Source organism: Phoca vitulina, unplaced genomic scaffold, assembly GCF_004348235.1.
Source record: "Phoca vitulina isolate PV1807 unplaced genomic scaffold, GSC_HSeal_1.0 scaffold100, whole genome shotgun sequence".
Taxonomy (NCBI): Eukaryota; Metazoa; Chordata; class Mammalia; order Carnivora; family Phocidae; genus Phoca; species Phoca vitulina.
Window position 1 is genome coordinate 1,347,293 of NW_022589803.1, and position 535,035 is coordinate 1,882,327.

Here is a 535,035-nt window from a genome sequence, read left to right on the forward strand (position 1 = left end):
CTCTGTGCTCACCTGTGCCAAGTGCCCCCTGCTCTGTGCTCACCTGTGCCGAGCGCCCCCACTCTTTGCTCACCTGTGCCGAGGCCCCTTGCTCTGTGCTCACCTGTGCCAGGTGCCCCCACTCTGTGCTCGCCTGTGCCGAGGCCCCTTGCTCTGTGCTCACCTGTGCCGAGTGCCCCCTGCTCTGTGCTCACCTGTGCCGAGTGCCCCCTGCTCTGTGCTCACCTGTGCCAGGTGCCCCCACTCTGTGCTCACCTGTGCCGAGGCCCCTTGCTCTGTGCTCACCTGTGCCGAGTGCCCCCTGCTCTGTGCTCACCTGTGCCGAGCACCCCCACTCAGTGCTCACCTGTGCCGAGTGCCCCCTGCTCTGTGCTCACCTGTGCCGAGTGCCCCCTGCTCTGTGCTCACCTGTGCCGAGCGCTCCCACTCAGTGCTCACCTGTGCCGAGGCCCCTTGCTCTGTGCTCACCTGTGCCGAGTAACTCCCTCTGTGCTCACCTGTGTCAAGGAACAGCCCACCTGCAGTGTCTTGTGAGGCTTAGTGAGAATCTGAGCCTCATGCAGCATTCATTTCTCTTAAATTCCAGAGTGAAAATAACTAATAAACTAACAAACACGCGAGAGGATCCCATTTCAGAGGATAATTGGTTAATATTCAACAGCTTCTTTGAATTTATGTGGGGAAAACTCAGACCATTTTGTATTACTAAACATCCATGCAGCTGCTGCCTGGGCTGTACATGGAAGGCCATGGTCAGGGACCCCCTGTGGGGCAAGCCCTCGCTTGTCACTGGCTCAGTGGAGTCCCCTCAGAGGCATTAGACCATGGAGGTCCAGCTCCAGACCCAAACTCTGGTCCGATCTCAGCTTGGCTACTTTCTTTCTTGTCCTGGAGCCTCAGTTTCCTCACAGGAACACACGGCGACCATCACTGGAGTTGGTTGTTCTGAGGATGAAATGATTGAAATGTGCATCCTCACAAGAGCAGAGGCAATCCACTCCCCGACAGGGGCAGCCTGGCGTTAGCATCCCACAGCAGCTTCCCTGGTGCAGGGAGAGAGGCCAAGAGTGGGAGGTTGGCGCTCCAGGCCCGTCTCCTGCAGGGGCAAGTGTGACCAGTGTTGACGTAACCTCTCTGAGCCTTGTTTCCACAGTAGTGAGAAGGTGGGGACTGGAAAGTCAGCCTTCTCTGACAGCTGTTGCCCTCAAGGTATTGGTGGCCTCTGCGGCCCCGGGAAGCTGGGCAATGTCCTTGCAGAGTGTCACCTTCAGGGATCCTCAGAGGGCAACGATGACACCGAGTGACCGACAGCTGAGGGCCAGCCTCTGCTGGTCAGGGGAAGCAGGAGGACAAGCCCTCCCTCAGTGGTCCCGGAGTGCCATAAGGACAGAAACACCCAGGGGCCTCAGAATGGGGGGGCATGTGCTAATTCTGCTCTCATAGTGGGACATCAGCCAACCCTGAGGCAGACCTCATGCGCACCATGGCCAGAGTGTGTGACATCGGCACTCTGCAGGCCACATTTAATCGGCATAGCCCATGTCATGAGGGTGACACTGTGGTGCATCCCCATCCTGGGTCCACCTTCACAGGTTCAGGACCTCGGCCTTGGAGGATGCTGCCCGGGCGCAGGTGCCTGGCCAGCAGCTCCATGCGCTCACGGTGCCCACCCAGAGCCTTCCTCACCTACCAGGAGGCCCTGGCCGCCTTTGGTGGGGAACCTGAGTGCCCAGGCCCCTGGGCAGGGACCTGGCCATCCCCAGCATTCTGGTCCAGCTGAGCCTGCCCTCTGTCGCAGGCATGGGGCCACAGCATGCCATGCAGACTGCCGAGCGGCTCTACACACAAGGTTACATCAGCTACCCGCGGACTGAGACCACCCACTACCCCGAGAACTTTGACCTGAAGGGCCCTCTGCGGCAGCAAGCCAACCACCCGTACTGGGCCGACACGGTGAGCAGAGCCACTGGGCACACTTGTTGCCAGGGTCTTGGGACCCAGCCCAGGCTCTTTGGCCAAACCCAGAACTGGTGCTGGCTCCCTCCGCAGACAGGACTCACACCACCTTGTCTTCTCTCCCTCAGGTAAAGCGCTTGTTAGCAGAAGGTATCAATCGGCCACGGAAGGGCCATGACGCTGGCGACCATCCCCCCATCACCCCCATGAGGTCTGCCACAGAGGCCGAATTAGGTATTGGGCACTCCCCCCAACACATACACACACACACACACACACACACACGCACACACACACTCTCTCCAAGCTTCTGGGTGGGAAGCTACATGGCACCTTTGGACGGTGTCAGGCCCCGTTGGCAATATGAGGGCTCCCTCCCTCCCCCACCTGCCCCTGGCTGTGGCAGAGGGGGTCGCCTGAAAGTTGTGTTCTGTGGCCGAGGGACAGGACAGAAGTGAAGTGGCGGCAGGTGTGTGGTGGCGTGCCTGAGTGCAGGGTGCAGGCGGCTGCTCGCAGGAGGCGAGTGGGAAGGTGAGACAGACGGGCAAGGACGGAACAGGACAGGACCAAGCGAGACAGGGAGTGCTAGGGCCCAGCCTGCTTCCCACCTGATCAAGGCTGGGGGAGGAGTCAGGGAAGAGGAGAGGTAGAGACAGGAGCCACTGGGCACAGCCCAAGTTTGAAGTGACGGTGGCAAGTCCCTAGCTGCGGACTGGCCAGGCCCTGAAGAGCAGTCCCACCTCAAAGCCGGGGTGGGAGCCGTAGCTGTGAAGGAACCGCCACGGCCCGGGAGACTCACTTTCCCCTCCTCCTCTCTCGAGCTTCGGTGCAGGCCAGCCCTGGCATCCCGTGCCGACAGCTAGGGCCCTGCTGCCGGAGTGAGAGCGCTGGCCGGCGGGGGGGGCCTCAGAGCCAGTCCCCGGCCGGTGACCAGCTGCTGTGTCCGTTGCAGGGAGCGAGGCTTGGCGGCTGTATGAGTACATCACCAGACACTTCATCGCCACGGTTAGCTACGACTGCAGGTACCTCCAGAGCACCATTTCCTTCCGAATCGGGCCCGAGCACTTCACCTGCACAGGGAAAACCGTCATGTCTCCAGGTAGAACCGCAGGTCCCAGCGTGGCTCCTCCCACACCTCCACAGACGGACAGAATGTTCTCCATCGGACCTGGGGAGGGGGTCTCAGTGTCTTGGGCCTGGGCTGCCTGGGATGGGACCCTGAGTGGCAGCACCCTGTGTCTCCAGGCTTCACGGAGATCATGCCCTGGCAGAGCGTGCCACTGGAGGAGAGCCTGCCCACCTGCCAGAGGGGTGATACCTTTCCCGTGAGCGAGATGAAGATGCTGGAGAAGCAGACGAGCCCGCCCGACTACCTGACGGAGGCTGAGCTCATCACACTCATGGAGAAGCACGGCATCGGTGGGTGCACCCGCCCTCCCGCCTGCCCAGGCCCCGGGCCCGAGGGTCCCCATCCCAGGACCGGGGTCTAGGAGACGGTGCTTCCAGAGCTGCTCAGTGACCCCTCCGTGCCCAGCACCTGGTAATCGGGGCCCAGGGTGTGGCCAGCTCCCCAGGCACTGATCACTCTGATGGGAACTGCCTGTTCCCTGATGTGCTGCACCAGCTGACCAGGCTCTAGAGGGCTGCGAACAGTCCAGGTTGCTGTACCTGGTTTCGGCTCTATCACTAACAGTCGTGACAGGTGACGTCTCACCCGAGGCTAGGGTTCTAGTGACAGTGGTGGCCTCAGCTGGAGAGCTGAGCCTGCTTCTTCCAGGGGCCTGGGTGCCTATGGTGGGTCCTGCCCTGGGTCCTCAGGTATAGATGCTGTGGGGTGGGGGTGCTGCTCCCCCAGCATCCTCTCTCCTTCCCTGTTGACAAGACATCCATGTCTCCCTAGACCCCATGACCAAAATGAGTTTGTGTCCTCGAAGAGGGCTCATGTGACCTTCTGAACATGACAGTGCCACTGTTGACCGGGCGCCCCCAGGGCTGCGTGAAGACGCTCTCCCCGGGGGAGGGGGGTGCCACTCCAGGGGTGGCAGGAATGCAGTGGGCACGGTGGGGAGTGTGCTGGTTCAGATCCCAGTCCCAGCATCATCCTTCAAGTGTGGTACCTCGGTGGTCTCAGCCTCTGAGCACCATCTAAGGAGGCTCCTCAGCATGGCGGAGCAGTAAGGGCAGCATCCCTGAAGTCTCCAGGGGAGGTGCCGCCCCGGAAACTGACCGCGAGGGACCTAGGAGCCAGAAAGTGGGCAATACTGAGCAGGTTTCAGAGGGGACGATTTGGCAGCGAGCATGGGAATTCCTCCGTGTTCAGGGGTCTTGAGCCCTGGTTCTAGAAGGGTCGAGTGTCTCAGCATCGAGGCAGGAGAGGCCGAGGAGGTCACATTTCCCAGGTGTGAGGGGCAGGTAGAATGAACTCCCATGATGTTGGCAGAGTTCCTTAACCTCTATGAGCCCTTGTCTGTAGAGGGGGATTAAGCACCGAGCGCCGGCGCTGGGAGGGCCATTTTTTGATTCATAAGACCATTCTCGAAACACATACTGTGGTGTCCTGCACAGTGCTGGCCAAAAACAGAGGGGAAGGGTCTGAGAACCAGGGCCCGCGTGGTGGGTGGGGGCAGACATGGAGCCTGCAGCGTGACGGGCGCAGGCCGAGGAAGCCCGGGGCCTTGCCGTGTGTTTCAGGGACGGACGCCAGCATCCCCGTGCACATCAACAACATCTGTCAGCGCAACTATGTCACTGTGGAGAGTGGGCGCCGGCTCAGACCCACCAACCTGGGCATCGTCCTGGTGCACGGCTACTACAAGATCGGTGAGTCTGGCTGAGCTGTGGCGCTGCGTTTATCGGCCCACAGCCTCTGCCGGGCCAATAAACTCCCACTGCGAGGGTGCTACACCGGCCCCCGTGAGGACGTGCCCCAGTAGGGGCTCTGTGTGGTTGATGCATGAATGGTCACGTGCAAAGGATCCAAAAGGTGGGGTGCGGGGGGCTCTTCCCCACAGACCGGCTCCTGGTGGGGCCCGGGTCCTCCTTGTGGAGCTGTCTGCTCTGTCCCCGAGAGGTTCCCAGGGGACCAGGGGAGATGTCAGAGCACAGGCCTGGCCCGAGGACTCCCAGGAACTGTGACACCGTCCTAGAGACAGGATGTCCCTGGCCACTCCATGCAGGATTTTCTGGGTAGGAGATCAGGAAAGGCCTGGGGTCACGGGACTCCAGCCTGCGCTGGCCAGGGGGCGGCCACAGCCCCTCAGTGCGAGTGCTCACAGTGGCACCTCACCCCCCCCCACCCTGCAGATGCGGAGCTGGTGCTCCCCACCATCCGCAGTGCGGTCGAGAAGCAACTGAACCTGATCGCCCAGGGCAAGGCCGACTACCGCCAGGTCCTGGGCCACACACTGGACGTCTTCAAGAGGAAGTTCCACTACTTCGTGGACTCTATCGCCGGTGAGGCCTGCCTCTTCCCTACCCCTGGGCCAGGGCCGCCACGGCCGTGCGGGACCAGCATCCAGATCTGGGCTCCAGGCTCTGGGGCTCCGTTGGGAGGATGAGGCAGTGGCGCCTCACTGCTGGGCCGTCCTCATCATCGGGGTTAAAGAGTGGGCATCTCAACACCACACGCGAGGTACCTGGCTCGGGTGACCAATGCGGCTGCAGCTCTGCCTTCCCGTGACCCCCGCACCCTTGGGGATAGAGACGCACTCACTCCGATGCTTGCCCACTCACGGGGGCCTCCCCTCCACCCGCCTGTCCAAGGTGGAGGTGGGCTGCCGGGCCCGGAGGATATGACTCTTCCTTGCACTGCTTGCCCTCAGGCATGGACGAGCTGATGGAGGTGTCTTTTTCGCCCCTGGCGGCCACGGGCAAGCCCCTGTCCCGCTGCGGGAAGTGCCACCGGTTCATGAAGTACATTCAGGTAAGTGGGGTGAAGGGCTGTGGCCACCCCTTCTGGCCTCTGGCGCCATTGTGCGCAGGCTTGGGCAAGTCTTGTCACCTCTGGAGGCCTCTGCTTTATCTTCAGTCCTACAGGAATAATAGTCTTGGTCCTGGTGGTCACACACGCTTGAGAGGCCTACCGCAGCCTCGCCCACAGACACCCACAGTATGCCCCTGACCCCAGGAGCATGTAAGCTGTGAGGCCGCTTAAACACATTGTCCATTCTTTCCCAACAACACCTTATTTGCTGTCCTGGATGTTCATAGACACACAGGGAATTTAGAACTGCTTTTCTTCACGCATGCAGCAAGTGTCCTGAGACTCGTGGCCAGGCGTCCTTGCCTGAGAGGTTGTTGCCTGGCAGCACGTTCCACGTTATGCATTATGTATTATGTGTTACGCGTTACAGATTACATGTGACACGTGTATTACATAGGTCTGTATTCTGCCATTACCTGCGGAGGTGTACATAGGTATTATGCATTATGCATTAGTATTTTGTGTTACATGGTATTCGTGTGTTGTATAAGCAGTGTATTAGGCTGTGTATGTGGTATATGTGTGTCATGTATTATGTATTACATGTTACATTTTCTGTATCACATACCATGTTATGCACGACTCGTTACATGTTCCATAGTCTGTGTTGTCTAGCATATGTTACAGGTTACGTGTTACATGCGTTACGTATCACGTTACCGGTTACTTCGGTATTATGAGAGTGAGGGTGGACAGGAGAGTTGGTGGCCTCGGTGACCCCAAACCCCCTCCCTGGTGTTACTGCAGGCCAAGCCGAGCCGCCTGCACTGCTCGCACTGTGACGAGACCTACACCCTCCCCCAGAACGGCACCATCAAGCTCTACAAGGAGCTCCGGTGCCCACTGGATGACTTCGAGCTGGTCCTGTGGTCATCGGGCTCTCGGGGCAAGAGCTACCCACTGTGCCCCTACTGCTCCAACCACCCGCCCTTCCGAGACATGAAGAAAGGTGAGTGCCGTGTCTCTGGGCCTCGGCTGCTCCCTCCGGAGACAGGCCCTGCCCCTGCCCCACACCATGCTGGCCTCTGAGGGGCCCCTCCCCGGCCCCAGCCCCCTCGCCGGCGTGGGGGTAGGAGACCTGGGGTGGATTTGGGCCCCGCTGAGGCGGAGCCAGCCGTCTGCCCCTCTCCATGCTGGTCAGAATCAAGTGGGCACCTACAGTCAGCTCATTCGGGATCTGGGCAGTAGGCGTGCTGTGCCCCCTCCCAGGCTAGGGTGAGTGAGAGGATGCAGCAGGCTGGGGGACCCCTCCTGGCAAGGGGTGCGCCCTCAGTCAGCGTCCACCACTGTTCTCTCTCCTCACGGTTATTACTGGAGAAAGGAGAGCATGTGTCCAGGTGGGACCGAGAGTCTAGAGGGGGCCCAGGGCCCAGCACACTCACCCTGGCCTGTGCCGTCTCTTTTACACCCCATGCTATAGACAGGAGCGAGGCACAGCGAGAGGCATCTACCCACTTTCATCTGGGGGTCTCGGGAGCCCTCAGGGGTCTCAATTCACCTCTCCTGACTCAAGCCTCACCTGTGAGGCAGGGACAGTCTGCATTTGAGCTGCTGGGGTCACTGAGGTCCTTCCCTGCCCTCCAGCAGCTTCCAGGGAAGCCGACGGCCCCGTGTGACTCAGTGGTATAATGAGCTGTGGAAGCAAAGTGAAGGGGAGATTGAACCTGGCTGGGGGCCACCAGGAAGGCCTTCTGGAAATGATTGGGGGGTTGGTGCTCAGAGGTTGAGGAGGTTTTAGATAAGCAGAGAAGCAGGGGCAGTGACAGCAGGGGAATCCAGAGCCAGGGTGTGCAAGGCCGAGAGGAGCGCTTTCTGCTGGGATGAGGGGTCTGGACCGTGAGGCCCTGGAGAAGGCCCCTGGGGGGGGGGGGGCTGGGGGTGCGCATCAGGCTGCCCTCTCCCCATCAGGCATGGGCTGCAATGAGTGCACACACCCCACCTGCCAGCACTCGCTGAGCATGCTGGGCATCGGCCAGTGCGTGGAATGCGAGAGCGGCGTGCTGGTGCTGGACCCCACCTCAGGCCCCAAGTGGAAGGTGGCCTGCAACAAGTGCAATGTGGTGGCGCACTGCTTCGAGAACGCCTACCGAGTGCGCGTGTCGGCCGACACCTGCCGCACCTGCGAGGCTGCCCTGCTCGCCGTGGACTTCAACAAGGCCAAGTCCCCGCTCCCGGGCGACGAGACCCAGCACACGGGCTGTGTCTTCTGCGACCCCATTTTCCAGGAGCTCGTGGAGCTGAAGCACGCGGCCTCCTGCCACCCCATGCACCGCGGTGGGCCGGGGAGGAGGCAGGGCCGAGGGCGGGCCCGGGGCCGGCGGCCCCCCGGGAAGCCCAGTGCCAGGCGGCCCAAGGACAAGATGTCAGCCCTGGCTGCCTACTTTGTATGATGGCCCCGCAGTCCCTCGCCAGGCTCCACCCAGGTGTCCCGTGGGCCATGGAAATCATTAAAATGCATTTTGTCTTCTCCAAAGCAAACAGCTCAGGACCTTTCACTGGAGCCAGAGGGTTATGGTGTCCTCCCTGCCCTTCCCAGTCTCCCTGCCGCACCTCTCCCTTCATTCTGCACACACCACCTGAGTGCCCTTGCTCAGCCCACACCCCGGTGCTGCCTGTTGGGAGGCCACCAAGTGTGGGAAGGGGAATTGAGCCCTGTCCGAGGCTCATACCTTTCTTCAGTATGTGTGGGACGGCACGGTAGCTGTGTGCGCAAGCAGGAGGCGTCCCGATGTCTGCAAGGCAAGGGAGAAAGGAAGGCCCCAACGGCCTGTCATCCCAGGCAGATGTCGTAGGAGGGCGGCCTGTGGGAGGAGGCAGGGCTGAAAGAAGTCCTCACTGGACCTTGGCCATCCCCGCAGCCCACTGCTTGGGGTCAGAGGGCGGCTCTCAGCAGGTCTGCGTGTGGTGCGTGCGACTCTGGCGGCCTCCCAGGGCCTGTCCTGATACCTGTTCTCCCACGAGCCCTTATTGTCCCAGACAGAGGCAGGCCAGCCGCTTCCTCGGAGGAGCTGGGCCAGGGTGCCATGCTGAGCCGCAGGGAGCCCCACGGAAGCCGTCTGCATGCCCGATTTAGAAGAGAATCCATGAGCCACACGGCCCTGTGAGCTGCGCTGCACCTGCCACCCTTCCCGCTCTGGCCCTCGCGGGCTGGTGGTAAAACAGCTTTCCAAGCAGTGTGGCGCCACACCTCTGTGAGGGCCAGGTCAGAGACGTTTTGCACGAGGACTCCCCATCTGGGTAGCAGGTACTGGAATGTTCGAGGCTCTGAGAAGAGCTTCCATCAATAAATCTGTGACCACCCAGCATTCCAAGCAGGCACTGCACCCTCCAGTCTCCCTCTTCTGGGAGGCCCCAGCAAACCAACCTGGGTGTCCCTGGAACACTGTGGAAGCACTCTAGAAGTTCAAAGAAAATATGCAGTGAGCTGGGGAGGTGACGATGTGACCTGAGGGCAGGCTCCTGGGAAGCTGCTGGGATGGTGTCCCCAGGGAAGGGGGGGCCCTCAGATGCTTGTGTTCCTGCCCCCCCTCCCCTCTCGCTAGGACCAGACTCAGGGGCATCGGCAAGGCCACATCTGCCAGTGGGTAGTGTCCCTGGCATGGGGCTGTGCCCGCTCTGCCACCCCACCCATAGCGAGTGGCCCCAGGGTCTTCTCTATGGGAGGGTGATCCAACTCCATTCTGCTCTGAGATACACGCACATGCACACACACACACACGCACACACACATGCAGCCCAGGTGGATGGCCAGAGGGGCTCGGGGGCAGAGACTGTACCTTAGGCTTTAAACCCAAACTACCTATTCCTTACCAGGATTCTGCACTGAGGTTTCAGCCCCAAGCAGGACTAATCATAAAGGGTTCATTCATTTTTCTTTGCAACTGTCCCTTGTGTATGAATGTCCTTGGCATTCAAAGCTGGAGTCCACCTTCTGGGCCCCTTCATGTCGTATCCCCAACAGCATACAACTCTTCCAACGTGGCTGCCAGAGCCAGGAGGCCAGGAAGACACTAGGCCCATTCTGGCCGGAACAGCCTTCTGTGCTCCTTAGGACGGCACCTTCTGCCCTTGAGGTCAGGGAGGTCCGTAGCTTCAGGCTGACCTGTTCTGGAGGAGCAGGGGGCAGAACTCCTCAGACCAGGCCTTTGTGTGTGACCCACAGAAGCAGGCCCTGGTTGTCCGGCTGAATCGGCTGGACACAGACCATTGCCCCGGACAACGCCTATTCCGGTCACTTCGAGACTCTGGTGCACATCGCCACTAGGTGCCTCCTGTGCATCTGTTCGGCTGAGTGTGGCGCCCCTTCTGGAGCTGCTAGACAGGAGAAGGCCCCGTAAATTTGCAGTTAGGACCCTACTCCCCCTCCACCATGGATCAGTCAGACCCCTGAAGACCTGCAGATACCAGCAGCCAAGGAAGCTCTGCGGGCCCCCTTCAAGAAAGCAGCGCTGCCGGCAACAGGAAGCCAAGCGGGAGTCCCGGAAGTCAGGGGTGAGGGTTTCTACTTTCTTTCCAAGGTCACAGCATCGCTGATGGTTTGAAACCCAAGAGCAATGCTACCCCACCTCTGCAATGAGTCTGGCAATGTGAGAAGGGGTGGGGCGGGAAGATAGGAAGAGGTAGGTGTGACCACCTGCAGACGCAGGAGGTCCTATGGCGGGGGAGTAGAGGGTTCCAGGTGGGGATCCGGAATAATGGCCATGTGGGGACCAGGAGAGGGTTCAGTCAGAGGGGGCAGAGGCGGGAGGGAAACCCAGGCTGAACGCTTTGGGAGCTCCGTGTGCTCGGCTCACCAACGCCAGGGGCGCAGCCTGGGAAGAGAGGCAGAGCTGGAAGTCAGTGGCTGGGTGGGGTGGGTGATGTTGAAAGCTTCCTTTCACGAGGGTGAAAGCCAAGAGCCAGAAGCTGAGGCGTGGTGGAATGCAGACGGGGAGGAGTTGACAAGCCACAGGGCCCAAGTCATCTCAAAGGCAGTGCCTTGGCCTAGTGCCCCTAAGGGGCCAGCTCCTGGCCAAGTGGCAGTGCCGCACTTTGCTGTCATCTCTAAGCCTTGAATGGAATCTTGAGTGCAATCAGTGCTTCAGAGAGTTGAATGTGGGCCCTCGCTGAAGAGACCTGCAGGTGTCCCAGCTTTCACAGGCACCCCACTTCACGGTGTGGGAGGCCCTGTGCCAAGCACCGCTTCACCTGTGCCCTGGTTCTCAAACTTCACCCCACGGTCACCCTGATGCTGGCATTCTGGACAGACTTTAAGAAACACTGATGCAGGGTCTCACAACGACCTCATGAGATAGCTTGGTTGCTATAGTCCCCATTTTTCTGGTAAGGAAACAGGCCCAGATGAGCTAAGGAACATGTATGTTCAAGGTAGGACAAGTTATAAGAAGTAACCTGAAGCCTTGCTTGGGGTCACCACACTGACAGGGGCCTATAGGATCCAGGAAGGTGTAAGTAGGAGAATGGCATGAGCCAGCGCCCCTCTCCCACCCTGCTTTCTCTGCCTAAATACCTCCTACCCTCCAGGCTCACGTCTACCCAAAATGGTTTCCTTTCATATCAGCCAACTGCTAGTTCTCCAAGGTTTCTTGCTTCACTGAACCCCTCCTATTAGTGAAGCATCCTAGAGACCGTGATTCCTGGAAAGGACAGAGGCCCATATGTGGGCCTGAAAGTCAAGGAGGTGGGGCTGCAGTATGGCTGTTGAAGGCCCTTCTTCCATAAAAATGTTTTTTAATTTTTTTTAAATTATACTGTACAACTGCATTAATATAAAGATGAATATATTAATATATATTAAAAATTTTTTTTATCTAAAAGTTCATTTATTTCTTCTAGCTTGAAAAGAAAATGTTTTCATGGGCCTCTATAGTGGCAGAAAAATGCCGCCTCCAAAGATGTCCATGTCTTCATACCTGGAACCTGTGTTAGATTACATGGCAAAGGAGAGGGGCGCCTGGGTGGCTCAGTCGTTAAGCGTCTGCCTTCAGCTCGGGTCATGATCCCAGGGTCCTGGGATCGAGCCCCGCATCGGGCTCCCTGCTCGGCAGGAAGCCTGCTTCTCCCTCTCCCTCTCCCCCCTGCTTGTGTTCCCTCTCTCGCTGTGTCTCTCTCTGTCAAATAAATAAATAAAATCTTAAAAAAAAAAAAAAAAGATTACATGGCAAAGGAGAATCAGGGTTGCAGACAGAATGTAGATTTCACATCTCACTTTTTTTTTAAGATTTATCCATTTGAGAGAGAGCCCATGGGTGTGTGGGGGAGGGGCAGAGGGAGAGGGGGAGAGAGAGAGAATCTTCAACAGACTCCCTGCGGGGCTCGATCCCAGGACCCCTAGATCATGACCTGAGCTGAAACCAAGAGTCTGCTGCTCAACCCACTGAGCCACTGTGGCACCCCATCATCTAACTTTGCAATACTGAGATTATCATGTCTCATCCGGGCAGCCCAATGGCATCACAAGAGTTTTTAAAAAATGGAACAGGGAGGGGCGCCTGAGTGGCTCAGTCGTTAAGCGTCTGCCTTCCGCTCAGGTCATGATTCCAGGGTCCTGAGATGGAGCCCGGCGTCAGGCTCTCTGCTCCGCGGGAAGCCTGCTTCTCCCTCTCCCACTCCCCCTGCTTGTGTTCCCTCTCTCACTGTGTCTCTCTCTGTCAAATAAATAAAATCTTAAAAAAAAAAAAATTAGAAAAAAAAGTAACAGGGAATCCGAGGAGGCAGCGCGAGGACTCGTCTGGATGTTCCTGGCTTTGAAGATAGTCTTAAGCGGGCACAAGCCAAGGAATGGGCAGTCTTTAGGAGCCGGTAAAGCAAGGGAACGGATTCCCTGCTAGGCACCCTACCGACACTTCAAACTTAGAGCCCATTTGAGACCTTCCGGGCTTCTGACCTCCAGAATTGTAAATAATAAATTTGTGTAAGTTTGTGGTAATTGTCATAGCAGCAATAAGAAACCAACACAACCGCTAAAAGCATGCTGGGCCCCAGGTACTGTGCCTCCTTGCCTGACGGCCCGCGGGCTCTGGGGCAGTCTGGGTCTGCATCCCTGCTCCGCTGCTCACCAGCTCCCTACAGCACATGTTGCTTAATGTCTGGGCGCTGTGAGGTAGGGATTGCTGTCCCCATCTACCAACCACCCAAGGCTCGAGAAGCGAAGCAATTCGCCAGTGATCACGGGTTTTGCTCCAGAACCCAGGATGTGGGCCGCGACGCCGCGCGACCCTTTGGGTGGAGCGCAGCTCTTCTCCACCTGTAATGAAAGGGCCGCGAGGCCGCCAGGGGGCAGCAGAGGCCCGACCCCGCCCGCCCGCGGCCCGACTGCGCCTGCGCGGAGCCCGCGGCGGCGGGGGACGGGAAGTGGGCGGGGCCGGCGGGAGCGGCTCGAGGGGCACGGAGTGGCGGAGTAGCAGGTGAGGCCCTGGGGCTCTCGGGGGTGAGGAAGCCCGGGGCATGGGACCGGGGGGCTGACCGCGCTGGAGTGAGGCTCAGGTGGAGACCTGAGGCGTATAGGGAGGAAACGGGGCGCTGAGGAACCGGAGGGTGTGGAAAAGGGGGGCTGGGGAGGCAGGGAGGCCGAGATGGGAAGACCCAAGGGGTTCAGGGGCCGAGTGGGGGGCCGAAGAGCGGAGGGGAGCAATTGAAGACCTGAGGAACCCGAGGCAGAGAATTGAAGGGCCAGGGAGGCAAGGGTGCAGACCTGGGGGGCCAGGGGCCGGCGGGGGTGTGGCCAAGCCGAAGGCCAGGTGGGAACCGAGGGCGGTGAAGCAGAATGGATGCTGAGGGGTGACGTGCCCCCATTTGCCCATGGCCGAGCCCCTGTTCTTAGGAGCATCTGGCCCGGGCCCACTGTCCTGACCCCTACCCCACCAGCCCCTGCACCTTTGCCGGTCCACATCTCTGCCCACGTGCCCTTACCCCATGGCCTGCCCCCATCCGTGGCCCTCCTCCAAGTGATTTAAAGCGAGTGTTTTAGTGAAAGCGAATGCTTGGGCTGCCGCACTTTAAGCCCTAGGTGTGTGAGATAGAAATCTCAGGCAGGGAGGTGATGGACTCCACCACTGGGAGCTGTGTGACCTCAGGCAAGCCTCTTAACCTCTCTGCAGTAGGGAGGGAGAAATGGCACCTGATTGTAGAGATTTTAATGCAGGGCCTAACACATAGCCAGGACTAGTTGATGGTGATGGACTCCTCCCCCACAGCCTTCCACCCAGCGGGACACATGGCCTGAGTGACACATGTCCTCATGGTATTTCCTGGGGCAAGTCCTGTGGGCCGAGCTGTACTCCCACCATGGGAGATAGAATGTAAGGCCAGCACTCTGAGGTCATCTCTAGCACACTTCTGGCCTTTTTTTTTTTTTTAAAGATTTATTTATTTCAGAGAGAGAGAGAGAAACCCCAGCAGACTCCCTGCTGAGCATAGAACCCGGCTTGGATCTCACAACCCCCGAGATCACGACCCCAGCCGAAACCAAGAGTCGGTCGGTCAACCGACTGCGCCACAAGGCGCTTCTCACTCCTGGCCTTTATGCCCATATCTGGCCTATTGTCGCATCTCAGTCTTTTCCTCCTGTAACCAAACTGGAAATGACAAAAGGCATCAGAAGACCTCATGTGAGTCCGGCTTTGCCATTTCCTACCTTTGTGACCCTAGGCGGGTAGCTTACCCTCCCCGAGCCTATTTCTTCATCCGCAATGTGGCCTGACAGCCTGTACTTCTTGGAATTGTTGTGCAAGAGGTAACAAAACAAATACCACTTTGAATACCACTTTGAAAGCTGTAGAGCTCCATACAAGTTCATTTGTAGAATTCCTTTGGGATATTGCCTGCGGCCATCCCTGTGTTTAAAACCTTTCTCCTCCGTTCACTGTTCTCCACAGGCTATCTTAACTTCCTCTTGGAAGGTGCCAGGCCTCAGGCTGCTTATCTCAGCCACACCACCCACTGGCAGGGGCAGAAGGCAGCCCCCGTCTTCCCTCCACCATCACACTGGCCAGACACCATATGCACAGAGGGCCAGGCTAATGCCTGAGAGGACAGGGGTGGGCTTCCTGACTCAGGGAGCATCTAGTGAGAAAGTCAAGCCTGTAGACTTGCACCCAACCACAGCAATGTGAATGTACTTAATGCCACAGACCTGGAGATGGAAAAATGGGCAGAACGATAAATTACGTGTCCCGTGTATTTTGCCCTACCTTTTTTTCCTTAAAGAAAAAAGATACGTGTGTAGGAAAAGCTCTGGAAAATTGACGCCGTATTCTTCCCAGTGGTTACTTATGAACAAATAAGATTCTCCATTTACAGAGAAGTTTTTAAGAAGGAAGGCAACACTGTTGTAATGATGATGCAGTTTCCTTTCTTAAGGATTACTGTTTTTTGCTGTACTCCTGGGTTCTGAAGTCGAGCAGGACTCTCAACAAGTATTTTGTCCCTACCATCTAGAACAAGGCAGTTGGGGTGCCCAGGTGGCTCAGTCGGTTAAGCAGCCAGCTCTGGATTTCGGCTCGGGTCATGATCTCAGTCCTGGGATCTAGCCCTGGGTTGGGCTCTGCACTCAGTGGGGAGACTGCTTGAGGATTCTCTCTCACTCTCTCCCTCTCCCCCTCCACCCGCTCATGCACGCGCTCTCTCTCTCTCTCTCTGAAATAAATAAATGAATCTTTTTTTAAAAATCAAGAAAAAGGCAGTTGTACAAATGTGCGTTAGTTGAGCTTATGAGTCAAAACTGATAAACTAGAAGAAAATAAATATTTTTTCTTTGGGATCTAGCACATGGAAGACAGTGTGCTGGACCCCAGAGGTGTGACAGCTCAGCAGAGCTTGGATCGGGGTGGGGGGGCCCAAAATGGAATGCCACGAGGCAAGGCACAGGAGCACGGAGGTGAGGAGCAGGAACAGGGTGATGGGCGTAGAGATGAAAGAAGAGGCCACAAGAGACTGAATCCCCAGGCTGGTGACCAGTGAGGGGTGGGCGGGTGACTCCCCAGCGGGCGTGAACCCCACCAAGGGACTTTGAACAAGTTGCTTGGTTCTTTTGCTGTTATCCCCCCCCCCCGCCGCCCCCACCTGTCGTGACCCCCACGTGGGGATAATGACAACAGGTTGCCGGGAGGTGGAAAGAGAAGCAGCAGGAAGAGTGCCGTGGGCGCTGGCAGCCGAGGGCCCCTGGCGGGTATTGCCTGGCAGCTGAGGAGCAGTGCAGAGAGGCAGCATTCCGGGAGCCAGGAGGCCCCAGGCCCTGGGCCACGTTTGGCCTGTCTGGTGGAGGCAGGTGACAAGGGGGCTGGCAGCCCAGTGTTCCTCCCCTGCCCACCCCCGGTCCTTGATGACTCACCCAGACTCAACGAGTCCCCCTCGCCAGCACCCCTCAGCACTGCATCCAGCTGGACACCCTGCACCCAGCTCTGCCTCATCTCCCACCACCTTATCCTGCTTTCTAGCCCTGAGATCCTGTCCGCCCCTGGTGGGCCGGCAAGAGCTCAGGATCACGGCACAGTCCCCTGCCCCTCCTGGCACCGGGGCTGTCTTGTGGGGGGGGCCCCTTTTGCCTTGGGAATCCCTCCCTCCTGCCCACTTCCTGCCTTTATCTGTAGGCCCTGGGCTCCTGGGAGCGAGATTGTTTTGCTCCTCTCTGTATGGCCTATATCACAGATTCAGAGTTTGTTGGAAAAAAGAAGGGCAAGGAAGGAACTTACTCTTTTTTTTTTTTTAAGATTTTATTTATTTATTTGAGAGAGAGAGAAAGCACATGAGAGGGGGAGGATCAGAGAGAGAAGCAGACTCCCTGCTGAGCTGGGAGCCGGATGCGGGACTCAATCCTGGGACTCCAGGACCAAGACCTGAGCCAAAGGCAGTCTCTTAAACAAATGAGCCACCTAGGCGCCCTGGAAGGAACTTACTCTTGTCTTTTTCCCCAGCTGGGCCCCAGAGAAGGAAAGCCATGTCCTGGTTCCTCTCCTTGCCCCTCGCCTCAGCCTGCTGATGTAGAAACCAGCCTGTTTGGTCCTCAGCCGGCAGGATGGCTCTGGGCCACCCGCCTGCTAGTAGAGGGCGGCTGGCGCAGGCCCTGAGGATAAGGCAGCCCGCACCCGGGCAGATGCAGGCCAAGCATGCACACAAGCACTGTCACGCCCGCGCCGCCTGCCCTCTCCCTCCCCACCCCTGTGCCCCCCTCCCCCGACCCTACTCAGCAGGCATGTCACAGGCTGCCCTCGGGGCCTGTGCCCAATTCTGGGCACGGGTCAGTGGACACAGGGCAGAGTACCGAGGCAGCAATGCGGAGAGGAGGGTCCCTGACCCCCAGGGAAAGGGGCAGACTTGGGGGGGTGGGGGGAGCTCCAGGCACAGAAAACAGCATTCCCCCCCCCACAAAAAAAAAGAAAACAGCATCCCGAGGAGGTACCCGCATTCCAAAATGCCGAGCAGATGCCACCAGCAAGTGAGGACGCAGGCGAAGGGTCTCGCATTCTGTGCTTTATGCTGGGGGCCAGGGTTTCTCAAGCAGGGCCCTCCTGTGCACTCTGGGGAGGTCGGTGAGCCAGCCCTCCTCTCCTTTAGGTCCCGATCATAGACTGAACATGGGAGCGCGTGCACCGCCGAAGATTTCAGTACCTGTAGAGCATTGTTTCTGGGCTCGGACTGGGCTCAGGACTCGCAGGGAGCCAGGCGGCATTTCCCGACCCCAGGGCGCCGCCGGGTGTTGCTTGAGGGCAGCTCTGCATTATTCTTATTTCTCTCCCCTAAGCAACAGGCCAGAGCTGTTCCCTAGCAGAGGAGGTGGCTTGGCCTCTTTCTCTGCCGAAGGGTGTTGGAGCCTGCTGGGAAATTCACACCATCTTCTTGTTTTTCTCTGGCTTGCTTCTTGGGCAGCCTGCCTCTCCCCAGGTGATCCTTACCACCCCCGGTGAGGCTCCCAGCCTTTTCGGATCTCCCCATTTCACAAAGTCTTACCCTTGTGGTTATGATTCGGTTGTCCAGCCTGCTCTTGTCCTAATTTCTGCTGCTTTATTTTACCCTCTTTATCTTTTTACCTGTTCACCTTTTGTAACCTGGGGCTGCGTTGTATTTACTTCTACTGATAAGTGAGCATGGAGGATAGCAGTGATTTTAAATCTGTCCCCATAACCTTCCCTCATAAGTGCCCTAATTTCTGTATTATTTCTGTGTCTGCTTTAAAAAGTCAACTTTTGACAGGGCCCTGAAAGAGAGATTTTGTGGGTTTGTTGTTGTTTTTCATTTACCCTCCTTGTCACTTGCAAGTCCTTCCCAGATTAGACATTTAACTTTCCCTTTCCCCTTCACCCCATGCTCTTCTTGTGTTTTTTTTTTTTTTCTTTATTCTGCCACAGACTTGTGCTGAGTTAGTGGCTCTGGACAAGGGCAGCCGTGCCCACAGTGTGGGTGCTAGGCCGGCTCTCACCCCTCCTCTCGGAGGCAGGTCCCTTCAGCCTCCAGTTGCCAACCCCTGTCCACTGTCGTCCAGTAACATCTGCAGGCATGAGGAATTCCAGAAGAGTCTCTCCCATGCCTTCTCCCTGCCTGTGCTCATCACAACCGGGAAGGCCTCAGGGAGGGGATGGGCCGTGAAATTGCTCCCCACATTCTCTGCCTGCAACTTGGGATTGGACCCTCGAGTCAAGCTGTTACTGCTCCCAAAGCAAGCTTCCCAGTTGGGTGTTATGGAGGCCCTGGGGGTGCCCCAGCCCTGGGAAGGCTCAGAGAGAACAGGCTCCAGCTGGAGGGGAATGGGCGAGACAAGGGCCTGTGCTCGGCGTTGGTGGCCAGGGGGTGGCACACCTGGGTGTGGGGTAGGAAGTGGGGCCTAGAGAGCGAATGGGGGAGGGTGTATGCTAGAAGAGAGATGCTCTGGGACCATTTGGGTCTGGAGGGCTGAACAGGAGAGGTGGGAGTCCAGGCGGGTTGCGCAGGAGTCTGACGGACAGGCCTCCGCTGGCCCATGAACCCGGGGAGGCAGGGTGAGGGAAGAGGGTGGGCAGGTGGTGTGTGGAGGTCCTGAGCTGGGGGAGAGGAGCTGGAGGCCCACCTCGGGGAGGAGGATGGGGCGGGAGCCAGGTGTGAGTGAGGCTGTCGTGGGAGAAGAGCTGGGTGGGATGGTGATGAGTATGGGCTCCAGAATCCTTCCTCCACTCTCAAACCGCTGCCCCTCTCCCAGCCTCAGTGTTCCCATCTGTGAAATGGGGGCTCATCCTGGCTCCCAGGGTTGTTACGGGCAGTGCACAGGGCCTGGCAGCTAGTAAGCCCTTAGCCTTCCTGAGGCCGGGGGAGGAAGAGCCTGAGAGGTGGGAGCCAGTGCCCAGGGCAGTGGGGTCATTGGCCTGGGCTGTCCCTGGTGGCTCTCCTTCAGCCGGGACTCAGGAGGCCCAGGACTCTTCCTGTTGGAGAGGACACATCACAGGTGTCCCCAACTTTCTTGGCTTCCCCCCCCCCACGCCCTGGGGTGCCCTGCAGCCTCTGGGGTCCCTTCCTACTCCCCCTCTTGTCCACATCCAAAACATCCCAGGACCAGCACCAGCACCATCCAGGCCCTTCTTTTTCTTTCCTTGACAGGCATCCCTTCTCCTCACTAGGCTCACAGACGTGATGGCATCACTTCCTTACCTTCTGGCTGTTGAGGTCCCGGGGTCAGGTTGAACCCCTTTACCTGCTGTGTTTTCCTGCCTCAATGGCCTGGCCCTGGTGTCCCCCCTCCTAACCGCCTTTGTCTACACCAGCCATCCCCTACCGGGAACATGCCTGCCTTCTCTGTCACTTCTCCTTCAGGGCATCCATGTGGCCTCTGATCCCAGCTCTGTCTCCTGCAGCCACTTCTCTTGGGCTTCCGAGTGCCCCCTCTTGGAGCTGTGTCAGGACACTGACCAGGGTTGTTGCTCCCCCTTACTTGGGTCCCCTGAACTCTATGTGAGGCCAGTGGCCCTGCCGTTCTGCCTTGAGGCCCTGGGCTTGGCGTGGCACCTGCTGCATGATGCTTCGAGGTGAAGGAGAGAAAGCAAGGCACCGCACACTCAGCACTGTGGGGTGAGGGCACCGATCCCCATGTGTTTTCTGACCCTCGCATCTCTCCTCAGAGCGAAGACCACCCGGAATCCCAGCAGAGACCTCCCGGGATGCTCTGGGCATGGCCTCTGGAGCCCCCCAGCAGAGCAGCCAGCTGGCGGAGGAGATCCCAGGCTTCCTGGACGCCTTCCTCTGCGACTTCCCAGCGCCGCTGAGCCTAGAGAGCCCTGTGCCATGGAAGCTCCCGGGGACAGTGCTGAGCCAGGAGGAGGTGGAGGGCGAGCTGGCCGAGCTGGTGATGGGCTTCCTGAGCAGCAGGTAGGAGGCGGACCTGCCAGGAGGGGACAGCACGGGCCGGGAGCAAGGGGCTTGGCACGTGCCACCAGCTGAACTTGACTGCAGCTCCCGCTCACCCCACACGCCCTGTCCTGTGCCAGTTATGCTCCCTAATGACATCCCCGTGACAGGACCACATCACTTCCCCAGGGCTGCCGTCACAAAGTAGCCCGGATTGTCTCATAGTTCTGGAGGCCAAAAGTCAGAGATCAGGGTGTTGGCAGGGTCGAGCTCCCTCAAAGGCTGTGGAGAATTGGTTCCAGGCCTTTCTCTCAGCTGCCGGTGTTGCCAGCAGTCCTTGGGGTTCCTTGGCTTGTAGAGGCATCCCTGCAGCCTGGCCTTCTTGTCACATGGCGTCCGCCCTGCGCGTCTGTGTCTTCACGTGGCATTCCCTCCCTGTCTAGGTCTCTTCTCTTGTAAGGACACCAGTCCTATGAGATTGAGGGCCAGTATGACCTCATCTTACACCTGCAAAGACCCTAATTCCACATAAGGTCACATTCTGAGCAGGTTAGGACTTTTCAGCATATCTTTTGGGGGGACACAGTCCAACCCATGACAGGCGCAGTCAATCCTGTTTCTGTCTCATTTCACAAATTGGGAGGCAGAGGCCTCAGGGTGGGGGCAGGGCCAGGCCATGTGCCCCTAGTCAAATGACCCAAGAGGTGATGGTGCTGTCCCCTGTTCCCAGGGCAGGCAGCTGAGGCACAGAGGTGAGACTTGAAGGGAGAAAGCAATAGACAGTAAAGGCTAGCGGCCCATGCAGTGTCTGCGTGAACCTCATCCCTCCCCAGGGGCCAGGCCCACAGTCCCTAGTCACCGTGTCACCCCTAAAGTCGGACCACGCCCCCAGCCTCAGTATCCTGGCATTTTAGTGTCCCCAAGCGTGCTTCCTTTGTGACAGGCCAGCTCGATCCCTGCACACCCCCCCCAAGGGCCTGCTTGCTAGGATCCAACAGAGTTAATGACTCTTACTCACCCCATACAGTGTGGGAGCCCAGGTCACTGAGCGTGAAGGTCGGTGTGAGCTGGCCTGGTCCATCCTGACAGCCCCACGGCCCCACAGAGCTCAGGAGGACATGCCCAGTGACCATGTCCCTTTAGGGTGTGGCATGTGCAGAGGGTGTTACTGGCCTGTTTTGTTCTGTGTTAAGGAAATATTTTATTTTATTTTATTTTATTTTATTTTTTTTTTTTAAGATTTTATTTATTTATTTCACAGAGAGAGACACAGTGAGAGAGGGAACACAAGCAGGGGAAGTGAGAGAGGGAGAAGCAGGCTTCCCACGGAGCAGGGAGCCCGATGTGGGACTCGATCCCAGGACCCCGGGATCACAACCTGAGCCGAAGGCAGACACTTAACGACTGAGCCACCCAGGCGCCCCTCTGCGTTGAGGAAATATTTTAGAGGCAGGTGGCATAAGGCGAGTCGGTGGAACAGAATAGGTCAGAGTTGCTGGATGTGGGGGAGGGGAGGGGAGGGCTCCCAGGGCTCTGCCTACCTCAGGGCCCGGGGCCGCAGGGTCTGTCCCACCGGCAGCCACTGGGCCTCCTGTGGGGGCTTTAGGGGCGGTGGGAGGAATTGCAGGCCCGGGAGGATTGGTGCCTGTCTGCCCCTGCGCGCAAGCCCAGAGCCCGGGGAGAGTGAGAGCACCCAGCATAAAGCCTGCTGTGTTGGAGATGACCTGTCCCCGGGAAGAGAGAGGAAGTGACCTGGGGACGGAGGCAGGAGAGCCCCAGGCTGGTGGCTCAGAGTCAGAAGAGGGCAAGCTGGGCGCCTGGGTGGCTCAGATGGTTAGGCATCTGCCTTCGGCTCAGGTCATGATCCCAGGGTCCTGGGATCGAGTCCTGCCTCAGGCTCCCTGCTCGGAAGGGGGCCTGCTTCTTCCTCTCCCTCTGCTGCTCCCCCTGCTTGTGCTCTTTTCGCTCTCTCTGTCAAATAAATAAATAAAATCTTAAAAAAAAAAAAAAAGAACTTAACTACATCATAGCAATAACAATTAAAAAAAAAAAAAGAAGAGGGCAAGCTATAGGGCCAAGCCTGGGAGGGCCACCAGGGTGAGCAGTCAGTCCACTGGTGGGGGGAGGAGAGGGCAGAGGAGGGACATGCCCAGAGGGGCAGGATCCCAGAAGGTGGGGCTGGTTTTGCTCCATGGAAGTGGAGATGGAAGCAGGTGAGGAGGAGGAGGGTGGCCAAGCAGGAGCAGGTGACCGGCCCTCCTGCCCAGGGAGGGGCCTGAGCTTTAGAAGTCAGGGGCCTGACTAGAGGGGTCTGCTGGGTGCAGGGCCTTGGGCGTGAGAGGGTTTTAGTTATGTTGGAGGGCAGTTGTCTAGGCTACGTGTAGGAGAAAAGCAGGACTTGCTTGAGGTGACGGGGGGGGGGTGCCCATGAGGCCCTGGTGGTAGGCCCTGGGCTCAGGCGTTGAATAGGCACCCCGTTAATTAGCAGGATGGCGGAGCAGGCCTGAGACTATTAGCCATGAGGGAGAGGCCAAGGGTCATGGCCCCCATCAGCCTCCTAACAAATCCATCTTAAAACATCTTTAAAACATAATATTTTAAAGTCGTGTATTTTCTACTCATCTTGATGGATTTGTTTTCAGTTCCTTTTGTTCTTTTCTTGTATTTCTTCCCTGTGCAGACACAGTGTTCATACGTGTGATCACATGTTGTCTACTCTGGGTCTGACTGTCAGGAGCACCCTCACAGACGTTCCTAGCAGCTCCCTGGCCGCTCCTGTCCCTGTCCCTCTGCTTCCCATCCCTGCGGCTCGCGTGTAGGCCCCTGGGCGCACGGGGCCCCAAGCATAGTGGCGCACGGTGTTTTCTCAGATTGTAAATGGTGTCCTCCATGAGACCGTTGGGAAGTCAGATCACCAAGTTCAAGGGTGCAGTGATTTACATCCTGTCTTCCCCCTTGTTGTGAGCGGTTTTGTGTCCCATCTCAGGTCCCCGAGCAAAGCACACCTTATGCTATAATTATTCTTCTGCATTTTCATCTCGGCTGCTATGCTGCAAACTTGAAAACCCCAGAGCAGGTGGAACTAGAGTGTTTCTTGGGTACCTGGGCCTTGCACCCACCTTCTGTTCACTGCAGCATCTTCTAGAGTCTTTAAGAGCCCTGACTGCTGCAGGGCCTGAGTGCCTGGAGGGTGTATGGGGGCTGGGGTGGGGGGGAGCCCCTGGATGGGGAGGGAGGGCACATCCAGGAAGCGAGGCCTATGGCCTGAGGCCAGGCATTGTCTGTGTTCCCCAGGCCGGAAGCTGCTTCCTGGCCCCGGTGACCTTTGCAGGCCTGCAGGAATCCACGGCACCACCTCCCCAGGAGCAAAGAGAACAGTGCCCCTCCTCCCTGCTGTGAAAAAGGAAAACCCAGTGGTTAGCAGGAAATCCCCAAATGGCAGGGGAACTCATTTCTCATGTCTTGGCTGGTTGTTTTTCAAAGGCGGTTCCAGAGGCCTCTCCCCTGAGTCACCCTCTCATTTTAAAAAATCAAAGATTCATCCCTGTAAATTCCTGAGACCATCTATAGACACACCGTGGATGCCCAGCCCCCAAAGGGAAGTGACCCATTTGCCTGGCTGTTGGGAGGTCCTTGCCCTCAGGGAAAAGCCAGGTGTGTCTGCCCAGTGGAGAATCACTGGCTATCCTGGGCGTGGGCCCCCAGCCCTTGAGGACAGACACATTGTCTGGCCTATGAAGGGTTCCCACTGGTGGGGAGGCAGATTCCGGGGTCCGGATCCATCGAGAGGTACAGGGGCAGCAGAGGAATGGACCCCTTATGCGCAGGGGAGCCAGGGAGGGCTTTCCATGGACGTAGTGTGGGAAGGACCGCAGGCCAAACAGCTTAAACACAAAAATGTGTTGTCTCAGAGTTTTGGAGGCTGGAAGTCCAGGATCAGGGTGGATCTGATGTAGGGCTGGTTACTTCTGGTGATTTCTGGCTCATCACCCCAGCTTCTGCCTTCATTTTCACATACAGTTCCCCCTGTGTGCATCTGTGTCTGAATGTCCCCCTTTAAAAAAAAAAAAAGATTTATTTATTTGTCAGAGAGAGAGCGTGCCCGAGTAGGGGGAGGGGCAGAGGGAAAAGCAGACTCCCCGCTGAGCAGGGAGCCCGATGCAGGGCTCGATCCCAGGACCCCGTGATCATGACCAGAGCCGAAGGCAGGCGCTTAGCCAACTGAGTTACCCAGGTGCCCCCTGAATGTCCCCTTTTTATAAGGACACCAGTGTTGGATTAGGGACCCACCCTCCTCCTATACGACCTCACTACAACTAATTGCATCTGTTTCTAAATCAGGTCACATTCTGAGACACTGGCAGCTAGAACTTCAACATACGAATTTTGAGGGACACAATTCAACCCATAAGACTCCTGACACTCTAGAGGGCCCCAGCTGGTATTGGTGGCCAGGAGCTGTCATCAGGCTGGACGTTGGGCAGTGTGTGCGGCCCGGCCACGGGGGCCAGCAGACACATCTTCTCCCCGCCACCAGCCCCCCACCCACGATTGGTGTAGCTCAGGACCTGTCCCATCCAGCTCCCCGAGGCCCAGAGGCCGATCTGCTTGCCGCCGCACGTTGTGGCACGAGCAGTCATCGCCTCCTCCGGGAGGGCCTCCCTGAGCAGAAAGGGGGTCTCCATCTGGAGCGTTCGGGGAGGCACTGGGGTATTAGCTTCTGCCGAGGTGCCAGCCCTGCTTCACTCCTTGTTCCTGTCCCCAGGAGCGCCCCGCCACCACTTGCTTCCTCTCTGGCCCACGAGGCAGTTTCCCGGCTGCTACAGACGGACCTTTCTGAGTTCAGGAAGTTGCCGGGGCAGGAGGAGGAGGAAGAGGAGGAAGATGACGACAAGGAAGAGAAGGCCCCTGTGACCCGTGAGTTCTCTTCCCTCTCTGGCCCGGGGGCTTAGCAGGCGACAGACTCACCCGCCAGATGAGGGACGGGGTGGGGGTGAGGGGGTGGTGCCTTTCCTGGTTTGCTGGTGGAAGGGCGGTCGTGGGCAGCACGTGGCTGAGGGCCACGGAAGGGCAGCGGCCACGCGTGCTCCTGACGGTGCGGCGGGGTCAGGATGCAGAAAGAGCGCCCACTCCAGCAACAGGTCGGCAGGGGGAGCGCAGCCGCCGTCTCCCTGAGCTTCCGAACTGCCCAGGAGATGAATAATGCTTTTCCCGTTCTACATGGGAGGAAGCTGAGGCGGCACCTTGGTCGCCCACTTGCTCTTCTGCCTCAGCTGACACTGCTTCAGGGTGGCGTGGGAGTCAGGAGGGTGACGTGTGCACAGCTCCTGGGGGCGGCTTCAGGGTCCAGCTGGTAGAAAATGCCAGCACTTGGGCCTGTTGCCCGGGCTGATCCAACTCGGGACCCCGTCAGATGGGGGCTCCACGGCGTCTGAGGGCTAGCTTGGGGAGGGGCCGAAGGGGCCTGTGGGTCGGCCTCCTCCTGGGATACTGGTTAGCAGGGCGCACCCCAAGCCACCCGGCACAGCCAGGGCAACCCAGGAATGGGCAGTGAACCCCTTCATAAAAAGTCAGGGCTCTTACTTTGCATATCTTCCTTTCACTTTCCTAATACAGTAGGCTCCCCTCATCCGAGGGGGATACGTTTTAAGACCCCCAGGGGATGCCTGAAACCGCAGATGATACCAAACCCTATATATACTGCATTTTTTCGTATACATGCGTACTTATGATAAACTTTAATTTATAAACTAAGCACAGTAAGAGATTAACAATAACTGATACTAAAATAGAACTGATACTAAAATAACGATATACCGTAATAAAAGTTATATGAAGGTGGTCCTCTCTATCAATATCTTAGTGTACTGTACTCACCCTTTTTCTGGTGATGATGTGAGATGGTAAAATGCCTGCGTGATGTGATAAGATGAAGTGAGGTGAGTGACGCAGGCGTTACGGTGTAGCGTTGGGCTGCTGTTGACCTTCTGACAATACAAACGGGATGACCCCGTTTCCAGACCGCAGTTGACCGCCTTGTGCCCGAAACCCCGGAAAGCGAAATCTTGGATCTGGGGGGACTACTGTATAATTTGTTGATTTGGTCCCTTTATATTTTGCATATGATTACTTCTATCTTGTCCCATATTTGTTATCTATGTTCCTTTAAGCTTAGCACGAGAGCGAGCGGTGAGGGCAAAGCAAGGAACGGGGTGGGGGGGAGCTGGGAGACAAACCCACGCGGCCCCTCGCTTCAGCACATGCTGAGTTCTCGTCCGTGTCCCCGGCCTTTTCCGTGGCTCCCTGCCCACATTCCATTCCAGCACGGCCTCGCATTCCTGCCTGGGAGGTGCGGGAGACAGTGGCCCACAGTGACAGGCAGCCATTGTCCTCCGCAGAGCCCCACAAAGGGAGCGCGCCGCCCGAGTCCCGGCGGGAAACCAGCGCCACCTGCTGGCGGGAAGGCCCTGGGCGGTGGCTGACGCCCGCCGAGCCCTGCCCCAGGGGGCGCCTGCAGGCCAGGGAAGGGGGGAGGAAATCACAGCCTGCCCCCGCCTGCCATGCAGGCCTGGGCTCGCAGCCTTGATCAGCTGTCCCTGTCACTGGAGCAGAACATAGTAAAGTCTATCATCTCGAAGCCCTTCTTGCAAAATTGGCTTCCCAGCAGGTGATAAAAGCACCACTGCTCAAGGACAGAGATATGACTAAGACCTCTCTGTGGCTGGGTCATGGGGAAACACCAGCTGGCCCCTCTCCAGTAGGCTGGACCTGTGGGCGCCAGGGTGAGGCCCTCAGCCTGGAAAGCAGGCGTCTCCTGCCGGCGGCATCAGGAGTCAGTGAGCGGCCGATTCTCCCGTTGCTTATCCATTGCTTATCATTGTCAGTGGTAATTGCCTTTGCTCAAGCCGAAATTCAAGTTCAAACGTGTTGACGGAAATGGTAGCACAACCTAAGGCAAGAGAGTACGCGGCACCCTGTGCCTCCCTGGGCGTCTCAGGCCTAATAAAAGCAGAGCCCAGGGCGCCTGGGTGGCTCAGTCGGCTAAGCATCTGCCTTCAGCTCAGGTCGTGATCCTGGGGTCCTGGGATCGAGCCCTGAATCAGGCTCCTTGCTCGGCAGGGAGCCCGCTTCTCCCTCTGCCTGCTGTGCCCCCTGCTTGTGCTCGCTCTCTCTCTCTCTCTCTGACAAATAAATAAATAAAATCTTAAAAAAAAAAAAAAAAGCAGAGCCCAGAGGGAGAGGGAAGGAGCCCAGCGGCCCAGATGGTCTTCTGAGCACAGCCGTCTACAGCGGAGAGGAGGCTAGGGAGGCAGCGCTGTGCCGTCCAGCTGAATGAGGGGTCTCTGACTTGTTGGCGGGGGATGCACTGGGCCAAGCTTGTGTGGACCTGTCTTCCCGGAGCTGAGCCTTCCTGTACCCACAGCCCCTCAGGCCAGCCCAGCTGGTCTCCCACTTCTTCCCACAGAGACAGACAGGGAGGGAGAGAGAGCGTTCCAGGTGGGAGCCGCAGTGCCTCTTAGGAAGCAGCTAATGGTCACTTCCAGTCGATTCTGTTTATTAGGAGCAGGTCCCTAAGGCCCATGCTCAAGGGGAGGGAACTGGGCTCCCAATCAGGCATCAAAGAATAATGGACATATTTTGAAACCATCACCTGGGGCTAACAGTTGTGATGGAAAATTGAGAAAACACCAAAAAAGTATTCTTAAGAAAAAACATCGCCCGCGGAGCCCCACCTGCAGACACCCGCTGCTGACATTTTGATTGTATGCTTTTCCTGCCTTTAATTTTCTGGTCCAAGCAGTTGAAGGCCTTTTCAGGTCCTCATGATCAAACTGTGCGTGGGATTTTCTGTTCTCCTTTTTTAGTGACATTTTTTCCTTAATGTTTTTTCCTTAATATTGTGACATAGCATTTTACATGCTCACGCACTCTTTAGAAGTCCGTTTTTGTTTCACCCTTTAATTTTTTTCCGTTAAACTTTGAGATAACTCGGGCGCCTGGGTGGCTCAGTTGGTTAAGCCACTGCCTTCAGCTCAGGTCATGATCCTGGAGTCCCGGGATCGAGTCCCGCATCGGGCTCCCTGCTCAGTGGGGAGCCTGCTTCGCCCTCTGACCCTCCCTCCTCTCATGCTCTCTCTATCTCATTCTCTCTCTCAAATAAATAAATAAAATCTTAAAAAAAAAAAAAAAAAAAAAACAAACTTTGAGATAACTGTAGGCTCTCATGCTGTTGCAAGAAATAACACAGAGGAATTCTATGTATCCTTTACCCAGTTCCCCCAACGGTAATGTCTTAAAAAACTATAGTAAACTATCACGACCAGGATCTTGACATAGTCAAGATATAGAACAGTTTCATCCTACAAGGATCCCTCATGTTATCCTTTGTGGTCACCCTAATGCCCCATGCTCCTGTCCCTAACCCTGACAACTGTTAATCTTCTCTATTTCTATAATTCTGTCATTTCAAGAATGCCTAGAAATGGGATCATAGAGTATGTAACTTTCGGGGATAGGCTTTTTTCACTCCGCATCACTCTAGGGAGATTCATCTGGGTTTCTGTAACGCACCAGGAGCTCACTTGCTCCTTCCTTCCTTCCTTCCTTCCTTCCTTCCTTCCTTCCTTCCTTCCTTCCTTCCGCGAGTAGTATTCCGTGGCATGATATACCGAAGTTTACCCGCTCGCAGGTTGAAAAACATCTGGGCCATTTCCAGTTTTTGCCTATTACAGGTGAAGCTGCTGTGAACCCTGGGGCACGCAGGGTTTTGTGCGCGTGCCATCTTAATTTCTCTGGGATAAATGCCCGGGGTGCACTTGCTGGGCAGTGTGGCGGTTGCGTGTTTAGTTGTGAAAATCATGTTTAATAGCAGCTTAATTCTTCATCAAGAGAATAGACCATAATTTACTCTGTCACTGGATACCGATTGCTTCTAATTAATGTGCAATTATAAATGATTTTATACTTTGTCCTGAAATTATCTTTGAGTTTCTGGCTCTTTCCTTGGGGGTGGGCTCCCATGAGTGGAGTTGCTCACTGTGGGATGGGAGGCTCCTTCCTGTGCATATTGCCCAAGCAGACATCACTCGGTGCCCATGACACAGGCTGTCACGCATAGTTTACCGGGCTGGGGGGCTCAGAATGCCCCCGGGGCTGATGGGTTGGTGGGGCCTGTGCAGGCTTTTGGGGGCGCTGTTGGAGAGCTGCAGGGGCCCCGGGGAAGGGGGGCAGGCAGCTTGAGTGGAGCCCTGCTGCTTCCCTAACAGTTCTCTGTCATGCGCATCAGTGCTGGATGCCAAGGGCCTGGCGCGGAGTTTCTTTAACCGGCTCTGGGAAGTATGCAGCCAGTGGCAGAAGCAGGTGCCCTTGACCACCTGGCTTCCTCAGCGGCAGTGGCTGGTCTCCATGCACGCCATCCGGAACACCCGCCGCAAGATGGAGGACCGGCACGTGTGCCTTCCCACCTTCAACCAGCTCTTCGGCCTGTCCGTGAGTGCTCCACCTGCAGTGCTCCTCCTCCCGGGCCCCAGTCAGAACAGCCACGGAGGCCTTGTGAAGGGCGTGGGTGGGGGCCACCCGGGCTTCCGAGCAGAGCTGCCAGCCAGAGCCGAGGCGGGAGTGATGCCCGTAGTTGTGCTCTGAAGGGGGCGAGGCCAAGCACATCACAGGGAGGCTCAGAGGACCAAGCCATCGACCCAGCACTTCTGGGCCACTTTGCTTTCCCAGCTGAGGGACTGAGGAAAGGGAATGATCTGCCTGAGCCTGTTAGAAGGGGAGGCCCCAGGAGTCACGTTCGCCCCAGACTCACAGTTGCTGAGTCCTGCTTTGTCTCAGGCACCAGGAGCCACCTGGTATCTTCCCTCACTTTATACTCCAGCAACTCGTAACAGAAGGTGAACCGAGGCTCTGGAGGCTTGTCCTTTCCTTTTCCAAGTCTTGCCGCTCCTAAGTGCTTGAGTCAGGATGACCTACCTGATGGCCAAGGCCGTGCTGATTCTCCCAGACCTACCCCAGTCCGCGCCTGGGCTCCAGCCCCAGACGAGAGCCTCCGGCTAGGTGACAGCGTGGGTCAGGGCCAGGTCGGTGTGACTCCCGCTGCACTCCCCTCCAGGACCCCGTGGACCGAGCCTACTTCGCCGTGTTTGATGGTCACGGAGGGGTGGATGCCGCACGGTATGCCGCTGTGCACGTGCACACCAACGTTGCCCGCCGGCCCGAGCTGCCCACAGACCCCGCCGGAGCCCTCAGAGAAGCCTTCCGGCGCACCGATGAGATGTTTCTCTGGAAAGCCAAGCGAGAGGTGAGAACCGGTGAATGGGCCTTGCGTGCAGTGTGTGGGCCAACAGCCGTCACATCAGAGAGGCCCGGCCCCGGCCGAGGGAGAGAAATCAGAGCACTTGGTGGTGTCAGAAGGTCCCCACTAAACTCTGCTGGCCATCATGTGACTTCATTCTTACGGTACAGGGAGGCTGGTTTTTCATTTGAATAAAGGAGCGTGAAGCTTCTCTGGCCCTGCAGCAGCATGGACCTGCCCCACTCTGGTGGGGGTGCAGGCTTCCCAGGGAAGGCAGCCTGTTGTAAAATGCGCCAAGGATTCTGTTTTGCTCAGATATGGCAAGATGACAGGCACAGAAGCCACCTTGAAAGGGGAGTGTGATTACTTCCAGTGCCTGAGAGGAGGCCCCAGGGTCGGTGCGGAGGCAGAGGGAGGAAGCACCGTGCGGCGGGGCCTTCAGGTGGCCTCACACCGAGGCCTGGGCGAGGCAGGGTGAGGCGGGGCAGGCACGTCAGGGCAAGTGGAGGATTGGATAGTTTGAATAACCTGGTTGGGCTCTGGGCTACCGGGGCTGCCCCCAGCCATCCAGGCCAGGGGAAAGAGCCTGGCGGGAGAGAGAGAGGATGTGGCTGAGGACACGGGTTCAGACCAGATCGCTCATGCAAGAAGTTTGTGCGCCCGGGGGGAGACATTTGCTATCTTTAGGGACCAGCCGTCCTGGGAGGGGCATTCTCTCCACCATTAGCAAGTACCCCAGTTTGTCAGAGCATCCGAAAATAGGGGTGCCCGACTGGCTCCAACGGAAGTGCATGGGACTCTTGATCTCGGGGTTGTGAGTTTGAGCCCCATGTTGTGTGTAGAGATTACTTAAAAATTTTTAAAATCTTTAAAAAAATATTTTTTTAAAAAGAAGAAAATATTGAAAATAAAACCCATGATTAATACACGGCCCCCTCTCCCCTTGCTCACCCGGGCAGGGTCTTGGCAGGCTGCTGGTGCCTGCTGGGCATGTTCTTTCCTTGGGAATAGTAGCCATGTAGGGATCGGGCACTTGTTTCTGAAAGAACGCATCCAACCCCTCCTCTGTGAACTTCCCACCCACTGAACCTTACCTGCAGAACTTCCGTGGGGCCCTCCCAGCAGCCCTGCCAGGTAGCTACTAAAATTGTGTCCATTTTAGACATCGGGAAACTGAGGCCCAGAGCGCTTAACGGACCTGCCCCAGTTGACATGGCTCATCGGGAGACCTGGAAGGGGGTACAGTGTCATCAGACACTCTGAGCACAGACCCCAGCGGAAATCAGCAAAGCCAGACCTTGCATCTTAACGGAAAACCGTATAGCATCTAGAACTGTCACATGGGAGCCCGGTGAAAAACTGACATGCCTCAGCCCCCGGGCCGCCTCCCAGAGTAACAGTTCTCTGAAGCAGGTGTTCAAATTAGGTTACTATTATTTTAAGCTAGCTTTATTAACATATAATTGACACATAACAGATTACATGTATTACAAGCATACAATGTATAGTTGGTTCAATAACATGTAAAGTGTGCAGTTGGATAGGTTTTGACATTTGTCTACAGCTGTGTAACCCTCACCACAGTAACGGACATATCCGCCATCCTTCGTTACCCCACCCTCCTGCCCACGTGCTCCCCGGACACGCACTCGTCCGCTTTCCGACGTTACAGATGATAGAGCTCGTGCTTTCTAGAGTTGTGTGCAGACGGGACCCCACGGGCTGTGCTCTCCTGTCATGCAGCGGAACCCTCAGGAGACCCCTGGTGCGCGCTTGTGTATGCTTCAGCAGTCCGTTCCTTTTACCTGGCTGAGCCCTGTTCCAGGAGTCGGTCAGCCTGGACGGGCGTCCCTCTTTCCCTGCAGCGGCTGCAGAGCGGCACCACGGGGGTGTGCGCGCTCATCGCGGGAAAGACCCTGCACATCGCCTGGCTCGGGGACTCCCAGGTCATCCTGGTGCAGCAGGGACAGGTGGTGAAGCTGATGGAACCTCACAGACCTGAGCGACAGGTAAGGGCCCCCTCCCTCTGTGCCTGGGACATCCCCAGCCCCCATCACACTGCAGCGTGCAGGATAGCGGATGGTCAGGTGGGCAACGAAGTAAGAGGAGCCCTGGACCACCTTCCTAGGGAGCTCCTGGTGTTCCTCCAGAGGGAGGGCCCCTGTGACTCGAGTGGCTGGGGTTGGGGGCGAGGGGTCCCCTGAAGGTTGGGGTGTTAGCCATTACGGACTGAGGCCGAGCATCTTCTCAACCACTGAAGATCATTTACATTGCCTTTCTGGAGAGCCCTTCCTTCTTGTCCTTGGCTCATTGGTCTCCTGCTATTGTCCTTATCAATTTGTAGGTCAGCTCCTTGTCTGCAGGGCGATTTGCAAATAGCCCGCCGCTTTGTCTATGTTTATGGGCTTTTGCCTTGTAGACACTTTGGTTTTTAGGTAACTAAGTGGAGCTGTCGTTTCGTGGTTTCTGGATTTGGAAAGCACTGCAGGGAGTGTCGGCAGTGATCACCACAACAGCGGGAGGGACAGCATTCCTTGGCCTCACCTCCTACATAAGCTCTCCCCATCGTACAAAGGAGAGGACTGAGGCTCAGAGAGGTCAAGTAACTAGCCCAGAGCACACAGCTGAGAAATGGCAGCTGTCCTGGGTCCCTCCACCGTCACTGCACCACCAGGCCATTTGGCATCTGCTCCCTGGTGGATCGTCCTACCCCAGGACTAGATGTGAGCCTCTAGGTTCCTGCCCGCCCGCGTCCCCGCAAGCTTGCTGTCCCACGCCACCTTTGTGGCCCAGCAAGGACTTTTCCGGGCAGCCTTTCCCGGAGCCCTGCCATGTGGCACCATGGCAAAGAGCACAGCCAGCCAGCCTGCATATCTACCTGCCTCTTCCCAGACCCTTCTGAGTTTCTCTCTCCCCTCCACCTGCGCATTCCTTCCTCCTCCTTCCCTGCCCACATTCACCATCCTTTTTGCCTTTTTTCTGGCACTGCTCAACACCACGGTGGCTTCTCAGGCCCAGAGGGAGCCGTGCAGACAGGTCAGGGCTCCTGCAAACCTTCCAAGTCCCACTGCCGCCACCTCTGCAGGGAACCGCGTGGGTGGCCCAGCCTTTGGTACGGTGTCCCCCCTTCCTCCCGCCCTGCAGCGGGTCTGTATGTGCACAGAGACCGTCTCTAGGTGGAAGGGCCCACATCCGTGGTCCCAGAGAGAGGGGACTGGCCTATCCAGCAGACACTGTCCCGTGGGGCATGGGAAGCTCCCAGCTGAGGAAGCTGGTACCCTGGGGCCCAACATGGCAGTGCTGCTTTCACTTCTGGGAGGAGGGGGAGCAGGGGGACTTTGAGAAAGGACAGGGCCTGGTTGAGGTTTCATCCAGGCCTGCCAGGTGGCCACACACAGCACAGGCTTGCTCTCGCCCCAGCGGCTTGCAAGGAGGGGACAGTATCCCAGAGTGAAAGGTGAGGCAGCGGGGGTTCGGTGGCCACAGCTGGTCTGGCTGTGTCTGCACCGTAGCTGAGGTGGCCCTTCCTGCATTCGGAGGAGGATGTGCAGCTTCTTCATGGTTTCTCGCCGTTCTCCTAATGCCTCCTCTGGGTGTCGTTCCCGGGCTGTGGTCACAGCTCGGTGTCGGAAATCAATGCATCTCCGCTCGCGCAGCCTCGCCAGGCACCCTGCCCCAGCCCCCACTCTGGCTGTCCCCCACAGGACGAGAAGGAGCGCATCGAGGCGCTGGGCGGCTTCGTGTCTCACATGGACTGCTGGAGAGTCAACGGGACCCTGGCCGTGTCCAGAGCCATCGGTAAGGAGGCAAGGGGCGGGAGACCAAGGCCTCTTGTCTGCGGCCTGACAGTCACCCAGCTGTTGGGGACAGCAGCGTCCTGTGCTGCTGATAAAGCACCTGTGGTCTGTGGGGCTGTGTAATCAGACTGTGAAGGACCTCTGGCGAATTTAGATAGCCCACGTGCAAACACCTCAGAGACTTCCATCTCGCACGAATAATCCCAGTTGAAGTTGTATGCGATTATCTCCTCATTAAAACAGTTCCCCAGAAAAAACCTACTAGGAGACCCTTGGATAGCTACTATCTGTGCTGGAAGGTCATTTTCAAATATTCCATAAATGAAGATTATCGATTATCCTCCCCCCATTCATGCTCATTCTTTTCTCCATCTAAAAAAAAAAAAAGGAAGACTCCTATTCTTCCACAATCCTATTTTGTCAGCATCCTGCTGCTGCTGGGCCTCAGGCTGGGGCTCGGCAGCCACACCTCTCCCCCCAGGTACTTAGACACCACTCTGTTCCTGCTGAGCCCCAATGTGGCATCTGTCCCTCCTAGCCTCCCGGCACACGCCGGCCTTAGAGCCCTTCTCCCTGCTGCCGCCACTGCCGTGGGTCTCTGGACACACTGCAGTGGGGAGGTGGCGGGGGGGGGGGCTCTCCAAGCAGAGACTCCTTCCACAGAGGGGGACACCCCGGGCACGTCCGTGTGCGGCAAGGTATGAGGAGGGGGTGGTGGGTTCCAGTTGCACTTTGAAAGTAAAGTCAACAGGACTGGCTAGCGGATTGGATGTGGGGTCCCACAGAGAGGGTCCTGAGGGGAAGGGAACCTGCAGACCTGAGCATAAGGAAGGAAAAGTGAGGTCCTCCGCCTCAGCTATCCCCCCTTTCCGACTCCGGGCCCCGCTCCACTGGCAGTGAAGAGGCTGTTTGTTGAGCTGACCTCTGGCCTGGCTGGGCCCTAACTCGGCCCTCTGGGACACCAGAATAAGTCGGCCACGGCGCCATCTCTTGTTTTCTTCATAGCCCTTAGCACTGCATGAAATTACCAAATTTCACCGGTGAGCATGGGTGCCAGAGCGGGGTGGCCGTGGTGAGGCCCGGGCCCGGCGGGTGGCCCTCAGCAACAGGCAGCCCAGCCCTCTGACGTGAGGCCTTTCTCTCCCGCGCGCAGGGGACGTGTTCCAGAAGCCCTACGTGTCGGGGGAGGCGGACTCGGCCTCTCGGGAGCTGACGGGCTCCGAGGACTACCTGCTGCTGGCCTGTGATGGCTTCTTCGACGTCGTCCCCCACCAGGAGGTCGCTGGCCTTGTCCAGGGCCACCTGGTCAGGCAGCAGGGCAGCGGGCTGCAGGTGGCTGAGGAGCTGGTGGCTGCAGCCCGGGAGCGGGGCTCCCACGACAACATCACGGTCATGGTGGTCTTCCTCAGGGACCCCCGAGACCTACTGAAGGGCGGGGCCCAGGGGGCAGGGGATGTGCCCTCTGGCCTCTCAGAGCCAGAGACCAATACTCCACAGAGAAGCTAGGAGGTGCAGGCCCCCTGCCCCCACCCCAGGCCCCTCCCCCTCGGATGCCTTAGGACCAGACCAGCGGCGGCGGCGGCGGTGGGCGGGCGGGTGTCCCCCTCACAGTGTTTTCCCAGGGCCCCGAGTCCCCTGTGCTGCTTGAATCAGTCCATCCTGGTGGCTGCGGAACTGCACTGGGGGGGAGGGGGGGTTATTTATGCCCTGCTCCTGCAGGCAGTGAGATGGCCCGGATCTCCAAAGGAGGCCTAGGGAGGAGACCTCACCAAAGAGATGACCTGGGAAGTGGATTAGCTCTTCTCCAGGCTCCGCTGGGTAGGGGGCAGGACCAGAGGCCACAGGCGCAGGCCGCAGCCGGACCAAAGACGCTGGGCATGCGCCTGGGGCAGCAGGGCACTGCATGTGAGACCCTGGACAGACCCAGGGGCCATGGACATCTCCAGGTGTGTCCTGGGTGTCCGGCCCAGGTTTCTCATTGGCTCCTCACTGGCCACGGCTGGGAGGACTCGTCTGTACAGATGCGCCTGGCTGGTCCTGGCCTGCCAGCCGGCTTCCCAGAGTGGGGAAGGAGGGAGCACCAGGGATCTGGTCTGCGGTGGGTGCTCGGCGGCCCCCAGCCTCCCTGGTCCCCTCCCAGCCCGCACACACCCAGGGAGGGGAAGGTCAGAATGATGACACGTGTGTCTTTTGTTTGTGGTCTTTTTTTTTTTTTCCCCAGGGAAGTCTAACTCAGAAGCAGTATTTCAGGTTTTTGTCTTTGTTTTGTCAGTGCCAAGTTGACCTGTTGTGTCATATAACTTAAGCAGAGCTTAGCGTTTATTTTATTCTTAGAAAACTTAAGTATTGATTTTTTTTTTAGAAGAAACTTCTTTTGCAGTATTACTGAATTTTTTTTTTCTCTAAATCAGGACTGAAACAAAAACTTTTCCAGGTGGTGTTAATAAGCCATTCAAGTGCCTTAAACAGCTTTAGGTAAGGCTAGAACCGCCGGGCCTGGACGGATTCTAACAGGCATGTTTCCATTTTTACAGAAGCAGGATTTATTTTGTTATAGTGGCATGATTTGGGCTAGAATTCTTCCCGGATGAGTTCTTTCCGCATCTTGTGATTCCATTCGCTGCTGACAGCAGAGCAGCCCCGAAGAACATAGGCTGTGCTGTGCGGCCTGGGCCAGACTGCGGGGCTCCGGGAGATCAGGGTGACCTCGGCCCCACCAGCCTCCCTCCACGCCTGGGCCCTACTGCTCATGTCTCTGGCTGGTGCCCAGGCTGAGGGACTGAGCTCCATGAAGCGGGCTCCTCGTTTGACTGGAATGTCCTAGAATGTCTTGTGTTAGTAACCAAATTGGTTTCATTGGGAAACATGCTTAGAGGCCCCGGCAAGTCCGGGGGCAGCCTGGGGCCGTTGGGCTCTGTTTGGAGCCTATCCCGCCCACCTGCCCCACAGCCCCCAAAACCCCTCCTCCTGTCTCCCGCCTGCCACGGCTGCACCCTCTGCCATCTTGCTCTGCCCACAGCCTGACCACATGGGGGAGAGCTCTACATTCCCTAGCATGCTCTGGGCAGGTGAGGCTCAGGAGCCACGAAACTTGGGTGACTCGGGCTGCTCACATCCAGTGAGGCAAATATGGCGTGGGTGTCCAGTTGGAAGTGACAGGGCTGGGTGAAGAGTCCAGGCAGAGGTCAAGGGCCCAGAGAGAGGGGTCTCTGGTGGGAGGACCCAGGCCTACAGATCTGGGAACGGCAGTGGGTGGCTTAGCTGAGGCTTCTGGAGAATGTCGCTGGGAGGTGGGCAGCAGGGGGAAGCTTGGCACCAGGTCCCCCAGGCTGGGAGGTCTTATGAAGGTACTCAGAATCCACCCGCAGTGGCCAGGCCCCAGCAAGGAGAGTGCAGGGAGGACCCTGATCCCAGTGCACGGAGGGGAGCCTAGGCGCCCCCCCGGACCCTGCAGCAAGAAGGGAGGGAGGCAGTGGGAGATGCCCCCCGCAGGCTTAGCCTTTACTGCTCACTCCCACAGCAGGGATGAGGGAGCCCACATGATGCGGCCGATGCCATGCCCCAAGGCTCAAGATGGAAGGCATCTTAAACATGGTCACTGCAATTCAGAGGTTTGGTGGGAGCCAACAGTGACCTAGAATTGTCCCACTTAATCTGAAGGCCCCGCTGCTTTCTGGGGGTCTGAAGCCCCCTCCTCGGCCCTTCCCAGCGCAGGGCTGGTCAGAGGCAGCATGTGGGCCTGCCCTTCACCAGCGGCCTGGCTGCCCCCGGGCATGACCTTAGCAGAGGGCAGAAGTGTGGACTTCTGTTGTCCTCCTTTCTTTGCCAGTCGGATCCTGTGATTGCCACCAAGAGTGGGGCTTCACACGTGGAGCCTGGCTCTCTCTGTGTGGTGGTCTGATTCGCGCCCTGGCTCGAGGCTCCATAAGGAGATCTCTCCAGGCTTGTCCCAGTGACCACCCCCCTCTGGCAGAGGCTTCTGCTGTCTGGTGCGGCTCATCCTTGCCTGGGGGCTGAGGGAACCCTTCTTCCTCCTGCACAGACGCCAGCTCTGTGCAAGCACCTAGGCATAGAGGCCTCTTCCCTCTTGACTGGGGCTGGACTGGGAGCCACCGGACGTCTTCAGCCTCTGAAAGCCCTGGCCCCTCTCCTCTCTGGGCCACAGTCCCAAGAGGGCCCCAGGTCTGGAAGCCCCAATCCCCTTCTCAAATCCTCGCTTTGCCACTAGCTCGTTGTATGAGCTGAGTAAGACATGGAGCCTCCCTGGGCCTCAGTTTCTCCTCTCTAGGGCACAGGGTTGCACCGAAGCTGTGATTCTGGAGGGTCAGGGGCTTCCTGAGGCAAGCCTGGCGCGTCCCAGGGAGCTGCTGCCCGTGCCGGGGGAGCCCTCCCTGGCTGCTAGCAGGGAGGGGTGATGAAGTATTATTAGCGTCTATTCTTACAGTTAAGTGGGCTGGGAAAGAATGGAGCTACAGATGCTGGGGTTGGGCCTTATGTGGAACACAGAAGCTCAGAGAGCAGGCCCTGCTTTTATAGGTAGAGCTGAGTGCGAGCCAGCAGGGGTGGGAGAAGCAGACAGGCTCGGCTCCCTCCCTCCGCAGGTGTGAGGTGGAAGGGCATGGAGAGGGGCAGGGTACAGCTGGGCTCTCCCTGACCTCGCTTGCCCTCAGCACCCAGGACAAGGAAGGGGATGTGCTTTAGGGGGAACAGTGACGGGGGCAGGCCCCACTGGAGATGCACAAGCTCTGTGAGGTCCCGGGCCAGCCTGGCCGCAGCCCTCTCTCCCCTACCCTCCCCAGCCAGCGTGCGGCCCTCACCCCTTCCCGTGTCCCCTTGCGGATGGCCCGGCTACCTCAGCAGTATTCCCGGGTCCTGGGGTACAGCTCTGCCGGTTCCTAGGCCTGACCCTGACAAGGGCTCACTGGAAACCTGCTGGGCCTGTGCAAGATAAGCTGGTTTGGGTTTGATTCTGCCTGTCGCCCAAGGGAGGCAGCCCCAGGAGGCCTGCGCTTTTCGCCGGGGCTCCGCAGCTTTGCCAAATGCGCCGAGCTTTGCCATTCATGCGCCATGCTAGCCTTGCCAAGGGTTCATCTGTGCATGTCTTGGCAGGGCTCCTGGGAGAGACGTCTTGTCCCGAGATGGGATGGCCATTTTCCCTGTCTGTAGGGATGAGTGCCCGGATGAGGGGGCCAGAAACTCAGTCTCCTCCCAGGGGTCAATAAGTCAATAAATCATGAGTTCTGAAACCCTGTCGCCTGAGTCCTGCCTTCTCTCACCCCTGAGCACCTGGTGCCCCTGAGTGTCCAGGGTGCGTTTAGAAGCCGCCGGGGCGCTGGGGGGGGCCATCTGCCAAAGGCAAAAGCAGCAGACTAATTCAGGGGATTGCGTTGCCTTCTGGCCAGTCAGTCCGGCCTGGTTCTCTTCTCTGGGCTCCAAGCCCACAACTGTCCCTGCAGCATGAGGGCGTGGGCCACTGTGAGCCTGTGCAGGGGCTGACAGGAGAGGGGTGAGGCCCCGGGGGGGCACCTCACAACATGGGAGCCTGGGGCAGCCGGGAGTGGCCCAGAGACACAGGATGGGGACCCTCCCAGCAAAACACTCAGATGGGAGAGGGCAGGCCAGCAGCTGCCAGGGGCTCTCTTGTGCTCCTGGCTGAACTCAGACTCCAGGGAAACAGGAAAACATCCAGAATGCCTCCATGCAGACACTGCTGAGCCATGGCCCCAGAATGCTGCCCGAACTCCCCAAAATGTAAGGGAGGCACCTGTGTTTTGGGTTAGTTGGGGCCAGCTAGCCAGATTGCTGCGTCCCTGCCCCCCTCCCCCCTGAGCCCTGCCCTGGATGCCAAGCCTTTGCCCACGTTTGGGCCTTGCCAGACCAGCTTCTAGTCCCTTCTCAAATCACCCTGAGAGCTTTCCATGCCCCTCCCACTCCAGGCCTCATTGCAAGGGAGGCAGCTTTATCTGTCTCCAACATGTCACCGAGAGGGGGCTGGGGCTCCCAACCAGGCCCTGAGCACCACCCCCCCAGCCCCGCCTACTCACCCATCTGTCTTCCCCCTGCCCGGTCCTCTCCGCCTCCTTGGCGGCTCCCTGCAGAATCTGCCCAGCAGAACCTCGTTCTTAAGTATATGCTGTCTTGATTGTTCACAAACGAATTGCCTCATGTGTGAATCTCATTGCTACAGCCAGATGGTGGCTCCACACTGCCCCCCCACCCCACTGTCACTGAGCTTCGAGCCCCAGAGAGCATCCTCTCTGGGGCCATTGGGGAGCGAGAGTGGGGGGAGGCCTGAGGGACCAGGCACCAGGCAGGCAGGGACTGAGTGGTTTCTGGGGCAGCTGGGTGTCACTCACCTGCCAGACCAGCCCATCGTGATGGCAGGTGGGAGCTGGGGATATCAGGCTGTCTGCCAGCAGGGAGACAGACCTGCACGCAGAAGCCAAGTCTGGCACAGAGAACTATCTGCCTTCAGGAAGGGTGAGAGCAGGGTGGTCAGGACTGGGTCTTATGCCCCGGGGGTGGGGGGCGGGTGGCGCTCAGCCTGGGGAAGCAAGCTCAACAGTCAATAGAGCCAGGGAGACAGAGACTGGAAGCCAGCTGGGAGGGCTGATGACTACCTTGCCCCCAGAGTTCCCCTCAGAGGGTCCCAGAATGCCTAGCTACCTCCCTCTGGTCCTGCGTGGTGCTCCCATTGTTGGCCGGCTGGTCTGGGGCAGAACAAGGTTCTGAACCAGTCAATGACAGGGCCTCAGGCCCACACACAAAGCCACATTTCATCTGGGGTCTGCTTCTGGGGACTTGGGCCAGTGGAGTCCCAGACATCTGAGTGCCCAAGGCCAAGCAGTGGGCACAACCTCCTCAGAGCAGCCCTGGGGTTGCTCCAACCCAGGTAGAGGGTCCTGGGCAGGTACCAGCTCTGGCCACAGCGCAGGGGGCCTCGGTGGCCCCGCTGCCCATCCCAGGCAGGCCCCTCAGTCATTACGGCTGTGGCATCCTGCCCCTCCTTCTCCCCCCTTTTTTTCTCCCCCTCGCTGCTCCTTCCTGAAATTATAAAAGTAATAGAACAACATGACAAAACTTGGAAAAAAGAGAAGAGGACGAACAAGATTTGATTTCGGGTGTAGAACAAAATAACTAAGGTAAGTGTTTAGAGGTGCAGCTTAAAAAGGAAAACCTCTTGAGGAGCGCCGGGGCGGCTCAGTCCATTAAGCATCTGTCTTCAGCTCAGGTCATGATCTCAGGGTCCTGGGATCGAGCTCCCGAGTCAAGTTGGGCTCCCCGCTTAGTGGGGAGTCTGCTTGTCCCTCTCCCTCTGCCCCTTTCCCCCAGCTCGTGTGCGTGCACTCTCTTTCTAATAATTAAATAAGCTTTTTTTTTTAAAAAAAAAGGAAAACCTCTTGAAATGAAAGGCACCTTTTTGCCCAGAGAGACGAAAACAATATAAAGTCACTGACGATGAAACATAAAATACAAAAGCTATAAGTCGTGGAGTCAGAGCTATATGTACACAGACTGCCACGTGCCCCATTTACTGTCTGTTTTGCAGCATTATGTTCTCGGGGAACAGAGGCCTCCCATGAGAAAGCTGCCACTCGAACCACCCGTCTCTCCATGCCTGATCCTGACAGCGCAGCACGCCCAGGTGGGTTCTTCCCTGGTCAAAATACGCAGTATTCAACCTAAACAGCTCGAGAATCGATGTCCTAGATATAACGCAGAATAATTACAGACCCACGGACCAAACTCAAGAGGGTCTGGCCAACAATGTCAAAGCTCCACATGCGCCTTTGAGGGCCTACCTCTCTGCATCATCTTTATAAAGGATTTTTTTTAAGATATTATTTTTATTATTTTTTTATTATTTTTTTCTTTTTAGATTTTATTTTTCGACAGAGAGAGAGACAGCAAGAGAGGGAACACAGCAGGGGGAGTGGGAGAGGGAGAAGCAGGCTGCCTGCTGAGCAGGGAGCCCGATGCGGGGCTCGATCCCAGGACCCTGGGACCATGACCTGAGCGGAAGGCAGACGCTTAACAACTGAGCCACCCAGGCGCCCAAGATTTTATTTTTTTAAAGATTTATTTACTTACTTTAGAGAGTGAGAGCACACAAGCTGGGGGAGGAGCAGAGGGAGAGAATCTCAGCCTCCCTGCTAAGTGTGGAGCCCGATGTGGGGCTTGATCTCAAGACCCTGAGATCATGACCTGAGCCGAAATCGAGAGCCGGCCGCTTAACTGACTGAGCCACCCAGGCGCTCCATGATTTTATTTTGAAATAATCTCTACACCCAACGTGGGGCTCGAACTCACAACCCCGAGATTAAGAGTCACACGTGCCACTGACCGAGCCAGCCAGGCGCCCACCACAACACTATTCTTTTTGCTTGTCTTTTTTATGAAAATGGGACTTGGCTGTGTGCGTTCTTCCCATTTTTGTCACTCAGCGTTCTGTTTCTCCAATTCATCCATGCGGTGTGGGTCTCTGGCCGTTTGCAGAGATGGAGCTGCTCTGAACATCCCTGCTGGGTCTCCTAGTACCCGCATGCGAGTTTCTCTGGGGTGTATACCCAGGAGTGAAACCAAGGGACATCACCTCTCTGAGCCTCTGCCTTCTCATCTGCAAATGGGGATGATGACAGCCCCCTCCCAGGGTTGCAGCAAGGATTAATTTAGATGTGGAAGCCGTGGTTACTCTTTTCACCCCGCCTCTGGAATTCTAGGATGCATCCCCCAGACCCGACCTTGAGGGGTCACTCTTCTCTCTGGGCATCAGATCTTTCCTCTGTCAGTGAGGGGAGGGGGCCGTCATTGATTCCCCACCGATGGGCCACTGAGTTACAGAGGCAGAGGTTCGAGGTTGGAAAGTAAAGCCGGCCAAGCTAGAGCTCCAGCTGAGACAGCCCCTTTTTTTGGACTGAGGTACGGGTTATAACAATGCTGTATTTCAGTGTTGACCATCTGAGACCTGTGTGTGATAAGCTTAGGGGAAGGTCATGATAAATTGCTGGAAACTTCAGTGTCCCGTCTCCTCCCCCTCCCCCACTCACTGGTGCCCTAACACAGGTGTTGGTGAAGTGCTTGGGATGGCTTCTTCCTTCCACCGAGCTGCTGAGCAATCCATGGAAAGCAAAGTCCACCCCCCACCCACACCGAGTGACCTCTGCTGGGTGAGGAATGGGTCTCCAGCTGCCCCTAGAGAATGTCCTGGAAAGTCTCCTGGACACTTCTGACTCAACCTATCCAAACCTCATCACACTCCCTGCAAGCTCCACCACATCTTAGGGACTGGCATCACCATCCTCCAACCAGGTGCCCACAGCATAACCCAGGAACCACCTCCATCTGCCTCCCCCCACCCTGCCAACCCCTTCTTCCCTGTGGTGCCTGAGTCCTCCTAGGGAGGTCCATGTAATCTATTCCCCACAAGGTGATACCTCTGACAGTGAGCGAGGGCCCTATTAATGACTGAACTGGAACAAGATGCAAACACTCCCATGTCTGAGTGCCTAACTGTATCACAAGAGGTGAGGACAATGAGTAACATAATTACCAGCGGCTGCTACTGTAGCCGAGGATGGAACACAGCCTAGATCTCCACCAGCTGGAGTTGCTCATAGGGTGGAATCTTACTCAGCCTTTGAACTGCTGTTCCTGAATTTTAGAAGGCTTACATAGGAAAATAGGAAATTTAAATAGTCAGAAAAATAAAAATTAGGAGAAAAATGATGTTAAATGACAAAAGCAGAACACAAAGCATATGAAAGCATGTGCTAATTATATACATAAATGTACAAATATACAGAGAAATATATATATATATATATATAGCCTACAGACACATAGAAAAGGCTCAAAGGAGGGGTGCCTGGCTGGCTCAGTCAGTAGAACATGCCACTCTTGATCTTGGGGTTGTGAGTTGAGTTCAAGCCCCCCGTAGGGTGTAGAGTGAGTTGAGTTCAAGCCCCCTGTAGGGTGTAGAGCTTACTTCCCAAAGGAAGGGGCGCCTGGGTGGCTCAGTCAGTTAAGCGTCTGCCTTCAGCTCAGGTCTTGATCCCAGGACCCTGCTTCTCCCTCTCCCTCTGCCTGCCGCTCCCCCTGAATGTGCTCTCCCTCTCTCTCTTTCTGTCAAATGAATAAATAAAATCTTAAAAAGAAAAATAAAGACCTAAAGGAATTACCACAATTGGAGTCACAATTACCTCTGGGTGGTTGGATTTCTATTTTGGTTTTGCATTACTATTTTTGTATTTTCCAAAAATTTGGTGAGTATGTTGTACTTTTAAGATCAGAAGGGGGGGAAAAACTTTAATGTTATTTCAGGACACCAAAACAGTTCATTCCTTCACAAGTGCTTGCTTGCTGAGTCCACTCAGACTTCAGAGTGCAGAATCTGGGGACAGAGGCCCCTTCTTCTGGGTGCACACCTTGATAAAAAGTAAAAAGGCTCTGGGGCGCCTGGGTGGCTCAGTCGGTTAAGCCTCTGCCTTCCTCTCAGCTTATGATCCCAGCATCAAGCCCCTGCTCAGTGGGGAGCCTGCTTCTCCCTCTCCTGCTCCCCTTGTTTGTGCTCGCTCGCTCTCTCTCTTTCTCTGTCAAATAGATAAGTAAAATATTAAAAAAAAAAAAAAGTAAAAAGGCTCAGGCCAGACTTTGGGCTCCCCTGGGGTAGTGTGGTTGGGAGAATCCAGAAAGCTGAGAGGGAAGGCCTCCCAGGGAGGGAAGTGCTCCAGTAGGGCTGTGCATGGAGCTATGAGGTGGCCACAGGGGTGGTGGTCAGCAACATTCAGTGGGCCAGCAGCCCAGGGTACAATGGTGGTTAGACCATGGTCTGTGTGGAGAGATGACCCCTGGGCCAGGAGAGACAAAGGGAATCCGAGTGAGCCCCTGAGGAGCTTGGGAGGGAGTTAGCACTTAATGAGCGCCCTGGGCTTGAGAGGCTGTGCCGGCCTCATTCATTCATAACCGTGGCCCTGATGGTCTTCGTGATCCCTGGGGAGAGGCTCCCGGCAGCAGGGAGGCAGCCAACTCAAGGTCATGGCCAGTATGCAGCAGAACCCAGGCCGCCTTCTCCCAGACAGTCGGGACTGAGCTTCCCCACCTGCTGTGGCAGGGGCTGCCAGAGAGCTGTGCGGTGCGTGTGTGTGCCCGCGCGCCTTAGAGACCGAGCCCGCGCTGCGTGGCTGTCCATGTGGCTGAGTCAGAATAGAAGAGACCTGTTAGAATTCTTTGTGTGCTGGCAATTAGCCTCAAACATGCTTTACTGAGATCTGACGTCTCCGGGACCTGTTCCCCCTGTGTGGCTGGAGCAGAGGGTGTGGTATGTGCAGACGCCCGGCGGACCAGGGGCCTCCGGTGCTGCCCCGAGGGTTTTTGTTCTCTATTCTTCAGCAATAACAAGCCCGGGATTGTCTCTCGGGGTGGGGGCGGGGCAGTAATTGCATGCACATTTTAGCGAGCCCTCGGTGGGTGGAACTGCTTGCCATGGTGTGTGTGAGCGCTTGGCAAACGGTCCCTGAGACCATGCTGTGCTGTCCCCATGTGCAACCGTCCCGCACATGCAAATAAGCTAATCTGAGTTTGATAAAGGGACTATTTACTCAAGTGTGGGAAAGGTGGAGGGAAACCACAAAGTACCGGGCAGTGGCTGTAGCCCTCCCTGGGCCTGGAGGGATGCGAGGAGGAGCTGTATGGAGAGCGCCCCCTGCAGGAGCTGTGAGGGTCATGGCCGGCCGGGTGCAACCCTGCGGAGAACCGAGGTAGTAAGCACCCACAACTCACTCTCCTTCCCCTTCCAAATCCCTGCCCGCCTTCCCTAACCAAATCCGGGCAAAAACCCGCCTGCCGATGCTGAACAGGGTTCTGGGGTGGGGTGGGGGGGACAGTGGTTATGAAGGGCATCCGGCACCAGTGAAAGTTACCTTTAAAAACAGTCTGTAGGTCAAAGGATAAATTACTATACATTCTTTTAATGGATTCCAATGTGTTTAAGATTGTGGCAGATGTGTTATGCTCAGACCCAGAAAACAAGCAATGAAAATATATCAAACTAGCCTATGAATATTTAAAATTGTATAAATATACATGAGTGCTCTTAGAAGCCCAGGAAAGAATTCTAGTTCTCTCTTGGAGGTGGAGTCCGGGGGGCGGCTATACATTTTCATGCCTCACTTTACATGCTTTGCATTATTTGAATTCGTAAAGATGAGCATGAAATGTTTTTGTAATTAAAAAAAAAATTATAAAGCGCCTGGGTGGCTCAGTCGTTAAGCGTCTGCCTTCGGCTCAGGTCATGATCCCAGGATCCTGGGATCGAGCCCGCATCAGGCTCCCTGCTCGGCGGGAAGCCTGCTTCTCCCTCTCCCACTCCCCCTGCTTGTGTTCCCCTCTCTCGCTGTGTCTCTCTCTGTCAAATAAATAAATATTTAAAAAATAAAAAAATCATAAAATGGAAAGAAAGAAACTCTCTCAGGAGCCAGAAGGAGTGAAGGGGCTGAAGAAGAGGCTGAGGCAGAGAGAGCCGAGGGCCCCTAGCCACAGAGACCTACTGAAGCAGGGGAAGTAGGGATGGAGTGGAGGGCGAGCTTGCCAAGTGCTTGAAACCCTCCTCCTCTCCCCTCTCCTCTCCCTCTCCCTTCCTTTCCCTTGGAGATGGCAACATGGCTGGAAGCCAAGAAGGCAGCTGGTATGGTTGGAAAATCAGTTACACACAGGGGATTGAGCAAATCTATTGAGGATAATGGGAGCCAGGTTTTTCTCATTACTGGAGGAGAATTACAAATGTGGAAAGGGGGCAGGCCTGAGGAATTGGAGCTGTCAGGGTGAATTGTATGTAGGTATTTGTATGTATGTGTATATATATATATAGGACATAAATTGTGTGTAGGTATTGTATGTATGTGTATATATACACACACACACACATATAACAAATATATATTATATAATTATATAAATTATATATTATACAAATATATTTGTATATGTGTATGTATATGTATATATGTGTGTTTGTATAGGTGTGTGTATATACATACACATGTGTTTGTATGTGTGCACTTTTCCCCTGGCACTGCCCCCTGAGAGGGCCGAGAAACATTGTCATCCCATTAGCAACAAGCACATCAGAACACCCAGATCCTGGTTTCTAAACATCATCCTTCACCAAAAGGAATTAGGTCTTCTTGAAGAAAAGGCTGATTCCAATGTTAGTGGGGCACCTGGAAAATAAGAAAGCATTCAGAGAATTATAGTGACAGGGCACCTGGATGGCTCAGCCGGTTAAGTGTCCAACTCTTGATCTCAGCTCAGGTCTTGATCTCAGCGTTGTGAGTTCAAGTCCCACATTGGGCTCCATGCTTGGTATGGAGCCTACTTTTAAAAAATAAATAAAAATAAGAGAATAAGGGGTGCCTGGGTGGCTCAGTCATTAAGCGTCTGCCTTCGGCTCAGGTCATGATCCCAGGGTCCTGGGATCGAGCCCCGCATCAGGCTCCCGGCTCGGCGGGAAGCCTGCTTCTCCCTCTCCCACTCCCCCTGCTTGTGTTCCCTCTCTCGCTGTGTGTCTCTCTGTCAAATAAATAAATAAAATCTTAAAAAAAAAATAAAATAAGAGAATAATAATGAGATGCCAAAAGGACATAAAGGGGCTCCCACCAACCAAGTCTGGGGCAATTAGAGCATCAAAATAAAAATGATGATAACCAACTACAACACATTGTAACTTAGAAATCCATGAGTCATATTGTTTAAGGAGAAGGGAAACCTCTTCCTTACAGTACAAAGCCAACCAATAAAAATAGAGGGAGTGATGGAAATAGAGAAACCATCATAGTTGTTGATTGATTCAGGCCAGAGACTTCATGGATGCTCTAAGGCTGGTAGGTGAAGATTTGATGAGGAACAGAATACTGCAAAATACAGAGTGTATTTTCCAAAACCAAAATTGGTGTCAACAAAATCTCCCCACCCCACATGCTCTTTGGCACACCCCTATCAGAAGGTGAATAGTTTCCCTCTCCTTGAATCTGGGCGGAGCATAGAGATTCACCGGTAACCAAAAGAACATGGCAGGAATGACACTGTGAATTCTAAGGCCAGACCAGGAAAACCCTGCAACTTCTGCCCTTGTCCCCTGGAACCTCTTTCTGGTGTTCTTGTGAACTCTCAGAACCACACAGTCATGCTGTAAAAAGCCCAAGCCACAACAAGAAACCACATGTTGGTGACAAGAATCCCCACCGAGCCTATCTGTCAGCACCCCCCAGCCTGGGTGCCATCTTGGAAGTGGATCCTCCAGCCACCAGCCATTTAAGACACTTCCGGTAGTTTAAGTCATTTCAGCTGAGACCCCAGATCATGGAGGAGCAGAGACAAGGCAGACCTGTGCTTTGTCTGAATTCCTGATCCACAGAATCCAGAAGCACAATAAAATGGTTTTTGTAATGGCAGTAAATTTGAGGGTAGTTTATTAGGCAAATAGAGACAACTGGAGAATTGGCAAAGTCTCAGATATCTCCCCACAAAACTTATCCGGCACAAAGGAGAAAATGTCCAGCAGGCAGCAATTTGACAATGGAACCAAGGTTCCTATGACCAGTCGAGGTTTCCATGATGATCAAGTCATCTTGATATGCTGAGAATAACACAGTATCATTTCAGCAGTACCCTGACACGTTCTGGGTCTAGTCTCGAGGAAACATTGAACAGACCCAGACTGAGACGGCGCCAATTTATCCATGATATTTTTAGAGACCCACAAAAATACTTTAGTCTTAATTTATTTTGAAATCAGAAGAAATAAATGAATGTTAATAGTAATGAATCCAGCCTGGATTATATTCATCTTTGTACCAAAGCGATATGAAATGTATTTTATTTTTCTTTTATAGAGGAAGGAGCCCACAAATGCAAAAGTGTCTAGGACCTACCAAAGTCATAACGCATCCCTGTGTTGAGGACATCCTACAAAATGAAATGTTCCAGATGAGATGGAATCAGCACACTCCACCCTGTCTCTCCCACTGAATGCAGATATAAAACCTGGAGAGAAAAAATAAACCATAATGGGCACATTGGGGAAGAATGCCAGAATTCGAAGTATTACTGGACCAGTAGTGAATTTCCTCCTTTTCCCCCTCAAGTATCCCCTAGTCTAGACTCAACACAGTCTGAAATCTGGAAATGCACACAGCACGAACGGAGAGCTCCAGGAGCTAGAGGAGTGGGAAAGGGCACTCTAAACATGGAGAGAAATATGGGAAGATACCATTCTTCTTTTTGTCTTTTTTCTGGTCTTTCTTTTCTCACCCCCTAGGCAATTTTGAGTTGATGGTGGCAGCAGCAGGAGCAGTGACAGCAAGGGACCTTCGGGAGCCTAAATTCTGAGTGAGGAGAATCTTCATCTCTGATCAGAGGGGCTGTGATTCCCAAGAGGGAGAGCCTTAATCTCTCTCCCCCACCCCGCCCCCCACCCCTTGGCTCCAGATATGGGTCCAGTCATGGGAGAATGTGGCAAAATGGGGGAAATAAAGCCGTACCTTTCTGGCCAGAGGACCACAAAAGGGAACCAACCCCAAGGAACTGGAAAGGACTGGGAAGATTGCAAAGTGGTTTATTAACTGTGTGGGTCTGACTCTACACAGCACACCACAGATTTTGAAAACTAAACTAGGGCAGACACCACCCAGGTTCCAGATTGGCCACTGGATGGTGCATCTGGAGGACAGAGCTGAATAGCACTGCGAAGACTTTGTAATGGAACCGATACCAATTCACAACCCACAGAAAACTGGATAAAACTTGCAGCCTGAACTCAACCAAGTCAATTGCCTATTTAAACAAGAATAACAACATTCTCATAGGATTTAGACAGAACACCGAGTCCCATGACATAATATTCAAAATGTCCAGGATACAATCCAGTGATTTTGTAACAATGAACATGTATCACTCAGCCCAAAGAGAGCCAGGAAAATCTCAATTTGCCTGGCAAGCGGAATCCATAGATATCAACACTGACATGGCATAGAAGTTGGAAATGTCTGACAAAGACTTAGAAGCAGCTGCTATGTCTGTATGCCAGTATGTGTCTATGTTGTTTTGATTACTGTAGCTTTGTAGTAAGTTTTAAAATCAGGATGCATGAGTCCTACAATTTTTTTTTTTCTTTTTCAAGGTTGTTTTGAGTGGTTGAGGTACCTTGGAATCCCCTGTGAATTTTAGGATGGATTTATCTATTTCCGCAAAAGACATCATTGGAATTTTGGTAGGGATTGCATTGGATCTGTATATCATTTTGGGTAGCATTGACATCTTCACAATATTGTCTTCCAGACCACAAACTTGGGATGTCTTTACATTTATTTGTGTCTTCTTTACTTTCAGCAATGCTTCATAGTTTTCAGCATACAAACCTTTGGTCTCCTTACTTAAGATTTTCCTAAATATTTCATACTTTTTGATACTATTATAGGTGGAATTGTTTCCTTAATTTTCTTTCTGAATCATTCATTTTTAGTGTATAAATATGCGATTGATTTTTGTGTGTTGATTTTGTATCCTGCAACTTTACTCAATTTGCTTATTGGTTTTAACAGTATTCTGTACGATCTTTAGGGTCTTGTACTTGTAAGATAATGCCATGTACAAACAGAAAATAATTTTATTTCTTCCTTTTCAATTTGGATGCCTTTTTATTTCTTTTTCTTGCCTAATTTCTCTGGCCAGAGACCAGAGAATTGATGTTGAATAGAAATGTTGAAAGCTCACATCTTTGTATTGTTTTGATTTTAGAGAAAAAGCTTTTAGTCTTTTACCATAAGTATGAAGTTAGCTGTGAGTTATTGTGTGGCCTTTATTATATTGAGGTAGTTTCTTCTATTCCTAGTTTGTTGAGTATTTTTTAAAAGATTTATTTATTGGGGTGCCTGGGTGGCTCAGTGGTTAAGCATCTGCCTTCAGCTGCAGTCATGATCCCAGGGTCCTGGGATCGAGCCCTACATCGGGCTCCCTGATCAGTGGGGAGCCTGCTTCTCCCTCTTCCTCTGCCCCTTCCCCCCTGCTTGTACTCTCTCTCTCTCTCTGAAATAAATAAATAAAATCTTTTAAAAATATTTATTTATTTGTAAGAGAAAGAGAGAGAGACAGTGCATGGGGACAGAGGGAGGGGCAGAGGGAGAGGGAGAGAAGACTCTGCTAAGATGGAGCCTGACATGGGGCTCGATCCCACGACCCCAAGATCATGACCTGAGCCTAAATCAAGAGTTGGATGCTTAACTGACTAAGCTACCCAAGTGCCCTTTGTTGAGTATTTTTATCATGAGGAGTATCAGATGATCATGTAGTTTTTCCTTTCATTATATTAATGTGATGTATTATATTGATTGATTTTCTTGTGTTGAACCACGCTTTCATTTCAGGGATATTCCCACTCAATCATGGTTAATAATCCTTTAAATGCTGTTGGGTTTTATATACTAATATTCTGTTGGTGATTTTTGCCTATATATTCATAAGGGATTTTGGTCTGTGATTTTCTTTTTTGTGATACCTTTATTTGGCTTTGGTATCAGAATAACGCTGGCCTCATAGAATGAATTAGGAATTGATCCCCCCTCTTCAGTTTTTTTTAAGATTTTATTTATTTATTTGATAGAGAGAGAAGGCAGATGCTTAATGACTGAGCCACCCAGGCGCCGCCCCCCCCCCTTCAATTTTTGGGAAGAGTTTGAGAAGGATTGGTGTTAACTCTTTTTTAAATGTTTGGTAGAGGCAACCCTGTCGGGACCCCTCTCACTCTTGAGAGCTTTTTCTGTATCTTCACTTAATAAACTTCTATCGGTTTACTCACACACACACACACAAGGTAGAATTCATTCGCAAAGCCATCTGGTTCAGAAGTTTTGTTTATTGGTAGGTTTGATTTTTTTGTTTTGTTTTGTTTTTTTAATTTTAAGTACGCTCCATGCCTAACATGGGGCTTGAACTCAAGACCCTGAGATTAAGAGTTACATGCTCTTGCTCTACCAACTGAGCCAGTCAGCTGTCCCTGTTTATTGGTAGGTTTTGATTACTGATTCAATCTCTTTACTTGTCTTAGGTTTGTTGAGATCTGCTATTTCCTCTTGAGTCAATTTAGGTTATTTGTGCGTTTCAGGGAATTTGTCCATTTCTTCTAGGTTATCTAATTTGTTAACATACAATTGTTCACAGGATTCTCTTATAATTCTTTTCCTGTCTTTAAAGTCAGTAGAAATTTCCCCAGTTTCATTTCTTTTCTTTTGCTTTCTTTTTTTAGAGAGAGAGAGAAAGAGAGCCCACATGAGCAGTGGGAGGGGCAGATGGGGAGGGAGAGGGAGAGAATCTCAAGCAGACTCTAAGCTCAGCATGGAGCCCAGTGTGGGGCTCGATCTCACAACCCTGAGATCATGACCCGAACCAAAACCAGGAGTTGGTTGCTTAACCAACTGAGACACGCAGGCACCCCTTCCCAGTTTCATCTCTGATTTAATTTATTGTCTGCTATCTTTTTTTTTTCCTTTGTCAGTCTAGCTAAAAGTTTGTCAATTTTGTTGATTTTTTTTCAAAGAACCAACTTTTGGTTTCATTGATTTCTTTATTGTTATTCTACTCTCTATATCATTTATCCTCATTCTATTTGCTATTATTTACTTCCTTCTCCTAGTTTGTTCTTCCTTTATAATTCTTTAAGGTTTCCAGTTGATTTGAGATCCTTCTTCTTTTTTAATGTAGGCATTTATAGCTATAAATTTCCCTCCAGGGGCTCCTGGGTGGCTCAGTCGGTTAAGCGCCTGCCTTCGGCTCAGGTCATGATCTCAGGGTCCTGGGATCGAGCCCCACATCCCTGAGCAGGGAGCCTGCTCTCTCTCTCTTTCTCTCAAATAAATAAACAAAATCTTAAAAAATTTTCCCTCTGAACACTATTTTCACTGCATCCCTTAAATTTTGGTATGTTGTGTTTTCATATTCAGTCATTTTTTTTTAAAGATTTTATTTATTTATTTGACAGAGAGAGACACAGCGAGAGAGGGAACACAAGCAGGGGGAGTGGTAGAGGGAGAAGCAGGCTTCCCACAGAGCAGGGAGCCTGATGCAGGGCTCGATCCCAGGACCCTGGGATCATGACCTGAGCCAAAGGCAGATGCTTAACCGACTGAGCCGCCCAGGTGCCCCCATATTCAGTCATTTCAAAGTATTTTCTAATTTCCCTTGTGATTTCTTCTTTGACCCATTTTTTTTTAAAGATTTTATTTATTTATTTGACAGAGAGAGAGAGAGAGACAGTGAGAGAGGGAACACAAGCAGGGGGAATGGGAGAGGGAGAAGCAGGCTCCCTGCTGAGCAGGGAGCCCGATGCGGGGCTCAATCCCAGGACCCTGGGATCACGACCTCAGCTGAAGGCAGATGCTTAACAACTGAGCCACCCGGGCACCTCGACCCATTGGTTTTTTTAAGGGTATATTGTTTAATTTCCACATATTTGTGAGTTTTCCAGTTTTCCTTCTGTTATTCATTTCTAGTTGTATTTCATTGTGATTGGCAAAGATGTTCTGAATGACTTTAATCTCAAAATTTATTAAGTCTTGTTTTGTGGCTGGGATGCCTGGCTGGCTCAGTTGGTGGAACATGCAACTCTTTTTTTTTTTAAGATTTTATTTATTTACTTGAGAGAGAGCAAGGGAGTGAGTGAGAGAGAGAGAGAGCATGGGGAGGAGCAGAGAGAGGGGGATAAGCAGACTCTGTGCTGAGCACAGAGTCCTATGCGGGGCTTGATCCCAGGACCCTGAGATCATGACCTGAGCCGAAATCAAGACTCAAACACTTAAGCAACCAAGCCACTCAGGCACCCTGGAACATGCAACTCTTGATCTTGGGGTTGTGGGTTCAAACCCCACATTGGCTGTAGTGATTACTTAAAAATAAAATCTTTTTTAAAAATGATCTCTTTATTTACTTTGGAGAGAGAGAGAAAGTGTGTGAGTGAGTGGGGGAAGGGTCAGAGGGAGAGAATATCCAAGGAGACTCCTGCTGAATATGGAGCCTGATGCAGGGCTCCATCCCATGTCCCATGAGATCAGGACCTGAGTGGAAACCAACAGTTGGACACTCAACCGACTGAGCCACCCAGGTGCCCCTTAAAAATAAAATCTTAAAAATAAAAGAATTTTTTTTTTGTGGCCAAACACGCAATCTATGCAGGAGAATGTTCCATGAGCACTTGAGAATAATGTGTATTCTGCTGTTGTGTGGTCTTCTATTTATATAAGGTCTAATTGGTTTATAGTGTTGTTCAAGTTCTCTATTTCTTTATTGTTCTTCAGTCTGACTATTCTATACATTTTTGGATGTGGGTATTGATGTTTCCAGCCATTACTGTAATACTGTCTATTTCTCCCATCAATTCTGTCAATTTTTAAAAATTCTATCAATTTTTGCTTCATATATTTTTTAACTCCTTATACATATATACTTTTTTAAAAAAGATTTTATTTATTTATTTGACAGAGAGAGACACAGCAAGAGAGGGAACACAAGCAGGGGGAGTGGGAGAGGGAGAAGCAGGCCACCCACCAAGCAGGGAGCCCGATGTGGAGCTCGATCCCAGGACCCTGGTACCACGACCCGAGCCGAAGGCAGATGCCCAAAGACTGAGCCACCCAGGTGACCTGAAGATTTTATTTATTTATTTGAGAGAGAGAGTTTAACAGACTGAGCTGCCCAGGTACCCCTATGCATTTACCTTTACATATATAAGAAAAAGAGGTAAATTATAAGTCAAACCAAGAGTATTAGCTTTTATATTTACTTTTGAAATTATCATTACCAGTGTTCTTTAATTTTTTCTGATGTCTTCAAGTAACTATCTTATTTTTTTTCATTTCAGCCTGAAGTACTCCCTTTACCATTTCTTTTTTAAAAAACATTTATTTATTTATTTATTTATTTATTTAAGAAAGAGAGAGAGAGAGAGCATGAGCAGGAGGGGCTGAGGGAGAGGGAGAGAGAATTTCAAGCAGACTCCATACTGAGGAGCCCCACACAGGGCTCAACCCTAGAACCCTGAGATCATGACCTCAGCCAAAACCAAGAGTCAGATGCTTAACCGTCTGAACCATGTAGGTACCCCTACCATTTCTTGTAGGGTAGGCCTACTCTAATGAAATCCCTCAGCTGTTGTTTATCTAGAAATATCTCCATTTCTCCTTCATTCTTTAAAGATAATTTTGCTGGATATAGAATTCTTAGCTGACAGTATTTTTCTTTCAAGGCTTTAAATATGTCATTCCGCTGCTTTCTGGCCTGCATGATTTCTGATGAGAAAGGAGCTATTAATCTTATTGAGAATCTTTTGTACATAATGCATCACTTCTCTCTTACTGTTTAAAAAAAAATTTTTTTTTTCATCTTTGAGTTTCCACCATTTGAATATAATGTGTCTCAATGTGAAACTCTTTGAATTTACTGTGCTTGGAATTCATGGAGTTTCTTGGATGTATATATTCATGTCTTTCATCAGATTTGGGAAGTTTTCAGTAATTATTTCTCAAATATTTTTTCTGCCCCTTTCTCTCTTTCTTTTCCTCCTTTAATTCCTATAATGTATATGTTGGTATGCTTGATGGTATCCCACAAGTCTCTAGGCCTGTTATTTTTCTTCATTCTCTTTTCTTTTCTTTTTTCTTCTTTCTTTTTTCTTACTTTCCTCAGACTAGATACTTTCAAATGTCTTATTCTCATGTTCAATGATCCTTTCTTCTGCCTGCTCAAATCTGTTCTTGAATCATTGTACTTTATAGTTCTAGAACTTTTGTTTGGAACCTTTTTTATAATTTTTTAAAAAGATTTTATTTATTTATTAGAGAAAATGAGCAGTGGGGAGGGGCAGGAGGAGAGGAAGAAGCAGACTCCTTGCTGAGCAGGGAGCCCAGTGCGGGACTTGATCCCAGGACCCTGAGATCATGACCTGAGCCAAACGCAGACGCTTAACTGACTGAGCCACCCAGGTGCCCATAATTTCTTCTTCTTCTTTTTTTTTTAAGATTTTATTTATTTATTTGACAGAGAGAGACACAGCAAGAGAGGGAACACAGCAGAGGGAGTGGGAGAGGGAGAAGCAGGCTTCCTGCTGAGCAGGGAGCCCGATGCAGGGCTCAATCCCAGGACCCCAGGATCATGACCTGAGCCGAAGGCAGATGCTTAATGACTGAGCCACCCAGGTGCCCCATAATTTCTTCTTTTTTTTTAAATTTACTTATTTGTTTTAGTAATCTCTCCACCCAGTGTGGGGCTCGAATTCACAACCCTAAGATCAAGAGTTGCATGCTCTTCCAACTGAGCCAGTCAGGCACCCCTTTTATAATTTCTATCTCTTTATTGATATTTCCATTTTGTTCAGACATAATTTTCCTGATTTCCTTTTGTCCTTTTTCATGGTTCCCTTTAGCTCATTGAACATATTTGAGACAGGTGATTTAAAATCTTTGACTTATAATTCCAATGTCTGGACTTCCTTGGGGATGAGTTCTGTCAAATTATTTTTTTCCTGTGAATAAGCTATTTTCCTATTTCTTTATATGTTTTGTAACTTTTTGTTCAGAACTGGACATCCTGAGTACTGTTTTGTGGTAATTCTGGAGATCTAATTCTCTCACTCTTTAGGGATTGTTGGTTTTGCTTGTTGATAGCTGGAGCCATCCTTTTATGACTTTTCCAAACTATTTTTTCAGTGTGTATTCCTTGTTGTGGTGTCCACTGAAGTTTCTCTTTCATTGTTTCTAAGGTCTGCTAATGATCTGATGAAATTTCCTTAAATGTCTGGCTCCCAAGAGAGGAAAAATAAATAGGTCCTATCTCTTTAAATACTCTCAGAGTTGGGAAGCTGCTTCAGCCTGTGGGGGTTGAAACAATGGCCAAACTCAGTGCTGGCCTCTCAGCAATCAAAAGCAGCAATTAGTAGTCAGACCTCACAATCTCAATTTTTGGAGGACAAGGTTGTTGTTGATCACCTTGGGTCCAAAACGCTGTGCCAGGAATGCAGGCTACAGTCCCTGCAGCTTCCTGCTACCAGGACAAGGGAGAGGGATGGCATCTGCTACCATAGGAAAACTGAAATTGACTGAAATTTACCAGACTTATCAACCCCTCCCCTTGCTACTGCAAGGGTTCTATTAGACTCCAGAGTTCCAAAATAGTTGCTTCAGGCAGTTCTGCCACTTCAGTTTTCTGTAAATAGATGGAGTCCTGAAACTTCCTACTCTGCTATCTTCTCTGATGTCACCTCTTGCCTATTGATTTTGACAAAGCTGCAAAGGCAATTTAATGGCAAAAGGACAGTCCTTTCAACAAATGGTATTGGAATAACTAAACTTCCATAGCAAAAAAAACAACAAACAAACAAAAAATGAAAAACAAAACAAAAAAACCCTCAATCTAAGCCTCACATGTTATGCCAAAATCAACTCAAAATGGATCATAGATTTAAATGTAAAATGTGAACCTATAAAACTTATAGAATAAAACAAATGATACTACTATACACCTATAAAAAAAAAAGATGACACTGTAGTGAAGGAAAATAGATCAGTGGGTTGGAAGGGTAAGGGATGGGAGAGAGTTTAACTATAAATGGATAGCACAAGGGAATTTTGGGGGGCTAATGGAAGTGTCCTATAGCTTTATGGGGGTAATAGATACACAAATCTATATATGTATTAAAATCCATAGAGCTGTACATTTTATTTTTATTTTTTTTAAGATTTTATTTCTAAGTAATCTCTACATCCAACATGGGGCTCGAACCCACAACCCCAAGATCGTGTTCTACTGACTGAGCCAGCCAGGCACCCCAGAGCTGTACATTTTATTTATTTTTTATTTTTTAAAAGATTTTATTTATTTGAGAGAGAGAGAGAGCATGAGCAGGGTGGGGTGGTGTGCAGAGGGAGAAGGAGAAGCAGACTCCCCGCTGAGCAGGAAGCCCAGTGCGGGGCTCGATCCCAGGACCCTGAGATCATGACCTGAGCCGAAGGCAGACGCTTAACTGACTGTGCCACCCAGGCGCCCCAGGGCTGCACATTTTAAAAGTTAATTTTACTGTATGTCAACTTAAAAGATTACAAAAATTTAAAAAATAGGTCACTAAGCATACAAACAAAACAAAACACATGGTCATGAATGGTAGGGAAAGACCAAGGACTGTTACATACTGAAAACTAAAAAGGCACAACAACTAAATGCAACTTATGGTTCTGGATTGAATCATAAACCAGAAAAATAAGAGACATTGTGCAGCTATCGGTGAAATTTGAATAGAATCAGGATTGGATGCCAGTGTTGCCTTGGTATTGAATTCCTGATTCAGATGAGTATACTGTGGCTATGTAGGAACCTTCTTGTTTGGGAAATACACTCAGAGGTATTTCGGAATGATGAGGGCATCAACTCTTTAACTTTCCCTCAAATAGTTCATGAAAGAATTATGGTAATAATTATATATATTAATAAGTAATATATAAATTATATATCTTTATATATTATATTGTATATATGTTATGTGTATTATATATTAATATATATTAGTGTATGTTTATTAAGCTATACATATATTATTATATGCATAAATTATATATATGTATATATGGAGAAAGGAGCAAAGAAAGGAGATATGGAAGTTTTTATACTGTTCTTGTAACTATTAAGTTTGATATTATTTCAAAATAAATTTGGGTGAAGATGATGGCTACTCTGGGATGAGTACATCATGTGAAAGGAGTGGGATAACCCTTTCGGTGGCCTATCTATTCCCTCTTTCTTGCTGAGTACCCTGATATGATTGGGGTGTCTACCCTTCCCCATGCAACTAGGGGAGAGTCACCCTCTTCTAGGTTCCAAGGGTAAACCTTGATTGGCTTAAGGCACTCATGATAGTCTCCTTATTCTTAAAGATTTATTTATTTATTTTAGAGTGGGGGAGGGGCAGAGAAAGAGAGAGTCCCAAGCGGACTCTAAGCTGAGCACAGAGCCACACACAGGGCTTGATCTCACGACCCTGAGATCACGACCTGAGCCAAAACCAAGAGTTGGACGCTTAACCGACTGCACCACCCAGGCACCCATCCTTCCTCAGGATGATTAGATATGGTGCGCACATAACCCCATCTGTTGATGAGGCATGAGCAGAAGCCTGCTAGGTGGCTCTGTGGTTTCCTCACTTCTAAGGAGACTCCCAAAGACACAATCCCTTTTCTGCCTTTGAATAGTGTAGCACCATGTGCAGTCTGGAAATGCTACAGCCATCTCCCTGTTTGCCTGAGGATGATGCCAATGCACAGAATTGGGCAGAGGCTGGAAAAGGGCAGAGAGGAGGAGCAAGAACCTTACCTGTGGGATTCCTGTTAGATGAGAAAGTCCTTACTGTTTATAACAATTTGGTTTGGCAGGGCCAGGAATAGGGTGAGGCAATTGAGGAACCCAGGAGGCAACATTTAAGGAGGCACCCTCCCTCGGATGCTGCAGCTATATTTGCCTGACCCTGGGAGTGATTGCCTCCTTAAATATTGCACCTTAGGTGCCTCGCAAACCTTATCCTAATCCTGACTCTGTGTGATTCCAAGTTTCCTGAATCTACAACTGAAAGCTTCTATCTGGCAAGCAGAGGATACTGATATTTAAGGAATGGACAGATAAAAGGGACCCAGAAAAGGAGATGAAAACTAGCTGCTCTGTTTGGGCCAGAACGATGTTACATAATAATGGTGCCCGTGGCCAGCCCAGCCTTCAGCCTATTATTAAAGAAATTGCCCTCCAAGCTTTCAGTAGTAGCCATCTTATTTTCATGATTTTCTTAAGTGTGTGACTGTGATTATGTTTCCTCCCTGACTGAAACTTCATTTAGTAGAATGTTTGTTAATTTCCCACTGGTTGGGGATTTTGAAATTTAAGTTTGTGTTATTACTTACTTATTTGTTAAGTTGTGCTGACCAGAGGGTTTTACCTGAACAATATTTGCTTATTTGAATTTGTAAAACTTCTGGTGGTCCAGTGTAGGATACTTTTTTATATTTTATGTAGGTGTAGAATTCAGCCTGTATTTTTATGCCTTATCAAGTCTATTATTGAATTGATCTTTATTGTTGTTTTATATGTCACAGTCTGAATGGTATATAATATAGTTTACAATAACTGTGTTTCTATTGTATTTTAAAAAAGATTTTATTTATTTATTTGACAGAGAGAGAGAGCACAAGCAGGGGAAGCAGGAGAGGGAGAAGCAGGCTCCCCGCTGAGCAGGGAGCCTGATGCAGGGCTCAGTCCCAGGACCCCGGGATCATGACCTGAGCTGAAGGCAGACGCTTAACGGACTGAGCCATTCAGGTGCCCCCATTACTTGTATTTCTAAAGATTATTGTTTCCTGTTTAATGTTGCTATGTTTTTTGGTACATTTGGTTTCACAATACCATTTTATTTTATCTTATTTTATTTTATTTGTTTGTTTTTAAGTAGGCTCCACATCTAGCATGGAGTCCAATGCAGGGCTTGAACTCACAACCCTGAGATCAAGACTTGAGCTGAGATCAAGAGTCGGATGCTTAACCGACTGAGCCACCCAGGTGCCCAGTGCCTTTCTTTACTATATGTATTTTTTTTTTTAAAGGTTTTATTTATTTATTTGAGAGAGAGAGAATGAGAGCACATGAGAGGGGGGAGGGTCAGAGGGAGAAGCACACTCCCTGCCTAGCAGGGAGCCTGATGTGGGACTCGATCCAGGGACTCCAGGATCATGACCTGAGCCGAAGGCAGTCGCTTAACCAACTGAGCCACCCAGGCGCCCTACTATATGTACTTTTTAGCACTTTTTTTTTTTTTTAACAACAGTGCATATTCAGAGTTTGTCTTTTGATCCATTCTGAGATTTTCCTATTTTTATATGAGAACATTAGCTACTTACATTTTTCTTTCTTATTTTTTTTTTCAAGATTTTATTGATTTATTTGACAGAGAGGGAACACAAGCAGGGGGAGTGGGAGAGGGAGAAGCAGACTTCCCACGGAGCAGGGAGCCCGATGTGGGGCTCGATCCCGGGACCCTGGGACCATGACCTGAGCCGAAGGCAGACGCTTAACGACTGAGCCACCGGGGCGCCCCTATTTACATTTTTCTATTTATTTGCATTTGCCTTATTTGTTACACCTAGTCTAACTTCCATCATCTAATACTAATATTCTGGTGTTTTGATTTTTTTTTTTTTTTTTTTTTTTACTCTTCATTCTGTGGTGAAACTCTGTCTTCAGTGATTTAAAAAAATTTTTTTGGGGCGAGCGCCTGGGTGGCTCAGTCCATTAAGCGGCTGCCTCGCCTCAGGTCATGATTCCAGGGTCCTGGGATCGAGTCCCGCATCAGGCTCTCTGCTCAGAGGGGAGCCTGCTTCTCCTTCTCCCTCTGCCTGCCGTTCTCCCTTCTTGTGCTCTCTCTCTCTTTCTCTGTCAAATAAATAAATAAATAATCTAAAATAAATAAATAAATAAATAAAATTTTTTTGGGTGCCTGGGTGACTCCGCTCAGCAGGGAGTCTGCTTCTCGCCCTCTCCCTCTGCTCCTCCCCACCCAAGTTGTGCTCTCGCTCGCTCTCTCAAATAAATAAATAAAATCTTTACATATAAAAAAAGAGTCTGTTTTTTTGTCTTTTTTATTTGTTCATTCGTTTTGGTTCTTAAATTCCCCATATATGAATGAAATCATATGGTATTTGTCTTTCTCTGACTGACTTATTTCACTTAGCATTATACCTTCTAGGTCCATCCATGTTGTTGCAAATGACAAGGTTTCATTCTTTTTTATGGCTGAAGTAATATTCCATTGTATATATACCACGTCTTTATCCATTCATCTATGGAAGACACTTGGGTTCCACATCTTGGCTATCATAAATAATGCTGCAATAAACATAGGAGTACAGGTATCTTTTCAAATTAGTGTTTTCATTTTCTTTCGGTAAGTACTCAGTAGTGGAATTACTGGATCATATGATAATCCTCTTTTTAATTTTTTAAAAAAGATTTTATTTTTAAGTAATCTCTACACCCAACACAGGGCTTGAACCTAAAACCCCAAGATCAAAAGTCACATGCTCTACCAACTGAGCCAGCCAGGCATCCCTCTTTTTAATTTTTTGAAGAACCTTTAACTTATACCATTTTCCACCATAGCTGTACCTCAATTTGCATTTCTACCAGCAGTGCATAAAGATTCCTTTTTCTCTACATCCTTGCCAACACTTGTTTCTTGTGTTTTTTATTTTAGCCATTCTGACAGGTGTGAGGTAATTATCTCATTGCAGTTTTGATTTGCATTCCCCAGATGATGAGTGATGTTGAGCATCTTTTCATGTATCTGTTGGCCATCTGTATGTCTTTGGAAAAATGTCTATTTATGTTCTCTGACTATTTTTAAATAAGATTATTTATTTTTTTGGTGTTGAGTTGTATAAGTTCTTTTGATATTTTGGATATTGACCCATTATTGGATATATCATTTGTAAATACCTTCTCCCATTCAGTAGGTTGCCTTTTTGTTGTTGATGGTTTCCTTTGCTGTGCAAAAGCTTTTTATTTTGGTGTAGTCCCAATAGTTTAATTTTGCTTTTCTTTCCCTTGCCTTGAAGTAATTTTTTATGATTCCTTGCTATTTCTTTTCCATTTACAATGTGACAAAAGTGTCTGGTACACTTCTTTGTAAAGGCTCTTGATTTTTGCTGCATGAATTACATTTTCCCTTTTATCTGTTATAATAATTTATAAAACAGACATATGGCTTCTTACAGTGAAAAATATGTGAAATTACACTATTTTTAAAATAACTTTTGGGGCGCCTGGGCGGCTCAGTTGTTTGACGTCTGCCTTCGGCTCGGGTCATGGTCCCAGGGTCCTGGGATTGAGCCCCGCATCGGGCTCCCTGCTCCGCAGGAAGCTTGCTTCTCCCTCTCCCACTCCCCCTGCTTGTGTTCCCTCTCTTGCTGTCTCTGTCAAAAAATAAATTAAAAAAATTAAAAAATAAATAAAATAAAATAAATTTTATCTTCACTGTATGTAAAACAAAGACTTAATGACTTGCTTTTTCTACCCTATTTCTTCCTTTCTGGTTTTCATTGTATTAATCTGAGGTTAAAAATCCAATTTTTACAAAATCCTCTTACTCAGTTTTTTCTTTTGCATTTTGTTTGTTACCATAGCAACAAAGATTATTTCAACTTATCAGCATCAAACAGTCTCTACTGAGTGGTGTTTTTATTCCGTTATCTCTCTATCTTTAGCTAGTTTCAAGGCTTATTGCCAGTTCTTTCCCCTCATTTAATCATTCATGAGTTTCTGATTCATGTCTCAGTGGCTTATTATACAATTCTGAGCAATTTTTGCAGAAAAGGGAGTTAATTGGGTAGTGTATTAATCAGAAGCTCTTGTGGTTTCAAGTGACAGAAACCTACTTCAAACTGACTACAGTAAAAAAAGGCATATATTGGCTCATGATCCTGTGAAGTCCAGATTCAGTTGAATATGGCCTCAAAATGTGTCATCAGGAAATTGTCTCCATTTCTGGACTCTGCTTTCCCTATCTTGCCTTCATTCTCAAAGGGCATTTTTCACATCGTGGCATGTTTTGCTCCAACTCATACTCACTGCCCTAGAACCCCAGCAGAAAGGGAGCACTCTTTCCAATTGTTTCTGTAAAAGTCTGAGCCAAGTGTCATTGGCCTGGATTAGGTCACATGCCCATCCTTTGAACCAATGTCTGTGACTCTGATTGGGGAGCCCTGGGTCACATGCTTACACTTCATTTGGGGGTGGGGCCAGCCCTCCAAACCATATAAGAGTATAGAAGGGACAGTTCACCAAAGAAAAATTGGGTTGTTGCCTCCACAAGGAGGAGTTGATGCTGGGCAGGCAAAAATAACAGACACCCATGGTTTTCTAAGATTCTACAGATCTGTGAATTGTCACCACTCTAGACAGACAACACAGAAGACATCCAGGTGGTCAGCTGCCCATCTAAGCAGGGTTTTGTTGTTGTTTTTTAAAGATTTTATTTATTTATTTGACAGAGAGAGAGCACGCGCAAGAGAGCACAAGCAGGGAGAGTGGCAGAGGGAGAGGGAGAAGCAGGCTCCCCACTGAGCAGGAAGCCCGATGTGGGGCTTGATCCCAGGACCCTGGGATCATGACTGCAGCTGAAGGCAGATGATTAACTGACTGAGCCACCCAGGTGCCCCTCTACGCAGGGTTTTGTACTTAGATAGTGATTTCATATGGTCTCACAGTGTTCCAGAACCTAGTTCTCAGCTTTGTGCTTCCAAATATTTGTTGCTGTCAGTGTAGCTAGATGGTTGTTCCCTCTGGGCCTGGCTCATGCTAACCTGACTCAGCAGAGACTGATGTATATCTAATTCCCATCTTAGAATAAATAGTAATTGCCAAAGGACCTGAACAGGGCTGTCCTCTGGTTAGTGGACTTAACCTGTTGAAAACCACAACAGGCCAAACTCTAATCATAAGTTTACTGAGCACCCATGGAACCAGGCAAGAGAAGTTCTCTGGAGAAAATTAGTGGTCAGATGCATCATGCTATGATAGTGTGGTGGCTTTAAAACTTCCACAAATGCTGGAAGACTGAAAAGAGAACATGTTACAGGAAGAGAGATTGGTATGTGGTGAGAATGAAAGACAAGAGAGAACTGAGAGTAGTCCAATCTGGCCAAAACATAGAAAGTAAGGAGGGCAGATTAAGCTGAGCTGGGGTGGAGGGGTGGTCGGCAAAGGCCTCACTCTGAGTGCAATGGGGAGCCACTGATTTGCTTTAAGAAGGAAAAAGACATGGTCAAATTTGTCATGGAAAGATTGATCTGGGTACAAAGAGAAGCAATTGGAGATGGGCAACACTGAAAGCAGAAGGACTAAGGTTATCGTGGTACTCTAAGGTGAGAGAGTTGATGCAGCAGGCTTTAAAGTAGCAGAATGGCAGTGGGGATGAAATGGGTACGTTTAAAACAGTGCTTTTCAAAAGTCTGTAACCATGTGTGATGCTTGGAGTTAACTAGACTTACGGTGATCATTTCACAGTATTTATACATATTGAATCATTATGTTGTACACCTGAACTAATGTAATGTTGTATGTCAGTTATACCTCAATAAAAAATAAATAGTGCTTTTCGAAGTTTAATATGCACACAAACCACCTGGGGATCTTGTTAAAATGCAGATCCTAATTCAGTAGTTCTGGGGTACGGCCTGAGATGCCACATTCCCAACAAACTCCCACATAATGCTGATGCTGCTGGTCTGGACACCACACTTTGAGTAGCAAGGATTTCAGAAATATTATTATTATCTTTATTTTTAAAGATTTTGTTTATTTTTAAAGACTATCTATTTATTTATTTGCCAGAGAGAGACACAGCGAGAGAGGGAACACAAGCAAGGGGAGTGGGAGAGGGAGAAGCAGGCTTCCCGCGGAGCAGGGAGCCCAATGCGGGGCTCGATCCCAGGACCCTGGGATCATGACCTGAGCCGAAGGCAGACACTTAACGACTGAGCCACCCAGGCACCCAAAGATTTTATTTTTAAGTAACCTCTATACCCAACGTGGGGCCTGAACTTACAACCCCGAGATCAAAAGTCGCATGTTCCACCAACTGAGCCAGCCCCAGCGTTTCAGAAATATTAAAGAAACAGAATTACAGGAGTTTGTGATTGATTGGTTGGATGGGGGGAGAGTTGGCAACGAGGGAAAATGAGTTGTTCAGGATCATACTCAAATTTCCAGTTTGAGTATCTGGGTGGTGATGCTATCCACAGATACAAGATGAGGAACAGGTTTGGGTGGGGTAGATAACAATAATAGATAACATTTATTGAGTACTTGCTATGTGCCAGGTTCTTTACATATTTCTTCTGTACAAAAAACTTATGAGGTAGGTACTATTGTGATCGTCATTTTAAGAGTGAGGAAACTGAGGTCAAGGTCATACAAGTAGTAAGTGGAGCAGCCAAGATTGAAACCCTCTGGCACTCTTCCTGCAGCTAACCATGGGCAAGTTGGATATGTGGAGCTGAAGCACCCGTGGAGATGTCACATAAAGATGTTCAGGTAGACAAGCTGGCCTGGAGTTCAGGAATGAGATTCTGAGCAATGGTTGAAGACCTGGGAGGAATTCAGGATTGGAGAGAATGAAACCATCCAAGGAAGGTTACAACCTACCACCTCAGAGTGCTGTCAGTCTTGTCCCATTTTCCTTTTGCTTGATTATTACAAAGGAAGAATCTGAAAAAAACAAAGTTTTTAAAATAAATATATTTTTTTCTTATTGGATACTGTGTTTGTTCTCTATCCCTGAAATTTAAGAAATTTTCCAGATTACATCTTGAAGTTGGTTTCTGCTTATTAATTTTTCTAGATCCCAGTGAATTTACTCAAATTTCTACCTGCACTCAGATCTTTTTAGACCTAAGGAAAATTTTATTATCATTTAAATTATTGCCTGTAATTGATTTACTCTGTCTTCTTTTGAGGGATGCCTATAGCTTGAATCTTCATGAAGTTCTCCTACTCATTTTTTCTCAAAGAATTCCACCACTTTGAGTATTTCTTATGTTTATCTTCTATACTGCTGATGTGCTCTTCTGCATTGTTAAATCTACTTTTTACTGCATTAACTATTGAATTTTACTTTGGTTATTGTGGTTTTAATTTCATAGTACTCCCCATTTATCTTGGCCTGTTCTTTAAAAGATTCAATGTTCTCTTATAAGCAAGAATAAAAATTAGGTGTATTCTAAAACTGGGTTCTGCTTAGTGGACTAAATATATTTCAAAGGAGTAATTTTTGGCGCTAGCACTTTTCTTATTTCATGTGTCACATATTTTTTTCCTACCAGGTTTTTACATGATTTGCCTATTCACCTTTGAGACTGAACTTTGCTGACATCTAGAAGTCCAGAGTTGAGGGCTTTCAAGATCACAGTGTTGGATAATTGAGATGCAGGATCTTACATCCTTATTCCCCCTTCAAAGATGGCCTGGGAAATGCTCAGAAGCAGTGGCTGTTTCATTGTCTTATTGTCTTAGCTATTCTTGGTATTCTCCGGCTTTAGGATTTATTTTTATTTTTCATCCTCTGCTGTTTTTGAGTACTTCAGGGCCCCAGTGTGTCTCATTTTCTCTAGATCTTAATGTTTTGGTTTTGGTGTTTCCACCTTTGCATTCATGTTTTGGTATGTCCTGAGATTCTGCCCATCTGTACCAATCTGGGTCTCAGTCTCTGAATCTCCAGGTCTTTCTCCACTACCCTCTGACCCCTTACTCTGCTTTATATTTCTTCACAGTACTTATCACAACTTGAGTATTTTTTTTTTACCTCTCTTCCTTCCTTTCTTTCTTATCTACCTGTCTATATCCTCACTCTAGAATGTGGATGCCCAGGAACGTAGATGCTCAACAACACTAGTTCCTGAGTCTCTCGCTTTAGTCTCAACCTTTGCGTTTCACACTTTCTCAGTATGCAAATATCTTTCGCGGTCTCGGTCTTGCCTTTCGGTTCCTGTCCTTGTCTCGAGGCCTCTAAGTTTGTGTGTGGGGTACGGAGTCGCGGAGGCCTGCCGCAGGCCTGCGGCCGGTGTGTGGCGCGTCGGCGTCCCTCACGCGCGGTCCCAGGTCGTTCCCTGGCTCAGTCAGTACCGCGCTCCGGGGTTTTCCCTGCCCCGACAGTCTCTCAGGCTCAGTGTTACCGCTCCCGTCCCGAAGCCTCGGTGTCCTGCGTTTCGAGAGCCGCCTCCCGCGCCAACTCCCCCGCGAGCGCACGTGACCAAGCAGGGCGGTGACTCTGTCGTCGCCGCCGCAGTGCTCCGCCCCGACCTCCTCGCTTCCGCCGGCCCGCGCAGCCCCGCCCCCAGACGGCGGGGAGCCAATCCGCGTGCACGCTTCTTGGCTCCGCCCCGGCGCCCTCCTCGGCGCGCGCCCCTCCCTCCGCCCGCCGGCCCGCCCGTCAGTCAGTCAGGCAGGCCGGCAGTCGGTCCGAGTGGCCGTAACCTCTTCAGCTGTCCTAAGCCGTGCCCTCCTTGCTCCTTCCCGGTCGGCGTCCGCAGCTGCATTCGCAGCGGCGCGGTCCCTCCGGGAGGTGCGGCGTGGGCCGAGCGGCGGCCGCGGAGCGTCGAGCCCTTCGCGGCGGAGGCGGCGGCGGCGGCCCGGCAGCCAACATGGCGGCGGCGGCGGCGGCGGGCGCGGGCCCGGAGATGGTCCGCGGGCAGGTGTTCGATGTGGGGCCACGCTACACCAACCTCTCGTACATCGGCGAGGGCGCCTACGGCATGGTGTGGTGAGTGTCCGCGCCCGCCCGCAGGCCCGGCCACGCCCGCCCACCCCATCGCCCGGGGACGCAGAGGACGCAGCCGCGGCCTCGTCCGCGCCCCGGCCTCCCGGACCGCCGCGACCCCAACCCTTGGTTTCACCGTCGTCGGTGCGCCAGAGGCCTCGGGCGGGGCCCGGGGGCTGGTCGGGGTTTGGGTGTTGCTCGCGGCGTTTCGCGGGCCGGCCTTCGCTTGCCGCGGGGAGGGGCATAGGGGGCGGAGGCCAGTACCCGGGGACCCCCAGATTCAGGCGCAGCGCGGATTTTAGAGCCAGGACGCCGGGAAGGGAACGGAAGGGGTCCCGCGTCCCCTCAACCCCCCGGTTTGCTAGCATCGTGGCCTTCTTTTTGACATCCAATTGTAGAGCTGGGAATTCCTTCAGAAGCTTGTCGGTGGTGGTGTTGGCCGCGGTCTTAAAAGCGCTTCGCCTCGGCATGTGTGCAGAACGCCGAAATAATTACCTTCTTCCCCTCGCCTGTATTTTGAGAACGGCTTTCATTAAATATTTCAGTAGTGCTAACAGTGTTCTCCTGCGCAGACTTTCTATAAAAAGCGTCAGTAGCATCACTGTTAGTTGTGAAATATTTTAATCTTGAAGTTTTTAAAATGGATTTTAATACCCTACTGTTTGCGTTTCAGGAAGGATAAGCCCGCACTGCTCTCTTGATTTATTAAAGAGTCGTTTGGAGTTGGGCCTAATTTCACTTTTTTTTTTTTTTTTTTTTTTAAAGATTTTATTTATTTATTTGAGAGAGAGAGAATGAGAGACAGAGAGCATGAGAGGGAGGAGGGTCAGAGGGAGAAGCAGACTCCCTGCCGAGCAGGGAGCCCGATGCGGGACTCGATCCCGGGACTCCAGGATCATGACCTGAGCCGAAGGCAGTTGCTTAACCAACTGAGCCACCCAGGCGCCCATCACTTTTTTTTTTTTTAAAGATTTTATTTATTTATTTGACAGAGAGATAGAGAACACAAGTAGGCAGAGGGAGAGGGAGAAGCAGGCTCCCGCAGAGCAGGGAGCCCGATGCGGGACTCGATCCCAGGACTCTGGGATCATGACCTGAGCCGAAGGCAGCCGCTTAACCGACTGAGCCACCCAGGCGCCCTAATTTCACTTTTTTTCTTTACCCCGAGTGAGCTCTCTTAACAGTGTAAATGTATTCAGACGTTTTAGCACAATTGTTGTGGACTTTTCCTGTTAATGTTTTAGTGGTCAGTATATATGCAGCTTTAATGGAGTTCTTGCAGAATTACATGCACCCTCCCTTATCTTGATCCATATCCCCCAGAAACGTTCCTGGTTCTTTTTATTAGAATTAGCTGTATTTTGTGCTGATGAAGACTTATGGAAGTGTAGACTCCCTTACACCTATTTCTTCTTGTGAGTGTGTCTTGTGCTGAGTGAAGGAGGCAAACTAATATTTATTGAACACTTGGTGGCAGGTACTGTACTAGGTATATTATCTCATTTTATTTGAACAGCCACCTCGAAGGAGGAAAGGTGGTGATATCCCTCTTTCAGAGGAGAAAGTATTTCGAGGTGAAGCAAATTCTTCAGGTCATACAACTAGAGAGACTGGAGATCGTAGACTGAGATCCTGTCTCAAGTGCTGCAGCTCTTTCCATTATACCCTGCTGTCTTTAAATAGTGTTATTAATAGCTTTAGAGTTTGGCATATTTTACTGTTGTAAGCAAGTCTATTTTAGAAATGTATTCAAATTTGAATGATTGTGATTAGAGAAATGCCATAAAGGGCATGTTTTAACGAGTATCTTAGATAGACTAGTTAAATTTTAAAAAGACTAATTGAATCTTGACTATTTTCATTCTCTTGAGCAAAATGCTTCACATATACAACTGTGAAAATTAATGTGAACTCAGAGGTTTAGGAGCCAAAAGAGGAATTAAATTAGGTCTAAAAGAAATAAGGCCCTAGAAAGTACTGCCCACAGCATCACTTCTCTGTCATACATCTGATTGCTATTGCACCAGCTGGTAAGTATGCTAGTAAACACGTGTCAGGAGAGGTTCAGAATTGTCCATAATGTCCTTCAGCTTTCTTAAAAAATTTAACATCTAAAATATGGACTGAAAAAATCTTTAGGTTTAGGATACTTTAATTGAAAGGGTTTTTTTCTTTTTTCTCCTGATGAGATTCTTACTAGTCTGAAGATAATTTAGATAGGGTAGCTATTTCTGTCATTGCTGTAGACATATTTGACCTTCCAAGTCTCTATCAGGGGAGATGCTGAGTACTTTTACAGTAATTTTCCTTTCCTAAAATCCAAAAACAAGTATAATTGGAAGTAGAATCCTCGGTCCAGGTTATAGCTTTTAATCTTCATCTTAGTAAGAATGTAATCTATGTTGCACATTATTAGCATTTAATAAATGTTGATTAAGAATGCTGGGTTTGGGGCGCCTGGGTGGCTCAGTCGTTAAGCGTCTGCCTTCTGGCTCAGGTCATGATCCCAGGGTTCTGGGATCCCCTGCATTGGGCTCCCTGCTCTGCGGGAAGCCTGCTTCTCCCTCTCCTACTCCCCCTGCTTGTGTTCCTTCTCTCACTGTGTCTCTCTCTGTCAAATAAATAAAATCTTAAAAAAAAAAAAAAGAAGAATGCTGGGTTTGTGGAGGGTTTCTTGAATGAAACGTTATTTAAATAGCGATATTTTTAAAAATGTAACGCTTCCAGACAGATTTGAAGATTTTCAGGTAATTAGGAATTTTTCCTTTTTTGTGCAGAGCCCTTTCCTAATCATTGTATGGAGGGTATTAAAAGATGAAGAGTGGAGTTTGAGTTGGGTATTTTAAGAGTGGTTATGATTTTGATGGATGATAGGCTCAAGTGACAGTTTGAGCTGTGGAATCTAATCCTGGAAAAGTAGGTAGCAAATGGTAGAGGACTCTAAAGGCAAAACTGAGTTTGATTCTATATTTGTGCAATGAAGAAGCATCAATGATTTTGAAAACAGGCAGTCATATGGTCAATTCTGAGATTTTGCGGGGGTAGATCAACACTGGTGGAAGTGATATAGAAAAAACTGTGATGTTACAATTAAGCTATTGTAACTGTCTAGAGGTGAAGTGATATAGTGGTATTGGAAGGTAATAGATGGAGATGTTGAGAGACCTTATTAAGATAGAATCCATGGGGGGTGCCTAAGTGGCTCAGTTGGTTAAGTGTCCAACTCTTGATTTCAGTTCAGGTCTTGATCTCAGTGTCGTGAGTTCATGCCCAGCATGGAGCCTACTTTAAAAAAAAAAAAGAAAAAGAGGGGCGCCTGGGTGACTCAGTCGTTAAGCATCTGCCTTCGGCTCAGGTCATGGTCCCAGGATCCTGGGATCGAGGCCCGCATCGGCTCCCTGCTCTGCGGGAAACCTGCTTCTCCCTCTCCCACTCCCCCTGCTTGTGTTCCCTCTCTCTATGTCTCTCTCTTTCAAATAAATAAATAAAATCTTTAAAAAAAAAAAAGAAAAAAAATTCATGGAGTGCCTGGATGGCTCAATCAGTGGAGCATGTGACTCTTTATCTCAGGGTTGTAAGTGTGAGCCCACCGTTGGGTGTAGAGATTACTTAAAAATCAAATCTTAAAAAAAAAAAATCCATATGGGCTCTTTATCAGAAGAATGGTAGAAAGACTGAATTATGGCAAGTATGGGAGGAAGCAAAGGATGATGAGATCTAGAAGGGTAAGAGTCTTAATGAGGTGGGATTTGGATTTAAGAGGGATTTCTGAGACAAGGATTTTTGAATTTGGATATGGGTATATTTGTTAATTCCAAGGCTTCTATTTTGGGAGCCTGGGAGGATGGTTTTGCTGTTATCAGGGAAGAAATACTGCAGACAAAGCAGGTTTATTAGGGAGAAATAGTGAGTTGAGACTTACTAAGTTGTGATGACTGTAGGCCATTTAGGCTATTTCCAGGAGGCATCTTGAAATTTAGAAGAGGGAAGTAGAATCTGGAGATGAAAATTTATGAAAGTGGTAGTCTTGCGTGGAAGAGCACAGATTCTTACCTGAGGTGACCAACGAGGTGAAATTGCAAGCAGATGTGTATATTCATCTTTTTTTTTTTTTTTTTTAAATGTTTTATTTATTTATTCATTAGAGTCAAAGAGAGAGAGAGGCAGAGGGAGAAGCAGGCTCCCCGCGGAGCAGGGAGCCCGATGCGGGACTCGATCCCAGGACCCTGGGATCATGACCTGAGCCGAAGGCAGACGCTTAACCATCTGAGCCACCCAGGCGCCCCTATATTCATCTTTTTAGTAAACACTCCATACATTCAGTAGATTTTCAAAGGGATCCATTGTCCCAGAAAGGTTAAGAACTACTGAGGTAGAACAGGAAGACCACAGAGGTAAACCAGACAAATTTTTTTTAAAGATTTATTTATTTATCTTAGAGGGAAAGGGAGAGAGTGAGTGCAAGCGTGCGCAAAGGGGAGGGGCAGAGGGAGAGTCTTAAGCAGACTCCTTGCTGACTGCGATTGTGACTCAGGTTTCAATCTCACGACTCTTGAGATCATGACCTGAGCTGAAACCAAGAGTTGGATGCTTAACCGACTGTGCCACCCAGATGCCCCCTTGACAAATATTTTTTTTAAGATTTCATTTGTTTATTAGAGAGCACGATTAGGGGGAGGAGCAGACTCCCCATTGAGCAGGGAGCCCAATGTGGGACCTGATCCCGGAACTCTGGGATCATGACCTGAGCTGAAGGCAGATGCTTAACCGACTGAGCCACACAGGCGCTCCCCCTTGACAAATATTTTTAAGAGGTAGGCAAAGGAATGAGAGCCTTAGGACTGGTGAGACATATTACAATCAGGAAAAAAAAATGTATGAGAGGAGAAACTGAAGCTGTATATGCTTGATCATTTATTAACTAAGATAAGTATTTTGAGTAAGTTGAGTTTGAAACACTTTCTGAATATGATTGCGAGGTCATCGGGTTATCTCCATAGAGATACTAATTGAAATAGAGATACTTTGAGAGTGGATGAGATGGGGGCGGGGGGATGTGAGAACTGAGCCAAAGGAATGCCTGACTTTAGGTGTCAGCAGAGGGCCAGTTACAGAAGAGGACAGAGGAAGTGTGGCTAGAGAGACCAGACAACCAGGAGTGCAGATCATCAAAGGAGCCAAGAAGACTGTGGTCATAAGGGATTGACCTTGGATACTATAGAGGACAGACAATGCAACTTGAAGACAAGCTATTGGACTTGTTCATTTTTAACTCTCCTAAAAAAAGATGGTTGCAAGCAAAATTTCAGTGTGATCACCTTCCGAATGGTACAATATCCTGTCTTATTAAGGCTTTTTGATTATGGCAGACTAGTAGAACTACCATTTAGTCAACACTTTGTTTTATATGTGTCAGTTAATCCTCACAACCACACTGCAAACATGGTTACTTTGTACAAAAGTGAGGAAACGTGAGACAGATTAGTTAACTTGCCCAAGGATACCCAAGGATAAGTGATAGTGCATCCCAGTCTGTCTGGTTCCTAAATGATACTCAACCAAAGGTCAAAGTTGAGAAAGTGTATGTTTTCATACACTTTTCTTTTTTTTTTTTTTTTTTAAAGATTTTATTTATTTATTTGACAGAGAGAGACACAGCGAGAGAGGGAACACAAGCAGGGGGAGTGTGAGAGGGAGAAGCAGGCTTCCCGCGGAGCAGGGAGCCCGATGCGGGGCTCGATCCCAGGACCCTGGGATCATGACCTGAGCCGAAGGCAGACGCTTAACGACTGAGCCACCCAGACGCCCCTTCATACACTTTTCAATAGGAAATACCTATTACCTGCTTTTCCTTGTATCACATTTTAGCCTTGTATTTTTTTATTTTTTAAAGATTTTGCATTTAGAGAGCGAGTGAGCACAAGTGAGAGGGGCAGAGGGAGAGGGAGAGAGAATCCCAAGCAGACTCCACACTGAGCCTGTAGCCCGACGTGGGGCTCAATCTCAGGACCCCAGGATCATGACCTGAGCTGAAACCGAGTCAGGTGCTCAACTGTGCCACCCAGGCGCCCCGCTTTTTAGCCATTTATTTATTTATTTATTAAAAGATTTTATCTATTAGAGAGCGAGCGTGCGTGCACACACACAAGCAGGGGGAGGGGCAGAGGGAGAGGGAGAAGCTGACTCTTTGCTGAGCGGGGAGCCTGATGGAGGGCTCCATCCCAGGACCCTGGGATCATGACCTGAGCCAAAGGCAGATGCTAACCAACTGAGCCACCCAGGCGTCCTCTTTTTAGCCTCTTATTTTATTTTAAAGTTTTTAGTTTTTTTTAAGATTTTACTTATTTATTTGACAGAGAGACAGCGAGAGAGGGAACACAAGCAGGGGGAGTGGGAGAGGGAGAAGCAGGCTTCCTGCTGAGCAGGGAGCCCGACGTGGGGCTCGATCCCAGGACCCTGGGACCTGGGACCGTGACCCGAGCCGAAGGCAGGCGCCCAATGACTGGACCACCTAGTGCCCCTCTTTTTAGCCTTTTATTTTTATTTATTAAGATTTTTATTTATTTATTTGACAGAGAGATAGCGAGAGCAGGAACACAAGCAGGGGGAGTGGGAGAGGGAGAAGCACGCTTCCCGCGGAGCAGGGAACCTGATGCGGGGCTCGATCCCAGGACCCTGGGATCACGACCTGAGCCGAAGGCAGACAGTTAATGACTGAGCCACCCAGGCGCCCGTCTTTTTAGCCTTTTAAAAAACTTTCCACTCGGGGCGCCTGGGTGGCTCAGATGGTTAAGCCTCTGCCTTCGGCTCGGGTCATGATCCCAGGGTCCTGGGATCGAGCCCCGCATCGGGCTCCCTGCTTGGTGGGGAACCTGCTTTTCCCTCTCCCTCTCCCTCTACTGTTCCCCCTGCTTGTGCTTTCTCACTCTATCAAATAAATAAAGTCTTTAAAAAAAATAAATAAAAAATAAAAAACTTCCCATGCAAGGTCATTCACTCAGAAAATATTTATTGAGCACCTGTTATGTGCCAGGATTTACACAGTCCCTGCCTTTTAGTATCCTTTAGTCCAAGTGGTTGGATGGAGTAGTAAAGAGAATATACCAGTCCATTCAGAAAGAATGTGTGTAGTGCTGTGAGAAAAAGAAGGCCTGAGTGATGTGGGACTGTCTTTGTATTGCTTCATAGACTTTTGACCTGGGTGTTGTAGTATGACTAGGAATTCGCTTGAGATGTTCATTCTAGGTAGAGGAGAATGTACATGCAAAGGCAGCACATCAGGTCAGGAAAACCACAAGTTTTTTGGGATGGCAGGAGTGTAGCGTGTCTGAAGGACAAAGCTGTTGACAGCTGGGATGGACAGGGCCAAATCCTAAAGGACATTGTTTACTGAGGAGTAGACTTGATTTTGTAAGTGAGAGTTATTAAAAGATGGCCTTGTCTCTGCCAGTTCCTCGTCAAATTTTGTGAATTAAGTTTCCCTCTTTGTGTCTCTTATGCTTTCCACCTGCTGTGGTTACTTTCTCTTCCTTCTGCTTATCTTGGGTTACTCAGTGGGTGTAACTTCTATCCCTTTTCCAGGGGCATTTTGAAATGTATATGGGTTTTGTTTTTTGGTTGTTACATTGATTGGGGAATATTATAGGCCTTCCATGTGTATATGGTGGAGGCAGGTATGCTAAACGACCTACAGTGCATGGTACAGTCCCTGTGCTGGAGAATCATCCTGTCAAGATGATAGTAGTACACCCCTCCAGTCCACCCCCAAGAAACATTGGGCCCTGTTCAAGTCCTGTGTTCCTCTAAGGCTCATCTTCTCCATAAACTTATCCTTACTACTGTCGGCTGTAGCACTCCCTCCCTTCCTGAAACTGTTGGGTATTCGTACCACCTGTTTGAAAGGCAAGACCAGCAATAGTATGTCTCATCTGTAGAAGCTCAAGACTTAAAAGTGGATCTGGATTCAGATTCTTAGTTTTGCTTGTTAACATATAATAAAGAAGTGTCTTGTACGATTTTGGGAGCTCAAAGATCTGAGTACACCATTTTACATGAGCAATTGAAAATTCAATGTTTCTGAACAGTTTTGAGTACAAGTAACTCAATGAAATTAATTTTGATATTAATAACATCCCTGTTGATGGTAGAAATCTGGTGGTTAGCTATAACTGATAAGCCATTTCCATGAATTTAATTTGTAGGTTTTCACTTCTCAAGTATTTATGAAAAGTTTTTTATGAAAAGCATCCAAATTTTCTAAGAAACCATACATAATTTATTCTCTACCTTCTTCACATTAAGGTACCTGCTAATTAAAAACTGATTCCCCGGGGCGCCTGGGTGGCTCAGTCGTTAAGCATCTGCCTTCAGCTCAGGTCATGATCCCAGGATCCTGGGATCGAGCCCCGCATCGGGCTCTCTGCTCAGCGGGAAGCCTGCTTCTCCCTCTCCCACTCCCCCCTGCTCGTGCTCCCTCTCTTGCTGTGTCTCTCTCTCTGTCAAATAAATAAATAAAATCTTAAAAAAAAAAAAAAACAAAAAACTGATTCCCCAACAAACATCCAGATCTGTTTCACCCTGTATCCAGTTCACTCTACCTACTCATCTAACCCTGAGATGCTGTTTTTTCCCCTTTGTTTCTCTTTCACTACTTGGGGCTTCCTCACATTGGAAAGCCAGCAGGATAGATATTCTCCAAGGTCCTTTTCGGATTCTCAGTCTTAGGACAGTCTCTGTGTTCTGAATCCATGGCCAGTAGGAGCTGGGAAGTAGGGTGTAGGGGTGTGCCACGATCAATTAACTGACATTAGTTGCATGCCTACCTTGTTTTAGGTCACTGTGGTTCCAAGTTCATTTTCATTCTCATCTTTGAGGTAATTTTTTTTTTCTCACTTTATAGATAAGGAAACCAGGTCTCATGTAATTTGTCCAAGGTTCACAGCCAATAAATATATAGCAGAACTGAGATTTATCTCGACCCCAAACCTGTGAGTGGGTTATTTATTTATTTATTTATTGGGGTTTACTCTGTTATACCAAGCTACCTGGAAACATGCTTCCTATAGCCCAGATTCTTGAATGCATTGGCACCAAAGTATGAAATGATAATTGTCATAGATGACTTGGGCCTGTAGAGAGGTAGAAGAGGGAAAAACTGGATACCTGGAAAGGATGAGAGAGGTAGGGTCAAACTTACTTTTTATCCGGAGGGTAGTGTTGATTTCTTCTCATCCATTCTGCTTACCTCTGTCCGTTTCTTGATTTCCATTCACTTAATAGTATTAAGTGGGTAGTTGACCTATGTGCTAGGCAATAGGATCAAAGTGGTGAACAGAAGAGGTAGTTTTACTCTGTGGTGTTTACTGCAACAGGAAAGGAATAACTTTTACTGAGTTTGATGAGGTGCACATTGCTACTGGAGAGTATAAAAGGTGGAGCTAGGATGGTTTTGAGTAGTCCAGGAAGATGTCCTCGAGGAAGCGGTATTTAAGTTGGGACCTGAGGAATGACTTGGAGCTAGCTAATTAAAAGGTGGTGTAAGGGGCGCCTGGGTGGCTCAGTTGTTAAGCGTCTGCCTTCGGCTCAGGTCATGATCCCAGGGTCCTGGGATCAAGTCCCACATCGGGCTCCCTGCTCGGCGGGAAGCCTGCTTCTCCCTCTCCCACTCCCCCTGCTTGTGTTCCCTCTCTCGCTGTGTCTCTCTGTGTCAAATAAATAAATAAAATCTTTAAAAAAAAAAAAAGGTGGTGTAAGGTGCTGGAGTGTCTCATGTACTATCTTGTAGAAAATAATTGTGGAAAGTGAGTTTATGATTAAGATTCAGGGATCTTTCACATGGTACTGCAGGGATGGGAAGTGCAGTTAAAGCTTCAGGATACGGTTGTAACCAAGAACTAGAAAATAGACCAACTCCCCTACCTCCCTCTATCTTGATGTTTACAAAATCTTCTTGCACTCTGCATCTCTGCACAGCTGGGGCTTTTTCTTTTCTCTTTCACCACATCCCCATGCATTTGGCAGAAGAGCGCTTATCCTAGCTTCCTCAAGGTATGTGTCTTTAGTACATTGACAACCAGAGGCTGAGAGCACTCTGAATCCAATTCCTGGGAGAGAGAATTTGATCCAGCTTGGGATAGTGTCCATCTCGGGTCCAGTCAGCTGGTGGAGTCATTTGAAGAGGCTGAACTTCTCTAAGGTATGAGGAATGAGGTAGGGGTAGTCAAAAGATGTTTCCTATTGACTGCTGACTTGCCAGGTTCAAGTTCTTGGTGCTGCTTCCCCTGCTGTTCTCCAGGCTGGAATTTTCCCCTGCTTTTTGGAGCCTGTGGGGAAGGAAGAGAGGAGAGGAGAGGGAGAAGTAGTTGAGACAGAAGAGCTTTGCTTTGCTTTTAGAGTTCTTTTGTTTTTCTGTCTCTGGTATTATGGGGGTGGCAGCTAAACTGGGTGGTATCTTTAAACTTTATTTGGTATTTGATACATATGTAGCATGTGTAAGTTAGATAGCCTAACAGTAAACACTTAAGAACCTACCGCTCCGTGAGTGACTTTTTTTTTTTTTTCAAGATTTTACTGATTTGCACAGTGGCGGCGGGCGGCGGGGGGGCGCAGAGGGAGAGGGAGAAGCAGGCTCCCCACTGAGCAGGGAGCCCAATGCTGGGGGGCTCAATACCAGGACCCTGAGATCATGACTTGAGCCAAAGGCAGAGGCTTAACCCACTGAGCCACTGGGGCGCCCCTCCCTCAGTGACTTCTTGACCACATTGTCTGAGGTCAACATTCTGATCTTCGGCCACAGTCTTCACTCCAAGGTTTAATTTCTTTCTGGGAGCCTGTACAGTGGAGCGGGTAAGGGCATGGTTTTTCACCATTTATATATGTGGCTATGGCAGGTTATCCAACCTGAGCCTTGTTTTCCTCATCTGTAGAAAGGGAGTAGTGGTGTACACCTCAGTATTGTGAGGATTAAATGAGGTATGTAGGTGAAGTGCTGAGTGCTCAGTATCTGGTTAATGCTCTAATTATTCCCTTGAAGTAAATGGGCCTGGCAAGACCTGGATCCTCTCTCACCTCAGTCTCTTTGAATATCCTTTTCTTTTAAAATATATATATATAGAGAGAGAGAGAGAGAGAGAGGGCGCGAGCGTGCGCGCGCGACTGAGTGCATGAATGGGGGAGGAGCCTGGGGGAAGGCAAGGGAGGGGGAAAGAATCTCAAGCAGACTCTAAGCTGAGCTCATGGAGCCTGACGCTGGGCTGGATCTCATGACCCTGAGATCAGTCATGGCCTGAGCTGAAACCAAGAATTGGATGCTCAACCGACTGAGCCAGCCAGGCGCCCCATGCACAAGCCTATTTTTTAAGTGGGTTATTCTTTTTTTTTTTTTTTCTTAAGATTTTATTTATTTATTTGACAGATAGATAGAGAGCACAAGTAGGCAGAGAGGCAGGCAGAGGGAGAGGGAGAAACAGACTCCCCGCTGAGCAGGGAGCCCGACGCGGGGCTCGATCCCAGAATCCTGAGATCATGACCTGAGCCGAAGGCAGCCGCTTAACCGACTAAGCCACCCAGGCGCCCCTATTCTTTTTATTATTAAATGAAAATAAAGCATCTCTGAGCAGTTTTTATACTAAGCAGATATTTGTTTTTTTCTCACGTCCCCTAAAATAATTTTTGAGAATTTGAAGCCATATCAAAGTTGTCCTCCCTATTTAAGAATCATATTCTATTGTAAGAAATAAAACTGTGGTTGACAACTAGAAGTTGGTAGGATAGCCTAACTAAGAAAATTAATAGTTTTTTTCTCAGCCAGTCAGTATCCCGTACACAGATTCAAACTCTTTAGCTCAATTTTGTAACGTTATTTCAATTACTAGCATTAATGGATTTGTTTTTCCAAGCATAGGTACTCCCAGAATCTCTTATCCTGGGTGTTGGAGAGATGGCCAGGTATGACTCTGATGCAGATTCTGAGAATTCCCTTTAAGGCCAACTTGAGGGGTCAAACAAATGGACAGAATATGAGGGTTGCAGCTTCTACTAATTATTAGGGTCTCCGGTTTTGCAGTTTGGACCTTAATTTGGTTTAACAAGCTCTTTTAAAATGTTGATATCCCCTTCCAGGATGTAGCCCTGTTCATCCTTCTATACGACACTTGATTTTTTAAAAAAATTGACCAAACAGCAAGCAAAAGGAGGCTGTGTCTAGCTTTCGTTCTACCTTTTTTTTTTTTTTTTTTTTTTTTAAAAAGATTTTATTTATTTATTTGACAGGGAGAGACACAGCGAGAGAGGGAACACAAGCAAGGGGAGTGGGAGAGGGAGAAGCAGGCTTCCCGCTGAGCAGGGAGCCCGATGCAGGGCTCGATCCTAGGACCCTGGGATCATGACCTGAGCCGAAGGCAGATGCTTAACGACTGAGCCACCCAGGCGCCCCATCGTTCTACCTTTTAAAATAGCTGTATCAATATACTATAAAATTCATAATATTTTAAGTGTTCAGTTCAATCATTTTTAGTAAATTTACTGAGTTGTGCAGCCATCACCACAATCTAGCTTTAGAACATTTCCATCATTCCAAAAAGTTCCTACTTGTCATTTGCAGTCAGTTCCCACTCCCACTCCCACCCCCAGGCAACTCCTGATGTTTTCTGTTTTGCCTGTTTTTGAACTTTCATGAAAATGGAATCATGCAAGATACAGTTTTTTGTATCTGGTGTTTTCTTCACTTACAGTGGTTTTGATATTCATCCGCGTCATTGCCAGGATCTGTAGTTTATTGGTTTTTTTTTTTTTTGTCATTAAATAGTAATTACTTGGATAGATATACCAGATTATGGACATGTGGAAGTTTTTGGGTTTTGTCTGTTATGAGTAATGCTGTTATACATTCATCTATAAGTTTTTGTGTGGACATTTGGTTTTATTTCTCTTGGTTACTTGGGAGTTGCTGGGTCATAGGACAAGCTCTGTGTGTGTTTTTGGGGCAGAGGATGGTAAAATGATTTTAGTTTAATCCATAATAAGAGTACAAATTAATTCATTGAACAAATCTGAATACCCTGTGTACTGGCCTTATTCTAGGTACTGAGAATGGTGTGGTAAACAAAACTTAGTCCCTGACCTTGAGGAGTTAGCTCTTCAGTGAAGGTAGACTAATGTTTCACTTACTGATAAGTGTTATGAAGAAAACTTTTATAAAATAGGTTAAGAGTATAGAGTGGAAAGGGGAAGGCATTTTTTTTTCTGTAAACATTTTTAATGCTACACACTTAAATTTTTTTTACATGTAACTTTTTTTTTAAACAATCTGAAATGTTTAGAAATATTGTAAGGACAGTACAAAGGTTTTTCCCTGTACCAGTTGAGAGTAAATGGTTGATACAGTGCCCCATTCTCACCAGAACACTTCAGTGCGTATTTTTACCAAACAGGAAATGTCTCCTACGTAACCATAATATAACCATCACTATCAGGAAATTAACACTGACACATTATTACTTCTTACTCTTGAGACCCTGTTCAGCAATCTTGTTTCATTTAGTTGTCCTGTCTCTTTGGTCTCCTTCTGGCTCATCAGTTCCTCAGACTTCCTTTGGCTCTAATACCTTAACACTTTTGAAAATTGTTGTATTTTTACTTTTGAAGAAACCATCAAACTATTTTCCAAAGCAGGTACACCATTTTACATTTTCCTCAGCAGTGTGTGAGGCATTCCATTTCTTCACAGCCTTACCAAAACTTGGTTTAGTAAATCTTTGATTATATCCTATCTATTGAGTTTATAAGTGGTATTGCATTATAATTACACTTTTTATTTTCCTCCCGATTAATGATGATTTTTTTCTGTGCATATTAACCAATTGTATATCTTCGTTGATGAAGTGTCTGGTCCTAACTTTTGCCCACTTAAAAAAAAAATCATGTCTTTCATTTGGTTTTGGTATATATAGTTCTGCTCTCTCCATGTTTTCCTTTAGAACAGGGACAGCTAAAATTTGAAGCATAATCCAAATCTAATCATGAGGCAACACCAGAAAAACCTGGTGTAGGGATATTCTACAAAATAAACTAGCCTATAATCTTCGAAGATGTTAAGGTCATGAAAGTAAAAAAAAAACAAACAAAAAACCCAAGGAATTGTTCCAGACTGAAGGAATCCAAAGAGATGTGACAACTAAATATGATCAGTGAATCTGAATAGGCACAACAGAATGGGGCCTGGATTGTAAGAATGTATCAGTGTTAATAATTCTGATATTTGCAAATTGATTATGTGGGAAAATGGTCTTGTTTTGTTTGTAGGAAATACACACTAAAGTATTATGGGTAATGAGGCATCATATTAGCAAATTTACTTTCAGATGCTTCAGAGTACAAATTTGATGAACTAAATTTACAATTTTTCTGTAGTTTGAGATTTAGTTCCTTTTCACCGAAGAGTTCGGTCTCTGGAAGGTGCTTGTGTGAGGGTGTGCTGAAATTTGGGGCAAGTCACGAAAGGCATCTTTCAGCCAAGTGAAAGAGTACTGGCCGGGGTGTCAGGGGACCAGAGTCTCCATCCCTGCCATCATTGGCATGTTTCGTGGGCTTATGCTAGTCACTTTGCTTCTGCAGATTTTAGTTTTTCTCATCTGAAAATTAAGGGATTAGTAAAACTCTATAAAGTCCCTTTCACCTCTAATGTTGTCATGCCCTCAGAGACCTTCCGTGAAGTTAGCGCATATATATATACATACACACATATACATGTACATACACATATATAAAGAGGACTCATGCACAGATTATTTCCCTGTTATTGGAAAGCTATCTATTTTAGTGTAGTTTACTAGAGAAACCTCTGGGTTTAGTTTAATCCATAATAAGAGTACAAATTAATTAATTAATTCACTACTCCCTTTAAAAACTTGGTGACTGGGATGAATGTTAATGCTGGCATAGGCATTGGGAACAAACAGGTAATGAAAATGTAGAGTTTCAGAGATAGGAAATACTTAAATAGAACTGATTATAAGTAAATCTTTTTTTTTTTTATGGTTTTTTTATTTTGGGGCATCTGGGTTGGGTGGTTCAGTCCGTTAAGCATCTACCTTTAGTTCAGGTCATGATCTCTGGGTCCTGGGATAAAGCCCTGCAGTGGGCTCCCTGCTCGGCAGGGAGTCTATTTCTCCCTCTCCTTCCCCCCCCGGCCCCCCCCACTTCGTGTGTGTGTGCGTGCGCTCTCTCGCTTTCAAAATCTTAAAAAAAATTTTTTTTTTTATCTTTAAGTAATCTCTACATCCAGTGTGGGGCTCAGATTTATAAGTCTGAGATCAAGAGTCACATGCTCCACTGACTGAGCCAGCCAGGGGCCCCTGATTACAAGTAATTCTGAAAAAGAGAAAACTTAGTACAGTCTTATTTATAGAAGAAATAATTTTAACTGAACAGCTAAAGAAAATAAAGCAAAACCAATACATTTTCCCAATTAATATCTAAATTTCCACTGAATACAGGTCAGGCTTGCAAAATAGGGAGCAAAACCTACAGAATTTACTTTGGCCACAGGGTTTTATCTTGAGTCAGTAACTGAGTTGAGGGTACTGCTATTTATTGTTTCAATAGAATGTGAAAATGTTTAGTTTGGGGCTTATTTGAAATGTTCCTTCTCTTTTCAATCTAGCAATGCTGAATTTACCTTCAAATGAAATTTTATTTCCTTCATTAAATCATCTTTGTTTCTGTCCCATAGTTGAAGCAGATTTTTTTTAAGATCAATGTAATCCTTTCCCATAAGTTAATTTTTGCAAGACCATATAGGCATATAAAAATATTTGATATGATGTTTCACATAGTGAAAAACCAGTTGACAGCAACACTAGATTAATCTAAGACTATTGCCAGGAACGTTTATCCCCTTTTTGGGCCATTCTGCCTGTCATGTATTTTGCTAATGTTTTCAAGCGTCCTTTTAGGACAACTCTGATTCCTTACCATCCATGTGATAAAAGTGATATTCTTTAGAAGTGTTGTAAATTCTTTCTTTAGTCCAGGAGGAGCTGGAAAGAAAGGACATTTGTGATTCTTTGTCCACTCTGATGTAACTGCTCGGAAGAGCCATTTATTTCCTGCCACCAAGAAAGTATAAGACAGACTGGTCGTAAGAAGTTTATAGAAACTTCAAGAATGTTTCTGGTTAACCCAGCAGGCAGAATGTAGCTTTCAAGAACTGGTAAATGTGTGTGTAGCATCCTAGAATTTAATGCTAATCTATACAAATGTAAATTGGATAATATTTTGGCCTTACATGGTTTCTGACTTCAACAGGAAAGTCTCATGTTTCCCTACTAAGTAAGCTGCTGGCATTGGGCCGAGGTATATTTTATTTATATAAGGAAGTACCCATCACTTCCTTTTTTTGTTGGTTTTTAACATAAATGAGTGAATTTTGTCGAATGTCTTTTCTGCCTCCGTGAAGATGATCATGTGATTTTTTTTTTCTCTTTAGCATTATTATATCCATATTAATGGATTTCCTTATATTGAACCTCCCTTATATTCTTAGAATAAATTCTGCTTGGTTAAGCTGTATTCTTCTTTATAATGTACTGTTAGATTCTGTTTGCTAATGTTTGAAGATTTTTGTGTTGATATTCACAAGTGATGTTAGTCTACATATCTTTTTTTTGTGCAATCTTTTGGTAGGTGTGGGGGTTACTGTTACACTTTCTTCGTAAAGTGAATTTGGAAGTTTTCTTTTTCTGTGTTCTGAGATAACATTGGGATTACCTTATCTTTAAGTGGTAGAATTTCCCTAAGAAACCATTGGCCTGGTGCTTTTTTGTGTTTCCTTGAGGTTTTGTTTCTGTCTGGTCTCTTTGCCATCACTCTCTTGCTCCTCCAGTTTGTTCTGCACAACTGCCACCATGACTATCATTTCTTTGAGAGCTTATTATTCATTAAGCACCATCATATGTATGAGTGGAATCATACCATACATATTCTTCAACTAGCTTTTTTCACTCATTGTTAGGTTTTTCAGTATAGTTACTCATTTTCATGGCTTAATAAGTCTCATGTATAAATATACTACAATTTACCCATTCAGGGATTAATGGACATTTGGGTTATTTCTTGTTAGTACAGTGGTTCTGGTGTATAAGAGTTTCTTTAGACACATCTCCAGTAGTAGAATTGCAGGGTGGTAGGGCATATGCCTAACATGTTCACTAGGTAATGCCACCTTGTTTTCCTAGCAAATTTTTGTGCTATTATTTTGTACATCATTTGAAATGATGTGCAAAAATAATAGAAAACGATGTAAAATGATGTACAAAACAAATTTAATAAGTTTAATTTATTCCTGGGCTCCTGGGTGGCTCAGTCGGTTAAACATCTGCTTTCGGCTCAGGTCATGATCCCAGGGTCCTGGGATCGAGTGCCGGGTAGGGCTCCCTGCTCAGCAGGGGGTCTGTTTCTCCCTCTCCCTCTGCCCTTCCCCCCTGCTCATTTTCTCCATCTCTCTCTCTCTCAAATAAATAAATAAAAATCTTTAAAATAAATAAATTTATTCCTTGGTACCTTATATATGTTGTTGCTGTGGTAATTTGTATCTGTATCTATGCATTTGATTTTTATAGAATTGATTTTATGTCCCACAACTTCGCTAAACTCTTATTGCAATAGTTTGTGTTTAAATTCTTTTAAGACAAGCGTATCATCTGAAAATACTGAAAATTTTGTTTCTTTTCATTACTTAGATTTCTTTTATCTTTTTTTTTTTTTTTAAAGATTTTATTTATTTGACAGAGAGACAGCAAGAGAGGGAACACAAGCAGGGGGAGTGGGAGAGGGAGAAGCAGGCTTATGTGGGGCTCGATCCCAGGACCCTGGGATCATGACCCGAGCCGAAGGCAGATGCTTAACGACTGAGCCACCCAGGTGCCCCAGATTTCTTTTATCTTGAGAGCAGTGGTGATAGTGGCATCGCTAACTTGTTCTGATGTTAAAAGGAAAGCTCTTACCCTACGACCCAGCAATTGCACTGCTGGGTATTTACCCCAAAGATACAAATGTAGTGATCTGAAGGGGCATGTGCACCGCAATGTTTATAGCAGCAATGTCCACAATAGACAAACTATGGAAAGAGCCTAGATGTCCATCAACAGATGAATGGATAAAAAAGATGGGGTGTATATATATACAATGGAATATTATGCAGCCATCAAAAAATGAAATCTTGCCATTTGCAACGATGTGGATGGAACTAGAGGGTATTATGCTAAGTGAAATAAGTCAATCAGAGAAAGACAATTATCATATGATTTCACTGATATGAGGAATTTGAGAAACAAGACAGAGGATCATAGGGGAAGGGAGGGGAAAATGAAACAAGATGAAACCAGAAAGGGAGACAAACCATAAGAGACCCTTAATCTCAGGAAATAAACTGAGGGTTGCTGGAGTGGAGGGGGCTGGGAGGGATGGATGGGTGGCTGGGTGATGGACATTGGGGAGGGTACGTGCTATGGTGAGTGCTGTGAATTGTGTAACACTGATGAATCACAGACCTGTACCCCTGAAACAAATAATACATTATATGTTAATAAAAAAATAAAAGTCTTAGCAAAGGAGAAAAAAAAAAGGCAAGCTCTAATCAAATGAAGGAGGGGCTGTTTTAGGGTAGTTTTCCTTACTAGGTTTTCTTTTTCAAGGTTTTTTGTTGTTGTTGCTTTTATCCTGAGTGATTGTTGAATTTCCACATGCTTTTTTTTACTGTATCTACAGAAATTTTCATGTGATTTTTCTCCTTTAATCTGTTATAAACTTCAGATTACATTAATAGATTTTTCTAATGCTGAACCAATTTTGCATGTCTGGGATTAAACCCAGCTTGGTCATAATGTATTATCATTATTATATATTGCTGTATTTGGTTTGCTAATAAATAATTAGGGAATTGGCCTGTCGTTTTTCCTTTCTCATGCTTTCATGCTCACCTCTAGCTTGGGTATCAAAATTAGACCACCCTGGGGCACTTGGGTGGCTCAGTTGGTTAGGCATCCCACTCTTGATTTCAGCTCGGGTCATGGTCTTGGAGTTGTGGGATTGGGCTACATCTGGCTCCCCACTGCTGGGAGTCTGCTGGAGATTCTTTCTCTCCCTGTGCCCCCCCCTTCACATTCTTTCTCTCTCTCTCTCAAATAAATCTTTAAAAAAAAATTAAACCACCCTTACAATATTAGTTAGGAAGTGTTTCTTCTTTTTTCCTACTATTCTTATTTCTGTAAAATTGGAATGATTGATTGACATAAAGTTTGGTAGAACTTGCCTATAAAGAAGTCTGGACCTGAGTGGTTTGTTGTTTTGCTTTTGTTTTGGTGTTTTTGTTTCTGGTGGGAACATGTTAAAGTACTGATTCAGAGTTCTTTTTTTTTTTTTTTTTTAAAGATTTTATTTATTTATTTGACAGAGAGAGACACAGTGAGAGAGGGAACAGAAGCAGGGGGAGTGGGAGAGGGAGAAGCAGGCTTCCCGCTGAGCGGGGAGCCCGATGCGGGGCTCGATCCCAGGACCCTGGGATCACGACCCGAGCCAAAGGCAGACGCTCAACAACTGAGCCACCCAGGCGCCCCCTGATTCAGAGTTCTTAAAAAAATGGTTAGATGACTTTCCATTTTCTATTTCTTCTTAATGATTCATATTTTTCTAGGAATTTGTTTCTGTATTTATTGGAGTATTGTATTTTCTTACCTCTTAATTTTATTTTGAGGTATTCAAACATATGTACTGTTTGAAGAATAATAAGTTAAATACATGTAACCATGCAAATTATAAGCTAGAACATTGTCAGTACCTTAGGAATGCCTCCTAGGGGGCGCCTGGGTGGCTCAGTTGGTTAAACGGCTGCCTTTGGCTCAGGTCATGATCCCAGGGTCCTGGGATCGAGCCCCCCATCGGGCTCCCTGCTCGGCGGAGAGCCTGCTTCTCCCTCTCCCTCTGTCTGCCGCTCTGCCTACTTATGCTCTCTCTCTATCTCTGTTAAATAAATAAATAAAAATCTTTAAAAAAAAGAAAAAGAAATGCCTCCTAAAATCCCCTTCTGGAGTCAACCACTATCCTCAAAATTTTGTGATAATTGTTCTTTTCAGCCTCCATCCCCTTTTTATCTTTTACTTTTATTGAAGTATAACATATTCAGAAAAGTGCACATATCATAAGATTACAGCTTGATAAATTTTTGCAAACTAAACACACTCATGTAAATAACCAGTGTCCAGATCAACAGTCAGAACCCCAGCAACTCAGAAGCTCCCCTTGAACTCTCTTCCCATCAGTCTCCATAGGTACATAGGTGACCTCTATCCTGACATGTAGTATAGATTCATTTTGTTTTGTACTTTACTTGAATAGAATCATATAACATTTTTTTAAAAAGACTTTATTTATTTTTCGACAGAGAGACAGCGAGAGGGGGAACACAAGCAGGGGGAATGGGAGAGGGAGAAGCAGGCTTCCCATGGAGCAGGGAACCCGATGCGGGGCTTGATCCCAGGACCCTAGGATCGTGACCTGAGCCCAAGGCAGACGCTTAACGACTGAGCCACCCAGGCGCCCCAAATCATATAACGTATTTGTTTTCTTTTTTATCTGGCTTCTTTTATTCAGCATCATGCTTTTGCAGTTGTGAATTATTCATTCTCATTGTAGTATTAGTATTCCATGGTGTGACTATACCACAGTTATTCATCCTGTTAATATTCATTTGGATTCTTCCTCGTTTTTGATCATTATTAGTAGGGCTACCATAAACATTGTAGTGCAGTGTGGCTTGGTGAGCATATGTGCACATTTCTGTTGGGTATATACCTGGGAGCAGAGTGGCCGTGCCTAGGGATGCATAGGATCAGTGGGGAGTCAGCTGTGGCTATTGCCATACAATTTTCCAAAGGGGTTAAATCATATTCACACCCACTAGCAGTGTATTAAGTTTGGACCACTCCACATCCTCAACAGCATTTGATATTTTCTAAAACTGAGGTTTGAGCCATGCTGGTGGGTGTGAAACGGTATGTTTGCACTGTGGGGTTTGTTTGCCATCTCCCTGATAATTTTAGCTCTTCAGATTACTTTTTGGTTAATAGTCTTTTAACCATCTTCTTGTGACGTGTTCAGGTTTTTTGCAGATTTTTATATTGAGATTTTTTTTTTTTAAGATTCTGTTATTTCAGAGAGAGAGAGAGTGTGCACACAAGCATGGGGAGGAGCAGAGGGAGAGGGAAAGAGGGAATCTCCAGCAGACTCTATGCTGAGCTTCATCTCAGGACCCTGAGATCATGACCTGAGCTGAAACAAAGTTAGACACATAACTGACAGATTTCTGTCTTTAGTAAATAACAGGAGTTCTTTATAGGTCCTGGACATGAGTCTTTATAGATTTATGAATTACATATACCTTCTCCATTCTGAGAGTTGCCTTTTCATGCTCTTGATGGAGTCTTTCTGATTCTGTTTCACAGATTCAGGTTCTTTAGTGAACTTCATCATCTTGTCATCTATTTTCTGCTGGCTAGTTTGGCGGTGTTAGAAGAAGGGATATTTGTGGGAAGAAGGCCCCAGCGAAGGAAGAAGGAACAGGCCTTTGACAGTTGTACCTCCATTATCTCTGGTGCAGTTTTGCAGGGTGCTGTGGGAACAGATGTCACTGTAAAACCATGCCAAACTGAGTATATGTAAGAGATTTTTTTATTTGCCAGATAGCCTTAGCTTCTGAGACCAGTAGGAGGTAAGGTCAGGCATCTGTGAAGAGTGCATTGCATGAAGGGTCAGAGGCTTAGAAAGTGGGAAGAAAGTTTGAGACAGCTGTTTTGTGCTTGAAAGTCAGCTAGAGATGAATCAGTGGACTGGCCCTACCCCTTGAGAGCGACGACTTTGTTCCCTGATGTATCCCCAGCACCTAGTACACATATTGCACATAGTAGGTGCTCAGCAAATACTTGTGGAATCAGCCAGATATAATAGTACCAGTGATGGTACATTGAGGCTGGCTAGCTCTGTGCTGTCCTTACAGTTTCCACCTTCTCACATTTCCATTCATTTCCCTGTATTTGAAAATTCCCTCAATTTGAATTCAGCGAAGAAATAAGTTCCTTACTCACCTATAAGTCTCTAAGAGAGCAGGGAACCAGGGGCACCTGGGTGGCTCAGTCATTGTCTGCCTTCAGCTCAGGTCATGATCCCAGGGTCCTGGGATCGAGCCCCGCATCGGGCTCCCTGCTCTGCGGGAGGCCTGCTTCTCCCTCTCCCACTCCCCCTGCTTGTGTTTCCTGTCTCACTGTGTCTCTCTTTGTCAAGCAAATAAAATCTTTAAAAAAGAGAGAGAGAGCAGGGAACATGTCTCATTTATCAGTTTAGAAACTTCATTTAAAATCAGCTTAGGCATTAATAGCTGGGTGACTTAGAGCATGTCATTTAACTTCTCAGAGTCTCATTTCACTTTTCAGTGAAGCAGGGATCATGCCTTATGAGTGTTGAAGTGAACACATCAACTAAATCACTATATAATCCTGAGAGCAATTTTTCTTGCATCCCAATATGAGACCAGAGAATAAAGCATTGAAATGAAAACTGGGGGATATAGTCTGGACATCTGTATAAGTAGGTAACTTGTAAGGTTGGTTTGGGGGTTTTTAAATTATTATTTTTTAGTGGTAAAATGCACATGACATAAAATTTACCATTTTAACCATTTTTGGTTAAGTATATATGTAAGAGTGTATATATATAAGTATATTCACATTATTGTACAACAGATCTATAGAACTTTTCACCTTGCAAAACTGAAACTCTGCCCATTAAACAACTGCATTCTCCCCTCCTCTCAGCCCCTGGCAACCACCATTCTACTTTCTGTTTCTGTGAATTTTTACCTCATAAGTGAGCATAATGTCCTCAGGGTTCTTCCATGTTGTTGCAAATGGCAGGATTTCCTTCTTTGTTATCCATTCATCCACTCATGCACACTTGGATTGCTTCCACCTTTTGGCTATTGTGAATAATGCTACTTTTAACATAAATGTACAAATGTCTCTAAGACCCTGCTTTTCACTTTTTTTTTTTTAAAGATTTTATTTATTTATTTGACAGAGAGAGACACAGCGAGACAGGGAGCACAAGCAGGGGGAGTGGGAGAGGGAGAAGCAGGCTTCCCGCAGAGCAGGGAGCCCAATGCGGGGCTCGATCCCAGGACCCTGGGATCATGACCTGAGCCGAAGGCAGACGCTTAATGACTGAGCCACCCAGGCGCCCCCTGCTTTCACTTCTTTTGGATATGTAGTCAGAAATGGAATTGCCAGATTGTTTCATAGTTCTAGGTTTAATTTTTTGAGGAACCACCATACTGTTTTTCAAAGCAGTTGCACCATTTTACATTCCCACCCAAAGGTTCTGATTTCTCCACATTTTCACCATCACTTATTTTTGTTTTTTTTGTTTTGTTCTGTTTTGTTTTCTTTTTTGTTTTGATAGTAGTCATCCTAATGGGTGGGAGATGGAGAGCTTGTTTTGATGGGTCTTGTGCCCTGTATGTTTGATGTGCTTTCGGTCAGCAGTGGCTATTTGGCAGTTAAATGGGAGTGACTCTTTCAATAAATAGTGTTAAGCACTTGCTGGGATAAAAATATGAGTCAGGCCCAACCCTTATCTCAGAGGAGCCTTTTGTAAATAAAGTTAGGCCGTTTAAAATTTAGAAGTCTGTGTGTGTATGACTGTGTGTTTTCCCTAGCATGTCCTTTGTTCCTAGACAATTATAAAAGTACTTCTCAAAGTAGTGGTCATATAGTATCACCGTGGTTAGTGAATTAATGACGTTAAACATTGAAAGTTAAGGAATATTTTATTTTTATTCCTTGGGTTTTCAATGGAATTTTAAAAGACCTTATGATAAATTTTCCAATTATTCAGACTGTACTTCATAAATACTCTGAGACTCATAATCTTAGAATTTCCATTTTCCTCAGCCTTGTGATGGAGCCTTCAGGGCTTAAAACCTCCCTGAGGGTGGAGAAGGTAGGCATTGCCCTCAAGTTCTTTATTATCACTTAATGGGGCAGAGGGAGAGGGTAGTACGTATTCAGAGGGTAGGGGAAAGCCCAGCCTGCTTTATCTGGGGGGGTGGCGGGTGGGGGTACAGGTAGAGGTGGAGAGGTACTGCTTTCTTCCCTAAGTCTCAGAATTTTCTGCATAGAAAGCATTCTCCTTGCTGCTATAGTAAGTATGAACTTGATTATTTTTTATGGCTTAATGCATAGGATGAAACTGTCAAATTCCTTTGTGGTAGTCAAGTTTTTTATGAGAAGCCTGTAGCTGAAGAAAAGCATTAATTATGGGTTCAGTTATTATTCCTAGTAACAATAATAAATAATATTTTATCTGCTCAAAGATTTTTTCGATGATGTTTTATTGAAATACAGTTAGCCAAGTGCTATACGTATCTTAATTGTTCAGCCCAATGAGTTTTTGCAAACTGAACACACTTAGGTAATCAGTAGTCAGATCAAGAAACAATGTAATTGGCATTATAGAAGCCTGCTTGTGTTCCGTTTCAGTCACTACCCACCCCTCACCCACCAGAGTAACTATTATCGTGACTTCTAACATGCAGATTAGTTGCCTGGTTTTGTACTTTATTATTTTTTTTTTTTAAAGATTTTATTTATTTATTTGACAGAGAGACAGCAAGAGAGGGAGCACAAGCAGGGGGAGTGGGAGAGGGAGAAGCGGGCTCCCCACTGAGCAAGGAGCCCCATGCGGGGCTCGATCCCAGGACTCTGGGATCATGACCTGAGTCGAAGGCAGACGCTTAACGACTGAGCCACTCAGGTGCCCCTGGTTTTGTACTTTATGTAGATTGGTCCTACAGTATGTTTTCTTTTGTGTCTGTTTTATTTGTTTTTTATTCAGCATTGTGAGAATCATCCATATTGTGTATGTCTGTAGTTCAAAATTATTTTACTTTTTAAGGCATACTACTGACAGCCTAGGAAAAGACTTTCTCATTTTTCTGTCATTGATCCTGTGGCTTTGCAGTGCTGTTAATGTTCCGTATCTGGAGGAAGTTCTTGGGTACTCTTCATATTCTTTCCCTTTCTTTTCCAGACCACATTGTATCTATAAAGTTTTCCATTATCTTGTTTTCCTCATTCCATTGCTGTGTTGCTAATCTAATGCTATGTAATAAATGCCCTACAACTTAGTGACTTAAAATAACAATAAATATTTGTTATCTCACACTTTCTGTGGATTAGGAATTGAGGAGTGGGCCTAGCTGGACAGTTCTGCCTCAGGGACTCATGACATTGCAGCCAGTTGCAGCCAAGATCTCAGTTGGGGCTACAGAATCTGAGGGCTTGCCTGAAGCTAGGAGATCTGTTTCTCACTCACATGGCTGGCAGTTTTTTTTGGGGGGGGGGTAGGAGGTTAGGCCTCTGTTTCTCCCCCTGGAGGCTTCTCCCTAGGCTGTTTGAGTGCCCTCCCCACATTGTGGTTGGCCAGGCTCTCCCAGAGGGAAAGAATACCTTTATGACCTAGCCTGGAAAGACATACCATCACTTCTACCCCCCAACCCCCGCCCCTTTTGTTGTTAGAGGCAAGTTACTGAGTTTGGCCTGTATTCCTTTGGAGGTTAGGACAGTCATCCACTGTAAGATTGTCATGTAATGGAATTGTAACTAACACAGCAGCTATATTTGCCTTTTTAAACTCTCCTAAATAGAATAGAGGTTTCAGAGATTGTTGGAAATATAATGTCCACCACCTTGAGTGGACACCGCGTTGCTGGTTGTAGCAAAGCCATGTTAAAAAGTAAGCCTAGGGGCACCTGGGTGGCTCAGTTGTTAAGCGTCTACCTTCAGCTCAGGTCATGATCCCAGGGTCCTGGGATCGAGCCCCATGTCGGGCTCCCTGCTCAGTGGGAAGCCTGCTTCTCCCTCTCCTGCTCCCCCTGCTTGTGTTCCCTCTCACACTGTCTCTCTGTCAAATAAATAAATAAAATCTTAAAAAGACTATTGCAGGGACGCCTGGGTGGCTCAGTCGCTTAAGCTCTGACTCTTGATCTCAGCTCAGGTCTTTTTTTTTTTTTAAGATTTTTATTTATTTGACAGAGACAGCGAGAGAGGGAACATAAGCAGGGGGAGCGGGAGAGGGAGAAGCAGGCCTCCCGCCGAGCAGGGAGCCCGATGCGGGGCTCGATCCCAGAACCCTGGGATCATGACCTGAGCTGAAGGCAGACGCTTAACGACTGAGCCACCCAGGCGCCCTTCAGCTCAGGTCTTGATCTCAGGGTTGTGAGTTCCAGCCCCACGTTGGGCGTGGAGGCTACTTAAAAACAACAACAACAACAAAAAAAACACACAAAAAAAGTAAGCGTGTTGCTACAGTGTAAGGGTAGGTAATATTTTATTTACATTCTATATTTATAAATATCAACACTGTGAAGGAGGTAAGTATAAGCTGGAAGGTAATGTTAAGTGTTCGTCTTCTGTAACCATTTGAGTGCTACATTTATTCTACATAAATCTCACTTGTTCTTAAAAATGTGCTAATAATTCTTAGGATTTTGAATCTTTAATAAATGGGTCTGTACATCTAAATTTTTAAAAATATATATGCATTCTGGCTAAATCTCCAGGGCTCAGCAGGGTTGTAAAATGACACAACTCAAGTAAAATATCAGACATATCAGAAGTATAGTGTCGATGGGCTTAGTTGAGATAATGATGATCTTCAGAGAGCTGCCTGGTAGCCCTTGTGCTCTTCCTCTGACAGGAGACCTCTGCCTTGCCCTTTGCTCAAGTGCATTCTCGCGTCTGCCTTCGGCTCAGGTCATGATCCCAGGTCCTGGGATCCAGTCCCGCATCCGGCTCCTGCTCAGTGGTGAGCCTGCTTATCCCTCTGCCTTCCGCTCCCCCTGCTTGTGCGCTTGCTCCCTGTCTCTCTCTCACAAATAAATAAAATCTTTGAAGTGTATTCTCTTTGCCCTTTTCTATTTCATCATCTCCGAATATTGTCTATACCTCTCACACTTGGAACTACCGAGTTCTTGTTTCAGCAAAGCCATGAGGGGAGGGGCTGTTAATGCTGGAATTGGTTCTATGGGTTGGAAGTCCTCCTATGGACCAAAAGCCTCTTACAGGTCCACTGTCCTTATTCACATAGTTTAGAGTCTCAGGCCTTTTTGGATTCTTTTGTAACTCCTTCAGGTTAAAACATGACTTGAACTATGATGAGGCTATTTATAGCCTTTATTTTTCCCGTTCAGTGTAATTGTTCATATAATTTGCTGCAGAAATTACATGATGGATATGGCACCAGACCTTGCCAGGGGTGTCGTATGCTGCATCTATATGCATTCTATTACCTTTGTAAAATCTGAAAAGTACTAACTTCTGAAACACCTCTGATTCCAAGGGCTTTAGTAAAGAACTGATGAATGTGTACTTCTTCTGAACTTGGTACAATTTGTAACATCCAAATAATATGATTTGAGAATTGTGTCAGCTTTTTATTATAGAGAATTTGGAAATATAGAAAGGCACATATACCCCCAAAATTTCACCTGTAGTGCTAGTACCCAAGGATATCTGCTGTCAACATCTTGGCACATTTTTTCCTAATAAAATTGGGATTACATTACAGTTGACTTTTGAACAACATGGGGTTTGGGGTGCAACCTCTTACATGTTCAAATCTGCATGTAATTTTTGACTCCCCCCAAACTTAACTACTGATAGTCTTAACTTTGAACCGGAAGCCTTGCCAATAACATAAGCAGGTAACACATATTTTATATGTTATATGTATTATATACTGTATTTTTACAATAAAGTAAACTAGAGAAAAGAAAATACATGTATAGTACTGTACTGCATACGAAAAAAAAAAACAAACCCACGTGTAAATGGACTCATGCAGTTCAAACCCGTGTTGTTCAAAGGTCAGCTGTATATAGTTTGGTGTCCTAATTCTTTCATCCAACATGATGTATTTTCTAAGCACTGAACATTTCCTGAAAACAGTCAAAATTTTAAAACCATATCATTCATGCATTGCAAAGCAATGTATTTAAATACTAAAATAAAAAGGGCTTAACTTTAAAAAAATAGTTTTAGGTATATAGAAAAATTATGAAGATAGTAGTACAGAATTTTCCCATAAACTCCACAACACCCAGTTCCCCCTTTTATTAACATTTCACAGTTGTGTGGTGCATTTGTCACAATTAAAGAATCAATATCGGTACATTAGCTAAAGTCCCTACTTGATTCCTTTTTCCTGAGTTTTTACCTAAGATTCTTTTTCTTTCTTTCTTTTTTTTTTTTTTTTAAAGATTTTATTTCTTTGAAAGAGAGAGACACAGTGAGAGGGAGGACAAGCAGGGGGAGTGGGAGAAGCAGGCTTCCCGTGGAGCAGGACTCGATCCCAGGATCCTGGGATCATGACCTGAGCCGAAGGCAGATGCTTAACAACTGAGCCATCCAGGTGCCCCCTAATTTGACGGAGAGAGACAGCGAGTGAGGGAACACAAGCAGGGGGGAGTGGGAGAGGGAGAAGCAGGCTTCCTGCGGAGCAGGGAGCCCAGTGCGGGGCTCAATCCCAGGATCCTGGGATCATGACCTGAGCCGAAGGCAGATGCTTAACGACTGAGCCACCCAGGCGCCCCACTAAGATTCTTTTTCTGTTTCAGGATCCCATCAGGGTGCACCACATATTTAGTTGTCATTTCTCCGTAGGCTTTTCTGGGTTGTGACAGTTTCTTTTTGTTTTTGATGACCATGACTGTTGGGGGGAGTATTGGTTGGATATTTTGGGATTTATCCAATGTTTTTGTTGAGATTAGACTGGGGTTTTGGGAGAAGGACCACAAAAGTAAAGTGCTGTCTTACTATGTTATATTGCTGTCAACATGACTTAACACTGTTGATGTTGACCTTGTTCCACTGAGGTATTGTTTGTCACGTGTCTCCATCATAAAATTATTTTTCCTTTTCCATAATGTACTCCTTGGGAGCAAGTCATTTTGTCTACCCCTTAAGTAGTGGGAAGTGTGCTCTACCTCCTTGAGAGTATTTACATAAATTATTTAGAATTCTGCTTAGAAAGTTTGTCTCTTCTCCTCACATTTATCAGTATGACTCGTGGCTATTAATTTTACATTTTGGGTTATAATCTAATGCTACTTTGTTTATTTTGTTCTCAAATTGTTGGCAGCTTTGACCATTGGGAGCTCTTTCAGTTGGTTCCTCTGTCCCTTTGACTTACTCCTTTATTTATTTATTCATTCATTCATTCATTCATTCTTTGAGAGAGAGAGAGAGAATGAGAGAGAACATGAGAGTCAGAGGGAGAAGCAGACTCCCTGCCGAGCAGGGAGCCCGATGCGGGACTCGATCCAGGGACTCCAGGATCATGACCTGAGCCGAAGGCAGTCGCTTAACCAACTGAGCCACCCAGGCGCCCCTATTTTTAAGCACCTTACTTTCTTGTACTCCAAGATGTTCCACGCTCACCTCATACATTTCCTGCCTCAGGGACTTAACTTAAAAAACAAAACAAACCACACTTTTGAAATAAAATTCATGGGGTGCCTGGATGGCTCAGTCAGTTGAGCGTCCAACTCTTGATTTTGGCTCAGGTCATGATCTTGAGGTCCTGACCTCAAGCTCAAGTCCTGCTGTATCGTTGCATTGCCCCCCCCTTCCATGCTCAGTGGGGAGTCTGCTTGGGATTCTTTTTCCCTCTGCCCTTGTCCCCCTTCATGCACGTGTGCTCTCTCTCAAATCTTTTTTAAAAAAAGAAATGTAATTCGCATACTGTACAATTCACCCATTTAAAGTGTATGATTTGAGGAGCACCTGGGTGGTGCAGTGATCTCAGGGTTGTGAGATTGAGCCTGATTGAGCCCCCCCGCATTGGGTTCTGTGCTCAGCTTGGAGTCCGCTTAAGACTCTCTCTCCCTCTCTGCCCCTCCCCCCTGCTCTCTCTCTCTCTCTCAAAATAAATAAGTCTTTAAAAATAAAGTGTATAATTTGATTTTTTCTTTAGTATTCGCAGATATGTGCAATCATCATGAGAATCAATTTTGGAATGTCTTTATCATGAAACTCTGTACCCTCTAGCTGTCACTTCTCTACTATCTCCCCCTTGTCCCAGTGCTAGGCAACTAATCACATGCTTTCTGTCTGTATAGATTTGCATATTCTAAACATTTCATATAAACAGCATCATATAATATGTGGGTTTTTTTGTGACTGGCTTCTTTCATTTTGCATGTTTTTAAGGCTCATCCATGTTGTATTTATTAGTACTTCATTACATTTCAGGTTAAATATAATACTGCCACGAACATTTGTGTGCGTTTTTGTAGACCTATTTTTCATTAGCTAGGTTAATATGATAACTTGATGTTTAACCATTTGAGGAACTGCCAGACTGTTTTCCAAAGTGGCTACACCATTTTGCATTCCCACCACCAGTGTATGTAATGATATCAAACATCTTTTCATGTGTTTATTGGCCATTCATATTTTGGGGGGAGTGAGAAATGTCTATTTATTTAGATCCTTTGCCCATTTTAATTTTATTTATGTATTTTAAAAAAATATTTATTTGACACAGAGAGCACAAGTAGGCAGAGCGGCAGGGAGAGGGAGAAGCAGGCTCCCCGCCATGCAGAGAGCCCGATGTGGGGCTCAATCGCAGAACCCTGAGCTGAAGGCAGATGCTTAACCAACTAAACCACCCAGATGCCCCTCCTTTGCCCATTTTTAAATTGGAATATTTGCCTTTTTATTATTGAGTTGTAAGAGTCATTTATATATTCTAGGTACAGATTCTTTATCAGATATATGATTTGTAAATATTCTCTCCCGTTCTATGAATTGCCTTTTTACATTTATTTATTTATTTTTAGGTAAACTCTACCCCCAACATGGAGCTCAGACTCACGACCCTAAGATCAAGAGTCACATGCTCTACTTACTGAGCCAGCCAAGCCCTCCCACCTTTTTTTTTTTTTTTTTAAGATTTTATTTATTTGACAGAGAGAGACACAGCGAGAGCAGGAACACAAGCAGGGGGAGTGGGAGAGGGAGAAGCAGGCTTCCCGCCGAGCAGGGAGCCCAATGCGGGGCTCGATCCCAGGACCCCGGGATCATGACCTGAGCCGAAGGCAGACGCTTAACAACTGAGCCACCCAGGTGCCCCCTCCCACCTTTTTACTTTGATATTGTCGTTTGAAGCACAAAGGCTTTTAATTTTTTTTAAAAATATTTTATTTACTTACTTGACAGAGAGAGACACAGCGAGACAGGGAACACAAGCAGGGGGAGTGGGAGAGGGAGAAGAAGGCTTCCCGCTGAGCAGGGAGCCCGATGTGGGGCTCGATCCCAGGACCCTGGGATCGTGACCTGAGCCGAAGGCAGACACTTAATGACTGAGCCACCCAGGCGCCCATCATCTAAGAATTTATTGTCAAGTCTAGGGTCATGAAGATTTACTCCTGCGATGGTTTGAATTTTTGTGTCCCTCCCTTAACCCCCAATCCAAATTTATTTGGTGAAGTCCTAATGCCACTGTAATGGTATTCGGAGGTAGAGCCTTTGAAAGGTAGTTAGTTCATGAGGGTGGAGCCCTTGAGCTCTCCTGAATGGGATTAGTGCTCTTAAAAAAGAGACCCCACAGAGCTCCCTAGTCCCTTCCACCATGCGAGGATACAATGAGAATTCTGCAAACCAGGAAGAGGGCTCTCACCCTGATCTCAAACTTTGAGCTTTCAGAACTGTAAGAAACTGTCAGAACTTTCTGTTTATTAGCTACCCAGTCTGCGATACTTTGTTTTAGCAGCCCAACTAGACTAAGGCAACTATTGTTTTAAGAGTTTTATAATTTTAGCTCTTAGATTTAGGTCTTTAATCTATTTTGGGTTTTGTTTTGTTTTGTTTTCTCAGGATTTGTTTTTATTTTTTATTTTTTAAAAAGATTTTATTTTTTAAAGATTTTATTTATTTGAGAGAGAGAGAGCATGAGAGGGGGGGAGAGAAGATAGATCATGAGCAGGGGGGGGGGGTAGAGGGAGAAGCAGACTCTCTGCTGAGCAGGGAGCAGGACTTGGGACTTGATCCCAGAACCCTGGTATCATGACCTGAGCTGAGGGCAGACGCTTAACTGACTGAGCCACCCAGGCACCCTAAAGATTTTATTTGTCAGAGAGAGAGAGCAAGCACAAGCAGGGGTAGTGGCAGACAGAGGGAGAGGGAGAAGCAGCCTCCCCGCCAAGCAAGGAGCCCCATATGGGACTTGATCCCAGGGTCATGACCTGAGCCGAAGGCAGACGCTTAACCCACTGAGCCACCTAGGCATCTCTGGGATTTCCTATATACAAGATTGTGTCATCTACAAATAGAGATAATTGTATTTCTTTTCTACTGTGGATGCCTTTTATTTACTTTTTCTTGCCCAATTGCCTTGTCTAGAGCCTCAGGTATAATGTTGAAGAGAGATGGTGAGGCCAGACTTAGACATCCTTGTCCCTTCCTATCCTTTCTTTTCCTTCCGTCCGTCTGTCCTTTTCACTTAAGTAATTTACATACCTGGTGTGGGGCTCAAGCTCACAACTGTGAGATCAAGAATTGTATGCTTTTCCAACTGAGCCAGCCGAGCTCCCCTGACATCCTTGTCTTGTTCCTGATCTTAGAAACCTCCTAAGTGACTAGGGATTTGTACAATACTTCTTTTTTATTTAAGATAATAATAATTTTTAAATTATATTCTTTTTCAGGGGCGCCTGGGTGGCTCAGTTGTTAGGCGTCTGCCTTTGGCTCAGGTCATGATTCCGGGGTCCTGGGATCGAGCCCCACATCGGGCTCCCTGCTCAGCGGGAAGCCTGCTTCTCCCTCCCCCACTCCCTCTGCTTGTGTTCCCTCTCTATGTCTCTCTGTGTCAAATAAATAAAATCTTTAAAAAAATAAATAAATTATATTCTTTTTCTGAAGTTGTGTTAGCCAATTTTATGGTGAAAAAAATTTAAATCAACAAAACAAATCTTTTGCTGTAAAACGCTTATTGAAAATATCAGTTTTTGTTATTCTATCCAGTACTTTTTCTTTGTTTAATTTAGTCTTGAACTTTCTTTCACTCTGCCCCAGAATCTGGAAGATGGAGAAAGGGAACCTTTTGTTCTTGCTACACTCAGATTCTCTCAGGAATGGTCTACTTCTTCCTTGCTTTCTGATACTTTGGGCTTGCTTCTTGTGTTCACTGCAACCAGACTTCACACCCAACACTTCATTCAGAATTGATGCTGTGTACATTTTTTTTTGTTTAAAGATTTTATTTATTTATTTGACAGAGACATAGCAAGAGAGGGAACACAAGCAGGGGGACTGGTAGAGGGAGAAGAAGGCTTCCCACGGAGCAGGGAGCCCAATGTGGGGCTCGATCCCAGGACCCTGGGATCATGACCTGAGCCGAAGGCAGAGGCTTAACGGCTGAGCCACCCAGGCGCCCCTGATGCTGTGTACATTAAGAAATGTGCAGTATTTTTCAATTTTGATCCTTCTGGATTTGGTGGCTTTTTCCCGAAGGTCCCCATATCCCCCTGCCAAGATTTTGATCATTCTGGAGATGTGATGTTGTAAACCATTTCCTTTTTAAAAAGTTACCTTCACTCTTTCCTGAAATACACTGTTTTTTAGTCCTTGACCTTTTGTTCTTGGTTCTTGGGCTTTCACATGTTCCATACAATCTGTCTGGGTGACTTCATCCAAATTCCTATGTATTGGTGACTCTCCACTCCTTTTAAAAAAGGTAGGAGAGAATCATGCTCCCAGTTCCTTCCAGACACTGCCGTGCTTCTCTCTTCTCCAGGTCCTGCCTCCTGCTCTGCTCTCCTTCCCACATCGGGCTTTACCTCCCTCTGCTCTGCTGGACCTGTTCTCAGCAAGGTCTTTTTTTTTTTTTTTAAGCCTGCCTTATGCTTATACTATAGGATTGTGTCCTTCTTCCCTCCCCCCCTTTTCATGTATCTATGAATCCAACATTTAATGTCAACATAACATTAAATTTAAAAAAAAATCTTTAAGAAAAGATTTTTTTATTTTTTTTTAAAGATTTTATTTATTTATTTGACAGAGACACAGCGAGACAAGGAACACAAGCAGGGTGAATGGGAAAGGGAGAAGCAGGCTTCCTGCAGAGCAGGGAGCCCAATGCGGGGCTCGATCCCAGGATCCTGGGATCATGACCTGAGCCGAAGGCAGATGCTTAACGACTGAGCCACCCAGGTGCCCCAAGAAAATATTTTATTTTTAAGTACTCTCCACATCCAATGTGGAGCTTGAACTCACAACCTCAGAGAGTTACATGGTCCACTGACTGAGCCAGCCAAGCACGCCAACATAACATTAAATTTTATTAAAAACAGGTAGTTTATGTAACTGTTACCTAGGCATTTGGATTGATTCAGTTTTTAACTATTTTTAAGTAATGCAGCTTATAAACATTTTTAGTGCAAACCTTCTTTGAGGAATTTTCTTGAAATCTGTTTTTCAAAAATGGGATGACCAGGTCAAAAATAGGATTCTAGTAGTATGTGGCTAGATTGATCTCTAGAAATAGCATTTAAATTAATGCTTTTACTATTAATCTTCTAAAGTTCTTCTCCCCTCCCCTTCCCTCTTGCAGTGGGAACATGGTATTATTTTTTTACTTACAATGTAATAGAAGTAAGCTAGAACCTTATAGTTTCCTTGTCTGGTTTATTTCTAAGGCAAATAAACTTTTTTTCTAGGTTTTACTTATCTGGTGTTTCAACTGTATTAAAATAATTGGACTATTTATGCACAACAAACTGGGTATTAATCCTTATTTTCTGAAAGCTTTAAAAAATTTAATCAAATTCATCAACTAATTCTTTGATATGTTGTTTTTATTGCTTCAGAATTAGTGAACTATGCTAAGGCTTTTAACCTTTAACCAACCAGTGGAGAAATTGCTGTGGAGAAAAGTACTGCATTTAGATGCTTAATTTTATTTATTCCATTTAATATTTTAGGTTTTATTAGTATTTATTGCTTTCAACATAGTTGACTTTCAGTTTTCATATTAAACTTATAGATACCCTTTACTTATTATGTCTTTCTGGAACCTATTTGTTCTATCGGTCTAGTTTATTATTATTATTATTTTTTTTTTTTTTTAAGATTTTATTTATTTGCGAGAGAGAGAATGAGAGACAGAGAGCATGAGAGGGAGGAGGGTCAGAGGGAGAAGCAGACTCCCCGCCGAGCAGGGAGCCCGATGTGGGACTCGATCCCGGGACTCCAGGATCACGACCTGAGCCGAAGGCAGTCGCGTAACCAACTGAGCCACCCAGGCACCCCTAGTTTATTATTTTGAACTATACCTGGCATTATAAGGCTTTTTACTCTTATTTCTCCCAGATACCTTTTTTTTTTTTTTTAAGAACTTCTATTAATTAGCCTGAGAGTACAAGCAGGGAGAGGTTCAGAGTGGGAGGGAAAAGCAGACTCCCCACTAAGCAGGGAACCAGATGCAGGGCTTATCCCAGGACCCCTGGATCATGAGCAGAGCTGAAGGCTGATGTTTAACCCACTGAGCCACCCAGGCACCACTCCCTGCCCACCCACCCCCCCACCCCGCCGCAAGATGTCTTTTTTTAATTTCTTAGCAGGGCTTCTACCTTGAGTCCTTGTCAGTTTCTCTACTCTATAGTGAAATGGTCTGCCAAGATAAAAAAAATAGCACGAAGATGTCTTTCTCTCCCTTTTCCCTACCCTCAAAACTCAGAGCTGGTTTGTCTTCTTGCTTCAGGCTCTTGTGCCTTATCTTGGTTGCTGTTAGCTCTCCAGAGTGAAGAGGTCTCTCACATTTAAAGTGTTTTGTTTTGTTTTTTTTTAATTTGAGAGCGAGCGTGCGCATGAACACAAGTGTTGTGGGGGGGGAGAGGAAGAATTAGACTCCCTGCTGAGCAGGGATCCCAATGGGGGGGCTCAATCCCAGGACCTGGAGATTATGACCTGAGCCCAGGGCAGACGCTTAACCAACTGAGCCATCCAGATGCCCGAAAATGGAATTTTTTAAAAAATGAGACCATGCTTTTGTGGGGTGGGAGGACATATCTAATATGAGAACATTTTCATCACCCCAAAAAGAAACCCTGTACCCATTAGTGGTCACTCCCTTTTTCTTCCCTAACAGCCAACCCCTGTTTCTTTAATAGTACAGAGCCTGCCCTGCTGCTGTGGAGCTCTTTGAGTTTACTGTGTTATCCTTTTGCACTCTTGCTTCTTTATCTTTCCACATGCTTGTCAGGATTTACTTGTTACTTGTCAGGATTTGCTTTTCAGAGTTATTAGTTACTATTTGTCAATGACTCCATAAAATCTACTTGGAGAATAATCATCATAACTTGCTTTTAATTTTCTTTAGTTGGGCAGAGGTGTGTTGTCTTTCAATTCTCTTTTTACATTCTCAGATCTTTCCCCCGCCCCCGCATTTAAACTTTGTTATTTCCCCCTTTTTTGAGCTTCTTTCTCTTAGGTTTAACCCTGATTGGTAGGCACACTCTGTTCTTTCATTCTTGCCAATGATGCCCTTTGTTTTTTTTGTGTTTTTTTTTTTTGTTCAAATTTGAAAAATATTTGATTATTTTCTTTGTGAGTCTAAGCAGTTAATCTTCACTTTGTTTATGGGCCTCTGTTATTGTAGGTTAATTCTTTTTTTAGTGATTTCCAGCTCTGATGGTTTCACTTGCTTTGTCTTCTATTTAGTTGCCTGATTTCTGTCATTGTATAAATTGTCATCTTATAATTTATATTCTACTTGGCTCATTCCTTTTTTTTTTAAATCCCATTCTGCTATTTGCTGCCTTCAGAGGTGTTTTAAATTATTTTGTAATATGTCATGATTCTGCAATATATATTGTGGTCTGTTTTTATTTAGCATCCCCCTTACGTGTAACACTTTAAATGTTGTTAGTGAATCCCATTCTTTCTTTATCTCCATTCTTGTAGACTTGACTCTGCCAAGCCTTCTCCTTTTCTCCTGGGCCTTTATAGTTTGTACTTTGTTACCCCTCCCAGCTCCTGGGTTGCCCTTTAAAATATGCTTGCTGTGTTCCTTCATTTGAGTCTCATCTTTGTTCTTTGTTTGTAACATGTTTATTTATTTTGTTGGGTTTTGAAGGAGGCATTCTGTACCATTTCTCATTTAGTGCTTCCCAAAGTTCTGTTGTGTAAGACTTTCTGAGCACATTCTTGTATAATGGAAAGAACACAGTATTCAGAGAAAAGACCAAGTGTTGATCCTAGCCCTCTGGTTGGGTGACTTTGGCTGTCACTGAGACTCATCATATGATAGGACTTTAGCTCTTTTAAAGTTCTGTATTGTTGTGTTCTTAAAAACAAGTGTATTTTTTATATTTAATGGAAATGTAATGAAAATTAAAATATGCAGAGTTTATTTACAATGGCCAACAGAAAATTGATATTATTATTAAGTGATTTAATGGTTATTTTTAAATGATAATAAAATAATAACAGATTGTTGGGGCTGGGACTCTGATAAAAATTGTTGTCTTCTAGGTGGCAATGGTATTGTTTGCATATGTACTGAATTTATGAAGTGAGTTCACAGATACTTATTCTTCCAAATAACCCTATACAGTATGTGAGAGGTAAGTAGTATTTACATTTTTCAAGGGAAGATACTGAGGTTCAGCAAGGTTAAGAGTAGTGTTACAAGTGTAGAGTTGTGGGGCACCTGGGTGGCTCAGTCATTGAGCCTCTGCCTTTGGCTCAGGTCATGATCCCAGGGTCCTGGGATCGAGCCCCGCATCAGGCCCCCTGCTCGGTGGGAAGCCTGCTTCTCCCTCTCCCACTCCCCCTGCTTGTGTTTCCTCTCTCGCTGTGTCTACTCTGTCAAATTAATAAATAAAGTCTTAAAAACAAAACAGGTGTGGGGGTGCCTGGGTGGCTCAGTAGTTGGGCGTCTGCCTTCGGCTCAGGTCATGATCCCGGGATCCTGGGATCGAGCCCCGCGTCAGGCTCCCTGCTCAATGGGGATCCTGCTTCTCCCTCTCCCTCTGCCACTCCCCCTCTGTCCCTCTCCCTGCTTGTGCTCTCTCTCTCTCTCTCTCAAATAAATAAAATCTTAAAACAAAACAGGTGTGGAGTTGTGACAGTGCAAGATCTGGAATTCAGATTTCAGGACTTCCAAGACCAGCCTTTGTAACTTGACCCAAAATAAAACTTGGGTAGTTTTAAGGTTATTTCTTCAAATACATGCCGCTCTATCATGTCAGTAGGTTTTCTGGAGTGAGTAAAGGCAGGAGTTTCAGCCATTGTCCTGTAGATCATTAGTTACTTTGAATGTGCTGTGGGTCAGTATTGGGAGTTATCTGGGGGCAGCCACTCTCTGGCAGTATTTCCCTGCCTTGATCTTTGATTGTGTTTGGGCACAGATATATTTATGGCTCAAAGGTGAAAGTGAGGAGATAATACGGAGAGAAAAGGAACTGATTTCAGAAATAAGATTTCCACAGTAACTTGAGCAATGAAGAATTTGAGTAATTTCACAAAATTCATAATTCTGCTGACCGGTATCCTACGGAATTCTTGTAGGTCTCTGAAGTCCTCAGGGGACCCTGTGTGTACACTCTCGGATTATTGAAACAAACTCAGGCCAGGACCTGAGGGATGGAGGACTAGATTGAGGAATTGGGAAGTCATCAGGAATCAAGGCAGTGCTCTTGTCATTCTCTCTGGAGCAGCCGGCCCTTTCTCTGTGGCTCTGTCTGCTTCATACTCCTCTCTCTGCAGAATGAATTGTGAGTATGCGTGGCCCGTCCCAGCATTCTCCACCCTCCAAACATACATTTTCTCAGAAGAGAAGCTAGTTGGTCCAGCTCAGCCTTTGGATGGTTTCTCCGTATGCTGGGTATTACTTCGTCAGCCATGGCAATGGGGCAAATCTGTGTAGGTGAGGAGAATGTGAGCTGGCTGGGTGCCCTAAAAGAGGTCTCACAGAAAGTCACCTGGGGGAACTTTGTGCAAAGAGTTCCAGGCTCCACTTCCCAGACATTTTGTTCCCGTTAGTAGGTGTGGGATAGAAACGGGGTGCCCACACTTTTAAAAGCTCCCTCGGTGACTCTTAATGCCTACTTAGGTTTGGAAATCACTTTATTCCCAATACATGTAAATAAATCAATATGTGTTTGCATAAGGAAATAATGGAAGTATAAACAGAAAACTCAAAAGGTTTATGGGGTAGGAGTGGATAAAGACAGGGATGGGAACAAACAATTAGAAAACAAAACCCAGGGGGCATCTGGGTGGCTCAGTTGTTAAGCGTCTGCCTTCGGCTCAGGTCATGGTCCCAGGGTCCTAGGATCGAGCCCTGCATCGGGCTCCCTGCTCTGCGGGAAACCTGCTTCTCCCTCTCCCACTCCCCCTGCTTGTGTTCCCTCTCTTGCTGTGTCTGTCAAATAAATAAATAAAAAATCTTAAAAAAAAAGAGAGAGAGGGAAGTATCTTATTCCTTCCTCATCTGTATCACCCTGCTCCCAATCTCTGCTTTGTCTCTTTCCCACTCACCCCCCTATAGGTAGCCTGTCTCTAGTTTCTGGTTTATCCTTATATTTCTTGTATAGATAAGTAGATACATGTATATTTCCTTATAACCCATCTCCTCTTATATGAAGAATAACATAGTATAAATTGCTTTTGTACTTGCTTTTTTTTCTTTAACTTTATATCTTGGAAACCATTCTATGATCAGTTCTTAGGGATCTTATTTTTATAGCTGCATAGTACTCCATTGTGTGGATGTACCATAATTTATTCAGTGTTCCTCCAGTATATATGGGTATTTAGGTTATTTCCAGTATTTTGAAACTACAAATAATGCTTCCACAAATAACCTCTAACATCTATATTTTCATATTGTTGGAGGTGTATCTCCAGGGTAGACTATTAGGAGTGGGATTGCTGAATCAAAAGATAGGTATAGATACATAATTTTGTGGGTATTGCCAAATTCCTCTCCAGAAGATTGTACAGTTGGCATCCCCTTCAGCAACATAGAGTTAATTGCATACATTTTATAACTTGACATACATGTGAGAGATTATCAAATTTTGCCCAAGGTATTCCTTTCCTTGTCTGCTGCTTTTATCATGATGGGTTTTGTAAAAAAACAACAACAACAACAAAAAAAAACAGAGACAAACTTTTAACTGCAGAAACTTTTTTAATGAAAAAAAAGTAAATTAGTTTTCCAGAGCTGACTGGAGATTTTCTGACTGACATTTTAGTTATAATTACATGTTACATTTTTCTACTTTACCTACTTTAGCATCTGTTATATAACATCTCACCACCTGCTTAGTTGTGCAGGCAGCTCTTTTCAGTTTAGATAATAATACTGTATACTTCAAGCTTAAACATTTCCCCATCTTAGTCATTTTTTTTTCCCCATCTTAGTCATTTTCCACATGTCTGAGGCAGGTGTTTGATATTTCTGACAGTGACAGTTCATAAGAGACTTGCATTTCTTTTTTTTTTTTTTTTTTTTTTTAAAGATTTTATTTATTTATTTGAGAGAGAGAGAATGAGAGAGACAGCACATGAGAGGGGGGAGGGTCAGAGGGAGAAGCAGACTCCCTGCCGAGCAGGGAGCCCGATGCGGGACTCGATCCCGGGACTCCAGGATCATGACCTGAGCCGAAGGCAGTCGCTTAACCAACTGAGCCACCCAGGCGCCCCAAGAGACTTGCATTTCTTGACTCTGAAAATTAATAAAGGCAAACCTTGCTAAAGTGGAGTTGGGAGGCTAGAGCCAGACAGTACTACTGGATGTCAGTTACAGGAAGAATTATCAATTACAGATCCCAACAGAAGAGCTAGACAGGAAAGAATGCTTAGAAGCCCCAGCAGAGAAAGATACCTCGCATCTCCTGTAAGAAAGCAACTACCTCTGCAATCAGCCAGTGAGAAACCATCCTTATCCTGGACTTTTGCTTTTCTCAAATGGACTTTTGTTCAAAACAACCCTTCCAACTTCCTGCTCCATAAAATAAAGTTTCTTTCTTTTTTCTGATTTGCCTGTGGTCTTACTATAGTTTGTATGTCCCAAATTATAATTCTCTGCTATTCCTGAATAAACCCATTTTTGGTGGTGAATTGACTCACCGTTTTATTTTTAAGGGTAGCAATTCCTTTATGTTTTAGTGATGGGGACAGTCTTCTGAGCTTCTTTTTCTTTGACTTGACTCGTCAGGGTACAGCTTACAAAGGTGTGCAAGGGTCGCCCTTGTGAAGTAGGTCATCCTCTTGTAGACCGTAGCTCTGTTGTGCCTTCTTTCCCCTGTGCCCCTTGGCTTGAGATCTCTATGGTTTTCCCTGTATATTAGTCTGGTCTGGCATTGGTTTGGATTCTGTCTGCTGACCTCTTTGACCAGATTCTCAACTTCTTATGATCTTTCCACTCCCATTTTACAAGAACCCACCTGTTTATTTGCCTGATCTTGCACAGGGGTAGTATGATAGATGCTAGAGACAATCACTTAATTGTCATGATTGGCACCACTGAAAATCTTTGGATTCTAATTTCTGTGGTTTTCAACATGATTTTTTTGCTTGTCTCCATTCAGGCCCCTTTCTCACCTCCCTTGTGTCTGGTTTGCCTTTCTATCTTCTGCCTTCAAGTCTACTCTCCCATCCCCACACCTCATTTTCAGCATATATTTGTCTGTTATTTCGGGGAGATGGATTTTGGCTCATCCCAAAGAACATCTAAATAGCCATAACCATCAAAACAGGTAGACCACTTTGGGAAGCAGAGCATTTTCTGTATCATAATCATGATTATTATTTTTCTTGTCTTCATTGTCTGCCTTTTTTTCAGTTGACCTGTCAAAATCTGGCTCAATTGTGGCCCTAATTTTGGTTCATCACCACTAAGAGGGCATGGCTGGTGAGGACTATTGGTCCTTGTTTGGTGTAGTGGCTGAGAACATGGGAGGTCAGCTCACCTGAGTTTGAGTCCCAGTTATGTTAACTATTGGTTAAGTAATTACACACAACTTACTTGACTCTTCCCATCTGCCTCAGTTTCATCATCCATAAAACAGGGGTTACTTCATAGGGTTGTGGTAAAGACAATATGTAAGGAATTTTTTAAAGCTCTTGCACTGGGCCAAGTGCTAAGGACTATGGTCATTATGAGTAACGAGGTCCTTTCTCCTTTTCTTAGTCTACTTCAAGTCCAGAGGCACATGGAGCTGCCTGTGCTACCATTCAATGCTCATCATTGGAAGAGACTTGATGCTCTTGGTCTTTGTTGATGACTTCTAGCTGTTATCATAGCTCACTACTAGTCATCTTGACCTGAACCATTACAAAATTCTTGCCTATGAAGGTAGGAGAGAATAACTGAGGAAGGAAATGTAATAATCAAAAAGTAATCGGCCCATCTGCTTCATCAACGTTTCTGTCTCTTTGTCATGACAAGTTCAGAGCACAGTGGAATTACGAAGATGACTTTTTTTTTTTTTTTAAGTTCAGCACAGGGCTTGAACTCACAACCCTGAGACAGACAAGACCTGAGCCAAGATCAAGAGTCAGATGCTTAACTGAGCCACCCAGGCACCCCGAAGATCACTTCTAAATAGCATTGCTTTCGATTAGAGTATCTATTGCAAAGAATACTAACTCTGATTTTGTGTTACCCTAACATGCTTCAACTTAAACAAGATTTCTTGGTTGTGAATTTTTAGGATGATGATAGTCACATTGGTACCTATTACAGTACCTTAGATCTGGTAGCATAGACTCATTTTTCCTATTCCTGAGGAGAGAAATGTTAGTTTTTCATACTCTTTCGGTAATTTGTGTACTATTTTTTAAGATTTACTTATTTGAGAGAGAGAGAATCCTCAGACTCCCCACCGAGCATGGAGTCCAACATGGGGCCCGATCCCAGGACCCTGAGATCATGACCTGAGCTGAAACCAAGAGTTGGACGCTTAACCAACTGAGCCACCCGGGCGCCCCAATAATTTGTATACTTCAGTCCACCAAAAATTTGAGGAAACTTTACAGAATATAAGTCACTACAAATCTCCCATCTTTCTTTCTTTTTTTTTTTTTTTTTTTAAAAATTTTTTTTTTTTTAAAAAAAAAAAAAAAAAAGATTTTTATTTATTTGACAGAGAGAGACAGCGAGAGAGGGAACACAAGCAGGGGCAGAGAGAGAGGGAGAAGCAGGCCTCCCACAGAGCAGGGAGCCCGATGCGGGGCTCGATCCCAGGATCCTGGGACCATGACCTGAGCCGAAGGCAGACGCTTAACAACTGAGCTACCCAGGCACCCCCGAATCTCCCATCTTTCTGTGTTTATTTCTATGCATACATGTGTATATACATCCACATTATTAGGTGTGGGTTTTTTTTTTCTATTGTATGCATATTAGTTTTTTCCACTTGCTATGTTTAGAAGAAGCCTGAACACAGAATAATAGAATCTTCTCTTTTTTGTAACTTGTCCAGCACTGTCAGAGCAGACATGTAGGGCATAGCCAAGTTAGGACTAAAACTCAGACCTCCTAATTTGAAGTCTGGTGTTCTTTTCTAATGTTACTTCTTTTTTAGGATTCATGTGATAAATATAAAAAAATATATAAATACATATTATTTAAATATAAGTGATAAATATAATGAATAATATAATAAAGTAATAAGAATTACTTTACTTTTTTTTTTTTTTGAAAGCCTGATATCTTTTAGGCTTTGCATCTGCTATTTCTGCAGTCTTCACAACCCTTGGCCTTTCCTCATTTTTGATCCAAACAAATGGTTGTTCAGAGATACATGTTAGGTAACTCAGTGATGTCTCAGGAAGGGATAGGGCCAGAATTGATATTCTTTGGCTCTTGGCTCCTGTTTTATTATTGAAGAGTGAAAAATGCATATATAGACAGCCAAACTTTTTTAATCTCTGGGCAGTCCAGAGCACGTTTTCTTGAGAGGTTGCATATGTGTTAATGATATCAGATCCTAAGCTGTGATACTATATTGGAACACTGTTTTTTTTGAAGGGGGGGGAGAGGGGGAACGGCAGAGGGAGAGGGAAAGAGAGAATCTTAAACAGGCTCCACACCCAGCATGGAGCCTGACATCTCGATCTCACAACCCTGAAAGCATGACCTGAACCGAAATCAAGAGTCAGATGCTTAACCAACTGAGCTACCCAGGCGCCCCTGGAGCCTTAAAATGATGATGGTTTTATAGCTGAAATGACTTTAGACTAGCTGTTTTTTGCTCACCTAATGGTTTGCACCCTCTTAAAATCTTTGCACTGGTTTTCTTGGTTAGTAAATTATGAGAGAATCAAGCTGAGGTAAGGAATACATTTTCTTTTAAAGCAGTCATTTGTATTATCTATCTTTTTATTTTTGGAACATTAATTTGGATCAGTCTAACTTACTTAGCATCTGAAGACAAGTTAATTTTTATCTGTGAAACGAAATGAAATACTGTAGTTTTGTTCAGATAATTAAAGTTCACCAAAATGGGTAGCTTGGAGAACAGCTTAATAGCTTTCCCTAAAAATAACCCATTCACAGTTGATAGGTAGCATTTTAGTTGCTTAACAACGTGTACAGTATATGGTGCTTGTGCTTGATAAGATACCTACTTTATTTAGACAAACTTATTATCCACAAATATTATTGAGCTTCTGCTAAGAAATGACTATAATGATAGGGGATTGGGGAGGATTAGAAAACCTGAACATACCAGAAATTTTATATATATATTAAAGCCTCAGAAATGACTGTGGAAGGCTGGGCATTTATTCTAATGATCCTGCCATTGCCCAAAACCTGTTTGGAACATTTCCCTTGGAATTGCCTTCAATATGAGCATATGAACTGTGAAAGAAAACCAACCGTATAATTTTGTAGCACAGCTCAATTTTTTTAATCACCTTTGAGGTATAATTTATATATAGTAAAATGCATCTTCTCTACATGTACAGTTCAGTGAATCTTGGCAAGTGGATAGACTTGTGTAGCCACCATAGGAAAGATAAAGAACATTACATAACCCTAGAAAGCATCCTTGAGCCCCTTTGCAGTCAGTCTTCACCTCAGGTAACTACAGATCAGCTATCACTGTGGCTCAGCTTGAGCTTTTCTGGAAGTTCATGTAAATGGAGTTTGAAAGTCTGTACTCTTGGGGCACCTGGGTGGCTCAGTCGGTTAAGCGTCTGGCTCTTAATTTCAGCTCAGGTAATGATCTCAGGGTTGTGAGATCGAGCCCAGTGGGCTCTGTACTGGGCGTGGAGCCTGCTTGGGATTCTCTCTCCCTGCTCTTTCTGTCTCCTTCTCAAAAAAAAAAAAAAAAAAAGGAAAAGAAAAAAAAGTCTGTACTCTTTTTGTGCCTGGCTTCTTTCACTTTACATGGTGTTTTTCAGATTCATCTTTGGTGTTACATATACCAGTGCTGTAGTTGTTTCCTTTTTTTGTTGCTGAGTACACTTCCATCATGTGGAGATGGAGCAGTTTACCCCTTCCTTGTTTTGAGGAACATTGGGTTGTTCCAAGTTTGTGGCTACTTGCATAAAGCTCCTACAGACATTTGTATACAAGTCTGTGTGGACATATATTTGCATTTCTCTTGAGTAAAGGTTTAGCAGTGGAATTGCTGGATTGTATGATCAGTGTACATTTAACTTTTCAGAAACTGCTAAACTGTTTTCCATGGTGGTTGTAAAGTTGCACCTGCAGTATGTGAGAGTTCTAGCTTTTATACATCCTCATCAGCACTTGGTATGACCAGTCTTTTTTATCTTAGCGATTCTAATGGGTATGTGGTTTTAATTTGCATTTTCCCCTATGATTCATCAGTCATTTTTTCATGTGTTTATTGTCACAAAAAATGTTTATTTTAAATACTGGGTTGTTTGTCCTCTTGTTTTGAAGTTGTGAGAGTTCTTTATATATTCTGAATACAAGTCCTGTGTGTTGCAAAGTTTCTTCTTCCATCTGCACAGCTTTTTTTTTTTTTTTTTAAAGATTTTATTTATTTGACAGAGAGAGACACAGCGAGAGAGGGGGAACACAAGCAGGGGGAGTGGTAGAGGGAGAAGCAGGCTTCCCGCGGAGTAGGGAGCCAATGTGGGGCTCGATCCCAGGACCCTGAGATCATGACCTGAGCCGAAGGCAGACGCTTAACGACTGAGCCACCCAGGCGCCCCTGCACAGCTTCTTTTGGACCCCAGTGGTATTATCTGGCTTGCTTACCCATCACGTTGGCCAGATCGTACTTGGCAAACTTTTCAGTCTTGCGAACTTCTTCTGTCTCTGTGCCATTGTTCTTGTACATTCGGGGGGCTTTACCATTCCCCTGAGAAGGTGTGGTGGTTTTTCTTTTTCTTTTTAAAATTATTTTTCCTGGGGCGCCTGGGTGGCTCAGTCGTTAAGCATCTGCCTTCGGCTCGGGTCATGATCTCAGTGTCCTGGGATCAAGCCCCGTCTCGGGCTCCCTGCTCCGTGGGAAGCCTGCTCCTCCCTCTCCCACTCCCCCTGCTTCTCCCTCTCCCACTCCCCCTGCTTGCATTCCCTCTCTCGCTGTCTCTCTCTCTCAAAAAATGGATAAAATCTTTAAAAAAAAAAATTATTTTCCTGACTTGGGAATGCTGCAGGTTCATAGTGCCCTTTGGCCTGGGATGCTAAATGTCCTGCAGTAGGTGGCACGGTTTTACACAGTAACTGACCTGCTTAAAGTGCCACTGATACACTTGTTGCTTAGTCCAAGCTGCTGTTCTCTCTCACTGGTACCATTGGTACCATTGGAGTGCTTCAAATGGTTTCTTTTTTTACTTTTTACTTTTTACAATTCATTCTGCGTATTACAGCTGGAGAGATTGTTTAAAAATATAAATTGGGCACTTTTAGTTCCCAGATTAAAGTGGAAGAACACTTAAGTTAAATCTTAAGTCCTTAGCAGAACTGCCAGGTCCACTGACTATTTCTTCAGCCTCATCCTGAAGTATACTGTGTTTAGTATGCTTCAGGCACAGTGGCCTTCTTTTGAGTCCACAAATACTCCAGCCTAACTCCTCTCTGCTTGTAGAATACTTGCTTTCTCTGCCCTTCTTCAACTTGCCTAATTCCCATTCATCCTTCAGGTCTGTTTTAAATGCTGCTTCCTTAGAGAGGAAAAACCTTCTCTAAACCATTTAAACTAAGTTGTCTAGTTATCCATGACAACATTAATTATACCATTTGCATTTTTCCTTGGTATCCATCATAATTTATATAGTCATATAATATATATCCTATTATGTAAATATATATTAATGCAGTTTCTTTATAGTTCCCCCATATTGTATAAGGTTAATGATAGAAGGGAGCTTTCTATTTTCACTGCTGTTTCCATAGCAGTCAATGCAGTGTGGATGGTTAATAGATATTTGATGAATAAATAAAATTAATTTTAACATTTGAATGTTAAACACATGTTTTTAAGGTTATCCAGTATGCCTCCTTCAAGATCCTAAACTGTCCTTTCTCTCTCTCTCTCTTTTTTTTTAAGATTTTATTTATTTATTTGAGAGAGAGCATTGGGGGGGAGAGGGAGAAGCAGACTCCCCACTGAGTCGGGAGCCCAGTGCAATGCGGGCCTCAATCCCAGGACTCTGAGATCATGACCTGAGCCGAAGGTGGGGGCTAACCGACTGAGCCACCCAGGTGCTCCTGTCCTATCTCTCTCTTTTTTTTTTTTTTTAAAGATTTTATTTATTTATTTGAGAGAGAGAGAATGAGAGACAGAGAGCATGAGAAGGAGGAGGGTCAGAGGGAGAAGCAGACTCCCTGCTGAGCAGGGAGCCCGATGCGGGACTCGATCCTGGGACTCCAGGATCATGACCTGAGCCGAAGGCAGTCGCTTAACCAACTGAGCCACCCAGGCGCCCCCCCCGTCCTATCTCTCTTGAATATAAATTTCTATATTAGTGTTCTGTCTTTGTCACTTGCAGTGAATCTGTAAATTGCCATAGTAACAAGACTTCTTAATCTTTTTGTGCTGTGGATCTTTTAGGGAGTCAGTGGAACAAACTATGTAAGATTTTATTTTAATTCCAGTGTAGTTAATATGTGGTGTTATATTAGTTTCAGGTGTACAGTACAGTGATTCAACAGTTCTATCCATTACTCAGTGCTCATCATGATAAGTTGTACTCTTAATCCTGATATATGTGCCTTTTTATTAATGCCTTAAATAACAAGATCAAGCAGCAGGTCTAATAACTACTGTAATTTCAAAGTAGTGAAGAGTATAAGTATTTCAAGAATTACAATTGTAGTCTTGTCATTGGTCTTTCTGTTTCTAGGTTTAGCCCCCTTCATCACTTTATTTATTTTTAGAATTTATTTATTTATTTATTTATTTGTCAGAGAGAGAGAGAGCACAAGCAGAGGGAGAAGCAGGCTCCCCACCAAGCAAGGAGCCCAATGTGGGACGCGATCCTAGGATCCTGGGATCATGACCTGAGCCGAAGGCAGACGCTCAACCTACTGAGCCACCCAGGCATCCCGTTCTTCACTTTTATACCATATTTCTGATAGTGTCACTCTCAGGGCCTGAGGATTCAATTAGAAGAAGAAAGTACAGATTTCTCAGCTTTCTCAGTCTGACATCACGTTTTGCTCTTTCCTTAGTTGGGTCCTAAGCTCCAGCCATATGGAAGGACTCAGCACTTGTACTCAGCCTTCCATGCTTTAGCTCCTACAGCTCCTTCCTACAAGCCTTTCTCATATACTGCCTATTTTTAAATTGTGCCTGCTTTTTAAAAAAATACCACCTTCTGAAAAAGATCCACAGATAGTAACACAGAGCAATGCCTGACATACAATAAGCACTCAATAAATTGTAGCACTTATTAAAAAAGAATTGTTCATAAACTTTTTATTATCACCACCACTTAGTTCCTAGTATAAGTAAACTATAAACATTTTGAGTGATGTACATGAAGGAAACAAGGCAAAGCAATATATCAGTAAGTATAAGCAAGCATAATGTAAAGTGAGTGCATAAATGATTAATACTTAGAATATTGTTTTGATCTTGGTTTGAATGGTTATCAGTTTTACATCAGAGCACAAGAGCACAATGAGAAAATGATTTAGTAGATATTTCTTATCCTTTATACTTGGTCACCCAAAAACCCACCTTGAATCCTGATAGACATGGTAGATTTAGAGTACTCTCAGTCATTTAAAAAGGCTCCACGTCCAGCATGGAGCCCAACATGGGGCTTGATCTACAACCCTGAGATCAAGACCTGAGCTGAGATCAAGAATCAGATGCTCAACCGACCTAGCCACCCAGGCATGCCCATTTTTTTATAAAACAAAGCCATCAAGTTCTAAGAATTCTTTTTCCTCCACATTTTTAATGTGCTTTAATTGCTGATCAGTACTTACTGCTTCAAATATAACATACACGGAAAACAGAAACCTTGAGGTGGGGCAAGCAAGAGTTGAAAATACTGTAGCAACAATGTTAACTGTTGTTGCTTTTTACACCATAGTAAATATGACTTAGAACGGAGAGGAGATGTGATCAGAAGCCGGCGGTATGAAAAGTTCTGCGGAGCAGTTCAAAGCCTAGACAGCTTGTGTTAAGAATGCAGTTAGCGGTATTGGAAGTGTAGCTGTAGGGATCAAGTTGGCTTACTGCTTGCTGAGCTTATACGGGCACTACTAGCACTGGAAAATGGTAATAGTGTGGAGCACCCTACTTTCAGGCCCAAATGTACCTAGGAAAAAGCAGGTACATTCAAGATAGCAAGGGGGAGGGATACTAATGTTGTAAGAAACAAAGAAATACTATCAGTGAAAGGAACTATACCACAAAGGTAAAGCTATCCAAATGAATAACGTCTTAAGAATAAAATTTAGCTCCTAAACTCTTAAGAACCAAATAATTAGAAATCTGAAAATATTTTAAAGATTTATTTATTTATATGCGAGAGAGCGGGAAGGGCAGAGGGAGAGGGAGAATCTCAAGCAGACTTCTCCCTGAGCATGGAGGGGGCTCGATCCCAAAACTGCAAGAGTAGACGCTTGGCTGACTGAGCCACCCAGGTGCCCCTAGAAATCTTGAGATTTTGAAGTAATGCTTTTTTAAAGTATAAAAGGTAAAGTTTTCATATGGCAATTTAGAGAAGGCTGTATTTTCTCCACTTGTTTTTCCCCCCAAAGAAGACTGTTGCTGTCAGTCCTAGTTGGCAAACAGCAGATTTGAAATGGTTCTTCTGTTTCTCAGAGTCCAGAATATATAAAAGTATTCCTGTGTGTCCAAGTGGGAATCTGTAAATAATTGTTTCCTTTTATAGTCCAAGATATATATTTTAAGTATGCAGCTGCAACCACTCTGGGCTTTTACTTGGACGTCAGAATACATTTTCACTCTCTGTTGTAATGACATTGTCTTTCCTCTTTTAGCTAGTGCCTATTGCTTAGTTTTAACCAGTGTTGAGAGAGAACTTGTGTTTCTTTTTTTCAGTACTTTTATAGAAATAAGTATTTACTTTCTCTCAGATTTTATACTTGTGAAGGTGTTAGATTCCAATTAAATGTATGTGAAGCCACTTGATCTTGTCCCACAGCTCACTGGTGCTGTTTTTCCCCCATGCCCAGTCTTTTTTCTCTTGGTATTACATTTTGACTAGTTTCTATTGCTGTGTCTGCTAAGTCACCAGGTTTTTTTTAGTGTGTAATCTGTTCCTAATTCCAACCATTGTATTTTTTTCATCTCTAGAAATTCAGTTTGAGTCTTTTATACCTTCCATTTCTCTTTATCATGCTCTACTTTCTTTTTCTTGTTATTTTTATAATTGTTTATATTCTTGTCTATTCTATCACCTCTAATTTCTGGGTCTTTTTTTATTACTGGCTTTCTCATTATGGATGTATTTTCCTACTTTTTTGAATATTGGTAAGTTTTGATTAGATGTAAGACATTGTGGATTTTACATTACTGAGTGCTAGATTTTTTTGGTATTACTTTAAATATTTTGGGGCTTTTTCTCTGGGATGCAACTAAGGTACAGTTCAATTCTTTCAAAACTTACTTTTAAGCATATTTTTGGGCCTGTGTGGCTTCTTCCCCAGCCTTGGAATTTCATCATGCATGTGCTTCTGATCATTACTCAGCTGAAGACTCGAAGGGAACCCATCTGCTGATCTCCTCAACCTTCTCTGAGGTTCTCTCCTGTCCTAGACTTTGCCTGGCAAATTCTTTTTTTTTTTTAAAGATTTTATTTATTCACTCAAGACACAGGGATACAGAGAGAGAGAGAGAGCACGAGCAGGGGGAGAGGCAGAGAAAGAAGCAGGCTCCCCGCTGAGCCAGGAGCCAGACGTGGGGCTCGATCCCAGGACCCTGGGATCATGACCCGAGCCGAAGGCAGATGCTTAACCATCTGAGCCACCCAGGCGCCCCGGCCTGGCAAATTCTTACCTGACTTTTCCAAGTTTGAATTCTGTCCTAGACTCAGCCAGGCTCCATTGGTCTTCACCTCTATGCATTGCAGTCTGGAAACTCCAGGCAGTAAGCTGCCCTGTGTTGGCCATTGTTGGGTGTCCAAAAACTTGTTTCACATACATACTGTCTGGATTTTTTTCATTGTTTAAGGTTGGAGAGTAAATCAGCCTGTGTTCCTTTGTCATGGCTAGAAGCAAAAGCCTGTGAAGGTATTTAGAACTTTAGGAATTCATTTAAATCTCAGGTTATTGCCTTATTTTAAGCTGTCTTGTTTTATATAACCTACACTTTATTGGTTATTTTTTTCTCCCAATGGAGTAGACAGAAATGGTGAGACAAAAGATAATTTAAATTATGTCTTAAATCACTCATGATGCCATCATCTTAGCTTGTTTCATAAATTGCCTCCTCTAGATATTTTAAGCTTCAGTCTTTGATTTTTTTTTTTAAAGATTTTATTTATTTATTTGACAGAGAGAGACACAGCGAGAGAGGGAACACAAGCAGGGGGAATGGGAGAGGGAGAAGCAGGCTTCCTGCAAAGCAGGGAGCCTGATGCAGGGCTCAATCCCAGGACCCTGGGATCATGACCTGAGCCGAAGGCAGAAGCTTAACGACTGAGCCACCTAGGTGCCCTTCAGTCTTTGATTTTATTTTGAATCTTACCTCTAGTTAATATGGTATTCATACTCAGTTTAATAGCTGCACAATGACCTGTTAATATTCCATAATGTATTAATCCTTACGTTTGGCAATACAAGCTTTGTTCTTTTAGGTAGTGCTGCAGTATATATCTTCATTTATTGTCCCTATTCTTTTTTTTTTTTAAGACTTTACTTATTTAACAGAAAGAGAGAGAGCACAAGCAGGGGGAGAGGGAGAAGCAGGCTCCCCGCTGAGCAGGGAGCCTGATGTGAGGCCTGATCCCAGGACCCTGGGATCATGACCCGAGCTGAAGGCAGCCACTTAACCAACTGAGCCACCCAGGCACCCTATCATCCCTGTTCTTAAGGATGCTCAAAGGGAGAAAGACAGGTGGAATGTTTTATTTATTTCAATTTGCAATGAATAGGCTATGTTAGATATTTATTAGTAAACGTTTATCAAATGATTGAGGTGGAATTTTTTTTTTTTTTTAAAGATTTTATTTATTTATTTGAGACAGAGAGAATGAGAGAGAGAGAGAGAGCACATGAGAGGGGGGAGGGTCAGAGGGAGAAGCAGACTCCCTGCCGAGCAGGGAGCCCGATGTGGGACTCGATCCTGGGACTCCAGGATCATGACCTGAGCCGAAGGCAGTCGCTTAACCAACTGAGCCACCCAGGCGCCCGAGGTGGAATTTAACTTACAAAGTTCAATTAGGGTAGGTAGGGGTGCCTAGGTGGCTCAGTAAGCGTTTGCCTTCGGCTCAGGTCATGATCTCAGGGTCCTGGGATCAAGCCCCGCAGCGGGCTTCCTGCTCAGAGGGAAATCTGCTTCTTTCTCTCCCTCTGCCCCTCCCCACCGTTCGTTCTCTCTCTCTCTCTCTCAAATAAATAAATAAAATCTTTTTTTTAAAAAAAAGTTCAGTTAGGTAAAGTTTTCAGTTACCTTTTTAGGAATATTTTAATTCTGTCAAACATGCACTTATAGGAGGTTAAAATATGTACTTATGAATTATTTATTAAATTTAGCCCATATTATCTACATGCTAATCACTTCATTAGCTTTGGAGTTATCATTTAGTGGAATACCTTTTTCAGATGAACTTTTTTTTTTTTTTTACTTTTTCAAATAAATTATTTTTATTGAATCATACTTGATAAACTTTTATGTTGGAGTAAATTTAGGTTTGCAGAGAAGTTGCAAATATAGTACAGAGGGTTCCCATGTGCCCCCACCCACTTTATTTCTCCTGATGTTGACATCTTACATTTCTATAGTAAGTTTATCAAAACTAAGAAACCAATGTTAGCATGTTCTAGCTAAACTCCAGACTTTATTCAGATTTCACTTTTCTGCTCTGTTCCCAAGGTACCATATGCATTTAGTTGTCATGTTGGCTTCATCTCCTCTGGTCTGGGACTGTTTCTCACACTTTCTTTTCCTGACCTTGATGGTTTTAAGGAGTACTGCTCAAGTATTTTGTAGAATGTCCCTCAATTTGGGTTTATCTGATGTTCTCATTATTAGACTGGGGTTATAGGTGTTGGGAAAGAATATCACAGAGGTGAAATGCCCTTGTTTGACAATATTCACGTGTTACCACTAAGGGTATGAACTGTTATCACTTGGTGTAGGTGGTATCTGTTGGATTTCTCCACTGTAAAGTTACTGTTTCCCCCATACCAAATTCTGTTCTAATCTTATACCTCCAGCCTCAACCCCAGCATGTCCCCCCATACCCCACACTCCATTGCCCCAGGTTCCTTCAGGCCTCTGTACCTTTGCACATGCTTTGCTTGAAAAGCACTCTCTCTCATCCCCCTGGCTAGCTCTAGGGGGCCTTTTCCTTTCACCTCACCTGGTCCCCCAGCCTCCGACCACGCACTGCTTTCATAACACCCTGTGCCTCTCAGTTGTTCACCTGGATTTGCTAGTTGTTCTCCTCCTCCTTGCCTTCTTTAAAAAACAGTCAGCTGTACTTTTCCCACTGCTGTCGCCATTCCCCTCCATTTACTTACTTACACCCACATTACCACACATCATCTCATTGCAGATTCAGTAACTGCTTTGCAGTTTTTACCTTTCTTAGTCTCTCCTGTTTGGAACTCTTTCCTTCCTTAGCTTCTGAAACACCACCCTCTCCTGGTTCTTGTCTGTGGTTTAGCATGTGGTTTTGGAGTTTTACAACAAGGGTTCTCATTCCATTATTACTTACACTACTTTCTCTCTTTAGCCAGTTCCTCTTCACTGTTGTGAATTCTATCCTCAGACCTCTTTTCACGACATCCCTCTCCTCAGTAGTGCTGCCCAGTTGGCTTTTTTTTTTTAAGATTGATTTATTTGAGAGAGTATGCATGTGTGTGCATGAGCAGGGTGAGGGGCAGAGAGGGAGAGAGAAAATCTTAAGCAGACTCCCTGGTAAACCAGGAGCCCGATGCGGGACTCGATCTCACGCCCCTGAGATCATGACCTGAGCTGAAACCCAGGGTTGGATGCTTAACCCATGGAGCCACCCAGGTGCCCCTACCCAACTGGCTTCTGTTAAAGATTCCCATACCTTATTCTCAACTTTGATCTCTCCTTAATGCTCTTGGAAGAAGAGAACCTTCATTTCTCCATCTGAATCACCCACAAGCATTCTTAGATCTTTAAAATCAGGAAGTTCAAGACTGTCCTTGTGCCCCCCCCCCCCCCCGCCCCAGTCTTCATTGTGTACTTCTCAAACCCAGCTCTAATGTGTGCAAGGCCTGTGTCAAGAATACAACTGGGGGGCGGGCGGGGGGAGGCGCCTGGGTGGCTCAGTCGTTAAGCGTCTGCCTTCGGCTCAGGTCATGATCCCAGGGTCCTGGGATCGAGCCTCACATCCCTCTCCCACTCCCCCTGCTTGTGTTCCCTCTGTCACTGTCTCTCTTTGTCAAATAAATAAATAAAATCTTAGAAAAAAAAAAAGAATACAACTGGGGGAAAAAATAATACAGATGGAGCCCCATGTACCATATACATCAAATTAAGAAACCTTAAATACAATATAGTCTCTCCTGCTATCACACAGATAAACCTTTTAAAGACCTGTAAGATCAGCTTCAAATTGGGGCACCTGGGTGGCTCAGTCGGTTAAGGTCTGCCTTCCACCCGGTCATGGTCTCGGGGTCCTGGGATTGAGCCCTGCATTGGACTCCCTGCTCAATAGGGAGTCTCCTTCTCCCTCTGCCCTCTGCCACTTCCTTTACTTGTGCTTGTGCTCTCTCTCTCAAATAAATAAATAAAATCTTAAAAAAAAAAAAAAAAAAGATCAGCTTCAAATGGAAAATTCTTGAGCTTCTTGGAGTTCCGTGCCAGCAGTTCCAGGAAAGCAGGCCTCCAGCACAGCCCTCTTCTCTTCCCGGCCCGAGCCTGCCCTGCCATGAGCTTGAGCTTGTGTGTGTCTCATAAATGGGACACCCAGCTTGACATGACAGTCCAGGTGCAGTGCACACCCTGCAAACAGCTGCCCTTTGGCCACTCTGTGGTACAGAAACTGGAGGAACATTCTCCTCTCAGCAGAGCTGCTGTGTAAGAGGCTTGCACAGCCTTGGAAGCAGACTCAGGCAGTAGGGAATTCTGGGGCTCCGGATGGGCATGTTCTCCAGACCCCATAAATACCTCCTTGTGGAGAGGGGCTCAGTTGGGTGTGGCCAGGGGTCCCCATAGATGTTCTGCTTGTTTTCCTCTCCATGTGTTACCTCTTGCCTTTCTTGGTGCCCTTGCACCTCTTTCAGAAGCCTGCTCATCCTTCAGGATATGGTTTCTATAGGTCTCATCTTTTAATCCTCTCCTAATACCCTTGTTTCCAAATCCAGCTTTGCCTTTTGTTTCAGAAGTGCTTTACTATGTTAAAGGCAGTCTATGTTGTCTGTTCCTGTTCATGTTTCTTAGCTTCTTAAGGGCAGGATCGTTACTTGTTTTTGTCACCAATCCTAACATGAAATCTCATAAATGGGAAGTACTTGACAAGTGCGGCTTGAGTCCACCACAGCTCTGGCGTCATTCTCGTGTTGTTGTGGTAACCCTATCAAAACAGGAAATGAAGTTAGTTTAGCATGACTTGTTCATAATTGACTCATGCTGGTTCCCTTTTCTTCCCTAAGTGATCACAAAACATCTGTTAAATAACCTACTCCAGAATTTTGTGGGCTTCTACTTCCACATTCACTGATCAGATATGTTTCTGGAATCTATCTGTTCCCATCCACCCTGTCCCAGGAATTGACCACATATCCAGGGAGCACATATTTAAAGTGTACAGTTTATATTTTGACATATTATACACCCATGAATCTATCAGCACAACCAAGATAAGGAACATATTCATCACTTCCAAAGTTACTTGGTCTCCATTTGTGTAGTTCTTCCATCCCACCAGCGCCCCTCCTCACCAGCTCCCAGCAACCCCTATGATCTGCTTCTGTCCCCAAAGATTAGTTTGCATTTTATATGAATGGAAGTACTTTTCTGGTAGTCTGGCTTTACTCAGCATAATTATTTTGAGATTCCTCTGTGTTGTTTATATCACGTTCATTCCCTTTAATTGCTGAATAATAGGAATTTGTTTTGAATATTGAGTGTGCTCACCTCCAGCCTTGACCTATGCCTGTTCCCCACGATTTATGGATCTCAGGATTCATCTGGAAATTGAGGCTACGTTTACATAAGATGACGGCTGTCAATAGCTTGAGTTCCTCAAGAACAAAGTACTATTTAAAATGTTTGTATCCTGTTAAAATAGCCCTCGATACATAGCAAATATTAACCCCAGACTGGATAAAAGTTCCCCCTTTTTGGGGGGGAGGTGTGAAAGAGAGAGAAATAATATACCCAATTCCAATTTTTTTAAAGATTTTATTTGAGAGAGAGAGAGCACACTATTCTCTCAGGTGGGAACAAGGTTAAGTAAAGATATTTTGCACCTCGGGGCGCCTGGGTGGCTCAGTCGTTAGGCGTCTGCCTTCGGCTCGGGTCATGATCCCAGGGTCCTGGGATCGAGCCCCGCATCGGGCTCCCTGCGCCGTGGGAGGCCTGCTTCTCCCTCTCCTACTCCCTCTGCTTGTGTTCCCTCTCTCTGTGTGTCTCTCTCTGTCAAATAAATAAAATCTTTTTAAAAAAAAGATAAAATAAAAAGATATTTTGCACCTCTTTCCAATAATTATTTTTCAAGTATTTTTGTATTGGTCAGGAATTTCAAATAATTGTGCTTCCTCCTTTAAAGGTATTCCAGTATTCCACTAGTATTTCTCCTGTACATTTTTTCCCCTAATTAAGAAGTTTGTTTGTTTGTTTGATTTGAAGAGGTTCACATGGCTCTTCAATCAAGAGGTGTACAGTGAAGGGTTTTGCATAGCCTGGCATTCTGTGTCTACACCACCACTTGTTTACTTCCTTGTGTATCCTTCCAGACTTCCTTTATGCAAACACAAGCAAATGCTAATATATATCTTATATTATTTACTAGAAAAATATAGCATGTTATCCACTGCTACACCTTGCTTTTTTTCCACTTAACAGATCTTGGAGATCTTTATATGTCATTCCTTTTCTTAGCTGCAGAGTATTTCACTGTATGGAGCACCACTCCTCTGTTGATGGATGCTTTTTTAAATTAAACTTTTTATTTTGAGATAATTGTAGAATCACATGCAGTTGTAAGAAATAATACAGAGAGATCCCAGTTTCCCTCTCTGGTAACATCTTGTGTTACAATCATACATTACAGCATACATTAATTACAACACAATACCATAGCTGGGAGATTGGCATTGATACAATCTATAGAGCTCATTCATATATCACTAATTTTATGTGTACTCATTTTTGTGTGTGTATTTTCTGTGCAATTTTATCACATATGTAGGTTCATAAACCGCTATCATTCTTTTTTGACATCTTTAAATGTTAAATTTTTTCTTGTTAACATGTCTTTTTTTCCCTTAAATTTTTTTTCTAATTTTTAAATTTTTTTATTTTTAAGTAGGCTCCACACCCAGCGTGAAGCCCAGTGCAGGGTTTGAACTCACGACCCTGAGATCAAGACCTGAGCTGAGATCAAGAGTCGGACATTTGACTGACTGAGCCACCCAGGCACCCTTTAAAAAAATTTTAATTGAAGTGTAATTGACAGTATTGTTTCTTTTTTTTTTTTTCTTTCTTTCTTTTTTTTTAGATTTTATTTGAGAGAGAGCGTGTGCATGAGTGGGAGGAGGGGCAGAGGGAGAGGGACAAGCCGACCCCCCACTGAGCAGGGAGCCTGATGCAGGGATCAGTTCCAGGACCCTGAGACCATGACCTGAGTCAAAGTCAGACGCTTAACCACCCAGGTTCCCAACTATATTCTGTTTCATGTGTATACCGTAGTGATTCAACATTTGTATACATTGCTAACTGATTAGCACAGTAGGTCTGGTTACCATGTGTTACTGTGCAAAGTTAATACAATATTATTGACTATTCCCCATGTTGTACATCACATTCCCATGACATATTTGTTTTATAACTGAAAGTTTGTATCTCTTGATTCCCTTCACCCATTTCACCCTGCCCCCAACCCATTCCCCTGTGGCAACCACCACTCAGTATCAATGAGTCTGGGTTTTGTTTTGTTGTATTTTGTTGTTTAGATTCCACTTAAAAGTGAAATGTATGTATACACATATGTACGTATATATTCATACACACACACACACACATCATCTTTATCCATTCATCAGCAGACACTTAGGTTGTTTCCATATCTTCACTGCTGTAAATAATGCTGCAGTGAGCAATGGGTGCACAGTGCACATATCTTTCTGAATTAGTGTTTTTATTTTCCTTAGGTAGATACCTAGAGTGGAATTGCTGGATCATAATGGTATTTCTATTTTTAATTTTTTGAGGAACCTTCATACTGTTTTCCATAGTGGTTGTGCTCCTTTTAAAATAAAAAAATTTAGGGGTGCCTGGGTGGCTCAGTCGTTAAGCGTCTGCCTCCGGCTCAGGTCATGATCCCAGGGTCCTGGGATCGAGCCCCACATCGGGCTCCCTGCTCCGCAGAGAGCCTGCTTCTCCCTCTCCCCCTCCCCCTACTTGTGTTCCCTCTCTCGCTGTCTCTCTCTCTGTCAAATAAATAAATAAAATCTTTAAAAAATTAAAAAAATAATAATAATAAAATAAAATAAAAAAATTTAACTGTAGTAAAAACCACAACATTTTAACCATTTTTAAGTATACAGTTCAGTAATGTTAAGTATATTCAACATTATTGTGCAACAGATCTATAGAACTTTTCATCTTGCAAAACAGAAACTCTGTAACCTTGCACACCATCTCCTCATTTCCTCCCTCCCCCGAGCCCTTAGTAACCTCTGTTCTACATTCCGTTTTTTTATGAATTTAACAACTTAGGTACTACATATGAGTGGAATTATACACAGTACTTTGTGGCTGGCTTATTTCAGTTAATGTCCTCAAGGTTCATCCACATTGTAGCATGTGATAGAATTTCCTTTTTTTAAGGCTGAATAATATTCCAGTGTATGTATATATCACATTTTTTAAATTTATCCATTCATCCATCAGTGGACATTTGTATTGCTTCCACTTGGCTATTGTGAATAATGCTGTGGTGAACATGGATGGGCCAATATCTCTTCAAGATCCTATTTTGATTCTTTTGGATATATACCCAGAGTTGGGATTGCTGGGTCTTATGGTAATTCTATATTTAATTTTTTTTTAGAAACGTCCATACTGTTTTCCATAGTGGCATTTTACATTCCCAACAATGCACAGAGGTTCCAATTTCTCCATGACCTCTCCAACACTTATTTTTTATTTTTTGATATTGGCAATCATGATGGGTATGAGGTGATATCTTGCTGCAGTTTTTATTTCAATGTCCCTAATAATGAGTGATGTTTAATAACTTTATATGCTTGTTGGTCATTTGTGTATCTTGTTTGGAGAAATGTCTGTTTGACATGATGTCTCATTTTTAATGTTCTTTTTAATTGAACCATTCTTAAATTCCTAAGATTAAATATTACTTGGACATAATGGATTTTTAATGTGTTATCAAATTGTATTTACTCATTTTTTGTTGATTTTCAAGCTTGTGCTTATAAAAGAGATTGGTCTTTTTTTTTTTTTAAGATTTTATTCATTTATTCATTTGAGAGAGAGAGAGAACATGAGCAGGGGGAGGAGCAGAGGGAGAGGGACAAGCAGACTCTGTGCTGGGCACAGAGCCTGACATGGACCTCAATCTCACAACCCTGAGATCATGAGCTGAGTCAAAATCAAGAGTCAGATGCTTAACTGACTGAGCCACCCAGGTGCCCCTGTCTTTAGTTTTGGTTTTAGTTCTTTCTCATCATCATCAGTTTTTATTTATTGTTAAAGATTATTTGCTTTATAGAGCTGAGTTAGGAAGATTTTCCTTTTTTTTTTTTTAAAGCTTTATTTATTTGAGAGAGAGAGGGCACAAGCAGGGGGAGAGAGAGAAACAGGCTCCTTGCTGAGCAGGGAGCCCAATGTGGGGCTTGATCCCAGGACCTGGAGATTATGACCTGAACCGAAGGCAGACACTTAACTGACGAAGCCAGGCACCCCAAGATTTCCTTTTTTTTTTTTTTTTTTTTAAAGATTTTATTTATTTACTTGACAGAGAGAGACACAGTGAGAGCAGGATCACAAGCAGGGGGAGAGGGAGAGGGAGAAGCAGGCTTCCCGCGGAGCAGGGAGCCCGATGTGGGGCTCGATCCCAGGACCCTGGGATCATGACCTGAGCCGAAGGTAGACGCTTAACGACTGAGCCACCCAGGCACCCCTAGATTTTCCTTTTCTTAATGTTGAACAACTTATTTAAATTTTTGTTTTTGAAAAGAGCAAGTTTATCAGTTCAAAGAAAAAAATATGAATATCTAAAATTAACTCATCCAAAAACTGTATAATCGCATACTGGATTTAGATCCTAAACTGCACCCATAAGTTGTTTACAGAGACACATTTCAAGCAAAAGTTGTAGCATGGTATTAGTTGTGGGGGAAATGGAGATGAGCAAAGATTAAATTCTTAGAGGAAAGAAAAAAAAAGTTGGTAATGCCAAAGTGATTTTAAAGCAAAAGCTAACACCAAAATGTCCATGATAGAAAGTATTGCAAAATAAAATAGAGAAAACAAAACTGAGAAATCCAAGGAGAAATGAGGAAATATAGAGTTGTTATGGAAGAGTGTAAACTATTTGTGATCAGTTCTATGACAGATTATATAAAACAAAAAGGAGCTGGAAAACAGATAGGAAATGACCCAACTCCATGGGCAGGGTCATACCTTCTTTTCAAGTGGGAACCAATGAGGAAGATCTCATGCCTTCTCACTCAAAAGGGGTCAGTTGGTTATTTCATCACTTAGTGTTGGTAACAGTTGGAGGGGTACATTGACCATAACCCCCCCCCCCCAACAGTCTTATGCTCAGAAGCAAATTTATGGCCATGTTTGACTACCCTGCTTCGGTAAAATAAGACATTTATAATGTTGATTTTAAACCAATATTTTAACCTGTATTCTCTTTTGGTGGACTCATGCTCTATGATTTTAATTACCCAAAAAGAATTTTAATTTCTAAAAATATTATCAATATTGAATTAGGTTGTGTGAATGACATATCCCTCTGCCTGCCTAACTGAAAATCGGTGGTTTAGGCCCTCATGCAGCAAACCAGAGCAGAATAAGATTTGAGTAGTGATTCTTTTTTTTAAGGAAATATATTTCATTTCAAAGTATTGGGGGCACCTAAGTGCAATATATTAACAGTAGTGTGGGAGAATTGAAGTTGAGTAGAGTAAGGTGCCTCCTACAGCATAGTTTTGTGATGGAGTCAGACAAATGCATCAGTAATTCTCAGAATAAGCAGACTGACAAATACCATATAGAAGCACAAACTTGAGAAAAAAACTTATTTTATTGTTTTCTATTTCTGGCACTTGAGGAAACAAGCAGTGTTTTATTCCCTGTCAATGTTATTTCATTGCTTCAGTCAGTGGACCAGGCGTTGATACTTATTAAAATGGAAAGCTCTTATAGAAAAGATTAAATAGAATATTGATCATAAAGACAGTAGTAACATTCAAGATTAAAATGCATCACAGTGGGGTGCCTGGGTGGCTCAGTTGATTGAGCATCCAGCTCTTGGTTTCAGTTCAGGTCATGATCCTCAGGGTCATGAGATCAAGCCCTGCGTAGGGCTCCACACTCAGTGGGGAGTCTACTTCAAGATTCTCTTCCTCTGCTTCTCCTCGACTCGCTCGCTCACTCTAAAATAAATAAATCCATCACAAAATTGAAGACATAATTACTGCTTCTGCTTGGAATTCTGTTAAGTCAGACCTTGAGGTCAACTTGGAAATAACTGGTCCCTGTATAACAGCTATGGAACTCTTTTTTTTTTTTTTTTTTTAGTAATCTCTACACCCAACGTGGGGCTCAAACTCATGACCCTGAGATCAAGAGTCGCATGCTCTGCTGAGCCAGCCAGGCACCCCTGGAACTCTTTTTTTGAAGAATACTTTATAGGTTTTGTTATAAATTACCCAAATATTTTGGATAAATACCTTGGAAAAAAAAAAAAAGGAGCCACCCTGGAAAGGAGTATGGAGGTTCCTCAAAAAATTAAAAATAGAATTACCATATGATCCAGTAATTCCACTACTGAGTATTTACCTAAAGAATACAAAAACACATGGGTAAAGAAGATGTGGTCCATATATACAATGGAATATTACTCAGCCATCAGAAAGGATGAATACCCAACTTTTACATCAACATGGATGGGACTGGAGGAGATTATGCTAAGTGAAATAAGTCAAGCAGAGAAAGAAAGTCAATTATCATATGGTTTCACTTATTTGTGGAACATAAGGAATAGCATGGAGCACATTAGGAGAAGGAAGGGAAAAATGAAGGGAGGGAAATCAGAGGGAGAGATGAACCATGAGAGACTATGGACTCTGAGAAACAAACAGGGTTTTAGAGGGGAAGGGGGTGGGGAGATGGGTTAGCCCGGTGATGGGTATTAAGGAGGGCATGTATTGCATGGAGCACTGGGTGTTATACGAAAACAATGGATTGTGGATCACTACATCAAAAACTAATGATGTATTGTATGGTGACTAACATAATAAAATTAAAAAAAAAATACAAAAACACTAATTCGAAGACATGTGCACCCCTATGTTTATTGCAGTATTGTTTATAATAGCCAACATATGGAAGCAACCCAATTGTCCATCGATAGTAGATAAGTGGATGAAAATGTATGTATATACAATGGAATATTACTCGAGTAGCCATTAAAAAAGAATAAAGTCTTGGCCATTTGCAGTGACATGGATGGTTCTAGAGGGTATTATGCTAAGTGAAATAAGTCAGAGAAGACAAATACTGTATGATTTCATTCATCTATGGAATTTAAGATACAAAAGAAATGAACAAAGAAAAAAGACAAAAAAATAGACTCTTCCTTCCTACACCCCTCCCACCAGTCTTAAATATAGAGAACAAATGTTATCAGAGGGAGGTGGCTGGGGGGATGGATGAAATAGGTGCAGGGGCACTTATGATGAGCACTGAGTACTATCTATATAGAATTGTTGAATCACTCTGTTGTACACCTGAATCTAACGTAACTGTACCTTAATTATACTGGAATTAAAATTTTTTTCCAAAAAGGAAGGCCTAGGATGCACAGAAACTAGCTTTTTTTTTTTTTTTTTTTTTGAGATTTATTTGAGAGAGAGAAGGAGAGCACACGTGAGTGGGGGAAGAGGCAAAGGGAGAGAGAGACTGTCAAGTAGACTCCCTGCTGAGCACAGAGCCTGTCGCTGCGGGGCTCAGTCACACAACCCTGAGATCATGACCTGAGCTGAAATGAAGAGTCAGATGCTTAACCACCTGAGCCACCCAGGTGCCCCCAAACTAGCATTTTTAACAGGAATGTCTGGTGATCCTGATGCAGGGGTCTGGGGACCACAATTTGAGCAGCACTTTAGTTGAGTGATGGGGGTCATCCACTGGTGGCAACGTATCAATGCAACATGTACCCAGATAGAGTGAAATAGAAAGAGAACTTCCTAAGAAAAGGATGTAAGCCTAAGGTACTTTGGAAAAAGAAGGCCTAGGGAGATTAATCCTTTGGGTAAATGAATTATCCTCTCTATAACTAAGGGAGTCTTACCTGGACAGTGTACATGAAAACATTGCTGTCCTCTACTTTTGAAGGTATTGTGAAGACAAAATGTAATTATGTATATGAAGAGCTTTGAAGAGCAAAGTTTTTTTTTAATGTGTTATAATAAATTTCAAAACCATGTGGTATTTATCAATACCATCTTAAAATGTGATTTTTTTTTTTCCTTATGGCTTTTGTGTTTTATGGTTAAAAACCACTTTAATACATATAGAACCGTCATTTTTCTTCACCAAGAATAATTTGCTTATTTACATGAAGGTCAGTCCTGGAACTATATGAGCCTACATAAATTGATTACTTGAAACAGTTAAAAAAGAAAAAAAGAAGAAAGAAAGAGTCATGTCATTTTGCAAATAAGACAAAGATGCAAGCAATCAAGGCGTCCTCTTGGGTCCATTTTTGTTAGGGCTAAAGATGTGGTTGATGGTCATTTGAATGTTTCTGCTGAGTCAGAGGAATCTGATACAACAATAGGAAGTTGTTTTGGAGACAGAAATGATTATTCTCACCAAAATGCAGTTGCTGTTAAAAACTGGGAAAATGTTTTGTGCATGTGTGTGTGACATAAAACCATGTTCCTGGGCTTGTGACAGTGGGCATCCACACATTTACCAGGGCTGGGCCCTCTTAAGTTTGAGATTCAGTATGTGCTGCATTGCGCCAGCTGCATCCTTCCTGCCTTGAGTCTTTTTTGTGGGTAATATACGTGCTGCCTTCATGTGTATGAGACAAGTATTTACCCAGAGTGCTAAACATTTAATACTTTACCGATTTTTATTCTTTCTGCCAAGATGTTCCCAAACTATTCTAAATGCCATCTCTCTCTTCCCCCATTTTTTTTTTTAGCTCTGCTTATGATAATGTCAACAAAGTTCGAGTAGCTATCAAGAAAATCAGTCCTTTTGAACACCAGACCTACTGCCAGAGAACCCTGAGGGAGATAAAAATCTTACTGCGCTTCAGACATGAGAACATCATTGGAATCAATGATATTATTCGAGCACCAACCATCGAGCAAATGAAAGATGTGTATCCTTTTCAGACAGCTGACTCCACTGATTGGTCACTTTGTTTAGGAACTGTAACTTGAAATACCTGGATTTATCAGAGTAAAGGAAAAGTATATAAAGCACATTAAAGGGAAAATTATAATCTGCTTGCTATTTACTAGAAGACTTGTATAATTTTTTTCTTTGATTCATTTTTTCAGTTGTCAGTAACTATTCTTAGTGTCTTTTAGCAAATCTAGTATTTTCTCTGTCCGTTTCGGTAAAGATTTTGTTTAAGTGTAGTTATGGAAAATCTTAACACCATTTCTAGTCATGTTTTTTCCATTCAAGGTATGGTTTGTTATGGTAAAAAGAGAAGGAATGAACAGTAGACTAAGAAAGAGGGTGCCCTGGATATCACCTGGTCAAATCCAGACTATCCTGATCTTAGACAATGTCATTCACCTCTAGGTCTGTTTTCTCATCTTTAGAATTAAGGTACTAGCCTAGCCTTCATCATCTTTAAAGCTGACTCAGCTCTGAAATTATGTTATTAACTATCAGCAACATTTAGAAATCTGGACTAAGCAGATCCAGAGGATGCTGCCTGATTAAAGACTGCATTTGATAGATAGAAGCATTAAGTATACTGAAGAGGGTCTGCCAGAGAAAAGTTACTATTCGGGCTAGTACAGCATTCCTACCAGTTTTCCCAGTTTGCATTCTGCCCCTCTAGGGATAGGCAGCTCACTGTCTCTAGGCAGCCCTTTCCATTTTTAAACAGCCCTGTTATCAAGTTGTAGTGTTATTTTAAGTGAAATGCCTCCTGCTGCTACCACTTGTTGTCCTCCTTTACCTTTTACTAGGGAAATAAGTCTCTTTCAAGATGACAAGTTTTCAATTTCTCTTTCCTCTGAATCCCATACTGTGTCTCATCTAGCATGAATCTATAGGGGACATACAATAATATTTACACAGAAATGAATAAGAGAAATGCAAAAACACTGTTAATGAAATAATCTGGTGATGTTAAAGCTAAAGAGTTACAGAATTTAATTTCTGTAAGAAGGAAGTCAGCCACAGATAAAATTCTAGGTGGCTTAGATACATGGATCTAAGAAAGAAAGCAAGAAGAGCAAAACCAGCATGAGCCTCTTAGCATGACTTCCCAATACTCTCATTTATTTAGAGTATTGGGCCTTAATTGAAGAGTCAAGCACATAGAAGGCTGAATTTAGTAGGGATGTGTTCTAGGGCTGTATTTCCAAAGGTTTTAAAAGCCCTTTGCAGTAATCCTTGGAGAGGATTTGTTGATGGTGGACTAGGAGGTTGAGACTTAAAGATTAGCCAGTATTTCCATAACAGCATGTCTCATCTCAGTCTAGGCCTGTTATTGGTCACATCAGGTAGATATTAGTGCCTGTTGTTTCATAGGACCTAAGAAGGGGTTAACTAGGGGCGCCTGGGTGGCTCAGTCCTTAAGCGTCTGCCTTTGGCTCAGGTCATGATCCCAGGGTCCTGGGATCGAGCCCCGCATCGGGCTCCCTGCTGCATGGGAAGCCTACTTCTCCCTCTCCCACTCCCCCCGCTTGTGTTCCCTCTCTCGCTGTGTCTCTCTCTCTCAAATAAATAAAATCTTAAAAAAAAAAAAGAAGGGGTTAACTATTTTAGATTCCTTCCATAGACGTATACTAATTTTTCATCAGTTTCTCATTTTCCTTGCACTCCTCATGATATAATAACAGACCGTTTGGGGAGAGGGTTCATTTTGATTTCAGTGTACTTTGCTAAGTGTAACCAGATATTTGTTATGTTACCTTAACCTGTCTAAACAGATATATAGTACAGGACCTCATGGAAACAGATCTCTACAAGCTCTTGAAGACGCAACACCTCAGCAACGACCATATCTGCTATTTTCTTTACCAGATCCTCAGAGGGTTAAAATATATCCATTCAGCTAATGTACTGCACCGTGACCTCAAACCTTCCAACCTGCTGCTCAACACCACCTGCGATCTCAAGGTCTGCCAGGTTACTTACTCCCCTAGGGTGATATATGTTGGAAAAAACTTTCACTGGAGCATATTTATATTGTTACTCATATTTAAAATCATACCAGGAATACATGAAGACATTTTTATGCCCTCCCCTATGCAAGTAGGAAGTGCTAGTCCTCTTCTTCTCCATCCAATTGTTCCTTCCTCTCCAGAGGTAACCACTATAACATACTGGTATATTTCCTTCCAAAGTTCTTGCTATTCTCTTACATATATGTGTACATTTATGCTTACATATATAAAAGCAGGATCATGTGCATTATGTGTAAGTTAAAAAAATCATCCATTTCATTGGTAACTTTTTTCTTCAATAAATTTTATACAAAGAACGCTCAGAAAACAGCAGAAAACTTAACCTTAATGACTTTAGTACCTAAGACATTCCCAATAAATAGGAGAACCCTAGATCCTTACAGTCCTCAGAGTTCTCTTAAAAATGGGCAGCATTTGCATACATATATTTCTATTTTAATAGTAGCAGAGCTAAGCAAGGAGGGAAATCTAAGGATGGATTAGATATGAAGGGATGTGGATTCATCTAATAAAAATGCAAGGAGACCTAGATAAATGGAAAGATATCCAATGTCTGGATTGAAAGACTTGATACTGTTTCGAAGGCAGAGCTCCCCCAAATTGATCTACACAGTAAGTGTGATACCTGACAAAGCTCTAGGTGGCTTTTTTGCAGATATGGACAGGCTGGTCCTGAAATGCATATGGAAATTCAAGAGACCCAAAATAGCCAAAATCATCTTATGAAAGAACAAAATTGGAGGACTTATTACACTTCTTGATTTCAAAACTTACTACAAAACTATAGTAATCAAGACACTGATATTGGTATAAGAGTGGGGCATATAGATCAATGAAATAAAATTGGGAGTTAATAATTAAACCTGTATGTTTATGATAACTGATTTTTGGTGAGAGGGCCAAGATCATTCTTTTCAACAAATGATTGAAGTGCTGGGACAACTGGATATATGCTCATACCATGTATAAAAATTAACACAAAACAGATCAAAGACCTAAAAATTTCTTTTTAAGATTTTATTTTGAGGCGCGCCTGGGTGGTTCAGTCGGTTAAGCGTCTGCCTTTGGCTCAGGTCATGATCCCAGGTCCTGGGATTGAGCCCAGCATCATCAGGCTCCCTGCTCAGTGGGGAGCCTGCTTCTCCCTCTCCCTCTGCCACTCCCCTTGCTTGTGCTCTCTTGTGCTCTCTCTCTCTCTCTGTCAAATATATATATAAATAAAAGCTTAAAAATTTTTTTTAATTTGAGCAAGCACATGTGCGCATATGCGTGTGTACAAGCCAGGGTAGGGGCAGAAGGGGAGGGAGAGGGACGAGCGGACTCCCTGCTGAGTGTGGAGCCAGTTGCCAGCCAATCCCAGGACGCTGAGCCAAAGTTGGACGCTGCTTAACCAACTGAGCACCCAGGTGCCCCTAAAGACCTAAATTGAAGAGCTAAACTAGAATAGGCTTGGAAAACCTAGGAGTGAGTCTTCGCAGTCTTGCATTAGGCAGATCCTATTAGACATGACACCAAAAGCACAAGCAACAAAAGGGGAAAAAAATTGGATTTCATCTAGATTAGAAACCTGTGTTACAGAGCAAACCATCAAGTGAAAAGACAACCCACAAAATGAGAGAAAATATTTATAAATCAGTTATCTGATAAGAGACTTATATCTAGAATATATGAAAAACTCTTGTAACTCAATAATAAAAGATAAATAGACCAGTTTAATATTCGGCAAAGGATCGGGGCGCCTGGGTGGCTCAGTCGTTGGGCGTCTGCCTTCGGCTCAGGTCGTGATCCCAGGACCCTGGGATCGAGCCCCACATCGGGCTCCCTGCTCCATGGGGAAACCTGCTTCTCCCTCTCCTACTCCCCCTGCTTGTGTTCCCTCTCTCGCTATGTCTCTGTCAAATAAATAAATAAAATCTTTAAAAAAAAAAAAAATATTCGGCAAAGGTTCTGAATGGACATTTTTCTAAAAAAGTTATGCAAATGGCCAGTAAGTACGTGAAAAATGTTTGGTATCATAAGTCAGTCGGGTAATGCAAATCAAAACCACAATGAGATACCAATTTATACATACTAGGATGGCGATAATCAAAAAGTCAGGTAAGTGTTGGTGAGGATTTCACTCCTAGGTGTATACCTAAGTAAAATGAAAATATGTCCACACAAAAACTAGCATACAAGTAAACATAATAGTCCAAAAGTGGAAACAATTTGAATGCCCATTTGATGATGAATAAATAACATATGGTAGATCCATACGATGGAATAAAAAGGAATGGAATACTGATACATGCTACAATGTGGATGAATTTTAGAAAATTATTATGTAAGTGAAAGAAGTCAGTCATAAAAGACCACATATTACGTGGTTCTATTTACATGAAATGTCCAGAATAGATAAATCTGTAGCACAGAAAGTAGATAAAATAAAATAAAATCCTAGGCAGCTGGGATTGGGGAGGAATGGGGAGACTGCTAATAGGTATAAGATTTCTTCTGTGGTTACAAAAATATTCTAAAATTAGATGGTGGTAACGGTTGTGTACCCTGTGAGTATAATATCAAAACCATTGAATTGTATACCTTAAGTGGGTGAATTATATGGTATGCGAATTATATCTCAAAGCTATTTAAAAAGTGCATTTAGATGTATAGCAATGATCATTTCTTGGACTTCAGTTTAACAGACATTCCTGTGAGAAGCCCTTAGGGAATACCTGGCAAGGGAGAAGGAGGAATGTCTGCCCCTGCAATCTGAAAATTGATAGGTCAGAAGTCTGATAAACGATAGATGATTGTAATAATATCTGCTGTAACTGAGATACTGAAAAGAATAGTGTACAAATGTAAAGGAGAGAGGTGGGTTAGTTCTGGCTTTGAGAGGCATCAGGAAGCAGGTGGTGTCCATGCTGGTCCTTTAGAGATGGGCAGGCTTTCAGTAAGGGAGTGGCTGTGTTGGGCAAAGAGTATCATAGTAGGCAAAAGGAACAACAGAAAGGGAAGTAAGTTAAGGGATTAGTGCATAAACACTGAGGCCTGCTTTGTGTGGCTGCAGCTTTGGATGAGTAATAGGAAGTCATTGATGCTAAGCTGGAGCTGTTGGTTGGAGGTAGATCTTGGAGAACCTTCTGGAACTGTCTAAAAAAAGGCAATGGGTTCTATTACCAGGTGGTCGGTCAGCTTATTCACTATCACTGAGTGTCTGAAACAGGGTGACCAGCGTTCTGTGAGATGTGATAAAGGGTAGCTTCCTACATTAGATACAGTTGGGTTGGACTCTGTCACCTCTTGGGATCCTACAAAGTTAGATTCATGTCTTTCATGGGGTGTAACCAGATCCTTTCCCATGGATCTGCACCTAAAAGCCAGGTGGGCACAAAAGGAATGAAGCTGCTTGTAGGAATGGCCACACTTCGTTGGCTCTTAGTGATTTTCTTGAAAAATTACAGTATTTTTATGTCTCCTAGTTCTTTTTTCTTTCTATTTCTTAGCACAACTCTGTTACGATAGATTGCTTTTGTTTGTTTTTGGAGAAACATTCTCAATCAGTATTTTCAGTATGTAATATTTCTGGGAAAAGTTGACTCCTAACTTTTGTTTGAAAATGCTCATCCTTAAGAAGAAAACAAACAGGGGCGCCTGGGTGGCTCAGTCGTTGGGCGTCTGCCTTCGGCTCAGGTCATGATCCCGGGGTCCTGGGATCGAGTCCCACATCGGGCTCCTTGCTCATCGGGGAGACTGCTTCTCCCTCTGCCACTCCCCCTGCTTGTGTTCCCCCTCTCGCTGTGTCTCTCTCTCTCTGTCAAATAAATAAATAAAATCTTTAAAAAAAAAAAAAAAAAAAAGAAGAAAACAAACAGAACCAGACTACTTTGTTGTCTGTTCACTCTTTGTGAGCTTGTCTTTACCTAGGGCCATATTATTCATGCTCACCAAAATTTACACCCACGTTGATAGATCTGTTGTTGGCCATCTGCACAATCCATGTATTGTTTTCAAAACCCAGAATAACACAGAGATCCAGAAACACAATAGGATAATTTAGATATTTACAGCGGTACAATTCACCCACATTTTGAAATGTACATATGGGGTGTGCTTCATTCACATGGGCATAAATATTCAGGAGAGAATCTCATTGTAAAGATGAGTATGGTATGTCGTCTCTGATTTGTCATGGTGAGCATGTCCCAAAGGTAGGTCAGGGTACAGTGGCAGTTTAGTTGCGTATATGAGGGTTGAGAGAGCACCAGTGAGGAAAAGGGTCTTTCTTTTTTTTTTTTAAGATTTTATTTATTTATTCATGAGAGACAGAGAGAGAGAGAGGCAGAGGGAGAAGTAGGCTCCCAAGGAGCAGAGAGCCCGACGCGGGACTCGATCCCAGGACCCTGGGATCATGACCTGAGCCAAAGGCAGATGCTTAACCGTCTGAGCCACCCAGGCACCCCGGAAAAGGGTCTTTCTTGCTTAAGCCCTGAAATCACTGTATATCATTCACATCCTCAGTACCCTGGGGTGACCATGGTGCTTGTACCACAGGCCCCCGTGCCTAGAAAGTTTGTAACCGGTGATCTTACCTCTTGTTATTTAGGGTTTTTTGAATTTTCAAGGAGATAGTTATGTCATTTCTTCCTTTTTCCATGGCTTCTGTTACTAAAGTATTTCTTACTCTTGAGCCCTTGGGATATCAGCTGTTATTAATGTCTTTAGACCATTAACTTTTGACTTTCGTACTAGTCAAGGTCAACAGCAATAAGATTTCTTTCTCACTTCCATAAACATGCTTTGCACTTGTTATTTGAAGCCCTGAGACAAGTAGATGTTGACCTCTTAGAACCCCTCTGGGAGCCTCTCTTGTAGACTCCTATTTTATTTCTCAGGGCCACAGAAACACAAGGATTATAGATCCTATTTGGAGATTCTGCTAGCATATTTCTAGTGGAACTACCAGGGGAATGAGGTCTCTAGCAGTCTGTGTCCTTGATGTTTGCTAGACAGAGCCCACAGAAATCCCAACTGGAGTCCCAGGGTGCTAGGATCACAGTGTTATTAGTTTGGGTTATGCCTGGGAAGGACTCTGGAAGATAGGAAATGAAACCTGACTTTGCTGGAAGTCAATTTATGTTTCTTGTACCATATGCTACTTGTCCATACCTTCCTTTGTATGGAATTATAATATTGTTTTTTTTAATTTTGTAGCCTTCATAGTTTTTAGTCAGTGCCATATAAATATGGCTAGCCTTCAATGTTGTGGTGTTTTTTGTCTGGTTTTTTTTTTTTTTTTTTAGATTTTATTTATTTATTTGACAGAGAGAGACATAGCCAGCTAGTTAATGCAGAACAAATAACAAAACTAGAAAAATCACCATTTTGCAACTTCCAATGAAATAATTGGTTTATACAGTATAATCCGTGGATCCTCTGCTCACTTTGCTCAGACTCTCAGACCCTAGGTGGGCTGCTGCTGCCTCCCCACATGAATTCCCTCTTCATCTCACACATAGACTATGCCCTGATCTGGAGCTCCCTCTTACCTCCGCTTGGGTGCCTCACACCCACGTGGGCCACTGCGGTTCTCCCAACCCCACAGAGATCCTTATGTCACATGACCTCCCCCTTAAGGGCTTTTGGACTGGATTTCCTGCAGGGAGAGGATGAGGAAGAACAACTGCACATTTAGTTTTAATCTTAAAGAAATAGCTATATTGCAGCATTCAGCATGAGAGGTTATGTTGTCCTTCCTAGTGAAGGAATACTAGGAATTCCAGTTATTAATTTTTCCTTCTTCCTCAATATTGCCACTTTGGTGTAATTTTACTAATGTTGTTTAACATAAGATTTTAACCCTGGTAACTCTGTACCCTGATTTTTATTTTTTAAAAGATTATCAGTAATTCAGATATTGTGAAAAATGGTCACCACTAGAGTCTGTGCCAATTAATCCACCCCAGTTGTTGTGCTTCCTATAAACACATAAAGTAAGTCATTTATTGACCAAACATCAAGTGTCCACCATGTATGTGACATTTAGAAATAACAGGTCAGTCAAGTGCTGCCTTTTTCTAGGGACTTGATTTTTAGCTGGGGAGATAGGCATATGCACAGCTATCAATCATGGATTGTGGGATGTACTTTAATATGTGTCTAACAAAGTATTAGAGGAGTTTAGGGGCGCCGGGGTGGCTCAGTCGTTAAGCGTCTGCCTTCGGCTCAGGTCATGATCCCAGGGTCCTGGGATCGAGCCCCGCATCGGGCTCCCTGCTCCGCAGGAAGCCTGCTTCTCCCTCTCCCACCCCCCCTGCTTGTGTTCTCTCTCTCGCTGTCTCTCTCTCTCTGTCAAATAAATAAAATCTTAAAAAAAAAAAAGTATTAGAGGAGTTTAGAAAAGTGAGCAGTCAGTTCTTGGGTGGAGGTGTTGTTGATTTCTGGGAAACTTCTCAGAAGGGGTAACTTTCAAGCTGGGTTTAGGGTAAGGGAATGGCATGGATAGGGCACTCAGTGGAGAGGTCATTGCATAGTTAGGTCATAAAAGCAGGTGTAGTGTGGAGTCAGTAGGAGCAGATGTGGGCAGAGAAAATGGTGGGAGAGGAGATCGGGAAGGTAGTTTGGTGGCAGCATGTGAATAGTCTTGAAGGTTACACTTAAATAATTTGGGTTTCGGGGCACGTGGGTGGCTCAGTTGGTTAAGCATCTGATTTTTGAGACAGAAAGGTGACTTATATTTTAGAAACAACATTTAGGCAGGAATTTAGAGGATGAATTAGCTTGCAGGTGGGTAACCAAGCTAGTCTCCCTAATTCCAGACAAACTAAACTGAATCTCAATTAAGGCCGTGGCAGTTGAGATGTGGAAGCAGTCAATTCAAGAGCTGTTTTAGGAGGTTTCAGGTCTAGTTGCCACCTCTGCCCCTCACATTTGCCTAGCTAGACTTTTTAGGGCATTGCTCTGGCTTTCCCCAGGTCTTTCCGTGGTTGGCATATTTTCAGTGGCTCAGTATCACTTCAGTGGGGCCTCCTCAGAGAGTGCCTGTCCCACCACAAGCACTGTGTTCACTACCACTGTATTAGCTGTTTCTTGCTCTGTAAAAAATCACCTGAAAAGGTAGTGGTCTGAAACAAGAATAATCATTTATTAGCTCATAGTTTCTGTGGGTCAGAAATTTAGTCAAGGGGTAGCAGTGATGACTGGTTTCTGCTCTTATGTCTGGATCTCAGCTAGAAGATGCAAAGGTAGGGGCTGGAATCCTTTCGTGTACCTGGCAGTTGATACTGGCTGTCACCTGGAACACCCACATATAGCCCACATATCGGTTTCCTCCTGAGGTGGGCAGACGGTTCCAGGTATCCCAGTAGAGAGAGAGCCAGGTGGAAGTCATGTTGATTTTATGATGTAGCCTCTGAAGTCACATAGTATCGATTCTGCTATGTTCTCTTAGTTCAAGCTGTTTTAAAGGTTTGCCCAGATTCAAGAGGAGGGAAGATAGATCCTACCCTCTTGATACAAGTTCAAAGACCTTAAAAGAAGAGCATGGAGGATGGGGTTATAATGATGTGTCCCTTTTTAGAAAATAAATCTGCCATAGTTATTCCACTTATCCCGTGTCTTTGTAGTTATTTAGGAATCTAATCACCCCCTCTAAAACACAGCTTCCATTTCTTTGTCCACACTCTAAGAGGAGCATGGAAACATCAGCTTCAATACCTGGCCTCTCTCATATGTGAATTTCTTATATCTGGCTCTCTAAATCTATCTGGGACTTATTTTTTTATTCAACTAGCCGATGAAAAGCTGTGTATCAAGTCTGGACCCATCCAGTCTCTGTCACACCGGGCACGGGGGCGATGAAGGATCTTTGGCCATGGTCTGGGGTTTGTGATGGTTTTGCTCTGCTGACAAGATGCAGTATTTTTTCTCTGTACAATTCAAAATGTGGCTTTTAGATGTCCATTTATACAACAGAGGGCAGACTGAATGGTGAGCTTTGGTTGAATTTGAATCAGATGACGTGTTAGCCGTAAAAAATAAGAGAAACTATGCGTCACAGATATATTGAAGAGTTCAAGCCACAGAATTAAAATGGATTGGTGGTAAGGCAACGTGGCAGGTGATAGCTCGAATGGCTTAGATGACTCGCCTCCAGATGTAAGAAGAAATCATCAATAGTTGTTTCTCTGAGTTGGAAATCATGCCAAAGAGGACCGTGTTGCATGAGCCTCCTGGGCATGATTACTAGGAAGCCTTCTGCAGTTGGTGTCACTGGAATTGATAGAAAAGGCTTGAAAGAAACAAACAGGGTGCCAGGTACATTGAAAGCCTCAAGGTCAGCCAGGCCAAAGTTAGAACTTACTATGATCCCGCATAAAAGCTTATAGCCATACATCAACCAGGTCCTCTGACAGGCCCATAACAATTGGAAGTGTAATGGCATCAGCAAGCAAGCCAGCTTTGAAAGGTGATGGTGGTGCTTATGGTGGAAGTTATCATAGACCAAAGTTAGGAGAGTACAGTGGCCAGAGTTAGCATCAGAGCTACGGAGCAGGACCCAGGGTTTCCTCACCAGACGACTCAATACACATAGAAAATGGCCTCTGATAGAGTAACTAGCAAGCAAATATGACATTTGCTTCTTTTGAAGACGCAGTAAGTTGGTGGGAATTGTGCAGCCGCAGATACATAACTCTTCCTGATGAATGGTATAGTTGAAATCTGTTGCAGGACCTGTGGGATCAGAGGCACTATATGGTGATGTCGGTGTCCAAGGCTAGAGGAAGACATTTGTGAGGTGGATGGGAGCTTTCTGAAGTTGAGTTGAGACACCCAACTCTGGGGTATTTAAGCAAAGATTGATGTCCATTTAAGTCCTATGAATATCTCTTAAGCGTGTCCTTTTCTTGTCTCCATTTTTATGGCCTGAGCCCAGGCTCTTACCATTTCTTAACTGAATTAGAGCAGTAAGGCTCCAAAACAGTCTGTTTTCCAGGCTGCCTTGTCCTATACTCTGGCCTGTCTTTATTAACATGTCTCTCTCTTTCTCATGTTAGTTCTCCAGATGCCAAGGAATTAAAATATCCTCCAATTGTATGAGTCTAAGTACAGTTGACCCTTGAACAACACAGGGATATGGGGCACCAACACCTGCCCCTCCCACACACAATAAAAAATCTGCATATAACTGACTCCCCCCAAGTTTAATAGCCTTCTATTGACCAGGAGCTTCAACTGACAACATCAAGTCAATTAACATATTTTGTATGTCATATGTATTACACACTATTCCTGCAATAATACCTAATTTAATTTTTTTGGTATTTCTAGGCCACACAGTTCATCTGCGAGTTTTTTCAGATTGTTGCAAATCTCCAAAAAGTTTTCCAATATGTTTATTGGAAAAAAAATCACATGTGAGCAGACTTGCATAGTTTAAACCCATGTTCTTCAAGAGTCAACTGTATATTATAGTTAAATTTTATATGTGTTGGAGTCTGGAGTAGCACCAAAATATTGGATAGCCAGCAGGTACTTTTGTGAGTCAGGAGAAATTAGAAGCTGGATATTTACCTAAAAAAAAAAATCACCTTCGGGGCACCTGAGTGGCTCAGTCGGTTGGGTGTCTGCCTTTGGCTCAGGTCATGATCCCAGGGTCCTGGGATAGAGCCCTGCATCGGGCTCCCTGCTCAGTGGAGAGCCTGCTTCTCCCTCTTCCTCTGCTATTGCCCCTGCTTGTGTGCTCTCTCTGTCTCTGTTAAATAAATAAAACCTTAAAAAATAAATTCATCTTCAGTATATGAAACCTCTTGTAAGGCTTTGGGAGTGGATTTGACTACATGGAAGAGAAGGAAGTGGGAAGAATCTTTGGAGGTACCTGCATTTGTGGAACAGGTGGAAGAATGGCAGGAAGTGAAATCTGAGAAACAAGGCAAGTGCAGGTCAAGGAGCTGATCTAGCAGTGTTGATCGTCAGGGGGCCAGCAGGAGTAGGCCCAAGAAATGACCCTGGGCAGTTTCTGGTGACTTCATTTTTACCCAGAACAGTTTTTGTCAAGTGACCTAGGCAAGATTTCTGTGGGATAAGCAGATAATGAAAGATGAGGATGCCTCTTAACAGACTCCTCCAGCCTGTTTCTCATCTCCAACATGTTGGATGGTCATCACTGCCTTCCAGGTTGTTGTAAGGATTATATAAGAATGAGTATATAGAATTCCCAGTGAAGCTTCTGCCACATAGTAATGGCAGCAACTGCTCATCATCATCATTATTGCTATTATATTTTTTATTTTTATGATGTTTTGATATTAATTTTATTAGAGTCTCTAAGGTGTCCCATTTTTTTCTCTCTTAGATCTGTGACTTTGGCTTGGCCCGTGTTGCAGATCCAGACCATGATCACACAGGGTTCCTGACGGAGTATGTAGCCACACGTTGGTACAGGGCTCCGGAAATTATGTTGAATTCCAAGGTAAGGATCAGAGGTTTGCATAAAAAGAAAACCAAGAAGCGAAAGAACTTTGGATGTGTGGTGCAGTAAACCTCCCTCTCAGTAAGCCTGTGTCTACTAGGTTGAGGCTTCACCTGTCTGGCCAGAACCAAGCTGCTGTCTTAATCTCCAGTTCAGCATCAACCTTCTGGGCCCTGGGATTTGGCCTCTCTACCTCTGCTGGAGTAGTGCTGATTTGTTGTAGAGTTGGGGGGACATGCCTGTCTGGTCGCTGTTCACAATAAATTGTCTGTGTCCTAGCCCTTGGTCAACTTTCCTGAAGTCCTACCTATGGCAGCTTTTACACCTGCTGCTGCCACAGCTGAGTGCAGGCTGGGTTTGTTAGAGGTTATCTGATAGTGCATATTTTTTCTGAAGGTGGACCAGCGCTGTTATAAAGGTCAGATTTATCTGGTAGTGAAGAATGTCTCTTCAGCAAAATTACACCATAGTTTGAAGAAAACGTAGGTGTGACAATAAAAAATTAAAAAAAAAACAAAACAAAACATAGGTGTGGAAAGAATAGGAATTACTATGGATTCTTTCAAAATTATTTGGTAGTCCTGCTTCCATATGCACCTCTTCATCTCAGAGTGGCTGTGGAGAGTGCATACAGGTGGGAGGCAAACATTTCTAACAATATCTGTGTCTTGGTTGTAAGAAATGATTGAATAAATTTATAAAAGCAAGAAAAAGTGAAGTATGACATCTTTGTTAGGTTTATGAGCCAGGTGACAATCATTGAGGACTGCTATGGAGATTGAGATTCAGTATTTTTAATATATCATTTGCAAATAGTATTGAATGAAGTGCCAGATTTAAGAAAGTAAATGGACCCAACATACTTCTATATCTAATATCTCAAAATTAGGAGATTTTGAACTTAATTCCATCTCTTGGTTTGCAAACTACCCCCAGTACAAGGTGGGCAAAGAAAACCTGAAGAGGCAGACCACTCCAGATTGGTAGTGGCAGTCTTAATACGTAAGGGAACTTATTACAAGGCTTGTCTTGGGCAGCCACAAGGTGAGTAAATCTTGGTACTCATCTGCCAAGCCTTAAAAGTTTATATAGAAGCCTTAACTGGGCTCAGTCACATATACTGCCCAGATGGTCTCAAAAACATCTATTCTTTCAAGGCTACATCCTTGAAAATGGCTCCTGCTGCGGGAACGCTGGGCAGAGCACATATTCCAAGGGTAGAGGAGGGGGTGAGGAGCTTCCTATTGCCAGGGTCCAGCTCAGGGATCAGCTGGGAGTCATGGCATTATGATGACCTTCTTCAACACCATCTGTTGTTAGTGTAATGTTAAGATACATGAAGAAAAGCAATAGAAGTAGGCATTGGGCCTTGTGTCTCAGATCTAGGAACCAGAAATCGACCCAAGAAGCTTTAAGGGAATTAGTGAGCCCATGGGCTTCACTCTCTTCCTCCATCCTTTATAAATAGAAGGGCTTGAGATAAACACTAAGTTGCTTTGTGAGGAGATGGAATTTGTTTAAAGCAGTTAGTTATTCTTGATATACATTTGTTCAGTTTAGTTATAAAAGTAAAATTGCATTAAAATAAATTCCATTATAAAGAAGGATGTAGTGTAACAGATGTTTCAGAGAAGAAAATGCCATGTTGATTCTCATAATTCTGTATTACACATAATCCCAAATAGTAGGTTCTTTCTTTGGACTGGCCATGTGACAGCCATTCCAAACCAGAAGCATTTGCGTGCGTGTGTGTGTGTGTGTGTGTGTGTGTGTGTGCGTGCGCGCGCGCGCGCCGGTGCATGCGCACTCTGCCTGCCGGTTATAAAGGAGAGCTGACAGTGTGCTTTTTATCCTGGTGCCTTGGTGGCCCTGCAGCCTCCATCCCGACTTGAGATGACTCCACTGTCTTCACCCTCTGGGGGGGAAATAACTAAACAGGATGGCCTCTGTGTTCTACAAGGTGCCCAGCACTTCTTGCTTGTAGAGTAAACTGTAATAACTGAGCGCGAATTCGTTTTATTTACAGCACCTCTAGCCTGAGAATGTTACTTCTAGGACCATATTCATTTTTTTCTTTTTATTAATTTAGAACATTTTCAAACCTATAAAGAATTGAGAGTACAGTGAACACCCTTACACCCCTTCCCTGGGTTTACCAGCTATTAACACCCTACTACTCCTTCCCTGGCTGTCTCTGCCTGCCTCTCTACCTTCTTCTCTCTTCCCTTTGGTCAAACCTTCTGACACTTCACCAACATAAACTGACTTTACTTGTAGACCCTTTGGGCCATACTAATACTCATTAAAGGCAGAGGGGTGTTTTTTCCCCACAGCCATAGTACCCTTAGCACACTGAGACAATCAGCATTAATTTAGTGACATCCCAGTTATCCCACCCAAAAGTATTTTACAGCTGTTTCTGTTTTATTTTCAGTCTATGATCTAATTCACGTTTGATGCATTGTGCTCACTCTAGAATAGTCCTCCCGCCCTTCCTGTCTTCTTCATGACATTGAATACTTTGCAGAGTACAGATTGGTTCCTTATGATTAGATTTAGGTCACACTTTTCTGGCAAGAACCCCTTGGATTCTTGGAACTCATGTATATGGAGCTTCTGTTTCCCAGCAGTCTTACCCTGGTGGTTTACCCCTGGATGACCCCTTGCTTCTATCATTATATTGGGGGTTGCAAAATGGTGATTTCCAAATGTATTATTCTTTCTACATTAATTCACTGCCATTCTTATATGAAGAGCTTTCCATTTTTTTTCTCTTTCTCTTCCTGTCTCCCACCTTTTTTTTTTTTTTTTTTAAGATTTAGTCATTTTAGAGAGAGAGTGTGCACAAGCAGGGGGGCAGGCAGAGGGAGAGAGGAAGCCAACTCACCACGGAGTGGGGAGCCCAGTGGAGGGCTTAATCTCATGACCCCAAGATCACAACCTGAGCCAAAACCAGGAGTCCGACACTTAACTGCGCCACCCAGGCACCCCTCCCACCTTTGTTTTTAAAAACATTATTATGGACTCATGAAATATATGCTGTCCATTATCATGTTTTTATTTTTATACTCATATTGTCCCCATTTTGGCTAGAGTGCTGTGTGTGTATTTGTAACATTTTATTTTCATAGAATTTTCAGCTTGCAAGAAAAGTATAAGGCAGTGGTTCTCAAATATTTGAGCCCCAAGATTCCTTCACTCTCTTAAAAAGTATCAGAGAGGGGCACCTGGGTGGCTCAGTCGTTAAGCGTCTGCCTTCAGCTCAGGTCATGGTCCGAGAGTCCTGGGATCGAGTCCCACATTGGTCTCCCTGCTCGGGGGGAAGCCTGCTTCTCCCTCTCCCACTGCCCCCTGCTTGTGTTCCCTCTCTCGCTGTGTCTCTCTCTGTCAAATAAATAAAATCTAAAAAAAAAAAAAGTATCAAAGATTAGGGGTTCCTGGGTGGCTCAGTAGGTTAAGCATCTGACTCTTGGTTTCAGCTCAGGTCATGATCCTGAGGGTCGTGGGATCAAGCCCCGTATCGGGCTCTGCACTCAACGTGGAGTCTGCTTGGGGCTCTCTCTGTCCCTCTGCCCCTCCTCCCTGTTCGCTCACACAGACTTTCTCTAAGATAAATAAATATATCTTAAAAAAAAAAGAAAAAGTATCAAAGACCCTAAGCAAGATTGTTTATGTGGGGTTATATATAACATCAGTATTTACTATATGGAAATTAACACTGAAATTTTTAAAAAGTATTAATATCTAAATAACAGTAATAAAGGTACTGCTTGTTAACATAAGTATTTTTTATAAAAAAGTATGTTTACTTTCCACAACAAAAACATTTTAGTTAGAAGAGCGACATTGTTTTCATTTTTCAAATTTCATGGGGCCTAATAGACTGTTGCTGGACTCTCGCCTAGTTCTGCACTCAGTCTGTCCAGTAGGTTGTTTGGGTTTAAATCCGTGAAGAAGAGTCTTCACATAGATACGTAATTGGGAAATACGTATGTTAGTAGTCTTTTCAGCTACTTGTGACTATTCCTTTTTAATATTATGGTGAAGCTCAACAAAATGAAAGATTCATTGTGGAATCTGAAACCATGCCACTGAACTTTTTGTACAGTCTTATTAAAACCCATTGGTCTACCTTACATTCACTGATGCTTGGTTTTATAATATTTAGCATTTGGAAAATACTGGTTCACTGAGTTAAGCAGATCTTCTAGATATTGTTATATTTCCTGTACAGTATCGTCACATGTTGTATAGCCTCTGGAAAAATCTCTTGTGCACTTGTGAGAGAATGAATGAAAAGGAAAACACCTTAGTAGTACAAAAGTAGTGTCACCCCTCAGATCCTTAGAGGGAAGCCACCGGGGCTCTGGACCACCTGGGAGAAATGCTGGCTAGAATTTCACCTCAGATTCAGACTCACCAGTTCTTTATCCTTTGTCTTGTTCGTTGTATCATTCTCTCTGTATACATGTGTAGATTTTTTTCCCTCTGAATCATCTGAGAGTAAATTGTAGTTGTGCCCCTTTACCCCTAAGCATTTCAGCATGTATTTCCTTAGAACAGTGTTTCTCATGTTCCTGAGGACATCTGGCAGTGTTTGGAGACATATTTGGTTGTCACAACGGGGAGAGGAATGCTACCTACTGGCATGAAGTAGTTAGAGGTCAGAGATGATGTTAAACGTCCTACGGCACACAGGATGTTCCTCACAGCAAAGGCTTATCCAGCCCAAAATGTCAGTAGTGCCAAGGTTGAGAAACCCTGCCATAGAAGAAGGATATTCCCTAATATGACCATGGTGTATTAATCAAAAGTGAGAAATTAAAAAGAAAAAAAAAAAGGTGGGAAATGTAACACTGATCCAATATCTAGTGTATTATTTATATTTGGATTTTGGATATTGTCCCAGTAATCTTTATAGCTTTTCTCCCCCTACTCCAGGCTCACACATTGTGTTGTTTCTATAGTCTCTTTCAATCTGAAATAATTCCTCGGCCTTTCTTGACCTTGATCCTTTGGAAGGGTACAGGTGGCTGTTTTGTAGAATGCACCTCAATTTTGTGTCATGTATTCTGGGCATGAGTACCACAGAAACAATATTTTGTTCTCAGTGTATTGTATCAGGAGGCATAGATAGTTTATGTCCGCATTGGTGAAATTCATGTTGATATTTTGGTTAAATGGTGTCCTCTGGTTCTTCACCATGTAATGGTGATAATTATTATTAGGTGAGTAGGAATTTGTGGGAAAATACCTTAAGATTGTGTAAGTTATCTTCTTCATCATACTTTCAATCACTACTTTTACCATCCATTGATGATTTTGTAGCTCTGTCGTTCCTTCTTTGTTTTAGTTCTCTCCATTTTATTAATTTATGGTTATCTTATTCAGTGGCTTCAGTTCCATAGCTAACATTCTGTATTTGATGTTCAAATTGTCCCAGGTTTTCTAATGGGAGCCGCTGTGACATGTCCCCACTAATGTTGAGCACTTCCTTACTTTGTGGCACTAGACACTCTAGGCTTACCTCATAATATGTTCCCTGTCCCAGACTTGGAGCAGCCATTTCTCCAGGGAGCCCTGGTTCCTTTTAATTATTTTGTGTGTTTTATTTATTTATTTATTTATTTATTTATTAAGATTTTATTTATTTGACAGAGAGAGACACAGCGAGAGAGGGAACACAAGCAGGGGGAGTAGGAGAGGGAGAAGCAGGCCTCCCGTGGAGCAGGGAGCCCGACACGGGGCTCGATCCCAGGACCCTGTGATCATGACCTGAGCCGAAGGCAGACGCTTAACGACTGAGCCACCCAGGCACCCCTGTGTGTTTTAAATGTTCCTCTTTATTTAATTTTGGCTCAAAGCAAAAGCTATTTTGGATTACAGGAATTTGGGGAATAATTATCTTGAAATTCAACCCCAGTTTATCATAGCTGCAGATCTGTTCATTCTGTGTTGATTTTTCACTATGTTTCTCTAAACTTTAATATTTGGCTGAAGTTTTTTTCTCTGTTCATTTATCACTATACCTAGCATTTTCCATAAAATTCAACTTACACTCCTTGGAGAGCTATCTTTTTTTACACTATTGTATGATTTAGATAATTATTCCAAGTCTTTTCACAGAATTCCTTTAAAAGAAAAATTATATCTGAAAATTGAATAGAAAAAGAAAACAAGAAATACGGATTGGTAAAATATGATGGAACCAGCACACAATACCCCCCTCGTCCCCCTCCGCTAGAGATGATGGGTTTTCAGCCTGACTTTTTTGAACATGATTTGCAGAATGGATAAAGATATTATGGAAGTATAGCAGTGCCTCTTTTTTTGAGTTGGTTTCTAGGTTTTCAAAATGAATAAATAGGCCACAGATGTCCTAAAGCAAGGGCTGTTAATGTTTTTTCCTTTTTCCAGCTTCAGCTTATAAGGATGCTTTCTTTCAAATCAAAGGAATGAAGTATACTTTGGAAATTCTCATTTATTAATAAGCTAATCAACTTTGAAGAGAGAAATAAAATCACGTAATCTTGGTTGTCCAACAACTTATAAGAAAGCCAAATTATTATGTGTATCTGCACACTCTCTTCTCTTATTTCTGAATTTAGAGCCAAAGGAGAAGGTAAAATTCCTGTCAGCCATGTACCTGTCCTGTAGGAGGATCTTACTGTTTCCGGTAACATTACATACCATTCTCAGTCTTTTCTCCCTTCCCACTACAGGGCTATACCAAGTCCATTGATATTTGGTCTGTAGGCTGCATTCTGGCAGAGATGCTGTCCAACAGGCCCATCTTCCCGGGGAAGCATTATCTCGACCAGCTGAACCACATTCTGGGTAAGGTTACCGAACATTTTAGGGGCTAGATTTACTCAGTTCACCTGCCACAGTTTACATAAAAGTCACTTTATGAAACTAGAGTAGTTCTGACAACAACTTAACCTATGAGTTTGTAATCTTGCTTGATTCCAAATATTAAGGATCCTTGTAAAAACTTTTAAGAAAGATAAGCATGGGGAGATGGTGAGAAAACAATTATCAGGGCCCATTGTGCCCTGCAGCCAAAAGGTCAGTCTACCTGGGTCTGGATAATTAACAGCTAATTATTTTATGTTGTAGGTATTCTTGGATCCCCATCACAGGAAGACCTGAACTGTATAATAAATTTAAAAGCTAGAAACTACTTGCTTTCTCTTCCACACAAAAATAAGGTGCCATGGAACAGGCTGTTCCCAAATGCTGACTCCAAAGGTAAATATTTTTTTTGTTGATTATTTTTCTTAGACTTAGCTTTTTGTTTGTTTGTTATATTGGTTAAATCATTAGGTCCCTAGCCTGAAAAGTTAGTCTGTGGCAATTGGGTAATACCTTATTTAGTACTCACTCTGTTGCTTTCTTCCCTTTTATTTATGAGCAGGGGCAGTAGGGTACGGGAATCTGGGAATGATGGTGTAGTTTTCCACCTTTGCTTTTTGTTTTTAATTTATTTTTATTTTATTCTTTTTTTTTTTAAGACTTTTATTTATTGGGGCACCTGGGTGGTTCAGTCGTTAAGCGTCTGCCTTCTGCTCAGGTCATGATCCCAGGGTCCTGGGATCAAGCCCCTCATCGGGCTCCCTGCTCAGCGGGAAGCCTGTTTCTCCCTCTCCCCCACTTGGGTTCCCTCTCTCGTTGTGTCTCTTTCTGTCAAATAAATAAATAAAATCTTTAAAAAAAATAAAGACTATTTATTTGAGAGAGAGAGAGAGGGCGCATGAGTGTGGGGGAGGGGAGCAGAAGGAGAGGGACAAGCAGACTCCAAAAGAGCATGGAACCTGACGCGGGGCTCGATCCCACAACTCTGAGATCGTGACCTGAGCCAAAATCAAAAGTCGGACACTTAATCAACTGAGCCACCCAGGCGTCCCTTATTTTATTCTTTTTTAAAGTATGCTCTACACCCAACATGGGGCACGAACTTAACCATCTCAAGATCAAGGGTCACATGCTCTACCCATTGAGCCAGGCAGGTGCCCCTCTTTGCTCCTTTCAAAAAAGTTTTTTTTTTAATGTTTTATTTATTTATTCACGAGAGTCAGAGAGAGAGAGGCAGAGGCAGAGGGAGAAGCAGGCTCCCCGCCTAGCAGGGAGCCCGATGTGGGACTCAATCCCAGTACCCTGGGATCATGACCTGAGCTGAAAGCAGACGCTTAACCATCTGAGCCACCCAGGCACCCTTTTTTTTTTTTTTAATTGTAGTTGACATACAATAAAAAATTAGTTTCAGGTATACAGCATAGTGATTCCATAATTATATACATTATTAAATGCTCACCATGATAAGTGCATTACAATATTATTGACTATATTCCCTATGCTGTGCTTTTTGTCCCTGTGACTTATTTATTTTTAGAATGGGAAGTTTGTACCTCTTAATCCTCTTCACCCATTTTGCCCACCCCTCAAGCCGCCGCCTCATTGCTACTTCTTAACTTGGATTAAGTTCACATTTTTAGGATTCAGAAAATTTGGGAGTCTGCAAAACAAATTATACTTTTTTCATCTTGTCATTGAATAATTTTTCAAGTCAAGTTTTTTCAAAGAATAACTTAGAATAAAATTCACCCTTTTTAGTTCTGTGGGTCTTTGACTTTTAACTAATATATGTAGTTACATAACTGCCACCAAAATCAATATATGGAGTATTTTCATCACCCCCAAAAGTTGACTTGTGCCCCTTTGTACTCATTTCTCTTTAGTCCCTGGCAGTCCCTGATTTCATTTCTCTCTGTTACAGTTTGCCTTTTCCAGAATGTCCTAGAGATGTAATTATGTAGTATGTGGCCTCTTATGTCTGGATTCTTCCACTCAGCATAATGCATTTGAGAGTTACCAATTTCTTTCCTCCCTTCCCTTCCCTCCCCTCCCCTTCCCTTCCTCCCCCTCTCTCATCCCTTCCCTTCCCCTCCCCTCCCCTCCCCTCGAGAGAGTGCACACGTGAGCATGCAAGTACGGCAGGGAGGGGCAGAGGGAGAGAGAATCTTAAGCAGGCTCCATGAGCCTGATGCAGGGCTCCATCTCAACGACCCTGAGATCATGACCTGACCCGAAATCAAGAGTCGGACTCTTAACTGACTGAGCCACCCAGGCACCCCAAAAGTTATCAGTATTATTGCTTGTATCAGTCTCTTCAACAAATGGTGCAGGAACAATTAGACATCTATATCCCCCCCCAAATAAAAACCTAAAAATGGAACATAGGCCTAAATATAAGGCCTAAAACTATTAAGCTTTGAGAAGAAAACAGAACAAAATCTTCATGACTCTAGGTTAGACAAAGATTTCTTAGATAAATTACCAAGAGCCCTCATCCATAAGAGAAAAAGGTGATGGATTTCATTTTACTCTTTTATATTTTAAGTTAACTTTGTTTAATAATTATGTTATCCATTAGGCCTATTTAGCATGTATCTGTTAAATATATTAGGTGGTTGGTTTTTTTGTTTTTTAATAGGTGCCTGTTTTTAAAGACTTTATACTATTACAGAATTGTGGTAGGCAGAGTAATGACCCCATCCCCAAAGATGTCCACATCCTGATCGCGAGGATCTGTGAATATGTTAGGTGACATGGCAAAGAGGAATTAAGGTTGCAGATGGAATTAAGGTTGCTTATCACCTGATTTTAAGAAGGAGGAGATTGTTGTGGATTATCTCAGTGGGCCCAGTATAATCACAGGGGTCCTTGAAAGTGGAAGAAGAGGGCGCCTGGGTGGCTCAGTTGGTTAAGCGACTGCCTTCGGCTCAGGTCATGATCCTGGAGTCCCGGGATCGAGTCCCACATCAGGCTCCCTGCTCAGCAGGGAGTCTGCTTCTCCCTCTGACCCTCCTCCCTCTCATGCTCTCTGTCTCTCATTGTCTCTCTCGCAAATAAATAAAATCTTAAAAATAAATAAATAAATAAATAAATAAATAAAAGAAAGTGGAAGAAGAAATCAGAATGGGAAACCAGAGAGAGAGCAGTTTGCCAGCACCTTGGTGCTTGTTCTTCCGCAGCTTTCTTTATCTTCATACATATCCCTATTTTTACCTAAAATTTCCTTTCTATAAATAATTATTATATAAGCTAACATTTTTGGTAAAAATTCAAAAGTTTTAGGAATATTCAACTAAAAGTGAAATTCTTTTATAATTATTCCCTAAAGGTCACTGTTAATAGAATTGTATCTGAGTGTCTTTCCATGTTAATACATAGATCTGGCTTTTCTTTAATGATTTTAAAACATTTCATCCAGGGGTGCCTGGCTGGCTCAGTCAGTAGAGCATGCGACTCTTAACCTCAGGGCGGTGAGTTCAAGCACCGAGTTAGGCATGGAGCCTACTTAAAAACAGCAACATGTCATCCAGTCTTCTTTTGGAAATTCAGCTTTTTCTAATTTTTGCTCTTATGTCTGTATATGTTTACTTTAATAACTGTCAGCTTCGATGTTGAATTTGTTTTATGTACTGATCTGAGTCAAGGTTCAGAAACACTTGGTTGTTTAAAATTAAATTTATTTTTGATGTTGGAGGAACTATCTTTTAAAATATTTGATACAGGGGCGTCTGGGTGGCTCAGTCCTTAAGCGTCTGCCTTCGGCTCAGGTCATGGTCCCAGGGTCCTGGGATCGAGCCCCGCATCGGGCTCTCCGCTCTGCGGGAAGCCTGCTTCTCCCTCTCCCCCTCCCCCTGCTTGTGTTCCCTCTCTCGCTGTCTCTCTCTCTGTCAAATAAATAAATAAAATCTTAAAAAAAAAATCTTTGATATAAAGGTATAGTGTGTTATCATGGGAGACAGTTTGAAAGTATAGAAAGAATAGGTAAAAGAAACACGCTTAATTACCAGAATCCCAAAGTAATCTTTAACGTTTGCTATTCCAAGGTGTGCACAGCTTTTACCTATTTAGTTATAATTCTGTAATTACACAATGCATTATAATTGTAAGATTTTAAAAAATTATACCTTCATTTGCATTGCATAGGTTACTGATTAGATTGGTTTGTATTCTGTGTTGTCCCAAGCATGTCACCTAAATCTTACTTCCTAAGTTGCCTTTTTAATACATAACAAAACTACATAATTAAGACTTTATAATAAAAAGACCTCCAGACTTCCCTGCTGTTTGTTTCCTCACTCTTTTTTATTGTTAGCTGTGATTTGTATCAAATTATTTGAGACTTAGTTAGCTTATTGTCCTTAGGTTAAAGCTATGAACTTTGAGATTGGTTCATTTAGATAATAATTAACATTACTAAAATCCAGAAAGTTAATTTTGAAATGTAGGCCTTGGATGAAAATAATGAAGCAGGGAGGGGTTATAACTAGAATAAAAAAAGTGGAAAAATGGGAGTTGGTAGTGCTGGAGTGAGCAATATAGCATCATGTGTTAGAAACACGGTTTCTAACAGAAACAGAGTTTCCGTTCATAGCCAGCCACTTACTAGCTGTGTGAACTTTAGACAAACTACTTAACCTCTCTGGGACTCAGTTTTCCCATTTATTTATTTAATTTTTTTTTTTTTTAAGATTTCTGTCTTTATATTAGAGAGAGCGTGCGTGCCGGGAGAGGGGCAGAGTGAGAGGGAGAGAATCTCAAGCTGAAATTCAAGCTGAGAATCTCTGACCTGAGCTCAGAGTCTGAGGCAGGGCTCAATCCCAGGACCCCGAGATCCATGACCCGAGCTGAAATCAAGAGTCAGAGACTTAACCAACTGAGCCACCCCTCCTATTTTACAAAATAGAGTTAGTAATAGTACTTGCATCACAGGGTCATATGAAAGTTCAGACCACTGGAATTTGTAGGTCTAGATTCTGAGATCTTAAGACTGATTTTTTTTTCATTTATATATCTTGGAGATCTTTCTGTATCCCTAGTTATAAAGAGTGCTACGTATTACTCCCTTGTATGGATGACTCATAGTGTCTTTAACCAGTCTCATATTGGGCATTGAAGTTCACTTCAGTTATCTGTTGCTGTGTAACTACTCCACAGTCGGGCCTTAAAATGACCACCATGTATTTGTTCATAAGTCCATTGGCCTGGGTGCATCTAAGTGGGTCTGCTCAGCTTGCCTCAAGTTGCATGGTCTGAGGTGGCCTCACCACATCTTACAGTTGCTTCTCCTTTGTGCCATTGCCTGTCATCTTACAGTAGACCCAACTGGGCTTCTTCTAATGGCAGAAATATTCCAAAAGAGAAAGAGCAGAAACTGCAAGGTCTCAGAATAGCAGTACACTTCTGCCACAATCTGTTGGTCAAAGCAAATTACAGGGTCATCCCAGATTCAAGTAGTGGAGAAATAAATCCACCCATTGATGGGAGGAATTGCAAAGAATTTGTGGCCATATTTAATCTGCCACCAGGTTGTTTCTAGTTTTTTACTATAACATGCATAAATTCATTTATTTAATAAATAGATCTGAGTGTCCTGTGCCATCAGGGTTCCAAGGCCTGGACTTAGAACAGCAATAAAACTGACTACCTGCCTGCAGGGAGCTAATAGTCTGGGTTTGTGCAAAAATGACATAAATAGAGGGGCGCCTGGGTGACTCAGATGGTTAAGCGTCTGCCTTTGGCCTAGGTCATGATCCCAGTGTCCTGGGATCAAGCCCCGCATCGGGCTCCTGGCTCAGTGGGGAGCCTGCTTCTCCCTCTCCCTCTGCCTCTCCCCCTGCTCATGCTCTCTCTCTCTCTCTCTCTCTATCTCTCTGTGTCTCAAATGAATAAATTAAAAAAAAAATCTTTAATTAAAAAATGACATAAATAGATGAATGGGAGACTTCAGGGAACTCACAACACTGAAACTTTCAAGCTGAAACACTGGCACTTTTAAGTCTGGTTAATGATAGTTTACAAAAAAGGAAATGTAAATATCTCAAATATTAGGAAAAGGTACTCTTTTTTTTTTTTTAAGATTTTATTTATTTATTTGTCAGAGGGGGAAAGAGAGACCGTGCAAGCAGGGGGAGGGCAGTCAGAGGGAGAAGCAGGCTCCCCACCGAGGAAGGAGCCTGATGCGGGACTCGATCCCAGGACCCTGGGATCATGACCTGAGCTGAAGGCAGACACTTAACTGACTGAGCCACCCAGGCGTCCTGGTACTCATTTTTATTATATGAGATATGAACATTGAAAGATCAGTAATTCCTTTTTTTTTTTTACCCAGTAGAAAACATCAAAAGTTTGATGACCCACCATGTGGTCAAGGCTGTGGGGAAAACGGATGTTTTCAGAGACAGCTGATAGCATGTAAATTGGTTGAGCCTCTCTGGAGGGCAGTTTGGCAGTTTGTCACATCTTTTATTCCAGCAATTTTGGGTATTGAACTTTTGGATCTGCCCACCAAATGGGGGAGAAGTGGCATTTTAATTTGTTTTTCTTTTTCTTTTTCTTTTTTTAAGATTTTACTATTCATTCGAGACACAGAGATAGAGAGAGCACGAGCAAGGGGAGAGGCAGGCTCCCCGCTGAGCCAGGAGCCAGACGTGGGGCTTGATCCCAGGACCCTGGGATCATGACCCGAGCCAAAGGCAGACGCTTAATCATCTGAACCACGCAGGCGCCCCTTAATTTGTTTTTCTTTAATTAGACTGAGATGGCACACCTGGCATGCAACTCTTGATCTCAGGGTCATGAGTTCAAGTCCCACGTTGGGCGTAGAGCTTACCTTAAAAAAAAAACCTGAGATTGAATATTTTTCACGTATTTGGTAGAAATTTCTTATTGCTGAGTCCTTTGAACAGTAGTATTGTAGATTTTTCTTCAGAGGAGTCTAGTTTAGGATTCTCTCCAAAATTACTCCAGTGAGGGGGAAGAAATTATTATTATTCAACAGATGGTACTGGGCTAGTTGAATAACTGTTTGCAAGAAAATCAATTTAAATCATTACTCACGCTTGAAAGTGAATTCCAGAAGAATTGATAATTTAATACAGTTTTAAAAATCATGCCATTAAAGGCCAGTGATACTTAGCATATTCAGTATTTTTCTGATCTCTGAATGGAGAAAGACTTTCTTCCTAGGCTGTGAAAATACGCAAACCAAGAAAACAAACATAAGAGAAAAATGGTAGATTTGATCACATAAAAGTTTAAAACTTAAAATAGATTAGATAGGTCAGGTGTGAGCAGTAGGTATAAAATGTTCCAAATTGAAAAACATTTGAAGGATCCCTGTCCTAAAACTATTAATGTTAAGGCAGCTCAGCACCATGGTTTAGGCCTTGTGCTCTAGAATTGGCCTCCTGAATTCAGATGGACCCCACCACCTCAAATCTTTGACTTTGGACAAGTTATTTAACTTCTCTGTTTCACAATTTCCTCATCTCAAAATTGGAACAAGTTGCATTTCCCACCTCATAGGGTAATTTTGGGAGAGTTACATGAATTATTAGTTTATTGATGTTAGACTCATCATTAATATTAGTCATGCCTGAAGAACAGAGAGAAATCTAAGACCTCAGTGGATAAATACATGAGCAAAGGACAAGAACACAATTACATGAAGAAAATAGTGAGATGAGGAAAAGTAGGAGGAACATTTTAAAGAGTGGCAGTTGAGACTTTAGTTTGGGCATATTAAATTTAAGGACACCTATGTTAATTGAGTGGTTGAAGAAACTATGATGCCTCTGCTTAAAGGAATATCATAAAGTCACTAGAAGTGATTCTTAAAAAGTTTTTATAGCATGGGCAAATATTAATGAGCAATATTTACTGGGGAAATAATACAGCATTTTTTTATATAAGGTGTGATCTGAGCCATGTAAAAGAACATGCAGAGAAAAATTCTACAAAATTTGTCAAAAGATAGCAGTGGTTACATTGAGCGATGGGGCTGTGGGTGCTGGGGCTGAGAGATGGGATCTTGGATGAGTCATTCACAGACTAGAGGGTCAGCTGTTTGAGGCTTTCTTGGTTCCACCTCACAAGAACCTACTGCCAATGGCTTAGGCCTGAAGAAGGACTGTACTGGCTCTCATAACTTGACAGGTTCAGTGATGTTTGGATTCCAGATCATAGCCACTTTGACCAGAATCTGGACCTCTCTGTCATTCAGTGTTGCCTTCCTCTCTGATGTCTTTATTGTTAGTTAGCTCTTTTCTTGTGGTGACAAGATGGCCACCGGCAGCTCCAGGTCACTCTGACCTGTTTCCTGATAGTTTCAACCCCGCTGTGGGACTCACTGCTTCTTTGTATTCATCCCTGACCAGTCTTTGTGGCCAAATAAATCTTAAAAAAAAAAAAAAAAGAGTTGAAGCACTCAGTGTGAATGGGAAGTTTGAAATGGAAATTGCTTCTGTTTATTTTTTAAAATAAAAGTGCAATTTGTGTAAGAAGTCTGTCTCCATTTCTCAGATAACCTGTTTGAAAGGCTTCCAGACTCTGTAGTTGCGCCTGTAAATACATATATTATATATTATGACCCCTGTGAATGAGGTCATAAGCTATATACTCTTTTATTGCCTGCAGAGAGTTGTATTTATCAATCTGAAACTTGGGTCAGCGCTCTAGGCTAAAGATAGATTTAGGAATTTTTTCACAGATGGCATTTGGAATCATACAGGAGGTTGAGAGGCTAAGAAGAATGACATGTGTCAGAGCTAGAGAACATGAACCTTCAATGGCCAATGGAATAGGAGTAGGAACTCTTGAAAACCAGAAAGAATGATGGACAAAGAAAATAGTGCATATTTCACAGAAGCAGTAGATGGCATCATGAGAAAGTGGACATGCTCAGCAGTCTCCGTGGAACAGAGGCTTCCAATTAAGGGATCATTGGTGACTACATAAGAGTATTTGAGATGGTTAAGCGTCTGCCTTCGGCTCAGGTCCTGATCCCAGGGTCCTGGGATCCAGCCCCGCATCGGGCTCCTGGCTCAGCGGGGAGCCTGCTTCTCCCTCTCCCCCTGCTCATGCTCTCTCTCTCTCTCTCTCTGTATCTCTGTGTCTCAAATAAATAAAATCTTAAAAAAAAAAAAATCAGGTTTTAAGAGCAGGGTTCTAAGACTGGGAAGTTTGAGAAGCATTGTTGCAGTGGCACAGTTTGAACAGCTAGATCTTTTTCTCTGGCCCTACTCAGAAATTCAGGCCAAGGAGGGGAGTGACAGGTTGCAGCTTTGATCTCGGATGAGACTTGTGCTGGATAGGTAAGATGGACGTGCAGTGGTGCTGTAGAGAGCCAGTCATATGACTCACCCAGGTCTGGGCTGAGATGGGAAAGAAAAAAGGCTGATGTACCAGAAGGGCAGGGTCATGTTGCCGTGTACCCACTGAAGTTAAAGAGAAGGTGTGGGTTCTAGGAGGCTACCAAGGAGAGTCAGGGATTGTGGTCAGATGTAATCCCAGCCTTGAAGAGACTTCCAGTTTTTAGGGGAAATAAAACCTGTATCAGAGGAAGCATACGCACAGGCAGAGTGATTCATGCCATCTGAGCAGTGCCAGTGGATTGCTGTGTGGTGTGGGAGGAGGGAGGCCGGGCACTCTGACTGTGGGATCAGCACCTGCCAGTGGCTTCCCGTTTCTGTCCTTCTCCCCCTCTGTAGCTGTGAGTAATGCAGAAATAGCGCTAGCAATAAAAGGGAGTTGGAGATCCAGTTATTTTTCAGGTGGCAAAATAAGCTATCTTCCTTTGTGATTTTTGCCTGTAGGTTTAAGGGCCTAGAATTTAACTTGAAGGAACTAAAAGGTCTATTTTAGAGCTGCTTAAGTTGCCAAATACCAGCTGCCTTGAAGTGTTTCCCTACTTAGTACCAACAAGATTTGGAGGGGAAAAGTATCCCCCAGTGGCTGAGAACTAATGCTGTTAGAATCTGACTGTGGCCAGAGCCTTCTGGATTTTTCCTGACAGACGGTGTCTAATTGGGCAAAAGGCCAAATGGCTTCTAATCTCTCAAGAAAGTTCTTGGGGAGGGGTGCCTGGGTGGCTCAGTTGGTTAAGAGTCCAACTCTTGGTTTTGGCTCAGGTCATGATCTCAGGGTCATAAGATTGAGTCCCACATCCGTCTCTGCACTCAGTGTGGAGTCTGCTTGGGATTCTCTCCTACCCCTGTGTGCCCCTGCACACACACGCTCACACTCTCTCAAATTAATAAATAAATGAAATCTAAAAAAAAAAAGTTCTTGGGGAATGTCTATGATGAGTTCTTTTGTGGTGAGAGGGATGGTGTGGAGGGAGCAGTCCGTGGTTGGGAACAGTAGATAGGTTAGGTTTATTATCTGGGTTACAGATAGTAGGACTGTAATGCCCAGCAAGTGGTTATGTCATATGTTCACACATCTGCCAGGGGTTCTGTGGGACTTGCATTGGGGCCAGAGGTGCCTGAGTTATTGACCATTGTGCTACACTATCCTGACTTTTGAGAGAGCTGCCTCTGAAAGCCTGTTCCTGGGCCCCTGAGACCCCGTGTCATGGCTGCAAGGATGAATACCTCTCCTGTCCAGACAGTGCTTTAGTGAACACTCTAGATTCCTAAAACCTCCTCTGCTCCAGAAAGTTCTCTAGCCCATAAAGCAAAATGTCACTGTTCCCCAATTTCCTATAGTACACTCGTGTGTATTGAAAAGATTATAGAGGCAAAAATAGAAAATGGACTATTTGTAGAAGTGCACTATGTAAAAAACTTTTTTACAGTTTTGTGGACATGAGAAAAGTTCTGTGTTGCGTGGAATTTCTCAGGTGTCCAGCATGTGGTTTACCATATTTATCATCTCCCAGTTGTCTTGAAGATTAAGGGTGGGTGACATGCAACAAGGGAAGTCACAGTAGGAGCCAGAGCTGAGTATGCACACACAGGCACGCACACACACACGTGCACGTGCACACATATCCTCTCATGCCTGTGCTTTCAGTCACCTGAGGCAGTAAGGTGCTGCCTCCGCGTGCTCTCCCGGGGACTTCCTGGCACACGAGCAGTCAGGCACTTCGGATTCAGACTGTGTACTGGCCTGCTGCTCTCCAGAGTTGAACAGTTTTTAGTGAGTAAATGATTAAAATGATTTTCCTTTACCATTCTACTCTCAGGACTAAGTGATATGTGCTAATTTGCAGGTGGATGAGGTCGATGATCTAATAAGTTATCACTGTAAGAAATAAGGCTTCGTTGAGATGGCAGTGTTTTCATTTTTGGTTTTGTATATTTTATTGATCATTTATTTTTTGTTTATTTTATTGATATGTTCTCTAAAAAGTGTTCTTTATATCGCCTAGTAGTTTTTCAGGCTTGGAATACATTATCAGACTTGTTCCTTGGAGTCCTTAGATTTTTCAGGGGTGCCTCAGAGCTGTGAGCTAGGAATTAAGAGAGCTGGGTAGCTCCTTACTTACTCCCTGTCGAGAGCCTTCAATTTGAGGAAAGGACCTGCTACCTAAATTGGAAACCACTGTTCTAAGCATCATTAAATAAAAGCACGCTTTTTTTTTTTTAAGAGCAATAATGTCTTTTCTAGCATTTATTCTTTCTCATTGAAACCTGCTCCTGATACTAAATACAGGAACTGTTCAGTCACATTTCCCTTAACCCATGTTCTAGCTGCTGTCACCCATGACCTTTGGCTTTCCTCATGGCTCGAAGTAGTGCCTGGACAATAGTTATGGAGACCACTAGGGTAAGCTATTCATTAGCTGTCCCTCCTCTTGGTCCTTTTGATCCCACACTTGCTTCTATTCCTCCACTCTCTACATAGAAGAAATGTTCAGCTGCTGACTACTGACCAGATCGAGAGAATACTTTGGGGGCGCCTGGCTGGCTCAGTCGGAAGTGCATGTGACTCTTGATCTAGGAGTTGTGGGTTCAGCCCCATGTTGGGTGTAGAGATTAGAGATTACATACATACATACATACATACATACATAAACAAATAAATAAGAAAGAGAATGAGAGAAAGAGAATACTTTGTTTTGGGCTTTGGAGAAAGATGTCAAGCTGCAGAGTGGGCCAGGTGGCCTGTGCTTCACACATGGATCTCAGCCAGGACCTGGAAACCACATAGGAGGACAAGTGACCATTGTCTTCTGTGACCTTGGAGGCCTACTCTATGTGTTGAAAGATAAATTGGCCATTGCAGAGAGGGCTTTGGAGTTGATTTAAGAGAAATACATATATAACACTTTTCCTTCAGATGCCTGCAAAGCAGAATAGTGACTTAGGAAAAGTCCAGGTTTTGTAAGCAGAGTTGGATTTGAACCTTGGTCTTCCACTTTCAGCCTTTGGCTGATCACATCACCTTTCTGAGCCTGGGTCTGCGATTGTCAGATGGTCACAGTCTCAAGAAGCTCAGAGGGATAATAGGCACCCAGTGTGCGGGTTCTTCTCCCCATGGCGATGCTTAGTTCCATTGTTTTGTGGGTCAAGTTTACTTAAGCAGGAAATGGAAAGTAATTCAGTAAATGTTCCTTTGGCTTCTCACCAGTGCAAAACCTTTCTCTTTGTAGCTCTGGATTTACTGGACAAAATGTTGACATTCAACCCTCACAAGAGGATTGAAGTAGAACAGGCTCTGGCCCATCCATATCTGGAGCAGTATTATGACCCAAGCGATGAGGTAAGACCCATACTCCTGGCTGCTTCTTCAGGAATATCTATCAGCCAGCAGCAGGCCCAGCCGGGAAGGGCCCAGATGTCATGCTTAGATCGATCCTGAGAGGTATATGGTGCCACACCTGGTCCTCTCAGTAGCCCACATCATCTGCCTTGAGGACTAGTGCTGTCAGCACAGCTTGAAACCTCTCCCCACCCCATCCCCCAAGCCCCTTCTATCTTAGAAAGCTTCCTCCAGGCCACCTGCAGCAGGGGTGGGCCTGCGGAAATGGATGAATAAAGGGGAGCACAGATAAACAAGGGGTCCAAGGCTAGAGACCATTGTCATGGTTTGTGGCAGGAAGAGGTGCCTAAATCAGAGTGCCTGCCTGAGGGTGGAAAGGAGGCCAACTGCCTGTTTGGGGAGGGGCATTGCAAAGGGGGGCGGGTGGGCAGCTTGGACAGTTCCCACTGTGGCTTCATGACTTCGTGTCTGGTGTGCCTCCTTGGGGATGGGGACACAAGAGCCTTTTGTGGTGAGAAATGAGTCCAGAGATGGATGTGGCAGGCCTCTGGAGCGTGCTGGACAGCCAGGTAAAGATACTGTGTGTCATGTTCTCTCTAGGAAAGTCCCAGTTCCCTGGCCTCTTCGAGTCTTCTGGGGCTTTATTCTCTGGACGGTAATGAAGAAAAATGCAATATAAACCAAAGTTTGGATCTTTCTAGTTGAGGCTCATGTATAGACAGCAAGCCTTCACACTCTGGTTTTAAAAGGGGGGAGAACCAAGTGGAGCGTGTTAAAGGGGAAAATGGAAGATGATAAAGAGAAGAAATCAAAAAGAGGAAGTATTTCCTAATCAGTCCCCTTCCATCTCTGTCTCCTTCCCTCAGAAATAATGGGGGCAGCTTGCAGATACCTACAACATAGTAAATAACAGGAAAGGAGAGGAGAGTGTAAGGTTTGTTGGGGCTCTGACTAGCCCTGTGAGCCCCCTATGTCCTAATCGCAAGCCTGGGTGGTACCCCAAACCCAGTTAGGAGGTTGGGAAGACCAGAAGGATGGCATATGTAGGACACCAATGTGACCCCACACATGGAGCTGCCCTTCAAAGAGGGCTAGCTCCTTGTTTTTCTCTCATGGACATGAATCTTTTTCCCCCTTTCAAGAAACCAGTGCTTAGCGCAGAGTTTGGTGTCTTATGTTTCCTTACCCTAAAGGCCTGGTTGTGAGGATTACATGGATAAAATCTAGGAGTGCCTGGTAACTACTAGGCATCCACTGATTAACAGCTGGAATCCTCATCAGATTAGTTCTAGAACATTGTGTTAGTTTGGGGGTACTTAAAAATCAAAATATAAATAATATCAATTGACTGATTTCCTTTTTCATCATTATATATATGGGAATTCCTTGACAGAGACATTTTAAACATGTACTGTTTTTTTTTAAGATTTATTTATTTGAGAGAGAGAGCAAGCACGTGAGCGAGGGGGAGGAGCAGACTAAAGCTCTGGTGCAAGCGCAGCAGCCCCTTAAATATGTACTTAAATAGCCTTCTGATTAGTTACAGTGTGCTGAAAAACAAAAATGAAAACTTGCAGAAAACTATGACACAGATCACTTTGTAGTCTTGTTACACAGATATTAAGATTATGGAGTATTTTCTTCTCGGTTTTATATTTCTGTATCTAAATTTTTTTTTAAAAATAGGATTCATTTTGGGGCGCCTGGGTGGCTCAGTTGGTTAAGCGGCTGCCTGCGGCTCAGGTCATGATCCCAGGGTCCTGGGATTGAGCCCTGCATCAGGCTCCTTGCTCAGCAGAGAGCCTGCCTCTCCCTCTCCCTCTGCCTGCCTGCTGTTCCGCCCTTGCTTGTGCTCTCTCTCTCTCACTCTCTCTCTCTGTGTCAAATAAAATCTTAAAAAAAAAAAAATAGGATTCATTTTGTTTAACCCAAACATGCACATTTCCCCAGATACTAATCTTCCTTACAGCTTCATTTTTTATTGGCTCCATAATATCTTTTCATATGAAGATACTGTAATGTATTTAATCAAGTACATTGATTTGAGTATTATCATGACTTTTGACTGTATAAACGTATCACCACCACCCCCACAACAGCAAATTTCTGTTACTTCAACACTTAGTGCCTTAAAAATTTGAAAATAATTTTGGGATTAGTGATAAATTCAGAAGAATGCTAAAAATGGATTTAGTTGTTCCCCATTCGTTTACTACATGTTCATACAAAGTGCGCCTTTTGGAGCGCATAGATGGGACATGGGTGCGTAGATACTTTATCAGAGCTCTTGGTTTCCGTAGATGTCAGTGCTGCTGTATACATTTCAGAGTCTAAGCTACAGACATTATGAATCAGTACATGACTACCTCAACGATAACCACTCTTGTCTGTCCCATGTTCTGTGTTCTCCTATAGCCCATCGCTGAGGCGCCGTTCAAGTTTGACATGGAGCTGGATGACCTGCCCAAGGAAAAGCTCAAAGAGCTCATCTTCGAAGAGACAGCTAGATTCCAGCCAGGATACAGATCTTAAATTTGTCAGGTACCTAGAGCTTTAGCCACACGGTAAACCCTGGTGAGGGAGAGAGAATATAAATTAAATGTTACTAAAAAGAAAGATTTCCTTGAGTTCCATGTGGAAGCTTTCCATGCGTAAGTCAGAAAGTCTGGTGAACAATGCAATGGTATCAGTAAGATTTTCAAAAAATTGTGTTCAAGAAAAAAGGAAATGCAGATCTTGATTTTAGAGAACATGCGGAAAGAGGAGAGAGAATAGTGTGGGAACTCGAGTGAGTGGTGGAGTGAGAGTTATGTTCAAGTCTGCAGAAATGAGCAGTGAAGTCAAGAATTACAACCAAGGGCTGAAGCGTTTTCTGGAGAAATGCTGTGGACAGACAGCCCGGAAGAGGCTGGAGGTGTTTTTCCGCAGGCAGCAGTGTCATGTGCAGCCTGCCGACAAGTGGCCTCGGGGCTGCTGCGCTTGCACCAGAACAAGAGGCTTCCTGAGGGCGGGGAGAGAAGAGTGGGTTCTGTGGCAGTATGCGTCTGATAGAACTGTATCTCTGCTCCATTCTTCCTGCCCTGTCCATTCTGTTTTCATATATCAGGATCTAGAGGCGATGGTTCAGGCTGAGGGTTGGCAATACCAAGGCTCAAAAGCAGAACCTGCTCAGGTGTTTCACATAGAGGGCATATAACTGGTCAGAGGGCATTAGAAGGGCCGGAAAGCAAAGAGTGGGGTTACCTGCAGATTAGTAACCCCAGGAAGCTCTTCCTGGGGGCCTTCAGCTAAAGGAGCAAAAGTAAAATGGTGTTAGCCAGGGTCCTTGATCATCACACAGCAAGGATGCTGGGCAGCTTCTGTAACTGCAGCTGTTAGAGCATCACCATTGCTGAGAAGGGGTCAGGAGCCTGTACTGCTGCTGGTCTGGGGGATCTCTGGAGCCTGAAGCTGCCATTACCATCCAGTGCCTCTGAAACCAGGAGCCTCCTTCCTCCTGAAAAGTCATGTGTCACTAAGAAGCAGAAAAAAAGAAACCTGGCTTTTCCTATGTGTGCTGGCCATTGGCAGAATCTCATCAGAAGCCAGTCACCAATGAAGTCCCAACAGTGCAGTTGACAAGCTCACAGCTCTGTCATTAAGAACAGAGGACAGAGGAAGGGTGGAAAGGATCTGAGAACAGACTTGGCCAACTCAGCCTCAGAGAGCCATGGAAGCCAGGCAGAGGAAGGCTGGGAACTAGTAGGGAGTACACTCTGCTAGTGTGGGGTACAGAAAATGGGGTTTTCAGAAGTCTGGTATCTAAGCATGGAGGGTTGGAGGAGAAGACTGGGTGGGAGATGAGCTCAAAATGAATCTGTTAGCTTCCAGACCAGAGGGCTAGAGGCTTGGACGAGGGCTGTGAAGGCGAGAAGCGGTGTTTAGGAGAGTGGAGGAAAAGCAAAGTCTGAAAGACCAGACTTCCTAACACTAGCACCTGACACTGGACATTTCCTAAAAGACAAACTCAAAGCAAGTGAAGTGTGGAAGAAGCACGGGCTTATGGGACATTGGGAGCATGCTCATAAACAAGCCCTTGGGGAAGTGTCTGAATGAGAGAGGGAAGGTGTCAACAGGAGGCTGAGGAGGACAGAGTCTAGCAAGGTTTGGATTCATTTATTCTTTCATACCTCATGATGTGACAGTCTGTTAAAGTATTTGTTATGTATAATGATCTGCAAGGTCACTCACTGACAGAAAGTCAGACCCCAGGACCCAACCATTTTTACTCCTTAACTTGAGTCTCCTTGGGTTCTCCTTCCTGGCCCATTTGCTTGGTGCTCACAGTGGAAGGGGTCCTCTCTCTCCCAGAGCCTGCTCTCTCCCTTCCCTGTGTCTGCACAAGGTCAGATCAGCTACCTCAGCATTTTGTAGATAAAGTTTTATCTGGCCCTTTACAAGAACAGGTTTTCTGACCCCCTGGCCTAGCATATTGAGCTGAGCTACTTCGGTTGCTTTTCTTCTTTCACCATCCCTTTAACAGCTCATTTTCCTGAAGTCCGTTGGTGGCCTCTGTTTTTCCCCATCTTTTTTTTTGTTGAGCTCACACATACTGCATGCTTCCTCTGGGACAGGCACGTGTTAGACTCTCTGGGGAGCAGAGCAAACAAACCTGAACCTGGCCTCAAAGGAGCACACAGTTTAGTAGGGGACAAAGACACACAGAACTGCCACGCATATTTTTAGTGTGAAAGAGAGTGCCGGGAAGGGGGCATCCTGCTGTCTCGGGAGGCACTCGGCAGTGCGGGACCAGGGAGTCAGGCCCGTGTGGGAGGCTGAAGCCCAGGCTTACCAAGGAGCCTGCCTCTCCCTCACAGGCATCTTCAGGTTCCTGAAGCATCAGGGCAGGTGACTCTAGGGCAATAAGGATGTTGGGTAACCTCAGAGAGCAGGTACCCTTGGGACCACTGGCGAGGCTACTGGAGGAAAAGGACAGTGCACCCGCCACAGGGGAACGAGTCAAAGGCAAGTGTGCTCCTGGGGCTACAGGGCGCAGCTACTGGCCTGATGGCTCGTGATGGAGGCGACGGCGACTGCCAGTGTCCACCCGCATTCTGAGAGTCCAGGACTGGGGCTTCTTACCAGGGACAGGGGTGGCAAAGACGGTCACTCTGTGTTTAGTTCACTTTCTCCACGGGAGCAAAAGGCACAGTACGTTATAGCGTGACTTTTTTTCCCAACTTTTTGTTACTGAATTACAATTGACATACTATATTAGCTTCAGGTGTACAGCATAATGATTTGATTTTTATACATCACAAAATGATCACCTCAGTAGACCTAGTTACTTCCAATGTTTTTTAAATTACTATTTTCAACTATTCTGAAAAGTTGAGTTTTACAATTACAAACCCACATTCCCACCACCTAGATTCTGTGACTGACATTTTGCTCTCCATCTTTCTCACATATCTGTCCATCTGTTCTTCCATCTACCTGTCAGTCTATCTTATTTCTTTCTTACACATTTCAAAGGAGGTTGCCAGCATCTAGATTGGCTTATAATTTAGTCATCTAGAATATAAAAGTGAATCCAGAGCAAGGTGGGGCTGGGGGCATTCATTAAATTCTGGGCCAAGTTCTTTCACAAACATTTTATTCTGATGCTCACAGCAACATTGTTTGAAGTCAGCACACAGCCCATGTTTATGATTAGGGAAACTGAAGATTGCACGTGTTTAAGCGTTTTGCTGAAGATTAATCGCTGTTGGCAAAGTTAGGTAGCTCTGGGTCTTTGGACCCAGAATCCATTTTCTTGTAAATTCTGTACACTGCCTTGGAGTAGTTCTGTGCCCTGGAAAAGGTTGAGGAACTCGTTCACAATACTATGGCACAATGTTACTGAGTTCCCAGCCTGCAACAGTGAGATTAGAAGCTACAAACTGGAGACTCAGGGAGGTACAGGTGCCGGAACATACAGGGAGGTTAAAGAAAGGTGATGTGGACTGCCCAACTACATAGGAAAGAACTGGAAAACATGCCCACACAGGACCTCAGAGCATAGCTATGGGGCCCCTTTGCGGGAGGGGATGGCAAAGACTACTCCAGAGGAAGCCCCAGGTATCCCCTGCTTGCCTCGGCACAGACTTTACTGATGCCCTGAGTGGTCTGAAAGGATCAGGGGTTGTTCATTATATTTTGTTTAAGTGGGTCAGTTTTAGATATGTGTCCACTGAAAAGTTAAAAATGTGTCTGTGGTTAGCTTTGTAACAAGCCTCCTGTTGCGTGGTTAACTTTGTGACAAGCCTCCTGTTGTGAGAGGCTGGTGAAGGTAGGTGCCTGACTTCCTTCCTCCTCTGCCTGTTGGTGCATTTTCTCAGACTGATTAATTTCTCCCAGCCAGTAGATTTGGCTGCAATTCAGAACAGCGTACCTCTAGAGGGAGGTCATTTCCCATCTCTGAGTCCATCTCCTTGTCACAGAGTTGGGTTATAACAACCATCCTTCCTGCCCTGACTCTTGAGTGGTAGATGAACTCCATCTTGCCTGAAAGTGCATTGTGAAATACCAAAGTGACATTCTGCTAGATCATACTAGCAAACATTTCACAACAATAAGGGTCTCTCCAAAGAGAAGATCTATTTTGTTTGCATTTTGACACACTTAGTTATCCTCCCAGCCATCTCAAGCAGGTTTCCTCATCAGAACCAAGAACACAACCTGATTGGAGTGGTAATGTTTCACTTCTCCCTAGGATGATACAAAACTAATAGAGACCTGGGGTTGAACTTAATTCATTACATATAGATGCCTTAGGCAGTGGTCCTCAAAACTGTGGTCCATCTGTGCCTTACCCTCCAACAGTCTGTGTTTTAACAAGCTCTGCAGAGGATTCTGATGCTCACCCTTGAGAACTATTAGCCTATAAAGGGTTAGAGTAGATTTGATTTGTAATATAATCTCTTCAAGTAAAATAGAGATATTACAATAACGAAGGGGGGACGTGTGTGCTTCTTGTACTTTGATGGTGTGACACTCCTAGTAGATCTCCTGCAGGTGGCCCATATTGCAGACATCTGGAGAGCCAGGTGGGCCCTGTCAAGTGTAGTAAATGAGTGAAGGCTGTCTTCAGGGTGCCACCTGCTGTCTCTCAGGGTGCTATCCTGCAGGCCTGGTTGGGCAATAGCTGTCAGATCACCTCAGACCTAGGCGATCAGAACCATCTTTTGCTCGTGGGAACCATGCCATGGCTCCCTGCCTCACCAGAATCCAGGCCCGCCAACCTCACACTTCCAGCCAGTACTTCATTTTGCTTGTCCTTCTTTGTTGCAGTCGCAGGAAACTTGAGTGTTACAACAACACACTTGGCACTGTGTGGTTGATTTCTGTCTTAACTGGACATCCAGAGAAAGAGATTTGGTAAGAATAGGAGGCAGCAGGAGTGCCTGGCTGGCTCACTCAGTGGAGCATGACTCTTGATCTTAGGGTTGTGAGTTTGAGCCCCACGTTGAGTGTAGAGATTACTTTTAAAAAAGGTGGGGGGGTGCACCTGGGTGGCTCAGTTGTTAAGCGTCTGCCTTCGGCTCAGGTCACGATCCCAGCGTCCTGGGATCGAGCCCCGCATCGGGCTCCCTGCTCAGCGGGAAGCCTGCTTCTCTCTCCCTAGTCCCCCTGCTTATGACTCTCTGTGTCTCTCTCTGTCAAATAAATAAATAAAATCTTTTTTTTTTAAGATTTTTTATTTTTTATTTATTTGAGAGAGAGAGAGCATGAGGGGGGGAGGGTCAGAGGGAGAAGCAGACTCCTTGCCGAGCAGGGAGCCCGATATGGAACTCGATCCCAGGACTCCAGGATCATGACCTGAGCCGAAGGCAGTCGCTTAACTGACTGAGCCACCCAGGCGCCCTAAATAAATAAAATCTTAAAAAAAAAAAAAAAGAATAGGAGATCGCAGACAAATGTCTTGCATAAATGTGTGTTCTTTTTTTTTTTAGGACGGGGAGGGGAGAGGGAGAAGGAAAGAATCTTAAGCAGGCTCCATGCCTATTGTGGAGCCGATATGGGGCTTGATCTCACAACCCTGAGAACATGACTTGAGCCAAAATCAAGAGTTGGACACTTAACCAATTGAGCCACGCAGACTCCCCAGATGTGTGGGGTTTTTTTCCCCCAAGATTTTATTCATTTGAGAGAGAGCACGAGCGAGAGATTACAGGCAGAGGGTGGGGCTGAGGGAGAGGGAGAAGCAGGCTCTCCGCAGAGCAGGGAGCCCGACATGGGGCTCAATCCCAGGATCCCGAGATCATGACCTGAGCCTGACCGACTGAGCCACCCAGGCATCCCCCAAATGTGTGTTCTTTTTTCTTTCTTTCTTTTTTTTTTTAAGATTTTATTCATTTGATAGAGACACAGTGAGAGAGGGAACACAAGCAGGGGGAGTGGGGAGAGAGAAGTAGGCTTTCCACTGAGCAGGGAGCCCGATGTGGGGCTCGATCCCAGGACCCTGGGATCATGACCTGAGCCGAAGGCAGATGCTTAACGACTGAGCCACTCAGGTGCCCCTCAAATGTGTGTTCTTTACAAAGACCTTCAGATTCTGGTTTTGACCATTAGAGTGGCGAGTACTGTAGTTAATAAAAAGCGTCTTAGGAACACTGAAGCTTGCCGAGCTGCGAGTGTGCGTACATGCATGTGTTCCCGCCCCAGTGGTTCCAGGTGAAACGACTTTTTTGCAGGAGTGTTTTTTCCTTTGCTTCCCCCGCCCCTTCCAGTTTCATAATGTTGGTCCATTCTTTTCACTTCTCCGTTTTCCTAATGTTGCTGCTAATGTTGTTTTAACGTGGGTCATTCTTAACTCATAGGCTTGTTTGTTTGTTTTTCAATAGGACAAGGGCTCAGAGGACTGGACGTGCTCAGACATCGGTGTTGTTCTTCCCAGTTCTTGACCCCGGTCCTGTCTCCAGCCCGTCTCGGCTTATCCACCTTGACTCCTTTGAGCCGTTTGGAGGGGCGGTTTCTGGTAGTTGTGGCTTTTATGCTTTCAAAGAATTCCTTCAGTCCAGAGAACTGTTCCTGGCATCCCTGTGTGTGTCACCCACTGGTGACCTGTGGCAGTATGTACTTTCAGTGCACCTACTGCTTACCGTTGCTTTAGTCACTAATCGCTTTCTGGTTTGAAAGATGCAGTGGTTCCTCCCTCTCCTGAGTCCTTCCTCCGTGCTGCCCTGCTGACCCTTGCAGTCACACCAGAGATAGTTCTTTCCAGAATGGCTCTCGTCACTGGCATCTTACTTTATGATAGGGAAGGCTACTACCTAGGGCACTTTAAGTCAGTGACAGCCCTTTATTTGCACTTCAGCTTTTCACCATCAGCGTTTCCCCAGAGCAGGAGCGTGTGGAAACACCGGGGATGTTGTTGCAGCCTGCAGCGAGTGCTCCCGTCTCGGGAACCTTTGGGGGCACTTGCCCATGTCTTTTCTCATATCATGTTAGTCACTAGCATATTTAAGGTTTGTGCTGTTTGCCCAGCTTTTAGAAAACTCAATCATTTTTCTTAATAAAAGAACGAAGTACTGCACCCAGCAGCTTCACTCCGTAGATTTACTGTGGTTTCTTATACCATTTGTAGACGTATAACACTTGCCCAGATGTGTTATCTGCAGTACTAACTGTTTGCCAGGCTTACACAGAAAGATTTAAAGTGGCAGCTGCACTCGGGATTTAGTGAGAGAGGGACACAGGTCGCAGCAGGGCGCTCAGGCAAGTGCGTGAAGAAGCAGCCAACAGGCCAGCCGGACGTCTCGGGGCTGAGCTGCACACGCGGGTGTACGCATACCCCCGAGCGCTTCACATGGCCTGCCGTGTTCAGTGTAGCCACATTCAATGCCTCAGGATTTAGCAGAGAGGAGCCCTGCGTCTTTAAATGAGAAAGTGTACAATTCTTTTTCCTCCTACAGCATGTCAGCATCTCAAGTTCATTTTTCAACCTACGATATAACAATTTGTAATAAAGCCTTCATGAGCTCATGACGTGAAGCGCTGTTCTGTCGTCAAGTACTCTCAAATGTTTCTGATACTGCTGAGCTAAGACCATGAGAAAAAGCTAGCACTAAATCATGTTTGGAGCTCTATCCCATATTATCCTGATCTCTTTAAGTATTTGTTCCTGCCACTGTACACTGTGGCGTTGACTTGGTGTTCTGTCCCAGTGCGGTGCCTCCTCTTGACTCCCCCACTGCTCTCTGTGGTGAGAAATTTGCCTTGTTCAATAATTACTGTACCCTCGCATGACTGTTACAGCTTTCTGTGCAGAGATGACTGTCCAAGTGCCACATGCCTATGATTGAAACGAAAAATTTATTGTTACCTCTGAGTTTGTGTTCCACGGAAATGCTATCCAGCAGATCACTTAGGAAAACTAATTCTATTTTTAGCTTTTCATTTCTCAGCTATCCTTTTTTCTTGTTTGATTTTTGACAGCAGTGGAGAATGGGTTATATAAAGACTGCCTGCTAATATGAACAGAAATGCACTTGTAATTCATGAAAATAAATGTACATCTTCAATCTTCATATTCATGTTAAGATTCAGTGTCGATTTCCTCTGGATCAGCGTGTCCAAATGGACAGTCAGCTTCAGTCTATGCTTGGAGCAGAAATGCTTGTGGGCTCCCCCCCCCCGCCCCCGGGGAACTGCCCCAACACTGGTTTACATAAGATGATTTAGAAGGCATCTCTGTAGGGTCCTAGTTTCCCTTTGCACAGCAGAGAATCAACTCTGACATGTACCTTTACTCAAATCATAGGTCTAAAATACTATGTCAAACTCTCATGAAGACTCCCAAACGTCTCAGGTTGGATTCTCTGGTTCTTTCTAAAGAAAACCTGCCTGTGTGCCCCAGAAATGCTGCTGGGCACGGCTGGGTGCTGGGAAGGACTGCCCAGTGTCACTTGGCCCCACACCAACCGGCCCAGGGTGCTGATGCTCACACCTCACAGGTTAACAGAGGACGGCTGAGTCAGCCTCAGAGATCGGAACCACATCTAGATTCTTGCCCTAAAATCCTTGATTTTCATCTGCGTGCTCAGAGCTGCCATGTAAAGGTCTGCACAGCTTTGATAGGATAGAGGTTTGACTGTTAACTTGATACATTGGTGAGTCAGTTTTCATTTTCAAAGAAGCATTGACAGTTTTCTTACTCTTGTTTCTTTGTCCTTTTTAAATGGAATGTTAGTATTACGAGGTTAATCTGCAGTCCTCTAAATAGAAAGCCATAGCCTTGGTTACTAATGCCTGAGGACTGTAGGCTGTCCCATCCCCCTTGCTGGTACTGTGGAGTCAGATTGGCATGAAACCACTAACTGTGTTCTAGAATCACTGTAGCCCTAAGTTGTGTGCTTTTTATTAATCATGCCAAACTTGGTTCAACAGGTCAGAGATTTATAATCAAGGTACCTGTGAAAAGTACTAGCTATTATGTGTGATAGGCTTGTCATTTGGATCTTCTTACATCTCTAAAAATGTACCGCTTAGGTCATCCAGATTACTTATTGGTGATACTGAATGCATCCATTCTTAGTATGCTCAGATAAGCTTTCAGACTAATGGCTTTTTTGGTGTCTAAAAAGTAAGCAAAAAAATTCCTGTTGAAACATTCCAATCTCTTTGTTTAGTATGAGACAAAATACCTAACCAAGCCAGTGGGATGGATTTGAGAGAACTCATGACGACTCTGTGCTGACACAAGTCTCCAAAGCTGATGGAGACACGCAGACCATTTTGATGCATGGGTAGAAGAATATCATTGTGTTTGTGTGCAGTACACAGTGCGTCGTGTGTTCACAGTCTGTCCTGCTGCAGGCACAGGGGATGGGTGTGCAGGGTCCTGTCGGCTTTTGGAGCCACACGTGGCTCATCACTGGTGGTATCTCAGTAAGGAGTCACACACGTATGCTGCCCACACCACATGCCACCTAATGTTCAGACCATTCAGAGGAGACTGTTTTACCTTTATTTGCGTATATGTTAATACGGTTTTTAAATTGGTAACTTTTATATAGTACGGTAACAGTATGTTAATACACACATATGCACACATGCTTTGGGTCCTTCCATAATACTTTTATATTTGTAAATCAATGTTTTGGAGCAATCCCAAGTTTAAGGGAAATATTTTTGTAAATGTAGTGGTTTTGAAAATCTGAGCAATTCTTTTGCTTATACATTTTTAAAGCATTTGTGCTTTAAAATTGTCATGCTGGTGTTTGAAACATGATACTCCTATATTGCAGATGAGAAGCATGTAACAGTAGATATGTGGTCTCTCTCACTGTAATCCAGTTTGGCATCATGGATCGGAAATGACTGGGAATCCAGAGGGAATTCTCTGGGGTTGCACCAGGTTTACCTAAAGCTCGTTGCCTTTTTTGTGCTGTTCATCCGTGTAGAGCACTCGAGAAAGTTCTGAAACTGCTTTGTATCTGCTTTGTACTGTTGGTGCCTTCTTGGTATTGTACCCCAAAACTCTGCATAGATTATTTAGTATAATGGTAAGTTAAAAAAAATGTTAAAGGAAGATTTTATTAAGAATCTGAATGTTTATTCATTATATTGTTACAATTTAACATTTATTTGTGGTATTTGTGATTTGGTTAATCTGTATAAAAAATTGTAAGTAGAAAGGTTTATATTTCATCTTAATTCTTTTGATGTTGTAAACGTACTTTTTAAAAGATGGATTATTTGAATGTTTATGGCACCTGACTTGTAAAAAAAAAAACTACAAAAAAAAATTAGAATCATTAAATTGTGTCCCTGTGTTCCAAAATAACAGTACTGCGCATGTATAGCTTAATTGGAATTTCACATGTGAACATAGGAAGTCGCCTAGTCCTTTATTACAGTGTTTCCCAAATAAGTGTGTTTGTAATTTGACTTTGCTTACGGTAATCAGGTATAGAACCAGAAGCTGGTGCTCTGAAGGCCAGTGGGATTTTAGTGCTCCATCAGGTTTTCCAGATTGTTCTTCAGATGCTTGGCTATAGAGGGGGGAAGAAGGCAGTGCTGGGAGTCCTGACACAGTGCCCATGTGCATCTCTTCTCATTTTCCTAAACTTCAGCAACTGCTGCCAGGGCAGGTGTCCTTGGCAGCCTCTTTTTTTCAGACCAAGATGTCACGAATGTATTAGGGACTCTTGGACACTTGGTTCTTCTCAGTATTGGGCATCATGCAGTGACTTACAGGACAAAAATATTGGAAAATGTTCTGCTTTGGTGGTATAGAGAGAGCACAGGCTTTGGGCCCATAAATCTGGGTTCAAAACCTGCCCTCTGCTGATAACACAGCTGGCTTTGGGCCAGTTGTTGTGCTGTTCACTCAGACCTTCGGCTGGAAAGTGGAACCGTGCATGTCATAAAGATTGTGCAAATACATTTTAAGTTTCTAGCCCAGTACCTCAAAACAAAGAGTAAATAGCAGATCTTCCTAAATGCTTTATTTATTTATTTGTTTTTACTTGTTTGTTGTAAGGTAGTGCTGAGACATCTGCTGACTGAACTCTACCCGCTTTCTATTAATCTGAGCGGGGAGGACCTGTCTGAAACTTTCTTCAGGGAAATGCTGATCTCGCCTAAATTGCTGGGTAATGCTCATAGGATTATCACATTCACTTTCCCTTTAAGAGATCAGCACTCTTTGTTGTTGTCCAGATCCTGTAGAAATCAGTTATAACAATCATCTTCCTTACCCAGCACAAGGAATTAGTAATCCTGTTTTTCCCACGTTAATAATGCTGAGCTCCTTGCCTTGGCAGTAGGGCAGCCATGCAGTTGGCGGTAGAGCCTCAGACCTTGGTTGGTTCTCTGTATTTAATCAGAACCCGAGCGTTCAGAGCCGACCAGTGGCCACAGAGCACCTCTCTGGGAGGAGCAGAAGCCAAGCCCAGGTCACGGGGGTACGGAGCGGGTGGAGGCAGGTGCAGACCCCCCGGAAGCCCCAAGTGTGGAGGAAGGACAGGGATTGGGTGTGTCCACAGGGAAGCAGTGAAGGGACGGTTTTCGTGGGTGATGGGCTGAACCACACTTGAGTCTGAGGAGGGAGACCCAGAGAGGGGACAGGGTTGCTGGGCCTCATTAGGCCCGAGGGCCAGGGAAGGGGTGGGTCAAGGTGGACGTGGCACAAGGGGCTCTTTCTCTGAGGCTGGCACCAAGGAAAGCTGAAGACGAGGGTCCTTTGAAGAACAGGTAGAGAGGAGGAAATGGAAGGAGGTTGTGCCCTAGGACAGGTGTTTTTTAGGTGGAGTGGGAGTGAGAAACAGGGTCTCTGTTGAGAACAAGGAAGAGCCAGCAAGAGAAGGAAGTAAGAGGAATGCCTGTCACTGGGAGGCCTGACAGGTGACGCCCGTACGTCTGTCGTGAAGGACTGCTCTGTGGGGCTTGGATGTTCTTGCCGCACAGTGCTGTCATTAGCTGCAGTGCCAGGGTTGGGCAAGACAGAGGCCCGAGGAGGCTGAGGGGAGACTGTGAGGTGATGGAGCACGAGTCCCCTCACCTGCTGGGTGTAGAGATGCTTTTTCCCTTTTAGTTTCTTGGGCAGAGGAGCAGGGAAGCCATCGCCCCATTTTTAGTAAGACCAAAAGGTAACAAAGCCTCTTGTCAGCTGTGGAAATGGTGGGAGGGCACATCTGTGGGGGGAGGAGGGGCGAAGGGATGTGCAGTGACCTGGAGCACGTGGGACACCAGGGCCAAAGCTTCCAGGCCCAGGCGCTGGCGGGAGGTCTGCTGCAGACTGGCGGTGTGGACACACGAGCTGGCCGTCCACTCGCAGCAGGTCACCAAGCCTACAGAAACCACCTTGGAGAGTCCGGGACCAGTGGTCCTGTTACCACTCCCAGAAATCCAGGTACCCTTTTTTTCCCCTTCTAAACCCTAGAGAGTGCCTCTCCTTCCTTCCCAGAGTTGACTTCCGCACTGAAGTATTCTGTTCCTTGGGGAGCCAGCGGACTCTGGAGGCTAGAGGTATGGGCTTTCTATGATTGAGCCGACGGCCCAGTAGGGAGGACCGCACTAGTGCAAGGCACAGGATGGGGATGCACACATCCCACACAACAGTGACTTTCAAGTATTTTAATCACCAGAGCCGTTTGTGAAATCCAGGAAATCCGCCCACTGTGAATAAGCAAGGGTGGGGCAGCCCAGCGCGTCTCCCTCCCGGGGATAGCCTCATGCTTCTACCCGAGAGGAGTCCGAGATCGGTCAGAGGCCCTGGAGAGCAGAGCAAGGCCACAAAAGGGCGGCATTGAAGAGGTGGAACGGGCCCCAGGTGACCGTTAGCACTTCCCCAGTGGGCCAGCGGCTCGGGGGTCTTCAGCGGGAGGGCCCCGCGAGTGGGTATGGGAAGGTCACCCTGTTTTGAAAGTGCAGGAAGATGAAGATCGTATGGATGAGGTTGGGTGTGGCCGCAGAGAAGAAAGATGAGCTTGTAAGGCAGCGGGGAACAAAGCCAGGGCTGACGCTGGCCTCGGGCGCGCGCCCCATGAGGATTGCGGAGAACAAAGCCGGCAGAGCTGCCTCGTGGTGCCCATCCCGTGGCAGGGAAGACGGGCATTGAATAGTTTTTATAAAGTAAAACTACAAACATAAGTGCTTAAAGGAGAACAGGAATGAGAGGCGCCTACTCTTGCAGCATTAGAAAAGGCACCGTCACTGCTGGATTGAAAAGTCTGCCAAGGCAGCTGCATCGGCCGAGTGTGTCTCTTAGGACAAAATGCGGGGATGTTAGGACAGGATGGCACCACGGGGACCGTGTGTGCATTGGGCCCCCAGAAGGCCGGGACGGTACCCAGCGGGGAGCACGGGACCAGGAGAAGTCACAGGAGGGCCCAGGCTGTCAGAGTGCATCCTCTGAGGAGACAAGTAGCTACTGCCAGCGATGTGTGGACGAGACAGGATTTCAGGGAGAGAAGGACGGAAAAGGCAGATGATGTCATGGCCAAAGAGGACACAGGATGCTTCAGCCCCTGTCCTGTCCTGTTTTCTCTCTCAGATGCAAGCAGCGGCGCCTGTGAGTCCATTCTGTGGCCACTCCCAGGCCCGCCAACCGGGATGCTGGGCGGGGACGGGGCGGGGGGTGGCGGCCCTGGTTGAATTCTGTCCAATTTAAGATTCAATTCGGTCCGTAAGAGCGAGTCAGACCTTCTCCTTGCTCAGCTGTGGCCATGAGACTGGCCTGCCCGGCAGACACTGGAGATACTGTCTGATGGCCGACAGGGAGCCCACCGAGCCGGCCCGGACACCCCCTGGCACCCCGTGTTGCACATGCTTCCCACGTGCTGCAGACGAGTGTGTGTGTGTGTGTGTGTGTGTGTGTGTGTGTGTGTGTGTGCAAGCTCCCGTCTTGATGTAAGGACGTGCTGTCATCAAGATAGCATGCCCCACCTGAGATGGGAGAACACACGTTTCCCCCCAAAACCCACCCACAAAGTCGCTCGTGGAAGGAAGGCAGACATGCACCCCACCACCTGAGTGGCCCCTGTCAGATCGAGTCCTAAACTCAACCCCGCTGCCGAGCAGCCAAGGGACTTCAGCCAAGGCCATGGGGGCCCCCAGTCTCTGCTGGTGGAATTGGGATGGCAGCACCTGCCTCCCAGTGGCTCCCAGGACTCCCGAGGACAGGTGTGTCCCTCGCCCCAGCAGCTTCCGCACCAGCGCTCTCCCTCCCCTTTCGTTTCTGTTTTTTGTTGGTTTGGCTTTGCATTTTGTTTTTCCTTGGCAGTAACAGGTATCCATTTCTGGTTCTGGAGGCCTCACCAGGCCCCCAAGGGTGCCCCCTCAGCCCTGGTCCTCGGCACCACGTCCCTGCCTCCGTCTGACCTTGCTCCCCGCCCGCTGCCCCAGCGCGCTGACCCCACACCCTTCTGGGCTCGGCCCGCCTGCACCCAGCCCTGAGGGGGAATTGGCAGCGTGTGTCCACCCAGTGGCCCGAGACCACAGGCCCAAGGCCCCAGAGCAGAGAGGTGAAGCCCCTCCCATGAAGCACCTGCCACTTGGGCTGCCGGTCCCACTGCCCCCCAGATTCAGGTAGCACTCCTGGTACACGGGAATTTCTAAAACGCAGTTGACAGGTACCAAGAGGTTTAATACTTTGTGTTAGTCTGGCAGTTAGAGAAGGGCAATTATTATAATTAGAAAACATTGCGTGGAAGATGCCATGTCTATGACCGGGGAGGCTGCAGACAGGTGCTGAGAATTTCAGAACATTCTGTCCCCAAAAATCATTTTACTTCTTCCCATTGCTGCTTCCTTATGTTTACTCTGTGCATAAAATAGACCTTGAGCTGTGTATTTATGACTACATTTTTGCTCCCCAGGACTCTAACACATGCATTAAATCCGGAAAGCAGTTAACTTACCCCTCCCGGAATCCTCTTGGATCATGGGACACCCTCTCTCTCACTGGTGGTTCTCAAACCAGCTTAGTCACTTCCTGACCCCTGCATCTCCCGAGAGCTCCTCTCCACCAGTTCACGCCACTCGGTCCCTCTTGCTCATATCCTTATTATTATTATTATTTTTAGTAGACTTTATTATTTTTAGTAGTTTAAGATTGACAATAACTGAGTAGCTAGCACGCAGAGCTCTGAGTGCCGGCCCCTCCCCTCCCCACAGGCAACCACAGACCCTTTTGCTCTGTTGTCTCTATACTTTTGCCTTTTCCAAAATGTCATGTAATTGGAAATATGAAGAATTGTAGCCTTTTCAGATTGGCCTCTTTCATGTAGCAATGTTGTGTTTAAGGCCACTTAATGTTGGTTTATGGCTCGATAGCTCATTTTTCCTCCAACTTGATTGAGATACAACTGACAAATAAGATTGTGTATATTTAAGATGTACAACATGATAATTCAAAATACATTTACTTCGTGGAATGGTCACCACTACCAGGTTAACACATCCATCACCTCACACAGTTACCGTGCGTGTGTGTGTGTGTGAGTGATGGGAACACTTGAGATCTACTCTTAGCAAATTTCCAGTATACAACACAGTATCTTTAACTACAGTCACCGTGCTGTGCATCACATCCCCAGAACTCATGCATCTTATAAGTGAAAGCTTGGATCCTTTGACCAGCATCTCCCCCTTTCTCTCACCCCCTAGCCCTTGGTAACCACCACTCTCCTCTCTGTTTATGACAGCACATTTCTTTTCATTGCCAAATAATGCTACATTGTATGGATGTACCACAGTTTGTTTACCCATTCACCTATGAAGGGCATCTTGGTTGTTTCCCGTTTGGGGCAATTATGTGTAAAGCTGCTATAAACCTTCGTGTGCACATTTTTGTGTAGACGTAAGTTTTCAACTCATGGAGGTAATACCCACCCTGTGGTGCATGACTGTACCAGACATACATTTAAAGGAAGAAATGATAAGATTTCTCTACAGTCTCTTCAAAGGGAACACACCTGATTCTATGAGGCCAGCATTACCCTAATGTACCAAAATCAGACAAAGACATTGCAAGAAAAGAAACTATAATATCTTTCATGGCCATAAGTGCAGAAATGTTCAACAAACTATTAGTCAAATCAAAAAAAAAAAAAAAATCCAACAACGTATAAGAATTACAGGGGAGCCTGTCTGGCTTGGTTGGTGGAGCCTGTGGCTCTTGATCTCAGGGTTATAAGTTCGAGTCCCATGTTGAGTGTAGAGATTACCTAAAAATAAAACCTTAAAAAAAAAAGAAAAAAAGAATTACACTCCCTGAGCAGTTAGGATTTATTTCAGGCATGCAAGACTGGTTCAACATTAGGAAGTAAATGTAATCCATCATATCAACAAGTTAAAGAAGAAAAATCACGTGATCATATCAATAGATGCAGAAGAAGCATTTGACAAAAATCCAACACCTTTCCTCATAAAATCTCAGCAAAGTAGGAATAAAGGGGACTTTTCCCAACTTGACAAAGAGTATCTACAAAAACCCCATAGGTATGTGTCAACTGTACCTCAATTAAATGATCAACAACTACAACAAAACCTATAGGTAACATTATTAATGATGAGAAGCTTTCCCAAGGTCAAGGACAAGGCAAGGGTGTCCCCCCGCACAACTGCTGTCAAACATTATATTGAAAGAGAAAAAAACACCAACCTAGGATTTTGTATCCAGTGAAAGTATCCTTCAAAAATGGAGAAATATTTTCTTGGGCAAAAGCTGAAAGAATTCAGGGCGCCTGACTGGCTCAGTTGATAGAGTGTGCGACTCTTGATCTCAGGGGTCATGAGCTGGAGCCCCACATTGGGCATAGAGATAACTTAAAAATAAAAATTTTAGGGACACCTGGGTGGCTCAGTTGGTTAAGTACCTGCCTTTGGCTCAGGTCATGATCTCACGGTCCTGGGATCGAGCCCCGCATCAGGCTCCCTGCTCAATAGGGAGTTTGCTTGTCCCTCTTCCTCTGCCCCTCCCCTTGCTCATGCTCTCTGTCTCTCAAATGAATAAATAAAATCTTTAAAAATAATAAAAAATAAAAGTTTTTTTTAAAAAAAGCTGAAGGAATTTGTTGCCAGTAGAGCTGCTTTGCAAGAAATGTTAAAAGAAGTTCTTCAGAGAAAAGGAAAAGTATATAGGTCAGAATATCAGATCTACATAAGCCTTTTTTTTTTTTTTTTTTTGAGAGAGAGAGAGAGAGAGAATCTTAAGCAGGCTTCATGCTCAGCACAGAGCCCAACACGGGGCTTGATCTCACAGCCCTGAGATCATGACCTGAGCCGAAATGAAGAGTCTGACACTTAACTGACTGAGCCCCCCCCCCCCCTGCCCCATCTTTTTAAATATGCTACTCCCTCTTGCTCTTTGCTTGCATGGTTTCAGACAAGAAATCTTGAGGTGATTTTCACCCTTATTTCTCTCTAGGTGAGCTGGATTTTTTTCTTTTCTTCTGGCTTCTTTCAAGATTGTCCCTTTGTCTTTGGTTTCCTGCAGTTTGAGTATCATATGCCTAGGTGGAGCATTTATTATATTTACCCTGCTGGGTGTTAGGTCTAAGATTCCTGAATTTGGGATTTGGTTTCTGTCATTAATTTTGGAATATTCTCAGTTTTTTGTTGTTGTTGTTGTTTTGGGTTTTTTTTTTTTTTATGTGTGTGTTTGGGTTTTTTGGTTTTTTCCACAATGGAGACTCACTGAGGCACTCACACTACCTTCTAGGAAGCCAGGGACCCACTCCATTTTTCTCAGCACTTACTTTTTTTTAAGATTTTATTTTTAAGTAATCTCTACACACAACATGGGGCTCCAACTCACAACCTCGAGATCAAGAGTCACATGCTCCACCAACTGAGCCAGCCAGGTGCTCCTCCCACCACTTATTTTATTACAAAAATACTTTGTAAACAGCTTAGCTCACTTATGGAGAACTCATTTCTGTGCTGAGGACAAGAGCTCACCATCACTTAGGGGCTGGTGGTGCCTGGCTAGACGGCCGTGCTGACCTCTGGCTGAGGGGACTCAGGCTCCCACCTGTGGCTCTGTGGACCTCTCTGTCCTTTCCTGTGTCCTGTTCCTGTGATGCATCCATACTGTAGGTTTTTGTGCAGAGAAGGGGCCCAGGATGCCCATTGGGTTTGGGGCACAGGGCCCTATTCTGTTCAGCCATGCATTCCTGGATACCCTTGGAGGACACTGCTCAGAAGGTGAATGGTGAGCACACCGGCCATGCCACCAGAGCTCGGGGACATATCTGGGGCTCACACCGGTTCAGCCACAAAGCCCAGAGTGCCTGGCACCTGGACGCACTGATGCGGCACCCTGAGGCTGGTGCCCACCCTGGCACCACAGCCTGTGAAGGGGTGCTGGTTATCCAGGCTCCGCCCCCAAGAGTGACAGCTGCTGCCCGGGCCTCTGAGCCACACATCCACCACCACTGACCCCACACAACGTTGCAGTGAGTCCCAGCCATTATCACTTTCAATGTTTCTTCTGCTCCTTTCTTCTTCCAGAACTCCGACTCTGTATATGTGACACCTTTTATAATTGTCCTGCAGTTCTTGGGCATTCTGTTACTTTTCTTTTTTTACTTTTTTTTTCTCTTTGCATTTTAGTTGGGAAAGTTTTTAGTGACATATCTTCAAGTTCACGGATTCTTTTCACAGCTGTGCCCAGCCCACCTATATGCCCACCAAAGCCATTCTCCATTTCTGTTAGTTTTTTTTTTTTAATTTCTAGCATTTATTTTGATGCTTTCCTAGAGTTTCCATCTCTCTGCTTACATTACCCATCTATTCTTGCCTGTTGCCCACTTTCTCCATTAGAGCCCTTAGCATATTAACCACAGTTGTGTTAAATTCCCCAAACAAGGGGGCACACGGCTGGCTCAGTCAGAAGAGCATGCAACCCTTGATCTCGGGGTTGTGAGTTTGAGTCCCGTGTTGGATGTAGAGATTACTTAAAGAATAAAATCTTTAAATTTCCTGCCCAGTAATGCCAACATCTGTGCCGTAGCTGAGCCTGGTTCTGAGGCTTGCCTTGACTCTTCAGACTGTGCCTTTTCTCTAACATGCTTGTGATTTTTTGTTGAATGTCAGACAGATGTTGGGTAATAGATCTGAGGTAGACAGCACTTTAATGAGAGGTTTGTATGTTTTTCTGTCTAGGAATTAGACTCAGAGGCTGAGGTTTCCTCTTGTGTCCTTGTTTATGTTTCCCCTGTTGTCCTTGGGTGTCCCTAGAGACTCCTTCTTCAGTGGAGTCAGCCTTGCAGCAGGGCTCACTTAGGCAACACGTGTTAAGATTGGAATGACACAGGGGCGCCTGGGTGGCTCAGTTGTTAAGCGTCTGCCTTCGGCTCGGGTCATGATCCCAGGGTCCTGGGATCGAGCCCCTCATGGGCAGGAAGCCTGCTTCTCCCTCTCCCACTCCCCCTGCTTGTGTTCCCTCTCTTGCTGTGTCTCTCTCTGTCAAATAAATAAAATCTTAAAAAAAAAAAAAAAAAGATTGGAACGACACAGGGGCGCCTGGGTGTCTCAGTCGGTTAAGTGTCCAACTCTTGATTTCAGCTGAGGTCATGATCTCAGGGGCATGGGATCAAGCCCTGCATCGGGCTCTGTGCTCAGCAGGGAGTCTGCTCGAGATTCTCTCCCTCTGCCTCTGCCCCTCCCCCTGTTCGCACTCTCTCTCTTTCTCTCAAAATAAATCAATAAAATCTTTAAAAAAAGGATCAAATGACACAGAGAAGATTAGCATGTGCAGGGATGACATGCAGATTCATGAAGAATCAACCAGGAAGGCATGGAGGCAGGGGAAGTGTCCCAGGATCAGAAAATTAGGTCTATCTTCTTGTGGGCTTGTGGCCCGGCCCGTGATCCTCACAAATGCTGCTGCTTGGGGTTTTTTTGCCTCCTTAGGTAAGACAAAGCCTACAGCGGGGCTGGAATCCCCATGTTGGATGAGGCTCTAGGGAAGTTGTCTCTGTTGCTGGCTGGCCTTTTTTTTTTTTTTTTTTTTTGGAGCATGAACCATCTGGGCATATTTCAAATGGTTACATGTCCCCTCTCCCTTGTGTCAAACACAAAGGAATTTTGTTCCAATCTTCACTGTGAGGACCTGCTGGGGCTCCTTGGAGGTAAAACACTTAAAAGTGTGCCCCCCCTTAGACTGGTTCACTGAGGGTGAATTTTTAATTCTCAAGCTAGTCCTTGCTCAGCCTCCAGCATTTCATGAACATTACCATTTAAGTGGTCATGTAGGTGTTTCTACCAGTTCCTGGCTCCACGGGCTCCTGCTACTGGTGAGTTGGGATACTCTGTCTTTGCCTGACTCTACAGTTTGGGGGAGGGTGTGTTGCCCCGTGACCTCAATTCTCTGATGGATCTAAGAAAAGGTTCTTGATTTTCAGTTTTTTTAGCGTTTTTCTTGTTTTTGAGGGCAGGAGTGATGACTTCTAAGTTCTCTACATGTTGAAGCTAAACCTGAAGACCTTTCCTATCTTTATGCTTGCTTCCCAATGCCTTTCTAACAAGTGCATCTAGAAGGGTGTTTATTCAGCAGGTATGGTTGGAGAAAACTATTAAGAAATAGCTCTGGGGACGCCTGGGTGGCTCAGTCGTTAAGCGTCTGCCTTCAGCTCAGGTCATGATCCCAGGGTCCTGGGATCGAGTCCCACATCGGGCTCCCTGCTCAGCGGGAAGTCTGCTACTCCTTCTCCCTCTGCTGCTCCCCCTGCTTGTGCTCGCTCTCTCTCTCTCTGACAAATAAAAAAAAAAAAATCTTAAAAAAAAAAAAAGAAATAGCTCTGCATCTGATTTTAACACAGGCCAATGTGGACAACGCGGGGGTTAACCACAGGAGCTGGGGCACATCTGCCATGGGTGCCCAATAATAAAATCTATTTTCCAAATACAAAAAAATCATAAAAATACAAAAGCCCTGCCTCATTCCCAACTGTTAGTCAATCAAAGAGTATTATCTGCTTACATGAAGAAAAGCATCCAGTGCCATTAGAAACTAGAGAAATGCAAATTAAAGATGAAGTGTGGGGTACCTGGGTGGCTCAGTCAGTTGGGCGTCTGCCTTTGGCTCAGGTCATGGTCCCAGGGTCCCAGGATTGAGCCCCGCTTGGGCTGGCTCCCTGCTCAGTGGGGAGTCTGCTTCTCCCTCTCCCTCTGCCCCTCCCCACCCCCCACTCCTGCTCTCTCTCTCAAATAAATAAAAATATTTTTTTTAAGAATTTATTTATTTGAGAGAGAGAAAGAGTGAGCACAAGCAGGGGAAGAGACAGAGGGAGAGGAAGAAGCGGACTCCCCTCTGAGCAGGGAGCCTGACCCAGGGCTCAATCCCAGGACCCCAGGACCATGACCTGAGCGGAAGGCAGACACTTAACCAACTGAGCCACCCAAGCACCCCAAATAAAAATCTAAAAAAAAAAAAGATGAAGTGCCAGTTTGTCCATACTCTATAGGCTTTCTGGTTTTTTTGTTTTGTTTGTTTGCTCATCTGTTTTTATCAAAAGCAAAATTATAAAAGCCAAATATTGTGAAGTTGTAAGGAACCATGTGTCCTTTGGCATTGCTAATAGTGCTGTCAATGAATCTACTGAAATCTGGCAAATGTGACAAACCAGTCAGATGTGTTTTGACTCAGTAATTCCATTACTGGGATTTGGGGGGGATTTTTTATTCCCTAGACAATAATCCAAGAGAGAACAGTCACACGGAGAAAGGTATTTGTACCAGCACTATTTGAAATCCCAAAAAGAAGATAAATAGCCCCCATGCCCTTCTTTAAGGAATGGTCTAGCAAACTTGTAAGTCAATACAGCAATTACAGAGTCTTCATGTCACTACCCCCCACCCCCATGCTTTGATCTTCCAACATGCAAATCCCAGCCCCCCTTGTGAATCAGACAGTTTTCTGTCCGCTTCTCCGGAATGACATTGCCCCTTCTCTTGTCCCCAACACTTGCCAGGAAGTTCCTGGAAAAGCACAATGTGTGTCTTGCTCATTTGGTACGCCTGCCACCTACATCAGGCTCGGGTACAAAGCCTCTAAAAAGGCTAACGTGGGTCACAGACCCACTACATCACCATCACTGGGAGCTTGTTAGAAATGCAGAATCTCTGGCTTAAGAGGGTAAATTTTGTGTTATATATATATATATATGTATACACATATATATATATATACACACATATATATATATATGTTACCATGATTAAAAATTAGAATGCAGACTCTCAGGACCCACCCCAGACATACTGCATTTCAGCAAACACATTTTAACAAATTCCCAGGTGATTTGTTTACATTTTGAGATGTATGTTGGATGTATAATTACTCTTAAAATATAAATTCCCCTCATTAGTTACTATTTCTAATCATAACGTATACTTTATTTTTCTCCCTCACTGTGGGAGGCTGCTCTTTATCTTCTCTTGGACTCCTTCATCTGCACGAAGAATGGAGAAATCACAGTGGCAGCTGACAGACTCCAAGGACAGCATGATGCCATGGCAACGTCTTCCATCAGTAACTTAATTTCATCTCTGCTTTTACATCTTTCTCTCCTCAGCCCTGAAGCTGGGAATTTTTTAATTTGGAAAGAACCGAAGATGGCTTGTGGTTGCTATGCCGACAGCAACGGCACTCTTCCTAATGGGCTTGAATCTCATAAAGGAAACTTATCAGCAAATCAGAGAATTTTAACCCCAAGGAGCTACAGAGAGACTTGATCCCCTCGCTTCGGGCGAGGAGGGCCCTGGGGCTGGGAGCTGAGGCTCCCTGTCTGCTGCATGGCAGCCTGCCAGCCTGCTTTGAAGTCACCCCTAAGCAAGCTGCTCGGCCTGGCCAACCCAAGGGGTTTCGGCAGGGTTTGGGGACAGAAGGCAGGCTAGAAGCCCCTTTAGGAGAATTGCTTTAAGTGCTTTTTTTTTTTTTTTTAAACTGAGCTTTATGCCCAACGTGGGGCTTGAACTCATGACTCTGAGATCAAGAGTTGCATACTTGACCAACTGAGCCAGCCAGGCACCCTGCTTTTGGTCTCTTTCTGCCCCCAAAACCCAGTGTATTCGCTTGCCTAGGGCTGTCAAAGTAACACAGGCTGGGTGGCTTAAACATTACTGTCTCACAGTTCTGGAGGCTGGAAGTCCAAGATCAAGGTATCAGCAAGTTTGGTTTCTCCCGAGGCCTTTCTCCTTGGTGTGTCGATGGACAGTCACCTTCACCCTGTGTCCTCACGTGGTCATCCCTGTGTGTGTCTGTGTCCTAATTTCCTCTTATAAGGACACCAGTCAGACTGGATCAGGGCCCATCCTAATGACCTCATTTTGACTTAATCACCTATTTAAAGGCTATCTCCAGATACAGTCACATTTGGAGGGACCCAACTTAGCATATAACAACCGGCCAGACCAGATCCTCTGGGGAGGTGGACAAAGCCCTAGCCCTCAGCCGTCTCTGAGTGTGAGAGCCTGTGCGGGTCCAGCTCCAGCACATGACCGCGGACGCACCATCGTGTTCACACACGGGGCTGGAGAGTCTCCCATGGGCCCTGAGACAGCTGCAAGGTCCTGGATCCCATACGGCAATCCACCTTCGACGTGTATAGCCCGATCCATTCAGCCGTGTCGGGCTCGAGTCCGTGATCACCAGGCAGGCCTGCCAGCAGCTGTACCACACTGCTGAGCACCAAGGCACTGTGCCATCGCGCACCAGGGTCTTGGGGACTCTGCCGTCCCTTCTCCTCCACGGTGCTGCCTCCGGTGCACTGAGCATCCCAGGGGCAAGAGCTGGGCGTCTTAGGGCTCGTTTGCTCTTCAGTCGTCCTGCAGGAGTGGCTCATTCAGCAAATTATGTCCCAAGCACTGCAGATACAGCTGAGGACAAACCAAAACCCTGCCCTCAGGTGGCTCACATACTGGTGAGAGGAGATGGATGATGAACCAAACAGAGGAAAACACAGACCAGTTGTGGTGATGTTGGGGGGGTGTTAAGGAGGAAAGCCAAAGCTGAGTGAGGAGGGAGAGGGAATGGTGGGCAAGAGCCCCTGGTCCGCAGGGCCTGGATGAGACCGCTTCTCTGGTGAGGATACATTCGAGCAGAATCCTGAAGAAAGAGGGACCTTCCAGGGGAAGGGACAGAAAGCACAGAGTCCCCTAGAAGGGGCAGCACGGGGGTGGTGTGTCTGAGGAATAGTAAGCAAAGGGAGGTTGTAGGAAAGAATTTAATCTCACCCCCAAAGAGTGGCTTTTGTCTTCTGCTTTTGGGAGGCAGTTACCAAGCTCTACCAGGAGTGCCTGTTGGCCTGGGGGCCTTGCAATAGCCTAACAATGTGATTTCAAGTAGGGGCACGGCGCCAGATGATATTCAGGCTGGAGCTGAGCACACAAGAAAGACCAGCATTGTGATGAGGGGCTGCAGACTGAGATCGCGAGGAGGACACTCAATTAATCACACCTGTGTGATGAACACCAATAAAAGCTCTGAGCACCGGGCTCTGAGGAGTCTCCCTGTTGGCTGCACTGTGCGGGCTGTACCTCATGGGTGCCAGAGAGGAGGCTTGTGTGCAGCTCCAAGGACGGAGGCAGCTGACAGCTCAAGTGTGGCACTCCCCTAGACTCGCCCCCTGGGTGCTTTTCCTGCAGCTGGTCTTAATCTGCATCCTTCCTCTGCTGTAAACTGTAACCGTGAGTAAACAGCTCTCTGTGAGTCCCTCCAGGAAGCTGTCAACCTTAACTAAGGGTCAGCTTGGGGACTCCCAAACCTGCCGTTGGTGTCAGAAGTGGAGGTGGTCCTGTGCGGACTGGTCCCCCCAAATGTAGTTGGCCAAATGCAGGGATAGAAGTAGGAAATCAGGAGGGACGGGGAGGTGCCAAGTCTTGGGGGGGGCCATTGGAAGGACTCTGTTTTCTTAGTCTGGCACAATGGAAAGCTCCTGGAGGCTTTTGAGGGGTGACAGATCTGGCTTTTGTTCTCAAAGAGTCAATGTGTGAAGAGTAAAGGAGGCAACCCTTGCTGCTCACCTGTGGCAGTCATCAACATGAGAGATGAGAGTGGCCCAGGGGCTGGGCGCTGGTGGCAGGAGAGGGACCTGCTGAGGGGCCACTGAGGCGCCGCCGTGGGGCATGATGGGGAGAGCCGAGGTGAGGGGCTCGGAGGTTTTGGCTGGGCTGGAAGTTTGGCTGTGCCTTTTACTGAGGTGGTAAGAGCTGTAGCTTGATTTAGGGCACACTGGCTTTGAGGTGTCTCCTAGAGCTCCAAGGGTGGTTCAGAGTGGGTAGATGGACTTGGAAACCTGGGATTTGGGGGATGCGGGTCCATGCTGAGGCGCACCCTGGGAGGCATCAGGTTGTGCAGAGTGCTGCTTGACCACCCATGAGACATGGCTGAACGCAGACATGAGTTCTGGCAAGGAACAGGTGGAGCGCTTGTGGAAGGAGCCCGAGAGTGGGAGGAGCCCAGCTCAGCTGCTCCTGAGCAATCTTGCTCTTGAAGAATTGGAGAGAAGCGTGGTGATGGAGAATGTGGATACGGAGATGACACTGTGTCTCCTGTCCTGATGGGACAGCCCAATAATGTGGGGATTGAGGACGCAGGAGAAAGAGGGCGCTGTGACTGAAGCCGACTGGCCAGCATGCAGGGGGGCAGGCCCCACGTGCAAGTGACATGCAGGTCTTAGAGGACAGAGCAATGTGTGCATGGTGGTGGGGGTGGGCGGGTGGAAGGTTTAGTGTGGAAGCAGCAAGGAATGTTCTCCTGCTGATGTTGACGTCTTCGGTAAAGTAGGACACAGAGCTCGTACAGGCAGAGGGCAGGGGGAGGTATGGAATCATCCTCCCGGAAGGTGGGAATCTGAATAGCCACAACAGGTGGAGCAGGTGTGGGGTTGCCACAAGGACTGTTCTAGAAACTAGTCTCCCCAAGGGAAAGAATTTCTTCAGCCATAGAGAGAGTCACATTTACCCAGGACCAGGGTTCGCTGGGCAAGTCTGTGATGTGAGAAAGGTGCTAAAGGGAGGTGAACAGAGGGAGGAGGACAGCCACCAGGTAGGTAGGTGGTGAGGACAGTGAGTTGTGTGGCTCCCAGCGCAGGTAATGACAGCTGTGGTCCTGCTAACAGGAGGGGGCCAGAGCGCCCAGTGGTGGCCCAGAGTGGGCTGTTTGAAACTGAGCTTATGGAGGGTGGTGACAACAGGGACCAGGCAGTGGGTGGCCGACCGCAGGCCATGGTTGATAGATGCCTCATGAAATCACATAGAGAGTCATGTGCAGGATGTCGTCAATAAAATAAAACTGAAAAGGATAGACAGTATTAGGGCATTACACAAGACAAGAGTATGTATTAAATCATGAAACTTTTCTCATGTATGTGTACTAGATCATAATGTAAAATTAGGGTTTTTAAAATTTAATTTAATTTTATTATGTTATGTTAGTTACCATACAGTACATCATTAGTTTTTGATGTAGTGTTCCATGATTCATTGTTTGCATATAACACCCACTGCTACATTTAATACATGTCCTCCTTAATACCCATCACCAGGCTAACCCATCCCCCCACCCCCAAAATGGGTTTTTAAAGCTTAAAATTTGCAATTTTAACTGTTCTTAAGTGTATGAAGCCACAGTGGCATTAGGTACATTTACGCTGTTGTGCAGTCATCCACACTATCCCCCAAATTTCTCATCACCCCAAGTAGAAACTTTGTACCCATAAAATGTATTCTTTACTGTGGTCATAGTTTAAAACATTTGAAAGGCACTGGTCAGTGATCAGGAAGGGGGTCCATCTTAGGGGTCATGTAGAGGACAAGATCCTTGCAGGAGAGGGGACAGTGAGCTGACAGGCCAGGGCACTGGAAGGATCCTCCGTGATTCACATACATCAATTCCTTAGATTTTAAGGGAAAGATGTGTTTCTAAGAATGAAGCTAGGAACCACAATGCAAAGAACAATAGGAAATCTGGTGCTAAATTTTTCAAAGAATGAAGGAATCCAAAGAAACGGAGCAGAAATCATTGATGTGCCTAACCACCACATAGTTATTTGGGTATGTTAAGTTTAATATTATCTGCAGCCACTAAAATCATTCATTAAAAACTGCAATAAGGGAAAAATGCCCCTTCTCAAAGCAGGATACAAAATTATATTTGAATCACATAAAAAATTAGGATTTTTTTTCAACAGAGGACTGGCTGAGAAAAGATATTTGCGGTAGCAAAAACAATAAAAGCTTAATATTTAAGACAATCTAAGGAATCTCTGAAATTCACAAGAGAAAGGAACTCCCCTAACCCCAGTTGGAAACTGAAGATCTGAAAATTGGAAATTGAAGATATGAAAGGCTTAATAATTAAGAGACGCTAACGCTCATCTGAAAAACTCATCTTAAAAACGATCATGAGTTCCTACTTTGCAGCCAGGTTTGTAAAAGGAGGAGAGTTGGAGACATTGCTAGGAGAATGGCTAAGTTCTGACAAATGGACAATATCCAGAGACCTTCTAAGTACAGTAATAAATCAGATGCACATCCAAAGACGCTGAGAGATCTTTACAGATACACTGCATTGCAAAAGAGAAACAAGATCTAAAGGATGCTAACACGTATAAAAATGTTACATACATTGTGACCTCAACACTGTGGTTTCTAAAAAATGATGTAATTTAAGAAACAACCTATAAAGGAAAGCTGTGCGACCAACAAAATAATGACATGAGAGTCGTGGGGGGGAACGGAGTGTGGACGTAAAGATGGGACGGTCTGCCTGGGGGGCCGGGAGGGCCACCCGGAGAATGGAGCTTCCTGTCGAGTCCGATTTGGGGGTTCTGGAGCAGAGGAGAGCCAGATGCAGATACAGAGGCTCTCAGAGCGGCTTGGAGAGTTCGGGGAGGATGGTCGGGGTGGGCGAGCACGGAGGACCCCATATTCTGGGGACCGAGTCTGCGAGTGGTCCGGCCAGGGAAACCCAAGTCCCGCGCACGGCCGGCCCATGCGCCCCGCTTCGGCCCCGGAAGCTGTGGGCCTGGCGTCCCTCGGCCGATCCAGGCGTGCGGAGAGAACGAGTGACCCGCGGGTTTCCCACCGCGGGGTAAGCCTGCGGGCGAAGACGGTGGGCTGATAGCCCCAGTGCGGGCCAACAGCCCCAGTGCGGGCCATCCCGCGCTTGCGCACTGCGATCCTCTTTGAGCCCGCCCCACGCCCCGCCCCGCCCCGCGGGGCCCCGCCCCCGAGCCTTTCAACTCTCATAGGCTGGCTCCGAGGCCGCGCTCGGCAGGCCGACCAATGGGAGCGCGGCGCGCCCCGCGGCACGTGCGCCCCCGCCCAGCCCGGCCGAGTGAGAGCCGGTCGAGCTCCCGGGCGCGGAGCGCGCGGGGAGGGAACGCGCGGGCGGGGCGGGGCGCGGGCGGGGCGCGGGCGGGGCGGCGTGCTGATTGGCCGACGACGCGTTCCGAGGCCGTTAACGGCGGCGCGGCCGGGCCGCGGCTCCAAAACAAAGGGCAGGCGGCCCGCGGGGCGGCGGCGGGAGGATGCCTCGCGCCCTGCCGAGGCGCCAACGGCCGCAGCGCGTCCCGGGCCGCGCCGGCGCCGCCTGAGAGCCGAGCCCGCGCTGACCGGGACCCGGGCCGGATGGGCGCTGCGGGCCGGGGCGCGGACCGCCGAGCGGCCGTGAGTACGGGCGGGCCTGGACACTGTTGCGCGGGCGGCTACTTTGTGGCGACCCGAGGCTCCTGAGACTGCGGGCGGGGCCGGAGGCACCTGTTGGGCGTCCGGGCCGGCGGGCGGGGCGCGAGCGGGCCGCACCTGTGGATGTTTTTGTTCTGATTTGATTTTTTGCTGTTATTTGGCTCACTCCGTATTGGAGCAGACCACAAAGCCTAATCTTTGATTTTGCCCCCCTTTCTTCCCTCCCTTCCCTGTCTCCTCCCCACTTCAGCCACGAAAAAATTTACAGAGAGAATGAACTAGATGCCTGATGATAATAGGCTTTTTCCTTCTTAAAAAAAAAAAAAATGTTGCGACCGGGGAGGGAAATGAGGACAAAAGAAGGCTCCTAGGAATGTTTACTAAAAGAGGGGGATGTTTTCAAGTTGCCCACATAAAGATCGTGACTAAAATGAATTGTCCTCCGTATCAGTTCCCTGCTTGTAGCACTAGGCTTTTATTAAAGCACAGCTTGCAAAAGCCATAGCTTGGGAAACCTGCTAAGTAAGGTCCCCCTCCCCCAGGCCTGCCTCTGATTAACATCTTTGATGTCCAGATAATGTACTGAGTTCCAGGATGGAGAAAAAAAGGCGGGGGGGGGGGGGCTGTAATTTCATTTTGGAAAGATAATGGCTTTGGAAGACATCAGTTTCCCCACCCCCAAGCTTTTTTGTTGAGTTGCATTTCTTCTTCCTCTTTCTAGCCAGATCATACACTTTAACCTGTTGTTTCCTTTGCCAAGAATGTTATTCTTTCCACCCACCTCACTCCTAAACTCCTACCCAAGCCTCAAGAGGAGGCTTACCTCCTCTAGGGAACTCTTCCAGGTGCTTCACCTGAGCAAGCTGTCCCTCTCCCCCCTACGCACCCTCCAGCCTCTGCACCGTTCTAGTAGATGAGTCCCTGCTCCGTGCCAGGAGCTGTGCTGGATGCTGAGGTGGTTGAGTTTTGCAGTCGTGCATTGGTTCCCCCCTATCCCTAGCCCCAGGCTCTTGGGTGACAGTAGGGGCACACTTGAGGAATGCTAATACTGAGGCTCTCCTGGACCCTTATGCTCCCTCCCCTTGCATCTCACAGGGTTAGCGTGTCTTCTACTTGCAGGAACCTCCCAGAGGTAGGACCAGAGCAAAATCATCTCCTACCACAGACCTGTAGCTTGGGGTCTGGCCTCTACTGAGCACTTAAGAAAAAAAAAAAAATAACTGAATAATCTTAATTACCAATCTGAGCAATAGCCTTTGCTTTTTTTTTTTTTTTTTAAATTTTTATTTTTTTTTTTTTTTTTTTTTTTTTAAAGGTTTTATTTGAGAGAGAATGAGAGAGAGAGAGAGCACATGAGAGGGGAGAGGGTCAGAGGGAGAAGCAGACTCCCTGCCGAGCAGGGAGCCCGATGCGGGACTCGATCCAGGGACTCCAGGATCATGACCTGAGCCGAAGGCAGTCGCCTAACCAACTGAGCCACCCAGGCGCCCTAAGATTTCATTCTTAAGTAATCTCTACACTCAATGCAGGCTCAAACTCACAACCCCGAGATCAAGAGTCTCATGCTGCACCAACTGAGCCAGCCAGGCACCCCAATAGCCTTTGCTTTTTAAACAAACTTCTTGTTTCGGAATAACTTTAGATTTCCGTGAAAGTTGCAAAGATAGTACAGACAGTCCCAATATGCCCCATGCCCAGTGTTCCCCATTGTTAACGATCCTCCACTGCCATGGTGCATTTGCCAACATGACATGGAGACATTCTTGTAACTGACATGGAGACATTCTTGAACTGAAATCCAGACGTTAAATCTTACCATTTTTGAAGCACTGGAATGTGTAAAGCTCTTTCTGTTGGAAGCAGTGTTCCTATAAAGTCTGTTCTGGATTTCCTGCCTGTCGTCCCCAAGTTTCACAAGGACCCAGTGTCCAGGGGGCAGGAACGAGAGTGGAGAGGGCAAGGGACTGCCATAGAGTTAAAATGTATTTTTTCCCCCTGGGAGACTGATAAATGGAAACTAGAATATGAAGAAGCAGTATTCTTAGTTGGTAGCATAAATAACCACTTTAGCCTCCCAGAGCTGTTCTGACCTGCAGAGCTGGCAAAACCAATCCCCAGCCGCTGGGAATGCTTGAAATGCTGAGGTCAAATTGCCAGTAGAATCTGCCTGGGTGGTTAATGCCAGGAAGCTATAAAATTGGCATTTCAAGAAGCTACTTTGCTAAACTTGAATAACACAGATTCTGTTAACCTGGGAGCCCCAATTCAAACACAAAGAAGTGAGGAAACCCCTATTGTTAACTAAGCCCATTTTGCCTCTTTATTGCTATCCCTTTTCATTTGTGAGGGCACGTCAGACTGCATTGTGACATCTGGTCTCAACTTGCTGGGTCTTTGATTTTTGCCTTTTCCCTGTGTTCTGTTAGATCTAGGGGCCTCATGTAACTTCAGTAGCGACTTACCTACATTTGTAGAAAATATGAAAACTTTGGAAAAGAAAAAAACAATAGAAATCCTCCTTTCAGACCATTCTCTGATGCGTTTCATTTGAGTTTAATTTGGTTTTACATTTGTAGAAAAGTAGTTAAATCTGCTAATCAGCAAAACCTCTAGGGAGTGGAAATTTTGACATGAGATTTTGGGGGTGGTTGGGAGAAAGTTCTGACCAACCAAGAGATGGAGGGCTAAGGGTTCTGGGGAGGACAGCATGAGTTGGATTCAGAAAAGAAGTCCCCATTCCTCCCGTGATAGAAACCCTCTGAAAAGCTGTCTGTTGGTGATAGTGAAATGAAAATCCTGGAGCCAACCCACCGTCGTCCACACCCGGGGAAGGGGCCCTTAATCTGGCACCTGAAGAGCCTCAGGACAGGGACCAGGACTCGGTGGGGCTTGTGAGGTGTGGAGATGCGCTTGCCAACCCTCTGTCCCTCTGACATGACCTCTTGCGTGATTGTCTGGACCACCCTGTGAATCGCAGTTTACCCACATTTTACAGAGAGAGCAACAGCTTGGCTTGAGGTTCCACGCCACCAAACACGAGGCAGGGTTTGAGCCAAGTGCCCTTGCAGCTGTGTCTGCCCTCACTCCCGGCAGCCTGTCTCCTGCCAGACCTCACCTCCTGGCTCCCCCGTGCTGTCATGTGGCTTCCCGGTGTTGGCACTCTCACCCCCGAGCACTGGCCCCCTTCGATTGCTCTTTGCATCTCTGGTTTTTCCTTCTCTTGCCCCAACACAGGCCCTCAAATGTTTGATTATGTCCTTTTTAGCATGTGATTAAATAATTATAGGTTAAGATTCCCACCTTCTGTCCTGCTTCCATCAGCCTTCTGGGTCCCACCCTTTCAAGTGAGAAGGGCAGTGGCATGAGGGTAGCTAGCACCTTGGTCTCTCCCCCTGCTGATAGCAAGCAAGCCAGTAACCTCTGCTAGGAAGTGTCCCTAGGCCCTGACTCTGGGGAACTTTGTTACTAGTGGGAGAAATACAAAGAGTGTGTTACAGGTTGTTGGAAAAGAAGAGCTCCGTGCAAACACATTAATCAGTCTTGCAGATGGGTGGTAGGACTGAAGAAATCTTCTTGCCCCTCCCAGTGGGCCTGCGGATCACCAAGCCTGCAGTTCCTGAAATGTGTGGAGAAAAGCGTTTCATCCTGTAATTCCAGTAAGAAGGCAGACCGTGTGTGTGAAGGAAGCTGGTTCTGCCAAAGGCAAACTAGACTCCTGCTATTGCCCTTTGACGTGAATCCTTCCAGGCCTTTCCATGCCCGTGCTGTGTGTGTGTGTGTGTTTGAATAGTCAGTACCTACATTCAGTATCAAAAATCTAAGGTTACCGGGGCGCCTGGGGGGCGCAGTCGTTAAGCGTCTGCCTTCGGCTCAGGTCATGATCCCAGGGTCCTGGGATCGAGCCCCGCATCGGGCTCCCTGCTCAGTGGGGAGCCTGCTTCTCCCTCTCCCTCTGCCTGCCACTCCCCCTGCTTGTGCTCTCTCTCTCTCTAGTAAATAAAATCTTTTTTTTAAAAAATCTGAAGTTACCAAAAAGCAGATGGTGAAAAGGAAGTCCCCTTCCCCGTGCTTCTTAGCCCCCAGCTGAGGTGCAGGGGTGTGCGCCCCAGAGCGCTGATGGGTGTTACCAGATGGCTACATCCCAGCCAGTCCTCGCCAGTGGTGGTATGAACTTTTTAAAAATCTTCGCCCACCTGCTAGGTTGTCAGACCTACCAGACTGCCTTTAATTTGCATCGATGAGTGAAGTTCACCCCGGTTCATGTGTCTGCAGGCACAGTGGTCCAGGGCGTAGACTCTGGCTTTGAATCCACAGCTTCCTAGCTCTGGGCCCCAGTTTCCACAGTGGGACTAATAAGAACCCCCACCTCTGAAGGTTGCTGCCAATTCGTTTGGTTCTCATGGAGTCAGCTGCTTAGAATGGCGTCGGCCTGGGCTGGGGGACTCTGCAGAGCCCCCGTGTTCCCTTTCCCGTGGAGGATGTGGAGCCACCCACCTGGGGTCCCACTTACGCCATGAACTCTGGCTGAACGCTTTGTGTGCCTGGTGCCTCTTTCCTCCTCTCGGGGGAAGTGGAGGGCTGGGACTGAGCCTATCTGCCAGGTAGTGGTGGTGCGGGGCGGTGGCGTGGGGAGTAGAGAGAATGGGTGTCCCAGGGTGTGGGGCCCTCGGGAGCCTCCACTCCATCCCGGAAATGTCAGAGCTGCTTGGTTGGGGCTTTATTTCTCAATGTTTTTGTCTTTAGAAGTGTGGTAACAGCACCATATGGACTTGGGCCTGATTCACGTTCTCTTAAAATAATTATACATGTTTATTTTAGGAGAGAAATTTCTGGAATCCAGAATATTGTTTTTGCTCCAAAAAATTACCCCACAGTAGTATCTTCTGGGGGGATGGTTGCTGCCCTCCAAACCTAGGGGAAACATAATGTCCTGTAATAAACATGATTGACTGGATCCGTTTGCCTTTTGATTACTTCACAGCGGCTCCTAACTTGCCAGTAGATCCTGTTGTAAAAGCCCATTTTGCACACTGGTTGCCTGAAAACTTGGCCATGATTTCGCCAATGCCACAGTGGATACCCAGTTTAAAAGCCCGGTAAAAACACAACCTGATACACTTCTCCGTGACCGCGAATCCAGGACCCCCTTTGCCGGGCGGTGACGGGGCTGGCGGTCAGGACGGAGACGGTGAGATGTGTGTGCATGAGGCCCACTCCGGCCTTGGAAGGGCTGGCCGTGAGTGCTGAGCGCGGACGAGGCTCAGTAAAGGTGACAGGAGCCCATGAGGTGGGCTGTTCCGCAGAGACGGGCCTTCTGGACACTGGCGGCTCCTCAGGCTGAGGTCACCCGGGGTGAGGGCCGTCCCTGGCGCCCTGCAGGGGAAGGCACACAGCCTTGCCGTGGGGCAATTCACAATAAGCAGAAAAGCCTTGGCAAGTTGCCACTTTGAAAGGTGTTGTGTTGTCCCATACAAAGGGAACCGCATGTGAGCTAAAAGTGAGAGGTGTTACCCCCATTCTTATTATGAATAAAAGTGAAATCACTTTTTTAAAGTAATCTCTACACCCAGCGTGGGGCTCGAACTCACAACTCCGAGACCAAGAGTCGCACGCTCTGCCAGCTGAGCCAGCCGGGCGCCCTGAAATCCCTTGTTTCAAGGCTGGAGGGCAGTTTCTGTGGGTTCTCCATTTGGCCACGGGGAACCGTGTTTCTGCCACTGAAGGGCAGGACTCTCAAGACCTGACGAGCCAGCTGGTGCATGGTCTGAGATCCCTGTCTCTCGGCCCCTTCACTGCGTGCTTTTAGAATCTTCATTAGAGGGAGTCTGAGGAAAGAAGGGACAAAACTGAAGGCTCCTTTCAATAAAGAGGGAAAAACTCAGGTGAAGGTATTAAAACACTCAACATGAGTTCAGTAAGAAGTCAGGTCGGGAAGTGCCTGGCCGGATCAGTCGGAGCATGGGACTCTCGATCTCGGGGTTGTGAGTTCAGGTGTGGGGCCTACTTAAAAAAAAAAAAAAAAGTATTTCCTTCCTTATGGGTCATCACCAAATGGGACAGGGTGCACGTGTGGATTGACAGTGTCTGTGGGGCCCATGTGGGACATGGGGTGGGAGCTGGGCTGCTGCAGGTGGGATCCATCCGAATTGACCCTCATCCCCATGACCTGCCTCCACGACCTCCCTCAAAACTGGGAGGGATGCCAGGGTTCAAATTCACAGAGTGCCCAGTAGTTTGGGGCAACAGATAAAACCTGATAAAATGTATTGGAGCTAAGGTGATGGCTTGAAAAGGTTAAGGTTTGGGAATCACTGGGAATATCAAATACAATCAGACTTCTTCAGAACTCCCTTAATCCTTGGTTGAGAAGACTTTTAGTGGAGAAAGAAACAGAGCTTCGTTGTGGAGGACGGGTGTGTAGGCGTGGGTGTATGTCCCTTGTATGGAAACTTCCTCCACAATATTCTTGCTAGCTGGTTTTCTCTGTTGGGAAATGGGACGAACCATTAATTTTTTTTTTAAGATTTTATTTATTTGACCAAGAGAGACAGAGAGAAGGAACACAAGTAGGGAGAGTGGGAGAGGGAGAAGCAGGCTCCCCACTGAGCAGGGAGCCCTGATGTGGGGCTCAATCCCAGAACCCTGGGATCATGACCTGAGCCGAAGGCAGACACTTAGCGACTGAGCCACCCAGGTGCCCCTGAACCGTTAATTTTTATTTCTGGTATAAAATAGGATCCAATTTTGTCTTTTCCTGTAGATGAGTATCTATAACATCCAGCACCATTTTTGGAAACCTCTCTTTTCTGCTGTCGCTGTATCTGGTGTCCATCTGTGCATAGGTCTGTTTCTAGGCTCTCTTTTGGGTCCCATCTGCCCATTTTCCTGTCCCCCACCAGCAGTGCCCTGCCCCATGACTGTGGAAAATGGCAGGACTGCTCTCTGTCAGACTCAGGTATCAAATGGGCTTCCTTTGTGCTATTCAAGAGCATCCTCACTAGTTTTGACCTTTGACATGATGGGGCTCAGGACGCACTACCCTAAAAATGTCACCTTGGCATACTGAATATCTTAAGCTGGAGAAATTTGAGAAAATGCCAGAAGGAGGAAGGTCATTCTGACCTCCTCTTTTGCCCTTATTCCCCGGCACAGGTCATAAGACCCCCCATGGGAAAGGTGTCCTCCCTGTACCAGGAGGAGGGAAGACATCCTCATCACCAGAGACAGGGAATTTGGGGCTGAGAATTGTGCACAACCTTATTAAACCTACCCTGTCTTTCTAGTTGCTTCCTTACCATGGACTGCCCCCTAGACCAAAGCCATCTGCCTCGTCAGTTCTTCACAAATAGTTTCTTTGTTTAAGTGGTAGAAAAGCTTCCTGCTCGGCTGCTATTTTGGTTCTTCATTCTCTTGTGAAGGTTCCCATGGACATGGAAATGTTCAGTAAAATCTGTGTGCTTTTCTCCTGCTAATCATCTTTGCCAGGTTAATTTTCAGACCCAGCCAGGGACCCCAAGAGGGTTGAGGAAAACTTTTCCCTCCCCTATAGACATTTGTAGGGTAAGTTTTAGAATCCAATCTCGCTGCCTCTCACTGGCTCCCTGGCTTGCATATGCGTGCGTACACACACGCACACCAACACACACGCACACCAACACACACGCACACCAACACATCTTTCTGGATTTTGATTTGAATTGCATTTAATTTAAAAATTACTTTGGGGGGGCGCCTAGCTGGCTCAGTGAGCAGAGCGTGCAACTCTTGATCTTGAGGTCATAAGTTTGAGCCCCATGTTGAGTGTAGAGATTACTTAAATAAATTTTAGGGGCGTCTGGGTGGCTCAGTTGGTTAAGCATCCAACTCTTGGTTTCGGCTCCGATCATGATCTCAGGGTCATGGGATCAAGTCCTGCATCAGGCTCTACACTCGGCAAGGAGTTTGCTTGAGACTCTCCCTCCCCCACTGCCCCTCCCCCTGCATGCACTCTCTCTCTCTCTCTGTCTCAAATAAAGAAAATCTTCCAAAAAAAGTTAAAATAATAAAAAATAAAAACTACTTTGGGGAGAGTTCATATGTTTACAATATCTTCCGGTCCTGATCTTGGTATATCTCCATTTATTTACGTATTCCTTATTGTCCCTCAAAATTTTATACTCTTCTCTGTCAAGTCTTTGAATTTATTCTTAGATACTTTGTACTGTTACACTGTTGCATAAGTCTATATTTTCCATTCTAATCTGTATGCCTTGTTGCCTTGCGGAGCTGGCTGGGGCTTGTGGTAGGGCTGTGTGGAAATGGTGGTGTAGAGGCTCATTCCTGATCTCAGTGAGGATGTTTTCTAAGTCTTACCATGAAGCATGATGTTCATGGTGGGTTGTTTCATTTTTATAGATGTCTCTTAACAGATAAGGAAGTTCCCTTATATTCTTATTTTGCACGGAATGTTGTTAGAATTGAGAATGGAGGGCGCCTGGGTGGCTCAGTTGGTTAAGCGACTGCCTTCGGCTCAGGTCATGATCCTGGAGTCCCTGGATCGAGTCCCACATCAGGCTCCCTGCTCGGCAGGGAGTCTGCTTCTCCCTCTGACCCTCCCCCCTCTCATGTGCTCTCTCTCTCTCTCTCATTCTGTCTGTCTCAAATAAATAAATAAAATCTTAAAAAAAAAAAAAAAGAATTGAGAATGGATGTTAGATTTTATCAAATGCTTTCTCTGCATCTATTGAGATAAACAGAGAACAATAGGTGGTACATTGTATTAACTACATTTTCTGACGTTAGATGATTTTGTATTCCTGTGATAAAGTCAGCCTAATTGTATTTTATTATCCTTTTAAAATAGTATTAGATTCTGTTTGGTAAAGTGATTTAGGGTGTTTGCATCTTGGTTCATGAGAAGAAAATTGTAGTGAATTTCATTCTTGGCACTGCCCTGATCAAGGTTTTGTATCAAGTTAAGCTAGCTGGTTCATTCCCATTTCTTTAATGTTTATCAGATTGTTCAGGTTTGCTGTTTCTTCCAGAGTCCCATTTTTCAGTTAATGTTTCTTCTAGGAATTTATCTGTGTGGTTTACATTTTCAAATATATTAAATTGATCACAACATCCTCTTACCCACAAATCTCATCCAAAGAAAGTGATATTCCATTTCCATTTCTGCCAGGTTATTACTTATATCCGATCTCTCCCCAATCAGTTGAACAAAGCTCTATCAGTTTTATTAGTCTTTTCCAAGAACAAACTTTTGGCTTTGTTGATCCTCTCTTGCATATCCGTGTTTTCCTTGTCTGTTGCATAAAATTTTTTCCTGTTTATTTCCTTATATTTTCTTTGGGTTGTTTCTCTGTTATTTTTTTAACTTTTTTTTTTTTTTAAGATTTTATTTATTTGACAGAGACACAGCGAGAGAGGGAACACAAGCAGAGGCAGAGGGAGAGGGAGAAGCAGGCTTCCTGCTGAGCAGGGAGCCCGATGGGGGGCTCAATCCCAGGACCCTGGGATCATGACCCGAGCCGAAGGCAGACGCTTAACGACTGAGCCACCCAGGCACCCCTATTTTTAACTATTAAAGATGGGTGTTTACTGTTGGTGGGAATGCAAGCCGGTGCAGCCACTCTGGAAAACAGTATGGAGGTTCCTCAAAAGGTTGAAAATAGAGCTACCCTATGACCCAGCAATTGCACTACTGGGTATTTACCCCAAAGATACAAATGTAGTGATCTGAGGGGCACCTGCACTCCAATGTTTATAGCAGCAACGTCCACAATAGCCAAACTGTGGAAAGAGCCCAGATGTCCATCGACAGATGAATGGGTAAAGGTGATGTGGTATGTGTGTGTACACACACACACACAGGAATACTACTCAGCCATCACAAAAATGAAATCTTGCCATTTGCAATGACGTGGATGGAACTAGAGGGTATTATGCTAAGTGAAATCAGTCAGTCAGAGAAAGACAATTATCATATGATCTCACTCATATGTGGAATTTAAGAAACAAAACAGAGGATCATAGGGGAAGAGAGGAAAATAAAACCAGACGAAATCAGAGAGGGAGCCAAACCATAAGAGACTCTTAATCATAGGAAACAAGCTGAGGGTTGCTGGAGGGGAGGGAGGTGGGGAGATGGGGTAACTGGGTGACGGGCATTAAGGAGGGCACGTGATATAATGAGCACTGGATGTTATATAAGATTGATGAATCACTGAACTCTACCTCTGAAACTAATAATACACGGTATGTTAATTAATTGAATTTGGATTGAAAAAAATTCTTGGGGGGGGGAAGAAAAGTCAACCTTAAAAAAAAAAAAAAGGCATCATCACAGCAAGATTCCCTGTGTTGCCATTTGACATCCACACCCACTTCCCTCCCCTCCTCAGCCTACCCCTTAACCCCCGGCATCCTCTAATCAGTTCTCCATTTCCATGATTTTGTCACTTCAAGAATATTATATAAATGGAATAATATAGTATGTCACCTTTGGGGGTTGGCTACCCTTTTTTTCTTTTTTTTTAAGCATAATCCTCTGAAGATTCCTTCAGGTTGTTGTGTATGTTAATAGTTTGTTCTTTTTTATAGCTGAGTGGTACTCCAGGGTATGGATGTACCACCTTTAGTTGATCTGGCTTGTTTCCAGTTTCTGGCTATTATGAATAAAGCTGCTGTATACATTAAAATAAATAAAGATAGGTGTTTAAGGGTGCCTAGGTGGCTCAGTTGGTTAAGCGTCTGCCTTCGGCTCAGGTCATGGTCTCGGTCCTGGCATTGAGCCCCACATCGGGCTCCCTGCTCAGTGGGGAATCTGCTTCTCCCTCTCCTTTTCCCTCTCCCCCTCAACTTAGGAGCTCTCTCTCAAATAAATAAATAAGTAAATAAAATCTTAAAAAAAAAGATTAGCTCATCAATTTCACCTGTCGTATTTTCTCATCTACATCCTATAAGATCATACATTTCCCTTTAAGTACTAGAAAGTAGTTATTTTATTATTGTTTAATAATATTAAAAATATCTTCTAATTTCCATTCTTAGACACATGGGTATGTAGAAGTACATTCCTTTCTCTCCTCAGGTTATACTTTTTTAAATATCGGAGAATCATTGACACACAATATCCTATTAGTTTCAACTGTACATCATATTGATCTTTTTATTGATCTGGATATTTTTATACATTATGAAATGATCCCCACCATAAATCTAGTATCCTCTGTCCCCATACAAAGTTATTACAAAGTTACTGACCATATTCTCTATGCCGTACATTGTATCTCCATGACTTCTTTATTTTATAACTGGAAGTTCATACCCCTTAATCCCCTTCACCGATTTTGCCCATCCCCCCACCCAGTCCCCTCTGGTAACCAACCATTTGTTTTCTGTATGTGTGAGTCTGCTTCTGTTTTTTCTTCCATTTTTTTTTGTTTAGATTCCATATACAAGTGAGATCGTATGGTATTTGTCTTTCTCTCTGACTTATTTCACCTAGTGTAGTACTGTTGACGTTGATCCATGTAAGATTTCATGGTGAGATGGCTGCATAGTATTCCATTGTGTATATACCCCACATCTTCTTTATCCATTCTTCTATCACTGGACACTTTGGCTGCTTCCATTGCTTCCCTTTTCTCCACATCCTCGCCAACTCTTATTTTTTTGTCTCTTTGATAATAGCCAATCTGAAAGGTGTGAGCTGATAGTTTACTGAAAACTACAATAAAATCAAAACTAGATTGGTATTTCCCAGATGATGAGTGATGTTGAGTCATCTGTCTTTTCACGTGTCTGTCGGCCATCTGGATGTCTTCTTTGGAAGAATGTCCATTAAAGTCCTCTGCCCCCTTTTTTTTTTTTTTTTAAGTAGGCTCCACACCCAACGTGGGGCTCGGACTCACAACCCCGAGATCAAGAGTCACATGCTCTTCCAACCGAGCCAGCCAGGCACCCCCCTGCCCATTTTTAATCAGGGTGTTTGTTTTTAATTTGTGTTAAGTCCTTTGTATATTTTGGCTATTAACCCCTTATCAGATGTATGATTGCAAATATTTTCTCCCATTTCCTAGGTGGTCTTTTGTTGATGGTTTCCTTTGCTGTGGAAAAGCTTTTTAGTTTGATATAATCCCATTTGTTTATTTTCTCTTTTGTTGCCCTTGTCTGAGGAGACTGGTCCAAAAAAACATACTGCTAAGAATGATGTCAAAGAGCTTACTGCCTATGGTTTCTCTGAGAGTTTGACAGTTTGGGGTCTTACATTCAAGTCTTTAATCCATTTTGAATTTATTTTTGTGTATGATGTAAGACAGTGGTCCAGTTTCATTCTTTTGCACCTAGCTGTCCAGTGTCTCCAAGACCATTTATTGAAGAGACTCATTGTATATTCTTGCCACCATTGTCCTAGATTGGCTGTACATGTGTGAGTTTGTTCTGGGCCCTCTATTAAATTCCATTGATCTGTGTGTCTGTTTTTGCGCTGCCTTGATTACTGTGGCTTTGTAGTATAGTTTGAAATCAGGGACTGTGATACCTCCAACTTTGTTCCTCTTTCTCCGGATTGCTTTGGCTATTGGGGTCTTTTGTGGTTTTATACATATTTTAGGATCCTTTGTTTTATGAAAAATGCCACTGGTATTTTGTTAGGGATTGCACTAAATCTCTAGATTGCTTTGGGTCGAATGAGAATTTTAACAGTATTCTTCCAATCATGAGCACAGAATATCTTTCCATTTATTTGTGTTAGAAGTACATTTCTGAATTTCTAAGCATACAAAGATTTTTCTTGTTCTGTTTTCCTATTGATTTCTAACTTAAGTGTACTGTGGTCAGAGAATATACTGTGTTTTCAATTTTTGGAAGTTGGTTGAGACTTGTTGTAGGGCTGGCTTTTGTAAATGTTTGTGTGCTTTGAATGAATGTGGATTCGGCAGTTCTTACAGTTTTCTCCATGTCTTTTAGGTCCAGTTTGTTCATCACATCGTGCACATCCTCTTTGCCCGTAATCATTTGTGTTTGTTCTATCAGTCACTGAAAGGCATAGTAAAATATAAATATATTTATACTATATATGCTATATTTTAAGTATAAGATAAATATGCAATAAGTATACTACATTTACACACTATAATCAGTAATCTTATTTTTTTTTAAACTGAGCTTTATGTCCAGCATGGGGCTTGAACTCACGATCCTGAGATCAAGAGTCGCATGCTCAACAACTGAGCCAGCCAGACACCCCCAGTAATCCTATTCTGATTAAAGATTTATCTGTTTCTCTTTGAAGTCATGTCAGTGTTTGATTTACATATTTTGAGGCTATGTTATTAGGTGGTAAGATTTACACTTGCTATTATTTCCCTGCTATTTTTATCATTATGAAGTAACCCATTTTTCTATCTAGTAAAGTCTTCCCTTAAATATTATTTAAGGGAAATGTTAATATATTAATATAGTTTTTCTTTTATTATTTGCATGTTGTATCTTCTATCCTTTTACTACTTTTTTAAGATTTTATTTATTTATTTATTTGAGAGAGAGAGAGAGAGAAATAGCATGAGAGGGGAGAGGGTCAGAGGGAGAAGCAGGCTTCCCGCTGAGCCAGGAGCCCGATGTGGGACTCGATCCCAGGACTCCGGGATCATGACCTGAGCCGAAAGCAGTCACTTAAGCAACTGAGCCACCCAGGCGCCCCTTTTACTACTTTTTTTTTTTTTTTTTAAGATTTTATTTATTTATTTGACAGAGAGAGACACAGCGAGAGAGGGAACACAAGCAGAGGGAGTGGGAGAGGGAGAAGCAGGCCTCCCGCGGAGCAGGGAGCCCGATGTGGGGCTCGATCCCAGGACTCTGGGATCATGACCTGAGCCGAAGGCAGACGCTTAACGACTGAGCCACCCAGGTGCCCTTTACTACTTTTTTTTAAAGTAATCTCTACACCCAACATGGGCCTCAAACCCACGACCCCAACATCAAGAGTCACGTATTATACCGACTGAGCCAGCCAGATGCCCAATCCTTTTACTACTTTAACTTCTTTATTGTGAATCACATACATATAATGTTAGTAAAAAATTATAAACCCTATGTCTGTGTTGCCACCATCCAGGTTTCCAGCCTTATCTTTCAGCCACTCTGTGTCCTTATTTTAAGGTATGTCTCTTGTAAATTGCATCTAGATGAATTGTTGAACTCACAACTCCAAGATCAAGAGATGCAAGGCTCCACCAGCTGGGTGCCCCCTTTCTTGTGTCCTTTTAGACTGACATTTTATCATTCACTGATACGCCCCTTTGTAGGTTTGGAAGTTACAGAGTTAGGTTTTGTTGTTATAGAAATTTCATCAAAATCACAACATGTATCCTTTACCAGAATCTGAAGCTTAACCTATACTTTTATCTACTTTTTTGAATAATACAAGGACTCTAGAAATTTTTCAGCGGAGCTCCCACCCTGAGTTATTGTGCTCATGTATTACAGTCCTGTCTTTTTCTTTTATTTTTTTAGGGGAGGGGTAAAGGCAGAGGGGGTGGAGGAGGGAGAGAGAGAGAGAATCTTAAGCAGGCTCCATGCCCAGCGCGGAGCCTGAGGCCGGGCTCAATCTTAGGACCCTGAGATCATGACCTGAGGGGAAATCGAGAGTCTGACAGTTAACCAACTGAGCCACCCAGGCGCCCCCTACAGTTCTATCTTTTCAAAGCTCTATGAGATACTGCTGGTCTGTTTACCCAAGGACTTACCATCTTCTTTATTCGCCATTCCTTTTTTTAGACTCTAACGTTCTGTGTTTTCTTCTGTCTGAAGCACATCCTTGTACTTCCTTTAGTGATATTTTGCAGAAGTCAAACTTTTTAGTGGTCTGAAAATGTCATTCCGGAATTCTTGAAAGATATTTTCACTGGATATAGAATTCTGGAATAGCCATTATTGCCTTTCAGGACCTTAAAGGTACCTTTCCCGGCTGCCTTCTGGGTTCTGTTGTTCGGTAATTTTCCCTCCCCTTCTGGATCCTTCTAAGACTTTTATTTCTCTTTCTTTGGTGTTCTACAGGTGCTCTGCCCACATTTTTCTCTCACTTTACCTTCTGTAAATTTAAATATGTGTCTGGGCCTTTGTGTCATTTGCAGGAAATCAAGCCACGTCAGTGTTGTGGACACTTTCCCCTCTAGTTTCATCTAACAGTTTATAGTTTTTATTTTTACATTTAGGTCTTTGATCTACTTTTGAGTTATTTTTTATATAGGGTGTTAAATAAGGGTCCAACTTCATTTTTTTGCATGTGGATATCCAGTTTTCCCAGCACCGTTTATTGAAAAGACTGCCCTTTCCCCATTGAATCATCTTGGCACCCTTGTCGAAAATCATTTGACCATATAAAGGGTTTGTTTCTGGATTGATATGTAACTTCTTCAGGATTAATTAAACTGGATCCCTCACGCATATTCATAAATGTCATGGTGCTTTGAGTCATTAATTCCAGGATTCGGGACAAGCTGTGTGCAGTGCTGCTGGCCTCACTCAGACGGGAGGCTTGTTGGCTGTTCTTTCTTTAAGGCCTAAAATATACTTAATCAGATGTTTTTCTCAAAGTATTTGTATGTAAAAGTAGTTCACTTTGCCACTTCCAGCGACATTTAGAATGGTGAAACAGTGACTGAAGAATCCGATCTTCTAGTTCTGCCCCCCCAACCCTATTCCTCAAAACACACACATCCTAAACACGCCTCCTTGAAGTATTTCGTTCCCTCCATAACCCTCTGCTTTGTCTTGATTCGTTGACAGGTTGTGACATTTTTCTCTCGTCCCAGCTGTGTGGACAGTGCCACACGCCCTCCGAACAACGACGGCTCTTGCGTGCATCTCTCAGTGTTTCTTTTGTCAGAGAGCCCAGCAGAGCCACCAGCCTTCCAGTGCCAGCCCTGAGCTGAGCGAGGAGTGCCCAGCCGAGATGGTGAAGATGACAAAATCCAAAACTTTCCAAGCTTATCTGCCAAACTGTCACCGAACATACAGCTGTGTCCACTGCAGAGCCCACCTGGCCAATCACGATGAGCTGATCTCCAAGGCAAGTGGTTTGTGTCTGGGAAATGATGAGATCCCCTTAAGGATGATCGTACCTACTCCGTGGACACACAGTTAACCATCACATGACTTCCTGGGTCGGTTGTGTTCCTACAAGTCTAGAGCCTTCTGGGCAGCGTTGATGAAAGTTTTGTGCGTGATTGAGTGTGACTGCTCTGTGATCCTGGTATGATGTTGGTCATGGTGTTTGCACAGTGGGTGGGTTTTGAGGGCTAGGCAGCTGGGACAGAAAATTACAAAAAGCAAGATGAGTAGGTTACTTGCCAGAGCAGTAAAGTTCATGTAAAACCAAAAAACACTGAAGGAACAAAGGAAGTCTAGAAAATCTGGGGAAATAGTTCAATAATAGGGAAATTAAGAAATGTTAACTCAGAATGCTTAAGAAGAAAACAGGCTATCATGGAGGAATGGGGGCAATTGGATCTTTTAGAAAAATACCCAGGAGGGATGCTGTGAACAGGCCCACAGCAGCTGCTCTGGGCACTCTGCAGGGCCTGGAACAGCCTCGTGGATGTGAAAAGAACAGTCCAATTCATTATTATTAAGTTGGACTTCTTTTTGGCAACACGTGAGGTCTGTGATCAACCACTTGTGAACATCCAAAACGATAGATGAGCGAGTGTGCCCCCGGGAAACTGGGGCCGTTCTCTCCTACCCATCCTCAAGGGTCATGACCACCGCCCCCCCCCACCCCCCCAATCCTCACAGGTCTCCCTTGCCGGGGTTATGTGAGCCTCCTGCTCCTTCAAAAGCAAAGTCTATCAGGAAGTTGGGCCTCTCGGGAATCTCTGCTTAGGCTTCCTGTTTCACTCAGAAGAACGCTCACCTGCTTGGGTTTTAACTAGGTGATCATGGGCGGCATCTAAACCTAAATGCGGTGGAACAAGGCAGAGTTTCTGCCGTGGCTCCTCTGTCCATTCTCGGTGGCCTCCGAGGCAGGCTCCGGGTGTGTCACGGCGTCCGAGTTCACGGAAGGCAGAGCCGCTGCGGGGCCTCCCCGGGGAGCCACGTGGCCTGCTGACCCCTCGGAGCCCGGACGGCGGCGTCGGGCGCCGTCCGGGCCCTTGTTCTGAAGCGCACGGCGCGGACCGGTGCTGAGGTGGGCCCGAGGGGGTTTGAGGTGCTGCCTTGAACGAGCCCGAGAGCCCTTACGCTGTTTTCTGATTCCACGGGGCGTAGAGGCCCGCTAGGTGGAAACAGCCGCGGCCTCGGCGGAGCAGCCCCGGAGGAGAGCCCTGCCGGGAACCTGGGCGCCCCCGGCGCATGCGCGCTGCCGAGACGCGTCGGGCCTCGCGCTCCGGTGGGCGGTCCCGGAAGCGGCCGCTTTTCCTTCCGCACGTTGTTTGCCCACAGCACTTCCCACGTAGAGCAGAAGCCGGTTCACGTGAGGGCGGAGGTCCGGACAGGGCTTCCCACGCATCCGGGTCCATCTTAGTCAGTGATGCCCTGGCCCAAGGGAGCCGTTCTCGGGGCGGGCGGGTCTCGTTGGCAGGCTCTGGTTTTACCTGTGGGCCACGGCCTGCGCGCCACCTGTTTCCGTGACGTGTTATCGGGCCGCCGCCACGTTCGTGGGTTTGCACAGCGCGGACGGCTGCCGCCGTGCCCGCCGGAGCGCCAGCGTCCTGACCGCAGGGGCTGCGCGGCCCCAGAGCCTAAAACGCTTCTCCGCGGCCCCGCATTTAGGGCGGTTTGCAGACCCCGCTCTAGTGTGACTTCCGTCTAAAGCCGAGCCACAGATCTGGCCACATCACTGATCCCAACCCTGTTTTAAAAAAAAATAAGGATTTGGCGGGGAGGGGGGAGAATTTGCAGAGTAGGCAAGAGGATTAGGAAAATTGGTCTACAGAATTGAAGGCTGATAAGGATGTGTGGGGAAGCCCGTAAGTGGATTATTTGCTAAATTGGACATCAAGTAATATTCCTAATTCTAGAAAGCCACTTGAAAGGGAAACTCTTATAAAGGGTTTTTCTCTTTTTCTTTTTTCTTTTTTAAAGATTTTATTTATTTGAGAGAGAACGAGAGTGTGAGTGAGAGAGAAGGGCGGGGGGGAGGGGCAGAGGGAGAAGCAGACTCCCCACTGAGCAGGGAGCCCGACCTGGGACCCTGAGATCATGACCTGAGCCAAAGGCAGACGCTTAACCCACTGAGCCACCCAGGTGCCCCTCTTTTTTTTTTCTTTTTTCCTTTTTCTTTCCCCTTTTTTTTCTCTGAAAGCTGTGTATTTCAATCAGAACACTGCTCGCCTCAGGCTAGGTTATGCCGCAGTAACAAAGAGCCCCCAAACTGCAGTGGCTTAGTAGCTTAGCATGAGGGTCTCTGTGTTGCTCCAGCAAACGCGTGTCTGGGGTCAGCGGGGGGCACTGCTCTCTCTACTCATGGAAGGGACTGCGAGTCCTGGCACAGCTCAGTGTCACGTGCACATGAGGCAGGGATGGATCTGCTTTCCCCTCCTTACCCCTGACTCCATTCCTTCTGCTTGTCTCTGTTAGTCGTGTGGCATATGGTCTCTCTCTCTTCTATAAGAACATGGTTTTCCGTTTTCCCTTTTTTTAAGATTTTACTTATTTGAGAGAGAGAGCGCATAAGCAGGGGAGGGGCAGAGGGAGAGGGAAAGCAGACTCCCCACTGAGTGTGGAGCCCAATGCAGGGCTCCATCCCAGGACCCTGAGATCATGACCCAAGCTGAAGGCGGACACTTAACAACTGAGCCACTCAGGTTCCCTATGGTTTTTCCTTTAACTGAAGGGCCCCCACGACATGGCAGTTTATGGCTAGCTCTCCTTCACTTCCCAGGGTCTCTGACTTTCTCCCCATACCCTCTCGTGCCCAGCTGCTTCCGTCCCCCTCTTAATGTCTGCATGAGTCCTGGACGTGAGTGCCCTTGTTTGCTCACTTGTCAGTGGGTATCGCTGTCCCACCTTTTTGCAACTGCAAACACTTACCGGTGACCATTCTTGTCACACGTTTCCCTATGCACTCTGGTTGTTTGTCTTGATAGTGAATTCTTGGGAGTGGGGCAGCTGGTCACACAGTGTGTGCCTCTTATATTTAGATATTGTCACCCTGTGCTCCAGTCAACATTCCTCACCCGTCTTTTGAATTTGTGCTGAGGTGATAGGCAAAAAAAAAAAAAAAGTTCTCTTGATTTGGTTATTTTTGAGGTCCCTGTGTTCCCCTCGGTCACTTTAGCCTGGCACCAAAGCGGACGAGCCCCCCCATCTGCCTAAGAGGGAACTCACATTCCCTCTTTTGCTGAGAGTGAAGGGTGCGGGCGCTAAGTCTGGAACTGACCCGACCATACCCCATCCTGCCTCCTTTATCATCCCAGACTACATGAGAATGCTACAAGCTGTTTCTTGGCTTATAGCACTTTCCTGGGGGAGATGTCACTGGAAGGTCCCTTCCTCCAAGTAAGGGGTCATCTTGGGATGTGGTTTTGCTTTAAATTTCAGTGGAAAAGCATGGGAACATCCCCTCAGCCCTACTACCTGACCATGGTGGTGCTGCTTGTCCTGGCCGGGGGAATCGGGACGCTGAGCAGCCCCCCGGGGCTCTAGGAGCGCTGTGACTTCTGGGTCCTGTGTGGGGTCCGGGGCCCTGAGGGCCTATGGTCACTGCTCCTCCTGAGCGCTGCTCGAAACGGCCCACAAGGCGGCCCTTCCACTCATGTTGAGGTCCATGACCTGAAACAGTCTCTCCACCTTCATCCCAAAATGCCAAACTTTCCATCTTACCGCAATAAATCTGTTAAAATCTTTTCTTCTTTGCAGTCTTTTCAGGGAAGTCAGGGACGAGCCTACCTCTTCAATTCTGTGTGAGTACTACTGCCGTTGGCCATGTGGACATGCTGTGTTCATGGTCAGATCCCATCTAGTGCTTCTGTCCATCCCTGCACTTAATTACTCAAAGCCTGAATATGTAGATAGAATTCCCCAGTGGGCTAGAATGACCCAGTGGTTTTGTTTTTGGTTCTTGGGTTTTTTTTCTTAAGATTTTATTTATTTGAGAGTGAGAGAGAGAGAGGAGAGAGCACGAGTCGGTGGGAGGGGCAGAGGGAGAGGGAGAAGCAGACTCCCTGCTGAGCAGGTAGCTTAACTGATGAGCCGCTCAGGCGCCCCTGGAAGGACCCAGTGTTTTGATACGATCTTCAGGAATTCCTCTCTCTCTAGTGTGAGAGTTTGGGGGAGAGGTGTGCTCTTACCTGAGAATGAGCTCCCACACGCGGTGTGGTCTGTGACCCATTTGTGGTGGGTTTGATTTTGACCGCGCTCCATACAGAACTGTGGTCGCTGTGAATCCCATGTTGGGATTCTCCTGGGGCAATTCTCCTGGGGAAACAGAGCTGTTCCTTCTCGTGAAAGGTGGTGGTGGGCAGGGGGCGGTGCCTCTGGTAACCAGTTAGCTGGAGAAAGAACCACCCAGGGCGGGGTGGAGGGGGGCCGGTGGAGAGTTGGGGGGGGGCAGATCCTGAGCGCTGTCCTCGCCTCCTCCCCCGCAGGGTGAATGTGGGCTGCGGCCCCGCGGAGGAGAGGGTCCTTCTCACTGGCCTGCATGCGGTCGCGGACATCTACTGTGAAAACTGCAAAACCACGCTCGGGTGGAAATATGTGAGTACCCGTCCACACCGGCCTCACGGAGACTGCGCAGACTTACCACGATGAATAAAACACATGTCACAAACAGAAACAAAATTTGCAAAGGAATAAGACCTCCCGCTGGAAGTGTCAGAAAATCCGTGTTCCCGTAACAGAATCTCTTTTGAGCTGATTAAAGATGGAGGTCCCCACGTGGGCGCACCTGCGCTCACCTCACTCCCAGGGCAGGGGTGACAGCCACGCTGGTTGGGGGAGCATGTGGCCCCACCCTGCAGACCTGTGCCCTCCGAGGGCCCCCTGGAACGAGGGGAGTGTCCCCCACGCAGGTGGCTGGTGACATTACTTTGCAGTAGCGGTGACAGCAGACCCCACTGCGGTGCTGGGCACAGTTGCTGCCAGCCCACGGGGGGCTTGGCCCGTGCGCAGCTTCTGCCCACCCCACATACACGCACTCCCTGCTCCTGTTGTTCCCCACCCCTCCCGTTGACTCCCAAGTTTGTCCCCAGTGCCCCCGACCACCCCTGGTGGCATCCGAGAGGTGCGTGTGGGTGTGGCCGGTGCCTGCCTTCATTCAGTTGTCCTCTGCAGCCATTCTGGCCGTCTTGGGCAGGGCCACCTGTGCTCCCTCCTCCTGGAATTCCTGATTGTTCCTGTTCTCCGTATTCCCCATCACACACGAGGAGACACAGTCCCCAGCATGGAGATGGGCTCCGTGAGGCCTGCGCAAGAGCGTGCACGCACACACACACACACACCCCACACACACACACACATCGCCGAGCCCTATTCCGTTCTACCCTCACTGCCCATCTGAGGGTCTTCTCTTCCTCCAACATCTTGGAGGAACAATCCCCAGGGTGCTTGGTATAGTTGCCTTCACTTGCCTTTTACCTGCAGTCCTTGCAAGGAGTATCTTGCTCCTCTTCCTACCTCCCAGATTGCCTTGCGCATGGTAGATGCTCAGGGACAAACGTGAATTACCCTTCCCCTGTGAGTTGATCTGTAAGGTAAGGAGGAGTAGAGGTGGGCTGTCCTGGCCCGCCCGGGCTTGTCACCGAGATAGACCCTTCCCCCGTCCCTGGTCAGCAGAACAAGGAACACCTGGGGAGACTTGATCTCATACACTTATTTTCTTTGCCAAGAGTGTAATGAGGTTGAAAAGTGAAATCGATTCTGCCCTGAAACCTTCTTTCTACTTTTTTTCTTTTTCAAGGAACATGCCTTTGAAAGCAGTCAGAAATATAAGGAAGGAAAATTTATTATTGAGCTTGCCCACATGATCAAAGACAATGGTTGGGAGTAAAGTGAAAACTTTGTTCTCTTCTGAATACTATTTTGTGAAAGAGACTGTAAGCGTAACGGAGGCATCCTGGATGACAGTATTTCTTGAACTCGAACCTTACGGCGGGCTGGCCTCTCCCGGCCGTTCGGGTGGTAAGGTGTCCCTCCAGCCTCTCTCCTATTCACGTACATGGCTGTTTCTGAAATGTTTCAATGACCTTTTTCTAACTTCTCAAGTTCTAGAGAAAGAATTAACCAACTGATGACTTACCTGTCTAGTTAATACCTTCCTTTAAGCTATGCCTTTAAGATAGAGTTTGGCTGTGCTCCTTCATGTTTGATAGAAACCAAACCAAACTTCCGCAGACCACAGGGTTAGGGGCTTTTTGGGGAGCAAGCTCACTCCCCTCTTTTTTTGAGTGAGGGTACTGTAGGCCACTTTTTTTTCTAATTTGTGAAACTACAGATGGGTTATTCCTCTTGCAGATGAGCTGTTAAGGCATAGTGCTCATTTAGGAATCTTCCAGAAACAGTCAAGAAATCTATACACCAAGGGACCATTTTTTTTTTTAAAGCCTTGTTGAGAACTAGACGACACCACTGGTTACATTTTAGATAAGCTATAAATAGAGAAATCTGTCTAATGGAACATCTTGTTTATTTAAGCCAACAGCCTCCTTATCTAGAAAGTGACAGCAAAGACTGTCCCCGCGGGCCGCAGGTGCGCATGCGCATAGGGCTGCAGGCCGGGCTCTAGCAGTGGGGCTTCTGTGGTAGGTGCTGATGGGGCGGTCCACGCAGTTAGAGGTTAACGCACTGGACCGAGTCAAATCGGATGTCCTTTTTTATTCTGTTGTACTTGAAGAAAATGAATTACTTTTGCATATGAAAGAGGCCAGAACTAGCGGGATGAACTTCCAAACTTGAGATTTGGGAGATTATTTTAAAATTTTTTTCAGGAAAGAGTCAAGTTCCAAAACAGATTTAAACTTTGTAAATGAATATGGGTCTCCCGTGCCCCACTGGTTCTGTCCCTTGAGCTGACACAGAAGCGACCTGGGCAGTCTTCTATGCCCCGTGTCTCTGCAATGTATTTTAAGTTCCGATCCACCTGTGCCTCCGCAGGGAGAGGGCACGAGGCAGGGTTATGGCCAGTTTTCAGAGAATGGAGGCCAAAAATCATTCCCAAGTAAGTTTTGGTTTTCAATATTCTGACCTGACTCCGGCTGCCGGGCCCGGCCTGCTGCTCCAGGAGTCTGGTGGGGCCTTGCGTGTAGCATGGCATGAAACTCCTGAGACCCCAGTGCTGGGGGGCGGGAAAAGGGCCCAGCGAGGCAGGGGGAGAGAAGGGCAGCGCACCCTGGCCCGCGGCTCTGAAACCACCTGCAGAGAAGGTCAGCCCAGGGGCACGTGTGAGCTGGCCAGGAAGGGTGGGAGAATGGCTTCCGGTCCCTCGGAGGTCCCTTCCCTCCCCCCAGCCCTCCCCTGAGCCCAGAGCCCACGGCCCGGGCAGGCACTGGGCTCCCCTGACTGGTTCTGGCACAGCTGCCCCCTAGAGCTTCCCTTTTGGCACCCTCTTTCTGGCTCAGAGCGAAGCCTTGGGATGTGGGGAGATGCGGCGCCCTGCTCCGGGCGAGGGGACAGGCGCCCGAGTTAGCGTACGCACGTCTCCAGGTGTCAAGGGCAGGTCTTCGTACAGCTGTGTGAGCCTCTGCGCGTGCAGGTACTCCAGCAGGCTGCTCTTCCCCGAGCTGGCGTCCCCCGCAGATTCCGGTTGTCCCAGCACAGTCCCCGTGTGTCTAAGTTCACGTTCAGCTGTACAGCCTTCAGGCGCCCGGGCCCGCAGGCGCGGCGCACTCGCTGCCGTGCTCTGAAATCCGAAGACGCTTCGCCCTCGAGCTGGCACGTGCAGCGTGGACATCTGCGGCTTCCGTCCTTAGTGGCCACCTTGAAGGGACAGAAAGGCCCCTTCATTGAGGAGTGAGTACTCATCATTGAAAACGTCGCCTAAACTGACATTTCCCTTCTCGTCTTGGTTCCTCCATGAGCCTCCGTGCTGCGCCCGAGGCCTAGAGAGGATGAGGGCCGGGGGGTTCCGGGGGGCGCCGAGGGCAGGGCTCCTGAGCGCTTCCCAAGCTCTTCACTTAAACTGAAGAATCTTCTCAAATTCTTCTGACCGAGTTTTGTGTATACTAAACCTATATTTAAAGCTTTTGTATGTTCTGGGCAAGTTTACTGCTCCTTCGATTTGAGCACTTTGGTTTTTGTATTGTCTTTTGTGATGGCATTGAAACATTTTTACTAGTGGTCTTCTGCCTTATTTTGTATTTTTTTTTTTTTTGTAATTGATACCAACGAAAACTCTTACCACTTTTTTTGTTGGTCTTCTGAGAAATCCAAGCTCCTTTTGAAACCAAATGAACGGACCGTGAGCTGGCTTCAGGGAAGGACATTCATGAGACCACAACCAGATGTGCTGGTAAAGTGTTGGAATGTTCCACCCTCTTAAATTCCTAAACAGTAAATATCATCCTGTGACTTTTATTTAAATTATTTAAAATATTTTTTTCCTTAAAGAATGGGAGGTGATGCCAGGATCATAAATGCATTTAACTTGAACTATGTAGTGTTCTCTGGCACAGCACATCTGCTTTAGAAGTGTGGTTTAGTTTTGCCGTTTTATATATACATATATATAGTATTTTTGTACCTAATGCTTATTCTTGATGGCATCTGTCAGATATTAGGCAAGATCAGACATGGGAATTTTTCCAAAAGCCCTTTAATTTACCTGAGGACCTCACCAGGTACTTATAAAATCCAAGTGGTTTTAATATCTAGAAAACTAATTTAAGTTCCAAAACGACCTACAGCAATGTAAACCGTCCTTTGTGAAAGGCTCTTGGGTGGACCTGCAGGCCAGGGTGGCCTGGCCGTCATGCCTTGGGCCAGGTAGGTGTGGCCGCTGGGCACAGCTGGAAGGACAGACAGATGGACAGCAGCCGGAAGGTTTGCCCTTTGGAGCAGGACTGCCACGCTCACGTGCACAAGCCTCCTTCAGCCTCCGTGTCCAGCCCTCTGTCCTCTGCGTCTTTGTGAGGTTGAAAAATAAAGCTTCCACTGTCAGATGGTGTCCTTCCCCGTAGCGCCTCCTGTCTCGGGCGCTCTGCTCTGATGCTGGGAGCTTTGGGTCTGGGGTCTCCGAGCTCCTCCTGTGACCACTCCGGTCCCATGTGGTGACATGCAGCCCGCCGTGTCCCGGAGCACTGAGCCACCGGGCTCCCCATCCGGCAAGTCTGGGAGGAGGGTAGGGGGCTGGTGCACGTAGCCCGAGAAAGCCTCACCTGAGCTCCCCCCGCCCCCAAAGGCTGAGGAGTCCGGGAGCCTTCTGGGACCCTCCCTCTCCAGGGCCTCCACCCCCACCCGCACCCTGAGCCACCAGCAGCTGTGTTTACACGGCTGTCCCTGCGCGCAGCCCTCTCCTGGGTGAACAGGCTCTTGGCGGCGTCCTGGGCACAAACACTGCAGTGTAAGCCTTTCAGCAGCTACCTGATGTCTCGGTGTAGCCGGGAGGGGTCGTAGTGAGGAGGTCGTGAAGGAGGACGACGAGGGCCTGGCCCCGGGCAGAGGGGTGAGCGGGCACTCTCTAGAGCCCCGGCCCCCAGCTGCTGCCACAGGCAGAGGACTGCGGAGGGACAGGGTGCGTGGGGAGCACAGCCCTTGTTCTCCACACACAGGACAGCCCGTGACTGGCGTGAAGCAAGAGGACAACGGGCGGACGAGCTCTGGGAAGGGGGCCCAGATGGCACCTGCGTGGACGTGCACGAGGGGCTTGAACCGAGGCAGCGAGAGACCAGGCTTGGGTCTGGGGTTCAGCATCAGAGGTGGAAAAGGGGGAGCCCAGGTGTGTTCTGGAGCTGCTGTGGACATTTGAGGGTTGGGTGAAGGAAAGAAGAACCAAGGACCGAGCCTGAAGTTTGCAGTGTGACCAGCTGGAGGGGGTCGTGGCCCGTGCCAGCCCGAGGACGACAGGCCTTGGGAGTGGGCGTGAGGGGTGGACAGCTGTGGCCACGCTTCTGCAGAGGTGCTCTGGGAAAGCCGAGGTAGTGGCGTCAAGGTCAGGAGCAGGGAGCCACGCTGGCACGGGCTACAGAGCGAACAGAAAACAAAGGGCGGGCCTGCAAACGTTAGGGTTTTTTTTTTTTTTTTTTACATTTATAGAAAAATAAGGGAAGGGATTCTTTAAGTCTGGAAACGCTGGTGAGGCCGGTCTGGAAGCCCTAGTGCTGGGGTGAGGGGTCGAGTGTTTGAGCACGAAGTCAGGCGCGGGGGGTGGGCAGCTGCTCCCACGTGCGCTCCGCTTACCATCCTGAGGCAGAGGGGCAGGGGGTCCTGGGCACAGCCCCCACCTGGGCCGGGCGGCAGGAGCTCCCCAGCGTGGGCAGCACGCAGGTGCAGCGCCCACCCCGCGGCCCCAGGGGAGGAGATCCGGGCTCTGCGAGCCGGTGTTTCTAACCAGGTCCCAGGTGCCCCACTGAGTAAACAGTCCCTGAGAGGAGGACGCAGACGGGGAGGGGAAGGGTAGGAGAGCCAGAGGCGAGACTCTGCCTTCCTCCCCGGCCCGGGCTGCAGGCGGGCCTAAGGGCAACAGCCCATGCCCGGCAGTCTGAGACGTGGGCTCGGGCTCGGCCCGGGGCCACTGTACCGAGTGAAGGCTGGGAAGGCCCGTGGACTCCGAGGGCCAGGAAAGGGGACTCGGGCAACAAGTAAGAGCTTTAGTAAGCTGTAGTCGGAAGGGCAGAGAACTCTGTGGTGTGGACACAGGCCCCCAGCCCTGAGTCCCTCCGGGGCTCCAGAGGGGCCGACCTGCTGCTACCATGAGCTGAAGTCCCCAAAGCCTCGGCTGGGCTTCTTCTTGGCCACAGGGACAGCTGTGCTGGTGGAGGGCTCTTCCTCTGCTGCCCGTTTCCTGGAAAGCGGAGACTCGCTCTGGCTGCTAGGCGTGGACCAGTCCCCCACGCTGGGAACCCACGCTCTCCCGCAGCACCTGCTCGGTGTGAGGTCACAGTCACATATGCACCCCCCCCCACGCCCGGGGTCCTCGTGCACGGTGGCACTCCCCCCCGGCACCTGCTCACCCCCCATGCCCGGTGCTCGCTCGCCACGGGCGGCGTCTGACCCGTGGGCACTGGGAGGCTGGGAGAGCAGCACGCAGACGGGACGTGCGCCCTCACTGCACTCACGTGGCCGCTGGATTGATGTACTTGCCCACCCCCTGGCGGTACGTCTGGGGGCCCTGGCTCCCCGGCTTGGGCTGGTGGGTTTTTCCTGTGTTTTCTGGGGCTGCCTCCTCGAGCTGTGTCGTCTTGCGCTGCTCAGCAATCTGTGACGGAGCACGGCGACGGCTGGTCCGGAGCCCCGCAGGCTGGGCAGGGTCCCCGCAGCCCCTGCCCGCCTGGTGTCCCCCTCACCTGAGCGTCGGCCTCCTCGTAGGGGTCCACAAACACCGTGGTGGAGTCGATGCGGATCTCCTCCTAGCAGCAGAGCGGGGCAAGTGAGGGGACGGCAGGAGGCAGCAGGCCCCTCCAAACCCGCCTGCCCGGTGCCCAGCCTGGGCGGCGAACCCCCGTTCTCTCTCGGCACATACCTTAGGGCGGTCGGTTTTGGGGTCGCTCTCCACGTTCTCCATGGCTGTCAGTGTGTCAAAGCCCCCAACAACCCTGCGGCCGAGGGACAGGGGTACCTCTGAGTGTGCCCCAGGGCAGGGCACCCCCAAAAGCCAAGTCCCTGTGGCATGGCAGGAAGAGGGGCAGAGAATGGGCCTGAGAAGGTGCCACAGGGATGAGAGGCCTGGGGTTGCGGAGGGGGCGGTCAGAGCAGGGCCAGCGGGCCACAGGTACTCGCACTGCTTCCGTGCACCCTAGCGCTTTTTGTGTGACAGGCTGCCGAGCTGAGGGGTGTGACACGCCACGAGGCCACAAGCTGGAAATACCATCTGGGCCTTCATAGGACAAGAGGACAGAGAGGAGAGGACGTGGCCCAGACTTGCAAATTGGACCCAGCCAGAGGGGAGCCCGAGGGGGGCGAGTTTGGACATGGCAGCTGGCCAGAGGGGGCTAGAGCGGCCCGCCCCTCGGCTGGCAGGTCTGCGGAGCCAACCATCCCCTGGCCAACAGAAAGGCCCAAGTCCCCACTTCTGTGTGGCCGTGACCGCAGCAGTGATGGTTGTGGGGGCAAGCAGGCACTGAGCCAGGTGTGGGGGCAAGGCAGTGAGAGGGTCCCACTGGGGAAGAAGCCCACCCTCACCAGCACCCCAGACCTCTTACCGCCCGAAGATGGTGTGCTTCTTGTCGAGGTACGCGCAGGAGCGAAAGGTGATAAAGCTGGGCGAGGAGGAGAAGGGGAATCAGGAAGAGCCTGCGAGCCTCCCCCCCAGCCTGCTGGGCCCCCAAGACTTCTGGGCACACACCAGGCATCCCCGTCCCCCCAGAGCAGCTCTGGGAAGCTGGAGCTCCTTGTGTGCGTGGCCCCCACACCCTACCTGGTCAGGGCAGGCCGTCAGCCAAGGCCGCCCAGGGGACCGGGACCCCAGCTCTGCCTCCAGCCCCGGCTGCGGCCCACTTCTGGCGGACAGACACTGCCAGAGCCCGCGGGCAGAGGGGGAGACTGGACACCTGAGCCCGTCCCACTGTGACAGCAGCTGAAGAAGCAGGGATGCTGAACTTAAAGAAAGGAGATGGGCAGGAAAGGGAGCAAAGACGCCGAGGAACGTAGGTAAACACCCCTAAATGCTGACCTAGTAAACTTTCACATCCAATTTGGTGTAGAAATGAGTGAAATTTAAATGTCCAGCTATCTGAACATGGGAGCTGGCTGGGCTGGGGGGACGGCTCGGGCAGGGTCTGTCTGCGAGGAAGGGAGAGAGAGATTAACTGGTAACTGCAGACTTTAAATCTACTTAAAGCCAGAAGTGACACTTAACTTCCAAAGCAGGAGAAAGAGAAAAGAAGAAATGAAAAATTTAAAAAAAGGGGGGGGGGAACCAGGAAGTACAAATTAGGATAACAGAAAATATGGATACTGACTGGAAGTATGCACCTAAGACTGTCAGTTTGAATTAAAATAACCCCAAATCTAAGTGTGTGTCATTAAAAAGACGGCCCTAAAGCTTCAAGAATCTGGAAAGCTCCAAGTAAAAGAAAGGAAAGAGAGGTCTAACAAGAGATGGAGAGAAGCAGTGTGGGCAGGGCTGCCCTCCCGGGACACCGAACGATGCCGCCCACGTCCCGAAGGCCCACGGCACGCACAGTCAGCAAGGGACAGAGGCCCTTTCCAGAAACCCACTCCACCGGGGACAGCACCACTTCCGAGCCCACTAGGCCTGACCAGACATGGCCAGCGGGCAAGTCTCCACAGACGCCAACGCCCACAAGTGTGCAGACCTGAACTCTGGCCACCAGGTGGGTCTCTCTGCCATGCGTTTCTAACACAGGTCGGGAAGCTTAAAAGGGAACGAAAGAGTCCTGAAGAGAAGGAAAGACAAGCAATAACAGGGCAAACAAAGATATACCAAAAAGGAAGTAAAGTCTACGATTCGTTCTTTGACCTAAGAAGACAGTGAAGCTGGGAAGCGCGAGCGGTCAGCATGTGCAGACCCGGATGTTTGCAGAGGCGGAGCCTGAGAAAGGAGAGAAACCGGAGGAAGCCAGTGAAGATGGAAACAGAAGGAAATTACATAAAATAAAACCAGAAAAGCCCTCCGTAAACCATTAAGGAGAGCGGGAATGCAGACACCACAGAAGTTTGGAAAGCTAGAGATGGACCAGTTACATTCTGGCAAAACAGAAGCTACCCAGATGGCACATAAAGTGGAACCCGACTAAGGAATTAGCGTGAAGAATCCGCAAAAGCTGTCCTTGGCAAGCTACCTTACCAAGCAGACCCCAATGTAAGCTAACCCTCCCCAGGCTGTGCACGCTGGGCCTCAGGCCCGACCAGCCAGCCCCGGCTCTGGGGTGAGGACTGCGGCACGCGGCCTAAAGCAGTGGCCGGCGGACCACCCGGTGCGGCGAGGACCAGCCCAGGTTTACTCCAGGACAAAACAGTGACAGCAAGGCTGGTCAACCCAGAGCTTCTATCCACAAATTCCAGAAGGAAGAGAAAACGGTCTGACCAGAGTAACAGATGCTAAGAGAAAAGCATCTGGAAACACAGCCTCTCCCAAAAAGTAGGCCCAGCAACAAATTTGATCAGATGGCAAAAGAGCATGTAACCTGGACAGCAGGACGCCCACGTCCTCTCCTTACAGGTCTGACCGTGAGGGGACTGGTGTTCACGCTGGAAGAGTGGAACACCACCTTGTGCTGATAAACATGAGTATCTAGGAAACCCAAGACACTCTTAATAAAAACCATTTGAATTTTAAGAGAATTTAATAAAGCAGATCTAAAATCAATTTTTTAAAAAAAGGTTGTTTCAGAGAGAGAAAGAGAGTGCGTGCATGCACACAAGCAGGGGGGAGGGGCAGAGGGAGAAGCGGACTCCCCGCTGAGCAGAGAGCCTAAGGCGGGACTCGATCCCAGGACCCTGGATCATGACCTGAGCTGAAGGCAGATGCTTAACTGAGCCATCCAGGCGCCCCCCAAAATAGACTTTCTCTATATGAGCAACAGAATTGGAAAAGAATTTTGATTTTAAAATATCAAATTAGGAGCACCTCGGTGGCTCAGAATATATACTGGAATATATTTTAAAGTACTATGGGCGATTTTTCCAACTGGAAATACCTGGAAAAAAATATCTGGAATACAGATGCCTAATCTAAAAAGCTCTGAAGAAAAATACAAACCTCCTCATAAAAAACAAAGAGGAAGGAGTCGACAAAGAACAAGCAGAAACAAAGAATTTTTAAAAATCAGAAATAATGAAACTCAGGTGAACTCCTACAACTCCCAGAGAGGGGATGACAGACAGGTCAAGAGAAACCCTGGCTGGATGGGCACCCCCATTCCACCCAACCGGATGGTTCTTCAGGGGAATCCCATCAAATGTGCAGGAAAGCCGTCACCCCCGATGCCACCATCACCAGCCACCACGTTGCGCAGACGGATCTCCCCTATCCTGCCCACCCCATGGTGTGAGGCTCCTCCAGAAAACTGTCTTGCTACCACCCCGAAGACGCCCCTCCACCCCTGCCCTGCCAGGCTGGGTCTGGCCGCTCCCCTCCCCATACTCACTCCCGTTGGGCCCTCACCCCCTGCCTTTCCATCAGAACACGGGGCCACCCGGGCCCGTACTTCCAGCCCATTCTCACCCCCTCGGCTGACCCACTAGGACCAGCCTGGGTGTTGCACGCATCAGACATTATCAGCGCTGCAAGCACAATTCTCATGCCCTCCCCAGGTCTCCCCGTTTCTATAAATGCAGTGCACATCCTAGGCCACCCCCTGCCCCCCACCCCACCCCTGCCTGGGGCCAGCATCTGCCACCTCCCGCGGCCTCCCTGGGTCTCTGAGCAACCACCCACGTTCCTTTGTGGGCACGCGCCACAAGGCACACACATGGGGGGGGTAGGAGTCTCCTCCAGGGCGCTGCCCACTTTCTGAGCGAGATTCAGGTTGAGCACATCCTTTAAGACAAAGCTGAGAGGGAGGACCCACCCACAGGCGCCCGCTGACTCACAACTGAGACTTGTTGGCGTTGGGCCCCGAGTTGGCCATGCTGAGGATGCCCCGGCCTGTGTGCGAGAGGTTGGGCCGGAACTCGTCTTTGAAGGGCTTTCCCCAGTACGACTCCCCGCCTGCAAGAGAAGCAGCATGGCTGGGAGCACCAACGCTGGGGTCCCGGCCCAGTGCCGCCAGTGGGACGCAGCCCAGCTCCAGAAATGTGTGCTGAGTGCCGAGGGGCACCGCCGAGTACTTCAGAGGGCAGCCCTGGCCCCGAGGGACCCTCGTCACCATCTCCCCACGGATCCCTCCCCAGCCCCCCGGCCCCTCGGAGCCCTGCGTGGGGCTGGACCCCTAGTTCAGGGAGTAAAGGGTGGAAGCTGCAGGTCATGACTGCTCACGCCACACTGGGTGAGGGAGCGGTCTGGGCCTCGGAGCCGACAGGCCCAGAGGGGTCTCTAGAGTGGCCAGAGGGCATCGTGTTGCCTCTCCCCATCCATCTAGGCCTTGCAACCCTCTCAAAGTGAGAAAACTGACGGATGTGCCTGAGGTCACACAGCAGGTTGGTGGCTGGCCTATCAGATTCCACATCTGGAACTCTCAACACGGCCCCCCCCCACCAGCCCCCGCCCCCCCATGGCCTACAGAGAAGCCAAAGCTGCCGGGGAAGCCCTCGGCCTACCTGTGCCTGTGCCGGTGGGGTCACCCCCCTGGATCTGTGAGAGGAACCAAAGCCAGTCAGCAAGCCGTGCCCCATGAGCCCGAGCCCCCGCCCGGCCCTGCGGCCGCTGCCCACCTATCTCTGGTGAGGAGAGCGCCCTCCCGGGCCACCTCCCTCAGGAGCCCAGCGCGGGGGTCAGCCCCCCACACGTTCCCCGCCCGAGGAGCAGGGGCTCACGGGTACGACTCCCAGGAGTCGCCTGCAGCACGCGCCCCGGCCAGGAGTCCCACGGCCTCCACGGACGCGCAGGTGTGCGGCCAGTGCGGACTCTCGTCACTCACCACAAAGTTCCTGATGGATCTGTGGAAGATGGTGCCGTCGTAATACTGCTTCTTGCAGAGCTTGATGAAGTTTTCACAGGTCTTTGGCGTCTACAGAACAGCCCAGATACTTCTGTGAGGTGAGGAGCAGCCGACGGGAGGAGCGCAAGCACCACCCGGGGCCCCTCTCCGCAGGGCTGCCGGTCAGCTGCACGGCCCGGACGCGGTAAAGCAGGACCCGTGAGGCTGAGCTGCGGACACCTGCATCTGCCGTGACCCGGAGCGAGGGCCGCCGAGAGACACTCGAGCAGGTGGGGGGCAGGGGGGTGTGTGTGTGTGGAGCCTGACCCCTTCCGTGTGATGGGTGCACACGCCCCTGCCCAGAACACGGGCCCAGGAAACAGTGCGCGGCTAACGGGGTCCCTTCCGGGGAGGGAAGTGCGGGCCCCAGGCCTTCTAGGGACCAAGTGGGACGTTCATCCTGCCACAAGCGCATACCAAGGGCAGCTACGGATTTAAGACCCTGGAAGGGAGCGCGGGCTCGGGGCGGGGACGGCGGCCACACACACCATGTCGCAGTGCAGCTCCAGGTTGAGGTCGCCCTTGTTGGTGTGCAGCCGCACGTAGCCCTTCTTCTTCACAAACTGGTAGCGCAGTACGTCCTCGTCGATGGCAGCTGCAAACCGAGGCCCGAGCTCTGTGCTGCCCTCTGGCTGGGGCAACACCCCCCGACCCCACACACCAGGCTCTGGGGAGAGCCCAAGGCTCGGCCCCGGCCAAGCCCGGGCTCACAGGATCCTGGCTGCAGAACAGGGTGGGTCTAGGGAACAGGGGGACGGGGGGGGGGGGGGGGGGCCAAAGGGGGGGGGGGGGGTACTAGAAAAGCCTGGACACGGGGGGTCGGTGGGGAGGAAGGGGACCTGTTAGGCCGAAAACACGAGAGGAAAGGGTGCAGGGCCGGTGCTGAGGTGGGACGTGGGCTGGAGCCCAGGGTGGTGCAGCCCCGACGGGTAGAGGGTGGACCTCCTGCCCCCGGCCGGGCCCCTGCTGCAGCCCCTGTCGCTGCCTGACCACAGGGTGGGAGCTGCCGAAGCCCCCGTGAGGGCCGGGCACGATGGAGTGACGCTTGGGGGGGTGTGGGGGGGGGCAGGACGCCCGCCCTCGGCCGCTGTGAGGCAGCACTGCTGCGGACGCAGGTACACGGGCAGCTACCTGCTTCGTGCGTGGTCTCCGGAACCATGGCGGTGGAGGTGAAGGAGGCGCTGACCTTCCCGGTGGAATAGTGCGCCTGCACAGGAAACCAGGGGGCCCATGAGCAGCGGCCCGGGAGGCCGGGACCCCACGGCTCGGGGCCGCTCGGGGCCCTTCCTCCAAAAAGCTGTCCTTGGCCGCCACCCACAGAGCCCAGCAGAGGCTTCCGGGGCGCTTGGCCCTCTCCCTAAAGGCTCAGGGAGTGAGGGGACCGAGCGGGGGCACGTGCGACGAAGGGCCTGGACCGGGCAGGAGGCTGAGGCCCAACTGGCCAAGGCTCTCGTGGCAACTGAGACCCTGGACTGAACTAGGAACTGGTCACTGCTGAGGTTCACAGTACGAGGGACTCTAAATTCCTTTTCAAAGGTTTCAGTCTTCTACAGTAAACAGTTGCTTTTTTAATCAGGAAAAAATAAGCCCCAATATGTTGTATTTTTATCCAAGACAGAGAAGGAAAAAAAAAAGGGGGATTTCTCCCCATCAGAAAGAAAAACCCCAAAATGCTAAGCGCTATTGTTTTAAAGGGGTGGGACTGTGAACAAACTTTCTTTCCTCTTGCAAGTTTTCCTGGATAATTCTCTGGGAGCCACGGAGCCCCTGCTACCCCCCACAGCCCTGCCTGAACAGGGGAAGGAGCAGCTCTGGGGCCAGACAGGCCGGGGCACAAATCCTGGCACCATCACTGCCAACTGGGGGCCTCGGGGCCAACCAGTGGGTGTTGCAAGAAGCAAACGTGACACCCAGGCAGTGGGTACCAGCCGTGCCCTCCTCTCAGCACCACGGCACCCTCAAACACAAGTCTCTCCCTGGGTTTCCTCTGGGCACCAAGTGACCAGCTCTGTCCCTTCCCCACTGTCCCGAGGCTACAGTGTCCCGTGGTAACCAGGCAGAGGTCCACCCAGCCTACCCACTCCAGGCTGCTGAGCTCGGGCCAGGGTGAGATACAGACCCCGTGTGGCCCCCAGCACACGCCCTGCCACCCCCAGCCTCAGTGCAGGCCACCTCTGGGCCCCCAAGGGGCAGCTGGGCTCTGACGGGTCCTGGCCACCTCCCTCCAAATGTATGCCAGGGCCCCCCGAGCCCCTTCCCCCAGGACCCCTCTGAGGGGCTGGGATGGGCAGGCTGGCTACGCTGGCAACTGTGTGGCCCTCGGCCTACTCACAGCATTCAGCTTGTCCACTTTCTTCTTCTCGGGGACCTTCATGGTGGCCGCCAGGACCTCGTCCCCTTTGAACTCCTTATAGAGCTCCTGCAGTGTCTCGCGGGTCTCGGCGTTCGTATTTTTCAAATAATAAGATGGGTCCTGTCTGGCCTTTTCTTCATCTACAAAACAGCACAGTGGCCCTGCTCAGCCAGCTGATCCCCCAGCAATGTCCCCAGACAGGCGTGACGGGGACAGGAGGCCAGAGCCAGCAGCAACAGCAGAAGCCTGGAACAGGACGCACGCCAAGTAACCCAAGCCTCCACACAGTGACACTTTCCTGGTGGCCATGATGCAGGGGAGGGGGTCCGGGGAAGAGCTCGAGGCAACAGCCCGCAAGGATGGCAAGTCAGCCCGCCCACAGTTTCGGCTGTGGTCAGCTCTGGACTCCGTCCCCAGCTGTGCCCTGGCCCCAGTCACACCCCCTCCCAGAACCTGCGTCCACACCAGAGGGACCCAGCAGCCCGCAGTCATCACCTGTCCCCGCAATGGGAACAGAGACAATTTCTAAAGAGCGAGAGGAGGACCTGGGAGAGGACGTGGCCTCAAGGGACCCTGGGGCGGAGGCAGGAGCCAGGCCTCCACTGCATGCGGCTGTGGGCACCAAGCATATGGGCCCCAGCTGGGACTCCCCACATCAGGCCCCTGTGGGCGGGCGTGGGCGAGTGTGGTCCTGCGAACCTCGGCACAGAAGCGAAGCACCAGCCGGTCTGGGATTGGGCAAGGCTCCTGGGTGCTCCCGCCGCCAGCAAGGTGAGGGCTTTACCCAGAAAGCACTGACCTGTTTCACCCAAACCCTGGCACCCAGGCCAGCTGTGGTTGTACCTACCAGGATCTGTTATTTTTATGTTATTCTTCACATGAAAGAAATTGGAGACGTTGAATTTGTCCAAATTGGTGGGGTCCTGCAGCAAAAAGAACACACGCAGCAGAGTGAGCCGGGCAGCAAAGGATGGGCGGGCGGCCTGAGGATCCTGGGCCCGGAAGGAGAGAGGCCGGGGGCAGCACAGAGATCTGGGCTATCGAGCAGGGAACGGAGGGCACCAGGGGTCAGGAGCAGGCTCTGCCCAGGCAGGGCCACAAGCAGGGGTGGGGACAGCGGCACACTGTGTCTTCTCCCCGGCACACGGCTGATGAGCACGAACGGACGTTCATCTAGGGGATGTGGGCAGGCATGGGGCAGCCACCTTAGGCCTCCCACAGCCCCCCGCGCTCCCTGCAGCCCGGATGCCACAGAGCCCGCAGTGCCTCGGGCCCTGGTGACGGCAAGCCCACCCCGTGGGAGGGAGCACACATGGACCGCTGATGAGGATGGGACATGCCAAGGACAGGAATGGCCCACGAAGGCCATCTCCGGAGTTTCTAAGTCCAGGTCTTTCAGGAACCCACTCAGGGCTGACACCTAGAGGCACGCCTACGCTCGACGCTGGGGCAGGGCACACAGCAGCCTGTCCTCTCCCACTTGGATACGGACATGGCTTTCGGGGCAGAGATGAGCAGCCCTGACGCAGCAAGGACAGGCATCGGAAGGAGAGATGTGACAGCCAGACGGAAGCGGCCGTGTGAAGACCTGGGCTGATAGAGAGCAGGGGCGCTGGGGCTGGGGGCGCTGCCAGGAGCTGGGGGCAGCTGGGAAACCGCAACCAGTCAGGCCCTAGAGCCTGGGCAGGGAGGTGGGATTGGCAGAGGGCACCCACCTGGAGGGTGATGATGTCCTGCCGAGAGAAGGGCTCGTCCGTCAGCAGGTCTCGGAAGTTCTTGGCCTTGATATTTAGCTGTTCCACTGCCTGCAGCCAGGAGGGAGCCCACCGTTATGGTGCCTGCCCCAACCCTGGCCCTGGGTGGGTGCCAGCGCCATCCCAGGGGTGAGGAAAAGGACGGCCTGACCGCGTACCCACTGCCGAGAGCCCCACCACGGAGGGCGGAGCCTGCTGAGCCCCCGGACACTCGAATCAGCCATCTCAGCAAGGCTCACCGAAGGACACTCCCATTACACACGTGACATCAGCAAACAGGCTCAACAAGGCCGGCCATGCAGCTCTACCAAACCCCTCGCACCAAATCTGTGCACTCTTTGGGTAAAAGCGACCCCGGAGCCCCTAGGGCAGCGCTGGCCACCCAGACCCTGCCAACGGCCAGGGACAGGTGGGAAAACAGCTCAGAGGGGGCTTCCCTGCTGCACGGCGCCAACACGGCTGCTGCTGTGCCCTCTGCCGGCCCACCCGGAGCAGCAGGCTGGGGGCGGGGAGTGGGGCCTGCCCACCATCCTGCATCTGCCCCTCCGGGGGATGCCAGCGGCGGTGGGGGGTAGGGGGGCCTGGCTCAGCACTCCCCTCAGGCCTGGGCCTGCCCTCAGAGCACAGATTCCCTCCCAGGGCCTGATCAATGAAGACAAAGACTGTGGGGCAGACCCCTGGGGTACAAAACCACGCCCCAGGTTTCCGGTCTGGAGGCTGCAGGAAGGGCACACCTCTTCCCAACTGCACTGGTACGGGGCCAGGCTGTGCCCACGGTGCCTGGTGCAAACTCAGCGCCAGCCCAGGGTCGCCCTGAGCCACACACCTGAAAAGCCTACATGTGACACAGTTCCTGAGAACCCACCTCATAGGTGTAGACGTTACCAGTGGTCCTGACAGCTACGATGTGGGTGTTGTTGGTGAACACGGTGAACAGCACTGGGCAGTGGTACTTTCCTAGAAAGAAGGCCCATGCAAAACCAGTCAGAGAAAGGGCTAAGGTCAGAGCAAGGGAGGAGGCAGAACCCCGTGTCAGCAGGCCCAGAACGGAGACCCAGAGGGACAGTCAGCCGCTCACGCCCCCTGCTCCAATCCCAGTGGGAAACTCCCAGTCATCCTGCAAAACCCAAGCCCTGCATGGCCTTCCCTGGAAGAGTCTGCACCATCAGCCCCCAGCCCGCTGCTAGCAGCCACCACCCTGGACTCTTCCTCCTCCATCTCAGACCTTGCCACATTCCCTAACCTCCTACACCCTCGCCTGCATTACTGCAACAAATTCCCGCTGCCCTCCCCGCCCCTGCCCCGCTGACTCCACACCAGGCAGCCAGGAAGCCCGTTCAAGTAAGTCCCAACGAATACATTGTGGAAAAAAAGGGGGGGGGGGGGAATATTTATAGATCAGAGATTTAGGAGATAGCAATCACACGGATTTGTGTGGACTTTTAAAAACTCTTGATTTGAGGGGCGCCTGGGTGGCTCAGTCATTAAGTGTCTGCCTTCAGCTCAGGTCACGATCCCAGCGTCCTGGGATCGAGCCCCGCATCGGGTTCCCTGCTCCGCGGGAAGCCTGCTTCTCCCTCTCCCACTCCCCCTGCTTGTGTTCCCTCTCTCGCTGTCTCTCTCTCTGTCAAAGAAATAAATAATCTTAATTTGAAAACTATAAAAAAACGATTATGAAAGCATTCCAGAATTTTGACTACGGGCTGGATATCTGATGATACTAAATAATTCCTGTTAAATTTTTTAGGTGTGATGATAGTACTGATTACTTTTTAAGTCCTTATCATTTACAGATACACACTGAAGTACTTAGGCATGAAATGACATGGTATGATACTTGCTTCAAAATTACTGAAGCAGGTGCCACAGGTGAGCAGATAAAATCACACAGCCCTGAGTGGACAGGAACTGAAGCTGGGTGATGGCTACGGGGCAGGGGATCACCATACTAATTCTCTCTTTCATGTGTCTGCAGTTTTCAATTAAAAACAAAGCCAAAGGGGCACCTGGGTGGCTCAGTTGGTTAAGCGTTCGACTCTTGACTTCGACTCAGGTCATGGTCTCAGGGTCCTGGAACTGAGCCCCATGGCAGGCTCCGTGCTCAGCGTGGAGTCTGCTTGAGGATTCTCTCTCCTCCTCTCCCTCTGCCCCTCCCCCTCCTCACGCACATGCCCATGCTCTCGCTCGCTCTCAAATAAATACATCTTTTAAAACAACAACAAAGCAAAAGGGGTGCCTGGGTGGCTCAGTTGGTTAAGCATCCCACTCTTTTTTTTTTAAGATTTTATTTTTTTTATTTTTTTATTTTTTTTAAAGATTTTATTTATTTATTTGACAGAGAGAGACAGCGAGAGAGGGAACACAGCAGGGAGAGTAGGAGAGGGAGAAGCAGGTTTCCCGCCGAGCAGGGAGCCCGATGCGGGGCTCGATCCCAGGACTCTGGGATCAGGACCTGAGCTGAAGGCAGACATTTAACGACTGAGCCACCCAGGCGCCCCAAGATTTTATTTATTTATTTGACAGAGAGAGACACAGCGAGAGAGGGAGCACAAGCAGGGGGAGTGGGAGAGGGAGAAGCAGGCTCCCCGCAGAGCAGGGAGTCTGACTCAGGGCTCGATCCCAGGACCCTGGGATCATGACCTGAGCCGAAGGCAGACGCTTAACCTATGGAGCCCCCCAGGCGCCCCAAGCATCCAACTCTTGATCTCAGCTCAGGTCTTGATCTCAGGGTTGTGAGTTCCAGCCCTGCACTGAGCTCCATGCTGGGTGTGGAGCGTACTTAAAAAAAAAAAAAAGTGCTTGCTGGTAAAAACTGTTAAAAAAACCCCAGGTGAATGGTCAGATCTCGTCTCTCCTCTGTGGCTGGCAGCTGAGAGTCCTGTGGTTGCCCATGCCGTGCACGACTGCTCTGCTCGCCCCAACCCAGACCCCTCTGACCGTAGCCCCCTGCTTCCACCCCTCACACTGTTCCAGCAATACAGGCCTCCTCAGGGCCTTTGCACTGGCTGTGCCCTCTGCCTAGAATGCTTTCCCCCACATCCCCTCATGCCTCCTCTCTCATCGGACTCCCACGCAAACCCCGTCAGCGTGTCTTGCTATGACTCTCTCCTCCCCGCTCCTTATCTTTGGTTGCTGGAAGCAGCAGCATCTGACGCACTATGGGGAACTATTTTCCAGTTTCCTCCCTCACCATAACGTAAGCTCCTTTTATTCCAGGAGGGATGTGGCCTGTTTTGCTCTCTGCACATGGCAGGCACTCAGTAAATATGTGCTAAATGAGAGACACACTGTGGGCCTCTGAGTTAGCCGATCTCAGAGCGGGGGGTCTACAGTGCTTGGCTACCAGCGTGGAGCTCCCTGACCTCCAACACCGTCCACAAAGCGCTGTGCTTCTGTTTTGTCGAGGCCACTCCCTCATTTACGGTGAGCCGGCACCGGCTCTGGGGCAAGACAGGCGTGTCGGGCCCCAGCGTCAGGTGCCTCAGCATCTTGCCGGGAGCGCAGACAACCTCAACCGTGGCATCTACACGGGCTGAGAGAACTGTGCCAGACCCACAAAGAGCCAAGAGCAAGGTCGGTGCCTGCGAGGGTCACCTCAGCTCTGGTATCTGACAAGAACAGCGGAGGGTGTGGAGGACTACAAAGCAAGATCCCTGGGCTGGGGTGGGGCTTCACAAGCAGTGGTGAGGAGAAGCCCAGCCGAAGAACCTGGCAAATCCATCACACCCCCACACCTACCTGCCCTGGGCCTCTGAGCAGCTCCTGCCCCCAGCAATGAGCAGACCAGGGTCGCAGCTAGACAGGGTCCATGCCCACAGGGCCCAACTGTATGCACAAAGGCCATCAGCAACCCTCACGGCCCCACTGCCCTCGTGGGAACAAGTGCCCAAAACTCAACATTTCATCCTCCACCCCATCCCCAGCTTTAAACTACCTGGACCTTTAAGGAGAAATTATGTTACATCTTTTTTTTAATTGGGGTAAAGTACACATAACCTTTGCCACTTTAACCATTTTATTATTTTAAGTAATCTTTACTGCCAGTGTGGGGCTTGAACTCACATCCCCGAGATCAAGAGTTGCGTGCTCCACTGACTCAGTCAGCCCAAGGCGCCCCTACATATTTGAAAAATTAAGTGTCCAGCTTGATCAGAAAGGAATGATGGATTCTGCAGAGAACTTGGTGAGAAGCAGGGGCATTGGGGTCTGTGGCACAGTCTTTGAATTGGCTGTAAAAGGGATCACTCACCTTCCTTGTTCTTTGCAAAGTTCAGCTTGATCAGGGACCTCCCGTCCAGTTTCTGGAAGAAGAAGAATTAATAATTAGTAATAACGAGTAAGTGGCTGATGTGAAGAAACGCGGAGCCTATGAGGCTGGGTGAAGCAGAGAGATGGGCAAAGTCTCTGACCACGCAAGCCTTCACAGCTGCAGGCAAGAGGTAAAGCCGCAGGGGCCGCCCCACGGAACCCCCAGCCTCTGAGCGGCACACTGACCCGCTCACAGGGGCGACCCCCACCTAGAGGCTGAGGGTGGAGGTGTGTTTTATACTTCTCAAATGTTGACACATTTTTATTGTGAGCCCTGATGCACTGACTACTTCTGAAGTTAAAAATGAATGTATTTCTTCATCTGGCTGGGGGGCACATAGGCGTGCCCCTACTGTTCTGCTGTAGGACTATTTAAGAAAGACAGAACATTAAAAAGTGGGGGGGGGGGGGGGGAGGATGCGTTAGCCTGGTGAGGGGGATTGAGGGGGGCACGTTCTGCATGGAGCACTGGGTGTTATGCACAAACAATGAATCATGGAACACTACATCTAAAACTAATGATGTAATCTATGGGGATTAACATAAAAAAAAAAATTTAAAAAAAGGGGGGGGAAGGAATCAACACCCCCACATGCTGAGTGATGGGTCCTCTATTTTTCACAGTTCCTGCACTGTCTGTGGTTTACCTCTTCTATGGCAAACCTTACAATAAAACAAAGTCCAGACAGCCAGAGGAAAAAAGCTGCCCTGGAGTCGGGGGCCTGGGTTGGAACAAGTGAAGGGGGCCGTGGAGAGACCCCAAAAGGGGGAGGCAAGGCTGCGTGCCCAGGAGCGCCTGACTGAGGGCCCACATCCCGGTGGCCCCTGGCCACTCTGGTGCAGGCCCGGCCCTGCCTACCCAAGCGAGGCACAGAGGAAACGCTGGTGGGCATCCCAGGGCCGGGCCCCTGTGTCCTCGCCCCACCCCCCACCACCACCACCCCCAGCCCAGTGCAGGTGAGCATTCAACTCAGGGCAGACAACAGAGTCCTCGCTCCGAGGCTGCTCCCATCAGATAGCCCTCCTCCTTCAGGCCCAGGCGGCCTGGGTGCATGACCCTGCACATAACATGCTCCTCCTGGGTCCCCGAGAAGTGACATGGGCCAAGCCAGCCCTTGGTGAACTGACCTTGGTTAGCTGCCATATTGGGCCTGGCCAGAGGCCGAGGTTTTGGGGCCCTGCAGAGCACCTGTGAAGCAAAATGCCCAAAGCAACAAAAAGCGCCCAGAGGCAACCGAATGACAATATCCACGGGGAAGGAGACCGAGGCCATGAGGACAAGCATGGACAAGAAGACATGAGGGAGTCCAGGGGCACAGTGGGGCCGGAAAGCCACCCCTGGGAGCGCAGAGTGCAGACCCTCAGCCTGACCCTGGCTGTTCCACTGAGGCAGGCATGGCATTCGCATCAGGGAAGGCAACGGACCCCGAACACAAGCCAATCACGGGGCACAGGCAGGCAGCCCGGACCCCACAGGAAACCCCTGGAAGCCCACAGTGGCTCCCAGCAGAAGGCCTCACAGGAACACTGCCAGTCACGCTTCCAAATGACCAAAACTGAGAAGGACACAGCAGACACCCGAAGGACAGCGCTCTCCTTAGGGAGGCCAGGCTGTAAGCATCACCCCAACCGTCTGAGAAAAAAGCCCACAGGCTTTTTCTGGTGGCCGGGCCCAGAACGCGCACCCCTAGTCTAGCCCCCTTTCTTCCAAGGACAGGGAAGGACCACTGGTGAGTCACCCACCTGACGCGAGGGGCCCACAGCACCCTACACTCTGTCACAGGGGCCAGCGGAGCCCAGACAGCACAGAAGGGCCTCCAGGAATCAGGTAACAAGACCTTGGCTAAGTAAAGAACCAGTGACACTTCACCTGTCCTACCTACGCTGGCAACCAGGACACGGTTCACACGGCCTGGCCCTCACTGCCTCCCCGTCAAGCCTCACAGAGCCCAGGTCCTCCTGGGCCTCCCTGACGGCGGCCTCCACCCTGCACGGCCTCCAGGGTCTCCGTCACAGAACTGACCTGGCCTCACGCAGCCTGCTGCCTTCCCCATCAGGACAGGGCCTTATCCTAGCAGACACGGCTCCAAGGCCCTGGCTCCGGCCAGCTCTCAGCTCCACGGTGCCAGAACCGGCCCCCTCAGTATTTCATCAGGTTAACCTCTCAGCCTCACGCACCTCCCCAGACACCCTGGAGCCGACTGTCCTCCAAGGTCACACAGAAGTCCCCACCCTCCCTGCTGGCCCTCCTCATCCCACCTCCACCCCAACTGCCTGCCCCTACTCGTGCACCCAAATCCCTCCTGCCGCTCGGGGCTCTGCTTCTGAGGGGTCCGCCTTCCTGCTGAAGCCCCACTGGCCCGGAACACCAAGCACAGGCTAGATCACCTGGTTCCACCCGTCCGTCCCTGGCATCCCCGGCATAGGACATGCTAACTGATCCAGTCCTCCGAAGATGGGACTGCACTAAAAGGCCCCTACTGGGCTCTCCCCGGCCCCGGGGAAACACAGACCCTGATGTGATGGCCCCACAAGGCCCACAGGTCCATTTGTAACAGCAATGGTGGGTCCGGCCTCTCTGTGCCACCTCCTCAGCCTTCTTCCTGGTCCAAGTTTGCACAGCACCTCTCGCGCAGACAAGTGCATAGCTCCCTGGCTGCTCTCCCACCTTCCACCCTTGCCTCCCTATAGTCCCGTTTCCCACACCGCAGCCAAGGTGAGCCTTTAAAACACAGTCCCGATCGTGACACGCTTCTGCCCGAAACCCTGCCCGGTTCCAGCACCCCCAAAACAAACCTGAGCTCCCCCAGGGCCTTCAAGGCCCCCGTGACGTGGCCTCTATCTACCACCATCTCCCCCCCAACCCCGGTCTCAGCTTCGACAGCACTGCTCCACAGACGTTCCCCAAGACCACCCCCCCCCAGCTCCCTGCTGGTGACCGCCTCCGCCTCCCACAGCCGACAGCTCACAGGCCCTGCACGCGGCACAGGCTCACACCTCGCTGAAGAAGTGGCTGCAACTGAGGAACTGAAGAAATGGGCCTGCAGTGTGAGGGAACGCGAGGGCTCCGAGAAGTAAAGGGACCACAGGAAAGTGGGAAACGTAGCAGCCCCACAGGTTTATGATGGAGGCAAGGCCGGGGGGCAGAAAAGGCAACTAAGCTGGAACTTGGCTCTGCACCCAACCCGTGCTGGGTGCAGAGATTACTTAAAAATAAAATCTTAAAAAAAAAATTAATGCTTTCATACTGAGGCGAGGCAAGGAAAATGTCTAAAACCTGATGATACTCGTTGGGGGAAAGGGGAACAGGCGTTTGCAACTTCCCTGGAGGACAATTTGCCAGTAGCTACCAAAACAGAAAATGCACCCACCCTGTGACCCAGCAGTCCTGGGAGGACACTCGTATATGTGTCCAGAGAAACGTGCACAAGGGTAGTCCCTGTCCGCCGTAACAGCGGGTGACTTCAAACACGCTGCGGCAGCCCCCCAGGAAGACGCGTGCAGCCACCACAGAACACAGCAGGGCTCGACGCACGGGTGTTCAGATCTCCAACACTCCAAGGGGTGTGAAAGCAAGGTACAGAGGGGTTCGCGCGTGTGACTGCATCCATGGCCCAAGGAAAGAAGATGTACACCTGTACAAAAGTGTGTACGTGAGGGAACATTTCCAGAAAGGAACAGTGTGGGGAAGGGAGGGGAGGACAGTCCCATTCACAGTGCCCCGTGAACGGTCCTCTACCGCGCTTCTGTGTACGCGAAAACCACAGACCCAAAGGACAGACGCGAGGATAGCGTTCACTCGGCATCACTTAAACTCCTGCCCGGCCACCTACCTCTCCATTGCTGGGGTTGGTCCCATACTTCTTAAGCCAAGGGACGATGTTACTGAAGGGAAGAGAAGAGAGAATGTCGGCCAGGTGGACAGGTGCAGCCCAGTGGCAAGGCCACCATCCAGGAGGGCCCCGTCCGGGTGAGAGCTGCGAATGGGCTTCGCTCCGCTTCATTTCTGCTAGCACCTTGCCTTGACCAAGGAAGTGAGGAGTGTTTCTGGATACGTGGGTTTCAATAAAAACACGCCCAGTGTTTTTATTGTGGTTACGGATAAACAACACAAACCAGCGAGAAAAGATACATGTAAATGTTGATACGTCCATCCAGTGAGATACTGGGCCAGCATCGAAAGTCAGGCTTCCAGAGAATTCTGAACGACACAACTGAGTGAAAAATGGATTCAGAACTATCTTCGCATGGGGCGCCTGGGTGGCTCAGTCGTTAAGCATCTGCCTTCGGCTCAGGTCGTGATCCCAGGGTCCTGGGATTGAGCCCCACATCGGGCTGCAGAGAGCCCGCTTCTCCCTCTCCCACTCCCCAGCTTGTGTTCCCTCTCTCACTGTGTCTCTCTCTGTCAAATAAATAAATAAAATCTTAAAAAAAAAAAGGAACTATCTTTGCGGTATTATCTCAACCATGTACCACAAATGAACTCACAGAAAAAGAGGAGTATAAATGTTGACAGTAGTTATCCTGGATAGTGTGATTATGATAAATTTTTCCTTTTATTTTGAAATATTTTCCACATTCTCTAAAAAGAGACTGAAGCATAAAAAAGTTATAGAAGCTGGTTTATGTTGGAACATAAAACTGAGCATCATGCTTCAAAACACAGCACTGGGAAAGTATGTACCTAAATTATGGCTCTGCTTTCATAAAGTGAAAAGTACTCAAGTTCATTAACATCCAAAACAGGTATAGGTAGGCCAATTAGAACCCTAGGCTCCCCCATGCGCGGGGAGAGGTCAATGCCACCCCAGGCAGGGACAGTAGTGCCTGCCAGCAAGGCTGCCTGGCCAGGGGTCACACCAACACTGCGGCCTCATCCCCGAGGCTCTGGAAGTCTCTCCTGGGTCCCCAAGAGGCCACCCAATGCTCCTGAGGCTGCCAAGACCCCAGTGTGTGGCCTGGCTTGGCACTACCTGAAGCCACAACCCCTCCAGCTGGTCCCATACCCCCTTCCTGAGTGGGTGTCAACAGTCTCACCCCTTTTGTTAGCTCTAAAGTCAAGGGAAAACTCACAGCAAGTCAAAGACGACGCCTTCAGGGGTGCAGACTGGGTAGACGAAGGGCTGCAGAGAGAGACTGAGAAAGGACAGAGTCACTCCGGGTCACGCAGTGGCTCCCGTGACTTCTCCCTTTGTTCCTCCCTGCTTCCCTCCAACAATTCCGGGGCTCCTCTGCCCAGCCGGGGCCAGGTGCCAGTACAGAGGTGACCCCCACATCCCCGCCCCTCAGAAGCTCCCTGCACACACCAATCAATACAAGGCAAGGGTCCCAGGAGGTGCTGAGGGGGCCTTGGGGGGACAGCAGCCGAGTTCTCCCCACTCTCTCTACCATGTCACCTGACATGTGTCATCATGTTCAAGCCCAAAAGAGGTTCCTGAGGGTAGCCTTGGGGCAGCAGGACTGGAATTCACTCCCTAAAACCTCACATGGCATGCAGGCCATACTCTTCTACTGAGAGCTGCCCTCTCTCGTCCCAAGAGACTCTGGTGGACCTATCCTGGTCTGGGGGTGCCCTGCTTGCTCCTGCTTAGAGTGTGCACATAATTCCCCCCACATTTCCAAGAGGTAGGCACATGACTCAGGCAAGTGCCCTAGGAGCCCTGGGTAAGTTCTAATACATGGATATGGGGGTAGATGGGTCTGCAGAGACCCAGACTGCCACAAGCCATTTACCACCTCGTGGAGGGTCTACTTGGGAAAAGCAGAACATATAGATGAAGGGAGACTGTACATGGTGACCTTGCTTGAGCCAATACCCTTTTTCCTTGCACGGGGTTTCCATCGCTAGCCATCAAGAGCCCTGGCTGACCTGGCTTGTTTGTAAATCGGTCATCTCTAAGTTTGGTCAGCACAGGTCAGTCCCCCGGACCTGGACAGCCTGGCAGTGACAGGGTCACCTCCCCAGATGCTGCTCCAGAAAGCCCTCCCTCTCTGGCCCAACCTACTACTCTAACCCAGTGGTGATCCTGCTGGGGACTGATGAAAACAGGACCCAACACCAAAGCAAGCTCCAAATGGCAACACACCGTACATGCATCTTCTCCCAAACGGGTCTTAAAGGGCATATTCTCAAAGCACATTTTTACCCAGAACCCAAGGTAGTTAAAAAGTGGGTGAAACACAGTTTAGAGACCTCTTGGAGGAACTAGGAACCAAGGATGAAAGTATTTCCATAAAATCCATTCATACACACTCTGAATGAGAACAGATTCCTATGAGGCTGATGACAAAACTTGGTGGGGAGAAATCCAGCCAATGATGCCTGGGTCTCACTTGTTGACCCTCCCTGAGCAAGTGCCAGGAGCAGGGAAAGCCCTCACTCAGTGCTCCAAGGGAGCCTCCAGGGGCAGACCGAGTGGCTGCATCCCTGGCCCTTCCTGCCCTGTGGTGTCTGGTGGAGAACACTAGGAGCGCTGTCAGTTCTCAAGGCTCATCGTGACCTACGGAATCAGAAACCAATGGGACACACACACAGGATGCATGTGTCCAGAGCAGGGATGATCACAGCTTGAGCTTGGGGAAACTCAGGCCCAAATGGACCATCCCCAAACCCCCAATGTCTTGGGGTTCATTAATGCTAGCCCCACTTCTCCAGCAGACCCACCTTCTGTTCATACACATACCAACCATGGTAGGAAGAAGCCTCTGAGTGTCTCTACAGCTGGGTCTCTCCCCATCCCCACCAGTAACCTGTGTTCCCGGGGGGGGAGGGGTTCACAGTATCATGACTATTACTGATGCTGTTACTACCTAGACTCTGGACTAAAAGTAAAGCATGAAAGACATGGGCCCGGAGTCAGTCCACCGGGTTCAAGCCTCGATGGCATCACTTTCTAGATGTGACACCGGGGTGAGGGACTTCCCACTTTTAAACACTGATCCTCTCAAGTGTAAAATAGGCTTAACGACAGAGTCTACTTACCTTGGAAGGTAAAAAAGAAGCCAAAAGAAACAATGCATAAACATGCAGACACAGAATGAACACAAAGTAAGTATTAGTTCTTATCACTGTTAGGTCACCTTTTCTCAATTCAAGGAAGATCTAGGTAGGGGAACACAGACAGAACCCACATCTACATCTCCAAGGATCAGATTCACTGTCAAATAATGAGTATCAGAAAACAACTAGGAGGGACAGATTAACACTCGAAACTCTTACCTGCAGTGATCAAAAGGTAAACGACGAAAATTTGCTTGTGGAATATCTGTTTAAGATGAAAATAAAAGAAAGTTTATTCTGTGAATAACCTCATGGATGTGTTCTTACCAATAATTCAATCCCACGTTAAGAAAAGGTTAATGTAAACTACCTAGTACAAAAACTAGTGTAGGTTAAAAAACCTTTCAATAAGTAGAACACATGGAGTGCATCAAGAACACACTTAGAGGAAAAAGCACGTACTTGCTTAAGCCACTGCGGCTGGGTCTCTCCCACAACCCTAACACCTTTGCTGTGGGGTCTGGCTTGGCTTTCCAAGACGGCTGTGCTGGTTTTATCCCCAACAGCAATTAATGAGAACGTACTCTTTTTACTGCAGCCTTGATAGATTTGGGTATTATCCCATTCTTTTTATTCTTTATTAACTTGACAGAAAAAAGAACGTTATTTTAATCTATGTCAAAAAGTATCACCACTGGGGCGCCTGGATGGCGCCGTCGGTTAAGCGTCTGACTCTTGATTTCAGCTCAGGTCACGGTCTCAGGGTCGTGAGATCAAGCCCCACGTCTGCTCTGTGCTCAGTATGGAGCCTGCTTGAGACTCTCTCTCTCTCTCTGTCCCTCCCCCAGCCTGTTTTTGCTCTCACACACACAAAAAATATCACCACCAAGATTAAACATTTTCTCATGTGTTTAGCGTATTTTCTCTTTTGTGAATAATCTGTGTTCTCAACCTATCTGTCTGCTACACTTTCTGTGTTCTTTTTTTTTTTAAAGATTTTATTTATTTGACAGAGACACAGCGAGAGAGGGAACACAAGCAGGGGGAGTGGGAGAGGGAGAAGCAGGCCTCCCGAGGAGCAGGGAGCCCAATATGGGGCTCAATCCCAGGACCCTGGGATCATGACCTGAGCCGAAGGCAGACGCTTAACGACTGAGCCACCCAGGCGCCCCTCTGTGTTCTTGTTCATTATTAATTTTTACAGTCTTATTGTATAGTGAAGACATCATTCCTTAATTACACCCCCCACACACACACACACATACATCCACACCAAGGGAAACAGAAGGATTTCATGCCTTACCTGGTTTCTTGCCACCATAGAAGTGAGTGTATTCGGCACAGGTAATGTACCTGAAGAAGAGAAAGAGAATATTACTACCACCCCCCTTTATAAAGAGGACAGTCTCTGGAAGTAAGTAATGACTGAGTCGTTTCACTCATTCAGCAAATGCTTATGAAACACCTACTGTGTGTCAGACCCATAGTGGTAAATACAACAGAACACAGGGATACACAAGTTAATAAGCAAATACAAACAATCCTGCTTTCCTCCGAAGAAAATGAACAAAACTTAACAGAAGGCTTGATGATGCAAAGGAGCTAGCCATGGGAAGATCTGGGGGAAGAACTTTCCAGGCAGAGGGACCAAGCAGGCTTATCACATATAAAAGCCCTGAGACAGGAACAGCTGTTGTGTTTTCAGAAAAGGGTGAAGTCGCTGAAGAAGAGTGTGCACACGGGCATGGGGCAGCAGATGAAGAAGGGTGGTGGTCGGACCACTCGGTCTTACCCAGAAGCTGGGTAAGAGCTATGGATCAGCTTTAAGCAGTATGGAAAGCTGCTGGAGGGTTATGTGCAGGGCCCTGGCATGATCTAACATAAGTCCTCAAAGCATCACTCTGGCACCTGTGTAGAGAGGGACAAGCAAGAGAGGCAGCAGAAAACCAATCAGGAGGCAACTACAAAGGTTCAAGGAGGAGCGGACATAAACTCCACCTACGGGACGGTTGGTGGATGAGTGAGAAGTGGTTCCTGGAAGAACCACAAAGACTTACCGATGAACAGGGGGAGGAGAGAGCCGCAGGAGAGAGGCACCAAGGCTAACTCCCAGACTTCTGACCTAAGAAACTAAATGGCGGTGTGACCACTGAGAGGGGGGAAATGAGGGGGGAGCATATTAAATTTGAGATGTCTATCAGACCTCCAACTGGAGATGTTGAGTAAGCAGCTGACTATTTTAAGAGAGGAGACTACAAAGAAGAAGGTAAAGGGAGAAAAAACGTGGAGAACATGGATGTATGAAGTCTGGCAGAGAGGGAGGAGGATCCAGCAAAGGAGACTGAGAATAGAGAGGCCACTGAGGCAGACATAAAACCAAGACCATATGGTGTCCCACATACCAAAGAAGGGCTTCAGAAGGAGCGAGAAGGTCAGCTGTGTCATATGCTGTTGAGAAGCCCAACAAAATGAGAATTGTGAACTGACTACTAGACTTAGCAACAGAGAAGTTACTGGGATCCTGACAAGAGTAGTGCTGCAGAGTAAAGCCTGCCTGGATTGGTTTCAAGAGACATCAGAACACAGCAAGCAGATGCAAGCCTTTCACGTCTTGTTAGAAAAACAACAACAAACCACAGTGGCAGCTGGAGGGGAGCACGGGGCAAGACTAGTTTGTTTTAAACTGCAAAACTCGGAGCATGAGTGCAGCCCGACGAACCAGCACGCAGGGAGACTGGAGGCGCAGGACAGGAAGGGGCTGATTCAGGAGCAGACCTCAAGAGTGCAGGGGCCCGTGCTCGCCCAGCGCCGAGGTGGTGGGTGGGCCACGCTCGGATGAGGACACCTACGGTGCGTTAGAACCGGGAGCCCGGGAGACCTAGGCGCCGGGGGATGGGGTGGGGGGTAATTCTCCGCCTGGGGAGGGGGTCAGAGGCTTCTCGGACGAAGCGGCATTTGAGAGTGGCTCTGGGAACCAGCTCTGAGAGAGGGAAGGGGGGCGGCGCGGAGTGCGGGACAGGCGGGCACCGAGCCGAGCGGGGCTCCGCTCCCGGCTGCGGCTCAACTTACATCTTGTCCTTCTGATGCTGTCGCTTCCCCATGGCGGCGGCTGCTGCGGCTGCGCTGGCAGTGCCAGGAGCAGCGAGTGCGGAGAAACGACGGCAAACAATCCAAATTCCGACTTCCGGGCCCAGCTCCTTAATTACTTCCGGGTCCCGCGGACCCGCCCCGGAAGTGGGCGAGGGGCGTGAGGGAACTGTGGCGCCTGGTGCCAAGTGCGCATGCCCAACAGGTACAGCCTGGTCCTAGGGTGCCTGGGCGGAGCTCGCGGTAGGGCTTAGGTGCGGGTGGGCCGAGAGGCCTCTGCCTCGAAGCCCCACTTTCCCGGGCGGGGGTGGGGGATGCTCTCTCTGGACCTTTCGCATACCAATCCAGCCCTGGCTATGTGCCGTCCCTGCTCAAGCCCGCCCTGGTTTCACCTGGATCTTTAAAAAAAAGTCTGCGGGGCCCCGCAAGTCCCACCAGCGTCTGTTTCCTTCCGCGGCAGACGCCTCCAAAGCCACGTCCACGTTCGCTGTATGCCCGTTCTCCTCCCATTCAGTCTCCACCACCTCCAGGCCCCTCTCCTGGGCGAATTAGGGGCAAGTGGCCATTAAGCCCGAAAGTCCAAAGCCCTCACTCATCTGTTCCCCTTTCTTAAGGACCCTTCCCTCGACCAGATCACTATGTTCGTGTGCCCCAGCCTAAGCCCTGGGCCTCCGTCTACACCCAAGCACTGGGTGATCTTGCCCAGGCTCGTGGCTTTAAATACCACTTGTAGGGGCGCCTGGGTGGCTCAGTTGGTTGAGCGACTGCCTTCGGCTCAGGTCATGATCCTGGAGTCCCTGGATCGAGTCCCGCATCGGGCTCCCTGCTCGGCGGGGAGTCTGCTTCTCCCTCTGACCCTCCCCCCTCTCATGTGCTTGCTCTCTCTCATTCTCTCTCTCTCAAATAAAAAAAAAAAAAAAAAAAAATCTTAAAAAAAAAAAAAAAATACCACTTGTATCCCTTGATTCTCATCATTAAACGGCCAACACTCCAGATTCCTGACCTCTACTTAGGTACCACTGATCTCAAATTTAACATGTCTGGTCAAAACAGAATTCTCCATACCTCCTGTACCCCCTACTAGTCAATTGTACCACTAGCCAATCACCCAAAGCCAGTTGTCCGTGTCCTTTCTCATTTCATGGCTGCCTCCTTCTAATTTTCTAGGTTTCAATATAAAGGTCATCTCCTCAGAGACGCCTTCCCTGACAGCCCACCACATACAAGCCCAACTCAGCTCCCACAGGACTTACCACAACTTATAACCCTGTTAATTAGATCTATGCACTGGTTACACACACACACATGAGGATAGGATGTGAGCTCCTTAAGAGCAGGGACCCCAACCACTTGGTTTATTATCTCCAGTCCCAAGCAAGGTGTGAGGCATACACAAGGGTTCAATGAATATCTGCTAATCCAGCAGTCCCCAAGCATTTTGTGAGGACTCACATCTCACATGCAGGTTTGATTCTCAGGTTGTTGTGTGAGAGGAGTCACTGTCTCTGAAGCTCCTTAGGGAGGTGCCAAGTTGGAAACTAATACACCAGCTTATTTTACTCCAGGGTGGGAACAGATCACGGTTTCTAAACCCACACCAGGATAAGGCTTGAGTTTAGGGGCCAAGTGCAGGAAAAAATGGTAGACTTGCAACTCAGTGGGGTCAAGTGAGGCCCAAAGGGGCCACAGACACCGTAGGGAAAGGCAGCACTGTCTCATCACTCATTTCTCTTTCACACCGCCGTGGCTGGGGCACCTGGGTGGCTCAGTTGGTTGAGCAGCTGCCTTCGGCTCAGGTCATAATCCCAGGGTCCTGGGATCGAGCCCCACATCGGGCTCCCTGCTCAGCGGGGAGCCTGCTTCTCCCTCTCCTCCCCACTCATGCTCTCTCTCACTATCTCTGTCTCTCTCTCAAATAAATCTTTAAAAAAAAAAAAAAAGTACCATGGCTGAATTCCCATGTTAGAGTGCAAGCGAGGGGACTTCACAGTAGCACTGACCTGACCAATTACTGTATGCAGGCTCAGGCTGAGGGGGGCTCAGGCTTGCACTAGCCTGAACACCTCTTTCGACTGGAGGAAGCCCATGGGATTGTACAGCCTCTAGGGAGCCCAGCGCAAATAAGGCACCTCCGCGGGAACTTTATTCATTCCTTTAGCCACCTTCTGTAGGGGAGAGGTTATGGGCCCCTCTTGTGGGGCTCAGGCTCTGTGCTGCTAGGGTCGTTCTCAGAGTCATCTTTGGGTCTTGGCACAGGCTGGAACTTGAGCAAGACAGGCGGGGTGAAGATGGAGGCCTTCACAGGAGGGAGTGGTGTCTCCTCAGCATTGGGGGGACCACCACAAGCCGAGGTCCTGTGCAGGAGACAGCCAAGACACGTCCGTGAGGTGGGATACTGGCACAAAGAGCCGCCAGAAGTACACATGACAACGCTTCAGGCTGTGGGATGGCTCGCAATACATTTCTACTTCCAGAACTCTCTCCCATGGATGGTTGTTCCAGGCTGTTCACTGCAGCAATGTTTGTGATTGTGAAGACCTGGAAACAACCTAGACGCTCCTCGGGGGATGGCTAAAGGAACCACAGGTGCCACGTGGCAGGCGGTTCTGCAGCTGTTGAAGGGCTGACGTAGGTCTGTATATCCCAGCAAATAAAGATGCCCCAGTGGCACAGTAGTGGAAAACAGCAAGCTGCTGGGAAGTACGTGCAATATATAATCCTGCTTTGGTTACAGAATTAACCAGTGTATATTTGTGTGGGTGTCAGAAGGGTACACGTGAAACTCTTAGCAGTGGGACTCCTAGGAGCAGGGGCCTCTTATATTACACGTATTCATTTCTCTATTGTGAACTCTTTCCCATAGAACATGTCCTGCTTTTGTAAACTTTTTAAAGCCAATGAAAAATAACCCACTTTTGATGATAGCATCATGAGAACACAGCTCACTCAGAAAGCAATACGTAACAAGAGCCTAAAATTGTCCCCATCAGTGCAATGTTTCAACGAGCAAGAATGGTTGAGGAAATATTCCATCCATACAGTGGAGCATTTTGCATCTATTATTATTGGTGAACTTAAGTATATTTCTAAAGACCTGAGGAGAAACGCATTCCAGAGCTGGCTACAAAGCTGCCTAACAGGACACTCCCAGTTAGGTAACAGACTACCATATGTGTATAGACATGTGTTTCCACAGGGAAAAGACAAATATATGCCAGTGCTGGTTATTTCTGGCAGTGGGCATAAGAGTGATTTGGTATGGCTTTTCCTCTCCTTTGTGTGCGGTTTTCAAATTATCTACAGTAAATACATATTTTTTAGAATCTGAAAAAAGAGTCGTTTTGAAAACTGTTCAGACCATTTCCCTTATAATTCCGCTTCAGGAAATTCATCTGAAGTTCAGGAACAGCTTCGCACATAAAGACTTTAATCCCAGCACTAACTATACTCGTAGAGAAGACAACTAGAAGCACCTCATGTGTTCGTGGAAGCCTGTGGAGTTAAGTGATAGCCCTACATGCACAGGGTATTTATTATGCAGCCAACGAAGCTCAGCTTCAAAAGACCATCAAGAAGTGGACCAGTCCCCATGGCCATCATGGTAAGTGACAAAGGCAAGATAAAAGAAATGACATTGTCTAATTGAATCACACCCTTATAAAACTATGCCTAGGGGCACCTGGGTGGCTCGGTCGTGAAGCGTCTGCCTTCAGCTCAGGGCATGGTCCCGGGGTCCTGGGATGGAGTCCCGAATCGGGCTCTCTGCTAGGCGGGGAGCCTGCTTCTCCCTCTCCCTCTGCTGCTCCCCCTGCTTGTGCTCTCTCTCTCTCAAATAAATAAATAAAATCTTAAAAAAAAAAAAAAAATACCAGAGCAAAGAATTTGAAAACGTCTATGGCTCCTTTCTAAACTGCCTTTCAAAAGGACTAACCTTACACTTTTGTGCTTCAAAAGACACCACTGAAAAAGTGAGAAAACCACCCACACAGTGGGGGGAAATGTTTGCAGATCCTATGTCTGATGAGGGACTTGTGTCTTCAGCAGTTCCTCAAGATACAGACTTACCATATGACCCAGCAATTCCACTCTTAAGGGTATACCCAAGAAAACTGAAAACTATGTCCTCACAGATACCTGGCCACAAATGTTCCTAACAGTATTATTCACAAGAGCCAAAAAAATGGAAACAGCCCAAATGTCCATCGACTCATGAATAGAGAAAATGCAATATATCCATACAATGGAATACCGTTCAACCATAAAAAGAAAGTCAACCCATAGAATGTACAGCACCAAAAGGGAACCCTGATGTAAACGATGGACTTTTGGGCGACTAGGATGTATGAGTGCAGGCTCATCAGTTGTGAACACACGCATCACTCTGGAGGGGATGTTGATAATGAGGGAGGCTGTGCACGTGGGGGGGTAGGGGGCGTATGGGAACTCTCTGTACTTTCCTATCACTTTTGCTGTGAACCTAAAACTGCTCTAAAAAATTTTAAGTCTTAAAAAAGAAATTTAAGGGGCACCTGGGTGGCTCAGTCGTTAAGCGTCTGCCTTCGGCTCAGGTCATGATCTCAGGGTCCTGGGATCAAGCCCCGCGTAGGGCTCCCTGTTCAGCGGGAAACCTGCTCTCTCTCTCCCACTTCCCCTGCTTATGTTCCCTCTCTCGCTGTGTCTCTCTCTGTCAAATAAATAAAATCTTAAAAAAAAAAAAAGAAATTTAAAAAACAGGAAATTCATATGTTAACTAACTCAAATTTAAATAAAAAATTTTAAAAATAAAAAATAAATCATTCTGGAGGCACCTGGGTGTGTCAGTCAGTTAGGCATCCGACTCTCGGTTTGGGCTCAGGTCGTGATCTCAGCGTTGTGAGATCGAGCCCTGCGTCGGGCTCTGTGCTAAATACAGAGTCTGCTTGAGATTCTCTCTCCTTCTCCCTCTCCCCACCCACTACCACTCACAGGAGTGCACTCGCTCTCACTCCAAAATAAATAAATAAAATCTTTAAAAATAAATAAATAAAAATAAATTATTCTGCCAGGAAATTCAGCAGTAACACATGCTATGACATGGATGAACCTTGCAAACATTATGCTAAATGAAAGAAGGCAGTCACGAAAGACCATGTTATTGTATGGTTTCATTTATATGAAATGTCCAGAACAGACAAATCCACAGAGAAAGTAAGTTAATCGCTGCCTAGGGCTGGGCGTAGAGGACCTGGGGGTGACAGCTAAGTGGTGCTAGGGTTTCTTTTTTTTTTTAATTGTAGTAAAATATACATAACATTTACCATTTTAACCATTTCTATGTGTACAATTCAGTGGCATTAGATACATTCACAATGTCCTGTGACCATCACCGCTATCTATTTCCAGAACTTTTTCATCACCCCAAACAAACTGTACAATTAAGCAACTCACTCCCTTCTCCCAGTTCCTGGTAACCTCTCATCTACTTTGTCTTTAGGACTCTGCCTAAAGATATCTATTCTAGATATTCCATGTGACAGGAACCATACAATAATTTGTCCTTCGTGCTGGCTTCTTTCACTTGTTTCAACATTCTATTACATGGCTAGGTCACATTTTGTTCATCTTGGATACACTTGGGTTGTCTTCTCCTTTTGGCCACTGTGAAACTGGTGCTATGAACATTCACGTGCAAGCATCTGTTTGAGTCTCTACTTCAGTTCTTTCAGCCATATACCTGGGAGGGGAATTACCGGGTCATATGGTAATCCTATGTTTAACATTTTGGGGAACCGCCATACCTTTTTGCCATGATGGCTGCACCATTTTACATTCCCACCGACCACACACTAGAGTTCCAATTTCTCCACATGCTCATCAACACTTGTCATCGTCTGTCTCTACGATGAGAGCCATCCTAGTGGGTGTGACGTGGTATTTCACTGTGGTGTTCATTTGCATTTCCCTGATGTCTAATGACGGGGAGCATCTTTTCCTGTGTTTATTGGCCATTTGTATGCCTTCTTTGAAGAAATGTCTATTCAAGTCCTGTGCCCATTTTTTGGAATGGGTTTTTTTGTGGGTTGTCTATGGGTTGTCTTTTCACTCTCTTCTTTTTGACATGATGGAAATATTCTAAAATTGGACTGTGGTGATGGTTGCACAAATGTGAATATATAAAAGGCCACTAAAGTGAACACTAAATGGGTGAATTCATTATGATGCTATGCAAATTATCTCAATAAGAGAATTTTTAAAAGGACAAAGCCAATTTATAGTATTTTCACTGCTAAAATGAGTCTCCTCCTAAAGCCTTGATAGCACAGGATTCTCTTTACTTGGGGCTTTTTGATAGGTATAGAGCATAAATCTTAGTAACCTTAACGTGTACATCTTTCATTACTAAGGAAGCCAAAAACATTTTTAAAGGTTCGCTTACACTTTGGGTGTCTTCGTGAATATACTTTCCATCAACTAAATTTAGAATCATCTTTACAGAACTGTGTAGGTTTCTTACACATAAGAAGTCATTTGCATTCTCACTCATTGGTAGTGGGAATACATAATGGTACAACCACTTTGGTAGTTTCTTTAAAACTAAACATATTATCGGGATGCCTGGGTGGCTCAGTCGGTTAAGCCTCTGCCTTCGGCTCAGGTCATGATCCCAGGGTCCTGGGATCTAGTCCCACATCGGGCTCCTTGCTCAGCAAGGAGCCTGCTTCTCCCTCTGCCTGCCTCTGTCTCTCTCTCTCTCTGATAAATAAATAAAATCTTAAAAAAAAAAAAAAAAAAAAAAACTAAACATATTATCACCATATGATCCAGCAATCATGCTTCTTGGTAAGAGAGTTGAAAACTTATGTCCACACAAAACCTGCATGTAGATGTTTATATAGCAGCTTTATTCATAATTACCAAAACTTGGAAGCAACCAAGATGTCCTTCAGTAGGTGGATGGATAAATAAATTACAGTATACCCAGTTACTCAGTGCTAAAAAGGAACTAGCCAGCCATGAAAAGACATGGAGGAAACGTAAGTGAAAGAAGCCAATCTGGAATGGCTATATACTGTAGGATTCCAAGCATATAACATCCTGGAAAAGGTCAAATTATGGACACAGTAAAAAGATCAGTGGTAGTCAGGCATTAGGGGAGAGGGATAGATGAACAGCTGGAGCATAGAGGATTTTGAAGGCAATGAAACTGTTCTGTAGGACACTACAATAGTGGATACCTGTCATTATAAATTTGTCCAAGCCCATAGAATATACAACGCCAAGAGTGAGCCCAAACATATGGACTCTGGGTGATAATGATGTGTCAATGTAGGTTCACCAACTGTAAGGTGGGGCATGTTGATAGTGGGGGAGTCTGTGCCTGTGTAGGGGGGAGGGGGACATGGGAACTCTCAGCACTTTCTCAGTTTGCTGTGAATCTAAAACTCCTCTAAAAAATAGCTATTTAGGGGCGCCTGGGTGGCTCAGTCATTAAGCGTCCGCCTTCGGCTTGGGTCATGATCCCAGGGTCCTGGGATCGAGCCCCACATCGGGCTCGGCGGGAAGCCTGCTCCTCCCTCTCCCATTCCCCCTGCTTGTGTTCCCTCTCTCGTTGTGTCTCTCCCTCTAATAAATAAATAAATATTTTTTAAAAAATAGCCATTAAAAAAAAAATTATCTGATGCAATGAAGTAGCCAGTCTAAATACATACTTTGAAATAACACTCCATGGAATGACATAGGAAATAACACCACCATAAATGGCAAAAACAGGTGATTAAAACAAACAAGCAAACAAACCACCTATTCAGTAAATCCCTGCTTTGCAAAACACATGTGTATAAACCTTAGGGCTACCCACAGTTGATGGAATTGTTCCCTTTCTAATGGGTCTCTGAGCTGCTTGTTTCCAACTCTCAGCATTTACAAACACTAGGAAGGGGGAGCAACTTTTCCAGCACCCGATTACATTAGGGTCCTTTCATGAAATGCGAAGGACCATCATACAGAACATTTTTCTGGCCCTCGTGCACACTGGCATGATGCCACCATGCCAGGTAAGCCAGGACGATGTCCCACCCCAGAGAGGCCCAGAGGCGTGCTTACCAGGGGCAGCCAGGGCAATGGAGCTTGTGTGCACTGTTTCCAGCCAGGTACGAGAAATGGAAGCCTCCGGGGTTGAGGACCAAGGGGGTCAGATCAACCATGTGTCTGCAAGACAGGGCGGAGAGGGAAACATCAGCTCTGGGCTCCTCCCCGGCAGGCCCTCCCACAGGGACTCCCGGGCCCGGAGCAGACCTCTGAGCCTTGACTCCATCCCTGTACAATGGGAATAACCACCCCTCAGGATTGTGGGGAGGATTGACAACAAGGTGGGGAAAAATTGGGAACCAAGCGTGGCACACAACGTGCTCCCTAAAATGCTCTCTTTTCATTTGCCCTGAGCCTAGAATCAATTCCTTCCACCTCTTTGGGTTCGATGACAGGCCAGGCCAGTTCAATTTCACTTCTGACCTTGCAACCTCCAACTTCTCCATCTGCAGGAAACAAAGAAAATCTTAGGACAAGTCTGGGGGCCCCACTGGAAGAAAAACACCTTACACAAGAACTAGGGAAACTCTGTGACTATCACTCATTCAGCAAATACATCAGGGTCATCCTTAGCGCCCACCTCAAGCTTGGTGTTAGGGACGGGGATCGGATGGGGGCTGGGAGCTGAGGGAGGACTGGGGGCTGCCTGGCATGAGAGTGCAGGAGAAGGAGGGGACAGGAGAGGCATGTGGTTAGGAAGGCACTGCAGAGGCAAGGAGACCACCAGCCACGAAGCGGGGCAGGCGTGGGGCTAGAGATGTTGGGGGGCAGGCCATGCTTCTCCACCTGTCCTTTGGGCACCCCAGGATTCTGCCCCATGTTTTGGCAGCTGCCTTGCTCAGCTGAGGCCAAGCAGGTGAAACTCCGTGCCTCCAACCCTTCAACCAGAGCAGACCCCCTTTTATCTGCTTTATCCATCAACATTCTACCCAAGACTTTGCCTCCAGAGAGCATTCTGCCGCTTAAAAACAAAGTTCTGACAGTCACTGCCGTGGGCCCGGGGAAGCCGCTGGGGTGGTTCTGAGCAGAGGGGTAGGGGCTGCCGCTCCTGGGACCATGCGGACCGGGGGATGAGCTCACTGACCGACTTGCTGGGCAGCGGAGGGAAGGGGCCAAAGACCCGAGGCATGGTGTAGACAGGGGGTGATGGGGCCACCACGGCGGCCATGGTGGTGGCAGGTGACGGCAGCGGTGGAGGTGGCAGCAGGGCTGGTGGCAGGCATGGGGAAGTTGAGTGGTCTCGCAAGAGGACGGGTTCTGGTTTCTTCGGCTTTGGCTTTCTTCTCTTCTTCTTGGCATCTGTGACAAAAGGGACCAATGAGTGCCTACCCCATGGCCAGAAGAGGGTAGCGTCGAGGCCAAACAATGGTGCAGGTTCTTCACAAGGTTCCTCCCCCAAAGGGCACCACGTAAGAGCGCCTGGAGCCACGGCTGACAGGCACCAACATGTACCAGCTCACCGACCCCACAACTACCCCACGAGGAAAGGCTATTTTTGTCTCTCTCTTACAAGGAGAAAGGGAAGCTCCAAGTGTACGAGGCCCAGGAAGGACCCATACCCCAACTGTCTGACTTCAAGGCCAGAATTTCAGGGGAAGTAACATGAGTATCACCACCAAGGAGGGCTGGGCTTGTCCCAGACAGGTCAGTCGGCCACCTACCCCAAGCTCCTAAGTCAGCCAGCACCTTCCTGGCGTATCCAGGCCCCGGACGGGGAGTTCACCAACGACACCCAGCCCCAGGGCCATCCTGGGGGTATGCAAAGGCCCTTTCCTCTGTAAGGAAACTCTTCTGTAGGAGGTCTTACAGAAGTGGGCTCAGGGAGAGAATCTTTGAGTAGCAGGACTCTGGGGCCTGCCCCCTCTCCTCTTTCCACATTAGGTTTTCTTCCTATATTTGATGAGTCTGGCTATTTCTACTGGACACCAGCAAAGCGGGTATGAACAAGTGCCTCATACAGCCCATTAAAAGGGCTCATCTAGAATGACGATCACTACCACCAGGGAGCACTGACCTGGAGGCTAAGAGCCCGAGCCCTAGAGCAACCCATACCTGAGTTCAAGTCTAGACTCTACTACTTACTACGTGACACTGTTGTCACATCGTTGGCTACCCTCCCTGGGCCTCTATATCCTCTTCTGTAAAATGAGTTTAATAGCATGGACACTACCTTGGGAGGCTGTTTAAGAGCTACACATGCTGGGGGTCCATCAGATGCAATGGTGATGTGGAACACTCACACTCAGCATCATGGAAAGTGGGACCCCCAGGTGAGCCAGGCCTCCTGATACAATGAAGAAAGCCGCTCCACCACTAGCTAGGGTATCACTGAAGACAAATGCACCAAAAGAACTGAACCCGCATCTAACATAAGGCTTTAGAGCAACTGTCCAAGAAATACAGGGAGAGGGGGACAAGACAAACGGCACCAGGGGGCCCTAACAACAGATATAAACCCATTGAGTGCAACGCCCCAAAGGACATCACAGTTCTTCAAGGTGATGGCATGGGGGAGTAAGGTGAGGGCATCCCACCTCAAAGGGACTTCAACAGACGTGGCCATCCCTCACTTGCCATCCCTACGTGGTCATTAGTGTGGCCCCCTTCCATTTCACTCTCACAAGTGTGCCAATGTGGACTCGAAGTATATGGCCATCCTAGTGAAAAGGAACCTCAAAGGACCTAACATCCAAACCAAGTATCAGCTAATATTAAGAAATTGTTGTCGCGGGCGCCTGGGTGGCTCAGTTGTTTAGGCGACTGCCTTCGGCTCAGGTCATGATCCTGGAGTCCCGGGATCGAGTCCCGCATCGGGCTCCCTGCTCAGCGGGGAGTCTGCTTCTCCCTCTGACTCTCCCCCTCTCATGCTCTCTCTCTATCACTCTCTCTCTCAATAAATAAATAAAAAAATCTTAAAAAAAAGAGGGGCGCCTGGGTGGCTCAGTCGTTAAGCGTCTGCCTTCGGCTCAGGTCATGATCCCAGGGTCCTGGGATCGAGCCCCGCATCGGGCTCCCTGCTCCGCGGGGAGCCTGCTTCTCCCTCTCCCACTCCCCCTGCTTGTGTTCCTTCTCTCGCTGTGTCTCTCTCTGTCAAATAAATAAATAAAATCTTTAAAAAAAAAAAAAAGAAAAAAAAAGAAATTGTCGTCGGGCGCCTGGGTGACTCAGTCGGTTAAGCATCTGCCTTCGGTTCAGGTGGTGGTCTCAGGGTCCTGGGATCGAGTGCCACATCAGGCTCCCTGATCTGTGGGGAGCCTGCTTCTCTCTCTCCCTCTGCCCCTCCCTGTGCTTCTGTGAGCGCGCTCTGTCAAATAAATAAATAAATAAATCTTAAAAAAAATTGTCAATAATATCTAGGTAACATTGTGATTACAAAATGTCTTTTTTTAATATATAAAAAAGCATTCTAAAGGATCCAAGAATACAATGATGTCTGAGATTTCCCCCAAAAATGCTCCAGAAAAGGGAACGGGGTAATAGAGAGTGAAGCAAGCATGGCAAGATGGGGATAGTTGCTGAAACTGAAGGGTGACCGGTACCTGAGTGTTCACTGCAGTCTCCAGTTTTGTATATGTTCGTTTTCATAATACTTTAAAAATAAACACCAAATTAAAAAAAAAAAAAAGTGCCAAGCACAGAACCAGGGATAAGGGAACCTGAGTCAGGTTTGCTGGGCACTGGAGCCTGGCAGAGGCTGAGCCTCACCCTGAGAGTACAGGTGCACGCGGTGAATGCTCCTCTTCAGCTGCTCCAGGCGCTGGTGCATCTCCAGGGCACCCATGCTGTTGCAACAATTCAGCTCCCCCTGAACTGCACAGAAGAACTTTGCCTACGACAAGGGGACAGGCAAGGCAGGAGGAAGCCAGACAGGTGAGACGCCCGCCGGCTGCACTCTCCAAGCTGGGCCGCCTGGGGCTTCTGGGCGAACCCTACTCTGCAGCTCCAGCTAGGCCCGAAGGCTCCCTCCCCACCCAACCCCCGCCCCGCCCCGCCCCGCCCCGCCCCCAATCTCCTATCCTCACAGCTCCGCCCCAGAGGACAGCGAGCTGGAGCCGTGTGAGCACCCGCCCCCGTGGTCCCCACCCCGCCTCCCCCGTTGCAGCCCCGCCGGCCCGCTCGCACCCAGAGGAAGGAGAGGAGCCCGCGCCCCTCGTACTCGGCCAGCTTGCCCTTGCGCACCACCCTCTCGGCCAGCGCGGGGTTGCGGTCGATGCTGCGGAAGAGGCGGCGCAGCGCGCGCTCCGTGTAGGTGGCCGCCTGCCTCTCGAAGTCCTCTTCGGAGATGAGCTGGCAGAAGGTCACACTCTGGGGGAACTCGCTGTCGAACTCGTCCAGGACCTCCATCCCTGAGCGGCTGCGGGCGGGCCTGGGCGGCCTGGGGGCGGAGCGGCCGTCGGGGCGGGGCCACCGAGGCTCCAGGCGCGCCGACCCCCACCCGCCTCGGGCCGGGGGACAGGGGCAGGTCCCGAGGGCCAGGGATCGGGTCGCCGTGGGCGGCGGGGCGGGCACCGCGAAGACGCACCTGCTCTCTGCCCCACAGCCGCCGCGCCGACGCAGCCTCCCTCGGCGTGCCGCCGCCACCGCCCCGACCGCTCTAGCCAATCCCCCCGGAGCTCGCGGGCGGGGGGCCAATCCGCGCGAGGCGACCGCACGTGACAATGCCCACCGCTCTGGGCATGCGCTCTGGAGCCTTCGACGGGGCAAACGCGGACGGGGCAAACGCTGCAGCGCACCGCGGAGGCCCCGTCCCGCTGGCGTGTTGCAGGCCTTGATGGGGGAGCCGGCCATGGCCACGCAGAGAACATGGTCAGCAGCCATACTCTTAAAACTTTTTTTTTTTAAGATTTTATTTATTTGCGAGAGAGAGAATGAGAGACAGCATGAGAGGGAGAAGCAGACTCCCTGCTGAGCAGGGAGCCCGATGTGGGACTCGATTCCGGGACTCCAGGATCATGACCTGAGCCGAAGACAGTCGCTTAACCAACTGAGCCACCCAGGCGCCCCTCTTCAAACTTCTTTAAGGTTCTCTCCCCTCCCCATTCCGTGTGCTCGCCCTCCCTCCTCGCGGTCTGTAGACAACACCCCAAGGGCTTCACTCAGTCCCTAACTCCTCTAGTCCCAGACTTCACTCTTCCTCTCCTGATTTACTCTCCAGCATCAAACCCAACCCTCCTCAGCTTCTGTCTTCTCTCTTCCCCTGTATAACCACTCCTTTGCTCTGTACTCGCGGTTTCCTCTTCACGAGCATCTCCAGCTGCTCCTTATGCATTTCAGAAGGCCCCATCTTCACGGTACCATCTGGGACGATCTTACCCCACTTCTTGGTCCCAACTCAGAGCTGACTTAACTAACTCAACCTGCGTCTCAGGCTCAGACCTCCCTTGAATTCCAGAACCACATCCAAGTTTCGGCTGGGGTTGTTTCTTGGGCGTCTCATGCTGAACATATCCAGTTTGGCATACAGCTTCTTCCCTCCCAACCCCAAACCTGCTTCTCTTCTCCCTCTCCTACTTGATCAGCGATGTCACCACCAACCACCGCAGCCACATTGATAAGGGGGTCCACCCTGGATTGCTTCCTCTCTGTTGCCCTCCACACCCATTCACCCCGATCAACCTGAGATCCATGGAGTGTATCTGAGACGTCAAAAGAGATTTTTCACCTCCCACTGCCAAACCACCAACCCTCTCCCAATGTAGGCCCTCACTTCCTCCTGCTTTGAGGTCAGAGAGCAAGATGGAAACAATCAAGGAGGAAAAAAAATTTTAGCCTAGGGGTGCAAACAGATATGATACATATGGGTTCAAATCTTCATTCTACTTCCTGATGCTGTGTGCTTCTCTCCCACTCCCCCTGCTTGTGTTCCCTCTCTAGCTGGGTCTCTGTCAAATAAATAAATAAAAATCTTTAAAAAAAAAAAAGACTTTACTTTGAAATATATAGTATTTGCCTTTATATACAGCACAAATCCTCTGAGGGGTCAAACAGACCCCTAATTAATCCCCCCCACCATGTTATGCTAATAATACTTCACACTTTATGTACTTATTTGTATTTTTTAAAGTTGTATTGGCCCCCTCCTCTGTGCCAGGCACTGCCAAGAGAGATATAAAAAGGGACATTGTCCCTGCCCTCAGGGCTCCCAGTGTAATGAGGACTTCAGCCACAATGAGAAATTTCAATCTAACAGGCTCTGCTGGAGGGATATTGGATGCTGTGGAGCCCAGGAAAGGCTTTCCCTAGGAGGGAACATTTGAGCAAAGCCCTGAGTTCACAAGCATCCCCAAGCAAGGGCCAGAGACAGCTGTATGAGGGTCTCCAGCCAGTGGGCACAGAATCTACCCAGAAATAAGGATGGCCACCTACAGCCATGGATGCCCGGTCTTCTACCCCCCAGGGTGGGGGTGAAGCTGACATCTTGATGTGCTCAGCCAGGGGTGAGAGGTACTCCCAAATGCCCATCTGGAAACGTAGGCCTCCTCTCAAAGGAGACAGGCTTGAATGACTCACTGGGCACACAAAAAAGCCTTTTGCATTGCGGCAGGTCCTGATAGAGGAGGTGGCCTTACAGGCACGCCTGGGGCCTGGCTCCTTGGCAATCCCCCTAATTGTAGCTGTTAGGATGTGCATGCCAGGCACCTCTTGGTTCCTCCTGCAGTCTCAGGGCAGCATACCTCCCTGTAAGAGAACAAACTGGCATGGTTGATGGGTATCACCTGTGGGCTTCATAGCCCAAGTCCACCCACCCACCCCAGATAGTGCTGCTCCTAAGAACCTAGGAGAATGTTCTCTCCAGAGTCTGACCCTCCCCAAGCCCTCAAGGAGGGCTGGGTGTAGTTCACCTGCACATGGTCAAAGTTGAGCTGGGTCTGAGCCAGGCAACACAGTGGGTCCCCATTTCTCTACAAGGCCGTGACCGAACCTGGAGTCCCCAGTCTTACCCAGGGAGTTAGTGTAGAAAGATCTTCTTCAAACCAGAGCTTTTCTGAATCCAGGGCCTCTGCCCCTTGCTCCTGTCCAGCCATAACCCAGAAGGAGAATTTATGGGAGGATCCCCCAGCTCTGCACTCACCTAATCCTCTGATGGAGGGTCCAGCCCAGTTCCACACCTGCTCCTAACTGCTAGGAAGTGGAGTGAGGCCCCAAAACTCCCTCCCTTCAGGCGCTATGGGTGGTGGGCTGGGCCTGACCGATGCCCTTTCATCATTGCACTGCTTCCCAGTGGCCCACAGTAGTGCAACAGGGAAAGAGTGTCAGGCAGGCCTGCCAGCGCCTCTCCCGGTGGTGGTCCGGTGGTGGTCCGTGAGGATCTGAGACCTGGAATGCAGGCCCACTGGGGTGGGGCTTCTGCCTGGGGGGAAGGGTGCCCTCTGACCCTAGAGGCCCAGGCCTGGCCAGGATCTCAAGTTTCCATGGAGAAGAGAGTGAGGCCAGGGAGGGGGGGGAGGGGAGGGCCTGCAGGCCCAAGGGGCCCGGCCTGGGGAGGGGGTTGGTAGTGTGGGGAAGGAGGGGTTCCCAAGGCTGGTCCCAGATGCTTTGACAATATCATTGCACTGCTTCTCAGAGCACAGTAGTGCAACCTCGTCAGAGCACCTGGGGCCAGCTGGGGGGACCCCCACGGCCCCCAGTAAGCTCAAGGCGGGAAGCTCAACCGTGGGTGGGTGGGGTGGGACTAGGGGCCCTGTCCTGGACCTCAAGGCGGGGAGGATTTCGGCAGGGCTGTGGTCCTGGAGGTCGTCAGAAATGTCCCGGCCCTTCCCCAGCACTCTCCACATTGCGGTGCGGGAGAGACCCCAGACTGAGGGGTAGCTCCAACCCAGGAGCGGGAGCGGACGGGGGAGGGGGCAAACACACAAAGGAGAGGGACCCGCGCTCCACCGCAGTCCGAAGCCCACTCGCGCACGGAGCGAGGGTGGATAGAGCCCGACGACCCTACGCCCTCACTCGGTCTGCGGCTCCGAGAGAAAGAGGGTGGCCCGGTTCCGAACGACGCTCCCCTGCCGGCTCAGGCCCCCATCCCTGGCCCCTAGCCCCCAACTTGGGCTCCAGTCCTAAAGATTCTCTTCCTGGCGGCCCAGAGCGAAGCAAAAGAACAAGGGAGGCTTCCCGCCCTTCTGGAGTCCCCTGCCCGGAGAAGGCGCCCGGGGTCCGGGCTGCGCCCCTCCGCACAGTCCCGCCGGGTAGGGCCGCCCTGCCTGTGCCCTCCACCTCGGACCCTGCTACTCACGCGGCGGGACGCCCCTTCCAAACCAGGCCGGGGCAGGACGCAGAAGGTTAGCGAGAGAAAGGTCCTGGCGGTTGGTCGCCCCCGTCATCCCCATCAGGACGACCCCGCACCTCGTGGCGCCCTCTCGCTCGCCGGCTCCATCTTTAACCCGCTGACAGTCGGCGGGGCCCGGCCCCCGGCTTCTTAGCATAACGCCGCGCTCATTGGCCGGAGCCGGAGCGGGGCTTCGCCTGCTGCACGCCTATTGGCTGAAACAGGAACGATTTCAAAATAGCCTCCGGGCTCCGATTGGCCGGGAGCGGGCCAAGTCCCCGGCTCCGTGGTTTTAACAATGAGTACTACAAACACTTTCTCCCCATTCATAACTTATCAAAAGGAATTTTGCCCGCCTTTTCTCAGCTCCAGTCTCCGCGAGTTTAATAGCGGCGCGGGCAAGAGCACTTGGAAGCCCGGAGGGGGGCGCCGTCCGCGCATCTGAGCCCACTGGGAAGAGGGCTGCGATCCTGGGAAAACGCCCGAACCCTCTGTCTAGTTCTCTGTGGAGCAGGGCCGCGGGCTGCTTCATTATGCGTGCTGACATCGCTCCCCGTGCCTCCCGGACAAGATACTCGGCTGCAGTGGGCTTCCCGGCTGAGGTAGCCCCCGCTCCCCAACCAACCCCATCTCATCGCCTGGCTTGGCCTGAAGCCACCCGGTTAGGCCTGGGCTGCAGAGATCTGGTCCTGGAGCCCGTGAAGCCTTGTGGATCTGTGGGAGGTAAGGGGAAGAGGGTGCCAGCTTGAGTCCCCCCGCGATTGCTATCCACTTTGTGGATACACATTAAGTGCCTACCCAGAGCTGATGACCCATAAGGATACACACCGTTCAGCCTTCACACAGCTGCAGTGTGTGTATGTATGTGTGTTGGTGCAGGGTGGGGGCAGGGGAGGGTTAGGCTACAGTGCATCGCTGCTTCCGCCCCCCCCCCCCATTTTATTCTCTCAGTCCAATGGCTGAGAGCAAAAGTTTCTGAGGCAGGTATAGCTGGGTTAAATCTTTACCAACCTGCTGCCTCCTCCGCAAAATTAAGACAATTGAACCTGTTCATAGAATTGTTGCCAGGAGCAAATGAGATGCTGTGTAAATCCTTGGCCAAGTGCCCGACACTTAGTGTTCAGTAAATGCGTGCTCTGTTGCTGCAATTTAATTTTTGGTCTTGTCCTGCATTCTGTCTAGAGCCATCTTAAGTGCTCCCACAGCTTCAGCCTTGGTTCCCCAAGGATCCTACATGCTATACACTGTTTGCTTCTGCTATTCATCTAGGTGTACCGCAATCATGTCGCAGGTCAGGTGAGTGATGGGAGAGGAGCTTAAACTTGTAGACAATGCTTGAAGCGTTTGGCAATGGAGGGATCAGGAGGTCTGTGTTTGACCAGGGCAGGAGCTCATGGGTTGAAAGGGTGGGAAAGTAATGGTCCAGGGCCTACAGTGTGAGCCACCTCTCATCAAGTCTCACAATTGGCTAGAGCTTTTCTCACACCCCCATAAGGCCAATTGATTTCTCACCTGCAAGGTGCTCTGCCCACACTCCTCCAAGCCCTTCCCACCAGCTGCTACCCCCAGCTTCTCCTTGGGCTCTTGTATTCTCATTCAGAAAGTGGCACTCTGTACCCCCAGCAGCTCCCTTAAACCCCTCCCCTCCTACATATACAGCCCCACCTGGGCCAAGGTAGCAAGTCCAAGAAGTCTGTAGTCTCCTCCATAACCTCTAGAGGTCACCTACACACCAGCAAAACTAACTGTTCCCTTCCTTTATTAGGGCCCTCCTGTTTATTGTTCCTGCCTTTAAGTTGCATTGCTTTGCCTGCCGGAATTGTGCCTCTCCTTCCAGGAAGCCTTCCCAGGTCTCTACAGGTAGCAGGTCTTTGTGGTTACCTTCCCTTGCAAAATCTTTTGAAGTTTTGTTATCTCCTTGGGACCCTGGCAAGTTGTAGTGGGGGCTGGAGATGCCACATGCCCAGGCAGGCTAGGGTGTGAGAATTTAACACGAAGGCTCATGGAGCTCAGGGGCTAGGGAACTGGGGTCACCTGCCATCAGACCATCTAAGGGTGGAGAGGGGTGTTGTGATGGCAGTGTTGGAGTACATGAAAGAGCATCAAGGTTTGGATGGGTTGAGCTGTCATTCCGTGCTGGAGACAAGAGGTTTTGCACTAAGGAAGAGATGGTGAACCAGGTCAGGGAGGCTGGCACCTCCTGGTCACCCCCAGGCTTACAGCAAAACACAATCACAGACTAACATTCTTTAATCACAAAGGCACTTGAGAACCCCTACAAACCCAAAGTCTCCACCAAGAGTAGTCCTGCAGATGCCCCACCCTGCTACCCTCCATCCACCCATCCATGGCACTCAGAGTTCATCGTGACCTGCAGAGGGATCCACACTGGGCTTGATGAAGATGCCTTCCATGGCCTTCCACGTGTTGTGTGTATTGGCGCTGGACATGCCATGCACTTCGTGCTGCCCACGGATGGGGCTCCCATACTGCTCTCCAGTGACTGACAGGAACACAGAGGTGCCCACGTGCTGGAAGCGCACAGTGGCCTCTCGCTCCCAGTGCTGCCCTGAGCAGCGCACGGTCCACAGATCCAGGTCGTCACCCTCACCGTCTTCCCCAAAGGCACTCACCTCCTATGGGTGCAGGGGATAGAAGGACAGTGCTCACCAGAGGCACACTGAATCCCCTGTGGTCACTTTGGCAGCAGCACTCACACCCAGGGCACTGGGCCTTGAGTCCTTCCCTGTACCCTTCTGAGCCTCAGCTTCCACAGCTGAAAAATGGGACACTACCCTGCCACCCCCAGCATCCAGTAGGCTCTCCCCAACACGGTCTCTTCAAACACATGCACATCCTACCCCATCTGTCTGGGCGATAACCACTGGCACCCAAGTAGCTAAGACCTCCTCCTCTCTCCTCCATGTTCCCCTTCCTAACCTCTCTGAGCCTCACTCAGCATGACATCCAACCCCTAGGCCGACAGGTCTCTATTTCATACTCTCTTCTGACAAGTCCCCCAAGCAGCCTCTCTTCCTCCCCAATCCCTCCCTGACCCCACAACCCCCTTATACTCCAACTCCACCCCTCCACCTCTCCATCCTCCAGTTACAGTGAATTCCATTGGAGCACAAGCTCTTCCCCAGGCCGGGCAAAGCCCCAATTCCCCCCCTCTGTGGCCTGGAGAACTACTCATCCTTCCAGACCCAACCTGCGTTTCTCCTCCCCTGCCAGGTTTCATATTCCCCACCCCAAAGGCCTTGTGAGTCCCCTTCCTGGGTCCAACCCAACCCCAGGAGATAAGCTATCCAGCAGATGTCTCTTCCTGTCAGCTGCCCCGCAGAGGTGGTGCTCAGTAAACATTTCTGAATTGAAATTCCCATTTCACACAGGAAGCTGAGCTCAGAGCCACTGAGAGGAAGAGTCTAGATTCTGTCCCTGACCCCCCCCCACACACACACACAAGGAGCCTCTCTGGGGCGAGGGCTCACCTGGTTGCTGGACAGCGGCGACGGAAAGTGGTGCGTGTGCAGGTTCTTGCCAGTTAGCACGTGCGTGAGCCGAACTGCCTGCCCGCAGCGCACCGGGGACCCGCGCGGGCACCCGCCGTCCGACCCACCGCGGATCCGCCAGTAGCTATTGGCGTCGTCCGACGCCTCCACGCCAGTCACCGACTGTTGGCCGCTGCCTGAGGGGCGACACCCCACCCCACCCCGAGGTCGCGGTCAATCTCTGAACTCCCTACCCTTGACCCGGACACCATAAACTTTCCAAGACAACCTCAATCCTGGGACCCCAACGGCTCACTCCCAGCCCCCAACTCTGGCCCTTGGCCGCTGGCTGAACTCCCAAGTCCCTTGGCCTGCAGCTCCCGGACGACCCTCCTCGCCCCCGATATCCCGACGACCCCCTTAAAACGGCCGGTCCTTGGCTTCCTTGGTCCCCCAGCCAGGCTCCTTGATGACCCCCAGACTCGTAGCCCAGCAGAGTCCCCCAAGACCACCCCACCTTCAAACCCCCGGCCCCGGGCTCCGCCCCCCTGATGATACCCCAGTCCCGGGCCCCGCGCACCGGATCCGTATTTGATGTCATGCGAGTGCAGCCGCACCCTGTGTTGCGTGTTGAACAGCTTCAGCACCGACCCGCAGGTCACGAGCCCTGCGCCGGTCTTGGCGGCACCGCTGCTCGGCACCAAGAGCGTCAGCAGCAGCCCCAGAAGCGCCGGTCCGGCAGCTCTGCCGCGGCCCGCGCTCCACATCGCCCCGGCCGAGCTCCGGCAGCTCAGGCCCATGGGACGCTTCCGTCTCCGCCACCAGCCAATCCGGCTCTGACAGAGCCTGTATGGGCAGCCAATCGCCAGCCAGCACGGCGCTCCACCTGCATTGCCATTGGGTCCGCATTGAGTGGGCCCGCCCCCGGCTTTCCAGAGCGGCGACTGGGAGGGGGCTGGAGACACGAGGAGGGCTTTGATTGGTCCACGCTTCCAAGGACTCACCAATGAATGCTAAGGGAAGGTTGGTGCGGCGCCGAGAGGTTAGAGAGACGCTGCGGAGCGGCGCTGTAGTTTCGGGCGCCCCACCCAGGAGCCGCTGAAACCCTGGACACCTGGCTGGGGATCCCAGGACCCTGCGGGCACGTGTTCACAAAACCCCTTGATCTTGGATCGTCGGGCTTTCAATCACGATCTTTCCTCTCAACTCTGGGTCCTCAGCTTCAGGGTTCCTGGACCACTAGATTTTGTGGTCACGAGGTCGATGGATCTCAGATACTGGATAACTTGGTTCTTCAGTCCCTGGATCCCGGGATTAGTTAATTCCCCAGTCATTCGGTCATTGCCACCTTTCTGAGAATGGGTCACCTCAGTCCCTGGACCCTGGGGTTTTTTAATTCCCCTGGCAACTCACTGACTCTTTCCAGGGCAGAATCACATGCACTCGGCCATTGGGCAGCAGAGGGCAGCAGGGATCTGTGGTGTTGAGGATAATGATAGGTTCTCACCAGAAAGCCCCAAAGTTTCTTAGGAAACCAGAACCCTGGGAGACCAAGTGACTGTGGGTACTAAGTGTGCCAGGTTTCCGATATCAGTGGGTCGCTGTCTCAGTGCCTTCTCAGAGGGCTGTCAGCTCAATCTTCAAGGGAGGAAAACTTATACGACTGTTTATTTATTCATTTGTGGAACATTCTTATGTTGACTTAACTCCAGGCCCTGTGCTGGGGGCCACTGGGGAACTGGCTCTGGGCTACATTACTCAATAGGCTGACTACCCGTGCACTTGAGGCACCAACAAAGCAGGGAGAAAAGTTTATATTTAATTAAATCATTCAGAATTTTGCATTCAAAAAATCCAGAGTAAAGTCATTTTAATTACAGCAACATGTAATTTGGGGGTTTTCGTGTTTAACAGTGTTTCTATTTTGAATTACATATGGGATAAGACACTTGATCTTTTCAGGGTTTAGGGTGTCTAAATTGCTAAAGGTCTGCCCTGGCAATGGCAGACCCTGCACTCACTTGAGGGGCCTCCACTCCACAGTGGAGGGGCTAGAGTATAATCTGGGAAGCAATGGATATGTCCTCTTGGGCATACCAACAAGCATCTCAGACTTAATATGTCCAGAGCAGAATTCTTGGTCTCCTCCCTCAAACTTCTCCCCCCTCTCCCCCAGGCTTCTGAGTCTCAGTAATGGCACCTCCATTTGCCTTGATTCAGCCCCCAAATTGGGACTTATCTTTAATTCCTCTCTTTACCACATTTCTCACATCTCATCCAACACATCTTGATGGCTCGAAATCCAAAACAGATTGTAAAGCATCTCTCCTGCTTTCCTTATCACCACCCTAATCCAAGACACTCTCCAGATGGATATCTATCGATATCGGTATTGCCTCTCCAGATATGGACCATTGCCTCCTGACAGATTTCAGTACTTCCACTGCTCAGTCCCCTCCAAATCACTCTCCACACAGGGAAATGATTTATACCTTAGAAAGCATATATCAGGGGGTACCTGGCTGGCTCAGTCAGTAGAGCATGTGACTCTTGATGTCAGGGGTTATGAGTTCATGACCCACGTTGGGCGTGGAGCCTACTTTAAATTTTTTTTTTTTTTTTTAATCAGGGGTGTCTGGCTGACTCAGTCGGTGGAGCATACAACTCTTGATCTCAGGGTTGTGAGTTTGAGCCCCATGCGGGTGTAGGGATTACTTAAAATCTTAAAATATATATATATATATCAAATCATGCCAGGCACCTGCTTAAAGCTGCCAACAGCTTCCCACTGCATGTAAGAGCAGAGGATGGTGAGGACACAGCAGGCAATCTCCCCCACAGGCAAAAACAGGATTCCAAGTATAGCAAAGACCCCAGAACTGGAGTAAGAGAAGCCAACGTGGTTGTCCCTCGACTTTCTCAGGGCCTCATGCCTTCTCGCAGCTATTCCCTTTCCCTGCCTCCCCCCTGCAGACCACCTTCCCCAGCTCACCCTATGGGCAGATGCTCAGGGCGGATTATGGTGTCTCCACAGACCTCCACTTTCCAGTCACAGATTGTCTTCAGGTTCACATGCTCATCTGCTCAACTTGGTTCCAGGGATTGCTCAAGGTGCAATCAGCTACGGGGCGGGGAGCGGGGGGGTGGTAAGCTGGCCTCCAAATAGGGCTACGAACAATTCCTCCCATCCCCATAGTGTGTAAGCTGCTTCTCTCATCAAGACATGGACTCTCTCATCAAAACACTGAATCTGGGCCGGCATGGCAATTTGCTTTGACCAAGAGAATGGCACAGAAATGCTGTTTTGGGACTTCGGAGCACAAGCTGCAAGAGGACTAGTGTTTCTTGCTTCACATTCTCTAGATATGTGCTTCTGAGGCCAGGGTGGGGATATGTTCTCTTCCCCGCCTTGAGGACTTGGCAGAGAGCCTTGGAAAGTTGGCAGGTATCGTGCGGCTACTATGTCTCAGAGCCCTAGGGCTCCCCTCCAGGCTCTTTTCTTCCCCCCCCCCCGCCCCAGGCTCTTTTCTACAGACAGAATTTCTTTTTTTTTTTTTTTAAGATTTTATTTATTTATCTGAGAGAGAGAGAGCACACGAGAGTGGGGAGGGTCAGAGGGAGAAGCAGACTCCCTGCTGAGCAGGAAGCCCGATGCGGGACTCGATCCCGGGACTCCAGGATCATGACCTGAGCTGAAGGCAGTCGCTTAACCAACTGAGCCACCCAGGCGCCCCAGACAGAATTTCTTGCCTCTCTGGGGAGGGCTGGGAGATGGCTGCGCCACACTGTCCACACTGGTCTTTAGCGATCAGTGCAAATTGCGCCAGAATCTCCCAGTCTATCTTGGGGTGCCTGGCTGGCTCATTTGGAAGGGCATGTGACTCTTGATCTCTGGGTTGTGAGTTCAAGCCCCACGTTAGGTGGAGAGATTACTAAAAATAAACTTAAAAAAAAAAAAATCTCTCGGTCCATCCCAATTACCAGCTCCTGGGGAAAAAATACCTGACTGGCCTGGCTTGGAATAGGGATGTATCAAGAGGGCTAATCAACTGTGGCCAAGTGGTATGGCAAGAAGGTACAACAATGTTGTGGCCCTACACTACAGTGATGGTGGCAGTGGGTGGCCTCAGGGAATGGGCCTTATGAGCTGAGCATATGCCCTAAAAGATCCTTGCCACAAGAGCTTTCTGGAACAATGGGTCCCTGACCCACCCACCTTAGGGCCCTGGTCCCTCTTGACTGGAGCAGAGGAAGTGTTTCTTCCTGAATTGCAGGGCATGGATGTGGTGTGGAAGGTCCTCCCTGCCCGGCTCCAGAGCAGCTCTATAATTGCTTCGTCTTCACACGTGGGCCACTGAGCACAGTCAGGCTGGGTTCAGCAGACTTGGGCTCTGGCGGGATTCACCCAGGCAGGATCCAGGGGGAGGTGTGGGACACCTGCCAGTCTCCCTGCACTGGCAGCCTACACAGCAAGGCAGAGTGGAGCGTCTTCACATGCTCTCTTGGCCACAAGGGTGACAGGGTGGTGGTGAGAGGTCAAGAGGATCCCTGGGTGAAGATGCCTGGATTGGGGAACAAAAAGGCTGCCCTGGGAAGGCAGAGAGGGAGAGGGTGCTGAGCTGGTGGCACAGGATGGCCAGAAGCCCCAGGAGAACCTTGGAGATGAGACCTGCCAATCACAACACCAGCCAAGTCTGCAGACCCTTCCAGAGAGAGCTGTCTGGCCCAGGGGCACTGCTGAAAGGGGGTAATCACATGGCCAGCCTGGGGCAGCCAACCCACAGCTTGCCAGACCGGCAGCCCCCATGGGACCTAGCTTGGACCTTCCAGATTCGGGAGTTGGAGATGGGAAATACAAATTAGAAAGACAGGGGGCATCAGGAAAGGGCGACTGCATGGTTCCCCGAGAGGAACGTGAGGGTGCGGCATGTCTGAGGGAGCAGGGTGCTGCCCTGGCAGAGGAGGAGCCCTCTGGAAGCAGGACCATGATGCACAGGGACTGTTAGGGAAAGAGACCATGAGTCCTAAGAGGCTGGAAGAGCCAGGAAGGTGCACACTGGAGTGGAGGAAGAGCCCGGAGCAGGGACTTGTGTTCAAGCAGAGCACGTTAGGTCAGGGGGTCGGAGCACGGCAGCTGTCAGGAAGGCCTGCTGGAGGTGTTACTCCAGGGCAGGTGCTCAGGCCTGCTGAAGTGGGGCTGCAATCTCTGGTCGAGAAAACTGTGCTCCATCAACACAAGCTTTATTTCCCCCGCTGGCTCCCCTGACAGGCCAACAGAGCTCCTCATGGGCATCCAGCCCACCCTGACCTCTGCTCAGGGCAGGGACCGGCTGGGGACGGGGGAGGGCAGGGCAGCAGTCCATTGGAGCAAGAGGAGGAGCAGGGAATCAAGCGCTGGGTGCAGCTTACAGGGGGCCTCACGGAGGGTCACTGCGGCCCACGTTTGTGGAGTGGCTGAGCCCCATCTCCACTTGAGGCTCGGGGGAGCTCTGGGATGGGCCATTGTCCCCTAAGAAATCCTCCTCCTCCTGCTCATCCTCTTCCTCCTCATTGCTCTGACTGTCCATGTCTACTACTTCCTGACACTGATGAGAGCCCACGCCTGGGCCGGAGAACACGGAGGGCTTGGGCTCTTGCTGGCTCGCGGGTTCCTGCTCCTCGGCTGTAGGATCCTCCTGAGCCGCGAGCAGCTGAGAGTCGGGAAACTCACTGTCGAAGCTGGACTCCGTGGCCTCCTCCTGATCCGCTTGGGTGGCCAGCTCCAGCAGCGTGGACAGGGACTCCGTGCTGCTGTGGGGCGCCCCGTGGTGGGGGGCCCCGTGGTGCGGGGCCCCACGGTGGATGGTGCCGCGGTGGGAGCTGCACTGGGAGGCGGAGTCATGCTGGGATGCTTGTCTGGACAGCTGCCGGGCCCACTCGGCCTCCTCCAGCCTGCGCAGCAGACAGCTCCAGTCGATCTTTGAGGACAGGCAGATGCGGGAGCCCTTCACCTTCTTGAAGCCCAGGAAGAGGTCCATGAGCGTCTCGGTGACAGGGAAGGAGATGAAGCCCAGCTGCTTGGAGAGGTTCTTCTCGAACTTGTACTTGTAGATGAGCAAGGACACGACCTTCTCCACCAAGTAGCTGACGAGCTCCTCGTACAAGGGGTTGGAGAGGTGGGATACCGTAGACCTGGAGGAGATGGAAGGTAGTGGCTTCTTCCTCATGAACTTGTAATTGGGGCTCTGTGCAACAGTCAGGGAGGGAAAGGGAGACACGTCATGCCACTCCCGATGCCTTAGGGTGCCCCTCACACCCAGAACACCCTCCACATCACCCACACAGATGCCACACTTGTCTTCACACTAGCCGTACGGCCTCGCCCCATCTGCTATGCTGTCTCAGTCCACAGCTTGAGCACAGGTCCTGCGTGTCAGCCGCACCCTCACACTTACCACAATGGCCTCCTCATGCCGACCACACCAGTCAGGCCTGCGGCAAGGCTGGTGACGTCAGTCATGGCGTCAGCCAAACTGGAGCCTGGATAACCTGGGCTCTGGTAGGTTCTCCCCCAGGCCAAGGTTCAGAGGAGGGAAGCCTGCCTGGGCCTTGATGGGTGAGACGAGAGTCAGGGGCTGTGGTGGGGACCTACCAGGGTGGAGCCACCTTTGTCTTCTCCATACCCTTCCTGAGCAACTCCCTCTCAGCAGACACACTGGGGAGTCCTGGCCTAGGTAGTGGAAGCAGAGGGAGCTGGACCTAGGATGCAGAGCCCCACTCTGGCTTAGGCTGCTGTCCACAAGGGACAGGACGCTGCCCACATAGAAGGGCCTCTGAGATTCACATGCAAACATTACAAAAATACCCAGGATAAAAAATAGGCTTTATTCATCTTTGACCACACCTGGCAGTAGCTAGGCCAGGATTTCTGCTCCCCATCAGCTTGTCACCTGCTCAGGTGGTTTCCACTGCGCAGGGCAAGATACCTGGGACAGTGGTTGCTAAAGGTGGTAGTTGAAGGAGCCTTTCCCATGCAGATCTTTCCCTAAGCTTCCTAGCCCCACCCTTGAGGTCGTGTCTGGGTACAGTGAAACAGGAGATGGGGAGAAGCTTCTTACCGAGGAGGCAAGTGGTGAGAGCACAGGAAGGTGGTGGGAGAAGCCAGGGCAGGGGGAGGTGAGAGGAGCTATGCCCCGGATGGTGGGCTGGGTCTGGCTGGAGGACCCTTCCACCACGATCCTAGGGGCAGGCAGGGTGGGGTGCATGCTCCGCCAGGGATGGGCCTTCTGGCTGGAGCTCAGGGGCCCAGAAGAAGGTATGTGTGGTCTCTGTACTTCAGGGTCCTGGTCAGGAGCCTCCTGTCTGGGGTGGGGTGAGGGAACCTTGGGTTCTTCTGTGGGTGTCACCTCGATCCTGAATCTGGTGGCCACTTGGGTACTAGACACAGGGGAACCACCTTCCTTGGGCTGGGCCCGTCCTCTGCCCTTGGTGCTCTTTCTTCGAATCATCTTGGAGCTGGAGACTTGGGTGGGAAGCACATCGTAGGGCTCCTCCCCATCAGTGGGTGTGGCTGGCTTGGAGCCTGTTGTAGAGTCAGAATTGGGCTCTGTTGGGGGCTCCCATTCTGATGGGAAGAGAGGGCAGCCATCATGGCGGCAGGCTCCACTGAGCTTATCCACAGCCTGGCGGACCACACTCTGCAGGGCAGGGAAGAGGTGGTGCTCAGCCAGAAAGTCCAGGGTCTGATAGGGCTCACGGAATGAACAATAGCCAGGCAGGTCAAAGGACGCTGGCTGGCTCAACAAGGACTTGATCTCCTTATCAAACCCTCGCTTGAGGAAGGTCAGTTCCTGTTCTCCAGGCCCGGGCTCTGATGTTTGCGGTGTCCCTGTGCTTGAGTCCAGCAGGCCTGAGAACCAGGACAGAGGTGGCTCCTGGGTCTGGGTCCACTGGCTGCTGGCCTGGCTGCCCAGTGAGTCCCACAGCAGGGAGTCCCTCCGGAAGCAGGACTGACCCAGGCCTTTCTGCAGAGAGAGGGGGACTTTCAGGGGCATCCAAGAGCAGCCAAGCAAGGCCTAACCCTGGCCCTGGGCTCTGGACTGGGGTCCATCCCGCCCACCCTGGGCCATGGCCCTAGATCTCACCCCTCTGTTCTCCAGCTTCAGCAGCCGTTTGAGGTTCTTCTCCAGCAAAAGCCTGTCCCTCATGGCTGGCAGTGAGCCCTTGCCACGGGTGCCCAGGTCACTGTCCTGGCCGTGGGAGCCCAGCCGGCCAGCTGTGAAGCTGCTATGGGAGTCAGACGTGGAGCTGCAGGAGGATGGGTAGTTGTTGGGCCATCCAGTGCAGAGGCTGGGCCGGGCCCGGTGCCGGTGCACGGTACTGAGGCTGGGCCGGGCGCGCACGCGCCGCCCAGCCCTCGGCACCTCTATCGGGTCCTGCACCTCCACCAGTGGCACCCCGGCCTCTGTCTTCATAGTGGTCATGCGCTCAGTTGCCTCTTCCACCACCGTCTGTAGGCTATCTAGCACCTGACCCTCGACGAGGAAATCCAGGAAGCTACCAAAGGGCCGAGGGTCCCTTGGGTTTCGTCGGTGGCCACGGAGCCTTAAGCTGTCTGTGGGGGTGTACCTCGATGGTGGGTGCGGCATGTGGCCCAACTTGGACGCTTGCCCCATTTCCGGGAACAGTGGCTTCTTAGGCAGCTGCACCAGAGCAGACAGGCATGTCACATAGGGCAGGGATGTTCCACAGGGGTAGGGTCCCTGCAGGTCCTCCTAGGGTGCCAGGAACTGAGTGGGAGTGGGCAGTGGAAGGAAGTGTGCTTTGGAGTCAGGAAGTTCCTGGATTTGGACCCTAGCTCTGCCACTGCAGGCTGACACCTGGGCACGATGGCCCCTCTTGAGGTCCAGTTTCCTCTTCTGCAAAGTAGGGATCGATTTCGGGCCACCCTGATGCTTCCCCGACACATAGATTTCATATATACAAGATGTGGCTAGGGAGCCTGAAAGCCCACTTCTGCCCTCACACAGGGCAGGAACGGGCAATCACAAACCCCTCTGAGTCCTACTTGGGTTCCTCATCTGTACTTTGAGCAGACCAGCCCTGTCTCCACTATACAGACCACCTGGAGTCCTGACCCCTGGGCCCCCCGTGGCTGCTTCTGAAACTTTGAGGCTTGGGCCCTGAGTAGACTCCATGCTCCCACTCAGGTACCACTCTACCAAGCTCCTCCAGAGCTGCTAGAGGTCAGGGGACACGGTGAATGAAGTTGCGGGTGACTAGGGCCCAGCGGGCGGTCAGAGGAGTGGTCAAGGTGATAAGGATGTCACTAAGAGGCTCAGAGATGAGGTCAATAGGCACTGAGAAAGAGGGGCTGTGATCTGGGGTGCTGGAGCTGGTGGGGAACATTTTGGGGCATCTTGGGAGTCAGGGCCCTGCCGGACACACTTACCCGGGCCACGTAGGTGGTGTGGCCGGCCTCGTCGTCTGCCAAGTATCCGGAATGGTGGCGGCAGCTGGTCATGGTGAGGATGCACCGGCCGGCTATCCTCCTCCTCTCGGGTTCCGCAGCGCAGCCACGGATGCCTCTCTGCGCCGGGCGGGGAGATGGCGTGAGGGTCTCCCTAGGCCTCCGTGAGTCCAACTCTCCCTTCGTCTGTCAGCCACTGCGTCAGCGGTCCCGGGGTCCGCGGGTCCCTCGCTCCCCTCACCCCACGTCCTTCACGCGTCGGGCCCTTCCGCTGCTCGGCGTCCCCTGGGCGTCTGCGCACCGTCCGTGTCCAGAGTCGTCGGGGGTGGGGTCCCCAAGGACGTCCGCATGCTGTCTCCGACCATCTCTGGGCCTGAGTGTGTCTGACCCTCCCTCCTCCTAGACCCAAAACTCCCTGGCGTCTGCCCCTGGCCCAGAGCCGACCTGCTCACCAGAGTCCGCGCCTCGCTCGGTGCCAGTCAATGTAGTCTGCGCCCTCTCCAGGGCGGCGACACCGGGCTCTGGAGTCGCCCCCACCTGCCCCGCTTGCTCATTTACATGCTACGTCCTGATTGGCTCGCAATGCCTTCTAGCCCCCCATCCGGCACAATGGCTGGGGTCGGGACCCAGTCTGGCCCCTCCCTCGCCGCTCTGTCTTTGCCCCGCCCACATTCGCAGTGGTGTCAGGGAATGCCTCTGACTGCTCCCCCAAGCCAGGAGGAGTCGGGCTGCGCACCTGAGGGGAGCCCTAAAGGGTCAAAGCCACGGCCTCCTCTGGTGACACAAGCACTTTCCTCGACTCCACTCTGGTCGCTGCGTTTCCTGGGCTCCTGCTCTCTGACTGCTCCTACCTAGGGTTCTCCCCTCGCCCAGCGTGGACGACCCCAGTGGGGGTTGGGGGTGGGGGTGGTCTTCAGCCCTCTCCCCTCTGCGGTGTCCCTGAGCGCAGTGTACGAGTCCCAGTTCTAAGGCATAGACCTAGCTTCAATTCCTAGCTCTGCTGTTTCCTGACAGTGTGACTCAACCTCTCTGATCATCTGCTCCTCCTCTATAAATAACTGAGCATCCTTCCATATGGGAGTATGGAGATTAAATCAAATCTGCGTACAACACACCCAGCACTCCAATAAGAGCCCTGGGTATCTCTCTCTCCTTTCCCTCCTTTCCCCCTAGGCCCAGTAAACTAATGTCCCTTCCAGGTGTCACCTCCTCTGAGAAGCCTTCCCAGAAGGCCTGCCACCCCAAACAGAATTACCAAAAGCCCCATTCCAGACTCTGCCACTTGTATTGCTACTTGTCTACCAGATGGTGTTCCTTGGGGGTACGAACTGAGCCCCCCTAATCTCTAATATTTCTAATACCAGTAGGTGCTGAATAAATGTCAATTTCCTCTTTCCAGTCTGCTTGCCATCAGGGCCTCTGGCTTTCCAGGATCAGCTTCCCAGGGGAGAAAGATAGTTGAAGTCCAACAATTCAATAATCACAACTGAACACAACAATCCTTATGCCAAGAGCTTGATGAAGAGCACGATGAGGCCTCTGATCTGTACAACATCCCACGAGGAGCATATGATTTGTTATGCTCAAGCTCAGCTCTGCCCTCTCTGCCCCTGACCCAGAGGAGAGCTAGGGACTAGACAACCAGAGTAGGCACAACCAGAGCAGGCCCAGAGCTTTGGAGGCCAGTCCCAGCTCCACTACTCCTGGCAGGCTCACTTTGGGCAAGACACTTCTCCCCTCTGAGCATCAGTTTCCTCATCTGTAAAACAGGAATGACATTACCAACCTCATGGGCTGAACACAAATGCTGCACTTTCCATTGGGAACATCAGCGTAGCCACATCGCAATAAAAACTCTCTGTCAACCATGGTGACTATTTGTATAGTCATCAGTAAGGAAAGTTTTTCTGGACTACAGAGGAAAAAAAATGAGATTATAAATGTAAGTTGTAGCCTGACACAGAGCTCAAGTTGTGGAATCAGGGACTAACACGTCCTCAAACGAAGCCATTGGTATACATGTTTTCTAACTTAGAACTTTTATTTTAAGAAAAAAAAAGAACGAAAGAAAGAAAAAGCCTCTTCCTAGAAAAAAATCACCAAATAGGCAATTTGAAAAAGTTCATAGTCACTATCAAAAAATGAAACATTACAAGAACGAGATAACATTGATGTGATCATTATCGTCTCAAAACAACACAAAAACTTTGGGGTGGGGGAGAAAAGGAATCGGGTTTATTTGCTTAGAAAAGTATTGGAAGGACACTATCCAGAAAGTTAACAGTGGTGAACTTAGGGAAAGGTACGATAATTTTTTTTTTCCAACAGGGTTTCCCCTCCCCCTATTTTTCATATTTCTTTTAAAGATTGTATTTATTTGAGAGAGCACGAGCAGGGAGGACGGACAGAGGGAGAGGGAGAAGCCCACGCCAGGGTGAGCAGAGAGCCCCATCTGGTGCTAGATCCCAGGGCCCTGAGACCATGACCTGAGCCGAAGGCAGACGCTTAACCGCCTGAGCCACCCAGGCGCCCCTGTATTTTTCATACTGAATAACGTTTTTGCAGTTGCTGAAAGTTCCGCGTTGCAATATCCAGCCACGGTGTTTGGTTAGGGCGAGCGCACTGTGTGGTGGGAAGGGATCGCTGCTGGCCCACACCGGGACCGGTAGGTGGCGAGAACAAAGACCAAGCGCAGCGGCGCCGGGGCGTGCGCGTCGGGGCGGAGCCTCGGACTGCGTCTAGGGGTGGGGCTTGGATCCAGTCCTCTAGAGTCCTGAGCAGTCCCTGGGAGTAATCCATGGCTCGACCGCGCGTGCTGCTGGTGGTCACCGCCGACGACTTTGGTTACTGCCCGCGGCGCGATGAGGGCATCGTAGAGGCCTTCCTGGCAGGGGCTGTGACCAGCGTGTCCCTGCTGGTCAACGGCACAGCCGCAGAGACCGCGGCGGAACTGGCCCGCAGGTGAGTGGCTGCACCCTACAGGGTCTGGGCGGGCTTGGAGAGACGCCGCTCCGGCCGCCAGTGCTCCCGTTCGCGCTCCGCCTGCAGGCACCAAATCCCCACGGGCCTCCACGCCAACCTGTCCGAGGGCCGCCCCGTGGGCCCGGCCCGCCCCGGCGCCTCGTCGCTGCTCAGCCCCGAAGGCTTCTTCCTCGGCAAGATGGGATTTCGAGAGGCGATGGCGGCCGGAGACGTAGCCTTGCCCCAGGTGCGGAGGTGCGGCTGCAGGAAGAGGCTCGCGTTGACCCCCAAGGCTCGTCCCGAGGGTACCGTGAAGCCATTAGGGGCAGGGGCGCGCGATGGATGCTTTCCTGGTGCATACTGGAGCAGTCACGCAGAGGCACTTGGAGGGAGTCCTCCTAGGTTGCTGCTTCCCGACATTCAAGGTGCCTTGTCGTTCTCTCTCCAGGTGCAGGAGGAGCTGGAGGCCCAGCTGATACGCTTCCGAGAATTACTGGGCAGGGACCCCACTCACGTGGACGGGCACCAGCACGTGCACGTGCTCCCAGGTTTGGGGGAGTCGTTGTTCCGTGGCGGGGCGCCCGGGATGAGAGGTGGTCCCAGGTAGTAGGCCTTGCTACTTCCTGAGTCCTCCCCGCCCGCAGGCGTGTGCCAGGTGTTCGCAGAGACGCTGCAGGCCAACGGGGTGCGCTTCACACGGTTGCCGGTGGAGCGCGGGGTGGACGGCTGCGCGTGGCTCGAGGCCCCCGCGCAAGCCTTCGCCTGTGCGGTGGAGCGCGACGCCCGGGCCGCTGTGGGCCCCTTCTCCCGCCACGGCCTACGGTGAGGCCCTCTGCCCCTGTCCCGCCCATATCCCGCCCATATCCCAGTGGGTCCTGCTGGCCCTTCACCTGACAGCCATGGCCGTTCCTCAGGCGTCCAGTGACATCGCCCCCACCCCACCCCAGCCCTGCCCATCACAGCCCTGCTGGTCCTCGCCGCTGATGCCCCTACATCCACAGGTGGACGGATGCCTTCGTGGGCCTGAGCACCTGCGGTCGGCACATGTCTGCTCACCGCGTATCAGGAGCACTAGCTCGGGCCCTGGAAGGCATACCCACGGGCCACACCCTGACAGCTGAGCTGATGGCACACCCTGGCTACCCTAGTGTGCCTCCGTCCGGGGGCTGCGGTGAGGGCCCCGATGCCTTTTCCTGCTCTTGGGAGCGGCTGCATGAGCTGCGTGTCCTCACCGCGCCCACACTTCGGGCCCGACTTGCACAGGACGGAGTGCAGCTCTGCACACTCCACAGCCTAGACTCCAAGAGGCCTGGGGAAGGGGTCCTTGGAGAAGCCAGTCTGGAAACATTCCTGGAGCCCTCCCCACCATGCCCCTGACAGCCAGCCAAGCATAAATGTCCTTTAGTGCACAGTGTCAAGCCCTGGGACAGCCTAGAACCAGGCCGAGAGCGGGGATCCAGTAACATACTTCCCTCGGCAGGCCCCTGTCACCTCTGTGTCCAGGTCCTCATGGCTCAGAATGGCGGCCAAAGCTTTGGCAACCCATCTTGGCTGCTGGCAGGTAGGCCCTGTGACATCTGAGCCTGGAGCCTGCCAAAGCATCTTCCTTGTTCAGATATGGTAGAGAGAGAGCGCTGTATTAATAAAATGTATGTCTTGTAAATTTGGGTGGTTTTTATTTTTTTTAAAGAGTTTATTTAAAGAGAGAGAAAGAGAATGATCGGGCGGGGGGGAGCAGAGGGAGAGAGAGAGAAGCAAACTCCCCGCTGAGCAAGGAGCCCCATGTGGGGCTCGATCCCAGGACCTGGAGATAATGACCTAAGCCGAAGACAATCGCTCAAACCGACTGAGCCACCCAGGGACCCCAAGTTTGGGTGGCTTTTAAACTGTGCCCTGGGAACTGTGAAAACGTTCAGACACAAGACAGGGCAAACGCAACTCCTTCAGGGCCCAAACCAGGTCATTATAACAGAATAGATATGCAAAACATACTCCAAGTTCTAGTTTTGTTCATGCTTAAGTTTATTCTTTTGGGGGGAGGGAGGTTGGGAGAAGAATGTCTCACCAGGCTACTTTTTGGAAGGTAATATTATAATCTCAAATTTTATTTAAAGAGTCACATGTTTTTCTTCCTCTTCCCCTAAGCGGCCTGAGGTGACCTCTGAAAATGGTTCGCTATTCGCTTGACCCAGAAAACCCTACGAAATCATGTAAATCAAGAGGTTCAAATCTTCGTGTTCACTTTAAGAACACACGTGAAACTGCCCAGGCCATCAAGGGTATGCATATCCGAAAAGCCACCAAGTATCTGAAAGATGTCACTTCACAGAAGCAGCGTGTGCCATTCCATCGCTACAATGGTGGAGTTGGTAGGTGTGCCCAGGCCAAACAGTGGGGCTGGACACAGGGTTGGTGGCCCAAGAAGAGCGCTGAATTTTTACTGCACATGCTTAAAAATGCAGAGAGTAATGCTGAACTAAGGGTTTAGATGTTGATTCTCTGGTCATTGAGCACATCCAGGTGAACAAAGCCCCCAAGATGCGGGGTAGAACGTACAGGGCTCATGGTCAGATTAACCCATACATGAGCTCTCCCTGCTACATTGAGATGATCCTTACTGAAAAAGAGCAGATTGTTCCTAAACCAGAAGAGGAGGTTGCACAGAAGAAAAAGATATCCCAGAAGAAACTGAAGAAACAAAAACTTATGGCCCGGGAGTAAGTTCTGAAGAATAAATACAAATAAAAATAAAAAGAGAAAAAAAAAAGTCACTTGTTTTGTTGTTGTTTTGCGGCGCTTGACCTCACAACCTCACGTGAGATCGAGACCTCAGCTGAGATCAAGAGTTGGAAGCTTAACTGACTGAGCCACCCAGGCACCCCAAAAGTCACCTGTTCTAAACAGGCGTCCCTTTGCCATCCTAGGGGCAGATCTAAGGAGGTCCTGCAAGCCTATTTAAATTTTTCCAGGAGGAACAGTCTTCTGTGGAAATGGGATCCAGGACTCCTCACCAGACCTGGTAATGTGTGCATGCCCTGTCACTGGGGCTCATGTGTCTTGGATCAAGGAGAGGCAGGGAGCAGATGGGGAAGGTGGCAGGGAGTTCTTGGGAGCAGAGAGTCCTGCCCCACTCTCGAGTGTGGAAAGGCAGATGGAATGATGATCCTTCCTGTCTCATTTAATCTCACATAATCCCCTATGCACAGGGACCAATATCTCCATCTTACAGACCAAGAAGTAGAAGTGGCAGAGCAGGGCTTTGAAGCTACCTGCTCATTTATTCACCATGCCCTGTGTCAGGCAAGGGATCGGGCGCCCAAAGAGCTCTCTCGGCCTAGGCAGCCCTGAGGGATGTATAGCTTTCTGAAGGGGTAAGGGTGGGATCTTGCTCCTCCTTCCTGCTGCCCCCATCCTACACCTCTACCCCCCTTGACTGTGGCTTCAGCCCACTCTTCTGGCTCCATCTTTCTTTTTTTTTTTAAGATTTTATTTATTTATTTGAGAGAATGAGAGAGAGCACATGAGAGGGGGGAGAGTCAGAGGGAGAAGCAGACTCCCTGCTGAGCAGGGAGCCCGATGCGAGACTCGATCCCAGGACTCCAGGATCATGACCTGAGCCGAAGGCAGTCGCTTAACCAACTGAGCCACCCAGGCACCCTGGCTCCATCTTTCATACTAACCTTCCCTTGACCATGATTCTTTCAGCAACAGGCCCTTTCCTCCTACCCTTCCTCCGTGGCTGTAAACTGGAATCACTTAGTCCCTCCTAGTGCCTTGCCCTCACCTCCTTGCCTCAGCCCAGTGGGGTCTGGCCACACTCCTGCAGGCTGCTGGCTGGAGCTGGTAGGGGTGGCCTGAAGGCAGCCTGTTGGCACAGAGGCACCTCCTTTGGGGGGGGCGAGAGGGGGTTCCACTATTTTTTTTTTTTTTAAGATTTTATTTGACAGAGAGACACAGCAAGAGAGGGAACACAAGCAGGGGGAGTGGGAGAGGGAGAAGCAGGCTTCCCGTGGAGCAGGGAGCCCGATGCGGGGCTTGATCCCAGGACCTGGTTCCACTATTTTGAGAGGAGGAGGCAGCTGGCTGTGTGGCTCTGAGACTCAGGACAGAGGTGTGGGTGGACAGGAGAGATTTGGGGTCCGCACAGACAAGATGAAGGTGCGGAGCGGGCTCCTGTTGCTCGGAGGGAGAGAGGAGTGAGTGGGCTGAAGGCCCAGATCAGCCCTAGGGACCATGAGCATGTGACAGTGGAGAGAAGACAGGGGCCATGGCCACACTGGTAGAATAATCTGGAGACCGAGGTCCACCTCACAAGGGGAGGGAAAGTGGTAAGGCAGAAGGCTGCAGGCCGTACAGGGCCTGCTGCGGAGCTGGTCATTAGGAGCCCCACTGGGGAGATGGGCGTATTCCTACGTCAAACCTGCTGTGCACTGGGTGGCTTAGGCAAGGGGTTTACTGTTCTCCACCCATTCATCAGTTATGGAACGAAGGTCTATTGTGGGCCGGGCCGGGGCTGGGTGCCAGGACAGCCCAGCCTGCAAGGAGCTCAGTCTGGCACGAACACGGGGATAGCTGGTGTGATCCGGACTGCAGTGGGAGGGGACTGGGGGAGGAACACAAAGCAGAGTGTGGGGCAAAAGGGGATTCCTAACCAAGTCAGGCCTGCTTGGAGAATGCCCTCTGAAGAAATGACTTCTTTCTCTGGGCCTCAGTTATGGCCTCCGCTGTCAGGCAGCCCTTTGCGCTCTGATCCTCTGAGAGGCGTGTAGGGTGCCCCCAGGAGCCCTTCTGCAAGAACGTGTTCCAATCACCCAGGAAACAGCTATCTAGCAAGTACCGCCTGAGCCAGGCTACCTTCAGCTCTGCTCCTTCTCCAGCTGGTGCCATCACCCCGTGCTGCATGAGGGACGCAGGGAGAGGAGGAAGAGCCAGTGCAGACGGGGCAGGAAGAACCAAGACCAGCTCTGGCTTTGCCTTCGACCGGGTCAGGGGGCTGCCCTGGCAGGGTGGGACACGGAGGTGCTGCCAACTGAAGAAAGAGAGCGGGGCTGAGAGGCTGCCAGCCTGTGGACTGCGCAATGAGGAAGTCCTGGGGCCCTTGCCAGAGGAAGCCTCAGGGAGCCAGGGGCTGACAGAAGCCAGGCTGCCATGGGCACTGGAGTGATGAGGTAGATGTGTATTTTGAGCTGAACAATTAATACAAGAGTAAGGAAGGCAAGAAAATGGTGGCTCCGGAGTTGAGAAAGTTGAGAGAAGGTCCCATAGGGCTCCGGATTTGGGAAGGGTCAGGCTCCAAGGAACCTGAGGGGTGGACTGTAACAGGCTCTGGAGCCAGACTGTAAAAACCCGGGCCTGGTTTCCTTGGCTGTCACTGAACCTCAGTCTCTTCCTCTGTAAAAATAGGGATAATGGTGTCCATGGCGTTGTCTGGAGAGTCACGGAGGATGAAGTACTAGAACACAGCAGAGTACCCTGCTGATGATCAAGGGAAAGGACCGGCTCCTTGCTTCCTGGTAAAAAGACATCCCAGGAAGGTTCCTCCTGGACACCTGCAGACCTATCTGACAGGGCAGGTCTGGTCTCCGCTGGTGTCAAATTCCAGACAGGGAAATAAGAAACAAGCATCATGGCCCCATGCTGCGTCAATACAACAACAGGAGGTCACTGGGACTTGGAGGCCAGATTCCTGGCTGGAATCATTCAAGGAAATGGCCTAGCCCCAGCCTCAGGCACACCCTCCTGAGTTCGGTGATGTTGAACAAGACAGCCACCCTTCCTCAGGGCCTGAGTCTGCTCCTCTAATAGTATCACTCTCTTGGGACTGAGAAGTGTACTGAAATGAGGCACATACATAGAGGCCACTGTCCCCTCCCCTGACACCCAAGGTGCCCGTTGGCAGGCCCTAATGGTCTGGCTCTCCAGCCTTTTTGGCTTCCCTCCTGGGAAGGCCACACGGCTCTGTGCTCTCTTCTGGAAAAGCTGGGCGTGGGGAGAAAGGAGCAGGCAGAAGAGTGAGCCTGGGCCCTGGCCGTCCCTCCCCCGTCTACAAGAACACAGGCCCCGGGCTCTGCCCACTCCCAGTAAGGAAGAAACCCACAAGACCAAACCAGTGTCGGAGAGCATTTTTATTAAGGGCAGCAGAACGGGATCGCGGCATCTCAGAAAGCCTATTCTCCGCCATGGGTGTGGCGGGGAGGGGCAGGGTGGACGGGGAGGACCCAGCGCACTCCGAGGAACCCGGCGGGCGTGAATTCCTGAGTGGGCTCGGGTCAGCGGTGGCCGCTCCACAGCTCTCCCCTTCTCCAGAGGACCCAGCTGTTTGGTTGTGCAGCAGCCAGGGCTGCCCGCCAGCGTGCTCAAAGCCTGGCCCGGGGACTGCCCAGGCTGGACGGGACAAACTGCCTAGGCCTGAGGGAGGGCCCACCCACTGCCTCGCTCTCCCAGGGCCAGGCCTCTGATGGGGCAAACCCTGGGCTGCCATGCCAGGGCTGGGAGTCCCTGAGGGGCTGCCGGCTTTCACAGAGGTATCCTCCCACGATGAGCAGAGAAGTGAGAGGGTGACAGGCGGGCAGAACTACGCTGGTAGAGATATGAAGCAATGGGACAGTCTCCAAGAATGGCAATATTTCTGGGTTCAGAGAAGCAATGAGAACAAATGGTGGCTTATTTGTATAGCTTCTGACAGAATTTGGCATTTTATTACAAATCTGCATGTGAGTGAAATAAAAGTCCATCATCACCTTTCTGCTAATGAAGAGACAGATGTGGAAACACTGGCCCGACGCTCTTGCGTTCCCGGGCACACAGGAGTCTCCGGAACCTGCCCCCGGCGTACCTAGGACTAAAGAAGCTGAGTTCATTGACACACCGCAGGGGCCATGCACCTGGACAACTAAACAACATTATGCTGCCTAACCTACCCATCACACCCACCTCTGCACAGGTGAAACCATCTTACAGGTCTGTAAAGCCCCGGAAAGATCCCAAGTAAGAGAGCTAAAAACAGAAAGCAGTTTCTTTACGTGATCTTCTCCACAGAATCTAGTTCCCCCCTGAGAACCAAGAAGGGCAGCCGCCAGTGGCAGAAGAGGAGTTGGTGACACGGCGTCTGGACCATCGGCTTCCTCTGGGTGTCAGTGACCCGCATTCTCGATTTCAGGGGCAGTCCCGCTTGCTTTGAAAAGACATTAACATTCAAATCCTTACAAGTTCATCTGATGATAAATTCTAAGGTCAATTTTATTTCTACAAAAAAAGGCAGTCAAAACAATATAAAACACATGTAAAGGATATTACTGAGTGAGCTTCAAGTGGAGCTTGACTCTGCAAAGGCTGTGAGTCCAGAGGGAGAGGGAAGGCCGTCTTATTCCGGGGCTGGCCGGCTGCTCCAAAGGAAGGGGCCAGCAGGGCACCGGCAACCCCAGACTGTTGCTGGCTACAGCCAAGTCCCGCAATTCCAACCCCGCAAAGGGTCAAACTGTGCCGAGGGAGGGTCGCAGTGGGGCTGCGCTGCACTGAGGAGCTGGGAGAGCGTGGCACATTCAGATGGAGCTCAGAGACAGGTGAGCGTGGAATTTCACATGGACGTCTGGCTTCGGCGTTGTCCGCAATGACCAGCACGTCTTCTACAGTGGCTGCAGGGAGGAGCGTCAACCTTTGGCCGCAGGAGCCTCTCTGGCGAGAAATTCCTCACACAAGTGCACAGCATCCTCTGGTCGGCAGGCCCTCCCCTGGGGTTGCCACAGACCTGGGTTTCCCCAAGCAGGCCAGGCCAGGCTGAAGTTCAATCACGCACACAGACATCAGGGTTTGCCCATTTAACCAATATTATTGTGGTAACACCAGCCAGATTTTTACAGAAGAACTGGGCCTCCCTTTTCATGGCTGGTTTTTGTTTTGTTTTGTTTTGTTTCGTGGTGAGGGGGAGGTGGTGGGGTGGTGAGTGGTGGTTTGCTTGTTTTTAAATTCTTTTTAAAGGATGTTATAAATTGGAGCCAGGAGAATTTGAACCAACTCCCACACAGGGCAGTGCAACATGGGAGCAGAGAAGCCACCAGAATTGCCAGGAGCGGTCTCTTCTCCTTTGCGGAGGAGATAGCCCTGGGTCTGGGGGAAGTGAATGAGTGAAAAATAAACCAAATGCAAGAAAGTGGGAGTTGCAAGGGCAGGGGAAGAAAGGGAACTGCAACTTTTTTTTTTCTTTTTTTTCCTTAACCTTAAGGGCTAAATGTAAATTGAAGGTTTTGGATCAATTTGGACAAGAAAAGAAACACCATTCTTTTAAAGTAGATTGAAGCAGTGATTTTTAAAACAAAGAAAGCAGAACTAGAACATCTTAAATTTTTAATCCTTTCTTTACAGGTTACCTAAACCACTTTTGATTAAGAAAACTGTAGAAAGTTAGTAACTGCCACAAGCAAATGCCAGGCGGCGGCACGTGTCAATTTCCACAGAGTCCTGCTTTGCGGGGTCTCCGCTCACACTCGCTGGAATCGGTCGCGGCAGAGTTTAGTCCACAGGTCGCTTCTCCCCGTATTTCTTTGTAAACTCTTCAGCATTCTTACAGAATTTTTTACGGTCCTTAGAGTATTCTTCAGCTAGGTCAGCCCGAAGTGGGTGCTCGGGCTGGGGGTCGTTCACCAGTGCTATGAGGGACTGGATTACTGCCAAGAAAAGGACCAGGCACCGCTGGTTAGAACAGTCTCAGAAAGGGCAACTTCTGACTGCAACACTGACTTACATCAATGTGCTTTTAAGATAAAGTGGCCTCCCGTTTATCCAAAATTCTAACCACCAGGGCGCAACCCATCTCTCCTCTGTAGTTGGGAGAAAGTGCTGGGCCACAAGCTGCTAACACAACAGCGGGTAACTGTTCAGAGTGACACCTCCACCTCCTCCAGGAACCTTCCTGAACTGACATCTCAGGGAACCCCCAGTCACTCTCACTCCCCCTTCTCCTGAACTCTGGAGATCTCGGTCCTAGCACGGACACCCCCCTCACATACATATACACACACTTGCACACACAGGTGGAGCTTCTCCAGGGCAGGGACTGGGTGACGTGTCCCCTCACTACGATCGGTTCAGGGGACTTTGGTGTCTGCATGATGTAAATGCATAATGAGCTCACCCTGGAAGACCCCTAAGAGCTTCTCAACTAGCTGAGACAGGTTCACTTGACATGCTGTCTTAACTGCTGGAAGGTAGCTAACCCTCACCAGTGTTACGCTCTCAATCCCAGAAGCAGAAATCACACCAACTGCTTGGGGTGGGCTCCACAACGCTTTCGCAAAGTACAGTAAGTCCTAGATGTCCTGGAAGGCTAGCCCTGGGATGGAAGGGCCACAGGGGAAAGGAAGGTGGGGGAGGGAGATCGAGGGGGAAGGATGGAAGGTCCAGGAACCCCAGGCTCCCTCACCTCAGAAGTGGGATGCATGTAGCCACTCTACCTTCTCACACACGTTTTTCCTCACCCAGCCCTGATTAGGACCAGCACCCCCAGAATGCTGTGTTCCTTCCCACTGCCACGTTCCTAGCAAAAAGGCATCTCTCCTCTGGATTACCGATGCCACGGATTCCTTTGCTGGGGACTGTGTTTTTCACCCCAGCATTACAAGTTATGGATTAAATGCTAGTGCTGGCTGAGCCAGGCACAAAGGCCTACCCAGCCCCTAGCTCTGCTCTGAGTGGGAGGAACAGCACAAAGTACCCCTGCCCAGGCAGCCAAAGCCCACTTGCCCTCACCTCTGCCTATCAGTGCTACCAGGTGAGATGGGGCAATTGAGGGTTTCTGTGACCATGGTGGACACAGCTGAGGAGGGGTGGCACATGCAGGGCTGACGGGGTCCAGGTTGAGTAGGGAGGAGGGGCTGGTGGGCAAAGAGGGTGGACTGTGAAAAGCAAGCAGGAGTGAAGGGCCTGGAAGCATCTCTGTAGGCTGAGGCAGTTTCTAATCCAATCTCCACACCACCCCCAGGGGCAGGCATTATCACCTCCCACCTGTAAATATCTCTAAGAGGAAGCAGGCCCTGCAAGTATATTTTTGTCTGTTTATTTAAGATTTATCCCTTTCACATTTGATTCTTGTGTGACAGTACAAATGATAATAAAGCTATTTTGTTTGTCCCTGTTTCCCCAATTCCCACCACTGGTGTTCCACTGTTTGCCATATATCCACATATAGCCTAAATAATTAGTTACCTCATATATTTCTCTAAATCACCTCATTTTTTAAAATATAAATCTTTTTCAAAGAAAAAGTAAATGTAACTCCAATGGAAAATCACTTTGACTTGCCATAAACAGAAGGTATGCATCAACAAACATTAAAATGAGCACCTAAGGCCCCCTCCTGTCCAGCCAAGGGAAGCAACCACACTGAGACAAACACTCTTCCAGAGCACACCTTTCACAGTTTCTTTCCGACACTACCCCAGCTCGAGGGCCATGCCCTATTTTAGCAAGCTCCCACATTGCCCACCCTGTGCTCAGCTGTGAGACTGCTCCATATCCCTCCTGTTGTTCTTGACTTCAGGTTGGGAACCTGCACCACATGTGACTCAGTGCATAAACAGATGGCTTCCTGTCTTCTGCTGTGATTAGAAACTGTTCTATAGCAGAACTGCTGCTTCATTAGCATTTCAGGAACCTCAAGGGGCTCTTGCCTGGATGAGTGCGTTGGGGGTGTGTATGGGGATGGGGCACTGAGGAGTTTTCAAGGTTTCCTGTTCACCCTCCGTGATGGGTCCTCAGGTTTTCTGGCTTTTCACTATGATCATCTTAATACTGAATGTATCAGTACAGAACCATTTGTTCATTATTAAGGCTGGCTTTTCAAAAGATGATCACTTTGCAAGTTTGCTATATCTGTTAAATTCTTTTCTGGTAACTTGCTGTCGCTTATTTGATCAAGTCGAAATATTCTCCAATTTATTTAGTAGTTCTGACGAGTATTTCATTCTTTCTCTGTTCCTTTGGGTGCATTTCAGGCTCCTTATTTAAACTGTAATAAAATCCAGCTGAGCTTAGCTTGCTTTACTAGTGAGGACACTGACAGCTACAACTGCTTTTCACACTACAACTGTGGCCCCATCCCAGCATTTTCACACATAAAACAGTGCACTCATTATATTTTACAAATGGTCTAGCCCTGGCTTTTTTAAAATCTCTTCCTTGACCCAAATGTTTCTCAGAAGTTATTTTATTTTGCCTCCGAAATGTAAGAGTTTAAAAACATTACCAAATTTTACCTCCTACTCTCAATGTATAGGATCAGAGAATAAAGGCTATAAAATTTCCCCATTTTTGTTCTTACTCTTTGTAATAGGGGATGTAAACAATATCTGTGATTCAACCCCCCACTTCAGATCCAGGGGCTCCGTTCTCAGAATAAAATGTGAGTGGTACCTTCCCCCAACCTTGAAAGTGTGCAATGCCTAACCAGCCTTCTACAGAATGTGCTACAAAATCTAATTAGTCTTCTGCTGTTTATTATATTTCTTGAATCCTCTTTCTAAATTTTATCTGCTTGATTTGTTTTAAGATAATAATGTGGGGGGACGGAAACATTCAATTTAGGAATTATTTGATTTTTCTCTATATAATTTTGTTGCTGTTGTTTGGTACATACAGAGTCCATATTATGCTGGCTTTGTTACTGACTCTAATTTATATGCAAATCTTATTCAACCACCAAACTAAGCCCTTGCTCTGTTGCTGAGACATCTACTAGAACCAGATACACTGCTGAACAAAACTTTGTCTTCAAGTTCTTTTTTTCTGGTGTTATTATCGCCAACTTCTACTACCTCTCTGTTTGATATAGTTTTGCTTTGTTTCTTGACTTTTCTCCTGTTTTTGCTCAATTTTTAATGCTTCCCTACTTCCTAATTAAAAATTGAGATATTAAAAAAGTTGAGATATAACGGGGCGCCTGGGTGGCTCAGTCGTTAAGCGTCTGCCTTCGGCTCAGGTCATGATTCCAGGTCCTGGGATCGAGCCCCGCATTGGGCTCCCTGCTCTGCGGGAAGCCTGCTTCTCCCTCTCCCACTCCCCCTGCTTGTGTTCCCTCTCTCGCTGTGTCTCTCTCTCTGTCAAATAAATAAATAAAATCTTTAAAAAAAAATAAAAAATAAAAAAAATAAAAAAATAAAAAAGTTGAGATATAAAAAAAGAAAAACTCTTAAAAGTATAGAATTAAGTTGTTTTTAGTAGATACACAAAAACTGTGTGATAGCACCATTTCACTCCAGAACATTTTCATCATTCCCAAAACAACACCCACTCTCAGTCACTTCCTAATCCCCTCATCCCAGCCCTAACAAACACTACTCTATGTTCTCTCTCTGTAGAATAGCCTATTCTGGACATTCCATGTACAGTCAATTCTAGGTATTTTTTGCGGTAGTCATGTACCCTAAAGTTGCTGTGAATGCTGAATTACACACAGATACTCAGCCATGAGTGACCTCTGGAATGACCAGCTGCAGAACCACCCAGCTGAGCCCAGCCAACCTACAGAATAAGAAATACCAAATTCTTATTATTTTAACCCATGAAGTTTTGAGGTCATTTGTAATATAATAATAGACAGCAGCAGCAAGGGAACACGGCAGCAAGTGCCAGGGACAACATGCTTGATGTATGTGAGGAGCTAGGAATTTGTACAGAAAAAAAACCCAAGGACATGCACTTAAGAACATACTTCGTCAAGCTTTTATAAATATCAACTTGTACATGACCGAATGCCACGTCCACTGGAGATCTTTCTATTCTGATTCAACATAAAACCCACTCTTTTCTACTACTCAGCTGTGAAACCTGATGGGCACCTTTCACAGCTATTATTTCAAATAAGGAAGGCTTAACTTCCTGTGCAAGATTTTCAACTCCATCTTCCAGGGGTTCCACTGAAAAATGACTATATTGGTCACTGAAAAACCACCTGTGGCCTCACAAATTCCAGCCTCATCCACTCCCTTTAATCTGAAAAGACTGTATAGTGGTTCAGGTAGCTACAGATCAGAAAGCCACGAAAAATATGAGATTAGGAGTTCAAAAGAAAGTTCTGGAGTTAACAAAAACTGGACACAGTCTGTAACAAAATCTAGATACTTCCATGGGACAAGAGGAAGGCTAACCATAATAATGAATCAAGTACCTTTCCCAGAAAAATGAGCACATGTATGTTCACAGAGAGGGACCTGGACACGTGGTCACATATGGCCACATACAATTACAAGGAATTCCAGGCCCACTAAAGCCAACTCTGTGCTTTCATCAGGGTACACAGCCCACATGACCATGCCCCTTCCCCCAACACCACCTCCTCTGAGCCACTACCATTGTGCTGCCCACCACATGGCTTTGCCTTATGCCCTTCTTTTAGTCTGGCAGGACCTCTCCAATCTCCCTTCTTCCTTCAAGTCTGAGTTCATGTGCTAACTGCTGTGTGAGGTCACCTTAAACACCACTTGCCCTTTCTCAGAGCAGCCCTGTGATCCTTCATGAAAACTTGCAGGGACAGTGCCCACACCCCTTCACTGCATAGGTAGCCAATGCTGGGCTGGTCTCTCTACATGTGTCCCCACTGGTTGGGAGCAAAGGAGGGCCTCCTCCAATACCTACACAGGTCAACGGTTTAACTGAGATGTGCCCTTCCCACAAGGAATGGTGGGACCTCAGCAGCACCTCTGTGTGCACTGGAGTTGGTCAGGTAAGATTTCTCTGGACTCTGTGAGACATGGCCTTAGAAAGGACTGAAGAGACCCTGCCCCACGGCAGCAACATCCAAGGAAGACACCAGAAGCATGCTTTACCTTGGTCGGTTTTGGTTGCTGGCTTCCAGTTTTCAGCACTAATTACTGGCAGACAGACCTGCCCCTTTTCATCGATGTTCGGGTGATAGATCTTTGTTTTAAATGTGATCTTCGGTGGTTTGAATGGGTATTCTGCTGGAAAGTTGATTTCGATTCTGAAGGCCCCCTTATCATATGGAGGGTTGTCCTGCAGGGAACAAGAAAAGATCAAATGAACACGCTACAGCTCAAAAACCTGTCGCTGAGACAGAACTGGTCTGTTTACTTGAAAAACTAATTTATTTCAAGCAGTATGCCAACTGAAGCCTTGTCACCTTGAGGGCAACCAACAGTCGATCAGTATTTCTAGAGCAAGATGTCTGCTAAGTTCCAGAAAGCTCCGAGATTGACGGTGTGGTCACTTTATCTTTGTATCCTTAATAGACTTTGAGTAGTTTTAGGTTTACAGCAGCACCAAGAGGGAAGTCCAGGTATCCCTCACTTTCCAAAAGTTCAAGTGACACCACTTTACTTTCAGGAAAGGCCTACATTAGTACCTGTTTTGCTAGCCAACAGAAAGAAATCTGAAGAGGATTTTCACTTTTACCAAAAAAGGCAAAAAAGTGAAAACACACGTGTTTGTCTTGCTGCAATCCTTTACAGAGGCAGCACGCGCCCCAGGAGCAGCCAGAGTGGTGGCGCCGCACAGCGCCTTCCCTGGGAACTACACTCGGTGTCTCCGTGACAAACTCTGAACTGTGTCTGTGAGCACCTGTGCTTTATCTGATTTTGTGTTATCTGTTAGCAAGATGTGTCCTAAAGTATCAGACAAGCCTAAGAGAAGTTATTTTTGGGGTCTGGGAACACTAAACATTTTTTCCATGTAAATTAATGGTAACTAACTGCTTCTTTGCTTTACACCATTTTGGCTTACACAAGGTTTCCTAGGAACGCTCTACTTTTGTTTGTGTGGTTTTTAAGATTTTATTCTTACGTAATCCCTTCACCCAATCTTGGGCTCAAACTCACAGCCCTGAGATCAGGAGTCGCAGGCTCCAGTGACTGACCCAGCCAGGCACCCCAGAATGCTCTACTTTTAGGATAGCAGGGGAAAGCTGAGCTGGGTTCCTGTATGTCCACTCCTCCACACACACAGCCTCCCCAACTATCAACATCCCTCATAGAGTGGCTTGTTTGTTACAATCAATGAACCTACACTGACACCTCATTATCACCCACAGTCCAGTTACATTAGGGTTCACTCTTGGTATCATTCATTTTATGGTTTTGGTATGGTATCATACATTAGAGTTAGAATCCGACAGTATATATAGCCTTTACAGATGGCTTCTTTCACTTCGTAATATGCATTTAAGGTTCTGCCATGTTTTTTTCATGGCACAATAGCTCATTTCTTCTTAGCACTGAATATTTCATTGTCTGGATTTAGCACCACTTATTTTATCCATTCACCCACTGAAGGACATCTTGGTTGCTTCCAAGTTTGGCAACTATGAATAAAGCTGACTTACACATCTGTGTGCAGGTTTTTGTGTGGATACACCTTCCCAACTCCTCTGGGGAAATACCAAGCAGCATGATTCCTGGATTATAGGTTAAGAGCATGTTTAGTTATTTTTTTTTTTAAGACTTATTTTATTTATTTATTTTTAAAGATTTTATTTATTTAGTTGTCAGAGAGAGCACAAGCAGGGGAAGCAGCAGAGAGAAAAGCAGGCTCCCTGCTGAGCAAGGAGCCCAATGTGGGGTTCGATCCCAGGACCTAGGGGTCATGACCTGAGCCGAAGGCAGATGCTTAACTGACTGAGCCACCCAGGCCTCCCAAGAGTATGTTTCGTTTTGTTAAAAAAAAAAAAAAAAAAAAAAAATCAACTGTCTTCCGAAGTGGCTGCACTATTTTACATTTCCACCACCATCGAATGAGAGTTCCTCACTGAGAGACATCCTTCCCAGCATTTGTTGGTATGTTTGTTTTTTTTTTTAAAGATTTCATTTATGAGAGAGAGAGAGAGAGAGAGGATGAGCAGGGAAAGGGACAGAGGGAGAGGGGAAGCAGACTCCCCTCTGAGCAGGGAGCCTGACATGGGGCTCATCCCAGGACTCCGGGATCATGACCTGAGCCGAAGGCAGACGGCAGCAGACGCTTAACCGCTTAACTGACTGAGCCACCCAGGAGCCCTAGTGTTAGTGTTTTAGACTGCTGTCATTCTAATAGGTGTGTAGTGGTATCTTGTTGTTATTTTAATTTGCAATTCCCTAATAACAATATAATGTTGACTATTTCATATGTTTATTTGCCATCTATATATTTATCTTCCTTGGTGAGATATCTGTTCAGATTTTTTGCCCATTTTATTTATTTTTTGAAGATTTTATTTATTTACTTAAGAGAGAGAAAACATGAGCAGGGGGAAGGGCAGAGGGAGAGGCAGACTCCCCGCTGAGCAGGGAGCCTGATGTGGGACTTGATCCCAGAACCCTGGGATCATGACCTGAGCCGAAGACAGACGCTTAACCGACTGCACCACCCAGGCACCCCTTTTTTGCCCATTTTAAAACAGAATCTTGGGGCACCTGGGTGGTGCCCCTCTGCCTCTGCCCCTCCTCCAGCTTGTGCTCTCTCGCTCACTCTCTCTCTCAAATAAATAAAATCTTTAAAAATAAAATAAAAACATGGGGTGTCTGGGTGGCTCAGTCGTTAAGCGTCTGCCTTCTGCTCAGGTCATGATCCCAGTGTCCTGGGATCGAGCCCCGGGTCAGGCTCCCTGCTCAGCAGGAAGCCTGCTTCTCCCTCTCCCACTCCCCCTGCTTATGTTCCCTCTCTCGCTGTCTCTCTCTGTCAAATAAATAAATAAGATCTTTAAAAACAAATAAACAAATAAAAAATAAAAATCAAGTAAGAATTTTTTGTATATTTTTAGATAACAGCCCTTTATCAGATAGGTCTTTTGCAAATATCTCATCTTTTAAGAGTTGGGGGCGCCTGGGTGGTGCAGCTGGTTAAGCGTCCAACTCTTGGTTTTAGCTCAGGTCATGATCTCAGAGTCGTAAGACTGAGTTCCCTGTCAGGCTCCACACTCAGCACAGAGTCTGCTGGAGATTTTCTCTCCCCTCCACATCCCTAAAATAAATAAATAAATCTTAGAAAAAAAATAAATGAATCTAAAAAGACTAAAAAAAAAAAGAAAGAAAGAAAGAAAAAGAAAAAGAAAATATGAAGAGTCACACCAGGGGTAAATAACAACCCAACCAAGACCACACTGAGTGCTGATAGGCCAAACAGGTGGCCAGAGCTCCAAATTCTGGCTAGTTTGGTCTCCTCAAAGTAAAGCCAGTATCCAGCTGGACGGCTAGACCCTGGGGAGCTGAGCTTGCCCCTAGCTGGTAGCCAGTCAGGGCCAGAACCATGTCCCACCTCCTTGTCCCTAGGATGGCTCGAAGATCTAGACCTCAGGGGCTGGACACCCTGGTGGGCCCAGGAGCCTCTGAGAGATGACGAGCCCCAGATAAAGAGCCCCCGTCTCTCCTCACCCTCCGTCTACCTTTGGGAAGTTGAGCAAACCCTTCATCTACTGCCTTTTCCTAGTACTCTGGCTCTCCTGCCATATCACACCCAACCCAAAGAAAGCTAAGCTTCTAAGAGTGCCCAGGAATGCTGTTGGCAGCCTCCACACCACGGCCCTTCCTCTTCCAGCCCCAGACCACCTGGGTATCCTCCAGCAAACACAGCTCCTCTGCTGGGAAACAAGGTTGGCACGCACCAGACATGTCCAAAGGGAGGCATGGTGCAGGGGCTTTGAGGACAGGTAAAATTAGGGAATGCTGAAGGGTAAGAAAGGTCTTCCAGGCAGAGAAGACTGAAGACTAGGATGGTGGGGCTTGGAAGGGGCAATCTGGGGCAAGACAAGAGGCTGGGAGCAGCCAGTGTGGCTGAGGGGCTACATGGGGTCTTCCTAAGGAAAGGCTGGGGCCACGTTTAGGGCTCTGAACTCCCCTCTGAGCAGTGGGATACCCCGTCAGAAGATTAATCTGTGGGGAAGCTTGTGAGGAAGCTGGGAGACTCAGGGTCTGGAAGAAGGTGGAGATGTTAGCGAACAGTCCAGGCCAGGTGCCTATGTGGGGAGACAGCCCTGCACACACCTGGGAAAGGTTACGAGATCATTTTGATCTCAACAAAAGGTTGGGGTCATTTTTATCCCAACAAAACCGTCCCTAATCCCTTCTTTAGGAACAGAGTTCTCTAGAACACTGTCCAGAAGTTAAAGTGGCAGCAGACCCCTCCCAGGCCTTGTCCTGTGTGCCCACCCAGAGTTACTCACTACCAAGGACAGCTCAACTCACTGTTACAAATGTACAAATTTGTACAAATTACAAATGGGGGAACTCAGAGAAGATTGCTTTTGGTTTTGATTTTTGGTTTTTAGGGGTTTTGTTTTGCTTTTGGTTTTTAAGAGGTTTAAATTTTCTAAGTAAAAATCACATTCACTTATACTGCTTGAGCCATGTAAAAAGAGCTTTCCTGTACAACTTTTGTTTGGCTGGTCATATCTGCCAGATTTATTCATTCATTGCCCCAGACTGATCAACCACCCTGTGCCTCACCTGACGCTGGGCCCTGTGCTAGGAGCTGGGAGACAAGAATGAGCCGGTTCCAGTTAGCAGTGCTAACCTCGGCTCTACCTCCTGCTCACTGGGCAAGCCGGGGACCTTCCCGAACAGCTGTGAAATGGGAGTGTAACTGCAGTCTGCAGTGATGAGGAGGTTTGAGCTCATACAGTCCAACGTGCCTGGCACCTGGGCAAGAAGCTCAAGAAAAGCAGCTCTGTTGCTACCAGAAGCACGACAGGCTGAGCCTCTCACCACCACCTAGGTAACATGGCTAAGCTCACCTTAACTTCTCTGGGCCTCTGTCCTTGTCTGGGGCTCTGGGGATGACCAAAGGAGTGGCTCGGGTGTGTGCCAATCACACAGACTGTCCACCTGTCCCAGTGATTTTTGCTGAAGAAGGTGTACAAAAATTAAAACACAGGATATACCTTCTGGATAAAGGCCTACAGTACTTGTGAATCTTTGACATTTCAGAGCTAAACTTATTCTGTGGAAGGTAGCTCAGAAACTCTAAGGGACCTTAATGAGAAAACATGTTTGTGTTGTAGAAAAGAATTATACAACTATCCAGGAATTTGCCTCACACCAAGATCAAGCTATTAACCAAAGATTCTAGCATTTTTATCCTTACGCATGACCCTGATCAATGTTTTTTCTGTTATTCCTGCCTATATGGGTGCCTTGCATTCCCTTTAGCTCATATTACTGTGTCAAGGAATGTTTTTATATGTTAAATTAATTTCTTCTAATAATTTTACATGCTCTCAATTAGTGCACAGCCTTGAAATTTTATTTCTCTCTCTCCTGAAGACGCTACAGGTGATTAGCCAAACATGTATCCACTCTCCCTTTATATAAGTGACTGGTTTTAAAGTGTTTATTGTTTATTTTGTAAACAGTAGAGTTGAGGAGAAAAGGAAGAAGAAAAATAACTTTTGTGCTAACAATCCACTTTTCTGCATTTGCTTCTAGTCATGATACACATGCATGTAAAGAAGATTCGACCACTCTTTCCCAAGGACTTACTACATGCTAGCTGCTTTTCTGTCTTATCTCCAGTTCACCGGCCCGCCCCCTCCACCCCCCCGCTGACGGCAACCTCAAGCAGCTGCTGTCATCACCCAGATCTGTAAAGGAGACAAGTGAGATGGAAGTTGAGCAATCAGCCGAAGAACCTAACTAGACTTCCTCTCCTGTAACACAACTCACTGCACGTGCAGGAATCCATCTGGGCCCATCCTCGTCACCTCTGTGCGACCTGCAGGCCAGGGGCACTGATGAGAATGTGCCATTGCTCACGCTGCTTGCTGTGCCGTGAGTCACTGTCTCTGTCTGTCTCTGTACGAGAAGTCTTGTGTCTCCTGCCGACATCCAATAAGCTGTGGCAGGCTACCCTGTTAGCTTGCAAGTAAGGTAAAAACTTCAGATCCTTCACAGTTCTTGACCCCAGCTTTGCAAGGCACAAAGCCATTCTGCAGCAACTAAGACCACGAGGAAACTCCTCCACACATGGCACCAAACCACCCGGGGCCTTTTACCCACGTGTCCTACTCCTAACCCTGTGGCCAAACCTAATCTTTCCTTCCCAGGGCAACCCTCTAAGAATCCCAAAACTCCACTGCATTTTATGTCTTCCCTTCCGTGAATGAAGACCGACTCCTTCAATTATCCACAGAAGTCACAGTTTGTGTCACCGCCGTGCCTGCTTTCTCTGTGATGCAGTGAGGACACCACACAGCTCTCTGGCAGCGAGAGGAAGTCAGGCCAATCCTCCCACTCCCTGACGTGGACTGCTGCCACATGGCATGTCCCCACAGTGTGTGCACAGCTAACTGTCTGACACCACATGCAGGACTCATGGCTGACTTGATATGAACAGGAGGTCCTGGTTTAGATCTAATGAACACACTGTCCCTTCTTCAAGTGTCAGAGAGACTAAAGGCCCTCAGCATTGCATCCACTTCTGTCCACTTTGGTGACGATCCCTCAGCAGCATCTTTTCCCTATGCTTCACCCAGTAAGTTAACAAAGCCCGAGATTCACTACCACTAGTATGCCAAGCCCAGACCTGCCCTGCTGGCTGCCTGTCCCCCACAGTTGAGCTGTTTTGTTAAAGGGGAGATTCTATGCTCTCAAGCCTTCAGGGTCCACTCTAGAATCTTCTCAAAAGCTGAGACAAGCTCACGGGTCTTCTGAACACAGACGATGTCTTCTTACCCTTTGTAAATTGTCAAGTATTTATTCTTTCGTATCTATTCTGAAAATGCGCTTTCTGGTTGCCTGAATCACAAAATCTGCTCGATCAGTAGGTTCATTTTGCACTAATGTTGCTTTCTGAAGAGGAGTCGTTTGTACTATTTCCAGCAGTTTGGTTTATAGGGCTCTTCACAGTATAGGTCTTTGTCAATGAATACCCAATGTTACAGAATTCCATCATACTAAAAGTATTAGTGCGAGTAAGTATTTTTGGAACTGGTTTTCCAGTCTCTCGTGACGAAACTACCCTCTGAATTATATCTGAATTTAAAAATCACAATCTCGGGGTGCCTAGGTGGCTCAGTCATTAAGTGTCTGCCTTTGGCTCAGGTCATGATCTCGGGGTCCTGGGATTGAGCCCCGCATCAGGCTCCCTGCTCAGCGGGAAGCCTGCTTCTCCCTCTCCCACTCCCCCTGCTTGTGTTCCCTCTCTCGCTGTCTCTGTCAAAATAAATAAATAAAAATCTTTAAAAAAATAAAAATAAAAATCACCATCTCCATAAACTGAATTCAATAAGGAACTTCTCCTCTGAATTCATATGTACCTCTCATAACACAATCCACTTTCCCCCCAAGAATGGAAGTAGCTAACATTTGTACCCAAAAAAGTGTTTTAAATATTCCATCCCCCAGGAAAACAGCTGTTAGTCCCCTGCTGCATATGGCCCTAGTATGTTCTCTATGCATATATAGTGTAAACAAAGGCGTTTTATTCTGGACATCTGTACATATTACTTACAAGTAGTTATAAAACTGGGAGTCATACTGCCTATATTCTTTTGTACTTCTGTTCATGTCACTATACACTGTCTTCCACTCTGCAATCCAGATGTTTCCCACTTCTGTTAGGCCACAGTACCTTGCAGGTAGAGCCACACTCCATGTTAAAGAGGCCCTGGAGGGCAGTGCCCCTGTGGCTTTTGTCCACAAAGCCTGTGCCTGGCTTGGACAGGAGCTCAGAAGTTCCCACCAACATGGAGGGATGCTCTTCTCCCAAAACATCCCCAGTGTAATCTGAGGTTGGCGACAAACTTATGTTTTATGTATGGCTCCCCTCATTTGGCTTCAACCATTACAGCTACAGGAAGGCAGAAGGGAGAAGCTGCAGGAGAATCAGCAGGACTTGGCTCCACCTCCGCCCAGAGAGGTGATGCAGAAAGAAGGAAGGGGTCTGGCAGGTGAGGACTGCCGGTGAAATGGGCTGTAAGGTGAGTAAGGAAAGGAAGGTGAGAGACTGGAACTACAAATGTACCAACAAAAAGGTCAAAGAAGGAAACCAAAGCTTCAAATGTGCTGCCGGAGGCCAGGGTGGAGTTGAGAGAAATCTTCCTTCCTTCTTGACACAAAAAAAACCCAGCACTGAAGGAGCTTTTATACTGTGCCCGGGACAGTGCCAAATACTTTTAATCAAGAACAGTACACCAATCACCAGAGGGCAACGGAAGAAAAAAGGAAGGAGCGGGTGCCTGTGTCACAGATACCCAAACATCCTACTAGCTTTGGCAAGTTTTTAGGTTTTGTTACAAGTGGGGGAAAAAAGTTTTTTTTTTAAATTTATTTTTTATTAATACTTAAAAAAAATTTTTTTTTTAAAGATTTTATTTATTTGACAGACAGAAACACAGCGAGAAAGGGAACACAAGCAGGGGGAGTGGGAGAGGGAGAAGCAGGCTTCCCGCGGAGCAGGGAGCCCGATGCGGGGCTTGATCCCAGGACCCTCGGATCATGACCTGAGCCTAAGGCAGATGCTTAACGACTGAGCCACCCAGGCGCCCCCAAAAAAGTTTTTTAATTGAGGCAAAATTCACATAACATACAATTAACTTTTTTTGGCACATATTATTCAGTGGTATTTAGTGAATTCATAATGTTGTACAGCTCCCTCTCTCTAATTTCAAGACTTTCTTTGCCTTCAAACACTCTGTATCCATTAAGTAACAGAAAATCGAGGCAGTAAAACTTTGTTCAATCAATTACATTTTTGCTTCAGTGAAGGCTGAGGGAGCTTGGCCAGAGGCGGCTAATTTCTCCCAGGAGGGAGAGGAGAGAAGCTCAAGGCTGAAGGAGGGGCCCTCAGGTAGAGGGCAGGCAAACCAAGAAAGCACACACGTCGCTTTCTATAATCCGGCCTCTAGAGTTGCTAAAATGACATTCGGTGCTATCAGAGACAGAAATCTGTGTTTGTTGTAGAAAAAGTGGGAAAACACGCTACCCTCATCTCTCCTCCCTGGCAGAGAACTGAGGCCAGCACCCTGGCAGATGGCACTCCTGCCCCTTTCCTTCTACGTGAACACATCAGCGCACACTCTCTCACACACCGGGGATTTGTGCGCATGGTGCCATAACCACCTTTATTTTTATCACCTTGCAGTTCGCTGCTGACATTACCCTCATCACCCATGCACACTTATCTCCTCAATCTTCATAATGGTCTGGATGTACCACAATTTCTTTACCACCACCCCACTACAGGGCTGAACTCCACTTCATTTGTAAAGATGAAATCAAGAGTATCATGAGTGTCCGTGGGAGTGGTAAAGACCCAGCATACTTTTTTAATAAAAAACAAAGCTACCATGCATTCCTGAGAGCACTGATCAACTCCCCTGGTTGAAAAGCAGAAAAGCGGGGCTGGCAAGGCTGTAGGGAACCATGAGGACACGGTGGAAGCACCCACTCTGGGAAGCCACAAGATCAACGATGATATTTCTTCCTTTTTTTTTTTTTTTTTTTTTCTTAAAGATTTACTTATTTACTTTGGAAAGGGAGAGAGAGGGCATGAGTGGGGGAGGGGGCAGAGGGAGAGAATCCCCTCTGAGCAGGGAGCCCCTTGTAGGGCTCAATCCCATGACCCTAAGATCATGACCTGAGCAGAAACCAAGAGTTGGACACTTAACCGACTGAGCCACCCCAGCGCCCTGATGATGTTTTCATACAAGGAAGAAGCCTGGTTTCATCTAAGAGAAGGAAAGTGGTGGCAAGGAACCTTGCTGTTCTGGTGGGCTCCTTCCGGTGTTCTGATAGTTGCATTTTGATCACCTGTCTTCCCCAATTAGTCCAGAAGATACCTGAGAGCAGGGACCCAAGGCAGCCTCAGAAGCAAGCCTCAAATGTTTGCTAACTGAACTGCTAAACCAGCAGATTCTCTTGATTATAAAACCATCAATGCAGGGTTTATGTTATTCTTTCAAATATGGCCAGGAATGTCGGCTCTCAGAATAATGGTTTAACATACCTGAAAAACAATGACCCCAGAAGCTTGTACACTGAAAACATTTCCACATCTCTGGATATCCCAGGCACCAGTCACAGCTTAGAGTGGCTAATAAAGTAGGAAGTATGAGGACCTCACAGCCAATCTAGGAGGAGGGAGTCAATTCCAGGTCCTTCACATGGAAATAAAACAAGTTCTTGTTAGGAAAGAAAAACTGAGGGGCGCCTGGGTGGCTCAGTTGGTTAAGCATTTGCCTTTTGGCTCAGGTCATGATCTCTGGTCCTGGGATCGAGTCCCGCGTCAGGCTCCCTGCTCTGTGGGGAGCCTGCTTCTCCCCCACCCGCTGCTCCCCCTGCTTGTGTGCTCTCTCTCTCTCAAATCTTTAAAAAAAAAAAAGAAAAAGAAAAACTGGTATTATTGCTTTTTTAAAAACCAAAGCGGGCGCCTGGGTGGCTCAGTCAGTTGAGTGTCTGCCTTCAGCTCAGGTCATGATCCCAGGGTCCTGGGATCGAGTCCCACATCGGGCTCCCTGCTCAGTGGGGAGCCTGCTTCTCTCTCTCCCTCTGCCTTTCTCCCCCGCTTGTATACGCACTCTGTCTCTCTCAAATAAATAAATAAAATTAAAAAAAAAAACAAAACCAAAGCTAATTACAACTGAATTTAAAAAAAATAAAAACACACAGGCCCAAATAACCCAATTTTTAAAATGGGCAAGGTAACCTGAACAGACATTTCTCCAAAAAAGGTATACAAATGTCCAACAAGCACAGGAAAATATGTTCCACATTATTAGCCATCAGGGAAGTGCAAATCAAAACCACAACGGGATTACTACTCTGCACCTACTAGGAAGGCTGTAATTAAAAGGACAGACAATAGCAAGTGTTGACAAGGATATGAGGAATTAGAGCCCTTATATTCTGCTGGTAGAAATGTAAGTGGTGCAGCCACTGTGGAAACAGTCTGGCGATTCCTCAAATGGTTACCCCAAAGAAATGAAAATGTATGTCCACATAAAAACCTATATGTGAATGTTCACACCAGCACTATTTTTAACAGCCAAAAACTGGAAACAATCCAAATATCCATCAACTGATGAATGGATAAGTAAACAGAATATAACCATTATAATGGAACCTTATTTGGTAATAAGAGGAATGAATTACTCACACACGCTACAACATGGATGAACCCCGAAAGTATTATGCTAAGGAAAGAAGCCAGACACAAAAGGTCATATACTGAATGATTCCATTTATATGAAATATGCAAAATAGCTAAATCTACAGAGACAAAGTACATTTTTGGTTGCCTAGGGGGATGAGGGTGATAGCTATGGGTGGGGGTGGTTCTTCTGGGAATAAAGAAAAATGTTCTAAAATTGTGGTTATATTAAAGAGGGCACATACTGAATGGAGCACTGGGTGTTACACGCAAACAATGAATCATGGAACACTACATCAAAAACTAATGATGTAATGTATGGTGATTAACATAATAAAATAAAATTAAAATTGTGGTTATAGTTGCACAACTCTGTGCATATACTAAAATCCACTGAATTGTACACTTTATTTTTTTAAAAGATTTTATTTATTTGAGAGAGAAAGTGAGAGAGAGAGCACAAGCAGGCTCCCCGCTGGGCAGGGAACCTGACGTGGGGCTCTATCCCAGGACCCTGGGATTGTGACCTGAGTCAAAGGCAGGTGTTTAACTGACTGAGCCACCCAGGTGCCCCTGAACTGTACACTTTAAAAGGATGAAATGCATGGTTTGTGAATCTCAATAAAACTTTTAAAAAAATCAGGGCGCTTGGGTGGCTTGGTTGAGCATCCAGCTCTTGGTTTTGGCTCAGGTCATGATCTCAGGGTCATGAGATCAAGCCCACATCAGGCTCTGCACTCGGCAGGGAATGTGCTTGGGATTCTCTCTCCCTCTGCCTCTTCCCCCTGCTCATGCAAGTGTGCGCACTCACTCATGCACTCTTGCTCTCTCTGCTTCAAATTAATTAATTAATTAATTTAAAAAAAATCAAAGCTAACACAGAAATAGTAGTTCTCAACTAAGGGTAGTGTTGTTCCTCCCTCACTGGTTTAGAAATGCCGGGGGGGCGGGGGGGCAGCACCTGGGAGGCTCAGGTCATAATCTCAGGGTCCTGGGATCGAGCCCCTTGTTGGGCTCCCTGCTCAGTGGGGAGTCTGCTTCTCCCTCTGCCTCCCCCACCCTGCCTGCTAGTGATCTCTCCATCTCTCTCAAATAAACAGAATCTTAAAAAAGAGAGAGAGAGAGAGAGAGGGGCGCCTAGGTGGCTCAGTTGGTTAAGCGGCTGCCTTCAGCTCGGGTCATGATCCCAGGGTCCTAGGATCGAGCTCCACATCGGGATCCCTGCTCAGCAGGGAGCCTGCTTCTCCCTCTCCCTCTGCTGCTCCCCCTGCTTGTGCTCTCTCTGTCAAATAAATAAAATCTTTAAAAAGAAAAAAGAGAGAGAGAGAGAGAGAAGAGAGAAATGCCTGAGGGTGTCCTTACATTGTTCCGATGACAAAGCTGGCTGTTGGCACCTCCTGGACAAGAAACAGGGACAATCTTACACAAATAATCCACAGGCACACACCAAATTGCAGTTTACAACGCAATCGCATTGAGAAATACTGCTTTTGGATAACTACAAGTTCAATTTACAAACTGGGAGGTGCCTACTATGTGTGACACATAGTGCTAGGGACAGGAAGTGGAAGGGAAACTGATACAGGCTTCCACCTGACCCAGAACTTGTTGAGACAGATATCCATACCACAGTAAAGCAGAAGTCACACTGTGAGGAGTGCCCAAATCGAAAGAGCAAAGTGATGTGGGCCAGCTCACAGCAGACCCCAACAGGCTGTCAGCCAACAGGCATTCCCCCATTTCTTTGCAGGCAAAACCCCAGTTTTGTATGTGGTCATGCTGCTCCCTCACTGTGATCCAGGGATAAGTCCTGACTGGTCTAAACCTGTCCAACAAAGCAGCCACTAGTTGCTAGTGGCTACTGCACACTTGAAATGTTACTCTTCTGCGGTGCCTGGGTGGCTCAGTTGGTTAACCATCAGACTCTTGATCTCAGCTTAGGTCTTGATCTCAAGGTCAGGAGTTCAAGCCCCACAATGGGCTCCATGCCCAGTGTGGAGCCTAAAGAAAGAAAGAAATGGGCAGCAGCTCTTTCCACCCACGGGTCCTGTCCCTGTGGCTTTAATAAAATTACCTTTTTACACGAAAGAAAGAAAGAAAAAGAAAGAAAGAAAGAAAGAAAATGTGACTCCTCTGAGTTGAGATGTGCTATGAGTGCAAAATACCACCTGGATTTCAGAGACCTTGTACAAAAAAAGAATTTAAAATATTTCAGTAATAATTATTGGTATTATGTGTTAAGAAATATTTTTAATATAACGCATTATGTAAACTATTTTATCAAAATGAACTCCAAAATGAATTTTTAAATTTTTAATGGAACTACTAGAAAATTTAAAAGTATAGCTGTGATTCACAGGATATCCCTATTGGACAGCACCATCCACTGTGGGACCTTCCTACCTCAGCCAGTGATAGACGGGGGTGGGCTTGGGGCAGGGGTAAGCCATGTGTCCTGGTTCTGGATAATGACATGTGGGGGCCTGTCGGCAGATTCTGGGATGGGATGGGTGTTTTGTTCTTGGTCACACCAAACTACACATATGATAAAACTACATGGACATAAACACACACACATTAAAACTGGAGAAATCGAGTAAGGTCAGTGGACTGTATCGCTGTTAAGTTTCTGGTTATGATACTCTGCTATGGATATGCAACGGGTGAAAGGTACTGCCGATCTCTATTACTATAATCGCGTAAGGATCTACGATTATCTCAAAATAAACCATTCAAAGAAACAGAAAAGAAGTGAAGGGAAGAGAAGGTCCTCTTTCTACCCTGGCCACGGTGGGCCCTGCAGCTGACTCCAGTACTTCAGCAGCTATGTGATGACTGAGTGAAAGCCAGGCTGAATAGAACCAAGAACAGGAGAAGAGGGACAGGCCGAACTTAGGTCCTTGCTCACATCACTGAGCTGCTGGATTAAGCCCAGAGCATGCACCATAGGACTTTCTGTCAGCAGCAGTAACTTTCCCTTTTCGAAGCAAAGCTAAGTTGGAGGTTTCCTTACTTGCAGTAAAAAGTGACCTCACCAGTATGAATGGTGACTGGAGAGAAAACAGAAGGGTGTGATTCACTGAGACCAGAGGATGGGGAGTTTCAGAGAAGACTCAGGAGGAAGAGGATGGGTGCCTTAAGTAGAAGAGGTATGCGTGGCTTCCTGAGCAGGAAGAGGTGTGATGTTCCTGAGAAAATGTGATGCCTCTCCTTGAAGGTTAACAGGAATTTAACTCAACAATTAGTTTTGAGTACCCTAGCCACAGTCCAACTTAGAGTCACCTGGTGGAGGGTACTGACCTGCAGCCCACAAGACAAGGGAGCAAAGCTGTTCAAAAGAGGCTGGTATCCAGCCCGGGTCGGGGAGATGTGATGATGAGCCTGGGAGGTGCTGCAAAGAACTTCTGAACTGGAAAATCCTGCACAGAGACAAAAATACTTCCAGTTTTTGAAAGAGGGCATTATCAGTGCAATTCATGCCCATCCTCAAAACTATTCTGGAGTGGTTCACCAGAACCTGGTGTGTGTGGACACTGAAAGGAGAGCAGTGTGCCCCAGGAGCCAGCATGGAGGCCAGGGAAACTGCCAGGTTAGAGAGACTCTACTTCCTCTCCCACCAGCTGGCATGGGAAAGAACAAGGAAGTACAAGGCCTCTCTAGAGGGCCTTCGTTTCATTTTAAAAACAATTCTTGAGGCAGCCTTTGATATACAAGGCCTCAGGGGTACAAAGATGACTCACAAGTCTGTGGTTCTGAAGCCCAAAGGCAAAGACATCGAGGGCAGCTGACTGGAGCATTACCCACAACATTAGCTGACGTAAACACTTGCTCTGCGCCAGGCCCAGGAGCGCTGTCAACTTATTTAGTCCTCTGCCCGCTCTGAGAGGCAGGCACTTACTAGCTCCATTTTACAAATGAGCAACTGAGGCACAGACAGTCTGAAGGAAGACTTACTGTCACTGTTGGAATGTTTCCATCTGTGCATGTCTTACCTTTCTCAATAAAAGGTAAAACTAGTAGCAACACCATCACAGGTCCAGGGTGACAATGACAGGGGACAGGAGTAGCCCAGGCAAGAAAGGAACTCAAGATGGAATGAATTCCTGGGGCACCTGAGGGGCTCAGTCGGTTAAGCATCCGACTCATGGTTTCAGCTCAGGTCGTGATCTCCAGGTCATGAGATCAGGCCCGGTGTCGGGCTCCATGCTCAGTGCAGTCTGTTTGTCCCTCTCCCTCTGCTCCTCCCCCCATTCTTTCTCTCTCCCTCTCTCTAATAAAATCTTAGGCGAAAAAAAAGATGGAATGAACTCTTGCCTTAAAGAACAAAGCACTCAAATCACAAAATTAGAAAAGGACAAAGAGAAAACACCAAGGAAAATAGAAGACATCATAACATAAAAGCAGAAATTACCAGAAAAGCAAAAATTAGCTACTCACAACACAGGAAAAGAATGAAATTTCTACTTCATAATACATGAAGCCCGCATGACCCTTTTACCCACATCCACTAGCACACAGAAAACACAATCCAATCTCACATATGAACAGAGGCAAAAACACTAAAGACCAGTAAACTTAATACAACGGAATATTTTTTTTTTTTACTCTATTGTAATTTTTTTTTTAAAGCATTTTGACGATCTATTTATTTATTTTAGAGAGACAGTGTGTGTGCGCCCAAGCAGGGGAGACGGGCAGAGGGAGAAGGAGAGAAGCAGACCCCCTGATGAGCAGAGCCCCACGCAGGGCTCAATCCCATGGCCCAAGATCACACCCTGAGCCAAAATCAAGAGCCAACGCTCAAACGACTGAGCCATCCAGGTGTACCTACAATGGAATATTTTAAAAATAGTCCATGATGAAGGACGGGTTAATCCAGAAAGGGAAGAGAGGTTTAATTAACAGGCCACTTTGTAAACCCATATCATAAAATTTAATTGACAGTAATACGGCCTTTAATGAAATCCACGGATTCCTGTTTTTTATTTTTATTTCCTGATTAAGATTTTAAAATTTAGAGAGCAACTGGGCGCCTGGGTGGCTCAGTTGGTTAAGCGACTGCCTTCCGCTCAGGTCATGATCCTGGGGTCCTGGGATCAAGTCCCACACTGGGCTCCCGGCTCAGCGGGGAGCCTGCTTCTCCCTCTGACCCTCTCCCCTCTCATGCTGTTTCTCTCTCGCTCTCTCTCAAATAAATAAATAAATAAAATCTTTAAAAATAAATAAATAAAATTTAGAGAGCAACATCAGCAAAATGGCAAAGCAAGCAGCTCCAAACTCCCATCCACAGAAACATAAAACAAAACAAAACAAAGAAACAAAAAACCCCCACACACAGAAACTGTCAGAACCAACTTTGTATGAACTCTCGAAAACAGTCCAAGGTTTACAGCAACCGAATGAATGCAGAATCAAGAAAAGGGCAATTGAAACTGGCGGGAGGGGCGCCTGGGTGGCTCAGTTGGTTAAGCAACTGCCTTCGGCTCAGGTCATGATCCTGGAGTCCCGGGATCGAGTCCCGCATCGGGCTCCCTGCTCGGCAGGGAGTCTGCTTCTCCCTCTGACCCTCCTCCCTCTCATGCTCTCTGTCTCTCATTCTCTCTCTCTCAAATAAATAAATAAAATCTTTAAAAAAAAAAAAAAAAAAAAAGAAACTGGCGGGAAAGCTTTGTGGCAATTTTGTGGCAATTTTTCTCGCTCTTACTCCACCCCTCCCTGGCTGGACAGCAGACAGTCTTACAGATGGCAGCCTCTAGTTCCAGTGTGGGGCCCTGGTCTCTGGTTCCAGAGGGAGCAGAACAGGGATCTTACTTGCAAATTACTGTGTCTCTGTTCTAACCTGTCTTAGGGCTACCTGAGGGGCTGACACACAAGGCGCCTATCTTTGTTTTGCCTAACTCAGAATCCACACAAGGGTGGAAAATCGCTGGCACTGCTCAAAAACACTGTAAGGCAAAGAAAAGCCCACAGCCACCTGGAGCAAAGACAATGACTAAGACATACAATAGACTTCCTAAAGCAAAAGAGGAAAAGCCAGGGAGAAACCTGGGGAAATCAGGGGATTCAAATGTGCCCAGGTATACTGGGGAATTGAGAAAGCCATGCATATGCCTAGGACAGGCTACATGCTCAGCAAAGTCCTGAGAAGATCTGAAACTTTGACCACCAGCTAACTGTAGCCTCAATGCAAGCAACAAGTAAAGGCTTTGGGAGAATTGCAACTGACCTGGCTACACGTTAAAGTAGTACCCCAGCATGGAGCCAGTCTGCATAGACTGACAGAGACTCTTCTTAAAAAAAAAAATTTTTTTTAAAGCTTTTGACATTCAAGGAAATTTCAGCCCAACCATTGGTAGGACACAAGTGAAACCTTCAACAATCAAGAACAGCAAACCCCAGGGCGCCTGGCTGGCTAAGTCAATAAAAAATGTGACTGCTGATCTTGGGGTTATGAGTTCAAGCCCTACCTTGGCTGTAGAGATTACTTAAAAAACAAAACAAAAAACTCCCAGCAAATCCTGGGCAAAGGGGAGAATCTGATTCCACATTATAATATTCAAATGTCCAATTTTCAACAACAACAACAACAAAAATCACAAAGTACACAAAGAAAAGGAGAGGTGCCTGGCTGGTTAGGTCCATAGAGCATGCGATCCTGGGGTTGAAAATTCAAGCCCCACGTTGGGTGTAGAGATTACATAAAAAAAATAAATAAGTAAGTAAAATAAAATAAAATCTTGGGGGGGGGGGGCGCCTGGGTGGCTCAGTTGGTTAAGCGGCTGCCTTCGGCTCGGGTCATGATCCCAGGGTCCTGGGATTGAGCCCCGCATCGGGCTCCCTGCTCAGGGGGAAGCCTGCTTCTCCCACTCCCCCTGCTTGTGTTCCCTCTCTCGCTGTCTCTCTGTAAAATAAATAAATAAATAAATAAAAATCTGGGAGAATCATCCCTAAAAGAAAGAGAAACGGGAGTCCAACAGGCTAAATGAAAGGACAGTAACTTAAAGCCATATGAAGAAATAAAGAACAATAATAAATTTAACTACACAGAAAAACATAAAAGCTAGTATTATAGATTAATGTACTTTGAGTTTTTAACTGCTCTTTGTGACAGTAACAATATAAAAGTGGGAGGTAGGGATGCCTGGGTGGCTCAGGTCATGATCCCAGGGTCCTGGGATCGAGTCCCACATCGGGCTCCCTGCTCAGTGGAGAGCCTGCTTCTCCCTCTGCCTGCCACTCCCCCTGCTTGTGCTCTCTCTGACAAATAAAGTAAATAAAATCTTTTAAAAAATTAACAAAAATAAAAAATAATAAATAAATAAATAAAAAATAAACATAAACAAAAAATATATATATGTATAAAGTGGGAGGTAATGGAGATGTATAGGAGCAGAGTGTTTAAATACTATTGAAATTAAGTTAGTATTATTCAAACCAAGTTGTCAACAAATTAAGATGTTAATTGTAATCCCCAAGGTAACCGCTAAGAAAATGAGTAAGTATACATAAAAGGAAAGAAGGGAATCAAAATGGTATACTACCAAAAAATCAACTATATATATGGCAATAATGGAGGAATTTAGGAACAAAAAGTATATAAGACATCCAGAAAACAAAGATATAAATAACAGAAGCAAATCCTTTCTTATCAGTAATTACTTGAAATATAAATGGATAATCTCTCCATTTAATAAAAGACATAGATGGGACACCTGGCGGATAAGCAATGGCTGCCTTCAGCTCAGGTCATGATCGCACATCAGGCTCCTTGCTCAGTGGGGAGCCTGCTTCTCCTTCAGCCTGCCACTCCCCGTTTGTGCTCTCTCATGTGCACTCTCCCTCTCGCTCTCTCTGGCAAATGAATAAATAAAATCTTAAAAAAAAAAAAAGACAGATATCGCCAGAATGGATAAGAAAATGCCATCCATCTATATGATGATTGCAAGAGACTCGCTTTACAAAGACATAAAGAAGTTAGAAGTAGGGGCGCCTGGGTAGCTCAGTCATTAAGTGTCTGCCTTCAGCTCAGGTCATGATCCCAGGGTCCTGGGATGGAGCCCCATACTGGGCTCTCTGCTCAGCGGGAAGCCTGCTTCTCCCTCTCCCACTCCCCTGCTTGTGTTCCCTCTCTAGCTGTCTCTCTCTGTCAGATAAATAAGTAAAATTTAAAAAAAAAAAAAAAAAGTTAGAAGATAGAAAAAGATATTCCATGCAATTAATAACCAAAAGAGAGCTACAGTGACTATATTATCATCAAACTAGATAGATTTTAAGTAAAAAATATTACAACAAAGGACATTATATATTGACAAAGGTTCAATCCATCAAGAAGATACAATTATAAACCTATACACAACAAACATGAACCAAAATACATGAAGCAAAAATTGACAGAAATGAAGGGAGAAAGATAAGAAATACAAGTTCTAAAATAATCTTTGGGGATTTCAATACCCCATTTTGAATACTAGAACAAGACAGAAGATCAACAAGAAAATGGGAGTACTTGAACAACCAATCAGACCTAACATATACAGAACACTCCATCTAACAGTAGCAGAACCTTTTCAAGTGCCCGTGAAACATTCTCCACAATAAACCATGTTAAGTCACACAAAGTATATTTTTTGGCCAGTGTGGAATGCAACTAGAAGTCAATTAACAAAAAGAAAACTGGAAAACTCACAAATATGTGGAAATTAAACATATTCTTTTTTTTTTTTTCTAAAGATTTTATTTATTTATTTGACAGAGCAAGAGAGCACAAGCAGGAGGAGCAGTAGGAAAGGGAGAAGCAGGCTCTGCGCCGACCAGGGAGCCTGATGTGAAACTCGATCCCGGAACCCCGGGATCATGACCTGAGCCAAAGGCAGATGCTTAACCATTTGAGCCACCCAGGTGCCCCGAAATTAAACATATTCTTAAAAAACAAAAAAAAATGGGTCAAGGAAAAAAATCACAAGGGAAATTAGAAAATACCTTGAGATGAATGAAAATTAAAGCACAACAGACCAAAACTTAGGGATGCAGTGGAAGTAGTGCTGAGGGAAATTTACAGCTGTAAACACCAGTAACAACAATAAAGAAAGATCTGGAATCAATAACCTAACTGGACACCTTAAGGAATGAAGAAAGGAAGAGCAAATGAAACCCAAAGCGAGCAGAAAGTAAATAACAATTACAGAGGAATTAAATGAAACAGAGTGTAGAAAAACAATAGAGATAAATCAATGAAACCAAAAGCTGGTTCTTTGAAAAGATCAACGAAACTGGTAAACCTTTGCCTAGGCTGACTAAAGAAAAGAAAGGAGACTCACATTACTCAAATCAGAAATGAAAGTGGAAGCATTACTCCCAATTTTACAGAAATAAACAAGATTGTAAGAGAGTACTATAAACAGTTGTGTACACCAACAAATTAGATAACTTAGAGGAGATGGACAAACTCCCAGGAACACTAAATCTACTAAAACTGAATCAAGAAAAGAAAACAGAAATAAACCTATAATGAGTAATGAGATTGAACCAGCAATCAAAAACCTCCCAACGAAAGAGTCCTGAATCAGATGGTTTTACTGATGAACTATACCCAATGTTTAAAGAATTAACACTGATCCTTCTAGAACTCTTTTTTTTTAAGATTTTATTTATTTATTTGACAGAGAGAGAGAGAGAGGGAGAGCACAAGCAGGCAGAGAGGCAAACAGAGGGTGAGAGAGAAGCAGGCTCCCCGCTGAGCAGGGAGTCCGATGCGGGACTCGATCCCAGGACCCTGGGATCACGATCCGAGCCGAAGGCAGACGCTTAACGACTGAGCCACCCAGCGCCCCCCCCCACACTTTTTTTAAAGATTTTATTTATTTATGTGACAGAGAGACACAGCGAGAGAGGGAACACAAGCAGGGAGAGGGAGAGGGAGAAGCAGGCTTCCTGCCGAGCAGGGAGCCCGATGCGGGGCTTGATCCCAACACCCTGCGATCATGACCTGAGCCAAAGGCAGACGCTTAACGACTGAGCCACCCAGGCGCCCCTAGAACTCTTCCAAAGGGAATACTTCGTAACTCATTCTGTAAGGCCAGCATCACCCTAGTACTGAAGCCAAAGACACTATAAGAAAATTACAAAATCCCTTACGAGTTTTGAAAACACTTGCAAAATGAATTCAGAAGCATATTAAAATGATTATACACCACCACCAAGAGGGATTTATTCCAGGAATGCAAGGATGCCTAAATATACAAAAATCAATCAAGGTAACACACCACATTAATAGAATAAAGGAAAAAACACAATCATCTCAAGTGATGGAGAATGAGCACTTGACAAAAACTTAACACACTTCCATGATAAAAACACTTTATAAACTAGGGAGAGACCACCACAAAAGCTATTTATGAAAAAGCTACAGCCAACATCACACTCAATGGTGAAAAGTCTGAACATTTTCCCCCTAAAATCAGGAATAAAACATGGATGCTTGTTTTTGCCACTTCTATTTGACGAAGTGTTGCTGCTTCTAGCCACGACAATTAGGCAAGAAAAAGAAGTAAAAGATATCCAAATTGGAATGGAAGATATAAAACTACCTCTACTCAGAGAGGACCTGATCTCATATGTAGAAAACCCTAAAGACCACACAAACACACACACACACACAGAACTAATAAATGAGTTCAGCAAAACTGCAAGATACAAAAGCAACACAAAAATATCAGTCGCATTTCTATACACAATGAATAATCCAAAAAGGGAAATTAACAAGTCCATTCAAAATAACATTGAAAAGAATAAAATACCTAGAAACAAATTTAACCAAGGAGGCTGTTATAGACTGTATTTCCTCCAAATTCATATACTGAAGCCCCAAACCGCAGGGTGACTATATTTGGGGTAAGCAAGTAATTAAGATTAAATGAGGTCATAAGGTGGAGCCCTGATCCAACAGGATTAATGTACAGTAGTCCCCCTTTATCCACGCAGTATCCTTTCTAAGCCCCACAGTGGGTATCTGAAACCACAGATAGTACCAAACCCTCTATATACTACGTTGTTTCCTATGCATACATACCTATGATAAAGTTTAATTTATAAATTAGGCACAGTAAGAGATTGACAAAAAAAATAGAATGATTATAACAATATACTGTAATAAAAGTTATGTGAATGTGGTCTCTCTCAAAATACATCATGGTACTGTAGTCACTCTTCTTATTGTGATGATGTGATCAGATGAAGTAAGGTGAATCACGTAGGCATCGTAGGGGTAGTGTTAGGCTACTATACTGACCTGAAGATGTCAGAAGGAAGATCATATGCTTTGGAAGACCATCAGTTGACTATGGGCAACTGAAACCACAGATTAGTGCGGGGAGGACTTACTGTACTTACAAGAAGAAGCACCAAAGAACTCCCTTGCTCTCCCTCTCCATGTGAGCACAAAGTAGGTAGCCATTTGCAAGCCAGAAAAGGTCCTCACCAGAAAGTGACCTGGCCAGACCCTGATCTAGGACATCTAGCTTCTAGAAGTGTGAAAAAATTAATTTCTGTCGTTTAAGCCATCCAGTCTATGGTGTTTTGTTATGATTGTCTGAGCTAATTAATACAGAGGCATAAAACTTACACATTGAAAATGACAAAGCACTGCTGAATGAAATTAAAGACCTAAATATATGAAAAGTCATACTGGGTTCATGGATTGGAAGACTTAATATTCAGATGACAGTACCACCCAAAGTGATCTCAAGATTCAATTTCTACCAAAATCCCAAGTGTTATCTTTACAAAATAGAAAAACCCACCCTAAAATTCATATGGGATCTCAAGGAACTCTGAATAGCCAAAACAATCTTATAAAAGAAGAGCAAAGGGGCACCTGACTAGCTCAGTTGGTAGAGCATGCGACTCTCGATCTTGGGGTTGTGAGTTCGAGCCCCACGTTAGGGATAGAGTTTACTTAAAAAAAAAGAAAAAAAAAAAGTATGGGGCGCCTGGGTGGCTCAGCTGTTAAGCATCTGCCTTCGGCTCAGGTCATGATCCTGCGGTCCTGGGATCGAGCCTCGTGTCAGGCTCCCTGCTCAGCCGGGAGCCTGCTTCTCCCTCTGCTGCTCCCCCTGCTTGTGCTCTTTCTCTCTCTCAAATAAATAAATAAAATCTTTACCCAAAGGAAAAAAAAAAGTAGACCGAAGTTGGAGGACTCAAACTTCTGACTTCAAAACTTACTACAAAGCTACAGTAACCAAAACAGTGTGGCTGGCAAAAAGACAGACACACGGACCAACAGAATAGAACTGAGAGTCCAGAAGTAAACCCCCACATATATGTTCAGCTGATTTTTGACAAAGATGCCAAGATCAAAAGCAGTCTCTCTAACAAATGGTACTGGGAAAACTGGATATCCACACGCAAAATAAGGAAGGTGGACCTTTACCTTACACCATATATAAAAATTAACTTAAAATGGATCAAAGAAATAAATTTAAGAGCTAAAACTATAAACATTCTTAGAAGAAAATGGGGGAGGGGGGACCTGGCTGGCTCAGTGGGTAGAGCACGAGGCTCTTGCTCTCAGGGTTGTGAGTCCAAGCCCCACACTGGGTGTGGAGCTTACTTAAAAAAACAAAACAAGGGCCTGGGTGGCTCAGTCATTAAGCGTCTGCGTTCAGCTCAGGTCATGATCCCAGGGTCCTGGGATCAAGCCCCACATCAGGCTCCCTGCTCCAGCGGGAAGCCTGCTTCTCCCTCTCCCACTCCCCCTGCTTATCTCTTTGTCAAATAAGTAAATAAAATCTTAAAAAAAAAAAGACGAAGGGGAAGACCTGTATGACTTGGATTTGGCAATGGTTTCTTAAATATGATACTGAAAGCACAGGCAACAAAAGAAAAAACAGATAAAATGTACTTCATTAAAATTAAAAATTTTTGTGCATCAAAGAACACTATCCAACTAATGTAACATTGTATGTCAACTATTCATGAATTAAAAAAAAAAAAAAGACACTACCAAAAGTGTGAAAGGACAGCCCACAGAATGGGAGAAAATATGTGCAAATCATGTATCTGATAAAGGTTTAATATCTATAACATATAAAGGACTTCTACAACTCAAAGACAAGGAAAGGAGAACACAAACACCCAACTAAAAATGTTTATAGCTGCTTTATTCATAATTGCCAAAACTTGGAAGCAAACAAGATGCTCTTTAGTAGGTGAACAGATAAACTGTGGTATATCCAGACAACAGAATATTATTCAGTGCTAAAAAGAAAGCACTATCAAGCCGTGAAAAGACATGGAGGAAACTTAACTGTGTATTATTATAACTGAAAGAAGCCAGTCTGAAAAAGACTACATACTGTGTGATTCCAACCAAATGACATTCCAGAAAAGGCAAAATTATGAAGATAGTAAAAAGATTAGTGGTTGCTGTGGGTGGGCATAGGGCAAGGGACAGGGGGAGAGGGGCAGGGAGGAATGAAAAAGCAGAATACAGAGGATTTTAGTGCAGTGAAAATAGTCCGTTATGATACTATGATAATGGAGGATATGTGCCATTATACATTTTTCCAAACTCACAGAATATACAACACCAACGATGAATCCTAATGTGTTTAGGTGATTATGATGTGTCAATGTAGGTTCATCAATAGTAACAAATATATCACTCTGATAGGGAATGTCCATAATAAGGGAGGTTAGGCATGTGTGGGGCCAGGGGGTATGTAAGAAATCTCTATCCCTTTCTCTTAATGTTACTGTGAACCTAAAACTCTTCTAAAAAACTTAAGTCTTGGGGGACCTGGGTGGCTCAGGTTAAGTGTCTGACTCTTGATCTCAGCTCAGGTCTTGATCTCAGGGTCAAGCCCCCTGCTAGGCTCCACACTGGGCATTAGAGCCTACTTTTAAAAAAAAAAGGAAAAAAGAAAGAAAAGAAAACAAAAGAGGGCAAAGACCTTGCTTGAATTAACATTTCACCAAAGAACCATACAAATGGCCAACAAGCACATGAAAAGATAATCAACATACATAGTCATGAGGAGAAAAATAAATCAAAACCACATGAGATACCACTTCACATCTACTGGAATGGCTATAACTTTTTTAAAAAGTAAAATAACAAATATTGGTGAGGATGTAGGAAAATTGGAACGCTTGTGCACGGGCCAGCCACTGTGCACAAAATCAGTTTGGCAGTTCCTCAAAAAGTTTAAAAACATGGCATTACCATATGATCCAGCAATTCTACTCCTACATATACACCCAAAAGAATTGAAAACAGGGACTCAAGCAGACATTTGTATGCCAATGTTCACAATAGCCAAAAGGTAGAAACCACCCTAGTTTCTTTTTTTTTTACCCTAGTTTCCATCAACAGATGAATGGATAAATAAAATGTGGTATAAAAACAAAGTGGAACATTATTCATCCATAAAAAAGGAATGATGTTCTGGTTCGTGGTACCATGTAGATGACCCTGAAAAAATTATGCTAAGTGAAATAAGCCAGATCAAAAGGACAAATACTGTATGATTTATATGAAATATCTACAAAAGGTAAATTCATAAAGACAGTAGATTAGAGGTTCCCAGGGGTTGGGGGGCCACGGGGAGTAGGGTGTTATTATTGAATGGATACAGAGTTTCTCTGAGTGATGAAAAATTTTGGAAACAGACAGTGGTGGTTGCACATTTTGAACATAATTAATGTCACTGAATTGTATACTTACAAATGGCAAACTTTATGTTAAGTGTATTTTACCACAATAAAAAAAATTAATGAAGCAAAAAAATTTTTAAATTTTAAGAGATACTTTCAAGTTAAGAATTCTTGAATAGGGGCACCTGGGTGGCTCAGTCGTTAAGCGTCTGCCTTAGGCTCAGGTCATGATCCCAGGGTGCTGGGATCGAGCCCCGCATCGGGCTCCCCGCTCCCCAGGAAGCCTGCTTCTCCCTCTCCCACTCCCCCTTCTTGTGTTCCTTCTCTCGCTGTCTCACTCTCTGCCAAATAAATAAAAAAATCTTAAAAAAAAAAAAACAATTCTTGAATAAACAAAAGAAAGAAAACAGTAAGCTGAAAAATATTTTTCCTAGACACAAAGGACTAATATACAGAATTCCTACAACTCAACAAAGCAGCATACTAAAACTCTGATAGATTATGGAAATATAAACAGTCAATAAATTAATATAAAACCTTCAACTACAGTAACAAAATTAGAAATGCACATTACTATGGTGTGAATGTTTGTGTAGCCCCAAAAGTCATACATTGAAAACTTAATGCCTACGGTGATGGGTGTTAAGAGGTGGGGCCTTTGGGAAGCGGATTAGATCATTAGGGAAGAGCCCTCATGAATGGGATTAGTGCTTTATAACAGGCCCCAGAGAGCTAACTTGCTCCTTCTGCCACATGGAGGATACAGGGGAAGTGTGTGACCAAGAACAAGGTGCCCTCCCCAGACTGGCGCTCTGATCTCTGACTTCCAGCTCCCAGAACTGTGAGAAATAAATTTCTGTTGTTATAAACTAACGAGTATCTGGTATCTTGTTCTATAACAGCCTGAATGGGACTAAGACACAAATTCAATCGAGTACCTTTGCACCTACCACGCTGGCAACAATGATTTCTTTCTGCATGCTTGTTTCATCAGCTCTTTGCTACATACTGCCAAACAGTTTTGCAGCAAGCCCCACAAAGCCTTTAATAATAAGAGTGAGACCAAGCATTCACATACATGCACTTACTGAACTTTGACAACAACCAGAAAGATGAGTACTCCTTTTAGATGGTGAGGATACTGGGACAAACTGCTTAACTTGCTAGAGATCCCCAAACCAGTCAGGGGCAGGGCTAGGGTTCTCACCTGGGGCAATCGGACCCCACAGCCTGGGAGCTGAAGTACTGCCATTCAGAACCCCCTTTAATAACACCCAGCAACCTCCATGACGGACAAGGACATGCTCAGGCACTGGTTAAGACAGTGCCCTTAAGAGTATAAACTGGCACAACCTTTCTGGGAAATAATTTGACAATACATAGGCTTACAGATATATATAATAGAATCCTCTTCCTCCTGGTCAGACTACAGTTATCTTAAGATCAAACATAAAATACGGGCGCCTGGCTGGCTCAGTCAGCAGAGTGTGCGACTCTTGATCTCAGGGTTGTGAGTTTGAGCCCCACGTTGGGTATGAAGGTTACTTTAAAAAACTAAAATCTTAGGGGCGCCTGGGTGGCTCAGTTGGTTAAGCATCTGCCTTCGGCTCAGGTCATGATCCCAGGGTCCTGGGATCGAGCCCCGCATCGGGCTCCCTGCTTGGCCAGAAGCCTGCTTCTCCCTCTCCCACTCCCCCTGCTTGCGTTCCCTCTCACGCTGTCTCTCTCTCTCTCTCTGTCAAATAAATAAAATCTTAAAAAAAAAAAATCAAACCTAAAATAAAGATACTCACTAAGATTTTCACATACAGATGTCCATGGATAAATTATCTTAAAAATGGAAAAACAATCCAAAATTAAGGAATGACTGAATAAATGATAAAAATACTATGGGATATTGTACAGTTATCAAAAGTTACGTTCACAAAGAGTTTCAAGGCAAATGACTAAATGATGAAAATATGTAATAATTATGAAACTATCAAATGGTCCATTAAAAATTACAGTAAAAAGACTAGGAGGAATATGCTAATGGTTAAGAGTGAACATGTTCATTGGGTAAGAAATTCGAGAAGGCTGGGGCGCCTGGGTGGCTCAGTTGGTTGGGCATCTGCCTTCGGCTCAGGTCGTGATCCCAGGATCCTGGGATCGAGCCCCGCATCGGGCTCCCTGCTCAGCAGGAAGCTTGCTTCTCCCTCTTGCACTCCCCCTGCTTGTGTTCCCTCTCTCGCTGTGTCTCTCTCTGTCAAATAAATAAATAAAATTTAAAAAAAGAAAGAAAAAGAAATTCGAGAAGGCTCACCACCATGCCTCCAGTTCCTGCAGGGCAGGTGCCCAAAAACTTACTTAATTTCTTCATGATAGGATTACGAGATCATTTTCTCCCTTAGCTATCACTTCTGAATTTCAAATGAAAAAAAAATTATATAAAAACAAACGTTTAAAGGGAATAAGCCTGAAGTGCCATGGTAACAGTGAAATGTCTCGAGGAAGCAACACATCTGGTTCACTCCCATCTTCCCTCTCTGGGGGGTCTGGGTCTGCCCCTTCTCTGAGCTACAGCTAGGTCGTCTTTACTAAGCTGCTCCCTGAGGACCAGTACCAGGTAGTCAAGGCATGCGTCTGAACTACCCTGCCTTTACTCTCAGGCCCTGCTTTCACCCCAGCTGGGTGGACCCTCAACCCAAGCATGCTGCATTCTACCAAACAGTCTCCACCTTGGACTTATGAAACCATAGCCCATTCCACAGCCTCCACCAACAGGACACCAAAGGGAGGCCTTGGGGCATACACTGGGCAGAGCCTGATGACATCCACCTACCCTTGGAGCCGGCCTGCACTCTCAGGCCACTGAGATCACAGGGTAGACTGCCCAAATCTGAATGCTCAAAACCGTCCCACTCATTCTTTTTTTTTTTTTAAGATTTTATCTATTTATTTGACAGAGAGAGACAGCGAGAGAGGGAACACAAGCAGGGGGAGTGGGAGAGGGAGAAGCAGGCATCCCGCAGAGCAGGCAGCCCGATGCGGGGCTCGATCCCAGTACCCTGGGATCATGACCTGAGCCGAAGGCAGACACCCAATGACTGAGCCACCCAGGCGCCCCAGTCGTCCCACTCATTCTTATCATTTTTCAAAAGATCCATGGATTAACTCTTCTTTTATCAGTAGGATACAAAAATCTCAATTAGAAAAGGGACAGGTCAGATGGTCCTGGCCATCCTTCCACTTGGCACCTAACAATTCCCTACAGCAGGTAAGCCCTGGGGTCACTGGCTAAACCTTCCTAGCCAGGGGCTCCTCTACCATCTACACACTGTGCCCTGAGTCCCACCATCTCCAAGCCTGGAGAAATCTCAAGGACTCACCCTCAAAACCAGACTGGATGCTCCCACATTTAAAATTTCTGAGTGTGTACTGAAACACTACAAAAGCGTATCTTTCCTTCGTTATTCAAATGATCAGGAAAATAAAGCATGAATCCAATAGCTGCTGTTCAAGTTACAAGGACCTTTAAAACTGGCACTGAGAAGAAAACATCTACAGTAAGCATGTTCTGTGTTCTCCTTTGGTTAAAGTAGCCAATCTGCCCATAAGGAAAGATTCTGCACAACAATGTAGGGCAGGGACAGGCACAGGAAAAGGGCCTGAGGCTCATGGGGAAAGTGGGGATGAAAAGAGGAGGCAGTGGAGACAGAAGAACAGGAAGGAAGGGAGCACTCGAGATGAAGTCCTGGTCGGGAGCTGGGGAGACTGGAAGGCACATGGCGTCCAAGTGAGGCCACCTCATGGACAGATGGTGTGGTTCTGGGGAGAGGGCAGAAATAGAGGCAAGGACAGGACTCCTTCATGTACAGCAATAATCTAGTCATCTATGATGCTGGAAGAAGCAGGGGCCCCAAGAAACAGCACGAGAGAAAGGCAGGGGACTAAACAAAGTCCATGTCTAAGAGCTCAGAGGAAGCAGCAGCAGGACAGCAGTGAGTGGCACAAGGTCACAGAACCGGGCGCTGCACAGGCTCCAAAGGCTCTAGGGCTGCTGAGCCTGAGGCGTGAGAACAGAGGGGAGCCCACGTGCTCAGTGTGAGGTGGTTCCAGGAGGGTGGGAGAAACTGGGATTGCAAACTGGAGTTAGTACAGGACGAGGCTCTCAAGGGGGGAGGAGATGAAAGGATGGAGAAAGAGCAGACACTAAATCAAGAGGACAGGAAGGCCATTGTTAGGAGCAAGCCTGAGACCATATGAAGGCAGACGTCTGTGAGGCAGAGGGAGAAGGAGCTGTGGGGGTCAGAAAGTAGAGGCAGAAGCCCCAAACAAGACAATGGGTGAGGGGACCAGGTAGGCCATTAGGCAAAGGGATTTGAAACCAATGGAAGGCACATATTGGAGGGTACCAGGAATAAAGCCTGGAATGCAAGTGTCCAGAGGGTTAGACACACAGATGCAAAACCAGGCAGGGAAGCAAAGAAAAGATCTAGATGGGAACAGCCGCCATCTCCCAAGAGAGGTCAGAGAAGGCAGCCCCGTCTGGACAAACGGGGCCAGGCACAGAGAAGCCAGGGAAGCCAGGAGCGCAAAAACATATTTCCCCTGGCAATAACCACAGACATGGAAAGCTCGGGGGGGGGGGGCCCCCAGAATGTTACAAAACCAGTGCAAAGACGGGATTCTACTCACGCACCTGAGGCTAAGGTCCCTGCCTCATTATATCCTAGAGTGACAGCCCGCTTCTGTGCGTCTGTTGGCTGCCTCACCTAAGAGCCTACTTGGGAGCAGAGAGGTAAGCCCAACACACACATCACCTTGAAGAATAATCTGGTAAGAAGTGGAAGTGTTCAATACTCACAGGAACAATAAGCCCTTGCCAAGTCAATAAATTAGCTTCATCAACCTGGATGTTACGGAAGTTTTTCATTCCACATTTGCGGATTTCTTCAAGCTCCTGTTGATTAACAAAGCATAAAGGGGTGTCAAACACGGGAAAGCACCACACATTAAGATCCCTCCTGACTCCCTCAAATTAAACCGAGTGCCAACACCACTGATGACCAAATTTCAGAGTGTGGACTAGTCTGCGCCCGGTCTGGTTAAGAGGCCTGGAGCCACAGTGGTCCCCTCAAACCCATGCCCCAGACCTAGACAGGCCCCCACCTCAGTGACCCCACAGAACTTAGTGGGATAGATAACCTCCTTCTGCAGACATATCGCCTCCTCTTGGGGCTGGTCACCAGACCTCTGCTTGAACACCCTCGGACCCCTGCACAGGGCAGCCACGCAGCAGGGGTGCAAGAAAGGTGCTACAGACCTGACTCCTTCCAACCAAGATTTATTAAGCTATGAGTCAGATGCCGAGGACTAGGAGCAAACACATACCCACCAGGTTTTCTACCCAGTGCATAAGTGTGATTTCAGATCTCCGACTCAGCATGGACACTCGGCAAAGAGAACAACTATCCAGTCTGGGATGGGGAGGGGGACAGGAGCCTTTCACTGGCCCTCCGTTTCCTCGGCTTCAAAACAATAGTTAAGACCCAGAGCTGAACACAACGAAGGGGAAACCCTGTTGTATGCAACAGAACCCTTTGCAAACGAGGGATTATTATACAAACTGTCCATGCAGCAAATGCCATTTCGTCCAGAAAGCATGACCACAGGGACTAACCACTTCAGGGCCCTGCCTGAGAGGTCTTTAGTCTACAATTGTCTGTCACTTGTTTTTCAACTGTGCACCACTGCTTTTCCAACAACTCCAGTCAACACCCAGCAGGCATTATGACCCAAGACCCAACGTGGGCCAGCCTGCTCACATTCCCAAAATTCCTCCATTCTCAGACCCCTGCAGTGACACAATCCCTCCAATGTCCCAACCTGGCCTCTTGTCCTTGGTACACAAGCCTCCTCTGCATCTCTTGGGTACCTTCTTCTACATCCCTAGAGCACCACCCAGCTGAGCAGGCAGGACAGCTTCCTCAATGGCCCTGGCTTCCTCCTTGTTGGTCTAGCCCATGCACCCTTTTGCAACTGAGAAGCCCCTCCTTGTGTGGTGTGGCTCACAATGGCACAGAGGCTCCGAACCAGCCTCTCCATCAAGCCCAAAAGACCCTTTGCACCCCACATTCCCATCACACAGGCAACAGTTCACAAGGTCCCCTGGGGAAACAATTCCAGAGGAAGTAGGAACGAGCCAGCGTTACAGGTTCTAAGTTGGAGGATGTGTGTGTGCCCGGCATAGAGCAGGCTGAGAAGAACAGTGTCTCAAATGAACACGCAGAACAGACAGTTGGGACATGCTGGTGCTTCATGGCAGGCGACACACCCGACCAAGTTTCTTCCCACAGGGTGCTGCTGCTTGTCAAGCCTAGCTGCTCACCACAACCATCTGGGCTTAGGCCCCAGCCCTGGAAATTCTGGTCCAGCAACTGTGAGGTGGAGTCTGAAATGTGGATTTTTAACAAGCTACGCAATGAGAAGAGAGAGCCACTGCCACTGAGAGAAGAGCTCCATTTCTAAGCAACGCTCAGCTTCCATAAGGAAGCTAGTTGCAGTGGTTGTGGCCCCTGCAGTGGGGAAGGCGTGGTCCGGCCCCTCTTCCTGAGCCTGCAGGAAGGACAGTATGGAACCTGAGAGACCACTCAACCTGCCAACTGCCATCTGGTCCTCCTGCTAATGATCAGGACTCATCAGAAATGCTCCCCTGGGGACAATGAAGCCTTCAGGAGGGGGAATAAATAAATCTCACTCTACCACTCGGTCCCACTCCCCAAACAGCATATAAGTTCCATGAGGGCAAGCTTGAGGGCAGGGATCTAAAAGCCCCAGGAGCTCCCAGTCATGCTCAAACACTTGCTTAATTATCAGGATAGTGAAGGGACAGGAAGCTGGGGACTGGGGAGGAAAAAAAGGCTCTGGGATGGGAAAGGCTCTCCATGTATTTGATTTTCTGGTCCCTGGTGCAAGATACTAGAGTAAGATTCCCAGCTAGAGACAAATCCTACCAAGCTATCAGAAATGTTTTAAACCAAATATAGGCAGGAAAACAATTCCAGATAGAACTTTGAAACTGGACAACCAATGAGATTATATTCAATTTTCATGGAAGGAAATTTGTTGTAAAATAATCTGTACATATACTCTATGGCTTCAGAAATCCACATACTAACAACAGGAAGTATCAGTAATAAACCCAAGAAGGTAAATTTCAAAAGAATTACAAAAATATGGCAAGATGAGACTCAACTGTAAGATGGCAGTGAAAACCTGCACCTTGCTCAAGAAAAAGGGAGGAAGGAGTGGGCACTGTGGGCAGGGGTGCAGAGAGGGCACCTACTGGTGCTCTGATATCAAGAGATATATGAACATTGGGGTCCCCAGCTGGCTCAGTCGGTACTCGACTCAATCTCAGGGTCACGAATTCAAGCCCCACACTGGGCAGGGAGCCTACTTAAAAAAAAGAGAGAGAGAGAGAAAGATACATGCACAAAGATAAAAACCGTACTGAGGGAGAGGATGCCATCCCTCCTACCCCCTGCCAGAGAGGAAGGGTGACACTAATGTTGGCAGAACTGGGAGACTCAAGGACTCCAAAGCTCAGTTATCAATTTCTGGTTATCAGATAAACTCTCAATTTACCTTGCTGTCAAGTTAAGCTCACCAAAGAGCGGAAGAGGCAACCTCCTTTGCATAATTCTAACCAACAAGGAAGAAGTGATTATAAGGCAGAAGTGAGAGAAACCAAGACAAACAAGCAAGCAAGCAAGCCCTATAATCTCCAGGGAATGCTGGACAGCCCTAGGAGAGCCTTTTCTCAACGGGGTGGTGCCGGCATCCAGGCAGGACTCTGCACTTGAGCATCCCGAGCCCTGCCCATTACATGCCAAGCATTTTGACACCACCCCACCCTGATATCCCAATATCCTCTAGAGCCCCAGCTGCTGAGAACCCCTGACACCATCAGTGGCCAGGATGCTAAAAGTCCTGCATTGCACAGGAGGTCCTCCAGTCAAGAACTGTTAGACCCCAAATGCCGATCACACCTCCACCAAGAACAACTTGAAGATGGATTCAAGTCATTCAGAGAAAAGACAGATCGATATGAAGGTCTGAGACTCAAAAAGGCAAGATGACTTTAGAGGCTTGACAAATCCGCAAGCAAAAGGGCACCCCTATAACTGAGAATGATCCTGAGAAGGAAAAACTGGAGAAGGAATTTAAAGAAACCAATGTAAATTCAGAGTTTAAATTCAAAAGGATATTATTACAAATGAGGGGAAAAAAAGGGACCTGACAAAGGAAAACTGAGAGTGGCCCAGCTCTAGAACAGAATCAGGAAGACCAAAGCTTCTAAGAATGACAGGAGCTTACAAAATATGCCCACAAAGGTTTGTTTCAGTTCTGCAAGAAGCTGTCCTGGGTCAGCTGCTCCAGGCTGATAGCGCCATACTGACAAACCAAAAGAAGAGCACAAGGGAAAGCAGAACCAGCCAACTAGCTCATTCCTTCTCCCGGCAGAGGAGAGCAGACTTCCCAGCCAGGGCAAGTGGTGAAGGAGAAAGACAACAATGCTTCTCAAAATGAGGTCTATTTCTGAACCCAGAGGTGGATCTCAGTGTATTGAGGGAACCCAGAAGAGCGTGGGTGCGCTGCCCAGCTCTTCAAAAGGGGAAAAGCCCACTGCCTAGACTCCTGCCCGGAGAGCCCGATGCCCATGCCAGGCCAGAGTGCAGCAAGCTCCAGAAACAGATCACTGCCTAACAGCCCCGAGGGACTAACAGGAGACAGCCCTGACCCCAGCAGGGGTGGACTACTCCTGCATGGAAGCTTCAGCTCATCCTTGAGAGGACAGCAGGAGACAGCTATACACAGTGGGCTCTCTGTCACACAACTATGATGTATGCCTCTGAGTTAGGGAAAAGTATTTAACAAGGTCTTTTTTTTTTTTTTTTGGGAGATCTACGATGGGTCCTGGAAAGGCAACCATTCAAAATCTCCCCAGACAACCCTCACACAGGACCTGAGAACCCTTCAGGAGCCAGTAATTCCTAACTAGCTTGTGACCATGGTCCTCTTTAAGAAATCCAGACAGGTGTACAGAGGAAAAATCAGCTGTGAAAGCCAGAGCTGCTTCAGATGTCAAATCAACGCTATGGACAGCAAGTCACAAGGTAGGGGTGCTTATACAGTTTAAAAAAAGCATATTCGAGGGCGCCTGGGTGGCTCAGTTGGTTAAGCAACTGCCTTCGGCTCAGGTCATGATCCCGGAGTCCCGGGATCGAGTCCTGCATCACGCTCCCTGCTCAGCACGGAGTCTGCTTCTCCCTATGACCCTACGCCCTCTTGTGCTCTCTCACTCTCTCTCAAATAAATAAAATTAAAAAAAAATAAATATAAAAGCATATTCGATAGCATCCTGTAATTTCATATTTGTTGAGTGGAAAAGAGCACACTGTACCCCTAAAGGAACCACAGAAAGTAAAGCTGAGCGCCATCTTATTGGCTGCTGAGATGAGGTTAGAAGAGCAGAGAACCCTATTCTAGGAACCTGGAGCAAGGGAGGCCCAGCAAGCAACAGCAGAGGGTAATTGGTTCATGGAAGAGAGGCTGTCAGACAGGCCTTGAAGGATGGGGAAAAACCAAACCACTGCAGAGAAGAGAACAGGTGTGTCCGTGTGTTAGAAATGTATGCAGGGCCGTGGAAGGAAGAAATCACCGGGTGTGTTTGGGAAGCAGCTGGGAGCCAAATTTGGCTGGAGTGTTAACTAATGTTGGGGGACTCTCAATCAGAGAGTGCACCCAAAGGCCCCAGGGGAGTTATTCAACACTCATATGCGGAGAGGAGGGGCAAAGAGGGAGGGTGGAGGGAGAAAGCCTGAATCGTGCCTAGGCCTCATTCTAGACCTGCAGAATCAGAATCTCCAGAGCAAGGCTGGGCACCTGTGCCAGGGGATCCCACAGTAACAGTGAGGCGCACCCCTGCTTAAGAACCAACATGCACAAGCGCCTGGATGGCTCAGATGGTTAAGCGTCTGCCTTCGGCTCAGGTCATGACCCCAGGGTCCTGGGATCGAGTTCCGCCTCTGCCTCTGCTTCTCTCTGACTCTCATGAATAAATAAATAAAACATTAAAAAAAAAAAGAACCACCATGCACGGGGCGCCTGGATGGCTCTGTTGGTTAAGTGTCTGCCTTTGGCTCAGGTCATGATCCCAGGGTCCTGGAAGAGTCCCGCATCAGGCTCCTTGCTCAGCAGGGAGTCGGCTTCTCCCTCTACCCTTCTCCCCTGCTTGTGATCTCTCTCTCTCACTCTCTCTCTCTCAAATAAATAAATAAAATCTTAAAAAAAAAAAAACCACCATGCTCATCCAATCTGGTCTTTTACAAAGGAAGACACTGAGGCCCTAATTAATTCACTGTCATTTCCATGACTAGAAATAAGCTCCTAAAAGAGCTAACACCTCCCACTGAGCCAGGCACACAGAAGCAATGTAAGGAATCCTTTTTACTGCAACAAGTCTGTGGTAACAGAAACCTGGAAATCTTTCTGAACTTTTTTTAAAAAAATGAACGCTTACTATGATTTACATTGCTTATTTTACTGTTCTCTGTTCTGAAGATTCCTATAGACAAAAAAATCAGTATTTTGCAATCCCCAACCGTTCTCTTCAACACTACTTTTATATATTATACAGAGGAACATGTTTTGATTTGACATGCAGTTGCTTCAACAGCTGTCAAACTGTCACTGGACTAGAAAGAGCAGAGCCCTCTGGAGCCAGACAGGCCTGGGCTTAAACCCCCACCCCACCCTTCATACCACCTGAAGCTCCAAGTCTTCCAGTAGTCTCACCTGAAAAATAGGAAACCAACTTCACAGGGCTCTACTGAGAATTACAAGAAACTTTATACAGTGCTTAACACTTAGCACCCTTGATAGATACTCAATTAATGTTAGTTTCACTCCCTTCCATAATTGTATCACCATAGTTCTTAAAATCCAAGACAGTGTCGAAGCACCGACATACATTCCCTACTCTACACAACAGGGAATAGACACGGTATGGCGTTGACAGCCTATGACCACAACTCATAGGATCTTAAATTAGAAATGAATATGGGGGCACCTGGGTGGCTCAGTCAGTTAAGCATCTGCCTTCAGCTCTCCCCTCCGCTCTCTGCCCTCTCCCCCCCGCTTGTGCGCTTGCGTGTGCTCTCTCTCAAATAAAAAAGATTTGAGAGAGAGAGCATGTGTGCGCGCATAAGCAGGGGGCGCATAAGCAGGGGGAGCGGCAGAGGGAGAGGGAGAAGCAGGCTCTCCACTGAGCAGGGAGCCTGATGCGGGACTCAATCCCAGCACCCTGGGATCATGACCTGAGCCAAAGGCAGATGCTTAACCAACTGAGCCACCCAGGTGCCCAAATAAATAATCTTTAAAAAAAAAGTTTGTCGGGCGCCTGGGTGGCTCAGTTGATTGGGCGACTGCCTTCGGCTCAGGTCATGATCCTGGAGTCCCTGGATCGAGTCCCGCATCGGGCTCCCTGCTCGGCAGGGAGCCTGCTTCTCCCTCTGACCCTCCCCCATCTCATGTGCTCTCTCTCTCTGTCTCAAATAGATAAATAAAATCTTTAAAAAAAAAAAAAAAAAAGTTTGTCATGTTAAAAAAAAAAGACATATGTTTATAGTTGTTGGCACAAAGGTTTTCCAGAAATGACCTGATCAACTGTATCTCAATGAAAGAAAGAAAGAAAGAAAGAAAAAGAAAAAAAAGGAAAAGGAAATATAAGGTAGAGGAGTTGCTAAGAATATATCACCACCACACTCCCCCTTGGAGGGCAACAGCTTAGTATCATCACCTTCAAAATCCCAACAAAAAACAGAAATGGAAAAATAAAACAATAAAAAACACCATATAGAAATGGAGTGATGCTAGGGAACAGGTGGTCTTCTAGGAAAGAGCCGGTTATTTCTGGAGGTAGTCTCCAGAAATTAAGATGCTATAGGTGTGTGCCTTCAGTGCAGGAGATAGGCACCCAAAGCAGCCGTGTGAAAAGCAGCAAGACCCTGAGAGAGAAGCGTGAGAGGTGGTTGGTTACAACAATACTCTGCAGTGTTTACAACAGAATAGGACTAGAAGCTCACAACACCCCTGGAGACAGGCAGGTCAGGCATATTTAGCTTTCTCTTAGAGATGGTAAAGCTAAAGTTCAGAGAGGCCCAAGTCACGGGCCTTTTACAGGGTACGGCCAGGACTGGAGGCAGAAGTAGAATCTCTCAGCCACACAAAGCAGTGGGTGAGGGTGGTGAAGACTTCCACTGCAAACAGGCAGCGGAGGGGCTCCTATTTCCTGAGCAGGATCCTGGGAGGGCTCAGCCTGCTCTGGAATAGCACTTCCCCAGATTTATGACAAAAGCGTGAACATATACAGCATTTGCCCTAACCCTTCACAGCTGGTCATTAAGTGTTTACGTTGTGCAAGGAACGTTTCTATGCTCCTCTTGTCCAGGCAAAATGAAACCTGGCAGATGAAGCTGGATGTCTAAGGGAAAGTGACACAAACCTGCCTTAAATCTAAGTACAGTATCACTCTCAAGTACCAGCTACACAATTGGTGGGACATTAATAATTTGAAAAAACTACTTCCTGCTTTTTTGTGTGACAGGAGCCAAGTAATAATTTTGACAGAAATGTGCTTTCCAAGCTCGCACAAAGCAACCGGTGGCAATGACACTAAATCATGACTTTAATAATTCCAAAATACTGTACATCTAAACATAAGGTTTCAGAGCCCCCCAAACACGATTCTCTTATTTCAATGAATACTCAGCAAAGGAGGCGGGACCCACAACAACACATCACCCCTTCCATGGGTCAGCAGTATACCATCTTACACTTAGTTATTATCACAACTAATGTGACAGAAACGAGTCCGTGGCAGAAGTTAAGATCTGAACTCAGGTCCCTGTTATTCAACCATAGCACACTGCTCCAGGGTAGTGGGCCACTTCTCAAGAGGTCATTCTAAGAGGACATGGCTGAAGAGAACATTCAGAACAGGCTTATAGGAACACACTGCCCACACACCTCCAGATGAGCATGGCCCCGGTCCCAGCTGAGTGGGCTCTGACGCCAGCTCCACACACAGTCAGCTTCTGGATGTTGGCCTTGCCCCTGGAATAGGTTTCTGTCCCCATGTGAACATGGTTGTACCTGGTATTCTTGACCTACGTCACATATTCCAGAGTCCAGCGCCCCAGCACGAGTGACCGGAATGGGAACCCCGTGTGGAAAACACATGGCAGGTCTCCTCCTGTAAGGTTAGCTCTCCTGTGCTGAGTTTTCTTAACAAGAGGTACACTGGTGTGAAGTAGATATTCTAACCATGTCAGAAGGGACTCAGAGGCTGTTCAACTTCTGAGTTGTACCCATTCTCCAATCCTGTGACAGAGTCAGGCCGCCTCCCCTCTCAGAAAGACAGAGCACCACCATGAGCACTGGATTTGACATTACTGATTGCTTTGCTGGCAAATGTACCTGCTGGGCCAGGGGCTGTCAAAACAGTATTTCACTCCTCGGCTGAACTATGTTGGTAAAGAAGCGGGAACAAAATCTGACCAAGATCATGAAGTACAGAAAACTACAATCAACACAGACCTGGAAATGTTAAAAACTGAACAAAACCTAAACCACCACCTAACCTGAAATGAATTCTCCTCCTCTCCACCATGTCCTTCCTTAAAAAACAGAAGCAACCATGTGAAGAGCAGGAGCAAGACAGAGGGCAGGGAGGCCTGGGCAGTGAGGGTGCCCGGCTCCACTGTGAGCCTGTGGGTGGTGGCCCCCAAGCCTCAGCCTCCTGTCTGTCAAGGGGGCCCCTCGCAGCTCTGGAATTCTAAACAGACTACGCAAAGGGCCAGGAGGAAAAACGGAACAGCCACCAGAAGCAACCTTCCTTAACTTTCTGCTTCAGGGCTGAAAGAGAAGACAAAAAGCAACAGCGTTACTTCTGGGACTGCAACTACTTATTTAAGAGTGTCCTTCAGGGCGGATCAGTCAGTTGAGCATCCGTCTCTTGGTTTTGGCTCAGGTCATGACCTCCGGTTTGTGGGATCAGCCCAGCGTCGGATTCTCTCCCTTTCTCTCCCTCTCCTTGCGCGCATGTGTGAGCTCTCTCACTCTCTTTCTCAAATAAATAAATAAAATCTCTTTAAAAAAAAAAGAGAGAAAGAGAGTTCCCTTCAAATTCCCACCCCCTCCTCCCAGCTCAGCACCTTTTGGTGCCTTCCATTGCACCTGGGCTCATCTTTGGACACAGTGACAGTCACTGCACTGCACATAATACACACAGGACAGGAAGAAATAATACAAGGGTGAGATTTTAAGATACTGGGAAGACAAATTTTGAATTCAAGAGCTTTTCAATTTTGCTGAGAAAAGTATACATCTTTGAACAAAGACATATTCACACAGCTGTCTCAAGAAACCTCTTGCTAGGGGTGCCTGGGTGGCTCAGATGGTTAAGCGTCTGCCTTCGGCTCAGGTCATGATCCCAGGGTCCTGGGATCGAGCCCCGCATCAGGCTCCCTGCTCAGCTGGGAGCCTGCTTCTCCCTCTCCCTATACTGTTCCCCCTGCTTGTGCTCTCTCGCTCTGTCAAATAAATAAATAAAAATCTTAAAAAAAAAAAAAAAAAGAAACCTCTTGCTAACCTTAAGGAACAGGTTATTTCAAGAGGCAGGAGAGAGGGGAGGGAAAGAGAATGGGCTCTGCCTATGGTGAGATCATGTCCAGGCATGCAGCCCCTACCTGGCCCAACCCACCTTTTCAGCACTGAGCTCTCCCCTCCTGACAGGCTGCTGTCAGGAGGACATGTCTTGCTGACTGCCGATGATAATGATGATGATGATGATGATGATAATAATAATAATAATAATAATAATAATAGGGGCGCCTGGGTGGCTCAGTCGTTAAGCGTCTGCCTTTCAGCTCAGGTCATGATCCCAGGGTCCTGGGATCGAGCCCCACATCGGGCTCCCTGCTCGGCGGGGAAGCCTGCTTCTCCCTCTCCCACTCCCCCTGCTTGTGTTCCCTCTCTCGCTGTGTCTCTCTGTCAAATAAATAATAACCTACAGGTATCTCACTTAGGATATGCTAAGCACTCTCCAGAACATGTGATATATACTAATTTAGTTCACTTGCACACACAGGTGAAATAAACTAACACAAAGAGATTAAGTAACTTGCCCAAGTTCCTCCAATTAAGATGTGGCAGGCCCAGGATACACAATCTCCAGCAGCTCTTTTTTTTGCTTTTTTTTTAAGATTTTATTTATTTATTTGACAGAGAGAGCAGGAGAGCACAAGCAGGAGGAAGAGCAGGCAGAGGGAGAGGGAGAAGCAGGCTCCCCGCTGTGCAGAGAGCCCGGCGTGGGGCTCGACCCCAGAGCCCTGGGATCATGACCTGAGCCAAAGGCAGACAGACGCCTAACTGACTGAGCCACCTAGGCACCCCTCCAGAAGCTCTTACTCAGTATACTGTATTCTTCCTCTCGATAGCTTTGCCCTGAATGAAAGACCCTTTCCTCCCCTCTTTTCACTGGGGTGAGGGTTAGGTTTATCTATATGCCCTTAAGGACAGACAGGACGAGGCTGGCTAGAGGAAACCTGGAGACAAAAGCTCTCACACGTGAGAAGCCTGCTGCTTTCTCCTGGATCCTGAAGCTGAGGATACATCTGACCCCCTCAACTGAAAGGCCCAGGCATCTCTTTGCCACCTGTCCTTAAACACATCAGCATCGCCCTCCGCAACGCCCCTTCATGGAGAGACAAGTCTTCCAGTGGCTGGCCGGAGAACTTAGCCCTGCCAGGGCAGAGGGAGGGAGGGAAGGCTCACAGTTCTGGAGGGCCAGGTGCACTGGATATACCAACCTAGGGTAAAACTAGGCCACTTACCCAGTGCTTCTGGAAAATTCCTCAGGGCTGGCCTAACTAAAACCTAAGAAAGGGACAGCACAAGGTCAGAAGCAGGGAACCGTACTGGGAGGTAGGTGAACTGTCACCAGGGATCCCCAGGGCATCTCTCATAGCCACTGCCCACATCCACTTTAAGGGATGAAAGCTACTTAACCTCACTGGCTGCCAGGCCCCTCCCCTCAACAACCCAAACCCTTGCTTATTCTTCAAGGGCCAGACCAAGTTCCACCTTCTTATCAATGTCAGAGGATCTTTCCCTCCCCTGTACTCCATTATTCAGCTGGCATACATTCAGCATAGAGTGGACAGCCCAGGATTTCTTTGTTCTAGATGCATGCCATTCTTCTCCCTCACTGAGCTCCTCAAGTGCAGAGCCAAGAGGAGGTGCCCTGTGAACTGAGTCTTAAAGGACAAGAAATTACCCTGATGTAGAGAAGAGGCAGGGATGCCCATTTAGACACCCAAGGGTGCAAAGCATGTTTAGGGGATCCCATGGGCAAGTGGGGGAAGACACTCTCGAGACCAGACCTTGTAGGACATGCTAAGGTATGTGGGTTTTTAAACACAGAGCCCTGACCTCTTAAATTTGGTTCTAATCTCTGAGAGCAGGGCCTGAGCCCTGAGCATGTGCACTTCTCTTTGATGAACTGCTGGTTAGGAATCATGTGGGACTGAGGACAGACTGGTGAGGAATAAGAGGAAGCCACCAAGGAATCCGATGCAGGTGTCCTACCACAATGGATGGCCTCAACTAAGGAAGCAGTAGTGCGTATTGAGAAAAGACACACAGAAACCAGAGATAAAGGCCTAGTTCAGCAGAATCTGGCAGCTGGCTAGATGTGGGAAGAGGGGGCGAGGTGGGTTTCCCCAAGTTCTTCCTTGGGTGACTGAGTAGACAAGTGGATCATTAAGGAAGGCAAGACAGGAGAAGCATGGGACACAGGATCAGCTTGGACAACTACAGGTCTACATGCCATTCAAAGGGAAACTCTCAAGGCAGTTAGATACAAAGTCTGGGCTCAGGAGAGGTATCTTTGGGTTCTCTAAATTTAATCCCTTAGTGTTACAGCAAAGAAAATAGAAATATCTCTTGAACATTTAGTGGTACTTTTCAATAGAATGAGAATATGTCCAAGTGACTTGGTACAATACAATGCTAATTTGACAAACTCTTGATAGAGTTGTAACAAAATCAGAATAGGTCCAAGTACCCTAAGTATTTTTGTTCTAGTATATAGACCCTTAAGAAGGTCGCAAATGTTGCAACAACTAAGTACACTCTCTTTTCCAGGGCCTGTCCCAATTTTCTTTTAATGGAGAACATTTACAATGAGTGCCATTAAGGGAGGCTGAAATAGTCCCAACTCACTGGGATTTTACATTTAGGATTAAAAAAAAAAAAAATACAATGCTTTTCTGAATTCCCCAAAACCCAGTGGATTCAGGACATTTATACTCGCATAGCATCATCTGGAAAACTCCCCTCACCGTCTGACACGCACAATACACCTACCAGACACACTCACTGCTCTGTCGTGTTAATTACCCAACTTCAGAGACCATAAACTTGTACTCAAAAGCAAACCAGTTTATTGCCTATGAATTCCAAGGAAAGAACTGTTATTTAATGACTTCTCCTACTTATTCATGTGTAATTATGGACAGAGAAAGTACACCAATATAGAGTTCTGACTGAACATTTTTTTTTTTTTCAAGATTTATTTGAGGGGCGCCTGGGTGGCTCAGTCGTTAAGCGTCTGCCTTCGGCTCAGGTCATGATCCCAGGGTCCTGGGATCGAGCCCCGCATCGGGCTCCCTGCTCCGCGGGAAGCCTGCTTCTCCCTCAGCCACTCCCCCTGCTTGTATTCCCTCTCTCGCTGTGTCTCTGTCAAATAAATAAACAAAATCTTTAAAAAAAAAAAATTTATTTGAGAGAAAGAGCACGTGTGCATGACCATGAGTGGGGGGAGGGGCAGAGGGAGAGAATCCCAAGCAAACTCCCCACTAAGAGGGGAGTGATCCCATGACCCATGAGATCATGACCGGAGCCGAAATCACTAGTAGGACACCGAATGAGTGGCCCAGGCACCCTCTAACTGAACATTATTTAAATAGCATTAAAAGGCTGTTACAAATCTCAATTCCTTAACAGTTACACCGTAATAACTAATAAAATGTCACCCCCGCTTCTTAAATCCACAACTTTCCTCACTTAGAAAAGCCCCTCTGGGAAGATACTCAGCTGGAGGGCCCTTAGGGGAGATGTGTGCAATTCAGAAGCTGAAAAGAAATGATCAGACTGCAATCAATTTCCTTAACCACAGCTACAGGTTTCACTTTTGTAGCTATTTCCCTTCCTGATAGAAGCAATGGTTACATTCCCACTGTTGCCATCAATGCTGAATTTGCTGCTTGCTAATTAAAATATATTTAATGTTTTATTAACATTGTAATTCCTAAAAAGGGATGTGAAAAAGGCTACTCCTTTTGGCAAATGCTTTTTATTTTATTTTTTAAGATTATTTATTTTTGAGAGAGAGAGAGAGTGCGGGGGAAGGGGCAGAGGGAGAAGCAGACTCCCCGCTGAGCAGGGAGCCCAACGTGGGACTCCCAGGATCCTGGGACCACGACCTGAGCCAAAGGCAGACGCTAAACCAACTGAGCCACCCAGGCGCCTGGCAAATGCTTTTTAAATTAAAGACTTGATCATACCCCGCCTAAAATAACTTCTCAGCCCAATATATGCAAATCACTCTACTTTTAATAATATATCTTATACTATCTGCAGACAGTCCATTGTTACAAAGAAATCTTTGACTGTGAGTGTCCTGGATAATAGTTTTTGAGGAAATCTAAAGTTCTTTAAGATGTAATTCATTTGGGGCGTCTGGGTGGCTCAGATGATTACGCCTCTGCCTTCGGCTCAGGTCATGATCCCAGGGTCCTAGGATCAAGAGTCCCACATCCGGCTCCCCGCTCAGCAGAGAGCCTGCTTCTCCCTCTCCCTCTGCACCTCCCCCTGCTCATGCTCTCTGTCTCAAATGAATAAATAAAAAAAAAATCTTTAAAAAAAAAAATGTAATTCATTTGATTTTTCAACATATTTCTTTCATCATCGAAAACGCCTTTTATTATTTCCACTCCATGTATTGATCAACATGCATCAATAATTTGGGTTTGTTTTTTAAACTAACCAGCTTAAACCCTGACTCTCAGAGCCAATGACCTGCATCATGTAACCAGCATTCCTCTACTGAACTGAAAGAATTTCCATCCACAACTCAATAAACTACATAGTCTTCCAAGCATCCTTGGGGTAAGAAAGGGGCATGGACCTTGGGATTTGAAGCTGGGGAGATTTAACTTCTTATCTCTCCCCACCCTCGTCGGCTTGCTACTCCACCTTAGGTAGCACTCAACCTATCAAAGCCTCACAATTCTCTCATTTGTAAAATAAAGATGACAATACACTAACTCTAAGTGTTATTGAAAAGAATTAATGTAAATGATCTAGCACTTAAAAGCATTCAGTTAATGTTACATATTTTCTCTAAGCTCCAATTTTTTTGAAAACTACAGTTAACTCCCCTCTCAGACCCCTGGAAGCCGGGGAACCCCAAACTAGGTCAAATGGGGTAGACTAGGAGATACCATACAGGGATGAATTAGGTCAAGATTCCTGTCCTTGAGGAGCTCAGAACCCAGTAGGAAAGGCAAGTCTAACACAAATCTGATTGGGACAAAATCTCAAAGAGAAACACAAAGAAAGTGCTGTGGTCACAAAAAGGAGGAAACAACTTATTCTGAAGGGGGATGGGGGCAAAGGCCTCACAGAGTAGCTGGCATTGGAAGTGAACCTAGGATTTCCCTGAAAGGGAGGAGAGGCAAGGGGAAGGCAGCCTTTCTCCAAGCAAGTGCAAAGGAAGACCATATAACAACTGAGTAAGAGCAGGGGGCTCTGGAATCAAACAGAAGTGAGATTACAGCTCACTCTCCCAAGCTAGGAAAACTGGGGCAACCCAACAAAATCTCTCAGCATTCCATTTTCCCACCTACAAAATGGGAATGTCTACTTTTCAGGGAAGATTAAACATGATATAAATGTGAAGTACAGGGCTGCACAAAGTAACAGTTTTTAAAAAAAGGTAGCTACTATGATTTGCAAGGGTAGTGGGAAAATAAGGGGTAGGACGTGAGGCTAAACAGATTACTTTCAGCCAGCCTAAGAAGGGTCTTGCATGCCAAATAAGAAGTTAGGATTAACTGCTGAGGACAATAAGATCACAGAGGCTTCAACAGGAGTGAAAAGATTAAATATGTACTTTAGAAAAAGAATTCTGGTGTCCAAGAAGGGGAGTCAGAGGAGAACAGTAGTACTTGGAAAGGCATCTGAGAGATGAGGATATGGATTCTGGTAATTGCTGTAAGATTAGGAAGGAAAGCACACTCAAGAACTCCCTCTAAAGTAAAATCCGCAAGTCTTAATGGGTGACTGCAAGTAGAGTACGGAAGTAAGTGAATAACAGTCCTCTCATCTAGATGACTGGTGGGTGAATGGTGGTGTCACCGGCAGAAAAAAGATGAGAAGAAGTCTGGAATCTGCTGACTATTCTTTTGTGCCCACTTCCAATCCAGTTTTATGAAGTTAAATGCCGTCCCCAGCCCTTAGTGAACAAAAGAAAGAAAACGTTCCCAGGGAGGGAGGGCCCAGAGGCTATGACTCCAAGTTCAATGTCTAGTTCCACCAAGCCCAAGAGGAACCCCAGCTCTTTATCTCCTCTCAGGAAATCAGCTCCTGTGTCTTTTTTATTTCCGGCCCGGTGCAACCCGGCAGCACTATCCAGGCGCGGACTCACAAATCTTGGCGAGGTTGGCGCCGGAGGACGGCAAACATATTCGGGAAAGAACTTAGCCAGTTTAGCATCTGTATTCCTCACCAAAGGAGCCACTTAGCAAGAAGGCACCCCGCTGCATGCAAGATACAAAGTACCAAGTTATTTTTATAAACTTTGGCCAGTTTGGGTTCGAACGATTGAAGCCAACCCCCACCCCATCCCCCAAAATGGCACTTTTGCTTCCGCAAGGAAAGGAGATCCTGATGATTGTAAGTGGTAGGTTGAAAAGGAGACGGGGAAGAAGAACAGCGCCGCGAAGGCGGCCGACCCCACGCCTTCCTGGAGTTGGAACTTGCCCGCTGTGTGACTCTGCAGTCACAAGGCGACAGTTTGCTAGGACCCAGAGCAATTTCAAACGACCCACCAACAAACTGACCTAACTTTTGTCGCCTGGCCTCCTCCTTCCTTCCCCAGCCCGAGCCTCCCAACCTCCCGGCCTCCGGAGCTCTAAAGCCGGCGCGCTGCGGCCCAGGGCGGGGCGGCTCCGCGGCGCGGGCTCCCGGCCGGAGCTCCGGCGCTCGGGCCTGCCCCGCGGGCGCCCGGTTTGGGACCTCCCGGCCGGGCCCCCACATCAACGCCGCCCCCGGTCCGGGAGGCGGCCACCGTGAGGAGGACCTGGCCCGGTTCCGGGCGGAGGGCGACGTGAACGCCCGGAACCGGGCGGAGGGGCCAGCGGCAGCTCCCAGCGCGGCCTGGCGCTCCCGCCCAGGCTGCGGCCTAGGCGGCCCCGTTACCTCCCTCAGCCCGCGTGCGGGCAGGGGGGCGGTGGGGCCACACAGGGACGGGAAACCGAGCGGCGACGCCCCGAGGAGTCCCGGCCCGCCGCGGGGACGCCGGGCCGGGACGCCGCCCCCCCCCTGCCCGGCCGGCGCCGGAGAATGGCTTTTACCTTCATCAGCCTCCTGCTGGCCGCCATCTTGGATCTGGTGCTGCTGCTTTCCCAGAATGCATCGCGGTCCGCCGGGCGGCTGCACCCCCGCACTTCCTGGAGCGGGGGAGGGGCGGGCGACGTGCGAAGTGCCTACTGTGTGCCACTACGGTACTGGGCGAACACAGATGAACGGGACTGGCAGTCACCCTGCCTTTACTGGATGTCCAATCCGGAGGCAATTACAAAAGTCCTTGGCACATAGTAGGTGCACAATAAATATTGGTTGCATAAGATCATTGAATAACCAAGATTATTTCTGACACTGATAAGTGCTGTGAAGAAAAGGAAACTGAGGGGCGCCTGGGTGGCTCAGTCAGTACAGCGTCTGCCTTCGGCTCAGGTCATGATCCCAGGGTCCTGGGGTAGAGTCCTGCATGGGACTCCATGCTCCGCAGGGAGCCTGCTTCTCCCTCTCCCTCTGCTGTTCCCCCTGCTTATTCTCTTTCTCTCTCTCTCTCTCTCTCTCTGTCAAATAAATAAAATCTTAAAGAAAAGAAAAGAAACCTGGGTGAAACCTAGTTGATGGGAAAGTGACTGTGGGAACCTACTTTTTTTTTTTAAGAGTTTATTTATTTATTTGACAGAGAGAGATATAGCGAGAGAGGGAACACAAGCAGGGGGAGTGGGAGAGGGAGAAGCAGGCTTCCCGCGGAGCAGGGAGCCCGATGCGTGGCTCGATCCCAGTACCCCGGGATTATGACCTGAGCCGAAGCCAGAGTTTAACGACTGAGCCACCCAGGCGCCCCAGAGACCTACTTTTTAAAAAAAAAAAAGATTTTATTTATTTATTTATTTGAGAGAGAGAGCAGCACGAGAGGGGGGAGGGTCAGGGGGAGAAGCAGACTCCCTGCTGAGCAGGGAGCCCCATGTGGGACTCGATCCTGGAATTCCAGGATCATGACCTGAGCGGAAGGCAGTTGCTCAACCAACTGAGCCACCCAGGCACCCACTGGAGACCGACTTTTCATTGGGAAGTCAGGGAAGCCTCACTGAGGAAATAGTAAAGTAACAGCTAACACTGGAACCTCTATTGCCAGCTGCCCCCTCCTGTGCCTTATTTTCCTTAATCTTTGAAACCACTCTATGAGATGGCTACCATTAACAACACATCTCACAGGAAACAGAAGCATAGAGAAGGCCAATGATTTGCCCAAGTTCATGCAGCCGGCTAGGAACAGAAACTGACCTGCTGGCTTCAGGGCCAACTCTGGAACTTGAAGGATGGGATGGAGCAGCTGAGAGACTGGGAGGAGATTGTTTCAAGCAGGAGAAAAGACACTGGCAAAGGCCATGAGGCTGTCTGGTTGGCCAGAATGGAGTAAGAAGTTAATAGGGAGCAAGGGAGGCAGGTGATAGACCAGGACAGCCTTAAAAGAACAGGAGGGGTTTGGCTTTTCTTCTATACTCTGCGAGAGACCTTCGGTGGATGTGTGTAGCAGCCACATCGTCAGATGTACGTGTTTAAGGAAAGTACTATGACTGGAGAATGAAGAATGGGGAGGGATAAGCAGGGGAGTAGGGGCCATTTGGAAGCCTACTGTAGCCAATCGGCAAAGCTGATGGTGGTTTGGACGCCAGGTAGCAGTGCAGGCAAAGAGAAGGGTCCAGGGGCGCCTGGGTGGCTCAGTCATTAAGCGTCTGCTTTCAGCTCAGGTCATGGTCCCAGGGTCCTGGGATCGAGCCCCGCATCGGGCTCCCTGCTCTGCGGGAAGTCTGCTTCTCCCTCTCCCACTCCCCCTGCTTGTGTTCCCTCTCTTGCTGTCTCTCTCTCTGTCAAATAAATAAATAAAATCTTAAAAAGAGAGAGAGAGAAGGGTCCAGCTTCAGGACACATTTAGGCCTTGTGAAGGAGTTTTTCTCCATTCTAACAGCAATGAGTTTCCCATGAAAGGAGAGAAGAAAAGAGAACTGGAGATTATGTAGCCTGGAATGGGGTTGGCCTTCCACACAGTGTTCTCGGAGCCCAGGCTTGACATGGGTTGGGGGGGACAAGATGACAAGCTTCATGCAATCAAGGTTCTGTCTGCCTTTTATCTCCCCCCACCCAGGGCTGGCATGCAGTGGGTGTTCAATAAACATTCAGCAGATGTGTGAGGGACTCCATCAGCTAGCTCCCTAGAAGCATGGGGGACTTGGAAGTCTGGCCTAGTGACTGGCTCCATGCTCCTACTGTGTACACTAAGCCTGGTGCTATATAGGTCCAGGTCAAAGAAAGAACACAACTTTCTTGGGACCTACCTCCTCCTATAGAGAAACACAGAGGGAAAGGGAGCCCCGCCCTGAAGAATTCCAAGTCGGTTGGAATGCGCAGTGCATACCCTTAACCTGGACACGTGAAACTAGGAATGGAAGGGGAAGTCAGGAGAGGCCAAGTGCCAAGAACTAGCCTCTGCCATGGCATCTTCCTATGCCCTCACCATCACCCTGCAAGATTGCTTCCTCGCAGGTGAGGAGCAAAGGCTCTGAGCAGCAGAGTACCATTGTTAAACAAGCACGCAGAAAATGTACCCAGCCCCAGTGGAAAAGATACCTGGTCTGTGGGGCCCCTCTCCTGCTCTAAAACTTTTATTGCTCTCCATGGCAGGCCTGGCTTCTGGTTACACCAGCCCCCTTCCACTGAGACAAACCATGTTCATTTGGACCTGGCTTTTCATTTGGACCTCACTTCCCTGAGCCTTCCATTAAAAGTGGCCTCTTCCTCCTCTTCTTCCAGTCCTCGTCCTCTTCCTGGACTATCCTTTGGCTAGAACTCACCACATGCTTCTTCTTCTTCTCCCAGTCAGCACAGGGTCTTGGGTGCTCACCTGCTAGAGAGGGAGATACAAAGGTGGCACCTGCCCTCAAGCAACTTGCAGCATCCTGGGGAGGCACTGAGAAGAACGCCAGAATGTGGCAATGGTCGGGTGAGGTATGGGAGCCCAGGGGAGAAGCCTGATAGGGGCTGAAGAAGGGGCAAGGGATGGAAGGAGCTCCTCGGCAGGCTGACTGTATGCCTGGCACTGGGCGCTGCACATTTACACCCACCACCAAGTTCACTGGCACCACAGAGCAGTGCTAGGATGTTCCATTTCACAGGTGAGGAAGCCAAGGCCCTGAGAGTGGTAGCTTGCCCTTCATCACCCTGCTAGGAAGAGGGGCTCCAGAAGTTAGACCCTGATCTGGTTCATGCTGGTGAGCCTCTGCCTTGACCTCCTTCTGCTGGCCCAAAACCTCACATCCTACATCTCTCCCTTCCCAAGACCAGTGCTCCCACCACACCACACCCCCTGCCTCTGTCCTTGCTGCTCCTTTGTCCTCTGTCCTTTGCCTGTGATGCCTTTGTCATTCTTTCCCAGCAACACCACCTTATCCATCTGGCAAATGCTAATTCTTCTCCTTCTCCTCCTCCTCCTCCTCCTCCTCCTCCTTCTTCTTCTAGTAGGCTCCATGCCCAACACAGAGCTCAACATGAGACTTGAACTCACAACCCAGAGATCAAGACCTGAGCTCAGATCAAGAGTCCGACTGAGCCAACCAGGCGCCCCAAGTGCTAATCATTCTTGAAGACTCAGCTTACAATGCTTGTTCACTTGGTTGACCTGACAGCTGGGTTCCCGTGAGTGCAAATGTACAAGTGTTCTATTGACTCTCCCAACAGCCCTCTGAGGTCAGAACTGTTATCAGCCCCATTTGCAAAGGAAGAAACTGAGGCTCAAGGGGTCAATTTTCAGCCACCCGGCTGGTCAGAGGGTCAAGCCCAAGTTGGCTCTTCGACTGTGAGGGGGAAACTAAGGTCTGGAAGGCTCAGCTGACCTAATGGGCTCCTTCTTTCCCTTCTACCCTCCCTCCCAACCTCCCTGTTTCCTTCCATCCTCCCTTCACAAATCCCATTGGGGGTTTGTGCTTAGTGAATGAGGAAATTCACATGGTGCCTGGCCACCCTGCCCTGACTAGATTGGGTACTCAACAAACAGTTGGTGAAGGACTGTCCCTTGGGGGTGCCTGGGTGGCTTAGTCAGTTAGGCGTTTGATTCTTGATTTTGACTCAGGTCATGATCTCAGGGTCATGAGATGGAGCTCTGCATCGGGCTCTACGCTCAGCAAGGAGTCTGCTTGAGACTCTGTCTCTCCCTCTCTCTCTGCCCCTCCCGCCGCTCTCACGCTCTCTCTCTCTAAAATAAATAATTCAAACTTTGAAGTGAAAAAAAAAAAAAAAAAAAGACTGTCCCTGACTTAGAGCAATAGCCAAATGACTGGACCAAAGGTATTGCCACTGGTGTCAGGAAGAAGGTAGATCAGGCCTTGTGCTTCAGGCTGCCAAAGGAGGGCAGATGGAAGAGGTGCAGAGGGGAAAGAAGTGGAAATGGCAGAAGATGGAAGCTAGGGGGCGCCTGGGTGGCTCAGATGGTTGGGCGTCTGCTTTGGGCTCGGGTCATGATCCCAGGGTCCTGGAATCGAGCCCCACATCGGGTTCCTGGCTCAGCGAGGAGCCTGCTTCTCCCTCTCCCTCTGCCTCTCTCCCTGCTCATGCTTTCTCTCTCTCTCTCTCTCTCTCTGTATCTCTGTGTCTCAAATGAATAAATAAAATATTAAAAAAAAAAGAAGAAGATGGAAGCTAGGTCTGTCCTGGAAACAGTGCATAGCTGGAAACATTGATGCTGCCAACAGCCACCGGGTCTTCGGGAAGGAGCGGCCATTTGTCTGAAGGCTTGCGGATGACAGTTCCACTCAGACTGCCAGAGCCAGTGGGCCAGGCTATAGCGGCACCAGTTCAGACTTGGGTCATACAGGCATGGGCACAAGTCCCTGTGTGACCCTGAGCAGTTTGCTCCTCTGGAGAGGACAGAGCCAGGCTCCCCGACTATAGGGAGGGCTCCAGGAGAAGGCCCACAACATGTAGGTAGGAGCAGGCTGGCCACCCACAGGGACACGTGCCTGAGGAGCTGGGCCAGTGCTGCTGGGAGGGAAAGACCAGCCCAGCAGGCTGGGGAGCCCTAGCCAGAGAGCGAACACACTTGTCCTTCCCTCCCTAGGAGGGCATGGAGTAGGCCAGACACGGCCTCAGGGCCTGGGAGGTGGACCCAGACAACAGCATGGGTCCTCCCCAGGTGCCCAGCCCCGTCCAGGAAGGGGCCAGTGCTGGGGGTTCCAGGCCTACCCACCACTTAGAGGGAGAAGACCTGGTCGGGCCCCTGCTGAGTGACCCTTCCTTCCCCCTCTGAGCTCCTGTTTCTCTTCAGGCCACTGAGGACTGGGACACAATTGCGAAGAATCAATGTCAGACCCTCATGGGCGTGCCCTGGGTGGGGCGGGCATGGGAGCGAGTAGCGCAGGCAGCCAGACCACAGAGCGCTGGGGGCTTGGCAGGTCCTACTGCTGAAATCTGATCTCAGCTCTGGGCAGCCCTCCTGCCCTCTCCTGCCTTGGCTCCCAAGGAAGCCTGCTCTGGTGGGCTCTTCGCCCCATTGGCACCATACCCCACACTCACAGCCCCCTGCCCATGATTCACATTTACTACAGTCCTTTGCCATTATCTGTGTTTAACCTCTGTGTCCTCCCCTGGACTATAAATTCCATGAGGACAGAGACCACACCTGGCCTGCATGCCTCTGTCTTCTTCAGTCACGTATTTATTGAATATGTGCTAGGCACTGTTTTAGATGCTGAGGAGACATCAGAGGACAGATAGGAAACACATTGACCCAGGGGCGCCTGGCTGGCTCAGTCGGAAGAGCATGCAACTCTTGATTTCGGGGTCGTGAGTTCGAGCCCCACGTTGGGTGTAGAGATTAATTAAATAATAAACATGGGGTGCCTGGGTGGCTCAGTTGGTTAAGCGTCTGCCTTCGGCTCAGGTCATGATCTCAGGGTCCTGGGATCGAGCCCCGCATCGGGCTCTCCACTCAGCGGCGAGTCTGCTTCTCCCTCTCCCTCTGTGCTCTCTCTCACTTTCGCTCTCTCTCAGATAAATAAAATCTAAATAAATAAATAAATAAACTTATTACATAAAATGAAGAAAAAACATGTAAACAAGTAAAGAAAACCCTTTGTTTAAAGAAAGAAAAAGGAGCACCTGGGTGGCTCAGTCGTTGAGCATCTGCCTTTGGCTCAGGTCATGATCCCAGGGTCCTGAGATCAAGCCCCGCATCAGGCTCCCTGCTCCGTGGGAAGCTTGCTTCTCCCTCTCCCACTCCCCCTGCTTGTGTTCCCTCTCTCGCTGTCTCTCTGTCAAAAAATAAATTTAAAAAAATCTTTAAAAAAAAGGAAAAAGACGGGGCGCCTTGGTGGCACCGTTAGTTAAGCGTCTGCCTTCAGCTCAGGTCATGATCTCAGGGTCCCAGGATCGAGCCCCATGTCGGACTCCCTGCTCAATGGGGAGTCTGCTTCTCCCTCTCCCTCTGCTGCTCCCCCTGCTTGTGCTCTCTCTCTGACAAATAAATAAATAAGATCTTTAAAAAAAAAAAAGGAAAAAGGAAAAAAAGAAAAAGAAAAGGAAACACATTGACCCAAAAATAAGGGATGTAGAGTGGAAGCTGGGGCTACAGGGGTCTGTCTGGAAGCTTAAAATCCTCCAGTCGGGGGTGCCTAGGTGGCTCAGTCAGTTAAGCATTTGACTCTTGATTTTGGCTCAAGTCTTAATCTCAGGATCCTGGGATCAAGCCCCACATTGGGCTCCACACTCAGCGCAGAGTCTGCTTCTCTCTCTCCCTCTGCCACACCCCCCACTTGTGCGCTCTCTGTTTCTCTCTCAAATAAATAAATGGGAAAAAAAAATTTTTTTAATCCTCCCGTGGGCTGGCTCTCTGGATGGAGTCTTCACCTCTCACGAAGGCCAGGCAAGCTCTGCAAAGCTCCAGGAATGGGTGGCAGAGCTGAAACAGGGCCAGGCCAGGTCGGCAGAAGAAGGATGTGAACCAGATTGCCCAGGATCACATACCCCATAATCACATGGTCCAAAGGTCACAGACCGGTGCTGGGGGGAGAGGCAGCATGGAGTATAAGGCTGGTGATGTGGGGTAAACTAAGATGTGAGGGGCACAGGTGCCTTCTCTCGGGGTCAGTGGAATCACTGAGTGTCAGGGCAATGTGTGTTTGCATGTAATAGAAGGGGCTCTAACCCAGAGGTTTCCAAACTTGCTTCTAGCGGTATACCTCTTTATTAAGCCAAAGTCTTCCTTAGAACCTGAAGAATGACACTAACAGGGGCTCCTGGGTGGCTCAATTTGTTAAGTGTCTTCGGCTCAGGTCATGATCCCAGGGTCCTGGGATCAAGTCCCGCGTCAGGCTCCTTGCTCGACAGGGAGCCTGCTTCTCCCTCTCGCACTCCCTCTGCCTGCCGCTCCTTCTGCTTGTGCGCATGCTCTCTCTTTTAAATAAATAAATAGGGGCACCTGGGTGGCTCAGTTGGTTGAGTGTCTGCCTTTGGCTTGGGTCATGATCCCAGGGTCCTGGGATCTAGCCCCACGTCCGGCTCCCTGCTAAGCAGGGAGACTGCTTCTCACTTTGCCCCTGCCGCTCCCCCTGCTTGTGCACTCTCGCTCTCTCTCTGTCAAATAAATGAATGGAATCTTTAAAAAAATAATAATAAATAAGGGCGCCTGGGTGGCTCAGTTGGTTAGGCGACTGCCTTCGGCTCAGGTCATGATCCTGGAGTCCCTGGATCGAGTCCCGCATCGGGCTCCCTGCTCAGCAGGGAGCCTGCTTCTCCCTCTGACCCTCCCCCCTCTCATGTGCTCTCTCTCTCTCATTCTCTCTGTCTCAAATAAATAAATAAAATCTTTAAAAATAAATAAATAAATAAATAAATAAATAAATAAATAAATAAACAAATAAATAAAATCTTAAAAAAAAGAATGACACTAACAAGTGAACATGCTCTGTTGAAGCAGGTAGGGGCAGTGTTTCTTCTTCAGCGCCAGGCACATTCCCCCACTCCAACAATCCTACAATATTTCTCAGGAACCCTGAGGCTCTAAGGAACCCAGTTTGAAAACCACCCATGTAATCCATCTCTTTCATATTATAGGCAAGAAAGCTGAGACCCAGAGAATGCATCTACATGGTCTGTGCTCTCCCTGAGCTCAGAGTTGATGGGGGTGACAGGCAGGTCATTAACAGTCACTGTACAACAGGATGAGTGTGGGGGTAGCAGAAGCCTGGCATTGCAGAAGCCCTGGTTTGCTCATCCACTCAACCACATCCTAGAACGCCTCTGACATGCCACAGGTGGTGCCAGCCCAAGCAGCAGCTGGATGGTGACTGCGGGGTTCCCAGAGATCAACCCAGGGTCCTCTTCCTTGGCAGCAGCCTGCTCTCCCGCCCTAATGGTTGGAGGTCCCTCTAGAAGCCGAAGCAGACATCCAGGCTGTGGAGCACCCCCCACCGCTGCCTTGAAGTGACAATCCAGCTCTAGCCGCAGCTGCCCGTGTGCCCCCACCAAGCCTCGGGTTCTCCTCTGTCAAACAGAGCTGCAGTGAGGATTCCATGAAGATACTCTGCCTGTGGCTGCCACATCCAGTGGCCCAGCGCCAGTTCGAGGCTAAGGCCATCCCTGCATCACTCCACCCCCCATATCCACATCGCCTCTCTAAGAGAACATCTGGAGTCACAATTCTCTGTGTTCTTGTTACATATCACTGCCCAAAGGTATCGATCTCCCACGGTGCACCAGTGGTTCAGGGGAACCAGATTTGAAAAACGTGAGTAGAACAGAAAGGGTGGAGCCCACAGAGCCACATGCTGAATGAACAGGACATGTGCTTCTCTGAGCCTCTGTCTCCCCACCTGTGAGATGGGGCCAAGGTCACCTGCCCACCTATCTGGGGAAATGACTGTGTGACAGGGCCTGAAACATAGAGAAGCCATAGATTCCATAGACAGAGAAGCAAAGGGGTCTCTAATGTGACCACAACATCAGGGTCTAGATGCAAACAGCCAGGTATCGATGTCCATCTGCCTCTCCCAGGAGCCGCTTGGTGCTGGGACAGGAAGAACAGGGAGGAGCCGGACTTAAGTAGGGCTCCTGATCTCCCCAGCCACATAGGTGGCCAGGCCTGGAGAGGCCATGAGTGTGTGTATGTATGTGAGTTACACAGCTTTGGATCCTGCCAACATCTCTAATGAGGACTGGCCCTCACTCCAGCCTAAGGTGTCTGCCCAAGGCCCTGATAGGCAGCCCAGAGCCTGGGGCTTCAGCCCTTGATGCCAGGTGGTACCTGAATGTGGGAGGTAGGCAGGCTGGGTGGCCTGGTTGGACAGGGCCCTTCCTGCTTGCCTATCCCTCCTTTTTGGGGAGGGACTTTTCACTTACTCCTTCTTTTTTTTTTTTTTTTTAAAGATTTTATTTATTTATTTGAGAGAGAGAGAATGAGAGAGTACACATGAGAGGGGATAAGGCCAGAGGGCAAAGCAGACTCCCTGCCGAGCAGGGAGCCCGATGCGGGACTCGATCCAGGGACTCCAGGATCATGACCTGAGCCGAAGGCAGTCGCTTAACCAACTGAGCCACCCAGGCGCCCTCACTTACTCCTTCTCTGAAACCACTCTGGGCAGGGACACTAATATATATCAGATACATCCCTATTCCAAATGGAGGGGTGCCAGGTAGGGTAATAAGGGCTGTAGAGTTCTTGGGGGCCCAGACCCAGCCCGGAGAGTCAGAGAAGGCTTCCTGGAGGAGGAACGGCTAAGCTGAGGCTAAAGGACAAGACAAGGTTAGCACTAGGTAAGTGGACAAAAACTCTTGCTTCACTGAGGCTTGAGACCTCTCATCTGCAAAATGGGTGGTGTAAATAATGAATGGCAAGCATTTAGTACTGAGCATGGCACATAGTAGGTTTTTGGTCTGCAGGCGGCATTGTTATTTTTGTGTTGAGCAATGTAGGCATCCCAGGCAGGGGGAAAAAACACATGCAAAGGCCCAGAAGCCTTTGAGGCTGGGGATTCTTTAGATTCCTGGAAGAAGCTTGTGAGAGTCTAGGCCAAGCCCTGGGTGGGAAGATGAGAATTTACACAGACCTTGATGCACCTCCTATTGCACACCTGGCTGCCAGCTGACAGAGTCCTGGTGTCTCTCTCTCTCTAACCATGGAAGGCCGGTGTTATCAAAACATCCATTGTGTAGAGGCCAGGAGAGGTGAAGTAGTCAGCCATGGTCACTCAGCCAAAGAGTGGCAGAGCCTGGATGGACACCCAGCTCTCTGAGGCTTCCCTTCTGCCATGAGAAATCCGGAGTGTGTCCCAGGGAGCACAAAGGGTACCTGTGCTCTCTCTACCACAGTCGCCCTGACTGGCCTCAGCCAAATCTCTGCTTGCCCACCTCAGGTTCTCTAGCTGCAAAAAAGGGATGGGGATTAAAATCAGTGAGCTGGGATGCCTGAGTGGCTCAGTCGGTTAAGCATCTGCCTTTGGCTCGGGTGATGGTCCCAGGTTCCTGGGATCAAGTCCCACATTGGGCTCCCTGCTCAGTGGGGAGCCTGCTTCTCGCTCTACCTCTGCTGCTCCCCCTGCTTGTGCTCTATGACAAATAAATAAATAAAATCTTTAAAAAAAAATAAAATAAGGGGCGCCTGGGTGGCTCAGTCAGTTAAGCGGCTGCCTTCGGCTCAGGTCATGATCCCGGGGTCCTGGGATCGAGCCCCGCATCAGGTGCCTGCTCAGCAGAGAGCCTGCTTCTCCCTCTCCCTTGGCCTGCCGCTCTGCCTACTTGTGCTCTCTCTCTATCTCTCTGTCAAATAAATAAATAAATAATTTTTAATAAATAAATAAATAAAATAAAATAAAATCAGTGAGCTGCAACCAGAGCCTTGCTCTGTTCTAGGCACTGTGTGCTCCCACCTTAGTAAAACCTCACAAACCAAAGAAATGGATGCTCAGAGAGGTCAGGGAACTCCAGGAGGTCACATAGCACAGAAGGGGGCTGCATTATTAGCCCATTTTACAGATGAGGACGTGGAAGTGGCACAAGAAGCTGAAGGACTGTTTGACTCCAAAGGCACACCAACCCTAACCATCCGGCCACATGGCCCCTTGGAGAGCCCTGGAAAGTTCTCTGACCTTGCTACCCTCAGGGAGATGGTGTCAGGAAACAGCTGGGCACATAAACATCTGTGCCCTTACCTTTTGGAGAAGCAGGAAGCCCTGAGCACTCATGGGCCAGACAAAGGGTGGGCTGGGCACCTATGGCATCCCCATTCTCTCACCTCCCTCCCAGGCCAGCTCCCCACTCTGGGTTCTACTTGATCCTCTCTCCTTCTGCAGAGGCAAAGTGTGAGACCCTCCCCTGAGAGAAAGACTGAGGAGTGGTCTTCACAGCTGCAACCCTAAGATTGGGCAAATGGAGTCAGAGTGCCCACGGACTCTGGAGGCAGAATTTTCCAGGTTTGACTCCCCACTAAGCTACTTCTGGGCAGTGTGACCATGAAGAGGTTCTTATCTCTCAGAGTGTCCTTGCAAGATGATCATAAAAATGAACCAAGAAAACAGGCCAGGGCTTTGGTTCTCCAAGGAGGCCTTCTCCTTTTATCTCAGCTGGCACCATGCCCAGACTATGTGCCTAAGACTTCTCATCTGTGTAAAAAAAAAAAAAAAAGACGTCTCATCTGTAAAATGGGCATAGTAAGTTTGAATAGATAATGCATGCAAGTGCCCAGCTCCTCAGGGGTCCTTAGAAGGGCAGGCACCTTGGGGGTGCAGACACCAGATTCTGTTGTGGTTCCCAGACACTTAGGCCAAACAGGCCACCTGAACCCGTGCCAGGGCCAGGCGGGATCTGCTCACACCCCATCCTGACCTTGATCCACACGTGGAGCTCCTCCCTCCAGGTCCAGAGCTGTGGCGGGGGCTTGCCCCGGTACAAGTTGGCCTGAAAGGTATTGTACAGTGCCTGGAAGAATATCCGCGGTGAGTCACAAAGGACATGACACCAGAAAAAGGGAAGGGCCTGGGATCAGAGAGACCCCCGGGCATCCCAGAAAGGACATGGGCTGCGTTGAGCAAGGGTGTCTGGAGCCCAGCCCCCGCAGAGAGAGCCAGGAGAGGAACTCAAGCTAGTGCAACCGCGGCAGAGGTGGGGGAAGGCTCTCAGAGGCGGAAGGGGCGCGCGGAGACCCCCCCGGGGGCGCCGGAAGGGGCGCGCGGGGCGGTTGGCCGCACCGGGGGCGGTGGCCGTTGGCTAGCAGCGGCCTGGGCCAGGCGAGGTCAGGCGTCTGGCCGGGCCGTGGCCACCATGACCAAAGACTCGCCCAGCCCTTCGGGCGGCGGCCGCGCGACACCCAAGAAGCCGGGTAGTCCGGGTCCGTCGGCGGCGGTGCTGGAGGAGCAAAGGCGGGAGCTGGAGAAGCTGCGGGCGGAGCTGGAGACTGAGCGGGCGCGCGGGCGGGCGGAGAGGCAGCGTTTCGCGTCGCAGTCGCGCCAGCTGCGGGAGGCGGCCGAGCGGGAGCGGCAGCAGCTGGTGAACCATCTGCGCTCCAAGTGGGAGGCTCAGCGCGGCCGGGAGCTGCGGCAGCTGCAGGAGGACGTGCTGCGGGAGCGGGAGGCCGAGATCCGGCAGCTGCTGCGCTGGAAGGAGGCCGAGATGCGGCAGCTGCGGCAGCTGCTGCACCGCGAGCGCGACGGCGTCATGCGCCAGGCCCGGGAGCTGCAGCGCCAGCTGGCCGAGGAGTTGGTGAACCGTGGCTACTGTGGCCGCGCGGGGGCGCCCGAGGTCGCTGCTGCTCAGTGCCGCTGCCGCCTGCAGGAAGTGCTGGCACAGCTTCGCTGGGAAACCGACGGCGAGCAGGCTTCGCGCATCCGACACCTGCAGGCGGCGCTCGACGTGGAGCGCCAGCTCTTCCTCAAGTACATCCTAGAGCACTTCCGCTGGCATCCCGCTTTGCCCGGCTCCCCCGACCCCCAAGCCGTGCACTCTTCGGAAGGGCCGCCCCCCCATACCGCCGACGACTCCCGCGGGCCCCCAAAGTCCGTCTGTAGACTCGAATCCCTGAATGCTGACAGCCTGAGCGCTGGCGTCCGCCTGCGCTCCCGCTCCCGCTCCCTGGACGTGGTGCGGGCCGGGCGCTCCACCTCCCCGAACAGCCTGCTCCACACGCGCGCCAGCTCTCTCGACTCCTTGGCACCAGCGCGTTGCCGCTCGCTCGACAGCACCCTCATTTGCCCCAAGGCCCCCGAATCCGAGGAGCGGGCCTCCTCGCCGGACGCCTCCATCTTAGGCTCCCCGAGTCCCCCGCCGCCGCCGCCGCCATCGGAGCCCAGGAGACCCAGCGATCCGCCAGAAGACTCCGGGAGCCAGCCCTACGAAGCCCTCACCCCCTCGCCGCCGGGTCTGGACTACCAGGAGCTGGTGAAGCGGAACTCGGAACTGTCCCAGGCGTTGCAGGCGCTGGCGCGCCGCTGCTCTGGCCTGCGGGAGGAGAACGCGCAGCTGCGGCGCGCAGGCTTCCAGGACAAGTCCGATGAGAAGGTGAAGCGGCTCAAGGTGAAGCACGCGAAGCTTACAGGCCTCGCGCGGCGCCTAGAGGACAGAGCCCGAAAGCTGCAAGAAACCAACCTGCGGGCTGTGAGCGCGCCTGTGCCGGGCGAGAGCCGCGCTGGCCTGGAGCTGTGCCAGGCCTTTTCCCGCCAGCGCGCCCGGGACTTGTCCGAGCAGGCGAGCGCGCTGCTGGCCAAGGACAAGCAGATCGAAGAGCTGCGGCAGGAGTGCCACTTGCTGCAGGCGCGCGTCGCCTCGGGCTTCGGCAGCGTCCTGTACGCTGGCGGGGGTGCCGCCCAAGCCCAAGCCCAGTGGCTCAACATCAGCGAGTTGGACCGGCTGCAGCGCGAGTCCCAGCGGGAGGTGCTGCGCCTGCAGAGACAGTTGACGCGGCAGCAGGCCGCGGGCAGCGCCCGAGCGGAGGCGGACAGCCAGAGCGCGCCCAGCGAGGAGGCGCGGCGCCAGGTGCAGGCCCTGGAGCTCGAGCTGGGCGCGCGGCGGCGGGAGTGCGAGGAGCTGGGCGCCCAGGCGGCAGCGGCGCGGCGGCGCGGCGACGAGGCTGAGGCGCAGCTGCAGGCGGCGCTCCGCGAGGGAGCCTGGCTGGCCCGGGAGAACGCGCGGTTGCAGGCCCAGGCCGGCTGGACGCGGAAGGCCGAGAACGACGATGTGCGCGGGCAGCTGGGCCGCGCGTGCCGGGAGCGCGACGCCGCCGGCATGCTGGCCGAGCAGCTGCGGCAGCAGGCGGCGCGCGGGCAGGACAGGCAGCAACAGCTGCAGCGCGACCTGCAGAAGGCCCTGCACGATCTGCAGGCTGCTCGGGAGGAGATGCTCGCGCTGCAGTGTCAGCCTGCTCACCCTCCCCAGGAACCCCAGGAGGCCCCCCAAGTCCCCGGGTCTCAAGTTAGAGATAGTGAAAGGACCGAGCTCCAGCCGGAGCCTGTAGGCCAAGCATCTTCACAGCCCAGCAGAGACAAACGGGAGAATCAGGAAGCTTCTCAGCCGGAAAGTCCAGTTGCCATCGGCGAGCCAGCCAGTGCCCCTCAAGTGCCTGACAGAGTCCTCCCAGCCAGTCGACCTCTGGACTCCAGGTACCAGGCCAAGAAAACTAGCTCCCAGTCGAACTCTTCCTCTGAGGTGGAGTCCATGTGGGCCACTGTGCCCTCTTGTCCCGCTCTGGACATGGACACAGCCAGCGAGGTGGAGGATCTGGAGCCTGACGGTGTGTACTCCACCTTGGAAGTGGGGAGCTCAGAGGCCCCCCTGGCCCCCAAGCTCAAGATCTTTCTGGCTCAGTATAGCTACAATCCTTTTAAGGGGCCTAATGAGCACCCTGAGAGTGAGCTACCCCTCACAGCTGGGGATTATGTGTATATCTTTGGGGACATGGATGAAGACGGCTTTTATGAAGGGGAGCTTGAGGACGGCCGACGAGGGCTGGTGCCCTCCAACCTGGTGGAACAGGTTGCAGACAGTGACATCCTGGACTGCCCGCCCCTCAGATCCCCTGACTTTGGCCCCACTCAGCTCCCACCTGGACAGGGCAAGTGTTCGAAGGAAGACACTTGCCATGGCTTCTTGCCTGGGAAAGCCCAGGGAGCTATGGACAAGGGGCCGTGCCAGATGGCGGGAGCAGGCTCCAAGGCAGAAGTGGCCACGGAGATCTCAGATGCCAAGACAGAAGACAGCTGGCTGGGTGCACTGCAGTGTGTGAAGGAGAAGGGCTTCTCCAGACCCCTTCTAGGGGCCAGAGGGGCTCTTTGCACGGCCCCCATGCAACTACACCTGCAAAGTGTTGCAGCCACATCGGCCAAGATTGCCTGGGTCTACAGGAGCAGCCACCTCCACGTGGTGTATCTCAATGGCCGGGAGCACGCCCTGACCCCCGCGGGCGTGAGCTGCTACACCTTCCACGGCCTGCATCCTGGCACGCGGTACCAGGCCCTCGTGAAGGTGCAGCCGCCGTGGGATTCACTGCAGGTGCACTGGGAAACGTCCTCTACCCTCACCTTCGACACACCCCTGGCAGGACCCCCTGACCCTCCCCTGGATGTGCTGGTGGAGCGCCATGCCTCACCGGGCCTCCTGGTGGTCAGCTGGCTCCCTGTAACCATTGACTCTGCTGGGTCCTCCAATGGAGTCCAGGTCACGGGTTACGCGGTGTATGCTGATGGGCTCAAGGTTGTGGAAGTTGCTGATGCCACTGCTGGGAGCACCCTGTTGGAATATTCCCAGCTCCAGCTGCCCCTGATGTGCCAGAATGTCTCTGTGAGAACCATGTCGCTTTGTGGTGAGTCCCTGGATTCGGTGCCAGCCCAGATCCCTCAGGACTGTTTCACCTGTCACCAATTGCCAGAGACTTCTTCCTTTAGGTACCCCTGTGGTGACCCATCTACCTGCAGGGTCACTGTCCCCGTCTGTTCTCAGAGGCTGGCGCTGCCTCCTCTGAGTGCCACAACCAGCCCCCACACTCCTGGAAGCTGCGGAGAGCCCCAGGCCGAGTTTCTAGAGGCCTTCCCTGAAGAACCCCCAAGGAGGCAATCCCCAATGTCCAAAGTGAGTCCAGAAAGAGAATGTGCAAGTGCAGGGTGTAGCAGCCAAGCCCAGGGGCCTACCGACGCCCAGGAGGTCTGCAGAAAGGACCTGCTCTTTCAGCAGAGTTCCCCCAACCACACACCCCCTCTGCCCAGTGGCCAGTCAAGGGGAGAAGACCGCTCCTGGCACATGGGCCCCAGACAAAGCCCTGATTCGGGAGTCACCCATCCGTTTCCGGAGCGCAGGCTCAACAAAGAACCTTATCAGGGAAAGGCTGCCCTTGAGAAGGTCCTTAGGCAAAAGCAAGATACCCAAGTGCTGGTCCCTCCCTGGCTGGACACCAGCCAACTGTCTGTGTCCCACTTCCATGACACTTTGCAGCAGGAGGAGGCGGTGTGCTTTAGTCCATGGGGCACAAAGAGGCGAGCGCAGAGAAAGGAGTTTAGGACCCAGAATGGGAGAGCTCAGGCTCTGGGGAGCAAGAGAATGTGCCAGCTCCCGGAGTCCAGCCCTGCACTTTGTCCAGCTCCATCCAGCAAAGTCATTAAGATGCCCAAGGGTGGCCCGTCACCACTGGGGACAGGGGTGGACACTCTGGTCAGGGTCTTTGTGGCCCTCTTTGACTACGACCCTCTGGCGATGTCTGCCAACCCCGAGGTTGCAGAGGAGAAGCTGGCCTTCCAGAAAGGTCAGTTGCTGAGAGTGTGGGGCTCTCAGGACCCCTGTGGCTTCTACCGTGGCGAATGCAATGGGCAAGTGGGCAACATACCTGGGCACCTGGTGGCTGAGGTGAAGGTGGACACAGAGCAGGTCGGTGGGAGGTGGCATTTGCCAGTGCAAGGGTACCTGCCCCCTGTGGCCCACTTCGATGATTTTGGGGGCCTCACCAGCCGCCAGGGCTCCTTTCCTATGCCCCAAGGAAACCCCAGGATGTCACTGCTGTGGACTCCAACAACCATGATGGCAGCTTTGGACTATGACCCCAAGGATGGGCGAGCAGGAGGCCAGGCGAAGGACAAGCTGTCACTGAGGGCAGGGGATGTGGTCACGGTCTACGGGCCTGTGGATGACAGGGGATTCTATTATGGGGAGTCAGGTGGTCACAGGGGCCTGGTCCCAGCCCACCTGCTGGATCACCTTTCCCTCCATGGAGAGTGAGCAAGGCTCCCGCCGGGGTGGTGGCCCCTGGCCACGCACGTCCCGCCCGAGGAGAAGCAAGCACTGGGACCCTACCTCCAGCACCCCTCCTCACCTCCGTGAGCAGCACTTGCTCCAAGCGTCACTGTGGCAAACTGACGGCAGTCCCCGGGTGTCCCCTAGCCTCTGAGAGGAGCAGGGCTTAAGTCTGAACTGAGCTGTTGCCCCAAAGAAAACAGAACAAGCAGCCCGTGAGAGTCCGACAGGCTGTTTTGGAGTTGTCAGTGACCATGACGATGTTTGGAGAAGTGCCTTTTTCTGTGCTCAGTATGCATTTTCTCTAGGAGTTTCCTCATCCATTGCCTTGTATGAAAGTCTCAAGAAAAGCCTGCCTCTTAAAAAAAAAAAAAAAAAGTGACCAGAATGTTCTTTTTCTATCTTTTGTTCAGCCCCTCATTAAAATGTTCATAGAAAGAAGAAAAATAATACTTTAGAAGTAAAAGCACAACCAAGAGAAACACAGACATGCCTGTCCCCCTCCCCCTTCTGTCTAGGGATCCTGCAATGACGGCAGACATGCGTTCTCAGCTGGGGAGGGCACCTCCTTCCTCTTTAGGGGGGCTCAGCTTAGGGTCTTCCAGCAGGGCTACCAAGGGGTCGGCCAAGAGCCAGGGTAGAAGAAGCAGGGCCCCACAGGCTCGGTGAGGTTGATGTTCCCCACAGGTTTCCCTGCACGTGGCCTGTGTCCCTGGGTGTCAGCCTTTGTGGAGAGTGGAATCAGCATCTCCCAACTGGGGATCCCACTCTGCATGGCATTAGTCCCTGTCCCCTTTCCTCAGTGCGTCTCCCTGGGAGGGCGTTTCCGTATTTCCCCCACCTTACAGAAGAGCCTCGGAGGCTCAGGGGGCCCCCTCTTGTCAGGTCACGCAGCTGCAGAGCTGCTTCCTCCCACAGTCTTCTGGGCTCCCCCTCTGGGAGAGTGGGAATGAAAGGTGGGCTTATCCATGTCTGCTTCTGTCTGACACTCCTTTGTTTCCCTGAGTCCCACGATGATGTCAGAGGAAGGACACTGCCTTCCTGGGTGCAGGAGGAAATGACCTGGACAGGCAGAAGGATTGAAGGCACTAGCAGTTAGTTTCCTTGGGGAATTGGGGACTTGGGTCCAGAGGGTTCCACCAACCTGGCCCTGGGGCTGAAGGCAGGAGACCCGGGGGGAGGGCGTGTTGCTGCATTATCCTCACAAAACACGGGGGCTAGAGCCGCACCTGTGGTGGGCATACACACAGCACTCTCGTGCGTGGAAGGCTTCTGGCCGAAGCCTGGGAAGGAAATTGTTCCTTACTCAACCATTTTTAAAAAGATTTTATTATTTAAAAAATTTTTATTATGTATTTGAGAGAGTGAGAGAGAGAGAGAGAGAGAGCATAATCGGTGGGGTGGGGCAGAGGGAGAGGGAGAAGCAGACTCCCCACTGAGCAGGGAGCCCGATGCAGGGCTCGATCCCAGGACCCCAGGATCATGACCCAAGCGGAAGGCAGCCGCTTAACCAACTGAGCCACCCAGGTGTCCCTCAACCATTTTTTAAAGATTTTGTATTTTTAAGCAATCTCTACACCCAACTCGGGGCTGGAACTCACAAGCCTGAGATCAAGAGTTGCGGGCTCTACCTACTGAGCCGGCCAGGCACCGCGCATCTTGACCATTTTCAAGTGTATAATTCAGTAATGTTAAGTACATTCATACTGTCGTGCAGCCAATTCCCCAAGTTCTTTTCATCTTGCAAAACTCAAACTCTGTACCCATTAAACAACTCCCCATACCCCTTCCCTCAGCCCCCAATAACCTTCAATCTACTTTCTTTTTTTTTCTTTTTTCTTTTTTTCCAAAGATTTTATTTATTTATTTGAGAGAGAGGATGAGAGGAGAGAGAGAGCACATGAGAGGGGGGAGGGTCAGAGGGAGAAGCAGACTCCCTGCTGAGCAGGGAGCCCGATGTGGGACTCGATCCAGGGACTCCAGGATCATGACCTGAGCTGAAGGCAGTTGCTCAACCAACTGAGCCACCCAGGCGCCCTTCAATCTACTTTCTGTCTCTGAATTTGACTACTCTAGGGATCTCCTATAAGTGGACTCACACAGTAAATTTGTCTTTTTGTGTCTAGCTTATTTCACTGAGCATGATAAGGTCCTCAGGGTTCAGCCTTGTAGCAGGTATCAAATCATCCTTCCTCTTTAAGGCCGAGTAATATTCCCCTGGATGGATAGACCACATTTTGTTTACCCATTCATCCATCAGTGGACACTTGGGTTGGTTCCACTTTCTTGGCTATCATGAATAATGCTGCTATGAACATGGGTGTGTAAATCTCTCTTCTCAGCTCTCACAGTGTTTCAAACTGTCAGGTGCCTGTGAGCGCCCAACCCCGAATGGAGCCTGAGGACAATGAACAAGAAAACCGCTCCTGCAAGGGAGGCGAGCCTGGCCCCTCCCAGCTCCTGGGCACAGGTTGGAAGGTTGGGGGGGCTGCCCATGGACTGAGGGGGTAGGGACAAGAATGTTTTCCACACATTGGAAGAGCAACAGCAGTTCAGCAAGAGAAGAGAAACTTCAATCCACCTACTTTCAAATTTAAAGACAATGACTGTAATTCCATAAGAACCCAATGAGAATTATGCTAACCATATTGTCCCGTCACTTTTTACTTAACTTTGCATCCTTCCCTGACCATTGGTTGAGATTGCTCCCATTGTTCCAACAGCTGCAGAATAATCTGCCGTGGTTATGAAGTGGCCCCCCCCCCTCGCTGCAGCCCCTACCCCGCTTTATTTTGCCCCATAGCCCTAATCTACAGTTGGCATGTTGCGCATGGTTTTTCTGTCACCTGTGTCCCCCCCCCACAGCCATCTCCACAGACGGAATATAAACTCCGCAAATGAAGAGACCTCTTTGGCTTATTCGTTGCCTGGCTCATAGCGGGTCCTCAATAAACGCATGTGGAATGAAGGAACAAGCAGGTTTTTTTTTTTTTTAAAGATTTTATTTATTTATTTGACAGACACAGTGAGAGAGGGAGGACAAGCAGGGGGAGAGGGAGAAGCAGGCTTCCCGTGGAGCAGGGAGCCCGATGCGGGGCTCGATCCCAGGACCCTGGGATCATGACCTGAGCTGAAGGCAGACACTTAATGACTGAGCCACCCAGGCGCCCCCCCCCCTTTTTTTTTTTTAAGATTTTATGAACAAGCAGGTTTTGACCATCCTCTGTTATGTGGCCTCTGTGCTGGGCTCCAGGCATTCGTACCACACACTGGGCTAGATCCATTAGAATAGAGGAAGATGTTGACCCTGAGCTGCCAAGGCTATCTTTGCTAATTCTGACCCTGGGACACTGGGGTAGGTGAGAAGGAGGGGATCCTCATCAGTGGCAACAGCAGAAGCAAAGGCCCTGAGGAATGAGAACAATGAATGATTGAATATTTGGGGAAACTCAGGGAGCAGGGGCACAGGCAGGAGAAAGAGATTGAGGATAGGTACCTACCAGCTGGTGAGGGCCCCTCCCTCTCCTGGAAGGGCTTCCAAGTCCCTGGGAGCTTCCTCCCACCGCCACCAGGGGGCAGCCTGGGTGCACCAAGGGTTGCTCCCCAGGGACTGTGCACCAGGGCAGAGCTGCCTGGGTCCACACCTGTTTTTTCAGGGTAAGCAGGGTAAACAGAAATATCTCTTTGACCCTGCAGGCCTGGGTTTCAGGCCCTACCTGTCCCTGTTCTCTCCCTCCCCTGTCACCAAAACACCCTGAGGAGCCCCTCCTCCCTACCTACAGTGGTTGTCCTTCTGGGCACCCCGGATCCATATCAGGCCTGGCAAGTCTGACAGCCAGCTACAGGGAAGCCTTGCTCTTCAGAACTCTTCTTCCAGGCCTGTTCCTGCAAATCCTGGTTTCCTCGAGGCCATGGGAAGTTTGAGTGAATGAATAAAGAAGCACGAGGCCTGGTGGTCTAGAGGAGGCAGGGCCACGAGTGGTGGAGCCGCTGGCCTGCAGAACCCAGCCAGCTAGGTCCGAACCCTGGCCTGCCCGTGGACAGCGGGGAGGCTTCTCTGAACCTGTTTCTTCACCTTTGGCAGGGCTGGGGGTGGGGCAGGAGGTTACATTGAGCAGCTCATATGTACAGAGCACTCAGCCCAGGGTCAGGACCCCAAGGAAGACCAAAAAAGCTGGTAAGGACACAGGTGGCAGGGGCTGATGGGTCTGGGTCCAGCTTGCTTCCTGCCAGGGCACCGAGAACCTGAAGACTTTGAGCAGAGGTACAGCGACACCACGCAGGTCTAGCAAGGTGGGCAGGCTAGGAAGGAGCAGGTGCCTGGTTGTGGTCTGTACTGGGGCCCCTCCCCAACTGACCAGACCACCTGGAGGCCCGAGGCCTGTCCAGGCCTGCCCAGGAGGGGCTGGGGGGTGGGAAGCCCAGCTGGCCAGAGGGCAGGGGAGCCCATGGAGTGGGCAAAGGGGCAGCATCCGAAGAGCCTGGAGAGTTCTGGAACAAGGGTCACCAAGCCTGTCCTGGTGCTGTCCACTTCTGCCCAGGGGCCTCTGGTCAGGGCAAGTCTCAGCACCTCACCAACCCTCCTCCCACAGAGGAAAGGCTTTCGGCTTTTGGTTATTTCTCATCAGGGACCTTGTTTCCTGCTCCTGCTCCCCACCATATTGGTATGGGTTACCCCGATTCACAAATGAGAAGAGAGACCCAGTGGCAAGAGAAAAGCAGCTGCCACAAAAACAGCATGAAGATGCCCAAGGGACTCCGTCCAGCCTTTTCCAAGGCCCACCTGCCATAGGGACCCCCATTCGGCTAGAGCCCATCCGTCCCCCCTCTACCTTTCGGTGACCCGCCCCTCTTGCCCTTTGCCACTGTGCATGTTTCAAAATATCGGGACACAATAAAAAAAAACCTCAGAGATACTTCCGAGGCCCATCTTAAGCTCATTCCACCTTTTCATCACGCCCTCCTGTGCCTGTCTCCCCCCAGTGGAAGTTGGATGGGTGGGGGACTGTAGGAGGTCAGATGTTCCACCTAAGGTAGAACACACTGGGCCAACTCTAGTCTTGTGAAACCAGGTGGAGCTGGCCCCCGGAACCTGGGCACAGAGGGTTCCTGGGGCCATGGGGGCACTACTGACAGCTCACCAGGCTCCCCAGGGGCAGCCAGCCTCCGGGCTCAGCCCCACTTGCCACTGTCCCAGGAGGTGGGTGGGGTCTGCAGTGGGTCTATTCTGGGCTGCAATGCTCTGTATTTGCAGGTCCCCCCTCCCTCAAAAGCCCTGGTGTCTGATACCTGGCTATAGGCCCGTGTGCCCCATTGTGCCCTGAACCCCCAGGTAATCTCCCTTAAAATCCTCTGGTAAATGACCACCTGGCAGGCTGTGCCCGCCTAGCTGGACCTCTAGGACGTTGACCTTAGCCTGGGGGACTGCACTGGCCACACCCCTTAGCTAGAGAGTGCCCTCTCCGGGGCTTGGCTCCTCTTGCTCAGCCTGAGAGTGGGGTGGGGGCTGAATCCGAATCCTGGATCGCCCACTTCCAGTTGGGAAACCTCAGGCAGTTTTTTGATTCTCAGCCTCAACTTCCTTTTCCCTACTTCCCGGCTGGGCTGCTCTGCCCCTTCAGCCAGCTGACTCCAAGGTGTCCTTCAAAAGTGCCCTCTATCCCATCTCCCGGGGCAGCTTCTCCATCCAGTCCCACCGGCACTGGATTTAGCTGCCCCTCCCAGGTGCCTGAACAGCCCCCAGGCATAATCCCTGTAAATGAGTAAATTACGCATTCATTTCACTGCCTCTCCCATCAGCCTGGGTCTAACTGCATGTTGCACCCTCAACACCAGCATCTGGACCCGGTGTGGAGTTGGCATCAGGGTCTGTGGGCCAGCACATTCCTAAATTTAGGACAGGGGCACCAACTGGCCTGTAACTAAGACCGGCTCAAGAAAGTGTTGGCCTGGGGCTATCCATGGGCGCTTCCCAATAAGAACTGACCTTTATAAGCCCTCACCATGTGCCTTAGCTCACGTCCTGCTGTCCTGCTGTCCTGCTCACGGCAACCCTATGCAGATGGTGTAATTATTTCTCCCTTTTACAGATGGAGAAACTCAGGCTCAGAGAGAGGAGGTCATTCATCAAGGTCATTCGGTTGGTAGCAGAGCGGGGTCTGAACCCAGGTGTGTCCCTTTGCCCCTTGCCCTTATCTGAAGGATTCCTTCCCCCAGCCTGGGGGCAGGGCCTGGGTCTAGGGAGGTGAGTATAGGGAGGGATAGTCAGGAATTCAAATTGGTAGAGCTGGTGGGTGGATGGGGGAGGGCAGGAGGTGCTGGGGAGTGGCCAGTAGTTAAGGCTTGGGCAACAGGGTGCTCTTCAGAGCTTCGCTTCGGGGAGGGAGGGGACAGTGGGGCAGGCACAAACCTGCTGAGCCAGAAATGCCCAAGGGTCTCCAGGGGGAGGCATAGGGAAAGTGGTTGTGAGCTGAGGCCAGCAAAGCACCCCAGGGTGGTGGGCCAAGGGGAAGGAAGAATTGGGCACTGAGGCCCCACCCCAGAACCATGGGGATTTAAGGAGAAAGAGGCCTCAGAGAGGGCAGGGGGCCACATTTTCTAGAAGGAGGGAGTGGTCAGTATCCACAAGGTCATGCAAGATAAGAGTCACTGGGCCCAGCCTCCCTCGTGACTGTGACCAGAGGCTGCTGTCACAGCCCAGGGGCTTCCGTGTACTGGCCATGAGGGAGCTGGCCCCCTCCCCCACTGCTCCAGGAAGCCTCACTGAACCTGATGACGAGGGAAGGCTCCCCAAAAGAAAACTGCAAAGTTGGAATTTGGAAATTCCAAGCCCTCCCCACAGTGCAGCCTTGGTCCACTGCTACGCCTCTTGCTACTCAGGCAGAGCCCCCAGGAGGTTCTCAGGACCCTGTTCCCTGCTGAGATTCAGGAGGAGATTGCCCTCTCAGCTCCTGCCCCCCTCGAGCTGCCAGAGAGGAACCTCACTAAGGAAATTGCCTCACCTTATGCCCACCTTTGCCCTGGGATACTTTCTCTGCCCACTTGCCCCCTCTCCTCATCTGCTGAGGCTCTGCGGGGCTTCTGCCTGCCCTACCCAAACCAGTGGGGGCAGATACAGCTATCAGCCCCATTTTACAGGTGGGGAAATTAAGGCCAATAGAGGTCGGTACTAGGGCAGCTGGCTGGTCACTGTTACAGCTAGGATTTTGATCCAGGTCCGACCACCTTTCCTCAGGCTTCCCCCAGAAGCACAAGCCCACCAACGTTCATTTCCACCTTGCTCATCACGGAGCCATGACCAGGCCTCCTCCTTTACCCATCCATTCTGTGAGGCCAGCCGCTGATCAGGCACAGGGGTCAGAGCATCCTGCAGAAAGACCCCAGAACAGACCCTGCCAGTCTAATGGTGGAAGCAACCAAGAAGCCAAAGGGCTTAATGGGAGGTTAATCAGAAGGGCCTGAGTGGGCTTGCAACCAAATAGGACACAGGCAGAGTTTTCCAAGAAAGGGAGGCCTCACTGAAATCTTTTTTTTCTTTCTTTCTTTCTTTCTTTTTCTTTTTTTTGCAAGAGAGAGAATGAGAGACAGACAGCATGAGAGGGAGGAGGGTCAGAGGGAGAAGCAGACTCCCCGCTGAGCAGGGAGCCTGATGTGGGACCCGATCCCGGGACTCCAGGATCATGACCTGAGCCGAAGGCAGTCGCTTAACCAACTGAGCCACCCAGGCGCCCCTCTTTTTCTTTATTTCATAATGGTTTTTCCAAAAAAAAAATAACAAAAGTAATACATAGAGGAAGGCCAACAATACAAGGGATTAAATGTGGAGTTAAATGAGAAGGCTCCCTCCTCCCCCCTCCTCCATTTCCCTTCCTCCCCTGAGACTCCTGCCCCAGCTTTCTGTAGGGATTTCTTTTTTAAAAAAAAAATTTTTTTTTAAGATTTTTTATTTATTTATTTGACAGAGAGCGACACAGCGAGAGAGGGAACACAAGCAGGGGGAGTGGGAGACGGAGAAGCAGGCTTCCCGAGGAGCAGGGAGCCCGATGCGGAGCTCGGTCCTGGGATCATGACCTCAGCCTAAGGCAGACGCTTAATGCCTGAGCCACCCAGGCGCCCCAGGGATTTCTTTCTTTAAGATTTATTTATTTATTTTAGGGAGAGGGGGAGAGAGAGAGAGGAGAGAGAGAGAGAGAGAGAAAGCGCATGTGCATGGTGGGGGAGGGGCAGAGGGAGAGAGAGAATCCTGGAGAAGACTCCCTGCTGAGCGTGGAGCCTCAAGTGGGGCTCGAGGTGGGGCTCCATCCCAGGACCCTGAGATCATGACCTGAGCTGAAATCAAGAGTTAGCCGTTCAGGGGCGCCTGGATGGCTCAGCTGGTTAAGCGACTGCCTTCGGCTCGGGTCATGATCCCGCAGTCCCGGGATCGGGTCCCACATCAGGCTCCCTGCTCAGCGGGGAGTCTGCTTCTCCCTCTGACCCTCTCTCCTCTCATGCTCTCTCTCACTCTCTCTCTCTCAAATAAATAAAAGTCTTAAAAAAAAAAAAAAGAGCCGTTCAACCGACTGAGCCACCCAAGTGCCCCATTCTTTAGGGATTTATAAGCATAGATAGAAATGGAAACACATACAATGTTGAAAAACCAACAATGTGATTACATCATACATAGTGTTCTACATCTTGCTTCTTCCGCTTAGCAGAATGTCTGTAAACTTCTCCCCCTTCTTGGCCAGTGTGCCTGGTGACAGTGTCACTGCCTTCAGCTGGGTTCCAGGGCTGTCTTGCCTTCCCTGCAGCTTCCCCGGGTTGCTGGGGGAGCGGACTCCCCCCACATGCTTCCAGTGCAAGTATGTTCAAGACCCCTGCCGCTGCCCTGGGCTCACAGTGCTCCCTGTCTCTTGGTTCTCGTCACATCCCATCCACCTGCTCTGCCAGCCTCCTCTGGGTGTTTCAGAAAGCCCTCTCCCCTTTCAGGAAATCATACGTGCTGCTCCCCTGCCTGGCCTCACCTTACCTCTCACTCCAGTTCACAAGTGCACCAAACAGTAAGGACAGTATAGGTGCCTGTCCCCATCCTAGGCACTTTCTGCAGCAGTGAAGAGCGGATGATGGTGGCTTGTGAAGAGCGGATGATGGTGGCTTGCACAGAGTACTCATTCTGGTGAGGGAGAGAGAGGTGAGCAAAGAAGCACATGCTCAGTAAGGTCTTCGAAGATGGTGCAAGACCTGGGAAGGGGATAGGGAGTGAGGACGGAGAGTGAAGGGCAGCTATTTGAGAGCAATCAGGAGCACGGGGCTGGCTCAGTTGGTAAAGCACGTGACTCTTGATCTTGGGGTTGCAAGTTTGAGTCCCATGTCAGGTGTGGAGATTACTTAAAAATAAAATCTTTGGGGTTCCTGGATGGCACAGTGGGTTGGGCACCTGACTCATCGGGCCCTGCGTGGGGCTCCGTGCTGGGCATGGAGTCTGCTTGGGATTCTCTCTCTCCCTCTCCCTCAGCCCCTCCTCCTGCTCTCTCTCTCTCAAATAAATAAATAAAATCTTTAAAAACATTTATTTGAGAGAGAAATAGCATGAGTGGGGGGAGGGGCAGAGGGAGAGGGAGAAGCAGACTCCCCGCTGAGCGGGAGCCCGACATCCCAGGACCCCAAGATCACCACTTGAGCCGAAGTCAGATGCTTAACCGACTGAGCCACCCAGGTGCCCCTAAAAATAAAATCTTTTTTTTTTTTAAGATTTTATTTATTTACTTATTTGACAGAGAGAGACACAGCGAGAGAGGGAACACAAGCAGGGAGAGTGGGAGAGGGAGAAGCAGGCTTCCCGCTGAGCAGAGAGCCCGATGCGGGGCTCGATCCCAGGACCCTGAGATCATGACCTGAGCTGAAGGCAGACGCTTAATGACTGAGCCACCCAGGTGCCCCTAAAAATAAAATCTTTAAAAAAGAAAGAAAGAGCAATCAGAGGAAGTCGCACTGGGAGCAACAATGGAGCTGGTGCTGAAACACGGCTTGCCAGGCAGAGGGCACAGCACAGGCAAAGCCCCTTCCTTGGCCCCACAAACCAGAGCACTCAGTTTCCCTGTTATGACTTCGCAAAGCAGGCTGCACATCTCTTTGCCCAGATCCAACCCTTCTCTGAGTATTCCCTCATGTCCTCCGTTGTCCATGGTCTTCCAGGGCCAGGGACCACCACTGTGCTGTTCACTAGCATGGTGCCCACCACACTGACATCAATGGTGTCAGCAACTGTCGACTGAATGACAATGGAGGGTGTGGCCTCTCTTGGGCTCAGGGTGTCTGGCTCAGCCTGGGTCCGTTGGATGGCAAAATGAGGGGAGGTGAGTAGTGAGGAAGCCTCCTCCCACCAAGGCATGGCCTTTGCTCTAGAGAATATCATGTTGGGGGACTTTTCTTAATTAAAAAAAAAAAGATTGATTGATTGATTTAAAAAAGATTTTACTTATTTGAGAGAGTGCATGCACATGCGAGTAGGGAGAGGGACAGAGGGAGAGGGAGAGAGAGAATCTCAAGCAGACTCCTTGCTGAGCTCAGAGCCAAGGGGGGGCAGAGCTCAATCCCCCCCCCACCCCCAGCCCCTAAGATCAAGATCATGACCTGAGCTGAAATCAAGAATTGGCTGCCGGGGATGCCCCAGGGTGGCTCAGTTGATTAAGCGTCTGCCTTCGGCTCAGGTCATGATGCCAGGGTCCTGGAATCAAATCCTGCATCAGGCTTCTGGCTCAGCAGAGAGCCTGCTTCTCCCTCTGCCTGACGCTCCCCCTGCTTGTGCGCCCATTCTCTCTCTCTCTCTCGAATAAATAAATAAATATTTAAGAAAAAAGATGAAGAAAACCTTATTTAAAAAATAAAAAATAGGGGCGCCTGGGTGGCTCAGTCGGTTAAGCGGCTGCCTTCAGCTCAGGTGATGATCCCAGGGTCCTGGGATCGAGCCCCGCATCGGGCTCCCTGCTTGGCGGAGAGCCTGCTTCTCCCTCTACCTCTGTCTGCTGCTCTGCCTACTTGTGCTCTCTCTCTATCTCTGTTAAATAAATAAATAAGAATCTTAAAAAAAATAAGATAAAATAAAAATAAAAAATAAAATGATTCAGCCACTCAACGGACTGAGCCACCCTGGTGCCCCTATTTATTTATTTGAGAGAGAGAGAGAGAGGTCGGGGGCAGGAGCAGTGGGAGAGGGAGAGAGAAACCCAAGCAGACTCCTCCACTCCAGAGGAGCCCACCACAGGGTTGGATCTCAAGACCCTGAGATTACCACCCTAGATGAAACCAAGAGTCAGTTGCTTAATCGACTGCACCCCCAGACGCCCTGGGTGGACTTTTCTTCAGATGGGGTACTGTTTTAAAAGGCAGGACCAAGCTCTTGCCTATCAGAGGGGCTTGGGTTTGAGCTTAGCTGTGTGACCCTGAGCAGGTGACCTTAACCTCTTTGAGCCTCAGTTTTCTCATCTATAAAATGGGATTGTAGGGGCGCCTGAGTGGCTCAGTCGGTTAAGCATCTGCCTTCGGCTCAGGTCATGATCCCAGGGTCCTGGGATCGAGCCCCACGTCGGGCTCCCTGCTCAGTGGGGAGCCTGCTTCTCACTCTCCCTCTGCCTGCCACTCTCTCTGTCAAATAAATAAAATCTTAAAAAAAAATAAAATAAAATGGGATTGTAATAGCATCCTTCTCATAGGTGGTGGTGAGGAACAACACGCCCATGTGTGTACAGTGCTTTGCTCACATGTAGAGTGAGGACTCAATGTTGGGCGCGAATAACAGCAACCAGGAATTGGGTGGGGCTGTTGTACTTGCAAGAGTGATTCTGCTTCCCAATCGAGTGACCTGAACACCGGGTTTCTGCAGTGCCACTCTGCCTCCTGTGTGTACCACTCACATTACATCCTTTGTGACAGGGAATGAATGAACCCTAAGTAACTTGGGAAGCAGCAGATAGGGTGCTTTGTGGTAGGGGAGAATGGGGTGGGAGTTGGGAGGAAATTCATTCATTCATTCATTTGACTTTTTAGTTGACCATCTATTTGATGGCAGGCATGAGCTGGGTACTGTGTCTGCAAGAATGAACAAGACCAAGTCTTCCTGCTGTCATGGCAACTGCCCATCAGGGGCATCAGGACTTTATCAGAATGAGCAGGCTGGGGTCAGGGGAGACTTCCTGAAGGAGTTGATGTCTGAGCGGAGTAGGAGTTGGCCAGGTGGAGGTGGGGAGAAGGAGGAAGGGTGGCAGGCAGGAGGAGCCCTGGATGCTAATGCCCAGAGGTGGGAGGAAAAATCTTGGCATGTACAGGAACGGAGAGTTTGCCAATGTGGCTTGAGCTTGGGATGGGGGGAGGTGAGGTGTGATTTTACATGGGATACACTTACACCAAAATATTATCGGTTGTTTATCTGAAATTCAAATTTAACTAGGCATCCTGTGTTTTTTATGATTGTTAAATGTGATTGTCATGTTAAGAAGCTGTGATTTACCCTTTGGGGATATTTTGCATTATTTGTTTTCCTTTTGTTGTTGTTTTATAATTGAGAAAAGATGATGGTAAAAGTGGCAAATCAGCTCTACCATCCTTACTTGATCCATACTACATGACATAACAATTGTAGCTACTTTAGCCGGGGCTTGCCAGAGCCTGATTCTGTGTACTCTATCTGCCAGTTTCATCTTAATCAGTTCTCAAAAGAGCCCCATGGGCAGGTGTTGTTATGATTCTCCAATGACTAATGAGGAAAGATGATCAGAGAGGTTAGCTCCCATGCTAGACAACACAGAGGGAGCTGGAGTACAAAATACACCTAGGTCTCAATGGCTCTCCTGTCCCCACTACTGTGTGGTTTTTATATTTCCATACTACCTTCCACCCAAATAAGAGTTTTACAGGGTTGCTATCAGTGTGAACAAAATCTTGAAATCTGCTATTTTTACTTAATATATCGAAAACTTTCCCCTCAAGTTTCAAAGTTTAAGTTAAGCTTATTTACTATTGCACTAGAAGCATGCTTGGATTTTATAAAGTGTTTGGCAGGAAATGGGCTTGGGAGTCAGCATGGAGGTGGGGAGACCATGCAAGCCTGCTCAGGACAGAGATGGTGGGGGTCTAGCTCAATATGATTTAGAAATCCTTCCCCCGCCCCCGGACCTTTTTTTTTCTTTCTGATTTTGTTTGTTTGTTTGTTTAAAGATTTTATTTTTAAGTAATCTCTACACTCAACATGAGCTCAAACTCACCACCCTGAGATCAAGAGTCCCACGCTCCATTGACTGAACCAGTCAGGTGACCCTCTTTCTGAGTTTAAAGGGAATATGTGCTAAGTATGGAAAACTTGGAATGTTCGGGGAAAGTTAAAGAAGCAGGAATAACAAAACCTTAACTGGCAGGATATGAATGCTACACCATATGGGGGAATACCTGCCAGGACCTTTTCAAACTGAAAATGCCCACTTATCATTTAACCCATAGATTCTATTTCTAGTAAACTATTCTGCACAAGTGAAGGCAGGAGAACGTAAAGATATATATTCAATGACTTTATTTATTTATTTATTTATTTATTTATTTATTAAAAGATTTATTTATTTATTTATTTGAGAGAGAGAGAGAGAGAATGAGAGAGAGCAAGCACATGAGAGGGGGGAGGGTCAGAGGGAGAAGCAGACTCCCTGCCGAGCAGGGAGCCTGATGTGGGACTCGATGTGGGACTCGATCCAGGGACTCCAGGATCATGACCTGAGCCGAAGGCAGTCGCTTAACCAACTGAGCCACCCAGGCGCCCTATATTCAATGACTTTAAAAATTTGTTTTTTTAAAGCACCAAGCTGTAAGAATCCTGAATAGCTATGATTTTTTTTTTTTTAAGATTTTATTTATTTATTTGACACAGAGACACAGCGAGAGAGGGAACACAAGCAGGGGGAGTGGGAGAGGGAGAAGCAGGCCTCCCGCGGAGCAGGGAGCCCGATGCAGGGCTCGATCCCAGGACCCTGGGATCATGACCTGAGCCGAAGGCAGATGCTTAACGACTGAGCCACCCAGGCGCCCCAGCTATGATTTTTTTTTAAGATTTTATTTATTTATTTGAGAGAGCGAAAGATCGAGAGAGAGAGAGCACGAGTGGGGGAGGCGGGAAGGGTCAGAGGGAAAGGGAGAAGCCGTCTCCCCACTAAGCAGGGATCTGACGTGGGGCTCAATCCCAGGAGCCTAGGATTATGACCTGAGCTGAAGGCAGATGCTTAACCGACTGAGCCATTCAGGCGCCCCCTGAATAACTATGATTAAGGCAAGTGTTTACAGAACCCTGGAATCTGTCAGCTATTAAAAAGTGAATTTATGTGATACTAGAAAGATATCTGTGATAGCTTCTTAGGGACAAAGAGCAAATGTCTTGTAAGTTCTAAAGTGACCTACAGTTTATATAGTATATTATTATTATTTTTTTTAAAGATTTATTTATTTATTTGTCAGAGAGAGAGCAAGAGAGCACAAGCAGGGGGAGTAGCAGAGGGAGAGGGAGAAGCGACTCCCTGCTGAGCAAGGAGCCCAAGGTGGGACTTGATCCTAGAATCCTGGGATCATGACCTGAGTCAAAGGCAGACACTTAACCGACTGAGCCACCCAGGTGTCCCCTATATAGTATATTATTTTATACTTTCCCAAAAAAGTAAGGCCTTTTTTGTAACATGTGAACAGATACGTGTTGATGTCAGAGAAAGGAGTGAAAGTACATGTCAAACCATTAATGTTACTTCAGAGGACAGATGGGAGTGGGGAGGAAGGAGAATTAGGAACTTAAAAAAATATATATATTTCAGCTAGAATTATTCCTAGTAGAAATGTTACTTTTCTAATAAAATACTAAAATATACATGTGTATGAAAAAAAATCGCAACCCCTGGAGAGAACCTCTGTAAATAATTTGGTGTATTTTCTTCATTTGCTTCTCCATGGATCAATATTTTGTATTTTGTATATACTTGCACAGTTTTTTCTCTTAATATCATTTGCACATTTCTAGGTCATAAAACATCTTTGTAAACACTGCTTGTAGAGGATGCTTAACATTTTATCATGTGGGCTGTTTAACCAATCCTCTATTGTCAGACATTTATGCTGTGTATGAATTTTTTCATTATTATAAATGACACTGGAAAAATATGATTGCACATTAATTTTCAAATGCAAATGAAACAAGTGACTACTGAGTGCCTATTAAGTCTCAGGTGTGCTCTGGGCACTGAGGTTCCAAGCTTATGGTCTGGTTACAAAGACAGATCATCAAGCCTATGGCCTTCAAATGTGGTTAATTTCTTTAAAACAGAATCTGGAAGATAGATTACTACTGCTCCGAGGACGTATTGATCATTGTAAAAGATTTTTATTTTTGACTCGTACTGTCAAATTCACGTTCAGAAATTTTGAGGCAATTTGTATACTTCCAACAATATATGAGAGTGATTACCCACCCCTGCCTGGTGTTTGAAGGTTATCGTTTGAAACCAATTCCTGATTTGGTAGAAAACAAAACAACCCCCCCCAACCCTCAGTATTCTGTAGTTTTAATTGGCATGTCTTTGGTTATTAGAACATTGACATTTTTTCAGTAGTTTCTTTCTTTCTTAAAGATTTTATTTATTTACTTGAGACAGAGAGGGAGAAAGAGAGAGCACGAGTGGTGGAGAGGGACAGAGGGAGAAAAGCAGACTCCCTGCTGAGCAGGCCCCTGGGATCATGACCTGAGCCAAAGGCAGACACTTAACCCACTGAGCCACCCAGGTGCCCTAAATAGTTTCTTCAAATAGTTGAGTTCTCTACTAAACGCTACTCATGGAATATGCTTTTTCTTCCTTACCAATGATTGATATTTCTCTTTTCATTTATTATGTTCTTACCATTTCTAGGATCTGTTTCTAGGCTTTTTTCCCCCCTGGTTTGTACCACACTGGGTTGACTGCAATAGCTTTATAACGTAAGTATCTGTTAGAGCAAGTCCACCCTCATTTGTGGGAAATGATAGCTGTTTTTGGTTATTTATTCTTGCAGATGAACTCGGAAATTTGTCAAGTCTGGTTAGGATTACATTAATTTTATGCATTACATTCAATATACATTCACATTTAATATACATCAAATTTATACATTAATCTGGAAAGAACGGTCGCATAACCAGCCTTCTGAGGGGGATTATTGAATTGGCTTTCTGTTTTGGCTAGTGCTAGGGCACAACTTCCCTGCATGGCAAGTCTGGGTTCTTCTCAGACTTTGACTGTGGTGTATTCTTTTGTTTGGTGTCCAAAGTAGACAGACGTCCATTAAGTAACTCCCTAGAGAAGTGGCTACGGCTCAGGGCCAGCTCCAGCCTCTCAGCAGGCCATCTGAACGATTGCCACGAGCCTGGGTCCAGGCGGGCCAGCTTAGGAACAGTCGCTTGACCCCAGGGGCCTGCGAGGGGCTGCGGTCACCGGAAGGGGCTGGCTGAGCACCGCGTGCTCGCGACCTCCGCGCCCTCTGAGCAGGTAAGGCCAGCCCGCGGGGCTGCAGGAGCGGGGACCCGAAGGGGCGCTGGGGTCAGGGGTCAGGGAGTCCCCTTCCCCTCCGGACCCAAACGGCCCGGGGCCTCCTCGGGAGCCCAGATCACGCCTCCTGCAGTCCCGGGGGTGCTGCGCCTTTGACGGTGGGGTCCCTGCGGGGGGCACAGAGGTGCGAAGGTGTCCTGGAGGTGGGGCGCACGCAGGTTGCTCAGGGATTCTTGATGGGGGCCTCCGAAGGGTCAGGGTCAGGCTCAAAGGGGGTCAGCTCTGAGTGTGCGGGCTGGGCGTGGGCCTGTTGGGGTCCAGAGTCCTCTTCCTGGGGGTGGGTGGGCGGTCCGGGCGTTTCGGTGGTGCTGTCGCGGTCCCGCCCCTGCACCTGGGGTCGGGGTCGGGGTCGGGCCGGGCGCCCACGGTCGGGGTTCCCGGCTCCTCCGCGCGCCCCTCCCCCACGGCGCCGTCCAGCAGGCTTGTCGCCCCGCCCTGCCCAGTGTTCGGACCGCTTACCAGCTCCGCCCCGTCCCTCAGGCCCCGCCCATACCAAGAACCCGCCCCATCCCGCCCCGGCCCCGCCCCGCCGCTCGCCCATTCAGATGTGGGTCAGGGGTGAGCGGGCGGCGCCGACGTCACAAGCTTCCAAGATGGCGCCGGGCGGGCGGCTGTGAGCGGCGCTCGGGGCGCGCTGGGCGGGGAGCCGAGCCGGGCCGGCGGCGGGCGGACGGGGCGGGCGCAGGCGGCGCGAGTCGGGCGCCGAGGACGAGGGGCCGCGGGCAGGGCCGGCCGGCCGGCGGGCGGAGCGCCGCCGCCGACGCACACGAGGTGAGAGGGGGTCGGGGGCAGCGGGGGGCGCGGGCGGGGGCCGCGGGCGGGCGCGCCCCCGGGGAGAGGGGCGTGGGCGGGCGCGCGCCCGCCGGGACTGGGCGGGGGCGCACGCGGGACCCCCGGCCCGACGCAGCCTGCCCCGGCTTTGTGGTCCGGGTGCCCGGTAGGGCGCGGGCGGCGGGGGACACTGGGCACAAAGCCCCGGGGCCGCGCCAGGCCGGGGCGCGGGTCTGCGGAGCGGGGGTCGGCGGGCGAGCGGGCGCCGGCTCTTTGTGCCTTTTCATTAGCAATCTAATCCGAACAGCGTCGGGCGAGCTGCGCTGCCTGACAGGCGGGCGGGCTTCCATTATGCAAACGGCCCAGCGGCCGCCCCTCGTAGGGGGATTTTGCTATTTCCAGAACTGCGGCCCTTCTCTGCCTGCCGGTCCCCTTTTCTTGCCCCCTCCCCGCGGGAAGACCGGCCCGGGCAGGGGCAGGGTTGGCCTTGGAGGGACCGCTCCCAGAGGGCCAGGCCCTGCGGCTGGTGGGCTCGCTGCCCTGCCCCCAGACCTCTCCTGTAGGCAGCCACTTGGCAGGAAGAGAGATGGGCTTGGGGGAGGGGGTCGGCTGGCAGGGGGAGGGGACCGGCTGGCAGAGGAAGGGGGCTGAAGGGCCTCAGCTTGTCACTCTCTGTTTATCTACCAAGATGGTTCATATCCACCTAGACTTATTTGGTGGGGGGGTGGGGTGGGGGGGAGGCAGGGATGCCTCTCCCTGGGGGGCAGTGACTTATGGAGAGGAGGGAGGGAGGTCAGATAATGCGCCCAGCGGCCCCACCCAGAACAGCGTGGGACTGCTTGGGGAAGGGAGCCTAGTGCTGATCCGGATGGGTTGGAACGGTTTTGAAGTTATTTATTCGTGTCTTCTATCCCCTCCACCCTCAGTGTCTTTCTTAGTAGGAGTTGCCAAGCACATCTGGAAAGCTAGGTTCCCGCCCCCCCACCCCCCAACAGCAGGAGGGGTGTAACCCAGGGAGGCCACCCCTCTGACATATGTGGTTGGGGGGAGGGGTAGAGCTTTGCCCATAGGAATCCTGTGGCGGTGGATTGTTGACTGATGTGGGGATGGCTGCGCTGGGGGGAGGAGGAGAGCTGGCAGGTAGTGGAGGGGCCTCCAGAGCTGCTAGGCTGAACTTGGGGCTGTTCTCCAGGGACTTTGGATGGAGGGATAGGAGCTAGGTCACCCAAACCCAGGACCTTTCTGGATCTAGCATTTATTGGTTCCTGGCTCCTGGCCTTACTTCTGCCCTTCCATTCCCATCTGCCAACTCTGGACTTGCTGGCCCTTTTAGCAGACGTTTTCAGGAGCACGGGCCATGTGGCTGGTCTGTAGCCCTGGCTCCAGGAGAGAGTGTACACTTAGCAGAGCAGGGTTGCTGGAGTGGTCTGAAAAAAAGCAGATGGGCCGGCCTCAGGCTGGCCTCCAGAGACAAAGCTGTGTGGTGAGATTGCTGGTTAGCCGGCTCTTAGCACCAAGGGGGGGATGGGAAGCTGATACTTGGGGGTTGAACTGAGTCTTTTGGCCCAGGAGTAGGTCGCCTTGCCTTCGAGTGAACCTTTGGTCCTGTGTAGTTGGGCTTATGAAAATCTCTGGGTCCCACGGGAAGGCAGTAGACTCAGAAGGGTGGGAGGGGGCTCCCCACCTGCCTGCCCGCCTTAGGGGTCAGAACTCCCAGGTTGATCTGCTTTCCTTTGGCTTCTGGCTTTCTGCAGACGAGTTGTGGGGAGTTGCTGAGTACCTCTTGCCCAGCTTCTCTGGCCATTTGACTCAGTGTGCTGGTGTGTGCCCAGAATTTCTCCCTGCAGTGTTTTCCTGCCAGTTGTTAGGACTTGTAGATTAGTCACTCAGCTTTTACAAGCGATTCCTGAAAAGAAAAATCTCCCTCTGGTTGCTGGCTCTGCATAGAGGAAGAAGCAGCCCGAGGGAGCCAGGCCTTTAATTAAAGCAAAACTGAAATGATTGCTGCAGTTGCTGGAAGGAGAAGCAGCAGCGCAGGTGGGGCAGAGGCGCTGCGTCCTGTCCTGCCGGGCAGTACCTGCTCTGGGGACAGGTAGGCAGGATCCCATCCCATCCTCATTCCCTGGTCTTGGCCAGCAGCCCAGCCTTCTCCACAAGCTGCAGTCCTGGATTAATCCTCACGTAGTGTTTTCTTTCCATAGATCAGATTTCTCATTTTGTTAATAAGCACAGCCTCCGATCCACTTGAAGTCAGCTGTCGTGGACTTGGAGCAACAGGGTTTTGCATTATTGAGCTGACAGGCCTGCTGCCTTCCCGGAGTCCTTATTGTGTGTCAGGGTCAGGTCTGGGGGGGGGGGGCTTGGGGGCAGTGCCTATTAATCAGCAGCTAGCCCCCAGAGAAGGGCTGGCTGGGCAGTTCTGGAGAGTCGGAGGAGTGAGGAGGGAATAAAGTTCAGTTTACCCAGGGGACCTGTGGTTTTGCCCTTTTGCTGGCCTGTTGGCCTCAAGCTGTCAGCCCCACCCAATAGCTTGCTAGCCTTGCCCACTGGGGCTGAGGGCCACTGCCCCCAGGACCTGATCACTAAGAGGGTGGGGGCTCTTCCTGTTTCTGGCACCTGGGAGGCAGCTTTCACCATTGAGAAGAAACAACCAGTCAGGTTCTTGCCCTCCTGGCTCTTGGATCCTGGCTTGGGAGGGACTCCTGGAGGGCAGTGAGAGGGAACTGGACTTAGAAAGTCTGGAGTGCAACATTGGCTCTGCCGTTTACTCTCCGTGTGACCTTGGACAGTGATTGATTCTGAGCCTTAGTGTCCACATGTCTAAAATGGGAGCAAAACTTGAGTTTACATTCATGTATCACTGCCCTCGAGAGCTCAGCCTGGGGCAGACAGACAGGCAAACAAACGATTGTAAGATAGGCTGATAAGGGCTGGCACAGTGCTGTATGCAGTGCAGAGGGCACCGCGGGGCTGGTGGCTGTAGCTGCGAGGCATGGAGGAAGGGGCCGGCTCCGGGCTGGAGGAGAGCCACAGATGCCATGCTGGGTTCGGGTTGGCTGTAGGAGAGGGGTTTTAATGCGGAGCGCATGGAAAGACAGTGGCGGTGTGGAGTGTGGCCAGGGAGACGGGAGAGCCGCGAGGCGAGAGCGCGAGCCTGCAGACGCTGTGTGTTAGAGAAGCTAGCACAGGAGCGCCCTCTGCGTGCCAGGCAGCTGGGAGGCTCTTTTGTAAGCTTTTTATGCCTCCAACAAGATTTTCTGAGAACAGACACCCCAGGGGTGCAGTGCCCAGCCCCTGCAGCTCGGCTGGATCGTGCTGGTCTCGGACTCTCACAGCCTTGCCAACAAGTGGTAGGCCGTAGGCCGGGAGATAGGGGCACACTCGAGTTTTCTCGGAACCCTTCCAGGTCAGCACCTCTTACAGACGGTAAATGAGACTCAACTGGGAGGTTACATAACTTGCTGGGGCTGCAAGTAAGCAACTGGTCAGGCTGGGGCTGGAGGGTAAATGCCTTTGACTCCAGGGCTTTGTGAGGGCCCGTGTGGTGTGGAGTCTAGAGAGGTCTGAGCTCCAAGCAGGGAGAGGCCAGCAGACAGCCCCCTCCCCAAGAGGATCCTGGTTCCGGCTTAGGGGCTTCCAAACAAGCCAGGCCAGTTTGACTCTGCCTGGCACCGCCAGCCTGTGCTTCCTGCTGGGAGGGGCCTTGCCCTAAGGGATAGGGACCTGGGCTGGGGGAGGTCTCTGAGAGCTCCTGTAGCCTGGAGTGGCGGGAGTGGCGGGAGTGGCGAAGCAAGGCAAAGCAAGAGTAGCGGGTGGGGGTTGGGGGTTGTATGTGGGCCCCCAGTGAGCTTGATAAGGAAGGGAAAGCCAGGAGGCGACTCCAGGCCTGTCACAATCCAGAGGGAAGGGCCCAGGCTGGGGTGCCTCTGCTGAGGGAGGGTGTGGCTGGACTTCGTTGAGAGAGTGATCCTAAGAACCTGCCTGGGACAGTCAGGAAGGGGTTCAGAGCCTCTCCTTCAGACTGCTTAGTTTTCATGTTTTTCATGGTAATGTCGCATGTGGGTGGAGGAAGGGGGGATTGTGGCCTTGGGGTTAGAGCAGGTCCTCCTGTGGGTGAGAGGGGACAGAACAGCCAAGGGGCCTTGCTGCTGCTTCTGAGATACGGAGCCCAGAGTGGGTGCCTGTTTACTGTTTGAGGGTAACCCACCTCCGTGGGCACTCAGGGTAGGGATGAGGAGGGAGAGTGGGGTATGGAAAGGCCGGTGGCCCCGTCTTCCAGGGCCATACCTCCAGCTCTCCCTGTCCATTCCATGGCAATCCCAAGGGCCACTAAGGAAAGGCGGTGTTTGGGCTTGGCTGGGGGGCTGCTTCCAGGTGGGGAGTTGGCCTCTTGAGGAGATAGATGGAAGCCGCTGTGCAGACTTGTCCCGTGCAGACTTGTCCCATGCGTTCCAGACTGCGGCGGCGGCCTCAGGCTTCTTTCCCAGCAGCACCTGTGGGTGGGTGGGTTCTCTCAGTGAGTATCGGGAGGGGCCTCTCCAGTGCCTTGAGAACAGTAACTACCTGCCACGTAACCCCCCCCACCCCCCGCCCAGAGGTGTTCCCATCACCACACTGGGGTCTGAGCTCCCTCGGCCTCTTCATCAGCCTGGGTACAGGCCCTTTAAGGAGGAGGAATGCCCGTGGCCTTTGTAGTACCCTCACCTGTGCTGCTTTGGAAGCTCATAAGATCTTGGTGAATTCTTGTTCCTGAAATGAATGAGAAGCGAGAGTAGGGTAGATGGCTGGGAAGGTGGAGTCTGAGGGCTCCGTGGCCTGCCCCTCTGTGGACACCATGGTACTTTCCTTGTGACGAGTGCTTGCTACACATTGACCCATTAAGTATGTGCTGGTACCTGTGCTGCCTGGAAGAGGCCTGCCTGCTGGCGCCCTGGTTTTCAGCCCTGCACATGAGGATCACCTGGGAGCTGGTAGAGGCTGGCACAGCCTGGACTATTTCTAACATCCATGTTTCCTAAGACTTGGAAATGAATTTGATGTGTAGCCAAGATCGAGAACCACTGCTTTAGCAGGTGATGAATCTATGTTGGTAATAGAATCAAGCAAGTGGTGAGTCCAGATCGACCAATGCATTATGATCTGGGGTGGTCATGAACTGCTTTACTCTGATGGCCCAGTGGGATCGAATTTACAGAACAAGTTGGGTTGATTCTCTTAGTTACTAGGGTCTTGGAGAAGCACCAGACACAGAAGGGGTCCCTCTTACATGGGAGACACCCCCAGGCCGTGTGCACTAAGGGGGCATCTCTTCGGAGGTCCCTGGAGAGCCGCCTGCTGCTCTTGACCCCAGGACTCTTCATCCTGCTTGGTTTTCAGAGTTTACCTGTTCTGGTTTTGGGGTTGCATTCTTGGGTCCTGGTTGACCTCTGTGTGTCCTGGCAGGGCCTGATGTAGTGACATTTGGGATCCTTGTGGCTCCCTAATGAACCCACTGTGACCATAGCTGGGGACCCCTGGGACCTGAGCCCCTATTTTTCTCTTTGACCTCAAGGTCCCCGGGGGAGAGAGGTTGGTCCCTGAGGTTGCTTTTCTGGATGGTTATCTGGGCAGGAAACAGAGTAAGGGGGGTGGCTGTGAAAGGGCATTGGAGGTAGAGCTTCAGGTAAGACCTGGCTCCAGCTCTCTTTGCTAGAACAGAACAATGGGGCGGTCCTGGGGGTTAGTGCTTATCTGTGGGCAGATGGAACGTAAGACAGCCCTGCTTGCTCTGGGCAGCTTACAGAATGAGGTGAGCATAAGGCCCCTGAGTCTGGTGTGGTTCTTGTTGATGTCCTGGTTAGGAAGTGCTGCTGCCTATTAGGGAAGGAAGACCAGCCTGGGCTGGGGCAGTGAAGGAGAGGGGATCAAGAAGTCTTGGCTGGTAGTCGAGGAAGAAGTGGGTGGTGTTGGGAGCACAGGCAGGGTGTCTTTCCTCTCTGTTCTTTCCTGCCTGTGCACATCTTGGTAGATGGACTCTGGGGTTCTGTCTTGAGGCTAGTGATCCTGGGGGTGGGTTCCTGCCTCAGCTCTTTTGTCTCTTCGTCCCACCCTGCCGCAGGACTTCCCTGCTCTTCCTGCTGGTAGAAAGTGGCTGGTGGTTTGTCTGACAGGTTTTACTGTAGCTCTGCTTGAAGGGTGGTTCCCACAGAATTCCTGACAGAATGCTAGGGAAGTAGGGGCAGAAGAGGGCCAGGGGCTCACTTTTGGGCTCTTACCCCATGGTAACCCTGTGGGAAGTGTTCTGAATTTAATCCTTGGAACATAACCCATGCAGTGCCAATCATTTTATCAGTCTTCACTGTACAAGTGGCTCAGAGAGGTTAGGCAATTAGTCTCAAGTCACATAGCTAGGAAGCTGGTAGAGAAGTTAAATCTTTTTTTTTTGAGATTTATTTATTTTAGAGAACACAAGCAGTGCGGGGGAGGGGGAAGGAGCAGTGGGAGAGAGGGAATCCTTTTTTTTTTTTTTAAGATTTTATTTATTTGAGAGAGAATGAGACAGACAGAGCATGAGAGCGGGGAGGGTCAGAGGGAGAAGCAGACTCCCTGCTGAGCAGGGAGCCCCATGTGGGATTCATCTTGGGACTCCAGGATCATGACCTGAGCCACCCAGGTGCCCGAGAGAGAATCCTTAAACAGGCTCCCCCCTGAGCATGGAGCCCAGTGCAGCGCTGGATCCCAGGATCCCAAGATCATGACCTGAGCCGATATCAAGAGTCAGATGCCCAACTGACTGAGCCACCCAGGCACCCCGGTTAGAGAAGTTCTAAGAGTAAGGAAACACAACCACACATGTGTGGCAGCCTCAAACACGTATGTGTGGGCTCCTTCCTCTGAGCAGTGCTTGGGCCTGAGGACAGTCAAGGTTTTCATTTTGAGTGGGGTGGCAGTATGGCTGTCTTAGACAAAGCCTGGAGCTGGACGGTAGTTCCTTGTAAACTGGGGAGGGACCACAACAAGCCTGGTGAGCAGGTCCGTTCCCCATCCTCCAGGTGGGGTCTGGGGGAGCTCAGGGGGTCAGGACTCCCTGGGTCATCCTTACCCTTCCAGTGCCAACTCCTTCCCTTCTGGCACGTTGGACTGTGTAAACTTGGGCTTTTGTTGACCACTTTCAGAGGATCTGTGAGGGGGATGGTCTGGGGGTTCCTGGGAACTCTGAGCTGAGCTCCTTTTCTTCTCTTGGTGTTCTCACTGCGGGCGGACGAGAGGTGCTTGGGCACTGCCAGCGGTGCTGTGTGGGACTGAGCAGGGTGGCGTCTCTCTTAGCATTGTGAGGCTGTTTCTTGGTAGATGGGTGATCTTGGCAATGAGGAGAGGGGCCAAGCCATAGCCTAGTCAGGTCCCCTGGGCCAGCTCTAGCAGGTGCCTTTCTCACCTGCCACTAGGCTCCAGGTGCAGGTGGGTCGCACACTGAGCCTGGGTTGTCCTTTGGCTGTGGTAGGTGAACCTGAGCGCCAGAGGGGTGCAGGCCAGGGGAGAGGACTGTTTCCAAAGTCCCACATTCCATGCGTGTGTTGACGCTGATAAGGGCAGCAGGGCTGGCTTAGCTGCTTTGGGCAGGAGGGGACTTTGACTTCATGCCCCCAGCAGGCCACGAGCTTGCACATCCTGCTTCCTGTAGCACCCCTCCCCCACCTCCCCCTCTGACCACCTCTGCCTCAGGAGGGCCGGAGCAATCAGCCTGGGACCTACAGTGTACAGAGGCCCAGCTTGCTCCCAAAGCATTGCCAGCTCTGAGTAAGCAGGCCTTTTTGGAGGTCTCTTCAGAGTTTTCTGTCAGCCCTGCCTCTTAGAGTATTTGGTGAACAAGTGTGGTTTTGGGAAGAATGCCTCTCTGCCTCGCTTTCCTTGCCTGTAAAATGGGTTGTTAGAAATATTTGAGCCGGGGCGCCTGGGTGGCTCAGTTGGTTAAGCGACTGCCTTCGGCTCAGGTCATGATCCTGTAGTCCCAGGATCGAGTCCTGCATCTGGCTCCCTGCTCAGCAGGGAGTCTGCTTCTCCCTCTGACCCTCCCCGCCTCTTATGTGCTCTCTCTCTCTCTCAAATAAATAAATAAAATCTTTAAAAAAAAAGAAAAATATTTGAGCCTAGGGTGCCTGGGTGGCTCAGTCATTAAGCGTCTGCCTTCGGCTCAGGTCATGGTCCCAGGGTCCTGGGATCGAGCCCCACATCGCGCTCCCTGCTTGGCGGGAAGCCTGCTTCTCTCTCTCCCACTCCACCTGCTTGTGTTCCCTCTCTCGCTGAGTCTCTCTCTGTCAAATAAATAAAATCTTAAAAAAAAAAATATTTGAGCCTAGTGCATATCAGCTGTTCTCAGTGATTTGTGGACCACTTGGGGTCCCCAAGACCCTTTTCATAGTTCTTTTTTTTTTTTTTTAAAGATTTTATTTATTTGACAGAGATACAGCGAGAGAGGGAACACAAACAGGGGGAGTGGGAGAAGGAGAAGCAGGCTTCCCGTGGAGGAGGGAGCCCGATGTGGGGCTCGATCCCAAGACCCTGAGATCATGACCTGAGCCGAAGGCAGACGCTTAACAACTGAGCCACCCAGGCGCCCCGACCCTTTTCATAGTTCTTAGAAGTTACTGGCCTTTGTCCTGTGCAAAGCCGTGGTGGGTGGTACGCATCACCCAGAGCTGTGTTCTCTACAGGTAGTGCTCCAGATGGAGACAGCCAGTCTTAATGAGTGTCCTGGGGAAGCAGTACAGATGACTGAGGAGTGTATCTAGACCCTGGGGTACATGTCTTTTTAGTATTAGTGACAAAATGGGGACTTTGCATGACTACTGTGAAGTATAACTGTTTCTGGAAAGCACTTTGCATTTGCTTGGGCTGTGCTCTGAACTAGCTGCTTTTTCTCCTGGAACATTGTTTTTAGTTGAAAGAACAACCGGCAGACAAGGTGTGGTTATTCAGACTTGGAGAATTTGTTCAGACATTTTCTCAAATGCAGAAGGTGAGCTTTGCCACGTCAAGGAAAACAACTGACAATATGTGTTGCCAGTACTAGAACCCTCAAGGGAAAATGAGTTTTGGAAAACTCCTATCCATCACTGTGAGCCTGACTTAGCCTTCACTGATAAGATCAGCGGTGATATTAGCACCTGGAGTTTTTTGGTGTCTATAATGAAATGTGATGACATTTGGAAGATCTGATCAACTCAGTGAACCAAAATTTTCCAGATGACCAGTGCTTGAAGTTGCACAATCTTGCGTGGATAGGAGTGCGGCGTAGACCAGGGGATTTTTGCGTAACTGAGTGTGAGATAGTCACGGATACGATTTCAGAGTCTCCATTGCAACTTTTTTCTTTTTTTTTTAGATTTTTAAAATTTAAGAGACTGAGCATGAGTGGGCGGGGGAGGGGAGAGGGAGAGGAAGAAGCAGACTCCCTTTTGAGCTCAGAGCCTGATGGGGGCTGGATCCCAGGACCCTGATACCATGACCTGAGCCGAAGGCAGACATTTAACTGATGGAGGCACCCAGGTGCCCCCTCCATTGCAACTTTTAAGAGACCACCACTTGAGTTTCAGTGTAATGTCAATGAAGAAGAGCCACAATTAGCTGAAAGGATTATTAAAATACTCCTCCCTTGGGGCGCCTGACTGTTGAGCGTCTGCCTTTGCCTTGGGTCATGGTCCTGGGGTCCTGGGATCGAGCCCTGCATCGGGCTCCCTGCTGAGCGGGGAGCCTGCTTCTCCCTTTCCATTTGCCTGCTGCTCCCCCTGCTTGTACTCTCTCTCAAATAAAAAAAAAAATCTTTAAAAAAAATACTCTTCCCTTCTATCTGTGTAAAGTCACATTTCTTTTTCTTTTTTTAAATATTTTACTTACTTATTTAACAGAGAGCGACACAGCGAGAGAGGGAACACAAGCAGGGGGAGTGGGTGAGGGAGAGGGAGAAGCAGGCCTCCCGCCCAGCAGGGAGCCTGACCCGGGACCTGGGATCCAGCAGGGAGCCCAGAGAGGATCCTGGGATCATGACCCGAGCCAAAGGCAGACGCCCAACAACTGATCCACTCAGGGGCCCCTAAAGTCACATTTGTTCAGAGACTTGAATCAAAACCTCATCTCATAATAGACCTAAGTGTAGAAACAGATTTGAGAATCTAGCCACTTCTGTTAAGTCAGATGTTAAAGAGATTTAAAATGGAAAACAAATGCAAAAAGGTAAAACTCTTCTCATTGATTTTTTTTTTTTTAAATTTGGGATTTTTTTTCCCCATAAAAATGGTATATGTTAATGTGGTTTTTTGTTTTTAGATTTTTTTTGTTTTTAATTTTTAAGCAATCTCTGTACCCAACATGGGGCTCGAACTTACAACCCCGAGATCAAGAGTCACATGCTCTACCGACTGAGCCAGTCAGGCACCCCAACATGGGTTTCTTATTGCTATCTTAAATCAAGATATTTATTTATTTATTTATTTATTTATTTATTTATTTATTTATTTTTAAAGATTTTACTTATTTGACAGAGAGAGACACAGCAAGAGAGAAGGAACACAAGGGGGGGTAGTGGGAGAGGGAGAAGCAGGCTTCCCATGAGCAGGGAGCCCGATGTGGGGCTCGATCCCAGGACCCTGGGATCATGACCTGAGCCGAAGGCAGACGCTTAACGACTGAGCCACCCAGGCGCCCCAAGATACTGTTTTAATTGCCAGTTTGTTTAATATGGTAACTGGAACAGTAACACTGACTGTAGTAATACTACTGTAGTAAACCGCATGGAAGTTTGCTGGGAGTCCTAAGTTTGAAGAACGTAAATGGCAGTTTTGGAAGTGCTGATGGGAGGGTGCTGGGCAGCCTTCTCTCCTTTCTCATTACCCCCTCTTTACTGCCTGCCTCTCTTCTCTCATGTATTATTTCATCCTCTTCTCTGCACTGCTCCTTCCTGGCCAGTATTTGCTCACCCAATACACCTTTACGAGGGCCTGCTCCATGCCCGGTGCCGCTGTGGCTGCTGGGCTAGTGGGACACAGGGTCCCTCACCTTGGGAGCCTGGTTGGGGGTGGGAGGGCATGGGCAGAGGGGAGGTGCACAGAGGGAAGCAGCTGGGCTGCTAGCTCTGACATCGGGCCCTGGGAGAAATGCAGGGCTGGCTTCGCAGCTGATGGGCACTCAGGCATGATGGTGGACCAGATTTTCTACAGAAGCACCCTGCAGGCCAGCCTGGAGTGTGGACTTTATCCAGGCGTCGGGAATGCATTGAAAGCTTTAAGCAGGGGAGTGACTGGATGAGATCGGTGTTTGAGAAAGATAACTCAGGGTTGATTGGACTCCGAATTGGAGGGGGCAGAGGCTGCAGAGGGGAGATGTGTGCTGGACTTCGGTATTTTCACTTAGAGTGGTGTTAACTGCCCTTCTTCCCCTCCAGTCCTTTGGAGGGTTCCTGGGCTTTCCCTCCTGTTGGGTGAGGCACATGGCCTCCCAGGTATGGAGGCCCTAGCTTCTGTTGCTTTCTTTTAATTAATTTATTTTTTAAATTTTGTTGCTTTCTATTTATTAGGACAGAGTGGTACTTTGTGGGCTTCTCCGGTGGGACTGAACCCTCCGAAGCCCTTCTTGGCATCTTGTTGCCATATTCGCCCAGCTGTGTTGCCCTGCAGTGTTTGGAGGGGGGGTCTCTAGGTCAAGTGACTATGTGAGGGATGCTCAAGTGAGTGTCACACAGCTGTAGTCTCTGGCACCGCCCTGGATCTAGAAGGTCTCGTCTCGCTCCCCTTTCTTTTGGGGTTCCTGCACAGAGCATGCCAGCTTCCTCAGTTGACTTGAGGATTGCGCTCTGGGTGATTTACAAATGTTACCGAGAGAGTATAAATTACGTGTGCGCACCTACAGGTACAGTGGACACCGCACACCCTCGCCTCCCCCACCCGTGTGAGAAACAGCCCCTGGACACCCGCCTGTGCTGCTTCCCACTTCATCCCTGCCTGCCTCCAGAAATCACTCTTCTGAATTGTGGGTTAAGCATTCCCTAGCTTTTCTTTGTCGCTTCCCTGGGCTTGTCTGGATCCTTGAACAGCGGGTGGCTGGGTTTGGCCGAGTTTGCTCTTTGTGCACTCAGAGCCCGGCACTCATCTCTATTTTGAGATTCACTGAAGTGCCGGGTGTAGCTGTGGTTTCTGCGATCCTGTTCCCACTTGGAGTGGGCCAGGGTGGCGCTGTCCTCCACTTTATTGTCCGGCCTGCTAGTGGGGGTTTGGGTGTTTTCAGGGCGGGGTTTTTGTTGCTTCCTAAGTAGCCCCATTTTCACCCCATCGCTGGCTCTACTTCTCCAGGCAGATAAATGCCTGTTCAGTTTGTTTTCTGTCTCTAAAACCGATTTCGTAATGCTAGACAATCCTTCCAGTACCACTGAGACTCCATTTTAAAAGTAGAGTGACACTGGGAGTGTGTTTTCCTCAAGTCTGAGTGGATTTCTGTCCGATTCCCTTTCTGAGCTCTTGGCCTCTCCTCTGTTAGACCCTTCAAGATACCTGCTGGACACCTGAGACCTCTTCTGTAAGGTGCTGCACCTGGAGGCTTTTTAGGCACAGGCCATAGAGTGTGAGGTTTTCTATAGAAGTTCCCTAATTTTATCCTTAAAAATGGCTTTTTAAAAACTAGTGGGTGCCCATGGTGTGTCTACTTGATTTTTTTTTTTTTTTTTAATCTTTGGTCTTTGGCTGTAGTTCCTTGAGCCCTTTGTTTGAGAGTTGGGGGGTTTGATCACACTGGAGCCAAGGGGGCTTTTCCTTCTGCTCAGCAGCTCCCTTTGACCCCCTATTCTGGAGGGCCTCGTCTAGTTTCTCCTTGGCTTCCTTCCTTTGATGTGCCTAGCTGGCTGCTCTGGGACCTGCTCAGGCGTTGGTGGAATGGATCCTGTTTGTACCTCACCTGCCAGTTGGAATTTCCTCTTTTCTCCTGGGCCTGATTTTGGAACTGCTCTGTGGAAGTATCGGCTAGACACTAGGATGATTAAAAACTGTCGTCATGTTGTTGTTACTTTGGATGGCAGACACTGATTTTATGGTGGTTTCTAGGTTTTCTGTAGGTTCCTGGCTGGTCTGCAGAGTTCTCTCTTCTAAGATGGACATTCCGTCCTGGACGTGGCCACTCTGTCCTTCAGTGCTCTGCTTCTTGTCTTGTGATGATGATTATTAGTTGGTGGTTCAGGGAGGTTATTTCCTGACTTGGGTCTACTGGCTAATCAGGACCAAGACTGGGCCCAGCTTCCCACCTGAATGTTTCTGTGCCTTGTATTATATTCAGGTACGTTGTACATAGGCAACGTGTGCAGTTGTGAATGACAGCTCTGAGGGTTCTTCACAGATGGACATACTTGCGTAACCAGTATCCAGAATGAGAAACACAACCCCGGAACCCCCTCGTGAGTCCTTTAAGTCACCCCCTGTGCTCCGCCGCTCCTCCCTCACCCTTGGACTCGTCGTGCTGCCTGCTTTCCGACTTGCATGAATGGAATCAACACCACATAGTCTCTTTTCGGCCTGGATTCTTTGGTCAACAGGATGCTCGAGAGACTCATCTATGTGCATGTAAATCAAACTGGTGACCTCGCCAACAGTCAGCTATTTTTAACCTATAAAAGGCACATTTGTATGGTCCTGTTCAGATGGTCAGTTGTGCTCATGGCTGCCTAACAGCCCCTATACCTTCAGCTACCCGCTGTCCTGTAGGTGTCAGGCTCCTGTGACCAGGGCTGCCGCGCATATGCCTGCCTGGGTTTTGGTGAGCAGGCGGGTAGATTTCTGTTGGTGTAGACCTTGGAGTGCATTTTCTGGACCACAGGGTTTGCATGTTTTCATTCTTGGCCTTATTTCTAAAGTATCACTTATCTCTTTCCTCGGGAAATATTCCTTTAGTTTTCGCCCAGCTAATTAAAGCCCCATCATTACTGTCTGGCATCAAGTTTTGTTTTTCTCTGATTCCCCTTTAGGGTGGCATCTCTCTAATCCTGGCCAGGAGGGTCACGTCGAATTGCGGGGCAGGGCAGTGCTTCCTTAATGCCAGCTTGCCTTGAGACTTTGACTGGCCTACAGCAACCATGTGGGTGAAGGGTTGTCAACTGCCCTTTCTTGGGAAGGACTGCCCTACATTGAGAGGTGATTCTTGCCCCCTGCTTTTTTAAAAGATTTATTTAGGGGCACCTGTGTGGCTCCAGTCAGTTAAGCATCTGCCTTCAGCTCAGATCATGATCCTGGGGTCCTGGGATAAGGCCCCATGTGGAGCTCCCTGCTCACCAGGGAGTCTGCTTCTCCCTCTCTCTGAAATGAGTAAGTTTAAAAAAAATCCTAAGATGTATTTATGTTTGAGAGAGAGCGCAAGCATGAGGCAGGGAGGGGCAGAGAGAGGAGAGAGAGAATCTTAACGCAGACTCTCTGCTGAGCGGGGAGCCGGACGCGGATCTCGATCTCGACCCTGAGATCACGACCTGAGCCGAAATCAGGAGTCCGACGCTTAACCGACTGCACCACCTAGGCGCCCCTCTTCCTGCTTTTTGGTCATGAAATATTTTTTTCTATGATGTGACTGTGATAGAAGATGGTAGGGGTTTGGGTTAGTTTTGCTTTAATTCTTGTAGAGCCCTTAGTTGGCATAAGAAATTGTTAGCTACTAGGATTGATTATGAAATTGTGGAGTTGGAGTTTCTTTCCAGGAGCCATGGGCGGGCAATTGTAGCTCTGTGACTCAGCTGTGACCCATGTCTCTCCCTCTGGGACTTAGTTATCTCATCTGAAGGGTGTCCCCGGGGCACCTGAGATGTTTGTGATAGTCTCTTCCAGTGGGGCTGCCCAGGCTTTCCAGGTGCCCTTTTAGCTCCTCGAAGGTGGAATTTCCACCTATTTACCACTGTGCCGTGCTGCTCGTCTCCTCCCTTCAGGTCTCTGCCTGCCTCCCAGGTCCAGCAGCCCCTGCCCTTGGCCACACCCTGTCTCCACAGGTGCCTGGTAACCATGCTCCACCTCGGTCTCATGTTCCAGGTCCACCGTCTTTTGTTGTTGTTTTTTATTTTATTTATTTTGTTGTTTTAAAGATTTGTGAGAAAGAGCGTGCACATGCGTCACGAGTGGGGAGGGGGCAGAGGGGGAAGCAGACTCCCTGCTGAACGGGAAGCCCTACACGGGGCTTGATCCCAGGATCCTGAGATCGGGACCTGGGCCGAAGTTGGATGCTCAACCGACTGAGCCACCCAGGTGCTCCCCAGGTCCATCGTTTTTATTAATCACTCTCTGGGCTTGTTTATCTGGGAAATAATGTCTTTCCTTTGGGAGCTGTCTTCTTCCTCTCGACACCCAGTGGCTGAGCGTTTACTACTTGGAGAGCGGTGGGCTTCCTGGGCAGTAGAAAGCTTAGAACCCACCTTAGCGCTTCCCAGACTTGAATGTGTGTGCGAGTCCTGTGAGGTTAAAATGCCAGTTCTGGTTTTGAGGTCTGGAGTGAGGCCTGAGCAGCTGCCTTTCTTGCGAGACCCTGGGTGGTGCTGCCACACTTGCGGCTGCTGGTCTGTGGGCCATGCCCCGGGTGAGCCAGACCACTGGGACCTGGGGCCTCGGGCACAAGAACCAGTGCCCTCTCCTGTCGGCCGACCCTCCCTATGGGTGCTTCCCTGCCTCCAGGCTCCTGCTCTGTTGCTGCCAATAGTTCAGGCCCTTCCCGAGGGGAGTGCAATGTGGGGGAGAGAGTCTGGGAGTGAGCCTAAGTTTTTGTAATGATAATCATAATCTGAAACTGTTGTTCCCCTTCTTTGAGTGGTGCTCACCTGCCTCTCCCCAGTGGCATTTATGGCTTGGCCTGGCCGGGTACACTTGCCACACCTCGCCCTCCAGTGGCACCCTGCCCTGTGCCTTTCCCGGTGTCAGGTCGCCAGTTGCGTCAGAGCCAGGAAGGGACATCCAGTTGCAGGCCCCCAAGGCCGTCTTGGCCTTGCTTCTGGTCAGCTCCAAAGCCAGGAGTGATGGGAGGGTTGTAGGCCTGGGGGAGGGAGAAGACCCGAGGCTGCCCTGGAGAAGCAAGGTTTGCAGGCCACCGGGCCTGTGCAGTGTTGAGCTTCCTGCCAGGGCTCTCCTCACACGGGCACTTTGTCGTGGTGTTGAATTACCCGGGAGCAGGCCCACCTCTCGGATGGGAGAGCACAGAGACGAAGGTGGTCAGGGCCCGGCCCGTCATGGGCAGCACGGGGTCTTCAGTGGGGCCTGAAGGGATTTCAGGACAGACTCGAAGTCCAGCTGGGGTGGATGCCACTTCCCTTGCTGTTCAGAGTGAGCGGGTGGCTGGGCAACAGGGCTGGCCTGAGGGGTGGGGAAGGATGCCAGCGCTGGGTCCCTGGTGATCAGATCACCAGTGCACTGAGTGGAACCCAAATGTTTATTTCGTAGAAGCCACGTCCGAGGGAGGGCTGGGCTCCTGGCATTCGCAGAGCCTGTTGCTTTCCAGGAGGATGGTCTGGGAGAAGAGCCAGGAGCTGCTGGCCGGCATCCAGGTCTGGGCTGGATTACACGGCTGGGCTTGCCCAGAGCACTGAGTCCCACCCACCACCAGCCCATGCCTGGAGGGACAGACCAGAGAGGTCATGGAGGCCAGGGGTGTTCTCAGAAGAGCACCGGGCACAGCCTGGGCACCCAGAGCAGGCTGCGTGCCGGGGCGGGGGAGGGGGCATCTTGTCACTTGTAGCCCCAAGCTTCTCACTGGCCTCAGGCGATAAAGGAGCTGGGTTGACCTTATACACTGAGGTCAGGAGAATGCAGCCCAGGTAAGGCTCTGCTGTGATGGGCAGGTGGCTGGTGGTGGGCAGGGGGAGATGAGGGTGGAGCTGGAGACCAAGACCCTCTTTCTGATGCATGGAGGACTGTGCTCTGGATCAGGCTTTGAGTCCTCATTCTGCCACCTGCGTGCTCTTGTGACCTTGTGCAGGTTCTTTAACCCCCAGACCTTTGTTGTCTTATCTGTCCCTGGAGGTGGAGATAACACGCCAGTCTTCCCCAGGGGGGCAGGCTGAGGTGGGGTGGGTGGGTGAAGGGGAGAGAGGCTCCCCCCCGAACAGTGAAGGGGATGGGAAAGACTTCATGGAGGAATACAGACAAGACGGATATAGAGGGGATGCCTGGCTGGCTCAGTCAGTTGAGTGTCGGATTCTTGATTTCAGCTCAGGTCGTGCTCTCAGGGTCGTGAGATCGAGCCCTGTCCTGGACTTCGTGCTCAGCGGGGAGTCTGCTTGAGATTCTCTCTCTCCTTCTGTCCCTCTCCCCACTCTTTCTCTCTTTAAAAAAAGAGAAAGAGAAGAGGGATATAGAATAGAACTCCAGGCCATTGGGACAGGAGAACGCGGTCTGGGGCTTCTGGCCAATGCAGGGCTGGTTGGTGGCTTGGGGACTGGGCCTTGTGCTCTTCTGGATCCTGCTTGTACCTTCCAGCTTGTCTCCGCCATGCCATCAAGCTGTTCTCTTGCAGCCTGGGTAGGGCCAGGCCTTCAAGGAAGAGGCACCTGTTAGGGCCATACCTGGAGTACCAGGTGACAGGTGCAGGTCAGCTGTGACTAAGGTGGATGCTGACCTCAGATTCAGGCTTGGGGACAGTAGCCAGCATGTTTAGGACCCTCTCTGACACAGATGAGCTAAACCCCTGTGGGTGTGGAAGCTGCCTTGTGGCTGGCTGTACCCAGCACTGCCTCTCTGCTTGGCATGCTTTGTGTCTCCCATCTGGCAGTGGAACTCTGGGTGGGCAAGGGGTGGCTGGAAGATTCCTGTGTCACCGTTACTTCTGGCTAGGCGTTCCTTCCCAGGTCGTTAAGGAGAAAAGACAGTCTCCTTTTGGGTGCTTTGGAGTGGGCTGGATGGAGTTCCTCCTGTCCCCCGGCATAGCTTCAAGACTCCTGTGGGAAGTCCCGCTCAAGAAAGTGAGGGAGGGCCACCAGAGAGGGAGGTGGGGTGGCAAAGTTTCTAGGAGATCTGGGCAAAGGGGCCAGCCCAGGGAGGGGAGGCAGGTGGGCCCCATTTCCCTGTCCTTCACCTTTCTCTCTAGGGCCCACCCTTCTGGTTGGGAGAGAGGTAGAGAAGTTTTGTGAAATTGGGAAGCCTTTCAGTCGGTGCCCACAGTTGCCTCTGGAGCGTGTGGGGGGGGTCCTGCCTGCAGGAGGTTAGGCATTGGGTTGAAAGGACAGCATTTTTCAGGAGCATACTGCTCACGAGGGTCAGGGAGTGTGCCAGCTGTGAAACGACACCCTGGGTCTGGCTCCTACCCATGGGGTTGGAAGTGGGGGTGGGATGTGCTCCTCTGTCTCTAGGAGGGATGCAGGGCCTGCTGCCAGTCTGGTCTCCAGAGGGCACCAGTGGAGGTTGAATGACCAGAATAGTTACTTTTTTTTTTCCTTGAGTTTTATTTTTAAGTAATCTCTACACCCAATATGGGGCTTGAACTCACGACCCTGAGATCAAGAGTTGCCTGCTCTGCTGACTGAGCCAGCCAGGCACCACTGACCAGAGTAGTTCTGAATGCCTAGGCCTCCTGGAGCCCAGGCTCTGGACACAATGAGTGTCCAGGCTAAGTTGGGGCAGTTCCCATTGGATAGGTGGTTGGAATTGTTCTCCTGGGCTCTCTGCTTAAGCAAAGATCACTTTTACGTTACTTTATTGTTTTAAAAGATTGTATTTATTTATTTATTTCGGTGGGGGCGGGGGAGAGCGTGCATAAATGGAGGGGCAGAGGGAGAGAGAATCTCAAGCAGACTCCATGCCGAGCGTGGAGCCTGACATGGGGCTCCATCTCATGACCCTGAGATCATGACCTGAGCTGATAACGAGAAATCAAGAGTCAGATGCCCAGCCGACTGAGCCACCCAGGCACCGCAATGATCACTTTTATTGTAAAACCTTCTCTCATGGCCTTCGAAAGGCTGGGCCAGAGCATGTTCTGCTTTTTGTGGGGTGCTAGGAAAAGAGGCCTGGAAGTTGGCCCCATTCTAGCCTCCCCACGAGCCCTCGAGGCCATGTAGACTGCCTGGGATCATGGGCAAGTGGGGCTCCTAATGGGGTGCTGTTCCATGGGTCAGGAGGCCATGGGGCCATGCCTCCGCCATCCTCATTGGCCTTTTGGCTGCTGTGTGTTTGGGGGGCAGGGTGGGGGAGTCTTCGGAGTATCCTTGGCCTTGGGCTTTGACTACCTACTAAAGACCCACAAGGGCTGCCGAGCCAGGATGGAACCAGGAGGGAGACGGATTTGTTCGTGCTATGACCACCCTGCCCTCATGAACTGCTTCTTGTGTGCCCAGGTTGAGTGAATGTTAGCTGGTAGTGAGCTGCTGAGAAGGGCATGTCCTCTGGAAGCTCTGTTCTTTTTCTATTTGTTGGAATTTTTGTTTTCAATTTGATGTAAAATTTATATGCAACATGGTACCCAAATTTCAGGCAACCCTTTGAATTTTGACCAGTGAGTACATTCACCTTAACAAAGATATAGAGCCATGCTCAGCCCAGAAAGTTCCTCATGCTCCTTCCCAAACAGTGCTCACCTCACCCTCCACAGGGTCTTTTGATTTTGTTTCTACCAGGGACTAGTTCTGTCTTTTCTAGAACTTACTTTAAATGGAATTGTGGGTCTCTACTCTTTTGTGTAAGGTTTTCTTCACTTGACGTCATGATTTTGAGATTTATCCATGTTCGTGCATCAGTTCTTTTTTTTTTTTTTTAAGGATTGTAAAAGTAATACATGATTATTTTAAATTCTGAATATTACAGAAATGAATATACAGAATTTATAGTTTTCTTATACTTCCACCCCCTATCCTCAGAACCTCGTTTGTTGATTGGGCATTTGTGCCCCCAAGATGTTTCTTTCCACAGGATGGCATTGCCTGGTCGGGCCTTTCATGCCTGTAGTGAGGAGGGTAGACTGGAAGGAGCAAGCGGACAGGTGCAGGGAGCTCGGCCCGCTCCCTCGGCTCAACTTTGTGGGCCTGGCCTTCCCTTCGGTGGGTGTGTGTGTGTTTTTTTTTTTTAAAGATATTATTTATTTATTTGACAGAGACACAGCGAGAGAGGGAACACAAGCAGGGGGAGTGGGAGAGGGAGAAGCAGGCTTCCTGCCGAGCAGGGAGCCCGATATGGGGCTCGATCCCAGGACCCTGGGATCACGACCTGAGCCGAAGGCAGATGCTTAACGACTGAGCCACCCAGGCGCCCCGGGTGTGTGTGTTTTGTTTTGTGTTTTTTAAATATTTTATTTATTTGTTTGACAGAGTAGACACAGCCAGAGAGGGAACACTAAGCAGGGGGAGAGGGAGAAGCAGGCTTCCCGCTGCGCAGGGAGCCTGATGCGGGGCTCGATCCCAGGACCCCGGGATCATGACCTGAGCCGGAAGGCAGACGCTTAACGACTGAGCCACCCAGGCGCCCCTGAGTGGGTGTGTGTTTTAAGAGTCTGGGGTGTCTGGGCCCTGGGCCTGCCCTCACCTCAGTGTGTGTGTGTGTGTGTGTGTGTGTGTGTGTGTGTGTGTGTGGCGGGGCGGGGGCGTGTCTGGCTTTTCTCTGGCAGGGACTTGGAGGGGGAGAAAAGGGCATGAGAATTCAGCAGAGACCTGTGTAGTTCTCTGCCTAACAGCCCAGCTGGGTAGGTGGGGGTGGACCATTTTGTAAACAAGGACCTGGGAAGGGAATCCAGGTGTTATAGCCAGGTCTCTCTGTTCATTCTCCCTTCTGTGTTCACAAGAAGCCAGAGCTGGCCTTCCCCAGGGACTCTTTTCCTACTGCCCTTCCCCCGGGGTCAGCCTAGCCAGGGACTCATCTCCCCCTGCCCCCCCAAGATGGGCTAGGTCTTGGCCTCAGAGGAGTACCTGATGATCCCACTGCCCCAGATCCTGGGCTTCCTGGAGCCAGTGCTCCGGCAGGCAACGGTTCTGAGCTGGGTGTGGATCCTTGGGGCTGATAGGCACACTGCCTGGGCCTGCTGCCAGGGGGCTGCTGGGTGCCAGGAGCTGGTGCCAGGTGGTATCTTCATCCCAGCTTGTGGGCTCCTGCCAAGGCTGGGCACCAAGCCCCTGTACCCGGTGGGGGACTGCGCTGCCAGCTTACTGGGCCAGCCCCCACGGTCATGTTTCTCTGGCACCCGCCTCCCCTGGGGCTGTGACCTCTCCAGCACAGGTGCCTGCTGCTCCTCCAGCCCGTGTTGAGCTGTAGGGCAGAGGATCGTCTGCTTGTTCCTGTTGGCAGGGAAGAAAAGAGCAAGGCTTTGCGGGGGTCCTGGCCCCGCAGTAGTGGGGCGCCCCCTCCCCTGTGGTGAGGTTAACGTCGGTGGTGGCGGCCTCCCTGGCCCCGCCTGGGGTGGGAGGCAGGTAGGGTGGCATTGTGCTGGCTCTGACCGCCCAGGAGGCAGCCCCGCTGTGGCCCCACCCAGTGGAGGGCACTGGGAAGGCGACTCAGCCCTGTCCTGTGGAGTCCCTGTGGGGAAGTTGGGCCCAAGAAGAGTCATGTCTGACCCAACCTCGGAGACCTTGGTCAGTCACTCTGCCTTCCCGTGGCTGGTGAAGTGGCTGGCAGGGCTGGAGCAGTGAGTACCTGTGGAAGCCCCCAAGTTCTGTTCTGCTGCCCCCTCTGTGCGTGGTGTTCAGTGGTTGTTGGCCTGATCTCTGACGAGGGCAGGTAATCCCTAGTTGCGGGGTCTGGTATGTGCTAAATTGGGGGCCACGGTGTGGACGCTGTGCCCCAGCAGGGCTTGGGTTGCCCTGAGATCTGGTGGGGAGCAGGCTGTGTGGTGGGCATCTGGTAGGCTCGAACACATCGCTGTGGCTCCCACTTCATTTTTCAGGGCTGCTCTCGCCAGCGCTGAGGTGGTCTCTGCCCCCCTTCCTAAGGCTGAGCTCTACTCTGTCCTGCTGGCCACCTCTGGTGTCACTTGGCAGGAGAGCCTGAACTCTCTACACACGCAAGGGGTCCAGGGCCTTCATTAAATGCAGACGAAGGTGCTCTCAGGCCTCTGGACCAACAGAACTGGTTCTCCTGCCATCTGGGCCATGGGTGGGATTCTGGACCAACCGTTCCCCCTCCCCACTTTCCCACACCCCCGGGCCACCCCATGAGAGGAGGACTGTGCTGGGGGCCAGAGAGACAGCTGGCTGGCTGGAGCGGAGGCCTCCCAGCCACCCCGCACCCCGGGTCTGGTCACATTCCTGAGGGACCTGCTGAGCCGCCCTGGCCCTGGGGGTGGGGGAAGGGCAGGCAGGGATGGGCTCCAGGCTGCTGTGCGCCTCCGCCCCCACCCTTGGCTCCATTCCAAGGGAGCCCAGGCTTGCTGAGTGGGGTGCAAAAAGTCAGAACCTCAGGATCCCCCTCCCTGGGGACCTGCATCTCTGGGGGAGGGGGGGTGGTGGGGGCAGAAGGAGACCTTTACATCTGGCGGCAGCTGGCTTTGGCGGGCTGGTATTGAAAGGCCAGGCCTGCAGAAACTCCTGCGAGGGGAGGCCATGTGGTCCGACTGGGCTGGGCAGGAGGGGGCTGGGCCCTCTGGGCAGGGAGGGGGTGGCGGGAGCAGATCAGGAAGGGAAGGAGGCAGGAGAGCCAGAAGCGGTTGAGACTGGTTCTTATAAATAGCCCATTGCACTAGTGCCTCCAATTTTGACCTTTTGTTATGTAAATGTGGCCAGCCTGAGAAGGGCCTTGCCCAGGCCGCCTGCCACCAGCTCCCCCACAGGCCTAGGGGGCCCTGAAGAGTACCCTAAATCTTCTGGGTGGGAGAAGAGTGCAGCCCTGCTGAGCTCTCCAGGCCTGTGGCCTTCCCTGCCACCGGGCCTGATGGCTGCTGGGCACTGTGGCTGCCCCTGGCACCCCAGCCAGAGAGACCCCAGACCTTCCCAGGAGTGAGGGCCCCGGGACTACCAGGTGCCTGCCCCTTTACTGGCGCTCCTTCTCGCCCTTGGCTGATGTCTGTCCAGCTGACCCTGTCCATCTTCTCCTCCTCAGGTGACCAGGCATTGATGCACCCCCAGGGAGGCCGCGCGCTCAAGGAGGCCACCCCCGCTGGCTGCTGCGCACATGGTTTCTGGGCCCCTGGCACTCCGGTAGGCTGGGGAGGGGGGGAAGTGAGGGGGAGGGCCACCTGGGCTGCCCACACAGCCCTGCAGTTCGCAGCCTGGCCCTTCATGTGCACACAGTGCTGGGTAGCATGCAGGTGAGGCTGGGGCCCACTGCCCTCAGCCTGCAGAGGAGGGGCTGCTGTGGCTCACAGGCTCTTGGAGGACGGGACCTCCTGCCCTTGGCCTGCCCTCTCTTGCCAGCCTGGGAGCACCAGGTATCCTTAGTGCTGGTGGGGCTGACACTGCATTTCCTTGGGGCTGGGTGTCCCGGCCAGTGTGGAAACCGTGCCTTGGGCTCTTTGTCCCTTCCTGGCTGGCTGAGGGGCAGGGGGTGGCAGAGGGTAGGTTCCCTCGGGATGCAGGCTCTAGCCTCTGAGCCCCAGCTGAGCGGGCTTGTAAGGCTGTGCTGGCTGAGCGGGTGCTTGCTGCCTCCTATTAGGCCCTGAGTGCTAGCTTGCGGCCGTGTCTCCCCCATGTGTGTTCACAGTTCTGAGGCCACCTTTGGGGTGTGCGTGGTTAGTAGGGTTTTCCTCTGTCTTTGCAAATGAGGGCAGGCATGGGGCAGCGGGGCGCGGGAAGTGTTTGTGTTACAGGAAGGCAACGTGGGCGTGATCCCTTCAGACTCTGCCCCAAGGGAGGCAGGACTGGGCTGGGTACACTGGTAGAGGCAGAGGGGTCCCAGGTGGGGCAAGGCTCAGAGCAGTCACTTTCAGAGATTGAGCCCTGAGCCGAAGGACATGAAGGTACCCTTGTCAACTGCATGGCACAGAGTTGCCTGTGGGAGGGTGCATGTTCCCTGAAGGGCCGGAGGGAGCAGGGAGCCACACCTTGTGCTCAGGTCCTGCTGCTCATTGGGGTGGCCGCCTGGTCAGAGCACCCTGCTCTCAGAGACCCATGTGCATGCTGTTGCACAGCCCACCTGCACGGTTCCCGTGGAGGTCAGCGGCCTCTCTCTGTTTATTAATGGCATCAGTTAGCGTCTGTGCCGGTCTGGCAGGGCCAGCTGGCTGCTTTTCCCGGGGCCCCAGTGGTGCCAGGGGCTTGACCAGGCCCCCTTTTCTGCTCAGCACCTAGAGACCCAGGCTGGGGTGCTCAGGGCCCTCCCGGGGGCGAGGCCCCTGTGGGTTGGGAGCAGGCGCCGGCAGGGGACTGTGGCCGGACTGCAGCGTGTGTGCAGGCAGGACTGAGCGTTGGCACACCTGACTGGGAAGCCGCGGGTTTGAGAGGCACCCGGGGCAGAGCAGAGGTCACAGGTGGAGGCTGCATATTTGATTTGGTCCACGTGCTATTTAAGGAAAAAGAACCTTTATTTGGCATTGGGAGATGCAATCTGAAAATCTCAATTTCTAGCTTGTCCTAAAAACTGGGAAGTTGCCTGCCCGTGTGGGAAGTGAGCCCACCTGGGAGCTTCTGCTCACCTCAGTCCCTGCTGCTTCCCAGCACCTCACGGTCCCCTGCTCGTCATTTTTTAGTCTCCTGCGGGCTTGTGGCCGACTTCTTTAGTGTGGAGAGGGTGCCCTGGGCTGTGGAGCCAAAGTCACATCCCATTTTCTCCGCTCGGCACCACGTGACCATTGTCCTCTGCTTCTGTGCAAATGGGACCGGTGCCCCTGTCGCTTTTCGGGCAGCATGAGTCCCCATGGGTAGTGTGAGTTCCTTTCCTGGGTACCGTGCCTGGTGAGGCCTCCCTGAGCACCACCACAGCCCCACCCTGTCCCGGAGCCCTTGCCGGAGGCTCCCAGGTGGCTAATGCCCATGCGCCTGTTCTTGCCCACAGGTGGTACGCGTGGGCGGGGCGTGGGGACATGGGGCCCGACATGGAGCTGCCCAGCCACTCCAAGCAGCTCCTGCTGCAGCTGAACCAGCAGAGGACGAAGGGCTTCCTGTGTGATGTCATCATCATGGTGGAGAACTCCATCTTCCGTGCGCACAAGAACGTCCTGGCTGCCAGCAGCATCTACTTCAAGTCCCTGGTCCTGCACGACAACCTCATCAACCTGGACACAGACATGGTCAGCTCCACGGTGTTCCAGCAGATCTTGGACTTCATCTACACGGGCAAGCTGCTGCCCAGCGACCAGCCGGCCGAGCCCAACTTCAGCACTCTCCTCACTGCCGCCAGCTACCTCCAGCTGCCCGAGTTGGCAGCGCTCTGCCGCCGTAAACTCAAGCGAGCCGGCAAGCCCTTCGGCTCCGGTCGGGTGGGCGCCACTGGCATGGGGAGGCCGCCCCGCAGCCAGCGGCTGTCCACAGCCTCCGTCATCCAGGCGCGGTATCCGGGGCTCGTGGACGGACGAAAGGGGGCCCACACCCCCCAGGAGCTCCCCCAGGCCAAAGGCTCGGATGACGAGCTCTTCCTCGGAGGCTCCAGCCAGGAGGGTGTGCATGGCCTGGGCCGGGCCGTCTGTCCAGCCAGCGGGGAGGCCGGCCTGGGCAGCTGCAGCACCAATGGGAGCAGCGGGGGCTGCGAGCAGGAGCTGGGCCTGGACTTGTCCAAGAAGAGCCCTCCCCTGCCTCCCGCCACCCCCGGTCCCCCCCTGACCCCTGACGACTCAGCCCAGCTGAGTGACAGTCAGCACGGCTCGCCCCTCTCAGCCTCCGCCCCTCCTGTTGCCAACAGTGCCTCTTATGCTGAGCTGGGGGGCACCCCCAATGAGCCCATGGACCTGGAGGGGGCCGAGGACAACCACCTGAGCCTGCTGGAGGGACCCGGTGGGCAGCCCCGGAAGAGCCTGCGGCACTCGGCCCGCAAGAAGGAGTGGAGCAAGAAGGAGCCCAGGGTGGGGTCCCCCTTTGAGCGGAGGGAAGCGGGGCCCAAGGGCCCCTGCCCAGGGGAAGAGGGCGAGGGGCTAGGGGACAGGGTTCCCAATGGCATCCTGGCCAGCAGCGTTGGGGGGGGGTGGCCCCAGTGGGCCCTACGTGGAGCCCCCGTACCCCTGCAAGGAGGAGGAGGAGAACGGCAAGGATGGGAGTGAGGACAGCGGGCAGAGTGGGAGCGAGGGGGGCAGCGGCCACGCCGGCACGCACTACATGTACCGGCAGGAGGGCTACGAGACCGTGTCCTATGGGGACAACCTGTATGTGTGCATCCCCTGCGCCAAAGGCTTCCCCAGCTCCGAGCAGCTCAATGCCCACGTGGAGACACACACGGAGGAGGAGCTGTTTATCAAGGAGGAGGGTGCCTACGAGACGGGCAGTGGGGGCGCTGAGGAGGAGGCCGAGGACCTGTCGGCGCCCAGCGCAGCCTACACGGCCGAGCCCCGGCCCTTCAAGTGCTCGGTCTGCGAGAAGACCTACAAGGACCCAGCCACGCTGCGGCAGCACGAGAAGACACACTGGCTGACCCGGCCTTTCCCCTGCAACATCTGCGGCAAAATGTTCACGCAGCGCGGCACCATGACGCGCCACATGCGGAGCCACCTGGGCCTCAAGCCCTTCGCCTGCGACGAGTGCGGCATGCGCTTCACCCGCCAGTACCGCCTCACCGAGCACATGCGTGTGCACTCGGGCGAGAAGCCCTACGAGTGCCAGCTCTGCGGGGGCAAGTTCACCCAGCAGCGCAACCTCATCAGCCACCTGCGCATGCACACCTCTCCCTCCTAGAAGCCAAAGACCCTTCTCCCCGGCCCGAGGCTGCCCTCTGCAGACTCGCCCTCGGGAGCCAACCGAAGGAAGGAAGAAAGAAGCACGGAGGCCGGGCGGGAGGGGCCAGGACCCCCAGGTCCCGTGGGGGTGGCTCCTGGGGGCACCTGCAGCCAGCCCCGCCCCCCACACCCAGAGCTTTAATGGACAAGTCTGTACCAAGGGAAGCGAGAGGAGGGAAGCCGAGAGGCCCGAGCTCCGAGTGCACATTGCTGGTGTGCAGTCTACCTCCCGATTCCGCCCTGGCCCCCGGCTTCCTGAGAGGGGCCACTGCAGGGCCTGTGGGAGTGGGTCACGGGGGTCTCGATGGGACCTGGCCCCTTTCCTGCAGGCCGGGTCAGAGCAGGGGGAAGTGGGGGCCTCCCTCCGCTGGGGAGGAGCAGGGCTGCCCCGTGGCCAGGGGCGCAGTCTGTGTGCGTGCACGAGTGCTTGTCTGTGTGCGGGCCACCCTGGCTCTTTGGGGAGCGGTGCCGGAGGGGAGGGGACAGAGCCCTCCTTCCTCGAGCCAGCGGTCACTGCTCACTGGCGCTGGGACAGTCAGGGGGCCCCCACCGCCTACCTCTCCACAGCTAAAGAGCCCTCTGGGCCTATGTTGCTGTTATTCCTACTGATCTGTTCCTTTTTTCTTTTTGAATTTTGTTTTCTAAACCAAAACCAACAAGAGTTTATTTTCCTCCCGGCCCCTCGGGGCTGAGCCTGGGTCTGCAGACTGAATGTACAGGGGCAGCTGCCCCTCCCGCCCCCGCCCTGGCTGTGGGCTGAGGGGCGCCCACCCCTCCAGGCCCCAGAAGCCCTTCTTGGCCAAAGGCTTCCCTGGGCCCCGAGCCCCGCCTCGGCTGCCTCAGGAGAGAGAGTGATTTTCCTATAGTTTCTGAGGAATATTCTTTGTTTAGAGGTACTTCTTTTTTGTTAAGAGAAAAACCAGTGTAACGTTTATGTGAATGTTTGAACTGGAAGGTCTGGGATTTGTGGGGGGGAGGGGGGAGGCTGGACTCCATGCCAGAGCCGTCGGTACTCTTCTTTTTTCATTTTCTGTGTGTGTGTGTGTGTGTGTGTGTATGTATGTATGTATGTATGTATGTATGTATGTAGTGTGGTGCATGTGGACAGATAACTGAGCTTTCCTTCCTTCCTTACCGATCAAGGTGGAGAGACTTCTGACCTTTTGCTACCTCTTGAATCCACGAGAACAGTGTGTTGGTGGCTGGCAGCTGAGGCCGTGACACTTGGTTTCCTCCTGTTAGTGTGCACAGGAAGACTCGCGTGTGGGTGAGCCTCCTGGGCCCCCCCCACCCCCAGCGCCCTCAGAGAGGGGCTCTGCGCCCCGGAGCGCACCGCTCGCTGTGTCACCTGCAGGTGTTCTGAGTGTTGCTGAGCATCAGGGAGCCCGTGTGTGCTTCTGATCTGGGCCTGGGTTGGGGGTGCGGTGGGTGAGTGCTTTAGCCCCAGCCCCATGTGACATCAGGGCGTGGAGCCTCACCGCCAGGGCCAGCTCCTTGCAGCTCCCCGCCAGGGCCAGGATGAGGTGGAAGTGAGCCCCCCCCATCCTGCCCCTTGGGCCTGCAAGAGCTGGAGCTTGGGAGAGCAGCAGCCCCTGCCAGGCCAGTGCAGAGGCATGGGGAGGCACTGACCAAAGTGATGTATACCCCCCTGGGGGACAGGGAGGGGGCCTGCCCTGCTTTGGCACCTTCTCGGGGCGGTCCTGGCCACTCTGGCAAGAGGCTGGCTGCCATTAATTGTCTTGGCCCTGTCTGGAGTCCCACCCCTCGCCCCTCACTGTGGGTTTTCTCTGCCAGCCTCAGGACCCTTCCATGGGCCAAGGGTCAGGCTCGCGAGGCCAGACCAAGGCCGCTGTAGGGCTGGGCCAGCGGCTTTGTTTTCATTTTGCTTCATGCTTTTTTTTTTTTCTTTCTACTTTTAAGTTCAGACCAAAAAATTCTAGAGTCATCCTCTACCCTCACCCCTCCAGAGACCCTCCAGCTGAAAACAGCCTGAGTTCAGGGACCCGAATGGGGAAGGGCGTGTTTTGCAAGTGAGGGCTCCTGGCTGAGCCTATCTCAAGGCGCCCCGAGCCCCAAGTTGGGTCTTACTCCCTCTGTGTGGGAAAGGAGCACTGGACCCAGGGTCTCGTGTTCCCGGAAGTCAGGTGAGGGGGGCAGGGTCCTTTCCAGGCCTCTCCGCCCTCCCGACCCCACCCCACTCCGTCAGCACTTAAGCCACACGACACAAAGTCTGTACTGCACGGGAGTTGTACGCACGCGCGCGCCCGGCCTGTGTGTGGCCTCTTGGGCTGTGGGCGGCTGCATTCATGAGGTGACCCGTGAGAGTAGGTGATTCATTTGCAGAACTTCAGGGACTGGGCGCAAAGGCCCCTCACTCAACGACGTTCGTGCGACATAGTATTGTACCCACCTGAGTATTGTATCGAGCCTTTTCTGTATTTTAACAAGAAAGCAAAACACTAGTTTCCTATTTAAGATTTTAAGGGTTTGTGGGGAGGGGTGGGACTAACACAACACTTGGTTTTGTTTTCTTTTCCCTTTGATTTCATGTGGAGTGTGTGCTTGCGAGTGTGTGCGTGGAAATGTGTTAAGAGCCTCACAAGGAAATTAGGCCGTTGGAGGCCAAGGGCGGCTTACAGTTCTCTGCTTTAGTCACTTAATTCCTGAATGTTTCGGAGAAACAGGAAACAGAGAAAATAGCAGATGTCATGTAGGAAAGAGAGGATAAACAAACAAACAAAAAAAAACAAAAAAAAAGAAAAAAAAAAAGCTCATACCCAAATTCACAAAACCTATTTTTTAAACCAAAGCACATTTTGAATGAGTATGGAACCTCAATGGGCTCAGAAAAAAAGATACTAATATATTTATCTCATTGTTTACATAAACTTTTACAGTTTCAGACCTCAGCAGCTGTAAGGCCAGTCCCAGTGAATCCCCACCTTACGCTGGAGGCCCTTCTGAGTCAGCTCACGGGCAGAGGGGCGGCCGGGGCAGGCACGGAGCCCCCCTGGATTCACCTGAGCCCTCCTCCCCAGCCCCAGGCCTCTCAAAGCCCAGCTGGCACCAAAGAGCGTGGGCCGGTGCTGACCGGCCCCCAGGCCTCCTGGCCGGACCGTGGGGGTCCCGGCCAGCTGGCACAGCAGGGGATGGCCGTTGGCTCTGGCCATGGGACCCGAGTCTGGGCTAGGGCCCTGGGATGGAGGGCCCTCCCATCTCCCCCACTCTGCCTGCGACCCTCGGGGTGGGTTGATGTGAGGGTCCCTCTCAAGCCAAAAAGCCCCGGGACCTTTGCACAGCTCCGTTGACTCCAGTGGGTCCCCACCCCCAGGGGACACCCCCACCCCCACCCCCGGCAGTGGGTGGGGGGGCTCACTGGGCTGGTCCTTACCAACACAGACGGTGCAAACACTCTGAACAGTGTTGTTTTTGTATCAATATGTTTGTGCAGTGATGAATGTATTTATTTCTCAGACTTGGGGAGAGTGAGCGGCCAGCTCTGCCACCGCTCGCTCCCACCAGACCGAGCCACCCCAAGGGCTCCTCCAGGATTGCAAAAAAAGGTAAAAAAAAAAAAAAAAAGAAAAGACGAACCTTTAAGCAAATAAGAATCTCAGAGACTCGCAGCATAGCCATACACCTCAGCCTGTGAAATGAACAATCTGGACCTTGACGGACTTTTGGAACCTCACGCAGCCGTGTGTGTATTTCCTGTTCGTCACCACTCGGGGGCGCTGGGCTGTCCCGCTGTGCCCCCACCCCCACCCGGTCAGTATTCACTGGACTGGGCCGTGTGCAGGAGTGCGATCTGGGCTGGGCAGGCTGGGCAGGCAGACCCTACCACCCTCCCCACAGCCGTCCTGAGTGGGGGAGGCCTGGGCAGCCAGGAGGGCAGGGCTCAGGGAAGAGGTGGCTGCATCCGTCCGCCCCCTAGCTTGGGGGACGAAAGCAGAGGCACCAGGCCTCCGAAGAACAGACAAGGGATCTCAGCCCTGCTGTGCCCCTCAAAGGGACCAAGGCCCTTGCTCTTCCCCAGGGTCACATTGGGGCAGACATTACTGAACCTGTGAATCCGATGCCAGGAGTGATGGGATGGAGAGGGACCTAACCAGAGCCTCAGTGTGACATTCCAGATCAGGGGGTGGATGTGCGCTGTGGGAATTGAGGCTGCCCAGGACCCCCTTCCTAGGACCCCTCCCCCATCAGCTTCAGTCACCACTTTAATTTTTCTACCGGGAACCCCTCCCCCTACCTCACCTTGCTATTTATTGCTGTAATTTATTGACCTCAAAAATGCTGCATAACAGACCTCACTTGGGGCAGGGAGGATCCCCAGGGCTCCCCCCCTCCACTTGGCGGGGCCCCGTGGGGCCAGGTGCTGAGGGGAGCCTCTCTGTATCCCACCCATCACTTGTTTTCCCCCTCCCCCCTTGGGGGACCCCAGTTTGGGCAGCTGCCCATTCGCAAATACCTCGAGGGGGAGGGGGAGGGATGGGGTTATAGCTGTTTTGTTTAATCAGAACTGGAAGAGGGATCACGTCCTACTCTGTTCCCTTCCCAGAAGGGGGAGGGACACCGTGATCGCACTCCTGTACTGGCCACCGCCGCTGTCAGTCATCACATCGAGCTCACTTCCTTTGAGAGTTTGGATAAATTCAGGTCAGAGCTGCAAGTACGCAGCCCTCAAGTGTCATAGAAAAGCAATTCACCGACGACTGATCTCTCCAGAAGCGTGCAGTCTTAATGTACAGTGATGAGAAACTGTTATTTTATGATCTTTTCATTAAAAGCTTGATTGAAAACTATCTTATGTGGGACTTCTGTGTTCTGTGGTTGTTCTTACTAAATGACATACTGCTTTCCTTTCTGTGTCCAGCACTTCCAAGACCTAGGAGGGCGGGAGCTGGGATGGGCATGTGCCCACTACCGTCCTAAGGGTGGGTTTCAGATGGGGCTGGGACCTCACTTGGCAACATGTGTGCATCCTGGGCTTGGGCACTGGTCCAGGGACCCAGCGCCCTAGAGTCAGCATCCTCTTGGGCAGTGTTGTCCCGGGTTGGCTAAGATGGTTTAGGGAGCAGTGGATATGTTGGCGGGGACAGGGACCTGGTGGACTGGATGAGGGGAGGTCTGGCCCATGCCCAGGACCACCTGTTGGAGCAGCAGAGTCAGGCTGGGGCAGGGCAAGGGCTCTCTCTTGCCCACTGCTCCTGCTTCCTGCTTGGGGTCAAGGAGGGGAGGAAGGAAGGGATAATCTTAGTCTCCAGAGGCAGGGACAGTAGTTCCAGTTTGCTTCGGGACTGTCCTTCCCACCTACCAGCGTGGGAATTCCCAGGATGAGTGAAGATCCGGGAGGAACATCAAGGATGGGACCGGGAGGGTGGTCAGCCAGCTTAGATCCCTGACTGGGGGCTTCAGATGTCCAAGTGGCTCCAGGGAAGCAGCGGTTGAGCCTGGGACCCCCAGAAGAATATGGGCATTGCTGCTCTAATCCATGGTAAGTTTCGTTCAATTTTTGTTTTTTAAATGTGTGTGTGTGTTTTATTTTTAAGTAATCTCTACGCCTAATGAGCTCGAACTTAACAACCCTGAGATCAAAAGTCACATGCTCTACCTACTGAGCCAGCCAGGTACCACCTGTTCTACTCTTTTATTTATTTTTTAAAAGATTTTGAGAGCATGAGAGGGGGGAGCAGGGAGCCTGATGCGGGACTCCATCCTGGGACTCCAGGACCATGACCTGAGCTGAAGGCAGTCACTTAACCAACTGAGCCACCCAGGCGTCCAGTTCAACTCTCTTAAAATTCTTTTTTGGGGGCGCCTGGGTGGCTCAAGTCATTAAGCGTCTGCCTTTGGCTCAGGATTTGATCCCAGGGTCGTGGGATGGAGCCCCGCATCAGGCTCCCTGCTCAGCAGGAAGCCTGCCCTTCTCCCTCTCCCACTCCCCCTGCTGGTGTTCCCTCTCTCGCTTTCTCTCTGTCAAATAAAATCTTCAAAAATTATTTTTTGGTTTTATCAAAGCAATAACTGACCATAGTTTAAATAATCAAAAGTTCCTTTAAAAGGTTTAAAACAGGGACACCTGGACTGGCTAAGTTGGAAGACCATGTGACATGTGATCTTGGCGTCATAAGTTCGAGCCTCCCATTGGGTGTAGGGATTACTAAAAAAAAAGTCTTAAAAAGAGTTTTTTGTTCCCTTAGCCCCATCACAATGTATGCAGACACCCACTTTTAATTTGTAGCATTTCTTATGTATCTCCACATTTCTAAATAGTAGTATTATCCTGCTATCTTAATTCATCCTTTTAAGAATCTGGACCTATAGATGAGGATTTTAGTTCATTTTAGTGCATTTATACCCTCTTCCCCTTCCCTTAAATTCCCCAAGTAGTTTAGTTCAATCTAGTGGTTGGGAAACTTCTGTAAAGTAGCCAGATAGTAACTATTCTAGGCTTTGTGGGTCATAGAGTCTCTGCAGGGACTTCACAACCCTGCTGTCATGGTGCTAAAGCAGCATGACAATGTAACAGGTGGGCATGGCTATGTTCCATTGAACTTCATTTATAAGAACTGGTGAAGTATGCAATTTCCTGATCATACTTGCCATGATCACCGTGTGTCTTTGTTCACTGCTGAGCCAAGTGGTGTAGCACATCTTTTTGTACCATTTCTTGTTCTTGTGGAGGTTGATTATGTTTTCAGTTACTCAGATTGATTTGTGTCTCTGTCTTCCTCCACTCTGTAACTCTGTGAGATCCTTCCCAGTACAGTTTTCCACAGAATCAGACGCTATTTTTTCTGTTATTTGCCCTCCACCCCCGGGGACACCCATGTGGAACCTGCTGCTTTCCTGCACAGATTGGGTGGGAAAAGTTTTCTGTCCTGCTTTGGAAGCCCAGCTTTCTGGATCCTGTGTGTTCTTTTCTTGGATTATACATGCTTGTTTGGGTAGTATGTTTTCTCTGGTACCATCCTGAGAAAGAACATATGGGAGGTAGGTTTTTTGAAACTTTGAATGTTGAAAATGTTTTTAAACTACACAGAATCGATAGTTTGGCTGGGTATAGAATTGTAGATTGGATATCATTTTCCTGCTGAATTTGGAAAGTGTTGCTTCATTGGCTTCTACCTTCCAATGTGATGAGAAGTCCAGTTCCCTTTGTATGTAACCTTCTCTGGAAGCTTTTAGGATTGTTTCTATTTCAGGTGGTTTGTCCATTCATTGGGCTGGGCACTTGATGGATTGGTTTCATTCTGGATACCTGTTTCTTCAGTAAATCTACTGGTTTTTGAAACGTGTCAGCCGTTATTTTTAATTTCCCTTCTTTGATTATTGCATTTTGTTCTCTTTTCATAGATTTAATTTCTAAGGGAAATTTAATTTTTTTTTTTTACATTTTCTTCTGTTCCTTGTATCTAATTCCCTTTTAGATTCCCACTTTAGTTTTTACCTTTTAAAAAATAATTTTAAAGGCTTTCCTCAAATGTTGGGTGACCTTGGCAGGCTCTGATATTCAAGAATGACACCCTAAAAAGCTTCTTGGAATCAATCCAGTGGTCACCTAAGATGTGTGGGATGAAGGGAGATGAGACACTGCTTTCTCCTGGGCTGAGCTGGCCGTGGCGCTTCTGAGTGAGAGGGCCTTATGCGGAAGTGGGGCTTGAAGAGCATTCTAGAGAAGGGTGAAAGGTGAGATGAAATGTCCTATTGCAGGCTGACCGTAAGTCAGGGCTAGGTTAGGGAGGAGTTCCATAGTTAGAAATCAAAGACAGATTTTGATGTGGGCACTGCTGTTTCCTTCCATAAAGTGTTTAATCTAAAACATGCCTCTTTCCAAAAGCCATTTGAGGTAGACAGCAATGAAGGAATTCTTTTTTTTTTTTTTTAAAGATTTTATTTATTTATTTGACAGAGACAGCGAGAAAGGGAACACAAGCAGGGGGAGTGGGAGAGGGAGAAGCAGGCTTCCTGCCTAGCAGGGAGCCCGATGTGGGCTCGATCCCAGGACCCTGGGATCACGACCTGAGCCGAAGGCAGACGCTTAACGACTGAGCCACCCAGGTGCCCCGTGAAGGAGTTCTAAGTAGTCAAGAATGAGCCAAAAAAAGGAACAGGGAAGAGTAGGAAACAACTCCTCTGTTGTCATTAGGCCAAAAATTGTGAGTGAGGGTCATGGTCGGCTCTGTGTGTCCAAACAAGAAGGAAGGAGGGAAAAAGGACAAGGTCAGGATGAGTGAACTAGAGGCTGTTTCCACTTCCTTGCGTGAGGAAGTATCTAAATATTTCAAGAACTGTTTCCCAGGAGACCTTCTACAAGGGCGTTTGCTAAGTTGTATACCAAATGGACAGGGAACTTTGAAATGGCCCCTTCTTCAAACCTGGTAAAAGCCAGGGTATGTCATTGAAGTCTCAGGTACGCCACAAAATGTTGCCGTTGGGGATTCTGAGGTACCACCCCTGCTTCTGTGGGCCACCTGTAGGTGTTGTGCACATCCAGAGTCTGAGTGAGAATGTGTGGACACGTGTGAGACCTATGCTCGAGTGGCCCAGGCACCCGACTGGCTCTGCCTATCTCCTTGGCACAGGCTGGCCTTGGCCCTCCTACAGCCCTGGGCCTTGAGGAAGGAGGCTGCTGGGAGGTGGGGGTGGGGGGGTACCCTTCAACATAGGGATTCTGGAGGACACAACTCAGCCCATAATGGGGTACACAGGGGTGTGCCACGTGCAGCCTTAGGTGGCCACAGGAGTCCCAGGCAGCCTTCCGTCTGTCTGCGTTCACACCACAGGCTCTGCAGGCTTGGCCTCATGGCCTCGCGTCGGCCCCTCTCTCCTCGGGGCAGGAAGCCCAGCACCCCCTCAACCTGGAACCTGCAGGAACCTCGCCCTGAAGAAAGCGGTCACTGAAGAGGGCGGTCCCCTAGCAGCTGGCTGTAGGAGGGTGGCCAGCAGAGGGCGGCGTGTGCAGGCTCCCTGGGAGAGCAGGTGGCCACGTGCCCTAGACGGCCTCTGCATCCCACCAGCTGAGAGCTGGCCTCTATGCTGGAGAAACCAGATAGAGGAAAGGGTCTGGTTTCTTGGGAAAGGTGGGGAGCAGGGCAGGTGTTGGCATCAGTGTAGGAGGCTGGCCCACTCTCAGGGCCGGGGCTGTCTTTCTCAGCATGAGGCAGAGATGCTGGAAGTCTTACCAGTCACCAGCCGGCCATAACGAACCCCCTGTCCTGGGCGCTTGGCTTTCTGGGAAGAGAGCCTGCAGTTCTCCTTCCGCCTGCACTGGTCTCTGCAAATGCCGCTGACCGGTGAGTTTAGGAAATGTTGTCACCAAACGGTTTTGGTGTTAGCCTATTTCATGGTCAGCCCTTCTTTCTGGCCACAGGTGACAAAGCTGATCGCCACCTGCAGGTGTCCCTGATGTGAGATCAGGGCCAGCACCAAGGGGACATCACCACTGGCTTCTCTGTGGCAGGTGGGTGTGCGTCCAGTCCTGGGTTTGTTGACGGTGCATGAATGTGGCCCCTGACTTCTGGGATCCTTGAGTCCTGCGGAGGGACCAGGCAGGTAAGTACTAATGCCGACTGAGTCCCCATAGCCCGCACTGCACCAAGTGCTCAGCCGCACTAGCTCTTCCGCTCACCCTGGGGGTAAATGGTGGTACTGCCCGGATGGCCGGTGACTCACAGGGTGGGTGGGGCCGTGTCCGCAGGAGGTTTCCGGAGCTCTGGGACAGAGGGCCACCTGGTGGGGACTCATGCCGGGGCTGTGACTGGAGGCAATGGCCCTGGGCCACAGTGCTCTGTCCCAGGCAGCCAGAACAGTATGGAAGAAGGCGAGGGGAAGAGTCGGTGTGTTGCTGGAACTGAAGCAACCTCCCAGTGGCCAGAGAGGGGTGTGTGTGGGGAGAGTGGCCCCAGACTCCAGCCAGGTCACGAAGGGCCTCCAAAGCCAAATCAAACAGCCGGGCTTGCCCCCAGGGGGAAGGAGCCGTGGGTAGCTCATTGCCTCCCCAAGAGGGCCCTGCCCTCGAGGGGCCACCCCCGGCACCGGGAGACGGAAAGGGGTGTGCGTGCGTGCTCGGGCTGCCGTAACAAAGCCCCACGCCCTCCGGAGCTTGACCGGAAGTTCTCATGGTTCCCGGGGCTGAAGTCTGAAGCCACGTCTCGACAGGGCTGGTTTCTCCTGAGGCCTCTCTCCGTGGCTTGTAGACGGTTCTCCTCCCTTTGAGAGTGTCTGTGTGTTGCTTAAAACCACCTTTTTTTTTTAATAGTTGTTTCCATGGAAACTCTTCATTATTTGATATATCATAGTTACCTACATCCTTTTTCTATTATTGGGCAAAAAATAAAAGTTTGAGGGGCGCCTGGGTGGCTCAGTCATTAAGCGTCTGCCTTCAGCTCAGGTCATGATCTCAGGGTCCTGGGATCGAGCCCCGCATCGGGCTCCCTGCTCTGCGGGGAGCCTGCTTCTCCCTCTCCCACTCCCCCTGCTTGTGTTCCCTCTCTCTCTGTGTCTCTCTGTCAAATAAATAAAATCTTAAAAATAAATAAATACAGAAATAAAAGTTTTAAGTATAAAACAAGGGGGTCTGCACAACAAGTGCAGATTTTCTAATTGTTCTTTCTTAGTCGACATTTACTGAGCTCCTAGCATCCTATCGATGTTCCCACAAGACCATACCATAAATATGCAATAACTGCATTCAGCCCTAGGGAGGAGGGCACAGCAGGCCTGGAAGCTGGCGGCCAGCCAGGTGGACACTGCAGTGTCCCCAGGAAGGTGAGCGGGGGGGCCAGGAAGCAAGAGGAACCAACTGTGGAATGCGGGTGCTGGCTTCATGGGGGTTCACTTTAAGATTCAGCTGTTTCATATTTGGAGATGTTCATAAATTCATAAATGTTGGAGAAAATGGGCCTACACATACTAGATTATTTATAATCAACTATAATTTCTAAAGTACCAAAACATTAAGAAAAATCAAGGGCAGCGCAGGGTGCTTGTTCAGCAGACGCGGCTGCCCCCTTCCTGTTCTATGTCACCATCCGTGGGGTAGGTCAAGCCTGTCCAGTGTCGCCCTGATTGGCCCCTGGGAAGTGGACATTGCAAGGAGGTGGCTCCTGACCCAGTCTGGTGGAGGAGGAAGGCTCACGGATGGGAGGATTTGAACCTGTGTCTTAAGAAAGGACAAAAATGGGCCAAATGGATTGAGGGGGAAGAAAGGCAGGTGCTTCCTGCAGGGACCCGGGGGTGGGAGCGAAGTTTGCAGGAATTGGACCCCGCGGGCCTGCGGGACTTGGGCACTGAGGCCAGGAGGGTTCCCCAAGGTCGCTGAGGGGAAGTGACTCAGGTTTCCTGAGAGGCATAGCGCCGGGCAGGCTTCCCCCCCCCCGCCCCAGACTTTCCTGTCCTGATGCAGGGGCAGGGCTGGTGGGGGGGGCTGTCACTCATCAGCTCCTCCTCTGCTGCTGCAGAAAGGGAACCCAGGGAGTGAGCCCTTGTCACCGGCCCATCCTGGCTGGATGCTGGCTACCCGCTTCCCTCCTGAACACGGGTGGGGACAGGGGATCGAGCCCTGCATTGGACTCCCTGTTCAGCGGGGCGCCTGCTTCTCCCTCTGCCTACTTGTGCTCTCTCTCTGTGTCAAATAAATCAAATCTTTTTTTTTTTTTAAGATTTTTATTTATTTATTTGAGAGAGAGTGAACATGAGTGGGGGAGGGGCAGAGGCAGAGGGAGAAGCAGGCTCCCCACTGAGCAGGGAGCGCGACGCAGGGCTCGATCCCAGGACCCCAGGGACAATGACCTGAGCCGAAGGCAGACACTTAACGACTGAGCCACCCAGGCGCCCAAATAAATAAAATCTTAAAAAAATATTTCAATATGTAATCAGTGTACAAATTATTAATGAGATGCATGGGTGTTTTGTTGTTGTCATTTGTTTGTTTTTCTTTTAAGTAGGCTCCACGCCCAACATGAGGGTCAGACTCAGACCCTGAGATCTAGAGCTGTGCACTCCGCAGACTGAGTCCGCCAGGCGCCCCAGGGAGATGCCGTTTTACCGCACGCTGCATCTTGGTTTGGACTTGCCACCTTTAGCTGCTCAACGGCCACCGTCTGGGACTGCACGTGTGGAAGTGGAGACAGAAGTCCTAGTGCCGAGAGCCAGCTGATGACCTGGAGGACTGGGAGGTGCCAGGCTCAGCGCCCAGAGGCTTAACTGTGTGAACTCATTGGCTCCCCTCAATCCTTTGAGGGAGAGTCGGTAATAGCCGCACTTTACAGGTGAAGAAACTGAGACGCAGGGGCTTGGGAGCCTTGTCGCGGGTCACAGAGCTGGGAGGGAGGGAGCCAGGGCTCTGGCTAGAGGGGACAGACGCCTCCTCTCTCATTCCAGTGTCGGAGGGTTTTATGCCCCCACCCCCAGCCCCTCATGGGCTCAAACCAGGCTTCCACCGGGCCCCAGGGAGCCTTCCTGCTGAGCAGGCGGAGCGGCCATGGTGGCCAGCTGCTGGGAGCAAGGGGTGTAGGGGAGGCTGTTCACGTGAGGGCCAGAGCGCTGGGCGGGATGGCAGCAGGGCCCGAGCCTGCTGCGCTGCCCCTGACGGTTTGTGAAAGCCCCCAGCCCGGGAAAGGCTTCCGTGCCAGATAGCCAACGAGAGGCGCCCACAGCTGTCCCAGCTGGTGCCTCACCCCTGCGTGGCCCTGCGATTTGTCCCAGGCTCTCCCCAGTGCCCCCATTTCTCCCTATTCAGTGCCCACTGTGGTGCCTGAATCCATGGCCACTCTCTCTAAGATTCACGGCCCAGGGAAACGGGCTCTACTTCCCGGTGGCAGGCCTGCAGGGAAGCTGTGGCCATTTTTAATCTACCATGTAAGTAACTCAAAATGACTTCAGTCTTGCTTACATTTCTCAGAATTAGTGAGAAGCAGCCCAGCTCCCCTTGATGTCTGCAAAGGTGTTGCCTCCTGGTCACTCTCAACTGTCCCACTGTGGTATAGCATGCATGGCCCTCATCCTCAACCCAGGTCCCTGCACAGCCCCCTCCTCCCACCCCCAACCCCCTTCTCATCTTCCCCACCCCCTGGGACTCACCCCTGCGTACTTAGTTTCGGTAAATACTACCATGGGCACATCTCATTCTACTTGCTATTTTTCACCATCAGCATTATTTTCAGGTCTCTTCATCTTGATTTTTGTAGATCCTAGCTCATTTTAAGTGCTCTATTGGATTCCTTTATAAATTGTCTCCTATATCACATTTCAGTCTTTAATTACACATTGGTGGCACTTAGGCTGCTCCCAAGGCTTTGCAAACGTGTAAGAAAGTTCCTCTGAAATTGTGGATCATGGAGGGCCGCCATACCCAGTCACTGTTCATCCCCAGCGGCTCCCCCAAATGACCCAAAGGTGGTGCTGGTAGCAGGGCACAAGGATTCCTGTTCACTCACATCATTGCTTATATTTGATGCCAACCAATCGCCTTCCTGTTTGCTGCTCTAGTTGACGGAAAATGCAGACTGTCTCTTCAGACTCCTCCTGGGCATTCACGGTCTCCCCACTGAGCAATGCCCCATCAGACCCTTTGCCCTTTGATGTTTGGTCTTTCTCATGATGGCCCCTGGATTTCCCATATAGTCTAGTTACTAATCATCAGATTACAAAGATTGCAAAGGTTTTTTCCTATTCTGTCACCCATTTGTAACATTTGTCCATGGTGTCTTTTTGTTCCAAGTGGATTTTTTTTTTAAGTTTATTTATTTATTTCACAGAGAGAGAGAGATTGAACACAAGTGCGGGGGAGGAGCAGAGGGAGGGAGAAGCAGACTCCCCACTGAGTAGGGAGCGCAATTTGGGGCGCGATCCCAGGACCCCGAGATCACGACCCGAGCTGAAGACACACGCTTCACCGACTGAGCCATCCAGGCGCCCCCCAAGTGGATTTTTAAGTGAGATATAATTACATACGATAAAATGCATAGATCTTAAGTGTTCCATCCAGTGAGTTTTGACTGATGTCTACGCTCATGTATAGTTTGCAAGTGCCATCTTCAATACCGGGGAACCAATCATGCCTCCATTTTTCTGCATTAGGTATTAGTATTTTATTTTATTTTATTTATTTTATTTTATTTTTTAAAAGATTTTATTTATTTATTTATTTGAGAGAGAGAGAATGAGAGAGAGCGAGTACATGAGAGGGGGGAGGGTCAGAGGGAGAAGCAGACTCCCTGCCGAGCAGGGAGCCCGATGCGGGACTCGATCCAAGGACTCCAGGATCATGACCTGAGCCGAAGGCAGTCGCTTAACCAACTGAGCCACCCAGGCGCCCTAGGTATTAGTATTTTATTAACCTTTTACTGATCTGATTTTGGCTCCTGCATAACATTTTTTGTGTGAGGGACGAAGTGCGCGGCCCGACTCGCGTCCGCCACGGCTCGGGGCCGGCGCTCGGGCGCCCCCTGTCGCCCATTGTGACGCCGGCCGCCGGCCGGATCCCCGAGGCGGGCAGCGGCGGCGGGACCGAGCCCCTGGAGCCATGGCCGAGACGCAGGAGCTGCTCCTGCAGCTGCAGAAGGACAACCGCGACGGCCGACTGCGGAAGCAGGAGCTGGAGGAGCTGGTGCGCGGGCTCGAGGCCGAGAGCGAGAGCCTCACCGGGCGCCTGCAGGACCTGCGCGAGCGCGAGCGCAGGTGCGCGGGAAGGGCGGCTGGATGGGGGCGAGGCGGGCGCACGAGGGTCAGTCCCACGGCGGCGGCACCCGGGCCTGGGCAGAGCCGCCGGCCGGCCGGTGGGTTACTCCTCCCCGCCGGGCCCGAACCTCCGCTCTAGGCCGGCGGGACCTGGACGATCTACTCGGGGCACCCACGAAGGGGAGGGTGCGGCCCCTCGGCGCGGGCTTCCTCGGCCCCATCGCAGCTGGCCTTTTCCGGGGGCCGCGGGAGCCTGAGCACCTGCCGCCTCCCGCAGTGGCACCGCCTCAGTTTCCCCTCTGCAGCCTGCAGCGGAAGCGAAGCCAGGTGGCGCGGAGCCTGCGCGGGGAGGCGCGCGAGGCGGCGCGGGAGCGCGCGGAGCGAGCGCGCGGGCTGCTGGAAGCGGCGGAGCAGCACCAGCAGGACTTGGTGGGGGCGGGGCCCTGGATGGGGGCGGGGCCGGCGGGGAGGACCGGAGCAGAGCCCTGGATGGGGTACCGCCCGCCGCGAGGCTGGGGTCTCCGAGAAGCCCAGACAGACCCCCTCGACCCTCTCCGCAGGAGCAACACAACCGGCAGCTGCAGGAGCAGTGGGAAGAGCTGTCGAGTCAGGTACATTAAGGAGACGGCCCCGGTCTCTAGCTTCCCCTAGGAAGTCCCACTGTCGTCCTCGCCCCCGTTTTCGCCCTGTCCCCGCCTCCCAGGACATTCCCCGCCCCTCGAAGCCCCGCAAACCCCACCCTCACAAAACCCATCCCTAGCTCTTCTACTACGGAGGGGAACAACTGAGTCAGCAGCGCGCCGAGCAGCAACTCGGGACCCAACTGATGGCGTTGCAGGTGTTTGGGTGGGACTCCCAAGGCCGGAGCGGCGGCGCGGGCGGGGCCATGACAACCTGGGGGCGCGGAGGCTCCCTGAGGGGCGGGGGTGGGCAGAGCGGAGGCGTGGGTGGGGACCGGGCGTCCTGGACTCCTGACATTCCTTGGATCCGTCGGAAGAAACAACTGGAGCTGGTGGAGGCCAAGCACGCCAAGCAGGCGGAGAGCCTGCGGCAGGTGAGGACAGAACCGAGGCCTGAGGGAGAAGGTCGGCTTCGGGTGTGGGTGGAGACTGGGCAGGTGCGGGAGGATGGAGAGGGGTGTGCTACCTCGAGTCTCATCGGGGCTCCCCTCATCCCAGGGCGCGCAGCGGACGGAGGAGGCCTGGGCCAGCTTTCAGGAGCAGAGCGGAGTCCTGCAGGTACCGCCCCCTCCGCCCCGAGAGCCGCTCACGTCCGACTCCCCTCCAACCCGCGAGCTGCGCCCCCCCACCCCCGCCGCCCCCGGGGTCTCCTACCCCCGTCCTGAGGCCTCACTCCCACTTCCTCCAGGAGCTGCAGGGAAAGGTGACGGAGGCGGCGGCTGCGCTGGACGCCTCGCGGGGCGGCCCGGAGCTGTAAGGGGGCCAGGACTGTGGGGTAAGGTGGGACGACAGTGGGGCCGAGTTAGGTCGCCCACCTCGATGCCCTTCCCGGCAGGTGCGACTCTCAGCCTCGCCGTGTGCAGGACTGCGCGGGCTCGCTCATGGAGGAGGTGGCCAAGGCCGACTGTGTGAGCGCGGGCCGGGGCTGGGCGGGCGGGCTGGAGTCGGGACCCGCCCCGCCCCCGGGCACCCGCGCCCCCGGGGCCCCGCCTCCCCTCGAAGGCCCGCCCCCCCGACGGACCCGCGACCCCCGGGCCCCGCACTCGGGGTGGGGTGGCGGGGTTCTGGTCCTTTACGACTCCCGCCCCCTCCATGAGGGACCCGGAACTCGTGGCGCCCCCGCCCCGGAGCCGAGCTAGACGCCGCTCCCTTCCTCCGCAGGAGAGGCGGCTTTTCACCGGCACTGGCAGGGCGGGCATCAGGTGAGCATGGTGGCAGGCGGCGGGCGCGCTGGGCTCGGGTCCATCCCACGACTTACCCGCCACCTCCCCGCCGCCTGTCTGTCGGTCCTTGGGTCCGCAGGCTGTGGGCGCTGGGCGCGCTGCAGACACTGTTCTTGCTCCCGCTCGGCGTCGTGGCGCTGCCGCTGCTCTACCTGACGCTCGTGAACCCCTCCGCCCTCCGCCGGCGACTCCCGCACTTTGTCTCGGACGCCGCCTTCCGCCGCCTGCGCTACACGCTGTCCCCGCTGCTCGAGCTGCGCGCGCGCGGCCTGCTGCCCGCCTAACGCGCATCACGCCGGCCGCGGCCGCGGCCGCCTGCACCTCTGTCTCCCGTGTGGTTTCTGGGCGCCTGGGTGGAGGCCGAGGGGGGACTCTCGGGGGTGGGTCATGTGTCCCTTGGCCCAGCGGTCCTGGCACCTCGGGCTCAGCGGGTGCAGGGCTTTCCGGACGGTTCTTGGATTTGGAGAGGCTGCCCCGGGCACCCGGTGGCGGAGCCCGTGACTCGGGCCTGAGCAGGGCGCGCCCTCGTCCGGCACCCGCGCCTTGGTGGGGGGGTGGGGGGTGGCTCGCACCAAGGGTTTCCCGGGAGCCCTCCTAGGAGCCCCTTTCCTACAGTCCCTGCTGCCGCACCAGAGCCAACTTGGAAGTTGGCCAGTAGCTTTCTGCTAAATTTGCTTTTTCTGTGCTAGTGAGCCTGGCGGGCAGAGGAGCAGGTGGGGCAGGCCTTCTCCGTGGAGGTCCGTGGTTCCCCTGGCCTGGCTGCGTGGGGGTTGAGACCGCAGCATCCTTTGGTTTTCTCGGGGCGGGTTGCTCGGGGCGCCGGTCTGGGCATTCCTCTCCTGTGGTCCCCTTGCGGGGCGTGCCAGCTTTGCTGGCCGTGCGCGCTCACCACGGCGGTCTTCGTGGGGAATCGGCTTTTTATTTAGGTGAAGTGTTCTGCTTGGTGGAAATGATGAACCTTGAGTTTTTTTGTCTAATACAAATACTGTCCTACTTTTATTCTTTACGTTTTTTGGTAGTGAAATTGTTCTGTGTTATGTCCTTTTTGCGGGCGCGCGTGCACACACATCCACACCCACCGACCCTCCCCCCCACCACAGGTTTTTGCTGTGGTCTCCAAACAATCGTTTTCTTATTGATGTGTAGGTACTTTTTTTTTTAGTCCTTTTGGGGTTAAATTTGTTTATGTAATCCTGTGTATATATTTCATCAAATTTAGGAATCGTGTGCTGTGTCCTAAAAAAAAAAAACAAAAACCATTCTTGTCTAGGAGTCGTAATATTCTCATACGTTAAATACTTTTATTTTTATTTAGTTTTTTTTAGATTTTTTATTTTTTTAAGATTTTATTTGACAGAGTAGACACAGCGAGAGAGGGAACACAAGCAGCGGGAGTGGGAGAGGGAGAAGCAGGCTTCCCGTGGAGCAGGGAGCCCATTGGCGGGGCTCGATCCCAGGACTCTGGGATCATGACCTGAGCCGAAGGCAGACGCTTAACCGACTGAGCCACCCAGGCGCCCCCATTAAATACCTTTGATTGGTGTATTTTGTTTATACATTCATTATAACATTTTGTTGCTAACCATTTTATTGATTCATGCATAGATGGGCATTTGGGTTATTTCCACCTTTTGGCTGTGGTGAATAATGCTTCTATGAACATTGGTGTATAAATATTTGTTTGAGTCCCTACCTTCACTTCTTTTGGGTAAATACACAGACTTGGAACTGCTGGATCATTGGTACTTCTGTGTTTGATGTTTTGAGGACAAAGCGCTATACTGTGTTCCACATTTTACATCTCCATGGCAGTGCAAAAGGGCTCTAATTTCTCCACATCCTCACCATCTATTTTTATTTATTCATTTTTAAAAGATTTTATTTATTTATTTATTTATTTGAGAGAGAGAGAGCAGGAGGGAGAGGAAGAGAGAATCTGAAGCCGACTCCACGCTGAGTGAAGGGGGGGGAGGGCTCGATCCAACCACCTAGCTGAAGCCAAGAGTCAGATGCTTAACCTGAGTCACCCAGGCGCCCCTGTTTTTTTTTTTTTTTAAAGATTTTATTTATTTATTTGACAGAGAGCACAAGTAGGGGAGCAGCAGCAGAGGGAGAGGGAGAAGCAGGCTCCCCGCCGAGCAGGGAGCCCGACGTGGGGCTCGATCCCAGGGCCCTGGGATCATGACCTGAGCCGAAGGCAGACGCTTAATGACTGAGCCACCCAGGCGCCCTGCCTGTTTTGTTTTTTAAAAAAATTTAAATATAATAGCCATCTTCAGGAGTGTGATTTTTTTTTTTTTTTTTTTTGCTTTCAATTTTTAGGGATTGCATTATCTTGTTTTTCTTTTAGATTTTATTTTTATTTTAGAGAGAGAAAGAGCATGAGCTGGGGGAGGGGCAGGGAGAGGCAGAAGGAGAGGGAGAGACTCTCAAGCGAGCTGTGCACTGCTTGAGGAGCCCTGCTGCGGGGCTCGGTCTCAGGACCCTGAGATCGTGGCCTGAGCCGAAACCAAGTCAGATGCTCAACTGAGTCACCCAGGTGCCCCAGGCATTGCATTATCTTACTTAGTTTCTTCCAAGTTTTTATTTAAATTTATCTTATTTTTTATAATCTGTAACTACAAAATTGAGTCTGTGAAATAAGACATCTTAGGGGTGTCTAGCTTTTATCCCTGTGCCCTCTACCCTGTTGCCCGCACTCCCTTAGAAGAAACATTAGGTTTTTTTAATGGACTCTTCTTTTTTCCCCCTTAACTAAGTGATCCATACAGTCACGACCTCTTCCCTTTCTTAGATGAACACAGGGCACCACATGGATTTCTCTTGGCTCCCCTTTCAGCACCTGGCTCTGAGAATGTCAGATGAGTTGTGTCCTTTACTCAACGGCAGTGATGCTGGTGGATTCCCATGCTTTGTTATTACAAACAGTGTCTTGGGGTTCCTGGCTGGCTCAGTCGGTAGAGCATGTGACTCTTGATCTTGGGGTTTTAAGTTTGAGCTCCATATTGGGTGTAAAGATTAGTTAAAAAATAAAATCTTTAAAATAAAAACAAAACAAAACCCAAGCAGTATCTCAATGAGGAGGCTTCTGCAAACACCTTTGTATTTCGCCAGTATTTGAGATCGATTCCTAAAAGGGTTTGTGGTCAAAGGGTGATCTCACACATGATAGCGCTGGATACTGCCCAGCTCCTCCTTCCGCTTGGACTGTTTTCCATTCCCACCGTCACTGGATACGACGGCCCCTTTCCCCACAGCCTCAGCCATGGTGCATATTGTCACACTGGGGTCAGTCTGATGGGTGAGAAATGGCACTTCAGTGTAGTTTTCATTTGCATTTATCTTATGATCAGGGTTAAGGATATTTTTATATTTCAGGGCCAGTTGCCTTTCTATTTCTGTAAATATCATTTGCTTATCTGAAAAATAACAGGATTGTAGGGTTTTATTCTCCCTCAGTTGGCATTTTGAGATCTTTTGTAAATATTTACTGTTTGTCTTGCACTTTGTTCATGGTGTTCTTTTGCTATCCATACATTGTTTTGTAACAATTTACTTTCCTCTATTGATTCTGGATTTTGGTAGGAAAGTTCTCACTTCTAGGTTGTTGAGGAATCTCACCTACGTTGTCTTCTAACGTTTGCATAATTTCATTATTATTTTTTAAAGTAATCTCTACACCCAATGTGGGGCTCAAACTCACGACCCTGAGATCAAGAGTTGCATGCTCTTCTGACCTAGCCAGCCAGGTGCCCCTTGCATGGTTTCTTAGTTCACCTTTCAACCTCTAGTCTAGTTCAGACTTACCATGGTTTATGATGTGCAGATGGTTTGCACTTCTGTAGAAGTTTTAGACTTGGCTTGTCAACTGGGAATGTGAATATAGTGAATTTAGAGACTATTTTGCAGGGAATTTAGTCTTCCAGTCCTCAAACATGATGCCAATGTCCGGTTTTTATTTATTTCAGCAATGATTTGTATTTTTTTAGTGTAGAAGTCTCACACATCTTTACTTTTATCCCTAGGTATTTTATGTTTTTGGATGCTATTAAAAATGGTCTAGATGTTTTTTTTTTAATTTTTTAAAAAGATTTTATTTATCTGACAGAGAGACAGCGAGAGAGGGAACACAACACAAGCAGGGGGAGTGGGAGAAGCAGGCTCCCCACTGAGCAGGGAGCCTGACGCGGGGCTAGATCTCAGGACCCCAAGATTATGACCCGAGCGGAAGGCAACCACCCAACTGACTGAGCCACCCAGGTGCCCCAGGAAAGGCGTTCTTTTTTTTTTTTTTTAAAGGTTTTATTTATTTGACAGAGAGAAAGACAGCCAGAGAGGGAACACAAGCAGGGGGAGTGGGAGAGGGAGAAGCAGGCTTCCTGCGGAGCAGGGAGCCTGATGTGGGGCTCGATCCCAGGACTCTGGGATCATGACCTGAGCCGAAGGCAGACGCTTAACGACTGAGCCACCCAGGTGCCCCAGGAAAGGCGTTCTTAAGAAGCTGGATGTTTATGAGAGAGATACTGTGCTATGATTATATTTTCTTTTTTTTTAAAGATTTTATTTATTTGACATAGAGAGACACAGCGAGAGAGGGAACACAAGCAGGGGGAGTGGGAGAGGGAGAAGCAGGCTTCCCGCAGAGCAGGGAGCCCGAGGCGGGGCTCAATCCCAGGACCCTGGGATCATGACCTGAGCCGAAGGCAGACGCTTAACGACTGAGCCACCCCGGCACCACCTATGATTATATTTTCTTGGCATGTCCTAGTCTTAGGGCTATGCTACCCTCATAAAAATGATTTGGGGAGTGTTCTCTATTTTCTGAGAAAGTGTGTAACATTGGCATTTTTCTTCCTTAAATGTTTAGATCCATCTTGGCTTTATGATGAAAAGAAAAATTACCCCTAATAATTTTTGTTGTTAACACAGAGAAGTGTATGAATCATCAGTGAATTTCCCCAAAGGGAACGCCTCTGTAGAATAAGAAACAGAATGCGACCAGTGCCTTCATTTTCCCTCCTGCCTCCCTGGTTGCTCCCTCCTTCAAACGTAACTACTGTCCTGACTTTGGATACCATCAAATAATTATGCCTGTTCTTAAACTTCAAATCAAAAAATGCAGTATGGGGACGCCTGGGTGGCTCAGTTGGTTGGGCACCTGCCTTCAGCTCGGATCATGATCTCAGGGTCCTGGGATCGAGCCCCGCGTGGGGCTCTTTGCTCCGCGGGGAGTCTGCTTCTCCCTCTCCCTCTGCCTGCTGCTCCCCCTGCTTGTGCTCTCTGACAAATAAAATCTTAAAAAAAAATGCAGTATGTATCTTTTTGTGTCTGGATTCTTTTGCTAAACATTGTAAGAGTAGTCCATACTGCCTGCGCCATGTTCATTTATTTCTATTGCATTTTAGTCTATCACATGAATAACCATAGTTATTTATCTCTTGTTGAAGGGCATTTTGCTCATTTACAGTTTTTTGTTGTTATGAATGGTGTGCCTCACAACATTCCTATTTGTGTCTTTTGGTGCACAGATTTTGTACCTCTGTTGGGTACCTATCTAGGAGTGGAATTACTGGAGCATGGAGTATGAGATGCTCAGGTTTAGTGGACACTTCAGTTTTCCAAAGTGTTGTACCAGTTTACACATCCATCAGCAGCTTCTGAGTGTCTTTGTATATTTCAGACATGCAGGTGGGTGAGTAGGTATCACATGTGGCTTTAATTTGCATTTTCATGATGACTGAAATTGAACACCTTTTATTCGTTGGCTCAAGATAATCTGTTTTGTGCAATGCCTCTTCAGGTTTTTGTCCATTGTTCTAGTCAGTTGTGTCTTAACTGATTGCAAATACCTTCCCAGGCTTTCACACACACACACACACACACACACACACAATTTTAAGTAGGTGCCATGCCTAGCATGGAGCCCGACGTGGGGCTTGAACTCATGACCCTGAGATCAAGACCTGAGCTGAGATCAAGAGTCGGATGCTTAACTGACTGAGCCACCCAGGTGCCCCAATACATATTTCCTTTATTAAGATTTTATTTATTTGAGAGAGAGAGAGCATGAGCAGGGGGAGAGGCAGAGGGAGAGAGAAAGGGAGAAGCAAACTCTCCGCTGAGCAGGGAGCCTGGTGTGGGGCTCGATCCCAGGCCCCTGGGGTCATACCGGAGCTGAAGGCAGACGCTTAACTGACTCAACCACCCAGGTGCCCCGCAATACATATTTTTTTTAAAGCTTATTTATTCATTTTAGGTAATCTCTACACACAATGTGGGGCTCGAACTCATGACCCCAAGATCAAGAGTCACATGCTTTACTGACTGAGCCAGCCAGGAGCCCCTGTCATGCCTTTTCATATAGTTGAAATTAATTTTTCTTTTACGATTAGTGTTTTTGACTCTAAATCTTTTTGTGTCCCGAGGTCATCAAGCCATTCTCTTCGGTATCTTCTCCTAAAGTTCTTTTTTTTTTTTTTTTAAGATTTTATTGGAGAGAGAGGGCGCGCACACAAGCGGGGGGAGGGGCAGAGGGAGAAGCAGGCTCCCTGCTGAGCGCAGAGCCCAACATGGGGCTCGATCCCAGGACCCTAAGATCATGACCTGAGCTGAAGTCAGATGCTTAACCGACTGAGCCACCCAGGTACCCCTCTCCTAAAAGTCTTTAAAGTTTACCTTGAACATACAGCTCTACAGTCCACCTGGAATTTTTATGTCTGATGTGAGCTGGGCAGTGATTATATTTGTGTGTGTGTTTTTTTTAAGATTTTATTTATTTGACAGAGGAGAGACAGCGAGAGAGGTAACACAAGCAGGGGGAGTGGGAGAGGGAGAAGCAGGCCTCCTGCTGAGCAGGGAGCCTGATGCGGGGCTCGATCCCAGGATCCTGGGATCATGACCTGAGCCAAAGGCAGACGCTCAATGGCTGAGCCACCCAGGCGCCCCTGTATTTGTTTTTCTATAGTGGTATCCAGCTGACGCAACACCATTATTGAAAAGACCATCCTTCCCCCTGCTGCCCTGCAGTGTCTCTATGTATGGGTCTGTTCCTGGACTTCTCTTCCATCGTAAGCCACATTGTCTTAACTTGTGTAGCTTAAGGATGTCTTGATATCTAGGCTTGTTGGTCTTTAAAATCAAAATAGCTATATTTTGACCTTTGTATTCCCCCATTAATTTTTTTTAAAGACTTTATTTGAGAGAGAAAGATGAGATAGAGAAAGCAGGAGCGGGGAGGAGAGGGAGAAGCAGGCTCCCTGGGAGCCTGATGTGGGGCTTGATCCCAGGACCCTGAGATCATGACCTGAGCCCAAGGCAGATGCTTAACCGGCAGAGCCACCCAGGCAGGCGCCCATTCTCTATAAATTTTAGACATGCCAATTTCCACCACAGAACTTTCCAGGATTTCGATTGGCATTTATAGTGAAACTACAGATCAGTTTGGGGAGAACAAACATCTGGATGATGTTGAGTCTTCCAATCCATGAATATGTTACTGTTTGTTTAGATCTTCTCTCAACATTTGTAGTTTTCAATATTTCTTAGGAATCGCTCATCAGATTTCTTGATATTTGGTGTTTTAGGATCCAACTGTAAATGATACTGTTTTAGTCTGTCATTGTGAGGTACGTGTTGTACACATACACACGACTTGACTTTCGTATATGAACCTGTATCCTATCGCCTTGACTAGAGACCGTATTTATGGATTATTTGGATTTTCATGTACACAAATGCCATTTCTGAGTTTTGTTTTTTCCTTTCCAGATTCTAAAACTGTTTCCTTTTACTCCTTGACGGGGCCGCGAGGGCCTCCAGCACAATGCCGAGCAGAGGCCGTGACGGCAGGCACGTGCACACTTTGTTCTTTGGGGATGGCTTTATTTCTAGTACACCGGATCCTGAGTGTAGACCAAGCTTCTCTAATGAACTCCTCAGAGGCGGGCTCTTGGGTTGGTCTTTTGTCACCAGTGTCATCAAAACAGGAACGTTATTGTTCTTTTTTGAAATTTCATTTTGTCTTTAGTCTCTAAAGAGCCCTTATTTTCTTATTAGCTCATGGATTTAGATTTTCTTGCCAGTATTATAAACAGCATTTCTAATTTTTCAAGATATACTATTTGCCATATTGCCGGAATCTTGTATGTAGCATTTGACTGACTTCCTTTTTTAACACCGATTTGGTAAGTCTTTTCAAGGATTGTGGTTTGAAAACATTTCTGTTATGTTTGAATATATTTCTACCATTTTATAATGTGTTTATCCTGCCTTCTCTATGCTCTCCCCACCCTTATATTCTTTTTGATCTTTCTCCAAGTTATACCCTATTTTCTGGTATCTTTTTTTTTTTTTTCTTAAGGAAGCTCTAGGCCCAAAGTGGGGCTGGAACTCACAACTCCCAAGATCAAGAGCCGCATGCTCTACCGGCTGAGCCAGCCAGGCGCCCCTCTGGTATCTTTTCTCCTTGAACTTGGCTATCTCTACCATCTGCCCCAGCCACTGCCTTAAGCATGTTGACTCTGGTCATTGCCTCAGATCTTCCATGTACTTTGCATTTTAGTTCTATTCTTTTAATTTCTAAATATTTAGGGTTCTTCCAGATAGCTTTATCGTTACTGATCGCTAATTCAATTCCATGGAATCAGAGAACACACGTGATGCTGAGACTTGCCTTGAGGCCCAGCAGCCAGCCAGCCTGTGGCGGCAGAGGGGATGGGGGGGGATGGTGGAGGAGGGGATGACCGGGGGCGGGGGGGGGGGGGGATGGCGGAGTGCTGCTGCAGTGGCCAGAGTGGGGTTTATACATGGCTGTCAGGTCAGGCAGGTGGCTGGATGTTCAGGTCTCCTGCTTTCACTTTCTTTCCAGTTGTTCTATCAACTCTGGAGAGAGGGCTGTTAAAATTTCCAACTCTAACCGTGGAATTGTTTGAATTCTGTCAAATTTTGCTTCATAAACTCAACACAATTGCAGGCAGTAAATCCTTTTTTCTCTGTGTTCTTCACCTTAGGGTTATGGCTTTAGATTCAAAGTGCCTCTTCGTCAGCATCTCCTTGGTTCTTTGTCCTTCATCCACGTTGCCATCCTGCATTTAACTGCAGTGGTTAGTCCGCTGATATGTAACATAATTAAAGATGCAACTAGATTGAAGTAGGCTGTCACAGGATTACTCTGTCCCATCTGTTATTTCTTCCTCTTCCTTTCCTGCCTTCTTTTGGATTTTTTAACTTACATATTGGCTTTTTTTTTTTTAAGATTTATTTATTTTAGAGAGACAGAGCATGAGCAGGGGGAGGGGCAGCGGGAGAAGAGAGAGAATCCTCAAGCCGACTCCCCACTGAGTGCAGAGCCGGATGTGGGGCTTGATCCCAGGACCCTGAGATCACGACCTGAGCCAAAACCAAGAATTGGACGCTCAACCGACTGAGCCACCCCAGTGCCCCTTGGCTTCTTTTTTATATTCTTATTTATACTGCTCAGGACTCAACTGTGCTTCCTGAAGCTGAGTGTTTGTGTTTCTCATCACTTCCGGAATCTCACTAGAAGCTGACTGGAGTTTCTCCTTCAACTTCCCTTTTCTCTTCATTTTTGGTAATTTTGTTCTCTCGTTGATCGGTAACTGCTCTTTGCATTTTTAACTTTAGTGACTTATTTCTAGTTGCTCTGTGTCATCTTCCTTTTTAGTTTGGGGTCTTTACCTCCTGTCTGCTGAAAGTCCTAGAGACCCTAGGGGGTGGGGGCAGATGGCTGCATGAAGGTTTCGGAGTCTCAGAGCAGAGGCAGGACAGGGAGCCCCACTGTGCTGACAAGAGACAGAGAGACGTGGGTGGGAAAGTCAGGGGGCCCCTACGAGAGCTGCAACAGAGCAGTGTTATTCGCGGTGCCCCTGGCCCCCCCAGAGGCTTCCTGGCTGGCTGCACTGAGCCCCCCTTGTCCCTATACTGCCGTGCTCCCTTCCCAGCACATCCAGGAATCACCCCTCGGCTGAATGTACACCTGGACTCCACACTTTTGTTGTTTTATTTTGTTCACATTGGTTAAATCTTAAATTGAATATAATTTTTTATACACAAGAAAATACTTCATGTACCTATGCAATAAGACAGGTAGGGAATGTGTTGGGAATGTGTCCAGTGCAAATGAAGTATTCACACCCATGCAGAGAGAGTGTCCTCAGATGATTGTCATTTCAGCCTCACATGTCACTTGTGGGTCACGCCAGGAAGGAGTGGATTGCCAGGCTCGGCATGGTGTACTTTTGTCCTATTTATCCTATAAAAATAACTCCAATGGATGGAATGATGGGGCTACCGGCAGCTTACCCCCTTTGACCACATGCGGCAGCCGGGGTAGGGATGTGCTTGCTCGGCTCCACGATTGCGGGACGGCTTGTGGGGGATGGTGGCCGTAACCGCTGGTCCGGCCGCACCCTCAGTAGGGGATGTCGTTCTGATAGTACTGGATCATGTCATAGGTCCGGCTCCTGGAAGGAGAGTGGAGGGAGGCTGTAGAAGACCGTCTGGTTCTGGGGCCCTTTACCCCTGAGTCCTTCACGACTGCCTGGAAAGCTGCACTTAGCAGGTGTCCCTTTTCCCCTCCCTGAAGATGCAAATGTAAGCAGGCAGGCCCTGTGGCCTGCCTGCCAGCCCTTCTTCCAGGGCACACGCCTTCCCCCACCAGTGACCACGGCTATGTGAGCCCCATTCTGCTCTGTCTCCTGCCGGGCCTCCTCAGCCAAATGCCTGCCCTCTGTCCTAGGCCTAGGCCCTGGGCCTGGGAATCCATCGATAGGAGCTGTCCCCATTTCAGGTGCCACTCTGGCCCCTCACCTGGCATGTGGCACATGAATGAGACCCTGTCTTCCTCCCCCGTCACACCTCCCAGCACAAGCCTTACTCTGCCAACAAAACAATCAGAAGAGACCTCCCTTGTCCTGCCCTCTAAACCCCTCTTGCTGGGTTTCCATGCTTGCCCTTGAGCTACTTTCTGTTTCTCTGCTCCCATCAGGTCCACCCTGGGTGGCTCTCAGGGTTCCTCCCAGATTCCATGTCTGCAGGGGATCAGGGTGGGTAAGCTCAGCTCCACTTCCACCCAGGTGCTCAGCCCGGGCTCTGCCTTCAGAACCAGACCCCACCTCTTCTCACGGCTCCCCTGTCATAATGGCCGACTGGCCTGGTCCCGCCCTGCCCCGCCTGAGGAAGATGTGGGGAAGCAGGGGTGGGGCCCAGGCCACCCAGAGCTCTTTCTGCTCCTCACCCAGCCTGCTGGGCTGTGCTCAGCGTGTCCCCCCCCCCCCCCCCCCCCCGCCGCCCCATGCCCTCTGCACCCGCAGCTCGCTTGGCCTCACAGCCTGGGCCCCATGTGGGGAACGTGCCTTGAGGCTTCTGTTGGGCGTTCCCCTCAGCACATCCCTGGCCCCTCTAACCCAGTAGCCCGTCACTCTGCGAGGACTCCCTTCAGGACCTGTGGGACAGAGTCCCCTGGGATAGCAGCGTCCCCATCACTTAGCCTGGGCGTGGTGGCCGTGTGCAGGTGCCCAGAGAACACTGGTGTGTGGCAGGGGGCTCACCTGTTGCTGAGGAAGCAGCTCTGAATGACCTTCATGATGAAATTCGCAGCCTCTCTCTCAGTCATGTTGGGGCTGAACCTGTGCCTGGGGGCAAGGGCCACGTCAGGGCTGCCACTGCGGTCCCCGCACCCTCGAGGATGCCCTCCCTGTGGGGGTGTGGTCTTGCTAACAGACCACTTAGCATTTGTGGGAATTTGTTCATGAGGGTCGGCCCAGGGAATGCTCCCTCTTGGGAACAGTTGTAAGGGGCAGGGACACTGTCCCCAGCTGGCCCTGGAGGGCCTGTCCCCTTCCCCAGCACCTCCTGGGCTGCGTGGCCCCAGGGCTGGGGGAGGACCAACCCGGGGCTAAGCCACTGCAGCCTCAGACCTGGAGGCAGGGGCTGGCCCTGCATCCTTGAGAAATGAAGGGACCCCTGGGATGTCTGCAGCCCCAGTGTGGTGACAGGGTCTCACCCAGGAACCCTGTCTGCTCTGGGGTTCCCAGGAGAGCATGTGGCCTTGATAATGATCGCATTCACCAGCACTCAGGAGGCTCTCACCCGGAGGGGACAACTGTCCCCCAAATGGCCTGTGCGTGTGCCCAGGACCTACTTCAAAAGCTTGATTGTCTGGCCACGGAAGCAGGGCAGGCCCGTGTCCAACATGAGAGTGACCAGAGAGACGACTGCATCCATGTAGGGCCTGCGGGGAAGGAAGGGAAAGGAGGCTGGCCTGAGCAGGCTGGCCTTGCCCGCCGTCCTGCAGCGCAGCCCCCACCGGACAGCTGCCCACCTCCCCGCACCTCTGCGGCTCACCAGGGCAGCCCCTGCGGCGGCCGGGCTGGGGCTGCTCACACACCCTGGGCCCGGCTGAGCGACGTGCCTTGGTCCGCCCACCCCAGGCCTCCAGCCACGGTTTCTGTGGCTGGCTGAGGAAGTGCAGGTGGGCACTGCGAACACAGCCTGACCCTCCAAGGGGGTGTGACACAGGCTCCAACAAACTCGGGGTTGGAGTTCAGGTGCCACAACACTATTGTGTGGCTTTGGCCATGTGACACTCTGAAGCCAGGAAAGTAAGTCTTCAGCATGCAGCCTGGGGGATGGCGGATGCTCAGGCTTGGGTGAAGGGGTGAATGGGGTGCTCAGAGTGGGGAGCCCAAGGTGCTGGCAGGCAAGGCCACACACAGGAGACTACAGAACATGGCGGGACACTGACACCCAGAGCAGGTGGGCAGAGCGGAGACAGGAAGGCAAGGCCCGGGCTCCCCAGGCCAGCAGGCAGCCTCTAGCACCTGCCTTGCTCTCTCTGAACTGCAGCCCCTCCGTCCACAAAGGGGCCTGAGAAGGTCCCATGGGACCTCTGGAGGCTGGCCTTGTGGGATTAAGTGGCAACCAGGACCGGTGCCAGCCTGCCCACCTTCCTCCCCATGGTCTTGGTACCCCCACTGGCCCTTCCCTGGGGCTCACCGCACAGCCAGGTAGCCACGGACACACATCTCCATGAACCACTTGAAGGGCGTGGCCTCCATCTTGCCCCCCATGATCATCACCATCTCATCGGTCAGCTTGATGTCTGGTTCCCAGCCAAGGTTGCCGCCCGGTGAGCTCTCGAACATGAAGCCAAAGTCTGCAAAACCCCCAAAGCCATTCTTGATAGGACCAAGTTCCAGGGCAAGATGTGGGCGTGCTTCAGCCAGGGCTTGGAGCCACTGGGTCCCACACTCCATGAGTTGGCCACAGGCCGTGTTTTCCTGGGGATGGCAGGGGCGGGTGGTGGCAAGCAGCCAGGAGAGAAAAGAGGAAGTGGAGGTGGGGAGCCAGGCTGGAGCAGAAATGAGGCTGGCCCCGGGGCTGGGTGACCATGCCCTGCGGTCCTGCTGCTACTTGCCCCCCCCAGCCCCGCAAGCCCAATAGCTTGGGCCCCAAAGCTGAACTCAAACCTGACCCGGGCCCTTCCTGGCTGGGTGACCCCAGCATGCCTGGCTCTTCTGTGGGGTGGGGACTGCTATCCTGCCCCAGGCTCTAGGGGGTGAAGGGAAAGGAAGAGGGCGGCGCTGGGGCCCGGCTGACCGATGTGGATGATGTGGCCCTTCTTGTCCAACATGATGTTCCCGTTGTGCCTGTCCTTGATCTGCAGCAGGAACAGCAGGAGGCTGTAGGCAGCCATGCTCCGGATAAAGTTGTAGCGCGCCTGCGTGGAAAGAGCCCGGGTGCTCACGGATGGCCCCTGTGCACCTCCCGGGGCCTGGCGGGAGTTCTGCCTCCCTGCCTGGGACTCCGAGGCTTGGGGATGTTCTCTGGGCTCTCGTTCCCAGCCTTGAAGGCAGAGACCAAATCAGCAAGCCAGATCTTGGAAACAGAAAGGACAAGTGACTGCATCTGGGGGTGCAGGGGCAGCAACCCTTTCCTCCCACACCCACAAACTTGCTTTCTCCTGGGGAGTCCATCTCAAGGATCCTCTGAATCCCAAGGAAGGTTGTGGGGTACCCTGGTTTTACCCCCAAACGTGAGAAGACTCAGAAAAGCAGGGCAAGAGGGAAGCAGGGTGCTGGCCCACAGGCAGTGCCGGGGGCGGGCGGGATGGCGCGTGCAAGCCGTCTCGGGTCTGGGGGCCGCCCTGTCGCTCACCTGCTGGAAGGCCAGGGTTGACTCGTCCCCGTACTGGCGCGTGAAGTAGTCGTACATGCCGAAGTCTGTCTGGCGGCCCAGCTGGTCCCGAGAGGTACAGTCGGGGATGCACTCAATCACTCCACACTGGGGAGGAAGGGCCAGATGCCGAGGCCTGCAGGCGGGGCTCCTCTCGGCCTGAGGCATGGGGAACTCACCCGGGGCTCCCGCACAGGGAACTCACCCCGGGGGCGGTGGCCACCACACGGTAGGGGAAGACAAAGAGGTCCAGGCCAACCAGCTGGAAGATGTTCTTGAAAAGGTCAATAATCTGCAGAGCCAGCATGTCCTGGAGACCAGGGGGCATGGGCTGGTCAGCTGGCCGCCTCCTGTGCTCTCGTCCAGCCGACCCCCAGCAGCCCCGCCAGTGAGGAGGGGGTAGGGAAGGAGGCGATGGCCGAGCAGGGGCCTGGAGTGTCTGGCCTCACTGCACACCATGCTGGGCCGGGCTCAGGACCATCCAGCACTGGGCTGAACCGAGGCCATGCTGTCCAGTGGGGGATGCGAGTCAGGGACACCTGCCTCCCGGGGCAGCTCCCTCTGGGTGGCAGGGGATGGACAGTGGGTGGGAGCCGCTGGAGAGGTCCCTGGGTTAGGCAGAAAGCCCCGATTTCCTCTGTGGCACCTCCACCCAAGTGGGAAGCCAAGCTCTGGTTCCGCGCATGAGGTGCCTCGGGGAGGGCAGGCCCGGCCGCTCGCTACCTGCCGGCAGTCGTCTCCCACTTTGAAGATGGCTGCCTGCCACGAGATCTTTTGGCTGTCAGCCTCCTGTGTGCCACACTCGTCCTCGGAGTCCGAGCGGCACCGCAGACCTGCATACGGGGCAGAGAGGCAGCCTATTTGCCTGGAGGCCGGGAGAGGCCCTCTGTGGGGGCCGGGGCAAGCCCTGCTCACAGGCCCAGAACCCTAGGAACCTTGGGGATTGTCTCTGCAAAGCCCCAAGGAGGCCAAAGAGGCTCAGGAGACACCCGGGGTCAGTGGGTGGAGCCACAGGGCCTGGGGTCTCTTCCAAAGAATGTTTAGGCTTAAATGGAACTGAAGCTAGAGCCCCCTTTTCACTGGAAGTGGGGGCCCAGGGGTGCCCGGGACCAGCACTGGGAGCTGGGGGGGGCAGGAGTGTGTGTGTCTACACCCTAGGGTGCCAGGGAGGACTTGGGGGCCAGAGTGCAGGGAAGGCCATGGAAGGCATGTCCCCATACTGACAGGGGGGCCACACCCCCTCTACTTGGGTTGACTAGTGTCCCCCCAAAATTCATGCCCACTCAAAACCACAGAATTGACTTTATTTGAAATAGGATCTTTGCCCATACAGTCAAGTTCATGAGAATTAGAGTGGGCCCTTATCAGAGCACACAGGGAGAAAGCCTTGTGAGGGCAGAGGCAGAGGTGGGAGTGACGCAGAGGATTGCCAAGGATTGCCAAGCCTTGCCGGCGAGCACCGGAAGCTGGGAGAAAGACATGGAACAGATTCTCCCCCAGAACCCTTCAGAAAGAGCACAGCCATGCCGACACCCTGAGTCGCACTTCAGGCCTCCAGAACCGTGGGGGAATACATCTCTGTGTCGCTTGCACGGCAGCCCCTGAAGCCCTGGGCCAATCAGCCTCAGGAAGGTGTCTCCTGCACTTGATGGCTGACCTGGGGCCGGCCTCCAGGGCTCTGTCACTACACCAGCTCCATGCCATTCCTAAACTGGGGCTCAGACTGAGAGCGGAGGGACATCACCTTTCACAGGGAGCTGGTCATAAACTAAACACGCCCAAGGAAACTGGCATCATCCAGGGAAAATGCTTAGATCCCAAACTGTGTCAGAGATTCTTCACTGACCTTCTTTTTCAAGTTCACTAACTCCACATCGTTTCACCTTAAATTTAGCCAGATACGGGGCTTTAGCAGCACTGAAAGACAACAGAAGGAACATGGCATGGGTGCTGGGGCAAAGGAGAACTGGGTGTAAGGGAGCTGCCAGATGGCAGGCCACCTCTTACCTCTGCATGGGCGTCCCGGACTTGTAGTCGATGTCCAGTACGATGGCCTCAGGGTTGCTGGGCAGGTAGCAGCCTGTGCAGGGACAGAGTGCAAGTCACAGGGAGCCCAAGTGTGACCTCCCTCTCCCCCCAGACGGGGCTTCTAGGTCTTCCTCTGGGGCACCAATAACATCTTATTCTGTGGCCGTTAAGGGTCTGTCCTCCCTGATCTGTGGTCTTTCCCTGGGTCCTTCCTGATATCTAACAAAAGAGCTGCCACCTCCCAGGAGACACTTCTCCAGGAGAACGCACCAACCCTCAGCTTCACAGACCTAGCACGCTGCTCCTCGGAGCCCCACTGGCCACTCAATGTGGGGTGCGGGGCTGCCTGCTCTCATAGGGCACACACGGGAGCTTCCTACCCTGCCTCTGTGCACCCTGAACCCCTCAGTTCTTGGATTCACCCCACTGACTCTTACTCCCTTTTCTCAGCACACACATTAAGTGGGGAGGACAAGAGAAAGCCCATTCCTGGTCAAGGAGCTGGCAGTCCACCCCCCAACCCCCACCGTGAGTGTGTGTGTGTGTGTGTGTGCGTGCGCACGCATGTGCCCTGGGAAGTGCAAGAGATCCCCACTGGGGAGTGGGCTTCCAGGAGGGGCCCTGAGACAGGATGGGCTGGGTCTTCGGGGGAGCAATGTGAGGCCTTGCTGTGTGGTCAGGTGGGGCTTTGTTGCCAGGGGAAGGAGGGCAGAAGGATCATGCCCCCCCTCCCTGCTCACATCCTCCTTCCCTGGCTGGCTCCAGCCGCTCTCTCAGGAGTGCAATCTACTGCTCCCCAGTGCCTCCAGGACAAGACCCGGTGGCATGGGCTGTGGGGGCCTGGGGGCTCGTGGACCAGGGAAACTGAGACCCCATGTGGATGTCAAGCCTTCTCTGAGAAGCTGAGCTGCTGTTTGCACTGGGCAGGTTAGGGGGCTCAACACAAGTCAAGGAAAGGTCTAAACCAAGGACAGCCGGTGTGAATGTTTGCACAGGACGGCCAGGGTTTTGAAAAAACAAGCCTGTACCCATGGTTAAAAATGGAGACCTGTGAAGTCTGGACTTCCAGCCTGAGAAAGCACAGAGCTGGCTGCACTGGGCTCAAATTCCCACATGGCAACAGCTGGTAGGCACCAGGGAGCAACTTCCCCTCTGGGGGACAGGCACCCTCAGCCCGGCACACCTGTGACACCCCCACTCATGCCCACTGTCTGTGCAGCCTGCGTTGCTCCTGTTCCACTGGAGTTCAGGAACCTTCTAGAGTAACAGCTGCCAAGGACAGTGTCTGGGCTTTTAGAAATAGAAGGCAGCAAGGAAGATGAAGAGTGTCAGGTGAGAAGTGGCTCCCAGCTCACTAGGGGCAGAGTGTGGAGAGGGACACCGGGTGCCCCAGGGCCCAGGCTGACGTGGGCTGGCCACCTTCCCTGGGCCCCATGCCCGCCCTACCCGCCCGCAGGAAGAAGCCCAGCTCATCAGCCGACTGGGGCCTGCTCACCCGGCTGCACTTTCACTTCAGACAGAGCTGACAGGCATGCCTTCTTCCTCTCGTCTCCTTTAGGGTAGGGCCTGAGAAACAGGACAGAAATGCTTTGCTTTGTCACTGCAGGAACTGGCCTCTGGGGTTTCTGGGGGCAGGCAGGGCCCCTCCTGTCTGCCTCTCCGCTCCTTTCCTCTTAGTTCTAGCTACTACTGAGGGCCCTGCGAGGCCCAGCTCTTCCGGGAGGCCACTCTGAGAGATCCTTGCCCCACACTCATCAGGGGCTGCGTGGCCCCTGGGGGACTGAGGTGGAGTTTTCTGGCTGTCCTTCCCCCTCACTTGTGTGCGGTGTGCGACGTTGCTGTCGGAGACACACACAGGGGACGCAGCTGGCTCTGGGGCCTATGCTCAAGTGCTGGTCCTGTTGTTTACTTGCAGCGTGACCTTGGGCAGGGCCCTCCGACCTCCTGCATCCGCAGGACGAGGATGACAGGGTGGAGTGGAACCAGGTGCCTGGAGGGACACCCAGGGAATGCCCCCCCCCCCCCACCCCTTGAGGCCTCTGTGGCCTAGAAGCTGCTGCATCACCACTGTACTTCGTACTGGGCCCTGGAAAGGGCCTCAGGACATATGGGTGAAGCCACCTGGTGACCAAGATGAGAGAGGCCTGAGCACCAGGGACAGCCCGGGCAATGAGGCACCCAGGAGGACAGGCAGCCAGTGCTCCCCTGCTGGGGCCTCCCCTAGGCCCTTGGCCAGTTGATGACTCCAGGGCCCCGTCCCAAACAGGCAGGGCCACCAATGCCCAAGGATGGCGTCAGCCCTCATACATGGACGGCCCAGGAGGTAAATCAGTAAAACGACACTGGGAGCTACAAAGGAGTCTGGTTTTCCTAATACCCTAGGTCCCTTCAGAACTTGGAGAGAGCAGAGTGGCCTCAAACTACGGGACACTATCCAGAAGGAAACTATGATAGGTTTTCTGAAATTTGCATGGCTGTGCATTTTGCTCTATTTCCAAGAGACCTGACTTGCCAGGGCAGAGATTCCCAACCCTGGCTGTTCATTAGAATCAGCGGGGGTCCTCCAGGCAATTCCCATGAGCCAGGACTGAGAGATGCCACTTACTTGATGATGGCTGACACGTTGGTGATCTTGTTAAAGAAATCAAATTCCCGCTGATAGAAGTCCTTGGCTGGGCCCGACAAGGAGCCAGTGATCTCCTCCACTAACTGCTCCAAGAGGTCACCGATGTCAGCTGACAGAGAAACCAAGAGGGTGAGCCTGCAGCTGGGCCACCGAAGGCCCTCAAGGAAACCCCACGTTTGCCAGATGTGCAGTCCAGGTGTTCAGGTGTTCCCCAGCACCCAGGCCAGCTCAGCTGCCCCGAGAGTGTGGTCTCTAACTGCCTGGAGGGTCCCTGGGACCCTTCAAGAACCCCCAGTCAAAACCACACCGATAGGCTGTTTGCCCTCCTTGCTGTGTAGATGCTTGCGAGGTTGGGCACAAACAGTCGGCCAAGATGCTAGTGGTCACTGGATCCTCATGGCTCTGCTCCCGTGGTGTGAACAAAAGCCAGTGTCACTAAGAATGTCCCTGGTGAGGCAATAAGCAAGGACTAATTTGATGACACTCTACCCCGAAGACATCTCTGTGATGCTCTGTGTGATGACACGGAAGTCACGCAGCAGTCGGCCGCGTGTGAAGTACGCAGGTGCTGTGCTCCCGTGGAAAAGCGCCTTGCGTTGGACTTTCCAACTGAACTAACTTCTTGTTTCAGGGAACATCATTTTTACTTAGAAGAGTGACCGACGGACAAAAATATAGTTATTTGGACTTAGGTATATGACAGGTATTTTCTTGAAAATGACCAAGGTGAATCTGCCATTTAAGGAAAACGACTAAGTTTTGGGAAACCTGCATCTGTGACTGTGAGCTTGACAGCTTCCCAGCACTTGAAAATGTTTCTAGTTTGTAAGAGCAGTGGGGCATTCACATGTGTGATTTTTAATGTTGCAAAGTCCTGCGGGGGGCGGGTGTGGGTGTGAGCGCTGGGTAGACCAGTGGACTTCAAAGAAAGAGCATGAGAAACTCGCTGACATGAGTTCAAATCCACGTTACAATTAATCATTAAGAACCTATCACTTGTGTTTGGTGCAGTATCAACTGAGACTATCTGTAGTGACCAGAAAGACAACTAAAATCCTCCTTCCTTTTCCAGCTCCATGTCTGCGTGAAGCTGAATTCCCTGCATTGACTTCAACCAAAACAGCATATTCCAACAGGTTAAATGCAGAAGTGGAATGGGAATCCTGCTGTCTTTTACTGCAGAAAGATGTTATGACATTACAGACATTAAAGAGATCTGCAAAACTGTAAAGCAACACTCTCACTCCTTTTTGAATTATTTTTCACAAAAATATGTTATTTATGTTAACATGCTTATCTTTTTTTTTAATGTCTTGGTTTTACTGTCCAACACTGGTTAACATTGAGAACTAAAGCCTGTGTAAACCAAAGCTCTCCGGGGGCCTCACTAGTTTTTAAGGGTGGGAAGATGTGGACAAGCTCTATTTGAGAACTGTTTGCCCTGGGTGGCTGCCTCGTCCCCACATGGAATTGCTAGGTCAAGGGCAGGGTGAGAAGAAGCTCTTGCATGTGCTTGGGGAGCTGCCAGGGTAGGCAGGGTGTCTGCAGGTGAGGTTAGCAAAGGCTTCATGAAGGAGGGGGTCCTGCTCCCGCTGGGTGTTAAAGATGAGGCGTTCCCACTAAAGGATGGGACGCAGAGGGATGGGCTGGGGCAGCACAGGCTCTGGAGGGCTCTGGAGGGGGGTGAGGACTGAGGGAAGGTGACAAATACTCACGGTCTTTCTGGTGCCCTTCTTCATCCAGATAGATGTTAGTTTTCATGTTCCAGATAAATTGGTGTGCCAGAAGCTGGGATTTGGATGCTGCCCACAGAATATACTCTCGCACGTAGCCCATCTATAGGAGAGCAGGGTCACCATCAGCCCAGGCCTGGACACCTCTGCACTGAGAGAGACTCTAACCCAGTGCAGGAGTGGACTCCCAGCACTTGAGGACCTAGCAAGAAGTGAGGACCAGTGGTTTCCGGCTGTGTGAGCAAGCGCACCCAGGGATGTGTGAGCCCAGTCCAGGGGCTAGGCCAAGTTCTAGCTTGCTAGCTGGGGCAGATGGGGCCCCAGGCGGTGGGGTCTGCAAAACAGGAAGGAGCCAGCTTTTGTTTCCTCTGTGCTTTCCCCTGGACTCTTAAGAACCATAACTCTCTAAGAACCAGAACTCTCAATTTCTGCTGTTGTCAAGTACGAGGAATGAGTAGGCTGGGTACCTAAACTCAGCTATAAACTGGTTGTTTGGAACAATGTTCCACAGTGATGGGCAAGTTCCAGAAAATTCTAACACACAGACACTTCTTCATGAGTTGACACACCATGACCACTATCCTAAGGACCTCTCCTCTTTCTCCTTCTTAGTCATGTTCTGCTACTCGTAGCTCCAGTTTTAATTACCCTGTCCAAAAGTTAAAAAAGGTGCTGGCCTTTCTGGAAGACTTCTGAAGGAGTGGCCTCTCCCCCGACCACTGTAGTTTGTGGCCCCTGCATCTGGTAAAGTAGTCTTTGGATAGATGTCCTCAACTTGGCTGGGTGGGCTTACCAAGCAGGTCAAATTTCAAATAATTTCCCAATGCGAGCCCAGCAAAAGGATCTAAAGATAAACTATGAATGTTCAACTTATAGTGTGTTTAAATAAAAGTTTGCGGAGCTTCTGGGCTGGTGGAGGTGTGGGGAGAGCCATGCGCCCAAACTGCATGGAAGCTCTGCAACCTTCCCACATCCCTTGCCCAATGCTGCCCTTCCACCTGGCTGTTCCTGAGTTATGTCCTTTTACGATAGTAATGTGGTCAGTTTTGCTGATACCACAGAGGGGACTCAAAGAAGTAATGAACACACTATCACAGGGAGGTGGAGGCAGGCAGCCGTCTGAGCAAGGAGGAAGTGTCATCAGTCACTGAGGCCCATGGAGCCTTCTAGCTTTGGGAAAGGTTTTAGCATTTCATCCCCGTGCGGTTCTTAATGAATTTACTATCTGCCTTGCCAGACAATTTGGTTGAAAACAAATCCATGTTTGTTTTATAACTAATTATACAAGCAATGAGATAATTCCAAAGTCAAAAAAATTACTAAGTATGGCCACTTCCATCCTGTCTGCTCCCTCTTCAGCCATTTTTACTAGTTTTGGTTTATCCTTCTCTTAAAAACAATATAAGCAAATACATTTGTATCCCATCAAGCTCAGACTTAAACAACAACAACAAAAACCCTAGAAATGGAAAGCAAGAAAGAAACCAATGAAGCTAGCTGAGTCTTGAGTTGACATAACCTCACAGAGAAGAATCATTTCAAGTGACTTTAAAATTGAGTAATTTGCGGGGGACATGGGTGGCTCAGTCGGTTAAGTATCTGACTCCTGATTTCAGCTCAGGTCATGATCCTGAGGTCGTGAGATCGAGCCCCACGTCGGGCTCTGTGCTGGGTGTGGAGCCTGCTTGGGATTCTCTCTCTCCCTCTCCCTGCCTCCTGCTTGCGCACGCACACTCTCTCAAAAAATAAAAAAAGAATTGAGTAATCTAGGGACTTGCCTATGGTTTTGCCGAAAAGATGATGAAATTAAAAAACAAAAACAAAAAACGAGTAATCTGACTGTATGTTCCCAGTGGAAAATATACCAAGAACAAAAGACAAAAAAATCTGACCCAGTTTTTAGTAATTGTGTTGTAATAATATAAGTATTGTTACTTTGAAACTATTAATATAGTGGAATAATGCAAAGAAATAGTATGTTAATGTTATTAGAAACCAATATTTTTAGTATTAAAAGATTCAAACATAAACTCAACTAAAGTAAAAAACTATAATCCTACATTTGAATTGGAATTATTAGTATACTAAAAAAAAAAAAAAATTAGTATAATCTCATGATGTATTTCCTCTAAAAAAACAAAACAAACAAAAAACAAAAGCAAAAAGCTCTATCTACTACAAAGGCCTAGAAACCATGACCAACTCAATGACAGTGACCATTCTTAGCGTTTAGATTATGTTGTCTCAGTAAAATGAATTGGAGTTCCTTGGAAAATGGGTGATTCCAGGTCTGAGGCAGAAAACAAGAAGAGCCTAGAATATCTTGTCCTTCCTGGAAAACAAGGTTATCAAGGACTAACGATCAAAGAAGGGACACTTGGGGATTCCCAGGAGTCAGAAAGGTGGGCATCAAAAATAACTAGTGGCTTGAGACAGACCAAACACATCAAAATCCATGAGTTTATAATGATATGTGGGAGAAAAAAAGGAGAAAAACTCATAGTCATTTTTGGATAATGCCAAGGAATTAACCCAATTTTGAAAACTAGAAAAAAAAAAAGAGAAAAAAATGTATCAGGATTTTTGTGGTAAACAGCTTATGTAAAATCATGGCCAAATGAAACCAAGAGCAGCCCGCCTGACTCGCACACGCTGGCCGCAGCCCCCACCCACGCCTCTATGCGAACGGCAGCCCATGGAGGCCCCCGCGGCCACGGGCAGAGCAGAGCATGGAGCACACCACCTGGGGAGCTAGGCGTTCTAGGGCTGGGGTGGAAGCAAAGACTCTTTACAAAGAGTAGAGGGAGAAGATGATGGAGGGGAGGGAGAGGAAATGGGTGCCTGGAGAAAAGGCGCATTGTGACGGGCCCCCAAGTGCTGGGCCCTGGCTTGGTGAATAAACTCCGGCACAGTACCAAAACTACCTGCTCAGAGTTGGAGGGCTTTTGGCAGCTACCGCGCTAAGACAGGACTCAGTCTTTAAAGGCTGGCTACAGGTCTAGAAGCACTCTGGTCTGTGGACTGAGCCAGAGCATCCTGCCAATCCGTGGGGAAGCAGCTGGCCCCGGGACACCTGGCCAGTGCTCACTGCCACAAGGGCTCAGCCTGACACAGCGGGCTCTGGCGCCCCATGCAGTGCGGAGCGGAATCGGCAGGAGCGGGAAAGGGGCGGCTACTGCTGCTGGACTCAGACTCGAGCACGGGTGGAGGGGGTTGCTGGGATGAAGCACGGGTAGTGTGGGTTCGGGGTTGTGGTCAGCCCCGTGTCAGGGGGGTGTTTCTGTGCCAGGCTCTGGGCTAGGCATCTCACGTACAGGTATGCTATACGTGCAGGGCTGAACTGTGCCCCCCCAATCCCCAATTCATGGGTTGAAGTCGTACACGCCTCAGTGTGACGGTGTCTGGAGACGGGCCTTTAAAGAGGTGATTAAATTCAGATGAGATCATTAGGGTGGCATCTAGTCCAAGTGGGGTCCTTATAAGAAGAGATGAGGACACAGACACACAGAGGGAAGACCACATGAGGACACAGGGAGATGGCAGCCATCTGCGAGCCAAGGAGAGAGTCCTCAAGAGAAAGCAACCCTATGGGAACCCTGATCTCCAACTTCCAGCCTCCAGAATTGTGAGAAATACATTTAACCCCCGTATTCTGTGGTTCCTTGCTTTGGCAGCCCAAGCACACCAAACATACATCATCTTGTCTGACCCTCCCTGCTTCCCACTGAAGAGATGAGGGAGCTGGATTCAGGGACTGAGGAAGTGGCGGGCAATATTTCTAGAGCCCACTGACCCTGCACAGCAAGACGGGGCCTCAGGGTGAGGCGGGGTGAGGAGGGCCTCCTGACCATGAGCACCCTGTGGCCGGTGTGTGTGGGGGTGTGTGTGAGAAGAGCTTAGAGACCCTGCTCCCAAGGCCCCATCCCTGTTGCCGAGGGCCCCCCCCCCCCCCCCCCCGCCCGGCACGGCTCTCAGAAGGGACAGCACATGCTGGGACAGCCTTACCTTGTCATACCTGAGGGCCTGCACAATCTGGGGGATGTAGAACAGGATGGCGTCCTGCAAAGGAGGTGGATGAGCAATCATGACCTCCAGGAAGGGAAGACAATTCCTTACCTCCAGGACAGTGAAAACAAAAGCAACACAGATGGCTGTCCCAGGGCCCCACTCCAACCTGGAATGGCCCCGCTGTCACTCAGCCCATGGGACACTGTCTTGCAGAGGACTGAGAACCAGGGAAAACCCAGAGGACAGCAAGGAAAATGGCCGATGGCTTGAAACACATGATGGGTGAGAAAAAGCAAAAGGAATGAGGACAGGGGAAGGGCCCGCCCATGTGTGTTCACTGCTGGGGGCCTGCTCGGGGACAAGGGCTGAGGTCACAGCAGGCCCGTGTGCTGGGGCCTCGGTGAGTCACTGTCACTGTGGCTGTCACATGGGATTCCCAGGCTTCCCAAGAGCCCACGGCTGGGCGATTGTGCCCACACAGCTACAACTAGCACCAAACTCAAGTCAACTTCCTAACGTATCTGAATCAGAACTCAAATCTGTCTTTGACCGCCTGAACAGAAGCGGGGATGCAGACCTGCTCTAAGATGGACCCATGTTTCACCAGGCCCACATCAAGTTTGAGATAAAGCCCGTCCTTCCTGTCTCCACCCCAGCACTGCCTGGTGGTCCCACCGAGGCCGACTCAGGCAGGACGCGGGCTCACCGGCGGGAAGGACCGCAGGACTTTCACCCCGTACTGCGCGGTGAGAGGGTGCGGCGGGTACATGCTGGAGAAGTAGGAGAGGCCCGTGGGCGGGTCGGCGGGTGCCCAGCACAGCACGTGGCTGAGCTCGGGCGCGTCGGCGTCAATGGTGTGCCAGGTGACCAGGAACTGGGAAGAAGCAGGGAGGCGGTCTGGCACAGGCAGGCCCTGACGCCCCTCGGGAACACCCGGCCCACCCCGTTACCTCAGGGGCGGTCCCAAAGTGATGACGATGAAGCACTTACAACACCGTGGGGAAATGCTTCTGATACATGATGTAAAGTAGCATAACTTTAACTTGGGTAAAGTACACTCAGTATTTTTCTACTATAAGCATAATAAAGGCCTCACTTGAGAAATGGAAAACACAGGAAATTAGAAAAGTCATTATCCTGCTGAGGTTGCCAGGTTTTTGTCACAGTTCTAGTTTCCAGGCATTTGGGAGGCATTTCTGTTCTTGTGCAGTTTGAGCCCAGGCCCCAGCGCGTGCTACACTAACTACCTTGATAGCTTCGGGGACGTCACTAACAGCTCCTGGGTCCAACCGCACGAGACGGGTCACTTCATTGCCGATGGCTTCTGTGTTCTTAAACCTATGGCACACGGAGGGTGTGGGTGGGGTGGCCTCTCCCACCTCCACGGAAGAGAGGCAGGTAGAGGGAAACCTGAACTGGAGGGATGCAGATTAATGCCAAGTGACACCCAAACACTACGCTACTGACGTACTGGTAACTCTGACCATGAGTGTTCACAATAAACAGCATCATGACTGGCTATGACATGAATGCCAGAACGATCTCAAGCTCCCCAATCAAAGGACGCCCCCCTTTATAGTCCTTGCCTTCAGAACAGCCCCTTGCCCTGGTGCCAAAGCAGCCCACCTATGGCGTGGCAGCCTGTAGGCCGGAAGGTACGTCAGCAGATGGGAGGGTGGGTACAAGTTTTCAGGGGTCACCGCCCCAGGAAAGGTGGACTTTCCATGACTTCCATGGACCTTCCAGGCTGTGGTCCTGATCCAGAGGACTGAATTAGGACCAGGAGGAAGCAGTAAGTAGGCAAGTGTGGGCTCATGGGGAAGAAATGTCCACCCCTGCATGTGGGATAGATGCACTTCTTCTGGGGGACTTAACACAGGGTCCTGGGAGGCCCCTCTTGGCTACCATTGGTCTAAGAGTTCTGACCTTGGAGAGCTACAAGAGGAGAGTTCACAGGGCACTTGGCTGCTGGCCACCTAATCTGAGGAGCCTGCTGCTGAAAGACCTGTGGGAACAAACCAAAGGCTCCCCAGGCCTGCCTCCCTGGAGTGACAGACAGCCTCCATGTGATTCCCATCCTCCTCGAATGTGCTCTGACGCTTCCTGCATGGGCTCTGGGGTACTGGGGCACTCCAGGCAGGAGTCTGTGCTGTGTAACCACTGCACAGAAAGACTGGGTCAACATCTAGGGCAGAGGACCAGGCCTCTAAGATCACTTCCCCGACCGTCCTTGGCAGTGACCACATCATATTCCTCCTCACTCAGGTGCCCTGGTACTGGACTTCTGGCAAGGCCCTCATCAGGCAGTTGTGACCAGGGCCCCACCTGGCTGGCAGTTGCACGGCCAGGTAAGGAGAGATGCTCCAGGCGAGGTTAACGTTGTCCTTCCACTGCTTCTCACTCAGGCTGATGTACTTGGACCTCCAGTTGGCCACACTGTTCTCTCCGGCCTGGTCCAGCTCCAACTCCGGGGCCGACAGTGGATTGTACCATGTGATGAGACGCTCAATCTCGGTGGCCTGGTGAGAGGAGACATCAATATGCCTTCTGTGTGCACCCATGTGCCACTCTGCTCCCGTTCCCGGTGCTGTGGGCATAGGATGGGTGTCACCTTACCAGCAGGGACAGCAGCAGCGTCCTCCGCTTCATGTAGTACTTGTGCAGCTGGGAGCCCCGGTTGGTTTTCTTGGACATGCCTGTGGAGGAGACAGAAGGCCCAGGTGTGTTCTTCTGAGTTCATTGGCCCATCCTTCACTTCTAGAACCCAAAGGAAGCTGCCTTTCAGCGCTCTGCTCACTGTCTGAACCGCCAGGATGTGACTCAGACCGGAGGGACCTATCAGCAAACCTTCAACCGACCTGACTTCTTGGAGATGGTCGACATGCCGCTGGACAGGGGGTAGGTGTTGATCCAGCCTTGAGTGGCCTGCTGCCGAGAGCCGACTGCTATGTCCAGATTGCTTCGGGTGTCTTGGTTATCTGTAGGGAAACACATTGTTGCTTCCAGAATGAGGCGTCTGGATTTTCACCAGAGATAAGGTGATCAGTGGAAGAGCAGGGAGGGAAAGACATGGTGTTGATGGATCTGAAGAATAAACCAACCTCTGGGAAGTGTGTGTTTGTTTTTGTTTTTTTAATGTAAGCTCTACATTCAAGGTGGGGCTTGAACTCACCACCCTGAGATCAAGAGTCACACGCTCTACAGCCTGAGCCAGCCAGGTGCCCTGGGGAAGTTTCTTTAACCATTCTACATAGAAAGCTTACTAAAATGTATTATATTCTTCCTAATTTTTTTTTTTTAAGATTTTATTTATTGGGGCACCTGGGTGGCTCAGTCGGTTAAGCGGCTGCCTTCGGCTCAGGTCATGATCCCAGGGTCCTGGGATCGAGCCCTGTATCAGGCTCCTTGCTCAGCGGAGAGCCTGCTTCTCCCTCTCCCTCTGCCTGCCTGCCGCTCCCCCTGCTTGTGCTCTCTCTCTGTGTCAAATAAATAAAATCTTTTTAAAAAAAAAAAAGATTTTATTTATTTATTTGAGAGAGAGTACATGCATGAATGTGTGGGGGAGGGGCAGAGAGAGAGAATCTCAAGCAGAATCCCCGTTGAGCGCAGAGCCCGGCACGGGGCTCGATCCCACGACCCTGAGATCGTGACCCCAGCTGAAATCAAGAGTCTGACGCTTAACCAACTGAGCCACCCAGGCGCACCTCTCCTAGCTTTTAAAATAGAAGAAAACAAATGTGGGTGGCAATCCTGATCAATTACCAACAGCTCTCTCGGCCAGCATCACGCTGCCCTTCAACAGAGCAGTGAGTCGGGCCGTGCGGGCAGGTGAGAAATGCTGCTGGCCCTGCTCTCCGTGAAGCCAGGATGCCGCCTCAGAAAATCTCTGTGCTTGCTTTTTAGTTTGCCTTTCCTTTCCCTGCAGTCAGGTCGTCGGCTGGGGGTCTGCCTGCAGAAACTGCGCTCCTCAGCCCTACTTTGTGCTGGGGAATCAGCTTCGTGCTCAGAGAAATAGGAACGTGTTTCTTTGTGGTTTGCTGCTTGCTTACACTGTAGCGCCTTTTCCTTAACCCTGTCCACCCTGGCTCGCTCCTATTCACCCCTGGAGACTCAGCTCACATGTCACGTCTTCCAGAAAACTCTCTCTGGCTCCCTAACTCCGGTGGGCCAGGGCCTGTCCTTGAGGGGTGCTCCCACGATCTCCTCATGTTGACATCACCTACCAGGTGACAGTAGACAGTGCTTTATTCATCTTGGCACACGGGCCTTATCCCAGGATGGGCTGTCAGATATGCAGTTGGGGCTGGTGAACTGGGCTAGTGCTGGGAGAAGTTATGCCATGTGGCCTCTGCTCAGGGCCCTCTGCACTGAGTCATGCTTGTCAGCTGAGGCTGGAGGACCAGTGGTGGCCGGACAGGCTTTGGGTCTCTGGTGACCGTGCAGCAGGCTCGGCGGGACCCTCACTGTTCTGACCTGGCTCCTACAGGGCTGCCCACTGCGCACCACTGTCTTGCCCGCCCCCATGCCTCGGCCCCACCACCCAGGAGCAGCTGCCCAGCTGAGGACAAGGCTTACCTGGGGGAACAAGCTGGCTGGCAGTCAGGTACTTCTTGTCTGAGAACATGGCTGTCCAAAATTTAATCATTATGCTTATGTCTTCACGCAGCCTCTTTTCTCCTTGAGTAGGGAACTTTGGGGGGCAACTTCAAACAACCACAAGAGGACAAGAATTGAGTGCCTGGACTCTGGGACTAGAAGCCATGCATATTATAAAAGCATGTGAGAGCAGACATGAGTGGTCTCTGAATGACAAAAGGTGAGCCTGGCGCTAGTCATCAGCAACAACGATCTCATTCTCATGGAAAAAAGCGGGATGATTTTCTGAGTCCTCCCATGGCCACCTCCACCACTATTCCCAGTGCCGTGGACAGCGCTCGGCCGAATGGCGTGCTTGTGGCTGATCGCGCAGCCGCAGCTGTCTCTATACAACACAACCTGCGCGCTAGCAAAGCAATTCTTCATGCAGTAACCATTCAGAGGAACTGGAAAGTTAAATGGATGCAGTTAATCTCTTCAGTCAATTGAACTGGGGGAAAACTTGCGTACATTGCGTAGGGAGGCTAGCTCTAACTAAGCACACACGTGGAAAGACAGCACAGGGCTGAGGACTTTCGAACCCAGGGCCACCAGAGCTACCGAACAAGGAGGGCAGCACATAAATCAGGCCACGCCATTTTGTGCCAGGACTTCTGGGGTGTGGGACACCTGCGCGCAGCACAGCTCGGGGGGTACCTGAAGTAGTCAAAGGCGGTGGAGTAGATCTTCTCTCGAAGCACGTTGCGAATGGTTGCGTTTGGGACCACGTCGGCGTGCAGGAGGGCCAGCCCCAGAGTCAGCAGTCTGCGAGAGAACGCCAGGGCCAAGTCAGAGCGCGCTGCCCAGGAATGCCCGAGGAGTCCCTAGCTCCTGTGCAAACCACGCGGCCCTTGGGCTCAGGGCACGTCTCTGGATGACAGAGCTCTTGGAGGACAGGACCATGGTTTATTGTACCAGAAATGTCTTAAGACAGGGTTTTTTGTTGTTGTTGTTTTTTAAAACCTTCACTCTAACTGGGGTAAATGAACAATTTGTGTGTTTATCTGCCTTGGCCAGAAGTTTGTCTATCTGCAAACTACCTGCAAACTACTTTCTGAGTGCAGTCACCTATAGGGGCTACAAAGGTAGAACATTTAATTCAAGCTGAAAGAAAAGGAAATTTACTGAGCACCTGGTTTCTGCCAGGCCAGGGCTACTCGATGGGCATCTACAGATGGTGTTGGTCTGTGATGAGGTAGTACGGAAACCGAGAGGGGGTACCTGCTCATTTCTACAGCAATTGCACCTTCCTATGGGGGTCCAGTGTGAAGTCTTTTCCAGTAATTTATTCTCATGCATTTTATAAAGGTACATGTCTGTGATGGACTAGAAATGGAGGGAAAAGACTACTAGCCCTTCCCCACAGTGGTCTGAGAAGCATGGTCCCAGGGGGTGCCCGGGGGCTGCAGGAACATGGGTCTGGAGCTCAGGGGAGGGGCAGAAAGAGCTGGTGTTGGCAGTGGGCAGCAGGAAGGGGTCCAGGCAGGAGTAGCTTACCCTCACCGTCCTTCTAACTGATGACCCAGGCACCTGCAGGCCCTCCCCAGGCCAGACTGACCCGCCTGCTGTGTGCACAGCACCCCTGACCGGAGCACCGGGCCTGAGCCTCCCTACTAGGCCGCACACCCCCCAAAAGGGGGTATCCCCTGATGTGGTTAGTATTTTGCACAGGACTTGGCAAAAGTCGACTTGGTGTAGTCAGCATGATCCGAAGTTTTCTGTGACCATCTCTGAGGGGTAAAGGGACCTGCCCAAAGCCACTGCCAGCCCCCCAGTCTGAGCTCGTCACACCTGAGCTCTGCCACACCACCTGCTGTTTTCCACTCACCACTATGACACCAGAATCCTTTTGCTGCCATCCACCCCCAACCAATTTAGAAAGGCTGCCCAACATTTGGCTGCCCCAGGTCCATGAGTGAACCATCTTTCTGAACACTCCCCTGCTGTGGACAGCATGCTGGCCGACTTCCTCAGCCCTGGAAGGGCATGGCGGGCCAGATCATTCCATTCAGATCCCCTTCCCAGGGGCCCTGCAGGTACTAGGGCTTGATCAGTTTCTGGTAAAAAAAAAAAAAAAAAAAGACCAAGCGTGGGAACCTCCCCTGCAGAGGGCCTACTGCACCAGCAACTCTGACAGAAATCTCCCCCACGCCATCCCTGCCACCACCACGAGAGGAGAGCCCCTCACTTGAAGCGAGGCCCGATGGCTGCCACGTGCCGGTTCATGCTCCCCTTGGCCCCACCGATGTTCAAGGACATGGAGCGCTGCAGCAGGCTGGAGAAGATCTCCACTTGGTCAGAGCTGCAGTACTTGGCGATCTCGAACCGCTGCACCAGGAACTGAGTGGGAAGAGAACATGCTGTTCTGCGGGGGGCCTGGCCCACCCGCCCGCAGAGCCAGTACAGCCAGCGAGGTGGGGCTCTGCGCCAATAGGAGGGTGGGTGGGGGTCTTAGGGCAAGCACAACGAGTCCGGCAAGGGCCTGGGCAGAAGGCTGGAATAGCCATGCCCCTGTCCCCAGGTAAGGCAGTCTTAAACCTGGAGCTCTGTGTTTACTGGGCCATTGGCCCCAGGGGGAGCCCCTGACCTCGAAGCTATAGTGGGCGGGACCTGGGGAAGCACATACGTCAATCCAAATGTAGTGGGGGGTCACTTCGGGGGCACAGGGTTTGGGTTGACTGGCTTCTGATGCTGCTAGGGGGTCCGCTTCCTTTATCTCCGCGGAAAACAGGCCGAACTTCTGCTCCACTGTCATCTGCCAGGCCCCTGCCATCTCCCGCATAAACTGCAAGTATGCAATGGTGGTTAGTGTCTCTGAGAAGCACAGAAAGGTACTTACTGTTGTTTAATTATAAAAGGAATACATGCTCGGGGCGCCTGGGTGGTTCAGCTGGTTAAGCTTGGTTAAGACTCTTGATTTCGGCTCAGGTCACGATCTCAGGGTCGTGAGATAGAGCCCTGTGTCAGGCTCTGCGCTGGGGGTGGAGCCTACTTATGATTCCCTCTCTCCCCTCCTCTGCCCCTCCTCACCCCTTAAAAAAAAAAAGAATACATATTTAACGAACAAAATTTAGAAAACGGGCTCCTGGGTGGCTCAGTCGGTTAAGCGTCTGCCTTCGGCTCAGGTCATGATCCCAGGGTCCTGGGATTGAGTCCCTCATTGGGCTCCCTGCTCAGCAGGGAGTCTGCTTCTCCCTCTACCTCCCCCCCCCCCCCCCCCCCCCCGCTTATGATATCTCTCTCTCTCGGATAAATAGAATCTTTAAAAAAAATTTAGAAAACCAAGGAAAGAATGAACAAAAAAATAAAGATCACCTATGATCTAACTTCCCAGCCATTTTCTACCAAAAAGCCCATTCTTGAAATATCACTAGGCCAGGTGCTGGCCTCCTGCTTTGTGGTGTCAGCACACCTGGGACGGGCCTAGTGCTGGGTGGGCCCTCAACAGGCTTAACCTGGTTGAATCTTCCTAATAATCCTGAAGCACCTGTGGTTGCAGAGGTGCGGTCACCTGCTGAGGCCTCTAATCTGGCAAAGGCAGGGCTGGATTTTGGGTCTGGAGCCCAGTTCATCTTCTCCACCCAACACAGACCCTGAACATCACCTTCATGCCCCTAACCAGCCTAGGGAATAACTGTGGGAGCCCAGCTGAGTCTGCAATTGCCACCGGGTGGTTCTGCAGGGGAGCAGCCTCTGCTTTTGGCCCAACAATACCTGGCAGCTCCTTCAAGGGTATTCAGACCCACTGCAGAGAGGTGGTAACCGAGGCTTGGTGCTTGGGGTGTGAATGCCCTGGCTCCCTGCCCAGTATCCATCCCCTCCTTCTTTATTATGGTTTTATTCAGGGAGGCCAAGTGACTAGTCACAGGTACCCTCACCCAGGCTTCTGCTGGTTAGGGTGGCCAATGCTTCTCATTAGCACTAAACAGCAGGTGGGCATCAACTGGGCGAAGGCCATGGCAGCCAGCGTCCTCTGCCCTCCTTCCTGCATGGAGGCACAGAAGCCATCTGGAGGTCCTGAAGGTGAGGACCAAGTCCACATGCTCAGGGTGGCAGAGTCGCAGACACGAGCCAGGATATAAATGAGCTGTCCCTGACACCAGGAGGATAGCCGCTGGTGGTCAAGGAACTGTGCCCAGTTTCTGTTTCCTGCAGCTAAATATAAGTCTTATGTTAGAGGAAGAAACTTCAAGGCTTCCAGGGCTGATGAGCCACAGCAAAGTGGCATGCCCACTCATGTGTTGAACAAACACATCTGGTTGCTGCCTCTGGACCTGGCTGCTTCCCCTCCAGGCTCTAGGAATGGAGCAGTGAACAAGACAAACATCCACCCAGTCTACGGCAGGGTCACAGATGGCAAGAGAAGTAAGATCTAGATATCAGATGCTGATCAAAGCTAAGGGGAAAACAGCCATGAAAGGGCTCAGAAGAACGAATGGACATATGTGTGGGATATTCTAGACACGGTGGACAGGGTACAGCTGAGACAAGCCCTGGAGGAGATGTAGAAGTGAGGTATGCAGCTTCCTGGCTGCCTGAAAAGAGCACTGCCAAGAGAGGGAAAAGCCTAAAGCAGGAACATGCCTGGAGGGCAGGGGCAGCAGGGACCCCAGTGTGCCTACAGCAGGGCAGGCAAGGGGAGCAGAGGGGAAGAAAGCTGAGGTGGCAGAGGGGCCTTGCAGATCATAGAAACAAGTATGCCTTCTACTCTGAGTGAGCATGGGCAGCACTGACAGGTCTGAGGCACAGGAAGGACCTAATGTGACCCATATTTTACTGACTCACTCTGTGTATGTGTGGAGAAGGCAGAGAGGGCCCAGGTGGAAGCAGGGAGGCCAGCGGCTGCCTCCCTAGTCCACGGGAGATGGAGATTGGGATCAGGAGGCAGCAGTTGGGATGCTGGGAAGTGGTCAGCTTCTGGATATACTTTAAAGGTAGAACAGTAAATCTGAGATGATTTGCTGAGGATCATTTGTGGGAAGTGCAAAAGGGGAGTCAGGGATGATGGTAAGGATTTTGTCTGAGCAGAGGGAAGGACTATGTTGGCATTCACAGAGATTTGGACACAGATGGGTGGAGGTCCGGGTGGGGCTAGTTCATTTGTTTTGGGTCATGAATTTGAGCACCATACCAAGGGATCAGAGGTCTTTCCCATCTTAGTGCGATATGGGCCCCAGACTCTCACAAAGAGGGTTTTCATGCTGAGATGAGCCCAACAAACTCATAGCTCTATCTCTCTAGGAATGCAGAAGATGCCATCAGCCATCAGGATGCCATCAGCAATTGTCTCTCTAAAGTTGGAGTGATCAATAATTTTTGTTTTTTTCATTACACTCCTATCTTCCAACTTCTCTATAACGAACATACATTGTTTTTATAATAGAAAAAATTAAAAACAGAAGCCAACAATACAAGACACAAAAACAAAAGTTAAAAGCCTTCCCAAGATGTTGGCTGGGCCTGGACAGCAGGTCCTTACAGAAGCAGGGACAGGGAGTGTGAGGAGACAGATGGCCTTCAGTCCCAAGTGAACAGCAAGAACGGTCTGGAGGATATAAAAAACCAGGCTTATCTGTTGGACTGCTGAGAAGTGCCAGATAAGAAAGCCACAAAGAACTGATTTACAGAGACTTTACCAGGAAGCAGCAAGCTCTAGCAGCTCATGGGCCAGTGCTGGGTCTGGACACAAGTGGGTGGACAAGGCCTGCCAAAGGCCGAGAGACCTGAAGCCAGCAGAGGTACTGCTCATGGCAGGGGCAGGGAAAATGGATCAGAGTCCAAAAGACTCCAAATGAAACAGCAATTTGTTTGGCATAAAAATCCTTCCATGACCCCTTTTCTAATTTTGATGAGGTAGGGGAGAAAGGGAAATGAAGGTGGGGTGAAAAGTAGGAAAAATCTATCCTTCTTGCCAAGACTGACCCCTCGGGGTAGGGGTCAGTGAACCTTTATTTTAGTCACCCAACAAAAGAAAGACCTATTTTCTGGGAAAGTAAAACAGCAGTGCTCCTCAGTCTCCACTGTTTTTCTATACACAAAGTCTACAACGCAATAAAAACATTTAAAACACTAAAGAAAAAAAATCAACAGAAACAGACCCACAGATGACCCTGATACTAGAACATATCAGATAAGGATTATAAAATAAATATTGTAAATATGACCAAATATTTATAGGTAAAGATGAAAAAACTAGATGAAGATACAGAGAATCTCAGAGAAATACAAACTATAAAACAGAGAAATTCTAGATCTGAGAATCATGATATCTGAGATAAAACATATATAAGATGGCTTAACAACAGAAGAATAAAGCATCAAAAAAGAGCAGTGAACTGGAAGATGGAACAATTACAATGAACCAAAATGAAATGGGAGAGAGAGAAAAGTGAAAAGAACTGCAGAGAATGTTAATGATCTGTGGGACAACGTAAAGCCACCCACATGTGTGTGTATAATTGGAATCCCAAAATGAGACAAGAAAATGGGGGAAAATATTTAAAGAAATATTGGCCTAAAGTTTTCCAAGTTTGATGAAAAACCCTAAATCTCTAAATTAAAGCAGCCCAATAAACCCCAAAGGGAGAAATACACAGTAAACCACATTATCATAGTCAAACTATTAAAAATCAAAGATGAAGGGAAACATCCTAAAAGCAGCCAAAAGGAAAAACCTAAACAAACAATAGCAACTCCTGAGGAACTATGATAAGAATGACTGCTAATTTCTCCCTGGAAACAATGCAAGCCAGTAGAAAATAGATGTACTTAACATGCTAAAAGCAACAAAAGGAAAGAAAAAACCCGTAAACCTAGGATTCTAGATCCAGGAAAAATATCCATATGCATAAAAAAATGAAGGTGAACTAAAGCGGAGAGAATTTATTCCAGCAGAGCTGAACTACAGGCAATGCTGAGGGAATTTCTTTGGGCTGAAGAGAACAATTGAATCTGAGTCTACAGGAAGACTTGAAGAGTGTGAGAAATGGAAATTATTATCTGGATAAATGTGTAAGGCTTTTAAAAAAGTCCTTTTCTTAATTTCTTTGAAAGGTTTTTGACTTTTATTTTAATATTATTTTTAAAGATTTTATTTACTTATTTGACACACAGAGAGAGCATGAGCAGGGGAGGGGCAGAGGGAGAAGAAGAGGGAGAGGGATAAGCAGACTCCCCTCGAAGTGAGGAGCCCGAGATGGGGCTCGATCCCAGGACCCCAAGATCAAGACCTGAGTTGAAGTCAGATGCTCAACTGATTGAGCCACCCAGGTCCCCTAGCTTTTGACTTTTAGAACAAAAATAACACTTTTATGAGGCACATAACATATGCAGCAGTAAAAGAGATGAAACCCAAAAAGCGGGGGGGGCACATGGGTGTATATGACAACAATGGCAGATCGCTGTCAATGCAGAATCTTCCACCTGACAATGACAACAGCCACCACCACAAACAGCAGTTAGTATTTACTAATAGACTGCTATGTTCTGGGCACTGTTCCTGGCCCGTGAGGTGAATTAAGCCATTCAATCTCCACAGCAACTCTATGTCATAGGTGTCCGTGCTATTATTCTCATTATACAGATGAGGAGCATTGCCCTGCAGTCAGAGCCCCTGCAGGGGGCAACAGGACTCTCATAGGCCATTCTGCCTGCTCCCTGATGCAAGCAGAGCTGGCCAGGCTGAGAACCCAGTGCCTACTTTAGTTCACAGAGAAAGGGTCCAGGAGCCACCGGTGAGCCCAGGGCCCCAGGTGACTCCCTCTCCTTAGAGGCTGCCATCAGTGCCTCTCCCTAACCAGGTGATCTCCCATGGAGGCCAACTGGACCAAAACATTTCCCCAAACTGAATGGTGTGCCCAACACAAACTCCATGCAGTTCTAACATCCCAGGCAAATGTGAGGTATGATGATTACTGCCACCACCAGCACCTGCCTGGAACATTCTAATTCCTTCTTCGGAAATATTCCATTTTCCTCAGGAAACAAGAAAAGAAAACACCCCTTTTGACCACTTATCTCAAGTCATCTTAAGAAACACAGAAAAAAATGCCAAATTCCCTGTTGTTACGAAAATTAACAAGATCTTTGAAAAAATATAACAGTCCTTAGATATTCATCCAATCAGTTGAAAGGGCATATATGACCTTGCCTCGGGGCTTCCTCCAGTAGCAACTTAAAAAAATATGGATACCAGGAAGACTTCCCCTTCCAAAGTTAGCAGGCCAAGAGAAATGGCTTTGTAGACAACTACCACCTCTCCCAATCACATCCCATGTGTTCCACTCTCAGGGAAATGGCTCCCTCTACTGAGCTTTTGAGAAACAACAACTTCTAGGAGCCACTAGGATCCTTTTAACATATATTCCCTGTTGTCAGCGAGCTAGCCCGGTGGTCAGGCATTAATATCACAATCTTACAGATAAGGAGACTGAGGGGGCCCAGAGGGTAAGGGGCTTGCCTGGGGTTTCCAAGCGTGTCAGCTGAGCAGCCAGGTCAAGCTCTCTCCATCTCTCACCAGCCCCACCCTCAGGCGCTGAACACAGCAGGTGTCCTACCGGTACTTCCACTCCGTTCTTGCCAGCCAGCAGCCACTCCCAGCAGGCCAGGGCGGTCTCCATGCCATGCTCGTTGAACATCCGGAGGGGACCCCAACACAGATGATGAAGGAGCTGTGGGTCACAATCTGCAACCAAACACACACTGTTCAGAGAAAGCACTGAACACGGGCTGAACCCTTTGCTTGCCTCCCCAAGTCAACAAGACAGAGCACCAGGTGGGCCAATGATGGTCTTTTGTTTACTTCTACCCCTGAGAGACACCACAGAGATCTCTACTGGGGGAGCACCAGCTCACTAAGGAAAACAAAGGTAAACACTCATTTTCAAACAAGCCCAGAGCTCCCCAGTACCTCTGTCCATTACCTTTGCTGCTGATGAGCATTGCTGTCAGCTTGAACATGGCCTGTGTGTAGTGCTGAGGATTACTGAGGTCTAACGCTGTATTCAGCTCCTGGACCATCATTTTGTTCAGGTCAGATATCTGGCCTGTGGCATCTGAGAACCGAATCATGCCATACACCTGCAAGAAGCACACTTGTCAAGAGAGTCACACGTAATCCAGGCACACAGACAAGGCCTGACCAGAGCCCCACTGTCTTAAACTACAGCTTGTGTGTATAGAGAGTGACAGGGTCATTTCAATGATGTTACCACTGCTCACACTTTGGGGGAACTTCTCTTTTAGCAATATATGTTGGCATTCCCTTCATTCTAGATGGTCCTTGAAGGCAGAGGTCTTGTCAATTTTACATTTTAGCACTGAATCCAGGGTCAGAACCACAGTAGGACTGCAGGATGTGGACTGATTCAATACATTCTTTCAGAGTCAATTAATGACTCCAACGAGATCAGCCTCACTATTTTTAAAGCTGTACATAACTTTTTCCTCCCAACAAAAGCATGCTGCTCTCTTATCTACCAGACTTGACTATATAGAAGGGATCTGACTCCTTCCAAAACCAAACCTACTGCCAAAGACACACTTCCTGTCACCACGGGGATATTCAAAATAGGTGGAATAGGCCCTCAGAGCAATTCTCAGCTCTAGGAATGTAGGGTCAGTGACAGCCTAGGGTCAGTGGCAGCCTAGCAGTGTGAGGGGCCCCCCTGCCGAGGGCCCACAGGAAGAGGAAGAGCAACTGCTAGAATGAGGAAGTCACACGGGGGGAGGGGAGACCCCACTCAGACTAGGCACGGATGGACTTGCAGGGACCTCTGAAATGGCGTAGACGAGCTTCTGTGTTTTATCGATTCAGAAACTGAGGCCCCGGGCGCCTGGGTGGCTCAGTTGGTTAAGCGACTGCCTTCGGCTCAGGTCATGATCCTGGAGTCCCGGGATCGAGTCCCACATCAGGCTCCCTGCTTGGTAGGGAGTCTGCTTCTCCCTCTGACCCTCTCATGCTCTATCTCATTCTCTCTCTCAAATAAATAAATAAAATCTTTAAAAAAAAAAAAAAAAAGAAACTGAGGCCCCAAGAGGTGAAGCAACTTGCCAGGCTGGGCTAAAGTGTGGCATGGAAGGCGAAAGCCCTCATAGTGAGATGTGGTTCCCACCCCCTGCTCTGCCTATGTGACTCTGGCAGGTTACTTTATTTCAAGAGTCTCAGTTTTATTTTCTGTAAAGTTGGAATAATAGTACATACACCTCACCAACCGTCCCAGATAGTGCACGGCACTCAACGAATGTTTGCTACCACTTAAAAAAAACAAAAACAAAAACAAAAAACAAAAAAAAGTCAGAGACAGAATGCTTCAGCATGGCCAGACTGTGTGTATGTGCAATCGCCCTCCTGCAGAGGTGGTGAGTGGCTGCCATAAATGCTCCAGACTGTGCTGGTGAGTCCCAGGGCTCATGCCTTCAAGTCCACCTAAAATGAGTGAGTTCCAGACTGGAGTGCGTTTTCCACTGGGAGGGAGCTGACTGGCATCGGAGCAAGAGGACACCTCGACGACCCCGGGACACAAGGGCAGGAGAAGTACCTCGCCTGCGTAGCGGTTGCGTAGATTCAGAGACGCCATGAAGTTGGAGTAATCTTTCTTCACACAGGCCGGGCGCTCCGTTAGCTGAGTTGCCTACAGGCAAGTATCAAGAATTATTTCAGGCCATTGCTACATGTTTTTCTCATGTTCACCATGGCTAAGCCTAAGTCTAATTAAGAAGTCAAGTTCAGATCCAGGGGTTATTAGAAATCTTCAGTGCTGGCAAGCTAATAAAACAAAATACTTTAGAACAGCCTCTAGTCTGATATGTCCCAGGGAAAAAAGATGAAAAAGAAAAGTATGAAAAATTTAGTATGAAAAATTTTCTCTGGAAGGCAGCTTATGATATAGCTTCAATTTATTGCTGATTGTTTTTATCCCCAGTGGTGAACAGACCTTTGCAAAAGATAAAATCACCAGATTATTGTGAAAATCATCATAACCTACAATGAAAATGCTGTGCTGGGCTGTCTCCTCTGTGGGTGTGAGCTGGTGTGTAAATGTGACTTGAAGATGGTAAAGGGTGAGGTTGAGAGCATGGTGTCAGAGCGAGCAAAAGCCAGCAGGGGCTCAGAGACACCTAATAGCTGCCACAGGTCTAATGCGGGTCTAGTGGCAGAAGACAAAAGGGGCGCACTCTTGAGTACAAAGGCGGCCCACAGAAGGGAAAGTCTTTGCAGACCACACCCCCCTCATTTCCTCTGCTTCAGCTTCAGCCCCCCAGCCCACCTCCCATCCCTCAGGGTCGTGAGGACTGCTCTCCCTAACCCTGGCTGGTCACTGCTACCATGCTCTCTAGCTATCGCGCTGCCCAGTGTCACCGAAGATTACGAATATGCAGCGAGGATGACCCCTTTCACATTTCCCTTCAGCATCTTTTACTACAAACCAAGACAACCTATCCACTTCTTGACATATGGATGCTACTGGGGAAAATGAATCAACGGCTGAAGTCTGAGGGATTGTTTTTTTTGGGGGGGGGAGGGAGCAGGTGAGTGGGGAGAGAGAGGGTCGGGGGAAGAAAATATGAAATTTGGGGAGAAAACCATAAGCAAGAACAAAAATACATGATTTTCTCATAAAATTATTAAGCTGGTTTACTTTTCAAAAGGTCACATAAAACTGCTTTATGTTTTTTGGAGACTGTGTGGCCTATGGCATCAAGCAGGACTGCACTGGAACCTGGCCCTGCCACCAACCAGCTATGAGGCCCTAGAGAGGTCACTTGCTGTCCCTTAGCCTGAATATACTCCCCGGCAAAATGGGGACAACAGTAGCCTTCTCACCAGGCAGAATGGGGTTCAGTGATGTCTGCAGGATCCTCGGGCAGCAAATGCACTGGCAGGCCATAGTGCAGGCCACCTCTGTCCCCTGGATAACTACTCTGACTGCTCCGGCTCACGTGCCTGGTGCACTGTGACATGGAGGACTGCCCTGCAGGGCTTTTCTGACAGTCTCGATGCAGCACAACCCACCAGCCTGAAATCACGCTTCTGAAATAGCCCCCCAGGAGTGGCGCTTTCCTGAGTGCCATGTGATGGGGAGATGTCACTCTGGGGGCCAGCACACTTCTGTGCTTTTCATGGAACAGGGGCAGCTGGCCAGGATCTCCAGTACAACCAACAGTCAGAAGACACCAATAAATACATCCTTTCTTCTTCAGAAACAGAAAAGGGAAAACCAAACCTAAATCTCTTTTTTAAAGAAAAAGATTTAAATCTTTTAGGCAAAATTGACCTCTTACAAGCCAGCTGGCTGGAGCCTAAAGAGGACCAGGAGTTGTCAGATGCATTCTGAGCAATCCCCAATTCTGGCCTCTGCTTGGGTCGTCAAAGTGGTGGAGACCCAGGTCAGGGAGCTGATCTCATGGCAGTGGGCCTGGCCTATCAGCTGAGGGTGTGCAACACTGATGTCTTCAGAGAACATGGAGTGACCTCTGGTGAGAGCTCCAAGGAGGGCATGGGACGTGAGAAGACATTGGCTTCCTCTGGCACTGCCCCAGGCCCTGCACAGAGGCTGAGGGCCCTCGGCTCTGCCTAATGGGCTCCCCGCTTCCCGCTTAGAGTCCTGGCCATGGTGAGAAGTCACAGGGCCATCCTCCCTCCCTGGTGCTCAGCCTCTGTACCCCTGCCCTATCATGTCTGTAAAAGACAGGTGGCAGCCTCCCCACCTCCCCATCCTGAGAGAGAGTTAAGAGGCACAGAGTTAAGAAGCCTACAGCCATACTTGGCTGGGACAGACTGACAGACGCTGTGCTAGGCCCTAAGGCTGGGAGACACCGCCATGCAATGCTGCCAGTCAGATCACCTGTTGTCAGTCCGCTGCTTTGATCCTAAACTCTGATTTAACTAAGAAAGTGCTACTTCATGGATGTGCTGCCCTCTAAAGGAATCCTGAGAACAAGACGAAGCTGGAGATGTGTATGCACGTGCACTTTGGCACCTGCTGAAACAGGAAAATCCAGCGAATGTTTCCAATCGACGTTACTATAAGATAATGCTGACCGTGTCTCCCAGAGCTCAGTTTCCTTCCTTGTGGATACACAGAAATCCAAATCTGATATCATTAATGAATCAAGAAAACACAGTAAGGTTCTACGGCCCAACTCTCTCTGAACTTGGGGATTGTACATGGGACTTGGATCCGCCTACTGCCAGCACAGCTGTGTGTGTGGCACATGGGTGCCCAGGTGCTTTCGGAAAAAGCCCCACATCAGTTTTGGTTTTCCCCTCACCCTGTGGCTCCCAGGAGGCTCACACATACCCCAAGAGTGGTGTTCTGCTTGTTGTAGCCGGCAAAGTGAAGGATGCTTTCGGTGGCCATGGCCAGCCCTGTGTGCTGGGACAGTCCTGATACCCAGTTCTGATGTTTGTTCAGATATTCCTGAAGTCAGAAAAAAAAAAAAAGGCTGTTTTATTTTAAAGGTATGTGAGGTAGGAGAGCAAACACTGGTTCTGATGTTGGGTCCATCCGTTGCTGTGGGAGCCTCAGTAAGTTAAAGCCCCCGTCTCTGCCGGGCTATTGCTCACGTGTGAACCAGGATGACTTGCCCAGAGTGGCCAGCACACGCAGTAAACCTGAGAGGACCGCTTACTCTTTTAGCACATCCCTGCTGACAATCTGCCACCTGCCAAGTCCCGTGCTCCCCAGAACACAGAGCGGCAGAGTCCTGGTCCTGCTGTCAACATGCGGGCAGTTCTCCTGCCTGTGCAGCCCTGCTGTGAAGGGGCGGCCTGATGGACAGCAGGAAGGCAGAGCAAGGGCCTGAGTCTGCCCGGCCAACCGGTGGAGGGGGATGCTGGGGCAAAGGGACACCTGGCAGGGCCCGGAGATGTGAGAAGGCCTTCTGCTCTGCGGATCCTCAGGGGTCAGAGGTCAGCACTGCAGGAGCAGCAAACACAAGGGGCTAGATGGTAGGTGGGCAAGCCTGGGCCAGAGATAGGCCAGGTCCTAAAGGCCTTGTGTGCCAGGTGAGGGAGTTTAGGGTGGGCCACAGGACTCCCTCAGGAAAGTGCATGAGCACTGACTTACAAAACTGTGTCAGTGGTTTCGGAGGGTTCATGGAGCCCTAGAAACCCAACCGTGGACCCTATGGTGATGGGGAGTGGCTAATGAGCAGAGGTAGTGGGGAGGTGTGATGAGCAGATTTGCTAGTGACACCAGCCCGCCCTGGTGGGCAGCACAGACGATGGCTCAGGACAAGCTGAGGCTGCCGGCAGGAAGCCCAGGCAGGATGGGGACACTTTGGCTGGGCAGTGAGGGCTGGATGGCAGGTGGGGTGGGGTTCAAATGGACTAGATGTGCAGGGGGAAGGGAAATGGGGCCTGAGGGCAACACCAAGCGGAGGCCTCGTAGAAGCATCGACACCAGTGCAAGCTTTTGCATTTTCCACTCCCTTCCTAGGCCACGCTTAAAGAATAAATAGCTCTCCCTATTGTAGGCTTTTTTTGTTTAATGAACCTTTTTAGAAATGAAAGGGGGCTTCCTCTCTTTAGACCTTCGCCTTGGGAGCTGAAGCCCCTCTCCTCCATGTGAACCCCCCCCAAAAAAAAAATCAGTTCCTAAATATGAACAGTTTGAGAAAGTCCCCCAGCCTGAAGAGTACCAGTGTATCCACTAGACAGAGACAGTTGTCAAGCTACAGGCATGGCCTAGTTACAAGGCCCACCTCTGTGCAGCTTAGCTGCTGAGTGCCAAATGGAGGGCTCCATTTTTTTTTTTTTTCCATTTCCCCAATTGCTCTAACCTCACTGCTCCAACACCTTTGTGGAAGGAGGAACAGTACGGCAACGCTAGGCACCACCCACGGGCTCTTGCAAAATGCATTTCCAAACAGCCTCTGAGGTTCTTGGGGCTAGCTGCTCTGTCCTTCCTGGATTCCAGACCCAGAAACACTTTGGAACTAGCTTTTTTTTTTTTTTTAAGATTTTATTTATTTATTTGACAGAGAGAGACACAGCGAGAGAGGGAACACAAGCAGGGGGAGTGGGAGAGGGAGAAGCAGGCTTCCTGCTGAGCAGGGAGCCCAATGCGGGGCTCGATCCCAGGACCCTGGGACCATGACCTGAGCTGAAGGCAGACGCTTAACGACTGAGCCACCCAGGCGCCCCTGCAACTAGCTTTATCCTGACAAGTGTTGCTGAGGTCAACTTCACACGCCCCTCTCGTTGCACCTTCTCTTTATTAAGCCAGATTTCTTCTAGTGGGATTTTTCTTATCTTTGATCCCTTTTCAGGTGACTTTTTCCTCTCACATATTGTGGTATTTTTGGTCCATCTCTGCTTGACCAGAACAATGGCTCACCTTGCAGTCATTTGTGTTCACAAGCCAGTGCTTTGGTCTGAAAAGGCTCACGTGCAACTCCATGTGCAGCCTGGATAGGGCTCTACTGGGACAGCAGCCTCACTCCAGCTCCGGCATGCGGCAGAGGTGCTGCTGCTGGACTGCCAGGCCTCCCCACACACTATATCGCCCGTGCCCGTCTTGCAAGCAGCCCCAAGTCCTGCCATAAACCCGGCACCTACCTGGTGTGAGTGGTCAGGTTCCCGGGGCCCGCCTGCCCATGGATCCCACTGCACCTGCCCCCCCTCACCCACGACCAGCACCCTTATCCCCCAAGGAATTCCCACCAAAGAGCAGCCTCTGAGGCTTCTGTTATTCTCAGGCACTAGACTAATGTTTTTGGTCTCTGTTTATTACACTAGTGCTGTTTCTATTTCGAGTTTGCTGTGTCTGTGAAAGCTCTCTGGATCCCTGGAAGGAGCATAACAAAATTGCTTTTTGCTGATTTCAAGAAAGTACCTGTAAGTGGGACTTGGTGACTGTAGGTGCCCACTTCATCGCCTCCTGTAGGATCATTCCACAGCGCGCGGCAAAGTCCTTCACGATGCTCTGGAAGAGGGGGTAATGAAGCCGAGGTCAGTGTATTTGGGCCGTCAGAGGATGCCAGCTACAGACTGTAGTTAGCGACTGCTGGGGGCTGAAGTGCATCCCCCCTAAAACCCATGTGTTGAATCCCTAGCCCCCAGTACCTCAGAATGTGACAGTATTTGGAGATGGAGCCTTTAAAGAGGTGACTATGGTAAAATGTTATCATATGGCTGGGTCCTAATTCAATCTGACTGGTGTCCTCCAAAGAGGAGGAGATTAGGACACAGGCACAGAGGGAAGACGTGAGGACACAAGAACACGACAGACATCTAAAAGCCAAGGAAAGAAGCTTCTGAACAAACCAACCCTGGCAACACCTTGATTTCACACTTACAGCCCCCAGAACTGTGAAAAAATAAATTTCTGTTGTTTAAGCCACTCAGTCTGTGGCACTTAATCATGGCAACCCTAGCAAATGATTACAATGACCATGTTCCAACCCCGAGGCTCTGGGTACAGGGTACAGACATCCTGGTCCGTAATCCTGGCATAAGGTGGCAGGGCCCACACTCACAGTGCCTCACACAGCCGCTGCGGGGCGTGGGGGACTCCCTGCTGGCAGCTGGTCTGGCTGGAGGCCCCAAGGCTGGGACATGACCCGGCCCCAGGTCTGAGCTGAGCTTCAATCTGCCACAGTGAGGGCTCCGAGTCAGACCTCGCACAGCACATCCTCCTTACCCGGAGCTACTCATTCCATCTATTTCCCACAGTGCCACACAAAGCTGAAGTCATGTTACTCAACTACCACAATGACAGGCAGTCTGCACACCTCACAGCAGTGAAGTTCATCTGACAGTCATGCTTGCTCATGCAGCTTGGAGACACTATAAACTGACAGGCAGCTGAACCAAGAAAGGGCTTAGAGTCAGCACGGCTGAGGGGCAGAAGCGGGCCTGGCAGACAGACCAAACTGGGAGTGAGTCAGCACCCCGCTCGTACTGTGTGACCCTGACAGCTGAGCCTTTCTTACCTGTGGGCCCAGGCCCACAGTGCTCACACCTCAAACTGCTGGGGACCGAATGACCCAACGTGTGCAACACGCCGGCCCTGACAACTCAAGAGGGCAATGAAAACGGCCCTTAGTAAGGGGATGGCTGCCAGCCTACCTCCCGGGCTTCACAGGTGTCAGGAACAGTGATCCGATAGGGGGCATCAGGGATGTCGTAGTAAGGCTGATCCTTGTGAATGTCCTGAAAACACAACAAGGCTCCCTCTTCCAAACCACCTTCCCTAGGCTGCCTCTGCTGAGCTGGGCCTCCAGCTCATACTGGGCAGCGAGTGTTTGCCTCCTTTCCCCACACTTGTCCGGTTTGTGACGGACTTCCAACCTTGCTGCAGCTCACTGGGAAAGGCCAGGGTGGGATCTGGGGTCCCCACCCCCGATGTGGCCACTTGTAGCATAAATTAGGCTCAGGCTTAAGGCAGGGATACTCACAGCGCTCAGCGAGAGTGACAGGGTCTGGAGGATGTCCAGCATGGTCTTCAGCACTGTCCCGCTCCAGAGCAAGTGGGGAAACCTACACCAATAGTCATGTCTCGGTCCAGGAGCCAAATCTTCAAGGAATCTCAGTTCCTTAAAGTGCCACCTCAAGGGGTGGGGTGGGGTGAGGTGGGAGCCCCACCTCCTGCTGCCCAGCCGAGGGTCAGAGGAGGTCAGGAGGCCTCCTAGGCAGGGCACTCAGTCAGAAACACCCCCCAGGCTCCTGCCAGTCCCACTCTTCAGGGCCCAAGCATGACCCCACGTGACCTGCTCTCAACCACACACCGATTGTCTTGGTTATGCACTGGTCAGGCCACGCTCCCTCACTCCCCAAAGTGACCCTCCTTGTTTTTGACCAGGCCTCCCTAATATTTTCACATGATGGCACAAATAGAAAATGGTAGTATTGCAGGATACCCTAGGGCAAAGAGAAGAAGCTGCTCCTAAATGTGGTGGTCAGCATTGAGGGGAGCCAACTCTGCACGGCTGTGACTCATCATGGCCCATTGCTTAGGAGGTCCAGCTCAGACACATGTCATACGTGTGTTGCACTTGCTTTCTGGCCCTGCCTAGACCAGGCACACAGCACCTGCAGCAGGCTCCAGAACTCCTGGATGCTTGCAGCGATGTGTGGGCAGGCCCAGCATGGCTGTTTGCTGCCTCCAGCCTTTATACTGCAGACAGGCTGGCCCAGCCCACCTTTGAGGGTTCTCATCCATGTGGGGGTGTGTCCCATGAGAGTCTGCTTTGGCTCCCAGCACAGAGAGCCTGGAGTGGAAAAGGATCCGTGGGGGCTCTCCTTCCTCTCTGAGGAGGCTGGAAGACACTGATTTGACCAGGGACCTCTGGCTAGGCTCTGGGGTGGGAGATGTCACATAGGATGGCCGTGAGCTACCCAGAGCAAGCCCAGAGAAGTCCTGCAGCGGGGGGGTGGGATGCAGAGACACAGGCAGGTGACACCCCTTGTCAGTAAGTAACATCAATAGCTCAGAATAAGTGAAGTAGAGGTTTCAGGACCAAATTTCAGACCTTGTAGCAAATTCCATGACATCCTGAGGGAGGCTGCATTGCCATTTGAGAGTTTAAATTCTGACTCCAACTTTTCTGCCCTGATAGTGTAAGGATGATTGGATGATTCTTCCCTACATTCCAAATCAAGAAGTTTACACACACACACACACACACACACACACACAGAGCATTAGAAGGAAAATGAGCTTACTTATCCACCAGACCAGACAGATACTTGTCCGCCACCCTCCGTATCCTCTTGTGAATGTGGTTGAAGTTCACCAATAAAAACTGTGCGTGCCGCTCGAGCTCCTCTTCATTCTCCTTGGTCTTAGCCTGGAGATTCAGAAGAGACAGGTACAACAGGTGCCCTCCATGTGCCTTGGGCAGACAAACACTCACGCTCCGACAAGGCTTACTTTATCTGCCATCATGTTCAGGAAGGCATCAAATACTTTGTCTGCGACAGCAATCACACACTGCATCATCCCTGAAATGAGGAGGAGGTTTCCACAGGTCAGGAGCATCAAGGGAAAGGGACCAATCCCAGCTATTTTCAATATTTTGTTTGGAAAGATTTTGGACTAACAGAGGAGTGGCAGAGAGAGCACAGAGTTCCCACATACCCTGCACCCAGCTTCTCCTGACTTTAGCAGCTCTTTCGTCAAAACTAAGAAGCCGTCAGTGATATAATACTCTTACCTAAATTTCAGGCTTTATTTGGATTTCCCGTTTTCCCACTAATGTCCCTTTTCTGTCCCAGGATCCAATGAGGCATTGCCAATCAGGTCTCCTTAATCTCCTACAATCTGTGTTGATTCCTCGGTCTGTTCTTACCTTTCATGACCTTGACACTTCTGAAGAGCACAGGCATTTTGTAGGATGTCCCTCAATTTAGGTGTGTTTGATGCTTGCTCATGATTAGACTAAGGTTACAGGATTTTAGGGCAATCCCACAGAGGTGAAGTGGCCTTCTTGTCGTATGGTGGGGTGTGGGGGGGCGTGAAATCAGTATCTCCTACCACTGGCGAGGCTGACCTTGATCACTCAGGTACAGTGGTGTGTGCCAGGTTTCCCACTGTCCAGTTACTATTTCTCCCTTTCCATGCTCTACTCTTCAGAAGGGAGTCACTGCGTCCAGCCCACACTTGGGGAGGGGAATTAAGCAGCAGCTCCTGAAGAGAATGTGGGTGTAAGTCAAAAACACCACAGTCACTGGGAAATGCTCTGGGGAAGATACTTTGAGGTTATGCAGACATGTCATTTCTAAGACGCTGCCCACTGGCTTTCGCACCTGCCAGTGGGCTCTGCCCGCAGGTTCTGGTCTCACTTACTGGAATTCTGTAAGGAAGGTCTGTCCCTTCTTCCCCATGTTTCATTTGTTCAATCATCTAATCAGCACGGACTCATGGATATTTCTTTCTTTCACTGGGTTATAATCCAATACTGTCGTTATTTTGTTGCTCAAATTGTTCCAGCTTTGGCCATTAGGAGCTCTTTCAGGCAGGCTCTTGTGTCCTTGTGACATGCCCACAGGCCTTTCCTTTCCTTTTCTTCTTCTTCTTCCTCTCCTTTTTCTTTTTTTCCCTTCACAAGACCTTCCTTTCTGGCACTGTGAGCTGTCCTAGGCTCATCTTGTATTTTCCCTGGAGCCTTGGCTCCCTTTACTGCAGAATGGTGTTTAGAAACCAAGATACAAGCGCCGGATGTGGTTGTGGCTTCCAGGGCGCAAAGCAGATTTTAAAAAGCAACAGCGGGATGCAAACATCACAGTGCCGATGTCATTAAATGCCGCTCGCCCTCTAGTGCTGTCCCATTTATGCAGCGTCTTTGGGGTGGCTAAATGACAGGGCTACAAGGTCAGCAGGGCGAAACACTAGGCAGGCACTGCACCTCTGTGCCCAGGCCCAGCCAGAGCCTGAACATAAAGAGGCATCACATATGTGTTTGTCATGAGGATAAATGGGCCCCCAAAGCTCTCAGACCTGGAAAGTGATTAGTGTGACCTAATGCCCCAGCAGGGAGAGGCTGATCTCTAAGAAGTTGGGTTTGGTGGATGAAATCTTGTTTTGGGGGTGTGTTTAGTGTAATATCTTTTCATGTAGCTCTTAGGAAACTGAAACTGTAAGTTCCTAATAAAAAAACATCAGATAGGGGTCAGATGCCAATGATGATCACGCAGTAGCCTCTATGGAGATTTTTACTTAAAAACAGCCACTTTCCTTTTTGTGCTTAAAGTTAGCTTGAGATTACCTCGGTCTTAGTCTGTACTGACTGACTAGACAGTCAGCAGGCTACAGGGCAGGAACACATGGAGGCTTGGCTCACACCTACACAGAGGAGGTGCTAGCAATCCCCTTTGGGGGCTGCTAGATGCTTCTTATAACCTCTCTCCTCCTTGGTTCTGAAAACTCATCAATAACAAATCTCCAAAGACATCTCCTGCCCATCTCCCATGTTTTAGGAGAGAAAAGGAAGAGGAAAGTACACTCAGTAGGTACACATTTATCAGCTTAACCCTAGGTACCATACTCAGGACAAAAACAACCCATTTGGAAATCATGTGAAGAGTACAACGTACTGTGAAAATTAAGTGTCAGTAAAGTGTACATCAGTCCCCAGGGCAATTTAATTTCCTCTTTTTAAAAAATTTATTTTTATTTAAATTCAATTTTGTTAACATATAGTGTATTATTAGTTTCCGAGGTAGAATTTAGTGATTCATCAGTGGCATGTAACACCCAGTGCTCATTACATCAAGTGCCCTCCTTTTTTTTTTTTTTTTTTAAAGATTTTATTTATTTGACAGAGAGAGACACAGCGAGAGAGGGAACCCAAGCAGGGGGAGTGGGAGAGGGAGAAGCAGGCTTCCTGCTGAGCACGGAGCCCGATGTGGGGCTCGATCCCAGGACCCTGAGATCATGACCTGAGCTGAAGGCAGCCGCTTAAATGACTAAGCCACCAGGCACCCCATCAAGTGCCCTCTTTAATGCCCATCACCCAATTACCCCATCCCTCCACCCACCTCCCCTCCGGCAACCCTCAGTTTGTTTCCTAGAGTTTCATCGTCTCTTATGGTTTGTCTCCCTCTCTGTTTTTATCTTATTTTACTTTACCGTCCCTTCCCCTATGTTCAACTGTTTTGTATCTTAAATTCCACATATGAATAAAATCATATGGCATTTGTCTTTCCCCGACTTATTTTGCTTACCATAATACCCTCTAGTTCCATCCACGTCATTGCAAATGGTAAGATTCTTTTTTTTTTTTTTAAAGATTTTATTTATTTACTTGAGAGAGAGAGAACATGAGAGGGAAGAGGATCAGAGGGAGAAGCAGACTCCCTGCTCAGCTGGGAGCCCAATGTGGGACTCAATCCCGGGACTCCGGGATCATGACCTGAGCCGAAGGCAGTCGCTTAACCAACTGAGCCACCCAGGCGCCCAAGATTTTATTCTTTTTGATGGCTGAGTAATATTCCATTGTAGATACACCACATCTTCTTTATCCATTCATCTGTCAATGGATATCTGAGCTCTTTCTATATTTTGGCTATTGTGGACATTGCTGCTATAAACATTGGGGTGCATGTGCCCCTTAGAATCACTATGTCTGTATCCTTTGGATAAATACCTAGTAGCGCAATTGCTGGATTGTAGAGTAGCTCTATTTTTAACTTTGTGAGGAACCTCCATACTGTTTTCCACAATTTAATTTCCACTTATGACACAGCAACAGAAAAACAGAGCTCAGAAGAGAATGACATTTTAGCTTCAGAAAGGTAACTGATTCTGTCTACAGATATTCTCATTAGGAGGCTGGCAAAATGTGGCAGGTTCTTAGGCCCCTAGGGGTTGGCAGTCGATTTTTTTTGTCGCTTACCCTCCCCCTCCTTGAACGAAAGAAACTCAGGTGTGACCCAACTGTCTAGCACAAAATAGCTGTTAAATAGACAGTGGGTGGATAGACGAGAGGAGCAAATCAATGAACAGCTCAGCCAGAGGTTAACAGTGTCTCTACTATATTCCCAAGTGGTCCTGGGGAATGTGTGTGGGACCCTCTGAGCATGGGGCTCCTCTCCTGTATTCTGCACCCCAGTGGAAGAGGTTTCCTGGCATACAAACTGCCTGCCTGCCTCTTCCACCCTGGCCTCTAAAGGGCTCCTCCTCGTCCAACCCTTCCCCACACTGCCAGCAGGGGGAGCTTGCAGAACCCTTACACTGTCTTCCTTGTCAACCCCACAAAAATAAATTCACCCACTCAATTTCCTGACTGTCGTGCAGTAGTGTGAAGGGTTCTGTAAAGGACTTATTGGACAAAGGTCTTACATGAGACAGCACCTCAGAATCCTTGGGGTGATTTTAAAAAAGACAAGGACTGATTTTTCAACAACAGAAAAAACGGTACCAGAATTATCTGGGGATTAATTCTGCATTGGCAAGAACAAATTGATAGATTCTTCAGTGTGCCAATGGCTTCTAAACATGGAAAGGACTCCTCACTACTAACTGTAATTAATAATAAATTTATTGATTTTAAGAATTCTCAATTAGCATTCCTCGAAATATTTACCCACACAGTTAATCAATCAAAACTCATGATGTAGCACACTCAAGTCCCTCAAATATTTAAGTACAATTACAAAATTGATCAAATTTTTCTAAGCATTTAAATAAAACATGGGTCTAATATTTCAGAGTCTCTTAAATTTTAAACACTTTAAAAATCAACACACAGACCAATAGATGATGCTTAAAACCCATCAGCGTCCTTATACTAAAACTGGTCAAACAATGACTATACTATGTGCTTAATTTTTTTTCATTGCAGTCTCAATTTTAATAACTCTCCTTATTTTTATTCCTATTCTTATCTTAGGTTTGCCTCACTAGAATTTCAGTAACTCTAATATTTTTATACCACTGTAGAGTTTCATTTATTTGTTTTCCCAGGAGTCTGGTGCTTTTAGGACTGGTTGCAGCTGAGACCCTCTGTGCACTCTGAGGACATCTGCATCATCGGACTTGCAAGTCTTTGCATTTCATACAGATTTCCTTATTCTGAAACCTCCCCAGAAACGATGCAGTCCTTAAATTGGGTGTGGCCATCGGGTCCTGACCCGCTGCCCTGACATTCTGGCTGGGTCTGATGCGCCACTGGAAGTGTTCATGGTCCTGAGTGGGGTCTCCTTATGGCCAGCATGACTAGTGAGGCATGGAGCCCCTCACAGAAGGTCTGGGGCTGTCCCCACAGCGAGCTCTCTAACAGCTACTTTCAGCTTAACAGAGTACCATTAACTGGCTACTCTATGGAATGCCTCTGCCCCATCACCTGCTGGGCACCCTTTCTACCTGATCACTCTTAGAGGCCAGGTGTGACTTTATTGCAGGTGCCAGGCCTCTTCCTGGACTGTGTGGCTCTTTCCTCATGTTCCCTCTTTCCTGATTATACAAGAGAAACAACTACCTGTCTCTACTTCACAAATACTTAGTGGAAAGAACAAACATATATATAAATACGTATATCCTATATATTACCTATTATTGTTACATATTACACATTATATCTGTTGCTTTGCTAAAATATGGAGATTATATATATATATCTTAGTGTATCTGGATATACACATTATCCCAGTTTATTTGCCCTTCTTTTAAGCAAAATAATAATATGTATTCATGTTCAAATTATGATACTCTGTCCACTGGGAGCCCTTTGAAATTGGTTCTTGGTCCTCCTAGCCTGCTCTGGATATTTAAAAAGCATGACTGCTCCCTGACCACAACAAGATGCTTTAGGTCCATTAATGACTATGTGAGGAGCCCAGGATCCCTTCAGCATGGGATAGTATTAGAGACTGAAATTTGGGGGCTGGAGCGTACTCAAGCATTGAGGGTGGACAAGAGTGATGCTCCTTAAGGTTATATGGTTATAAGGTTATATATTTTATACTGGTCTTTCCAATGTAGTGTGTAACTTCATAAAACTGTTTTCTTCATGTAGATAGGAAACTGGGAGTGGTATTCCTTTTTAGACTATTAAAACTCATTTCATCATCAGAGTACCACAACAATAAACTTACCAGACTTGTCCTTCTGAATAGCTTTATCTTCAAAGTAGCAGAACATTACCTGGAAGCGGTCAGGATCTGTTGAGCGCAGTACCCTAGCAAGGAGAACAGTTTTGAGTAAAATTTGAGAAATCCAGGCCCTCCCTATCACAGATTTGGTACTACCCAGAACTGGTGAGGCTGTGAGGAACCAATAACCTATGCCACTTCAAGGGTCATATGCTCACGCAGACTTTCTGGAGGGGAATTACCCACCATCTATCATAACGTTCCCACATTGTTCCACCCAGCAACCCACCACTAGTGATAGATCTTAAGGGTTATGTGCATAAGGAGGATCCTCCTAACAGTGCTGGCAAAATGTCCATCAACAGACTAGTCAGCTACACCAAAGTACACCCATTTAATGGCACATCATGTAGCCACCAAAATGAGAGGTAGCTCCATATACACCACTACAGAAAAACATCCAAGATGCATTGTTCTATGAGACAGCAAGGTGCAGGGGAAATGAGTACAGCAGGATGTCAGCGATAGGTTTCCGAAAGCCTCCATGGGCCTTCTGTGTGCAGGATATATATGTTTGCATTTATAGAGAATTTCTAGAAGGGAAAGTAAAACTATCAAGAGTGGGCATCTCTGGATTCAGAGCCAGGAAAGTGAGATTTGTATTTTTCATCTTTAGCATCTTCTGTACCATCCCCATGTTTTCCTTCTCTTTTTTATCTTATGCACCTTTTTTACTTTTACAGTAGCTGTTCGGAGTTTGGGGGGCTCCACTAAGATAGCAGGGCACGTGTGCACACAGGCAAGCACTGGGCGGAGTGCGTCTGTGGGCTTCTGCACCAGCTTTTTGTGAGTCAAACCTTAGTAGGGCAGGCCAGGTGGCTTAAGCACATGCATTCTTGAGTGCTCAGGTTCACACAGCTTTTACATAATTTCTCACATTGCCCACTTTGCTGGTTTTTGTTTTTTTTAAAGATTTATTTACAGAGAGAAAGATTGAGAGAGAGAGTGCATGTGCGGTGGGGGGGGGGGGGAGAGGGCAAGGGAGAGAGCATCCCAAGCTGACTCCCGCTGAGCACAGAGCCCAAGGCGCTGTTTTAAAGCTCTCCTAATAACCAGTGGCTGGGAGCCTAAGCCAGGTTCTTGAATAAAGGCTTCAGAGCTGCTCCTCCATGCTAACAATGCTCTCAGAGGCCTGGCAGGCAACCTGGGATGGGAGCTGGGCTCTTGGGAGCTGCCTGTGGGCTGTCCCCTTAGGGTTTTGCTCTACCAGCCCGCTCCACAGAGTGTCCTGAGAACCTGAGAACTCCATTCAGGGGCACCATTGTGGGGAAGCAGGAGACAGCCCTGCCTGTGGGCACGTGAGGCTGAAAGGGTCCGGAGACATCTCTTGTAGCCATTCAACCTTGGAGCAAACCAGGTTTTTGGTCTGTGTTGGTTTGCTTGTTTTGTTTTGATTGGTTTCTCTTTCAAAATATATTCTTTATAAAAAGGCTGAGAGGGAACAGTGCTAACACACAATAGGGAATGGTGGTGGGATCAGTGGTTTTTCCTCTCCATTTATTTCCAAGTTTATGTGTAATATTCTTGTATTGCTTTTATAAAAAAAATTATAATGAAAAAAGCAAGGAAGGTCAAAAGTTCCTTGGCTCTGTGGGACTCTGGGGGAGAATGGGTCACTAGCTCTCAAACTCTGCTCTGTTGTGGCACCCTCAGGCTACCAAGAGGCAGGGAGGAGGGGACAGGGCAGGAAGGTGTGCGCTTACTCCCACTTACACAAAACAGCCTTAATCTATTTTATATGTTGAGCTTCTGAGCAAGAGTTCTTTTACCACAGGGTTTCATGGCACCAAATAAAGGTTAAAATAGTGGCATTTACCAAATATTCCCCCTATTAAGAACTAACACTTTCTTTTTCAGACCATTTGGTAGAGTTTCTCTATAACTTATTGCACCTATCCTGTGATTTCAACAAACAGGAGATGTGTAACCTGACCTTTTTTGACGACAGGGATGCATCATTCTGTAGCTAGCGTATTCAGCTGCAGCCCGAGGGTGCCTCAGGCCTTACCATGGTGGATCTGTAGCATTCACATAGGCAGCTGCGCTCTGAGCATCCTAGCTGCTTCTTCCAGCCGTCATTTATGAGAGGCAGGATGGCACGGTGCTTAACCAACTAGGTGGATCTCCGTGGAAGTCAGGGATTATTACCTTGGGTAACTAACTTAACGGCTGCCTCAGGGTCTCCGTTTCCTCATCTGTAAAATGGGTATGTGACACTGCCTACCTCACAGGCTTGTTGGAGAGTGTGTCAATACATGTAACTTAGCACAGTGCCCGGCATGGCATAAACACTCAATCCATGTTAATATTGGTGTTGTCATGATGACGATTATTATAACTGTTAGGTCTGCTGTGGTTACACATGCATCCTGAGTGTTGGGCCACCTGTGGGGCTGTTTTGGGACAGGCCCCTTCCCACTTCCCATTTGCTGTTTGTACTCAGCTGTGGTCCTGGAAACTAGCGAAATGAATGTCTTAGAACATACTCAGTGAGGGCCAGTTCCTAACAGGGGCTCTTGCGCAGTCAAGTGGACTGAGTTTGCAACATCTATGGTGACTGCTCAGAAGCCTATTCCCTATAAGGAGAGGATGACAAGAGAGTTTAGATACCTGGGGATTTATAAGATGTGGTGTTTGGTGCCCAGGAGGGAGGAGCACACAAGAAGAGCGTAGGATATTTTTGGTTTTTTTGGTTTTTGCTTTTTAAGAAAGCTTACGTGTCTTGGGAGGAACTAAAAAGAGTCCCATGCCCAGAAGGCAAGAAAGTTTAAAAATTAGCTCCAGTGTAGCTGTGCTGGGAGGCAAAGGCCTGGATACCTCATATATTCCAGCCGGTAAACAGACAGGAGATAGGTGGACATGGCAAAGTCCAGCTTGTTGATGAGGGCGGACACTTCGGGAGCAGGGTCCAGCAGGTTGATGATGGTGCTGCGGAGCTCACTCAGTTCAGCCTAGGGGGAAAGAAATGCTCAAGGGCTCACACAGGCACCCAGAGGGGAATGCCCCCCCCCCCCCCCCCAGGAGCCGTGGAGAACATGTGATAACAAGGACAATGGAAGGATCTGGTCATTGTTCAAGAAAGCTTAGCAAAATCCCTGCCCTGCATCATCTGTCCTTGGCAGGGTGAGAAGCCTTACGGGGGTGACTGTGTCGTTTTTCATGGCCGAGTTATACTGGAGGACGGAGCGCAGTGGTTCTTTGCTGGGAAACGTGAGCAGGGGCGACTTGGTGGCTATTTCACAGACTCCCTCGTACCATTCTTCTGGCCAGAGTCCTTCAAGAAAGTGCACATGAATGAGACCACCACCTTATTCCAGAAGCACTGCGGGGCAGGTGATGCTGACCATTTCTAGAGTCGTGGGTCCTTTGTTTGAGCCAATTATCCCCCAAACGGAGCACAAAAATGAGTCTGTTTCCTAACTCGGACAGGTTTTTCCTAAGATACATAGCACTGTCAGAACCCTAAACTACATCTGGGAAGTGTAACATTTGTAATCACTTGTAGGAAGCAGCAGCTGAATTTGGATGAATTTTGAATGCATGCACATTCATAATTAGGTAGAGTCCTGCCTCACCTTTGTTTTCACTCTGCACTCTGTCTTCCCCAGGAGAGCGAATATCCCCTTACCTGAGCCCTCCACTGCAAATCCCATCAGCACGGAATAGAGCCAGAAGTCCCGGAAGAGCTTCTGCAACCGAGGCTTGGCTTCTTTGATGGGAGGCAACCTTCGGGTGAGCTGATGCACCGAGGACAGAGGGAGAAAAGGAGGTTATTTGCTCACAAGCCCTAAAACCTACAGATGTAAAATCAACCCCAGATTCATTCTCCAAGAATCAGTCAGTCATTTTGGGTTGGAAAAGACACACTGAGCAGTGACCAACATTTCTTGATCAATTCACTGGTAAATACCCATTCAGCAAACATTTATTGAGTAGCTAATGTGCACCAGGCCCCATGCCTGGGAGGTGAAAAGCCCCATTCCTACAAAGGCCTTTCTGCCAAGTTTGCAGGCAGGTGAGGAAATCATCACAGTATGGCAGAGTTCCTGGAGGAGGTGTCATGGGTCTCAGTGTTACCATGCAAGTAACCCTTGGCCAGGCAAAGAAGAGAGAGCAGGCTGTCCAGCCACAGGAAAATCAGGCCCAAAGCCTGGGACTGGGGAGGGCATGGAGGGCTGGGGAGGCTGGAGCTCAGATGAACAGCTGTGACTGGAGAGACAGGGTGAGCGTGAGAAGCCTCGTGGGTTGAGAAGAAATGGCTTTTAGATCTTTTCTGGCAGCACAACTTTTCCAACAGTCATCTTGGGCAGAATCCCAAGATTTAAAATAGGCAGAGGCAGAGTTGCTTAGGTGCAGAAGTGAGAGGCTGAAGTCCCTGCACCCTTGCTCCAGATGGTGTCCTGCCCAGCGTGAAGCAGGCAGTGGCTCGTAGGTTGTGCAAAAATGTTAAATTTGTGCACAGCGCCTGCTGGACAAGTTAGTCCTCACAGAAACCCCAGAGGACAGTGAGCCCCCTTCAGTGATAATGAAGCTACAGTGAGGGGTCTCTGCAATCCAAACAGTCATGAGGGCCAAGGACACAGAGGTGGGGCACATGATGACACCACTGCTGGGAGGGTGGGACACAGCGAGAGGGGTGCCTGCACCCATGGCTGGTAGGACTGTAAACTGGTACACTATTTCCTGGAAAGCAATCTGGTAAAGTGCATCAAAAATTCTAAATAGCCTCGTCATTTCACCTAAAATCCCATCTCTAGGGGTCTATCCAAAAAAAAAATCTGATTTAGGCACAAAAATGCTGCAACATTTGATAGAAGAGAACAATAAAGAGAAAAACACTAAATGTTTACCTGAATGGGGCACTTACATAAGTTACAATATATCAGAAATCATATTTGCTAAGAATATTTGGAGACACAGGTAGAACTTACATCAAGTGAAAAAAATGCAAAATGTATATAGCATGGTACAGATTTAAGGTATATGTATGTAAATACATGTGCATAGAAGAAGAGGGGAAAATTCCAGTCGCATATTAATAATGATTATTTCTGGGTAGCCGGGTTGGCAGGAGTTTCTAGTTTCTTCCTTAATGTTGCCCATACTTCCCGGAGTTCTGCCATAGATATGTTGCTTCCACAATCACAGGGAGGGCACAGGTGCAGGGCTAGGGCTGGACAACATGCTGTGTAGAAGCGAACAGCTTCTCCTCGAAAGCCACTAGGGTGCTGTGCCCTTGGGGAGAGTCGGTCGAGATAGGGTGGGGGCTGCTGGGTGACCTGTGGGAAGGTGCTGCGGAGGTGGAGAAGCACTGGGGAGGGCAGCAGTGGTCAGAACTGTCTCAAGGTAGAAAGGACACTGTCACTAAGGTACACCTGAGGGGCTTCCAGCTTGCTAGTGGCCAAAGATGGTGGGTCTGAGGAAAAGGAGCTCTGGGACTGTCTCTGAGGTGGTGGATCTCCCTAGGATAAGGTCCCAAGTGATGGTGGAGGCATGACAGGGTTCCCAGACCACAGCCTTGCTTGGTGTTTAAGGTCAATGTGGCTAAGAGGTTCTGGTGTCCTACAAGGAGAACTTGCCTTTGGTGGTTATGGTCAGGCTTTCAGAATGCTTCACTCCCAATCAGATCAGAGGCCCCAAGTGACTGAAAGGTCCAAAATGGTTTTGGAACAGTGAGAGAAAGTGACTGTCCAAAATCTATCTTCAATTTGTGATCCTACTACTCCTCACCCTGAGAACATCCTGCCTCCCTCCTAAGAACTAGGGCTTGGAAATGCCCTATAGGTTCTTCCTGCACTGATGACTCCATCATACCAGCTGAGATGGCTCTGGTCCCCAGGAAGGGAAGACTATGGTAGAATCACAAAAGTCCCCAGAAGTGCTCTGAAGCAACTGGAGATAAAGACACGGTGTAGACAGGCTGGTTAGGACTGTGTGCAGGGACACATTGCTATGCTTCAGGAGAGACAGAAAGGAGTAAGGAGGTTTCAGAGAATGGCCAGATGATGAAAGGGTCTTGTCTGTCCCCAAGACAGGGCAGGCAAAGGGTAAAGGAAAGGGCTATAAGACAACTGACCTGCTCTCCCGTAAGAAGATCAAGGTCAGAGAAAAGAAGCCTAAAATAGATGAAGGAGTCCAAAGAAACAACAACCAAATGCAGTGTAGGAATGGATCCTAGATTTTAAAAAAGCTATCAAAGAAGTCATGGAGAAATCTGACTGGGACTGGATGTCCGATATAAGATAGAAGGACTGATTTTCCCAGATGTAACAGCGGTGCTGAGCAGTGCGGAGACACCCCCAACACACACCATTTAGGAGACCGAGCTCCAGTGCCCAGGGCTGAAGTGTTGTGACTCTCTCTACAACTCACCTTCAAATACCTCAGGACACACCTGCAGGGTACGCGCACACGGAATTAAGCAGACATGTCAAAATAGTCACTGTTTTATCTAGGACATTGGTAAATGGATGTCCATTATTCAATTCTTCCAATTGCTTTGTATATTTTTCAGTTTCGTAATAAAAAGTTGGGAAACATATCTAACCATAAGGCAAGCCTTGGAACTGGAAAGAAAACAATGGAGTAGGTGTGGCAGAAGGAACTGCTTTACAGTGGGGGTCAAAACTATACACCTCCAGTGGGGAACAGACCCAAAAATGTCAGAATTGTCAAGAAGGGCTGAAATCCAGTTTTTTCAACAGTGGGTTACATGATCGGAAACCTAGATATGTAAGAAACATTTACTGGTTAGTTTAAAATAACCTAAGCAATATATACTCATAGAAAAGAAATTCCAGCAAAGCATATAGAGTAAAAAATGAACACTTCCCACCTGCCTCCCATTTCCAATGTTAAGAGTTGGCTGCATCTCCTTCCAGATCTTTTCTGTGAATAACTATGTATGGTGAAAGTGACAACAGCAAAGGTTTACTGAGTGTTGACTGAGTGCCGGGCGCCACTCTCTGTGCTTTCTGCACATTATCTCATCATCTCATCTAATTTCCACAGCAACCTTATGCAGCAGGTATAACTACTGTCCTCAGTTCAGAGAGAACACCAAGGGTGGGAGGTGGGATTCCCACCCACGCAGCCAGCACAGCCTCGGAGAAACCCAGAGCAGATGGTGTGCGCGCAGCGGGCCTAAGGGAAGACTTCCATACGGAAAGAGCAACCAGTGCCAAGGCTCCAAGAAGGGCCAGGCTTAGTGTGTATGAGAACAAGGCCAAGAGCAGATCACATGGGGCTTATCAGGCCCTGGAGGAGTCTGTGAGAGGTAACAGCCTCTCCAGGCCTGTACGATGGTGCCCATGCTGAAGTCCCAGTATTGAGCAGGAACAGTGAAGGTTCTGAGAAATCAATGTGTGACCATAGCTCCTGAGTGCTGACCTGGACCCAAATCCAGCCACACCTGTCAGCTCTTAAACACACTGGACAGCCCTTTACGGGCCAGAAATTTCTCAAAATGAGCAACACACAGACGCCCCCTACAGGCTCCTCACAAGCCTACAGAGTCCCCAGAGAGTCCTGTTTTCATTAGAGGGCCTCTGGGTAACAAACACACTCTTGGGTACCAAAATCAGGGAGCAATGCTCTGTGATAAGTTGGTCTTCCAGACAATCCAGAATATTCCTATAATAATGTTTTAGATTACAGAATTTTTTTAAAAAGATTTTATTTATTTATTTGACAGAGAGAGATAGCGAGAGCAGGAACACAAGCAGGGGGAGTGGGAAGGGGAGAAGCAGGCTTCCCGACGAGCAGGGAGCCCGATGTGGGACTCGATCCCAGGACCCTGGGATCATGACCTGAGCCGAAGGCAGACGCTTAACGACTGAGCCACCCAGGTGCCCTAGATTACAGAATTTAAAATAAATTTTATTTTATTTTATTTTTTTAAAGATTTTATTTATTTATTTGACAGAGAGAGAGACAGCGAGAGAGGGAACACAAGCAGGGGGAGTGGGAGAGGGAGAAGCAGGCTTCCCGCGGAGCAGGGAGCCCGATGCGGGGCTTGATCCCAGGACCCTGGGATCATGACCTGAGCCGAAGGCAGACGCTAAACGACTGAGCCACCCAGGCGCCCTAAAATAAATTTTAAAGAGTGATTCTAGGGGCACCTGGGTGGCTCAGTTGGTTAAGCGTCTGCCTTCGGCTGAGGTCATGATCTTAGGGTCCTGGGATCGGCCCCATGTCGGGCTCCCTGCTCAGTGGGGAGTCTGCTTCTTCCTCTCCCTCTGTTCCTCCCCGCCGCTCATGCTCATCCTCTCTCTCAAATAAATAAAAAATCTTAAAAAAAACATAGTGATCCTAGCTCCACAGATCCCTGTGAATGCCTAGGTGGGCCAGAATTTGGGGAGCACTGCTCAGTAATACCCTATCTGTCCTGTAACAGCTAAGGAAGCTGGACTGCAAGCCTGGCACAGAACATAGTGAGTGAGCCCTGACTGAAGAAAGTTCTGTACCAAGGTCTCCTTACACTATAAATCACTGATCTCACTCCCCCCTGCCACTTTTCTGAGGGACACACTCGTGGAAGCATGGGGACACTTGCCTCGCAGCCACGTCAGCCCTGGAGACCAGACCACGGCCAGATCATCTGAGTGGGAGAATCCAAAGCTGGAGGGCAGATGAGTGGGCCTCTGCTTTTAGGGGAGCATTATAGCTACCCCCAATGTAACCTAGCCCCCAGAGCTCTGAAGAGCATCTCATTATGTGGTGGCTTCAGCACGTCAGCAAGGCTTCAGCTTGCCCACAAGCACGTCGACACAGTGATAGTCATGCCTTCAAAACACCAGCTGTACTAGAACTGGAGCGGAGGAGTCAGAAGTCACTCAGCAGAGATCAAAGACACAGCCGAGGGGGTTTGTGCTGACAAAGCTAATTGAATGGTGTTTGATTTGGGACATATTTACTTTGGAAAATACCCAACACCGGCCCAGCACCAAAGTTCACATTGAAACCCGCTGGTGACCTTGGCTCATTTCATCTCTGCAACACCACTTCTCAGAAGCACAGAGGTGAGTTTGGTTTCTATTATAAATTCTTATTTGCAGTGGTTAGAGATGGGTAACTGGTGCATTTCTCTATCAAACTACAAATTCAAAAGCTTTCTACACTGTCTTAAAAATGGAAAAATTGTTCTGTTTTTTAGTCTGCCTAATATAACATTCTGTCAGGTACATTACTGAGACAACTGACAAAATTGGAATAGGAACTAGAACAGGAAAGTATTGTGCCTGTGTTAAATTATCTTAAGTGCATAATGGTACTGTGATGGTGCATGAAATATCCTTGTCCTTAGGCATTTTTTCCCTGAAATATTAGAATTAAAAGTTAGAGGGACACACTATAAGTGACCTACTCTCAAAGGTTTCAGAAAAGAAAAGAGTATATGTGTGTGCCTGCTTGTGTACACAAAGCCATAAAGCAATTGTTCCAAATACAAAAGCTAGTGAATCTGGGAAAAGGGTGTACAGGGGCTATTCTCTATGCCGGTCTTTCAACTTTTCTAATGTTTGAAGTTATTTCAAAGTGAAAGGTTTTTAAAACTTCAAGCAGTCACTTCTCTCCCATCACATCTGCCCTCTTTGGGCCTGAAGACATAGCTAGGAGGGACTAAGGTGTCCAGGTGTTATGCTCTGACGTGTGACCAAAAGGCCAACCTTGCTCCACACCGTTGGCATGAGAAAGCGCCATATAAAGTTCCCAGAAAGGAAAACTTTTGAATGATTTACCTTTAAAAAATACTGCTTCTCTTCAAAGATAGTCCCCTGATTTAAACATAACCTAGTGGTAGTTTTAAAGTGTCTTATATAATTCTTGTTATACTAAATGGCAGAATGATAGGAAGATTGGCCTTTTTTTTTTTTTTAAGATTTTATGCGAGAGAGAGAGAGAGAGAGTGCAGAAGCCAGGAAGAGAAGCAGAGGGAGAGGGAGAAGCAGACTCCCTGTTGAGCAGGGAGCCCGATGTGGGCTTGATCCCAGGACCCTGAGATCATGGCCTGAGCCGAAGGCAGACACTTAATTGACTGAACCACCCAGGCACCAAGACTGGCCTTTGAGATCCTTAATTTCAATCCACAGAAAATATCAGAGAGCTTTTCTCCTTCCTCTGATAAGTGAATAATGAACACTATTTTTGGATTTTCATCATATAATGCAGGAACAGGGTATAAGAAGCTTCCAAATATACTATATGAACACAGGGTAAAAAACATGAACGTCTTCACCTCTGCCTCATCTGGTCCCAGATTCCTTTTCCTGAACCCTTATTCATTCAAGTTGTTTTTTTTAACCTTGTTTTTGCCTGACAAGGATCTTCCTAAGTGCAGCCTAGCAAGAAGACTTCCACCAAGTTGCTCGCTTTCTTCTTTTCTAACTTTTTACAGTGTATTGCTATCAATATCCATGCCCAGTTCTATCTGGACGCTGGGCCCAGTTCTACCTGCAGCCAGACACATCAGAAATGGCTTCTCGTGTGCGGGCTATGTGTGCAGCACCACAGCCTCAGCTGGATGCTGGGGGGAGGGTGTGAGGTGGGAAAAGACAACAGACATTTTCAAAGTCAGAGACTTATGTGACCTGCCCTCTCCAAAATGTGTGAGTCAAAAGTTTTTCGGTGGTGATTAGAACAGCACTTGAGCTGATTATTTTCACGGTATTGTAGGGGAAGACCCAAGGAGGGAGATGGTGGTTGGGGGGGTGGTTGGGGGACAGAGAAACCAGTCCCGGTGTTCCGAGGCAAAGAGGCAGAGGTTCCACTGCCACATACAGCGACATAAGGCTCAGTATCCTGGTATATAAAATGTTAGAAGGATGACGTTAGGTTACATAGATGAAATTCCTTGCACAGCACCTGGCATCGAGCAGACGCTCTATCAAGAGTCACTGCTGTCATCAACGTCAACAAAACTGAGAGCATCACAAGTTGGGTATCTGTATAGCTAGGCCAAAATTCAGACTAACAAGTCCACATATTTACTTAACAGACGCCAGTGATTCTTATCTGGCCTAGACCGGAAGCAGATATTCTGGTTCTCAAATAGGAGATGGTTACATACACACAACAAACTTGACGAGACACAGTTCTTCTTTCCGGGCTGCTCAGAAGTGACACGTACGATGGTAGAACATTATAAGTGCCTACTGTTGCTGCCCTGGAGAAACACAGAAACATCGAATAATAGCTCATCTACCCAGAATGCAATTAATATGCAGGAAGTGAGCAAGAGAAAGATAAAGCCATTTGGCAGGTAAAACTGATTTGACAAGTCAAGATACATCCTTCCTTGGAACAAGGCACAGGATGGGTAGATAAAGACAGGCTTACCACAGTGTATGTATTAAAAACTTGTTTATTTAAAGATTTTTATTTATATTAGAGAGAATGAGAGAGAGCACGAGCAGTGGGAGGGGCAGAGGGAGAAGCAGATTCCCTGCTGAGTGGGGAGCAGGACAAGGGGCTTGATTCTGGGACTTTGGGATCATGACCTGAGCCGAAGGCAGATGCTTAACCAACTGAGCCACCCAGGTGCCCCAAAACTCATTCAAATAAAGGGACTGCCCCTCAGGCCTTCTAGTGAGAGCTTTCCGACATCATCCTCACACAGACCTTATACACCTGGTAAGATTGCGCCTAACCCCATGCTAGAAGCAGTTCAGTAAAAAAGATTTAGTAGGTCCTCCTGACAGCAGCAGAAGCCAAGTAACAGATGCAGAGAAGAGAGGACACCTGTGGTAAGCCATACAGCCTTACAGCCTCTGGGGCTCCAGGGGAAAGTCAGGCTGCCAGCCACCTTCCACGAGGCACCCAGAGGATCTCTGCATCACGACAAATTCCAAATGTTATGCAAATTGCACAACCCCAAATAACGACACAAATTTCACATATCTTTAGGATATTTGTTTGCAGAGAGCCTGGCCTGTACGCCTTTTTCAACATCTCTACTCAGACCCCACCTCCCAGGGAAGCTTGGTGAAGCTCCCCTGGCAGCCCGCTCCTGCCCCAGGAGACAGGGCCACACCCCAGCTCTGCACCCCCATCTGCTTTGGTAGTGTCCTTACGAGAGCCCCTCTGCTTTACTGCACATCTGTTCCCTGTCTGGCTGGCAGAGCCCCTTGGTGGGGGACACCTTTGTGCCTCCAATGCCTAATATGTTGTTTGGAAAACAGGAGACAAAGTTTGGTGAGTGAATGAAAAAGAAACTCCCTGGGAACACTGAGTCCCCAGGAATATATATATATTACTGAAGGGATTTTCAGGTTGGGGCCCACAGATCCTTCAGGTAGGTTTATGAAGCCACACAAAATGTTCGTATCTGTTTATCTTCACCAGCTTCTCTGAAGGTGCATGATCTTAAAATGGTTAAGGACTGACACTCCCAGGGCATCTTCTGGGGTGAAAGCTATGGGCTTGCCCTCTGAGCACTGTAGTGGCCAGTCCCCTAGGCCGCCTTTCACCCTATTGCTGGTTTTCTCTCCCAGCTTTAGCTCTGCCAAAATGAAACACCTCTTCCAACCTCTCATCGTTTCTCTCATACTAATGTCCATGCGTGGGAGCAACAGCCTGGCCAGTCAGCTTGAGAAAGGAGGGGAAGATTCTCCATCAGCAGATCCCCAGTGGGGGCAGTTAAGTAGCAAAAACCTGAGCATGGCCCTTCTCCCTGCCGACTTCCACAAGGAAAACACGGTCACCAACGACTGGATCACAGAGGGGGAGGAGGACGAGGACTATCTGGACCTAGAGAAGATATTCAGCGAAGATGATGACTATATTGACATCATTGATGCGGTTTCGCCAACCGATTCAGAGGCCGGTGCTGGGAACATCCTCGAGCTCTTCCAAGGCAAGAGCCGGATCCAGCGTCTCAACATTCTCAATGCCAAGTTCGCTTTCAATCTTTACCAAGTGCTGAAGGAGCAGGCCTGTGCTTCCGACAACATCTTCATAGCCCCAGTGGGCATTTCCACGGCCATGGGTATGATTTCCTTTGGACTGCAGGGGGAGACCTATGAACAAGTGCACTCGATTTTGCATTTCAAAGACTTTGTCAATGCCAGCAGCAAGTATGAGATCATGACCATTCACAATCTCTTCCGTAAGCTGACTCATCGCCTCTTCAGGAGGAATTTTGGGTACACACTGCGGTCAGTCAATGATCTTTACGTCCAGAAGCAATTTCCAATCCTGGATGACTTCAAAAGAAAAGTAAGAGAGTACTACTTTGCAGAGGCCCAGGCGGCTGACTTCTCAGACCCTGCCTTCATATCGAAAACCAATAACCACATTCTGAAGATCACCAAGGGTCTCATAAAAGACGCTCTGGAGAATATAGACCCAGCTACTCAGATGATGATTCTAAACTGCATCTACTTTAAAGGTAAGAAATAGCTTTAAGTTTCTCAAAACAAACTCGTGACATACTCTTTTAATGTGCAGATGGACTGAACATCAAGAACTGTATTCTCTAGCTCAATTTATCCAGGAAACCAAGACACAAGGTCAGCTCACAGGGAAGATCAGGATGAGATGACGGTAGCTGCTGACGCTGAGCCCTAACTCTGTGCTTTATGCTCACAGAAACTTCACCACAACCTTGCTATTAGCATCCCATTTTACAGACAGAGCGCCAAGGCACAGAGAAGTAAAATGATGCTCCCAGGGCGCACAACCAGTAAGGAGCAGAGCCAAGGTTGCACCAGGCAGGCCATCTCTAGTGCTTTGTTAAATTGGAAGAAAAAATGAAAAACCTTTTTAGCATTTGGCCATCTTGGATTTGAGTTTTTTTCATCTCCTCTCCCAATTATCAGTAAGCAGGAATATGGACAAGAGGCTGAAGACAGGTGTCTGAAAACTGTTCAGCTTGACTAACAATAATACCTGCAACTCCTTTTTGGGATACTTGTGCACTAATGGGCAGGAGGGGGTGGGGAAATAAACTATTATTTCCAGACCAACTATTCTGGGCCAGACAAGAAAGGAGGACATTACCCACCCCCACACCACTACACAGACATAGGACCCCTGGGATCCTGAAAGTAAATGGGCAATGGACTTGTAAAATCCAGACCTTGTTCACAGTGCCCTCACTGGGGCTTGAACTGGAAGAAACCTCTACCTCAGTCTACAAGCCTAGAGAGCCAAAGGGCAGACACTAGGAATGGGTCCACATCTCAATGACTCATGGTGACACATAACCACTCTCCTCTCTGCCACCAAAACCTGGTGGGCACTAGCTAGAGTCAGTCCCTGAGGCCTGGGAGGCTATGCTTCCTCGCTAGTTAGCTCCAGCACTGGTTACAGCAGCCCAGGGAGGCGAAGGACAAGGGCCCTCTCTTGGCTGCCGCTCTGGGGTGGTGGGGCTGCCGAGGGAGGGCCAAGGCCTTCCAGCAGCTGTGCCAGGCGGACATTCTGCCAGATGGGCAAAGTAGGGCTGAAGCAGCCAAGACCGCAGGAGGGGCATGGAGGCTGAGCCAGACCCCTGGGCTTCCCTCTCAAATGCCAGGCACACCGAAGGCCTTGTAGTGGGTGATCAAAGGCTGAGGCTCTAACAGGCTTGTGACAGACACACAGACACATGCCGTATATATAATGAACACACACTTCTTCGTTTTTAAGAGAGAGAGTACGAATGTAAGCAGCGGGGAGGAGGAAGAGGGGGAAGGAGAGAAAGAATCACAAGCAGGCTCTACACACAGCACGGAGCCCGAAGTGGGGCTCGATCTCACCACCCTGAGATCATGACCTGAACTGAAATCAAGAGTCAGGTGCTCAACTGACTGAGCCACCCAGGTGCCCCCCCACACACATATTTTTTATTACTGGTCATAAGTACGTGGAAGTGAGCAAACTGGAGTTCAAGCCCTGGCCTCCCCACTTCTTATTCATGTGGCCTCGGGCAGGTCATTCAATGTCTCTGTGGCTCAGTTTCCTCCCCTTTATCACAGAGATGATGATAACTCTGGCAGGGCTGTGTGCAGCACTGCGACAGGTAGTGATGCAGCGCTAGCTTCTGGCATGTGGCAAGAACTCAATGAACTTGAAGGAGTAAAACTGCAGATGCCAATGTCATATAATATATTAAGTAGGTATGATATTGCTAGTGACGGTTATTCTGCTTCCGTGAGCAACTAACCTGTATTTAGGAACAGCTTCAGAACAGCCAGTGTAAGTTACCTGGGCAGCACCAAAGCCCTCAGTTCTACCGGTCGTGGGGTGCCCCGGACATGAGTGCCTCTGCATTAGGCTGGCCGAATGATCAAGAGTAGGCAGAGAAACACAGCAGCAAGCCATTCCCGCCGGCAAGGACTGCAGAATGACTAGGACAGTCGGTTTATAACCTCCAGCACATAGTAACCAGTGTCACACCAAGGGGTTAGAGTGGCAAATATACGTGTGTCTTTCCCCTTTGTGTTGGATGGTCACTTAATTTAACATTGGAATCAGAGGAATGAAATGCCAGTAGCACCCAATCTTTCATGGATGCTTTTTTTTTTTTTTAAATCATGGATGCTTATCAAAAGAAATGAAGGTCTAGAAGTATAATTTTAATTGCTAGCTCCTCAATTTGTTACTAATTTGATTTTTCAAAAAGATTTTATTTAGGGGCGCCTGGGTGGCTCAGTAGTTAAGTGTCTGCCTTCGGCTCAGGTCATGATCCCAAGGTCCTGGGATCGAGCCCCGCATTGGGCTCCCTGCTCCGTGGGAAGCCTGCTTCTCCCTCTTCCACTCCCCCTGCTTGTGTTTCCTCTCTTGCTGTGTCTCTCTCTGTCAAATAAATAAATAAAATCTTTAAAAAAAAAAAAAGGTTTTATTTATTTATTTGACAGAGAGAGAGAGAGAGAGCAAGCACAAGCAGGGGGAGCAGTAGGGAGAGGGAGTGGGAGAAGCAGGCTCCCCGTGGAGCAGGGAGCCTGACAACACAGGGCTCGATCCCAGGACCTTGGGCAGGCACTTGCTGACTGAGCCACCCAGGTGCCCACTAATTTGATTTTTAGTTACAAATACTATAACCGCCTTGTAAAGCTCAATAAAAACAGGTTGGGTCTCAGGAGGAAGTCAGAAAGAAAGAAACCCAGGCGACATGTGACAGGCTCCAGCAGAAGCGCAGTGACATCGGGGCTTGCCGCAACCTGAGGGGAAGGAGGAAGCACCCCTGGCATCTCAGGCAGAAAAGCCAGGGATGCTGCGAAACACCCTACAGTGCACAGGACAGCCCCCACAATAGAGAATTTCCCAAATGTCAACCGTGCTGAGACTGAGAAGCCCAAGGCAGAGGCTTATCTCATCCCAGTGGCTCTACCTACCAGCTGGAAACCCTGAACAAGTTACTTTGCTTCTTTGTGCGTCTGTTTCCTCATCTGTAAAACAAGGCGTATAATAAAAAGCACGCATCTCATATGGCTGCTAGGAGCAGGAAACGAAGGATACAGGAATGATGCTTAAAGGAATGCTTGGCACACTGCCAGTTCTCAGTTGTCAGTGAGAGGCCATTATTATAGTTACTAGCATCTTAGAGCTAAAACAGACATGTACTTACTCCTGGACACACAGCATTTTACCCAAATCTGACATGAAGATCTGATGGCATCATCAGTGTATCCTGCTAGTCCCTATGGAGTCACAGAGTGGAAGGGATGAAAACCATCGAAACAGAGCTGCCACGAGCAAAAAGCTACTCATTTTACAAGTCAACAAGTAGAGGTCCAGGCACGTTCGGCATCTTGCTAGAGTCAAACAACTAGTTAGTGCCCTCATCTAAACCAGAATTCATTCCAGTCTATCTAACTTCTCTACCATTATCATACTTCCTACAAGTATGTCAGCATTCTGACCTTGGAATCATTTAGAACAGCGGTCCTCAAAGTGTAGTCTCCGGACCAGGAGCATTAGCACCATCTGGGAACTTGTGAGAAATGCAAGTTCTTGGTTCAAATTAGATCTACAGAACCAGAGACTCTGGGGGTGGGCCCTGCAGACAGAACAAGCCCTCCAGGTGTTTCTGATGCACGCTCACATGTGTGGACCACGGCTTTAAAATGATATTTTAATAAAAGCCCTGTTCTTGTTGACTTTACAGGATCCTGGGTGAATAAATTCCCAGTAGAAATGACACACAACCACAACTTCCGGCTGAATGAGCGAGAGGTGGTCAAAGTTTCCATGATGCAGACCAAGGGGAACTTTCTGGCAGCAAATGACCAGGAGCTGGATTGCGATGTCCTGAGGCTGGAGTATGTGGGGGGCATCAGCATGCTAATCGTGGTCCCGCACAAGCTGTCTGGGATGAAGACCCTTGAGACACAGCTGACGCCCCAGGTGGTGGAGAGATGGCAGAAAAGCATGACAAACAGGTACTTCAGGTTGAATGTTCGCTCTTTTGATCTTTGGGAAGCTGGGAGAGACCAGAAACACTGGGAATTTTGGTCATTTCAAGGAGAAGGGAGACGTGTGCATAAAAACCCAAGAACTTCCATCCTGGGCCAGTCTTGTTAATTCATTCCAAATCTCCTGCTCAGTGAGAAGCAATCGGACAGCATCTGTGAGAAACACAGCTGCCCTCCTCCCTGCCATATGACAGTTTCAGATGTGAGGGGCAGGTGACTTAGAGCCAGCTTGGAAACAATCCTGGCCCTGCCACCTACTTGCTCTGTGGCTTTGAGCCCTGGCTTCGTCATCCGTAAAAGCAGCACGATCCTAGGACTTCCCAGGGTCGCAGAGAGAAACACCTAGAAAAGTGACACTGAGCACCTATCACAGAGCCTGGTGCCTGTGATAAGCTCTCCCTTCCCTGTGCAGGAAATGCTGTAATCCTCATAACCTACGAAGGACATGTCGTTCATGATTTTCCTCTCTCATTATTTATTACTCCAGAGTCAAAACTACAGGTTTTAAGTAGTTACTATGATTTTAGCGGAACATGGCAGAAAGAATAGAGAAGTCACATTTCTGTTTTATTGGAAACTGGCTAGGCCCATATTAAGATGTGAATCTGGTTCAGGTCTCCTTTTGGGACAAGAATGCAAAGAAATGCAATAAACCCAGAAGTGGGCTCTTAGAGGAAGGTATTCGCCCAGGGAGCCAGTGAGTCATCAGGTCCTGTCAATTTTTCCTTAGAAATGTCCCCTCTGTACCCACCTCCTTTCTAACCTCTCTGCCCATGACCTCCCACCCTGAGCCAGGAAGGCCTAAACAGCCTGCCCATTCCATTCCTCAAGCCATGCGGCACTGGCCTCCAAACGGCATTCCCAAGACACCCTCCGGCCCCGGCTCCTCTTCTCAGAAGCACTCTATGGGGCACCTGCCCACGGGATGCAGCCCAGCTTCTTGGCCAGGCCCACAGACACAGTCCCCCGTCTGACCTGCTCTGCCCCTCCTCCTCTTTCCTCCCCGCCTGCCTGGTGCCCCTCTGCACCCCAGCCAGACCGCAGCTCAAGCTCCCTCCGGGCTTTGCTCACGCCATCTCTCAAGCTGTGGGCAGCCTTCTAGGCCCCAGGAACACCCCCTCCTCCTCACTCCCTGCTGGGTAGCTCCAGTAGTTAGATCTGTTCTGGTTGTTCAGATGTTACCATACCACCTTTACTGTTTTGCTGCTTCACACACGTGAGTCCTGGCTTGCCAAAAGGAAAGCAAACTCTTGAGAAGGGGGACTGTGTCTGATGTCTCTTTATCCCCTTTGTGTGCTGGACTTGGCCCCATGGACACTGTAGTTGCTGTTTATCCATAAGGACTGAATGTGTTGAGACAAGGGCAGAGAACTAAAGTTTAGCACTTTCTGGCATGTGAAGGGTTCTCTTCTGTACACTGATCAGATACTCAACTGCTTACTTAACAAAATAAGAAATGCCTGAAATCAAGGGCCCAAATAAGAGAATTATTTTTAGATACTTTCAAACCATAAACCAGTAATAGTTCTGCTGCTGACCTGGAAGGCAGGACGTGAACCTCACAGTATGGAGGAAATGACTGCATAGCACTAACCATGCTTCCATTTTAAGGAACTGGAATCATAATGGATGGTCTTTCCCCAAAACTCAACTGACAGTACTGGAATATGAATTTCAAGAAGTGCTGCATCCATTCTGTGGTAAAAGCAACCTGCGGTTGGTGGTGGAAAGGAGGTTGTGGACATTTGAGGGAAAAACAGGATTCTTTTGGAACTTGTGGTTCAATAAAACTGGGCCCCCTTTTCTTCTCTGCCCAGAACTCGAGAAGTGCTCCTGCCGAAATTCAAGCTGGAGAAGAACTACAACCTGGTGGAGGCCCTGAAGTCAATGGGGGTCACGGCACTGTTCGACAACGACAGCAATATGACAGGAATCTCAGACCAGAGGATCACCATCGATCTGGTAAGCTCTCCCCTCGTCCACCCTCTGCACCCGTCCTCAGGGTCTGCCCCCAGCAAAGCCTCCCTCCTGCCCAGCCTGACTTCACAGGTCAACAGTGCTGGGTCTGCTCTCCCTGGGTCTACCAGACACTGAGTGGGCAGGGTAATCTGTTTTAGGAGGCAGCGTGGGAGTGAGCGTCATTCCTGCCGACTGCAGAAAGAGAGGAGGTATGCGCCCCAATCTGTGAAATAGCTACACCCAGCTGAATCATGAAAGACCCGTTAAATATATGCAGAGAAAGTGCATGACCTGCATGCTGAACTTGACACAACAATAGACACTCCACAAAAAAAGAGAGAATATCAGTCCAACAAACCCATGCAGATCCAGGCCCCACCCTTCTGGCAGTCCGCCTACAGTGTGCACAGGAGATGGGGCCTGCCCCTGCCGTTTTGCTGGCAGACCACTCATACCATGACCACCACCATGAGCAACTGTGATGTTGGAGTTCAGAGATATGCGTTGTTTATATGACACAGCCTCTGAGCACAATAACTGCACCTGGCAGGAGGTGAGAGAGACCTTCAAGGGTCATTCTGGCCAGCTGTGGTTTGTGCCTTGCACGTGGTGTTTCCACCCTGAATGAGAGGAGACTCCACTATCTCGTCTATCCCTCTGTGTGTCCACTGACGGGATCTGACAACTTTCCTTTCCATTTTGAAATAGTTCAAGCACCAAGGAACCATCACGGTGAACGAGGAGGGCACCCAGGCTGCCGCCATGACCACGGTGGGGTTCATGCCGCTGACTACCCAAGTCCGTTTCACTGTCGACCGCCCCTTCCTCTTCCTCATCTATGAGCACCGCACCAGCTGCCTGCTCTTCATGGGGAGAGTTGCCAACCCCACCAAGTCTTAAAGGTGGAGGTCTGGGTTTTGGGGGCACTGTGTAATTCTGGTTCCATTCTAACAATGAGAACGGAGATGTTCTGGCATCATGGCTTTCGTGGTTTATGCTACCATTCTGAAATCGAGGCCCATAGGAGAAGAAATTTACAAACCGACGGAGAAGCTCATAGGAATCCGTTCCGCACAGTGAACAAGGCCAGCAGTTCACAGACGTTAATGCACCTGTGATATGTGAGCCATTACCCAGAGGGTGTCAGCAACATACAGACCGGCTCACTCCCGCCTCCTCAGTGCAAACCTATAGGGGGCTTACCTGTGTACCTCCTTTCCCTGCTGTCCCCGTCCTTGAACTTTTGGCTCTATTACTCAAATTACCAGCGCTCCTCAGCTGAACACAGAACACAGAAATGAGCTGTAGGACTAATTTCTCACCTTTCCCAAGGATGGTGCCCAGGACAGAAGCAACCTCATGACATTCAAGGGGTGCCCTGGGTGTTAGGGCCTAACACCCTAATTCTCTCAAGGCCTAACCTTCTGAATTGATGCTAAATGTCATCTATACTTCTGCTGTCACCTCACTGCTGCCCAGAGGACAGTGTATACACATGGCCATGCCTTCCACCTTAGAGATAAATAAATATTGCCACTTTTACTGTGTGTCTGTTATAATTCTCTATTTTTTGAGGCTCAAGTAACTAAGAAAAGCCAAATTCAAAATAGCTGACATCCCCAGGAATGACAGAGGTTGACAAAAAAGCAACTTGAGTTCTTCACGGTGACTCACGTGCTCCACAGCAGGCATATTCCTCGGGATCAGGACATGGTGAGTGCTGCTAAATCCTGGGGGCAAAGATGCTGCGGATGGGGCTTCGGGGAAAGTCCTGAATGCCAGTCTTCATGTGGGGCACATGCTTTGGCTTTCATCCCTGGACGCAGGGAGACCCTCAGATGAGCTCCCAGAGTGGGTTTGGTTTGAGAAAGCGGGTGACATTCAGATGTCTGAATGTTTCGCTACTTGGGTAAGACAAGTGGAATCCAAAAAGGCTGCTCAGAATTCAAGGGTGCTGGTGCCTCTGCAGTGCTGGGGTCTCTGGGCAGTGATGGGGAGAGCATCACAAATGCTGTGTGTGCAGCTGTCTAATTATGACCCCCAGAGCCCTGCAAGAGAGGCTTTCTCTTCTTTCTCTGCAGAGGAGGTGGAGCAGGGTTTGAGCACAGGTTGGCTTGACTCCAGAGTCACCCACAGAGTCTGTCACAGAGGGCTTCAGACTCAGTGAGACCAATACTAGTCATGGTGGCAGCAGAAGGGGAGCACCTCACGCTCCCCACTGTAGGGGGCGCTGTGATGGGTTTGCCCGCAGGTTATCACTGAGTCCTCACTCCACAGCTAGGAGGTTCGCACTGTTATCACCTCCTTTTGGCAGCTGAAGAAACAGTTGAGGTCTCAGAGGAGACATGATCTGCCCCAGGCCCTGCTGTTAGTTGCTAACACACCTCTCCACCTGCTTCCTTCCCAACTTTCTGCACCAGGGCCTCTGCCTCCTGAATCTGACTAGTGCAGGGTGGAGGCTCCCTCTTTGCCTGTCACGCCTCCTGACCTCTCGGAGAGCCCTGAGCTGGCTGACACCCCACTCCTTGAATTTCTTCTCCAGTGCACTTCTGCACTGTCCTTTCCTGGTGCTTGTTCTGCTTTTCTTGTCCTGCTGCTGGTTCCTCCTGTTCCTCCCATTCCTAAACGTGGCTCTCTCAAAAACTCTGCCTGTAGCCCTTTGCCACGTCTGTCCCCTACCCAAAAGGTGACCTCTCCCTTCCAATGTGGCCTGCCCCACCTGTGCTGGAGCCAGCCCAGGCTCCTCTGTGACCCGGCCCAGGTCAAGGCCCTCCAGCCTCCATGCTTTTCGTTCACCCACATCCACTCAATGCACTCAGATCCCCTCTTTCTCAAACTAGCTGACCCAGGTTTCAAGGCAATAGAGTGTTAATTCAGAGCACAGACCCTGAGCCAGGCTGCCTGGGTCCCAACCCTGGCTCTGACATTTAGTAGCTGTGGGACTCTGAGGCAAGTTCTGTGCCTCAGTTTCTCCACCTGTAAAATAGGGATAATAACAGCACCTACCTTATAGGGTTGTTGTAAGGAGTAGTGAGTTAATGACTGGATGGGGTTTACATCAGTGCTTGGTGCTTAGCAAAAGCTAGATAAGTACTATCTTTGTCTGAGAGAGTATCTAGCCCAGGGGTTCCTAACTGGGGGGCCCTGGGCAGGTTTCTCCCACTCAGCTTCCTGAGAATAAATGCAAAACCTTGTGAAGAGATGCATTTCTATGGAAAGAGAGGGCAAGACTTTCAAAGGAGTCCATGACCTAAAACCTGTTAGTCCACAAACCTAACTTTATAGGCACTGAGAGAATAAGTAACCTGTCCAAGGCCACAGAAATTACCGGTGGCACAGGGAAACTAGCTCTAAGTGAAGTGCACAAATGTTTTCTGAGCAGGAGGCGCAGCTTATCAAATCACTACAACAGTGGAACACACAAGACTCTAAGCATTAGATACCTTTCATGGGGCTTGATTAACTAATGGGCTAGACATTAAGAGAAGCAATTTAATCAGTGATATTTCTGAAGAAATACTCTTCTACGAAGTTGCAGGTCAAAGATCACCAAACCTAAGCTCTGAAGGAGCCTCAGAGATCACATGACCCAGTCTCCAGTGACCCCCCCCCCCCCCAAGGCTCCTAAGGTCACTGATAAATCACTGATAAGCTGCATTTGGATGGACACCCAGGCTTCCTGCCCCAAACCCACTGGCACGTCCACTGAACAAAGTACCTGGAGACACTCTGTCATCAAAAGATCCAAAACAGAGTATCTTCTTCCAAAAGAAAGGAAAGAAAGAAAAGAAAGATAACACATTAAAAAAAAAAAACAACTGTTGGAAACTAGTTTCTCCTAGAGGGTTCAAGGGGCAAACCAGAGAGCAAATGTAAGATTCCATGATTCTCTGTGCTCTTTGTTGAGCAATAGAATCAAATATTTGTTTCCTCCCCCATAATATAACCATTAACTTTTGTTAAGACTACAATACTTATTCTATTCATGTAAAAGGTCACTGCAGTGGAGTAAACAAAGTATTTTAAGTCAGTGTGTGCTTGCCTATCATTGGTAACAGTCATGCCTACACTGACCCAGCTGGGCACTTCAGAGGGTCATCTTCATCTTTTCGAGAAGCTCTGTGGGCAGAGCAGACCTATATAGAGAGGTTGTGATGCTCACCCAGGATCCCATGCACAGGACCAGGAGCCCAACCCTGGCCCCTGTGACCTGAACACCTATGTGTTCCCAACCAACCTCATTGGTCACTACTCCCGGAAAGTGCAAAGTGCCCCCTGGAATTTCTTCTATGCAGTTATCAAACTCTAAATGACAACGGCTATACAAGCTTGAAAGCTCACAGGCACACGGGTCAGAGAATTCTGGTGTTCGAACTCACCAGAATTCACGGATTCGAGTGTCACCCCAAACAAGCTCCCTGGCTGCCAAAACCTGCTCTCTCATGGAGCCTGCTGCCGGCCCTCCTCCCCTCCGACAGGCTGAGAGAGTGCCATGGACTTTATGCCCTTCACCTTTCCCTCCAGGCTAAACAAAGGATCCATGTACAATGGTACTTCTAAAACACAACTGTACAGTAATCGACATTAAGTATAAAATGAAAAAGTTTATGTTTTTAAAAACCAATGCAGGTGGTGATGAAAAATACCTCGGCAGAGAGTCCTGGCCATTCTCAAATCCTCAGAGCCTGTGGGAAGCACCTGATCGCAGGTGCAAAGGTGGTAAGGTCCCCAGGGGAGAGGGAAAAGCTGAGAGTACAGGGAGGCAGCTAGGGTGCAGGCAAACCATCCCCTCAAGCACACTCAGGCAAAGGAGACTGTCATTACACAGATGCAACAAGGGAACAAGCAACTCGGTTCCTGCTCCAGAATCGGCCACTTACGGGGCGGGGGAGACAGGAAAGAAAAGGACAAGCCGAAGCAAGGTGAATGGAAGCAGAATATCACAAAGTGCAACCTGTGACATCTTAAAGGCAAATGATAATAAACCAGTCATTTCCCATTTTTCACCCACCTAAAATCAGACCCCTAAAGTCCCCAGATTCCGAATGATGAACATCCAGACTTCAGTAAGTACAGAAACTGAGATCAGGAGAGGTGCCTCTCCATCCACCTGCCTGACCTCTACACCCCTGGGTCACCCTGGCAGCTCGGAGGTCAACCCCTCTGGTGTTCCATGTGAAGGGACACGTGTGTGAGTGTTCAAGACTCGAACTACAGGGAGTGGGGAAAGGTGGGAAGGAACTGGAAGGCAGAAGGAGGGCTTAACCAGAAGGTAGGTTTAGTGGAAGTTAGAAAAACACGGATGGAAACAAGTATTAGAACCTGGGGCCATGGCTTAGGAGTGGCAGCTGGGAACAACTGAGAAAGGGGAAAAAGACTTCTACAAAGGTCATTTGGGAAGCAAAGGCTGCAGACTGAGACAGGACAAGATGAAGAGTGCTGTGGCAGGGGACGGGGCCTAGACCGTGAGCTGCCACCGTGCTGGTGGGCGGGGCTGTGCTCCAAAGTATGGCCAGTCCCCGTGCCAACAACGCCGCCCCACAGAGGGCACTGGGGGCTGCAGCTCCAAGTACCAAGCACCGTGCAGAGGCCCCAGGCCTCATCTCACAGGAAGGGGTCGGGAAGGGGATGGGAGCAGAGCCTGCCCACCATTAGTCAGAGGCACCAGAGCAGGGCATAAGACACAGGACGAACCTGGAGCCACACCTCAGATTTGGGAGCCACACAGGAGAGAACCAAAGTGGGTTTCGTGGTCAAGTGGCAAGGAGGTTCACGCAGGGCGCGGAGAAAGGGAGTGAGGGGCTGTGGCCACAGTAGGCACATACCAGTGGGACAGTCACAGAACAGCTGGTGGTGGCAGAAACCCAGCCACAAGTCCAGAATCACTGGGCTTCCAAACAGCATTTTGCTAAGGAATTTGCTGTGCACCACTAGGCAACATTGAAAATATGAGCACAGTATTTGAAGTCTGAAACCACTCAGTTAATGAATACTCACCACAGCAATTACAGGAATGAGTACACCCAAGTTCCCTGCACTGCTAGAAGCCTAGAAAATAAAATAATAGAGTCATTGAAAGCATGTGTTTCTTTCATTTAAAAAAGAGACAATGTTAATTTCAGAGAAATAATGAGATATATAGACAGCGATATATAAACATGCTTACCCAATATCTTTTTTTTTTTTTAAAGCAGGCTCCACACCCGGTGTGGAGCCCACCTTGAGGCTTGAACTCACGACCCTGAGATCAAGACTTGAACAGAGATCAAGAGTCATATGCTGAACTGACTAAGCCACCCAGGTGCCCCTCCAACATCATTTTAATAGCAAAAAAAAATGGAAACATGTCAAACAGTAGAATGATTACATAAATCATGGTACCTGTGTAAAATTAAATACCATACAGCTATTAAAAAGACAACTTTCTGAAAAATATTTAGTCACTTTGGAAAGTGCCCACAGCAAATTTTAAATGGGAAAAAAAAATGAGGATTTCAGAGTATGCTGTGATATAATCCCAATTATGAAAATAAATATATTTGCATAAAAAATCTAGGAGGAAGTCTGTCAAAATGTCAATGATGAGGGGCGCCTGAGTGACTCAGTTAAGCATCTGCCTTCGGCTCAGGTCATGATTCCAGGGTCCTGGGATTAAGTCCCACAGTGTCATCGGGCTCTCTGCTCAGCAGGGAGTCTGCTTCTCCCTCTGCCTCTGCCTCCCCCTGCCCACCCCCTGCCCACGCTCTCCCTCTTTCTCTCTCAAATAAATAAAATATTTTTTAAAAATGCCAACAATGAGTATATCTGAGGAGAGGGATTATGGGTGCTTTTTATTTATCAGTTTCTGCATCTTTTCTACAATAAACATATGTTCTTTCCAAGTTATGGAAATTTTGGGGTTACTTTAAAAATAACTTTAATCGTTATTGAAAACATGAGCACAGTATCTGAAGGTAGGTTCCCTGGCTGGACACACAAATAAGGTTATAAACTATAGTACACACTGATGAGCCTAAGTTCTGGAAGCACTCACCTAAGCACATTCAATTTGTTTTTTATATTAGCAGTAGCAGCCAAGTGCATCGAGCACCCACTGCGTGCCAGGCAGTTCCAAGCGTTTCATATGTAATAACGAAATCTTTGGTGGAGAAAACAGGGTTTGAGTAGCTTGCCATAGCCCCACGGCCGCTCAGCAGTGGGGGCAGAATCTCAAGACCTGCCTCCTCTTCTATGGAAACTAAGGGCTTCCCAGATATGCGATGACTGGGAAGAACTGTCATTTCTTAATTTATAATCCTAGCTCTTTGTCTTCAAAGGGGCACATGTTGGCCAATCCCCTCTCACTGACCCTGCAAGACCCCCTTATTTGCTGAGGCCCCAGCTTATGGGAAACGCACAGCAGTTGCTCAGTAAACACTGGGCTAGCCCCTGCATGATCACAAACAGGAACTATTTCGCAAAGAACAGGATTCACAGCTCTGCACCTGGAGGGTAGAAAGAGGGATCCCTGCACTGTCGGGGCCACAACCCCCACTCCCAGTCCGTGAATGAAGCATTACATCTTGAGTCTTGAGAATGTAAACTTGTAGCGAGAGCAGGCAGAGGGGAGGAGCCCTTGTGTCCAGGGGGCGTCCTTCTGGGCCCTGAGGTACAATTTCCAGGGGAGGCAAGGAGAACGACTCCTGAAACACCCTTCAGACACATCACAGCCTCTGCTTTCTCGGGTGCCGAGTGCCTCCCCACATCTCTGAGCAGCCCTCTCTTCCTGATGCCCAAGGCCCCACTGGACACCAGAGCTGCCTCTGTCTCTTGTCAGGATGGCCTAGCTCTGCACCATCCTGGGAGACTTCAGAAACACCCAGATCACTGTCAAGGGGTCTAGCAGAGCAAGGCTGAATTAGAGCGAAGGCTCTTAGAACCCCTTTTTGCACCAGCTACTCCCCCTTAGCCAAGATTTTCACACAGAGAGCTCCTTTTCACGCAGTTTCCAACTTAGCTGTCATCTCCTCAGGTCTTCACACAACCCGATCTAAAGCGCTCCTCTCCACACTGCCCTGTTTTGGTTTTGCTGTCCAGGAGCAGGCCCCTTGTCTGCCTGTTCACTTCTGTAACCCCAGCACCTAGAACAAGGGTCAAGAAACTGCGGCCGTGGCCAAATCTGACCCACCACCTGTTCTTGGAAATAGATTTTTATGGGGGCACAGCCGCCCATTCTTTTAACTGGCTTTATGCTACCAGGACAGAGCTGACTAGTTGCAACAGAGACTCTATGGCCCACAGAGCCTAAAACAAGTATAATCTGGCCCTTTACAGAGAAGGTGGGCTGACCGTTGACTAGGCACATAAACAGTAACTGGGGAAGGGAGGTGGGAGGAAAAGACAGAGGAGGATGAAGGTGGAGACTCTGGTAGAGAGACTGGCACCAGCATGACATGTGAAAGGGGAAATGATGGGGTAGGGGGCTTAACCTGCCTCAGCCTCCCCAATCTGTCTCTTTGGGGCCCGAGACCTGTCATTTTGTCTGTCCCCATGGACCCGTCTCCCTGGATGGCCCAGATTAGGTTAGATCTGGCCCTTCTCATGTTGTCACTGCGTTCTGGTGAAAGCCTCCACTCCCTGGCTTCATGATGGCCGAGAGAAGGAAGAGAGGGGGTCTGGGGGAATCCCCACCCTGGGCCGGGGGAGGTAGCTGCCACGAGCCAGACATGGTCCTATAAGAAAGCCTACGAGAAAGCCACCCTCTCCACACCCCTGCCAACACCCCTGAGAAAGAACCTTCGTTCTTGCTGTTTACCAGATGCCCCAGGGTGACCGCCCTCCTCCCTCCCTACCTTCAGGGCGGGCCCCTTCTCGCTGGCCCGCTCGCTGGCTCGCTTTCCCTCCAGCCCCAGCTGCACAAACAGCTCCAGCAGGTTCATGAGCAGCTCATCCACGAGGTGCTCATCCTGGATGTTGGCTGCGATGTTGGCCAGGGCATTGATCACCGCCAGGGAGCAGTGCCTGGTGGGGAGAGAAAGGAGAGCTGCCACAACACGGGGCCTGGATTGCAGGGGTGAGGCCAGTTGACTCCTGCCTCACCATGCCCCTCAGTGCCTGTGAATGAAGGAGCCTCCAGAGTGGATGAACATCTCTGTGAACACCAGCCCCTAAAGGACAGTCAGCTGCTACTGAAATGGCTTTAACCTCTCCTGACATGCAGTAAGGGCCTCGGGGAGCTGCTTAGGTTCCAGGAATCCACACCTGTGGAACTTGTGAAGATCTTAGGACACTTCTCTCTCAGTGTTGAAAGCCTACCACGTAGCTAAATTCCTGGCTGGGCCCTGCTTTCCTCTCAAATTATAGGTAGCCTTAATTCACTATTTCCGCCCATCAAACTCTCCTCTGATGATCGGCTTCTTCCCCACACTGTCTCCACCATGGGGCTGATGTTAGTATTAGCTCACATCAGACACAAAGGAAGCACTCAGTGGCCCTGGGACAACCGGCATCAGGACAGTGCTGGCCCCAGGTAAGCCCTGGATACAAAGCTGACAATGCCCCCCGACCCCCCACTCCCGCAGAGAGACACAGCAAACCAGCAAGGCTGGCCAGGCTTCTGCAGGTGCTGGGGGCAGCCAGAGCCTGCCACTTTTATGCTGCATGACCTCAGATGAGTGGCTCACCTTTGAGCCTCAGTTTCCTCCTGAATAAAACAAGAATAATATAATTCCCTCCTCGCAGGGTGTAGGACAAATGAAACACTCCACATGAAGCATTGAGCACATCATCTGGCCCCCAGAAATCTCCCAGCAAACAGCAGCCCTTCACAGACATGTGAAATCCTGGGCGGTAAGGGCAAATGAATGGCAGTAAAAGCTTCCACTGGTGCTGAAGAGGACAAACCACTTCTGGTGGTGGTATCAGAAAAGGCCTTATGGAAGAGCGAAGTGGAGAAGTTGAAGAACTGGTAGGCATGGAGAAGGCCAAGTACTGCATACTGCAGCAAGACAGAGGCCAGGGTCAGAAGGAAAACAGCAGGAGAAAAGACAAGGAGGGGAAGGTGTGAGGGCCAAGGAGGTGCAGGAGTCACTTCGGGATAAGGAAGCAATGAGGGAAAGAGGTGCTTTGGTCTGTGTGTCAGTTTCTTCACAAAGACCAGGATGGACGGATGGATACACGAAGGGGAAAGGAGCTGACTGTCTCCCTAAACCAGTCCTCAGGCTGTTCTGGTAGCCTGGGCTTGCAATGGAGGTAGTAAGAAGGCAAAGAAATGACAAGGCCAAGAGCTTGCATTTATCAAGAGCTTTCCTGTATATGATCTCAATTACCCACACAACTGGAGACAGATGTTCATTTGATGGATGACGGATGAAGAAACAAAGGCACAGAGAGGGTGAGCTTTTTCAAAGGTCACACAGCCACACTCCCACCCACTGAAGTGAGTTGGAGAGAACCTCAGACTGAGCCCTGCACGTAAAGGTCAGAAAGAGAGAAAAGAAATGCCAACAAAGGGGCACATCTCTTCCTCCCTGCCCCACTCCTCTGTCCCGCTCTTCCCTTGATCTGTCAAACTCTTATGAGATCCTCCATATGTGGAAAAACATGCCCCTGCCCTCAAGGTATTCACAGTAAGGGCAAGGAACAGGCAAGGAAGCATATCTTAGTCTGCTGGGAAAACTGGCCAGACTTTACACAAATATCAAACAACTGAGCATGTAAAATGTCTATTCCCTTTGACCCTCCAAATCCCACCTCTCTGAATCTATCCTGAGGAAAGCATCAGAGACGCTCAGATACACAGCTATTAGATTGTTCGGTGTAGCACTTACCAGCAGGAAAACTGGCAAACTAACCCCCAAGCTAGGGACTGGTTAGATCTTGGTGCTGCTCTAAGATGGGACATTCTGCAGCCATTAAAGGCGGCACATGGAAGAAGGTTAATGGCATGGCTGATGCGCTGTTACATAAAAAAGCCCGTCAGCTGGGTGGACACTTTGAGCCTATCTGGAGTCAGGGAGGGTCTGAGGTAATGACACTGAGATGCTCAGCTCCCAGTGGCAGTCACATGGGGTCTTCATTTCCCACTTGTGCATGTGCTGATTTGTAGCACATAATGCTTTTGTAGGAAAAAAGTTTATTCAAAAGACAAATCCCCAAGCCTCATACTTTTAAAGGGAGCTGAAAACTGTCACGATCTAGAGTGACAACAAGGTCTAGAGAATTACCTGTAGCCATGATCCTTGTAATCTTTAGTGGCTGAGTACACGACAGAGCTGGCCTTCACGCTGATCTGCTGGAAGAGATTCCACACTTCCTGATAAATGTATTGCTGGAAGAGTGAGGTACACGGTTACCATGGCATGACTTCTCCATGAAAGCCCCTCCTTGGAACACGGAAAAGGCTCCTCTACCATCATTCAGAGCAAAAGCTTCTGGAATGTATGGACCATAAGGGCCTGAAAGACCATCAGGGGCATCCATTCCTAAAGCTTTCAGCAAACCTCAAAAGCTAAAAGGGAAATGGTTTCAACTTAAATCCTGTTACATGTTATTAACATCGGCAAGAAATGAGTTTAAACCTCCTTTTCCCAGCACTTACAGAGCCATCACACTATTCTCTTTTACTTGGAAAAAAACTTCCCTGTTCAATGTCAAGACAGTTGTGAGCATTTAACTCATCTGAAGGGTAAATTTAATCTATTTTTGCACTCCTGATAGTCAAAGTAACAAAGCTTGCAGAGGGTAGGGGGTTTCACTGCAGGTCCTGCCTTACGTTTCCGGTGATAACCAGGCAGCCCAGCTGGTCGATGATGAGCACGTCAAGGGGGGAGGGGGGCTGGCAGAATTTCTGTTGCAGGATCTGCAGAATTGGCTCCATGACCTTTGGGGTGTCCCTCAGGGCCACCGCAATGTGTCCCAAGGCTCGGATGGTGTGGTCAGGAATCAAGTGAGCGTCCCTGTGGGAGGGAGGAAACAGAAGCATCCTGGGAACAGTCCTCTGTGAAATGAAACCCAGAAGCTACAGCCTGGACCCCAAGGTTACCACAGTCTTTCAGATGAAGCAGTCATCCGACCGTGGCACCCTGGAATCCTTACTTCCTGAAGAAACACAAAGTCCCTGGCTCTAGGCAGTAAGACACAGATCTTTCTCTGTTCCCAAACAGTGGTCCAGGATCAACATTCTAAGGTGGGTTTCACCTTAAATTGTGGGACAGACCTGATGCACGACTCCACACTGTGCAAGAAAGAAGCACAGATGTGCGAGATACCAGGTGGCCCCCCAACATGTCTGCAGAGAACAAGTGGCTGCCCCTTGAGGATGGGACGTACTTGTCGCTCTCCTGGGAGATGTAGAGCCGGTTGGAGAGGCTGGCCAGGAAGGCCTCCACGATCACCGTGTCCACCGTCAAGCCAGCTTTCAGGCACCTGGACCGTGAGGAAACCCACACAGCATTGGGCATCAGAACAACAGATGAGTGTTTTGTGTTTGCTTTTGGTCTCTTTGTCAGGTCTACAAAGTTTAAAGAACTGCTCTGAGCATTTTTCCCCCAGAAATCTGAATGAAAATCATTACACAGAATGAATTCAAAGAATCGCTGCCGATTTTGCCCACTTGATAAATATCTCAGTCAGAAACAGTAACTTCATTATTTGACCAGAATGGTTTCTTTCAGAATGTTACACTCACCCTAATTCCAATTTAAAATTTCCAGAACAGTTCCTTAACAAAAGTTACAGTAACTGATTCAAGACAGATGGTCCCAAGACAGCTGAGGGAATATTAAATGATATACCAAGGTTTTAATAGTATGGAGAAAAACTTACTTTCTAAAGAAAAGGGGTAATTTTAAAAGCCCCTAAGGACACAGAATTTCTTCAGGCATCTCTCGCTCTCTACATCTGTTGGCTCCCAGGCCAGAGTCAGAGAAGAGCATGTGTCTGACAGAGAGGGCCATCATATTCTCGTGATGGGGCTTCTGAGAGCATGGAGCCAGAATTCAGAGGGAGAGATACATTTTCACATAAATCAGAATGTATGTGGTTTCTGAGTTTGGAGAGCAAGAGTTCACATAGCAGGAGCCTGGGCAGCACTCAATCATATAAATCATATAAAACCCGTCTCTTACACTAAAAATTATAAGGAAAAAAAACAGAAAACATGACAATGTGTTGTTACTCTGGATGGTATAGGCTGATGGATAACTCTTTTCTTTCTACTTTTTTTCTACATTCCATAAATTTTCTCTCCCATTTTTTAATTATGTTTATGATCAAAAAAAGAAAAACAAGCTTTATTAAAAAAAATAGGGGCGCCTGGGTGGTTCAGTCAGTTAAGCATCTGCCTTTGGCTCAGGTCATGATCCCAGGGGTCCTGGGATCGAGCCCCACATTGGGCTCCCTGCTCAGCAGGGAGTCTGCTTCTCCCTCTTCCTCTGCCCCTTCTTCTTGAACCCACCCCCCACAGCTTGTGTTCTCTCTCTCTCAACATAAAATCTTAAAAAAAAAAATATGTGGGGTGCCTGGGTGGCACAGCCAGTTAAGCATCTGACTCTTGATTTTGGACCAGGTCGTGATCTCGGGGTCATGAGATCGAGCTCCACATCAGGCTCTGCACTGAGCACAGAGTCTGCTTGAGACTCTCTCTCCTCTTCCTCTGCTCCTCCCTCCTGCGCATGCATGCGTGTGTTCTCTCTCTCTCTAAAATAAATGGATAAATCTTTTTAAAAAATCATTAAAAAATATGTAATGATTCCTCTTTTAAAATCAGGTGTAGGTTTACAATAATCTGAAACAAGCTTTAAAAAATTATGAACGTTTCTTATTTTTTAGTAATTTTATCTGAAGCCTGTTTCCTTCCTCCCCACGTCACCCACCCCTCTGGCCGGTCTCCCACCTGCAGATGTTGTCAATAGCAATGTCCCGGAGCTGCTCATACATGGAGGGTTGGGTCTTCTTTCCCGACATGACATTCAGGGTTGACTCAGAATGCTCGTTGGTTACACTGATTTTTATATCATTGCCAGCAACTAAACGTAAAAATTCAAGTATGTATCTGGTTAAACCTGTCACTTTCCATCCCCTTGTCCGTAATTCAAAACCAAAATAATATACTGATCATTTTTAGCTTATGAAACAACCCCTCTAAAATGATTTGACCAAACATTTCAGAAACAAAAGTGAGAACAGAAAGGATGAAATGAACATGCTTAAACAAAAGGAAGAATATTTAGGTTGCAAAATGATAAATGGGTACCACAGCAATTTCTTAAGAAATGGTTTGAAAGTCCTGATGAACACCCACAGGTACCCAGCCCTGAGGGTGAGGTGTGGTTCTGTCCCCGAGGGTTATGTAGCTAATATGCACAAAAACAGTAAGGGTGGGGGGTGAGCGTGAGAGCAGGAGCCTTAGAGCCACAGAGACCCCTCCTTGTCCCGGGGTCCAGGGAAACGTCTCATCTGCTTGGAGATTGGGTTTCTTCATCTGAAGGGAGAAGATAAAGCACCCACCTTCACAGGACTGAGTGGGTGGGATGAGCAATACAACATTAAAGCCCCAGGAGGAAGCAGGTATTAATGAATGCTAATGGTTACAGGTGGCCAGATTTGCTCTGAGCCCATGTCCCTGTCATAGAAACATGATAATACACTCACAAGGCAGGGATAGGGACTAGCTGAGATCCAGCATGGAGAGCTCCTGGCCCAGTGTCTGGGACACATTGGACTCATGCTTTAGACTGTCTCAGTGACAGAAGGAGCCAAAAACAAAGAGAAAGTGGAACTAGAAGACCCCTCAGTGGTGGCAGGAGTATATGCCAGGGAAGGGCGGAGGAAGGAAAGAACTGGAGCCCAGCAGGGGTCATGTAGGGAAAGCCATGAGGAAAGGCATAAAGGAGGAATGAGCCCAAGGACAGGGCAGGGCGCACAGGCCAGCCACAAGCTCTCAGTCACAAAACCATGGCGGGCTGGCACACAAGGTCACGCGGTCCTTTTCTTGGAGCCGCAGGGACACATGGGATTTAGGAGCTGGAGAAGTGGCCTTGGGTACAGCCATCCGTTACCTGTGTGGTATTGACTGTGGCACTTATAGAGCTTCACCAGCACAGGGGACGGGACAACCAGGAAGTCCCGCAGAGACGGCGTCACTGAATGCACCACCACCGGGAACCTCTCACACAGGCGGCCCAGACCCTGCAACACACCATCAACCCATCACACAACGTGAGTTGTAGCCACTGAGCAGGCCCAAGCAATAGACACCCAACCTTTCAGATACCCGAGTTGGACCAGAAACTTCCAAGGTCAAAACAGGGCCACTTTGCTCACAGGGCAGAAAAAGACTGGAAAGGAGAATGGTCTAGACTCTGCTCAGCCTAAAGGGGAGATATATTGTTAAAGTGTGTCCATTTCTTTTGGAAGCAAATTTAGGGGAGAAAGGATACACAACATGATTTCTGAACAATGGCAGCTATGGTAACTGGGATTAGTAACTTGGCAAGGTAAGAGTCTCTGAGAGCAGAGCCAGCACTGCAGACATCAGGAGGTGTCCTCAGGACTTTGCCTGCAGCCTTGGGAACAGCCCAGTAGACACCGGGCGGCCTCTCCACAAAGGAGGACTCAGCTGCGCCTGGAAATCACAGAAATCCCTGGCACACTGTCAGCAGCAGCCCCCCACTCATTGATGAACTGTGTCTACAGCAGGCTCTAGTTCAAGTTCCTAAAGACAACAGCTCAGGTTCTGCTGCTGCTATGCCAACCAGAGCCTAAATGATATAACAAGAAGACTGCCCTAGTTGATGGGATTGAAGCCTTGCAAGTGTCAGTGAGACTGACCTGCAGACAGCAGATAAGCAAGGGCAAATGAGCAATGATGACTTTGCTGGACGTCTTAGACTGCAGCTTCTCGGAGAGCTTGATGCAAAGATTTTCAGCACCTAAATTCAAAAAAATGAGAGGAGGGTATGGATGATTCGCGAAGGCCAATATTTACAAAATACTTGTTCACCAATTAATCATACAATTAAATGCCCAGGGGCATACTTTTTGCAGGCTTTATTAATAATGAGTGGTTATACCAGAAAGTATTTACAGGCAGGCAGGCATCCTTAACTGAAACCTCATCCCTGCTCCACTTCTGCTGTTGTGAAAACACCGACCCATGTGGCGTGTGACTGCTCTCTCCTCTCTGCTGGCCCTGAGCCTCTCGTCCCCAGTGCTCTGCACGTGGCAGCCATCCACAGTCTGCCACACACTTCCCATTTTGCTGTTCACCCTAGACAAGCACCTTTTCCTCCGGCACGGAGCTCCCACTTCTCCACATAAAAGCCTAAAGAACCATCAAGAAGCTATGGAGAGGACACACAGATCCTGTGGCCCTCGCCATCACCTCCTCCCATGTCCAGTTTCCTCAGCCTGAGGACAGGGTACCAGACATCTGGGGCATGGCAGTGGCCGATGCTCACCCTGCTCGTCCTTCACGGCCCACACCATGAGGTCCACGCAGGCAGCGTTTGCCTGGCAGCGCAGCTTGAGGGGGCTCAGCTCATTGTGGATCCGGTCTGCATCATGCAGAATCTTCTGAAGCTCCCCCTGGCTCGTGTTGAACTGCTCCAGCACAAAATCATGGATCTCCTTCACAAAGGAGGTTGGGAGGTCTGTGGGAAGGAGAACAGGCACTGCAGGTGGAAACAAACCACGAAAATTCAGGCAGTAGCTCTACGGTCTCTCCCACTCTAACAGAAACCCAAGAGGAGTAGGTCTGCTGCTGGCTCCTCTGGTTGTAAGAGTGGCCGCTGCAGAGGGCACCTGGGTGGCTCGGTCGGTTAAGCGTCCAACTCTTGATCTCAGCTCAGGTCACGGGTCATGAGATCGAGCCCCTGCTTAAGATTCTCTCTCTCCCTCTGCCCCTCCCCCACCTGCTCGCTCTCTCTCTCTCTCACACACACACACACGTATGCACACGTGTGCTCTCTCTCTCAAAAAAAAAAAAGAAAGAAAGAAAAAAGAAAAGAGTGCCTACTCTCGGCACACGTGCTACCAGGCACTCAGAGAAAATGACCATTTCCCAGGGAAGTGGGAGCAATGCTGTGTTTTAAGCAGTCAGTATACTAAAACCTGAATGTCTGAAACACAGAAACTGGGATGTATCACTGGTGGAACTGGTCCAACTAACAAGGAGAAATACTTTAGTGATTTTTTTTTTTTTAACGAAAAGGTTGTTGGCTATCAGCTAAGGGGAAAAACTGGTTGTAGCCTGAAGAAGAGAATCCCTGGCTACAGGGCTACATCTGTGGGGCGCCCAGAGTTCACAGCTTCTTCCAACTCTCATCTTTGGGGCCTGGAAAAATCAGGAGAATCCCCATGATGGGCACAAGACAGAAGAGCCAAGGAAGCCAGCAACATGAGGCTCAGGTGGGGAGAAAAGCCTCAGGGCATCTGAAGGTCAGGTTGGGCAGGGCAGTCCCTTCCACCCTTCTTTGTGAACCTAACACTTGTTGGGTCCCCAGCCAGACACAGATTCCCAGGAGTTCTTGGAACCAAATTAGGAAAACAGCTAACTAGATTATAGTACATCTGCTTGATAGAATACTACATGGCCATCAAAACTTATGTTGATAGAGAACATTCTGTAACATAAGAGAACGCAGGAAACATGTTTTAAAAATGCACGAAAGGGAATGGGGCGCCTGGGTGGCTCAGCTGGTTAAGTGACTGCGTTTGGCTCAGGTCATGATCCTGGGGTCTTAGGATCGAGCCCCACATCGGGTTCCCCCTGCTCTGTGGGGAGCCTGCTTCTCTCTCTCCCTCTGCTTGCCACTCCCCCTGCTTGTGCTCTCTGTCAAATAAATAAATTAATTTTAAAAATCTTTAAAAAATTAAAAAATTTAAAAAAAAATAAAAATGCACAAAAGGGAAACTGGAAGGAAAGGCTAAATTTGTGTGTGTGCATGTGCTAAACTATTAAGATATTTTCTCTGAGTTATAAGATATGAAGTCCTCATTTTCTTATTTTTTAAACTTTTTGAAATGCCTCAAATAGACATGATAAATTGTATACATGATCGGGTGATCAGGACAAGACAACACGGTCATGTCAGAAAAGCCCCTGAGGAAATAAACCCACGAAAGGAGCCAGCATTGATGCTATTAGGGGTGCAGGATCATGGACAGATTTTTTTTTCTTATTTGCCTTTTTTCCCCAAATTTCGGTAATGGGACCATGTTACTCGTTTTTTTTTTTTTAAAGATTTTATTTATTTATCTGAGAGAGAGAATGGGAGACAGAGAGCATGAGAGGGGAAGGGTCAGAAGGAGAAGCAGACCCCCTGCTGAGCAGGGAGCCCGATGTGGGACTCGATCCAGGGACTCCAGAATCATGACCTGAGCCGAAGGCAGTTGCTTAACCAACTGAGCCACGCAGGCGCCCTACTCGTGTGTTTTTAAGGGGCCCCAGCAGAAAGGAAGCACAGACCTGCGGCAGTGGCCTGGAACCCGGTGTCACCGCAGTCACACCGGGTTCCAGGCCACTGCCGCAGGTCTACGGCGCAAACCGTCCGTACCTTTCATGTAGTACAGAGTGTCACGCAGCATCTTGAACATGGCCACGTAGAGAGGGTCGCTGAATGTGGTGTAGTAGAGATCAGCGCTAGGGTTGGCCTGTGAGGGAGCAGAGGCACGTGACCACACCACGGAAACTCTCCGGACCTCCCTTTGCCTTCTAGGCTGAGGCCCGGCTGAGTGAGTATTATATTCCTGACATAGCATTAGAGAGATGGAATGACCATTTGTCATGATTCACCACTTGAAACACTTGAATCACTCTCCTCCCTCCTTAAGCATCAGGCAGAGGAAAACCAAAGACTCAGGCTGTCCAGAGACGCCTGCTGGGTGCCGCACCTGCACCCTCCAAACTGGTTTCTCCATATGTTGTTCTAATGGGAAGAACCACCCTCCTCTTGCTGAAAACTCAGCAACTCTGGCTGTCTTACAGGAACTGGAGAAGGAGAAAGACAGCCAAACGGCCATCAGATCACTGAGGTGATGCATTTAAAAGAGGGAGCACAAGCAAGCTCTCAGGCGGCAGTTGTGTGGCCACTGTGGGGGCTAAGCTGGGAGCTCACTGACAACCCTGTCACTCCAGCTGCCACCCACAAACTCTTCCTGTTCTCCATGCACATGCTCACATCAGGCTGATCTCAGGACCCCGAAGGGACGTACCTCTATCACGCTGGCTACGACTGCATCCAAGGATTTGAGGACAGGCTCCTCGACAATCCTCTTCACCTATCAGAGAAACAAGACCTTGTGAGGTCCCTGACGAACACAGTGAGGGACAGGAATGCCAGCTCCCTCTAATAAAGAACAAATCATGTTGACAGGTGAAACCACATGACACACTCATGAGATGAAAAACGCAATGGAAATGATAGGCCAACAATATACTCATTATGTCTCCACATCAAACTATAACACACAAAATGTCCTTAATTCTGCCATCACTTGGAACTTGTCTTCTTGACCTTGATTGGAATAACATAGAAATGGGAAAGGAACCAACTCCCTCAAATTTGCTGACATGAGATTTCCATTTCCAGGATGTGAAAGTGTTCAGACTCCAGGTATCACTGACAATTCACCCAAACCTCCTCCCAGACATCAGGGACACCTTCACAGCCAGTCTTTGGCCCTGGTGACTCCGGACTCCTCCTCCTGCAGGCCTGGTACACTGGCTCTTTGGAAGCTGCCTAGGTACTCAGAATGCAACACACATTCTAAATTTCTAACAGAAGCACTTATTTCCACCCATTCTCTGTACCAGCATTTAGTACAGGAATGAACTGTTCTGGCAGCTGCAGAGCCTCCTGATAGAACTGCCCGCCACCCCAACTGTAGTACTTCAAGAAGCTGATTTTCAAAACACATAGACAATGATAAACAACATGCCAGGAGAAGAAATGAAAAATTGCCTAGAAGAAAAGTTAACCTCAAGAAGTTAAAATATCCTGGAAAAAAGAACTGCCTCTATAAAAGAGTGTGAAACATGCAGCCTTCAGTTGGGATTTCTGACATGATACTAGGAAGAGTCACCTGACCATCTGAGAAGGCCACCCAGGCCAGCGTTCTGTCTGGGACACTAACAGGGAGGAGCAGTTTAGGGAGTTTTCCTTCTTGAGGGCAACTTCAAAAACATCGTAAGGCTATTTAGTAATTCATTATGGCTCTCTCCTCATTAATTATTGCCAATGCTTTAATGTCTTTTTTTTTTTTTAAGTCAGCTCCCCTCCCAGCATGGAGCCCAACTCGGGGCTTGAACTCACGACTCTGAGATCAGGACCTGAGCTGAGATCAAGAGTTGGATGCTCAACGAACTGAACCACCCAGGTGCCCCTGCTTTAATGTCTTCATATATCTTCGGCCTAAAGCCATCTCCTGGAGGGATTTCCTTTCACACTCCACACTGAGGGAGACCCTCTCATTCTTTCCAAAGGAGAAAGTCTCATTTTTAGAGTCTGTCCCTGACAACGTCTTTATCCTTATCTACCCACTTGACTCTGTCTCAAAGCAACTCAGCTCAATCATAACAACTTCAGAGCCCTTGGATCAGAGACCCATCTATTTCAGGATTGGGACAATGGCACCAATGTCTTCTCTGATGTCACCTCAGAGGTCATCCCAAGGTATTCAAATATGAAAAATAAAGGTTTCGTATTGATTTAAAAATATCAGCCCATGGGAAGGAGTCAGGTGCAATAGGAACTAGGCATTGGGTCAGATTCCCTGGGACTGAGCCCCAGCCCTGCCCTTTGCCGATGGATGCTTGATGTATTTGGCACTGATTGCCTTACCTCTAAAATGGGGATGAATGCCTGCCTCTCCCACATGAGTGCTGCAAGGAGTCAATGAAAACATTGCAAAAATGACTCCATGAATGTTACTCTTCCCTTCTTCCATCAAAAATTTATGACTTCTGGGGCACCTGGGTGGTTCAGTCATTAAGCGTCTGCCTATGGCTCAGGTCATGATCCCAGGGTCCTGGGACTGAGCCTTGCATCAGGTTCCCTGCTCTGCGGGAGGCCTGCTTCTCCCTCTCCCACTCCCCCTGCTTGTGTTCCCTCTCTCGCTGTGTCTGTCTCTGTCAAATGGATAAATAAAATCTTTAAAAAAAAAAAAATTATGACTTCTAAGTTATATTCTGAAATACTGAAAAACTCCTAGTTTTTTGTTTGGGAAAAACAACAACAACAACAGGCTTGGGTGCCTGGGTGGCTCAGTTGGTTAAGCGTCCAACTCTTGATTTCGGCTCTGGTCATGACCTCAGGCTCGTGAGATTAAGCCCCGTGTTGGGCTCCATGCTCAGCAGAGTCTGCTTGAGATTCTCTCTCCTTCTCCCTCTGTCTGTCTACCTCTACCCCTCCCCAAACCACTCACTGCTCTCTCTCTAAAAAAAACCAAAATGAAACAAAAAGAAAAAAAAAAAAGCCATGCTTGGTGCGCCTGGGTGGCTCAGTCGTTAAGCGTCTGCATTCAGCTCAGGTCATGATCCCAGGGTCCTGGGATTGAGCCCCGCATCAGGCTCCCTGCTCTGCGGGAAGCCTGCTTCTCCCTCTACCAGTACCCCTGCTTGTGTTCCCTCTCTTGCTGTGTATCTCTCTGTCAAATAAATAAATAAAATCTTTAAAAAAAAAAAAAAAGCCATGCTTACACCACTAGCAATTTTACTGATTGAAGTACACGAGATCTGTTTAACCACCAATGCTTTCCTTACCAAGTTTAAGAGTTCTCGAAGCATTTCTAGTGGAATATTGAACTCCTTATAGGTGATGCCATTAAAAAGAGGAGAAACTGAGAAGCTGGAACTGATGGTGGAGAAGTAGAAATCAGGTTCCAGGGCACTCCCATCAGGTAAGTAAGAGACTGGCAGGGAAGAAAACCAGAAAGTCAGTCACGTTCACACATGACCAGGATACTTCCTCAAGCTGATTCCCTCAATAATCAACAAAGGCATATACTTTGCTTTTGTTTACACTCCAATTCTTTGTTTTTTAATGAACAAGTAAAGGCTGAATTTCAAATCCTTTGAGAATGATGCCTCTCATGGGAGTGTTTCACATCAAAGCTCAGATACAATCATGTCCTAGCATTTTCAACACAGACAGTATAACTTAATGTAGGAAGAAAAAAAAAGTAATACTTTTTTTTTTTTTTAAGTATTACAACTTTTTAAAGGTTGACAGATGTAAATTTCAGGTCCACAGGACCCCAAGATATTTTACCACCAAAATTAGAACAAAAATGCACATTATTAGATGTTTCAAAATCAGAACAAAAATAAAGGCAATCGTCCAACACTTACAAATAAACATGAACCCCAAATGCCTATAATTGTTTGAAAATCCATTATTAGAAATCTATAATAGGAGACTATGAGTAGAAAATAAACAAGCTTGTAATATTTTCATATTAAATAGTGATAGACAATTATCAACCCATTAAAAAACAAATAATAAATTTTATTACTTTCTGAAGCCCTGCAGCACAGAAAACGCAGAGTTGAGTTGATCCTGATTGTGTCAAAGCTGGTGTGTACTTCTCTGATGCTTGTGATGCTATGCTGACCTGACTAAAGGCGAATGGGTCCCAGGGGAGCAAACAGGCAACTTACAACAGAGGATGGGCAATAATATGGACAGCAGTTGAGATGCTGGAGGCCAACATCATAAATGACCAGTGAAGGAGGGAATGAATGAGGAAAGAGTGAGAACAAAGCTGGTTTAAAGCAAGTAGGCAGGGAAGAAGGTAAGGAGTGTGTGTCAAACATGTATAAATAGGTGTATTTACACACACATATACTTATTCATATTTATTTATTCATATTCATTCACAAGTGCTGGATACACACACACACACACACACGCATAAAGGAGTATTATTCAGCCTTGAGAAAGATTTTGCTGTTTGCAACAACATGGATGAACCTAAGGACATTACTCGAAGTGAAATAAGCCAGACATGGACAGAAAATAAACTGCATGATCTCACTTATATGTAGACACTTAAAAAAGTCGAATACATGGGAGCAGAGAGCTGAGCAATCATTACCAGGGGGCAGGGAGATGGGGGAAATGGGGAGATGCTGGTCAAGGGTACAAAGTTGCAGTTAAGTAGTATGAATAAGTCTAGAGAGCTAATGCATAGAATGATGACAATATTTAACATGGCATCAAATACTGGAAAGTTGCTAAGAGAGTAGATTTCAGGTGCTATCACTGCATTAAAAACAAAAAAGAAAGAAAGAAAGAAATGGTAACCATGAGGAGAAGGATGTGATTGGTCCAGTCCCAAGATGGCGGCCACCATGAAGAAGGCGGCTGCAGAAGATGTCAACGTTACTTTTGAAGATCAACAAAAGATAAACAAATTTGCACGGAATACAAGTAGAATTACAGAGCTGAAGGAGGAAATAGAAGTAAAAAAGAAACAACTCCAGAATTTAGAAGATGCTTGTGAGGACATCATGCTTGCAGATGATGATTGCTTAATGATACCTTATCAAATTGGTGATGTTTTCATTAGCCATTCTCAAGAAGAAACACAGGAAATGTTAGAAGAAGCAAAGAAAAATTTGCAAGAAGAATCGACGCCTTAGAAGCCAGAGTGGAATCAATTCAGCGAGTGTTAGCGGATCTGAAAGTTCAGTTATATGCAAAATTCGGGAGCAACATAAACCTCGAAGCTGATGACAGTTAAACATTTTATAATACTTTTTTTTTAATTTGTTTAATAAACTTGAATATTGTTTAAAATGATAATTTCCCTTCTTCAAATGATATGGAAAGCAAGTTTCTTTTTTTAAAATTTTCATTTATTTAATGAAACTTGCCTATTTTCACATGTCTTGCTTATTTATTTTATATTTTTAAAAGAAGACAGTATTCATCTATGTATTTTGCATAACGATTCTATCAAGTGTAGGGGCTTTATGTCATGTTATTAAAATCGGTTAAGCAACCTTTTACGTTTCTATATTAAAAAAAAAAAAGAAGGATGTGATTGGAGTCATTATTTCAGCATGTTCATGTATATCAAATCATCGTGTTATATACCTAAAGTATATACAAGTTTCTTTTTAAAATAATAATAGAAAAGAAGATAAGAAGTTTGTGATTAGAGGGCACCTCCCAGATAGATGCCATGAAATGCGGACTAAGCCCTGCGTGGCAGAGCCAGTGTGTGGTGGGCAGAGATGGAGGCAGAAGACAGGAACTGCAGAGTCAAGGATCTAAGATTTGGGATTCATGCAGGGAGGGAGTCACTGAAAGTTTTTAAGGTGGAAATGATTTATGCTTTTAAGAAATAACTCTTTAAAAACATTCTTACAGCTCTGTAGAAAAGGGCCTGGAAAGAGAAGAGAGACCAACTGTAAGAAAAATCAGACTTGGGGTGCCCAGCTGGCTCAGTCAGTAGAGCATGCAGCTCTTGATCCTGGGGTTGTGAGTTCGAGCTCCTTGTTGGGTGTAGAGATTACTTAAAAATAAAATCTTGAGGGGCGCCTGGGTGGCTCAGTTGTTAAGCGTCTGCCTTCGGCTCAGGTCATGATCCCAGGGTCCTGGGATCGAGCCCCGCATCGGGCTCCCTGCTCCGCGGGGCGCCTGCTTCTCCCTCTCCCACTCTCCCTGCTTATGTTTCCTCTCTCACTGTGTCTCTCTCTGTCAAATAAATAAATAAAATCTTAAAAAAAAATAAAAAATAAAAAATAAAATAAAATAAAATAAAATCTTGAAAACAACTCTCTGTCAAATAAATAAATAAAAATCTTAAAAAAAAAAGTACTACTCGTATCATTATTATTTTAAAAAAATATTATTTACATACTTAATGACTTTATTTATTTTTTTTTTAAAGATTTTATTTATTCATTTGAGACACAGAGATACAGAGAGAGAGAGAGAGAGAGCATGAGCAGTGGGAGAGGCAGAGGGAGAGGAAGAAGCAGACTCCCCGCTGAGTCAGGAGCCTGATGTGGGACTCGATCCCAGGACCTCGGGATCATGACCTGAGCCGAAGGCAGACGCTTAACCATCTGAGCCACCCAGGCGCCCCTGACTTTATTTTTTTTTTAAGATTTATTTTTTGACAGAGAGAGAGAGACAGCGAGAGAGGGAACACAAGCAGGGGGAGTGGGAGAGGGAGAAGCAGGCTTCCCACGGAGCACGAAGGGGGGTCTGTATATTATTTTCTGCACTTTTCTCCACATTTGAAATATTTTAAAATTAAATTTTAAGAAGTTTAAACAAAAATAGAAAGTAAATGCTTTCTAAAAGCTTGACTCTTTAAATGCATGACAGCAGAGTGTTATTATTAGCATCTTTTATGTCAAGACAAGTCACAGTGAACCTGCTCTTCAAGTACCAGGTCAATATTCCTGTCAGAAAAGTGAAGCCCACCTTCAAAGTAGTGAAAGGCAGATCCTCCAGGGGAGCTGGGAGGGGGCATCCCACGTTCAGGGCTGACCTGAAACACAAAGCCGCCTTACAGATTAGAAAAGGCCAGTCAAACCGCTGTCAGTTTCTCCTGAGACAAGATTCTCTCTGCCAGCCCAACATTTGTATCTCCAGTCCTGGTTCACGCCTCACCTCCTCCCTGAAGCCCACCTTACCTAAGTGTTCTCTACTGTATACCATGTCCCTAAATTCTTCGTGTTTAGCCATATATTATATACTTCGTTACTGAGATGAATTATTCTTAGCATTTAGTGTCTTTAGCTTGTCTCCATGAGTCAATTATATACTTCTTAATTATATACTTCTTAAGGGCACCAACTGTCTCCCACTCAGAATAGAGCTTGGCACCGAACTGCTAGGAAATAAATACTTCATGACTAGGAGATGAAATCACTTATAAATCTTAAAAGGCCAAAGCAAGCCCTTCTTTACACAGAATTCCAGTGAGAACCTTTTCTGTTTTGTGAAGTTCCTTGACCAGCACGCCAGTGGGATTTTCTTCAAGTGAGCACTTAATAAGACCTGACCTCTCTGCCTGCCTCCCAGGCGTGCAGCCCCACCTGAGAGATGCTGGACACGCTGCTGGTCTTCCTCTTCAGGGTGCCCTCCTGACACACCGTGAGCAGATTACTGGGGAGGATGGAGCGGAAGTCATTGAAGGATCGCCTCCGCACACCTTCAAGCTCCTCAGGGACTCGGAGGGAATGAGGAGGGACTTTGGGGAACAGTTTTGAAAGGAGAGACTCTTCTGTGTTGCTGTAACGCCCAAACGCTCGTGAGATTCCTATCAGGCATGGGATCGCGTATTTGCAAAGGTATTCTAGAAGACAAAGTGAAAATGTTCCAATATCAGAAAGTTGCCTGGGAGAGAGTTGTGCTGCACCAGCTTGTAACGTTGGCTGACATCTCACAACCCATCCCCTAGCAAATGTGACGGGTCAGAACAAGTCACATCAACAGGTCAGTGGCTGACCTGCACAACTTCAGACTACATCTCTGTCACACACAGCTGCTCTTTTTGGCAGGTCTCAATCTATGCATGGTACACCCAAATCAGTAACACAGGTAAGCCCTGTTATCAGGCACCTTTACTATACTTAAACAATATATTTCGTCCCCCGGGATTATGTTGGTAGCCTTATGCTAGAGGCAGTCGGGCATGTTATAAAGGAAGAAATTGAGGCCCAAGAAGGGTGAAGTGACTTGTCTAAGGTCACCTGGTATTCAGGTAGCAGAGCTGTACTCATGACCCCCATGTGTCCTCTTAGCTAACACTCAATGAAGGCAAACTAATTCAGGAAGGTTTCATCCATCAGGTACACAAATAGTAAAGCACAGAAAAGAAGACCAGGAAAAGCAAAGGAAAAAAGTAATCACAAAGCCATTATGAAAAAAAAAAAAAGCCTCAGATCTAGAATCATACCTTTTTCTTGAATCTCCAAGGCCTGGCACATTCCCAAAAGGACATGCAAAACCTGCAAAAGTGCCTCTAAAATCTGTAATAGCCACGGAAACAGAAAAGACAAATTTATAAACAAAATCAGGTAAGTACCACAAAATTCATTCAGAATTAGAAGGAGCAAAAAAAAAAAAAAAAAAAAGAAGGAGCTTTACACATTAAAGTGTCCATACCCATATCTGATACATAAATCCCCGAATGACAGCTCTGCCGAGTGGCCAATCAGCTGACCTTCCAGGAACAGAAACTGGCCCCCCTGTGTTGGTCCAGAGTGCCTCCTAACTCTGGGCCGATATTGTCCTCTGGGGCTTGTGCCCCTGGCCCTTGGAGCCACTCCTTTTCCCATATTCCAGAAACAAGTATAGGTCCCCAAATCTCTTTTCATGGCAAATATCCCTAGTTCTTTTAATCCATTCCTTAGGATTATATATCCTTTATGATGCTGAGTGCCTGCTTCTGATTTCACAGTAGTCCCATGTGTCAGAAACAGTCTCGAATTGTGGGGCTCAGGAAAATACATTAATATTCCAGGGATGTTAGGACTCACCCTGAGTAATCACCACACTCAAAACAGTCTAGACTTCCATGTACATGATGTTAGCTTTTCAGCAGCCACTTCACTCTGCTGGCTCAGTAAGCTTACTGATACATAAAATACTTGAATCTTTTTTACACCTCTACTGATGCTATTGGTATTTTTTGCCTGTCATTGATGCCACCAAAGCTTGGGGGATTAGCTTTAGTTCATCATACTGGTCTCTGATTCCCAGTATTGTGTCATCTACAGAATGAAACCTACTTGCTTTCTGAATCTTCGTTTATGGCCCTGGCTCATTTTGCTTCAATGGTAGGGGGTAGAGGGGTAGGCTAGGGGAAGCTTCTGCTGGGCTGGCATCCTCTGCGGCAGTCCTTTGGACAGCTCCACAAACCTTCCAGATTGTTTTGGCCTTCAGCCCATATTCTAGATCTAGGATGTCAGGAGGGTGTTTCTCTAATGCCTTGATGAAGATCAACTAGACTCCATCTACCTTATTTCCCTCTACTACCAGTCTTGGAGGAAACCCCAGGCAAAGAAGAGAATAAAATTGGTCTTATATAATGTGTTCCTAATACAGGTAAATTTCTGACATTTTGCTAATGTTAAATGATGCTGAATAACATATGAAGACTTGAAAAGCAAGACTTTCTCCATTTGGTGTATTAAAGTTATACCGTCATCTTTAGTATTGACATTTTGATAAATGTTATTTATAAAAAAGCCCTTAACTTATAGCCTGCTAACTTCTGAAATAATGATATACAATCCTAATATATTTAGTTATCTCTTTGGCCAACCTACAAATAAAGAACCTAAACTAAGAAAGAAGGATGGAGAAGAATGTTAATGGCAGAAATACAACAGAATTTACAGTTTGATTAAGGAAAGAGATTTTAAAAATTAAAAAACAGATACAAGACCTCAAAAAGCATAGCTAGCCGGAAACGTTTAACATATTGACAAGCAACTGGCACTCCTTGGCAGGACCTGAGGATAGCAGTATATACAAACTGATTTTCAAAATAAAAAATCTCATTAAGAAAAAGTTTAGGTTATGATTGTATTCTTTGTTTAAAAAGGAGAAGAGTATGAAAGGCATTTAAGTAACATTTCAACAAAATAAACTAAAATGAAAAAAATCTGGGCACTTAAAATCTGGGTATAATTTCAACTATCTAGATAATTCCCTTCTATGAATGAATCCCCAACAGAGAGTCAGGAAAGTGAGCTGCATCTGCCTTTTGCTGCTGACCTCACAGGGCTATGGGGAAAGCTGGACGAGACAAGAGTCAAGAGGTCACTGGGTTAGGGGCGCCTGGGTGGCTCAGTTTGTTGGGCAGCTGCCTTGGCTCAGGTCATGATCCTGGACTCCCGGGATCGAGTCCCGCATCAGGCTCCCTGCTCGGTGGGGAGTCTGCTTCTCCCTCTGACCCTACCCCCTCTTGTGCTCTCTCTTTCACTCTCTCTCTCTCTCTCAAAAAAAAAAAAAAATAAAAAAAAAAAAAAAAAAAAAGAGGTCACTGGGTAACCTGGAAAGTATTGTAAGCAAGTATTCAACATTTCTTAGGTGCGTTAGTACAAAATAAATCAACCAAAACAACCCAATCACTTCAAAGTTTTTTTTTTTACTCTTTTCATTACTTTGGGACTCTTTTTGACTATATAGAAATGCACTCCAGGGGCGCCTGGGTGGCTCAGTCGGTTAAAAGTCTACCTTCGGCTCAGGTCATGATCTCGGGGTACTGGGATTGAGCTCCCTTGCTCGGCGGGGAGTCTGCTGCTTCCTCTCCCTCTGCCCCTCCCCCTGCTCGTGCTTTCTCTCTCTCTCTCTCTCAAATAAAATCAAGAAAGAAAGAAAGAAAAAGAAAAGAAAAGAAAAGAAAAGAAAAGAAAGAAAGAAAGAAAGAAAGAAAGAAAGAAAGAAAGAAAGAAAGAAAGAAAGAAAGAAAGAAAAAGAAAGGCACCCAATTCATCACACACTTACCTCATCCCTAAGTGAGGGGTCCCTATAAGCCACATCAGACAGCAAAGTGACCAAGCAGAAGCTGAAGCTCTCTGCAACCGGGAGGGTGGCTGGAAGGCACACAGACACGAGTCAGATCATTACCACTGAGACACTGGACCATACCTACGGGCCATCCAATTCGGTAAGTTCCCTCTCTCACAGGGCCTGCCAAGAGACCAGTTTACAGGGATGGCTGCCCTCACTGAGGTGAACCTCAAAAGAACAGATATGGGCCCAACATGGTTGCTGAGAAATACCCCTAACTTTTCTTTTAATAGAATGTTTTGGTTCAATAAACTTAAATGTTTCTGCCAATTTATAGTTTGAGATTATACAGTTTCTCAACATGACAGACTCCATTTTTTATTCCTGACCTAAATTTCTACCCAGGGTGAGAAACCAATCTTGATAGAGTATAAGAGATGGTATATGGAGGCTAACCATCAAATATCAATTACCACTACTTTAAACTGAATTAAATGTTTATATTTCTTTTCTGCTTTATTTTGACAAGTGGAGAAAATCCTAACTAAGAGCTTCCAAAGATTTGCTCTATTCCTAATAGGTTTTTAAGCCCTTCCACTACCGACCTCTTCATAGGGAGGTTCTCAGGAGCATGGCCTCAAGGTTGGGAAGGGATCACTGGACCTAAAAGACCAAAAGCTAACCAGTGCTTCTATGGTGTGCACCTTAAAAATGTCAGAATCATTTCTGTGTAGATCTAATCCCTATTAAATATTTAATCAATTTTGAATATTGATTATTTAACCAAGATCTATTCATAGCACATGGCAGAAGATTGTTACGTGTTCACTTCTGTACCTATAATTTTAAGATGCAGCTCTAGGTCCTTCTTAAACTTGAGTGTGATCAGAATCACCTGAAGGCTTATTAAAATGCAGACTGCCAGCTTCCCTAGCCCCAGAGTTTTAATTTCTCAGTAACTCTGATGTGGGGACTGAGAATCCGCATTTCTGACAAGTTCCCAGGTGATGCTGATGTTGCTGGTCCCAGATGGCACTTTGAGAAGTACTCCTCTAGAGTTTAAAAGCATAAATCATACTGCCTGAATAAAAATAAAAGAGTGAAATGTTACCTAATAGTTGGACATTTATATATCTCTAACAATGTTTCAAATAGTGCTAAAACTTTCATCCTAGTGGGAGTCCATGTACAGAGAAGTAATACTTGTTTTGAAAGAAAAGAAAATAGAATCAACTTCTACTGCTATTCTACTTCTCCCCAAATTAGATAACAGTAGTGGACAGAGATGTTTGACGTTTTTTAGCAATGCTTTCTATTTAATCTGTAGTCCTTCAGGGTGGGAGGATGGGCAAAATAGGGAAAGGGGACAAACTTCCAGGTCTAAAACAAAGAAGACATAGGGATACAATGTATAACATACGGAATATTATCAATAACAGGTAATGACTTGGTGTGGTGACAGACTGACAGAAGCTAGATTTATCATTGGGATCACTCTGTAATGTATATAAACTTTGAATCGCTATGTTGTATGTCTGGAACTAATATAATATTGTATGTCAACTACATTTCAATATAAAAAATTGTAGTCCTTTAAATTCCAGGGTATGTGCATAATTTGGAGTCTGTCAGTTTCAGGCACAATAGGTTACCAGAAATGAGGAAACCCAAAGGAGAGGAATAGGCACAAGCAGATGTTCATGAAAACAGCAAAACCCATCTTTAGTAGGCTGAGCCCACCCAACAAACTAGGGCCATGCCACCAATGAAAAGGACAAGGGCCTTCTCTATAGACACCAACCCCCTGCTATGTCTGAAAGTGGACCTCAGGCCTTACATAGGGAGATTATAAGAAAACTTCGGTCTCCAGGGTCATGATCTCTAGAATGCTGGAGGTGTCCCAAACTCATATGGGAGTCTTGGGAAATCAATATATAAGAACATCAGTGTTACAAGTGCTTAGCACAATGCCTGGCACATAGTGGACTTATATACTATTTTTAAAGGTATGAAATTTAACTAAAACTCAGCAACAGCAACAAAATGATCAACTGTTTACAGTGAATATGGTGTTCAAGTCCTGGACATCCATCTCACCCTTCCTTTCTGAGTAGTAGCGATGCAATCTGGAGAACTGGATGCACTCCAGGAGTGAGCCTATTCATCTAGGGGTAACAGAGACTGGTTGAGGGATGGGCAGGGGACCCAATTCTGGCAAGGAGACATGAGAAAAGGTTCATGAAGGTCTCCAAGTTCCTGTTCACTCCCAGAGTGCAATGCAAAGCCGGTTTTCTCAGCCTTGCCCTCGCCCCCATGGGCTCTGGACAACAATGAGTAAGCATAGCCCATGCTGCTGCAGACAGGCAGGTGTCTCACAGCCAAGAGTGGAACCAGCTAGAAACATTGTACCTGATGCATTATTATGATTAAACACCTGATCCATACAGACTGTGAGCATACATGCTCTTCCCTGAGTTCAGGGAAAAATTTATACAAAATTACCTCTGCCTTTCCGAGCTGTGCTTTCTTCTACCCAATACACTTTCGGAAGACCTTTAAGCAGTCGAAGAAGGTAAGGAACCACAGAATCCTTGTGCTTAAAAAAAAAAAAAAATTATATTTAATACAAGTGCGGCTGGTAGTAAAGCATACGCATCCTAATCATCTCAAAGATGGATGTTTGCGTGGATGGGCATCCTTCCTGTTTCCATATGGCAGCAGCAGGTGGCATCAGGAAGTTATCACATCACCTGCACCAGGGGTGCCTAAGGAAGGGCTAAAATCTGCCCTTCTGCTGCTGAATGTCCAGCCCGGCTCTGGCCCTCGCTGGGGGCTAGGCCCCCATGAGGGCCTCTCCACAAGAAGGTATGTGTGCGCACACACTCTCAAAACTGCCTTCAACAAGAGTGTTCAGAGAGCCCGCAAGCCCTTCAGTGGGCCCCAGGATCAGATCCTCTAGACTGAGGGACGGTCACAGCCATAAGCTTCTAAACTTGGTGATGCTTCTGTTATTCATGGCCTTTGTCCTCTTTTTTTCTTTCTTTCTTTTTTTTTTTTAATTTTCTGTTTCATGTTTCCTTTTGCTTTTCCCAAAATGAGCATTAGACTTTATAGCCATCATTAGCCAATACAAAACTACTTTCTTCTAGTTTCCAAACTAGCCAGTCAACATGTCACTTCATAACCTTCCATGACTGACTCTTTTGGTTGTTTCCCTATTTATAACTGTTCCAGTTAAGGATTAGGTTAAGTGTACTCCTGAGAAGGGGGATACTATTTGATGTTCTGAAATACTGAAAACAAAACAAAACATGTGGTAATACTGAAAATATGGCTCCAAATTCTGTGACACTCCTTCCACGGAAAGGTAGAGTCAAATTTACCTCCCCTGGAAAATGGGCTGCCTTAGTAACTTGCTTCTGGTGTTTTTAGAAAGTACAGTTGATTCTTGAACAACATGGGTTTGAAGTGCACAGGTCCACTTATATATGGATTTTTTTCAGTACTGTAAATGTATTTTCTCTTCCTTACAGTCTTCTTAATAACATTTTCTCTAGCTTACTTTATTGTTTTTGGTAAGGCTCCTGGTCAGCAGTAGGCTATTAGTAGTTATGTTTTGGGGGAGTCAAAAGTTACATGTGGATTTTCAACTGCACAGGGGGTCAGTGCCCCTAACCCCCATGTTGTTCAAGGGTCAACTGTAGTTTAAGAGACCGACTTCCCAGGCTAAAGAAGACAGTAACAGCATCTATCTGGCTTTTTCTCAGGACACATGCCCTCGGGACCCAGACATTACATTGTGACAAAGTGACATAGCCCAGGCCACATGGAGAGGCCATGTACATAGGGGTGCCCTGGCTGAGCACCCCAGCTTAGGTCCCAGCCAATAGCCAGGATCAACCCACACCCTTGTGCATGAACAAGCCTTCAGGTGATTCTAGCCCCTAGCCTTCAAGCCACTCCAGGTGACACTGAATGGAGCAGAGACAGTGACTCTTCTGTGCTCCAGCTAAATTGGAGATTCATGAGAAAAGAGAAAAAACAAAAACCAACCTATTGTATTAAGCCACCAAATTTTGGGGTAGTTTGTTCCACCACAATACATAACCACAACAAATAGAGAACTTTCTTTAGCAAAAACAAAACAACTTTTTCTTTAAATCAGATGAAGGAGATGGCTACATCTGTCCAAGATCCCATTGTACTAAGAGGCACAAAACTCCAAAGGATGTGTAAGGCATGGCTCCCTGCAGAGGAAGTGACCCCAGGTGTTCTATCCTGTAGAACCTGGGATGGCTTTTGTAGCAGGTAGGAGTAAACTACTTCTGCTACTCTGGCCACAGCTGCTGCCAGGGCAGCCCACTGACTGGACTTGGAGGCCAGTACCACAGCCCATCCTGGCTGGAGACAGAGAACAGCAACACCAGGCGAACCAAGAGAAAGCTGGTGCCTAGGGCTCAGGGGGCTGGTAAGGCCTGCGGGGCCCCTCTCCTTGTGTGGTGAGGTCAATGGGCTTCCTAGAAGCGCTGGCAGACTGCATGGCTCAAGGAGCTGTGACCCCAGGTCCCGCCAAGCTTTACCAGGAACCCAAATTACACCAACGTAATTTGTATTTGTCTCTTCCTTGCCACTCTAAAAAGCCTACCACAAATATTAGGGACTTACAGGTAAATCTATTAATTTTGCCAAAGATATTTTCGATTAATACACATTTGGATAGCAGTTTCTCATACAGATTATTTTTAAAATTCTTTTCCTCCCTTTATATTTAAATTTAAATAAGACTTTGCAAAAAGGAGATACGATTTTTTTTCTTTTCACATTTATAAAAAAATAGGAAGAATAATTAAAATGCAGTTTATATGCATCTAATTTTGGTTTTTCATGTGGCCTTGGTCAAACAACCTATTTAATTTTCAAACTACTGCTCTAAAATGCTTAATTTTTTTACAAATGAATGAATACCCTGTCAAAAATATTAATCCTACTGAAGTAGAATTTCCAGGACAGGGGCACCTGGGTGGCTCAGATGGTTAAGCAACTGCCTTCAGCTCAAGTCCCAGGATCGAGTCCCACATCGGGCTCCCTGTTCGGCCGGGAGTCTGTTTCTCCCTCTGACCCTCCCCCCTCTCATGCTCTCTCTCTCTCTCTCATTCTCTCTCTCTCTCAAATAAATAAAATCTTAAAAAAAAAAAAAAAAAAAGAATTTCCAGGACATGTAAGCATTTTTAGATAAATAAAAATTCAAATATCTAACATCTTTATTTTCCTAACCATAGCATGATTAAACATGGAATTAAAAGTGATTCTTGATAATGATAAAAATAAACAAATAATAGATTCTGTATTCAGTGATCAACCATTTGCTTCAATTAGCCTTGGAAGTACTAAAAAAAACAAGGCCACATCATTTTCTGTTGGAGCCACAACACTGATTTTCAAATCACCTCTAAAAGATACATTAATATGTACTCTAAAACTTATTTTATATCTATCACAGTTCTTTTTTTTTTTTTTTTTTAAGATTTTGTTTTATTTTTAGGGGCATCTGGGTGCTCAGTTGGTTAAGCAGCTGCCTTTCAGCTCAGGTCATGATCCCTGGGTCCTGGGATACAGCCCGAATCCAGGTTCCTGCTCAGTGGGGAGTCTGCTTCCTATTCTCCCCACCCTTCCCCCGCAACTCATGCTTTCTCTCTCACTCACTCTCTCTCTCTCAAATAAAATAAAATATTTTTTAAAAAAGACTTTTTTATTTTTAAGTAATCTCTACACCCAACGTGGGGCTTGAACTTACAACCCCAAGATCAAGAGTCCTACGCTCCATCGACTGTACCAGCCAGGCGCCCCTATATATCGCAGTTCTGAACAAGATTGTATTATGTCAAAGTTATCTCAAAGAACACCATCCTTTGGAAGGGAAAAAAAAAATGGTTACTCAGTCTGACCAACGAACATTTGACCTTAGATTGAAAATCAAGTCTACTCTGGAGGGCACACAATTACTTCATTTAGCATTTTAATTAACTTTCTGGCCAAACAAAACACAGTAACAACAATCAAAACCACTTTAACAACTTAATTATTCACACAGTTCGAAAAACAAAATTTCTTAATAAGAGGGTGTACGTTAATTAAACTAATTAAATTACTCCCGCCTGTTCTACCCACTCTGCCTCACTATCACTAACCACTTTTATTAGGTTCATATGCATTCTTCTAGTACTACTTTAGATAAATATAAGCAGGTACAAATTTAAATTCTAATTACACTCCCCCATTTACACTGCAAAAACACTTTTAATGTAGTAAAGACTTACCTGAAGATCAGATTCAATGAGAAAAATGCCCAATGCGATCACCGCATCTCTCCGTCTTTCATCCAATTGGAAGATCCCATGGAAGTCTACTGGGCACATACAAAGCAGCTTTTGGACCTAGAAAATGAGACCAAAAACAACAAAAAACCCCATAGATTAAAAAATATATAAACCCACATTCAGAATATAGGACATAAACCAGTAGCATAAAATCCCAGTGAGTCTATATAACCAATAAGACATTTTTTTTCAATTCAAAAATCATAGAAAGATCATCTCTAGCTTCTGAAATGATCATACACATGCTCCCAAAACATATATGCGCTGAGGAACCAGGACCAAGAGTTAAAATGATGCATACACGGAGGAGGTAAAGCACAACAGCTAATGTGTGCAATTCTGAGTCAGAACCGTCATGGGTCTCTATTCCCAGTGGTGCCCAGAAGCAGTTTACCCAAACCCGCCTACCGTCACAATTTCCCATAGGGTTCTTTAAAAGATCAAATGTGTGTAAAGCGCTTAGGACTACGCATAACAGATACTAGATGCTCAACAAATATTATCTGTTGTTACTGGATATGCCATAATAGTGGCTAGCAGAAGCAAATGGGCAATAAGTCAGCAATTTACTGAATATATGGAAAAATTTGAATTTTTTCAAAACAAAATAATGGTAAATGTCTGACATAAAATCTAGATTTATTATGAATAGGAAAATAGGTGATGCCAATCTTGAAAATCCCTACCACAAGACCCTCTTAGCAAAGCATTCAGATACACCAGGAGGCCCCAACCTTGCTGTTCTGTGAAGAGATCCAAGGAGAAGTTGCTCACTGACATTCATACGGTCTGGTGGGATTTTTTTTTTTTTTTTATAAGATTTTATTTATTTGAGGGGCGCCTGGGTGGCTCAGTCGTTAAGCGGCTGCCTTCAGCTCAGGTCATAATCCCAGGGTCCTGGGATCGAGCCCCGCATCGGGCTCCCTGCTCCGGGAAGCCTGCTTCTCCTTCTCCCACTCTCCCTGCTTGTGTTCCCTCTCTCGCTGTGTCTCTCTGTGTCAAATAAATAAATAAAATCTTTAAAAAAAAAAAAAGATTTTATTTATTTGAGAGAGAGCAAGCATGAGCAGGGGGAAGGGGCAGAGGGAGAAGGAGAAGCAGACTCCCCACTGAGCAGGAAGCCTGACACAGGACTCGATTCCGGGATCATGACCTGAGCCTAAGGCAGATGCTTAACCAGTTGAGCCACCCAGGCACCCTGGTGGGATGTTTTAATGGCAAAGGACATTGAGTATAATGCTTGAGATTTGCCCTGAAAATATCAATTACCATTGCAATTTTAAAAAAGAAAACAGATTGGGGCACCTGGGTGGCTCAGTCATTAAGCGTCTGCCTTCAGCTCTGGTCATGGTCCCAGGGTCCTGGGATTGAGCCCCACATCGGGCTCCCTGCTCAGCAGGAAGCCTGCTTCTCCCTCTCCCACTCCCCCTGATTGTGTTCCCTCTCTCGCTATGTCTCTATCTGTCAAATAAATACATAAAATCTTAAAAAAAAAAAAAAAGGAAAACCCGATTTTAAAAGGGCAGGGCACCTGGGTGGCTCAGTTGGTTGAGCGACTGCCTTCGGCTCAGGTCATGATCCTGGAGTCCCTGGATCGAGTCCCACATCGGGCTCCCTGCTCGGCAGGGAGTCTGCTTCTCCCTCTGACCCTCCCCCCTCCCATGTACTCGCTCTCTCTCATTCTCTCTCTCTCAAATAAATAAATAAAATCTTTAAAAAAAAAAAAAAGGGCAAATACACAAGCCAGAAAGAGAAGTACCTTCTAACTTGAAGACAGGTAATATTCTTTGTATCAGTAATTTTCCTCTTAGGAATGATTATAAAGAAATAATTAGAAATCTTAAGGCAAAGACTATGTAAAAGACTTTCATCACAGTGTTGTGTATATTAATTGAAAATCTGAAACAATCTAAATAACATTAGGAAAATAAATGATTTCACCATTTGGTGAAACATTAGGTTAAACCATATGAAACTCTGATAGTCAACCAAATTTTTGACCTACCAAAACAATGCTTTCATAAAATCTGACCTAATAATACAGACATGAAAAATGGTATTTTTCTAAGACTAAGCAAAGACATGAACAATGTTCTAAATGTTCTGTAAATTCACGTGAGGAATGATCTGGATTATCACATACAGAAAAAGTACTGGAAGAAAATATATCAAAATGTTGACAGTTATGGAGAGGTAGAATGACCAGTGATTTTACATTTCTTTTCTTTTTTTTTTTAAGTGGGCTCCAAGCTTGAGCCCAATGTGGGGCTTGAACTCACAACCCTGAGATAAGACCTGAGCCGAGATCAAGAGTCAGACACTCAACCAACTGAGCCACCCAGGCGCCCCAAGGTTTTACATTTATTTGTGCTTTTTTATATTTGCCAAAATATGTTCCAGAAGAAAGTGTTACTTGCATAATCAGGAAAAAGATGTAGTAAGTTAAAAATATATACATATGGGGGAAAATCCATACTTTTATGATTAAATAGTTAAAAGAGCATAAAGTAACAAGAGAGGAACAGAAATACTAAATTCCCACTTTTCTTCAGTGTTCCTTCACTTCACAGAGGGGAAAATAAAATACAAAGAGAGCTGAAGGCCAAACACAATAAAGTGATCATTTCATAGACTCCAGACACTTCCACCAGTGAATCACACATCCTGACAGAAAGAGTAAAGTCTCTCAAGAAACATCTCTGTACATAAGAAATCGAAAGAAGGTGAATTTATAGCAGTATGAGTCAATGAGATCCAAAGAATGCTGATTAATCAACATGGAACCAGAGGGAGGAGTCTGGGGCCCTGTCAAAATCGATGTACTTTGTCTTGTGCAATACTTTATCAACACCCTACTCAAACACACAGAAATATACAATGCCACATACCTGGCAGGCAAAGCTAATGTGCTACAAGATAGAATGGAGACTCAGAAACTCATCGAAATTGGCACAACCTCACTATACACAAAGTCTTCTTACTAACGGACTAGTTATCATTTATTTTGAAAATAAGTACATAACAAGTTATATCTGCTTGGCTATCTAATAAGGTGAGATTGTTTTCTGTCTTTACAATCTCTTAGAGGACTGCCTGTGATGCACGTCATGTTCTGGTTTAATGCTTATTCAATAATAAAAGTGTTTTCTTTCTCTACTACCTTTGTGGAGAGCTCTTGGGAGATTTTGTTTGTAATTATATTTCCCCAGCAATAGTGCCTGAAGGACTATTTTTAATGGGGTGATCAGGGAAGACCTCTCTAAGAAGGTGCCCATTAAACTGAGATCTGATTAAGAAGGAACCAGCAGGGACAAATCAGGAAAAAGCATTCTGGCAGAGGCCACTGGAGAGGGAGCATGATGGGAAAGAGAAAGTGGGGATGCCCAGAAGTCCAAGTGCAGGTAGAGGCTGGGAACCTGGCTTGTGCTCTAATAGCAATGTAAACTAGTGCCAAGGGGGTGCACACTGGAGGCCCAAAAACTCGAGCTTAGAACTGAGGTTTAGAAGAATCCTTCTGGTTTGGGAGGACAAGAGTGAAACCACAGAAATGTCAGGAGATGCTTCAGTAGCAAAGATGGTAATGACCCAAGCAGAAAGAAACAGTCCAGCTCAGGACGTTTCGGAGGAAGACTATGGGACTTGACGATGAACAATATGTGGAAGTGAGGGAAAGATTGAGTTGCTTCTCTGCCACTCTAAAAGTATCCAAAGATGGTCATGCAGGATGATGTGGGGTCTAAGAAATATTCCATACAAGAAGCCGTTAAAAAGGAACATTTAGCCCAGAGACAATCAGGCTATAAATAAACACAACCACTGTCTTCATGTATTTGATGGGTTTCAGTAACGTCATCAGCAACATCTACCCCATTACTCATGTGACAGTTATTAGTGCATTTGTCTGTCTCTCCACTAATCTGCAAGCTCCCCGGGGGCCCAAATCATCTCTTATCTTTGTATCTCCATCTTCTACACTGTGGACAGGCACCATAAAAGACATACTCATTCTCCCCCAGGATGCAGGCTTGCCATCTATTCTTAGTTTTTGCCCAGACATAAGCTCTCTTCTCAATCCAGACCCTCCCGTTTCAGGGCTGCTGCCAGCCCATCCTGGCACTTGCCCCAGAGGGCAGAGGCAAACCCCAAGGTCTCTTCATTTACAACAAGCATAAGAACTAGATTTCTCCTCACAGGGCAGATGTTCTGGGTTGAGTTTGATTTCCTGTTTGCTTAGTACTTTGTTTTTTAGGCATTATACTCTGGAAACTAATACTCAGACTGGGCATAGACATGAGCTCTAGCAATATCCCAGGATAAGAAATCAGCATCAGGAACATGATTAAACCCTGCTGCTCATGTAGCTGTCACCCTACCTGGTAGAGACATCTGAAGGCAGCACAGTTTTTACCATCATTGTCTCCTCTGGACTGCCTGCCCCCCCATCTTAAATGCCCAGAGGGGTTCTGGGCTACTCTGACTTCAGACCTTCCTCCCCACCCCCACTTAATTAAAAATATTTAAATAGAGGGCGCCTGGGTGGCTCAGTTGGTTAAGCGACTGCCTTCAGCTCAGGTCATGATCCTGGAGTCCCGGGATCGAGTCCCGCATCGGGCTCCCTGCTCGGCAGGGAGACTGCTTCTCCCTCTGACCCTCCCCCCTCTCATGTGCTCTCTCTCTCTCTCTCATTCTCTCTGTCTCAAATAAATAAATAAAATCTTAAAAAAAAAAATAAATAAATAAATAAAAATATTTAAATAGAAATCATTTGTGACAATTTAAGATTACTCTAAAAGCTGGGCACATGGTTTTAAAATGTGAAGGAACGATACCAAAAAGAACTAATAAACAATTTAGAGACCTATATAATAATTCAGGAATGCATGAACCATATCGGTGTGGCAGGCAGAACAATGGCATGCCCAGAAGTGTCTGTGTCCTAATTCTTGGAACCTATGAATATGTTAACCTCGCACGGCAAATGGATGTAAATAGGCTGCAGAGGTAAATAGGTTAAAAGGACCTTGGGATGCCTGGGTAGCTCAATCGGTTAAGCCTCGGCCTTCCCCCGAGGAAGCCTCTCCATCTCTCTCTCTCAAATAAATAAATAAAATCTTTAAAAAATTTAAAATTAAAAAAAAAAAAAAGGACCTTGAATTGAAGAGATTATTCTGGATTATTTCAGTGAGATCAGGGTAAGAGAGAGGCAAAAGAGGAGGTGAGAATTATGGGATGTGAGGGCTTGGCCCCACATTGCTGGTGTTGAAGATGGAGGAAGGGGCCATGATCCAGGAATGTAGGGGTCTCTAGAGGCTATAAGAGACATGGAAATGAGTTGTCCTCTAGAGTCTCAAGAAAGGTACATAGCCCTGCCATCACCTTGATTTTAGTCCAGTGAGACCAATGTTGGGCTTCTAATCTACAGAACGGCAAAACAATAAATTTGTGTTGTTCTAAGCCACTAAGTTTGTGATAATTTGTTACAGCTGCAATAGGAAATACAAATAGTCATAGAATATTAAACAAAACTCAAAACCTGAACTGCCTATCCAACAAGATATAAAAACTACCAATCAGATTATAGGCAATACTTATTTCCTTCTTTATTTTTTTCTGTATTTTCCATAAGGAACATTGTTAACTTCAGTATTAGAAAAAGAAATTTTTTTAAATAGTGGAAACAACTTTGCCATTAATGCATATTTTTACTTATTTTTTATTTATTTTTTAAATTTTTTAAAAAAGATTTTATTAATTTGACAGAGAGAGACACAGCGAGAGAGGGAACACAAGCAGGGGG

At 48.9% G+C, this 535,035-nt stretch overlaps 16 protein-coding genes and 2 pseudogenes across 23 annotated transcripts in view; 11 read left to right on the forward strand and 7 right to left on the reverse strand.

Moving 5' to 3' along the window:
- The window catches only part of TOP3B (DNA topoisomerase III beta), a 23,298-nt gene extending 14,828 nt beyond the window's left edge, over positions 1-8,470 (forward strand). For all 3 annotated transcript variants that reach the window (XM_032397620.1, XM_032397622.1, XM_032397623.1), the window contains 9 exons: positions 1,799-1,953; positions 2,085-2,190; positions 2,909-3,055; positions 3,202-3,375; positions 4,648-4,776; positions 5,260-5,409; positions 5,778-5,878; positions 6,686-6,887; positions 7,847-8,470. In XM_032397620.1, the coding sequence (XP_032253511.1) occupies positions 1,799-1,953; positions 2,085-2,190; positions 2,909-3,055; positions 3,202-3,375; positions 4,648-4,776; positions 5,260-5,409; positions 5,778-5,878; positions 6,686-6,887; positions 7,847-8,328 (1,646 nt within the window). In that variant the 3' untranslated portion in view covers positions 8,329-8,470. The remainder of the gene's footprint in view (positions 1-1,798; positions 1,954-2,084; positions 2,191-2,908; positions 3,056-3,201; positions 3,376-4,647; positions 4,777-5,259; positions 5,410-5,777; positions 5,879-6,685; positions 6,888-7,846) is intronic.
- Positions 8,471-13,302: 4,832 nt separating this feature from the next.
- On the forward strand, positions 13,303-35,886 carry PPM1F (protein phosphatase, Mg2+/Mn2+ dependent 1F). Its single transcript, XM_032397630.1, has 8 exons — positions 13,303-13,344; positions 20,020-20,266; positions 25,011-25,162; positions 29,532-29,734; positions 30,357-30,545; positions 32,405-32,548; positions 34,244-34,337; positions 35,490-35,886. The coding sequence occupies exons 2-8, from the start codon at positions 20,070-20,072 to the stop codon at positions 35,840-35,842; spliced, it is 1,332 nt and encodes a 443-aa protein (XP_032253521.1). The 5' UTR covers positions 13,303-13,344; positions 20,020-20,069; the 3' UTR covers positions 35,843-35,886.
- A 32,504-nt stretch (positions 35,887-68,390) lies between these two features.
- On the forward strand, positions 68,391-179,125 carry MAPK1 (mitogen-activated protein kinase 1). Its single transcript, XM_032397649.1, has 9 exons — positions 68,391-68,717; positions 134,069-134,251; positions 136,047-136,236; positions 146,641-146,757; positions 153,480-153,594; positions 153,877-154,008; positions 166,208-166,317; positions 168,733-168,858; positions 175,182-179,125. The coding sequence occupies exons 1-8, from the start codon at positions 68,599-68,601 to the stop codon at positions 168,847-168,849; spliced, it is 1,083 nt and encodes a 360-aa protein (XP_032253540.1). The 5' UTR covers positions 68,391-68,598; the 3' UTR covers positions 168,850-168,858; positions 175,182-179,125.
- An 18,251-nt stretch (positions 179,126-197,376) lies between these two features.
- YPEL1 (yippee like 1) lies at positions 197,377-221,658 on the forward strand. 2 transcript variants are annotated; one of them, XM_032397580.1, is made up of 5 exons: positions 197,377-197,463; positions 213,256-213,538; positions 217,327-217,370; positions 218,055-218,163; positions 219,365-221,658. In XM_032397580.1, exons 2-5 carry the CDS (start codon positions 213,422-213,424, stop codon positions 219,452-219,454), a joined length of 360 nt encoding a protein of 119 aa, XP_032253471.1. In that variant the 5' UTR covers positions 197,377-197,463; positions 213,256-213,421; the 3' UTR covers positions 219,455-221,658. The 2 variants fall into 2 exon arrangements, with proteins under 2 accessions (XP_032253471.1, XP_032253472.1); XM_032397581.1 differs by lacking the exon at positions 197,377-197,463 and having other exon boundaries at positions 212,823-213,538.
- Positions 221,659-221,761: 103 nt separating this feature from the next.
- On the reverse strand, positions 221,762-248,779 carry PPIL2 (peptidylprolyl isomerase like 2). Of its 3 annotated transcripts, XM_032397578.1 has the most exons (21): positions 248,644-248,779; positions 246,878-246,927; positions 245,794-245,839; positions 243,648-243,710; positions 242,408-242,459; positions 238,516-238,567; positions 235,132-235,223; positions 234,228-234,317; positions 233,360-233,435; positions 232,492-232,652; positions 231,291-231,366; positions 230,648-230,754; positions 230,100-230,189; positions 229,780-229,813; positions 229,114-229,231; positions 225,759-225,815; positions 225,080-225,152; positions 224,904-224,966; positions 224,676-224,815; positions 224,299-224,479; positions 221,762-223,579 (listed from the first exon to the last, which is right to left on the reverse strand). In XM_032397578.1, exons 1-20 carry the CDS (start codon positions 248,673-248,675, stop codon positions 224,305-224,307), a joined length of 1,647 nt encoding a protein of 548 aa, XP_032253469.1. In that variant the 5' UTR covers positions 248,676-248,779; the 3' UTR covers positions 221,762-223,579; positions 224,299-224,304. The 3 variants fall into 3 exon arrangements, with proteins under 3 accessions (XP_032253469.1, XP_032253470.1, XP_032253468.1); XM_032397579.1 differs by having other exon boundaries at positions 221,762-224,401; XM_032397577.1 differs by having other exon boundaries at positions 221,762-224,479.
- Positions 248,780-250,782: 2,003 nt separating this feature from the next.
- Positions 250,783-261,301, reverse strand: LOC116627709 (pollen-specific leucine-rich repeat extensin-like protein 1). Its single transcript, XM_032397595.1, has 7 exons — positions 261,251-261,301; positions 260,851-261,103; positions 260,434-260,557; positions 257,813-258,027; positions 257,104-257,174; positions 256,744-256,848; positions 250,783-251,015 (listed from the first exon to the last, which is right to left on the reverse strand). Exons 2-7 carry the CDS (start codon positions 261,070-261,072, stop codon positions 250,841-250,843), a joined length of 912 nt encoding a protein of 303 aa, XP_032253486.1. The 5' UTR covers positions 261,073-261,103; positions 261,251-261,301; the 3' UTR covers positions 250,783-250,840.
- Positions 261,302-267,180: 5,879 nt separating this feature from the next.
- SDF2L1 (stromal cell derived factor 2 like 1) lies at positions 267,181-269,300 on the reverse strand. Its single transcript, XM_032397610.1, has 3 exons — positions 269,060-269,300; positions 268,480-268,676; positions 267,181-267,624 (listed from the first exon to the last, which is right to left on the reverse strand). The coding sequence occupies exons 1-3, from the start codon at positions 269,277-269,279 to the stop codon at positions 267,343-267,345; spliced, it is 699 nt and encodes a 232-aa protein (XP_032253501.1). The 5' UTR covers positions 269,280-269,300; the 3' UTR covers positions 267,181-267,342.
- Positions 269,301-273,535: 4,235 nt separating this feature from the next.
- On the reverse strand, positions 273,536-274,767 carry LOC116627715 (coiled-coil domain-containing protein 116-like). The gene has a single exon (XM_032397601.1). It carries the CDS (start codon positions 274,683-274,685, stop codon positions 273,897-273,899), a length of 789 nt encoding a protein of 262 aa, XP_032253492.1. The 5' UTR covers positions 274,686-274,767; the 3' UTR covers positions 273,536-273,896.
- Positions 274,768-275,328: 561 nt separating this feature from the next.
- LOC116627713 (coiled-coil domain-containing protein 116-like) lies at positions 275,329-278,947 on the reverse strand. Its single transcript, XM_032397600.1, has 3 exons — positions 277,904-278,947; positions 276,603-277,160; positions 275,329-276,482 (listed from the first exon to the last, which is right to left on the reverse strand). The coding sequence occupies exons 1-3, from the start codon at positions 277,979-277,981 to the stop codon at positions 275,460-275,462; spliced, it is 1,659 nt and encodes a 552-aa protein (XP_032253491.1). The 5' UTR covers positions 277,982-278,947; the 3' UTR covers positions 275,329-275,459.
- A 1,622-nt stretch (positions 278,948-280,569) lies between these two features.
- On the forward strand, positions 280,570-282,551 carry YDJC (YdjC chitooligosaccharide deacetylase homolog). The gene is made up of 5 exons (XM_032397599.1): positions 280,570-280,888; positions 280,976-281,135; positions 281,337-281,436; positions 281,533-281,710; positions 281,890-282,551. The coding sequence occupies exons 1-5, from the start codon at positions 280,725-280,727 to the stop codon at positions 282,263-282,265; spliced, it is 978 nt and encodes a 325-aa protein (XP_032253490.1). The 5' UTR covers positions 280,570-280,724; the 3' UTR covers positions 282,266-282,551.
- Positions 282,552-282,995: 444 nt separating this feature from the next.
- On the forward strand, positions 282,996-283,609 carry LOC116627716 (annotated as a pseudogene).
- Positions 283,610-287,551: 3,942 nt separating this feature from the next.
- On the reverse strand, positions 287,552-342,445 carry UBE2L3 (ubiquitin conjugating enzyme E2 L3). Of its 2 annotated transcripts, XM_032397583.1 has the most exons (4): positions 342,346-342,445; positions 325,446-325,541; positions 294,706-294,892; positions 287,552-289,551 (listed from the first exon to the last, which is right to left on the reverse strand). In XM_032397583.1, exons 1-4 carry the CDS (start codon positions 342,370-342,372, stop codon positions 289,397-289,399), a joined length of 465 nt encoding a protein of 154 aa, XP_032253474.1. In that variant the 5' UTR covers positions 342,373-342,445; the 3' UTR covers positions 287,552-289,396. The 2 variants fall into 2 exon arrangements, with proteins under 2 accessions (XP_032253474.1, XP_032253475.1); XM_032397584.1 differs by lacking the exon at positions 325,446-325,541 and having other exon boundaries at positions 342,346-342,412.
- Positions 342,446-354,492: 12,047 nt separating this feature from the next.
- LOC116627699 (RIMS-binding protein 3A-like) lies at positions 354,493-359,974 on the forward strand. The gene has a single exon (XM_032397582.1). The coding sequence runs from the start codon at positions 354,593-354,595 to the stop codon at positions 359,522-359,524; it is 4,932 nt and encodes a 1,643-aa protein (XP_032253473.1). The 5' UTR covers positions 354,493-354,592; the 3' UTR covers positions 359,525-359,974.
- Positions 359,975-376,838: 16,864 nt separating this feature from the next.
- HIC2 (HIC ZBTB transcriptional repressor 2) lies at positions 376,839-407,220 on the forward strand. Its single transcript, XM_032397615.1, is given in 4 exon segments — positions 376,839-376,893; positions 399,882-399,979; positions 401,772-402,879; positions 402,881-407,220. Coding segments are annotated over 3 exon segments (1,851 nt in total). The 5' UTR covers positions 376,839-376,893; positions 399,882-399,953; the 3' UTR covers positions 403,598-407,220.
- Positions 407,221-418,133: 10,913 nt separating this feature from the next.
- TMEM191C (transmembrane protein 191C) lies at positions 418,134-421,504 on the forward strand. The gene is made up of 10 exons (XM_032397619.1): positions 418,134-418,323; positions 418,629-418,752; positions 418,884-418,934; positions 419,084-419,161; positions 419,321-419,377; positions 419,502-419,561; positions 419,692-419,756; positions 419,839-419,911; positions 420,165-420,205; positions 420,306-421,504. Exons 1-10 carry the CDS (start codon positions 418,169-418,171, stop codon positions 420,508-420,510), a joined length of 909 nt encoding a protein of 302 aa, XP_032253510.1. The 5' UTR covers positions 418,134-418,168; the 3' UTR covers positions 420,511-421,504.
- An 8,628-nt stretch (positions 421,505-430,132) lies between these two features.
- PI4KA (phosphatidylinositol 4-kinase alpha) overlaps positions 430,133-535,035 on the reverse strand; it is a 118,472-nt gene continuing 13,569 nt past the window's right edge. The window contains exons 2-55 of the mRNA XM_032397543.1: positions 529,179-529,295; positions 525,364-525,457; positions 522,856-522,944; positions 520,298-520,370; positions 519,435-519,694; positions 518,818-518,884; positions 515,139-515,287; positions 512,591-512,656; positions 511,933-512,029; positions 509,836-510,027; positions 509,207-509,307; positions 508,435-508,564; positions 507,270-507,402; positions 505,706-505,801; positions 505,149-505,332; positions 504,601-504,704; positions 502,228-502,396; positions 499,394-499,444; positions 477,676-477,784; positions 477,185-477,321; positions 476,865-476,998; positions 473,991-474,073; positions 468,328-468,398; positions 468,120-468,244; positions 466,853-466,934; positions 466,524-466,607; positions 465,289-465,378; positions 462,751-462,870; positions 459,988-460,080; positions 458,371-458,527; positions 458,005-458,132; positions 452,076-452,234; positions 451,638-451,789; positions 450,107-450,214; positions 449,390-449,517; positions 447,673-447,792; positions 447,431-447,510; positions 447,140-447,333; positions 446,062-446,152; positions 445,521-445,688; positions 444,812-444,865; positions 440,789-440,909; positions 439,053-439,182; positions 437,943-438,013; positions 436,427-436,499; positions 436,266-436,336; positions 435,143-435,252; positions 434,625-434,729; positions 434,402-434,527; positions 433,844-433,964; positions 433,241-433,400; positions 432,387-432,476; positions 431,794-431,877; positions 430,133-430,707 (exon numbers count right to left, since the gene is read on the reverse strand). Coding sequence (XP_032253434.1) covers positions 430,656-430,707; positions 431,794-431,877; positions 432,387-432,476; positions 433,241-433,400; positions 433,844-433,964; positions 434,402-434,527; positions 434,625-434,729; positions 435,143-435,252; positions 436,266-436,336; positions 436,427-436,499; positions 437,943-438,013; positions 439,053-439,182; positions 440,789-440,909; positions 444,812-444,865; positions 445,521-445,688; positions 446,062-446,152; positions 447,140-447,333; positions 447,431-447,510; positions 447,673-447,792; positions 449,390-449,517; positions 450,107-450,214; positions 451,638-451,789; positions 452,076-452,234; positions 458,005-458,132; positions 458,371-458,527; positions 459,988-460,080; positions 462,751-462,870; positions 465,289-465,378; positions 466,524-466,607; positions 466,853-466,934; positions 468,120-468,244; positions 468,328-468,398; positions 473,991-474,073; positions 476,865-476,998; positions 477,185-477,321; positions 477,676-477,784; positions 499,394-499,444; positions 502,228-502,396; positions 504,601-504,704; positions 505,149-505,332; positions 505,706-505,801; positions 507,270-507,402; positions 508,435-508,564; positions 509,207-509,307; positions 509,836-510,027; positions 511,933-512,029; positions 512,591-512,656; positions 515,139-515,287; positions 518,818-518,884; positions 519,435-519,694; positions 520,298-520,370; positions 522,856-522,944; positions 525,364-525,457; positions 529,179-529,295 — 6,153 coding nt within the window. The 3' untranslated portion in view covers positions 430,133-430,655. The remainder of the gene's footprint in view (positions 430,708-431,793; positions 431,878-432,386; positions 432,477-433,240; positions 433,401-433,843; positions 433,965-434,401; positions 434,528-434,624; positions 434,730-435,142; positions 435,253-436,265; positions 436,337-436,426; positions 436,500-437,942; positions 438,014-439,052; positions 439,183-440,788; positions 440,910-444,811; positions 444,866-445,520; positions 445,689-446,061; positions 446,153-447,139; positions 447,334-447,430; positions 447,511-447,672; positions 447,793-449,389; positions 449,518-450,106; positions 450,215-451,637; positions 451,790-452,075; positions 452,235-458,004; positions 458,133-458,370; positions 458,528-459,987; positions 460,081-462,750; positions 462,871-465,288; positions 465,379-466,523; positions 466,608-466,852; positions 466,935-468,119; positions 468,245-468,327; positions 468,399-473,990; positions 474,074-476,864; positions 476,999-477,184; positions 477,322-477,675; positions 477,785-499,393; positions 499,445-502,227; positions 502,397-504,600; positions 504,705-505,148; positions 505,333-505,705; positions 505,802-507,269; positions 507,403-508,434; positions 508,565-509,206; positions 509,308-509,835; positions 510,028-511,932; positions 512,030-512,590; positions 512,657-515,138; positions 515,288-518,817; positions 518,885-519,434; positions 519,695-520,297; positions 520,371-522,855; positions 522,945-525,363; positions 525,458-529,178; positions 529,296-535,035) is intronic.
- Positions 482,320-496,934, forward strand: SERPIND1 (serpin family D member 1). Of its 2 annotated transcripts, XM_032397545.1 has the most exons (5): positions 482,320-483,067; positions 486,536-487,431; positions 491,131-491,404; positions 493,255-493,399; positions 494,105-496,934. In XM_032397545.1, the coding sequence occupies exons 2-5, from the start codon at positions 486,552-486,554 to the stop codon at positions 494,294-494,296; spliced, it is 1,491 nt and encodes a 496-aa protein (XP_032253436.1). In that variant the 5' UTR covers positions 482,320-483,067; positions 486,536-486,551; the 3' UTR covers positions 494,297-496,934. The 2 variants fall into 2 exon arrangements, with proteins under 2 accessions (XP_032253436.1, XP_032253435.1); XM_032397544.1 differs by lacking the exon at positions 482,320-483,067 and having other exon boundaries at positions 485,660-487,431.
- Positions 516,451-517,491, forward strand: LOC116627674 (annotated as a pseudogene).

Excerpts from the sequence above, each read along its gene's own strand:
- LOC116627713 (XM_032397600.1), bottom strand. The coding sequence starts at position 277,981 with ATGACCAGCTGCCGCCACCATTCCGGATACTTGGCAGACGACGAGGCC. Across the intron at positions 277,161-277,903 it reads CCTACGTGGCCCGGGTAAGT|CTGCCTAAGAAGCCACTGTT; the intron begins GTGTCCGGCAGG and ends GCTCTGGTGCAG. Across the intron at positions 276,483-276,602 it reads TGAAGCTGGAGAACAGAGGG|AAAGGCCTGGGTCAGTCCTG; the intron begins GTGAGATCTAGG and ends CTCTCTCTGCAG.
- YDJC (XM_032397599.1), top strand. The coding sequence starts at position 280,725 with ATGGCTCGACCGCGCGTGCTGCTGGTGGTCACCGCCGACGACTTTGGT. Across the intron at positions 281,136-281,336 it reads GAGACGTAGCCTTGCCCCAG|GTGCAGGAGGAGCTGGAGGC; the intron begins GTGCGGAGGTGC and ends TTCTCTCTCCAG. Across the intron at positions 281,711-281,889 it reads TTCTCCCGCCACGGCCTACG|GTGGACGGATGCCTTCGTGG; the intron begins GTGAGGCCCTCT and ends CTACATCCACAG.
- YPEL1 (XM_032397580.1), top strand. The coding sequence starts at position 213,422 with ATGGTGAAGATGACAAAATCCAAAACTTTCCAAGCTTATCTGCCAAAC. Across the intron at positions 213,539-217,326 it reads ACGATGAGCTGATCTCCAAG|TCTTTTCAGGGAAGTCAGGG; the intron begins GCAAGTGGTTTG and ends TCTTCTTTGCAG. Across the intron at positions 218,164-219,364 it reads CCACGCTCGGGTGGAAATAT|GAACATGCCTTTGAAAGCAG; the intron begins GTGAGTACCCGT and ends TTCTTTTTCAAG.
- LOC116627699 (XM_032397582.1), top strand. The coding sequence starts at position 354,593 with ATGACCAAAGACTCGCCCAGCCCTTCGGGCGGCGGCCGCGCGACACCC.
- UBE2L3 (XM_032397583.1), bottom strand. The coding sequence starts at position 342,372 with ATGGCGGCCAGCAGGAGGCTGATGAAG. Across the intron at positions 325,542-342,345 it reads CCAGCAGGAGGCTGATGAAG|GAGCTTGAAGAAATCCGCAA; the intron begins GTAAAAGCCATT and ends GTTAATCAACAG. Across the intron at positions 294,893-325,445 it reads GGCAAGGGCTTATTGTTCCT|GACAACCCTCCATATGATAA; the intron begins GTGAGTATTGAA and ends TGTTCCCTGCAG.
- LOC116627709 (XM_032397595.1), bottom strand. The coding sequence starts at position 261,072 with ATGGAGGTCCTGGACGAGTTCGACAGCGAGTTCCCCCAGAGTGTGACC. Across the intron at positions 257,175-257,812 it reads CTCCGCTGCCCAGCAAGTCG|ATGGAGAAGTTGGAGGTTGC; the intron begins GTCAGTGAGCTC and ends TGTTTCCTGCAG. Across the intron at positions 251,016-256,743 it reads CATTGCCCTGGCTGCCCCTG|GACCTCGGCTTGTGGTGGTC; the intron begins GTAAGCACGCCT and ends TCTCCTGCACAG.
- MAPK1 (XM_032397649.1), top strand. The coding sequence starts at position 68,599 with ATGGCGGCGGCGGCGGCGGCGGGCGCGGGCCCGGAGATGGTCCGCGGG. Across the intron at positions 146,758-153,479 it reads AAATTATGTTGAATTCCAAG|GGCTATACCAAGTCCATTGA; the intron begins GTAAGGATCAGA and ends TTCCCACTACAG. Across the intron at positions 166,318-168,732 it reads ATTATGACCCAAGCGATGAG|CCCATCGCTGAGGCGCCGTT; the intron begins GTAAGACCCATA and ends GTTCTCCTATAG.
- LOC116627715 (XM_032397601.1), bottom strand. The coding sequence starts at position 274,685 with ATGAGGAAGAAGCCACTACCTTCCATCTCCTCCAGGTCTACGGTATCC.
- PPM1F (XM_032397630.1), top strand. The coding sequence starts at position 20,070 with ATGGCCTCTGGAGCCCCCCAGCAGAGCAGCCAGCTGGCGGAGGAGATC. Across the intron at positions 29,735-30,356 it reads ACCAGCTCTTCGGCCTGTCC|GACCCCGTGGACCGAGCCTA; the intron begins GTGAGTGCTCCA and ends ACTCCCCTCCAG. Across the intron at positions 32,549-34,243 it reads CTCACAGACCTGAGCGACAG|GACGAGAAGGAGCGCATCGA; the intron begins GTAAGGGCCCCC and ends TGTCCCCCACAG.
- SERPIND1 (XM_032397544.1), top strand. The coding sequence starts at position 486,402 with ATGATCTTAAAATGGTTAAGGACTGACACTCCCAGGGCATCTTCTGGG. Across the intron at positions 487,432-491,130 it reads AAACTGCATCTACTTTAAAG|GATCCTGGGTGAATAAATTC; the intron begins GTAAGAAATAGC and ends TTGACTTTACAG. Across the intron at positions 493,400-494,104 it reads AGAGGATCACCATCGATCTG|TTCAAGCACCAAGGAACCAT; the intron begins GTAAGCTCTCCC and ends ATTTTGAAATAG.
- PPIL2 (XM_032397578.1), bottom strand. The coding sequence starts at position 248,675 with ATGGGGAAGCGACAGCATCAGAAGGACAAGAT. Across the intron at positions 233,436-234,227 it reads AGGACATCATCACCCTCCAG|GACCCCACCAATTTGGACAA; the intron begins GTGGGTGCCCTC and ends TTTTTGCTGCAG. Across the intron at positions 225,816-229,113 it reads AACGCCAACAAGTCTCAGTT|CTTTATCACCTTTCGCTCCT; the intron begins GTGAGTCAGCGG and ends CTCCTCGCCCAG.
- SDF2L1 (XM_032397610.1), bottom strand. The coding sequence starts at position 269,279 with ATGGGCCTGAGCTGCCGGAGCTCGGCCGGGGCGATGTGGAGCGCGGGC. Across the intron at positions 268,677-269,059 it reads TGACATCAAATACGGATCCG|GCAGCGGCCAACAGTCGGTG; the intron begins GTGCGCGGGGCC and ends GTCGCCCCTCAG. Across the intron at positions 267,625-268,479 it reads CGCCGCTGTCCAGCAACCAG|GAGGTGAGTGCCTTTGGGGA; the intron begins GTGAGCCCTCGC and ends CTGCACCCATAG.
- TMEM191C (XM_032397619.1), top strand. The coding sequence starts at position 418,169 with ATGGCCGAGACGCAGGAGCTGCTCCTGCAGCTGCAGAAGGACAACCGC. Across the intron at positions 418,935-419,083 it reads GGGAAGAGCTGTCGAGTCAG|CTCTTCTACTACGGAGGGGA; the intron begins GTACATTAAGGA and ends ACCCATCCCTAG. Across the intron at positions 419,562-419,691 it reads AGCAGAGCGGAGTCCTGCAG|GAGCTGCAGGGAAAGGTGAC; the intron begins GTACCGCCCCCT and ends CACTTCCTCCAG.